Here is a 576,716-nt window from a genome sequence, read left to right on the forward strand (position 1 = left end):
AACAAGGGAGACAAAGTTCAGATTGTATTTTAAATGGATTACTGGGGCTTACAACGTAAAGAGTGGTTTTAAAAAGACAAGATTGGAGGCAAGAAGACCAGCCAGACAACTGTAAGCGTCAAGGCAATGGATGACGTGGGCTTAACCAGGGTCCAGGCAGGAGACCAGAGAGGAGGGGATGGATTCAAAGATATTAAGGGGGTTAGCACTGATAGAAGTTAGTGAGTAAGGGAAGAGTCTCCCCCTCATGACCTAATTATCTCCCAAAGACATCGTCTCCAAATGTCATCACATTGGGTGTTAGGGCTTCAACATAGGAATTGAGGTTGTGGGGGACACAACTCAGTCCATACTACCAGGTATAATGTCCACCAGTGAAACTGAGCCGGAAGGGAAGACTCAGAAGCCATGTGAGTAAATGAGACCTGGAGAGAACAGAGCAAGCACGATGAAATGGTGGGGAGCCCTGGGAGATGCCCCAAAGCACTAGAGAGGGGTAGCTGAGGTGTCTCATATGTAGGGAGCTCATACCTACAAATGAGGGAGGTGTTCCCCACCCTTATTTTCTAGCTAACGTAGGTGGCAACGTCATCTGCTAGAAGTTACACAGATAAGGATTGGGCAGAAGATTGAAGGAATTTGTCAAATGTTTGGGGAAAAACAGTGTGGGAGGAGAGAAAAATGACCCATGTAATGTAGAGGCTCCCAGAGAGATGTCCTGAACCCAATCAGAAAGACAGATTCACAAGCAGACAGGAGTAAGGGGGCCACAGAAAGTGAGAAACCATGAAAAGCAGGTCCCGTCCAGAGGGGTATCACAGTAAGGTCAATGCAAAATGAACAAAGGCTAATATGAATTCCGCCAATGTCATTCAGTCCCTAGAACTAAAGACTGAGCTTTCCCATGAGGTAGAAAATGTCTGCAGAACGAAAGTAAACTTCTTTTTGACCCCTGCTCAGAAGGGCTATGGGCAGCCATACAAGTACAAAGAGCATGTGAGACAAACATTGGCACAGAGGCGGGTCACGGAACTGTTCTAGGTCAACTCTAGTTCTCCCACCAAAAAGATGCAACTGACCACTTCCACCTTCCAACTAACCTCCCTTGTTCCTGTTTTATCCTCAACAAACTGCTTCCTAATTATGATTTGGCTTCCTAAGCTGTGTAATTTCAGAAAGTGAAGGTGTCTGCCCACACCCAACACACATAGGTTAGGAAGCTCTTAGAGAACAAAACCTGTATCTTTTTTATCTGTGTGTCCCCAGCACACAGCATGAGTGTAGCATTGAGACCGGATTCAAAAAGCTATTTGCAAAACAGATCTGAGGAGGGCTGATATGAATTTTTGGTAAATTAATAAGTTCTTATTTAGGAGTTGTACATCAGTGGCTTGCAAAGCTCACTAATGGAATTCAGTACCTACAAATCACGTGAGTTCTGAGATATTGACAAACTCATGTTTCTAAGCTTAAAAAAAAACAGAACCAAACCAGAGCCTTCTCCTGGGTTGTGGTGTTTTCACCAAGATCATGCCCCTCGGGGCCAGCGAATCAGTCTTTTTTGCGATGCTACCCCACCTAGTACTGTCCTTCCCTCCCCATCATGAAGCTTAAAGGATCTTTCCCAATGTGGACATTTCAATTACAATTTCTACAAATGTTTGTGTGGTTATTTTCTTCAGCAGCTCTTCGCTGCTCAGGTAAAGAACACCGAAGGAGGGTGGGAGGATTGATTCAGGTTTGGGCGCTGCAGGAAGACAAGGGCCAAGTGGCCTTTCAGCCCACCACAGCCCCATTTCTCTGCGCTCCTACCCACGCCCTCCCTCGGGACTGGGACTGTCATATATGTATTCTGTGACCAGCATTGGTCACAGTGATTGGGCCAGAGAAGAAGGACATTTGACTCAGGTAGGGCCAGTTCATTTCCCTTTCCTAAAAATGTGCAGTGGACACAAGAAGACCCTCCTCTGTCTCTGTTTGTAGCTGAAACTTAAAAAGTAAATCTGGGAGCTAAGGAGAGTTCCTTGTGTGGAGATGCAGAGTACACTAACTGCCTTCAGGGCACCCTGAGCATACCACGCAGTTTGGGGAAACCTAGTCTCTCCCTCCTCTGCGTGTCCTTCAGTACTCACACAGATGCTTCACTTCAGACAACTCCGGTCACCAAATGTGAGTAGAGGTTCCTCCACCAAATAGTTCTCTGACAGCAGCTAGGTGTCCTACAGTTTAACTCAATTCTGACACTATCTACCTGGAAATAGCATCAGACCCCACAAATTAAAGACCCAGTCCTGCAAGACAGTCCCCTCGTTTCAGATGCCAATCACAAATAGTAGGCCCCCAGGTAACCCACAACTTCTGTCCGACTTGACTACAAGTCGGAGCTTCCATGTTCCCCTCTTCAGGGTTTGATTAATTTGCTCAGGGAACTCAGGGTAACATGATTACAGTTTATTAAATGATGTGATAAAAGCTACAGATGAAAAGATACATTGGGTGAAGTCTGGGAGGGTCCCAAGCACAGGAGCCTCTGTCCCCAGGGAGATGGAGTGTGTCACCCTCTCAGGATGTGGATGTGTTTACCAACCTGGAAGCTCTCCAAACCCCATACTATTGGAATCTTATGGAGGCATGATCAACTATTAACTCCTTTTCTAACCCCTCTCCACTCTCTAGAGAGTGGTGGTTGGGCTGAAAATTCTAAACTCGAGTCCTAGCTTGGTCTTTCTGCTGTTCAGTGCCCGTCCAGCAGCCCTCCGGGAGTCCACCCCGAGTTGCCTCATTAGAACAAAAGATGCTCCCGATACTCTTTCCCTTGTGCAATTACAAGAGGTTTAGGAGCTCTGTGCCAGGAACCGGAGGCAGAGACCAATATATACTTTCTATTATTTCACACACACCATAACACCTACCCAATGTATTTAAATATTCTGTATGTGTTTTTTTCTTCCCTCATTAAAGGACATGCCCTGATATTATAAGTTCTTCCCAAACAGTAACCTTCTCTGTTTCATCTTTGTATCCATGCAATTATTCCCAGAATCCAATACAAAGTATGAACAGCCCTGGCTGGTTTGGCTCAGTGGGCCGAGCACTGGCCTGTGAACCAAAAGGTCGCTAGTTTGATTCCCAGTCAGGGCACATGGGTAGCAGACCAGGTCCCCAGTGGAGGCGTGCGAGAGATACAACCAGTTGATGTATCTCTCATACATCAATGTTTCTCTCCATATTTTTCTTATTTCCTTCCTTTCTCTCTAAAAATAAATAAATGAAAGATTGTTTAAAAATAATAATTAAAAAATATAAAACAACAAATGTTTGTTGAACTTTCCAACAGGGGAACGTAGACGAGTTTCCCTCCTTTAGCAGGTGAAGGCTCCCTAGCCACCAACAGGTGTCAAGATATGTCTTGTGTCTTCTGGCCACCAAGCTCCTTGTCTGAATCCCGGTCCCTAGTGGGTGGTAAACGTATAGGTGAATAGCTGGGGGTGTGCAGAGTGACCACCTGAGTCAGCTCCAAAGCCTCAGGTGTCAGGCCAGTCAATAGGAAGTAATAAGTCTAGGCTGCACAGAGTTACTCATTGTGTTATTCCAAGTTTCCTAGAGTGTGTTCCCCAAATGCTGAGTCCTCTTCAAAATGTGCTAGATGAATTAAAAATGTATGTTGATAAATTATCTTTTCCCCCTGATATTTAACAATATATATTTAAAAGAAATGCGAATTTTAAAAAAGACTTTTAGCCCTGACTGGTGTGGCTCAGTGGATTGAGCACTGGCCTGTGGACCAAAGGGTCATAGTTTCAATTCCCAATCAGGGCACCTGCCTGAGTTGCAGACTATGTCCCCACTTGGGGGCGTGCAAGAGGCCCAATGCAAGTCTGACCTTGGCTGGCACGTAAGGAATCCACAGGAAAAAAAAGAAGTAAACAATCGTGAGAGGCCTACTTACCCTGAGGGCATGTATGGATTCCTAGTGACCTAGTTCCCTTGTTTTCATGAGCCCTGGAGGTGAGGGAGCCTGAGCTTGAAGAGAGTAGAAAGTAAAATCAGAGGACAAGCCTGAGCCTTCCCAAGCCCCAAACTGCTCGTATCCTCAGTGGGCAGTTGATAAACTAAAGAAAAAAAAATGCCAAACCAGGGGGGCAGTGGGGATGTGGGCCCATATAGTCTTAGCCTTGGATCAGAGTAAAGAAAAAAATAAACAAAAAGCTGTCTCTCCTGAGCATCCAACACCCCACTCCTCCAATCATATGTACTTACTTAGACTCATACTCACCTTGCCTGTCTAGCTCCAAATACTACAAGATGAAAATGCAAAGTGTTTCTGGATTGTTAGGACCTATAGGCACCTAAAGAAGCAAACCCACGCTCTCTCTTGAAGAATGCCATTTATCCCAGACCACTAAGATTTCCCACAAGTAACATGACTCGCAAGTGTTTTTTAAAAGTCTCTAACCACACAAGAAACAAATCCCCACAAGCAGAAGCAACCAACTACAGAATCATACCAATAAAGATCAGAGACATTGTTATCAGCTATCAAATATAATTTAATTATGTTTCGTGTTGAAATAAATGAAGGAGAGAATTTAAAAGTACCACCAAGGAAAACGTTATCAGTTAGGTAGATTGCCTTCCCCAATGTGAGTAGGCCTCATCAAATACCTGAGGGCATGAACAGAACAAAAGGTGGAGGAAGAAGGAATTCATCCCTTTAGCTTTCTGCCTGCTTGAGTTGGGACATCTCATCTTGTCTTCTCTGGCCCTTGGACCTTCGTTCTAAAGCCTTTGGACTTGCACTGAATTACATTACCAGGTAGGTTTCCTGAGTCACCAGCTTCTCGACAGCAAATTGTGGGACTTCTCAGCCAATTTGTCATATATATGTATATATACATCTGGAGAAACCAGATTAATACAAGTAGAATGCATGATAGCACCAGTGAATCCCTGTATCGCTTACTGCCATACACTGTTAATGCAGACTGTATTCCTTAAACTACAACTCTTGCTGGCAAAAACCCTATCCAAGAAGGAGGATTTGTCTTCTTCATATATATCCATCAAGATTCTTAACTGCAAAAAAAAAAAAAAAAAAAAAAAATCAAAACCTTGGTGTTTTAAGCAGAAAAAAGAAACCTTTAAAAAGATATTAATTAGCTGATAAAATCAAGGGGAAGACTGAAGAGAAGAATCATATTCTGAATTTGCAGAAATGGTCTGTTGATGAGTCGTGGCTGTGAAGGTCCAGACATGTGGCTTGTGCCAACAGTACTCCCAGCACTGAATATGGACTGATAATGACCCCACAGTCACTGCTTTTCCTGGAATTGATCTTCCTGAAACCAGTTTGTCTAGCTAGCTTTGAGGCATGTGTGCATGACTGGCAGAGCCCAGTCCAGATGCTAATGCTCTGGCAACAAACATGAGAAAGTGTTTAGCACTTCCAGCTTTTGTAGAGGATGATAGGCCCTATATCTCAGATTCATGACCTGAAGGAATTTGCTAAATGCAGGATAGGGGATTCCAATACTGGGGGCCTAGAAGAAATATCCAGTGTCCACTATTCCCTTAACCTTCAAGACACCCCTGCCAGGGGCATCACCTTTGGATTGGTGCCAGTATACCTCACAAAGCCTTCTGGCAACCAAGACACAAGTTGTAGTGATCTATACTTAGAACTAGTTATTGAATAAGAGTTGATTTAAGTCAGGCACAAAGTACCACCAAGAAGTCCTATTCTATACCAGACAACTGGGAAATTAGGAAGCCACTGTCCAAACTACTGGCTCCAAGAACGCACTACCTTAGCCAAGATCTGGGGAACAGGAAGCCACTGCCAGGGCTATTGGCTCCAGAAGCATGACATCCTCAATGCTCACGTGCTGCCTCATTTCTCTCCCACTTAGCTCAGTTCCAGATTCATGCCCCTTAGGGAACTGAAAACACATCTGGAAACAAAGCTGCAAAGAGGTCTAAGAAAAGCAGTTTTGGCTGGAAAGCTAAACTAGGGAGTATAGGGAGGCAAGAGAGGAGTGGGTTGGTGCAAATATTGAGCAAGTGATCTACCCTATCTGCCTCAGGTACTACCCATTTCATCTTATTCAATCTCTGAATGCAATACACACAAACACACACGCACACATAATATTTATTTATTTATTTATTTATTTATTTATTCTTTAGAGTAAAGTTTTATTCATTCTCCAAGAAAGGAAGGGGCGTGGTGTGGAGAGATACACCAGCATGGAGGGATGGGGGTTTTGAGCTTTTATTGAACTATAATTGGATTAAAAAAGGGTGGGGAGCTGTTGTGAGGCCCCTGGGCTGTTGGGGGGTGTTGTGACAGGAGGCTGCAATTTGTTCCAATGTTATCTTCTTCCTGTGGCTATAGGGAGCAGTTAGTCACATTCCATTCTTGTTTTCTAGTACTTTCCAGTCAGATCCCTGGCTGTGAAGGTGGGTGAGGAGGAGACTGTCCGCAGAGTCCAGAGAGACAGAGAAGGATTAGAATCCTCTCTCCAAACCTCATGGAGACTGAGTTAGGGGGTCAGCCTGCGTTGAGCTTCCGCTACCCACTGCTCCCCTAGTTGCAAGTCTCAGGAGCCCAGAGGAAAAGGAGAAATAGAGAATGTCCCCATACGGGCTATCTAAATGTTAGGGTGATTGGTGACGTGGGCTGTGAAAGAATTCACAAAGAGAAAAAAAGCGTAGAGAGTAAAGATTTTATTCACTCTCCAAGAAAGGAGAGGGGTATGGTGTGGAGCCATATACCAGCTTAAAAATATATATTTTTAATGAGAAATGCATTTATATGGTAAAAAATTGCAAACACCATCACCAGTAGACAATGAAAAGTAAATCTCTTACTCACCTCTTTCTCCAGTCCCCTAGTTTTCCTCCCAAGCATCATTGACTTTTATCAGTTTCCTGTTTATTATTCCAAAGGTAATCTATGCATATGTGTATACATGCCTGTCCCTTTTTGTTTTATATATATACATCATAAAATTCACACTCTTTTTTCTCAATCTACTATTTTTTAAAAGATTTTATTTATTTACTTTTAAAGAGAGGGAGAAATAGAAGCATATAAACATCAATGCATGAGAGATACCTCAATTGGTTGCCTCTCACATGCCCCCAGCTGGGGACCTTGCCCACAACCCAGGCATGGACCCTGACTGGGAATCCAACCTCAACCTTTTGGTTTGCAGGCCAGAGCTTAACCCACTGAGCAACACCAGCCAGGGCTCAATCTACTTTTAATAACAGTGAGAGAAGAGTCCTGGAAAATCAAACTCTAGGTAAAAATAGTCTGACCACAGTGAGAACTCCATTTCTTTTTCACACAATCTTTGTTTTATAAAAAAATCTTTATTTTCTTTTATTTCTTATAAAATATTGCAAAATATTTAAATACAAAAATGTAAAGAGTAAAAAATGAAAGTCTTCTTTGAGTTCATTTTCAAAAAGTAATTGCTGTAAACAATTTGCATACCTAGTTATCAGTATCTACCTGTGTGTATACGAGGCCTGTCCAGGAAGCATCCAGCCATGGAATAAGAAAAATAGAGGCATTTACTGAAGAAGATACAAGATACAAGAAACGTTTTACATAAGGCAATGATACCTTCAGAGTAGGTACCTTGGGGACCTCACACAGTTCTCTCAACTGCCGTCAGCTGCCCTGTCTTATTTTCCTGAATCTTGTAGACAGTCTGAAATCTCTTCCCCTTCAAAGGTGATTTTAGTTTTTAGAAAAGCCAGAAGTCACAAGGCATCAAGTCTGGGCTGGAGGGGGGCTGAGTCACCTGGGTGATTTGCTATTTTGCAAAAAAACTGCACAAGACATGATGCATGAATGGGTATGTTGTCGTGACAAAACTGCCAATCACCAGTTGCCCGTTGCTGTGGATTTCTGAATTATCCAAATAGTTTCCACAGAGGAATGTTCAAGCTTAATGCAAAATATGATGCAGATTCATTGCTTTACTCTCTCAGTCATTTTGAATGCAATGGCCACACAGAACACATGCTCACTCAATAGTGTCTACCACCCCGACTGACTAGTACAGTGAAGTCGTCATTGTTCACACATGCATATTTCAGTCCACTCTCTTTGGCTAGCAGGTTACATAGATGTCGCCCAAACCAGTTCTCATTATACTAACAATGGCTGGACTTTTTCCAGACAGATTTCATGTATATATATTTTTTCTTTTTTTTCAGAATTTTTGAAAAATTAAATGTATTGGGATAACATTGGTTAACAGCATTATATAATTATATGTGTATAGTTATTATGGCTTTAATTCCTTCCTTGGCATTGTTCCAAATTATTCATTGGCTGGAGTGTTGGCTCAAAGTTTGCCTCATAACCCTGTAATCTATTAAAACTATGGCTAGTGCCTTAATTAATCTCTCAAATCTTGGGTCTCTACTGAGACTCCTCAAAACAAACAAACAAGTCTGATCTCATTGTGAACTTGCTGTCCCTTGGTGTTTGACCCTTCACATTTAAGCTCCTAGATTCTCTCTTGAATTCGGCCAAAATTCTCTAGGCAACTTGTGCAATTCTGCATGCATTCCCTATGTCGTAGAATCCTGATTTTGCCCTTCCAGGCTCCTCCCTCTCTTCTGATCACAGGTCTGTGATCTTCCTGGGACACAGGAATGGAGCATAATCCGACAGGTTAATCAACTTTTGCCCTGAGATTTTTCAGAACAGAATTGGGAGAAGGATGCTCCTTTCCTTTCTGGTTAAAAATATTGTGATTAGCCCTGGCCTAGTTGCTCAGTTGGTTAGAGTGTTGTCTTAATGTGCCAAGGTTGTGGGTTCAATCTCTGGTCAGGGCACATATTAAGAATTAACCAATGAGCCCTAGGTGGTGTGGCTCAGTGGATTGAGCACCGGCCTGCAAACCAAAACATCACAGGTTTGATTCCCTGTCAGGGCATATGTCTCCATTGCCAGCCAGTTGGGGTCATATGACAGGCAACCAATCAATGTATCTCTCACACATCGATGTTTCTCTCCCTCCCCCACTTCTCATCTCTCTAAAATAAATAAGTAAATAGAAAATAAAATCTTAAAAAAAAAGAATTAACCATTGAATGTATAAATAAATGGAACAAATCATTATTTCTCCTCTCTCTCTTCCCCAGCCTCTCCCTCCCTCCTCTCTCTCTCTTTAAAATAAATTTTTTAAATTAAAAAAATTATATTGTAGTTATGTGAGTCTGGAACTGCTGACCACCACAGACCCACCCTCATGGTGATGTCAGATTTTGCTTCTATGGCAATTTTATCATGTATTAAAATTTTCTAACAGTTTGTTGCAATTTAATCCACATAACAGAGATAAAGACCAGTGAAATCCTTTATCATATAACAGGCAATACTCTAATTTCTCTTCAGATCAAATGAATCTTTCACCTTTTTACAACAGGCAATAATCACCCTTTTTACATATTCACAGGTTCTGAGGATTAGGAAATAAATATTTTCGGGGGTCATTATTTAGTCTACCACACAGTATAATAATGGAACACACCTCATATGGCTGTTGTTAGCATTAATAGACTTAACATATTTAAAAGTTGTACATATATAGCTCTCAATAAATGTTGACTATTGTTTTTATTATTATTCATTTCTATAATGTACTTTGTTGTTTTTTTGGCCATCTCATGCCTGAATACCCTTCTTATTCTGAGGGAAGGTCCTATTTATGGGTCTCAGGTGAGGGAAAAGCCCAGCTTGTGTTACAGAAGTTGGAAGGGAGACAGCTATTTACCCTATCCTCTAGGCCAGCGATTTTCAACCTTTTCATTTTTTGGTATGCGTAAACCAATTACTAAAATTCTGTGGCATGCCAAACAATATATTTTTTTACAAATCTGGCCAAAAATAGCTATACTTTTGATTGATTTACAAAAAGAAAAGTAATTACCTACACTTTTTGCTCCTAAGTGACTTTTTAAAAGAAGATTTTATTTATTTATTTTCAGAGAGGGTACTGGAGGGAGAAAGAGAGGGAGACAGACATCAATGTGTGGCTGCCTCTTGAGCACCCCCGACTGAGAACCTGGCCTACAACCCAGGCCTGTGCCCTGACTGGGAATAGAACCAGCGACCCTTTGGTTCACAGGCTGGCACTCAATCCCCTGAGCCACATCAGCCAGGGCTCCTAATAGAGTTTTTTAAAAATCAGGTGCCTATACTTGTATGTAAGGATTTCTGGAACCAAGAATTAATCAATCAGACACAACTTTATTATGTGACGTGACCAATAAATACAGCTCTATTATATTACGTATATATTTATGGTTCCAATTGTCCCATATTCACATTGGACTGCTATTGTTGTATTGGCTGTTGTTATTTTTTTATTTGACAATTTAAGGGAAAATATGTCAGTGTCCCTGACTAAATAGTCAGGTATTGCATGTTTTAAAAATTCTGATGGCACTCCAGTTAAGATTCACTGATCTAGGCTATGGGCCAATACCTAAGTCTTAGCTAATAAGATGCTCATGCCTGGGACACTAGAGTCTTACAAAGAATTAATTTGAGATTATTAAGGGCTACAGCAATGATGTCAAGAGTCCAGCAGCAACAAATGTTCAGTGGTGATGTCATGGTTATACTATTCTTGTTGTGACAGATGATTAAAGTTATGCAAGCTTCTTTTGGCCAGACAAATAGCTTTCTGTTCATTTTCCAAGCTTGCTTCTCCTATTTTCCTTTCTACGAGGTCCTTAATATCCTTCTGATAAATTCCTTTCCTGCCTACGTTAGCCACTTTTGGCTTCTATTGTTTCAACCAACAGCCCTAACTGGCATTTTATTGGAATTTTAGTGGTCTGCTGTTTGGTTAACTGTGATTGTTTGACTTCCAGACAATGTGACCCCTGAAAGTGAGAGAGACATTGTATACTTGATTAGAACAATTTCACAAGCTGAAATATGTAAGAGAGTTAATTAATTATTTTATGTCCCTACAGTAAGAAAAGGAAAATTCTAGGTTAGTTTTCCCAATTCCAAGCAAAATTTAAAATCCAGAACCATCAGGAAATGTGGCAAGACTTTCTGTCTCTATCCAGCACTCTGGTACTGCTGAACACCTGCTTCAACGTGTACTGAGTTCCAACAAATGGTAAAGGAACACATGGATATCCATATACAAATGAAGTAGGATTCTTACCACAACTGATGAAAGAAAAAAATAGATAAGCTGTGCTACCTCAAAGTTTAAAATGTTGGTCCATAAACAGTCCACCAAAAAAATAGAAAAGCAACCCACAAAATGGGGGAAAATATTTGCAAAATCATATACCCGATAAAGGACATGTCCAGCACATATAAAGAACTCTTACAACTCAGTAACAAAGACATGTAGTTCAATCAAAAATTGGGTAAAGGATTTGAATAACCTTTCTCCAAAGAAGATATATAAATCTTCTCTGGACAATAAGCATATGAAAAGATGTTCAACATCATTCTTCATTAGTCATTAGAGAAATGCAAACCAAAACAATAATGAGATAGCACTTCATCAACATGTGCTATTTGCCTTACCTCTGGCGGAGCCAGGGGAGAAAGGACATTGAGTTCAACCAATGATTAAAGGCCAAAACCAATGGCCAATAATTTAATCAATTATGCTTACTTAATGAAACCCCAGTAAAAACTCTGGACACTGAAGCTTGGTGGAGCTTCCTAGTTGACACACACACTTATTTGCAAGGCGAGCCATGTGCCCTGACTACACAGGGAGAAGACATGGAAGCTCTGCATTCAGGACTCTATAAGACCCTGCCTTCTCTGTCTCTTCATATGGCTGGTCTTGATTTGTATTCTTCATAATAAACTGTAATTTGTAAAAATAGCAGTTTCCTGATTTATGTGAGTTATTCTGCTGAATTATTGAGCCTAAGGGGGTTGTGAGAACCCCCAAATTTATGGCCAGTCTGTCAGGAGTGCAAGTAACCTGGGAATGACTGAAATGAAGTTGGATCTGAAGTGAGGCAGCTTAGTTGGGAACAATGCTCTTTAATTTATGGGTTCTGCACTAACTCTTTGTGGTTAGTGCCAGAATTTTATTGGGCTACACTAGCTGGTGTCAGAATATTACCTTATGTGCCAAAATACGTAATGAATTTAAGGATCTTGAGATGGGGAGTTTACCCTGGATTATTAGGTGAGCCCTAAATCCAATCACATATCTTTTCACTAGAGAGTCAGAGAGAAATTCGACACAGATAGAAGAGGAAAAGCAATGTGACCATAGAGGCAGAGACTGGAGTAATTCATCTACAAGCTAAGGAATGCTGGTAGCCATTAAAGCTGGAAGAGGTGGTGAACAGAGTGTAACCCTAGAGTCAGAGGGACCATAGCCAATATCTTGATTGTGGTCCATTGAAACTGATTGCAGACTTCAGACTTCTAGAACTGTGAGGGAATAAACTCCTGTGGTTTCTAGCCACCAAGTTTGTGGTTATTTGTTACTGCAACTTTAGGAAACTAATACATCCACTTATGGGTTAAACTGAGACCCAGAGAGGTAAAGAAACTTTACCAAAGTTCTCCAACAAAGCCAAATTAATATCCAGAGTACCTGGTTCCAGGGCCTATGCTCCTAATGTCTGCATTATTAACAGAAAGAAGATTCTTATTATGCATCATTTTGCTATGGCTGCCACATTCACTTTTTCACAACTTCTGAAGGTCTGTTTCTTACACCCCCACCCCGGGTGCTGATTTCTACTTTATAAGCCCTTTGAGAGTAAAGGAAACAAAGGCATCCCTAGCTTGCCTCAGGAAATAGAGGTTCATTGTTGTGAAGATACATAGATAAATATTATAACTATCTCAGGCTGTATAACTAGACTTTGTAAAACTGAACCATTGTCTTTGCCATTTAAGATATAATAACAGATTTCGTGAATGACAAAAAACCCAGTCATCACACACCGCTTCCCCACCCACAGGTGGTTATCCATTGTTTCCTGTCCAAATCACTCCTCCAATCCTCCTGGCACAGTTCACTTCTGTCCTTGACCCTACTTCTCCCTACTGTATCCACTGATGACTTCTCTCTTCATTCTAGCTCCCTCTTGATTTCTTCTTTTTCCCAGATGCTATTACCTTATGGCTTTTGCTTAGTGCCTTTTATTTCTGTCTACTAGTTCCACTCATAGAAAGTACCTAAAAAAGGGATATGTCTAGGTTGATGAAGCACTAGTTAATATGGTGCCCTTATTGGTCTGTGCTATCATTCTAGACCACTGTACAGTGTTCAGATTCCACTCAATATGTTCAAAACATTTATATAACTTTTAAATTTTTAAGTGCTGATATTGCAATATGTTGTAAATCCAATCTTTTGCAATATTTAATATTAGAATGAAAAAACTTTAATGTCAACTTAACCAAATGAAAAACTTAAACACAGTTTTTCAAAATTGTTTTAGAGGCTATGCAAGCAAAACAGTTGGCTTGTTGCCCAAATTTTCTTTATTGGAAACTTATAGCAAATAATGGGAAGAAAGGTTATAAGTTGAAAAGTAAAGAAAGACTAGCTGAATACAAATGCCTTCATTGAGGAAAACTTTCTGACTTTATTAATAATAAGACCTGTACTAAGCACCCTGACTGGTGTGGCTCAGTGAGTTGGGCATCAGCCTGAAAACGGAAATGTTGCTGGTTTGATTCCTGGTCACGGGCACATGCCTGCGTGGTGGGCCAGGTCCCCAGTTGGGGGCGGGCGAGAGGCAACTGATTGACGTATCTCTTACACATCCATGTCTCTCTTCCTCTCTTTCTCCTTTCCTTTCTCCCTCCCTTTCCCTCTCTCTAAAAATAAATAAATAAAATCTTTAAAAAATAATAAAAGGATCTGGGCTAAGCATTTGAGATACAGTCTCTCTGTTAATTTGAATAAATAACCTGGGTTGTAGGTTCATTTTACAGGTGGGCAAACTAAGGCACAGAGAGGTTGTGACTGGCCTAGGTTTACACAAAGTAAAGTCTATAACAGAGCTGGGATTTGAACCCACCTCTGTTTGATCTTCAGCTCTGTGTTTTAACTACATCATTGCCACATGGCAGAGAGAAGAGAGGTCTCCATTATCTGCTGCCTCTGGGAATGGTAGGGGCTGCACCAACAACATCCAGGGCCAGTAGCAGCCAGAGCCGCACCAGCGGAGAGGAGACACAGGGGCAGATCAGGGAAGGATGGCGAGAAGATCCAAAGCCCTGTGGTACCTGTTGCCAAGGCTCACAAGTTCTGTAACTGAACAAAGGAAGCCGGGGTGACCTCTGGTGGCCTAAAACGTCACCATTCTCATGCCATACTGAAAGCTAGGAAGGCTTCTGCTGTAGTCTTTGAGGGTGGAGGACAAACAGTTGCTATCAGGTTTTTATTCCCCGTTTTGTTCTGTGCTCCCTTTTATTTGTCATCTTCAACCAACTTTCTAGTCAACCCCATTTCAAAAGTAGCAGTATAGTGACTAAGCTGGTGGACTCTGGACCTAGACTTACTGATTTGTGAGAGAGTCATGGATTTGTTGTTCCACTTATTTATGCATTTGTTGATTCTTGCATATGCCCTGACCAGGGATTGAACCCTCAACCTTGGTGTATCCAGAAGATGCTCTAACCAATTGAGCTACCCAGACAGGGCCTTGGACCTAGACTTTTTGAGTCCTGGCCTTTACACCTTACTAGTTGTGCAATCTTAGTCAATTCCATACCTTAGTTTCTTTTTAAAAACCCAACTGTGTAAATTTGCATGCTTCCCATCCATTATTTTTAATAGCTGCATTAATTGTACCATATTTTATTCAATGACTGCTTGAATGATGAAAATTCTCTCTCTCTCTTTTAATCCCAGGATTATGTTTATTGATTTTATGAGAGAGGAAGGGAGAGAGAAGAGGGGAGAGAGAGAGAGAGAAGAGGGGAGAGAGAGAGAGAGAGAAACATCCCATACACACCCCGACTGGGAATCAACCTGCAACCTAGTTATGTTCCCTGACCTGGAATCAAAACCCCAACCTTTTGGTACATGGGCCAATTCTCCAACCAAATGAGCCACATTGGCCAGAGCCATACTTTTCCATTTTATATATGATTTCTCTCCCTTTCCCCATGCTTATTATTGCATGCACATTTCGCTACTATTATTACATAAAAAAATTACAACAGCTATTTGCCCTGTAGAGATGCTTAGTTCCTTAACTTCTTCCTTCCATTCTCCCAACAAGATAAAAATCTTTAGTATATCTTTTCCCCCATTCTCTACTCACATTAAACTTCTGGATGAGTTTTTACCACTTCTCTCCTAATTCCCACTCCAGTTCCTAGATTTTGCTTAGATAATTTGCTACTCTTTGTTTTAGACTATAATTGGAATTTCCTTTGCAGTATGTTTCCTCCATCTCAATAATCTTTTTTTTACCCTTTATATTACACAGTTTCAGGTAATTTATTAACATCCTCATATCCAATGGACATATAGAATATATGTCCACGTAATCAGTATCAAATGAATAACCAATTGATATTGGTAGAGTATATGTATATATATAGTATGTGTATGTTTATGTATATGATGAATTTTCTTTGTAATCTTATGTATTTTATTTTATTATTATTTTTAAATTTATTTATTTTTTAGAGAGAGAAGAAGGGTAGGAGAAAGAGAGAAAGAGAAAGATCAATGTGAGAGAGAAACATTGATCAGCTGCCTCTTCTATGCAGCCTACAAGGGACCAAACTCACAACCTAGGCATGTGCCCTAACAGGGAGTTGAACTGGTGACCTTTCCCTTTGCAGGACAATGCCCAGTCAACTGAGTCACACCCGTCCAGGCTGTATTTTATTTTATACACTTCAAAACATTCAGAGAAGGGGTTTATAACCTGCACACAAAGACCAAGAACTCCTACCCTAGGTAATCCCAGCCTCCCCTACAATTTCAATTACCATTTCTACACCAATGACTTTCCTAATTTTTTCCTCCAATCCAGACTTCTCCTGAATTCCAGGTCCACATATTTACACACACACGTACACCATTTGAGAATCCCAAGTGATACTTCAAATAAAGGAACCCCCAACTCAGTATGTCCAAAACCATGCTCAAGTATTCCTCCCTGGTCTGGTCCTTGTCTGATGAAAACTTCTCAGAAAGTGGCTCTGAGAAAGCCAGAAGCCAAAGAGCCATCCTTGTCTCTTTCATCTCTCTCACTTCCCTGCTTAACCCTCACCAACATCTGTTACTTCATCTTCTAAACTTTGCTCTTGTCAGTCCACTTCCCCCATAGCACGGAGATCATTGGTGACTTTACCTGTTTTAGTGGAATGGGAGGGGTAGAAATCAGATGGGTGTGGGTTGATAGGTGGTGGGTGGGAAGTAGGCAAAAGGAGATAGCAAATGTAGACAACTCCTTTGGAAACTTTAGGCAAAAATTCTCGAAGATGTTGTAAGATAGTACTTTTCTCTCCTTTCATTCCCAGCCACATGCTTAGCCCGTCGATGATCCTGGGTCAGACAACAGCTGAACCCAGTAAATAGACAAAACCTCAGACCTATTTCTGAGCTCTCACAGGGTGAACTATCATAAAAACACCCACAGATGGTGATATGAAAGAATATTATAAAACTAATACTACAAGACATTATTGAACAGTTACAATAATCTCTCTTAATTTCCATCCATCCCTGCTCTCCTTCAACCTGTTCTCTACGCAGCAGCCAGGAATCTTTTCAAATGTAAATCTGATCATATTTAATTAAGTTCTTTGGTTTCTACCTTAACTCCTGAAGTGGCTTCCTACTGCTCTTAAGATAAAGGTAAAAAAACAAAACCAAACCTTGGCAGCCTACGAGGTATTAAATGATTAGGCTCCTGCCTTCCTCATCAGTTTTTTCTCCCCTGACTCTGCAGTCATGCTCTGTACCACAGTGACTTTAAACTTCTTTTGATTTTTTAAACACATTAAGCTCTCTTCTGTCCCTGGCTTTGGGTATGCTCTTCCCTCTGCTTGGGATGTTCTCATCCTCTCTTTTCTTATTTAGCTCCTAGCTCCAATGGGACTTCTTCAGGGAACTCTTCATTGCTAAGTCAAGGCTTCTATTGTAATACCCTTTTTTTCCTTTCAGAGTTCTCATCACAGTGTGTAACTATATATTAGTTGTTGTGATTATTTGATAAATGTCTGTTATCTCTAACAGACTGGAAGCCCTAGGAGGGCAGGAATGATGTATCTTTTCATACTATAGTATCCTCAACCTTGATAGTATAGTGCCTGGCACATGAAAGGTACTTAGTAAGTGTGTATGTGTACGCATGTATATGACTGGTCAAGTGTCTGGATATACAGAGGAAAGCAGACCGGGACTGCAGTGACTTCATAAGGAGACACCACAGTGAGTAGCAGTCAGAGCAGCCCATCTGCTTCCCTCAAGGGCATCTCTCTGGTTGGGCTTCTGTCAACTGCAACTTATAATAGGATATACCACCTATTTGTTTGGTTTCTGAATCATCTGAATCCACCCTCGTTCAGCAATGTGGACTATCAGCTCTCAGAGACAGAGAGAACAACCTTGAAATCATCACCATTTATTCATTCTACCAATATTTATTCTGTGCCTACCTCTACTCCATTCAAACACTATACAGAGGATGGGGAAACACAAATGAATGAGGCCTGATCATTACTTTCAAGGAATTTCTAATTTTGAAGCACAGTCTGATTTGTAAACAAATTATAACTTCCTGTTTTAAAACACTAATATTACAAGGCATGTTCAAACTTTTAAATGATCATAGAGAAGAGAATGACTATGAAAGCACTTAGCAACACCCTAGCTAGAAGTGCTATTTAGAATGATGGCCCAGGGGACATACTTTTAAAATCTTCTAAGCTCTAAGTCTGAAACAGTTTAGACCACAAGAAAGCAATTTCCTTAGACCATATTAGACAAGCCCCTTAAAAAAAACAACAACAAAAACCAACGATCATCAACCCTGGCTCTGTATATCAGTTGGTTAGAACCTTGTCCTGACATGCCAAGGTTGTGTGTGGGCTTGATCCTTGATCAGGGCACCACATACTAGAAACAACCAATAAATGCATAATTAAGTGGAACAACAAACTAATGTTTTTCTCTCTCTTTTCCTCCCTCCCCTCAAAGTCAATAAAGTAAAAATTTTTTGAATAATTTATAAAAATAACCATAACTAAGTTGCTATTTATGTCCCTGGCTTTTGTTAATCATAAAAGAAATATCCATATGAATTTTGCTTTTGCATTTGCTGTTCAAATCTGCTTGATTGCTTTATTACCTCATTCACTGGTTCCTAATAAAGGTATATGAGAAACTACCTGTAGAAGTTAGCACTCTGGGAAAAAAAAAAACCTATGGTCTGTCTCCTCTGATGAACTGATTCTTTTCAGATGTCAAGATTTATTCAATATGTACTGTGTTTTCATTTTTACCCTGGCAACCAGGAAGCTCAGAACTAAACTTCAAATTCAGTCATGTTTTATTATTAGGATATTTATGATCTTTTTCTTTGGCCCTAATGATCCATTTCTCATTTTCTAGTCTATCATAACCCTTTTTTAATATGTAAAGGAGATAGGACAAAATAAATTTAACATCTGGTACGCACAGTCATTTTAGAACTATTTCCGTTGTCAAACATAAATGCCAAAAAAAAAAAAAAGACCTATTTTTGGATCTTTATAAAATTTGGAGAAACTGGGGAGGGCTCAGAGTAAGGCAACAGAAACGGACAAAGAATGAAATGAGGTACAATAGTATGTCCATATTCTTCAACTCAATATTGGGGCATATTGATTGTTATAGGAAAAGTATCTGAAATTTAGATTGTTCTGGAAAATCCCAGAGATATGTCGAAGCAGACAGATCCCAGGAGTCATTGTCAGTATTTAATGTATATGAGCAGTTATAGAAAGGTTTTAACCTTTTTTGTATCACGGATTCCTTGGACCTGTTTCCCAGTAATATACAGGCACATATAGTTTCTAAAAGTAGAACCCTCCTGTACTGACTTATTTTTTTTCAGAATATCAAAAGCACTTTACAGCTGGCCCTGCTGCAAAGAATTCAGATAGACCAGGGGACGCACCTGAACGGTCACGTCAGTTGGGGAGACTGGCAAATCAGCTATCAGCTGAAGTTCTTAACACTCTGACATCATTCTTAAGTGGATTAAACCAGTTGTTTGTTCTCTGTTTTTAACTTTTATGGGGAACAGACTCCTTTGATGAGCTGATGAAGGTATGGGTCTTCTAACCTAAAATATATCCATCCCGCCCCCCCCATACAATTTTGCACAGTTCCATAGGATTGATTTATTTCCTTAAGTCCATCCTCAGATCTCATGTTGTGTTTAAATTGAGACTTCCTGGAGTCAGAGAAATGCCCTTGAGGACCTTTCAGAATCACTCTCTTATCACTGGGACTAGGACTAGATAGAAGGAGGTTACGGAACACGGAGACGGCGACGCCCCTGCGGCCTCTAAACAAGCCCGTCTGAGCACACCCCTCCAAGCTCTCCCCTCCCCCACGCCTGGGCCGCGCAGGTGCGAAAACCTAAGGGGCCACCCGCGAGCGCTGGGAAGGGGTGGGGGGAATGGAACGGGAGGAGGCGGGGGCCCTCCCTAGGTTGCTTGGTGACCAAATTCTCCGCCCAGGCCGTTCCATTTCCTTAGTAGGGGGCGTCGCGGGCCGGACCGTTGCTGATGGACTGCCCAGAGGGGCCTTCTTCCGTCTTCCCCCCCTCTCCGGACGGTGGCCAGGTTCGTGACGTCACAGGAGGCGGGGCCAGAGCTGCTGCCGGGTGCTGTAGGCGCCATTGGACCCGGCTTGGCTAGAGAGCTCCACTGAGGGGCTGGAGGTTGGACCGCAGCTACAACCGCGTCTGCTCCCGGTCCCTAGCCCGTCAGCGGCATGGCGTGTGGGGCGACGTTGAAGCGGCCCATGGAGTTCGAGGCGGCGCTGCTGAGCCCGGGTTCCCCGAAGCGGCGGCGCTGCGCCCCTCTGCCCGGCCCCACTCCGGGCCTGAGGCCCCCGGACGTCGAGCCGCCGCCGCTTCAGATGCAGACCCCACCGCCGCCTCTGCAGCAGCCCGTACCGCCCGGCAGCGAGCGGCGCCTTCCAACTCCGGGTAACCGACGCTGCGGGCTTGGCAGGAAGCCAGGCCCTGGCATTTGGGGGTGGGGGTGGGGGGAAGGGTTACGGACGCTGGGCGAATGTGCCCGCGGACCCCTTCTTTGCCCTGAGAAAAGGGAACTGGAGCGCCGCTGGGCCTGGTCTCTTCCGGGGGTAGGAAACATCCGGGAGAGATAGTGGGGTCACAGCGTCGGTTTTCGGTTTTCCTGGAGCCGGAGAGCCTAGTGGGGTGGGCAGCGAGCGGGAAAGGGGGCCATCCTCGGCCGCCCCGGCCCTCCGCGTCCCCCAGCCCCTCCTCCTGCCTCCGCCGCCTGGGCCTGCACCGAGCCGCCCTGTGGATCAGCGGGCCCTGGGAAATCGGATTCTCCTCACGAACCCGGCCTTGAGGGTGGGGGTTGGGGGCTGGGTACTGGGAAGGGGCCTGAGTGTGAGTGTGTGGCGTTCCGCACGGTACTGTCGCTGGCGGGGAGACCTGGTTTACAGAAGTCTGGAGGCACCGGGGGACGCCGCAGAAATCATGGAATCCGATTTCAACCTGACTAATTCTAGGGGACTGGCCATGTTCTTTTATTGTATGGCTATTGTCTTGTACCATATATGGCTTGAAATCGGTAGGTCGTTCGCTAGAATTTGAAAATCCGTAAACGTACGGAGGTTCCGAAAGCAGGAATTCAGCTGTCCGTAGCAGACAGACTCGCCTTCAATAAGGACATTGGTCAAGGAAAGGGGAGAGTTGGTGTGACAATAAAGTAAAAAAAAAAAAAAAAAAGTCTAACCCTTGTGTGGGAGTTGAGGGGAAAGTGCATCAGAATTAATATTTAGCAGTTTTAAAGGGCTCCCGGAAATGGGGGGAGACTCAAAACTGGACTTTGGCAAGTCATTTCTTTGTGTGTTTTTTCTTACTTTTCAAGCATAAGCAAAACTTTGGAATTGCTTTAAAGTCATTCTTTCGTTACTCCTTTTCGATTACCAGTGTCTTTAGGCTTTATTTCTTCCTTTGCAAATCCGCAATACAGATTTCAGGCCCACATCCTCTGGCACCGGTGTTCTTGAAGTTGCCAGCCAAGGCCTCCTAGACTCACGTTCACCTCCCTCTTCTTTATGCTGGCATTCAAAGGACTTAGCGGCTATAATCGGATCTTACCTAGTCAGTCTTTTATACATTTTTTACCAAACTATGCCTTTGCTCTTTTCTCCCAGACACACCTGGCTGTGTCTGTATTCTTGCCTTCCATCATGACGCTTTCTCCTCCTATTTGCTAATCCAAATGTAGTCATTCCCTTAAGTCTCTCATCTATTACCTGACTAACCCTACCCCTTGAGGAACTCTGTTCGACTTTAAATTCCCTGACCACTGAATGTTGCATTGAATGGGAATGTTTGCAAGAAGTTCTTTATGAGGAGTCCTTCAAAGGCAGAGGGTGTAGGTGCCCACTTAAAGCGATTTTTTTTTTTTCTTCCACTGCTCCTGCACCTACCCAGGGATAGTCACATAATCTTTCTGGATCTCTTTTCTTCAGCAAAATAAAATACAATTAATACTTGCCCTATCTATCTTAACAGGTATTAAGTAAATGTTTTGTTTCTTCTAATATTCGTTAGACTAATTCTATTGTAGTTCATATTACAGCAAATGCATAGTAAGTGATTGCTAAAGGTATTTGGAAGCCTAAATATGGTACAGTGCTATAATGGGGGCCTCTGTTTTGTTTTGCTTTTTAATCTTAAAATTTTATCTTTGCATAAATCATGCAAACTAGTTTCTTGGTCATTTTATGTTAAAGTATTTTGTTTAAAATGTTCATTTGTAAAGATTGATCTGTTACATTTCTTAATGCTTATTGGAATATGGTTGTGTTATGAAAGAAGCAAAGTATGACTGATTCATTGTATAATGCTTTGGCTTATGTGAAAGATGCCTTCTGGATTAAAAAGGAAGAATGGGAGAGGAAATACTAGTTGTTACACAAGTAGAAAGAATAAAGCTAACTAATAGAAAAGTGAATTTAAAAATCAGTAACTTTATTCTGTACCATCCTAGTTATCTCAAGGGTTGTAAAGTTCTCAGAAAAGGTCAGAAAATATGTTTTTACTTCATTTTAAAAAAAAGATTAGTCATAACACTTTGTAGAAAAAGCCTATAAAATTAAATCTTTTGTTGCTTAAACGAGTGAGGTGGATGGGTGCCAAGGATGCAAGGGGGTTAACTGACCTCAGGGAGATGTTTGTAAGCATGGAGTGAGTCTAGATGCAAAGCAATTAATTGATTGTGACTTGATCAGAATAAGGTAGCATTTTAGCTGGGTCTTAAATGTTGGAAGGAGAGACACAGCCCCATTTTAGCAAAGCAAAATTGCTTGAGTAAAGGACAGAAAACCCACATATTAAGGACAGGGCTGTTTAATGCAACTGGGTTGTGGTGGGAGATGGAACTGGAAAAATACTGGATTTATAGTCCACTTAGTCTGATATAGCTTAGAAGCACAACCTCAAATAATGGGAGGCAAAGATTAAAATTATCCACTGTTAAAAAGAAACTTGCATTTTCTTTTTAAAAATGCCTTTGTATGTTATATGTGGCCTTTGTGGGAAGAAAATCACATCTGCTTTCTTATTTTTCTCCTGTGTATACCATGTTTAGATTCTTGGACTTACTAGTCCTTGTACCAGCCTCAAAGTTACACCTTCCCACTTCGTTTTTCCATACAGTAGGCACTTAAAGGTTTATCAAAGACCTCCTCTTCTCATGAGCATTGTCCTCATACTTGTTCTTTCTTGTTTCAAGTCTTTGCAGTTGCTTACAACCTTGTATGGAGTCTGGCTATGTATGTACTTGGAAAATATATTTTAAAGATGAAATTAAGACTTCCTGATTTCAGGGATCTAAAATAAGAACTTTGTCGCATTCTTAAAAGAAAGCTTTTCTAAATACTACACTGTTCCAGTGTTTAGGCTGAGTATTACAGAACTTAGCTATGTGTAGAGCTACTTTGAGGGTATGTCAGTTCCTGGGCTGTATCATCACTTGTTATGGCCCTTTTTTTTTTTTTCTTTTTCTTTTTAAAATTTTATTTATTTTTTTAGGGAGGGAGAAAGACAGGGAGAGAAACATCAGTCAGTTGCCTCTCACATGCCCTGAACTGGGCACCTGGCCTGCAACCCAGGCTTGTGCCCTGACTGGGAATCAAACTGGTGACCTTTTGGTTTGCAGGGAGGCACTCAGTCCACTGAGCCACACCAGCCAGGGCTGTTATGGTATTATTAATAGCTTTGGTTCTGATTCTCACAACTTCATTGGGCAGGAATTTAACATTTGAAGAATGAGGCTAAAAATCATGCCTTACTTCCCAAGGTCATAGTCACACAGCCAGGAAGAAGCAAAATGTCATTGTTCACACCAGCACCACTCCCCCCACCCCAACTAAAAAAAAATACCACTATAGCAAAGTATACTTTAGAATGTGAGTTAGGAGGGGTTGATACAATATTCTGGTTTTTGTTTTTGATAAGGAGGCTTTATTTATCTGGAAAATGAATATATATTCTACCACAAAAACAAAAAACATGAAAACCACATCCTTCCAGATTCCCTGTTTTCTCTAGGATTGTGCTTCAAGGTGGTTAGTGATTTGTATGTCCTGGACTCCTTTTAATGTTAAATTTGGTTAATTATTACCTCTACTCAGAATAGTAATCTGAATCCTACCAAATATTGCTCTTACAGAATCAGAAAATTCTTTTCTATGTCCTTTTCATGAATTCCAATCAATAAATTTCAGGTCTTCCCCTGGCTGTAGAAATATGGTTTTTGCCTTCCTCTTCCCTAAAGATCTAAAGATACTGAGCCCCAAAGAGGTGGTAAGAGACCCCTAGTCCCCTAGTTTGTGAAATTGCAATTTAAAGGAAATTTTAATAAAGCTCCCTATTAGGTGAAGGATTCCACCTACCCCCTCATACACTGTACTTATTAATCCTATGGCAAACAGCAGATCTGGTCTTTATTGTCACAGGAAACAAGCAAAGGGAATTGTCAGAGTGACCTATGCCAAAATAGGAGCTATTCTACATATTATTGAAATAGTGACAATAAGAGGGCACCCTTTGGGGCTTCTAGGAAGAGTGTTTTATTCAATATAAATATTTTTCTTGTTAATATTTATAACATGGGAAGAACAAGAAGTTTGAGGAAATCATAGTGAATGTTCAAGTGTATTTCTTTTTTATTTAGAGCAAATTTTTCAGAACATAAAACAAGAATATAGTCGTTATCAGAGGTGGAGACATTTAGAAGTTGTTCTTAATCAAAATGAAGCTTGTACGTCAGAAAGTCAGCCTCACTCCTCAGCACTCACAGCACCTAGTTCTCCAGGTAAGTATGCTTTAATTTGCACAATACATGCAAGGGTTTGTAAATGGTACTTAAAATAATAGTTTCCTAATTTAGAATTTATTTCACCTAAAGTAATAAAAATGGTACAGTGTTTGTGTCGTAAATACTATTAAAACCATAGAATCATGAAATTGGAAAAGACCTTAGATTGATTTGATTGGCTTCCATCCACCCAATGCAACGGTGCCCTCTGTAACTACAAAGTCTAATACCGTAGCCACTAGTCACATGTGGCTGTTTAATTAAAATTTAATACAACTTTAACATTTAGCTTCCCAGATGCATGCAGTAGCCACATTTAAAATGCTTGGTAGCCACAAAGAGTTGTTCTATTAGCACAACTATAAGACATTTTTATCATTGCGGAAAGTTGTGTGGCAGCACTGCTCTGTAACATTGACAGGTGGTTAGAGAGGATGTGCTCAAACAGAATCTCAGGGTTGAAGTAAATCTTCCTGGTCACATAGTTCAGCCACCTGTCTTGCCTGCCCATATCCCTGCAGACAGTCAATAGACCAGTGCTTTAACATCTCCAGTGCCGGTGAACTCTGTCTTTCAACAGTAGTTTCTTTCCTCAAAGTATTCTACTTAATAGTTGAAAGAGTCAAAAATTATATTGATGAGAAATTGTCTCCTTGTAGAACAGAAATTGGTGTTGGCCAGAAGAGGGCGCAGGGAATGGGGGGAGACTGCCTAATGGGTAAGAGGTGTTACTTTGGAGTAATATGAATGTTTTGAAACTAGATAGAGGTGATAGTTGTACAACATTGTGACTATATAGTAAATGGCACTGGATTGTTCAGTTTATATCAGTTTTACCTGAAATGTTTTTGGTTTTTGTTTGTTTGTTTGTTTGGTTTTTTGTTTTTTGTTTTTTTTAGAGATTATTTATTTATTTATTTTTAGAGAAGGGGAAAGAGGGGAGAAGGAGAGGGAAGGAAACATGATGTGCAAGAGAAACAGTGATCGGTTGCCTCTCTCATGCCCCCAACTCCAGCATGTGCTCTGACTGTGAATCAAACCAGTAACCTTTCGGTCCGCAGGCTGGCACTCAGTCCACTGAGCCACACCAGCCAGCGCTCAAATAATTTTTTAGAAACTGTTTTATTATAACCCAAAAGTTTTGACTCTAAAATAACACCCTTTCTACTTGCTCTTGCACATACGTAAGTGATAAACTATCAATAGTTATAGTTAACAGTTCTCAATTTTCTCTCTAGATTTTAGTAATTAATTTTGAAGTAATGAATATGTTATGGGTAGAGAAACAATTACAAATAATTGGCTAGATATTTGGGTCAGGTCTCATTTGTAGAGGGGAAAAAATGGGTTTAAGCAAAAAAAAAAATTTCAGGCTGTTGAATAGTTTATAGACATAGAGGGCCAAAGAAACATAATTCAGTCTGTGCTTTGAAAAACAACTAAGAACTGGACTGCCAATGGAGTGGCTGCTTTCATCATGATCAGGAAGGCGATTTCCATATTATCTGGCATTCCAGTGGATATTTTGGTTCCTACCTACTATCTTATGAACATTTCACTCTTCTTGACCTAGATTCAAAAGGAGTCAAGGATGAGATGTGTAGTGGCTAAATGTCTCCTTCATTCATATTTTAGTGGCTTCACTAAAAAATTTTATATTGGGCAAGTCATTTGGTCTCCTGTCAGACTTATCAGAATCACCTATGGAACTTAAGAGGCCAAACCCCTTCTCCAGAATTAAATCAAAATGTGTATATTTATATTTTGTTAGTTCTACAGGTAACTGTGATGCACAGCCTTGGTTAAACATAGGTCTAGATGATCTTCAGAGAACTGAGTAGCTTTCATGCCATGAATCTACTTATCCTGATCCAGACTAGAGGCTTTATATCAGCATTAAACTTTTTATTCTTGTCTTTTACTAGATGAGCATTGAGTATAGGCTCTGATTGTTAGTGCACCAGAACTGATTTTTTTTTGTATGCAGACCAGCCAGCATACCTGCATAGATGTTGTTCCTACTTCCCAGTTTACCTTTGTCTTTGCTTTGTAAAATAAATGTCAGAAACTTGGAGAATTTTGTGAAAATATTCCATGTAAATTAGTGAAAAATACCATTTTTATAAACAATTTTTATATCCTAGGACTGTTTGCAATGAAGTTATTAATCTGAACCTTAGAACTAGAATTTATTATGTAAACTAGATCTGTCTTTTGGCCAGGTTCCTCCTGGATGAAGAAGGACCAGCCCACCTTTACTCTCCGACAAGTTGGAATAATATGTGAGCGTCTCTTAAAAGACTATGAAGATAAAATTCGGGAGGAGTATGAGCAAATTCTCAATACCAAACTAGCAGGTAGGCTGAAGTAGTGCCTAAGGATAAACCCCAATTAAGTAAATGGTAATTTAGGAGTAGGACCTCATGCAAGAAGGTTTAATGAGTTATGAATGTTAAGTTATTCCCTTTGGTGATTTTAAACATTTATAAGTTATATGGAAGGACTTTTCATTTACATTTCTGAAACAAGATAAACCAAGCTTTTCTTCTGAGAATTTCCCATTTGAACGAAGGCATTTTGAGTAGATTGTTTGGGATAGGTGGCCTCTAAACAGGTGGTTGGGATAGTAACAGCTGGTTAGGGGGTTGTATAATATAGTCAACTTAATCAGACTTCCTAGTGGGAGTCACTTGGTGAATGTGGGAAGTCAGTCATCCTGTGATTTGGAGATTAAAGTTTGGAAAGCACAGCTCAGGCAAGAACAAAGGGGAGTAACTAATGGTGGCAAGTTAGAGCCTTCTGTGAAAGGAAGGGATCTGAATCAGGAAAAAGTACCTATTCAGTGAAAGAGGATGATATTGTCATCAGAGAGGTTTTAAGCAACAACTTCTTTCAGTAACTACTGTTTCCTAATTTGGTGACCCATACCACATGGTGCCTCAGAATGTTAATAGTTCTGCTTTAAATTGAAAATTGTTGGGTTAGGAACAAAATTAAATGGATTACTTTACAGAACTTCTTTAACATACTAATAATGTAGATTATAAGAAGAAACTCCCTATCCTACTGCCACCCCAAAATTGTTCAGACCAGTAGATTCTAAGTCACTTCTGTGTTCACGGATGTCAGATTATCTTCTATCTTTCAACTGAATTTCCCTTTAGAAGGTACTTCTGTGGAACAGTCTACAATTAGGTAGTTTAGAATTTTCTCTTAGCTTTCTAGCCATCTTACTTTTTCACTCAATATATATGTTGAAATTTATAGCAACGATAGAATGCAGGGAAGAGCCTCAAGCTGCATGTCCTATAGGAGATATCCTAAAATTTGTTAGCTTAAAGTAGTGACCATATCTGTTTTGGGAAGCCATTAGGACGGAGTTACAGCAAGGGCAAGATTGTTAGGAAAATGTTACGTTACAGATGATCAGTGATCAAATCTAGGTGACAGGGATTTGGCTCTGGGACCTAAGAGGAAGTAACTAATCTCAGAGTAACGGTTAACAGGGTCTGACGATGGGTAATTTAAACTGGGAAGTTAGGTGTGATCCTGACACTTTATTCTTGAAAAACTGGGGGAGATTTTCTGAGGATCGTATATACTCTGTTTCCCCTCACAGAACAATATGAATCTTTTGTGAAATTCACACATGATCAGATTATGCGACGATATGGGACAAGGCCCACAAGCTGTAAGTATTGCCAAGTTTTCTTTGAATTTCCCAATTTCTAAGAGCAAAACTTTGAAACTGAGGACCTTGTCTCCTGAGAGCAAAAAGCCCTTGTGAAGTAAATTAATAGCTAGCATTTAAAGAATACTTACATGCCCAGCACTGTGCTAAGCCCTTTTATTCCTTTTGAAGTTGATTTCATCCACAAGAACCCTATGAGGGAAGGACTATTGTTAGCCCCATTACACAGGTAAGTTAATTTGTCCAAGCTCATGTAGCTAGTGGTTCAGCCAGTATTGAAATATAGGTAGTCTAACTCCAGTGCCAATTTGTTTATCACCTGGCTTTTCTCCTGGAAAGATAGTTTCAGTTGTTAGCCTAGGAAAGTTGATTTCCTAGGCTAACTTGTTGAGTGTGGTTGGGATTTCTTAATACTAATAAAACATCTTAAAACTACCAGTTACTGAAAACATAAATTATAATTACCTAAACTGAACCGAGTCGGGTTTCTTAAATTGTTGAGAATTTAGGACCTTTTAAGTGGTGACCCCTATCCTCCATGCAGTATATTGCATTTACCATTAGTTGTTACTTTAAAAGCACAACACTATATTTTTTTTAGTATTCTTACACTCTTCTTTTTTTTTAATCTCTAATTTATAGATGTGTCCTGAAGCTTTCTTGCATATCTGGGTACCAGGTTTGACCTCAAGAGATGGCTGCTGTGCACTTTTTGCAACTGGTTTGATATCACATTTCAGCTCCAACTTTGCATCCTGAGAACACTTAAAAGGTTTCTGCAGGTCCATTTTATACAACTTGAAAGACCTTAAAACTTTCTGGTTGCCACAAGCATATATTTCTTTTCTGCTCATCCAATAAACAGCTGTGCCCTACTGTGATAGATTTTCCAAACAAAATACCTGAAGCAGCAGTTTAGCAAAATATGCCCTCAGTGGCACTCAACAAATGGAGTTTCCCCAAGCACAGTTCTGTAAGAAGTGTGTGTGAGAATGTGTGTATTGTGTGTGTATGTGTATTTTAAGTTATTATTTGTATTGTGCAAATTTTTTTGATCTTGGGGATTCTGGCTGTGAATTTGATGCACGACAATTATGGTTAAAAACATTTGCTTGATCTACAGAAGATCATTAATGTTTTGTGACCATATAAGTTGTAACAGTGGGTTGTTTCATGTGTAGGTATTACTGTTAAATACAGGGACTGTTTCCAGGCAGAGAATATGAATCATACATTAGGCTGGACATTAGATGTGATTATGATGACATAGCAAAGGCCTGTGGCCCTAGGTCAATAAATACACAGTGAGGAATTAGAATGAACTGGAGACAGGCCATTTGACACATGGACTCTGCCTACCCATGTTAGATACTTTGACTCCAAGCCTTAAAATACCCACTGGAGTCTGTGCTCACCTCTTTCACACAAAGAGCTCCCTGGACACTGAACCTCTGAAAAAAAGTCTCCTGTAGCAGCAGGAGCATCATCAGGGTTTGCTTGGGAGCAAAGAACAGGTGAGCTCGGGGCTGGGCCAGGCCCCATCAGCACTGCTACTTGGGAGGAGCCACTTCACCTTTGTATCAGTTATTACCAATAGATTTGGATCCTTTGGTCAGGTTCTCCCAAATTCTTTTAAGAGGTGTCCATGGTCAACTGCTTGAGCTTTGTTTTGGCAACCCCTTGCCCTAAGTTGCTTACAGACTGTTCTTCACCTTGATTCCAAGGCTGAGGAACAGAAAGTAGCCTCTGTTTTGAGGAGGTGGAAGTTAAGTATACATTTATTTTTTACTGTGACTTGTTCAGGACCACATTTTACAAAATGCCTTGTTTCATTTATTATTGTTTTTGGAAAGAAAAATTCTATTAAAATTGTTTTAGTTTGAATATAGAATAGTTTTTTTAATTACAGCTTATTTTGAAAAATTCTGAGTGTAATTCAAATGTATGCCAGTACCTTCCAAAGTAAGGTAATATTCAGAGAGAGTTCTGATCAGATGGCTTAGAGAAATTTCTGGAGTATTCACATTGGAAGTTTCCTTATTAATGAATGTCTTTGACTTAATTCTAACCAAAAACTGCAACGTTATTCTTTGTACATTTTCATTATATAGTGTTAACAAGCTTAGTTGCAAACAAATAAAATACTTAAGCTATTTGTTTACCTTGCCTTCTTAATATTGTGATAATGTTTATTAATTAAAAGTAATTTATGTGGGGCTGCTATAACCATTTCCCCAGTTCAACATTACATTTCAGAGTTACAGATTTATTTATTTACAAAAATTTATTTATTTTTAGAGAGAGTGGTAAGGGAGGGAGAAGAAGAGGGAGAGAAACACTGATCAGTTGCCTCTCGCATGCTGCCCCAGTAGGGTACCCCGCCTGCAACCCGGGTGTGTGCCCTACTGGGAATCAAACCAGCAACCTTTGGGTTTGCGGGACAATGCCCAACACAGTGTGCCACACCAGTCAGGGCTATAGATTTTTGTTTAAAGCCCAACAGTGATCTTTTAATAATTTTACTTCATATTTGAAGGGCAGTTTGTTTCACCTCTCTTTCCAGAGTAGTCACTTGTTCCTGGAAGAGGAACATAGCAGTGGCGGTAATGGGAGGGACCTTACAGTGGGATAGTCACACCAAAACATGGGAAGGGCAGCTGTGGGGACCAACAGAAATCCTGAAGGATGCACCCAGGAATAGGGAATGCTGCCTCACTGAAGTCTTGTTACAGAATCAGTGTGATGTACTCATTCAGTATTGCAAGTGCCAACCCCATCCCTACTAAATAGCTTCCGACCGGGAAGTGGAGTAAGTTTCTATCAGAAAAATGACAGGCTGTTGTGTTATGATACGGAATCACAGGGTAAGACCACACTACCATAGCTGGGTTTGGGGATCTCCTCCAAAGCGACTAGACATGTTTGTTTTAAGTGTTTTATACAAAGAAAAGACAAATCCTAGGACAGGAAATGGGGACCTGAAAGGTAGGCCTTAGGCTGGCAAAAGGAGTTTTTTCCTATGCCTTGACTTCTAGAGCCTGAACTTAGGGCATTCCCAGGTAGGGAACTGTCTTTGTCCCATGAAGATAGGGGAAAGCCCACGGAAGAAGAAAACCTACAGAGACCTATAAGAATGAGCCAGGACCTGTGGTCTCAGAACACGTATCTCATGAGTTAAATTTTTTTTGTCTGCTTTTATTTGCTATCCTCTTTAAGTAAAGTCTTAAGTTTAAGGGCAATGAAAAGAATAAGTGTCCCTGCTTAGGTTAGAGGATCACCGCAAAGATCAAAGGGCTAAGGCTGTGATAATTGAAGCACTTCTCAAGGGGAAGAACATAGGGGATAAAAGAATTTGGGCCAGCTTCCACACGTGGTATACCTGCCCACCTGAGAGGATTGGTAGGCTAGTATTGTTGTTGAAGGAATGGCCTTTGGGTGTTTAGCCCTAGAGTTCAAGTCTGCTCTGCCACTAATTTGCTATGTGAGCCTTACCAAGTTGCTGGACTTTCTGAGCCATAGTTTCCTTATCTGTAAAACAGTGGTTGATTGTACGTACATCATTGGGTTATGTTTTCAAATGCAAGATTAAATTTAGTCGTGTCAAGAAAATATTTAGCACAGCTTGGGACATAGAATATGCACTTGAAAATGTTATACTAGGTTTCTTTACAGTGTTTTTCATCAGCTCTGAAGACTAAAATCTTCCTTTCTGCAGCAGTGACTCTCTCAACTTTCCAGTATGAAGAGCCCCTTGTTAACATCAAAATTTCACATTCTCTTACTAGAATTTGTACTTTTAAAGTGTTTGACTAAAAACAATAAAAGATGAATAACAGATGAATTCAGTGATGCCTTTCAGTAAATCTGTATTTCATTATTCACTAAATTAGGGCTCAGCAAACTGTGACCTGATTTTGTAAATAAAGTTTTATTTGAACACTGCCACATGTATTTACATCTGGCTGCTTTGACACTGCCCCTCCAGAGACATTATGGGCCACAGAGTTGAAAATGTAGTCAAACCTCGTTTCTTGAATGCTTGGTTCTCGAACAGTTTGGTTCTTAATCAAGTTGTTCATGGAAAAAATGTCTTGGTCGTCTAAGAAAACTTTGGGTATCAGTTCTCTACCCAAAAACCCTTTTCATGCTGATAACTGTATGAACAGTCATGTGCCTCTCTAGCAACAAAAGAGATTTGGTTTTTGAGGAAATTGCTTCTCGAACAATTTTCCAGAACAAATTAAGTTCAAGAACTGAGGTTCCACTGTACTTACTCTCTGGCCCTTTATAGAGAGCTCCTGCTCTGTAGCATTGACAAGTGTTTGAAAAGCTCACAAGGCTTTTCCATGTGTCATGGATTAGTGGACATACACCCTAATTGATCATTCCTAGGGGAGTCACACCTTAGGTTGAAGTATGGTGAGAAGTTTCTGCTTACAAATGAAAACATTGCCAATGTGAGTTACAGAAAAAGCTAATGAACTTTTTTAGAGCAGTGATTCTCAAGGATGGGGATAGGGAAGTATACTATGGGGAGGGAGGGTTAGGATGACTCATCGGCATATTTAATTTTGAAATTCTAGATACAAAAGTAGGTTATGAGAATTGTATATTTATCAGAACATAACATGGGTTTAAAGATAGTTCATTAAATATTGTTCTAGGAACTGATTGCTGCTCTGGTGATTTTCCTGAAAACAGTTTCAGAGAGGGCTGCAGTTTCCTATAGCTACACTTAAATTGGACCTTGGGATAAGTTGACACCTTCAAGAACAAAGGAACAAGTTAACTGAGGGAAAGAGTTCGAGCCATCTACCCCCAAATCACACTTACAAATAAATAATTAGCACTTCATTGGAGGGGAGGGTCTGGTAACTTTGTCTAAAATTTCAATATCTGAAGTTTTTATGGGTTCCTTGCTTTTCCTGATTTTTGTTTATAGTGTCTTGTCTTTATGCCATGTTATCTGTGAGCTGGACAGTATATTTGAAAAATTATTTGTAGACATAAACAGGATAAGGATGAGGCATCTACCTCTAGGAAGCATTTCTTGTTGCTTGTGCTTGGGAATATTCCCAAACCATCTTAATTTGGATAGAAGGCTGCAGGTTACCTGCATCATCCAAATGGCACACAACCAGGTATTCAGTCCATGTGAAGATGGTTTGCTTTCGTTTCATCACATCTTGAAAGTATACTACTTCGGAATCCTAGCTTAAGGTGTGGGATTTCCCACCTTTAGTGGGCCTTAGGTTTTGATTTTTGTCCCCTTCAGTCCATGGAGCTTCTGGAAGTGCAGCTCAGATTTCTTCCAGATTGGTAAATGCCTTAAAGGAAAGAGCAGCTTTGACTTCTAGGTTCTCATCTAGATTTTGGCTCGGTAATTCCTCAATACCTACTTAGCTTTTTTATGCTTTTAAGGAAATTATATTTCATCTGCTTTTTAGCAGTAGGTTGGTTGAAATTTTCTGATGCTCAATTTCTAGACATGAAATTTCCTATGTCCTTTCTGCTTATCAGAGCTTTGGTTGGTGAAGGCTATTAACCTAGCTTGGTACCCAACATGCCTTTGTGTTGCGTTAATGGGAGGTTAAGTTGAGAAAGACGTGTGTATGTAGACTTCAAGTGATACTAAATCACTCAATAAGCATCACTGGTGTCTTCTGAATTCTTTATTTGTGGAGGACAGGTATTTGAGTTTTAAAAGCCTGACAAGTTCTGTAAATAACCCTAGTTTCTGTTTCATATCCTCCATACGTGACTTGGAATTAACATAAATATTTAGTCAGTTGGATTTTGACATCTGAGAGGCAAGCTCAGTTTAGTAAGGTATTGGGTTGGCAAAAAAAGTCCATAAGGTTTTTTCCATAAAAGACATTTTTCATTTTCACTAATAACTTTATTGATTTGAATATTTTGATTATGTTGGCTCTCCTATATGATACAATGTAGTTCTCAATGTCTCAATTTGATTGCTATGAACTTCAACTGGCCTACCTAACCATGGAGTGTTGTCCAGCGAGAAATCTCCAGCACAATATTTTCATAGACCATGTTTGACCCATTGGATCAGTCACAGTACCTTCTCCATGCACTGCACAAATCTTTTTTTTTTTTTGCATTCTGGTTGCATTTTTACCTAAATACTTATTATTTGAAATAATAAAGCATAATATGCTGAAAATATTCCTTATTTTCTTCCATCTTCAGTATTAGAATGGCTACACAAAATTTTCCCAATTTTGATTTCTTTTTAAATGCATGCTGATATGACAACTGTAACAATATAGTCTGCCAAAATTGTTTCAAATGAAGTTAAAGACAACTAAGTGCTACTAGAGCCATCTTACAGATAAAAACATTAACTTTTTGGCCAACCCAATATATAAGCAGGCATGATAAAAGTTGCTAAATATTGCATGAATGGTATAGGTGGTAGACTAAGGGAAAGAGAGGGTTCTAAGTAGGCTTCATTTGGGGAGGCAGAGTTCAAGCAAGGTTTCAAAGAATGAACAGGGCCCAGGCACAAGCAGGAATTGAGATGTGAAATGAGCAAAGGCTAGGTGATGGGAAATCACGGTGTGCAGGGACAACATTCTTCTTTAGCCAGAGCAGAAAACTCATGCAGATCCTAGGAAGAGAGCTTGAAGCTAGGTAGTAGGGGCTGGATAATGAAGGGCATTGACTGAGTTTGGTCCTTATTCTGTGGGAATCTGAAGCGTTTGGGGGAAACTAATTCAGGTATAAGTACAGAACAGAATGGCAAATAAACTGGAGACAGGTTGACTAGTTAGCCTCTTTGTCCAGTCAGAAATAACCCAAGCCTGTACATTGCATTGGAAGGATAATTAAACATGGCTCTGGCTTTACCTGTCTGGAAGGCTATGGCCCTTGAAGAATCTATTCTTATCTTCCCTCTTCCCATAGGCACACTTTCAAAGATTCTTTTTCTTCCGGCTTGGCTTGTCTTTGCCCCTCAATTAATCCAGCTTAATTCTACAGCTGCTGCTGCTGCTGCTATAGATTCTCTTAAATTCACTTTTTTAAAAAGATTTTATTTATTCAATTCTAGAAAGAGGGAGAGAAATATCAGTTGATTGCTTCTCGCATGCACCCAGCAACCCAGGCATGTGCCCCCACCAGGAATCAAATTGGTGACCCCCTGCCCTGCAGGACAACAGCCAACCAAGCCACACCAGCCAGGGCAAATCCACTTACTCTTTTCGCAGGCCATGCTGAATTCACTGAGCCACACCACCCAGGGCTTCACTTATTCTTAAAGGCACTGGTTAGCTCCTACATGAATTATTTAAAATTCATTCTCTCCCAACTGTGCTCAGGACCAACTCAGCCTAATTTTGGTGCTCTTACTGTCCTGCCTGGAATTAAATCTCTTTTCACTTGACAAATGCCTACTTAAGTGGCAGTTGTCTTTCTGCTCCCTTCCTCATGGCAGACTTATATTTGATAAGTGTTTATTGTGCATCTATTTTTCAGGTACTGTTCTAGGCTCTAGGACTATGTCACTGAGCTGTCAGATAAGGTCCCTGCTCTTGTGGTACTTACATTCTTGTTAAGCAAAACAGGCAAACTGGTAAAAACATTAATGCATGATTTAAGTGTTTGAAGAAAACTGAATGGTAATGATAGTATAGTGGTACCTCGGTACTTGTCGGTTTCAGAACTTGTCACACCTGGTACATGTCACGTTTTGATGAGAAAAAAAATGTGTCAGCACTCGTAGCTGAAACATTTCAGTTCCTAGCACTTGTCGCATGTGCTAGAATTTGTAGGAGTCACAACATGACCCCACAAGAGAGAAAATGCTTCATCAATTGTCACTTGCTCGCCACTCAATTGGAACGAATTAACAATGAGTACCAAGGTATCATTGTAACTAGATGCCTAATTGGATTGTAAGGAAGACCTTTCTGAGGAGGTGTACTACTTATACACTACTTCATTTTAGCATTTCATTTTACAACTTTCTAAAGATATCCAATGCATTTATGTGTCTATTTGATAAAGTCTCCCACTATATTGAGCTCTTAACACCTTGCTAATAATCTCTCTCTCCATTCTTGGTTCCTAAATGAATTATGTGGCTGTTCCTCCTCTTTTCTGGTCATCAGTGCACTACCTGAAACTCTTTTCCTTAACTGACAGGTCAAGTAATTTTAAGCCTTTTGCAGATTGTCCCTCTGCAGCCAGGGTAAGAAAGATGCAATTCTCACCCTAGAGAAGCTTCACAGTCCATGTCAGAAGTGTGATTGAAATTTGCTTTGGTAAGTACTCGGTACATCTGGAGAGAGAGTAAGGTATTTCCTAAGGAAAGCTATTCAGCTGCCCCAGCTGGTTCCTGCCAGGTAATTTCCCTAATCTGTACTTAGGAAGGTTGACTCACTAATAACACTGTATTTGTCTATAAAACTAGACTCCAGTGTATTAATTTATCATGTGAAATATGTCAGGAGCAGTAGACTGCCCCATCAGTCTTAACAGTGTTTTCTTCATGTTATCATACTACTTGGGAAGCCTAATTAAAGTCAAGAGACAGCACCACATATCGGAATGAGGGGAGTTAATTCTAGGGATGGAATGCTTACCGTCTAGTTAACCTCTACAACCATGAGTCTGGCACATCCTTCCTCTTTAGCTTGCTTCAATGGTTCCTGGTCCTGCTGCATCTTCAACTTGATATTTTCTCCACCCCCAAGTGGCACCACCCTTTTTTTTTTCTTTTTTTTTTTTAAGTTTAAAAGGCCACTTTGGTTTCCATTATAGCCCAGGCCTTGGGACGCACTACTTTCTCTTTCAGTTTACTTTGCTTACTGGCTTTGTTGCCTCTATCTTACAGCTCCCGGCTTGGGAGTGAGGGTGGGGGAAGTTTTCAAACTCACTATCTTCCCCAAATGTGCTGGGATCCACAGGCTAGCTACCCAGTTTATTCAAATCTGTATGGCAGTGATATCAGACTCAGACCTAATGTACCCAGTGTGCTAAAATATAGATGGCTATCTGTAGAAGAGTAGTGATAAAATTTCTCTCGGGTTATGACTAAGAGGTGTGTAAACAGGAGGAAACCCTGCAGGTTAAGGACAGAAGTCCTGTGAGTGGAGGCTTACAGAAGCGACTTCAGATATGGCCGGTGCTGACGCAGCATCTGAGGCTAGTTTTCAGAGGTCTGGGAATGGGGGCCTTCAATTAGGTCACTGGGGCATCTTTTTTGCCTTGAAGATGGGAACGAGGCTATGCTCTGGAAGAACAGATCGCCGCAGCGAACGCCTGGTCGTTTTCCACCTAGTCTCTGAGCCTCGGTTTCCCAAACAAAATGGAAGAAGCGACAGCTCAGGCTTGCCTCTCTGCGCACAAAGTCCTTTAATTTGGTTGAAAAGTCACACTTCCATGAAGCAAAGGATCCATACAGCAAAGCAATGAAAAGGTCCGTGGGGCGTAGTTAGGAGTAAAATAGGGCGACGTGGAACCCTAATATTGAGAGTTACGTCACTTGTGACGTAAGCACAACACTTGCAATGGCAGCGGCCCCGTGGTCACTGTAGCAACGGCGCAGGCCCAGGTCTGATGTGGGATTTCTGGGCATTGTAGTTTTCCATTATTTGAGGTGGGGGTAAGGGGGAAGACCTGTCACCGCCATCTTTCACACTATGCTGACACGCTGTGTGCACGGCCCCAGGGAGAGGGGCGGTGTTACCAACAGTTAACAATGTAATAGAAGCTTACAGGGCTGCCAAGATCTCAAGAAAGGCCTAGTAAATGCGTGAGGAATTCAGGAACCCTTCAGAAAATGGCGTAATATACAGTCTGGACAGATTAGGTATTCACCTGGGAGACAGCGGGAGGCGGCTGTGAGCGGGCGGGATCATTCCAGGCAGAAGAACCTGCTCTTGCAGTTTGGAAGCATGAGCGCAATTCTGAATGGCTGGGAACACAAGGCGGTTGAGTAGGGGCTGGTAAGCAAAGGGATCTGAGAACTCAAATGGGAACAGATCAGATCATGAAGGGTCTTGAGTGTCAAACTCAAGATTTGGACTTTTTCTTGAATACACTGACGCCTCAGACATAGCCCAGGCAGTATGAATGACCACCTTCTTTGTGTTCTCCCTTGTTTTGTTCACCTCTGTTTTATCACTTGCCACTACATTCTGACTGTGCATTCATCCCCAGCGCTCAACAGGGACCATGGCATGTGGTAAAAGCTCAGACAGTGTTTATTGAATGATCAGATTTGAGTTTTGGAAAAACAACCCAAGCAATAAACATAAGGGAGCAAGGCTATATGTAAAAGACTTCATAGTTCAAAGTAAATTGTTTTTCCACCTTCATTTCCCCTTCCATCCAAAGGTTAAAATCGAGCAGCGCAAGAGTCATTTCCACTTTGGGTTTTGTTTGGCCAGCACTTTTAAAAAAGTAAGTTGTTTTGCATTTTAAAAGTGGAGGGTTTCACATTTAAACAATAACAAGATTTCTAGCTTCTCTTGAAAAATAGGGAAATTTGATCATTTCAGGCCCTTATTCTTTCAACAGTAACAGGATGGAGCTGAGTAGCTGCTGCTGCCTTTAGACAGGACAGACATATGGCCCCTCCAATTTGTCATATTTCCCACCACTCCTCCTATCAGCCAAATTGAGGCCAAGCACTAGTTACCATTTATCATGGTCCTTTCATTTTCATTTCCTTACAGTGAACTCTGTTGGGCCTTGGAGGCATCTGAGTTGCCCATCTGAATGATACAATGAAATTAGTATTTGAGGAAGATTAGACAATGAAAAAGAGACTGGAGTGAAGGGAGGCAGAAAGAAAGAAATTAAAAACCTGTGGAAGGAATATTTGAGAGAACTTGGGCAGTAATTAAATACTGGATGGAAGATAAGGAAAAGGCAAAATAACTTCAGAGTTTCCTGTCTGAATGGCTGGGAAGGGGATACTTCCAACATAAACAAGAAAGTGGGAGAAGTGCAAAAGGTGGTGACTCAAGACCTTGCTATCTCTAATATTTGTGGGCAAGGGCCATGAGTTAACAATTCCATGAGCCCCCAATATTCTGCTGGGCATGCATTTAGGTGCTCAGGAAGCTGTATGTTGACTTAAAACTCTTATCTGATGGGGGAAAGGGAGACTTGGAACGCTTCAACAAAACCAGTAAATTGTGAGACCTCAGGAATTCTCTGCAGAGTGGGTGACCTTGGGGCTTAGGGGTATTTAACTCCTTTTGGGGGAAAACTAATACCAAAGTCCTGAAGTAAACCAAGAATCTGGCATGCAAAAATGGAGATGGGTTGGAAATGGTGTCATTCCCAGGGAAAGGACTAAAATTAATCAAGAGACTGGATGACAGGACTTTTCCTGGAATACACTGAAACAAGCTCTTGGTTGGAGTATTAGGCAGGGGATTTTGGACACTGAGGCTGGGAAAATTGGAAGGCTGGACTTATCTAAACGTTTTTGAGAAGTCACTTAAAAGGAAAAGAAATTTTGAGCCCATTCCCCAAATACTTATTTACTAGTTATTTTTATTTACCACTGCAGTGATGTTACACACTTTATAAACATTTGTGCACACACACAAAAAACCAAATTTTTAAAAGATTAGATAAACAGAAGTATTCTCGTATTTTCCTCCCACACCCCCAATGTATCCTATCACACACACCCTGTGGTACCCACACATATACACCACTTTGGAGGCCCTGCTGTAGTCAAAGGGAGCCACTGGAGGTTCTCCAAAACAGAGGAAAACATAGTCTTTGTCAACTTCCTCGAATCCGCAAACTTTAGAAGCAGAGACATCAAAGAACTGGAATTGATTTAGGAAGATTTCCATATTCCAGGAACATAAAGTCTCAGTGCTTTATGCATAACTTATTTAATCCCCAAAACAAACCTACACTGTAGGTACTGTTTTGTTTTGTTTTTTAAAGATTTTATTTATTTTTAGAGAGGGGAACGGAGACAGAGGGAAACAGAGGGAGAGAAACATCAATGTATGGTTACCTCTGGGGCGCCCCCTACAGGGGACCTGGCCCACAACTGAGGCACGTGCTCTGTCCGGGAATCAAACCGGCAACCCTTTGGTTTGCAGGTGGGTGCTCAATACACTGAGCCACACCAGCCAGAGCGATTTTTAAGATAATATTTTAATCTTAATTTGAGGAAGCGGGGAGGGGTTAAGTGAGGTTAGGAGACTTTCCCAGGGATCACAGCGAATTGACTGAGCCAGAATTTGAACCCACGTAGAGTGGTCCACAGTCCATGAGCTTAACCACTCTACTGGAGTGGCTAAGGAGACACTCTTTTTCCCTCTTGTAGCCTTGGTCAACTCCCTCATGAATCAGAGCTGTTGTGAGAGTGTTTGACAGAATGCTAGGAGGCAGCAGGAACTCACTACCTGCTGGGCCGTCTCTAACTCGACTCTGGTAAAGCAAGGTTAGCTTATCCACCGTCAATATCTCCAGCAGTCAACGCATACAGCCGCGCAGGCGCAGATCGACAGGCTCGGTTCCTATGGTTTCCGGGGCGGAACTGCGGAAGAAAGGTCTACTCCCGGCGTCGCGCTGCAAGCGTCGCGCTGCTGGCGTCCTTTGCGGCAGGTCTCCGTGTCTCCTGCAGATCATCCACTATCCGCGACCAACGAACGGACAAGGGCACCGAGGCAGGACGGTAGGGCCTGCGTATGTCCGCGGGGGGACAAGTTAAGCCGAAGGAACTTTATTCCGAGACTTTTTAAAAACAAATTTCACCTTGGCTTGTTGGGTGTCCGTTCTCTCTGGGCCGACCTCTGCGCGTGTTTTTAGGCTTTCTCAAACCCTTTCGCCAACACAGCCAATGTCACCGAAGCCTGTCGGCCGCGCCTCTCCGTTCTCCTTGCAAGCTGAGACGGTTGCTTTGGCCTTCTGGTCCTTAACCTGAAACCCAAACTTCTTTTCTCGGCTTTCACGGCCCTGTGTGATGGCAGCCCTGCCCACCCTTTCAGCTCGTTTCGTTCTTACAGTCATGCACTCTACGCGCCTGCCATGTCTGGGTCCTCAGTGTCCCCCAGATATACCCGGCATCTCCGGCTGTAACTTGTGCCGTGCCCCCACTGAAATACTCTGCCCATTGACCTTCCCTTGGCAAACTCAACCCACCCTAAAAGGCATTTATTTTCAAGTCTCCTGGGCAGAATTGGTGCTTCGTCCCCTGAACTCTTTAAACCCTCTTATGTTTCTTCTTTTGGGTTCCAAAATCGCTGTGTGCCTGTATTCTGGTGTATACATTGGAACTGCTCCCCCCTCCCCATTCCAGTGCCTGGAACGTTATTATTCAGTAAATGACTTAAAGAATAGGCAGGACATTTATAAATTAAATTCACCTGTATATCTTAACGTAACTATTCATACATAACTACTGCCTTTTGTGTGTGCGTTTTCTCTTCCAGTCTTCTTTTGCAGACCGGTGTTGCTTTATTTATTTATTTATTTGACATTAAAATGTGTGTCCCATGTATATTATCCTCCCCCCTCCCCTCACCCAGAATACCTATCATATTCTTCTAAGTAAGTATTGGATTTAATGATCTGTTTAAGTTGTTTGAAATTAATCTTTTTTTAACAAACTATTACTGGTCCCTACCTGGTCCTTGCCTTCACCACATTCATTGTTCAATAGGGGAGAGAGTCAGGTAAATAGTCCATTATAGAGGCTTGAGAAGTACTTCTATGGGATGTTGAGAATGATGTGTTATCAGAAAGGAGGGACGCCAGTGTCAGGGTGGCTTCTCAGGGGAGGTTGTCTAGGTTGATACAGATAGAAATATGTAAAGAAATGTTCCTGTGCTTATGCTTTTTTGTCCTTTTCAGTTATTCAGGTCTGCCGCAAAATAATTGGGATTAAGTCAAAACATAAACACTTTTTGACTTTTGATAAAAATGACTTTATCAATATAAAGAGTATTTTATATACATTGCTTTTTAGTTCTAGTTCTCTTTTCCTTGGGGTTTGTGAAAGCACAGAAATTGTTCATCTGCTGTAAACTGGGAGACTCTGTCTACTGAAAATATTTGGTGAGAAGAAATTGGGAAAATAGTGCAAAATGTCTTTCTAGAGGGCAATTTATCATCACAATCTCATTTTTCTTAGAAATTTATTATTTGACTGTACTTCTATGACATTATAATTTTTTTTATCTTCCATTTCAGCCATGCCTTTCTTTGATATACAGAAAAGGCTGGGCATTGACTTAGACCGCTGGCTGACAATCCAAAGTGCTGAGCAGCCTCACAGGATTCCGTCTCGGTGCCATGCTTTTGAAAAAGAATGGATAGAATGTGCACATGGAATTGGTGGTATCCGCGCAGAGAAAGAGTGCAAGATAGAATATAATGATTTCGTAGAATGCCTGCTTCGGCAGAAAACGGTGAGGAAGTGATGGAGATGGGAGCCGAGTTACTCCCTTATTTCTTTGGGGCTATTTTTTCAGTGTTTTTAATCAGTCATTGAGCAAAGACTTACCCAGTGTGAATTGGCAAGGCTTTTGTGGTGAAACACTTCTACTTAGGTACCGTGTCAAGGAAGTTAAATGCCTTCAGATCAGAGGAGGACCTGTTGTTCCTCCATGTTCTTCCTCCATGTTCTTCCTCATCTTTCTCCCAGATTTCTCTTAGTATCCTACCTTGCTGGAGCTGTCAGGTTAGAAATTACATGTCTGTGTCTATCCCTTTTTGTAGTAGATCATAGAGCAAAGAATATCAACGTATCTTGGATGTTTGTCTGTGAAAATCTTTGGGTAAAAATCATTGGGGAAGATGCTAAAACACTGCGAATTTATTATGTAACAACCTCTTGATTCATTGCTATTCTGGAGCAGATGGAGGTGTTAATGAGATGGCCTTAGGTAAGCCTATCCAGAAATTCAGGGCGGGGAGAAGGGCTGTTAATATAGGGTGCCTCATTCTTGGAGACTTGAGTGAGTTACCTAACATACAGGGTGCTCTTCTCCCTCAGAGAAGAAATCTTTGGGTATGTGCTGTTATTTTGCCTATTTCTGTGCTCCAGATATAATAGTTTCTTGGAGTTCAGGGAAACAGTTTAGATTTTCAGTTAAATTTATCACAACATTATCTGTATCAAAATTGAATTTTTTTTCAAGATTTTAGTTATTTTTAGAGGGGAGGGGAGGGAGAAAGGGAGAGAAACATCAATGTGAGAAAGAAACATTGATCAATTGCCTCTCCTAAACGCCCCAACCTGGGATCAAACCCAAAACCCAGGCATGTGCCTTGACCAGGAATTGAACCGGTGACTTTTTGGTTTGCAGGATGACGCTCAGCCAACTGAGCCACACCAGTCAGGGCCTGTATCAAAATATAAAATTTCTTGTAATAGTTGCTGTTAGCATTTGGTTAAAGTGAAGCCAAACTTGAAAGAAATGAGAGTGTATTAAGTTGTAATTTTGTATCGATCTCTGCAGGAATACTGATCATTAAGTGAGTAATAGTATAGTGTAGTGTATATTGTAGGACAGTGAGTGGGCTATGTTTGGCCACCTACCAGCTACTTAGTTCACAACATGCCTTAACTTCTCTTTTTGTGGGCCTGTTACTCCTTGTTTAGATGAAAACCTGACTCATCATAAAAAATTTACACCAAGAAGAAGCAGTGTGGTGAGGTGGAAAGAGCATTGGATTGAGAGTTAGAAGAGGGTTTGATGTGGTTCTGGCCACCACTGATTTTGTGACTTGAGACAAGTCACTTCTTTGTCTTGATTTCCTTATCTGGAAATATTAAAGAATTGCCCCAAGGTCACTTCCTCATCCTATGAATTTTATGAATAGATATGTTGCTGTTTTAGAGGTCACACTAAGTCACTAGATACTTTCCCCTAGGCAAAGAAGCTAGTGATTCAGGAGCTGGAATCAAGCACTAAGTGCCTACCATGTCATAATGCATTTATTTCTCCCAACAATCCTGTAAGATGCTTTACTATTATTTCCTCCACTATACAGTTAAAAAATAAGGCAAGGAAAAATTAAGGCCATTCCCTAAGATCATTAGCTAGTAAGTGGTGTAAATGGGATTTGAACCTGGCAATGCTGGCTCCAGAGCCTGTGCTTATATCCACAACATTAAGTGGTGATTGGCTCTAGTTGAGAGGAAGATTTTATCTGTGGTGGTGTGATACCTCAGCGATGACTAGTCCTCCTTTGGGAAATTCTCATAGAGTAATGTTAAGGATGCTGTCTTTTAAAAATGGTTACAGTTTGTCAGTATTTAGGATACCTAGAGTTGTTCTATTGAAGTTGTATCCTGATTCATTCTTTAAAGTTGATGGGATGTTTAACTGAATATACTAATTGTTTATATTTTCTAAAAATTTAGTCATTCACTAAGAAAGTGTTTATTGGGTCATCTATTTTATCAAGAACTATTTAGGCACAAAATACAGTAGTAAGCAAAGCAGCAAAAAAGTCCCTGTCCTAATGGAGCTTATTTGGGAGCAGGGGAGCAGAGGTTTAACAAATAAGTTAAAAGATAGTGTGTCAGATGTTGATAAATGCAGTGGGAAAAATAAACAGGAAAAAGATAGAAAGCACTGGGCATGGGAGCCAAGTAGATTTTTCCTTTTTTTTTCCTTTTTTAAAAGATTTTATTTATTTTCAGAGAGAGGGAGAGAAACATCAATGTGTGATTGCTTCTCGTGCGCCCCCTACTGGGGACCTGGCCTGCAACCCAAGCATGTGCCCTGACTGGGAATCAAACTGGCAACCCTTTGGTTTGCAGACTGGCACTTAATCCACCGAGTGACACCAGTCAGGGAAAAACCTTTTTTATTTTTTTGTTTTTTATGTTTTACATTATCTTTTAGTCCCCTTATACTCCCCTCGCCCCCTTTTTAAAAATAGGGTGGTCAGAGAGGAGTTCAGCAACAGAAGACATTTGAGGAGAGACTTGAAGAAGGTTAGCCAAGTACACACAAGGGAAGAATGCTGGGCAGAGAAAACAGCAAGTGCAAAGGTCCCTGAGCTGGGTCAGAGTGAGCTAGGGGAAGGGTGTTAAGACATGCAGTCGCACGGGTAGGCCTCATAAGTCATTATAAGGAAAGGTTCAGTTTTTTCTCTTAGTAAGATGGGAAGCCATTGAGTTTTGAGCAGACGAATAATGCAGTCATGATTAGTGAGTGTATTTTCTGTGTCACAGAATCCATGTGAATTATGGCACTCACACAGTCTTGTATAGCATGACTTTCATTTGCTGGGAATGCCCTATCTGAGAAGAGGCAGGACTTGGGGCTCAACAGGTAACTGAGTATATATCAAGTCTTAATTTCAGTGTGGTAAAAAGAGACCTTATATTGGCTACTTCTGCTTCATTCATATCCAGCAAACAGTCACCACCGGCAGTACCACCTTCACATAGAGAGGTCAGGAATATATAAGCCATGAGATGATTTCAGCTTTTAATATTTGAAAAGATTTTAGTATGCATGAGTATGTCCCTTAAAGGTTTTGACCTGTATGTTTTTGTCACTTTTTTTGTAAATATCTGAATTCCCATATATAATAGGAACATTTTAGTTGTTAATTTTCAAGGAGATGTTTTTATATATACCAGAAGTTTATTTGTTAAAAGCTTGGGAAGTGCTTTCAAGGCAGTTTTTAAAAGACAGGTTTCATCTCAGTGGCCCTCTAGGATGAAAAGCTTCTGTAGTTTAAAAATGAAACCAATTTTCCTTCCATTTTCTTCAGCCCTCACTTTTTGATGCGTTTCTCCCCCTATTATAAATACTTTTTGTCTTTGACAGATGAAACGGCTGAGCACCATTGTGAAGCAGCGGGACAAGCTAATAAAGGAGGGGAAGTACACGTCTCCAGCCCACCACTCGGGCGAGGGGGACGCTAGGCCCTGAGCAGAGCAGCTGCCGATGCCTGAAGGCCGAGTTTCATGTTTGTTCTTCTCTCCTGGACAGTTTGTGTACTGACAACCTCTTTGTGAAAGTGGCTAAAAATAAAAGATTGCTCCATCCTATTTGTTCTATTTTCTACTGGATCATACTTTTCCGTAATGAGATTGTAACCTACTTTTTAAGTTTGGAAAAAATGCTTCTACCTATGCCTTAAAAACTAGCATCTAGGGAATAATAAGGAGCATTTAATGAATACTTAATGTGGATGAGGTACCTCAAAGGTGGTAACTCATTTAAGAAGTTGCAGTGTTCTTTAGTGCTCTGATTCTGATTTACTTTCCACAGAGCACAGACTTGGGCTGGGAAGGAGAGGCAGCAAAACTGGTTGTGTGTTTACTGTAATGTCTGTGAAGTCTAACTTTAAGGCTAAACAGGTAACAGTTTTGTAGAAGCAATGCCATTGCTTCAATTTGCTGTCTTACATCAATGGTATATATAGTACTTCTTTTTCAAAAAATATGTTTTTAAATTTATTTTTAGAGGGGAAAGGAGGGAGAAAGAGAGGGAGAGAAATACCGATATGTGAGAGAAACATCAATCATCGATTGGTTGCCTCTCACATGCCCACAACTGGGGAGCTGGCTTATAACCCAGGCAAGTGCCCTCACAGGGAATCGAAGAGGCAACCTTTTGGTTCTCAGGCCGAAGCTCAACCCACTGAGTCACATCAGTCAGGGCTAGAAACATACTTTTAAAAGAAAAATGCAGATACATTGATAGGAAGGTATGAACCTTATAAAAATAATATTGAGTGAGAATATATTATAATTGAAACCTCAGATATCCTGTAACATTTTTTCCCAACTTCATTTTATAATGGTAAAATTTACATAAAATTTACCATCTTAATCATATTTAAGTGCCTGGTTCAGTGGCATTAAATACATTGATGTTGTGCAACCATAACCACCACCTATCTCTAGAACTTCCATCTCGGAAAACCGAAGCTATACCCATTACACAGTAACTCCCCTGGCAACCTCTATTCCACTTTCTATCTCCATGATTTGGATAACTCTAAGTACCATACCTCGTATCAGCGGATTGTACAGTGTTTCTCTTTTTGTGACTGGTTTATTTCATGTAGCATAATGTCCTCAAGATTCTGGAACATCAAGGCTGAACAGTATCTATATATATGTACCCCATCTTGCTTGTCCATTCATCTGTCGATGGACACTTGGGCTACTTACATGTTTTAGCTGTTGTGAATGCTGCTGTTATGAATAGGGGTGTACAGTCTTCTTGAGACTCTGCTTTTAATTCTTTTGAGTATATACCCAGAGGTGGATTTGTGTGATAATAAGGTAATTGTGATTCTAATTTTTTTGAGGAACTGCTGTACTATTTCCACAGTGGCTGTACCATTTTACATTCCCACCAATAGTGCACAAGTGTCCCAGTTTCTTCACATCCTCACCAACTTTGCAGATTTTTTTTTTAAATAGTAGGCATCTAATGGAAGTGAGATGGTGTCTCATTTATAGTTTTGATTTGCATATCCTAATGATCACTGACATTGCATCTTTTCGTCTGCTTATTGGCCATTTGCATAGTTTGGGTAAATGTCTATTCAAGTTCTTTGACCATTTTTAAAAAGATGTTATTTATTTTTTAGAGATAGGGGAAGGGAGGGAGAAAAAGAGGGAGAGAAACATCGATCAGCTGCGGCTTGCATGCCCCCAGCCGGGGTACTGGCCTGCAACCCGGGCATGTGCCCTGATGGGTATCAAACCAGTGACCTTTCAGTTTGCAGGAGCCACACCAGTCAGGGCTCTGTCCATTTTTGAGTCAAGTTTAGCTGTTGAGTTTTACAAGTTCTCTTTGTATTTGGAATACTGATTCCTTATCAGACAGAGTCGTGTGCTACACGTTTTGGTCAATGGGGTGAGTATAGGACAATGGTCCTGTAAGATTATAATGGAGCCGAAAAGTCACTGTTGCCTAGTGACCTTGTAGCCACTATAACTCACATGTTATGTATTTGTGGTTATGCTGGTGTAAACAAACTCTGTCATATAAAACTATAGGGCATATAATTACAGTACACAACACTTGGTAATAAAGGACTATGCTATTTATGTACTTCCTATACACATTTTATCATTATTGTAGAGTGTATCCTTTCTACTTCTAAAAATAGTTTGTGCCCTGGTTGGTGTGGCTCAGCTGGTTGGAGCATCATTCCATAACTTGGGAAAGGTTGCAGGTTTGATTCCCAGTCCAGGCACAAAGGAACCCTGGTCTGGGCAGGTATGGGAAATAACCAATCAATGTTTCTCTTCCCTCCTCTCCCCCTCTCTAAAAGCAATGAAGAAAATGTCCTTGGATGAGGATAAAAATAAACAAACATAAAAATAGTTTGCTGCAAAACAGTGTGCCATATTATGCTGGCAGCATCCTCATCTCGTATTTGCTCTCTTGATTACATAATTTTCTCTTACACTTGATTTAATCTCATGTTTTATAGATTTAGTGTAGCCTAAGTGTACAGTATTTATAAAGTCTACAGTAGTGCACAGTAATGTGAATGAAATTCACTCACCACTCACTCACTGACGCTCAGCAACTTCAGTCCTGCAATCTCCATTCATGGTAAGTGGCCTGTATAGGTCTGTCGTTATTTATCTTTTACAACATTTTTAGTGTACCTTTTATATGGTAAGGTATGTCTAGATATACAAACACCATTGTGTTACAGTTGCCTACAGTATTCAGTACAGTAACGGTGTACAGACGTGCAGCCTAGGAGCAACAGTCTACACCATACAGCCTAGGTGTGTCGTAGGCTGTACCATCTAGGTTTGTATAAGTACCCTCTGATGTTTAAACAACGATGAAATCACCTAATGACCCATTTCTCAAAACTTATCCCCTTTGTTAAGTGGTGAATGTAAGATTTGCAAGTATTTCCTCTGGTCTGTGTGTTTCCTTTTTACTCTGCTGATAGTGTCCTTTGATGCATAAAATTTTAAAATTTTTTATGAAATCCAATTTGTCTATTTTTTGTTATTGCCTTTGATGTCATTCAAGAAATCATTGCCAAATCCAATGATGTGAAGCTTTTGCCCTGTTTTCAAAGTTTTATAGTTTTAGGTCGTGGATCCATTTTGAGATTTTTTTTTATACATAGTATTAGGTAAGGATACAACTTCATTCTTTTGCATACAGATATCCAGATTTTGAAGCACCATTTGTTGAAAAGACTATTTTCCACATTAAATAGTCTTAGCATCTTTGTCAAAAGTCATTTGGCCATATGCGAAGGTTTATTTCTGTACTTGATTGTGTTGGCCCATATTCTTCTATCTTTGTGCCAGTTCCATACTGTTTTGATTGCTGTAGCTTTGTAGTAAGTTTCAAAATCAGGGAGTGTGAGTCCTCCAGCTTTGTTCTTTTTGGGATTATTTTGTCTATTCAGGGTCCCTTGAGTTTCTATATGAATGGTTTTTTCTGTTTCTGCAAAAAAAAATTGGGATTTGGATAGGGACTGAATCGAATCCATAGATTGCTTTGGGTCATATTGGCATCTTTATAATAAGTCTATTATATAGATTTATTATGAACATGGGATATCTCATTTATGTTTTCAATTTCTTTCAGCAGTGTTTTATAATTTTCATTATACAAGTCTTTCACCTACTTGGTTAAATAATCCCTACTTTTTTTTTGGCAGGGGGATGTCAGGGGAGATACTGTTTTAAATGGAATTGTTTTTGTAATTTCCTTTTCATACTTTATTGTTAGTCTTACTGCATTTTGAGTCATAAATGTCAACGGAAGGGCTTGAATATAAGGTTCTCCTCAAAATGAAAAGTACATAATTGGAAATAAGGGATTTGGCATTTGAGCAGGGCCCTGCTTATTTTTTGTTATAGAACAAATCTTCAGCCAAGTAGCATTTTCTTAAATGAATCTCTAATCAATCATAATGGAGAAGCCAGCTGGAGTCCTAACAGCAAGACCCTGTGCTGTGACCTTGTGTTAGGTTGTTTTTATTGTGCTCTATATTTACAAACTTTTCTGAATATTTTAGTCCCAGTGGCTTTAAGTGGATGCATATTTATGGAAAAACCAGAGGCCAATCATAAAAGCCTGAGAGGAAAGCAGAATATTAGTCAAGGCTTAAAATAGGTGCACGCCCTTTTATTCAAAGATATCTTTTATTCTTGAGCTCTGGGTTATAAATTGAAGGGAAAGCAAATCGCATTAGATTGTATTTACCTAAAGGTAAAAAAATGAGTGACAGAGAGCACTTAATTGTGTTTGTTGGAAAGCATTGCCTTGATGTCTTCACAGGACATCAAAAACCTTCATTTCCATCAGATACCCATAAACAGCTGTGGGAAAAGGCAATCCTCCCTCTTGTCTTTGTATATGTGGCCAACTTTGTGCCTTAATTGTGTGTGTGTGTGTGTGTGTGTGTGTGTGTGTGTGTGTGTGTGTGTGAAGAAAGTAGGACCGCAATGTTACAAGCTAGTGAAAGCAAGGAACCAGCTCCAAGACTCCTGTTCTTGAAGTAGTTAGAATAAGGACAAGCAGAGGTAGGACTTATCTTTTTGACTAAGTAGTACAGAATAGAACTGATGTTGGGGGCAGGAGGGTCAGAAAGCTGTTATGTTCTTTACAGTTGATGACTAAACACCCAGAGGGCAAATTACCTCTTCAGAACAGCACTGCCTATGGCGCTTGCCCCCTTCCACCCCAGCTCTCTGGTAAATGGGACTCACAACCCCTTGGTTTGTTCTCTTTAACCCTGAATGCTGCAACTCAATACACGAGGGAGAGCACTGAATGCTTTGGCAAGTACGTTTAAATTGTTCATTTAATTCTTTTGCATAGGTAATTTACGTGGTTCAAAGGTACAAAGGGTGTGTAATGAAAAATCTACGCCAGCCATCCAGCTCCCCCCCCAGAGGCAAGCAGCGTTTGACCCTCCTGGAGATAATCTGTGCTTATACACACACATTTTTCGCCCTTTTTAAAACAAACGATAGCAAATTGTGTAGATAATTCCTGCATTTTACTTTCTTCTCTTACTGTATTTTCAAGAATGTCTCAAATCAGGCATATGATCCAGTTGGAGCCAATGAATGAGACTTGGTTTAGATCCTGGAAGAGAGGAGGGATGATTCCTCTGGATTTAATGCTGAGGAGGTTCACATTCCGGGAAGCTAAAGACATTTTTTATTCATTCAACCAAGTATTTGCTAAGCACACACTTTACTACAAGAAGAGAAATATGAAGACATACTTAATGGGTGCAGAGGAGCAGGCAAGTTGACAGGGACAATAACTGCTTTGCAGTGATGTGCGCTTCTCCAATCAAGATCTTCATGAGACTAGCCCTAGCCCTGGACTTTGAAGTTGTATGAGCCAAAAATCACCTTTCTTTGTCTAAGTCAGTGTTGGTTGGATTTTCATCACTTGCAATGAAAAGAGGCCCGACTGAATAGCTAATACATCAAAATCACCTCATTTTACACTTTAGGAAACTGAGGCTTAGAAGTGTGAAGTAACCAACCCCATATCAAACATTTGTAAGTACTAGAATCAGGATTTCAGTCTAGGTCAAGACTTTCTCTTCCAACTATATAGAAGGCCTTTAAAGACCTTTGCTAATGTGATAACCTGAGAACCCTGGACCAAAAATGTCATGATTTTCCATGGAGCTAACCAAAAGTGGTATATGCAGGGAAGCTCTGAACTCTAGAAAGAATGTACAGGTAACAGAACTGGTGAGCTTCAAGTCTGGGGAGGGCTGGCTCCCGGTATGGGTATGGGCAGAGGCCTGCCATCTCTGCAGGGCTAAGCGGAAATCAGCTGAGTCTAAGACAACAGTATGGAGCGGGAGCACAGTTTGGAATCTGAAAGAACAGCAAACAAAAATAAACTACCTGGTTCAACAATTCTGCCCTCATCCCCACTGCCTCCCCCCAAATTTTACTGAGAAGACAGCAGTGGAGAAGAGGCTGATAAGCACAAATAATGTAGTTGTGCACATTCTTAGCAGTGATTACATTCTTGGACCTTGGTCAGAGTTGACTCCAAAGGTGAACCCAAAATGTCTAGAAGGGCAACCAACCCTTTCCCAGCTCAAATTCTGACAAGATAAAAAAAGATAGCATCAAGACGTTTGGAGGTTGGGTTAATTATGGGTGAAATCAATCAGCCCCAACCCTACTTTAAGAGGAAGCTGAATGATCAGTCTCTAATAGTTACAGAAAAGGGTTTCTATTGTACTTTTGGGGAAATAAACAAGATAGGTTATACTTTACTTGCTCCTGTTCTTTTACATACAGCACCTGGAGTATAATATCAAAGTATAAGACATGAAAAGAAGCAAGAAAATATGACCCCTAATCGAAGAGAAAAAATCAAGAGAACTGTTATAAATGTAACAAAACTTATTATTACTGGATAAACAAATGAGAATCCTAGAACTGAAAAATACAATGTCTGAAATAAATTCACTGAATGAGCTTAACAGTAGATTGCGCACTGTAAAAGAAAGTATCAGTGGCTATGAAGACAGATCAATAAAAAAGATTAAAATTAAAGCAGAGAAAGAGAAATGATGGGAGGAAAAAACCCTGAAGTATCAGTTACTCATGAGATGATATAAAGCAATCTACCTGTAATTGGAGTCTCAAAAAGGAGAGAGAATAAAGCATGTGACATATTTGAAAACAATCTGAAAATGCAATTAAGAAAATAATTTACAGTAGCCTAAACTATAAAACACAGGAATAAATTTAACTAAGTGTAAAACTAATATTCTTTAAACTACAAAACACTGATGAAAGAAATTGAAGAAAATTTAAAAACAGGAAAGACATACATGTTTGTATATCAGAAGACAATATTGTTAGGATGTCAGTACTTCCCAAATTGATCTAAAACTTCAACATAATCCCTATTAGGATCCCAGTCAACTTCTTTGTGGAAATCAACAAACTAATCCTGAAATTCATAGAATTATAAGGGACCCAGACTAACCAAAACAATCTTGAAAATGAAAGACAAATTTGGAGCCCCTTGCTTCCCATTTTCAAGACTTACTCCAGGCCCTGGCCAGGAAGCTCATTTGGTTAGCGCATCATCCTGATATGCCAAGGTTGCAGGTTTGATCCCCAGTCAGGGCACACACAAGAAACAACCAATGAATACATAAATAAGTGGAACAACAAATTGATGTTTTGCTTCTAAAATGAATTAATAAAAAAATTTAAAAACTTACTACAAATCAATAGTAATCAAGACAGCGTGGTATTGGCATGAGGGTAGGCACATAGATCAATAAAATAGAATTGACAGTCCAGAAATAAATAATCTATGGTTAACTGATTTTTGACAAGAGTGCCAAGACTTTTTGATGGGGAAAGAATCATCTTTTTAAAAATAGTGCTGGGACCACTGGATAATCCACATGTAGAAGAATGAAGTAGAACCCCTACTTAACACCATGTACAAATTAGAGGGCCTTTTCTCAGACCCATCCTAACATTAGATAAAATCAACTTTCCACAAGTTTAAGATCAGCCAGCAATATAACTGCCTGACAGAACAAAAATCTACAGTTCAGAAAATAATTACAGAAGCCAGAGTCTCTAAAATTTTTATTCACAATGCTCAATATATAGTAGACATGTATACTATAAACAGGAAGCATGACCCATAGTGAAGGAGAAGAGCAGTCAACAGGAACAGACCCCAACGTGACTCAGAAGTCCAATTAAAAACGTAAAAACATCTGTCAAAAAATATATGTTCAGCTCTGGCCCAGTGGTCCAGTTGGTTGGTGCATCATCTTGTAAATCAAAAGGTTGAGGGTTGGATCCTTGCTAAGGCATGTATGAGAGAGCAAGGGCATGTATGAGAGGCAACTGATAAATGTTTCTCTCTCGCATTGGTGTTTCTCCCTCTTGCTCTTTCTCTTTGTCTCTCTTCCTTCCTCTCTCTCTAAAATCACTTTAAAAAAAACATATACACAGGTGAAGATTTTAAAAATAATAAAATATTTTCAAGGACTAAAAGAAAATGATGGTCATAATTCATAAACAGGTAGGAAATATTAGAAGAGAAATGAAAACACAGAAAAAGAACCAAATGCAATTTTAGAGCTGGCAACTACAATATCTAAACTTAAAAATTCACTGGATGGGTCCTGACTGGTGTGGCTTAGTGGATTGAGCACCAGCCTGTGAATCAAAAGGTCACTGGTTTGATTCCTGGTCAGGGCACATGCCTGGGTTGCTGGCAAGGACCCTGGTTGAGAGTGTGCCAGGGGCAACTGATCAATATTTCTCTCCCTTTTTCCCTCCCTTCCCCTCTTTCTAAAAATAAAATCTTTTTAAAAATGCACTAGATGGTTTAACAACAAATTGAAGACAGCAAGAGAAAGGTTCAATAACATCGAAGATAGATCAAAGTGGAATAACAAAAAAAAAAAAAAGGAATAGAATCTCAAAATTGGGTCATGAAAGAAGTCAGGCACATTTATATTACATTATGATTATACTTTTGAGTTTATTACATCCACAGGAATTTCAGAAACAGATAAACTAATCTCTGGTAATAGAAAACAAAACAGTAATTGCCTCAGAGACAATTGGATGGGGATTAAATAGGAAAAGATAAGAGAATTTTCTAGAATGATGGAAATATATCTTGATTGTAGTGGTGATTACACAATAATCAACACTCATGAAATTGTACACTTAAAAGCTGTGTATTTTACTGTATGTTTTGGATTAACCTAAAAGAAAAAGAAAAGAGGAACTGGACAAAAACAGATGAAAAGGAAACAAATAGCGAAGTGGTACACTTAAACCCAATCATATTAATAATTAAGAACTGGTAAATATACAAGCAGCCCCAGTTGGTGTGGCTCAGTGGATTGAGTGCCAGCTTGCAAACCGAAAGGTCGCTGGCTTGATTCCCATTCAGGGCACATGCCTGGGTTGCGGGCCAGGTCCCCAGCTGAGGGCATGGGAAAGGCAACCAATTCATGTATCTCTCCATGTACCACATTGATGTTTTTCTCACTCTCTTCCTCCCTTCTTTTCCCTCTCTCTAAAAGTAAATAAATAAAATATTATATATATATGCAGGTGTAAAAGGTAGCTTTTTTCTTCTCTTAATGTATCTGAAAACTATAGAACGTTGATGAGAGAAATTAGATCCCCATCCCCTGATAGCCATGCCCTATGTAATTCCCTTTTATTATGTGTAGGCCAAATTAGTGACTTGCTTCTAACAAATAGAATATAGCAAAAGTGATGGGATGTCACTTCTGAGATTAGGTTAGAAAAGATGGTGACTTTCATCCTGCTGATTCTCTCATTCCCTCACTCTCACTCACTCTTCTTACTTGCTCACTCTGAAGAAACAAGGTGCTATGTTGTAAGCTGCCTTGGACTTTGACACCTCCCCCCACCAGCAGTAACAAGGTGAACCTCATCCATCCAGGGGAGAGTTGTGGAAAAGAGGAAACTGATGAAAGGGGTTCTTTAAATCTGTATATGATGTCTTAGGCAGACTCTGTTTTATTTAAGGATTTTATTTATTTTTAGACAGGAGAAAGGAGGGAGAAAGAGAGAGAGAGAAACTGGGGACCTGGCCCCCAACCCAGGCATGTGCCCTGACTGGGAATTGAACCAGCAATACTTTGGTTCACAGGTTGGCGCTCCACTGAGCCACACCAGCCAGGGCCTTAGGCAGACTCTCCAATGACCCAATGTCAAACTGAATAGTATTAAATGGCAAATATTTGAGAACTGAAATATAGTGTGGGATACCATGCAGGTTTTCAGATTGGTCCCTGGTAGCACACAAACAAAGCAGACCAGAATGGCACTGCAAAGCATTCTGAAAACTAAGTTGTTTTTGGAATTGTCATTCCCACAAACTTAAGCAAGAACCTGCACACTAAACTAAATAGGGTGACTGCCAGCTAAAATAGAAGATTTAAATAGGATTCAGAATCTCATAGCATAAAACCAAAATGTCCAGGTTTCAACAGAAAAAAATATCACTCATCATGCCAAGAGCTAGGAACTTGAATGAGAAAACATAGTCAATGAGCAATTACAAACTTTGTTGAAACAAAATTAAAATCTCAGCAAGTAGAAAAATATATAAAAGAATGAATCTGAAATTACTGAACTGAAAAATAGAGTAACTAAAATAAAAATCTTACTGGATGGGCTCAGTAGCGGAATGACAATAACAGAAGAATCAGTGAACTTGATAGACTAACACTGCAGTTCTAGGAGAAAAGGTAAGAGGACATATTTGTGTTCTTAGTTTGGCAAAGATACCTTACAAAGAACACAGAAATCTCTAACCATTAGGAAAAACTGATACATTGGATATCATCAAAATTAAAATGGCTCACCAAAAGAGATTACTTTAAAAATGAATAGGCAAACCAAGACTGGGAGAAATCTTCAAAATACATGTCTGACAAAAGTCTTATATCCAGTGTGTGTGTCTACACACACATGCATTACTTCTATTTCTGCAAATCTACAATAGAAGGCTTGCAACTCAGTTTTTAAAAAATGATGAAAGACTTGAATAAATACAGAGCTGGGTAAAAGTAGGTTTACAGTTTTGAGTACACAAAGCACAGCATTTATTCTTGTATTATTATTTTCCACATAAACAACTGTAAACCTATTTTTGTCCCACCCTGTATTTCCACAAAGGAAGATATACAAATTGTCAATGAGCACATTAAAATGTGTTTGATATCATTAACAATCAGGAAAATGCAAATTAAAGCCATGAGACACCACACCCACTAGAATGGCCAAGATTTTTTTTAAACTGACAATACCAAATGTTGGTGAGGATGTAAACATCTGCAACTCTTTTATTACTGGTGGGAGGATATAATGGTATGGCCACTTCAGAAAACATTTCCATTTCTTAGAAAGTTAAACATGTATTTGTTACAGCATCAAGAAATTTCACTCATGAATGCTCATAGCAGCTTTATTCATAATAGCAAAAAGCCCAAATGATCATCAATATGATATGATAATCTGTTGTATATCCACATGATGAATTACAACCTAGCAGTAAAAATGAATAAACTATAGAAACATGCAAAATATGGATGAATCTTAAAATCTTTATGCTGAGTAAAGAAGCCAGACACAGTACATGTTGTATGATTGCATTTATATGAAATGTTAATAAAGGAGAATGCAGTTGAGTGGTACTGGGAGGGTCAGTGGCTGACTAGGAGTCAGCACACAAGAAGCTTCTGCCTACTTGAGTAATGGGAATATTCTGTATTTGGGTTGTGATGACGGTTACATGAGTGTTTACATTTGTCAAAACTCATAGACTATCTTCTTTAAAATGTGTACATTTTATTTGTAAAATTTACCTCAGTTTTTAAAAATCCTGGTTTATTTGTCTCCAAAGCTCACATTCTTGAAAGGTATTGAATTCACATCTTAATCCATCTGTATTACGATTTATCAGTGGAAATAAAAAGTAAATTCTGTCCTTTGAGGGACTTAAAATTGAACTGTAATTCAAAATATAATAGGATAATACAACTGGAGAGAAATTTCCAAACACTCTGAAGAGCAGCTCTTTCCTGAATTACCTTCTACAGAGCTTTCTCACCTAGACCACTGAAGCCTATCTGAATCACCATTTCCTAAAACAAAGGGTTTGGACTAGATCACTTCTTTTTCGACCTTTTTTTTTTTTAGATGTTATTTATTTATTTATTTTCAGAGAGAGGAGAAGGGAGGGAGAAAGAAAGGGAAAGAAACATTAATTGGCTGCGTCTTGTTTGCCCCCAAATGGGGACCAGGCCCGCAACCAGGCGTGTGCCCTGACGGATGGAACTGGCGACCATTCAGCTTGCAGGCTGGTGCTGAATCCACTGAGCCACACCAGCCAGGACATAGATCATTTCTAAGTTTTCTTCCAGCGCTAAAGGTCTTTGATCTATGAACTTCCAGCTAGTCTAATGCAGGTTGCATCGCAGTCTTGAAAGGTGGGGCAGGACTTCTGCTGGAAAACTTGTGAGAATAGCCGTTCAGGCACAGTGTCAACAGGTCGGCAAAGGAGTGGTCCTTGGAAAGCACAAGCGCTGCTCAGAGAAGAGCAGGAGACCCATCTGCAGAGTGAAGGTTAGATGTATGTGGAGGGAACAGTCGGGAGAAAACCTGAAAAGGTGGGTGGGGCCAAACTGAGGCTGTGACTGCCAGGCTGAGGAATTCTATCCAAGAATACAGGGTTCCAGAAGTGTCTGAGGAAGGGGGCAGCAGAAGGAAGGCAAGCAGGTAATAAATTTAGTTCTTCTCTAGGAGTATATCCCTTTTCTTGATGCTTACCTGCAGAAAAAAGTTGCCAGATCTGAAAGATGTTACTCAACATCAGTGCTGTGTTTGACTTAAAGCAGGTCACCCTAAATGTTATCCTTGGTCATGTGAAAGAGAACACGAGGACCAGGCTTTCAAAAGGAATTTAGAACAGCATTTTCTAGGTGTGTGCTGTAGAGCAGTACTTCTACGATATGTCAGTAAATATTTGTTGGGGAAGATAGAAAAGGTCAAATACAGTTCAGTAATGCTGAGGAAACCAAGTTATTATTTTAACTGCACAATTTCTTAGAGCCTTTACTGTGCTAATACATTTTCTGATCTCCAAAGAAAGGATATACTATAGACCTATTTAGAATATAGAATGTGGCCAATTGTATTTGGTGATGGAGCCCATTTTTTTTTTAATGTATTTATTGATTTTTTTTTTTTTATAAGAGAGAGAGGAAAGGGGAGAGGGAGAAAAACATTGATTGGTTGCCTCCCTCTTGTATGTGCCCTGACCTGGGATTAAACCTGCAACAATGCCTCAGCTAATGGAATCACACTGGCTAGGGCATGAATCCCTTTTTTAAAAGATTGTTTATTTATTTATTTTTAGAGAGAAGGGAAGAAGGAGAGAAACATCAATGTGGAAGATCAACAAGTTGGTTGCCTCTCCTACGCACCCCAACCGGGAAGCTGGCCTGCAACCTTTTGGTCTGCAGAGCGACACCCAGACCACTGAACCACACCAGTCAGGGCCACGGAGCCCATTTTTGATGAGGCGCCTCATGGGCCTGGTGTTCTATAGCACCCAATCTGAAAAATAAAGGGATAGAGAATTTCTTTCATAAGTTGAAGACTGAGATTGGCCAACCTACTCTCATTTACCTAACATCTTTTATTCAAGGCACGGAATTAGGCATGAATCCAAGTCCAAATATTATGTCAAGCTTTGTGGAAGAATTAAAGATGATAGATAGAACATGGTCCCTATCCTCATGGTGCTTACAGTGCAGTGAGAGATGAACTATGGACACAAATCATTGGTTCATGACAGAAAGTACTCAGTTCCATGAAGGACACATAAGTCCTGTGTGAGCCCAGAGAAGGCAGAAAGTCTTGTTAGGTGAGAGTGGGTGTGGGGCTGGGGAGTAGGGACGGGCTGGAGGCTTTGTGGCACTCATGTTGAGCCCTAAAAGACAGACAAGATTTGGACACGGAGAGATTCCAGGCATTGTAGACAGAAGACACTGCATGAGCAAAAGCATAGAGGTATATGAGAGCAACTACGATCAGAATCATTTGGTTTGAGTATTATTTTTCACCTGATCAATTTTCCAAAGCTCTGATTATGTCACCCCTTTGCTCCTAACCTACAGGGGCTCCCCAGTGCCATCAGTAAACGCTTGTCTTAACACTCATAGCTCATCTCTTCTCTTCAGTCAAGTCTCTCCCTTGGCTCCCCCTTGGCTGCTCCATGTTTGGGCCCCGTAGTTCTTGAAGTCTTTTTCTTAGTTAGCACTAGAACACTGACCGCTGACTGAATAGGAACTAAGTGACAATAGGAACTAATAATCCTGTCTCCCCTTCTGCCTGAAAACAAATTTTTTATTTGGAAGATTGGTCAGGTGGCCTCTGAGAGGGATGGATGGGAACAATATGAAAGGCTGGACCCGTGTGTTTTAGGAGGCATATCTTGGGCCTGCAATCGCGGACTTGGAGGAAGAAGGGAGAGTAGTGTAGACTAATGCAAGGGCACAAACTTGGCCTAGAATATGGTAGTAAAAATGCAGAGGGGATGGAAGGAAGGCACCCTTGCAGGTAAAGTCCCTGCACTAAGGAAGTCCCCACCTGGAGTTGGTCAAAGTGGTGTCCTATCCCCCACTCCACTACTCAGCCTAGGCATCTGGAGTTCTCACTCAATTCCAGTGACCATTCTAATTCCTGGGGTTGTCATTGTCACTTACAGACCACAGAGATTTGAACAGAAACCATCAAGCCAGGATTACTTATCTTTAATCTGCATATCATTTGGAGGCATTTATCTTCCAGCCCTGGCTGAAGGCCAGAGCAACCCTAGAGTTGCTCCCGCTGCCTGGGCAATTCCTCCAGCCGAGAAAGAGATGGGAAGAACTCAGTGTTACAAAATTCCTCTTGGAGCTACAAGTTCAGTAGACATGTCACTTGCATCATAACATCGAGCATTTCAAATCCCATCTTGTTAAAGTCACTTTCGGCAAGTTACGTACACTTCCTGAGCTACAGTGTCTTAAATTGCACATTAGAAATTATTTTTTTTACTTCATGGAATTTCCCTGGCAATTAAGTGAACATATACATACATACACACCCAGACATTTAACCCAAAACTACTCTGCACACAGTAGGTACTAGATAAATGATAGCTGCTGCTGCTTCTCCTTCTCCTCATTATTATTATTGTTATATTATTATTATTATCACTATTGTCTATGGCCAGCCCCCTTCAGCAGTTTATTCTAGACTCAATCCCCACTGGTTTTTACAGCCAGAAGTTTTGGGGACTTGTCTTTCTGGCACTGGAATTCTGAGCTGGGTGGCCTGGTGTGGGACTGGGACTCCTCACTCCTGAGATATCCTTCCCAAATTTTTACCCACCACACATGGATGTAGGACCAGCCTTTTCCACATCTCTGCCCCTCCTACTAGTCTGGATGGATGTGGTTTCCTTAATTCCATAATTGGAGGACTTCTATTCAACTCGATTTCTGATGGTTCTGAGTGATGGCAGTTGGGTAATTTAGCTGTAATTTTGATGTGTGTAAAGTGTCTTTTTGAGCTGAGTTTCCTTCCAGCGTGACACCAGTCCCCTTTTGTCCTTATTGTGTGGAGGACCAGACATATGGCCCTGTGAACCAAGGAGGACAATGATACCTCAGGCCAACATACCTGCAAGATGTATTGAGCTGGGGCTGTTGTTGACAAACCAAATTGGTTTTTCTTTTATCTCCAGAAACTGCACACCAAAGGGAAGCAAGGCTCCTGCAGGAAGCCCAAGCCCACCGTCAGTTGTTGGGCTTTGCCTTATCCAAACAGAGCAAGAGATTGCTCATCGTTTCTCAGCTCCAGCCAGGAGCAGTGGTGGCTGTTCCTGCATGTAGAAGGCTGGAGGCAATGACCTGGGGACTTGGAGGGGTGAGGATTCAGGTGACAGAAGATCAGTGGCTTCCTCTTGATAGTTTCCTCTCAGGAAGAAGCCAGAATGCACTGGAGCAAAGAGGCCAGGCAGTTTATGAAGACTCATGTCCCTGAAAGGAATCAATAAACTCAAAAGTTTGAAAACATCTGCCTTGAGAGTGATTTTTGCCTCCCCACTGGAGCTGACAGGTTTGAACACTGAAATGGCAGAGGTGACCAGGTTAACAGAACTTGTTTGAATGCTTCATGAGAAATAGATCATTTTCAGGCCTCTCCTTGGACCTATTGAAACTTCCACATTTCCGGGATTACCAATCTGGCTGGAACCAACTCCCCTCGGGCTTCACTCTGCAGTTACTGAGAACCCAAGGCTTCTGCTGACTTTCTTGTGTCTATGGACCAACTGGCTTACTCTGTCCTGCTTCCCCCAAGAATGGGCTGGGAGCATAGCTCCAGGTCATTTCACGATTAGGGGTTTCACAAGAGGAGAAATGAGCTAGCTGTTTCCTGAGATGAGAGAGGGGAATTTTTTTTTTACTGAAACTACTCAGAACAGTTCATAATAACATAGAGTTCTGTGCTGGGAGAGTGAGAACATTACTGCAATGATGTTGCAGAATCTTTTAAGGATCCTGCCAAAGGCTCCTTTTCTGGTGTCACATCTAATCTTTGTTGTGGCCAACACTTCCTGGAAATCAAACACAAGTTTTGATACAGAGGTAGCAAGTTCAGACCCCCTTGGTAATGTAATAACCAAGGGTACAAGACTTTTGTAAGAATAAATATATTCATTGCACAAGGGGCGGGACCTACAGTAAACACATTATCACCCATCTACGGTGGCAGTGGATGCCCAGCTCCAGCCACTTGTTATGAAACAGAAGTGCAGGACGGGATGACTTATTTTTCAATGTTTCATGAGAAATCAGAAGTCTACATTTTTATGGCAAAATGTGATTTTTAAATGTCTTTAACTTTTTAAAGTATGTGGAGCGCCTTTTGATTCTAGAAAGATGTAACATACATACTTTATTCTATTTTACATGTTAAATACAGTTAAAAACATTTGGATAATTTGTATTAGACCACGAGCTGGAGGGCAGGACTTTGGTATGTTATTCTAACGCTCTCCGTCCTTGCACTGAACTCAGCCACCACTCAAGAATCCTTTGTCAGCAATTTATGATATGAAGGGAAGCTCATATTTAGGACAAATTGGTAAGTGGATGTATTTTATGTGCTGAAGACAGTAGATAAAATGCTTAAATGGAAGTCTTTCCCCTCCGGACCAACCTACTTAGCTTCAAACAAGTTTATAATTTAAAGCAGCCAAAGACCACTTCTAGGAATAAGCCCAAGGAAATAATAGCACATGTACACAAAAATGCATGCAGAAGAATACTTGCTGTAGCGTTGTTTCGATTTAACAAATTGTATTTAATCAAAATGTCAAAGAGGAAATAGTAAAATAGATGATGACATACCATAAATGTCATACTAAGTAGCCATAAAAAAGGAGAGGCAGGCCTTGAAAAAGGTCTACATTAAAAAAAAAAAAAAAAAGCAGCCCTAGGTGGTATTGCTCAATGGTTAGAGTGCCAGCCTGTGAACCAAAGGGTCACTGGTTTGATTCCCAGTCAGGGCCCATTCCTGGGTTTCAGGCCAAGTCCCCTAGGGGACGCGTGAGAGGCAATCACACATTGATATTTCTCGTTCTCTCTTTCTCCCTCCATTCCCCGCTCTCTAAAAATAAATAAATAAAATCTTTAAAAAAAATGCAAGGCATCTAAAATAACCAAAAACATGACTGGCAAAGATTTAAAAAAAGAGAGAGAAAATGCAAGTTTCAGAGTTCAGATATATTATATAGATAAATAGATATAGATTTAGATACATGCATATATTTCTTTTAAAATAACATTTTAAATTATATTATTTAAAAAAAATTTTATATATTGATATTAGAGATAGAGGAAGGGAGAGAGAGAGTAACATTGATATAAGAGAGAAACATTGATCAGTCGCCTCCCATACACGCCCTGAGCAGGGACTGAACCTGCAACCTAGGTATGTGCCCTGACAGGGATAGAACCTGCAGTCCTTTGGTGTATAGGATGACACTCAAACCAACTGAGCCACCCAGCCAGGGCTAATGCATACACTTTTTTTTTTTTTAATCCTCACCTGCAGACATTTTTTCATTGCTTTTAGAAAGCAAGGAAGGGAGAGAGAAACATTGTTGTGAGAGATAAACATTGATTGGTTGCCTCTCATAGGTGTCTAGGCCAGGGATCATACAGGCCTGGACCAGGGATCAAACCCACAATCCAGGTATGTGCCCTGACTGGCAATTGAACCTGCAACCCTTCGGTTATGGGACAACGCTCCAACCAGCTGAGCCACACCAGCCAGGGCTTGCATATATTTTGGTTCAAGAATTTTACTTCTAGAAATTCATATTTTGGATATGGCATATCTGTGAGAATTGACATTTATATAAGGTTATTCAAAATAGCTTTATTTGTAATAGCAAAAAAAATTGAAATTACCTAAAAGTCCATTAATAGGGTACTGGTAAAATTAATTTTGATACATCCATATAATGGAATCACATGCAATTGTTTATAAAAAATAAAGCAGCTATGTGTTTTTCCCTGAGTTGATTATTGTGGTCAAGAAATGCAATGTCTTGATTGGCTTAGGCTTAACTTACAAGATCCTTCCCCCTGGGTTGGGGAAGTATCCTAGACCTTAGTCTTTTTCCTATAAACAAGCTTTAAGTTGGGCCAGTTCCAGGCCCTTTGTTCCTGCCTTGTACTCTTAATCTGATTTAATTTTGATGCTTTGATCAGCCCTGTTAGAGGCCAGAGTTCATTCACTCATTCAATAAATATTTACTGTGCACTGTTACGTGCTGGATACTATTCTGGGAACCGGGGCTAAAGCAGTGGCTAAACAGGCACAATCCTTGCCCTTCATAGAGCTTAAATTCTATAGTTCTCCCTTGGAACTGATCCCCATGGCTGAGCCGCATTTTCTGCCGCTTATACCCACAGCCTACTTACCCACATGAGAAAAGATCCGCAAAGCATTTAGCTCCATTCCTCACACCTCATTCTGTGGCATCACAGAATGTGGTCAGTTTTTGAGGCTTACTGACTTGGGCAAATCTTCCCTTTGGTATTTGAAACCTTGTACAAGGCACATCCTCTCTGAGCCACAACTTCCTTGTCTATAAAATGGGATGATGACAGCACATTCCTTGTAGAGTTGTTAGGACTGAATAGACCAATATTTACGAAGTACGTAGCGCCCTGCCTGAACAGTGAGGGTTCAACTCATGGCAGATGTTTCAGTTTTGTATGTCAGAACCAGGAGGCTTGGAAGGGAGTGTGACTCAGCATCTAGGAATTGGGACAAGAGAACAGAAGAGTGTAAAAAAGAAACAAGATTTCAGCAGCAATCCCTGGAGCACAGGAACTCAGAGCGGATGGAGAAGTGGCAGATGGTGAGCAGCAGCCCCCGGCAGGATCGTCTCTGGCCTGGGGGTCCTGAGAGTAAGCGATGAGCAAAGAGAAGAGAGTGCAGCAGGGTTGAGGCAGCACACAGGTCTCAGGAATCCAGGTGGTAGAAGGGCATGGGCTGTGGAAGGCTGAACAGAGGTAGCGGCCACCAGGACCCCAGAGCTGCCTACATCACTGCTTTGCCTTCCTCTGCTCTGCAGCGGTCCCTGCTGCCTCTTCAGAAATCTCACACCATCCGTGATCCATCCTTTCCAACCTCTCTACTACTATTTTCAGATCAGCATGAACATGCTCAGATCTTTCCCTGCTTAAAAACAAGCAAGCAACCCAACTCCCAACTCCAGATCCCACAATGCTACCCTATCATTTCTTCTTCCCTTCACTGCCAAACCTCGCCATCTCCCTCCTACTCCTCAACTCACTTCCACCTGGCTTCTACCCACCAACATCCGCTATCCTGCTCATGCCCAATCACCAGTAACAATAAAAGACTTACTGGGGGTCCTGTGTGGCCCTCCTTAGTCTCTGCGCCTCTAGTCTGCAATTGGAAAGATAGCTGGTTTCCTTGTGCTGCGCAAAAGGGATATAGGGCCCCACACTGCCTCCCCTATAATTAGAAACAGTAGGATGATAAAAAACATCTGTACTGCATTTCATGTCAAAAAAGGGACAGGACGTGTTCCCTGCTCAGAGCCCGTTAATGTTTCCTAATCATACTTAGATTCCCAAACTGCTTTGTACGAGGCCTTCCAGGGTCTAGCTCCTGCTCTTGACTCTAACCAGTCTCATCTGCCGCTTCATGCACTCACCCCTAACCCCTTCCTGTCCTGCTGGCTCTCCTCAAACACACAGAACTTATTCTTGCTGTTCCTGCCCCAGCACTTTTCACGTATCATTTCCTTTGCCTGAAACGTTCTTTCTCTACACTGTCCCTCATGGAAGCTACTAGCTACATGTGACTACTGAAATGTGGCTCCTCTGAACTGGGACCTGCCGACCTGCTACAAGGGTGACCTGTACACAGGTCTTGAGGCACTGGTTGACACACACACACAAAAGAGAGAGAGGGAGAATTTAAAAATATCTAATTAATTGATTTGTTAAGTACTGACTACATTATGAAATGATAATATTTTAGATATGTTAGAAGTGTAGGTTTGTGATTACTCAATATGCATATATTTGAACTATATTATTGAAATATATAATTAAAATTAATTTTACTCATTGCTTTTTACTTTAAAAAAATAGGCTTTATTTTTTTTAGAGCAGTTTTACATTCACAGCAAAATTGAATGGAAAATACAGAGTTCCCATATGCCTCTCCTCGCCTCCCCTAAACACACACCTTCCCTGCTATCAACATCCCACACCTCTGTGGTACATTTGTTACCATCGATGAACTTACATTAATACATCACTATCGTCCAAAGTCTATAGTTCACATTAAGGTTCACTTTTAGTGTTGTACATTCCATGGGTTTTGACAAGGGTGTAATGGGGGGACATGTATTTACCACACAGAATAGTTTCACTGCCTTAAAAATTCTGCGTTCTGCTTATTCATCCCTCCCTCCCCCATAACCCCTGGCAACTACTGACCTTTGCTTTTTTCCTTTTTTTTTTAAATGTGGCTACTAGAAAATTTGAAATCCCACATGTAGCTTGCATTATATTTCTATTGCACAGCATTGCTCTGGACATTCACAGAGCTCTTTTCTTCCTCTGTTTGTGTCTCTGCTCAAGGATCACCTCCTCAGCAAAGCTTTCCTTGACCACCCTCCCCTATTTAGAATAGCAGCTCCCACTGTCATGTTTTCCTTTCTACTTTATTCTTCTTCCTATTCCTTCTTCATATTAATAACTGCTGCAAATTTAGTTAAATAACTGTCATTAGTTTAATGTCTGCCTCCACCATTAAACTAAGTTTTATGAGAGGAGATGCTACTACCTTGTTTATTGCTATATCCCCAACTCCTCTAAGAGTACCTGGTGCATGGAAGGCTCCCAATAAGTATTTGTTTAATTAATTAATAAATTTGAATGTCACTAAATCCAGAGGTCTCTGGAGCCAAGTAAATGGAGTGATAATAATGACAACAATGATAATGACAACAACAGCAACAAAAGCATCAACAAAAGTGTCCCCTGGTAACTCTGGGAAGGAAGGAATCTTCTTTACCAATGTTCTTTGTTTCTCCCTGGTCCCATGTCCATGCCCAAACCAGTCCCCATGGACAGAGGAAAAGCTCATCACTGACAGGCTCAGACAATGTCACTTCCATTCCTTTCTATGTTCAACTTTTCAACCACTTCCTTCTTGTTGCAAGTTGGCCTCCGCTGTCCTGTGACACTCTCCTAGTTTTCCTCCTACCTCTCTTAGTTCTTCTCTCCCACCTACCGCTTAACTGTCAGTACAGCTCAGGGCTCTGTCCTCTTCTCTCCTCACTCTCTGCACTTTCCCTGGGTGCGCTCAACCTGGATCCACTTTCTATCCTTAGGCAGACAACTCCAAAATCTATTTCCAGCCCTGGACTTTTTCCTGAGCCCCAGACCTGGATATCTCCACTGGATAGCCCAAGGGCACTTTCAAGGGAGCATGTCTAAAAATGAACAGAACATCTTTCTCCCAAACCTGTCCCTCCTTCTATACAACCTTAAAGAATGACACCATTAATCTGTCTGAGGCAGAAATCTGGAAATCATTCTTGGCAACTCTTCTTCCTTACCCTTCACAGCTAGTTCATTCTTAAGTCCTGTAGATGATCTAAATACCTTTGATTCTATGCACTTCTCCCCATCACCATCGCTATCACTCTTGCCCAAGATCTTGCTCAGTCTTGGGAGGACAAGTTTAAATGTTTTCTAACTGACACCTATTAGTGACTTTCTCACACTCAATTTAGCCTTCTTGTAATTTATTCTCACAGAACCCAGGGTGAGTTTTTCTAGAAAACATATTGGATTAAGTTCCTTCCCTGTTTAAAATGTTAGAATTTGTGCCCTGGCCGGTGTGGCTCAGTGGGTTGTGTGCCAGCCTGTGAACCAAAGGGTCACTGGTTCAGTTCCTGGTCGGGGTACATGCCTGGGTTGTGGTCCAGGTTCCCGGTACAGGCAACTGATCAATGTTTCTCTTGCACATTGATATTTCTGCCACTTAAAATAACATGGAATTGACTGACAGATCTCAGAAGAGAGGGATGTAGGGAGGACTGGAATAAATTAGCTAAAGAACATAGAACATCTATACATATGTGCATAGCCCCTGGACACAGAAAACAAAGGGGTGAAGTCCAGGGGAGGAGGGGCAAGGGCTGGGTGGAGAGGGACAAAGGGGGCACAAAGGAGGACATCTGTAATAGTGTCAACAATTTGTAAACAATAACATGGATGGAACTAGAGGACATTATGCTAAGTGAAATAAACCAGACAGAAAAACACACATACTGCATGGTATCACTTATATGTGGAATTAAAAAAAAAAAAGAAAAGAAAAAAGAAAGAAAGAAAGAAAGAAAGAAAAAGTCAAACAGAGAATAGAAAAGTGATTGCCAGGAGCTGGGGCATTAGAAAAATAGGAAGAGGCTAATAAAAGAGTACAAACTTGCAGCTGTAAGATGAATTAGGTCTCAGAATCTAAGGTAGAACATGGTGACTACAGTTGATAACACTGTGTTGTATAATTGAAATTTGATAAGAGAGGAGAACTTAAATGTTCTCACCAAAATAAAAGGGGGGAGGGATAAATACGTGAATTGATAGATGTGTTAATTAACTAGATGGGGAGGAATCCTTTTACAGGATACATATATATGGAATCACCATGATATACACTATAAATATCTTACACTTTTATCTGTCAGTTATACCTCAATAAAGCTGTGTGTATTGGGGGGACCCGTCAATAGCTTCATGTGGAACTTGGGAGTCTGAAACTTGACATTCTCCATTATCTCTCCTATTTCTCCAGGCTCATTGTGGTCAGCCTTTCCCCTAGCACTCTTCATGCCAATTATTCTGAACTTCTTTCAATCTCCTGAGACTCCTATACTCTCAACTTCAGGTTTTTGTTCATACTGATCTCTCTGCTGGTCTCTTCCTCTGCTGTCCTCAATTCAATGATCGATTAATTGATTTATTCATTTATTTAAGCTTTCATTCATCCATTCACCTACTATGCACTGGAAACCTACCATGTGCCAAGCACTGTAGGGATATAGCAGTGAACAGCACGGATAGAGCCCTCATTTTCATGAAGCATCCTGGTGAGGGAGACAGGAAATAAACAAGTAAGCACATAAGCAAGATGATGACAAAGTGATAAATGTGATAAAGAAAATAAAACAAGACTTAAAGGAGGTGGCTATTTTAGATGGGTGGTCAAAACAGTCCTCTTTGAGAAAATGACTTTTAAGCTGAGTCTTGAATGATAAAAAGGAAACCAGCTATGCAAAGATTTTAGGAAGGGGCATTTCAGGCAGTCAGAACAGTTTTGCAAAGCCCTAAAATGGGAATGAGATTAGTTTATTAGAACAAAAGAAAAAGTCTGATTTGTTGGACTCCAGTAACCAAGGGGTGTTGAGATTAGGTCTAAGCAAGGGCCAGGCCATGTGAAATATTATGGACCATTATAAGGGGTTTATATTTTGTTCTAAGGATAAATTAGAATTATGTGTGAGGTGACATTTAAAAAGATTCACTCTTGCCCTGACAGCATGGCTCATTGGTTGAGTTTTGTCCCACAAAATAAAAGTTTGCTGGTTTGATTCTCAGTTATGGCACTTGCCTGGGCTGTGGGCCCAGTCCCCGGTTGGGGCACATGCGAGGGGAAACCAATCAACATTTCTCTCACACAGCGATGTTTCTCTCCTTCTCTTTCTCTCTCCCCCTCTTTCTAAAAATAAATAAACAAAATCTTTTTTAAAATTAAATAAATAAAAAGATTCACTCTTGGTTGCTTCATGGATTGAAATGGAATGGAAGCAAGAGTGGAAACAGGGAGACCATTCAGAAGGCTATTGCAGTTGTTCAGGTGAGCAGTGAATTAAGGTAGAAATAGGAAAATGGAAGAAATAGGTGAATTCAGGATACATTATAGAGGTAGTTTGCCTGACCTTGCTGACAGGGATGAGGGAACTGAAAGGAAAAAAATCAAGAGTAACTACTAGATCTCTGATTTGAGAAAATGGGTAGGTGGTGGAGCCATTTTCTGAGGTTGCAAAGATGGGGAGCAGGACAGTTTTATGGGTGGTAGGGAGCAGATATCAAGAGCAGCATAAAAAAGGTGCTCATTGTCACTAATCACCAGAGAAATGCAAATTAAAATCACAATGAGATATCACCTGATACCTATCAAAATGGCTATCATCAATAAATCAACAAACAACGAGTATTGGCAAAGATGTGGAGAAAAGGGAACATTTGTGCATGGTTGGTGAGAATGCAGACTGGTGCAGCCACTATGGAAAACAGTATGGCGGTTCCTCAGAAAATTAGAAATGGAACTACCTAATGACCCAGAAATTCCACTTCTGGATATAAATCTGACCAAAACACCAATTTGAAAGATATATGCACCCCTATGTTCATTGCATCATTATTTACAATAGCCAAGAAAAACATGGAAGCAACTCAGGTACCCATCAATAGATGAGTGGATAAAGAAGATGTGGTATGTACAGGGTGAGGGGAAAAGTAGGTTTACAGTTGTGAGTACACAAGACACAGTTCATCCTTGTATTATTACTGATTAATTATTGTATTATTTTCCATATGAACAACTGCAAACCTACTCTTGCCCCAACCTGTATATACAATGGAATATTATTCGGCCATAAAAAAGAATGAAGTCTTACCATTTGTGACAACATGGATGAACAGAGAGGGCATTATGCTAAGTGAAATAAGTCAGACAGAGAAAGATAAATACCATGATTTCACTTATATGTGGATCCAAAAGAATAAAATAAATGAAAAAACAAAACAGAAACAGATTTATAAATATAGATAACAAACTGATGGTTGCTAGATGGGAGGGGGGTTGGGGGACTGGGGGATTAAGAAGTACAAATTGGTGACAAAATAATCATAGTAATGTAAAGTACAGCAAAGGGAATATAGACAATAATATTTTAATAACTAAGTATGATGTCAGGTAGGTACTAGAATTATTGGGGGGATCACTTTGTAAATTATGTAATTATTTAGCTACTAGCTATACACTTGAGACTAATATAAAATAATATTGAATGTCAACTGTAATTGAAAAAATAAAATAAGTAAAACAAGAGTTCTATGTAGGACATTTTGAGATGCCTATTGGACATCCAGGTGGGAATGGGGATGTCAAGGGGGCAGTTGGATATGAGTCTGGAGCTGGAAGGAGAGAGATACAGATGTGATACAAATCTGGACGTCATCGGTGTCCAGATGGGAGAAATCAATCAGAGAAAGGTGGGAGGCAAAATGTTCTAGACAGAGCTTAGGAATCTTTAAAGTCCCTCCCAGTTTGGGGATTCTGTGCTATTCCCTCTGTTTGAACAGCTTTACCTTCACAGGACTCCAGCCTCTACCTATGCTCATGTTCACCTTCACCTTCAACTGGACACCTTCTGATTCTGGAGGGTACAGAGGAACAGGTTGGGACAGAGGACAATAGTGGAAGGAAAAGCCAGTATGAAAGAGTAAAGTTTTTCCATGAAGATAGAGGACAGAAAGAGTTGCTATTTAAGCAAAAACCTAGAAAGACAGGATGAAAGGCCTGGTAAAATTACCTGGCCTTAGGCTTCTTAGGAAGTGCCCCTTGTCTGTGCTCCCTCCCAGGGTACCCTGTACTTTTCCCATCTCAGAACAAATCAGCTAAAGTATAATTGCCCGTTTGCTTGCCTATCTCCCTCCTAGACTGTGAGTAGCCTGAAGACAGGGGCCATATCTGTCTGATTTCTTTTTTGAACCAGCAGCACAAATCTCTGTGCTTGGCACTGAGATGATGCTTAATTAGTGCTTGCTGAATGGTTAGAGAGAGCCATTCCAATGTGGCAGAAAGCTGAGGGCCCAAGCAGCAGTCTGGGGCCTAGTTCAGGCCTCCAAATAGGCACATGGGTAGAAAGTTGTTTTGGCAGCCTTCCAAGGAGAGAATCGTGCTTAGGTATTTGGGTTGTGAGGTGTGAGGTGCCCTAGTTCTAAGGTCAGTGACTTTTGGAGGGAACTAGTAGAGGTTTTCAGCTGGTGAAAGGGGGGCGGGGCAGTAGAGGGAAAATGTTACAAGACCCAGAGGACATGGTAGAAGGGAATACTTTTTAAGTGCCTACCCTCTTTACTGTCCTGCAAATCCTGAAGGACAAAGACCCAATCAGAACCCAGAACTGTTCCAGCACATAGTTCTCAATAAAAAGATTGCTGAAATGAATCGAAGCCCAGTACCCCAAGGTTACTGGCTGGCTGCCAGTTGCAAAAAGCTTGGCACATCTCACCAGCTGCACCATCCCAGGGTAGCACTGCAGGACCTAGAGCCCCAGGGAGACACAGTTGAATGTCCTAGGTCTGGAAGCTTCCGGAAGCGCCACCCTCTCACAGCCCACAGCATGAATAATTCAGGACAGGACTGGTGGTCAGATTTGGGAAGGACAGTGAGGTTGGGGGAGAGAGACAACTTTAGATGCTTTCTAGTCAGAGAGGCTGGGACTTTAGGCTTCCTAGGTGAGTGGCAGCCCTTCCCCATGAGTTCTCCCCAGTTGGTCAATCTACCAAGGCCCGACCAACAGATCCCAGCATCTATGGGACTCAGTTTTATACGTAGGCTCCCCACGCTGTTGCTGTGTTTTTAGCTTGTCCTCCCCCTCGGCACCCATGTGCTCCTCTCACTGGGGAAGGGCTTTTGCACTCATTTCTTAGCTTAGTGTGATTCCTTCATTGCCTCTTCGGCTGTCTTTCCTCACAGGAACTTTAGGGCCAGGCTGCAGAATTCTCCTGGGTTGAAGTCTCCACAGGCTTCTGTGGAGCGATGTCCCACAGAAGGACTGCCACTACTGGCCTATGTACAGATTAGGTTACAATTATGGACCCCTGACCTTTCTCTGGGAGTTTCAGAGATACCTGTGGTCCAAGGAAAAGAGCCCTTGGCTGAGTCAAAGGACTTGGGTTCTTTGCTTGGGCTTCAGACAGTGAGAGTGACAATTACAGAATGAGGTTTAGACACAGGCCTGGGTTCTAATACAAGGCCCAACACTAGTTTGCTTTGTGGGCTTCAATAAATCATTTAAACTCTCAGTCTCTGTTTCCTTATATGTAAAATGAGAATAATAACATTCACTATACAGTTATGGGCAAGATTTAAGCAGATAATATATACAAAATGCCCAGGGCATTGCCTAGTGCTCATTTAGAATTTAGTAAATGGTGGTTCCTTCCACTTAGTTAGTGTGGGAGAATGCATGCAAACACAGAAGGTTTCAGTGGGTGGAAATCATACCTTCCCATCTCCCCTGTCCATTCCTGGGATCAGAGCTTCATTACCTTTTGCTTGGGACTATTATAATAGTCTCCTGGCAAAACCATCCACACCCATCTTGTACCTGTCCTTGGGTTACCCTTCCTTTTCTGTTCTCCTGGCTGTTTATAACCATATAATTCATTTATTTTTAGATTTTTATTTATTGATTTTTATTTAATATTTAAATCATGTTTATTCTATTACAGTTGTCTCAATTTTTCCACCTTTACCCCCTCTACTTTTCTCCCCTCCCACTCCCACAGTCAATTCCCACTCTGTTGTCCACATCCATGGGTCATTCATACATGTTCTTTCTCTAGTCCCTTCCTCTTCTTCCCACCATTGTCCTCTTTCCCCATCCCCTCTGGTCACTTTCAGTCTGCTCCATGTTTCCATGACCATGGTTTATTTTGTTTGTTAGTTTATTTTGTTGAATATTTATTGATTTTTAGAGAGAGAGAAGGGAAGGGAAGGGGGTGAGAGAGAAAGAGAGAAGAGAAACATTGATTTGTTCAATTTGTTTGTGCATCCATTGGTTGCTTTCGGTATGTACCCTGACTGGGGATTGAACCTGCAGAACCTTGGTGTATCATAATGACGCTCTAACCAACTGAGCTACCGGCCAGGGCATAACCATATAATCTAGATTAAATTTCTTACTCTGAAATTCAAGGACCTGTGTAAGTTGGTTCAACCCACATTTTTCCAACAGTCACAGTGGAAAAAAAGAACCCAGGATATTAAATCTGAAGACATGGATTCCAGTCCTGGATTGGCTACTTTCTTCCTAGATGACTGAGTAAATCATCTAACCTCAGTTGCTAAAGCCAAAAACTGAAACTCTAAATACTGCCTCACGGGATGCATTATGATTTATATCTAATCTTTATCTTCACTGCAAAGCCCAGTAGAGTCAATGGGTAGGGACCAAAATGCATCTTGCTCATCATTGTCTCCTTAGCATGGAGCACAAGGTCTGCCACATGGTAGGTATTCAGTATTTGTGGAATGAATGAATGAAGTGTTGTGAGGGTGAGATATGGCATGACCCAGGTAAAGCACTGTCAGGTCCTCAGGAGGCAGGCCCAAATAGTAGCTGTTACGATGCAGGTTACTAGTGGGGTGATTTCAGGCAAATGTCCTCCCTTCTCTGGACATACTCACTTATCTGCACTACGAGAGAACTGAAGGTGCTCCTCGCTCTTATTTCTTGTATTACTAGGCAGAGCATGCATAAGGAGGTCAATTAATGTTTTCTCAGTGGATGAAGGCTTTTCCAAGACTGGTGCTGTCTAAACAGGGATCTGAGTTCCTTCCTGGGGCCCGGTTCCCCTCTGCCCTTTACCCCGAGGGGAAGATGGGGCCTCTTTCTGGTCTTTCCAACATTCAGTTCTGGAGCCAGGCGGGTATGTGGACAGGCAGGGCGCTCTCTGGGACAGGAAGGGGTATGGAATGTGGGTTTAGGGCAAAAGAGGCGCAGACAGGGGAACGGGCTGTTCCAAAACCGGGTCCTGGGCTGAGAGACAGCCCTGCAGCCTGGGAGAGAGACTCCGGGACGGGCGGCCAGGAGCTTCAAGGGGGCGGGCCGGTGAGCCAGGCCAGGGTCAGCTAGCGGCCGCGGGGCCCGAGCGGCGAGGGCGCCGGAGCAGAGGGCGGAGAATGTGGGGGTGTGAGATGGCTTGGGAACACCGGCGACCGCAGGGAAGGAGTTGTGGGGAAAGGGACCGAGATATAGGGCTCGAGGACGGCAAGAGGACGTGGGGTCAATGCTGAGGGGGTGCGGGGCGACCGTCTGGCAGAGGCGCGCGGGGAGCTTAGAAGCGGCAGCGGGTGGAGTGCAGGGCGGGGGGAGCGCGCATCGGGGAGCGGGGGGCGGTGTCGGCGCCGGGGGTGGGGGAGCGGCTTGGGCGGCTGCGCCGGCTCCGCTTCAGCCGCTACCGCTAGGGCGCGGGGGGCGGGGGGCTCGGCGCCTGAGCTCGGCCATTGTGGGAGCAGCTCCCCTCGGCTCCGCTGCGCTCCCCTCTGCTGCGCTACAGCCCCGGGCGCGCCCCACGGCCGCTGTCTCCGCCACCGCCTTTGCTGCTGTCGCCGGCCGGTCTTCCCCTCTTCGGGCTCCCAGGGTAAGCCGCGGGCGTGGGGCTGGGTGCCGGCTCCTGCCTGACTGCGCGGGGTGCGCGGCGGCGGCGGGGCGCGTGCTTGATTGCGCGGGGCGGCCGCGCCCGAGCCCGGGTAGCCGGCGGCCGCGGAAACGCGGGTTGACAGGAGCGGGCGTCGCAGCAGTCTCGGCCTCGCACCTGCAGCGCCGGTGGCCGGCGCCGGGTAGCGCATCGAGCTGGGGTTTCCCTTTGGCGGGCACTGCCTGGGGCCAAAGGGAGGCGTGTTCTCCGGGAAAATGGGACATCGAGCCCTCCTTGGCCGGGGGAGAGACTTGTGGGATCGGGCCGGGATGGGCGGGGAAGGTCGCTTCCTGGCCCCAGGTCTCGGCCGCTGTCCCCGGCGTCCGCTAGGTCCCCAGTTGCGCGTCCGCGTGGCGCGTCCTCGCTCTTTGTCATCCGCGCGCGGCGGGCACGCGGACCCACCCGCGTCGTCCCTGGCTCGCGGCGCGCCCCTTTTCGCGTCGTGGGAAAGGAGGAGCGGGTGAGGTGGGGGGCGGGCCGCAGCGGGAGAGCTGCAGGTGAGGTGCAGGTCGCGGACACGGCCTCCGGCGTTCGGGGTGGGCTGGGGGCGTGGGCGCGCGCTCCTGGGAGTCCGGGATTGATGAAGTGACTCGGGCGACCGAGGGGGTGGGGTGAGAACCCCGAGGTCAAACAGGTGTTTGTGGGGTCAGGAGACTCATAGGGTAAGAGCCGGGGAGAGGCGGTTTCTCAGGGAGGAGGCCTTGGATGAGCGGGCCTTTGTAGTAAAATGGGCGTCTTGGGGAGGAATGGGCGGATATGGGATGAAGCAGGTGGTCTGAAAGGAGGGGCGTTTCCTGTCCAGGGCTGAGGCTAGGAATGGAAGCCCGCCCTGAGTTTCCCCGCGGTGGGGGCAGTCACTTCATCACCTGATCTGCTATGAAAGGTGGGAAGTGGCACCAGAAGGTATTTGTGAGGAAGGGTAAGTGCTAGGATAAAGGGCAAAGAAAGATGTGCCAGCACCTTTCTTTTCTGCCTTCTGTGGCTGGATTCCTTTTTGATGTTCCATGAGAAGAGGGCCCAAATGCTACTGGCACAGGAGGTGCCCTGGCAGGGCCGTTCTGCCTGCCTGAGGCTGCCTAGAGGCCTCCTGCACTGTTTGATGTTTCTTTTGTTATCTGTTTGCATTCTGTGCCAATGGTGGGGTTCTGCCAATGACCCAGGAGTCTGTCTCTGCCCCTTGCTGCCTCCAGGCTGAGATTCCCAGAATGCAGGAGGATCCATGGTGTCCAGTCATTCAGGCCACCTCACTGACTCCATACAGCTCTGTGTGCAGGTGTTCTGCATAAGGGAAAGTCCTTGGTCACTTGCCCTCCATGGACCCTAGAGCTACAGTGAGAGCTGGCGACTCAGGCTGAATATGGGGCCTGCAGGGAGTCTAATAGCTAAAGGCATGCACCATCCAGGCTCTGATGGGGCTGTTGGGGTGGTGGGCCATGTGTAGCAGATGGTTCTGGGAAGTGAGTTTGGCCTGGTTGAGGGAAGGCTGCCCAGTCTGGCTGGTGGAGCCCAGCTGGCCCCAGAATGATTGTTTCCTCGCAGATAGCTCCACTAGCTAAACTGACCAGGAACACTGACTTTCTGTACCACCTCCCCCACTTCCCATGCTGTGCCTCTCATTCCTACAGCACTTGTAATAAACAAATGGACATTTTATCTAATGCCTGTTGTGTTCCATGCATGGTGCCAGCCAGTTTTACATTTGCTAATTTCACTGTGTTTTTAAAATATCCTTTAAGGTGAAATATTACCCCATTTTGCAGATGAGGAAACTGAGTCTCAGAGAGGTGAGGTGACTTGCCCCAGATCACACCAATTGTAAGTGGCCAAATCAGAATTTGCACCTAAGTCTGTCTTGCTTCAATTTTAGAACTTTTTCTAATATATCTGCCAGAGACAGAATGGGAGGAATAAAGAATTTCTGCCTATTATAGCTCATGCCTGCCATTGAGATCTTGCTTTAGCTTTTTGAAAATACTTCCCATCTGTTGCCCTGTTTTATACTTATAACATTCCTGGACATGTAAGTAGAATAGGAATGTAGTAATAGATGCTGTTTATTGCGTGCACATTGGACACCGGGCACTGTTAAGTGCTCTACCTGCAGGATATCATTTATTCCTTGCAAACAGCACTGTCAAGTGAGGAGCTAGCATCATCCCCATTTTATAGATGAGGATGCTGAGGCTCAAAGAGGTTAAATGTCTTCCCAGGGTCACACAGCTAGTAAATGCTAGTAAATGGTGAGGTAGAATTTAGTCCACATCTTCCTGTCTTGGGACCCATAGGCTTAAGCCTTCAGATGTACGAAGTAACAATCAGAGTGGTTACTTGTAATAGGAGCTACCATTTATACAGGGTTTTAAAATTTATAGGCATCTTCACACATTTGATTTCCTCATTTGATTTCCCCAAAACTCCATGAATTAGTATTGCCGTGTATTATCATCATTCCCATTTTTCCAGATGAAGAAACTGAGGTTTAGAGAGATGAAATCAGTGGCAGAACCAAAACTAGAACCTCTCTGCCTCCCAAGTCCCTGCGTTCCTTATGTGACCACTTCGGTGTGTTAACAAGGCCCTCCTCTCCCCTCCAGATCACTTCTCCCTGGGCCCCCAGGCCCTCCTACTGCAGCCTCTACCCCAGCGATGTCTTCCTCGGATGAAGAAACGCTCAGTGAGCGCTCATGCCGAAGCGAACGGTCATGTCGAAGCGAGCGGTCTTACAGGAGCGAGCGGTCAGGGAGCCTGTCTCCCTGTCCCCCAGGGGACACCTTACCCTGGAACCTGCCACTGCATGAGCAGAAAAAGCGGAAAAGCCAGGATTCCGTGTTGGACCCCGCGGAGCGTGCTGTGGTCAGAGTCGCTGGTAAGACAGGCCCTGAGTGAGCTGGGGGCTGTGGGTGCCGAGGGAGAGTGGGCCAGTGTGCACCGGCTGGGCGGGCAGTGGAGGGGTCCAACCCTGGGTTCTCTGGCAAGCCAGCTGGCATCAAATTTGTTACTATTATTATTGAAAAGATGACGAAGTAACATTAAAGAAAAATTTGAAAGAGGAGAATCTGCCACCCCAATCTTTCTCTGCTTACTTGAGACCTGTTTTCATTTTTTGCAACTTCTTCCCAGGCTTTGTCCTCATGTAGTTAACATGTTCCATGCAGTGGCCTTCATGGCTTATGGACTATTCTAGATCTGACCTTTCCCCTTACTTTTCTATCAGTAAGATTTTCCATATTACAGATTAAGCTTTATAGTTACCATTTTTAAAGGCTGTGTAATATTTCATGATTTAAAAATTCCTACTCATTTTCACTTTTTTGCCACCATAGACAATACTGCAGTGAACACCTTTATGAATAATAACACTTGACTTCTGTTGAGTCAAGTTATTTCCTTCAACTAAAGTCTTTGAAGAGAGCAGTTTCACTCCCATTGCTTCCTAAAAGTGGGTCCACACTTACCCTTTCCGCAGTGCAGGGGCTGGGGCCGCCTCCTCCTATGCTGGGCTTCCCCTTTGCCACGCAGCAGAGCAGTGCAGTGCAGTGGTTAGGAGTGCAGGCTTTGGAGTCAGAGAGGCGAGTGCTAGATGGTGGCCCTGCCCCTGACCAGCTGAGTGACTCTGGGCAAGTCTCTTATCCTGGCTGAGCCTCACTTTCCCCATCTTAAAGGCTTTCTGAGCAGGGCTGCCTTGAAGATTAGAGGAGATAATGTATGTAAAGCTCTTAGCTTGTTGGCTCGGTGAAGAACTTTGTGAAGTGCTGTCTCTGGGGCTTCTGTGGGTTGGGCTCAGCATCTCAGCAGGCGTTGGTGCCAGAGTGCAGACAGAAAGACAGACAAAGCAGTGCCTGCAGCTAATTCAGTGGCATGATTCACTTTGATTCCATCACCAAGATCTGTCCTGCTTTTCTGTCTCTCAAATAATGCCCCTGTCTCCCTCTGCTTTGTCCTGCCTTGCCTGGACATGCCACCCACCATCTCATAGTTCTTCCAGGCTTGCCCTCCTTCCTCCACATGACTAACATAGTATTTTCTATTAAAATGCAAACCTGATCCTGTTACTCAGCTGCTTATAACCCTTCTTTGGTTTTTGATTGCCAGTGAAACAAAGGCTAGAGCATAAAGACTCATTAACATCAGGCCTTCGTTTGCCTCTTCAGTTTCACCTTGTACTCGCAAGCACCCTGCTACATTGAACTGTACCTCTACCCTAGACATGTGTATCTTGCAGGATCAGACTTCTCTGCTCCAACTTCTCTGCAAGGTGCTGGGAACCCCCCCTCCTCCTTTAAGTGCCACCCCCTCTGTTCCTAATGCCCCAGTGGTATCCAAAGCTCCCTCCTCCGCTCTCATATTCATACTTCTCCCTTCTCTGTGTTTCTTCACACAGTATAGCAGTTATCCCACGGGGTGCCTGTCATTCCCTCCGGACTGTGTCTTCTTTATGTTTTTACCCCAGCTCCTTGCACAGGGCCTTGTGCATGTTGTATGTCAACCAGTATTGAATGACTGAATGAATGCAAGGAATGTTTAGGGGAGAATATGTGACAGATTGTGATCCAGGAACAGGCAGTGGGCTGTAATGGCAAGTTAGACATTCTGTGGGCTCCAGTAATCAGGGAAGGATCTTAGAGGGGGTGAGCTGCAAGGCAGGAGACCCAGAAGGCAGGCTGGAGAGTTTGAACTCCTTCTGGTAGGTAGTAGGGAGCCCTCGGAGGGAGGACTCTTCATTCCTTTTCAAGGCCTTTGGGTCTGTGGCATCAGCCAGTGAATAGAATATTTAGAGCTGTTGGTAGGGTGCAAGAGGGCTTTATTAGTCCCCAGCCTTGAAGGGCCACAACCATGACCGAGGGGTGTCTGGACTCACAAACCCCTCATTTTCTAGAATGTGTCAGAGTAGAAGCCTCCTCCTCACTTTCTTGTACCTTCTTGCCCCCTCTGCCATCAGCATGCTCACTTATAGATTCCTTTGTGATGATTTCCTCGTCCAGTCTTCTGTGAGGAGCCGTACAGGATGATTTGCCTGCTGTTTAACATTCTGAGTCTAGAACAGAAGTGGAGTGGACTCAAGGGGGTTTAATGCCCAGGCAGAGCCCCTGAGGATGCTGCCAGGTCAACTGAGCAAAGGGGTGGGAGGCACTGTGCAGTGTCCCGACATGCGTGCTGATCTTCGTTACATCCTGACACTGCCAGTGACTGTCTTGAGGAGGGGGCTGGGCCAGAGAAGCCAAAAATGGGGAGGCTGCCATGTTTAAAAATAACTTGTGCGATGCTTCTGGGCGTGTTTCCTTAGCAGGAGAGAAGAGAGGCAGCAGAGGAGGCGGGACTGCTACTTCAGGGCCTGGCTGCAATCTCCCTATGATTTTAGAACATCGTGGGGGTTCTAGTAATTAAACAAGCAGCCTTACTCTTCAGGGAATCTTTCCTGCGAGGAGCAGGAGGGGTGAGGCCAGGAGACCCTAGGTGCTCTGAGGCTCTCAGAAGGTAGAACTTTCATTCTGGGAGGAAATGAAGTTAGTCTTACACTGGAAGTTAGCTCTGGCTTATGCAGTTTTCTCCTCTCTGTGGGTCTGGGTTAGGAAGCCAAGCGGGGGCGTCTGAATCAGTCTCACCAAACAGAGACCTCCCCTTTCTGGTCTCAGGGCTTCGCGTGTGCTTGAGACGCCTGATGGGGAACCCCTGCTGATCACACATGTCAGAATGGAAAGGCATGTCAGGGCTGAGAAAGCTGCTGATCTCAGTGTACAAAGGCAAAACAGGTTTGAGGGACTCCATGCATGCTGTAAGCTGATTCCTCCCACCTTCATCCTTTCCCTCCATTTTCTCTCTCTCTTCTTTTCCAGCCCTATTTTCAACTCCCTAAGCCCAGCCACACTGAAACAGAACAATAGTCATTAATGTGAATACCTTGTATCTGTTGATGAGTGTTATGGTTTACATAGAGATTTCATAATAGCTCTGTGTTAGGACACGTGTTAGGATCTGAGGCCGACAGGGTTTAAGGGACTGCTTGTAGTCACATAGATTGGTAGACCCAGATCTCCTAACTCCAGGTGTATTGCTGTTTTCATTTCCTTAGGCAATACCTGGCAGCCAGGCCAGCTTGAATTATCTGCAGGTGACAATATAAATAGTTGACCTTGGCCCTGGCCAGATAGCTCCGTTGATTAGAGCACTGTCCCAATACACCAAGGTTGCAGGTTCAACCCTCAGTCAGGGCACACACAAAAATCAAACAATCAATGCATAAATAAGTGGAACAACAAATTGAGCTCTACCTTTCCATTTCTCTCTCCAAAAATCAATCAATCAATCAATGACTTGGTCTCCAGACTTACCTGAGAGACCCTCTGTTCACTTCTGGGAAAGTCTCAAGATCCTGGCCTAAGATCTTGGCCTATAGAAAAAGACAGAGGCAAGGACCTAGGAAATTTGCCTCTTCCCCATCTGGCTCTCTCTCAGTAGCAAACAACTCATTGGTGGGGAGTAACAAAGAATTGGGGAGCTGGGGAAGTTACTCTAGTAAGGAGCTCAATCTCACAGGGTAGAAGAGGGGAGAGGAAAGAAGTCTATATCCTTCTGGACTTGTGAGGAGTGGGGGGAAAACAAGGTGCAGGATAGTGTCACATGGTTGTCTAACAGGTAACTCGAGGGGGAGCCGTTCATACTTGTCATTATAGATTTGTATACATATTATTACAGGTTGCCTGCAGATGGTAGTAAAGTATCTGGAAGAGGGGATCAGGTTTGGGCTAGGGGCTGGGCTGGGTGCAGGAGGAATTCACCACCCACCTATCAATCAGGTATAGTCATCCAAATAGCATCACATATTCATGGGCCTCCCTGTTTTTGGTATTGATTTTCAAAGATGGCTGAAAGATGCCATCCCTTCTTCATGGAACTCAGTCTAGTTGAGAGGACAGAGGGAAAAAACAATTGCATTCCTGTGTGTACTGTGAAAGAGGGGGACACAGTGACTTAGGGCTAAGGGCTGGCCTCCTATTAACCAGTAGAAAGCGTCTGTAGGATTCGTTCTTGGGAGCCCCCCGCCAACAGGTGCTGGAGAAATCATCATCCCCCAGTACCTACTCCAATGTGGTCTCCCCAGGAAGCCTTCCCTGAGCTGTCCAGTCAGATGACAATGGTATCTCTACCCAGCCTTTGTTTCATTTGTTCTTATATTAACATTCATTGTTTCCAGGTACAGTTCCTCCATCAGGTCTGGACTTCACTGTATTCATGAGTTCCTATCTTACCTTTCCTGGAATTTCCCCAGGATCTCTGAGAGTGCAGGCCCTAGGATTTGGAGACTCAGTGAGGGCTGTGAAATGCAGGCAGGATGCTGGTATTGGCTCCTGCTTTCAGAGCTTAAGGTCAGCGGCTGCAATCACTCAAGGGCCTGCCTGGGGGCAGATAACCTTGAGCATGTGTGCCTGGTCAGAGGACAGAGCCTGCTCCTCTGTGCCCAGGCTTCTCTCCTCTAGGAAGGAAGCTCTGAGAAGAAGCCTCTCTGCTCATTCATTCATTCAATTAAAAAAAATGGATTTAGCTTTTGAGGGGATTTTGAGTCAGAAAACTTGGGCAAATGACTTCACTTCTTAAAGCCTCAGTTTCTTTATTTGTAAAAGGGAAATGATGACCTCTGCCTCGAATGATCATTGAATGAGAATCAGAATGTACTCAACAAGCACAGGTTAACATGCCCATTACTGCTCTTAGCAGGGTCATTCCTCGTAATTTCCCTGGGCAACTAGAAGAGGCAGCGAAGACTCCAGGAAGGCAGCAGTTTCCCAGGCGGGCAAGCAAGGGGGTCCAGGCTTCTCAGTTCCTTCCCTTTCTTTTTTTCACTCTAAGGCTTTGTCAGAGAGAAGAAGGAAGTGGGGGTTTTTTCTGGCCAAGCCATGGTGGGAAGAAGGGAATACAGCAGTGGGAAATAGGACTCTAAAAACAATTCTTTTGGGAACTCTTACTGCTGAGCATACAACCTTCCTTGCCCTGAAGCCATTTGCACTTGAGGTGGCTCTCTCCTTCCTAGCTTCTCTGCTTCCTGGCAGTATCCTCAGAGTCCCTGGCCCCATCCTGGAGCTTGATTTCAATAGCAGAGAGATGAGCAGGAGAAAGTTTCCTGAAAGTGGGGCAGAATGAATTGTAGCTACACACCACCAGCTGAGCTCCAGCTCAGCTCCTGCTCTTTGAAAGTAAATCTGGGTCACAGTAGCTGGAGGGATGGAAAATGACCACGTGGCCAGACTTCTGTGCAGGCAGCAAAAAAGACAGCCAAGCTGTCTTTTCTCTGAGGCTTAGGGTCCCCGTAGGACCCCAGCTGGTGAGAGAAGGTGGTTGCACATTGCGAAGTGCCATCTTTATGCTGTCTGTAGGTGTCCCATTGTGTTTTTCTAGTGACTTCCCTGGTGATTTGGAGAAAGGTTTGGAATGGCAGTCTGACTCATACCTTTCTGTTTTGGAGCAGCCAAGGACTGAGGTTAGGAATGCGTTGGAAGGACTGGTTAATTTGGGAATTGTGGAAAGCTGTCATTTTTGTCCCATGGGATTTGAGATTAGATGCTACCAGAGGAGCTGACAGTGCAACAGGATCTAGGGCTGCAGTTCTCTTTTATTTCAGCAGTCTTTTCACTGGGGAAAGGTCTGTGAACATACCTGAGTGTGAGTATTAATGATCCATCGTCATACAAAGTACTGGCTAGTTGCTGCGGCTAGGATCTGCTGTGATTTGGCCCTTGGTCTGCCTGTGGCCACCTGTCAGGTGGAACCAGCCAGCTTCCTGGCTCTGTCTTGGCTCTCATAAAAGGGGCAGAACTGGTGCTCTTAGCTGGAATCTACCTCCCATCCCCCACCACCCCAGACTTAGGATGCAGTTACAGGGAAGGTCTGGGAGCCCCTGTAATTTGAAGAGTGATTATGAGATTATGGATCAAAATTTCCGTCCTCAGCTGGGCCTCAAACCTACCCCAGAAGGTACCAGGCTTTTGACTTGTGGTCAGGGGGAGGATTGTGCCTGGAACCTTAGGGGGTGTGTCTCTCTGGCCATGCCCTTCCCTCTTCATTCTCTCCTTTATTCATTTCCATGTTTGCTTACTCTTCCATTCATTCACTAAAGGGAATGGATTTGGGAGTCACTGGAAGTCCCAGTTCCATCATTTGCCCGTTGAGTGACCCTGGGAAGTTACTACCCTCACTGAGCTGTGCTTTCTCATGGTTAAAGTAGGGGACCAAGGGTGGATTAAATTAGATGGTGGTAATGAGGTGCTTGGCCCAGTGCCTACTATGCAGTCGGCCTTTGGTTCATGTTAGCTATTATCATTAATGCCATTTATTCACTCATACACTTGTTTACTAATTGATGAATGTGTTGAGTCATCCCTTTGCTCATTTATTGATCTTGTACTTGTTCATTTAACTAATATTCCTAGGACTGCTTTGTGCTGGGCCCAGCCTGGGCTTTAAAACCCCAGCTCCCACCTGTGAAGGCAGCTAGAATGCTGTTTGAGCTGTGTACACTGCCAGTCCAAAAAGAGTTATGAGGAAGTTCTACGGGGAAGAGCTTCCCCCGACTCCTACCCCTACTCCTAGCTTAGAGCAATGATAGCACTTGATTGGGACTTGGAAAACAAATAGGAATTTACCAGGACAACCTGAAGAGAGAAAGGACATGTCCCTGTTGGCTTATTTCTATTCTTGCTCTCCTTTCTTTGGCCTCAGTAGAAAGGAAGGAAGGGAAATGAAGAGAGAACAGCTGGTGGGAGTTAGGAATTAAAGAATCCAGACGGCGGTTTTGGGAGTTGAACCCTGGACTCAGTCCAGGGCTCCTGAGAGCTGATGCCAGCTGAGATTACCTCATAAATAAAAGCTGGAAAAGCTACTGTGTATTCAGCCTTAGATGTGTGGCAGGCATTTTAGATATATCATTTAATCCTCCCAGTCCCTGAGATGTAGTTGCTATTCTCCCTGTTTTACAGGAAAGTTAAGGAACTTGTCTGAGGTCATACAGTAAGCAAAGAGTGGAGCTGGAGCCAGCATTGCTGACGGCAGGGTGCCCCCTGGAACACAACTTGTGCAAATGCCCTTTGTGGTTGTTCATTGCTGTGACTCATTTTGACCTAATTCCAAATCTTCTACATTCTTCAGAACATTTCAAGCAGATACTAAAGGGTGAGAATAGTATCATGAACCCTTTTTATCCAGATTCAAGAATGTTTGACCAATCATATTTGATTCACACACACCACTTCCGCCTCCCCAGTTACATAAACAGAAGTTCCAGTAGTCATATACTTTCACCTCCTAAATTTTTACACTAATATAACGCCTTTCCCCAGTAATGAAAAATCTATTGATTTATCTGCTTGGTAGTCCTATCTGAAGACTGGAATCAGTCACACTTGATCCATTTCCCAGAGGCATCATGAGGAATTCCACTCCCAAACACCAGGATCCCAGGAGTAGTGAGCCCTTTCGGTATTCTGGTCCTTCTAGGTTGACATTTGTGCCCTACTCCCAAAACACAGGGTCAGAGCTAGTCTAGATCCTGGATTTGAATGGGCACCTGGGCAGAGTGATTGAGGAAAGTACCCTGGAAATGGATTTCGAGGATTCAGTCTCAAAGGATTGAAGTGGAGATGCAATAGGATTAAGGTCTTTAAAATCATAGAGGGAAGAATTCTGTTCTTATGAGAGGGACCTGTGCCCCAGTCCTGCACTGAACTGTCCATACAACTCTGATTTCAGTTGAGAGCTGCAGCTGCCACTCTCTAAAGCCTCTCTGGGATTTATGCTCAGTTTACAGGCTGCCTGTCACCACCTCTGTAGAGGTGTCTATCCTGAGGTAGTATTGGATGGGGAGATGTTATTTCAAGAGGAGGGGAGCTCCCTCGGTAAGGAACCACACCTCCTAATTTGGGGAACCTCCCAGTTCCCCAAGGAGTACAGACTGCCTGCAGCCCTGTTTGGTAGGAACCTCAGAGGCTGTGCACAGGATGAGACCCTTTCCTGCTCCAGAGCAGGAAGGGAGATTGGGCGGGGTTGAGTGAGCGGGATTCACTTTAGCCTGATTCTTTCCAAAGGGAAATTAGAATGGTACATTCACAGAGAGGCTGGGAGAAGGCAGAGGGGTCAATACCTTTTCTATTATCAATATGTTCCAAATGCCAGGCTTTGTGCTGAGTATCTTACAGTTGAGTATCAAATAGTTTATTTGACCTTATCCTCAAAATAACTTTAGGACGTAGATATGCTACAGTCGAGGAAACAAAAACCCAGAGAGTTCTTGCTCAAGGTCTTCCAGCTTGTAAGGGGCCAAGCTGGGAATGGTACTAGCTCTGCCTAGGACAACCCACTGCCTCCCCCATTACAAGGAACAGTAGTTTAATAATAGCTAACATCTGCGCAGCACTTCAAGGTTCACAGAGTGCCTTAACACCCATTATTTCCACTGTGCCTTGGAAGCCCCCGGCTGGTGAGGCATTCCACGCCCCTTTGAGACAGCTGCCTATCAGAAGTCCAGCCTCTGCTCATTTCACCCAGTAAGGATCGGAGATTCTTTGGCATTGGCTCTGACCAGCCAGGGGAGAAGGCCTTGGGAGTGGCTAAGGTGGAAAGACTTGGCCAGTTGCTATGGTAACCCAGATGGCTGAGTAACCATGTTGAGGGTTGCTATGGTGACAGGGTGCTGGGCTGCTGGGTGGCAGGAATCGTGTCTTCCTGGGTGGCTGGCACCATCCAGGCCTCTTAAATTAGCGATGTTGCACTTTCTGAACAGAAGAGGGCAGCATGATAGCAGGCAAAGGCTTCCTGCCCTAGAGCAGATTTGGGAACTTGAGGCAAAACTCAAATGTTTCCAGGAGCTGGGCTGAAAGGGAGCTTTGCTTGGGATGGCCAAAGCTGGTGTCTGCAAGGCTGGTGAGGCTGGGCCTGGAGACAGGTCTCCAGAGACTAAAACTAGAGGATTTTCTTCCAAGAGCTGGCAAAGGATAGGGCTTGGGGCAGCCCCTTCAGTGTCTGGCTCCAGCTACTATTGGGAAATGTAAAAGGCACAGGAGATAGCCTATCCACACAAGGAGGAATGAGGAGAAAACACACACACACACACACACACACACACACCCGCCCCCCCCACTAGCATAAAAATTATTTATAAAGCATCAGTTAACACATGTAAAATAATGCAACATGAGCCAAGCTGAAGTACTGGGAGTAAACTTCTAGAGGTTGGGGGAGGAGCACTGGCAGGAGGAGAAAAAATTTTGCGCTTCTCTCTCATCTTTGCACATGAAGTGCTCTCAGCTCTGGTGGCCACTGAATTGTATTCTCAATTGTCTTTAAAAAGAAACAATAATTATTTGAGAGAGAGAGAGAGAAAAACATCAACTTGTTCCATTTACTTACACGTTCATTTGTTGATTCTTGCATGCGCCCTGACTGGGGATCAAACCTACAACCTTGGTGCATCACCAGGACAGTGCTCTATCCAACTGAACTACCTGGCTAGGGCTAGTCTCAGTTGTCTTGAATCATAGATCTAGCACACATCTCCTGGCTCCAAATGTCTTCAGTGAGGCATTCATGCCTTCAGCAAATATTTATTGAACATCTACTATGTGCAAAGCATTGTGTTAAACCCTCTGATAATGAAAGATAAAATGGATATTTCTATTTCAAAGAACTAGTGAACCTGGAGTTTAAGGAGGTGGTGATGCAGATATAATACGTGTTGCTCTAGGAATAGGGGAAGAAAAATGTGGTTGGGATTTTGAGAAGAACTTCTACTTGGGTTCGTTAAAAATAACTTCAAAGCTAGGGTAAGCTTTGAAGATGGGTAGGATTTCAGTAGGTGGAGTTGAGGAGTAGAGAACATCCCAGGCAAAGGCACAGAGTTTGATTGTAGGAGAGGTTGCACATAAGGGTATCATGAGAGATAAGCTTATAAAGGAAGGTAGATGTCAAAAGTATGAAGGACTTGGAATGTCAGGCATGGATAAATGATGCTATCAGAGATAAGCATACTTTCTTCTTAAATACCCTAGCCTTCTAGCTAGTTAGAAGCCACAGGCAGCTGAGTATTTTAGGATCATCTGGTTCACTTATTCATGCATTTAATCAAAATTCAAAACACATTTAATGAATGTCCTATATGTGCCAGGCCACTTACTAAACGCTAAGAATCCTGTGGTGAACGAAAGACATCCCTAGACCTCAGGGAGGTAATGACTTAGTAAGGATGAAAGACACTGAATGATAACTTCAAGGGTGATAGATATTACCAAAGGGATGTAGAGGGGGCAGGAGGACCTACTAATCTGGGGTGGGAGAGGAGGTGATCAATGCAAGCTTCCTTGTGGGAATTTCAGCAGAGGGATGAGTTGGAGTGAGGCAGGCCAAGAGAGGAGAGCGATGAATGGTTACAGCCTAGAAGGAAAGGAGGTGGGAAGGTGAGGTGGGAGAGCTCGTTTAGGTTGAGGAGCTGAGAGAAATTGACAGTGGTTGGGCCTTAGGGAGAGGGGCACTTGAAGAGGCTTGCTTAAGTGAGGGAGGACACCGTGGAAAAATAGGGCTTTATTTACTTGTATTACCTTTTCCCTCCACTAGATGCCCTTCTGAGTACATCTTGCCTTCTATACCCCTTCCCCCTTGCAGCCTCCTTAGAAATGCAACAGCAGTCTCACCATCAGGAGCAGAGGAAAATCATAGACCAAAAGAAGAAAGCCACAGAGCTGTTCCAATTGGGTGGTCAGGCTATAAATTTAGACTGTTGCTTGGAAAAAATAAAAAACCTCCCCTTCACAGGCTTCCTTCTTCCCATTCTACCAGAAGCTGCTTTGTTCCTTTATCCTTGTAAAATTTTCTCTGTATAAAACAGGAACATCAGCCAAACATGTGGACTTCCCCCTTTCCATTCATTAGAAGAATTCATTACTTCAAAAATCTCATGGGAGTATTTAAATGCAAATCTTGTCAAGAAAGCTGTTTGAGTCTGAGGAAGTCCCCTAGCCACAATCCAAACCAGAACTTTTTTCCTTGATTACCTTGTTTCTCAATAGGAATCTGAGCCCCTTGCTTTCTCCCCACCAAACCTCTCAGATCTTCAACAAAACCTGATTCTCAGAACAGACTCATTTTCCCTTCTTTGCTGTTGTCTTGCCTCACCTTTGGGGAGTATCAGTCGCAATTCTTGAAGGATCCGCTCACAAAATGGCACATGTAGCAGTCCCAGGAGGGGATTGGGGGACTTTTCTACTTACTGTGTTGAAAATGAGAAGCAGATGTCTGTTTGGGGGTTAGGGTAGTGGTACATGTATGTGTACTTGTGTCTGGGCCTTCTTAGCCTACTGTATAAAATAATATGGGAAATGCCGATGACTCAGCACTGATACAGTCAAGATTCCCTAGAGTTAGCATTTCTGTATTCTCTGCTGTTTACGAAAAATGTGCTTATGCCATCAATCACCAACTCCTTCATCCTGCATTTTCTACTAAAAGCCTTTTATTTATTTAAAAAAAAAAATAAACCTCAAGCTCATTCACCTCCTTTTCTTAAACAGAGCTCATTAGCAGCCGACACCAAACTGTGAACTAGCTTTTTTTAAGCACAAAGGATTAAACTGGAAGGAAATGAGCATTTGTCCAAGACCCTCCCGGTCTGCCCTCTTGTAGGCCCTTTCCTGTATAATCTCTATGCCTAGAACTTGAGCAGGCCAGCAAAACTTTATGGAAAAAGTTGTAATTAATGACTTGCTCACCCGATTTCTGATCATAGTGTGACGTGGAAACAACCAATGTGCACCTATTAGTGAAAACGGTCATTTCTTCTTCCTGTCACTAATGTGCTGAGCATTGACCAACTCCTTGGCACTAGTCATAGCATACAAAGATGCCGGCCTTGCCCCCAGTGGTAAGAAGCTGCTCTTTAAAAATCTTCAGAGTGGGAACTATAATGGAAGCCCGAGTCCCAATTTTGGCTGCTCAATGTTGCATGAATTCTTTTTTTTTACTTGCTAATGTGCTGTTATTGTAAGATCAGCCTGCCTAACTTTTTACCCACAATCACCTCTCCACCCTCCGAAAAATCAAGTTAACAGACTTGATGAAGCTGGGGAGGATGATGGCCGGCTTGCAGTGGCTGGGGGCAAAAAGATCAGCTGCATTTACCCGAGGTCCTCATTCATAGCTCTTGGACCAGCGCTGCCGAACAGAACGCCTGTGAAGGTTGGGCTTGAAGGATACACAGCTGAATGGAGGATCAGCTGATGTTGGGAACTACCTCCTCAAAATGGTCCCAGATAAATCCCTACCCTTGTTTACCGGTCTCCTTTCTTCACTTTCCTTTCCCCTGACCGGAAATCATTGGCCTCCCTTTTTCTTCCCTGACCAGTTAAGGCCCCAGAATCCTTTTCTTTGTTCCTTAGCAGCCCTGGTTCAGTCCCAGGTTCCCACATTTCTCCCTTTTGATCTAAGTCTGTTCGAATGGCTGTCACAGTGTAATAATCCTGTTGGTTGCTCCTCTTTGTCACTCCCTGGTGCAGTCGGAATCCTGTTTTCATTCCTCTCTCAGTGGTCATTTCTCAGCCTTTGGCCGCTCATCTTTGGCCCGGCTTACTTCATGGTGCTCGGCCTGCCTTCTCATTGCGAGTTCGGTTTCTTCCGTTTCTGGAAACCCCTTTGTTCCTGGGATTCTTTGTGGTCTCAGCGTCGCCTTCGGCCTTACACGGCAGCCCGTCCGACTCTGGCCCTTGCCCTCACTCTGCCCGTGGCCAGCCCTGGGATCTGAGGCCCCTAGGTCCGCTGCGCTCTCCCTTCCCTTCAGTTTCTGCAGGTCCTTCTCCAGCAGCGACACAGGCCCAGCTCGGCTGCTCTCCAGCCAGGGGGCTCCCTCCTTTGTCCCAGCTCCGGGTGGAGGTCAGCGCTCATCGGGGCCGCCCGACCTCCCTGTGGAGTCGGCCCCGGGGTCTCCTCGCCGCGGCGGCCATCCCAGCCTTTCATCCTGACGCGCGTGGGGCCTCCTACCCGCCCGGACGCCGCCGGACACCCTCGCCCCCTCAGTTCAGCCCGCGTGCTTGCTGCGGGCAGGTCCGCGGCCACAGGGGGGAACCTGTGTGGGCAACCCGGGCCGCAGCCCGGGGGCCGAGGACGCGCCGGCGGCGGAGGCGGCAGGGCGAGGGGCGGGGAACGGGCCGGGCCTGGCGCTCCTGACAGGAGGAGCCGCCGCCGCCGCCCGCCGCCGCCACGCCGGGGCGGGCTGAGGGAGGAGCGGAGCTGAGGGGTGGGGAGGCGGAAACGCGAGCTGGGACCGGCGGGGTGCGAGCGGGCTGAGGAGCGGAGCGCAACGGACTGCCAGGCCGGGCGAGGCGGACGGATTGCGGAGAGCGAGGGCGCCACTGCCGCCCCCCTGCCGCACAAAGGGCCGAGGCTGGGGCCGCCGCCTCCTCAGCGCGCGGGCCTGGAACCGGCGTCGGCCGGGGCCCCGGGAGAGCGCGGCGCCGGGCGGCCATGGCTGGCTACGTGCCGGGTCAGCAGCCGGCCAACCGCAGCCAGGAGAAGGAGTTCGTGCAGGCGTACGAGGATGTGCTGGAGCGCTACAAAGGTGCGGCGGGGGCCGGGGCCGGGCCGGGTCGGGATGGGGCCCGGGGACTGGCCGGGAGCCCGAGCCCGCGGGCCGGCGCGATTTGGCCTTTCGATCCCGCTGCAGGTGGGGCGGCCGGGCGGGGTCGCGCCCACCCGGACGCTCGGGCCGGCTCCCGAGCTGCGGTTTCTCGGGGCCAGTTTATTTACCGAAATGGGGTAAGCCTCCGGAACCCTCTCCTCCAAACGACGGCGCTTTCCACAGCACTGGCTACATTATTTGCCGGTTTTCTGGCTCGGCTGGAAGGCGGCGAGACCCGGAGCCGGCTCTGGAGCCCTCCTGCTGTGGGGAGTTGCCGGGTTGGAGGCGAGCGGGGCGGGGTGCGGGGGCCCCCCGTTCTGCGCCCCGTGCGGGTCTTCCTCGGACATTTGCATGCCCGCCGAGGGTCCCTCGCCCCTTTGTCTCCCTCAGACTCCCATCAATCGCGTGGCAGCCGAGGTTGTGAACCCGCCTGGCTTCTCTCGGGCCGGTGTCCGCGAGTGTGCAGTTCTGATGGCAGGCCTCCCACCCTCAACCCCCCGGGGGCTTTGAGCCTGACCGGTGCCGGGTCTATTGCTTCCTTTTCTCAAAAATAAAGATTTATTTTGGAGCTCGGATTTCAGCCCCTGGAGGCTCTCGTGCTCAGCAGCGCTGCAAGTTAATGGCTCATCTCAGCCTGGGGTGTAGACAGAGAAAGTTTTGACAGGCCAGAGGGTCTGGGGACGGCACTGCTCTAACTGCTGGAACTGCTCCTTAAGTGGAAACCGGGGATGCGTGGCCGTGGGAGGCCCTAGCTTTAATCTGTAACATCCAGTTCTGGGATTTTGCTTTGTGTGGCAGTTGTGCTTTCCACAGATATGGAGGTTTTCCCAGAAACTCCATGGGCAGCACTTTCTCCTTTTTGATTCAGCTGGGGCCCTTGTGACTGGGCCCTTCGTTTCTTTTCATCTGAAGGGGAGGACACTTCAGCCCTTTTCACTGAGTCCGGCATACGTGTTTGCGGCACCTACCCAGTGAAGAGAAACGAATGAAGAAGTTGTAAAATGCACCTTTTCCCCGCCTTGTGGCATTTGAGCTCTGCTTGGGAATGGGGGGGGGGGGCGAAGAGGGAGAGGTGTGAAATGAAGTGAAATGCTAAAATGAACAAGTTCTGCGTGTTCCCTTCTGCATCAGCTCCTGTAAGCTGTCCAGGTTGTCCTGCCTGCAGCAAATTTTTCTGTCAACCCCCTGTGGTCTTTCTCTTAAGAAATGTGGTTCATTTCAGAGCACAAAGAGGTTAGATTGTGCTGCCGCACTTCGGGGAGGGGGGGTAGGCTGCTAAGTGAATGGTTCTATTAAGTTTCCTTTGCAGGCTTTTGAGCAACACTGCGCTCTTGCTCTTCGGAGGGAGGATTCTCTGGGTCTGTCTCGAGCTGTGACAACTCAAAAAATCAGCAAAATTAAAACAAAAACAGGTGAAGAAATCTCAGTACCTCACTGGATCATATTGTCAGTTGTCTCCAGCTGAAAGGAAGTTGGATTCCTAGCAAATGAAACTAGGAAAGAAGCGGGGAAGTAGGGCTTGTTCCAGGAGAGGCCTCTTGTGTTCCGTCCTTTTAGCTGTCTCACTCAGTTTGGCTTTCCTCTGAAGGACTTTGATCAGGTGTATAGGAATTTGATCCTTCCCAGACACAGATCTCTTTCTTGAGGGGAGGAATGAGTCAAAAGTGGTTGGCCAAAGTAAATTAACTTGAGCTAGATGAGGTTATTGTGCAGTCTGCTCTATGACAGGTGCAGAAGAATTTCTCTCCAGTCCCTACTGCACCATTCTCACTGGGAAGTCAGGGTGGATTAGCATCCTGGCCTTTGTTACTTTGCTGTTGGAATTCCTGCATTTTCCAGACTTAGAAATCCCTTACCGCCTTAATAGGAGAGCTGTTTGCCTAAGCTGGAATCAATAGAGTGACCAGGGGAGGTAGTTTGTGAGGATAAAGCCAGGGATTTATTTTGGAGAGACTTAGGAAAATATTGATGATGCTTGGGTTCTAGACTCTCGTTGGTTGGCTACCAGGTTACTTGGATCTCTCTCTATGCTGCTATTAATTTGTAGTACCTCATTCTACAAATGAAACAGGATTTTTGTGTTTAGAAGGGGAGCTGAAGTTTTCAGCTGCATAAACTGTCCCCAGTAGGGGTAAAGGTGAGAAGGGAAGTGATGCCTTTGCAGTTTAAGGGCATAGAGTAGCATATTATAGCTGTATTAGGAATTGTTGTCAAGCATGGATTTTCCAGAGCTGTGCCTGGCAACCATTTCCCTGTGTGTTGGTAGTGAGCATGGTTTTGGCAGGACTACATGATTCAGCATGGACATAAACACTCTCTCATTTCCTAAATATCTTTTTGAGCCTGACTGGCCAGCAAATAGGAGGGGGTATTAGGAAATAACTCTAGATTCTAACTGTTTAGAGTGGGCAGCAACCACCCAAGCCACAGTATGTTCTTTATTCTTCCAATCTTCCAATAATTATTAAATATCTATTAGAGATAGGAGAGTGTTAGACCCTGGAGATGACAGAATTATGAATGAGGTCTGTTTCCTGCCCTTGGTTATTCAAACCTTGCAAAGGAAAGATAAATGCAAACAAGTAATTATGATACTGTGTCAAAGGCTTGAACAGAGGTATGTGTAAAGTACTTTGGAAGTAAGAGGAGGGAAAGTTATCTCCCCTTGAGGTTCACTGAGAGACTTGACATAGGAGGTGACTAGGAGTGTGCCTTTAGGGATGAATGAGATTTGGTCAGATGGAGGAGGGTGGAAAGAAGAAGAGGCAGAGGGAATAAATAGCGTGTGCAAAGGCTTGAAGGTGTGAGAGTGAATGGAGGTGTTTGAGAAATATGAGTAGTTGGGTGTGACTTAAGGGCTAGAGTTTTGATGGAAGCAGATGATACTGTAAAGGACCCGGAGTCCAGCTTGTAAAGATTCCTTTATGGCCTTATTCCATGGGCAGTGGGGGAGTGAATTGTCGAAAGTTTTCAAAAAGCAACAGTTAGTCGGGGAGCATATGAGGGGCAACCAGTTGCTGTTTCATATCTCATGTCGATATATCTCTCACTCTCTTCTTCCCTTCCCTTCTCTTTGAAAATAAATATATAAATAAATCTTTAAAAAATAAGAAGCAACAATTAGTATGCCAATTTTATTAATTTGTATTAGAGGACATACCTGTCCAGTGATTGGAATACTTACATCACTGTCTGGGTCATGCTTTCCCTTGTACCAAAGTGCTTATGAAGCTAGGAATCAGATGGTTGGTTGGTAAACGTGGAAACAAACAAACAAAAAAAAAACACAGGTGCATTGTCTTGAAGACTGTTTCATCCAGATGATGATATGGGCCAGTCACAAAGTTTCCCTCTCTGTAGACTGAGATCCTTTTTAACACCAGTGGAAACTAAGAAGGAACAGTCAGAGAGGTAGGAGAAACAGGACCTGACTCCTTTCCTAGGATAGAGACAACCTCTACTGAAGAAGCAGGCCACATATGGGCATAGTTTTAGGTTTTAGAGAGGAGGTTTAAAAAACAAACCTAGTCTGGGTTTATGGTGGTTGGTTAAGCAGAAGGTGTAATACGTATGTTGGTTCTAGTGGAATTAGACTATTTTCACAAAGCCCGAAAGACTAAAAGAGTCTTTCCATGCAAGGGTGGATTAGGGATAAAAGAGAACATTCACATTTCAACACTGGTATCATGGACTATCTGGTACTTAAAAACTTAACAGTTCTCACCAGGTGTCATGGGTGCTATGAAGGTAATTAGGTCTGCTTTTTGTTCATCATGTCCCAGAAAATAAATTACAAAACTTACTGCACGGTGAATTAGGAGCGAAGGACCTGCATATTATTAACGTACAAAACCAGCAAGGCAGCAGAAAGAGACTAGGCTTTGAATTTCTTTGGTTTTGTGTTCCAGTGTTAGGTCTGCCACTTAACTTGTGCCGTGTGACCTTGGAAAAGTTGCTTAACTTCTAATCTTTGGGTTTCTCGTCTGTTAAAATGGGGTTGATAATACTAACTCCTTGGCATTCATGACAATATGAGTGAGCTGTTGGCATGTATTAGGCCATTATGTTTAGAAAAACCTTCATGTATTTAATACTTTGTGTTTTACAAAAGTTTTCTGTTCATTATCTGGTTTGATCTTTGTAGTACCCTGTAAGGAAGGAATATACACATGGGTAAATTTAGGCAGACACTTAAATTATTTGTTGCAAGAGCCAGGATCCAGACTTCTGGATGAAGGTTTTACATTGTATCACAAAAGCAAGTTTTAAAATCAGAACAGTGACTTAAGTGAGATAATTGTGAAAATACTGTAACTGTTAGTGTCATTATTAGTTTTTAGTCTCTGAACTATAAATCACATACTTTACGTGGCCTGCATTTCCAAATCTGTGAACTGTGGAGAATTTGTTTTCCCCTATGGGAGAGGTTTCACGGTATATAAATCACTTTGAAATTCTTATACAAAAGCAATGTAGTGCAAAGTGATAAAGTTTTGTTAACACACTGGTTGGAAAATATAGGCTGAGCATTTGGTATTGTTTACTTAAGTGATACTCTGATGCAATGTCTTGATTAAATGTAGACTTAGTTTTTAAGTTCCTTTTTAGAACACAACTCTTGAATTGGAGTGGATGGCTTCTAGACAGAACAATTTCTAGACAGAACAATAGCGTAATTGCTACTTCTGGACGTGGAGACTGTTAATTCGGAAAGTGAATCAAGTCTGTCTGCTGGGAAATCACAAGCTTTGGCCATGTTCATGCTGCTGAAATCATAAAACGTGTGCATGTGCTAACAGTGCTTATGGGAGCTACTGCTTTCTCTTGGGCTTGCTTGGCAGTTGACATAATACAAGTCAAGGAAATGAATCAGCTGAAGCCTTATTGTCCTGGTATTTTTTTAGTGCCAATTTCAGTTTTTAGAGCTCAGGGAAAGAATACTTAAGAGTGTGTATTTGGGAACAGAAACATCCCAAGATCAAAAGTTACAAGTAAACAATTATGGGTTGCAAAATGAGTTTGTTGTGTTTTCTCAATGGCCTTGAAAACACCCAGGCTTTTCTCCTTTTACTAAATAAGGTTGGCTCTTTAAGCTTCTGGTAATTATATTGAGCCAAGTGTGAGTAGCTTGTGTGGTGTGCTAAAGCTCCTGCTTTTGCTCTTCATGGTTTTGATTGGAATTTCGGTCTTGTTGTCCTCCTTCTACCAGCAGCATTTACTAATTTCCTGGCCTGGACGAGCCCTTTCAGGCCTATTGACTTGGCTTAAAATATCTAAGAATGTTTATTCCAACTCTTTTTGTTACTTCTAATAAAATATTTTTCCTTTCAGAATTTCCCAGTTCCTGGAATAAATTGCAATGAATCTCTGATTCTTTGTCTCCAGCTTTTAGGTCATTCCATGATTTGACTTGGTTTGCATACCTATGTCATCTTGTTAATGCCAAACCACAGCTCTCTGCTGCCTTTGGGCAGATCTCAGTGTAATCCTCCCCCCCCCCCCCCCCCACAGGTCCTCATACCTGCCTCTTTGCTTTTATGTTCTCTCTTCCTGGAATGCCCGCATGCTTGCTTGCTTTTCTTTTTTAATTCTTTCTTTTCTTTCTTTCTTTCTTTCTTTCTTTCTTTCTTTCTTTCTTTCTTTCTTTCTTTCTTTCAATCTTCTCTCTCTGTCTCTTTTGTATTAAAGCTAAGCATAACACTTGTAGCTTTCTTCCATTACTCTATCAGACATTGATCTCTCCCTTCTCTGATCTCTTATGTCTATCTCTCAATTAGTCTCTTAACTGTATACTGTTCTGTATTATTCTTGCCTCTTTTAGAATTGTTTCCCTAATGAGATTTTATGTGCTTATCATGGGGGGACTTCTTTTTTTATTGAATTTATTGGGATGACACTGGTTAGCAAAATTATACAGGTTTCAGGTGCACAGTTCTACAACACATCATCTGTACACTATATTGTATGTTCACCACCCCAAGTCAAGTCTCAGTCCATCACCATTTATCTCTGTTACGTGGGGACTATCTGTACTTCTTTTGTATGTGGTTGATTGACAGGGAATTTCTCAGGAGGAGAGGCAATCATATCAACACTTTAAAGTTACATTTTAAAATAACTTCCTTTTCATATTATAAAAGTATGTATTTAAATGTAGAAAATTGTAAAAAAAAATACAGGAAAGTATATACAGCTTTAGATAATATGCCTTAGTAGAGGGATATGTGTGTGTGTGTGGGTGTGTGGGGGTGTGTGTGTGTGTATGTGTGTACGGAGGAGGATGGAGGATGGAGAGGTAGGCAGACCAACATAGATGTGCAGTCTCTGGAGATAATGGAGTTCTCAGGGATACACCCTTTTTGGCCAGCCTGGGATCTGATACCCTGTGCTTTTTTTTTCCTGCATGACAGTATGTCAGTATCAGGGATGTGCCAGTTATCAGGGTGATTTGGGTCATCGCTTAGGATAAGTTAATTAATTGGTCATTCAGCATTTTTCTTTTGTGCAAGGGTTTTGCCAGATGTACTGCTGGATTCCCTCCTACCATAACAAATTTCTGTCATGATTTTTATTCAAAAAAATGGATATTGATGAAAAGAATGAGCTTGCTTGAAGTGTCTTTTGGAGTTTTCAACCTGTAGGAGCATGTTGGATTGAGACTCATGGGAAGGGATTTTTAGTTTTGGCTCTGCTTTTTATTTTTATTCAGTCAACAACAATGAAATAAGCTAATTTTGTATACTGTGTTCTACCAGTTACCTATAAGCAGATACTGTGTTAGGGAAAGTAGTAGTGGGGAGTTGGGGGGTCACTTGGAAGTATTGAGAGAATGATATTAAGATTAGGGGTAGAAGGAAAGAAAGTCCTGAATATCAGTATGAGGAACCTCAGTTTTATACAGTGGGCAGGATTAATGTCCTGACTGTGTAAATGATGGATCAGAGTGGAGATCTACTCTCTAGGTGGCCACTGTTGTAATTGAGTCATGAGGTTAAGAGATAGCTGGTAAAGAGGTGAGGGGTATATTTGAGAGGCATTTTGGGCTGGTACAGGGACTTTAATTTTAACATTGCTAACTCTTTTCTAGAAGATTTTGATTTAAAAAATAACTATGCCTCATGGCTTTTCCAAAACAAAGTCCTCTTCTTACATTAAAATCTTCTTTTAAAGATTTTACTTCATTTTGAACTTGATAGATAGGGCTATGTATTTGAACCTATGACTTCTCATTTAAATAAGCAATGCCTAGTGCCCTAGAACACCTAGTCTACCTATTCTGCACACTCTGGACAACCTTCATTGTATGCTTCCAGGAATACTTGCCAAGAATTGCATAAGAAATTCCCTTTCCCTCTCCTCTCCTCCCCTCCCTTGTCCTCCCCTCTCCTTTCTCTTACATACACACAAAGAAGAAAGAAATCCTCTTAAATTTGCTTTAAAATCTTCAGTTGTATCTTGTACTGTTAATCTTCTAGGGTGTCAGGGGGCTTGTTTGGAGGATCCATTAATTCATGTAATTAATAAACATTTATTAAATGTCTCTTCTGAAGCAGGCAGCAGGCGAAGGGCTGAGGAAACAAAGATGTTGTTCTTCCATCTCCATGATCCTACAGTTTAATGAGGGAAACATATTAGTAAACAGACAATTACCATCCGTGGTAGGGAGTTCTATTGTATAGGTAAATGATGGTGCTTTGGTAGTGAGGAGAAATACCCACTACAGCCCGGATGGGAACAGGTCAGGGGAGGCATCCAAGAAGAAATGACTGAGCCGTCACCTAAAGGATTTGGGACTCTGGGCAAAAAATTCAGATAAAGGGCATTTTGGGCAGCATGAAGAGAAGTAAGGGGATGAGAGAGCTTGAGGAGAGGGAATATGGGCTATTCCTAAGGTTGGAGTGTCAGATGTAAGGGAAGGAGAAAAATGTATTAGGAAAAGCAGACAGGACTAAAATGTTGACTGACTTACTGTGTGGTACTGTGTAGAGTTTGCACTTTATCCAAGAGGCTTTTAGGAACAATTGAAGGATCTTAGGCAAGAAAGGCTATGTTAGGTTTACATTTTAGAAATAGTTCCCCTCTGGCAGCAGTGTGAAAGAGGATTTAAGGAGGGTCAAGACTAGTGACAGGAGGGTGTTAGAGTAATTTAGGCAGGGAGTGATTAGAAATTAAACTGAAGTTGTAGAAGTATTACAGTAGTAAATTGGGCAAATTAAGAAATTTTAATTGGTAAATCATGTGTTTTGATGACTAATTGAATGTGGTCTATTGAGGGGAGAGGGAAGAACCTTGATGACTTGCACGTCTCTGTCTTGGGTTTCTGTGTGGATGGGTGGTATTGTTAACTAAAATAGGGAGTATAAGAGAAGGAAGGTTATTTGCGTTGAAATGGTGACAGTGCCTATTCTGGGAAAGACACTAAGTTCAGTTTTCATTTTGTTGTGGTCCAGGTTTCTATGGGATGCTTGCTACAGGTGTCCAGCAGGTAGGTGGTTGTATTGCACGTGAAGCTTAGAGAGCTATAGACAAGGCAGTCACTCATTGAATCAGAACCACAGGAGTGGACAAGAAGATTGCTTAGGAGTGTGTGTACAGTGAGAAGAGGTGAATCAAAAACTCTGGGGAACTCCAAGAGGAAAGTGGTTTTGGGAGCAGAGAAAGAGTAGCTCCTGAAAGAAATTATCCGTCAAAATAACCCATCAAAAAATTGGCCAGAGATTTAGGAGAAACAGTTGGAGGAGTGAGTTCAAGAAGGAGAGTATGCCACACAAAGTCCTCCTCTTGCTGGACCTCTTATTCAGAGGTCCAGCAAGAGGAGGACTTCAGTCTCTAATATAAAGGTCACCTTTACTGGAGCATTTTCAGTGGAGCTGTGGGAAGTGCATCCAGAGAGCAGTGCGTTGGGAGTGAATGAGAAGTGCACAAGTGGAGTCAGTGAGTTTCGAAACCTGGACTTCAAAGGAACAGAGAGGAGGAAGGCATTATACAGAGGGAATGTAGGGTGGGGGCAGTTTTGTTTGTTTATTGTAATGAAGGAGAGACTTACACGTATTTAAGTGCTGTTTAGAAAGTTTCAGTAGAGAAGGGGAGATGTAATAAAATTTAAAGAAGGGAGAGAATCATTGATGGGAGCATATGATCCAGAGTTTAAAAAAAAATGCATCTGATGAGAAAGCTTAATTGGTTGATTAGAGGTGTAGGAACTTGAGAGAATTTCCCCCCGATGGCTGTTATTCTTTCTATGAAATAGGAGGGGAAGCTATCTTCTGAGAGTAGGGGCTGTGTCTGTGTGTACACACGTGACACATGTGCACATTCTTTCCCTTTATCACCAGAAGAACTCTACAGCCTGGTTGTAGATAAAACTGAGAAGGCAGGCAGATGGGTTGATCCAGGGTCAGAGTTTTCCAGCATACATTTGATGGAAGAATGAAGGGTCCTTATAAAAAGTAACATCTGCTTGGTCATTCTCTCACTTCTCTCGTTTCTCCTACATCTCTGGCCTGTCTCAGCAAAACTGTGACCTCCTATACGGCAGGAACCATTTATATATATCTTTCACATCCCTTTATAGCATTTACTAAAGTGTAGGGCAGAAATTTTTACCTATTTGTTGACTTAACCTAACTTGTGGTCAGGAGTGTCTTGACTTGACATAGAAGAGGCTTTTCTCACCTGAGATTTTTAATTCTCATCTCAGTATCTGATACAGAGAATGCAGGATTCATTGGCTTGAGTGTGAACTCCAGCTTTACTTACTCTCCTTAGGATAGTTGAGGTTAAAAACATTTGTGCTTTTCACGAAGACTATGGGATTAGTATTCCCTATTACATTTGGACCAGGCTTTCGAAGGTCCATGTTCTTTGCAAGACTAGACAGAGTGGCTATTGTAGAAGATGCAGCCTCCTCCGCGTGTATTTTGGCAGACGAGCAGCGAACGTGGTGTGTTTGTTCTCATGACTTGGAACCCTCCTCGCCTTAACTTAATAAGTTCAATATAATCACTGCCTTTCAGACCATGATAGTGTCCTTCAGAGTTTATCTGACCTTTATATCTAAAAAAGAGTTTTAGTTACCTTTTCCTTTGTCCTCTACTTGCTTTTTTTTTCACCCTTAGTCTATCTAGTGTAGAGGATATTTCCTAATGTATTAGGTTGAATTCAGAACTGACTTAGGTCTTACCCCTTTTGGCACCCTCTGCAGCCTGTGGTTGTTAACTGGCATGTTCCCTGCAGTGTAACTTGTTTTCTGCTCCTTGTTTTGTAAAGTTGGACTCTGTATCAGATAAATTTGGCATGAGTCACTCCAGGGAGTGGAAGGTGTGTCTCCACTAATTTGGAGAATCTTTGATCTTGTTTCAGTCATTTGCTTGGCTTATCTGGTATAGTTTCTCTCTATGTCCTGTAAGAGGACCGTGTGTATGTACCCACACTTGTATGTCCCTTGCCTCTGGTTTCACATGTTGCAGTAGACAGTCTACTCCTGGGGATGCTACTTTGCATATATAGACTCCCTCTACTATCCTTGTCATCACCATCAGCAAAAATGCCTCCATTGTGAGCCTCTTAGAATGTAGTCTAGTATCTAACACTGAATAAATAGAGTTCATAAAGCCTCTGTCTGCCATCGAGGAATTTGCAGTATACAGTAGACATTACAAATGACAAAAACAACAAAGAATGTGTAAGCAGTTGAATGGATGGTCACTGCTCGTTTAGCTATCATTTTCACAGCAGAAGAGATCGTGAAAAAGAGACTTAGTCAAGAGAAAGGGGATTGACAGAGACAAGGTGATCTTTGTTCCAATGAGGATGGCAGGGGAGCTGCTGTCTATGGCTCTTTGGTGCCAAACATTTTCTCTGTGAGTCCTTTCTAGTTATACAGGATCTTATTGCCATGTTCGTTTACCTCATAGCCAGGACAGGATCCTAATGGGGGCTTCACTCTCTGGAGACCTGCGGCTGAAATGGTAGGCAGAGAGACACTTGAAGACTTAGGTCCTCTGGTATAATGTCTTTGTAATGTGAGGAGAAACATCCCAGACCTACTGCAACATGCTTATATTTACAAACATCACACATGAGCCATGAGGTAGTGTTGGATTGGAAAGTTGGTCTTGCCTGGTCTGGGGAACCTCTAGCCAGTAAGAATGTAGGACCAGGCTCTGTTGGTTAGTTTCCCAAATGGAAAACATGGACCAGACTAGTTTAGTTGGGATGCTTTGAGGGTTTCACATCTCTCAGAGGACAGGTTCGTTGTTTTTGTTTTGAAGATATCATTTATTTATTTTCAGAGAGGGAAAGGGAGGGAGAAAGAGGGGGGAAAAACACTGATAGACTGCCTCTCACACGCCCCCAATGGGAAACTTGACTCATAACCCAGGGATGTGCCCAACAGAGAATCGAACCGGCAACCTCTTGGTTTGCAGGCCGGCGCTCCACCCATTGAGCCACACCAGCCAGGGTAGGTTCATTGTTTTTATTGTTGTTATTGTTAATTAGTATAATAACAGTATTAATGTAATACTGCCTTTATTAAGACGAATGGGAATCTGCCAGGGCCTGGAAATCCCCTTCACCCTCCCTGTGGGAAAGAAAGATAGAGGGAGCATTAGATTCCTAGTTTTCAGGCCTCCTCTCCAATCATCCTGTGGGTGGCTCCTAGGAAGGGGTGAGGCAGTGGAGGCCCTGGCATGAATATACTTTTGAGAAGGGAAAAGATGCAGTAACTAGCACAGGTGGTGTGTTAATAATTGACCATAAGTATGGGGTTAATATTAAGGAGCTAATAAAGGCAGAAAATATTTGTCTCTGTCATTAGCTGCTTCCCTTTGCCTTTGCCTGTGTATGTTATGTACAAGCAGAGCTGAAACCCCTGCATTCTTTTTCTTCCCCGCCTCCTCCTTTTCTTGATTACATTTCATTTTCTTGTAAAGCTGTGTAATACCTTCAACAGATAGGCTTGTAATGATATGGAAAATTAAATAAAAGTTTCAGGGATTGGAAAGCTATATGGTGATTTGATTATGGTCTTTAAGTATAACAAGTGTTTTTCTTGTAGTTCATCATAAACCAAAACTGCCTCGTAGCGTTTCTTACGGTTTTTTGTTACTTAAATTTTTGTGCGTATTTGTCTGAACAACGCAAACTAATTGTGATCTTGTTGAGGGTGTAAGTGGTATCAAATGAGATGCACATGATATAATTCATGAATTGAAAACACTTTGCAGATGGTCAGTTGTGGTTAGATTTCTTTGTATTTCCTATAACTTCCAGTACCCTTCACAATTGGTTTTTTCCATGTGATTGACCCACAGACATCTCAAACTTGGCATGTCCAAAATGGGAGTCATTATCCCCCCTCCCTGCTCCCAGAGCTGCTCCATGAATGCCTTTCTCATCCATCCAGAAACCTTTTTCTCCTCTTCCTCTTGCTCCTCTTCCTCTTGCTCCTCTTGGTTACATCTCACTTTCTAAGTTGTGAAGATGTGTGCTGCTTGAAAACCCTCAGTGGTTCCCACTGCCTAAACAGTAAGACCAAGTGTGCACACACATTGTGATGGTCTAATCCCTGCCCTCTTCTGTAACCTCATTTTTCTTGCATTTTTTACTTTGTCATAATGAAGCTATGTTCAGCTTTCTTAGCATGCGAGGCTGGAGACGATCTCTGTGTGCCTATGTTGTTCCCTCTCTCTGCCTGGAATTCTTTCACTTGTTAACTTTACCTGCCAGCAAGTTCCAGTTTACTCTTCAGATATTGTTACTGTTGGGAAGCCTTTCCTTACCCTCCCTTCTCATGGTTAATCTCTTTCCTCTCTGCTCCCTCTGTAGGTTATATATTCTTCTGATGTGCACATCTAGAGGATTGTGGTTTGATTGTTTACATGGTTATCTCTTCTCCACACTTTGTTTTCTAGCCTTAGCACAGTGCTTATCACATACAGGTAGCTGGAGAGATGTTAGATGAATGAAGACTATGCACATGGATTTGTTATAAATGTTGTTCACTGCATAAAATCAATCAAAATAATAAAAAAATAAAAGAAATAATGTGTGAGGACATAGCATAAAATTATAGTAAGAAGTCAGTGAGCCTAAGGGTAATAACATTAGATTGTTAGATGGTATGTCATTTTTGCTCTTGAAGAATTTCAAAAAGAAAATAGAGCACTCTCATGGATAGTTTAATTCTTCATTTGCTAAAGAGAGGAAACTGAACCAGATGTTCTTCTGAGGATCCTTTTAGGTCTCTGACTCTGATCTGAATATGTGGCTAGGATTCAGTATGAGATGCTTCTGTGCTAAGTGCTTTGTGTATACTAAATATATAGTCTATCCTTTTCAGGAGCTGAAGGCCAAAGTGTTACAGATAGAGAATTGTAATGTGCAGAATATAATAAAATCCCCTTATATGGTCTTTTAATTCATATCTTATGGAATTTTAAAACTATATAAGACCCTAACCTCTATTTCTCCAACTCACCCTCCTTTTTGGAATGTTACAATTTTACTTCACCTTATTCCTGGAACTCCCTGTTATCATTTCATGAGTACTTTGTTTATTGTCTGAGTCTTTCTCCTAGCTAAATGGAAAACCTCTTGAAAGTGATATTTTTATTTATTAACTCTTGTATCCCTTGCAGCCAGAAGAGTGTCTGGTGTATAGTAGGTGCTCAGTAAATATTTGTTGAATGAATGTACTAGAAATGATCAGTTCATCTCACTCTTACCCTTATAATGATGAATGGAATAGTGTAATAACTTGTTCAAGGTCATATAACTAGGTAGTATTAAAGCCAGATCCCCTCATCAGATGAGTAGTGTTTTTTTTGTTTGTTTGTTTTTAGATTTTGTTTATTTCTCTTTAGAGAGAGGAGAAGGGAGAGGGAGGGGAAGGGAGAGGGGACAAAGAGAAGAGAAACATCAATGTGTGAGAGAAGATCTATCCATCGGTTGCCCCTCACACACACCCAGACACCTTTTTGCTTTGCAGGATGATGCCCAACCAACTGAGCCACGCAGGCGGTGGGGGCGGGGGGGAGTGTTTTAATGAAACCATGGTTAATCACAGTTCCTTTATGTAATTTAATACTGATGTGCATTATGGGCTTGACTGTATATCCCTATGAGTGAGGGTGAGGGCGAGGAAAAGGGTAGAAACTATTATGTATTGAGCCCTAACTAAATGCCAGTTGCTTTATCTCATTTAATTACCACAAATGACACCCTGTGACAGTCCAGTGACATTGGTAAGTTACAGATGAGGAAACTGAGGCCTAAGGAACCTAAATAATTTCCCTGAGGGTCACACAGCTAGTAGGCGACTGAACTGGGTTTTGAACTCAGGCCTGATTAACTCCACTTAGTAGTAGGCCCTCTTATTCAAGTACAATATAATTTTTGAATTTGTGGTCTGATTTGCTTTAAGATTTCCAAGTCATACTGCTCTTGAAAGTGGTCTGGTTGGAACTGCTCAAGTAGAATTGCAGAAATTGTTTACGGACCACCCCGTGGAGCAGTGGGGGCTGTGGTAGTAGAGAGAAGTCTGTAGGGCTTTGGAGTCAAAGGACAATCCTGTGCTGTGGGTATTACTATACACCCCCACTTAGTTATATCACATATAATTCAATTTTAAACTTCCTTTTTAACCCAGGCATCCAGGACACCTATAAAAAGGTGATTATGTCACAGTCTTGTGCAGTGCAACCACTTCTGAGTGTGTCAGGTACTGCTCTTAAGCATGAACAGAGACAATGCCTAAAATGTAGGACAGGTAGGCAGGAGAGGACTGAACCCAATTGAAACTAGCTGTTTCTGTAGTAAGTAGGCAGACCGTAATTACCTGTGTTGCTCAGAGACCTGAGCTGAGAGTGGGGGTAGGGGAGGTCAACACCCATTATCTTCAGTGAAATGATGGGAGTAAATAACCCTTAGTTTCCAGTGTACTGCAGAAACATTTGCTTACCATTCCAAGTCACAGTGGTGATATGGATGTCCAGTTTGCTCCGTGTCACCCCAAATCATCCAAGCATAAAGATAACACTTTCATCAAGAGTTTCCCTTAGATGCCACAGCCATTCATTTTGGATTCCTTGTTTAGCTTCCTCAGGCAGCTATGTGTAGCCTACCTTAGAAAGGAGAATGGAGATTGAGCTGAGGTGGCCCCTGAGAGAAGAGGGAGGATTAGTTATAGTGCCATAGAAACAAAAGGCTTAATTAGGAGGCTTTTCTGTCTTGGGAGTTGAGGTTGTTTCCATTAGCTGATTGTTGAGATGGGGGTAGAGACCCAGGAGGAGGAGGAGGAGTTGTAATGAGAGGCAGAGAAGTTAGGCAGTCAGCGGTGATGTGGCGGTCTGAGGACCGGCAGTAGCACCTGGGAACTTTTTAGAAATGAAGAATGTTTGGCTCCACCCCAGACCTGCTCAATCAGTTTTTATTTTAGCAGGATTCCCAGGTGATTCTGTGCACTGAGTTGGTGATTGAGTGGTTCAGTGGCAAGGAGCTTTGGAGCTTGATGGACCTGGGATTGCAACCTGGTTTGGCCATTTACTAGCTGTGTGACCTTGGATAAATTATTTAACCTCTCTGTGCCTCAGTTTCTTATCTGCAGAATAGGGGAACTCATAGGGCTGTTGGGAAGAGTAAATGAAATATTGGTGCGTTTTGCAATTGGTGGTATCTTAGATTTAATAAGATTTAGTAATATCTGTAACATACCAGATACTTAGTCTGGCACTGAGTAAATAAATACTCAGTAAATGCTATTACTAATAAATAAATTAGGCAAATTTATATGAATGAAGAGCCTTTCTATATTTCTCTTTTGTCTCTTTCTCTCTCAGTGAGTACATTTGTTTGCAGTTTGATAGAACTGTGTCAGCATGTGTATACTCTTTGGTGTTTTCTTAGCATTATTTAATAATAGTAGTTGCAGCAGCAGTTAACAAATATTGCACTTATTGCTGTGCCAGGCACTATTTTTTAAGTATTTTATGTATATATTAATTCATCCAGTTCTTAGAGCAGCCATGTGAAAATTATCTGCATTCTCAGAGGAGGAGGCATAACAGAGAGGTTAAGTGACTTGCCAAAGACCGCAAAGCCAGTAAATGGCACAGCCAAGATTTGAATTGACCAGCCTGAGTCTAGCGTCTGAACTTTTCTATTTTCATGTTTTGCTATGGTTCTCAGATTTATGTGTTGTAAGGAAATCAGGAGACTTGCATTGGATACTTGATTCTGCCACTAACTTATTTGTGACTTTGGTTAAGTCACTCGACTCCTTTGAGACAGTTTTCTTACTATAAAAATGGGCAGGGGGTGGATTAGACAAGATTTATGAAGTCTCTTCATTGATTCATTCAATACATGTTGACTGAAATAAAAACAAAATGGTAGAAAATCATGTCTAGGGAATTGGTTCAGAAGTACTTGTTCAAGCAGGTTGGAGTGGATGAGAAAAAGGGGTTTGAATCTTGGCTCAACTACTTCCTGGCTATATTATGTTGGGCAACTTAACCTTTCTAAACATTGATTTCCTCATTAGTAGTGGGGGGAATAGTTCATACCTTGCAGGGATGTTGTGAAGTTTGATTAAGATAATGTGTATTAGCACCTAGCATATGTGAGGTATACAGCGGATGCTCAGTATGCATGAGCTCTCTTTCCTTCCTTCTGTTCATCTAGGAATAGCTAGGGAAGCACACCAGATTCAAAAGGAGTAAGAGTCTATCTTGGTTCTAATATCTTTTTTCCATAATGGTATTCTCTTTGTTGGAAGATAGAATTTGTAGAGAAAGAAGTGTGTGTATAGCCAGATCCTGTCATTTTTAAGTAACCCACTCATTGATTTTAAATTAAAATTTCTTTGAAAATACATAGTTTATAGTAGGATAAATATGGTATATTAGTTTCCTGGGGCTGCCATAACAAATTACCACAAATTGGATGGCTCAAACAACAGAAATTTACTGTCTTACAGTTCTGGAGGCTAGACGTCTGAAATCAAGGAACAGCAGGATTGGTTCCTTCAGAGAGTTCTGAGGGAGAATCTGTTCCAGACCTCTTTACTAACTTCTCATGGCCTCAGGCTTATAAATGGTGCTCTTTCTCTGTGCCTGTACATCAGTTGTATGTGTCTGTCTCTGTATTCAAATTTCTTCTTTTTATAAGAACACCAATTTCATATTGGATGAGGGTATACCCTAATGACCTCATCTTCACTCGATATTTGTAAAAACCCTATTTCCAAATAAAGGCACATTCACAGATACTGGAGATTGGAACTTCAACATTTTTAGGGGACACGATTTGACCTATAACAGATGGTGTAGTTACTTTCTAATCTGGAGAAAAGAGCAACTATGAAATTGACTTTTGCTGGTCTGTTTTTACTGAGATTTTCTTCTTAGGGACACAGGAAGAATCCAGGTTCACCCCTTTGTACTGCTAATTCTGCACTTAGGTTTTGGCAGCATAGGAAAGAAAGCTGAGGTGAACCTGGTTTGTAACTTGATGGGAGATGTCTGCCTTTTATGGACTGAATGGATAAATAAAAATAATAGCAATAAGAATAGCTCTTATTAGTTGAATTTTTACTTGTGCCAGGGACTATGTTAAGCACTTCATATACAATAGCCCACTTAATTCTTATCAAAACCCTATAGAGTATTATCATCATTTTACGGAGGAGAAAAGTGAGGCTCAGCAGGTGAAATAAATTGTCCAAGGTCATACCTAGTAAACGTTATAGCAGGCATTGAAATCTAGCTCTGTGGGACTATAGCGCTTCAGCTCTTAACCATGGTATTATACTTTCCTTTCACTTCCTTGAATAGAACTGTCTGATCCAAGTCTCCTTCTTTTCTCTAAAAACTCCTAGTTCTGGAATCATGCCGAATGAAGGGGTCAGAGAAGTGACCTTTACTTGCATTCTTGTAAGTTCTTATTGTTTGTGAGTGGGAAGGGAGTGTGACTTCAGTTGGCACTTTTTACCTCATGTTTTAAGCCTTGCCAAGAGGCACTAGTCAGGTGTGGGACATTGTGAGTTTCTTTAAAAAATACTGTTTTAGAACTGAAGATGAAAAAGCACAGGCCTATTATGATTACCTAACTGTATTATTATTACTATTCTTATTATTATAGAATTAAACATGCTCATTGTAATAAATTTAAGCAGTACAAAGAAAAAAGTTATTTTCTGTAGTTTTTCTCCATGTAGTCCCCACCGGTCAAGGTAACCAGTCAATATTCAAGGTTCAGCTTGTATTCTTCCAGTTTTTTTCTTGCCCAATTTACTGTACTTTGGACCTTCCCCTTCCTCTCCCTCCTTTACTCTTTCATGTTGCTCATGTCTCCTCCTCTTGTCTCAAAACCTGATCTCTTATTTATTTATTTTTCCTGAAAGTGACATTCACCTACATGCCTGTGAAAAGCAGTCTTGTAATGTGAAGGGCCATATGGGAGAAATAGGCTGTAGATTATGTGCCAGTATAACATAAAGCCAAAATTTTTTAGTAGAAGACAATGGCCCTCCACGTCCTGACTCCTCACTACATTTCTTGCCTTAGATCCCTGTAATCCTTTGCTGTACGCATGCCCCTCTGCACACAGTTTAGTCACACTCCAGACTTGTTAGTTGTCCATGTGTCTTGCTCACATTACTACCTCTGTCTTAAAAGTCCTCCTAGACCTCCTAAACCTACTCTAGTGAAGAATTTATTCTTCCAGATGCACTCCACGTGTTTTTAATGATGACTTTTTGAGCTCTTTTAAGTGAATGAATTAACCACTCTCTTCTTTCCTTTAATATCCATGCATATGTAATTTGTTTTTATCATACTATTTATTTTTAATGCAAATGTTTTAGTATGTTTTTGTTATGTTTATTAAGTAAATAACATCATGATTATTGTTTTATGTAGATAGTTATTCATTTACATTTACCAAATATTTACCTTTTCTAAAATTTTACTTACTTATTTTTAGAGACAAAGGGAGGGAGGGAGGAAGAGAGGGAGAGAAACATACATCGGTTGTGTCTCACGCATCTCCCACTTGGGACTTGGCTTGCAATTCAGGCATGTGCCCTGATGGGATCAAACCAGCGACCTTTCAGTTTGCAGGCTGGTGCTCAGTCTACTGAGTCACACCAGCCAGGGCTTTACCTTTTTTTTTTTTTAAAGTTTGTTTTCCTTTCTCCTAGCATGTCCAGTCTTCCATTTGGGATAATTTTCTTTCTGCCTGAAAAACTCTTTACTGATATTCTATAGTATAGTCCACTGGTGATAAATCCTTTTAGTTCTTTTTTATTTTTTACATATTTTTACTTTATTTTTGTCCACTGAGACATTTTATTTGCATGCATGTATTAAATGCCTAGAAGAAGAACTATAGGATTTTCCCTCCTGTGTGTTTTCATCTTGCTTTTTCATAGTTCACGATGTTTGTTGAGATTGTGAGTACAATGAAATCAAACTAATGGGACGGAAGCAGATTGTCCTGCCATTTTTCTGTACCTTTGAATTGCACATCACATCTAGGACTGATTAGTCTATACTCGTTCAATCTGCCTGTGAGGTTCACAACAATTTTCCCAGCCCTGTGGTCATCAGTAATTTCAAATTGGCCAGTATAACCATGCTTCATCACCACAGTTAGAAACCAGACAATGACTTTGGAGCACAGCCTAGTAAGAATCTGGTGTTTGCCTCTCTTTTCAGTATTGTTGATACTCTTGAGCAACATCAGCCAGGATGTTCATGCATACCATTATGGTGGCACAGAAAGATGGTGGAAAGGACAGTTATTTTTTCATTTTTGTTGCCATGCATTTGGCTTACTTTTGGGCCTTTGTTTGGTACTTAGGATTTGTACCTTTGCTAGAGTCATCCCCTTTCCTGTAAGATCTTTCCCCACCTCTTCTAGTGAAATCCTCCTGGTCTTTGGAGCTCAGCGCAAGTTCTCCCTTTTCCATTAGTACTTTGCAAACCATACTAACCCTGTGATAACTCATTTTGCTTCTGAACTTGTAGCATTAACTTCTACCACTCATAGTCAGTTGCCATGTAATGCTGTATTTTATTATTTGCTGTTTAACTTCCTGCATATTTGCCCAATTAGATTATATCCTGCTGCTCACAAATGATGCTTTAGTCTTCTTTCTACTCCTCATTTTGCCTAGCACAGTGCCCTACATTTAGCAGGTATTCACCAAAAGTTGATGTGATTGATTTTCTCAGTACTTGACACACCTTTAAAGATCAGGCACTCAAGAGTCGGGAGCCTGGGGGAACATTACATTGATGACATCATTTTGGCTGCCTGTCTGGATGGGGTGTGCACCACTGAGAGGAGTGTTGGCAAATGAAATACTTGTGTAACAGGTTATGCTTCCTCCTCTAATGAATGGGATTCAGACTCCCTGTTGGGGAGAAGAGATAGTACGAGTAGGAGGAGGGCTGACAAGGGGATGGAAGGGAGGATGCGACATCATTAGACATGGGGATATGGCTTTATTAAAAACATAAATAAAATGATGGTGTAATACACAGAGAAGCTTCTTGGGACCAGTAGGCTGATTAGACAAACCAGCTTCTCTGGTGCAAACCAGTTATTAATTGCCATTTATTTTCTTTGCAATAAATCTGTTCCACCCAGCCACTTGCTTTCTCATTAGGGTGAGTCTGGAGAAAGGGCTTGGGTTAGAATTAGGAAACCCAAGAGAGATGCAGAATAATCAGAGTGGGGAAAGGGGTGGAGATATTTCTTTTTCTCATTTGTCTTATCAACTCGACCTGAGGGCTTACCAGGACCTCCTTGCATTTGCTAATAGGGGTTGCTACCGGAATGGTATAAAACCTCATTTCTACCCCTACTACTTCCTTTTGCCCCATCTTGCTCTCCTCCTTCACTGGTGCTCTCCTACCACACACACTAGATTGGCCACCATGCCCATCTCTGAAGTCCAGGTGTGCATTGGACCACGTTGTTGTTACTTGTCCCGACCTTGAGTATACTTTCTCTATCCTCCACTCTGTCTTCTCCAAATGGTAGGGAGGGAGAGAAAAGATAATGGAGTGTGATAATTTTAAGTCTTCTGTGGCTTAGAGGGCAGAATGTTTTGATTGCTTGATTGCTTCAAATGTTTTGAACAGTTACAAATATAGCAAAACTAATACATTTATAATGATTGAACTTTTGGTTTTGAAAACATCCTTTAGAAAAACACATTGTTTTTGGCTAAATGCCCCCCTACTTTTTGTGGGATGATTTTGCTGCATACTAATCTGGAGGGAATAACAATACTAAGTGACTTTTTGTAGATTACCAAACATTATGATGTTACTGATGCTGTCTTGGTGGAGAGAATTTTGGTCTATGGAAATAATGTGGGTTTTGGGGTCTACCTCTTTCTCTCCCTTCAAACAAGTCTTCCTGTATGTCCCATTATCTGGCTTTGGGAGGGGCGAACAGTGGGAAACGTGAGTACACTCATATCATTGTTCAGGTCATTTCCTGGGTGCGGTTGTGAAGAGCTTCCTCCAAGGGCTGACTTAAGAGTTCTCTTCCATTATGGTGGTGTTCTTGTTTTTACATGTTGTACTAATTAACAGTCTTGGCATTTTGAGCATCACCATTTAGGGGTGTTAAGTTGGGACTGGAGAAAGAAAAAATATTTTCAGAGATTCCTTGAGAGAAAGGTTTATTTCATTGGGCAAGTCAAGTCTCCCTAGATGCCACTACTTGAGAACTAGAAAATTCTAAGCATGTATTCTTCCTCTTTGATGTCACTGACTTCTCTGAATAAGTTACTTGTTTGTCTTTCTGTCCTCCATAAGACTGTGAGCATCTCATTCATCTTCGTATGCCTGGTGTGCAACACAGTGCTCAACTCAAAGTGTGTATAAATGTATGTTGAGTTGAATAGTGGAGGGAAACTTGAAATGCATTGACTGTAGGCAAATGCATGTTTAGCATACTTTAGTTGGGAGCTAATAGTATAAAGACATGGATAAAGGAAGGACTTTATGTAGATAGGACATAGAAGTTTTTATTGATTAAGAATTTCTTGAGAAGCAGTTGTTTGCATTCTCTTTTCACATGGAAAAACATTTGGAAATTGTGTTAGTTCCATCTGATTAGCTAATGGCCTTGGACAAGGCTTCTAGTCACTGTGACCTTTCTGTAGCAGGGAATACCTGGCTATCCCTGTCAAATGGAGGGATTTAGCGAAGGAAAGGGAGTGGGGAAAGAAAGCTTTGACTCCCTGTTAGGCAAGCACTGTAGAGATATAAAGCTGTTATTATGATTGCCATTGGCAAATAAGGAAGTCTCAGCTTCTTCTCTGGTTTGTATTCCAGATCCAGCCACAACTTCAGATTGGGTGGATGCAGGCTTTAAATATTGGGGTCACCCCTAGTTGTTGGCAATGACCCTTGAAATTTCCCTGAGTATTATGCAAACATTGCTTTTTGTCTCTTTTCCATTTGCCTATGTGCTTTTGGTTGGTGTTAGAGTATGAGGTGCCTTTATCTTCCCCCTTTAACTAGTAAATATCTACAACAAGATGGTCCAGGCTTGGAAATTGTTACTTAGGGAGTGACTGAAGCCTGAGAAGAACTAAGCTTTGCACAACCCCCTGCCTTGAGAAGGGAACGGTTATTTCCCTGAGCATGGCTTGGATCCTGATCAGCTGATTTCCTGTCTCTATATGGATGTGTTTCCTCCTCTTCCTTCTGAAAGAAATGGATATTTTTTTCATTTCCTGTTTGATAGTGTATTTTCTGAGTACCAGGAGACACTTGCTGACTATAAATCATTTTGAATGTGGGGGTAGGAAGGAAGCTGCTTTTATTTTCAGCAGAATGGCATTCATTTGAGGAATTCAGAGCACATATATGAACTCAAGCTTTTTTGTACCCTTAGGAGAGACATAGGACCTAAGGGGATTGCTTTGAATTTCTTTCCTACCTCATCTGTGGTAGTGTAGAGCCCCTTCTCCCACTTCAGTCAAAACAGCTTGGTCATTGATGGGGACCCACGTGTTGTGGATTCTACTCTCACTACATCCTCTAGTCAGCCCTTTTGGTGCCTGAATCTACTGGGGAACAACTCTTGGTTCCTGGTGGAAGTGACACCACCCTTGGCATGGAGCCTTGGTCGGATGTTCCCCAGCCATGGCTGAATGATACAAGCTGAGACTGGAATCTGGCTGTCTGTCCAGATTTCCTGCCCTCTGTCCTCACAGGCAGACCCTTCAGCTTCCTCTCTGGGGGTGGAAAGGGGAAAGGGATGGGAGTCAGCTGTTTGATAAGTAGCTCCATCTTTGGTCCCAAACAGCAGCTTCTGTTTTTCTAACCAGGAGCTGCCTTCCCATTCAGACTGGCCTGCTCAAGAGTGAGAGCAAAAAGGACTAGAAAAGAGAAGAATGGGGAAGACCAGAAAAGATCGTTGATCATTGTGATGCCCTTCGCTTCTAGTGGAGCTCTGCTTAGTGTTTTGGGAGCTGGGGTTTAATTTTGCAACACCAATCCTTAGATTTTCTTTCTTGACCTTGGAGAAGTCCTTAAAATTCTTACAAAATAGGGCATTGCTTGGTAGGTTATGAGAACATCATTTTTGGGCTTTGTGGGTAAAACAAACAACTTTTACTAGTTTGCTGGGGTTTTACATGGCTAGGTAGGTAATTGGTGTGCTTAAAGTTCTTAGAGACTATCACAGCCTTATAAGTGGAATTAATGAGTATGCATCTCACTTGTAACAGTACCATCATGCCTGACTTAACGATGGGAGTGTGCTCTGAGAAATACATCATTAGGAGATTTTCTCACTGTGTGAACATCATAGAGTACACTTATACAAACCTAAATGGTAGCATTACTACACACCTAGGCTAGATGGTATAGCCTATTGCTCTGAAGTTTCAAACCTGTACACCATGTTACTGTGTAATACAATGTGAAATTAAATTACCACAAGAGAAAATGATGCAGTAAGAGAGGTTTTAAACATGCAATGCATGAGGCTGCTGCCAGCTTAACACAGCACAGTTTTACAGGAAACTCTTTTTTATAAGTAGAAGGAGTACACCCTAAAATAATGATAAAACATATAGTATATTAAATACATAAACCTGTAACATAGTCATTTATTATCAAGTGTTATGTACTATACACAATTTTATGTGCTATATTTTTATACATGTGAGTAAGATGTTGTGCTACAATTTTATGAAGGCTATGATGTCGTTAGTCAATAGTAATTTTTCTATTATGTTCTTATAGGACCACCATTGTATATGCTGTCCATTTGTTGAGGGAAATGTCCTTATGCAGAGCATGATTGTAAATTCTTCCTTTTATCTCTGTTGTTTTCCATGTACACTTTCTCATTGCTCCAGGGGTTTTGTGGTTTGTGGGTTTTCATATTATCAGATAATTTTCTCCTTTACGATGAGAAGCAGCATTTTACAGTGGAAAGGGGGTAGGTGTTAGAATCCTGGTTCTGGTATTTACTGGCTCTGTGACTTTGGACAGTCACTTAACCTCTCTGAGCTATCTGTGCTTTTTTAAATTCCTTATTTGCAAAATGTTGGTGTTAATAACTATCTTGGAGGGTGTTTGTAAAGGTCAAATGAATTAATATATGTGGAACATGTTGCTTGTCACATAGTAGTTATGTAATTGTAATTTTTTAAAGTATTTTTTAAAAAGATTTTATTTATTTATTTTCAGAGAGAGAGGAAGGGAGGGAGAAAGAGAGAAACATCAATGTGTGTTGCCTCTTGCGTGCCCCCCCCCCGCCCAGGCATGTGCCCTGACTGGGAATCAAACCTGTGACCCTTTGGTTTGCAGGCTGACACTCAATCCACTGAGCCACACCAGCCAGGGTGATTGTAGTTTTTTTAATTAGTGAGCGTCATAATAACAAGATTTTTTCATTGTGGTAAAATACCGTAAAACATAACGTACCACAGAACCACATAATATAATTATGTTATGTGGTATAAAATACCACATAACATGAAGTTTACCATTTCACCCATTTTTAAGTGTACAGTTCAGTGGCATTAAGTACATTCACACTGTGGTGCCACCATGACCGCTGTCCATCTTCAGAACTTTATCTTCCCAAACTTAGATAGCAAACCCATTAAACAATAAGTCCCCATTCCCCTCCCCCAGCCCCTAACAAACATAATTAAACTTTTTGTCTTTATGAATTTGAATACTTCATATAAGTGGAATCATACAATATTCTGTTGTGACTGGCTTATTTCACTTAGCATAATGTCTTCAAGATTTATTGATGTTTCAGAATTTTATTCATTCAGTCATTTAATCCTCATCCGAGGACACTTTTTTCATTGCTTTTAGTGAGAGAGGAAAGAGTGGGGGATGGGGAGAAGAGAGAGCGAGAAGATTGAGAGAGAGAAACATAGAAACATTGATCGGTTGCCCTGACATACACGCCCAACTGGGGATTGAACCTGCAACCTGAGCATGTGCCCTGACTGGGAATTGAACCTGCAACCTTTTGGTCTGTAGGAGGATGTTCCAACCAACGGAGCCACACTGGCCAGGGTAGAATTTTATCCCTTTTTAAGGCCGAATACTATTCCTTTGTAGGTTTATACCACATTTTGTTTATTCATTCATCCTTTGATAGACACTTGGGTTGCTAACAATATGATTATTTTTAATAGTAATGTTGGATTGAGTCTCTATAGTTAGAGTTCCCAAAGCTGTGAGGAAGAAGATCAAGTGAAAGGAAGAAATCATTTCTCGTGGGTTGTCTTCATCTCTCTTGGTTTTGATGGTGGCACCTATTTTGAAAGGAGGCTGACATGTGATGGACCTATTGGAACCCACAGAGGGTCCAGGCCTGGCAAAAATCAATGGAAAAAATATTGTTTCCTAGTCTAATTTTTTCCATGGATAGACTGCTTTGTAGTGCCTGTAGCTTACCAACCTTGCTTTCCTCCTCTCCTGTTACTATGATTGGGACCCTTGCTGTTGTCACATATCTAGACTCACAGTTTGTTTTACACAAGTCAAGGACTAAGGGGGAATCGCATTATAGCCATGAGGTGATGAGCACAATGAATTGCCAGCTGCGTATATACACGTACACGTACATGTACATACATACATATATGTACATGTATATGCACACACATACCCTATAATTGACAATTGATACAATATAGAAGAGTCATGCTTTCCTTTGTTTTCCCTCAACCCAGCCCACCACCAGAATAAATCTCCAAGGGGATTGAAGCATAAAAAACCTTAGCAGGAGGGTTTCTACAGCTTAGACAAGCTCTTGCAGTTTCTGCCAAAATTCTGAAGCAAGTACTCTCCAGTTATGACTTCTCTGACCATTACCAGGCCTGAGTTAGACCTGGAAAAGTCCAAGAGCCCGGGCTTCTGCATCCTGAACTTACACTGGACATAGGGGATAGAGGTTGAGAAGGAGAGTCAGACCCTCCAAACTCCTGGATCCCTATATGTGGACTCCTCTGTTTGTTTTTAGGGGGTAAAGGGTGGTTTTATACTGATTTGTTCCCAGTCCTCTCTTTGTGCTTAAGGGGACTGCAGTGTTATTGGGGTTTCCTCCCCTTTGTGTCATGGATACAGGGGCACATCCCCTCAGTGCACTTCCCCACCCATATTGGCTAATCTTTGTATTTCCTACTTCAAACCTCCAATGCTGAGATACCAGTTTTCCTTCTTTTCTTAAATTTTTAAAATATGTTTATTGATTTGAGAGGGAGAGGAAGAGGGAGAGGAAGAGGGAGAGGCGGAGAGGCAGACAGACAGACAGACATTAATGTGAGAGTGAAACATCAATTGGTTGCCTCCCATAAGTGTCCTGACAGGATCAAATCTGCACCTAGGTGTGTGCCCTGACTGGGAATTGAACCGCTTGGTGTACGAGATGATGGTCCAACCGACTGAGTCATACCAGCGAGGGCCCAGTTTTCTTTCAAAGCTATTCCAGATGATTTTACGTTGTCGACATAATAGTGAATTAATAATTCTATATTAAGTTAATAAGGATCACAATATGAGCCAATTATGATTGTATAAATACATATGACTAAAGAATTATGTTTGTGGTTTGTGAATGCCACTACAGGAGAAGATCTAAAAATGAATCTTAAAAAAAAAGACTCTATTTTGGAGAAACATAGATTAAATATGAACGACAGTAGGGGGCACTTGTTTGACAGTGGAGCAAAGAAAAGTGTAGTGTTCAGTTTGATTTTTGAACTTTAACTACTTCCTTGGAAAGTTAAATATTTTCCTCTTAGGCAATTTTGTTTATGGAAAACTGCCAGTTGGGTTTTAAATATAAAATATTTGGCATAATCAAAAAGTTATATTTACTCTTTGTTGACTAAAAATGAATTTTCTTCAAGGTTTGTTAAATTTATTTTCTTTCAAGTACTCTTTGGCAAGCAAGAATTACTAGATTATTTTATTCAAGTATGTCAACATATATAAAGCTTTAAAAATTTGTCTGAAACAATTTGTTAGAAGCTTCATTTTCTGTATCAACCAATTAGTACCACTCTAGACTATATATTACCTGCCATTCAAGAATCTTGTTGATACTTTCTTATATAAAAATTACGGGTGAAACCAAAACAAACAGAAAGCAAAACAAAATTAATGTACTTCATATTTATTTGAATAGATGTACGGACAAACACTTGAAAAATAGCTAAGAAGGTTGAACCTTTTTCCACTTTATTTTGTAGCTGATGTTAGATAAATATAGCTTTCTCTTATTTGAATAATGATGCCAAAAGGTCCTAAAGGCCAAAGCAATCTTTTTGAGCTGTCTTTCTCTCTTGAATTTCTGATGAGAAATAACAGTATAATTTTCAAATCGGCCCCTGCACAAACCTCCGTAATTATAGTTATTCCATTTTCCATACATACCTTGTACCTGGCTCTTAATCAGCCTATGAAAATAGAGCAGAGCATGTGCTGATACTTCAGATTCACAGATAAATCCTTAAACTAATTTTAACCATGTGTTTTATCATCTACTCCTGATTGAATTAACAAAGATGCTTATAGTGGGGGAAAAAATAGATTTTTTTCCTCTTGTTTGCCCTTTACCTACATTTGAAATGTTATCTCCCATTCTTTGCATTCCAGCTACAATGAACTAATACCCTTCCTATAAATGCCCTGTGTTTTCCTGCTTCCACACCTTGCTCATGCTATTTCCTCCACCTAGTTTTTCCTTTTGTTTCTACATCTTATTTGTCCTTCCACATTCATCTTAAATGTCACATTGTTCATGTGTGCAGCCTTTTCTGATCCTTCAGGCACAAGTCTTTTCTGAATTTACATAATATTATTGAAAGAAATTGACTTAAAAGTAATAGTAATGATAACTTGACAGCTAACATTCACACAGTCTTTTGCAAAAATGCTTCCACATATTTAACTCTGTTGAGTCTCACAGATGGTTTATTTCTTCTGTTTTGTGCTGAGGAAATGATGGTTCACACAGTGACTGGTCTGAGGGTAACACAGCTAGAACTGAACGTAAATCCTATGACCTCATATTCCATGTTCTTCCCACCAAACAGTGCTATTGTATGATTCTTATCCCTAGTTACTGTGTGTTACGGTTACTTGTGTAAATGTCATATCTGGTCCACAACTTCGTGCTGTCTTTAAAGGAAAGGAAAGGAAAGGTTAATGCCTTACTCTTTGTGACCCTGATATCCCAGAGCAGAGTATTACATATAATAAAACATCATTAAACATGTATTGAAAGGCTGATGATGAGTAGGAGAGATGTTGATTAATGCATGTGTATAATACAGTGCCTGGCACATTGATGTCTACTAAATATTTGTTGAGTTTAATTGTAAAATGGACCAATGGCCATGGTTAATAAGACATGATATTAACTCATTCAGTCCTTCCAACAACTAAAGAGGTAGATACTCTCTTTATCTCTATTTTCCACTTGATGGAACAGGAACAGGAAGGCTAAGTGACTTGCCCAAGGCCACACAGGTGCTAAGTAGCTGAGCTAGGTTTTACTCTTGACAGCAGTCAGCTCTAGAATCTGCATGCCCTCTTAACCATTATGCCCTAATCACTTATTCAGGATATTTTTATACTATTAAGTTCCTCCTAGACTTCTTTCTGTCTTGGGTGTGGCTCAAATAAAGAAAAGCAGAAGCAGCATAGCTCGTGAAGGGGCTGCAGAGCAGTGGTTCTCAGACTTTAGCCTGCATCAGAGTCACCTAGAGGCCTTATTAAAACACATTGCTGGGTCACATCCCCAAGCTCTGATTCAGTGAGTCTGGGGTGGGGTTTGAGAATTTGTATTTTTAACAAGTTCCCAGTAGATGCTTCTGCTGCTGCTGCTGCTGGTCTTGGACTACTTGTATAGAGCGTAGTAAGAGCATGGACTCTGGAGTTAAGTTGTCTGGGTTTGAATCTCAGCTCTGCCATGTACTGTGATCTTGGGCAAGTTCTTAAACCCTTCTGTGCTTCAGCTCTCATCTGTAAAGTGGCTATGTTGACAGCACCTACATTATAGGATTTTTTTTAACTTTATTTTTATTGTTGACACTGTTACAGATGTCCCCATTCCCCCACTCCTTTGCTCACCTCCGTCCTACCTTCCCCCACCATCCCTCAGGTCACCACCACATTGTTGTCTGTGGGCCATGCATATATGATGTCTGCCTGGGAAAAAGTCCAGCCATTGTTAACATAATGAGAAGGGCTTGAGCGACATTGATGTAACCTGGCAGCGAAGGAGAGTGGACTGGAATGTGCATGTGTCAACAGTGACAACTTCACTGTACTGGTCAGTGGGAGCAGGAGACACTGTTGAGTGAGCATGTGTACTGTGTGGCTGTTGCATAGAAAATGATTGAGCTAGTAGAACAATACATCTCTATCAGATTTTGCGCTAAGCTTGAACATTCCTCTGCGGAAACTATTTGGATGATTCAGAAGTCCACAGCTGTGGGCAACTGGTGATTGGTGACTTCAACACAACAACATGCCTGCTCATGCATCGTGTCTCATGCAGTTTTTTGGTAAAACATCAAATCACCCATGTGACTCAGCCCCACTTCAGCCCAGATTTGGCATCCTGTGACTTCTAGCTAACTAAAATCACCTTTGAAAAGGAAGAGATTTCAGACCATCCATGAGATTCAGGAAAATATGATGGAGCAGCTGATGGTGATTGGGAGAACTGTGTGAGGTCCCAAGATGTCTACTTTGAAGGGGACTCAGGAACTGTGTGAAGTCCCAAGATGTTTACTTTGAAGGGGACTCAGGCATCATTGTCTTGTGTATGATGTTTCTTGTACCTTGTATCTTCTTCAGTAAATGTCTCTTTTTCATATTACATGGCTGGATACCTTCTGGAAAGATTGATTATGTTCTTTGGCTAATCCCTTAACCTTCTTTCATCCAGTTCTCCCCTTTTTTCTCCCCTCCAACAGCTGTCAGTCAGTTCTGTGTATCCATACCTCTGTTTTGTTCAGTTTAGAGATCGAATGAAATGCTACATGTAAAATGGTTAGAATGGTGCTTAGTAAACATGCAGTGCTGATAGGACATGGTTCCTTCCTTTGTAGATTTTACAGTGTAGTTACAAAGACTAGATTTAAATCTAATAAATATAAAGTGGTGTGAAATCGGGTATTACTTCATGTGATTCTGACTCTAAAGCGCTTTAGAGGTGCAATGTGTTTATGTTGTGGGGCAGGAGAGGTAGTGGGGCATCAGGAAGAGGAGAGGAACATGGGAGAAGATAGTGCAAAGTTACAATCAGAATTGAGAAAGATTGGGGTTGTCAATGGTTTGGGTTTTACAAGCAGAGAATTGGAGGGAGGACGGGAGAGGGAGATAGGTATATTGATAGACATTAAGAAAGAGAGATATTGAGAAAGAAATGCCTGTACTCTTTGCCAAAGAGATAACTAACTCCTTTTCCCATTCCTTTCTTAGAGTTGGTAGCTGGTCTAGAGGTGAAGTGCCTGGCAGTTTGCTTTTTCTGGGGAACAATGGCTAAGGAAGTAGTTTGCTGCTAGCTTCTGAAGCTGGGCTCTGCAGCCTTTGTCCTCCACAGCTGATTCACATACTTTTGATTCTTGCTGAGAAAGGCAGTTGTTAGGTTTGGAAGTTTTCAGATTCCAGAGCCAGCTGGACAGCTGGCCCTCTGGTAGCTATTTCCCAAACCACCAGCCCTGTGTCGCCTCATCTCCTGGGGCCCCTTCTTTTTGACTTTGAAGCAATATCCTATATTTAGTGAACCAGTTAGAGATTGGAGATGGTTTAAGGGGAGAGTCTCTCTCACCTTAGAGTTTTGGATGGATGGAGTATTTGGGCCCAGGAACAACATGTGTCCTCTTTAAAAATTTTAACCCTTCATCAGGCAAGCTCAAATGATAGCTTAGAGTACTAAGAATGTACCTCTAGCCCATGGTTAAGGAGCAGTGTTTATTTTTGGGTGTCCTGCAGAAAATATTTGGGAGAAGGAATGGGGAGAAGTTTAGACAGCTCCATTTATGGTTGAGCAATGCTTGGTATTCTACAGAAGGGACCATATGGACAGTGGGCAAGAGTTTTAGCATTCTGAGTGTTCACCTCTTGCTCCTTCCATTCAGGGATTATTAGGGACACCTCATCAGCCATCAGAGTGGGACAAGTATTTCTTGGGACTCACGTGAGCCCTAGACCCACATCCTAGGCGTCTTCTCTCCCAGCATGCTGAATTACCATCTAGAAATGGCATTAGCCAGGTTACTGCCTGGAGCACCTTGAGTGCTTTTGGCATGGTGCATTATTGACTGATCTTGGTCTCCTAGACACGGCTTGGGCCTCTCCTCTTGGAGTGATAGGCTGGGTCTTAGCTCCCCCCTCCAGCTTGTTCCACAAGGCGCTGACCTACTTTTGAGAGACAATTAAGTGTTTGTGAGCAAAAGAAGGTGGTGACCCAAGTGAAGGTGAACCAGAGCTGCATTAAACAAGCATTTGGAGTTACTTTTTTTGGTTTTAATAGGACCAGTCTCAGTCCAAATGGAATGGCTGACCAGGCTGATGTGGGGGCCAAATTCCAGATACTTATCCAGATAAGCAACCAATTCTTGATTTATCATTCCTTCCATCCATGTACTTTAATATAAGAAATTACCTTTTATAATCATCGTACCCTTTGTCATTTGGATGATAGAAGATGTGAAAGGAAGTTGGGGCTCTTAGAGTGAATCAGTGCTATAAGCCAGCAGTACCTTTTGGTGGCAATGTTCTAGTTCATTTGTAGTGCCTCTGAGGGGAGACTGATTTTTTTTTTTCTTTTTGTGCAGGCTGGGATAATAGCCTGGATGGGGGCCCAGATATTTAGGGAATGAGTGAGTAGCAAATAGAGGTTTTCCTGTCCTTGTGATACAAGGGTTAGATTCAGTTTTTGCAGTGAAAGGGAGTTAATGCACTGTCCCACCTCCTGGATGTCGCTTACCTTATTAGCCCACCCCAACTTCTGCTTCACTGTTGAATGTGATTATTACATTGAATTGTTGTCCTTACTGTCATATTGCAGCACTGAGGGAAGGTCCAAGTCCTTGAGAAGGACAGTGACTCTCGTCCTGCATCAGCTGGCTTCAGGACCCATAGGGAATTGCTAAACTAGCCATTAAGCAGTTTCTTAAAAGTTTATTTTCAGCAGCTACACACACAACTCCAGTAATCTCCCAGTCAATAAAAGGAATAGTTACTGATATTGTGCTCAGAAGATCAGATCAGATCTTAAAGTTGTGGAAGGAAAAAGCTTAGGAGAACTCAGTCCTGCCCGTTTCTCACTGGAATTCCTTCTAACAACCTTTGAGGCATCAGCCCCATTTGAAGAACTGGTTTACATATCAGAGCGTGACTTAGAAGTCAGCATGGCATCAATTTTGGTCTTATAGATAGCTAAGTTTCTTGGGGAAGAGTACGTGAAGTGACCTAAAATTCCTCCCCTCCTAGAAATAACCAAAATCTGGTCACAACCTCCTTCTACTTCTGATCCTTCATGCCCACGAGACCTGGTCTCTGCTCATTTCCCAATCATCCGCTTTATGGTGTTCTTGCCTTTCTTCCCTATGCTCTACGACAGTGCTTATACTGGCATTCTCATCTCACCGCCGCCCCTTTCTTTCTTTTCCCCAAAGTTGGACCCATGTTCATTTTCTCCACGGAGCTACTGAGTTCTGCTGCATAACATTGTGCTGACTGACTCCTTTACATATTTATGAGCTCCAGCTCAACTTTCAACCCTGCCCTGAAATCTCTCGTCTCTTCTCGTTGACTCCTATTCCCTTTCCTCACAGTAGCTATTCCAGACTTTCACCACTTTTCTCAAACTTGCTACTCCACTTTACCTTGTAAATTCTCAGTTTGTTATTTAGCCTTTTACTTTCCACAGCTCTATCTCTCAATTTATCTGTAATCTTCTCTAGTCCTCACCTCATTCTTTATATTTCAGGAGCAGGCCTCTGGGCATGTACATGGTTTGCATTCTTAGTCTCTCCCCACCTAGTGACTCTTTATAAATATGTTCAGGTTTTCTCTATCCTAAGGAAAAAATTTTTTGTTTGTTCTTCGAATTAACTTTCTCCTCTTTTTTTTTTTTTTCCACTAAAACTCTTTAAAAAATCCTCACTCAACAATAATTGTTTATTAATTTGAGAGGGAGCAAGAGAGTCGGGGGGTGGGGAGAGACAGACAGACAGACAGACAGACATTGTGAGAGAGAAACAGTGGTCGGTTGCCTCTTGTATGTGCCCTGACTGGGCATCAAACCTGCAACCGTTTTGGTGTACAGGATCATGTTCCAACCACCTGGCCATGGCACCACCAAACCTCTTTAATAGCCTTTGCTATATTCCTTTAGTCACCTTGGCCCACTGTAGTTTGTTTTTGTGCCCAGCATCCCAACTAGGTTCCCTCTCACTTGTGACAGCCTACTTGCAGAATCTTTCAGTTCTTGTGCTGTTTGACCTTGTCACACAGCATTTGACACTATTTGGACCTTTTCTCCCCCGCCTCCCACCTTCCACCCCTACCCCCCCATTCTGTCTGCTCTCCCTGGATGAGTTTATCTACTGTGGTGATCTTATTTATCTATTTTGTTTATGTGTACAGTGGTGATCTCAAATCAAAATCTCTAAATATGAACTTTTCTTTGAGATTCAAACTTGTATTTTCAGATGACTACTGTCCTTTTCCACTTTGAAGTCTACAGAAATTTTAAGGTAACGTGTCCAAAACCAAGCTTATCATTATTCCCCATCTTCCCCCTGCCCAAATCTGCTTCTCTTCTATGCACCCTGTCTCAGATACCAACATCACTCTCTACCTATTTGCCCAAACTAGGAAGTTTATTTTTATTTGTTTTTTGTCTTCCTTCATTCTACACATCTGATTGAACACTAAGTTCTGTTTGTTCCAGCTCAGAAACATCTCAAAAGCCATACTGTCCCATGCATCCTGGCTGGACCCCCTGTCCTATTTGAGATCGCCATCATCTTTGGCTTACTGCCAGTGATCATGCCATATCTCTCAAAAATTCCAATGCCCACTGCCTTTTGTTTCTTCACAGGGTAAAGTTCAGACTTCTTAGCATGGGTATGATTCTCAGTTTCATCCCTTGTTTATGCTGTTTATATCACTATTTTATGTCCTCTGCCTTGGTGTTCTTTCTACTTTTATCTGCCTCACAAATTCTTGTTTGTACTGTAATTTTTTATTCCAGCCCAAAACTAATTAGCTTTTTATCTTGTTCCAGCTTCTTTCCTCCTAGCCCAAACACGAAAGCTTTAATTTATCTCCTCATCTGAGTTCTCATGGTACTTTATACATCCCTTTGTAGCAATACTTGTCATATTATTTTACCATTATCTGTTTAATTCTCTGGCTCTAGATCATAAGTTCAGTGAGGGCACACTGTGTCTCCTTCATCTTTATTTCTTTGGTGCCATTACAATTGGTTGAATTGTTGGATTGTATATAAAGTTATTGCTGTCTCCAGAAAAACGATGTTTAGAAAGTCTAAAAGAGCTATGCTGCTGTTGGATATTAGTTGTGGTAGAATCTCTCCTTTATTTCACAAAACATCCATGTTTATTGTATGAAAATTATAAAATACACAAAACTCTAAAGTTAAACTTAGCTAAAATCCCATTATTTTTGTATAACTACTGTAAAAATTTTGCTATATTTTCTTTCAGACATTTTTTTCTGCAAATGTATAAGTTGCAAAAAATAAGTACATATTTTGCAGAAATAAAGTGTAACTTGTTTTCTTCACTTATTGTATGGTGAAAGGCTTTCAGTGTCAAAAAAAATGAATTTACATAAGAGTTTATATTGCCATCGATGGCCCCTCATATGGGTACCCTGCACCTGAGCCAGTCCACTGTTGTTGGACTTTTAAATAATTTTGCATTGGTGTTATAAACAATGAAATGAATATACTTTGTGTGTGTATTTGCACACTCATCACATTTCTTTTATATAAATTTCTAAAAGTGAAGTTTCTGCATTGAAAGTCGTTGCAAACTTTTAAAAATTTTAGATACATTTTGCTAAACTACTCTCTACAAAAGTCGTACCATGTGGTTGAATTATTACACTTTATTGAGATTTTTTTTCCCCTATGGTAGGTTTTATGTTGTTGTTGGAGGTTTTATGTATTGGAATGATTTAATTAAAGCTGTATTTTATGAATATTGATCTGACAGCACCTGCAACACGAATTGGATGAGGAGAAAATCATTTTTTTGGGCTATTTTAGCGACCTAGGTGAGAGGTAATGAGGCTTAGACAAGGAGACCTCACTGTTGAATAAAGAAGTTGGTTGTGAAAGGTATTTGGAAGAACTGATAGCACTTGATAGTAGATTATTTGAAGGATGGTGCCATTACTCAAAGTGGGAAATTAAAAGGAGGCATTGGTCGAGGGAGGGAAGATGTGGATTCACTTTTAATAAATTGAGTCCTGGTAGCTGTGGCATGCTCAGGTGGAAATGACCTGCAGGCAGTTGGCACTGCAGAGCAGCAGTTAAAAGAGAGGCAGGGCTCAATCTTCTCAGCCTGGTATTTAAAGCTCTCCAAAATAATCTTTCCAGCATCCTTGCCAACTACATCCAAGCCAGATAAGACTGTCTTCCTGGAGTACCTTCACTCACTGTGTCTAACAAATAGAATCATACCCATTGTTCACAACCCACCTCAAAGCCCTCTAGGAAACCTTCTCTGATCATCCCTCTGGAAGTTGTTCCTAGTTTCCTAAATGCTAATGGTCATTGTTTTTCTGTATCATTATATTGTACTTTAATATTTTATTTGTATGTATGCATTATTTTCTTTTATGACATTGGAAGCTCCTAGAGATTGAGGACTGTATGATAAATTTCATTTCATTTCTCACAGTGCCATCTTGGTATCTTGCACATAAGTGTCCAAAATATTTGGTGATGTATGGAGTTAATGGAACCAACTTTAATGTAGTAGTAATAATATACTGGATTATTATCATTCAACACCTAATACCTGATAAAGTGCTAACACTATGTGTACTTTCCTACTTATTTTTCTTAAAATATACTCAGGTGTATTATGGGAGGGGAATTGGAAAACAAGGGATGTTAAGTGAGAATCCCCTTTTGTGTCAAGATTTGTTTCACCTAGGATTTTTTTTTCCATTTTAAATCATTTTTATTTCTCAATTACAGTTGACATACATTATTATAATAGTTTCAGGTGTACACCCCACTGATTACGTAACTTACTAAATGATCATCTCGATAAATCTTGCACCCATCTGACATTATATGTAGTTTTTAGAATATTATTGACTATATTCCTTAAGCTGTGTTTAAATCCTAATGACTATCCTTTTTTATTTTTAAGATTTTATTTATTTATTTTTAGAGAGAGAGGAAGGGAGAGAAAAAGGGAGAGAAACATCGATGCATGAGAGAAACACCAATTGGTTGCACGCCCCCAACCAGGGGACCTGGCCTCCAGCCAAGGCATGTGCCCTGTCTTGAAATTGAACTGGCAACCTTTCTGTTTGCAGGACAAGGCCCAACCCACTGAGCGACACCAGTCAGGGCTTCCCATGACTATTCTGTAACAACCTATTTGTACTTCTTAATTCCTTCACCTTGTTCACCCTTCCCCCTAACACCCTGCCCATTTGGCAACCACCAAAATGATCTCTATCTTACGAATCTGTTTCTGTTCTGCTTGTTCATTTATTTTGTTTTTTTTTTTAATTCAGTGGTTGATAAATATGTATTTATTGCCATTATCTTGTTCATATTTTTAATCTTCCTTCTTCATAAAAAAGACCTTTATCATTTCATGTAATACTGATTTGGTGGTAATGAACTCCTTAGCTTTATATTGTCGGGGAAGCTCTTAATTTGTCTTTCAATTCTAAATGATAGCTTTGCTGGGTAGAGTAATCTTGGTTGTAGGTCTTGCTTTTCATCATTTTGAATATTTCTTGCCAATCCCTTCTGGCCTTCAAAGTTTCTGTTGAGAAATCAGCTGACAGTTTAAGGGAACTCCCTTTTAGGTAACTAACTGCTTTTCTCTTGCTGCTTTTAAGATTCTCTCTTTGTCTTTAAACTTTGGCATTTTAATTATGAAGTGTCTTGATGTGGGTCCCTTTGGGTTCATCTTGTTTGGGATTCTCTGTGTTTCCTGAACTTGTATGTCTATTCACTTTACCAAGTTAGGGAAATTTTCTGTCATTTTTTTTTCAGATAGGTTTTCAATTTCTTGCTCTCTTTGTTCTCCTTTCAGCAACCCCATTGTGCAAATGTTAGTATGCTTGAAATTGTCCCAGAGGCTCCTTACACTATCGTCATTTTTTTGGATTATTTTTTCTTTTCACTGTTTCTGATTGGGTGTCTTTTGCTTCTTTATATTCCGTATCACTGATTTGACTCTTGGCTTCATCTCCTCTACTGTTGATTCCTGGTAAATTATTCATTTCAGTTAGTGTACCTTTCATTTCTGACTGGTCCTTTTTTATGCTGTTGAAGTCTCACTAAGTTCACTGAGCATCCTTATAACCAGTGTTCTGAACTGTGCATCTAATAGATTGCTTGTCTCCATTTTGTTTAGTTCTTTTTCTGGAGTTTTGTTCTTTCATTTGGGACACGTTTCTTTGTCTCTTCATTTTGGCAGTCTCTTTATGTTTGTTTCTGTATATCTAGTAGAGCTGCTACATCTCCTAGGCTTGGTAGAATGGCCTAGTGTAGTTGGTGTTCTGTAGGGTCCAGTAGCACAGCTGCCCTGATCACCCAAGCTGGGCACTTGAGGTATACCTCCTTTGTGGGCTGTTGAGCCTTGATTACTGTTGGCACATCAAGGGAGTGATTTATCCCTAGGCCAATCAGCTGCAAGGACTTACTGTGATCACTGACCACCGACTTACTTCATGGGGCCCTCGTGCCTGCTGAGTCTGCCCCTTGAGTGTGTCGCTTGTGCAGGTGGTCGGGTGGTGATGCCTGGATGTCATCTGAAGCTGTCCACTGGGTGTGCTGGCTCAGGGGCCACCCTGGAGGTGCAGGCCAAGATTAGCCACCACCTGTGTTCTCCCAGGGGCTACCCAGCATGAGCTATGAAATTACCTGCAGAAGGCTGCTACTTGTGCTGGGCTTGGAGGTGCCTAGAAGAGGCCAAGCTGTGAACCAAGGCCAGTAGCTGCTAGTGCTGAGGTTGTAGCCACTTAGTGAGAGGTATAGGGCACACTGAGGCCAGATTCTGCTTGTTTGGGAGTTTTTAGGAAAATCTGAAGCATGAGCCAAGAGAGGCCATTGTATGGAAAAGCCAGTAGAAATAGCTTGGGTGGGCCTGAAAGTTGGGTGGGGTTGGGCCTCAGGGAATTACTAGGGAGGGGCAAACTTTAGTTTGATACTGGTTGATGGAGTCTCAGATACATAGGTGCCTGCCTGCTGGCTCTCTGGGGGAAGGGCTCATCAAAGGAACAATGACCTTGGTCAGCACTTCTGTCTGGGCAAAAGCTACCACCCAGTTTTCTGGTACCAAACAATTCATTCTTCACCATATGTCTCTGGTGCTTTTCAAGCTATTGTCCCAGCGCTGGAGCTCAGCAGGAGTGAGTTCAAGTAAGTCCATGTACAGTGACCTTTAAGAGGAACTGCCTGGGACTCTAGCAGTCTTGTTTCTGTCAGCCTCAATCCCTGCACGTTTTGGTAGCCAGAAATTAGGGGGATGTTTCTTCCTGGTGTTGGAACCCCCAGATGGAGAACCTGGTGTGGAGCTTGGATCCCTTGCTATTCAGAGGGTACCTCTGCAGCCAAGATATGCCTCTCAATTTTTATCTGCCACATGTGGGTGTCAGACCATCCTGTTCTGTGTCTCTGCCCCTCCTAACAGTCTCAGTATGGCTTCTGCCTTAATTCCCTTATTGTTGGACTTCATTCAGCCAGATTTTAGACAGTTCTGAATGATTCTGTTGTTTAGTTATAATTTTGATGTGGTTGTGGGAGGAGGCAAGTACCACATTTATGTACACTGCCATCTTGCTCAGAAGCCTCCTCCAAGATTCTTAAGAGTGGTATATACGTGCCCTTTAGCTTCCAGCTCCCTTCACTCTCCTGAAATTGCTCTTGTCAAGGTCACCAGTCAACTTGTAATTGCCAAATCCAGTGGTAATTTTTCAGCCCTAATCTTACTTACCACTAAGATGAAACTCTATCCTCCTCAAAAATTTCTCCTTCCCTAACTTTTTGTGACCTTGCCCTTCTCTGATTTTCTTTCTTCCTTTGCAGGTTTATCTTCCTTAAATAAAGGATTTAAGGATTTTGTTTTTGGCCCTCTACATAATTTTCTCGAGTGACCTAATTTATACTTAACAGCTTCAACTGCTGGGCCAAATCTTTCTCTTGAGCTCCAGACACTTATCTCTGAATACTGGAGGGCTTCTTTTGGATATTATATAGGTATCTTTCAACATGTTCTAAATTGAACCCTTCATCTTCACCCCAGGAAACCTGCTTTTCACTCTCGTATTCCTAATGTTGTCACCAGCTTCTACCCAGTCACACAAGTGACTTGAGGCTCTCCCTTCTCTTGGCCCTACCATCCCCATTCAAATAACACAGGGATTAAATATTGTATAATTCTACTTCAACTCTCACATCCCTTCCTTTTTTCCCATCCCAAGTACAACTCTCTTAGCTCAGATTTTATTGTTTCTCAGCATATAACCATAACAGTGTACTAATGGTCCCCCTTTGCCTTTGTCTTGCTTCCCTCCTTTTCACTACTGCTAGCATACTCTTTCTAAAATTGAAATATGATCATAGAAGAATAGTCACTCCCCAGCTTAAACCTTTCAGTGGCTTTCCAATATCTTTAGGTTGAAATATGTTTTCTTTAGCATGACATGCAGAGCTTTCATGCCCTGACATCATTCTTCCAGATTTGAGAGTACCCTATACTCTATCCATATCAAACTATTCTAAGGAACTTAAAATAGTTTCTGTGTTGCTTCCTCTGTCTACAACACTGTTATCCTTATCAATCTAATGCTCTCTGTCCTGAAGTTCCAGTTCCAGCCTCATCCCCTTCTGGAAGCCTCTCCTGGGCTTCCATGCTTCCTTGTTGTTTCTGTGTACCTTTGTCAGCATCAGCTGCACTATATTGTGCACTGGGTAAGTTGCTTGTCTCCCACACTAGATTGTACACTGCTTAAGGAAAGAGACTCTGAGCTCAAATCAGTGCTCTACAAACTCGGCACAGGGCAGGCATATAGGGTAGGCTTGTTGAATGTATGAATGACTGAATGAGAAGGGTATGTGGTCAGTGGCAATGCTGGGGTCAGGATTCAGAACCTCAAGTTTTTGGCTTTTAAACTTTCATTTATTATTTTTTTTTAAACTAGGTAACACACTCACATAATTGAATATTCAAAAGGTACAAAAAGATATACAGTGAAAAATCTGTTTTCACCCCAGCCATCCTTTTCCCTCCCCTGAAGACAATTGGTATTATAAGTTTCTTGTGCTTCTTTCCATATGATATGTATATTTAGTCATTCACCTGTCCTATGAATTAAAAAATTAAATCAGCAACTATTTATTGAGTACCTAGTATGTGCGAAATATTGTGTGAGACTCTGGGGACAGTGAACAAAACAGATAAAAAGATTCCTGTCTTTATGGAATCTGAATTCTGTATTTTCTTCCTCCTCTTTTTAAAAATATAAATGAGAGCTAACAACCACTCTGTTCTGACCTTGTTCTTTTTTAATCTTGGAGATTCATCCATATCAGTTCACAAATACCTCTTTTTTTCCTTCATGCTTATTGTTCTCTTATATGAATATACTGTCATTTATTTAGTCTATTGATGGACAGTTAGAGTGTTGCCAGTCTTTGCCATTACAAAATGCTATAATAAAAAACGTTGCTTTACACTCGCCACTTTGCATATGTATATCTTTAGGGAAAATTCTTAGGTGTGGAATTGCTGGGTCAAAGGGTATAAATACTTCTAGATTTGATGGATAGTTTCATCCATTGCTTTACTTTTTTATTATGGATATTTTGAGCATATAGATCAGTATAGATAATACTATAGCAGATACATATGTACCCTACTACTCATTAAACGGATGTCGACACCCTCATTGAGGTATTACCTTAACAATGTGATGTCCTTTCACAGAATGTAATCTTTGACTTAAGAGTAATAAGTTTCTTAGAGTCCATACCCTGCCATCCTGGAGTCACCACTATACAGTCTATCTTGAACTTTTTTTAAAAAAAGTAACCTCATTGTTGGGAAAAGACAGCTTCAGAAGAAAATTCCATTATGCTATTTTTAGAGTCTAGAATCTGACTTCTCTAAAATATTTATTTTGCCTCCTTCCTCTTCTCAAAGCAACAAGTAATGCCCCGGGAAGTTGGTGGCCTGACTTTTTGGAGACTTATTTTATTTGTTGGTGGAGTATATTGAGCCAGCAAGCACCACCCCCATCCCAGTTTGTCAGAATAACTAAATGTGGCTCTTCTTAGCAGGAACCTTCTTTTAACTGACCTGGAGGTGCAGCTGTGTCTTTTGTCTGGGTCCTGATGGAGTTGGTGAAAGACAATGTTTTGGAGGAGTGGGGGAAATTGTTGATTTCTATTACAGCTGGATACCTATACCTGTTTCAGTATGCTTTTGTTGAAATAAATTCCCCTCCCTCCTACCTCTCTTCTAAAGATCTGTAACCTTGGTCCAGTGGTAGATGACTCTTGCCTCTGATCTTTTATTTAAGTGCTCAGAATGCCTAGCAGTGAGGCATTTACATTATCCTGTGATTTTATAAACTTAGAGGAGAGCCTTAGTTTCAGGTAGGGCTAGAGCAGATTCACCCTAAGAACAGGCATTTTTGCCTTCCCTCCCAATAGCTTAGTCTTTTTTTTACCTTGTTTGGTCTTGTAGTATAACATAACCATTGTAGGAAGGAGAGGATCCATAGAATTCACTCATTTCTTCATGAACTACACAGCCAAAAAAAAGGATCAAGGAGAGAGAGAGAGCTGATGAGGTCAGTGGTCTAAAGCATGAACTCTTTTTTAAGCTCATTGTCGGGGCCTTTGGTATGGGTCTGATCCACACAAAGTACCTCCCCAGGCCTAGGGTAAGCACAGAGTGGGCAAAACTCCTCAGGCACTTGTCAAACCCCTACTTAGTTTCTGTTAAAGCCTCTTTTGGTCTTACCATTTCAGTGCTCTCCTTCTAAGCATTATGGGGTCTGACTTCTTTTGTCTTCTGTTCCTCAGCCCTGCAGAGAGAGTTTTGGCCCTGGGGACAACCCTTTCTTCAGATGGCAAACTCATTTTCTCTGTAGCAGACCACAGGGACAAGGTGTAATTCAACTCCTCTCTCCATCAGACACTGCTGCCAGGGGAAACAATGAAGAAAGTGATCTTTGTTGTTCCCTGAATAGGTCCATGAACCTGGCACCTGCTTTTGTTTCTGCCTTCTTAAGTCACTGGAGACATTTTTGCTGTCTTCCTGGGTCATCAGCTGCTTTGGGGCAACTGGCTCTAGGGTGTCAGTTCTGCCTCAAAGAAAATGGATGTATTTATATGAGGAGAGTTACCCTTCATGTCTCTAAGCCTCTTGTCTTCAGGGCTGGTCTAGAGAATGAGCAGTTGGATGTCAGCTGTGCCCTCAATCTGACCACTCATGACCCTCCTCTGAATCTGAGAGGACAGATTAATTCCTTTTTCATCCTCCTTTCTCATTAGACCGAGTCCTGTGTTCCCAGCACCTAGGTCAGTGCCTGGTGCATGGTTAGAATGCAACGAATGTATGTGGAATGAATGATTGGGAGAATTCCTTAAATTGGCCGTCCAGATTTAGTTTCACTGACCCCTGATATGATGGGCTTGTGGAGGACTGCCTTGTGGGAGGAGGACCTTTGTTTTTAGGAGAAAGATTGCTTCAAAGGAATTATAGAAGATATTGATTTCTAGATGGTTTGGGAAACTGTGGGAGCTCTAGGATGGGACTTATTTTTTATTATGAGTTTAGAACTTTCTCCTCAGTTACTTTCTGCTGGCAGACTTGCCCTCCTGCTTTAGCAGTAATATCCTGAACCTGACTCAGGCCTTTTCTTCACCTGGGCTCTGGTATTTCTGAGCCCACGCCAGGCCAGGGCAGGGCAGGGCAGGGCAGGGATTGCTTTTTAACTGTCTTTGTCATTATAGAGTCAGAGCCCTAAGGACTGCATCTCATACACTATAGTCTGGATTCCTGATCTGCCTGCATTCAGTCAAGTGCCACTCAGCTCTTAGGTGTCAGTGCTTTGGTAAAGGCTGTTGGAGACAGCAGAGCTTTTCTCCCCCCTTTGTCAGCAGCTGGCCAGAGAGTGCCTGTTAGACTGCCAGATCCTAAGCCTTTCACATTTGTCTGTCTCTGCCTGGAATTTAGGGCAGAATTTCTCTTACCACCCAAGGTTACATTTACTGTTCACCATTCACTGGGACCTATTGGAGGATAAAAGATGAACAGCCCACCAAAAGCTTATACACATATTATACTATGGTGCTTTGGAATGCTCTGGTTCTGATTCTAGGGAAAGGGTCTGTTGTCTGTGAAAATACAACTGGAGTCCAGGCCACTGCACCCCCTCCCCCTTTCCCAAGAGCCTCAAGTTGGAACCATCACTCCATAATTCCAGACATCCTTGTTTTTGTTTAATTTTTATCTGATATGGTGAAACACATAGAGGAAATGACAAACTAACATGTGTTGTCTTTTAAATGCACTCAGTTCAAGTGGCTATTTTAAATGTCAGTTGTTCCAGCCATTAGATTCCTTCTATCTGGGCTGATTTTCCTCCCTGGGGTGGTAGAAGTCCCTCATAGAATTTTATAGTGGCATTAAAGCAAGAGAACCCAGGTCTTCTCTGGCTGATTGATCATTCCTTTATACCTTGTTCTTTTCAGTACTTAATTTGGATTTCACTATGTTAATTGTTTTCAGATCAGGAGACAAAAGAAGTGTTAGAGATTAATTCAGAGGTTCTTTATCTGTGGTTCAATGACACCTCTTTACTTGTAAACAAAGGTTTGTAGGTAGGTGAATATATGCCTTTTTTTTTTCTGGGAAAATAACTTCGGAGGGAGTGGGCAGGTATCTAGTCTCAGAACTTCTGGTATTGCTTCTTGGTTCCAGCAGCCGTGGTAACCTTGAGCACATTGAAGTGCATGGTCTTGCCTGGGGGCCAGCACTCACCCACTGTGACAATATCGCCAGTCTGGAATCTCTGAAGCAGGGGACATGTGCATTGACGTGTTCCTGTGGTGCTTCTCGAAGCCATTGTACTTTGAGATATAGTGGAGGTAATCTTGGCAGATGACAGTGATCCTCTGCATCTTCATCTTGGTCATCATGTAGACAAGATGCGCCCTCGGATGGAGACATTAAGGGTAAAGGGGCATTTCTTGTCAATGTAAGTGCCCTCAGTGGCCTCCTTGGGCATCTTGAGACCCAGACCGATGTTCTTGTGTTGCAGTAGCTTCTCTTTGCCAGTTTCTCCAAGCAGGACCTTCTTATTTTGAAAGGTGGTGGGCTGCTTTTAGTAGGCATGTTCCGTCTGAATGTCCACCTTTCTTGTCGCTGCCTGAAGAAAAGAAAGTTCCTGGTGATGTCCAGATTTCCTTATCAATGTACTGGTATGTGCCTTTTTTATAAGGATAGTATATTTAATTTTCATCAGCTTCTCACTGGAGTTAGTGACCTAAAAAATAAAAAAGTTAAAAACTAGCATTTTATAGGGATTTTGGGCTCCTGCTCACATAGCTAGTTAGTGGCAAAGTTTCATCTTGAGATAGATTCTGGAATCCAGGTATCTTGACTCTACAACCAAAGTTCTTTCCACTGTACCCTGTTATTCATACTCTTATGGAGAAATAGTAGAAAAATGCCAGGAAATACAGACACGATCTGAACTGTTATTTAATGTTTGTCTTTCTCACCCACAGCCTTATTTCATGCCAAGTACCTGGTCTCTCGGACTAGGTAACCTCAGAAATACTGTGATTCTCACAGTAATATATTATAGAATTTATATATTTAAAATTTTATTTATTTTAGAGGAAAGGAGGCAAGGAGAGAGGGAGGGGAAGAGAGAGGAAAAGGAAGGGAGGGACCAAGGGGGAGAGGGAGAGAGAAAGAGAGAGAGAAAGAGAGAGAGAGATTAACAGTCTGTTGCTTCACTCATGTATGCATTCATTGGTTGGTCCTTCTGTGTGCCCTGACCCGGGATTGAACCTGCAACCTTGGCATGTTGGGATGACTAACTAACTGAGCCACCCCACCAGGGGGAATGTATTCCACTGTCTATGCATTCCACTGTCTACCTTGTGCTCTGTAAGTATTAAACTCCTTTTGACCTTTTAATCTTGCCCATTAAATTATTTTTTGAGAAAATGCAGTCATGTATTGTGTATCCCTTGTAACTCCTAATACTCAGATCTTCACACAGTGGCTGGCTCCATTGGTACTATCGATTGACTAATAGCATTTTAATTTCCCCCCTTTCTATTATCATGGCAGTTGCTAATGTTATTTAGCCTGATCTTTTTAAGTGAGCACACTCCGTTTTCTCTTTGTTTTCACAATGCTAGTTATATAGTTTCTCCACCTACATCTAACCTGATGATTGGGAGTTTTGTGGAATGTTATGTTTTGAACTCTTGAGTTCTACCTCAAGTCACTGAAACAGCTTGCCTGGCAGGTTGCTCTGAAAAACTTCAGAACCGGGGGAGGGGTAACTCTCTTATGAGGGGTTAATCAGTGGAGTCTGACTCAGTTGGTTGCTCATGGTTTTCTAGGATGCAAAGATAAAATGAGCCAGAGTGCCAAGCGCAGGTTTGGGAAACATAAGTTCTTTCCATGTTTTCTCTTTGGCTTGATGTGTGACTTTTGGACAGGTTGTTTAACCTCTATTTTCTCACCTGTAAATGAAAATTTACAGTTATTTTCATAAAGACATTCTTACAGATGAATATAATAATGCAGGTGAACAACTTACAACAAAAATGGTATAGAAATTTCAGAGCTTTTTCCTCTGGTTATAGTCTGTGTAGCTTATCCCAAGAGTCTGTAATTCTTGGGAGGTGTCATTTAAAAAAAAATTCTACCTGAGGATATGTTTATTGATTTTAGAGAGAGAGGAAGGGACTGTCGGAGGAAGGAGGGAGATAGAGGAAGGTAGGTAGGTAGGTAGGTAGATAGGTAGATAGATAGATAGATGTGATAGAGAAACATTGATTGGTTGTCTCCCATATGGGTCCTGACCTGGGATTGAACACACAGTTTAGGTATGTGCCCTGACCGAGCATTGAACCAACAACCTTTTGCTTTTGGTGTACAGTACAGTGCTTCAATGAACTGAGCTACTGGCCAGGGCAAGCATGGCCTCATTTTGAGACTGATGGAGTAGGATGAAATTTTTTTCACTTCCCAAAGTACATTAAAAAAAAATTATTTATTTTTAGAGAAAGGGATGGAGAAAGAGACGGAAACATCAATGGTTGCCTCTTGAGTGTCCCCAGCTGGGGACCTGGCCCACAACCCAGGCATTTTGGGAATCGAACTGGCAACCCTTTGGTTCACAAGGCGGTGCTCAGTCCACTGAGCCACACCAGCCAGGGCCCAAAGTACATTTTTAATATTAAACTATAACTTTTATGACAAATGTTATATTACATGATACATATATGCATATATTTACATTCTGGTGCAAGAGACCTAAGAGAACTTGGGTTTAACTATAGCAAACTAAGCTAAAAATACAAAATAATTGCTTATGAATTAAATAAAATTTTGTAATTTTCCTTAAGATTTATGTCATCTCCTGTAACTTGTACTTGCACACTGGCAGTTTCAATAACAAAATTATGTACATAAACTATAGTAAATTTTATTTTCAAAATAAAATGCATTCTTTGAGTTAAACATTTGTGTTTAGATTATCCTTGAACTAAATAGTATGTTCTTAGAACTGTTCTAAAAAATTATAGACTCAAATATATTTTGTCAGTTCTAAAGGAAATGTGTGCCACCGTGGAGTAGAATGAAACTTGAAGCAGCTACTGGAATCATTAAAGCACAGCAGAAACAAATCAGCTGAGTGAAATAGTACCCTGGAGTGGGGAGCAGGTGGGTGGTGTGTGGGCTGTATTTTCTCCTTAGTTATCTATGGAGAAGATCCTGCCTCCCTGCACACAGGGAGTGGACTCAACAGTTTCTGCTTCTCTCCTCTCCCTGCCTTGGACTGTATGGATGTACAGCGTCTCATCTGTGGGTGGTTGTATTCCAGTTTGTAAACATAACCTCTGTAAGGAGAGTGCAGAGTTGGTTATTTATTTTGTAAAACCTATCCCATTGCCATGTGATATTTACTCAAGAGCTCCTGTTGTGGTAACATTCTTGTGTTGAGTGCGGCCAGCCGTTTAAAGGTTTCATTCTCAGATGTTAGATGGGCCCCTAACTGCTCTCCTGAAAAGCGTTTAAGTCTTTCTCCCTAGAGTTTAAACCAGAGGAGCAGCAATCCCAGTGGAACTTGGGCTGGGGTCTCGAGAGAAGGTGGCAGATGAGGTGGCAGATGATCTGCTGGAGCTGTTGTGGTCTCTTGTCTCATTTGCACAGAGGAGGGGCTGGCCTCTCCTGGGGAGGTATTTCCGCTCACTGTAGCAAATGAGGGCGTGCAAAGGGCTGTAATGTAATGAGGCTTCTCTGGTGACGTCACTTGTAAATGTGGTCAAAGTCCAGTTCTTGGGGGCTAGGAGACGCGGTAGGAGAGATCAGTTGGTTTGCACACTCTCTCTCAGCTGTCACTGCGCCATGGTGCCTACTTCCAGCCCCTGAACCAACACAGCTGGGCCGGGCCATGAATGCTTACAAGTACCAGAAGTTCCTGGAGGGACTCAACAGCCTTAGAGGTATTACAAGCTGTCTGGCTCCCTGTCTTTTGTTCTTGCTGATTCTGTGAATACTTACTGTGGTGTGTGTTGTATGGGGTCTTTACTTTCCATCAATACTTTAGGGGCTTAGAAAGCCCTCTTATTCTGAGCTGGCCATGTTTTTTGCGTGTGTTTAGGCAATTACCTAGGAAGGGTGGAGTTTGTAAATGTGATCATGGGTGTGTAGGTAGGAGGGAATCCTCTCATAATACTTGAACAGCAGTCTGTTCTCTTTCTTGAAGGGGCAATGAACATATGTCTCCTGCTGTTTTGAGCTAAGTAGAGCCCAGCGCACTTCCTGGACAATGAGGGTGTAGGGCTCTTGTCACTTGGCCGTGCAGCCTCACCTAGGTGTAGCTGGGCTTCTTGGGTCAGGTTTTCTACTTGCCTGTGTCTACAGTGAGTCAGAGTCCCATCTGGAGAGAGCAGGGAGTCAAGAGTGGTTGCGGGGCGGGGCGGTGGGGGTGGGAGCGGGCAGTAATGCAGGTTGATGGGCCAGAGATGCCATTGTAAAGGGTAAATCAGTGAAGTTGAAGAAGGAAACTTTATTAAAATGGTATTTAAAGGGAATAGTGTTTGCTTTGCATGGTTGCAAAACTCTTCACTAACCTTAGGTGAGAAAGATGCTCAGATGTGACAATGCAGGACTCTTCGGCTATTAAGGAGGAAAATAAATAAATTTTTTTTACTGCCCCTTCTCTAATTAATAGGTAGTTTTATTTCCATGTACTTAGGAAGATGATCAAACCATCCCTTTTTCATTAGCAGTCAGGATTCTAGATGCAGAGTAACCATGGGTTGTGGAGAGAGTATGGGGAGGTAGAGAGAAGAAAAGGATGAAGTAGGCTTCTCCTGGATTGAGAGAATGGCAGGAGGTCTGGATTCCCTTCCTACCAGGGTCTGTACATATTTTACTTTCATTGCATGTTGGAGAACTATTTCTAAGAGGGCATATGTATGAAGAGCTTTGTATACTGCAAAGGGATATGCAACTGTGAAGTATTATTCTGGTGATCTTTATATTTCCTTTTCTTGCCCCATGATGTAGAAACATTTTTTTCCAGAACTTCTGATAGCTGGAGCCAAGCCCCTTTAGGTTCAGGGCTCTGTAAGCTCATCATGCATCAGACAGGTCTTAGCAAGAATGAGAGACATTAACTGTTGCTTTCCTGTCAAAGGAAGTTTTGAGAGGGTGGAGAGTCTGGATTTCTTTATCTAGACTCATGGGGGAAGACTTGCGAGATGGGGGACAGAAACCAGTGGTGCTCCTCAGTAATTCTTCCAGTTTTTGGGTCTTGTTGGGGGGTAAAGATTAGTGCAAGAATGTATCCCTGTCCCATACAAGAAACCCCCTTTCCCTGGCCTGTTTCCTGTCTTATAGGGATTCTTCTGTATTCCTGGGCATGGTGCCCAACCAGCAACAGGAGCCCTTTCCCTCCTTTGTTTAAAAAACACGTGGAAGGCCCTGACTGGTGTGGTTCAGTGGGTTAAGTGTCGTCCTGCAAACCGAAAGGTGCTGGTTCAATTCCTGGTCAGGGCATGTACCTAGCTTGCAGCCCAAGTCCCCGTTTGGGGGTATGCAAGAGGCAACTGATTGATGTTTCTCTCTCATGTTAATGTTTCTCTCCCTCTCTCCCTCCCTTCCCCTCTTGCAAATAAATAAATAAATAAATAAATAAATAAAATCTTTAAAAAAAAACCCACATGGAAGGATTATCAAACTTAATTAACTTGCATATTCCTTCAGTAGAATAAAAATCTCAGATTAGAAATCCCAGGCCTCTCCTTGGATACTGAGCTCCTTAGTGTAGTTTTACTCCCTATTACCCTTAGCATCATTCTTCTGATAAAAGGCCAGAGTTTTTTGAAGACCGACAGGTAGTGAACAGAAACTGTAGGAGATTTACTTCTCCATAGGATTGGGGAAGATCCTTTTGGCTCTCCTTTATGTCAGGGTTTAGATGAGGAGTTAACCATAGTAGGATGGCCACAGCCTATGTAGATCAGGTTTAGCAGCGACATAGGTAGATTTCTGAGGTTCTCAGGAAACCTCACCACTCATAATTATGTTCTCCTCTGCTGTATGTGCTTCAGGAACAAAGAGCGGGTAGGACTGGTGGCAGGGCCCTCTTTATATTCCTCTCATAGAAATCCACGGAGGAAGGAATCCTTTTTTATTCCCTAAACAGGAGTTGTTTTGGTCCCCAGTTTCCTTTAATTTTCCTGATGTTCTTAGTGGGGCTAATGGAACCAAATAGCTCTTGATTCGATCCTCTCATGGGTGTAGAGGTTAAAAATTGCACCCTACAAAGGGTTATTTCTGTTTTTGGAAGAGGTTGTGTTGAGACTAGCTTGGCAATCATTTGTTTTCCCAGCCCACCTGTGAAGTTTTTTCCTCCCTTCTTCCTTTGCCCTGTCTGTACTAGGAATGAATAACAGCCTAGATGGACTGTAATGGGGAGTGTTCCATATGGGATTGAAATCAGAGAAGAGAAAAGGCCACAGCAGGAGTAGCTTCCACTCCACATTTCCCACCCCAGACACTGAGGCTCTCTGCCATGTTATTTTGGTTTTATACTTCTAAGATGAACTCAGAAGTAACTTAACTGCTATAGGCATTAAACAAAATGATATATATACTTCGTGTAGTGTCTGATATGTGGTCAGAATTCACCAAATGTTAGTTCTACCTCTTCTTTCTTTGTTCCTGTCAGAGACTTGTTTGAATCACAGTGAGTCCTATGCCTGCTTTCGTCCCAGATAAACTGGATCACGTCACCTTTCTGACTGGGGAGTAGTAGCCCTAGTCACTCATCACCTGTTTGGATCTTACTTGATCTCACCATAGGACAGTTATGATGGTCAAGAATGGAAGACAACGTCATCAGTGATATTAGTAATACTGACACACACTCGGTAGATGTTAATTATGGACTAGGCATTGTTCTAAGCCCGTTACTTGAATTAATCTGTGTAGCTCTTATAATACTTCTATACCATAAATAGTTTACAGTGGTGTACCCAAGGCTTGGCTGACCTAAGAACATGGTTCATCTGTCCTGCTAGGGATATGATAGTCCCTAGGAGTATAGCAGCCAAAATGCTGTATTGTGCTGCCGTCTGATGCTGGGGACCATGTGAATTAGGAGAAAGTACCTATGTTTGACCGAGTGCATGTGTACAACACACTTCAGCACCTTCTTCTCTGAAGGAGAGTAGTAGCAGTATGGTGCTTTGGACTGAAGGCAATAGATGTTTTCTTTCCACATTAGTTTCCTTGAACTGTGTCCTGTTTTCTTTTTTAAATATTTTATTTATTTATTTTTAGAGAGAGGGAAAAGGATAGAGAAAGAGAGGAAGAGAAACATCATTGTATGGTAGCTTCTCGCTCACACCTGATTGAGGACCTGGCCCGCAACCCAGGCATGTACCCTGACTGGGAATCAAACCAGTGGCCCTTTGGTTGGCTGGCTGGCACTTAGTCCACTGAGCCCTACCAGCCAGGGCTGTGTCCTGTTTTCTAATCCTTCATTCACTTATATATACTGTATAATAGTTTTTATGACATAAAACATATAATATGCAGCAAGTTTGTCATGTTCACCCAAAGAAAGCATCTGATTAACTTTCTTCTCTCTCAGAATCTGAATCTTTTCCAGGTGGGAGAGTTCCTGGAAAGAGGACATGTAGTTGTTTGGTTTAGTCCTCATAATCATTTCTGGCATGTTGCTGTAGGTCTTACTTAGATAAGTATTCTGCCCTGGGCTGCCAGGCAATACAAACTATTGTCTTTGTCAAACTCTCCTGTTAATTTCACCTCCTTTGTCCCCTGGCTGTGATGAAAGCTTCCCTTCATTTCACCTGTATCATTGTCTATTCCACAGAGGCTGACAGGAAGAGGTAATTAGCTCCCCTCTCCATATACTGACTCTGCTTTTCTGACATGGTTCAGCTTACAGTCGTTCCCCCATGTAGTGGGTAATTGTTGAAGGGAGCACAGTGGGAGAATAGAGACATTGTAGAAGTCTTTTGAAGTTCTAGTCCCCCATTTCCTGTGACTCCTTGGTGCTTTGATGTCAGGATTGCAGTGCAATATATCCTACTGCTGCTGCTTCTTCGGGAAGACTTTAACTTTTATTTTTCAAGCCTACCAAAAACCATAGCCATTGAATGATTTCTGCCTAATGGACCTGTCCTGTGAGTATGACAGGTTGAACTGTTGGCCCAAGTCCTGCTCTTTTTGCAGAGTCCAGGCCTGTGCTGTGACTGACAGTTGTGGAGTAATTAAGGAGGCAGAGAGGTAGGAGAGGGAGAGTGATGAGAAAGTGATTCTCTAGTCTTTGATAAGAAAAACTTGTGATAGATCTATGAGATAATGACTTATTTTAAAAAAAAAATACATTCCAACATACCCATATACTTTCACCCTTCTCTTCCTTTGCATATACTCTCCTGTTCCCTCTACCTAGAATAATCAAGCTTCTTTCTGTTCGTCCATGCAGGGGTGTTCAACCTTTTGGCATCTCTGGGCCACACTGGAAGAAGAATTGTCTTGGCCCACACATTAAATACACAAACACTAATGAAAACTAGTGAGCAAAGAAAAGATTTTAAGTACGTTTACGATTTTGTTTTAGGCCGCCTTCATAGCCATCCTGGACCACATGCAGCCTGAGAACTACAGGTTGGACACCCTGCTAGTGCCTGGCTCAATCTCCGCACCGCACCGCCGTGCCCCCCCACCCCCTGGTTTTTTGTTTTGTTTTTACGTTCCTAGGTAGAATTATTCTTTTTTTACTCATCTTCATTGTCACAGCACTTTAAACATTATTTAAACAAAATTTAAAAATTGTACTAATTTTAGAGCAATCACATTATATTTATTTTATTAAACATTTTATTTTCCTGCTAGTCTTTATTTCTTGGACTAACTTTTCTGTTTTCTCATTTGTAAAATAGGGATGATAGCATTTATCTCACCAGATGTTGTGAGTATTAAATGAGGTAGTCAGTGTAACATCTGGCAGAGAGTTAAGAGTCCAGGAGTTGTTACCCATACAGTTGCTAAAGGTGGGAACTGTGTCTCATTTATGCTTGTATCTTTCGACCTAGTGGCAGATACTAAGCATAAAAGAAACATTTGAAGAATTGAACTACACTCATGTATTCAAATCTCCTTCAGTTGCACCTCGGGAGGTTAAAAAATACTCTGAGAATGGTTCCTGGGCTATATAAATTTATAAAACCTTTTTATTGTAGTTTTTCTCTTCAGTGCCAGATTATGACTCCCGTAAGAAACTCCACAGTCATTTTATCATCATACCTAATTTTTGGTCAGAAAATGGTATTATCCATAACTGACTGTTTTGAAACATTAAATCCAATCTCAAAAAATGGAAATGTACTGCTCTTGAAAACATTGGAATGATGGTATTACTAGTCTGTAAGCAATTTCAAATGAGGGGTTCCAGATATATTTTGGGCAGTGCCAACATTGTTGAATAAATGAAGAAGGTGGCAAATGAGAAGGCACACATACAATTTTGGTTCCAGTAATTCATTGTGTTTGTCAAGTCACCTTTCCCATTATCTTACAGCTTTGCTTTGGACACCCACTTTGTCAGCTAGCCTAGAAGCTTGTTCTCTATTGTTGGTATCTGGCCAAGCGGGACAAGCCCTCACACCTCAAATGGACCCTTCAGAGAGTAGCCTTTTTGGGGGGAGCTTCTTTCTCCTTTTGAATGTGCCTAATAAAGGACCCTGGGGGCACATTTTCCCCCTTCCATTAAATAGATGCATTAAGGTGGGGCAGAGGGGAGAGAGAGAGAGAGAGAGATCGATCGATCAACAGTGATTTTTTTTGTTCCACTCATTCATACATTCACTGATTGACTCCTATATGTGCCCTGGCCAAGGATTTGAACGTACAACCTTGGGGTGTGGTGACAATGCTCTAACCAACTGAGTCACCTGGCCAGAGCGCCATCTAATTTTTCTTTCCATATGCATAAAATGTGTTTTTATGTAGTTATTATAATGTAATTCTCTATCATGTTCTTTATTTTGTGAGCATTTTTTTAATGCCTTTAACAGTTTGTCTCCAACGTACTTTCTTAACAGCTGTATGACATTTCCTCAAATGGAAGTATCATTTATTAACATTCCCCAACTAGGAGGGGCATGCACATTTCTAATTTTTCACTGCTATAATATGATAATGAACAGTCTTGTAAATAAAATTCGTGTGCATGTCTGATTCTCTTTTAAGGATAAATTTCTAGAAATGGAATTACTGGTCTTAATACATACATTCCAATCTCTGGATGTTGGTTTTTAACTTTGTTTCACTTTTAAAATGTACTGAGAGTACCTGTAACACTCTGAATACCTTCCTGATAGCTCTTGGGCCCTAACCCTCTAGGGACAGCCCTGTCTTCAGGCTTAGTGGACAGCTGGATCAGATGTTTTATTATCCAGTCAGTTTCATCATGGGATAGGTGTCAAGTGTCTCTTCATTTAGTCAGCAGCTCACACAGGTCATCGTCACAGCACTGTACTGCTTTACTCTGAAACTTTTCTCCAAGCAGCTCCAGGTATTTAAATGGCTTCATTGATCCTTCCAGCCTTAGTACCCTTTCCTTTTGTATCAGGAAATATCCATCAGTGTTGATGAGGAAACTGCTCTATGAAGAATGACTTAATCAGTGCTCTTTAGAAATCCTGCACTGGAACTCCAGATTGGTCTGAAGTTGAGATTCTCTTTCTCTTTTCCTGCTTTTACTGAATTAGTCCCTAGCTAGTAAATTGAGCCAGTTCAACCTGATATAATAGGTTGACAAACTCTACTGTATCAACAGTCTTCCTTGTGGATAGGTGTCTGCTTATGGGTAGGTGTCTGCCTCTAGGGGAGGTGGAGATGGTGCTGTGTGTTTGAATTAACATATTGCAGTCAAGTGCAAGTCAGCTTCTGTTAGTTGAGGCTGACAGCCTTAGGGTCAAAGTATAGACTTGACAAGAGTACAGTCTTGTTTCTTTCTGACTGGGAATTGACATCCTGTTGCAGACAGTGTTGGATTTTCTAGCTGACGATAGACTGTGGGTGTTTGGAGATTAGCCTGAGGCCTGCGAGAAGAAGGCACATGTATGGCACTTTGTGTTCTAGAGGTGGGGGGATCAATAGGAATGTTTCTACAGCAGCCAGGATAGTGGAAAGTGGCTTGAGTCACTGACAGAATTGCATTTTTCACAGTGAGAACTGTCTACTCCTCCTATTCCCAGAGCCCTTAAGCAAACCTGTCACAATGGAGCGATTCTCTCCACTGCAGGCAATCTGGGAGTCTACATGTTTCTGGGGTGAGATCTGCCAACACCTTTAAAAGCACTAGGCACCTACAGACCCTCAGTAAATCCTGTATTTGTTTGGATGCTTGACTGTTTTGTACTGTTAAAGTTTATCTTCTTCTTAATTGTATATTTTTTAGGTTTACTTCATGTCAAGAGAGGGACATCAGCACAAGTTCACATTGGGGTTGGCTTCTGTTGCTGCTGGTTTGAAATGTGTGGAGAATATGGGATTCCATGGTGTAATGGTTAGCACTCTAGACTCTCAAATGTGTGGTAGTAGTTTTGTGTTTGTTTTTCGTTAACTGGAGGTGTAATACTGTCCTTCCATAAAGAATGAGCCTGTAGGCATTACTATTGAGAGGTTAAGGTTCTTGTTTGCATAATCTGCCAGTTTCTTTTGGCTACTCTTCCGAAGAAATCCCAGGCTAGTAATCCTAATTGTGTATGTTCCTCATTACATCAATTGTGGAGATGGTCCCTCTGAATGAATACCACTTGCTAAACAGTATATTTTGCTCATTGTGGAGTGGCAGGAACCTCTTAGACTTTTTTGGTTTAATGTATCTTGAAATCCTTTGATTTGGAAGATCACTTCTTACAATTTGTTATCAACACTAAACTACTTGATGTTCCATAATTCTAATACCTTTCACTGGAAGTTACCATATCCTTCTCCTTTCCTTCTTTCATTAGAATCTTTTGTATGCCATACCCTGTACAAGACATAGGAAATGCAAAGATTAATGACAGTCCCTATCCTTGGGGGGGGAAAAAAATTTATATTGGGTTGACCAGAAAGTCCATTTAGTTTTTTCCGTACAATAAAAGACATTTTTCATTTTCACCCATAACTTTATTGATTTGGATATTTTTACTGTTGTCTATCTCCTGTGTGGTATCAAGTTGATCTCAATTAATGTCTTTATTTGATTGCAATGAACTGCAACTGCTCTATCTGACTGTGGAGCATCTTCCAGTGAGAAATCTCCAGTACAGAACTTTGAAAACCACTTTTGACACGCTCTATCTGTCACAGCACTTTCTCCATACACTGCACAAGTCTTTTTTTTTGCATTTCAGTTGTGTTTTTACCTTTCTTGAAATAATAAAGTATGATATGCCAAAAATGTTGCTTATTTTCTTCCATCTTCAATATTAAAATGGCTACACAAAAATTCACCAATTTTAATTTTTTTTTTAAATGCATGCTGATATGACAGCTGTCACAGTACAGTCTAAAAGAGCCAAACAAACTTTTTGGCCAACCCGATATTTATGGCAGGTGCCATTATAGAAATGTGAACAAAATGCTGTGAGAACAGAGGTGGAGTGATTTGTAGGGGCAACATGGTAGGTGATTGGGAAGACTTCACAGTGGAATTGGTATGTGAGCTGAATCTTGAAGTCAGTAGGAGTTTACCAGTTAAGAAGGGAGAAGAGGTATTCTGGGAAGACAACAGGTGTGCAGAGGAATAAACTTATGAAAGTCTCTGTATCCTCTGGAGAATAATGAGAAACATTATGAAGTAGGAAGCTGGGTAGTGAGAGATAAGGTTGAAATGGAAAGTTGAGTCTTTATTATAAACAGCTAAGAAGTAATGTAGGCATGTGAGGGCACTAGATATTTTTAAGACAGAGGAATGACATGAACAATCTTTTTTTTGTTTGTTTAAAAAATTACTTATTTTTAGAGAGAGGAGAAGAGAAAGAGAAAGAGAGGGAGAGGGAGAGAAACATCAATGGGTGGTTGCCTCTTGCGCACCCCTCACTGGGGACCTGGCTCACAACCCAAGCATGTGCCCTGATTGGGAGTCGAACCAGCTGACCCTTTGGTTCAGAGGCTCGTGCTCAGTCCACTGAGCCACACCAGCCAGGGCAGGATTCAAGATTCCCCCCTTCCTCCCTTTCCTTTCCCCTTCCCCTTCCCCTTCCCCTTCCCTTGCAGCATGAAAGGTCACTTACAGGGAAGTAGGGTTGCAGCTAAATCAGTAAACGTGTTCCTGATATTAGTTTGTCCAGGATGTGAGAAGTAAAGAGAGCAGACATGAAATCTTTCTAAAAGAAGCTTGGTTTTAGAAACAAGAGTTTATGTTGAACTCTGGAGTGGAGATCCAGTTTCCCTGACAGCTCAGGTTGTACCTGACCTTATGTTGTGCAGTGCTTTGTGTTTGGGTTGGTATTTCCTGGGACTGGTCAGGTGATTTACTTCAGCGAGAGGGCTAGAGGCCTGTGGAGTAGCCAGTGACAGGCAGTCCCAGGTGTCATTGATAAGAAGGAGAGAAGCCCATTTAGCTCTGATTAGGACTTCTGTTACTTTGAAATTCCCTGGGCTGTAGTACATGGCCCAAGGCTCTATCTTCATATTACTCTCTTACAGGTAGATTTGGAGTGTTCATTTTGTGTTGGAATGTTGACATTTTGACACTGTGGTAACATCCCTGCCTATTTAAAAAATTCTCTTCCTTGCCATGGCCAGGTAGTTCAGTTGGCTGGAGCATCGCCCATACACCAAAAGTTTTCAGGTTTGATTCCCAGTCAGGGCACATACCTAGGGTGCGGGTTGGATCAGGAGGCAACGGGTAGATCTCTCTCTCTCTCTCTCTCTCTCTCTCTCTCTCTCTCTCTCTCTCCTCCCCCCTCCTTCCCTCTCCCCCCCTGCTTCCTCTCTCTCTCAAATCAATAAAAACATTCTTGGGTGAGGATTAAAAACAATTTCTCTTCCTTTAGCTTTAATGAGGGACTTTCTTGGTTTTTCTTGATCTATCTGATTGCTGTTTGTCTGCCTCTGCTGGGTTTTTTCCTTCTTCTGACTAACTCTGATAGTTTGCTGAGGGGTAAGGCAATATGGTAAGGTGGAAATAACACAGGCTTTGAATCCAGGTTGGCTTGAGTTAAAATCCAAGTGTCTACATTACTTGAGGCAAGTTACTCACTTTCTCTGAACTTCAGTTTTCTCATCTATAAAATGGGGATAATAATATTTCTCACATAAATTTATGAGGAGTAAATAAAATGGCATAGGCAAAGCTCCTGACACAGTGCTGGCACATAAACTCATGGTGCAAACATAGCCGGCATTATTATTATGCTACTCCTGACCTTTTCTTTCTCTAGCCGCCTCTGGTTGCAGCTTTCCTTTTAAATTGCAAACTCCCACATCTGTCTTATACTACTTAAAATCTCTCAATTTTTAAGGTGTTTTTAAAATTGTGTTAAAAAAACATATAACATGAAATCTACCCTCTCAGTGAATTTTTACATGTATAGTACAGTATTGTTAACTATGTGCATGTTTATTATTGTCAGCAGATCTCTAGAACATTTTCATCTTTCATGACTGAAACTCTTTACTGGCTGAACAGCAACTTCCCATTTCCCCCTCTCTCCAGCCCCTGGCAACCACTGTTCGATTCTACTTTCTGCTTAAATGAGTTTAACAGTTTTAAATGCCTCATATAAGTGGAATCATGCAGTATTTGTCCTTCTATGACTGGCTTATTCCACTTAGCATAATGTCCTCAAAGTTCATCATATTGTACATTGTGACAGTATTTCCTTTTTTTTTAAGGCTGAATAGTATTCCATTGTAGGTATAAAAATCTCTCAATTTCTAGTTCCTTTTTTCAACTGCCTACAGGACAGCTGTACTTGGATATTACCACAAATTCAGTATTTTCAAAACCCAGCTTAAGACTTGGCTTTCCTTCCTTAGTCCCCATTTTTAACAGTTGTGCTCACATTCTTCCAATCTCTGAGATCAGAAACCCTGGAGACATCTTTGACTCTTCTCTTTTCATCAACCCCATTTTCTGTCATAGAGTTCTTTTATTTCTTCAGAACTTCTCTTAAGTTTGTCCTTTCCTTCTCACCCTCTTTGCCATGACTCTAGGCTAGTCACTCATCACCTTATGCATGAATTACTGCAACTATCTCATATTTTGTTTGCTGTGTCCTGTCTCTCCCTTCTAGTGAACACTGCCAGCTACTTCTTGGTGTTTTCTATTACCAAAAGTAAGAAAGAGCTTTTATGTTGTGACCGCTCCTCCCCCATTATCCAGGCTTATCCCACATAATTTCCTAGAATACAGCTTTAGCTCTAGACAGATTCATCTCCTCATGGTGCTTTGAAGTGCTTCATTCAGTCTATCCTCTGGCCTTTTCTTGTGCAGTTTACCTGAAATGCCCTTGTTCTTTATACTTAACTGGAATCTGTCCATTTCTTCAGCCTATCTTCAGGCCTTTCTTCTGCGTGAAGACTTCTTTGATTATCCTTGTCCACCTTGATGTATCACTTTTCCACATTCTAGTTTTGTCTCCATATTAAACTTGTATGCTTTTCGAGGGAACTGTTTTGTGGATGTTATATTTCTGTAACTCTCATGGTACCTAGCTCATACCTAGCCAAGCTTAATTGCTCATTACTGAGCACTTAAAAGGTGTGACCAAAGTGAACCATTCTTTCATTTGGAAAATATGTATGAGCACTTACCATGCGTGTTGTGCTAGGCACTGGGATCCAGCAAAAAACCCACAATGAGGAGACTAGTTACTCTGTACTTAAGCAGAAAAATAGTGATTGGTTGACTGAATTTGAGAAAACTAGGTCAGACTTTAAGTAAGGACAAATGACAAGAAGAGGGAGACTGTAGAAAATAAGGCATAAGTTAAACAATTATTGTAGGGAAAAGGTATTTAATAGATTCATTCAGCAAATCATTTATTGACTGTCCACTGGTATCAGTTTATGCCAAGTATTAGGGATATACCAGAGAACGGGACAAGTATCTTCCATTGCAGAGCCTATATTCTAACATTTAGAGGCATTTTAAAAATGAAAAGGACTTAATATTTGGTGGAGCCCATCTGTAGGAGGTCAGTAGTGAAATAGTTAATATGCTTGTAGGGGCTCTAGGCTTTGTTGAAACAGATGGTTTCTCCACTCTGGGGAGTGTTTTAAGGGAGATTAGAGAAGACTGGGCTGAGAAGGGCCTAAGACCTTTCTCCCTCACTCCAGAGTGCACACACCTGCTGTTCTGGCCCCCAAGCGAGCTGTGTAACTTGTCCCCGACTTGGTAAGCCCTTACTTGCAGGCTTGTGATTGTGGCTGTATGCTTCTGGCATTTTTATTTTCCTTTTCTGATTTTTATTTATTGTTCAACATCAATGAAGTCTCATTTTAATTTAATAGATGTTGGGACTGGTCTGTGGTCCTTCTGGTTCATGTTTACTTTTATATAATCGTGACCTGACCTATATATGTTATTTTTTCAATCCACTTTTTTTATTGTGGTAAAATACACGAAACGAAAAATTTACCATTATAACATTTAAAAATATACAACTCATTGACAATGAGTTGTACATTTACAATGTTGTACAACCATCATGATGATCCAGTTTCAGAATTTTTTCAAAACCTCAGATGTAAATCCCACACTCATTAAGCAGTCACTCTCCCTCTCCTCTCCTAGCCCCTGGCAACCACTAATCTGCTTTTTAACTTGGCCTATTGTGGAATTTCATGTAATTGAAATAATAGAACATGTGGTCTTTTGTGTATGGTTTCTTCCACTTAGCATATAAAAATGTTTTCATGCCTTTTTCATGTGACATCGTAAGTTTTTTTTAGTGTTTCCTTACAGTCATTACAACTTAAGTCGTGAGGTCAATAATGGCTTCACTTAGCCATTCTCTTATTGTTGAATATTTGGGTTGTTTTCAAGTTGTTGCTGTTACAAAAAACTACTGCACTGGACATTTCCCTAATGTGCTCTGCCGTCTTTCACAGGATTCTGTATGTTGCACACCAGCTGCAGAAGTACCATTGTTCTTGATTAGGATACTGTGTGGCCTGTTATCCAACTCTGTGGGAGAACAGTAGAGTAATGAATTTTATAGAGAAGGGAGCATTATATTTTGCAACAGAAGGGCTTGATCACCAGGGAATAACAGGGAAAAATAAAAAATTTTTCTTTCTGTCCTCTAGAAATCTTCTCTGATACTCCCTGTACTCATTGGGTGTAGGATGGAACTGATTATAGCAGTTGAAGATTAAATGTTTTATTCATTTATTCATTCAGCAAATATGTGAGAACCTACTCTATGCCAGACATTTGAAACTTGCCAGCGCTTGAACCTGGCTGAACAGTGCCTTTTACTCCATTGGCGGCTTTTGATACCACTTGTGAGCAAATAGGACGTACTTCCAGGGTAATCAGAGATGATTCAGAATCCTGAGCCACCTGAAGCTTTATTACCTCATGGTTTAATACCTAAAAGTTTGGTAACATTATAGCTAATAATTATACATTAGTTTGGGCTGCTCACTCCAAGGGATTTGAAAGTCTGGCTGAGACTCCTCATACCTGGCTACTCTTGTTCCCCACTGGGACAGAGACCTGGCTGCTAGGAGACATATCATTGGGCCTGTGTTCTCATACTGGTTTTGTTTGTAATATCCTGAGCAGGGCAGCAAGGGGAGGCTGCTGTTGACTGGATAGTAATATTAATGCTTCTGTGCTCATGCAAAGGATGGGGTCTCAGATATATCTGGGATTAGTGCTACTGCCCCTGCTTGTCTTCTGAGAGACTGTCCCCCCTCCTTTTTTCCCTTACCGTGCTATTATATAAAATAGTCTGATTTCCCTCTACCCTGTTGGGAAAATGTCTACCACTTATGGCCATTCAGGGCCACACTATGCCTCTGAAACCAATTGTTGAGTGGAAAAAGCCACTGAAACAATTGCCAGATCTTACAAGTTTACTCAGCATAGTGCTGAAACTCTGTATTGTTGATTTGGGGTGAGAAGCACAGAGTCTAGTGAGAAACACTCCCCTTCCCTTCCCCCCTGCCCCACAGTTAGGCCTGACCTCTGCCCTCTTCCACCTACCACTTGCTGCTTTTCTTTCACTGTCAGGGTTTGATCTGTTATGTGTCTATATCTTCAGATGTATTTTTCCTAGTGTACTTTAAAAATTCTCTAACACTCAGGGAGGAGGTGGGGAGAAAGGAGTTAGACCATCAGGAATAGGGACTCTGCTTTCTCTCTCTCTCTTCCTAGACCCTGGAATTAACGGAATTGGCCTAGAGTTCCTGAGGGGCTGCTGTGTTTGTGTTTCAGTGGGCTGGTATTACTGAGAGGGACACAAAAGCCTAAAGCAGAGGCCATTCCCATAAGCCTAACATTTTCATATTTCTCTGCCAAAAAATCTTTGGTTAGGGTTAAGAATAACTAGTCTGTCTGAGGAAATACCAAGGGCTTTTGTTTGCCAGAAGAAAAGGGCTTTTGATTAAAGGCCTTCTTCTCATTTTTTTTTTTCCTTTTCCTTAAGCTGCTGTGGGAAGACTTCAGAGCTTCTGAAGGTGCTGTGTTCAAGGGGTTTGGGGGAAGGAAAGATACCAAAAGAGATCGAGGAGAGACTAAGTCATGCTTTGCCGGCCATTTATGCAGAGATGAGAAAAACCAACAAAAATGTTCAATTTTTGTTGACTGCTTTTGCTAGCCTCCCTTTCTTACCATGTTTTATGACCTCCATCCAAAACAGTAATTCCCGAAGGACCTGTAGGGCTGATATGACCTTGAACCCTATTCTACCACTTAGTATGATTTTGGGCAAGTTACTTAACCTTTCTCTTTAGGCCAGTTTCTCAGCTAGACAATGAGGATTATAAAAGTACCATTTTCATAGAGTTGTAATGAGAACTGAATGAGTTAATAATATGAGAAGTACTTAAACAGTGCCTGGAACAGAGTAAGTACTCAGTAAATACCAACTACTATTTCAGTAAATATTACTACTACTATCTATGGCACATGTTGAGGGTAGTTTTATTTTCCTGATTACAAATTTAAAATGTGGCTTTCTAGGGCTGAAAGAGTCAGGCCTTTGTCTTTCTAGAATAAAAAGGAGGCAAACGTTCCTATTAGTCGTGACTGTTTCATCAGAGGCAAAGGTTTATTATTATCTGTGTAGACACATCTTAGAGGCTCAGTGTCTCCTTAGTTGAATGTCAGCAAGGGAATCTATTTCATTAGAACTTACTATTTTTTGACAAAGCATTTCCTATTTGTGGGGTGAGAGTGTGTCATGACTATAGGAAGTCAACTACTTTTTCAGTCTTTGTCTGAAGGCCAGTGAGGTTTCTTGGGCCTCAGTAATGCCTGAACCAAGGTATAGAGGAGAGGCCCCTAAGTTATAGTAATGAGACAGACACAGGAGACATCTGAGTAGGAAGGGGGGCATCCTTAAGGGCTGGGCTGGTCCTAATGATTTTTAGTACCAGGCCTGGGAGGCCCTACGCAGGGGCCTGGCCACTGCATTTCCCTGGGCATAAGAGACCTGCAAAATGACCTGCCCCAAACCCCTGAGCCCTTTTATAAGTTTCCACCTCCTTTCCCAAATTGATGGTGGTGGCTAAGGAAGTGACATAGAAATTGGCCCTTTTCTATATTATATTTAGTTTTTAGGAAGGATTTCGATGTCTGAACTACCACTCCCTGCCCTGCCCTGCAAGGTGGAGTCTCATCATCTTGCAGGAAGTTAGATTCTAAAGTAAGCACATAAAGTGAAAATCCCAAATAATCAAAATTATCCTTAAAAAATATCTTCAGTAATCCATCAATCAAAGTATATAAATATGGTTTTGTGTATAGTTGGCCTATAATTAGAGGACGTTCTCAAACACTAGAATCATATTCGGAATTCAAGGTGCTCACAGTGTGAGAGGCACATGGGAACTGAGACTTGCTGACATCTCGGATTCAGGTCTTCTTATCTCTCGTTTACCCTGGTACATAACCTCACCTTGGTGTAACACTTCATCCAGTGGAGTTGTGAGTAAACCTCTCCACGTGTTTGAATTGTTTCTCTTTCTCTGGTTAAGTTTGTATGGTTAAGTTCAATTGTGTTGTGATTCTCCTGATTTTTCTTTTTTGTTTCTGTTTTTCTTATTTCTTTTTCCATTTTGAAAAATCTCATTTTTTTCCTTCTAAACCTGTTTTATAGCCCGCAGCAATTCTCTTGTTCAGAATACTTATTTGTGTGATTGCCTGTTGCGTATCTTAATTATTTTCAGTGTTCTGGATTTTTGAAAGGGTGGTTGGGAGAGAGAGTAGGAGAGAAAGACTTCTAATAGTCTTCATTTAAATTCTGTAGTAATAGTTTTCATTTTCTCCTCTCAGGTCCTCTACTAACTTTTGATTCTTATCTGTTGTATAGAAGGCCCTTTCTTTCATTTTCTTCCCTCTTTAGGTCATCTTTCTGTAGAAAATTTCTTCATACGCTAGGCCACTTACAAATGAATTTTTGTTATATCTACTAAGTATCACTGGTTTAACTGTAGATGTTTAGTTGGTTCTTGGATGAACCTCAAATTCATAGTATCACAAAGAGATAGATGAGGAACAGAGCCCACCCAGAGAGGTCAAAGGACAGGCACTTTCCCAGGTCACACAGTTGGTTATTGACAAGTGAAACCAGGACCCAGGTTCCTGACTTGTAAGTTGAATGTCTTTCCTCTGAATCACACTGCTTGCCTTTGAAGCCCTGAATAGGGGCAGTCCTTTGTAAGACCTTTTAACTATCTCCTCCCCCCCCACCCCCCACACTCCGCCCCGCCTTAAGGGAATTGTGACTTGTTTGCTTTTGTTTAATTTGATTTCACTTCCTTTCCTTAACAAAAATGCTAGACAATATGAACTTCAAGAGGGTTAAAATTAGTTCTAAAGATATATTTAAGAATTATGTGGCATCTCTTGGGATAGTCTAGAAACTTAGGGCTGTGTTATGACTTGCAGGACTGGGATTCACTGTCACTGGCTTGGAGGTTTGAGACAAGGGAGATGGGGAGACCATAGTTCTGGGGGTGGAGGGTGATAGTTTGTGTAGGTAATTAACTGGAACACAGAAGGGTACTTAAAGTCAACAAACATTTGATGAATTCCACTCTTTGCAAGGCACAGGTCAAGGTGTTGTGAGTACAAACCTGATTCCTGCTTTCAAGGATTTTACAGTCTCCCTTGTTTAACTTGAGAAAAGAAGGTAGTATGTGTGGTTGGAGAGATACTACCTCAGTGAGGCTGTAATTTTTCTTGTCCTGATTTGGCCACAGACCTGGAGGAGATAGAGTTGCTGTTCTTTGGAATCTAGGAAAAAATCCAAAATACAAGGCATTGAATATAGTTTAGTTGTAAAATAGGGCAAGGTGGGGTTTTCCCCAGGGTTTCAAGGGCTCAGTTTTACTCACTGCAAAGGGCAGCTGGGAAAAGCGTGGGGTTCTTTATACCCCTTTCTCTCTTCCTAGTGTTCTTCCTTTAAGCAGCTACTGGTTAAGCATTAAACTAGGTAATTTCCTTCTCTTCCCTACCCTCAACTATTTCTTTTGAGCAGTGGGGATTATCAGAAAAAAATAAATAATAAGAAAAATGATTTGCAAAAAAAAAAGCCCTTGCTGCATTTAAATCACACAATTCATCAGGCTAGGGAGAAGTTGATGTAGCATTTTCATACATTGAGGCAGTAGGAGCTTCTGGCTGGGAGGAGCATACATACAGTTGTTCTGGTACTAGCCACCCTGCCCCCTACCTGTCCCTTAAGTATTGTCTGGCTCTTTTAGCTCTTGGTTTAAAACATCGCATTGTAACAAAGGTCAAAGCTATAGTCCTTGCTTTCTCAATCCTGAGGAAGAAAAATGGGTTATTTTTAGCCATACATGTTTCTTCTTTGCCCTAGGAAATCCATAAAGCAAAACCAGGAAAATGAACAACTAAAATCCGCCAATAAAACAAAAACTTCAGTAACCACCATGATTGACTTGTCGAGCCTCAGGTGTTGGACTTCCAGAGTTTCTTACATAAGAGTTTTCCAGACTGATGGCCGGTGTACAGATAACTACATCATGCCCTGGCCGTCATCATTTTGCTGTACAAGAAGGGAACCTCACAGGTGGGGTTTAGGAGTCATTCCACGTGTCATTCATAATATTTTTATTGCTAATGGAGAGGGGGCTATGGTGGTGGTAGGGGTGTTTGTGTGGGTAGAGGAAGACCATGCCCAGTTTCTAATTGGCATTGGTAATAAAACCTTTTAGAGAATCAGCTTCACGAGGTGACTTTGTGGAAACATCTCAGTTCTACTCTATGCACTGTTTACTTTGCTGTTTCTACCAGCAGCTGTAGTGAATGGGGGAGCCACGGCCTTCTGAAGTGCCCTCAGGCTGTTCCCAGTGACCTTCAAGTCTTAAGGATCATTTGGGTGAAAAGAATGCTGAAACCCTGTAGCTATTTAGTTCAAAAGAAAAGCTTCACTGCCATGGTGATAAAAGTCCCAATTGAATAGGGAAAATGGCACTTTCAAGAATTTGGGTGGTAGTTATTTTAATCAGGTTGAGAAATGGGATCACTGAGAAGGGGATTTCTGCAATATCGAGGCTGTCTGAGAAACTGTTATTCCCTGCTGCCTTCTATTTACAATTCCGGTAGGGAGCTTGAGGCCTTATGGTTGTGTCCTTGCCCCTAGTAAGACAGGCATACTCAGAGGCCTGCCAGCTACTGCTTTACAATTACACTGTAGTATTTCCTTCTAAAAATACTTTATGTACTGAACATAATCTACGTACCTCACAGATGTTGCACATGTGTTAACATCCTTCCTGAAATCTGAAAATACAAATAACACACATACACAGTAATTTATAAGCCTTTGCTCTTAAGGAAGCTGACCTGGGATTGCCCTCATCTTTTTTTCCTATCAGACTCCTTGATATGGGTGGTAAGAGCATTTCTCTTTTTTCCCTCTTTCTGGTTCACCCCACTGGTGCAAATAGTTGTTGGATTCAACAACATTCTTTCTGAAATGATTCCTAAGGCATGAGGGTCACTGAGATTTATTTTTAAATTTATAACCTCTGGTTGAGGGAAAGCAGTTGTCCTTACTGAATTCCCTTGTGGAGGCTTTCAGCTGCCCAAACACCCCCCACGTCTTTACCAGGCACATTCCAGCAGACCTAAAACCCTGACCCTCAGGAATGAAATTCTGGTCTGGCGTCTCACTCATGGAATCCCTTCTTGAGCCATGGCCATGGTATGAGTTAGGTGTCAGATTGGAAAGCTGAAGGAACAGGTGGCCTGTGAGCTTAATATAAAACTTCCGGCTTGATAAAGTGGTTTTGGAGTTTTATGCTTATTGGAAGTTTCCTTCTGCTTTCTTGTCTGCTTCAGCCATCTCTTGATGGTCTCTTTAGTTCACTTCCAGGATTTTCTAGCAGCATGCTGGAGGCTGTCAGAATATAAGGAGTTAAACCACAGTGAACTTGTGGAGAATGATTAAACAGTGATTAAGTGATATTTTAACTTCTGTTTGCAGGGGAGAAATGGAAATCATCAAGAAAAAAAGTTTGTTTGTAGTTTTGACCAAAGTCATCTTATCTTAAGGTTGGCCAAGGCTGGCTGCTTTTATTCAGGTTCATTTTTAGCTGCAAGGTGAACTCCCCCACGCACTTCTTTATTGATGTCCATCTTTGTCTTCACTCATATTTCTCTCGCTCGCTCTCCCTTTCTTCCTCTCCCCCATCTTTCCTTTTCTCTCTCTCCCCCACCTCTCCTTCCCTCTCCTTACTACCCTCCCTCCCTCAACCTCTGACTCTTTCCTCCCTCAAGTTGTTTTAATTGGTCTAGAAAACCAGTTCCACTCAAAACAGAGTTGGAGTAGGACTTGGCTGCCCTTCTCTGTGTTTTGTTCCTTGAAGGTCTTGGTATGAAGCATGGATAAGAGATTGGGGGTATTTGGAAAGCCATTGGACTAGCAGTAAAAGCACCAGATAAGGAATTGAAGATACTTGGATTTGAATCACAGCTCTGCTGCATGTGAGCTGTGTGATCTTGGGCAAGTTACTTAACCTCTGTATCTCTCAGTTTTCTCTTTTGTAAAATGCAGGTGATAGTTTCTATCTGAAAGAGTAGAAATTAGAGATGATTAGAGTTATGTATACAAAGATCATTGTAGGCATTTAATTACATTTGAAAGTGGGAGCTGTATTGTGTGATAAAGGTCAGAGTTGATTGTAGGCTCTAGAGAGTGCCTTTGGTTAGCTTATTGCCTATTTAATTACATATTGTTAATTGTTTAGTCTATACATTATAGTATAAAGTTACCCTATTTTTTGCAACATGACCCAGCAATTCCACTAAGTATATATCCAATAGAAATGAAAATGTGTATCTGTACAAAACTAGTACACAAATGCTCATAGTACATTATTCTTAATAGCTCAAAAGTGGAAACAACCCGAATATCCATCATATGATGAATGGATAAACCAAATGTGGCATATCCATACAGTGGAATATTTTTCAGCAATTAAAAGGAATGTAGTTGATGCTAATATGGATCAAACTTGAAACTATTAAGTAAAAGAAGCCAGACACAAAACACCACATATTGTATAATTTCATTATAAAGAATAGGGAAATCCATAGAGACAATAAGTAGACTGGCGGTTGTCTGGGAGAAGGGGAGGATGGAAAGGTAAGTGATACAGAGTTTCTTTTGGGGATAATGGTATTGAAATATTCTCAAATTACATAGTGGTGATGGTTGTACAACCCTGTGAATATACTAAGATCTATTGAATTGCATATTTTAAAAGGATGAATTAATTGTATGGTATGTGAATTAAATTCAGTAAAGCTGTTATTTAAAAAAAATTAGGGTGATTTGTATATATGAATACCATTTTGTCTGTTTGCACTTGGCCCGTTATCCCTGCCACCATGAATGTTGAAGTCAGAGCATCACTACCTTGAGTACCAGGCAGGTTACTGTTGCTTCAAAGACTTAAAGTGAGAAATTTAGATACATAGTCAGTTCTTGCAGAATAATTGATGGAGCTTTGTATCAGGAACCACGTCTATCAAGATAAATGCTCTGAGGTTGGAGTCTTCCAGGTTTTCAGTGTTGACCCCCTGTGTCCCAGTAGAATAGATATGTTTTAGGTTCCAGGCCTCATTCTGTCAAGAACCTCACATCCTTCATTTCTTACATTTTTCCTCCAGGCTATTGATGTTTCTCTGAAGCAGTCTTTCCTGGAAGATGTGGAGATAGTACCTGGAGTAGCCCTGTCTCCAGACGATTAACTAAAAAAGCAATTTGCAATGTTTTTCATCTCATGGCACACATAAACTAATTACTAAAACTCTGTGGTACACCAAAAAAATTTTTTTTCTGCCGATCTGACCCCCCCCAAAAGGTGTAATTTTGATTCATGCACACTGGACGGCTCTTGTTTTATTGGCTGTTGTCATTTTTATTTTTAATTTGACAATCTAAGGGAAAAGAGATCAGTGCCCCTGACTATAGTCAGGTATCTCATGTTTTAAAAATTCTTGCAGCACACCAGTTGAAAATTGCTGCACCAAAAGAATGAATTGCCAGGAAGGGGCTTAGGCCTGTGTTGGCAGGAAGAGATGACTCATTTTTCATCAAAGGAATTTCAAAGGAAAAATAATGACAGGATGATGTCAGAGGAGCAGGTGGAGACAGGAACTTTGATTGAAGCACAAGAGGGAGGTGTTGAATGGTATGGTTGCCTGGGCAGTCACGATGATTGACTAGCCTAGATCACGAGAAATGTCACCTGTTTTTTAGTTCCTTTCCCATAAGCCCTGGTGTAGGCAGTGCTGTTCGTGTGCCTTCAGAGCATGTGGTCAAGTCTGTGCCTGTCTTGGGTGTACCGTGTTTGTATCTGGGTGAGACATCCTTTGCCAGTCATGGACTTCTTTCACACGCAGTGTGGTGTGTACTGGTTCCTACACTCTGTGCATCAGCTCCATGACTAGCAGGGTCTGTGTCTTGGAATTGAGGTCTCTCATGGTGGCTTGAGGTGTGGCATGTTCCCTGATATATTAAGATACAGGAACTTAACTAGGTATTAGAAGGTCAAATCTCAGGTACAAGTACTTTATTGCCTAAAGTACTCTGGTTCCCTCTAGTGTTTAATAAAAGCTGAATCTTTGCTTTAACCTCAACTACATTTCTTTCTTTTCTTTTTTTTTTTTTTCCTTTGTGAATTGTGGCCTGTAGTGTATATGGATGAAGCTGATAAGCGAGGGAAATTTACAGTCAGGAGAAGACTAGTTATGTTTTGATATCTTTGCATATTGCAAAGCACTAAAGTTGATTAGATGTACAAGCTCCCAGTTATACTGAGAGTGCTCCTTGTCACATCTGACAATGCCTTAGCATTATCAGAGTCTGTGTGGTTGTGAGGCTAAATCAGAGGTTTCCATAAAGGTAAAAGAGTGGATATTTTTTGCTATCACTCTGCCTCAGGATTCAGGTCATCTCATCTGGGGAGAGATGGCATAGCATTATCAGTTGCTGTGTTTGTGCTTTATGAATTGTTCATCTGAAAGTGTCATGGAGATAGGCAGCATCGAACGCCATGAAGAAGCACAAGATACTGCCTCTATTTAAGATATATTATAAGCAAGAAGAAAAAGGAAAAAATAAACAAAAATCCTGAAATTGGAATGGGGGGGGAACTCTACTTATTACTTGGCATTGTCTTCAATTGTTACACCATTCTGGCTGATCATAAGTTCTGTTTTTGTACAATACTACTAGGTACTCTGTGGGACTAAAATTGATATTTGGAAGTAGGGTAAGAATGACATGAATCTGGAGGCACTGATCAGATAATTTGTTTCTTAGAGAATGGTGCTGGACTTCCTTGGGCCTTAATTGGCAATATTCCTCCTCCCTGCTAGTTGTGCTTCTCCTTGTATGTCTCCATGAAATAATAAATCATTAGAAGAGATGTTTGACCTCAAGTGCCAAAGGACTCAAGGAAAAAATGTTCCCTAGGGTGGGTTTGATTTGGGAGACCCCTGAGGGTAATCTGTGATGATGAGTTTCAGAAGTCATGACCTGATTCTCTGAGCTAGTGAGTCTGAGCCTGAACATATTCTTTGTATTGTACCTGACCTATAATATATACAAATCCTTTCTCCTTTTGGTTATGAACTAAAAGCCTTTAATCAGGAGGTTGAGCAGTGGTAAGGGAGAAATATTCTGACGTGCCAATCAACCAGAATGTTAAGGGAATTCATGTGGGGGCTGGGCTTCCAAAAAACTTTAATATAAGTTTTTCGGAATACAAGTTTTTTTGGCAAAAATTTATATATATTTTTTGTATATTTGTATAAATATTTATACATATTTTTATATATAAAATATATTTTAATATATGTTTTAATATATATTTTTTGTATATTTGTATAAATATACATATTTTTTGGAAAAAAATATATTTTTTTTTGGTAGGCAAAGGACAAGAACTTTTTAGGGGCCCATTATCACCTACAGAAGATCCAAATTCATCTTGTCATTTAAAAGACCTTTTATAATCCAGTCCAACTTTCTGTAAAATTATTTTTTATCAAAATTATATCTATTCTTATTTTTAAAGATCAAACATCACTGTGAGGTTTGTAACAAAAATAATCTTCTGTCCTATCTCTTCCTACCTCTGAGAACTGCTTCCAAATCATTTAGCTGATTCTTTTAGCATTTTCTACTATATTTCTTAAATATAGTAGAAATGTAGTAGAAATTGTAGTAGAAATGTAGCAGAAATGTGTAAGTATCCCTTATATTAGTAATTACTGATTCTTCAGTTTTAGACATTATCTGTTGATGTTTTACTATAGAAGATTAGGGTTTAGTTCTTTCATCCCTGCTCCCTTAACAGGCACCCTTCCCCCTCGTTCCATCTTCATGCATTATTACCATTGCATATTATTTAGTGTTTAGATTATTATGATTACATGATATTGCTTAAACCTGAGCCACATAGGAGTCTATAATTACATTTTCTTTCTTGACCAACTTTTAATTTTTTTTTTTTTTGAATAATTGCCCCTTTGTTTACTGTTCTATGTACCTGAGAGTCCCATGGGACTCTCAGACAATTCTAAGTATGTTGCAATATATCAAATAATCTTTTGGTTCAATTTTTTCTTTGGAGATATCCCTCAGGAGATTTCTGTTCTGCAACTGTAGCCTTTAATAAGTCAGTTTGGGGCTTCCCATCACCATCATACTGGGGAATTCTTTTGCCTCTCTTCTGTGTTGGATCCATTGTTTTCTGGATTTCATGCTGTTAATTTTTCTTGGTTTACTCCATCTCTTCATTGGAATGTATTTAAAAAGAAATTTTTTGATTCTCAGCCAAGGATATGATTATTGATCTTAGAGGAAGGTGGGGGAGAGAGAGAGAGAGAGAGAAAACAAGGATGTGAGAGAGAAGAAAAACATTGATTCATTCCCTCATGTATGCGCCTCTAGTGGGGATTGAACCTGCAACCTATAGGTAGTACCCTGACCAGGGATTGAACTCACAATATTTTGATGTATGGCACGTTGCTCCAACCAACTGAGCTGCTGGGCCAGGGGTGGAATATACTTTAGAGTAGCATTCTGAGAGAAGATACATGAGCAATAATTATTTTTGAGACTTTGCTTATCTGAAAATGTTTCGGTGTAGACTCTAGGTTGCAAATGACTTTCCATCAGAATTTTGAAGGCAGGCCACTTCCTGGCTGCCAGTGTTACTGTTAGAGAAGCTCAATGCCATTCTGATGTCTGACTTTTGTTTGTGACCTGTTTTGGGGGGAGTAGGTTTTAGGATTTTATTTTTATTGCCAGTATTCTGAAATATTATGATGATGTGCATTGTGAGGATTTTTAATTTGCGGAGTTGAGTTCTCTGTGGGTCTTTTTTATTTGAAAACACATCTCTCATTTATTAGTCTTTGGTTAATTTTTTCTTTTCAATTTTCTTCATTTTCTCTTCCTAGTATCTCTATTAGTTGGATATTGGACTTCTTTGATTGATTCTCTGGGTGTTCTTCCCCTCTACATTTTCTCTCTTTTTGCTCTAATTTATGGTAAAAATCCTGAGTTCTATCTTCTGGCTCTTCTTTAGAATTATTTATTTTTGCTATCATATTTTTCAATTTCTAAACAACTTTTTCTTATTCTCTGAATATCCCTTTTTTTATGCTACTTGTTTTTGTTTTGTGGCAATATTGCCTGTTAGGACTCTCTGAGAACATTAATTACAGTCCCTTCAATGATTTCCTCTGCATCTTTTGGTAGTATTGTCTCTGCTTGTTTCAAGCTTCTTCTGTTCCTTCATTTTAGTCTCTTTTGTGTTTGATACTCTCTTAAAATATCTGATGTTTCTTGGTTTTCTTCATGCTTAACATTTAGCCCATAAAAAGCTGATCGGTAAGGACTTGTTGACTAGTATGTTCTAATGAATGACCAGGTAGGGGAGGTCCATTTCCACAGAGAGGAAATGGCCAGTCTTCTGTCTGGGGCCTCCTAAAACTGTCAGCGAGAGCGCTGGGGTTGCCAAGCAGGGCTGTTGGGCAGGAGGGACGGGCTTGTTCATTTTGTCAAATTTCACTTAATACCCGTTTTCAGTGAGGCATCTCACTTCTGATCTTACGAGGGCCTGAAGACTTTCAACTAGTCTTGCTTTCGGCCTCACCCTGCAGCTTTCCTTCCCCTCCCTGAAAGCATTCAGAGGTTTCTGATGCTTCCAATTCCTGAGCCTTTCTGGAGTCTGCTGCACAGTGTACCTTGTTTCTTACTGTTCCCCATTCCCCATGGCTCTTAGCAGAAAGAGAAAGCTGAAGTTTAAATTAGTAACCATTTATCTATTTACACCCCACTTTATCAAACTTTTGTTGATATTTTTAATTCTTCTTTTCTGTGCCATTTTTATTCCCTTACTGTCATTTACTAAAGATTTCAGAAAGGAATGGAGAGAAACGTGCAAGTTAAGCCTGCCATGTGTAACCTAGAGTTGGCAGAAGTGACTCTTCTCAATTTCTTTCTCTCCTAAATATATAAACCCTGTGCTCTAGTTTCACTTGTATCTTCCCCCCGCCCCCCATTTCCTTGCTCATGCCATCTTTCTTCCTGGACTATCTACTCCCATTTCAGACTACTGACATCCTACACATTCTTCCAGATCCAGCTTGTATGCATCATTCATGAAAGTTTTTTGTTTTTTAATTTTTAAATTTCTGTAGCTGGAAATGTCCACTCCATTGACTGAGTTTCTAAAGTTTTTTACACTGAATCCTTGTGGTCTCGCCACCTTCATGACACAGCATGTATTTATTGCCTTATGCTGTAATTGTTTATATATACACCACTTCCCTAATCAGGTTTTAGGCTGGTAAAGGATGGGTCATTATAAGCTAGCTTTGTGATTTTATTTTTGTTGTTGTTAACAATTAACTCAGAACACAGGCAACTAAATATTTCACAGAACCACAGAATTTTAGAGCTGGAAAGGAGCTCAGAGATCTAGAATGTCAACTCATTTTATGAATGAATGTACAGACTCAATGTGACTAAATGATCTTGCAGTCATAAGCTAGGGGCAGAGCTGGAACTATAGCCTTCTTCTCAAGCTTTCACACTGCTAAATGTAGTGATAAAAAGTGATAAATGCTTAACTAAATATTATGGTTAATCCAGGGTTAGCCAAATAGCACTTTGTTTTATTCTTGTTGAAAATTTTTGTACTTTTTTTTTTTTTGGTTTTAGGAATTAGGTAATTTGGACATCGGTAATAATCCATCCTCCCTCCCTCCCTCCCTCCCTCCCTCCCTGCATCCTTCCTCTTTCCCTCCCTTCCTTCCTAATCGGGATCTTGATTACTCTGAGTTTTGTCAAAAGTGAGCTGGATAACAGCTCTTTCCAAGACATGTTTTCTTTCCAAGGCATGAGGTACCCATGAATGAGAAAAAAATGTACGCAACTACTGAAAGTGCCCTGATTTTGAGGACATTTTTAAAAATTAGTGAAATTATGTATTGGGGGTACAGGCCCAATTTAAGTGGGTCCTAGTTAAATAAAGTTTTGCTATTTGATAATTCATCAAAGATTATTGGTCAAAGTATCTTTAAAGTTAATTATCTGTGTCAAAGATTCTTCTCTATTTCCCTGGGTTGTCTTGCTCTTGGCAGTTATTTCCAGAATGTTTGAGATAGCTCCAGATATTCATGCCTGAAGGGTTAGATGCAGCAGGAATGGTTGGTTATTGGGAGAAAGTTGAGTGACATCTATTTTGTTTAGGAGTTTTTGGACATCAGGTGTGCCAGACACTATTTAAAAAAGCTAGATGCTAGTCTTTTCCTTATCCCCTACTTAGGGCACTTGAAGATACATGGGCAGGTATTTAAGGGGATGTCCCTTTCCTCTGAGATTTGATTTTCATTAGGATTTTGCCTCACACTATGAGGCTGAGTGAGGGCAGATGGTCTGATACTGGGATTGGCTTGCAGTCTCCCTCCACTGGGCAGTGCTATTGCTGGACAAGCAGTCTGTGGTAGAATGAACCATAACCAATCTGTATGCTGGGTCAGGCTCGGCCTCATGGCCGTCACTTTTGGTTTTAACAAAAATAGAAATTGTTGTCCTCAGAATTTAGTCAGGGTTTATTGTACTCATTCTGTCTTTGCCTGTTTTTGCATTGCCACCTGGCTGCCATTAGAGGGAATTCACTATATAGCTCTGAGTTCCTATAGGGGGCTGAGAGGAACCATTCCTCTTACCAAGATAGTGTGTGTGTTCTCTTCCCTTAAAACTGTTACCCAGATTTCCTTTTATGACTCGTTAAGTCAGAGGCAGCTGGTGGGATGCATGAGGGAAGCGTTACTCACCAGGCACACGTAGTGGCCCTGACTGCTGGCCTGGAGTCTGGGCTGAGCTGAGAATGAGTCAGCTCCTGGAATGGAAAGATTGCAAGGTAGTGGGGGGTAGGGGTTGTGTGCCAGTGACTGCTTCTCCTATGACTGCTCTTTTCTCTATAAGGAGTTATCACAAAGCTGGGAATCCTGGGGATCCAGTAAGCCAACCAACTTTGTGGTGATGATGTTTCCTGCGAAAGGAATAAGCAGATCAGACTTGGCATTGTTGCCTTCTGTGTTATGGGTGTATATGGGTTTTGAGGCAAGCTTGAGCTTGTGTAACGAGAGTTCTATGTGTAAGAGTTTCACTACAATTAAAGAAACCACAGAATCTCTGTGTTGGTTATAAAACTCAGTCTTCTGTATCTATCTTTGTCCAGTAGGGGTCACTGGGCATTTAAGTTCTAAGAGAAACTCACTAATCTTATGTTAGGCCAATCAGATTCCTTGCCTTGGTGGCATATTTGTACATCTTTGTACACCTTTTTAATATTAGATCAGAAAAAACATATGTGAACCTGTATTAAGAACTGACCAGTCTGTCTGTCTTCAGGTGGTAAATGTTCTTCTTCTTTTTTATTTACAGCTACTGCCAGGATCTGGAAAACTATCTCTCAGCAGAGATCTAAAATTAACTCTTTGTATGTGAAGCTTGGTTTCCATGGCTAAATAGTTTAAGTTGATTTCTCTTACCTACCTTTATCTTGGCCTGGACTCTTCCTCTGAGCCTCAAATGTACCTACCTATTGGCATTCTCAAGGCTGCCAGGTTATCTCATTGTTGAGCTCCTGATCCCTTTGCGTGTGGCATGCCCAGTCCTGCCCTATTGTATTGAAGGTGCCTCAGGAAAACTAAAGTTGATCGTGTGCTTCTTAGCCAGACCACCCTAAAAGATGTGTTTCCATTGAGACCATTTTTTGTTTTTTATTTGGAAAAGCATTTTAAAAAGCACATAGGCTGGATAGGAGTAAGATGTTAACTTTCATTGTGCATTCACTTAGAATGAGGGAGATTTCTGGACAAAAATAACTACCTCAGCAAAATTTAGAAGCAATCCCCATAGACAGGGCTTCTTTTCCTTGAATCTTCTCCATTTATTTCAGATAACTGACTACTAGACTTTCCTGGAAAAAGTTTAATAGATCTTATTATTTTGTTAGGGGGAAATGGTCAAAATCCCAAAGAAAGGGATTGTTTTAAATAGTACTATGGATGTTAAGGTTAACTATTCTTGTCTTTTCCCTTTTTGAAGCAATACCATTGAAGCCTGATTTGATTTACTCATTGAGTTGGTGGTTTAGAGCTGTTAAGTAACACACCCTTTTTCTTGACTTATCTCCTTTCACTGGCCACTGAGGAGGACTTGATGTTCAGCTAGGGCATAAATGCTTTAGTGTAGTAACAATAAAAACAATAATTAACATTAATGAGTTAACTCTGTGCCAAATAGTCCATGCGTTTTCTCACTTAATCCTTGCTGTGACATGTAGTGATAATTTTATTGTCCCACTTTTACAGATCAGGGACTGAGGATTAATGAGATTAGATAATTGGTTCAAAGACACACAGCTAGAAACCTTGAAGCCAGAGTTTGAATCTAGGTTTGACTAACAGATTATGCTAAATTTAGAGTCCTGGGCAGAGAAAGAGGCACTTGGGTTTTAAGAGTCAGTTTTTTAAGTACTAAACCAGAGCTTTTCCCACTTTACTTTCTACCTTTATTCTTTTCCTTACCTTTTCTTTCCTTTTTCTTTCTCATTTTCTAGGGTAAGAGCCTCAGTTGCTGAGCTGGATGAAAAGGCCACCCAGAGTTTAGATATTGGGCAGAATCTGTATCTGGAGAGATTTCTAGAAGTGGAATTTCTGTTCAATAAATTGATTTTTTTCCCCCCAGCTTCAAGGAAAAGCAAAACATATGCTTGTGTTCTTGGAGTTACTTTTTCTCTTTTACTCCCAGGTAGATTTGGAAGTTCAGTGTTAAAAATGGCTTGCTTGGCTCCTTTCTTAGTATATGTTATCTGTTGAGCCTATCTAGAGGAGCATATTGAGTTATTCCAGCCATAAGATGAATAGTTTTACAGACTCTTACTCTCTGGTGTATGTTTCTGTAGTCAAAATTTATATATATATCCCCAAGAACTGCTTATGTTTTGGGAATCTTCATGGTTTATCGACCCCATTGTGCTCTTTTTATTATGTCCCCCTTTTATATTCCTGACTAACAGTGCTCTTTAGACCCTCTTGTTCATTCACTAATTCATTTATCTATCTAGCTATATATCTACTCACTCATTCCATAAATACTATCTATCTACTCACTCAGTTCTATAGTTATTTAGTGACTACATTATATATAAGAGAGCAGAATTCATCTAGCTTTAAAAACTTTAGTGAGAGGGTATAAATAAGTATACAACTACATTATAAAGTAGAAAATGCTAAATGTCATGAGAGAGGAACTTAAAAAGTATAATACGAGGTCGAGAGAGGGGGGTTTACTTCTAACTGCGATGGAGGAAGTCTATTCTAGGGAAAAGTCTGGAAGTATTGACTTTCAGCTGGTCCATAGGAATGAGATTTTGATATGGAGATGGGAAGGAAATACATTCCAGGGTAAATGAGGGAAATATTGTAAATCTTAACGAAGTTCAGAGTCTTGCTTCTACCAAGTTTCTTTCATGGTTTGGGGCCCTGCCCATTTGGGCTGTTAGCTGGGATCTCCTGGAGGGTGCTAAATATGTCTTTAAATGGCCCATTCTTTGTATAATAAATGATCTCTAAAAAAGAAACTAGTCACTCCCTTCTGCCAGCCTCTAACCACTTCCTGTAAATGACAGCACACAGATCCATCTTAGTTTTGCTAAGTGAAAAATTTATTTTCATAAAAGCAGTTCCCCTCCTTTTCTTTCTTTTTTCAAACAAACACACATACATATACACAAAGGCTGGAAGCAAACATTTTATCTGTCATATGTAGAAAAATGGTATAGCCAAGGTATAGCATGTCATCTTATGAAGATCTTGTGAAGAGTAAATTACTTTGGTTACCCTTCATTGTGTTCTCTAATAACAGATTCGGAATGTATCTCGATATTTGAGTGCTTTGGCTTTCTTTTTCTTAAAATTTCATAGGTATTTTGAATCACAGGAGCATGCTAAATGATTTTCTGATTAAGACAGTTTTACAATGGCTTCTGATAACAGAATAAAGGAGAGAAATGACTTTCATTTTGGGAAATGAAAATATTGTATAAATATTTATAACATTGCAAGAGACAGTTGTACAATGGTGATATAGACAGTACTAGCACTGTAATGTTTTGTGTTCAACTTGAAATTCTTTTCTTAGAACTGGGTGGAGCTATGTACACACTAAGTCTTGCAAGGATGAAGTTTTCCAAACATAAATATCTAAAAGTGTTTAACTTCAAATTAGTGCACTTATTCTGCCAGAACATTTTAGCAAAGGGAGGCAGTGTGTGTGTGGTACAATACAGTGATTGACTTGAAATAAGACTGGTAAAATTTCAGATGTCTGTTCATTGTTTTACCTTTTTAGTGACTTTGGACAAAATAACTTGACTTTTCTGAGCCTCAAATTCTTGATTTCTAAAATAGGGATATTTTAAGGGCTATTATCAGGATTAAATGAAGTAACAAATGTGAAAGTGCTTTCTAATAGCTGCTCAATAAATGGTAGTGTACTATAGTATTAGTATAGTATATTTTAATAAATGTTCTTCCAAACATGTCCATCGTCTTTGACCATCACAGCTCCAGAGCTTCTCCACAGTAAGAGGTGAGAGTTATTGTCTTGGTGTCCACCGTGTCTAGCATGATACTCCATGTTTTTAAATTGAATGAGTGAAAGAAATGTTCTGTTTCACAGGACAGCCTGCTCCAGAGGGAGCTCCAGTTTAGTATCCACTGAATTGCACTATCAATTTTCCCTCTCTAGTGCCTATTTCCTTCAGCAAACACTGTGTTATTTTTCACATGTCAGGAAAAATTCTCTTTTGACCCTACATCCTTCTCTCTGCTCCCTGTTACAGTAAAGTTCCTTGAAAAAGTTGTTTTTAATCTGTTGTCACGAATTCCTCTCCTCCCATTCTTTCTTTTTACGTTTAACTTAAAAAATTATTTTTAATTGCAGTACAATTGACATAAATTTATATTAGTTTAAGGAGTGTAATATAGTAATTCAATATTTAAAGATTTTATTCATTTTTTTAGAGACCGGGAAAAGGGAGGGAGAAAGAGGGAGGAAAACATCAATATGTGAAACATCGATTAGTTGCCTCCCACATGCCCCCAACTGGGGACCTGGCCCGAAACCCAGGCATGTGCCCTGACTGGGTATCAAACCAATGACCTTTCAGTTCCCAAGCTGTTGCTAAACCCACTGAGCAATACCATCCGGGGCAATGACTTGATATTTATATACATTGCAAAATGATCACCACAGTAAGTCTAGTTAACATATGTCACTTTACATAATTACCCTGAATTTTTTTCTTGTGATAAGCACTTTTAAGATCTACTCTTAGCAACTTTCATACATGCAATTCAGCATTAACTATAGTCACCAAGCTGTATTTTATTTTTTATTTTTATTAAATTTTTTTTTTCTTAGCTGAATAGTTTTGCTAAGTGAAAAATTTATTTGTTTTTTTGCTTTTTGGGGGGAGGGTAGCGGTGGGGAGAGAGTGAGAAAAATCCATGTGAGAGAGAAACATCAATTGGTTGCTTCCTGCATGCACCCTGACCAGGGTTCAAACCTGCATCCCAGGCATATGCCCTAGCCCGGAATCAAACCTGCAACCCTTTGCTGTATAGGACAGTGCTCCAACCAACCAAGCCATACAAGCCAGAGCCAGCCTGCACTTTATATCCCCCCAAATCCTATTCTCTCTTGAATCACTCAGAAATTCCAAATCTCTTGAATTTCTCTGCCATGCCATCAAACCTGCCCTTCTTAAATTCACTGGTGACCTCCACATTGCTAAATTTAGCAGTCAATTCTCAGTCTCATCATGACACATTAATAGGTTTGACATGGTTAATTACTACTGCTTAAAACACTTCCTTCACCTGGCTTCTGGGGTAGCACGTTCTTTTGGTTCTCCTAATCCACTGGCTTCTCTTTTTTTAAGTCTCTTTTGGTGGTTCTTCCTCTTACCTATCTAACATTGGAGGGTTTCCAGGACCTATGCCTTGAACTTGATCTCTTCTCTCTCTTTTTACTCCCTAAGTGATCTCACTCAGTTTCCTGGCTTAAAACTTCATCCTGGATCTCTTCCTGAACTCTAGATTCATATATTCAATTGCATGTTCATCGTTCCCTAGAATATCTACTAGGTATTTCAAACCTAATGCATCTAAAAGGGAAATTCCTCCCTCCCAACTCCACCCCCCCAAAAAAAACCCAGCCACACTCGCTATGAATCCCATACCCCTTACTATTCTAGTAGTCTTTTTTATCTTAGGAAATAGGTTCTGTCCTTTTCATTTCTCAGTCCAAAAACCTTGGAGACATCTTGACTCTATCCTTTCCCACTTTACCCCACATCCAGTCTATCAGCAACTCCTGATAACTCTTTTTTATCCAGATTATGACCACATCTCATCATCTCTACCAGCACACCCTGGTCCCAACTATCATCATTTCTCAGCCACCAATTTTCACTTGTAATGGCAACCACTTATCTGATTCTGTCCCTATAGTTTTGCTTTTCTAGGATGTCATGTAAATGGAATCATACAGTATGAAGCCTTTTGTGTTTGGCTTCTTTTGTGTAGCATAGTGCTTTAGAGATTCATCCATACTTTTCAATATTATCAGTAGTTTGTTCCTTTTTATTGCTGGGTTGTATTCCATTGTGTGGATGCATCACAATTTTGTAAGTTCACCAGCTGATGGGACATTTGGATTGTTTCCAGTTTTTAGTTATTTTGAGTAAAGCTGCTATAAACATTTACCTACAAGTCTTCATGTGGACACATGTTTTCATTTTGGGAGGGGGCAGTAAATACCTAGAAGTGATATTACTTGGTCCTCTGGTATGTGTGTGCTTAACTTTATAAGAAACTGCCAAACTGGAGTGGTTGTGCCAAGTCACACCCCAGCCGGCAATGTGAGAGTTCCAGCTGCTTCACACCTCAGCAGAATTTGATATTGTCAATCTTTGTTAATTTTAGTCATTTTAGTAGATATGTAGTGATGAAGTGTTTTCAGTTGCCTGCTATAATGTCCATATCAAGTTTTTATTTGTAAGCAGGCCTTAGTTATGTGGAAGGCATTGTTTTTTTGCTATTACTGAGTATCCTGATATCCCCTTAGACAGCCAGTAGAAATGAGGTGATGTTTGTTCTCCTTGCTCATCTTTATCACACCTTGATGTCAGGTCTGTCTCATGGAGCTTGTTCTGTATGCGATCTTCTCTGTCAGGTCCCTTGCCTCCTCCTCCTGGGCTGTGAAGTGTGGAAAGGTTGCCCTCTGACTGAGCAAGGGCACTTGTGGATGCTTATATATCCTTGTATACTTCGCCTTCTCCCTGAAAGTGGTCCCCTAGGGCTTCTGTGACTTTTTTCTTTTAGCTTCCTCTTGAAGTCTGGCATTCCATCCAGGCTGGGAATGGAAAGTGGAGTGTGACGTCCTCTGACACCCTCCCCTCTTGTAGAAGGGTCTGAGGTTTGTTTGTTTAAGCGGAGTAGAGGATGCCAGAGATAGAGTTTGAGTCAGCTCAACACTAGCTTAGGCTCTCCTTTTCACTCTCCTAGTTCCTCCTTCCCTTTCCCCTCCCCCTCTGGCCAGTTGTTTCCTGGGCTTTGTCTGAGATACACTGTACAGCTTTAGTCCCCGTCTACTACTGCCTGCTGAAAAAGTCATAGGCGAGATGGGGGAGAAACCCCCAGGAAGTTTCTGACAACCCTGAGCTGCCAGCCTCTGCCTCTGTGCTGATAGTACAGGACAGCAGTAACCTCAGTAGAAAGGCATTCAGAGGCCTGCATCGAACTGTGGACTTGTGGCTAACTCAGCGAAGGAGAAAGGACAGGCCTGGAAATGCCTCTCTTAGATTCATCGTATTTGCCACCAACCATCTTTATTTTGACTCATGTTCTTGGAATTGCTGGTGTTCTCTACTGGAAGAGATGTGCCAGATGTAGAGCAGGTAACTGGTACTGAGTTATTCTTTAAATCTACTGTAGGGTTTTTGAGGGTGGGGTAAATGACGAAGGTCAACCCAGTTGCTTTCCTTAAAGGGCCAGTACATCCTCTCAACTGGGGTGCTGTCAGACCTGAGTGTGTCTGTATACCTACTGAGAAAACTAGTCCCAGTGTTGCTCTGGCACCAGTTTGGGACCCAGACTCTTTCCTGTTCTTCTTTGAGGCTGCCTGGCTGGGAGGGTGCTGGTTTGATGAGGTGATGTCTGGGCTTGAAGCTGAGGGAAGTGGCAACTATGCCGACTTGTGTCTTTCCTCAGAGAATCAGGCGCTTCCCTTCCTTACCTTCTCAATCTCAAAATGTTTTTGGGTCTTTGTTTTTAACCAGAACCATCTAGTAACTGTCCCTCTCCTTTAGGTTTAGATGTGGGAAAACTTGTGGGATTAGAGAAGTGTCTGGATGGTATATTTTCGGGTGAGAGAAGATAGTGGAGGAAAGGTCAGTGAGAAAATTGGGTGAGTGGCGTCCTTGTCAAGGGACACCTTGGAACACGGGGTGGGGGGTGGCTCTGTTCTTTCTCATGTGACCGAAACTGTTTCTTTTCCCTCAGGCAGCTATACAGTTTACTCTGCGTGTATCCAAGACATCCTGTTCAATGCCACAGTTAGCCATTCTTTTCCCCAGGGAATTGGGCCCTGATATTTAAAATTATTTTTTAAAAATGGTAACAGACCCCTCTTTCATCCCATAGTTATTCTTTACATTATATTCCTTTAACTTCTAAACACCCAGTGTCGGGATCAGTCCCATGTTTAGCTGGTTCTGAATTTCCACAGTTGAAGAAGTCTAACTTTTCTTGGAGTGTATCCTTGGATCTCAGTGCCTCAGTACTGTCATTGTGATCTTACTACCCTCAAGCCAAGTACTGAGATACTTGTTGCTTTGTCTCTTACAAGTTAAGATGGAGATTTGATGGCATTACTTAGCTTTCTATTAAAAGTTCATGAATGCTTGACAGAATTAGAATTAGATTCAGTCATTCCCCAGTGTCCTTTCCAGTAAGTCCCAGAAAAGCTTTTGACTGAATATTCAGGTCCTAGCTTGTGTCTCTATCAGCAAAAACAGGAGGACATTTAAAAATATGTTTGCTTGTATGATGGTGTGTTTAAAAAGATACCCCAAAGTGGCTTTCCTTAAATGTGAGCCTGTATTTGAGCTTAGAAAGAAATAAGTAGGCAGGGCAGGCACGCATTATTCAGCCCTATATACTATTTCATATGTAATGAGAAAAGACAAATTCAGGTGGAAGCTGCTGCTGCTTTTCCCCGTGCATTATGGTACTGACATTTCTGAACCACTAATTGCTAATATTGATTAATATTTTAAAAGTTTATCATCAATACAGAATTGTCTATGGAACTTAAGAGTCATAGTCCTATCTTTAAGTGCTTCATTTTTTATGTTTTAAAAATATTAATTTCATAAATAGTCATATATACATTGAAATAAAAAGAAAAATACTTCATAAAAGCTTTTTTATTTCTATGAAACAGCTTTAATTCTAGTAACTAACAGTTATATTGGTAATGTACTACATTCAGTTTATCTGTAAAATTAGAACAGTGGTATTTCAGTTGGAGACTATAGATGCCAAAGCTTCCACAAAAGTACATAGAGATTCCGCACCCATTTTATTATAATTTCAATTTTAAGGCATAGTTTATTTTATAGTATATTTAAAAATAACACGTATAACCTAATGTACTAATTTCATATTGGACATCACCAGAATAAAGTTTCTCCATTGTTTTTGTGTAATATATTCATACTGCTTATTAAATGTACACTTGATTAAAAAGGTGAAGATTGTCTCTTCTTATCTTTTTTTTTTTTAATTGGAAGTGTGTGTACTATTGCAGAACATACTGCTGAACATAGGTCCTGTGCCTAAATCCTAGGTGAGGCTCAGTTGTATGGGCTCAAGTGCTCCTTCTACAGTAGTGAGTGGGCAACACACATGTAAGTGGTAACATTGTAACATTGACATAGTGTGTTCTAAAATTTTTGGTGCTTATTGTCCCACTTTTCTATTCACATTTACATATTATAAAGATGTACATAGCTTTTAGATGTTGAAGGTCTTTAACTTTGAAACATATTTCTGCTCTTCTTTCAGGCTTATCTATCAATTTATTTGAATAATATTCTAAGATTATCAGGCAAAATGTAAAACTATTAACTGTTTGTTTCTGTTTGTATAAATCAGTTTAATAGAATAATTCTCTGCAATAAAACACAACATAGAAATAAACAGGATGCTGAGGTTGATATAACTGTAATTAATTAGTCTCTAATTTCAATAAAAATTACCTGATATTATTTGGTTTTAACATAAATAACAAATTTGAACCTCTAAAATTGATTTATGCTATTAAATACTCTGTTCGTGTGTTCTTTATATGTTGAGTGCCATGTAAGATTTGTTTGACAAAGTGTTCTCGTGTCAGAGTTGAAAACCACTACGCGGATAGTTTCTGAGGTTCGTTTCAGCACTGCTATTCTGAGATACTGTGTTCTAGTAAATCCTCACTGTTTGTATAGATTTCTTGTTTTCTTCCACCATTAAAGTTGGTAACATCTTCTGTTTTGCTGCTAAGTTAGAAAGGACTTGACTTATTAACTAGTCCAACCTTTTAGTTAGTTTTACCCTGTCAGAAGTCATTCATTCTTTGCTCAAAGGTCTCTGATAGTTGAACATAAATCCTATGGACCATTCCTTGTGTCCCTAACTGGGGAGTTCCATTTTTAAGCTGAAACTTGTCTCTTTGTAACTTATGTCCATTAGTGCAAATTTGGCCTAGTAAATGTCAGTCTGCTCTCTCTTCCAGGCATCAGGCTTGCTTGTATTTGAAGGCTATCTTCTCCAGCCTAGAGACTTCCCTTTTCATTACTATGTATGATTTCCTAATTCCTTATCTTCCTAGTATTCCCTTTGGACAGTTAAATTGTTTTTGCTTTGAAAATGTTGGAGCTCTGTGTGTGTGCAGACAGGTAAAGGAAGTGCAGCAAAACAATGGGGAAGGAATCACTGATTTTTCCTTAGCTTTTTTTTTTTCCTCCCTAGGTGTTACCTGGTCTACTGGTGAGATCTGGTTATATGAGTACATGGCTTTTACAACTATGTCCCCAAGTCACTATCTCTTAGCAGATACAGTCAAGACATAGGAAGACATAGTTTGTACTAAAGCCTTATATTACTTAAAAGAAAGAGCTTAGCACTCTAGTATTTAGAATTTTAAATAGTTTTCAATACACCCTGCGCACACTTGCATTCACATACATTATCTCATACTCCAAACTTCCTCCTGTTTTAATTTGTGTCTTCATTTTTTTCTCTCTCAGACTGTTGAAATAATCTCTTTCCCTCCATTCTTTCTCATTCCATCCAACAACCACCCTTAAGGAGTGGGCTTTCTAAGATGCAGAGCTGTCTGTGTCACTTTCCTGCTTAAAAACTCATCTGTGCATCTCTTCTGCTTTTAGAAGAAACGTTCAAACTCTACAGCATGACATAAAACGGTTTTCATGATCTGCCCCCTGCTTATTTCACTAGTTTCATTTCCTGTTTTGGCCTTACAAACACCTAGTACTCCAGCATCATTTAAACACTTGTAGCTCTCTACCTGAAATGCCTGTACCCTCTTTTCAGCTGCACTACCTTGATATTTGTCCTTCAAGGTAAGTAGTTATCACCTCTAGAAAGCCTTCCTTGACTGAAATAAGATTTCCTCTTCTGTGCTCCAGTAACATTCTGTTTGTGTTTATTCTTCAAATCTGTATTGCCATCTCCCTTAGTTGTCTGTCTTGCCCCATTGATCAGATTCTGTTAGACTGTAAGATCTTTGAGAATAGGGATTCCTCCTCATCTCAGTTTCTCAAGTATCTGAGACAAAAATAGGTGTCAATAAATGATACCTGAACTAATAAATGAAGGAATTAAGGTGACATTATATATAAACTGTAGCAATTTAACTATGTCCTATTCATTTGTATATTTATAGGGCATGGCTTAGCTTGTTGTATGGCCTAATGTGGGTGCTCATTATAGGTTAACTGAAGGATACAAAGTTGCCCTGTGTTTTACTTTATTAATATCTCACATTGTGATAGAGTACACAGGAGAGAGTTGTGTAGTTACTTGAGAAGAACATTTATATTTTTGTCTTTGCAAAAGGACAAACATTTTCCTCTCTGGGGTCTTGTTTTCTTTATCTATAAAACAAAAAGGTTGGACAATCTAATCTCTAAAGGTTTTTTTTTTTTTCTTTTAAAGCATCTCCATTACACTATAGAGTCATATTAAACTTAAGATCAGTTGTAAAATGGCCAAACCCTGTATGTGAATTGTTGTTGTCTCTCCTCCAGAGACTGTTGTGCCTTTGGTTTTCTTGAACTTCAGCATAAGACTTATAGGTATTATAGTTAAATTTTGTCCTGTGAGAGTTGGTGCAGCTTTCTGAGATTTCTTTAAACTTTGATTCCTCCACTTATAACATCCTCTGTGAATCTTTTATTTGTATCATCTAAAAATTTGTTAAGCATGTAATAAGCACGCAATAAATATTTAAGTATGTGGTCATATATGAAATGTATCTTTGTTTAAATAAGTAAGGCATTAGGTGTTTTAATTAAGATGGAATCTTTCCTTTTTTCTTTCCCTAGCCATTTTTTCCCCTAGATTTGTACAGTGTGGTAGAAAGACCACTGAACTTGGAGTCAGAAGATCAGGGTTCTAAGTCCTAGCTCTTCGGCTTAGTACTTTGTAATGTTAGGTCACTTAGTTCCTTTGGATTTCAAATTTCCAATCTGCATGAGAATAAAAAAGGTTTCTTAATTTTCTGTGATTCTGACGATGTTACCATCTAGATCATGCTTGGAGGTGGTATGTATAGATTGTGGCTGAGAGCAGGTTCAGAGTTCTGGGGTCAGAGTGCCTGTGTGTTCATTCTAGCTCTTGCTTTTACTTGAAGAGTAACACTAATGTTTGATCCTTTATTTTCTTATTTGTAAAATGAAGTTAAAAATAATGCATGGTTGTTTTGAGTTATTTCTTAGAACACATTCTGCACATGGTAAGGACTATATACTTGTTTGCTATCATTATAATTTTTTTAAACTAAAGATATCACTGAAGACAGTATTTTTCTTGTGGGCCGCTGGGAGAAAATATAAACGCTTGTCTTTGCAATTGGGAACTAAGAAATGTACTAGAAGCCAATATGGAAATATACAAAAAAATTAGTGATGTATTATGAATAATTGTGTTACATATTAGAAGAAGAGATTTCTGCATCAGCTTTAATATCCTTAAATAGTGGGTGATTTTGGCATTTTAGGAAATAAATATATAACTTCAATTTTCTGTGCTACTGTAAGAAAGCCAGTAGCTATAAATTCTCAGATAACTTAAAAATATTTCATTTTCAATCTTTACCCAAGTAATAATTTTTTTTATTGATTTTAGAGAGAGAGGAAAAGAAAGAGATGAAAAGAAAGAGAGAGCAAAGGAGGAAGGGAGAGAGAGACAACGGTGGAGGAGAGAGAGAGAGAGAAACATGAATCGGTTGCCTCTTATACATGTCCCCTGAATGGGAATCAAACCCACAACCTAGGTGTATGCTCTGACCAGGAATAAAACCCACAGCCTTTTGGTGTGTGGGGCAAGTTATTTCTCAGGGTATTTCTCAGGTAACTTGTGGTTACTTGTGGAAATACTGGTTTCCATCTCTTCCCTCCATTCAGCATTTTAAGGATCTACATGCAGCAACCAGATTCACTTTTGCCTACTTCCAGCATCCCTGGACATCTAGTCAACTATGAAATGACTAAAAGTTGGGCAAAAAACAAAGGAGAATGGCTTGGATAATCACTATACAGGTTGGTCTTCTCTGGGTAATTAAGAGCTAGCTGAGTGTATTAGTCAAAGTCTTCTCTCTGTTGTCAGCAGCAATTTCCCCTTTGAGTCTCAGGACCTCCTAGGAACCTGAAGGGAAGGCCTGTTCCCTGGCAACTAGATTGACCTTGTTCCCAACACTGTCCCCTACTTTCTTTCTTCTGCAGTGCCTTCAGGCGAAATAGTTCTGCCTGGATGCCAGGGAAGTGAGGAGAAAGCAGGCTTCAGTTCACCTTCCTCAGACCTTACCCAGTAATGACTATTTTGATTTTTGGAGAGTGAAATTATTTACTATTTCTAGAATTTGTCCCACATGATCCTTTGGGACATGCCCTAAATCTCCAGTTGGCCATAGTCAAGTATTTTTATTTCTTAACCTTCCTAGGAATATTTCACCTTCTTACATATATAGCCCATTTAGTTATTCTGGTTTAGGTCCCTCTCAGAAAAAGCAGGGTATAACAGAAGGCATAGCTTTGGAGCTGGATAGAGTATATGCAATCTTGGTCAAGTTATTCAATTTTTAAGTCTTAGTATTTTTATCTCTAAAATAGAAATGGTAATGCCTTTTGTAGAGAATTGCTGTTGGGATTAAATGAAATGATGTGTAAGTTTTTAGCACTTTATCTGTGAACTTACAGTAGATGCTCAAGTAATTTTAGCTTAAGTTATTGAGTGCCTTATAAGTGTATTAGAGGCTGGGATATAAAGACAAAAGACAGTTCCTGCGTGTGAGAAATTTAAATCTGATGAAGAAAAGGGTTACTAAAATTGAATAAGGAAATGTTTATTCCTTCCTATTCTTTCTTCTGTATTTCTTATGCATTTGTTTTCCTAGGACAGTGCAAATTCTAGGAGGACCCTTCCTCTCCAGGGCTGACTAAGAAAAGTCTATTAAAGGGAACAAACTGAGTAGAGCTGTCACAGGTTATCAGGGTGACTGGGAGCTTAGTCAAGGGGGGATAAAGTCAGCTGTGAATCCCGTTATTAGTAAGTAGTAACAGGATTATTAGCAGTTTGTAGGGAGTGAGGGACGCTGTCGGGACGGAAGCTGGTCACAAGCTTGTTTAAATAGAATGGCCGGCTAGGCAAGCTCCTGTTTACTTTTTTTCACTTGCAGTCTTTCAGGCTTGTCTGTGGCAGCTTGCTTTCCTGGGGGCTGCCCCTCCCTCCCTGCCTTCAGGAATAGGATTGGAAGTAGCATTAGCCTGAAGAAGTCATTCTATTTAGGGAGCTGGAGCAGAGGGCGAGTGATTAGGCCCTTATCTGTAGTGGGGCCTTTCTGAGTGGTGCGGGGCCAGGATTGGGGTGTCTGTCCTGACATGGACAGAGGCTTGGCTTTTCTGTCCCCTGGTTGGGTCAGAATTGTAAAAAAGTGATAGATGGGCTGGGCCGTCTGAATGAAAAAAGCCTCATTGTGTTTCTTCAGCATTCCAGTGTCTGGTACAATTAGCCAAGACTGAGAAAACAAGTTGGACAAACAAGCAAGCAGCCTTCCACTGATGGATAAAGGGATTTCTGGCACAGCTGAGTTAAGTGCACTGATTGCTAAGGCAAAGTGGGAAGGTCTGGGAAGAGGAAGGGGACTTGGAGATGACATTCCTGGTTGAATGAGGGGAAGGAATGGAACAACAAGCAAATAGTATTTTTGAAGTTGAAGAAATCGGCTGTGCTAATCTACCTGAGAGGCTTGCTGGGGCCAGGCAACTCTCTAGAGAAGGTAGAATCATTGGGGAGAGATGGTGACTCTTCCCTTCGGGCAGCTGTAAATGGGGGAACTGAAGCTCCCTTGGAATACAGGAAGCTGTTGGCAACAGACAGTGTATGGGCTGGCTCCACTATAGTCTCTCCCACTGTGGGACCTTGTCAGTTGGTTAACACTTTATATGTACTTCTGCCTGAGAAGAGGCAGACCCGAGGAACGGTTGTTGGGCAACGGGTGCACTGTTCCTGACTTGGCAGTAAGCCATTCTACCTCACCAGCTCTCCTGCAATTGTCTAAATTTCACCAGGTCACAAGCTTCTGCTCTGCAAACGGAGGGTAATGCAAAGACCAGCTTCTGCCTCCTGAGGTTTACTCCTTCGATAACTTGGCTGTACTTTTACAAATGAAGCTCCCACCTCTGCTGTTGGTCTGAAAACACTGAGCTAGTGCTGCTTTTGAATAGTATGCTATTTGCCTGAAGACTTGGACCTAGTTTTTGGTAATGCCCTAAGGAGGAGCTTCCTCTCTGACCTCAAGGCGGGGAGGTCTGTAGGAAGTGGTGGGTGGAGCCATGTCTCTACTTCTGCTGTCTTTCTCTGTTCACCGAACAGCCCTTTGACTGTCTCTATTCACTTTGAAGCCTGTTTTGAGAAGCTGCAGAGGGGGCATAGGCAACTAGCTGGAAGTTGTTTGGGACACCCTCCTTTTAGGCGGGGTCAGCAGACACAGGGGTACCATGTGGCCCAGTTACCAAGATGAACACGAGTTCAACGCCCACCTGGTTTGTCGCATGTGCTGTATGGGTTAGTATGTGAAGTTTTTTTCTTTGCCTGGGCCTGTGAATCCCAAATAGCCCTTGTTCTCATTGACTCATAGGATTTCATGGACTTTGAAGCCTTGTAGGCATTACAACCTTTGGGCTTGTTAAAGTGTGCAGTGGAATAGACTGAGGTGCCCCACTTCCTGGGGAACTTCTTAAGCTTGTAGTGACTAGCAGTGAAGAGCCTAAGCTTTGGGTGTGGGACTTTTTTTATAGAGACCGAATTTGTGCTAATGCTTCTGTTGGTATCAGGAAACCACTTTTAAGTTTAAGTTGCATAGTTCTGAAAGTCTAGGGTGTATTTTTAGCAGAAGTTGGTTGGTTACGGAGTCCACATCTGAGCACACTTGAGTGGAGGGAGGGGGCAGGAAGGGAGGAGTCACGGGCTCTTTAGAGCCCATTGCTAATTCTCTTACACTTGCTCTCTACTGCCAGCAAAGAGGAGGGAAAAAGGCTTGAAGGTGGTCTGGGGATGAGACCAAAAGAAGAGTTGGAGGCTAGGAAAAGTCTTGTTTGCTGTGGCTTAGATTTCTCTTGATAAAGGAGAAGAGTTTGTTTAGGTATGTTCTGTGACCTTGAGCAAGTGGCTAACCTTTTTGGCCATAGGGTTTCCTTGGCTTCCAACTGTAAGATGTACAGATTGGTGATGGAACGATGGGTAAAATAAAAAGATAAGGAAAATGTAGCATGCCTTTTATACAGCTTAACTTATTTAAATAACTGTCCTTTATTTTGAAGTTGTCCTTTTTTAATGTTAAAATGCCCTGTATTTTACAAAACAATTGTTAAATGGTAGTTTGTTTTTTTCAGATGTCCTTATTCAGCAAAAGAAAAAGTTGAGAATTTTGTTAGGTTTTCTCATTTATTTTGAATATTTATTGGTTTGTGAAATATAAGTTTGAGAGCTACTGGATTGATAATTGAATATCTCTTGATTTTTTACTCTGCATCTCTAAAGCAGAAACAAACAGTGTCCCATATAGGCAGATTTTCACTAAAATTGAAATCGCTGGAACCTGGGAAGAAATCTCAGAAGGGGAGTAGCAGAGCTAGGGTTCTGATCCTGTCTCTTGACTATTAGACCAATACTGTCAGATATTTAAGTGCTTCATGAGGAAAAAAACCAGGTGCTGTAATAATGCTTGAGGCACAAGAGGGAAATCTTTATTCAGTTATTGACAAGTAATCTAGCTTTTTATCTTCCCAGCAGCATTGAGATTTCCTCCCTGAGATCTAGAGAAAAGAATCTCTGCATCTGAAATTGCTTGGAGGTAAAAGGGCCCCTTTTCTGTTATCAACAGAGAAGTATGAAAAAGTCAAAAATCTTTATTGAAAGTTTCAGGGTGAAAATATACCTGCAGCTCATCCTACTTCATTTAATCTCCTGGTAGACCCTGATGGTTAAGAAAATCAGCTTTGGCTTCCATCATCTGAGTGGTGCTCCTACTCTACCATTTAACATAGGAACTGGAAAAATTGCTTGACCTTTCTATGCCTTGGTTTCTTCACTTGTTGACAGGAGAATAAAATAGACCCTAACTCATGGAGTCATTATGAGGGATATATGATATTATAGCACTTAGCCCAGTGCAAAGCTCCTCTTGTAATTTTGATATGACTGGTTCCCGAACTGGTATTTGGGAACCATTGACCTAGTCTGAACTGTTAATTTTATAGTAGAATCTTAAACTCAAGGCAGAGAGTCTTTTAAGATTCTACTATAGGTAAGAACCAGAGACCAGGAAACCCAAATTGTAGACTTGATTCTGCCCCTGTGACATTGTCTAAGTTCTTACATCTCACTTGACTTCAATTTCTTCATCTTTCACATGGTTTTTTTGAGGATTATTAAATTTCTGGATGTCTTTGTATCTGTGAAGTAGTTAGTTTTCTGAGTGTGGCACTCTAATAAATATTCTAGAAACTATTGAGCTTTTCTCTGTTCCCTTCTCTTATATGCCTTTACCTCCATCTCTGTGGTGCTTTCCTGTTGCCACTATGCTTACTCCTGCTATATTTCTTTATCTCACTTATGTCCTGTACTCTGATTTCTAATAGTGCAAGTAATTACCATTAATAAACTTCAGGTTTTCCTAAGAAATAACATCAAATTTTAATTCTGCATTGAAGTTTCTTGGGTTATCACTTCTGCAGATTCCCAAGTCTCAATTCTCATGGAGACATTCTAAATCTGCAGCAACCCTTCATGATAGATGCCTTTAATGAACCCGTATTATAGTTATAGCTTGTACCTCTCCTTTTGCCACACCAGCCAGGGCTCTAGGTCAGTCTTATCTTCTAAAGTTGACTTATATACTTCTAAGGAAGGAATCATTTATAATGATGGTGCCATTATACATTATTGTTGAGACTATTTAATTGTTTGATCTCTGCTTAATCCTATTTTCTCTGGGCTTATTAGTAGTGGTGGGAAGCTCCTGAGTCCATATGTGGCAAAAACTTAGGAAAGCTGTAACTGTAAAAGGGATTTGAGAATGGAAGTCCTGCTCCCTGCTGGAAAGCAGTCTTTTAATTATTACTTGAGAATACTTCCCAGTCTGACTTTGTAAATAGCCTGCCTCTTAAAGTATCCTCTAAAGTAGATATAACCTTGGCAGATAAAGGGCTCTTAGTATATAAGTTAAATTAATGAGTATTCTTTGAGTGCCTACTGTTGTCCTCAATGTGAGATATTTAATGAAATTTAAAACATGGTTCTTTCTTGGCTCCAAAAAGCTAAAAGTTCAGGTAAATAAGTGGGGTTTACATATAAAGATATCTAACAATTTTTATGTGCTGTGTGCTAAGTAACTTGAATAAATAGAGGTATCTGTAGACATCCAGCAGTGTTGCCATGGCTGGAAAGATGTTAAGGAAGAAGTGGGGCTTCAGTGGACCTGGTAAGGAAACTCTAAATTAGATAAGCCACGGAGGATGGATATATATTCCAGAAGGAGGAAGAGGGTGAACAAAGGCAAGAATATGAGAGTTAAGTTTGGAAATAACGAGATCAGAATGATCCTAGTTGACTCATGCAAGGGAGAATCTAAAGATAAAGTTGTAATAGTAGATAGGTTGTAAATTTCTTCAGGTCAGAGGCCATGTCTTGTCTTTATCCCCTCCAACCACCTAACACATAGTGAATAAACCCTGGAGTTGAATTTCATAGGGTTGTAACAAGCTATGGAAACTAAGGTCCTCTGGTCTGGTTGCTCCTCTGGTCTTCTTGAAGACACTAAAGGATTTTGAATAGAGAGATGATATGCGCAGAGTGGTAGTTTAGGAAGATTCATTGAAATAGGCAATCTGATCTCCTTGCCACAACCTTATCTGTTAGCTTCAAATCTGTACCCTCAATACTGACTGCTCTTCTGAATTCTACCTAAAATTTCAACTATCTGCAAGAAGGTTCTTAACACCTCATTGTTTTTCTTCTGCTTTATCTAACCCACCCCTTACCCAATCTGTGCCTCCTATTCTCCTTATCTCAAGGTACAACTTCTCCCTCGTAGTTGCTCTGACTAGAAATTATCCTTTTCTTGAACACATCTAGTTGATAGTTAAGGGCTGTTGTTTCTGTTCCTACATTGTCATGCAGATATACCTGCCCTCGTTATATTCCTACTGCTTATGCCCTATTTTAAGGTCTTAGATTTATTTCTTGGTTGTTACGGGAGACCCATAACTAGTTCTACTTCTTAGTGTCTTTGTGCTGCAGTCTGGCCTTTAGTCCAGTGCCAGATTAATCTTTGCAAAACACCCTTTGGTTCAGAAAATTTCAGTGGCATCTGTCCTTTTACCTGTTTAATCAAGTGCACACTCCTCTAGCTTTCTGGAGTGATGTGACCTCAAGTATCCCTGCTAGCTTCCTTTCTCGTTACAGTGCTAAGTGTACCTTGTGCTTAGCTATATACCATTTCCTAAAACACCTTCTGTGTACCTCTATGTCTTCAAATTGCCACTCGTGCTTTTTCTTCAGTTTGGAATTCCCTAACCTCTTCTCGGGCTGCCGAAATTCTATTTGTCATCCGAGGGTTAGTTAAAACACCATGCCTTTCATGAGTTCTACTCTGTCAGAATTAATCAACTGTGTTTATCAGCATGATTTTATGCAGCTTATATATGGTATGTTATTTGCTTGGTGTTATTGTTAATTATTTACATGTTAGTCTCTGCCACTAGATTGCAAACTTCATGAGGTCAAGGAATAGGCCTATTCTGACTCTTTCTCTTTTCTGTCAGCTGAGGTATATCATTTTTTGATTTCCAGGTGGTTGGTGCTTCTTGAGGTTCTTAAACCACTTGTGATTTCTCTGTGTCCTTCAGGGAAACAAGCAAAGGCTGTTTCCTCATTTGCCTTTTAAATAATACTTAATGCACTGGGACAATGTTGTAGGCTATATTGGATCAGAACACAGAACTTTGTGCCTCAAATGAGGGCTTTCATTCCAACCCTGGATCTATTCTTTAATTGCTCCTAGTAGAATAGGACAGGTAGACAAGCTCACCTAAACTAGTGTATGTAAAGGACAGGAAAAGCTCATAGAGGAGGGGATAGTTAAATTGAATGCTGAAGAATGAGTAGTCAGTGAAAGGGGGAGCAGTAAATACAAAGGCAAGATTGTTCAGCAGGGCTGGAAGTTAGAGTTTTCATGAAAGGGTTAAGAGAGATGAGTGGCAGGCAGGCATCATATTATGTAATAGGTTTTAGATCCTAAGGTAAAAAATTTGAATATTATCCTGAATGGAAGCATCAGGCTTTGAAATCAAATAGAGCTGAGTTCAAATTTGACTTTATTACTTACCTTGTAATCTTGGGTAAGTTACTTAAACTCTTTGGGTGTTATCTTTCCAGTATAATAATATCTATCTTTCAGAGTTGTTGAGTATTAGAAACAATATATGTAAGGTGCTATCAACTATTGATATTATTAGGAGGGTAAAGAGTCACTGAAGGATTTTAAGGTGGATAGTAACAAGATGAGTCTTATCAGAGAGATTGCTGGCATCATTAAGGGTGACGTCTTAGTTTGAGCTGCTATAATGGCTTAAACAACATTCATTTATTTCTCACAGTTCCAGAGACTGGAAGTTCAAGATCAAGGCAGTTGCAGATTTGGTGTCTAATGGAGACTCTGTTCTTGCTTCATAGACAGCTGCTATCTTCTCACTGTATCTTCACAGGGTAGAAAGAAGGTGAGAGAGCCCTCTGGGATCCCTTTTATAAGGGCACTAATCCCATTCCTGAGGGCTCTGGCCTTGCGGTCTAATCGCCTCCTAGAGGCCTCCTCTCCTAATACTATCACATTGGGGGTTAGGATTTCAACATATGAATTTGGGGGGGGGGGATAATAAAGATTATATATTTGAAACAAACAAACCAAAAAACCCATTCAGTTCATAACAAATTGATTAGCAGGGAAACCTGTTAGAAGCAGGAGGAAGAGCAGTTTTTGGCAAGTAGAGTTTGAGATAAGTGTGAAATTTTTAGGAGGCAATAAGACATGAGGATGGTGTTTAGGATAAAGCCCTTAGTTGAAGATACAGATTTAGAAAGTAACAGTGTATAGGCTATACTTGAAACCATGGGAGTAGGTGAAATTATTCTGGGAGACAAATACAGCTAGTCTTAATGTTTTTTTAAAAACGTGTTTTATTTTTTTCATCCCACAATGTATATAACATCTAAAGTTTTGTGGTCATCTTTCAGTGCTTTGCAACATTCCCCTCTCTAAACCAAAGAGGAAGCAGGAAAACTAAGGTATTGGGTTGACCAAAAAAGTTCATTTAGTTTTTCCTATATAATGGTTCTAGTACTGCTTAACTGTCTTTACCTTCATTTGAAACAATTTTGTTAGATTGCATTGTGACAGCTGTCATATCAGTGTGCATTTTTAAAAATTTTATAAAAAATGGGGACTTTTGTGCAGCCATTTAAGTATTGAAGATGGAAGAAAATACACAACATTTTTGGTGTAATATGCTTTATTTTAGGAAGGAAAAATGCAACTGAAATGCAAAAAAAAAAAAAAAGGATTTGTGCAGTGTATGGAGAAGGTGCTGTGACTGATTGAACATGTCAAAAGTGGTTTGCAGTTTCTTGGTACTATTGACATTTTGGCCAAATAATTCTTTGCTGTGGGGCTGTCTTATGTATTGGAAGATATTGAGCAGCACCCCGTCCTCTAGAAGCCAGTAGTGGGAGATCACTGACATACTCAAAATACCCAAACCAATAAAGTTATTGGTGAAAAAAGGAAAATCTGTCTTTTACTTTATGGAAAAAAACTAAGTGGACTTTTTGACCAAACCAGTAGAATGGAATATCAGAGTCAAGAAGGAGAAAGAGTTTAGAAGGTGAAGGGAGTGATCAGTGGTGTCTTCTGGGTTGGCATTTAGGAGGTTTTTGTGGAAAGCAGTTTCCGTGAATTTATGGGGCTGGAAACCAGGTCACATGGGGGAGGTGAGTAAGTAGAGACAGTGAGCATTGTCGTAATACTTGTTTAGGAAGCCAAGGGGAAAGAAGAGGGAGAAGCTAAAAGATACACAAGTTAGGGTTAATTGTTGGATTAAGGTTCCAGAGGGGAAGGGAAGAGATGGGATCCAAATTTTAGGTGAAAGGACTTGCCTAGGTTATTGGGTGGGACACCTCTGGCAGTAAAACAAAAATAAAGAATATTAGGGATTGGTGGTTTGGTGTGTCCCATAGTGATGTTAATAAAGTTGGAAACAAGAATTAAATCCTTCTAATTAAGTAACCCCCAAGTGATTATTGGTCTCTCAGTATGCTCAATCTTAAAAATTTCCTAGTGGGCAGTTGGGCTCTCCTTTGTCAGTTTTATAGCCTTTGGTGGGCCTGAGTTTACAAGAAACACCTACAAGAATGTTGCCTTTTTTATGATTGACTGTTTTCCTCTCATATAAAGGTACCTTCTGCAAATTCTACCTCCAGTGTTAGGTAGAAAGATCTTTGCTTGGCCTAAAATAGAATGAGGGATTTAGATAGGATGTCAAAGCTTAACATCATTAGAAGCTTTGAAACTGAGTTGTTTGGAGCATTTTGAAGGTGTGATAAAGTTGCTCTTTGACTTCTCTAATGAATTTCCTTGCTAAAATATTAAGGTCTTAAATTTCAGGCACTGTAATATCCTCTTGTCATGATGGTTAAATCAGGGAAGAACTTACATGTAATTGATGGATCTGCAACATAGGATCCTAAAAAAGAGGATCCTAAAAAAAAGATCCTTGAGCTTTTTGGGGCAAAGTTGTTCTATAAAACCTTTTCTGAGGAACTTATGGCTCAGCTCTAAGCAGGTTAACTGGTCTTGGGAAGGGCTTATAATCATGTTACCCTTAGTAATTATATTCAGAATAAGTACTTGGACCTCTTCCCCTTGAACTGAAAGTCAGTTTTTTAGATATTGGAAGCATGACTCACATGAGACCATCAGGTTTCCTTAGTCCATTTTCCCCATGGGAGGGCTTGGTATGTGAACAGAATAACTATGCATAGTAAAGTTATAAAGACTCGATCATGTTAGACACATCTTCAGGTCTAAAAGAAATAAGGTAGTGGACAAAAAAGAAATCACATGGATTTCATCTCTTCTTTAAAATATTGATTAGTTTAAAAGCAAATCTGTTAATGGTTTTCCCTATCTATACATTGTTTAACCTGTTACAGCAAGCATATATAACTTTTATAATAAAAGAAATTCTAAAAAGAAAAGAAAGAAAACTTGTGACTTCAAAATGAGAATTTTGTAAAACTATTATTCTTGGTTATGAAGGCAATAAATATAGTGAAGCAGAATGGATCTGGTATTGGTGAAAATGTAGTGGGCAGAATTTTTAGCTTTAATTTTGTTTTCCCATCATGTCTGCATGTCCCAGCACACAGGTGATATTTCTGAGGCTGTTGGGGTTTTTACATATTGGACAGGAGTCTTATATATAACTTGTTTCTGATTTCATTATGTGTTTCTTTAGCCAGTCTTCTAATATACTGGCTGATGAAAAAATTATTTGTTTTTGTCGTAGGTCTTTTTAGGTAGAGCTTTAACTGTTAGAAGCTATGGGAAATACAAAAAGAGTAAAGTATATTCTCTTTCCTTAAGGAGTTTATGATCTTATTGGTGATGTAAGAATAAACATATTAAAAGTTCAGAGCTCTATATAATTATATAAGTGCTGATGGAGTGATTAGCATAATAAGCACCATAAAAATTTGGAGAACAAAGAGGCTTTTGAGAACTGGAGTTGTCAGGAAAGGTTGCCAGAGTAATTTTTCTCAAACACAAATCTGATCATGTCATTCTCATATTTAAAATCTTTCAACGTGTCCCTTACCTTCCCCTTACCAGTTTCTTGGAGATAAAGTTTAGACTCCTTGGCTTGTCATGATAAGGCATAATTTAGTCCATGGCATCGTTTCTAGTTTTAAGTCTCACCACTACGTAATACACATCCTATCTTTCAATCATCCATAATACTATGTTGTTCTTTGAACAATTTGCATTAGGTGAAACTTCATGTAATAGCTTTGTCCTTTCTCTCCTCTTTCTGGCTAACTTCTCATCCTTTAAGGTTTAGTTTGAGTCACTCATCTGAAAACTCTCACTAACCTCCCATGCATCCCTCCACTTCCCAGGCAGGCTGTTATGTTCTTGAGCACTCTGTGCTTATTCTGTTATAGCACTTATCAAATTGTATTGAAGTTATTTCTGTCCTCTGTTAGCCTGTCATCTGTTTCAAAGGTAGGGACTGTGACTTTGTGTAACACGGTATGCTCCAAGCAGCCTAGGTTCTTAACAAAGATTTATTCAAAGAATAAATGAATGAATTACTGAGTTGGATTTTAAAGAATAAATAGCATTTGGAAAGGTGGAGAAGAAGAAAGTAGCATACCACGAGGATAAAATAAATAGTATGAGTAGTGTGTCAGTAATTTAGATAGGACTATAGTTGCAAGCTGATTCTGATTCAGTCTGTGGATGATACAGGCTTGGAAAGGATGAAGATGATCTTGGATAACTGAATCAGCATCTAAAAAGATCAAGTGATTGAAATATGTTGGAATGACAGTTATTAAATCTAATAAATAATCCTGGTTTCAAATAGTTGCAGGACTCTTATGAAGTGAAAGATAGATTACACTTAAAAAAAAATTCTAACAGTTTCAAGTTAGAACCAATGGGTAGGATTTATAAAGAAGCAGCTTATGATACTATGGAACTATTAAATTAATATGTATTCCTTTATGATATAGTGACTTTTCTGTTACCTTGTTACTTTTATTTTTCAATTACAGCTTACATTCAACATTATTCAGTCTCAATGTGGCTTCTTTTGTAGGTCCTTGGTTATAATACTTCTGTTTAGCTAGCCTTCACTATTTCAGTTATTCGGTTGACTGATCTATAATTTAGTTGTAAATCTGGTTTGGCACCTGGAGGAGGTGAGTGTAGCTTCCACCTACTCCACATCCAGTTTGGATCCTCCTCTATTGTCTTAAGCTTTAAGCATCAGTACAACTATAGATCTATGCAAAGTTTGGACAGACTGTTTAACCCTGAATATATGGTTCTTTATTGTTGAAGGGATTCATGTTTCAGCGGGGAATTAGACTGTATAACTTCTAAGTTCTATTCTGATTCCCAAGTTCTGTCGTCTATAGTAGGAAGAGAGAATTGTTTCTTGAAAAGCAGGAAAGGATTCAAGGCTGAAGAGAAGGATATGAAGGTGAGACCATTGAATGGCTATAAACTCAGACAAGTAAGTAGATGTGCAGGTCACCTGGAAGTAGAGAGATCCTTGCCACTATGTAGAATGATACCTGTGTAGCTTTTCCTGGGGAATCAGAAAGAAGGGAATTACCTGGGCAGAAGAAGAGAGCACCTAATTGAAGTTTGTATGAACTACTAGTGAGCCAGATTTGTATAATTTTACCACTTTCTTCTGAGATGTTCTCTGACTTGGAGAAGAAATGGAAGAGTTAAACAATTGTGATATTCAGGTTTGGAGATTGTCTTGGTGAACAGAGTAGTAGAAGGTTAGGCAGGTGAAAATTCCTGGGGTATTAGTGATAGCAGCAATGAATTGCTTAACCATTTTGTCTAGTATAGACTGGGATAATCTTAGATGCTCTTAATAAAATAAGAATGGAGTGATTGAAGGTTGAGAATGATTAGGAAGTATGAAAGATTGATAAAGAAGACTGCTGAACAGCTGTTTGGAGAAGGAGGGAGGCCCAGGATGTGGCAGTGTGGTGGCTGGATATGAATTAGAGATGAAGGTCAGTGGAGTCAAGCAGGCTCACATGCATTGTCGGAATATACGTTGAAGTAATTTGGGGATCCTGCCAGAGGATACATGTGGAGATAATAATGTGAACCAAATTGTCAGGAAAGGTTAAGGTAGATTTGCCATGTGGAGGGGGGCAGGCAGCAGGGAATGGTTGATGACAGTGAGGATGATTTGAACAAGATGGTATAGGGAATGGCATGGGCTTCAAATAAATAGAAAGGAGCAGGGCCCATGAATCGGTGTCCTGGAAGTGGCTCTGGGGAACTGGCAGTTGTGAAGAGTCATTCATTGCCAAGTATTGATAGTTATGTTTCTGTTAAAGGAGTGCACAAAATTGAGAATGAAGTAGAGTTTGCCTACGAGTAAACGTGGGCTCTGTAAAAGACTTAGGAGAAGGGAGAGGGGAGGAGATGTGCAGGGGGGTAAACTGGGCAGCTTTGAGTTTGACTGCCCGGTAATGGCTGGTGAGGAAATTGGAATGAAGGAAATAGTGGGGGAGGAGAAGGAGGGAGTGGAGCACTGATTAGGCAGAACCACGTATGAAGAGTGAGATTTAACTACTGTGACACGTGTCCCTAATGCCAAGGTCACTTTACTTTTTCTGTTGGTTGTATTCACAGCTTTGGTTTTTGGAGCTTGCTGTGGGGGAAGCAGGGAATCACTTTGCTCACCAGAGAATTATGATGCCAAGGAGACTTTGCCATGGCATGCTTTTTGAGGCACTTGGTTCTGTTTAGTCAATGAGGGAGGATCTCCCCCCAAAAACATAACTTATTAATACAAATTGTGCATTTATTCTTACATTAAAACTTCAGTCATCCTCAAAGTACTCTCCATTTGATGCAACACACCTATTGAGACATTTTTCCCACTGTTCAAAACAGTTTTCCAGCTAATTGATTTTGATGCCTTTTAGTGCTTCTGCCATTTTTTGTTTCGCCTTTTCCACATTGGCAAAACGTTTTTCTTTGAGGACTTTTTTCATCCAGGGAAGCAAAAATAAGTCACTCCACAGAGATCGAATGAATAGGGAGGATGGGGCATGGGGGTCATGCCATTTGTGGTCAAAAACTGCTGAACACTCAGTGCCGAGTGGGTGGGTGTGCTTATAAATCATCCATCATGAAATGGGCAAGTTCATTGAGAGAGTCTGCAGAAAAAATTCAGTGAAGCTGAATGCAACCTCTCACAGCAGTGCCAGCTTGTATACTGATACAGATGGGTTCTTAGAACACTCACCTGGAGGGGAAGCCTGTACTACAAGGGATTCACCCTCCAGAAGATAATCCTGGGTTTTTTGGGTGCCCCCCTCATATAAAGTAACATGGCCAGGACAGAAGGTAAAGTTCAGACAGGCCAACTCTCCCAACAACAGGACACCATCTTGTAATTCTCTGGAAGTGTCCTGGAGAGACTGGGGTGCGGGAATTTGTTGCCTATATAGTGCTAAATCAGTGCCTTCTTTGTTTTACAGATGAACGGGACCGCGTTCAGAAGAAAACATTCACCAAGTGGGTCAACAAGCACCTGATGAAGGTAGGGCTCCTTCACAGATGCTGCCCTAGCACCACTGGCTGCTTTTCATCTGGATCTGTCAGCCCCTTCTCTCAAATAATTCAGATTGCTTGCCCTGTGCTCAAGTGTTGGAGATACACGTGACCTTTATTTTTTTAAATAATGAACATAGTCATAGCAGTATGAAAACTTTTACTGATCAGCTTTTTTTTGTTGAGGACAGTAATACTTGCCATTACCTCAGAAGGCTGAGGTTGAGGCTGTGGGGTGGTTCCTGGGATTCAAAGAACACTTTTCAAATTATTTTATAAGCCCCTTTTAAAATTTTTATTTTTAAGTCTGATTACTATGAATGGGGCAGAGGGGATATTTTGTTCTCTCTCTCTTTCTGCACAAATCTTAAATGTTCAGTTTAAGAATTTTTCATATATATGTGGAATGCTATGCAGTTTAAAATACAGACACTTCTAGAGTGTCTAGGGTTGGGGGGTAGAGTTTATTAATTATTTTTAAGCAGATGAGAAACCAAGGCAGGGACATGTTAAGAACCCACCTAAGGTTAAACAGTATGACTAATGTGGTAATCAAGATTTGAAAAATAAGTTTTTGAGTTATCATTACTGCTCTGAGAAAGGTCACCAGTGACTTCTTAATTGCTATATCAAGTAGCTTTGTTTTATCTTTCTCTTATTTGATTTCTCTGTAGCATTTGATACTGTTGACTAACTTGCTACTCCTTCAACCCTTCTCTTACATTGGCTTTTAGGACACGGCCCTTCCCTGAATTTCCTCTTCCCTTTATGAATGCCCCCTTCCTCCCTCTTTCACTGGCTTTTCTTCCTGACTCCTCCATGTCTACGTCCCCCAGGGTCCTAACCTTGGCCATTTCCTTATTTTGTCCTCTGTATTCTGCTTTCGTCTGGTTGCGTGGAATGCAAGGAAGTACAAGTAGAAAAGGACACAGGGCAATCTTACAGCATCTGATGTCTAGATGCATCTGGGCTTTATGAACATTTTTTGGGCAGCTACTCTTTCTCTTTCCATGAGACCTTGTAATCCCTCATTTAAATTTTTTGTTTCTATATGTCTCCTACATTCATTTCTTTGCAGTTCTCCCATTACTTGTGTGTGAGCTGTCCCTCAAATGGTGATGCAAACCCCTGCAACTACATGATTTTAAAGACACATGCAGAAACATGCTGATTGGCTGGGGTTTTCCGTTATTCCATGGGTCAGGTGTCTATCTGTAGTTCAGTAAACTATGGGAGATGGTTTCATAAATTGGACATGGCTCCTTAGGTCCACTTGTTTAATGGACACTGCAGGTGAGAGTGATTTTGAAACTACAAGATGTGGATAAGGAGGTATGATAGAGCCTTTCCTTGCATTCTTTCCTAAGCCAAGGAACTGTGTATCTCATGGTGTACTTGACACATTCACCTGGCTGTTACCCAGACATACCCTATAATCAACATATTTCAGATTGCTAAATATTTTTACTCATGTATCTAGCTGACCAAGTTTGGAAGCTAGAATCATACTGTATTCAGTTTTGCCCCTCATCTCTCCCTTGTCACCAACTCCAGTCCATCACTTTCAACTCAGAAAACCTTGCATCTGACTTCTCTCCTTCATCCCTCTTAACCTCTGCTCTAGTCCAGGGCCTCTTTATCACTTGCCCTGATCACTGTAGTAGTTTCCTATAATAAGTAATGCTGATGGTAATAGTAGTAGTGGTTTATCGAGTGTTTACTGTAAATCAGACATTCCGTACTAAGTCCTTCACAGTAATCCTTCAGTGACCTTTAAAAATTTTTTTTCACTTGCAGTTGACATTCAATATTATTTTAGATTAGTTTCAATCCTTTAGTGACCCTGTGTTGTAGATTCTTTTAATATTCCCCTTTTATCAGTGAAGCCAGTGAGGTTTAGAGAGGTTAAGTAACCTGCTTAAGGTCACACCATTAGAAAGAGACAGAACTGAAATTTTAGAACTTGGCCTTAGCAGTACTGGCAGTGGCTTCTGCCTACCTTTCCAGGTTCATAGCATCATATATCTCTCACACCTTAAGGTCTTGCCAAACTACATGCCATGCTGTTTTATGACTCTATATCTTTTTAATGCTGCTCCCTCTGTGTGGAATACCTTCCCCAGCTCTGTTCTGTCTGGATAAAACCAACTTGACAACTCCATAATAAATATTTTCTTGATTCTACCATGTGAAATTGACTACCCTTTGTGCCCTTCCCTTATATACTTCTTATACACCTGCAGCATTAATTTTTCTGCTAGATTATAACTTGAAGGTACTGTATCTTATTTTTTCAGTGTGAGGACAAAGAAGGAAGAGGAGGGGAAAAAACCCAGTGTTCTCTAATTTTTTCAGTGTGTGTACCAGTTGCCTCTTGTTTGATAATATGTAACTCTGTCATGATGCAGATCCCATCACAACCTGGTTCCAGTCTGTCCTGCGTCATTTCTAGGTACTCTCCCTTGAGTAGGCTGTGCTGTAGCCACACAAGACAACCCACCCACTGGCCCCTAACCACTGTACATTCACATCTCTTTGCTTATTCATTAATTTCCCCTAAAATGCACTTCCCAGCCTCTGCCTGGCCTTCACCCACTTACCCTTTAAAGCTCAGGTTCATTATTACTTACCTGAGACTCTGACCTCTATCCCTTGGACTAAATTAATTGCAACTTCATCTCTATTCCATACCACTTTGAAGAGATGTCTTGTATGTTCAAACACTGGTCTCCTCATTGAATGCTAGACTCTATTGTGCTACTTTCTCTACCAAGCACTGCAGCAGGGACACAAGAAGCATCCAATAAGTATTTGTTGCCTTGAGTAAATAGTACTTTGATAATGCTTTGTAGCTTACAAAGCACGTTCTTATCTTACTAGATCTAGATCCTTATAATAACCTTGAAGGAAGTAAAAGCATTTTCTTCTTTTAATTTTCACAACTAAGGAAAGAGAGAATTATTAAATAGAAGAATGAGTTACCTCCCAAAATCAAACAGCTAGTGACAATGGAGCTAAAGATCAATCATGAGTCTCCTGATCACAATTACTTACTCTCTCTACTGAATATGCTCTCATTTTGCCCTGCATTTATTCCTCATTTTTAACAACTGTAAGAACTGCATTTATCCTGCCTCAAGCTTGTCCTCCTAAACTTTGTAGTTGAATACAAATGCCCTGGTTGCCTGCCATTCATTTGTAGCTGATATTGCCTGTTGGAACGTTCCTCTAGCTCAGTGCTGTGTGATGACAGGAGGCCCGGGGAGAGAAACTAGACGAACACATCATAGCATTGTTAGAAATTGGAGACCAGCCAGAGCTTTACTTAAATCCTTGGCTATCTGTCATCTCTTCTCAGACTTCCACTCTTACAGTTCCAGTGGTATTTTCTCATGTTAGGATATTTCAGAGAGCAATTCACTGCTAATCAGAATCATTGCTTTCATGCTGGAATTCCTTGAACTTTGGACTGAGTACTGGGATTGAGATTTGATTTTTATAACTCAAGCCTTCTTTGCTTTGCTCCCCAAGTACACCCAGGTTAATGTTGCCATTGGCAAGTAGACTGCTCTAAGATCAAAATAACCAAGTCTCTCAAGTTCTAGATTTAGTTGCCCTAAGATCTTTTGAATTCCCAAATATCTTTTTGTTCTAGAGTAAGCACATTAATTTCCTCTTTATATTTGAGAACACTGTCGGTTCAGTCTTAAAAGAGATTTGTTAAGGATGTAAGTATCTGAAATATGGAAATAACCTATCTTAGAATACAAGCCTATAAACCTAAGTGTTCTGCTCATATGCCATCAAAAAGAAAAATCTAGAGTTTTAAATTAGGTTTTATTTAAATTATCCTTGCCATATATCTAATCTAGGTCCTGGTAGCTGATAAAGTATACCCACTCAAAGAGAACTTCAGCAAAGGATGAGAGGATGAGAAAGAAATGAGCATGAGTTCCTAAGGAGGAGGAAAAATGCTTTCTGTGGTCGGTTCCTATTGACTTCAGAGAAAGGCCAGTATTTAATCTAGCAGATGGAATAGTTTGTTCATTTTTATTCATGTATGCAATCTGGAAGCCACTGGCCTTCCTGGAGTTTTAGTCAAGAATTCCAGATAAGCCAGAAAAAATTTTGAACTCCAGATTTTTACTGTTCTCAATTTGTCTCTGTTTGAGGCTAAGTGAACACAGGACAGTAGACAGCTCTAGGATTCCAGGCACTCTCTCCTATGCTGTAGCCACGTGAGAAAACTCACTGCTGCCTGAACACTGCATGTGCTTTCACTCCTCTTAGCTTCTTTGTGTCTGTGGGAAAGGTGAGAAGGAGACTAGCAGTGAAGTTTAATTTAAGAGGTGGACCAAGTAGTGTTGGTTAGATTCTGAGGAGAGAAATGTCTTTGTTACTCAAGTGTGACATATGGTGGTTTGTGGCTGTTTCTGCCTGGACCTGAGTTTCAGATCATGATTTCACTATAAGTGCATCTCAACCCTCACTAAAAGATTTAGGCCTGCATCTGGGCTTGGATTCTCTATTCCCTGTGCCTACTAAGGAAAGCTACTTGTGGATTTTTAAAGTTATCCTCAGGGGATCTTTGTTAATTAGGCTTGGCTGGTACCACTGTTAGATTTCTCAAAATTTGAGGGATTCTCAACACAGACAGGGGGAAAGAATTCTTATCTGCAAAGAGCTTTATAACAGAGAGCTTTGTTTTTCTTTCTTACTCTACTTACTCCAACAGGGATTCCATCCTTCTCTCTTATTCCCTGCATTTGAGCACAGTTCTTTCTTAAGTGAAAAGTATAGGCCGACTATAATTGTTGTTGGGTTTTTTGTGGGGTTTTTTTTTGCATTATGGTTTTCCTTGAGGATAAATTTGGCCACTGGATCAATATGGAGTTTCCCTCTTTTAGTTTAGAAATCTATAAATTCAGAAATCCATTCAAAGTTACCAGGCTCACTTTCACTTTTCCTGTATATTTTAATAAGTGTAGATGAGAGTAAATAACATACAGTTTAAAACTTTCACCTTGATCTATTTTTTAAAATTTAATTTAATTACTTTGCTCTTCATCATAATTTGGATCAAGAAAACTAAGCTGCTTGTGTTTTCTTTTAACAGTGTTGAGGAAAGCTTTTCTAGATCAGGTATTCAGCAGGTATCAAAGAATTCTACTTGATAATATTTGATTCTTTAGGGGGGATCCTTTTATAATTTAATAATGTTGCTAATATGTCATTTCTACCCTTCAAACATCATGGAATCCTTGTGAAGGGAAAGAGCACTCAACTCAGAGACAGTGATCTGACACTTCCCAACTAATTGTATTACACAAGTTATTTAAATTCTTTCTTTTTAAAGATTTATTTTATTTTATTTTAAAAATATTTTATTTTTATTTATTATTTTTAGAGAGGGGAAGGGAGGTAGAGAGAGAGGGAGAGAAGCATCAATGTGTGGTTGCATTTCATGCACCCCCTGCTGGGGACCTGGCCCACAATCTAGGCATGTGCCCAACCCTGGGAATCAAACCAGCAACCCTTTGGTTTGCAGCCTGGCGCTCAGTCCACTGAGCCATACCAGCTAGGGCTTATTTAACTTATATAGGCAACACTTTTCCCATCTGTAAACTGAGAGTGTTAAAGTTAAGTAACCTTTAAAGTCCCTTTGGCCTCAGATTCTCATTCCAAGCACTTAAGTACAATTTATTTCCTTTGCTTAAAAGGCCACTCAGAAATTAGGGGAGGCTGTTATCTTTATATAACTTCAAGCCAGTCTTCTAAAAATTGGAGAGCAGAGCTTCCTTTAGCTTATTAACGCATGAGGGATTGGGGAGGATTGACCTAGGTTAGAATGGGTTTGGTTTCTCAAAATTTCATCATTCATTAATTTTTCAAAATAGCTTTTTTGAGATTTAATTCATATATCATACAGTTTACCCACTTAAAGTATATAATTCTGTAGCTTTTAGTATAAGAATTGTACAACCATCATAACAATCAATTTTAGAACACCTTCATCACCCCAAAAAGAAATCCTGTACCTTTCAGTCATCACCACTAACCCCCCCATATCCTCCTCTAGTCCCAGGCAACCACTAATCTACTTTCTGTCTTTATAGATTTTCCCATTCTAGATATCTCACATAAATGGAATTAAACAATATGTGGTCTATTCCTTTGCTTTACTGCCTCTTTTACTTAGTATAATGTTTTCATGGTTCATTCATGTTATAGCATGTATCAGTATTTATTGCAGAAGAATATTCCATTATATGGATGGACCACATTTTGTTTACCCATCAGTCGATATTTTGGTTATTTTTACTTTTTGGCCATGTACATGAACATTCATTCATGTACAGAATTTTTTTCTGGGCATCTTTTCGAATCACATGGTAGCTTGTGTTTAGCCTTTGAGGAACTGTCAGACTGTTTTCCAAAACAGCTATGCCATTTTACACTCCTACCAGCAGTGTATGAGGGTTCCAGTTTCTCTACATCTCCAATAAGCACTTAACCTTTTTTAAAAAATTGTAGCCATACTAGTGGCTGTGAAGTGGTATTTCACTAGTTTTGATTTACATTTTCCTTGTGGCTAGTGATATTGAGCATCTTTTCATGAGTTAGTTTAATGATAAGGAGCATTTTTTCAAGAGTTTGTTAGACATTAGCTTATGTTCTTTAGAGGCATTCACTAATTGTGACAGTAATTTTCACAGGGAGTACAGTCAAGGACCTGGATAGTTGAAGTTGCCCACTCATCTTATTTGTTGACAGATTAGCATGATTATTTGTTGGAAACATACATGTTAATGATTTCTGAGCACTCTAGGCTTAACATGGCTGCCTCTAAAACTTCTGATGCTTACTTAGTTCAGTGGACTATTTCTAAAGACATTTGTGGAGCCCTTACTGGTGTGGAGCCCTTACTCAGTGGGTTGGGTGTTGTCCTGCAGAGAGGTCACCAGTTTGATTCCCAGTCGGGGCACATGCCTGGGTTACAGACCAGGTTCCCAGTTGGGAGCATTTTGGGAGACAACTGATCCGATGTTTCTCTCCCTCTCTTTTCCCCCTCCCTTTCTCTCTCTCTAAAAATAAATAAATAAAATCTTGAAAAGATACAGACATTTGTGGAAAACTTAGGGTCAACCGAGTATTTGTAGGAGTAGTAAGGACTTTAGAATGGGGCAGGCTTAGATTTGATCAGCCTGGCCATTTACTACTAGCTGTGTGATCTTGGGATGTTAATTGAGTCCTCCAAATCCTATCTCTGCATTTGAAAAATTTCTGACATAGAAGCACTAGTAGATGTCAGCTAGTTCTTAATCCTTTTCTAGGCAGAGCTGTGACCAATATGCTTAGAAACGGACTGTTGTTCTCTGTTTTTAAATGTTCTCCAGGGTGGGGGATATATTCTTTCCTATTACTTCTGTCTATATCTCTCTCTGTTGGTTTTCATAATTATTTTCTTATTATAATCAACAAAAGACTGAGAGATATAACAAGCTAGTTTTCTTTTATGTTTCTTAGAAAGTGGGTTGGATTTTGCTATTCACAGATGTAAAACATAACTGAAATTTTGGGGCCTTGATATGAAACTAACTTTATATTTGAAAGTGCCTCCTTTTTCTTTTCAGTAATCTGTGGTATATATAATTGATTTGAAAAGAAAGAGATGTCAATTTGCTCTACTTATTTATGTACTCTTTGGCTGATTCTTGTATGTGTCCTGACTGGGGATTAAACTTGCAGCCTTGGTGTATGGGGATGACGCTCTAACCAGCTGAGCTACCTGGCCAGGGTAAATATTCTCTGGTATTTAGTATCCTATTGGTAGCATGATCTCACGTGGTCCTCAATCCTACTGTGATTAATTTAAATAATTATTCAGTTCTCATTTCTGATTTTTATACCCTATATTCAGGTGTTATCTATCAAAAATAAATCCCTCATTGTTGTCTCTACTTAATCCTTAATACCAAGTATTTAATATTTTCTGAATTATTTTTTAACCTATTCACTTATAATCTGACTTCCATTCCACCACTCTTTAGAAAATTTTTATCACCAAACATGTATTTGTAGGAAAATTGTAAAACAAACAAACAAACAAACCCTTTTAGTCCTCATCCCTCTGGTCCTGTAGCATTAGATACTGGCAATCACCCCATCCTTGATTATTCTTTCTTGGTTTTTCGGTGTATCTCTGTCACTGCTTCTCTCCTCCTTCCCCCGTCCCCTGCTTATTGATTGCTTTTCCATCTCTGCCTTCTAATTTTGGCAATTCCCTCAGGCTCAGTCCTTAGCACTCTGCTCTTCTTTCTTGCCCCCTAACCCAGAAAACCCAACATTTCCCATGTCTCTAGCTAGCACCTCTATGCGTACGGCTTCTAAACTTAAGTTCTCAGCTGACCAAAATTGAATTCTGATATTTCCAGCTGCTGCAAGAACGTTCCATTAGTAGCTCCTTTGTTGCTGTTTTAAATTCAACATATTTAAACTTGAATTAGTCAAATCCATTCCCTTTGCAACCTTTATGACTGTTTATTTCTGTTAGTGGTGCACTGTGGTTGTTCCAGCTGCAAAGTTTGAAACCTTGGACCCATTTGAGGAAGGGTCTTGAAATCTTGGAGCCACTGGTGTGCTGGAGCCAGCTTACAGGGGCTCACAAGAGCCAAATATTAAATTTTTGGTAATTTTGTGAGCTCATTGCTAAGTATAGCCATTATTAAAAATTAAATATATAAACTTGCAGTTAAATACATTCTATTTAAAATAAAGGTACATACTCAAAACTCATCACTTCATAATTATTTTACTAAGTGTTATTATTGTCTGTGTTCTTAACCTCAATTATGTCTATTATATCTCTATGATGAAAATACTATATAATGGTGTGCTACTTATACTTTTCTTCCCAACATTGCATTTGGCAGTGTTATATTAGAAGCATGAAATTAGTCATGGTGGGAGAATTTACACCCTGAAAATCAACAAATGCTTCAAGTCTGAGCTGGGTGTATTATTTCTTTTCATTGTTTAGACTTCAAGTGGTAGAGAAAAATGTAAATGTTGCAGATTAAAAAAGTGTGTCATGTTTATAGTGAGTACATTGTAAATAGCACAAAAATTGAAGAAATTCCTTTCTAATGTCCTTTTTGAAAACTATTATACAAGTCATCATGAGCCATTCTCTTCAACTGGCTAATCTACCTGTTGTATACCTTATTCTGTGACATACACATACAAACATGCATACCTTGTGTATTTCTACCTCTATACCTTGTCTTACATGGTTTTCCCATCTTCTTTCTTTCTTTCTGTTAAAACATTTTGTAGTTTTTCAACTCCTCTGTCTTTCAGGAAGTCTTCCCTGATATTTCAGTCTTTATCTTTTCTGATTCCCATTCTATTTTGAATGCTAGATATTTTACAATTGGAAAGCACTTTATAGTTCAGTTTTCCACACAAATGTAGAAATATCAATATCCCAGTCTCGGCTTGGAAAATTCCAGTGGCTAGAAATTTACTGCTTCTTAAACTAGCCCTTTTTATTATCTAAAAAATAATAGTAATAATTATTATTAATTATTATTTATTATTTTAGTGGCTTTAAACAACACAAAGTTATCGTAAAGTTCTGGAGGGCAGAAGTTCAAAATAGGTCTTATATGTGGAATCTAATGAACAAACTGAACTAACAAGCAAAACAGAAACAGACTCATAGATGGGGTGCAGATGACAGCTAGTGGGAGGGGTTGGGGGTGGAGGGATTAAGCAAAAAGGAAAAAGGACTCATGGACATGGACAACAATGTGATGATTGCTGGTGGGAGGGGGGTAAAAGGGGACTAAATGTTAATAGAAAAAAATGCAATATAGATTAAATTAAAAAAAACAAAATAGGTCTTAATGGGGTTAAAATCAAGGTGGGAGAAGAGCTGCATTCTTCCTGGATGCTCTAGGAGAGAATGTTTCTTGCCTTTTCCAGCTCCTAGAGGCTGCCTGCATTCCTTGGCTCATGGCCTCCTTTATGCTTCACAGCAGCAACATCATCGGTCTGACCTGTGTCTCCATCGTCTTATCTCCTTATATTGTGTAGAAAATTACTTATGTTGCAAATGAATCTTCTTCCTTTTAATCTCTACTAATCTTCTGATTCTGTGTTGTGAGCATCACTAAGTGAGGTTATCTCTAGACTTGGAATGAGTCAGAAGACCAGCTGCCACTTACAAAGCAATGTGACCTTAAGATTTCAGAGCCTCGGTTTCTCCTACAGAGTGTGGGTCATTAAAAAAACCTCACAGGGCAGTTATTTGGCTTTAGTAAATAAAAGGAGATTATGGTTGATTATAAAGTATAATGGTTAACGGCAAAGACTAAAATTCAAAAAGACCAAACTGAGGCCAGCTTTTTCACTTGCAACATTGGGCAAGTTGTTAACCCCTGTGCCTCATTATCTCATGTACAAAATAGGAATAATAAAACCTGCTTTATAGATGTGAAGGATAGATGAGATAACATGTAAGACATTTTGCATAGTATTTGACTTTAACCATATATTTTTCCAAAGTGAGATTTGTTTTTCTACTGTTTCTGTTATAAAATTGGAATTATTTTTCCCAAAAGGAAAATAATTTTCAAATTCACTATTAGAAATATTTGGTGAGAGAGGGGGTAAATTAGATGCACACCCTATGAAACACTGGATACCTAGCATTCTATTTTCCTTTGTAGCACTCTCTGGAAGGCCTTTCTATGTCTGGCTGGACTCATCTGTCCATCATTGGCCATCCTATCACATTTTGGTCCATAATAATTCCTGAGGTGTTTCAGGATGATTAAGGACCATCCTCTCCCTCCCCCACATCTTGTTGTCCAAACTTTCTAGAATATTTTTGGCTAGAGTGTGTAATAAATCTGGCTTCAATTAAAAAGCGTGCGTGCATTCTCTCTCTCTCTCTCTCTCTCTCTCACTCTCACTCTTCTGTTAAGTGTTTGTGTTGTACTCCAACCTGAAAATTCTTGAATTTTATTATTGTTTCCAGTTTCAAATTCTTAAATTTGTGTTTACAGAGATTCTTGTGTAGATAATAAAATAATTCAAGATTAAATAAAAAGCCATCTCATTTACTTCCACGCACAGGTTCGCAAGCACATCAATGATCTTTATGAAGATCTGCGGGATGGCCATAACCTGATCTCTCTGCTGGAGGTCCTCTCGGGCATCAAACTGGTGAGCTGCTTTTCTCCTAATGAGTGACCCCACAGGTGTGGCCCATGAATGACGTATTGGTCCATCTTGCTGAGTGGTAGGGCAGTGTCCATCACTGTGTGCTCTGTTACGCGGGAGGAAGAAGTAGAAGAGATTATTATAGGTGGACTTTATTTCTAACTCACACTTACAGTTTACATATGATGTGATTTTATCTTAATTCAAATTGATGTGTCATATATTCTCATTTCTTGATAGATTCGAGCGAGTATCAGTTTTATTCCTTTCATAACTACATGTTTTCTCCTTACTTGTTTTTTATCCATTTATAGATACGAGAAGTATTTTAGGAATAGTAGATTCACATTTAAAGTTTTGAATAAGGTGTATTTTTCTTTCTAGAATATATAGACTTTTTCCTATTTTCTCACTTATTGTGAATTATTTAACTTTCTGTATTGTATTCAGCTCAGGTCCTGAAGTTTACATTTAAAAGCCCAGGTGTTTAGAGTTTTGTTTTGTTTTGTTTTTTTCAATTCCCCTCACTTCCTCCTTTCTATCTATGATTTACAGAGAGTTACAGGTTTGGAGAAATGCCAATGTTAATGTCTGAGCACTGCCCTCGATGCAGTACATTTGGGCTCCTTGGACAATTAACTATGACTGCCTCCTCCCAAAATGTATTAAACAGTGCTTGTGGGAAACACCTACATATCTGAGAGAAAATATTGTGTGAGCCTCTTGGCTTGTCAGATAATAGCTTTTATACTTGCTTTGTTTGCAGGATCAAAACAACCTTACTTGGCGGGCCCATTGTTTCATATATTTGAGCCTAATGGAAGCAGATGATCCTGTGAAGTTTCTGTTCTATCTCTAGCATCATAGACAACATAATTTTCATTTAGAAAAGTCTAGTGGTGAACTCTGGAAACATCTACAAGGAAAGAGACCTGAGCGGGGTGCACAGCTTGAGTAGTCTGGGAAGCTCAGCCCACTCACTGCCATTGGTGAATTCTTAGTCATTGTTTATTGTGTTTCAGGAACAGAATTTGGCACATTTGATTTTACTCCCTAAGTTACAATATTCAGCTTCTTTTAGGATTGGGTTTGGCTTCTCTTGGTCCCTTTGTTTTGGTTTCACATCTTTTTTGCCTTGCAATAGAATTAATTATATGATTTATAATGACCTAAAATTGATAGATGCTGTTATCAGCACAAATAGCACAGGGTGAATTCTATTTTTTTCTCTGGCCCTCATTTATAAATTGCATATGTATTCAGAATTTCACCTTCACTGTGCTGGATTTGACTCTTCAGTGCTGACCAAGTTATATTTTGTTCAACTTTCCTGGAATATTTGGTAAACTTACAGTGATTTTATATTGGAAAGTGACATTTTTGGTGACATTGCTTACAAAACAGGTTAAAACCACTCCAATCTAATTTCTTTTCCGAGCCTTTGAAAACCTTACTTACAGGTGTTTTGGAGATATTCATAAGATATCATTTTCATTGAAAACAATTCAAATATCTCTTTCACGGTTATTCACAATATCTCTTTCTCCTTTCGTTGATTCAGAAAAGCAGAGAGGGTGGGTGGCCATGGAGAATTGAAGATGTGTTTCAACAATAAGATGTGTTCAATATAACCATCTCTTTTGGTCTTTTGCATCTTTTTGGATGTGGGAGGGTATTTTCATCTTTTTGTTGTGGTTGTTTGTTTAATGTTGCATTCATTTCCTTTTCATTTTTGTGTTGTGCATTTCATGTTACTCTGTCATGTCTTTGCCTTGGTTGGTGGCCAAAGGAGCCAGCAGGGCTGAAGACCCTCCGTCTGGTGAGCATGCCCTCCTGGCGCCATACAAACAGCGAGGAGCAGGAGGAGGAAGATGATGATGATGTAGTAGGTCCTCCTGGCAATGCCAGCATCTCACCTGGCAGGCACTGTGGGACCACCAGGGAGTCTGAGGTTTTCCAGGTCTCCAGTAGCTCAGTTACCAATTGCTTTCTTCCCTGTCCACCTGGGACTTTGGGTCCCAAAGACAGTGGTTGAAACTAATTGCACCCCTGGCCACTGTTAGATGATCCTGAAGTAGGAATTATTTTGCTTATCTGAGAATGGTTGGGCCAGAAAGAATAACGGTGTTTGGAGGTATCAAGTCCTTTTGAGACCTGGAGACCCATAGCTTTCTGGTGGCCTTGTTGTGTTCCCTGCCATAGATTGCAGAATTGTGGAAAATTTAATTGATAGCATGACAGTTAATTGCTTACCCAGACTAACTGGTAGGTACTCTCTCTCCACCTCTCTAGCCTGTAGGTTCTCACCATACACCCTGCCGTTTGTTTTCAAAATAGCCTGTTGTTTGCAAACCACTCACTGCATGGAGATCCTCTGCCTTGGTCAGTGGTATCTCTAGTTGTTGTAGAGGACAGAGATTTAGCTTGCATGCTCTTAAGACTACTTATTTTTGGTGGGGAGTACATACTTGTAAATTTTAGGGTGTGTGGAAGGGGCATTTCTTGCTTGCGGGCCCTAAGTTACAGCTCATGATCTTTCTGCAGAAATAAGGATTAGGCAATATTCCCATTCCCTGTCCTCTTAAAGGCACCTTTTCACTTCATAGATATCCCTTCCCATTGCCTTAGAATATTCAGTTTCACAGACTCTGTCACACTTTAAGCCACATTTACAATAATTTATCTGGAATGACTGAGAAGAAGTTCTTGCAAAAAAGATTTTTTCCTAAACCTTTGACTTAAGAAGTTGCCCGGAGAGACCTCAACATCCTTGTAGATTATCCTAGTTTGGGAGTGTTGCTTGGAAGTGTTGGGGGTCACCCAGAGAAATGCCTCTACCCTTATCTTTCCACCACCTGGGTCACTTTTTGCTCATTTCAACCTGAGGGAAGGTTTCCTTTGCAGGTGCCCACAACAGAGCCACTTTATATTCTATCAGCCTTTAATTAGTACCAAATTGGCATTTACAAATGAACTGGGGATATCTAGTGAGAGTGATGTTTTAGTCCTAATCTTCGGAAAATAATAGCAACATTGGAAAGTGAGTAGGAGAAACTGTTCCAGAAGTAGATAGCCAACCCTGCATGTACTTGTTGGGCAAACAGACTTCATATACTTCTGGATGGATAGTCGTTGAACTATGGTTAGGGCACCAGAGACACCAGATGGAGATGGGCTCCTCTTCTGTGGCTTGTGTGACATCCAGGATTAAAAGACTGGCAGAAAATACCTTTTGGGGGGTTATCATGTTGAACATCCCTACATCATCAAGGTTGTGTTAGCTCTGGGTGTTTCATATGGGAGTAAAGGGTAGCTTTCCTTCTTGGAAGATCAGTTTCTTCCTGATATTTGAGTCTTATTTTGGATTTTTCAAGACTTGTTTATTGAGCATATGTAACTCCCCATTCTGTAGTTTAAAATGAGCTACCACTGGCTTCTTTTGTCAGGTTTGCAATAAGGTTGGCTCTGTCCATTATTGTGCAATACGCAATTAGGACTTTCCACCCTTCCTTTATAATAGCATTTAACTTTGATTTTAGGAGCCATTGAGCCGGAGTCCTCATCCCCACTAATCTTACATCAATAATCAGGTTCTGCCACGTGGGACTACAGAAGAACCTGTAGAGAAGCGGTGGCACTGGTCAGCATTAGCAGTCAAAATGCACTATGTGTTCACGGGAATTTTAGCGGTAATCTAGGCACTTTGGAACCTAGGAGAGCATGGTGACACAGGCTGGTCCTGCCACTGAAGGGTGCTTTACAGTAATGCTCCCGCGCCTGGCTTCAGCCATGAGGAATTTGCTGCGGTCTTCTAGTCTCTGAAATGAAAGTGGAAAGTACTCTGCATGGGTCAAGAGTGTAGCTAAAATTAACACCCCCTTTATTTGTTTGCAGCCCCGGGAAAAGGGCAGGATGCGATTTCATAGGCTGCAGAATGTGCAGATTGCCCTGGACTTCCTAAAGCGGAGAAAGGTAAGAATATCCCATGGGTTCCCCATTCAGCCAGGAAATGTTGGCATTGGTTCCTATTTAGGGAAGTTCTCAGTGCCCCAAGCCCTCAGTAATTGCTAAATCTGACTGACCCAGTTCTAAGTCTTACTTGCTAGTGAGCAATTGTATTATGGCTGGACAAATCATTTGGTAGTTCTCACATAGAGCTTGTGGCCTTCCTGAGAGGGAGACTGTTGACAGAGAAGAGTTAGGTGCTAAAGATTAAATTGTATGGACCCACCTTAGATGGAAGTCAAAACGAAGGTGAAAGGTAAACCAACAAAGAAGATGGAAGAGGTACAGCACCCAGGGCAAGGGGAAACCAGGGTACCATGTTATCATGAAAATCAGATGAGGGGATGATGCCACTTCAGGTATGAGGAAAGGATCTTAGCTGTTAAGTATTGGTGGCTTAAGAGAACAGTTTTAATAGAGCAGAAAAGTGTTCAGAGTATATTGGACCTGGATATAGGAAGGGAAAAATTAAGTTTATTACTCTCTACATAAGGAAGGAAGACAGCAACGCATTTTTGGATATAAGAGGAGAAGCCAGTGAAAAGAAGAAGACTGAGAATGAGAGGAAAGATAATTAAGAGCCATAGTATGTTAGACCTAGAAATACCTTAGAGATATAGTAGCCCAGTTTTTTCATTTATAGCTAAGGAAACTGAGATCTAGATAGGTGAAATGACCTGCTTCAAATCATAAAACAAGTTAGAGCAAAGCTGGGACTCTAACCCAGGTGTCCTGACATGTAGTTTAATGCTTCTTCTTTTATTCATGCTGTTTTCTAGGCACCATCCTTCTGCCTATTGCTTCCTAATTGATGGAACCAAGTCCAGGGATTAAGGGATTAGATCCAGAACACAGCCTGTGTAGTTCTTTGAGAAAGAAAAGAGAAATACTTCTCTTCTGAGATACAGGGGAAGGAAGGATGGATAAAGATACAGAGGTGGTTTGTGGTGGAGAGGAAGATGGATGAGGGTGTCAGAGAGTTCATCTGCTTAGAGAGAGCTGTATGGAAAAGATTTGGAATAGTTGCAGTTGCTAGGCAACAGGAGGGGTCAAGAGAACATTAAATGGTATGCTTATTTTTGGAGTTAGTTCATTTTTTGTCACTCATATCAGCGATTCGCATTAACTTGGGACATTTTCTTTCTGTGTGCTCCCATAGCAGTTCACTTCTAATACAAAACTTATGTTACTGCTTCTCCATTTATTCTAATGTACTATAGGCCCTGTGAGGATGGGGAACATGATCTCACTTAACAGTTTTATCTTCATCACTTGTTATTACAAATGGTCCACAATCAGCACTTCATAAACACTTGTTGAAATAAATTGATAAATGAAAAGTAGTAGGAGAATTGGAGGCTGAAGTGTGTAGGGTAAGCAGCACTAAAATGTCTGTGTGTAGAGTTAGAGGAAACCAGAGTGGGTTTTAATGAGCAAGGTTAATTGAGAGGAATTGATTGGCTAGAAATCCAAATAAGGGCCAAGAATAGATTTGGTTACTTATAGTAGAATGAAAATGTGAGCAGACAAGAACAATGGACTCAGAGAAGGGCAGAGAGAACTCTAGAACAGTTCTTCATAATGGTAGAGTCCAAGTCATAGCTGTGCAGCTGTCCAAAGCAGAGTAAAAATGAAAGTCATCATAGTTGAGCAGGCAGATGAATTGTGCAGATAGGGTGATGTTTGAGTTGTTGAGATGAGTGCTAAAATGGCCAAGGAAGATGGTAGATAGAAAGGCAGTTTCTCCTACCCGTAGAAGGTAACTGAGATACAGAAAAGGGAAAGAACTTGCGCAGGCATCTTAGTCAGTAAGGCTGCTGTAACAAAAATACCATAGACTGGGTGACTTATAAACAACAGAAATTTATTTCTCACATTTCTGGAGGCTGGAAAGCCTAAGATCAAGGCAGATTCAGTGTCTGGTGAGGTCCTGGTTCAGAGACAGCTATCTTTTAGCTATGTCCTAACATGACAGAAGGGGCAAGGGAGCTCTCCTGAGGTCTCGTATAAGGGCACTAATCCCATTCCTGAGAGCTCCACCCTTATAACTTAATCATACCCAAATGCCCCACCTCCAGTACCATCAGATTGGGTATTAGGATTTAACATGTGCGTTTTGGAGGGACACAAGCATTCAGTCTATAGTTCTGGTCACCGTTAGTATAAGGAAAAGTGAGGCTTCTGTTTGAGGTCACTGGAGTTTGCTGGAGACACACAAATTTCTGTTCAGTTGAATACATAAGGAGGGCAGGTCAGGGACATTTGCCACAGTTGAACAGGAGCTCTAGGAGGGTTTGTCAGAAGAGACTCACAAGGGTTGAGGTGGAAGTAGGCTGCTTTTCCTGGGCCACTGTTGGTTTCAGCACTAGAAGTCCCATGTCCCAGGAAACCCTTCAGTTTCCAGCTCACTGGGACAGTTGGTCACCCTAGCAGGGGACAGCCTGTGTGTCTGTACACATTGTATTGTTGGAGTGAGATTTTAGGAGTAGAGCAGATGCTGAGGGAGTCATGAGCAGGTGGGGATAGGGTATGTGTGATAAAGAAGATGGAAGTGGAGGGGAAACGGAGGCTGGAGGAGGCCAAAGACTTATGAGAGAGGAGAGGCAACCCTCCCAACCTTAAAAAGAGAAAAATGTCAGGGCTGTGATGACTTCATAACAAAGCAACTCACAGTACCATGTGCCTGCAAGGTTGCTTTGTTGCTGGGAATGTAAAATGGTACAGTCACTCTGGAGGATAGTTTGGCAGTTTCTTATAAAGCTAAGCATATAACATATGACCCAGCAATCTCACTCCTAGGAATTTACCCTAGAGAAATGAAAACATATGCTCACAAAAAAGCCCGTACACAAATGTAGGAGTGTTATGCATAATTGCTTCAAGAAATAACCCCAATGTTCTTCAATGGGTGAATGGTTAAACACAGTATTTTGTATCGATATAGTGAAAGATTGCTCAGCAATAAAAGTAGCAAACTATTGATACATGCAATGACTTGGATGGGAATATCAATGGCATTGTGTTGAATGGGGAAAAAAAACAGTAAACTGAGCCAAGATTACATACTGTATGATTCCATTTATATGACATTCTGGAAAAAGCAAAACTGAGACCAGATCAGTGGTTGCTGGGAGTTACGGGTGGGGGCAAGGTTTGACTACAAAGGGGCAATATGAGTTCACCTTTCTTGCCATGAAGAGACTGTTCTGTCCTCATTATGGTGGTAATTACACAAATCTATACATGTGTTAAAATATTGAATTTAACTGTGTATAAATCAATTTAACTATATATAAATGAATAAAATATATAAAAATGAAATCAAAACAAAAGTCACAGAACTCTGAGATCAGCTTTTGTTTCTTTTTCAGGTGAAACTAGTGAATATTCGTAATGATGACATTACAGATGGCAACCCCAAGCTGACCCTGGGCCTGATCTGGACCATTATTTTGCACTTCCAGGTAGGGTCTGTGAAGTTTAGGGTCCGTGTTGCTTGGTTTGGACATGACCTAGGAAGAACTAGAGGTTGCACTGCTTTACCCAGGCAAGCATACTGAGCCTTCCCTTTCTGTATTTGGCAGTAAATAAGGGTAAGAGTGGGAGTTGGAAATCAAGATAAGGATTGGCCTGGAGATAAAGCTGTTGCAGCCTAAACCTGGAACTTCCTAATCACTTTCATAATGACATGGGTGGGATTTTTTTACTTCTTTTGCTTGGCTCTGTCATTAGCAGTTTGGTTATTAGAAGCCTGCTCACCCGAGTCTAAACTGGCTCTTTAAGTACTCAGAGTATGAGGGGTGGGGAAAGATGTAGGTTGTGATGCCTTAAAAGGGTGGAATGAAGGTTTATAATCCCTGCTTTGATGTAAACTTGCCTCTAATGAACTTCAAACAAGCCTGGTTAATTGTAGCACTGTCTTAGTCATATAGGCTGCTGTAATGAAATGCCATCATAGATTGGGTGGTGTAAACAACAGACATTTATTTTTCATAGTCTGAAAGTTGGAAATCTGAGATCAGGGTGCCGTATGGTTGGGTTCTTGGTGAGAGCCCTCTTCTTGGTTATGTTCTCACATGACCTTTCCTTGGTGCATGCATGCAGAAAAGAAGATCCTGTGTTTCTTTATCTTTTTATAATGGCATTAATTCCATTATGGGGTTTCTGCTCTCATGACCTCATCTAACTATAATTATCTCCCAAATGCCCCATCTCTAAATATAATCACATTAGGGGTTAGGGCTTCATAGGAATTTTGAGGGGACACAAACATTCATTCCATAGCAAGCACCTTAGTAGCTGGATTGTATGTGTTTGTAAGCACAACCTTGTAGCATTAGTCACACCCAAGAGAAGTGGCATCCTGGTAGTGTTCACATAGTCACATGGCCTTCATAAGAAGGCTAACCCTTTTCAACTTAATATGGCCCTATCTTTATAAAAAGACTGCCTTGAGTCACTTTAGCACAACTAAGCAAAGCTATTTCTCAGACTGCTCTCCTATATTCAGACACTGTACAGGAAGGAGGCTAATAGATTAGAGGGAGCACTTGTTGGTATGGTGGGAAAAGGTTAATAATAATACGTCAAGGCACTGACTGATCCCAGGGGCTGAGACCACTATTATGTCTTATTTGGGGAGGTAGTGCCACCTGCTGGTTGGAGGCAGAAGAGCAGGTGTACTGGAATTCCTAAAAACCTGAGGCAATTCTGAGAGTTTAGGGATTATTTCTTGGGGCTCTAGTCTGGAGGTGGCACTGACAATTGACAGCGTGGGTAGGCTTAGGAAAGTGTGGAGGTAATATGTATTTTTATGGAACCACAACGTGGCCTCAGGTATGCATTGGATATAGGGATAACCAGGAACATGAACCTGACAGAGTGTTCCTTTGCAGGGTGGGAACTGGAACTTTGTTGAGCTTTCCTCAAGTACTAGAGTTATCCCTTTAGAACCCTTATGAACAGAGGAATTTTTTTTTTAAGAGAAACTGTATTTTTATCCCAAACCTGTCCTCACTGTTACTGCTCAATGTTAGTCTCATAGGTGTGAGGTAAAAAGAATCTGTCCACTGTGTCTCTACTTTCCCTGACTACAATTAAATCTCTTTTAAAAAGGAAACTCAGGGGCCAAGGAATCAAAACTGAATTGGTTAATTAAAACATTGGTGGGACAGAGGAGATGGGGTAATGGAGCTGTTCTTATTCTGAAGAGCTCCATCAGCAATAGTTTTCTCTGAAAATGTGTTATGGAAAATTTCAAACATTAACAAAAGTAGAGAAAATGGTATCAAGAACTGCCCTAGTTCAACAATTGTTAACTCACGGCCAATATTATTTCTTCTCTATCCTGATTCACTCCTCAAACCACAATAGGTTAATTCAAAAGAAATCCCATACTTCATATAATTTCACCTGGAAGTATTTCAGTGTGTATCTCTGGAAGATACTTTTTTAAAAGCAAACCACAATATTATAATGCCATAACAATTAATAATTTCTTAAAATCATGAAATATCTGGTCAGTGTTCAGATTTTCCCAATTATTTCATTTTAAAAAGTGGTTTATTTGGACCAGAATCCAAATAAGGTCCACATATTGCATTAAATTTCTCTTTCCACCTCCTTGCAATTTGTTGAAGATAACAGATCTTTTGTCCTCTAAGGTTTATAGTGATGTTGATGGCCTCTCTGGTGTGTCTTCTAACAGTGCCCTCTATCCCACTATTGTATTGCCTACAAACTGGTGGTTTAGAGCTAGACCTGATGCTCAGTCATATTCAGGTTCATTTTGGAGGTAAGGCAAAGATGGTAGGTAGTGTTGTGCTGTATACTTTATTGCTGCACATCAGGAGGCACATAATGTCTCTTGTCTCTCTTATCATGATGGTAAGATTGATTAGTGGAGTCAGGTATTATCAGCCTGGCTGATCCATTCTGCATTCCTTGTTAGCCCTTCGCGTAATAGTTTTAGCAGTTACTGATCATCATTGCTAGTTCTGTTATTTCATTAGAAGTTGCAAAATGGTGATACTCAAATAATATATTTCTTTATTATTTGACTGGAATACTACTATATAAAGAAGAACTTCACCTTATCAGTCACCTTGAAAAATAGCTCCTGTGAGAGATGTTAAGATAAAAAGGTGAATATTCCCAACTTTCCCTCTGTTTACAAGTTTTCAGAATAATTAGTTGGTTCCCTCAGAATCTCCATAGGTGACCAGTGGAAGTTTCTTTGTTGATTCCCACTCCCCCCACCCCCGGCCCAGAGTATAACATAGTTATACTGCCCCCCCCCACCCACCCTGCAGTATAACTATGGCTCATGAATTTTTTTAAACAGGCTTAAATGCATTTCAATCACATACAGCTATTATTCTTTTTAACACTCAAATAGCTTCACCATCGGCCTGTAAGAGCCTTTTAAAAGTTGAAACTCTTGAGTCCTTTGGCATGATCCCCAAAGTCTTTGGTAATTTCCTTTTTTTCTTATGAGATGAGATGAGATGAGATGAGATGAGATGAGATATTCCAGACTCTTTGGGGCATATAATTCCTATCCCAGACCTGAAATTAGCAATTTCTCCAAGGAGCTCTAATTCTTTATTGACAGTCTGAGTGCCACTAGTAGGTTATCGTTTCTGGGCTTTATCTCTAGACGGAGATGCCAATATTGTATTTTTCTCTTTAAAAAAAAATCATGAACTTATACTGATATTTCTAATACAAATTTAGAATTACAGACTTTTATATAACTTCTTTGGCTTTGTATAAGGGTGGCAAAGGTAGGTTTACAGTTGTGAGTACACAAAACAGTTAATCTATTGTAATAATTGTAACATGCATGTCTTTTTTCCATATGAACAAGTGTAAGTCTATTTTTGCTCACCCCTGTATTTGTATCCTTCTTTTTCTTAGGCTGAAAATCTTGACCCTGACCACAGTAACACATCACGTATTTTCTTTTCTTACACATAGGTACACATATGTCTGTAAAGTCACATATATTTTATGTAATATCAAAATAACAATACCAGTATTATTAACAATATGATTACTAAGAATTTTATGATTTCTTTGCAGGTCTTTTTGTCCTTAGTGTATATTTCCTAAGAATGTCCAAATAATTGTATTTTAAAATACAATTAAAGTTGTTAAGCCATTAATTCAATACATAATTAGGTTCTCATTTGTTTTTATTTGCTTTCAGTTCTTATGGATTTTTTTTTCTCGTTTCAATTTTATTTTTTATTATAGAGATTATATCTTTACAGTATTTCAAAGGGAAATTTTAAAAAGTGAATACAGGGTGTATTCAGAGAATTCTAGTGTCCATCTTTGCTTCCTCCATCCTGTTTCTTCCCTTTCCCTACAGTTAGTTAACTTTATAAAAACATCTTTTTGATTATCATTCTATTGTTTTATTTTAGGAAAATACATACTTTTAAAAAACTTTATTGAGGTATATTTTACACACTATAAAATTGACCCATTTTCATTGTATATTTCAGTGATTTTTATAAGTTGTACAACAGTCACCATAATCGAGTTGTAGAACATTTTCATCATCCCAGTATAATCCCTTTTTTCATTTACAGTTCTATGTTCCCATCCCCAGCCTCAAGCAACCAGTAATCTGTTTTCTGTCTCTTTAAATTTGCCTATTCTGGACATTTCACCTAAATGGAATCATATAATATGTGATATTTTGCATCTGGCTTCTTTCACTTAGTATAATATCTTTGAGGTTCATCCATGATATAGCATATATCAGAATTTCATACCTTTTTATTGCCAAGTAGTATTCTGTTCTATGGATATATCATATTTTATCTATTCAGCAGTTGATGGACATTTGTTTGGGGTTTTTTTAGGTATTATAAATAATGTTGATATGAATATTTGAGTTCTAGTCTTGTGTGGATGTATGTTTTCATTTCTCTTGGATATACGCCTAGGAGTGGAATTGCTGGTTTGTATGGTAGTTTTATGTATAACTTTTTAAGAAACTGCCTAACTGTCTTCCAAAGTGGCTTTACTGTTTTACATTCCCACCATTTTTAAAAATATTTTATTTATTTTTAGAGAGAGGGGAAGGGAGGGAAAAAGAGGGAGAGAAACATCGATGTGACAGAGAAACATCGATTGGTTGCTTCTCGTATACGCCCCAACCAGGGACCAGGGCCTGCAACCCAGGCCTGTGCCCCTACTGGAAATGGAACGGGCAACATTTTGGTTTGCTGGAGGACAGTCAGCCAACTGAGCCAAGCTCGTCAGAGCGCCCACCAAGTAATTTAGGCTGGTTCTTGTTTTTTTTTACATCTTCACCAACATTTGTTGTCTGTCCTTCACATTATAGCCATCCCAATGAGTGTGAAATGATAGCTGCTTGTGGTTTTAGTTTGCAGGAAAGTGTCTTCTTTAACTGAATTCCACAAACATTTATTGAGGACCACCTATGAGCAAATCTTAGGTAGAGTCAGTGGGAGATACAAAATTGAACTAGACACAGAGTCAATCCAGTTCAACTATGTATATCAAAGGAATGACAAGAGACATACTATAAAATAACGTGATAGAGATTTAAAGAATCAGGGAGGTATGGGAGAGGGAGTTGGAACATAACACGCTCACTAATTAATGGATTCTGTAACTTCCAGGGCTTTCAACCTAGCCCACTGTTCTTTGCCCTGTTACCGATTTCACTGGAAGATATAAACAGCTCTGGCTTTGTCTTTTGCATGCATATTAGCTACCTGCTTTTCTCTCTTGTTGTTTCAGCAGAGCAGAATGCTTATTTTGTCTCCTCATAGAAGGAAGCTTTGCTGCCAGAGTACTTTCCCAGATGCAACTAATTACTAATTCCTTTTTTGGCTATTTTTGAAGTCTTGGTGTTTGCCTACAGTATTAACTAAGTGTTTGGGAGTGTGGGAAAAGTTTCCCTGTCTGCAAAGCTTTTGGTTGGCTAATAAAGGATTATATAGAGCCTCCAACCTCTTTTGTCTTACTTCAGATAGGGTGTGATATGTATCTTGCTAGTTATATATCATGTGGTTTTCTAGTCTTTTGTTATCGAGCATCTATTAGCTGTTTTCACCAAGAACATGTGTTACATAAAGCAAAATGGAAATGCAGAGAAGAACTATCAATGTTAGGGGATTAGTAAAATAGCTATTATAGTCGAATTCTGTTATTGGTGCTAATGAAGTAGAACAGTGGTATAGGTCATGGTTGTCATATCAAGGGGTATTCAATTGTAGGAGAGGCTGTAGCAGATTAAAAATTTGCTACTACTGATCAGACTGGTAGTATTGATAACTTCATAAAGCAATTTATGGTTTCTAAAATGTTTTTATAACACCTATTAAAAAGATATGTGCTAAATGGTAGGGATTCTTTTTAAGTTTTTAGTTATGAAAATTTCAGGTACTCAGAAAAGTGTAGAACACATCTTCATGTGTGTAGTCACCTTCAAAATTAGGCAGGTATTAATATTTTTGTTTGCTTCAGATTTTTTTCTCTTTTTCTTTAAAGAAATGAAGCATTTCAGACACAGTTTTCTTGCTCTCTCTTACCCTAGGTCAATACTGTCTTGAAGTTGATGTATATCATTCCCATATATGCTTTGGTACTTTTATGACAGAAGAGGTATTCATAAACAATATGTGCTGTTGTTTTGATGTTTTTATGTTTGACACGAAGAGTATCTTCTACGTGTCCTGCTTTTCTTAATCTAAATTTCATTTTTGAGGTTTATTCATGTTGATAAAGGAGGACCTAACTTGTTCATCTTCAGTAATTTACATGGGCTGTAATGTGAGTGGAGCCCCTGCATATGTGCAACAGCTGTTATTTGCAGTCTGTTATTTAATTGCTTGAAGAAGACATTCATTTTTGCAGTTAACATCTGTGTACATGTGTCCTGATGCATATAGGCAAGAGGGCCTTTTGGATAGATACCTGGGCTGTAATTGCTGGGTTGTGCACATTTTTTTATTTTGCCAAATTACTCTCAGAAACACTGTATGACTTAGTATGTGTTGATAACACCTACTTCTGTTTAACATGTTTATCTGTGTGTGGATTCCGGCACTATGATGCAAGCTTAGAAGCAGAAAGGATTTTGTCTCTTTTGTTGTTTTCTTTGACTGATGTGGAATAGGCACTCAGTAAATATTTTTTAAGTGAATGGACGTTTTATAAATTTGATCTCAAAGCAGTGTGGTAGGGTGGACCAGAGAAATAGACAGTGATGTCTGTTTTCTTGTGCCTATTTGTTGATGAGCAAACACGGAGACCAACTGACTTTTTTGGGTTACACATCCAGATACTAATAATAGAATTTCTTGTCTCTTGGTTTTGTCCAAGCCAGTTTGAAAATACATGTTAGGATTTATGGTTTTTCTAAAAGATGAATTCTTGAAAGTCAGAACTTGATGAAATTAGTTTTCCATCTCTCAGTTGTTTATTAAATACTGGTATATATCTAGCGCTCTGAAATTTAAAAACTTCAGGGAGTTCAGGTCAAGCATGAGCTTTCTTTTGAAAAAATGTTTTATTGTATTTTTTTCCATTACCATTTAGTCCCCTCAGTTCCCACCCCTCAGCATGATCTTAGCTGGGTAGACTTGAGGTTTACATTTTTGTGTACTTTGCGGTGCTTAGTGCTTGGCATATAGATGAGGACCATTCATGTTTGTGGAATGGAAGAGTAAGCTCTTTCACTCTGGAGTCTCACTCTGGCTGTCTTTGTGGGAGACCTACAGAAAGTGAACAGTTAATGAGGGAAAACTCAAAGGAGAAGACAGGAAGAATGGGTAGGCCCTAAAAGTGCTTTCCTAGAAGGCAACAGTCCACTTGTTAAGAGCTCAGGCTAAATGAGAAAAAGACCCAGGGAAAAGTCCCGGTGGTCAGAGTTAAACTTAGTTAAATAGTGGGAGTAGAGCTCCTGTAAAGAAAAAGAAGCACCCGAACTTTGGACCTTGGAACATACCTTCCTCCATAGAGCCTAGTCAAGAAAAAAGTATATTAGGACCCTGGTGGTAGTGGAGTGTCTCATACTTTTTAGCTCCAGTAATAAATGGGAAGAAAGGGATTTACCGTAGACCAGGCACTGTGCCAAGCACTTTATAGACATTATCTCTTTCACCCTTTCTACAGCCCCATTAAGTAGGTGGAGGTATTCATATTTTACAGGTAAGGAAACCGAATCACCTAGCAAGTTAACTGAACTGGGAATTTGAACCTCGGTCTACCTTACTAAAATCTCTCTCTGCTCCTTTCCTAGACCAGTTTTTCTTTAGAGCAAAAGGAAATAAAGGCCTGATCTGTCTGACATATGTAAAAGTTTAAAAAAGAAAATGCTCCCAGAAGTAAATATGCTTGGTTCTGTCAAGGTTTTCAGAAAAACCCTACAGGGCAGCAGTCGTATTAAACAGCTGTCTTTCTTGGCCCTGAATTGATCAGTTTCAGGAATTTGATTTGCTTGTATTTCATGAATAAAATTCAAGCTTAGGCCTTAGGGAGGATATGCATCTTAAAAGTTCCAATTCTCTTCATTGAAGGAATGAAGGCCTCTTGCCTGCCTAGAGAATTGTATTGGAATGTCATATTTTTTGCTGATTATATGATTTATGGAAGTCTGATAAAGTTTCAGTCCCATGCTAATCTCCTTGTCTTGTTTCTTGCCGTGGCTTATGATCGTCATAAGATGGTGCTGCAGTTTTGTAGTCAGCCTCAGGAAAAGGCCTAGGGGAGAGACACCCACTGCAGTTATGAAGCAGTCGGGGCATCAGTAGGGTCTCAGAAGTGGTTGTGTAGGACCTGTTGATTCATGGCTTCTTATTGCTCTACTTTTGTGCAGGGCAATTTTCAACTTTCCAAGAAAGGTGGGTAGGGCTGTACTGATAAAGTCTTTAGGGCTGACATAGCTAGAGCCAGGCAGGCTATTTCTCTCTGCTGTGTGGGCTGGGATCCTTTTGGTATAGACTAAAGAGCTGTAACCAAGAAGAAACTCACATCTTTCCTTCCGCTCCATTCCGAGCCCTTCGGGTTGTGTGGTATCTCATCTGTCCAACACCATACTAAAAATTGTGGTGGACAAATCCCATTGATATAACAGGGTAACTTTTGAATCAATTTCTTAGAACTGTTCTTCAGACTTCCTGCCATATTGCAATTTAAGTGAAAATCATCAAGGCCTCATTTTAGCAATTTTCTTCCTTACTTCCAAAATGCAAGTGTTATATCTCTGTCTGAGTTCTTGGTCCAAGTGAGACTAGTTGCCAATTTAGAACAGAGGGGAATCTTCCTGTTTTTCTTAACTGAGTATAGACTTCCATCCTTGCCACACTTAGAAGCTAGTGTGACCTGGGGTTGAAATTAAAAGTCTTATATAGCAGTTCATGTTCTGGCTTTGCCACTTACTAGCTGTGTATCCTTGAGCAAACTAATCAACTTTCTTAATCCTCCATTTCTTTACCTGTCAAATGTAAAATAATAACAGTTTTGACCTTTTATGGTTATTGTGAGAATTAAATGAAATAATCCATAGCTTAGCATAGGGCTTAGCACGTTACAAATGCTAAAACAATGTTAGCTATTAGCAGCAGCAGCAATTACTGTTGTCTCATGTCTCAGCAGAGATGCTGCTTCTCTGTTGTATCTGGGAGTGGTATCCAGATCCTATTCTCAGAACTGGTTTCTGTGTTTTCCTTGTGTATCATTGGTCGGTAGATTTAACAGGTTCTCTCTCTCTCTCTCTCTCTCTCTCTCTCTCTCTCTCTCTCTCTCTCTCTCTCTCAGGAGAGAAGTAAATGCTGCAAGAGGATAGCCTGTGTTTTTTTTTCTTAACTCTGAGAATTAGGCTCCAGTCTCTCTTAGGTTATAATTTGATTACAATAATTCTATTTCTGACCTGAAAAAATAGAGAATGTTTACCTTGCTTGATATTTTCTTATCGATGTGTTGGTACAAAAATTGAAATATCTATGTCCTTTCAGAGTCTAGGGGCCATAATTGCAGCATCCCCAGTCCTGGTTCTTCTTGGCCCTTCCCTTTCTGGTTGGTTCCAGCAGCGCTGGTTTGCTTTTCCCTCTTTCTCTTCCTCCTCCTCCCTTCTCCACGTTACCTTCTCCCTTGGCCTCTCCTCTTCCCCCCTCCCTTTCCCTTTTACTCTTACAATCTCCCCCCTCCTCCTCACCCTCCCTAATTTCTCCCCTCTCCTGGTTTCTAGCTCCTTTCTGCTTTCTGTTTGTGTTTCTGAGGGCAGTGCTCCAATTACCTCATATTTGGAGAGAGGAAGCTGCAGCCAATCCGGTTTCTGTCTGCTTTTAGGTCAAGTGATTTCTGAACTGCAGTGAGATGCTTTGAATTTGTCTTGTTGCAGCTCTGAGCCTGTAAGATGGCTGTCTGAATCGGCAGCGGCTAGAAGAGACAGAGAGAGGCGGGGAGGGAGGGAGAGAACTGGAGGGATTGCCGGCATAGAGCATGTTTTAAAATGTGCATCTAATCCGATGAAGCCAGGGTTGGGATTTCTCTGGGATCCCAAGACTGGCTTAGCTGCGTTTTTGCTAAGATTAGGAGGGGAAAGCAATGGGAAATTCATTGGGCTGTGTTAAGGAGACGAAAGATTCAGTAGCTATTCCTGAGAAGGCTCCTATATCTCCTAAGAAAAGGGTTCGGTTCAAAAGGAAGTGGAGGGGAAAGAAAACCTCTACTCCAGAGGTATCTCCTAAGGAAGAACCCTTGGAAGGCATTGGAGTCATTGAAGAGACAGAAACCCTAATGAAGTTAATAGTGAGTGTCCAAAAGGAGGAAGGAGTGGGAGGGATAGAACATCCCCCGACAGACATTTTACTGCCTGGAGACTCAGCCCCCAACTCAGGAGTGGGAGATCAAGGGATGATCGTGCAGGTGAAAGAGAGATTCCAGGGGGAGATCCAAACTGCCCACCTTTTGCTAGAGAATGAGTCATCAGTTGCCGGAGGGGTCTGGGATTCCCTGGAAGAGGGGATGACTGTCATCGCTCACCTGCTTGATAACCCAGCAGAGAGGGATTGTGAAAAGTCAGTGAGCCAACTGGTGGAATTTCCGAGGACAGCATCCTGCAGCAGCAGGGCTGTGCTGCTGCCTTTGCAAGGAGAGACTGCAGTGGAGAAAACTGATTCTCAGCCTGGCTATCAGAGCAGCACTTTCCCCAGGACGGATTATCCCATGAACACAGGAGATGAAGACCAACTTTCAGAGGGCTGGAGTGTGGAGGGAGGAACCAAGGATATTTTAAGTGTCCCTGAGACAGGTTCCTGGATTGCAGAGCGTTCTGTCCCTTCATCACTGTTGGAGCAGTTGAGAGGCCATGGATGCACAGAGCCTGCCCACGTGGGTCGAGTGTCCCCCCAGGCTCCCAGACTGCCTGCTTCTCAGAGTGATTTGTCCATCAGTGGCATGACCGTGAGCATTTTGCCCTCCTCCTCTGGCTATGGCAGCAATGGGCCACACTCACATGGGATCCAGCCTACTGAAAAGAGCTCCGTGTCATTCTCAGAAGAGGATGGCACCCTTTCTCTGGAGGCAAGCCACACTCCATCATGGGGTCTGGAGGAGGTAGGTGTGCATGTCCAAGGGATATGCAAACAGCTATTTGGATTCCTGGCCATCAAACTTACTAAAGTGGAGTGTGGTGAGCAGTGAGGAGGATCTTGGGGCTTCTTTTCAAACTCACCACTATGTCGGGACTGGGAGTTAGTGACTGCTGGGCTTGGCAAACAGAATCTATTTCAGGTGTGCCCCTGGATGCTTGGAACCAAGTCTTGACGTCTCTGAGGAATCCCTGATTCTGGGTAACCATGCAGCATAATTGCTCGAGCTGACTGGTGGGGTTCTCTCTCAAGGTGCAGTACTAGTTAGCACTTACTCTCAGACAGGAATGTTTATCGGCTTCCCCAGCAATGGAAGTTCGTGGGGTAGCAAAAAAGATGAGAGAAATCTAGGCAAGCCTCTGAAATGAGTGGAGAAAGGGTGAGGAATGTTGAAGGGTTGAGGCAGCTGTCTTAGATATAATTGCTCTTTTCCCCAGGAGAATGATGCTCTTACTAGAGCTGATGCAATCCTACTCCTGCAGGGACACAGCTAGTGACAGCACTCAGTCAATATTTGTAGAGGTGGACAGGGCTAATCCTCCTTTGGTTACTAATTCTGCCATTGGAGGAGAGGGGCATAGGGTTGGAGATTAATACAGAGAGGGGTTAGGGCAGTTTGAAGGTTCGAGGCTAGGAAAAGTTTTTTTTTCTTATTAGACTTGTTTAAGGCTCTCACAAGTTTTTGTTTCTAAGTAATATATCAAGGCATGGGTGGTGGTAATAGTGATGGTGGTGGGTCCTGGGAATGTTTTTAGGGTCAAGGAGCAAGTGAGAATTCATGAGATCTGGACACTGAGAGGGCAGGAGGACTCAGCAAGACCCTGAGTGGCACAGTGACTGAAGTTACAATTCACCAATGACTGAAGAACTTTTGATGGCATGTCATCCTCTGCAGCAGAAGAAATAAACAATTTAGGATCCGAGCAGCAAGAGGTGGAAGGTGAAGTAGGTCATTTTCCTTGCTGAGACATAGGGTGGATCCCTTGGTGTCTGCAGAACAGGGACATGGCCTACCTGTCAGTGTCCTGCTTATCACCAACAGCATGAGGCTGAGGAGAGACCCAAATTTTAAGCTGATGTGTTTACAGTGTCTTCTTTGGTGATGAATTTCCCCTGTACATAGACCCACCTCAGTGTCCTTTGTTATTACAGAGTTTGGAGACTCCCAAGAGTTGCAGGGCAAAGTGGTCATTGAAAAATATTCATTATATGGTTAGGCAAGAGCCTTCCTTGAGCTTTCCCATGGCAGGGCGGGGAGAGGGGTGTGTGTGTGTGTGTGTGTGTGTGTGTGTGTGTGTGTGTGTGTGTGTGTGTGTGTGAGAGAGAGAGAGAGAGAGAGAGAGAGAGAGAGGAAAGGGAGGCAACGAGGTTGCTGGGATGGGGTGTACAAGTACTTGAGTTAATGTCAAAGTCAGCTTTTATCTTTGTAGAGAATGGGTGTAGAGTAGTTGGGGGTAAAACCATCTGCTGAACTGATTGCTCTTTTGATACCACTAGCATTAAGTTGAAATTGTAAAGGCATCATAATATTTGAAGACTCATGCTCATAAGTGAGTGTGAGATTTTTTAGAAAGTTTAGAGTGTAAAATTGTAAGGGACTCCTAGTGGAAATCTAGATAATGGACTATAGGTGACCGTGGCACTTTTAATACAGGATTTCCTCACTGGGGAGGGAAGGTTCCGAACCACTCCGTGAGGAGTATTAAAGAAAGAATTGGTGGCAGAAACCTTCGGATCATGATCTGTAGTTTGACAGTAACAGTAGTGGTATGATTCTTTTGCTGTTCAGTATGTGAATCATATTGGTATGTGGCATTTTCTGGGCAGCCAAGCTCTGCATCCCATCCCATCTACCCTTTTAGATCAGACACAGCCAGACTACTTAGCTATAAAACTCAGCCCAGGCTGAAAAACTAAGTGACTGTCAGCTGAGATGGCTGAACCGCTTCTGAGGCTCTGCGTCTTGTGATGTGGAGACCACAGACTGACGGTCCCAAATGACAGATAAGAAGCTACTTCTCAAGATAAGTGTGAAATGCCTACAGAATGCAAGCCCTTAAGGCAAAAGGGCCTGAGAGCCTCATTGGTCTCTGAAGGAACTATCTTTAGGGAGTGGCTCCCTCACCAACAGGCTATTCACACAGCCTGAGGACAGCCACCTTATGGGAGAGAGAGGTGTGTTCTGACTCTGCAGGCCTGTAAAGTGTGGGCTGAGCCTGCAGACAAGAGCATCTTAAATGGAGCCTGAATTTCTTCTGCTGAGGGCGAGAGCACTGGGAGGACCCAGGAGTCAGGGGAGCAGCTGCAGCTAGTCACACACCAACTCCTTCCTGAAGAAAGGACAGCTGACAGGTCCAGAGTGGATTTGGGGAGGAGGGGTGGTTATGTGTGTTCTTGTTTTGCTTTTAATATGTTAGAGTAGTAACCATCCTCAGAAAATAATTCATGTTCCAGAGTGGTATCTGTCTTTGGTATAATTCAATCCATATAGTCTCTGTTATTGATCAGTCCAGAGCATATCAGTGGGAATGGAACCAGGCTTTGGCTAGACACAGACTTTGCAGTGGGTTTTGTTTTCTTCCACAATAGAGAGAAATAGAAACTTGTAATTCTTATGAGTGTGAGGTTCAGATAATAGGAGTTAAATGGTCTGCTTCCTGTTTACCTGGTAGAGTTGATTCTCCCACTGTCAAGAAATAGTTAAAGCAGAAGCAGGATGGCAGGGACCAGATGACAAAAGTGGTTTTCAGAGTGACAAGTAGATGAGAATTTGAAGCTGAATGGGAGTGGGTTAACAGCATTGTACTTTGATGTCAGACCAAGGCCTTCTGGCCCATTTTCTGTCTCTCAGGAGGACTCCCTACTCCCAGCTACCATCAGTATCCACAATACCTGGCTTTTTGGAAGAAGAAAAATTGTTAAAAATCCCTTTCTTCTCCCTATCTTGGCTCCCACTCCCAATTTCCTGCCTATACTGTTAGTGGATTCTATTGAATGAAGAATTTGGCTCTATTCCAGTGTCCTTGCCACAAACCCTTGCAGTCCCTACAATCCTGGGTGATAAATCTAACATTAGGGAGCTAGTGATGCTGAGAAAGATCAGTTGGTATATGATTTCTGGGCTCAGCCTTTTCAATTTACAAGTATCCCTTTCCCATTTCTCCTCTTTAATTATAGGGAAAGTTGTTTTACTAATATTGGCTTTGTATTGCAAGAAAAAAAGCAAAATTAACTAGATGATACTATTGTAGGAATGTAGTAGTTAAAATCAGAATTAGAGTTTTGTTTAAGAAAAGACTTTCTTTTTCAAAAATAATTAAAAATATTACTAAGGAATCATCATTTTTTTTAGGTATAACAATAATGTGATTATGTTAAAGAGTCCTTTTAGAGATACACACTGAAGTGTTTCTGGAAGAAATGATGTTATGTGGAATCTGCTTCATAATAATAGGGAATGAGTGAAGTGGGTGGAGTGTAGATGAAACAAGATAAGTTATGAGTTGATAATGGTTGAAACTGGGTGATGAGTACATAGGAGTTCATTATACCATTCTGTCTCTTTTTGTATCTATTTAAAAATTTCCATTTCAAATGGAAAGTTAAGAAAAATAATGGTAAAATTATTATATGATGCATATACTGAAAAGGACTAATATCCAAAATATAGGAAGTATGTTAATAGGAGTAGTGGTGAAGTGTGTAGAGCCAGATTGGCTGAGTGTGACTTTTTCCTCTGCTACTCCCTAGCACTGTACCTCCCAGCAAGTTACTTAACTTCTCTGTGACATAATTTTCTCATTTGTATATTGAAGATAAGAATAGTATATACTTTGTACAGTTGCCATCAGAATTACAGAAATTAATACAAGAAAAACACAATAAATGTATTAATATTAAAGGTAAATGCTGCAGTAGAAAAATAGGGAAAGCCCAGGAATAAGCAGTGTGCAAAAAAGGAAACTCAAATGCCTCATACACGTGTTTTTCTCACTAGTAATCAAAGATACAGAAATCGAAACAAGAGATACATTTTATACTCATCATATTGGACAAAAATAATCTGAAAATACACCAAGTGTAGGCGAGGATGTAGAGTAATGGAAAACCTCTTCATATCTTTTGGGTGGGAGTATAAAATGGTACTGTTATTTGGAAAGTAGTTTGACACTATTTAGTTGAATTGAAAAATATCTATATTCCATGATTTAGGATTATCATTCTAATTGTATTTCTTAGAGAGACCTCCAAGATTCTAAGTGGAATACTGACCCTCCCCCCACCTTTATAGCTGTCAGTAGATCCCTTTATCCAGGCATTTGTAATGAATAACTACACTGTATCCCCATCTGTTTCTTGAGTGAAAGTTTTTAAAGTCTGATGCCTTCTCTGTTGTGGGATGAGGTCAGCTAGAAACTTGAGGACATGAGAATCAAGTATCTATTTGTTCATTTCATCTAGTCTCATTCCCTGAGACTTATATAGACTTATACAACATCCAAACTCCTCAGCCTGGTATTACACCCTCCCCACCCTCCACCATCCACCCATCATTTATCTACTCTTTCCTATGTCAGTTCCCAGTTTGAACCTTCCTGTTTTAACAGATCTATCCCATAATCGTCTACTTCTGTTCCAGCTTATTTCAGCTTCTAATCTTGGCATACACTTTCTACCTGGAATTCTTTCTCTTTGTCTAGTCTATGATATCCTTCACATATGAGTTTAAATTATACTTTTCTAAGAAATATTTTTTATCACTGAAACCCATACTAGTTTTCATTCTGCTGAGATCCTCTTTTGGATATCATTATATACTATATTACTATTGATCTTTTGGGGCCTTAAATTATGTGTAACTCTTTCATGTGATCTACCACATAGGACAAATACAAGGTAAGATGCCCCGTCCCACCCCCCAGAAATTAGCCTTCAGAAAAAAAGGATTATCTCTGTATTTGACTTTATAAAGTTTTTCTTGTTACTGGACTGTTAGTTAAATTATAATCATTTCATGAAAAAGGATGACTGAATTTGAGTCACCATCTTCTATTTCCATTTTTATCAGTTTTTATAGAGACCAACTGACATAATTGGTTAAACAAAAAAGACCAAAAACTTAAGAAAGTTTTAGTTATTGTTTTTAAGAATTTAACCTCCTAATTTAATGTGTTAAATATAATTGTATATAAGTGGTAATCACACTAAATTTTTTTTTTTAAATCATTCACATCATTTATAAGACACACAGACAGCAAGTGGTCACATTATGGAAATCATAAATAAATACCAATAGAATGAATGAAAAAAAAAATCCAGTGCTATGCAACTGGATTCTTGTAGCTGGGGGTGAAACTTCCAGTGACTGCATGTATTCAGAAAAGTGCTGTTGTATCTCAGAAATCTTATAAAGAAATGGAGAGGATGTTTTCTAGAATATTACTTAAACAGTAGCTTTATTTTTTAAAATTAGCTTTATTGATGAAAAAGACATTAATGTCAAAGATGCAAAGAGTTTGAATAACATGGCTTTATGAAATGGAAAAGAAAAAACGTTAGGTTAGTGAATTAGACATACTGCTTAATTTTAAAAGTGTATGTATAAATAAATTTCTAAAAGTTTATATGTTCAAGAGGACCACAAAGCTTCTCTTCCTTCGTTCCTCTCTTCCATCCATCTGGTATCATTTGGGAAAATTTGGGGACTGACTTATGTTAGCTGGATACGACATGTCTTAACCAAGTTCTTACAGGACAAGCATGTCTATTTTTTGTTTCTTCCTTTTCACTTGGATAACTTCTGTTCTTCCTAAAACTCAGCATAGATGTTATTGTCTCAGAGAAGTTCCTTGGCATTGCTAGTCTGGATTACTTGCTTATCTCTGTCACAGCGTTGATATATAATACATTGTCTCCCCTGCTGAATTGCTTGAACTTGAAGCTCAAGGTTGTGCTTTTATCTTGAGATACCAAGAACTTAAGCACAGCTCCTGGAATGAAATGGTTGCTCAAGAAGTAACAACAGAATGAATATATGGTGTTAGACTTTTTTTTTTTTCCCTCTCCGTGGTGTCTGGAATGTATTAAGCACAGATGAGATGTTGTTTAGTAAATATTTATTAAATTATTAACAAATTAAGTTTCAAGATATGTTTCAAAGAAGGAATTAATCAAGCCTTTATAAGTGAGGGTGGAAAGAGAATTCAGGTAGATGTGCCCTAGTCTCTGGAATGACATTGAGGCTGTCCTCCCTTTCTGAAAGCCTTCCTTTAAAAATCCAGATGAGGGAGAAAGCTCCTTGACACTGAAGCTGGTTTTTTGCATTGGGGAGATTAAAGTAAAAGCTTTTGCGTATTCCAAAGGACAGCACTGTGCACATCACATGTGAGTATTAAAGGATGAGATGGAAAAAAGCCAAATTTAATTACTGAGATGGTTACAATAATCCCATTTTTCTCATTCAATTCACAGTCTAGGAAGGGCCTTAATCCAAATAGATTCCCCCACCCCCACTCCTACCCTGTCCCAAGGGACCAAAACCTTTCCCTGTCTCATTACAGCTTTGTGAAAAATCTGAAGTAAAGCTGTTCATTGAACTATTTTCAGTGCAATGTACAAAGATATTATGATTGGCAGGTAGGTGATGCCATCAGAGAGATTGACTGTGGTCTCACAGCACATGCAATGTCAATTAATAATTGCAATTTCTTTTTTGAGTAAAAAACACAAATACTCAGATTTCATTTTGTTTATTCAGTTCTATCCTTTTTAACTTAAACACATCTATTTTCTGGTTCCAACAATATGTTTGTTTCCTTAATATGTATGTGAAGTGGCTTCAGTGAAAGTACTGAGATAGGTTAGGTCATTGTTGAGTGGTCTCTAGTCATTGAAATAAGCAGCCAGAAATGTTAAGGAGAACAGGAATAAATTTGCTACCAGGGAGGGGCTATTTTCATCGGACTTGAAGGATGATGGCTTGGGTGCCCCTGTCTACTCTTGTTGGGTCCTTATCTTTGCAATTGGAGCTCTTTTTTATTCCCAGTATACTTGGAGTTGAGTTTTAGGGGATTGGCTTACGGTGTGATAATACTTGTTAGTGATTGATTAATGTAAATTAATTAATTTATAATAAAACTTATAACTGCCCAGTAACATACTATTTGAATCTGGCCACTCTGCATTTTGTTGCTTTAGGATATTCTATGGGAAGCATTCAATAACCTGAAGGTTGTCAGGTGAATATGGAGTCTGAGCAGAGATAGGTAGTGGGTGGAGGATGGATTTGCAGGCTGATCTTACTAACTAGTATCATCAAAGTTTGGCAACCTGATTTCTCCTATAGAAATGTACCTATCAAGGGGATGAGAATCCTGGAATGTGCTAGTTAGGCCACTGTTTTATCGTCACAGTCTCAGAGGCAACACTGACTCGTTACCCTTTTCTGTACTCCATGCAAGCTATGGATACTCTTTTGTTCTCATGGTCTTTCTTCAGACACCTTAGAAAGATTTATTAGCCTGCAGCTTTCTTTCATATTCAGTAAAGTATTAGTAAAAGTTCCTGGTCTTATTTTTGTTTTTGTTTTTCTGATTTTAAAGTATCTTTTGCTGGTGTTTAATCTAACCTATTATGAGTTGAGTTTGTAAAGTTAGGATTCAGAGACTTGGAAGTGTGTGTTGTTGATTGTCCCTCAAACTGACTACCAGGGACACGGTGTTCTGTTGACATGCCATGCCTTCCCTGGCCAAATCGTCTTCTGAGAGCCATGATATATGAAGAAGAGAAGATTACTCTGTGTCCTATCTTTTGGCAGATCTCTGACATCTACATTAGTGGAGAGTCAGGGGATATGTCCGCCAAGGAGAAGCTGCTCCTCTGGACCCAGAAGGTGACAGCTGGTTATACAGGAATCAAATGCACCAACTTTTCCTCCTGTTGGAGTGATGGGAAGATGTTCAATGCACTTATTCACCGATACAGGTAAATGCAGTGAAATTTCAGTGTGCCTGGAGGGGACTCTTCTCATCTCCTTTGTAATTAGTTATAATGTCACCTTCTCCCTCAACCAGGAGTCAAGAATCTGATTCATTTTATTCATTTAAAAAAGGAATGTGTACTGAACTCCTGGTGTTCTAGGCACTGGGCACCAATAGCAGTGAACAAACCAGCAAAAGTTCTTGCTCTCACCAAGATTATTTGTTTATTAAGCAATACACAAATAAATGTATGCTGTCATACAGTGATAAGTGCAGTAGAGGGATAGAACGTGACAGGGGTTGTGGTATTTTGGACAGAGGGTCGGAGATGGCCTCTCTGATGAGGATGTTGGAGCAGAGCTGTGAGGGCGTGAGCCATGCAGGCATCTGGGGTCAGAGTGTTTCACTCAGAGGAAATAGAGAGTACGAGGGCCTGACGTGGGGCTTGCTTGGAATGCTGAGGAATAGCAGGTGGCTAGAGTTAGATGAGTGAGGAAGGTAGGAATTTTGACTGATAAAAATCAAAATTATTGTACTCTTAGTGGTCATAAACATGCCCCAATGTTCACTCTGTACTAGCTTATGATACCTTTCCCATGAAATCGAACAAGGCTACTGTTGTGTAAGTTTTGAATTAGGGAGCACTGGGCTCTTGGCATGTATTCATATTTAAAAATGGAATTAGAGCCTTTCTAAACCTCTTGTTTTCTCTTTGAGTCAATCTGTTTTTTAGCTCTGGGTATTTTTTAAGAGGTTTTCTTTGTGTGAGCTCAGTAGTGGCATGTAGATGGTGAACCTTTCATGTGCATTGGTGGACTTTTACAGACCTGATCTGATAGACATGGAGAGGGTGCAAATCCAAAGTAACCGAGAAAATCTGGAACAGGCTTTTGAAGTGGCAGAAAGACTGGGGGTCACCAGGCTTTTGGATGCAGAAGGTGAGACCCAACTGAAGTATGTTTAGCAATATTCAGTATTCCTTCTCCAGGCAGGTTCCTTTGTCCTACTAAGAAATTTCTTATCCTTTCTCTCAGATGTGGATGTGCCATCTCCAGATGAAAAGTCTGTAATCACTTACGTGTCTTCGATTTATGATGCGTTCCCTAAAGTCCCTGAGGGTGGAGAAGGGATCAGTGCTACGGTAAAAGAACACTTTTCTTAAAATACCTTCTACGTTGCTTTGTTTGGGTGGAATGTATTGATTAGACCATATTTCTTAAGTGCTCATTGTATACAGAGCACTTTTATGCAGAGCAAACTGAATCTACATCATATTTATACACAGTCATTGTCCTTGGTCCCTGGGAATGAGTCTGTCGCTAATTTTGTCGCATCCAGCCTAGACTGTTCTAGGTGTCAGGAAATTAAATCCCATCTTGAGAGCCCTTGAGGAGCTTTGAAACTGGGACTCTGAGCATTAAACTGAACCACTGGGTAGACAGTTAGAAGAAAAGGATTTTATGTAGTTTGGGGTGGCCTGAGTTACTTTCTGCCATGCTTGTTTTGTGTACTGCTAATCAGAAGGTGTGTGATATTTACCTTTTGACATTAGGAAGTAGACTCCAGGTGGCAAGAATACCAAAGCCGAGTGGACTCCCTCATTCCCTGGATCAAACAACATACAATACTGATGTCAGATAAATCTTTTCCCCAGAATCCTGTTGAACTAAAGGTAAAATCATTGCTTTTTTATAAATTCATTCTAGAGAGTAAGTCTCAGAGTTTGTTGTTCCTGGTTTCTGGGTGAGGTGGTATGAAAAATTTGGGCCAGGTTGCTTGCATTTACTCATTCATTTACCAAATATTAATTTTGTAGGCACTTTATAACCAATATATACACTTCAAAGAAACAGAAATTCTAGCCAAGGAGAGAGAAAAAGGAAGAATTGAAGAGTTGTATAAATTATTGGAGGTAAGGAAGCTTATCCTTTGCCGAGACTTAGGGTGTGCTGGTTTGCCCTGTTGTCGCTTCTATATTAGATCCCCTGCACCCTCTTCCCAACCTGCATTAACAGCAATATGCTAGGGGTACAGATCTAGCGTCACTCTCGGGCTGGCCTTGAAAATTTGTGGAAAGGGGCGGTAGCAACCATCTGTATTTTTTAAAGGGCCTATTGAAAAGTGACATACATTTATTCAGAAACCTTGAGTTTTGTGGATGAGTTTTCCACTTTCTAGAGGGAAGCTAAGTGTTTCCCTGGGATGGAAAGAAAAGAGACTTTCATTCACACTTTGTTCTTAGAGAATTTGAAGCTGTGGAGATGAGCATTTGACCTTTCCAGAATGGGAGTTACTGAGAGGATAGAAGTTACATAAAATGCAGAAAGAATGGAAGGAGTTAGAGCAGATAGTCCCTGTATTTTAGATATTATTATTTTGCTCTCACCTCAGGGTGAGGTACTGCTAAATATTCCATTTTTTTCTCATATTAGACAACTGGAAAATTTGTTGAATGGCTGGGTAAAGAAGCAAGAAGTGATGTGCAAAAAATAAATTAAAACCGGGGCCTGAGGTCATGGCTGTGTTTTGGACTAAAAGAGTATCTCTGGGTTTTTTAGGTGTGGATTGAATTTGGCCGAATTAAACTGCCTCAGGGTTATCACCCTAATGATGTAGAGGAAGAGTGGGGAAAGCTCATCATTGAGATGCTGGAGCGAGAAAAATCACTTCGACCAGCTGTAGAGAGGTGGGTCCAGAACCTGCAGGGGGTATAAAATTACATAGTGGGCCACTTTGGGCCCTGCACTTGACTATGGTTTTTATCTTATTTTAGGCTGGAATTGCTGCTACAGATTGCAAACAAAATCCAGAATGGTGCTTTGAACTGTGAAGAAAAACTGACACTAGCTAAGAATACACTGCAGGCTGTAAGTGTCTGACTCTTTGTCTCACTTCTTACGTCACATGTTTTCCATTTCTCACCCTGTGCTCTAATGGGTGAAGTTAACATTTGAGGAATCCAGCTGCGCTCCTTGCTTACTCTTGGGATTGCAGTGGGCTCCTTGGCTCCCTCATCCTAAGTGGGTGAGAGCAATGGGGGTTCTCCCACTCTTATTCTCCCTTTCTCTCTCAGGATGCTGCTCACCTGGAATCAGGACAACCAGTACAGTGCGAATCAGATGTCATCATGTACATTCAGGAATGTGAAGGTCTTATCAGGCAGCTGCAGGTGGATCTCCAGATCCTACGTGATGAGAATTATTACCAGCTAGAAGAGCTAGCTTTTAGGTGAGGAACATGGGACTGATATAGAGGGTTTGCTTACTGCTGAGGCTTATGGCTCAAGAATCAGGTACTGAATCCTGTAACTTGGACCTTGGAAGTCAGTGTGTCAATAGGAACACTGCAGGTATTTTGGCAGGAAAATTCTTCTGGTGGAGGACAATTTCCCCTTATTGCAGCCCCTGACCACTAAGTACCTGTAGGATTTCCTAATCATCATGCCATCTTATAACACCCCACATATTTCAGACTGACCTGCAGGGGTTTGCTACCAGATAAGGTTTAGATGTCGTGGTCCAGTGTGTCATTTTATAGAGGAGGAAACCAAGACCCATACAGGGGATGAGGATCATCCAAGTCACATAGTTTTTACAGAGCCAAGACGAAGACTTAGATCTTTGCGTCCCCTAATCTATTATTTATTCTATTATACCATCTAGGACCTACAAAAATGGGTATTGGTTGGCTTCCCTCCAGTTAACACTATAATTTGATATTTGCCTCAAAGACAAGTCTGTATAATGAAGATGTTAATAACACCACTTTGCACTCATTTAACACTTGCTTTCTCAAAAACACTTTCTTGATAGGATCTCATTTTTATTTTTACCTCATTTTTGTCAAATGGATAGGGAAGATTTTATTTTAAAAAGACATTACAAACTTAAGTCTCTTCCTTCTTTTTCTTCTTCCATTTCAGGGTTATGCGTCTGCAGGATGAGCTGGTCACCTTGCGTCTGGAGTGTACAAACTTGTATCGGAAGGGCCATTTTACTTCACTTGAACTGGTTCCACCCTCTACTTTAACCACTTCTCATCTGAAGTCAGAACCCTTGACCAAGGGAACCCATTCTTCTTCTACCTCCTGGTTCCGAAAGCCTATGACTCGGGCTGAACTTGTGTCTATATCCTCCTCAGAAGATGAAGGCAATCTTCGATTTGTATACGAACTACTGTCTTGGGTAGAAGAAATGCAGGTGAGTGTGTGTTCCAAATGCTTATACAGTGCACTAAGATTTATTGGATCCAGCAGCTTATCTAAGAGGAGTCCCTCTATGCCTCTTATATAAATTCCCTTAATTATTGATATTGCCTAGGACCCAGACCCTCTTTTCCTTAAATTTTAAATGGATAGAATCAGCTCACATTCTCAAAATTCCACACTGAATAGCACAGGTTTTCCTAATTTGAAGCTCTTAGGAAATTTATTCCCTTCAGCTATTTGTGCTGTAAGTGGGAGCTTGTGGGAGAAGTTGCAGAGCCTATCCATAAATTGTGGTTATCTTTTCTGAAATTTCCTCGTTGGTGGAGAAACCTATTCTTCGCTTTTTGTGTCTGGCCTGAACTCTTACATTTAAACAAGGTTTCTTTGTTCACAATTCTAGAGGGAAATTTTTTTTAAATTAATTTTTCAATTACAGTTGACATAACAATATCATATTAGTTTCAGGTATATAACTTAATTGATTAGATATTTATATATAACTTTGGAAGTGATCACCCTGAAAAGTCTAGTAGCCATCTGATACCATACATAGTTATTATAATATTGTAAACTATATTCCCTGTGCTATACTTTACGTTCCTAGGAGGCACTATTCACATGTATTCCAGGATAATGGTTCAAGTTCAATATTCTCCTTTTTATCCTTCCAACCCTTTTGTTTGTATGAGATTCTTCCCATCTCCTGGTGATGGATTCCCTGTGTACCAATAATTAAAAACATTCAAAGACAACCTAATATTTTAAAAATTGTTGGCCAATAGTTGAGGCCATGAATGAAGCTTATTATTTTCAGATATTCTTATACCCATTCTGATTGTGAAAGGAAGAGGCTCTATAAAGGGAAATGCCTAAAATACAAAGTTTAGCATCTTCAGTCTATGGGAATACCTTTCTGGTTGGTAAATTTAGGAATGTATTCCTACAGTGCAGCAGCAGAAAGCTGCCTTTGCCTCTGTGGCTGGTGGGGTTTAGTCTCCAGCTCCTTGGGGATGATTATGGCATATTTTCCTATAAGAGGCCACGATGGAGATGGTTTAGATGTCCTTTTATCCAGTCCTCTACCCCCAACCGCCTTGTCTAAACATTGTGACAATTTTCTTTTCTGCCTTTTTAGATGTAAATTATTATATATGTATTTCTTCTTTTTCAGATGAAATTGGAACGAGCAGAGTGGGGCAATGACCTGCCTAGTGTGGAGTTGCAGCTAGAAACACAGAAGCACATCCATACCAGTGTGGAAGAGCTGGGCTCAAGTGTCAAAGAGGCCAGGTTATATGAGGTATGTGGCAGTCAGAATCCATTACAGAGGGTGGGGCAGGGACAGTATGCACAATGCAGCTGTCTCTAAGGAAAAGAATAACCGTGAGCAGCGCTTTATACAAACTCACTTTTCATATGAGGTGTCCTTCTGCTCTTTGAAATAGCCTTGTGACAAAGGTATTATTTTTATTAACTCTTTTTTTATTGTACTAGAAAGAAAAGTGACACTGAAAGCCAAGGTCCAAATTAGCAAGTAGTGGCTGCTGTTTCCAAACTCAGGCCCTCTGTTCCAAAAGTCCGTGCTTGTTCCATTTCACATCTGTCTGCAGGAGAGAGCTGGTACACAAAAATTAGTCTCTCTTCTCCCTCACTCATTCTATCTTCCCAGTTTTGTTTTAGTTTTTGTTTTTTACTTTCAATTCCCTCCTTCAAAAAAAAAGCAGTTGAGTGATTTGGAATCATCAGGCATGGGTTTTTCTTTGAAACCTCACAGAATTACTGGAAGCACAAGACAGTGAGGTCTGTCAGTTGTATTCACCCTGCTGAAATGTCCCTCACTTAGTGCTGCTCCAGGCTATAAAATCTGACCCAGAGATTTGTGGTCCAAGTTTCTGTCTTCTCTGAGTAAGAAATCCTATGTGCAGACATAATATTTATGTAATTGAAACCATGCCATAAATATAATTTACTTATTCTTTCTCTAATGTATTTTTATTTCATTCCTTTCTTATCAGGGGAAAATGTCCCAAAATTTTCAAACTAGTTATGTTGAAACTCTTGGAAAGCTCGAGACACAGTATTGTAAATTGAAGGTAAGTTTTGACTAACTCTCCTGTGTTCTGTGGAGAATCTGGTTCCCTCCAAACAACTCTTTTTCCTAATTCATAAAGCTCTTAGTTTTGAATTTCTGTTTATTAGATTATATTATTTATGATGCAGTTGTTCATATGTATTATAATATTTTTCTTAATAGATCAGAACCAGTGCCCCAGAAAGTTTTAAGTAGGGCCTATCCAAGCTATCATGCTTTACCAAAGCACTCGCTGTATTTGCTTTGAGGCACCAAAACTAAAAATTTGAGGTTGATAGGTTGGGCATTTCTCTTCTGTATGTGTTCTTCATTCCTGTCATTCAAGATTGCACAGAATAAGACAAGCCCAGGATCATTCTTTATCCAGGGGGTCCCACAAAGGCCTGGTAAGTTCCAACTTTTAGCTAATATTGGCAAGGGCTCTGGGAGTCCTGTACCAAACTTACACTAAATTTAAGTCAGTGGAGGAGCACCCAGAGATTAAAAAGCAAGACAAAATTTATTTCCTGAGTTGTTCTTTGCTTTGGTGTAAAACATACTATCTTCTGTAGATGAAAGTCTGGTGGTTTAACCTTGTAGTCCTTGCTTTGTCTAGGAAACTTCTAGCTTCCGGATGAGGCACCTTCAGAGCCTACACAAATTTGTTTCCAGAGCTACAACTGAATTGATTTGGTTGAATGAGAAGGAGGAGGAGGAACTAGCATATGACTGGAGTGACAACAATCCCAATATTTCAGCCAAGAAAAATTACTTCTCTGTGAGTCTAGCACAACATGCCTGTCATGTTTATGTAATAGCAGCAGAAGGAGACAGAGGGTCTAGTCTGCTGAGAAATTGGGTTTCGGGATTTGCATTCTGCTAAATAGAAATAGAGACCCTGCTTACTGTGTCCATGCATGGGAAGTGTATATGGAAAGAGGGAAATCAAGCCCTAGCATGAATTTATTTAGAATGCATTTAGAAAGGCAGTATCTTAAGTTGATAGAGCAGCAAGCAGACTGCAGGATGAGTCATTTCAGAAGCAATATAACTTTGTGGTGAAGATTATGGGCTTCAGAGTGAATTAGACCAAACTTAACTTTTTATTCCTTTACTTACTGGCTCTGTGACCTTGGGAAGTCATTTAATCTCTCTGAACCTCTGTAAAATGGGATAACAATACCACTTAACAGGGTTGTGTAAAATATTCAGTAAGATTTAATAATAATATTAGCATTGTTTAACTGAGGTATACTCTTGGCTTCTCAGAAATGCCAAATTCTCTAATTCATTTAATAATCTTTTGGTCTCAATCTCTTCTTTTGTAATATGGGAAGGAAAATTCAGCATTGGACTAGGGGATGGTGCTTTGTATTCCTTTTTAGTGAAAGATGTAGACAAGTAAGGAGGGATGTTTTTGCTACTTTTAGTATTTCTACATCTCAGGATTTCTAAACATTTTGTACATCCTGTGAAAATAGGAAACTTTTTTACTAACGCTTACTTTAGATACTTTAATTACATTATTTTAGAGTATTTTTTAAAATATAAGCTTTTCCTGAATAGAGAATGGTATAAGATTCTTCTTCAATAAGATTCAATAAGAATGGTATAAGTAGCCCTGTCTGGTGTGGCTCAGTGAAGTGAGTACCAGCTTGCAAACCAAAGGGTCGCCGGTTCAGTTCCCAGTCTGGGCACATGCCTGGGTTGTGGCCCAGGTCCCCAGTAGGTGGCGTGTGAGAGGCAACCACACATTGATGCTTCTCTCCCTCTCTTTCTCCCTCCCTTCCCTTCTGTCTGAAAATAAATAAATAAAACCCTTAAAAAAAATCCTTCTGAAGTAAATAAGAAAGAATAGATATGCTAATACAATAAACAGTCTGTATAAGAATGGAAATTAGTCTATGAAAGAGACGTAAAGAAGGTGCTTGAAAAGCATTGAAGAGGAGAGGTCAAATCTGATAGTAAGGCTCAGTACTCAGCCTCCCAAAAGAGCTGCCATCTAAAGTGGGTTCTGTAATGTTAGTAAACTTACTGAGTTTAGAGAGAGAAAGGAAGGGGAAGAGGAATAGAGAGAAATATCGATATGAGAGAGAAACATCAATTGGTTTCCTGTCATATGCACAACCGTGGATTGAACCCACAACCAAGGTACAGCCCTGACTGGGAATTGAACCTGCAGCCTTTTGCTCTATGGCATGACATTCCAACTATCTGAGCCACCCAGCCAGAGCTGTAACATTAACAGACTTTAGAGCCAGAGGAGGGCACTACAGGCTAAGGAAATAGTCTTAGGAAATCTAGCCAGTCAGTAAGGTAGATCCACTGGTGTGTCAGGTACTGTGTTTAGGTGGGTGCTAGCATGAACAAGCCACTCTAGCCAAGTTATTTCCTTTTTCTGCTTCCAATGCTCATTCTGTGTTCCCACTCACTCAGGTCTGGCTTGGGTTCCATATTCTTTGTGAATCATTCACCAGAAATTCCAGCATTTTTGCTCTTCTCTAAAAGCCTTTGGCGTATACTGTTCATACATATCATTTTGGCTCTAACCCAGTGCTGTAGGCTTTTTAAAAGTAGGGCAGAGAACAGAGTCTTTCTTTATTGCTACACTTCCCTTAATAGCACTTATAGCATAAAATTGAATTCAATTTTCAGGAGTTGACAATGGAACTGGAGGAAAAACAGGATGTGTTTCGGTCTCTACAAGATACAGCCGAGCTGCTATCACTTGAGAACCACCCAGCCAAGCAGACTGTGGAGGTAAGTGACTTGAGAATGTGTGAGGGCCAAGTGCGCAGAGGTGATTGTTATAAAATTACTCAGATCAGAGGCTTCATTCTGCCAAAAGACCTAGAGGAGGTGTCAGGGATCATTTGTGTTGGGTTTTCTCCTTTTTCATCCCAGCCCCCAAGAGACTGAAAATTATTTGATGTTCTAAGGAGAAAACTACAAGAAACAAAAAGAGAGACTGATCCCTAACTTTATGGGGAAAATGACTTGGGCCATATTTTTTCAAATAACTATTCAGACAGATCCTGTCTCTTGTTGATGTGCTGACTTTGCCCAGAGAAGAGGGGTATTGGAGGAATCCAGGAGGAGTTTATTTATGCCTGGGTTTTCCTGGCCAAATCATTTAGTTGGCACCTGAGTGTAGAAGGGTCCTTTGCTGTGTAACCCCTTCTAACAAAACCACATTGGATGAAAGACAAGCCTCTTGCTTTTGGGAAGTGTTGAGCAGCTGCCAGTCAAGTATCTCCATGTATCTTCTGTAGTCCTCTCCATCATTAGCAGTTGTACTTGGAAGAAAGCATTGCACATGTATATTGGGTCTATTAATCTCATGCCCTTCTCTCTGTGCTTGGATGTTGCAGGCTTACAATGCCGCTGTCCAGTCCCAGTTGCAGTGGATGAAGCAGCTGTGCTTGTGTGTTGAGCAGCATATAAAAGAGAATACTGCTTACTTTCAGGTATGCAGGCTTTGTGTTTTTCCATGTACATGTCTATGTGTGTGTGCGTCAGAGGATGAGAAGAGTATTTGTTTTCATTCTGGCAAGGGATTTTGTGTGTGCATGCATGTGTGCATGCATATACATGGGAAAGGTGAGGTTAAATACTCATCTATGTTAGTTAGTTTCTATTGTAAAAACCACCACCCTAAAATTTAGTTACTTAAAACAACAATCATTTAGTTAGCTCTTGCTTATGTGGGTTGACAGTTTGGGCTGTGCTCAGCTGAGTGGCCTTTCTCATTTTGCCTGGCTTAATCATGGCTGCAGCCAGCTGGCAAGCAGGCTGGGGGCTGGATGATGCATGTCTAACGTTGTCGGGGGTGATGAGGTGCAAGTCTGTATACAAGCCTCTAGCATCAAATAGGCTCTCCTTGGCTTCTTCAGAGTGCCTGTCTTCCCTGAGCAGCAAGAGAGAGTAAGCCCCAAGGCGCAAGCACCTGTTTCTGCTGTCACATTTATTAACAGACCAGTGGCCAGGGGAAGTCACATGGCCATGCCCAGCTTCAAGGGGAGGAGAAATACACTCCAGCTCTTGATGGGAAGACCTATAAAATATCAGGACCATTTTTTCCCTACAATCTATCACAGCATGAAGAATTTAGTACTTGTTTTCAAATGAGGGTGGGTGGAGGAAATAAACTATTATCTGTTTGGTTTTTCTGTAAATTAAGTAATCTTCCTGATCATTTTATAATTGTATCAATGAATTAAAGCACTTGATAACTCAGCACCTGGGCTTTTATGAAATCTACCTCACAATCAAGTGCTGTCACAAGCCAGAAGTCAAGAGGAATGAGCAGTGATTTCTGAGGACATGAAGCAGACTGACTTTTCCATACGGTTCAGTAGGCCTTGTGCAAGTCATCACTAATATTTCCTGGCCATGGCATTATAAAACTTCCAGTTTATAGTTTCGTGGTCTTTGTAAAGAACTATCACTAACTCGGGAAAGTAAAATCAGCTTTCCTCAGCTGTGCACAGGAGGATTGTCCTTTCTCAGTTAAGGTCTTGGTGTTCCAACGTAGTGAGTGCAAAGAACCCCTCTCTTCTATCCCCACAGTTCTTCAGTGATGCACGAGACCTGGAGTCATTCTTGAGGAACCTCCAAGACTCCATCAAACGGAAATACTCCTGTGACCACAACACCAGCTTATCCCGCCTTGAAGACCTGCTCCAGGACTCCATGGTGGGTATTGTATCAGTGGGATGATTACAGAAACATTCTCTGAGAAATAGAGTAAACCCTGTCAGCTGTGGCTGTTTATATCCTTGAAAGCTCCAGGGCAGTAGGTCGTTACAATCTTTGGCTCACATTTAAATAGAGTTTAATCAATTGTCCTTTTTCCTTTTTTCCTTTCTTTCCCTAAAGAAGTTACTAATAAGATTCCTTTGAGTATGTTATTGACGTAAAGGCGTAGTCATCTCCCTGAGCCATGTAGTACTGCTCATCATACTTTCTTTGCATTGTTTCTATCTATTTCAATTCAGTAGTTGGAGCCAAAGATGAAGTATAGAGCATGAAAAATAAGGTTGAAGGGGATTACCTGACATCAACTTCTTTTTCACTCTCCCATGCGAAAAGAGTTTTTAAAACAAAATAAAACAAAACCCGAGTGAACTAGACCTGAGCCAAATTTTTCCTCCGTGGCATTTTTCTTTTGGTAATGATGAGGTATTAGAAAATTGAATTTAATTAAGGACATTAAAATCTTATTTAGATGTAATGCAGTATTATCCAGTTTATGTAGCAGCATTTAATTTTTAAATAGTATTGCGTCCAGTATTTAATTCAAATCAAGTTTACATTTATTTCCTCCAATGAACTATTCCTTCAGGAGCGCTGGTAATAAAATCAGCAGCAGGACTATTTACATTTATTGAATGTATATTACACAGAATTGGCAAGACAAGACTCAAGGTACACCTCACAGTAAGATATGTACTATATATGATAGAGAAATTACTTTTTCTATATGAGAAGCCAGGGGATTCTCACATTTCAACAGAAAATTGTGACTAGGAGAACCAGAATAACCCAAAACAGTGTCATTTTTTTGAGGGTGACACTTGGGCATTTGTGAATGTTAGTTGATTTTTTTGTATACTTGCAGGTATTATAAATTTAAGAATGGTTTTACATTCAGTGTTTTACCTGGGCAAATAATCTGTTAGTTTAATTAATTTGGAATGAAGGGTAAAAAATTTGACTTTTCAGATGTTGTCTCTAGAAGGTCTCTCTTGGATGTACTTCAAGTATGAAGGAGGAATATAATAATCCTTGGCTATTATCTCCTCCCTCCCACAGACTACCTTCCTGTTGTAGGGTAACTTCTCTGCAATTGTTGTCCTATCTTCTCTTCTCGAGGGTTGCTGCTTTGTTCCCTCCTCTCCAGGTCAGGGGCATCGGGTTGGCGGCATCATCGGGGCATGGAGTCAACTGGGTCTGCTCCTCAACTTGTCCTCAGCTTTCCGTCAGGTTCGGGAGCATCTGTCCTGGCTTCTGGTTCTTTTCAGAACTTTTACCACGCTGAGCACTTGGTTTCTGGAGTTTGAGATGTTTGGCTTGGGTTAGACAGAACTTTGACATCTTTATTGCAAGGAAAATGAAAGTGGCATCCTTATTGAAAGGAAAATGACATGGGTAGACCAGCTCTCAAGTATGGAACAGTGTGGCTGTCACCCTGATATGTTCCATTCCTCTTTCTTAACTAATAAGTTAAAGTTGTATTTCTTCCAATCATGCTCCCCGGGACAGGCACAGGTAGTTTATTTAAGCATTTCTTCTTCTTTTTTTTTTTTTTTTTACTTGCATATTCTTAATTCTTTAATGGCATTTCTTAACATTATTAACTCTTTGCTCTCATTACATCTACTTCCATCCTAAGAAAGCCCTCTTCTGGGTAGTTTTTATACCTCAAAACGGGCTTGAAACATCCTGGTTAATCTTTTACTTTAATGGAATTAGCAGTAGATTGCTACCAATTTTGTTGACAAGAGGTTCATTAGTTTTTAAGATAATTGGGTTTTCAGAGACTTGAGAGTTTTAATTTTGCATGGTACTGCTTTCAACCCAATCAAATTTACATGACTTTCACACAGCAAGACACTAAAAGGTAAACCCTTTGTCATAATGCCTTCACCAACGGTATTGATTGTAGATTGTTGGTTGAAGAGCTAAGATCTTTCTGGAGAAAGTTTGACTCAATTTAAGAAAGTGTAACATTTGTGTTAGATATAATTATTTGAAAAAATTTTAAAGAGCTTAACTCTAGCTTCTTCTAAGCAGGAGGCAAGAACTGGCTTCTACCAGTAAGAAATTGAATAATAACAACAATAACAACATAGTTGTTATTGTTTTTAAATGCCATGTTCTCCGAACCTTATTTGGGGAAGTGCTTTGCTAGCTTTATAGCTAGCTGTATTTGGCAGCTAGAAGTTCTTTTTTGTTTTATGGGTGTTTTGTTTTTGCATGCGGCTTTATGGTTCATTGAAAGGGCACAGGGAAAGAGCTGCAGAATTTGAATACAAAAACACTTGGTAGAAGACAAAAACAGTCTCTCCTTTTATCTTTTTATCTTTGTGTTTCTAAAATGGCTCCACCAAGGATTATTTAACTGAGAAATGACATTCTCTTAGAGAGTGGAGCACTCAATTTTCTGTTAGTCACCCTAAGTAGCAACATTAGTATCTTTTTTAATTTCTTCTCATTTTGTAGGATGAAAAGGAGCAGCTTATACAGTCCAAAAGTTCTGTTGCCAGTCTTGTTGGGAGATCAAAAACAATTGTTCAGCTAAAGCCACGCAGTCCTGACCATGTGCTAAAGAGCACCATTTCTGTGAAGGCCATCTGTGACTATCGGCAGATCGAGGTAAGGAGGCGAAAGGATACTTCTAGCCACAAGAGGAAAGGAAGGGGATGAGACGCCTTCAGTTAGGGTTATGATTATGAGAAAAGATCAAATGATATGCTCAAATCCCTTCTATCATTTAAAAATAAAAGTAAAAAAAGCTTCACCCTGGCCAGGTGGCTCAGTTGATTGGAGTGTTGACCCCTGCACCAGGAGTTTATAGGTTCAATTCCTGGTCAGGGCGCATACCTAGGTTGCAGGTGTGATCCCTGGTCAGGGCTCCTACAGGAGGCAACCAATCAATGTTTCTCTCTTACATTGTTGTTTCCCTCTCCCTCTCCCCACACCCTTCTCCTCCTTCCTCTCTCTAAAAATCAGTGAAAAATATCCTTGGATAAGAATTTAAGCGGGGGAGGGGGGGGGCGCGGCGGGGAGCTTCAGCTCTACAATAATAAAATAATAATCTGATCCCTGCCTTCGTGGTGGGCTTCATCATCTATCCAGTTGCCTAAGTGGTGGCCAAAACGGTACTTTGTAGCAGATGGGAGATATCCTTGACTCCTCCCTTCTCATCCATCTCCCACAGCTAGTAGGACTACCAAGTCAAAACTAACTTCTAAATAAAATCCCTTAGATGTACTTCATTCTGTCCCTGCTGCAAGTACCCTAAGTTAGATCATAAGTTTCTTTCACTTCAATTGTTGCATCAACCTCCTTGATGCATTTTTTAAGAGGTGGTGGGAGGGAGAAAGAGAAGGAGAAAAACATCAATGTGTGAGAGAAACAGTGATTGGCAGCCTCTCGCATGGCCTGGCTCACAACCCAGGCAGGAACCAATGCCTTCTTTAGCCACCAGCATGATCATTTACAAAAAAGTGTCACTTCCCTGCTTAAGTCCTTCAGCAATCCCTTTTTCTATTTAGAAAGTGTAAATTCCTTACTGTGGCTTCAGTCCTGAATAATTTTTCTTTACCTCTCTAGCCAAGACTGGGTCATGCCTCTTCCATGCATTCCTGGTAAATTGCATTTGTCACACAGTAGTGTAACTATATATATACCCCACCAGAATATATGGAATATATTAATAGACCATGTTCATCAGCTTACCATTTTACCATTTCTATCTCTAATGGATTAGCACACTGCCAGGTACACAGTAGGCTAAATAAATATTTGTTACACAAAAGAATGAATTAACTTTTTCTGCACCTTTCTGTCTCAGTATTTCTGTCTACTCAAGGTAGAACCACCACCCCCCCACCCCCGCCAACCCCAGAAGTTATTTATAAAAAATTTTGTATTCTTATATGTTTAAGTTTCAGTCGCCTTCAAAGTACTCTCCATTTGATGCAGTGCATCTATGGAGGTGTTTTTCCCAGTACTTAGAACAATTTTCAAGGTGATCAATTCTGTTGCCTTTTAATACTTCCGCTGTTTTTTGTTTCACCTCTTTCACATCAGCAAAATATTTCCCTTTGAGGAATTTTTTCAACAAGGGAAACAAAAAAAAGTTGCTCCAGGTGAGATCAAGTGAATAAGGAGGGTAGAGTACAGTGGTCAAGCTGTTTTTGATCAAAGACTACTGAACTCTCAGCATGGTGTGGAGAGGAGTGCTTGTAAATCACCCATCATGAAATGGGCAAATGTGTTGAAAGAGTCTTAAAAAAAATTCACTGAAGCAAGATGCAGCCCCTCACAACAACACCAGGTGGTACACTGATAAAGATGGGTTCCTAGAACACTCAACTAGAGGGGAAAGCCCGTACTACAAGGGGCCTGCCCTCCAAAAGATAGTTCCGGGTTTTTTTGGGTCTCCCCCTCATAAAATAGGGATGATATTGGTTGCCTGTCTCCCAAGAGAAGGAACTGATGATTCCAAATCCTTAAGCATTTTCAGGGCTTTGGGTGGGATGACAGGAAGGAAGGAAGGAAGGAAGGAAGGAAGGAAGGAGGAGGCACTATCCCAAAAGCAAAGTTGTGAGTATTTATGTCTCTTTAATTTTTACTCTAATGGCTGTATATGTGAGAGATTGCTCTTAGAGGTCTTACAGTCTCCTTCTGCCCTTCATTTATTGAGTTATTTGACATGTAACAGACATTTCAGAAACACTTGCTTCCTGGATTTATTTGATGTCCGCAACTTTTTCTGTGTTGTGTATTTTTACACATCTTTTTGGTCTGAATCAGGAACTTTAAGTGATGGTAGATCTGCAAAATGATTTTTTTCTTGAGGATTTCATAGCCTTGGGATCAGGCATCAGGTAAAATGAGTTGCTGATTTATCCATTAGTAATGACTTTTAAATTATCTCTTCAGATCACTATTTGCAAGAATGAGGAATGTGTGTTAGAAGATAATTCACAAAGGACCAAGTGGAAAGTGATCAGCCCCACAGGGAATGAGGCAATGGTGCCATCTGTCTGCTTCCTCATCCCTCCACCCAACAAGGATGCCATTGAGATGGCCAGCAGGTACCTTTGCTCAACCGCCACTCTGCTTGGCCTAGGAGAACTGATGGAGGGAGGAATTTGCATTTATGATCTCCTTGAACAGAGCAACCAAATTTTAAAGTTTCTTTTGGGAAAGGTTCTCTGTTAGGATATAAAGTCTTACACTGCCAGCCACATAGTAGATTTTGAGTAAATGTTTATGTTCAATTAAGATACAGTTAATGATGATTCTTTTTTAAAAGAATTCTTGGATATGAACAGTTTGTTCTCAGATTTATTTTTGTAGTGACAGCTAATTTTCTTTTTTAATATATATTTTATTAATGTGTACCTATTTTTAAAAGTTAAATTATACCAAAAATCTTACAATAAAAATTACCAACCACTGTCCCCACTCCAGAGTTCTGCTTCCTGGAGTTAACTATTTTCAACTCTCTGAGAAGACTTTTTGGATTTAATTCCAAATTTCTAAATAATGTGATTTTTTCCTGCTATTATCTGATTTTTTTCAACTTTAGAAATTATTTATTGACTTCCTACTCTAAAAAGCTAACATTTACCTTGCTACACATACACCTGCATACACTTCTTTCCCCACCTTCCAAATGTAGTTTTGTCACAGTTTTGTTTAAATTGATATTTTTGTGTTATTAATGGGTTGGCCAGAAAGTCTGTTTAGTTTTTTCTGTAAAATAAAGGACTCATTTTTCATTTTCACCAATAACTATTGACTTGGATGTTTTGAGTATGTCGGCTCTCTCCTGCTATGGGCATCCAGTGGGCAGAGGCCAGGGGTGCTGCTCAACATCTTCCAATGCATAAGACCAGCCCCACAGCAAAGAATTATTTGGCCAAAATGTCAATAGTACTAAGAAAGTTCACAAACCACTTTTGACACGTTCGATCAGTCATGGTACCTTCTCCATGTACTGCACAAACCTTTTTTTGTATTTCAGTTGTTTTTACCTTTCTTGAAATAAGAGAGCACAATATGCTGAAAGTGTTGCTTATTTTCTTCCATCTTCAATATTAAAATGGCTGCATAAAAATTCACCAATTTTGATTTTTTAAAAAATGCCTGCTGATATGATAGCTGTCAACAATACAGTCTAACAGAATTGTTTCAAATGAAGCTAAAGATAACTAAACACTACTTGAGCCATCGCATGAAAAAAACATAACAGACTTTTTAGCCAACCCAGTCCATGAAATGGTTTATAGCTGAGCCACGCAGTACTGTAGGGGATTATTGTGAGACTTACCCCATTGTGTCTTTCCTCTCTAAACTCACCCTCTGTCACGCTCCTTGCTTATGCTTAGCTCCAGTCACTCTCATCTGTTTCCTGTTTCTCAAACACCACAAGCACATTTTGCCTCAGGCCTTTCATTTCCTCTGCTTGCTTCAAATATTTATGTGATTCACTCCCTCACTTCATTCAGCTTATCTTACCGTCCCATGTACCTCCACCCCCATTCACTGCCTATCACTTTCTGTCTCCTTCACTCATCTTTATTTTTCTTCATAACACTTAATATAGCCTAACAGATTGTGTATTTGTTTATTGCCTCTCCTCGCCTATTAGAAGTTTCAAAAGAACAGAGGGATTTTTCTTCTTTTGTTTACTTCTGTACCCTCAGTACTAGGGTCATTGCTGGCACATAGAAAATGCTTGGCAGATGGTTGTTGAAGGAAAGAATGAATGAGTAGGTGATTGAATGTGTGTTTGAGTAAATTATTTCATTTACTTTCTTGTGTAACTTTTTGTTTCCTTAGAATTCATCTTTGTTTTTTTTTTTTGTTTTTTGAATTTGCTTAGTTGTCTATTAGTGTATTATGAATTTATCTCCAAACTCTTCTATGTTACTGTTAAAAGGTTTCTTAGTATGGCCAAACACTGTAGGTAATTTTCATTTTGATTTATTTTTATTTCTCTTGGAAACATCTCTTCTAGGTCATTCTGTCTTCCTTTTCCAGTCTGAACCTGCTGTGCAGGCCTGCTTCAGTACTGCCTCCCTGGCATTTCACTTTGTCTTCATCCTGAAGGTCTCTTCATCTCTCTTCTGTGCTGGACCCTCTGATTCTTAGAAAACAAGTCTTATTTGTTGGTTTATTCCCTGGTTTGGGAGCGTATACCCTGTAGGAGCCTACTGAGAAAAAAGTCCAAGAGAAGTAAACTTTTTGAGACCTCTCATATCTGAAAATGTCTGTCTTCTCCCTTCATAATGAATTAGTTATGAATTTCCATAACAAAATTCTTTGCAAAATTATTTTCACTCTGAAACTTGAAGGCACTGTTCCACTATTTTTCTGGCTTCCAGCATTTGCTATTGAAATATACAGTACCATTGTCCTTCTTTATTTTTTTTTAAGTTTACACAACTGTCAAATTTTCCCTTTGTAGTGAGCAGTACTATGGTTTTGACAAATGCATAGGATTGAGTGTCCTCTACTATAGTTATGGAAAGAAATCAGTCTGATACTTTAATCTTTTGAATGAAATCTTTATCTCTGAAGTTTTTGAAATCCTTCTGTTTGTCTTTAATCTTTGGAGGGGATGCTCTGTCTTCAGGTGAGTCTCTATGCTAACCCTGAACACAAACTGGAAACTCATATCTTTGAGAACTGGCAAAATATTTTTGGGATTATTTCTTTAATTACATCCTTCTCTATGTTCTGTTCATGCTTTTAAGACCTCTCATTTGTCAGATGTTGGATCTCCTGAACTGATTTTCTCATTTTCTTCTGTTTTATGTTTCTTTGTGTTTTTGCTTTTCTTTGCAATTTCCTGAACTTTTTTAGTGGAATTTTTTTTAAAGGAAGATAAACTAATGAGTTTAATGTCTTTTCTTTAACTTACAATTATGGCTTCTAGTTCTTCATTCTATTTTAATATCTCACATTTCTCAACTTGAAAAAATTCAAGGTAATTTGTTATTTATTGCATGTGTCTGTGTATCTGTAAGTTTAAGTCTTCCCAGAAGTTAAGGTTGCATTAGGCATGGGATGCTAAAGGAAAAATCTTCTCAAGCAATTTCCTTCCATATGCCAGATGAACTTCTTAAATTGCTATTAACTCTTACATTTTAGCAGTTTTGTAAATATATACAGAACGTAGCAAACCACTTTTTAAGTGGTGATAATGCCATTTTTCAACAATCCCAGATGAGGTTATTTTATCTCTAAATTTCTCTGTCATTGTTTTCCCTGGGTAGTTCCTCTGTCTAACTTCTTGTAAGTAGTTACACTCAGGTAACATTTATAAGATTGCTAAAGGTATGCTGAAATATATATACATAATAGTGTAGCAAATCTAAATTGTTTGAGGGTAGCAGTTGATTTCATTTTAAAGATTCCTATGTTTTTAGTATTTGACTTGTTGACTTTCTCTGCTCAGCATATAAACTCAGTTCTGCTAAAGAATCATACTTTTTCCTTAGAGCATCTCTAATGTGAGGCTCAAGTCTTATAAAAGCTATAACCAGGTTCTGTGTTGTTCCTAGAGTGGAGCAGTCTTATCAGAAGGTGATGGCCCTTTGGCATCAACTACATGTTAACACCAAAAGCCTTATCTCCTGGAACTATCTGAGGAAGGATCTTGACCTTATAAAGACCTGGAACCTGGAAAAGGTAATTGTGAAAGTATTACCCCAGGCACACATACTACTAGCAAGCTTTTTTTCCAAAGGAACTTTTTTTCTTTACTGTGAGACTCCTACCCACCCAATCAGAATAAAATGGTATCAGGGAAACTGGTTTAAATTTAAGTACCTTAGGCTCTTAGGAAATAGAAACAGCAGCCCAAAAGGTTAAGGAAATTCCTGATGAAAATAAGTAACATATTTGGTTGTCTTGGCAAAGGGAGAAGGTTGCAGGCTGCTTCTCATTGCAGGATAACTGTCTCTTTTGCATAAGTGTATGTAGTAGGGGAATGTGGTAAATTAATTATTATTAAAAGTTATGTCTAAGGGGGCACAAGGGTACTTCTGGGGTGCTAGTGATACCCTGTTTCTTAGTCTAAATGCTGATTACATAGACAGGTTCAATTTGTGAAAAATCAGCGTGTATGCAATTACAGTTTATATATTATTTCATGTCTATGTTAAATGTCAATAAAAAGGAGAAAGTATTATGTTCACATTCCATTGAAGTTTTCTGGCTTTTCCTGTGTAGCTTCGGTCATCAACACCAGGAGAGTGCCACCAAGTTATGAAGACCCTCCAGGCCCACTATGATGACTTTCTGCAGGATAGCCGTGACTCAGTGCTCTTCTCAGTGGCGGATCATCTGCGTTTGGAAGAGGAAGTGGAGGCTTGTAAAACCCACTTCCAGCACCTGATAAAATCCATGGAGAATGGTATGTGCCTTGGGAAGAGCAGGGTACTGGTAGAATGAGAACCCTGAAGGGTGCTGCAAGACCCTTCCTATAAACTAGAGAGCACTGTCACCACTAAAATGAGAACCCTGAGAGAGAATTGGTTTCTGAGGTGAATTCAGGTCATGGAAGAAGAGGCCGTATTTTAGTCTTTATTGCTAATCAACCTATCACATATTCTTGTGGAAATAGCATGTTTGCGTCCTAAAGATTATTATATCATGCAGGGAAGTTAGGATCAGGCTTAAGGTTTCCTACATAAGGCCTTGCTTTCATTGGTGGAACAAAAATCAGATCTGCTGGAACCACTGGTTCCCTCTACCTGAGGGTAAATCTGTTGTTCCCAGGTTTGCTAATCTCTGGTATGGTGCTTAATGGTCTTCTGTGTTTGTACATTCATAGAAGACAAAGAAGAAACTGTGGCCAAGATGTACATTTCAGAGCTGAAGAATATCCAGCTACGCCTGGAGGAGTGTGAACAGAGGCTAGTCAAACGAATTCAGACTCCGCCCAGCTCTAGAAGTGACAAAGATGCCCGGCAGGAGAGTGCATTAAGGATTGCAGAGCAAGAGGTAAGCCCTAAGAGCAAGATCAGTGTTGGTTACAGAGTAAACTCTTTCAGAATGAATTGGGTGGCAAGAGAGTATGGATCCTAAGAAATAAGGAAATAGACTTATGGCAATCTTACTTGTCTACGGCCTGAAAGTGCCTTTTACCTGTGGAGCAGGTTAACTTCAGCTTTCAGTGTATTGTTGAATGTTGGTTAGTCTACACTGTTGGGAAGAGAAACAGACTGGTAAATTGCTCTAAGGGCCGCATTTAGGCTATATATTTGAAGACTGTTTAGTAGAGATCCCACTGTCTGCCTTATCCATTATAAGTGTTACTATTACATGATTACTGTCAGTTATGTGACTAAAAAATATTAAGGAAAGAATCAGATTAGAGGCTCTTGCCTCTAATGTATTTTCTCTGTAACTGAGCAAATTAACTTTCATCTTTAGTTTCCTTTCTTATAAGATGTAGTATGAGAGTCACAGAGCTGTTTTGAAAATTAAGTGATATAGTACATATAATGAGCTTTCTGGAAAAATAAAATGTTATAAAAATGTAGGGTAGTATTCTTGAATTAAAAGCAGCAAGTACTAGTTGCTTTATTTAGTAGAACATTTCTACTTGGGATGTTATGAGAAAGCTCTGTGAAGAATATTAGAATTGGTGCTCACTTTAGCACAAACCCTCTGCAAGGATGACGCGCAAATTTGTGAAGCATTCCATGTTTTTATTGGCCTGTTTGCTCCAGGATCCTACTGTCACAGAATGTTTACCATGTAATAAAAATCTACCATCAAAAAGGAATAATAGATTTGATCTAGGAGCTTAAAGGGAATGGAAAGGAATGGCTAATGAGAAGTGTTTTTTTCTTCTTACCTTTCTTAATTATTCCTAAGCTTGAGGAGGAGGTTGAGAGGGCAGTTTAATTCTCATTGGCCAAGAGGGATCTAATAAGTCTGTATGAATCATATTGTATTAACCTGTAATTCTCATGTTGAAACATTTTTCTGTAGTCATCAAAAAGGTTAATATTCAGCTCTTCTAAAAGACCTCCTTTTTGTTTTTACTTTTTGTTTTGAAATAGTTTCACATATACACAGTTTTTATTCTTTGCTTAGATTTATCTTTCATCTAGATTCCCCAGGTGATAACTCTTTTTTACATTTACTTTATCACTTTCTTCTACATATATGTAGACATAGTATAGTCTTTTTTTTTTCTTCAGCATAACTTCCAGAAATGATGTTCCTTTACCCCTAAATATTTCAGTGTGCATTTCCAAAAATAAGGATAGTCTCTTACATCACCACAGGACAATAATTAAAATTAGGAAATGAATGTTGATAAGACCTTATTAAAGTTTTATCAGTTGACCATACCTAATTATTTTTGGCGTAGCACCCCAACCCCCAACCTACCCTCTCCCCCTTGCAAAAAAAAAAAATAAAGTAATTTTGGTATAGGATTCAATCCAGTATTATACACTGCATTTAGGTGCTGTATGTCTTTAGATTTCTTCAACCTGAAACAGTTCTTTGATTTTTCATCATCTCTTATGAGCTTAACATTATTGAAGAGTGCAGGACACTTATTTTGTAGAATGGCCCTTTCTTTATATTTATCTGAGGCTTCCTCATGATTAGAAATAGCTAACACATTTTGGGCGGGTATACCGTAGAGGTGATATTGTTTCCTTGGTGAATAATATCAGGAGGCATGTGATGTTGATTTGTCCCATTACTGATGATAATTTTTATCACTTGTTGCTATTTTCCTCTTTGTAATTACTAATTACTTTGTGGAGAGATACTTTAAGACTATGTGAATATCTTGTTTTACCAACTAGTTTTTGCATCTGTTGTTGACCCTTGACTGAATAGTTATTAGTATGACTGTTGCCAAAAGGAGATTTTCTAAGTCTGTTTTTTACATTTTTTTAACTTCTGTTTTTATCAGATGGAAAGAGCTTGCTTGCCTCCCTCCCTCTCTCCTTCCTTCTTTATGTCACTATAAACTGATGAATTCTTATATTAATCAATGGTTTGTAATTTGCTACTCCCTTTATTTTTGATATTCAAAATTTTCCAGATTTACCCATTGGGAGCCCCTTCAAGCTGGCTTCTTTGTCATTTTAATATGTCATCATTATTCTTTGAGTGCTTTATTATTTCTCAACAAAATAAATATTCCAGGTTCATCTTGCCCTAGCCAGCCTCAGCCCTGGAATTGGTCATTTTCTCCAAGGAACCCTACTTCCTTTAGGTGGAGATTGTTATTTAGAAACCATGAAAGATCTGGGTGCTGAGTGTGTTCATTGTCTAGGACTGCTCAGCAAATAGATCTAGAAAAACACATACTTACAAACACATATGCATACACACTTCTATGTTATACACACCTATTTATATACATGTATATATGTACATATGTATAACTATAGTATGCATATACAAATATATCACAAAGGTAGATCAATGCATCAGAAAGACACACACACACACACACACACACACTATGAATTCATATGTATCTTATCACTATCTGGTTCCAAACCAATACCACAGGGCTATTCTAACCTTTCCTCCTTTCTTTCCCCAAGACTGAAAAACCTACTTATGTTATCCACAAGTTTACTTATTGCTCACTTCTTACATGTACAGAGAGTACTTGCAGAATTGCTAACTCACTACTGCTACTGTTACAAAAAAAACCAAACTTGTTAACTGAAATTCAACATTTATTTATAGATATTTTTGTTGTTAGTCTGAAGGTATGTCAATAGTCCAGATACTTTGTTCAGAAATTACTTGTGTGTATTCTTCCCCCTTCACCCCCTTCAGTGCTATTTCAGAGTTTATTCAACTACTCTTTTATAGATGGCTTTAGGTTGCTTCCAATATTTTGCTATTACAAAGACTTTTTTCCAACTTCTTTGTTTAATTCTACCTCCATCTTCATTATATGTCTTGTTCCTGACAGCGTACCCAGGATGATTTACGGCAACTGAGGTCAGACTTGGAAGCTGTTTCAATGAAATGCAAGAACTTTCTCCATCAGTCCCCATCTGGTTCAAGTGTTTCAACTCTGCACTCAGAGCTCAATCTGCTGGTGGAGAAAATGGACCATGTATATGGTCTCTCCACTGTCTATCTGAATAAGTGAGTGAGCTGAGAACTTGGGTCCAAATGGGAGTATTTTCCATTGGGATGAGGAGGAGAAGTGCCTGGAGTATTTCATGAACAGTCCAGAGAGAATGCAGATCTTGAGGAGCCTGTATCCATGACAAGAGACCATGGCTTTAGTTCCAAATATAAAGTGGGTTCATTTGGGCTCCACTGAACAAATGCCAATCAGGGAGTTGATTTGCAGTGTTAGAACTCCTTTGTACCTCATTTCTGTTTGATACCTCTGAAAGAAGGAAAGAGAAAAGGATACTAAAGAATAAAAAGAAAAAAACTAAGTAAACTAAATACAAGTTTTTTAAGCTTTTCCCCCTCACTACCCATCTTCACCCATAACCTTTAGGAGAAAAAGATCTTAGGTGATTCATGGTGGTGAGTGGTTCTCTGGCCTCACACCTTTTCTCCCATGAGTCCACTATGAGTGTGCATGCCCAGTGCCACCTAGAACTTTGTTTTGAATTGGCTTAAGTTGGCACCACATGTACCATTATTTCTTGTTTTTATGACACTCTGTTATCATCTAGTAATGATGAAATTGATTTTGGCAGTTACTGTTTTGTGAACCTCTCCTTTGCTTCAGGTCTGTACCCCAGCTCTTAAAATGCATGCGTTAATGAAAGTGATCTTATCCTCACAGGCTCAAGACAATCGATATTATAGTGCGTAGCATTCAGGATGCTGAACTCTTGGTGAAAGGTTATGAGATCAAGCTGAGTCAAGAAGAAGCAGTACCAGCAGATCTCTCAGCTCTGGAATCCCATCGCTCTACATTACGGGTTGGTTGCTCTGAGCTTCTTAGGAGGTTGACTTACTATAGGGGTGAGCAAAAGTAGGTTTACAGTTGTGAATACATGAAACAGTTTATTCTTGTATTATTATTTATTAATTATTGTATCATTTATTTGTATTACAACTGTAAACCTACTTTTCTACCCTTCAACTCTACCCTCCCGCCTACAGTATATCACATGTTTTGAGTTAGTGGAGAAATACCATTTTGGATGGCATGACATTGATTCTGAGCTTGCATTTGAACTAGGCAGATAATCATATTTAATGTATTTTACTGTAGACTCAAAGAAGAAGAGACTGAGAAGTACGTCTGGCTAGAAAGAGGGGATAAAGGACTATGCTTTTCTATTTATCTTCACCTTTTCTCCCGAGTAAAATCATGGCTTAATTGGATACCATCAGTGGTTTTGCTGTATGTTTGTAAATCACTTAGCTGTTATTTCATTTGATTTTCCCTGTGAGGTGGATAGGGAAGGGATTTTTATCTCCACTTACAGGTGAGAAAACAAAGAGTCAGATTGACTAAATGACTTACCGTGGTTTCATAGCTTATAAGTGATAGAGCCAGGTTTCAAACACAAGTTCTTTACGCACTTCTTTGTACTGTACTGCCAGCCCTTGGTGCCTGACGACTGTGGAGGCATTTCTGGCACAGACATTATAGGGTCTAGCTTCTGAATCACAGATATAATGTGGAGCCAGCTGTTGATCATGTCCTTGTTGTCTGTCTTAATCTGAGTCTTTTTTAATTTTTAGCATGGAATATGTTTTAATCTTGTGTTACTGTGCTTGTGTTTTTATAGCACTGGCTTAGTGATGTGAAGGAAAAGAATTCAGTGTTTTCAGTCCTTGATGAGGAAATTGCCAAGGCCAAGGTAGTAGCAGAGCAGCTGAGTCGCTTGACCCCAGAACGAAACCTGGATCTGGAGCGCTATCAGGAAAAAGGTTCCCAGCTACAGGAACGTTGGAACCGGGTCATTGCCCAGCTTGAGACACGGTAAGTGATAGCCCTTCCTTTTTCTCCTGTTAGGGTTCAGAGAACAGGTTTTAAACAAAAATAGTTATATCTGTGTATTCTTATTTAAAGGCAGGAATTGATAGGGAGAGTGAGAAATTAAATGGCATTACGAATTCTGGACAAGATAAGTGACAGGAAGTTGGGACCACCAACCCCAAAGCAGACTTAAGTCTTGCTTTTGAGTCAACATGATGGTTCTGTTAAGTAGTACCTCCCCTGTGTCCCAGGCCTTATCTGGTTAAGACATGATGACAATGGTGTCTTGAAACATAGACTGGAAAGGTGACCTGGTGATCTTCTGTCAAGGACAGAACCTGAGTTTCAGATCTGGTTTTACTAGCTTTGAATCTGAATATGAACCATTTTCATAGTGGACCTTTGTGGAGTTTCTTGCTTCCTTTCATTTGCTAATTCAGTGATTTTTGTCTCTGTAATTTGAGATCCTACTTCTGATGACTAATTTGAATAGGAAAGATAGAAGGCTACCTATCTGAAGCTAAGTTGGGTAGACAAATATATAGGGAGAGGAGTTAGATAACAACTAATGTAAGTTTGGATTGACCCTCTATAATTGAATTACGTATCCCAAGGCAGGCTAGGCTAGTAAAAGTGATATAAGAAACTGTTAACTGAAATTAAGAGTAAATAACTACTATTTTTCACCCACCCGACCCCCGCTGTCCTCCCCAAGAAATTACAGTGATTCATAAATCATAGCTAGGGTAATCTGACAGGTACTCTGTCATCAGGGGACAGAAGTGTACAGCTAGTACTACCTTATTGGCAACCCTGTCAGTCCTTGGCAATCTAAGTAAACAATTTGACAAGGATTATCATGAGATGCCAGGCTCTAAGTAGTTTCCAGGGCCAGCAGGGCACAACTGCTCTCAAATTACTTTTTACCTTTTAGGGCACTGGGTGCATGCATAGCTTCAATGTTATATTGCTGTTCCTTCCAAATAAAGAGTTATCCTCAGCAATCAAGCTCAACTGGAGGCACAGGCTAAGGAGAGAATGGTCTCATTTACTTTATTGACGCCAAGATATTTGATAGCAGTTTTTCTCTCTTCCTCAGCCAATCTGAACTAGAAAGTATCCAGGAAGTTCTAGGAGATTACCGAGCCTGCCATGGTACTCTCATCAAATGGATTGAGGAAATGACTGCCCAGCAGGAAATGATGAAGCCAGGCCAGGCAGAGGATAGCAGAGTGCTATCCGAGCAGCTCAGCCAGCAGACGGTGGGTGCGGGTGCAAAGTTGTCAAGGGTGGGAGGAATTAGCTCATCATAAAAGATGATGTGTTAGCAATTAAGCTTCCCCAAATGGTAAAACATTCTCAGCCTGTCTTCTGAAAAGGGTTGAAGCAGGATGATCTCAAGATACTGATGTTGCATTTAGACCAGATGACCTATAAGTTCCCTTTTAATCCTGAGTTTCTAAAAATATATATTGAAATCACTTGATGAACACATTAAAATTATTTTGGCTTATTTTGTTTCTTAATATTAAATTGTGTTGTACTAGGATTAGAATGTGGGAGAATGAAAACCCAGGGAAAGCTATGAGTGGAAGAAGGTTATTTCATTCAAAGCAGTTTTTATTTCTTGATATATTGGAGTCGTTTGCTTTGTATAGTATTACAGTTAGGTTGCCTGGATTCCAATCCTGGTTTGCTCACTTACTGTGAAACCTGGAGCAAATTACTTAATCTCTCATTATTCTATTTCCTTATCTGTAAATCGGACATAGTCTATTATTTGTTCAGCTGACCTTATAAAGTTATTGTTGTTATAATTAAATGAAGTGATACATGTAAAATACTTAAAACGGTGCCTTTTGAAGTGTGGACCCCAGGCTTTCAGCATCATCTGGGAGCATGCTAGAAACGGAAGCTCTCTAACCCAATCTCACTGAATTAGAAACTCTGGAGGAGGGGCCCAGTAATCTGTGTTTGATGCTGTCTTCCACATGATTCTGATTCAGCTAAGGTTTAAAACCCACTGCCGTAGAACCTAATAAATGTTCAACTGTTTCAGTGATGGTAATGACAATGATAATGTGTTATTTTGGTTCCCAGGATCTGTTCGCAGAAATTGAGAGAAATCAGACAAAACTGGACCAGTGTCAGAAGTTTTCCCAGCAGTACTCCACTATTGTAAAGGTAACTATACCACATCCCAAAAGGAACATAAATGATCTTCAGCTTCGGAAGACCTGCATTGTCACTCTAGGTTCTTTTTTCTTTTTTCTTGGAAAAGTAAGTAGAGCTCTTCTGCTATAGGCTAGTTCCATCCTTCCATTAAGTGCAGAGGTGTACTTCTCATGGCCCCGCATTTGAGGGGTGCTCAGGAAGATGCCAGACACCAGGAGTCTCTATTTGGGTGACCCATGGGCCTCTGAAATTTAGCATGTCAAAAACAGAATTTGGGGGGTTTGCTTACCATCTTCCTTATCTGAGGATACAGTGTTACTATTTTCCTGTTTATTGAGGGAGAAAACCGCCTCAACATTCTTAAGATTTCTCTTTGCCTTAAACTTTATGTCAGTCTTTGAACAAGTTGGCTCCATCTTTCAATATGTCTTAGATATTACAGCCTCTCATTAGCCACCCCCTCGCCATTTCCCTGGTTTACATCCAAGTGAGGAATCTTCCTTGGACTACTTTACCTCCAAGCTGATTTCTTCCTTCTGTTCCTGTCTCACAGGTAGTTTTCCCACACAGTAGCAGACTCACCTTTTTAGAGCAGAATACGTGTTATAGAATTGCAGACACCAGCTATTAAGAAGAAACTCTGCCAGTTATGCAAATGCCATTGATTATAAGATGTATTCCAATTTTAGAGCTACTAAAATGTGGAGAGAATTTGTACCTTACAATAGATAAAACATAGTAAATTGGATCATGTCATTCTCCTGCTAAAAACTGTCCAAAGGGTTCATGTCATTCTCATTGTAAAATTTTACATTCCTATGTGGTTTATGAGGCCATGCCTGGTTTGCTCCATCCCACCCCCCATTTCTCTGATAACATCTTTAAATAAAAATGACCTGAGGTTATTATATATTTATTTGTTTATTATGTGCTTTCTTACTAGAATGTAAGATCCAGAGGAGGCACAAGATTTTTTCTGACTTGTTCTCCACTATATATGTATCACTCAGAACAATGATAGGCATACAGTAGATGCTCAACAAGTAGTTTTTGAATGAATACATTTCTTTAGTTAATAAGACTTGGTGTCATAAAGATGAGTCAGGCTTTAGACTTTGAGCAAGCACTTAGGCTCTCAGTTTATCTGTTGTGATATCTACAAGATGGGAATAGCAACAGCCTGGGATAATGTATATATAGGACAATGCCGCATACCTAAAATACATTCAGTAAGTGGTAGGATATGCTTTTATTATTATTACTACTACTACTACTACTGTTTTTCTATAGGTTGCTGAAGGAACTCATTACATATTTCCCTCCTGCTACAGTTTTCTATGTAGACAACAGAAAGCAGGGCACTCTAGAGGAAAGGAACTGCATGATCAAAGGCACAGTGGAATGAACATACAATGAGGGGATGGGAAATTATTTTGATTTCACTAGAATGAGTATGGTGCAAAAGAAGCAGTGACTAGAAAATGAGGGAGGCTGGGGCCAACCTCTGAAAGGTCTTGTTCAGTTCTTTTGGCTTTACTTTGTATTCTTGCTACTCAAAATGTGGTCTTTGAACCAGGAACATCACCTGGGAGATGATTAGGAATGCAGAGTCTTCAACCCACTGAATCAGAATTTGCATTTTTAACAATATTCCCAGGTTATTTGTATGATGTTGATGTTTGAGAAATTTTTGCTCTAGGTCATTGAAAGCTTTTAAGCAGATGGATGAAGTGGTCATCTTTGTTTTAGAAAAGTTACTCTGGTGGCAGTATAGCAGATAAATTGGAGGTGAGATCATAAGCAGGAGAGTAACTAGGAAGCTCTTGTACCTGCCTTTTGAGAGATGAAGAGGGCCTGGACTAGGGCAGCACTCTCAGGATTGCAGAGGATGTGACAGAATAGCATGGCAACATGGATAGAACATTGGTTTGGCAACTAGAAAACTGAGATTCTAATCTTGACTTTGTTGCTCATCCACTGAGTTAATTGGGGAAGTTCATTTCCTGTCTCTGGGCTTTAGTTGCCCATGCATGAGATGAAAAGGATGGTCAGCAAACAGACTGCAAACTCAGGAGTCAGCAACGTGACCTACAGGCTAAATGTAGTCTGTATACCTACTTTTATATGGCCCATAAGAAGTGGCTAAAAAACATGAATACAAATGATACTTTGTGACATGTGAAAATTATAGGAACTTCATTCAACTTTCAGTGTCCGTAAATAAAAGTTTTACTATAATACAGCCATGCTGTTTCATTTACTTATTATTGTCTGTGGCTGCTTTCACTTACAATGGCAGAGTTGAGTAGTTGTGATAGAGATGGCATGGCCCAATAGTTTTATTCTGTCTCTTTACAGAAAAAGTTTTTAACCTTCAGTTTGAAAGATCACCAAAATGCCTTCCAGCAGTGAACTGCTGATTTCTGTTACATGATGTGTGTGAGCTATAAAGCCCTATGTAAACATGGTAAAATTCCTTCCTCCTCAGGACTATGAATTGCAGCTGATGACATACAAGGCCTTTGTGGAATCACAGCAGAAATCCCCTGGCAAGCGCCGTCGCATGCTTTCCTCTTCAGATGCCATCACGCAAGAGGTGAAAGAGTGGGGAAATGACATAGGCCACTGTCTTTGGGCCTTGCAGTTTGATTTACAGCTCACCTTTCTGTTGAGCATGTGACTTCAAGAAAATTTCCCTTTATTTTCAACTATTTAAATTTATTTTTCTGATGGGTAATTTATCTAATTTTTTTTTTAAACCATAGTTCATGGACTTAAGGACTCGTTACACAGCATTGGTGACGTTAACAACTCAGCATGTAAAATATATCAGTGATGCACTCCAGCGGCTGGAAGAGGAGGAGGTGAGGACAGTTGGGTCCTAAATCATCTTAAAAATGGAATTGAAAACCTTATGCCTCATCTGTCACAATTTAAAGTGCACACGCAGCTGATTTTCTTTATTCATAGTCTTTCTATGAGGTTGCTAGAAACACAAAGTTAGTGAATACTGAACTCTTGCACCCAGGAGAAATACAGGGTTAGGCTCCTGCAAGCCTCTGGTCACAACATTTTTGTTAGTAGATAATGCATAAACTTGTTTTATGTATATTTTTATTTAAAAACACCTTACTTAATGTAGTTTGTTGATTCACTGACATTAAACTCATAGCCAAGAGCTAACTCAGTCCTGAGCAAAGGTTATTTAACACACATTATCTCCATAAGGCACGTCATGGCCTTCCTGTTCTGAGGAACACAAGAGAGTATCTCAGCCCTGCACTTGGGCCCATTTTAAACAGTAAAATCACCAACAGAAAACGCAAAAATACGAAAACCATGGCACTAAACAGACTGCAAAAAGGATACTTGTTTACAATATAAATGGAACAAGAAGGCAGAGTGTCACCTATTCTACCCCAGCTGGGAACATTGGGTGACTGAAATATTTCGCTACCACTCTGTGTATGTCTGGGAATGCCTGTGAAAAAGCACAAATACTGATTTTGGAGCTACAAATAAATTTGAGTAAACAAAATTCATAAATATGGATTCTATGAATAATTATGAGGATTGATTGTATTATGTCCAATACTCACTTCCAAGTATCTTTATTATGGAAGTACTGTAAATATGAAGGAAGAGTGTGAACAAAGATCCTTAATAAAACATGATTTGTTAAAGGGAAATATTAGAAACATCCAAATTTTATACAATGAAATTTCTATGAAGCTGTTAAAAATATGAAATAGATTTAAGTGAACTGACACAATACATTGTTTGAGGGAAAAAGTTATGTATAATTACAGTTTCAGTAAAAACAATACTATATGTACCACAAAGACACAATATGTGCATATAAACAACTTTAGAAGTTTATATGCCAAGTTTCTGGGGAAATGATATTAAGAGGTATACATTATATATTTTAGGTTATTTTAATTTTTTGTAATAAGTATGCAATATTTTATAATTATAAAAGTCATCTGTGTCTTTGCAAAATAAATTCCCACATATTCAACTACTCTTGTAAAATGCTTTTGGAAGCATTTACTCATACCAGCTTTTGCCTGTGTAAATTAGGAAAAGACTTCTTTAATGTCAATACCTACCTCACTTTACTTCAATCTCTTTGCCTATAAATATAAGAATTATGAAAATAAGTAAGCTGCCGTGTGTGTGTGTGTGTGTGTGTGTGTGTGTATATGAAGAGCTTTTTTAAAATCAGTAAATAGTTATTGAGTACCTATCATATATAAAACTGTGCTTTTTTAGAAAGGTGTTAACCTAGATAAAATGGACTTAGCTATTAGTATCCCATAGGTAGTCACCTGTGAGCAGTTCTGTAGGCTAGCTAAATTATATTTAATTTGGGTTATTTTAGCTGCTTACTGCTTTAGGTTGTTTCATGTCTCTATTTTAGGAGATCTGAAGTCAGGCCAGTCTAATAAGACTGACCAATATACTGATTTTTCTATTTCCTGTTCTAGAAAGTAGTAGAAGAGGAAAAGCAAGAACATGTGGAGAAGGTTAAAGAACTTTTGGGCTGGGTGTCTACCCTGGCAAGGAACACACAAAGCAAAGCTACCTCATCCCAGACCAAAGAACTGACAGACATTGAAAAAGCTATTTTAGAACAGCAGGTAAGGAGAAGGTCCACCTGACTCTTTCTGGATATAATAATATATGCTAATGCATTAGGTGGTATAATACAAGTTACATATAGGCCACCCAGGAATAATTGTTACCTCAGTAAATGTTAATTTTCAAGACTTAAGAAGTCATTTATATTTCTATCTTTTTAATCAATTGTATATAGCTCATTAGGAATAATAATCTGACCTAAGCTAAGTTTTCACTTTGATTTTTAAACAAGTTATTTCAAATAATTTTTGATTCTTCAATTTTTGGGGGGTTCTGAAGCTTTTCTCTTTATTTCTACTAAATAGGTTCTGGCAGAGGAGCTGACAACAAAGAGAGAACAAGTCTCTGACGCCATTAAAACTTCACAGATCTTCTTGGCCAAGCATGGTCATAAGTAAGTATTAAATGAGAGGTTATGCCACATCTGGGAGGCCAGATATACCTGGGAAAAACGTGGGGTCATGACAAGAATTCAGGGCAGCAGGAACTGTGTGGTAAAGAGCCTTGTAGTTCATGCTGAGGAGTTTGCATTTTACTTTGTTGGCTATGAGGAGGGATCATAAACATGAATGGATTTTGATGATAAAGGTTTCTGTTTGATAGAGAATGGATTGACATGGGGCAAGAATAGGGTTCTAAGTGACCAAAGAGGTTGTTCTGATAATATAGACAAGAAATGATGAGGGGTGGAGAGGGGGCAATGATTCTAAAGATATTAAGGATGATGAACTTACGGGGTTTGGTGACAAACAAAAGTTACCAGATATAACTCTCTGATTTATGGCTTATACCACTGGGTATATGGTGATGCCATTAACCAAGAGATGTGTTACAGAAGAAGGTATGGATTGAGGGAAAAGAGGGCAGCTTTAGTTTTAGACATTATGAATGTGAAGGCCCCATAGGACATCAGAATGGAAATACCTAACACCTTAATTTATGCCTTACATAGTTCCACTAAAGTTATCCAGTGGGCAGCTGCATATGTAAATTTAGAAATAATGAGAGAAGTTTAAAGTGATGGAGATTTGAGTCATCAGCATAGTAGAAGCCATAAAAGTAGATTAATTTACAAGGGGTTAGGGGCTTCTGAATGGTTCTTGTAAAAGGAAAATTGTGAATGCTATCTCAGAACCCAATAGAGAAAAGAATTCCAAAAAGAAAGGAGTGGTCAGAAGTCAAGAAAGGTTAAGACTGAGAAGTGTCTGTTAAATTTGGCAAGTTGGAAGTTTTTCGTGACTTGGGTGAAAAGTTAGGGGATAATGTCAGATTTGGTATGATGGGGAGACCATGAAGTGAGGAAGGTAGTGATAATGAAATTAGACACTCCTTCAGGAAGCTTGGCCATGGGAAAGGAAAGAAATAATAAAGTAGAAATAATTAGAATAGACTATATAATCAAGGAAGAGATTTGTTGTCTCTAAACACAGACAAGTTCCTCTAATCTTTTATGAACTGTGTCTCAAGGACCTAAAGGCAGAAAGATTGAAGTAATAGGGGAGGTGTTCCAGAGGATGTCAGAGAGGATAAAATTCATCACTGGGTGGAAAGTACACCTTAAATAGGAGTCAAGACAGGTTCCAGTCTGAAGTCTGAGAAAGAGGAGATTAAGAAAGATGTGCATAGAGGTTAATATGCCAAGAATAAAGCTAGAAAGGGAGAGAATTAGTGCCTAGTAGTCTGTATTTTCTATTTGAAATAGGTAAAGAGGTTGTTTGCTGAACGTTGTAGTGGTATTGAGAGGAAAGAAGGAAGAATTGACTGCAAGCCTCCAAGAGGAGTGTCAGAAAGCATTGAGGTCTAGACGAGGTTAGAACCCAGTAGGATCTCTTCTCCAAGGTTGTGAAATTTCTCCCACACTGGTCATACTTAGCAGCCTGCACGTGGGAGCAGGGAAGTCCAGTGGTTTGATTGATCTGGGGCTGAAGTTTTATCAGATTAGTGGATAAGAGGATTAGTAGGATAATAGTAAGAAACTAAGATGATGGACTGGGGTGGTAGTAATAGAGAGGACTGATAGATGAAGAGAAAATGGAGCAGTCAAGGAAGACTTGGATACGCTCAGTAAGTGGATGGATAGTTCTAACATAAATCACAGGATTCATTCTTAAAAACATAATGTAACATGAGAAAAGGGACTTGTAAAATTTACCTAATTCAAAATAGTGATTGCCTCTGGGGAGAAAGGGAAAGTAGGGGTTGGTGACATCACATTGGACTTTATATCTGTAATGTCTTATTTCTAAGAAAAGGCTCTAAAGCAAATCTGATAAAATATGAAAATTTGGTAAAACTGGATAGTTGGGTAATTGGTAAATGAAAATTTGTTACAGTATTCTTTTTGTTTAAAATGTTTTATTTTAAAAAGAGGTTTAAGAATAAAGAAAGAAAACTAGAAAGGTGGGGTTATAATTAGGAGTTACACTCAGGTAGTAAACTGTTAAAGTTTAAAATTTCAGAAGTGGAATAACTTTAGATGATGCCAGGGTCCAAGTTTGCCATGTGAGGGTGGGTCTAAAGTGGAGTGGAGGCCATTTGGCTTGAGAAGATTGCAGGACTACAGGCCTAGGATGTTAATAGACGGTTGGTCACATGAGCATTGACATCACCAAGAATCATGACTTGAATTGCGATAAACAGGAAAACTCTTAAGTTAGAAACCAAAAGTGTTCAATGAGTATGATGCTCTGACCAGATGATCCATAGTAACCAATGACAAGAATACCATCCAAGATGGAGAAATCATGATTGTGAAGCAACAGAGGAGAATTTGGAGGAAGGTTTTTCTCTAAAAGGCCTTTAATGCTTCGTCTTCCAGGCTCTCAGAAAAAGAGAAGGAACAGATATCTGAACAATTGAATGCCCTGAATAAGGCTTACCATGACCTATGTGATGGTTCAGCAAACCAGCTTCATCAACTTCAGAGCCAATTGGCCCAGCAGACAGAACAAAAGGTACTTTTAGTTTTACTCTCCAAAAGGTTACCTTTTGAATGGTATGAAAACAGCTTTGCTGATTGAAAGTCATGATCATTAGCTTTCCATGACCAATGTGACTTAATTTTTTTAACCTCATTGTAGCAGCCATTTGTCTTGTGTTTCTTTACTGGGGTTCCATGATGTGTTGGTCAGTCAAAATACGAGAAGGCATTTATGGCTGTCCCTTTAGATCTGGTTCACCATTTTTGCTGTCTGTCATTTTGTGGCATAATGTAGTCAAGGAGAACATAAATTTTATATCTAATCACAGAGCAATAAGATTGCTCCTTTGTGACATTGTCACTCACAAGTTGATAGCCAAGAGCTCAGAATATTGGGAAGGAAAGACCATGAACCCCTTCCCCTCATACTTTTTTTCATGTCTATTAAATAAATGAGAAATGTTTATTTGCAAAGCAAATTGGTGGATTAGCTGCACTGACTGAGACGCTGGTTCCCCGTACCCATAGTCATCTCATCATGTGACATCTTTACCAGTTCCCACTCATGTTCATTTCCTGGACCATATAAAAATTGTTAAGTTCCTGCTGGTTGTCCTGAGTTCTTCCTGGATACTTGTGTATATGTAAACTTACCTTATTATATACATGTGTCTCTGGGATATATATGTGTGTTTGCCTGCTTATTTCCTATGTTGTGAAGCAATAACCAACTTATGTGGGGCAGGCCAAAATTAAAGCTTATGTGGTAACCAAATTTGGTCTAGATGATGCTCAAAATGATATTCAGACAAATGTGCTTTGACTCTGGTCCTTGGATATGAAATTTGTGTGGCAGGAGCTAGAGTTGTAAAGACCACAAGACAGAACTAGCTATGATTTGAGAGTAGATTTTCAAAAAGAATGTGCTGTTTTAGCATTCTCTACAGTAGCCCACTTTTAATGGCTTGTTGCTTCACCATATAAGAGTGTACGTGAAAAGTTTTAACAATTGCTTGCTGAGAACATCCAGTTCTCATTTTGAAAGGTTTTAAAAGGGGAGGAAAAAAAAAAAGACAAGCTGCTGAGCACCACTACATTGAGCATGATGTGTCCCTGTTACTGTTTGTGTGTTTCATGTGAAGTATTGTTCTGATTAACTGACATCCTTGCTTACAAGTTTCACTAACCCTTTGGAGTTTAAGCACAAATGCACAAAGGGAAAAGAGGACGACCTGTTTGGGGTTCTTTTTTTGCAAAAAACAAACAAACAAAAAAAAAAACAGTCGCATGCTGGACGCTAACACCAAGCTTACACTGTGTGTGCGATACGGCTGAGCTCCTCCATAAGGCTCTATCTCTTATCTGCCCAAGGCGTGCCCTGCAATTCTGGTAAGTAGAAGCCTTTTATGTTTTCTTTTCTCCTCTCCTTGTGTCTTTTTCTTCTTGTTTAGATCAGACTGCCCATGTTTGGTGGTACTAAATGGGTTTCTCTGGATTATTTCCCAGCTCAGTGCATCCTGCCTGTCCTCTAGTAATGAGGGTGTTGGAAGGAACAGTGTGTAGTCTTTTCCCTTTGGTGAGATTCCAGGCCTTTCTTCAATATTAGTATTCTGAGACTCTGTGAAACTCACAGGAAAAATTAAAAGTTCACAGAAGAATCTTTCCCTTTGTCATATTGTCTGCCTCTGAGTAGTCTTTACATGGATTTTGTCAAAGGAGCTTTTCATTTATCATAAAAGATTCATATGGCTATGCGATTTTTTCTTAAATCTTTATAGAACAGATAACTTAGAGTTGGGTAATATTCATTTACCTTATATACAGGTTAAACTCTACATTCTGAGTCAGAAAAGAAGGAGGGATGGGGAATAACATAATATTTCAAATAGTATGGAGATTTTGTCAGTTGTTCCATTATTTGAACAAATACAGTGGGATGGAGAAGAAAACCAAATCTGTTCCCTCATTTTCTCCCTCCATTCTGCATCTCTTATAGTGTGCCATTAATCAAGCTTGAAATCCTCAGTGATGTTTTTAAAATCTGGGGGAAATAGGTTAATGATTCAAAGAAATTTTTCTTTTACTATTTATCAATTATTTATTCATGAAATGTTTATTGAACTGCTGTTACTGTTCCTAGACACTGAATGGACAAAATATTGTACCTGCTCCTATGGTGCTTGCTTCTCACTTAGGCAGAAATGAAATAAATACATAATTTAGGAGTCAGGGAAGTGCTTGGCAGTTGCTTCAACAAGGTCCTCCATGGATAAGTTAAAGAGTTAAATAAAGATCAGAAATTATTGGGTCTGCCAAAAAGTTCATGTGTTTTCTTCCTGTAAAATAAAAGATATATTTCTCATTTTCACCAATAACTTTATTGATTTGGGTATTTTGAGTATGTCTGCTATCTCCCTTTTGGTATAACATTGATTGTTCTCAATTAATGCCTTGATTTGATCACTATCAACTTCAACTGCTCTACCTGACTGTAGAGCATTTTCCAGCAAGAAATCTCCAGCACAAAACTTCACAAACCATTTTTGACATGTATAATCAGTCACAGCACCTTTTCCATACACTGCACAAATTTTTTTTTTTTTTTTTTTGCATTTCTGTTGTGTTTTACTTTTCTGGGAATAATGAAGCATAATATGCCAGAAAATGTTGCTTATTTTCTTCCATCTTCAGTACTAAAATAGTTACACAAAAATTCACCAATGTTAATAATTTTTTTAAATGCACACTGATAATGACAGCTGTCACAATGCCATCTAACAAAATTGTTTCGAATGAACTAAGTGCTACTAGAGCCATCATATCGGAAAAAGCCAAAAATTTTTTGGCCAACCCAATAATATTGACCAAAGGAGGACAGATAAAACCATCTAAAGAAGATGAAGATAACATGCTCTTCTGGATCTGACTAGGAAGGCAGTGTATCAGCCCAGGATTTAGTCAAGATCTTGGTATGATCCTGGAACTCACCAGTTTTGTGACCTTGAACAAGTACCTTACCCCTCCATGTCTCATTTTCTCACCTGCTAACTAAAGATTAAACTAATTCTTTTCTTACAATTGTTGTGAGGCTTAAATATTAGTGCTCAATAAATATATTAAGTGCCCAACAAGTAGCAGTTAAATGATAGTGGTTACTGTTCATTCTAACCTGGACTAGAAAAAATGTTACTAGTGGTTCTAGAGGCAAAGGTCCCCAGTCTGTTCTTTCCTTGACTTGCTAATTCCAGTTCCTAGAGCTGATTTACCTCAGATCCATTCCCTTGGCAAGTGCTAGCATTAACCACCAAGAGTATGACTGCCCCAGTTGCTAAACAGCTGCTTGAGTAATATAACAGGGCCTTTTACTGAGATACACAGCTGTTGTGTGAGTATAAGGAAGCTTTAATCTCTCTTCTAATCCTGTGGACTGGTCCTGCTGAACCGATTAGCAGGGAAGTACTACCTCAAGAATCTTCTACTTTGGTTTCAACGCTAAGAAGTTGTTATATGGGGTTGAATTCTCATTTTGGGGAACTGGTATGTGTTTTAAGAACCTTTGTAGTGAATTCATCTTAGAAATAGCTGTTCTGTCACTTTCACTGCTTGCAATTTTGTAGAGCTTGTCATTCTAGTATGCTTAATGCTGTCATTCTTCAAGTAATCTGTGAATTTATGGCCTTATTAAATGTTTCGCAGTTTAGGGAAATTCTTTTTTAGCATTAACACTACCAGGCTTCAGAATATTTCTTATATTTTGGGGCTTTTCCTAGGCTGGGATTTTCTCGTGGTCAGAATTTGACATACATGGTGGTATAAAAGTAGATTTACAGTTGTGCATATGGAAAATAATATAATTAATAAAACAAGAATAAACTCTATTTTTCATGTACTCACAACTATAAACTTAACTTTTGCTCTACCCTGAAGTATAGTTCTTTGAATGACTCCTTTCAGTACTTGTGCTTCTCTGATTTAGTTTTCTTTTTCATTTTTTCTTTCAGGGTTGCAGAGCAGTTGCTGGGGTGATTGACCTAGGCACAGTGGAGATATTTCCCATCTTCAGAGCCATGCAAAAGGGCCTCATTGACCATGACACAGGCCTTGTGCTCCTGGAATCACAGGTTATCTTGGCCGGCCTCATTGCCCCTGAGACCAGTGAAAAGCTCTCTTTGGAGGAGGGCCTAGCTAGAAACCTCATTAGTCACCAGCTATACCAGCAGCTCCAGCAGCTACAGGATACTCTGTCCTTAGTAAGCAAGCTTACTGAGAGCAAAGGCCCTCTTTCTGTAGTGGAAGCAATTGAGAAGAACATTATCAGTGAGAGAGTTGGACTGAAAATCTTAGAAGCTCACTTGGCAACTGGAGGTTTCAGTGTCTTCCTTAATGAGAAGTGTATTAACCTAGAGGAGGCTTTCCACCAGGGCCTCATTTCTGAACGGCTTCACTCAGAGTTAGAGTCTCACCTGAGATTATCCAAGAATTTGATAGACCCCAATACAGCTGAGAAAATCGGTTTGCTGGATCTGATGCAGAGATGTATTGTCCACCAAGAATCAGGGTTGAAATTATTGCCTGTCAAGCAATTGGCAGGGGGAATGGTGAGCTTGAAATCAGGCCGGAAGGTTAGCATTTTCCGTGCAGTTCAGGAAGGCCTAATAGATAGGCAGGTCACTGTCCGACTACTGGAAGCTCAGCTTTTTGCTGGTGGCATAGTAGATCCAAGAACAGGACACAGACTTACAGTAGAAGAAGCTGTAAGACATAATTTGATTGACCAAGATATGGCCTGTGCTATACTCATAAGGCAGCTTCAGACAGGCGGCATCATAGACACTGTCACTGGCCGTAGGCTGACAATAGATGAAGCAGTAAGCCATGATCTGGTAGCTCCGAAGATTGCTCTTGTGATTCTAGAGTCCCTTTGGTCATTCATGGGGTTGCTATGGCCTGAATCTGGAGAGATCCTCCCAATTACAGATGCTCTGGAACAAGGTATTGTGTCTACTGAGCTAGCTCATAAAATCCTTAGTGGACGGCAGCACATTAAAGCTCTGTTTCTGCCAGCAACCACAGAGATTTGGTCCTGGAAAAAAGCAATAGAAAATGGTGTGTTGGACAAAGATCTTGCTAATAACTTACAATCAATTTGCATACCTGATGTGATGCCCCACATGCGATTAGCAGATTCTTCAGAACAGAGCAAGGTGAACATTAATCCTGGAGCATCAGATCTGTTGTGCAACAAGGGCCAAACTGAGGGCATGACAAGCCATAGTGAGAAGCTGTTGTTTCAGCTGATGACTCACAGCTATATTAATGTGCGGAATGGACAGAGGGTCCTCCTGCTGGACAGTGAGCTGATAGAAAAACTAACAGCAAAAGGTGAATATCGACCAAGTCCTCTAGAAGTATTTGTAACTGGGCCTCAGAGACGAGAAACTCCTGAGGAATTACAAGAATCAGCGAATGTGAAAATCACAGAAACTTTCTGTGATAGGCTGACTGTGAGGCCATGTGAGTTCCACTCTTCCTCTCAGAACAAAGAATACCCCAATCAGGCAAATGACACCGAAGCAGAAGGCAGAAAGATTATTGTAATAACGGAAGGTTCCTCTATAGAGAACCCTGAAAAAGACCTATTTGTAGCAGAACAAAAAGTGAGAAATCTAAATGTTGATACTTCGAAGGTCATAGGTCAAATTAAATCAGAGTTTAAAAGGCAGTTACCAGGTACCAAAAAGGAAGACTTAACAGAAGTGCCTACCAGGGAAAACATCCACAGAGGATTTCTCTTTGCAGTACCCTCTGAGGAAACAGAAGATATGACCTCGGTGGTAGACAGAAATCCTGTTTCTGTTGAAACACCAAAGGAAGAATGGCAGACTCTCAGAAAGACTCCCATTATATGTCAGAAAGAACAAGCAAACACAGTTGAAATTGAACATATTCCAGGTGAAACTGGAAGACCTATCATAAAACCCAAAAGCAAAAAGTCACAATTTGAGGTAAAGAAAACTTTAGATTTAGAATTAGAACTCAAGTCTGAAAATGACATGAATATTCATTCTCTGGACAAAAAGAAAGTCTTAAGCGAAACATTTTTGGGTGAAGATGTCCATAAACAAAGTCCAGAAGATCAAAACATTGTGGGTGGTAGTATAATGATTTTAGAAAAAACAGGTGAGGTAGATCATGGTAGTAAAGCTTCCCTGTCATGCTGTCATTCTTCAGACTTGCTTGAGGAAGCTACCTTAAATATATTATCTACACAATTACTAGATGGTGGTATATTTCATGAACAAACAGGTCAACAGCTCTTACTGAATGAAGCGATAGCCCGAGGCATTGTGCCTAGTCATACTGCTGTGAAACTTATGGGAAAGCTGAACATGTTTCGAGGCTTCTTTGACTCTCAGACTTGTGAATCTTTGACAACTGAAGAAGTCATCAATGAAGGTCTGATGGATGAGAAATTATTACATAATGTCCTCATGGCAGACAAAGCTATCAGTGGTGTCTTAGACCCCCGTACCCACACACTCTGCTCTGTGAAAGAAGCAGTTGCTGTTGGACTTCTTGACACACAGACAGCCACCAGAATTTTAGAGGGGCAGGTGGTGACTGGTGGAATCGTTGACCTGAAACGAGGCAAAAAGGTTTCAGTGACTTTGGCTTTAAATCTTGGCTTGGTGGACAGTGCTGACCAGACAGAGCTTATAAATCTGGAAAAAGCTTCCAAAGGCAGAGGTGCTGAGAAAACAGTTAGAGAGAGATTAATTAATTTACAAATGGAAACAACTGGAATTATGGATCCTGATAGCAAGGCCCCTCTAACAGTTACGCAGTCCATCGACAGAGGACTTTTAGAGAGAGAGGAGGCCATTCAGTTGTTGACTAAGCAGGTGGTGGATGGAGGTATCATTCACCATATATCTGGGATGAGACTTTCTGTTGATAATGCCTTTAAACATGGCATTATTGATGAAGATTTAGCCAAACAACTCCAAAAAGTTGAGAATTTAAGCCTCCATCAGTTTTTTCATCCTGAAACCAAGGAAACGATTTCCCTCTCTGAAGCTCTAAAATTAGATCTTGTTAACCCAGACTTGAAAAGAGAAATTCAAGAAATTCAGGCCTTGACTGCAAGCTTTATGGATCTCATTTCTGGCCAGAGATTGACCTTGGCAGAAGCTAAAAAAGAAGGGCTGTTAACTAATAAAGCAATGTCGTCTTCAGGAATGATGCATGGGATTGTAGATCCTGAGAATTGCAGAATTGTTCCCTATTCAGAATTAGTAAAGAAATGTAAGATTGATATTGAATCTGGACAGAGATATCTAGAAGTAATTCCCTTCTCAGACATTAAAGATGGAGTGAGTGACAAAGTACTTACATTGTCTCAAGCAACCCAGTTGGGAAAAGTAGACTTTGCATCTACACTGAAGGTTCTGGAAGCTCAGGCAAATACTGGGGGAATCATAGATACTGCCACAGGACAAAGACTGACATTAGCTTCAGCTTTGGAACAGAAATTGGTGGATGAAAACATGGCCAGAATTATCGCGTCTCATCAGGTACTAACTGGAGGAATCATTGACATATTTAATGATCAAAGAGTGACTTTAAAGGAAGCTATTGAGAAAAGATTTATCAGCCCTGAAATGGCAACTTTGATCCAAATAGATACTTTAGAGTCTAGTGCTCACAGGGCTGAGATTGAAAAGCAAGATGGAATTGAAGTATGTGAATTAAAGAAGGAATTTCTAAGAAAGGAAATGTTAATTACTTCTAATCAGACTGCTGAAGTGAGTTGTGGTAAAGAAGAAAGTGAGAAATTATTTCAAATTGGAAGTCATTCTGCACAAGAAAAGGTTAAAATGAGAGTTTCCGATGGGCAGCAGGCAGAAAAGAGCAGGGTAATTTCATTAAAAGGATTGGAGTGCAAGGATCAAAATAAGAGGAGAGCTTCTCCAGATGCTAATCAGTCTGTCATATCATTAGGCCAAGGTTCAGTGACACACCCTCACTCAGAAGTTTGTGATTTTAAACTCAATGAGGTGGCTAGGAACAACATGGAAAAAAATGTGAATGAAGAGCAGGAAAAAATAGTGTCACAAATAGAAATTATTTCTCATATGAAACAGTCTGTGTCGGGTTTAGATCATAAAGAAATAAGGGAAAACAAAAGAGAAATTATTTCAGAAGGACAAGAATCAAATTGTGAAACTTCAGGCAATTTGCTGAATGAGCAGATTATGCAGAAATCAGTTAATACCAGGGAGAAAAGGAAGAGAGAGAAGGAGATAATTATAGAAGATAGTGTCAAAACATGCAAATCATCAGTTCTTTCAGAAGAAAATTTGAACCAAGAAACTGCCGTTAGAGATGACCATGACTCCAATATAAAGAATCAACCAGTGGAAATTACCGTAATTGAAAAAGGGAAAAAGAATGATAGAGAACTGGGATTTTCTATTCTATGTGAAACTGAAGACTCTTCTTCCCCAATGATACCCAAAGGAATTTCCATAAGAAATCAAAATGTATTAAGTTTTTTCGACTCTAAGCTGGTCAATGAAGGAGAAGTCAAAAATTTAAGCCTTTGCTTGACTTTAAAACCAGAAGAAAATTTATCTCAAGAAATTACAAGTGGGGCCCAGAGTGAACCATTCTCTTCTATGCCCCTAAGACCTGAAGGATTGCAGTACCAAGAATCAGCTGGGAAAGCCCAAGTTGCAGACACATCCCGAATTTCCAAAACAGACAAGTCTTCCCAAGGAACCACCAGACAAGAGACCAATTATTATGAAGATTCCTGTGTTACTTCTAAGACTAGGGAAACCAAAGATTTGATTTGCTCATCTAATGACTGTAAAGAAAAATACCAGGAAGTACCTTTTGACTCAACAAAAGCTCTTAAATTGGAAGAAATTACAGTTTCTAGAGTAGACCCAAAAGAAGTCAGAAAGGACTGTCATCATCAGGACAGCAAAAGTGATAGTGAACTTTGTGGAATTCTTGAATCTAAAATGGTAACAACTCAGGAAATAACTGGAGAGAAATTTCTAGAAATGTCAAACCCTATAGTTACAGGTGCAGAGGTAGGGTCCTTTGAAAGCAAAGTGACTGAGGGAGTTCCTGGAGTTTTAGTGTCCCTTCCTCCAGAGAAATTGTTCAAAGATGTACCTGAAAAAGACAGTATAGGGCAGCAGGATGCCACCATTAGTCCCACTATTCCAGATGCCAGTGGGGAAAAGACAGGGCCCCTCATATGTACAGCAATGAAGATGGATGAGAAGACACTACAAGAAAAGCTCAGAGAAAGCCCTGGCAGTGAACAGACTCCCTTCCTGACTGCACCCAGGGGAGAGGGAAATGAAGCTGTATATACAGAACCATCCAGAGCAACTAAAGTAAGCTTCCCAGTGGGGGGGGGGGGGGGGGGGGTGTATGTGTATTTTAATACATAACTGGTTTAATGCTAAAACTATTGACTGGATACTGAGTTTGTATGTGTGTATTTTGTATCCATACATACATTTCAGGGCATTAGTAAACTAAGTATAGTTTACGGTTATCTGTTTTAAACACAGCTGTTGGAAAATTAGGCAGTGATTCTGTCTTTCTGAAATTTGCGAAGATTTTAACATAGAAACAAACAATGAAACTAATTTGAGATACTGGTGTGATTCTACCTAAAGTTAGAATAGGTTTTAGAAATTTTGCTAAAAGGGTGCTCACGGATTGATAATTATGAGCTTCTCCTTGCTGAGGAAGTTAATAAAATCTTTTTTGTCTTTTGATTTGAGAGAAGATAGATAAAATAATGTGTTATTTCATCCCACCGTAAGTGTAGTAAAAATTTTGATTTCTCTATCAGTAAAATCCAGCCTGCTTAAAAAACAGACTTAAAGGAGTATGCTAGGTCTGAGTGAGTTGTCTTTTTGGCTCCACAGAAAATATTTAACCGACGACTCTGTCTAGAACATGATGAAAAGCTAGTATCTTATCTGTCTCTATTACGAGACATTGAAATGAGGACCAAACAGATTCAACCTGTGGAGCGTAGCCTGAAAGAGCTACAGGATCTGCTGTGTCAGGCCAAGGTAGGTTCCCAGAGACTTCCTTCCCCCAGGCCCTCCAGTTTGGAGGAAACAGAGAATGGAAGAAATAGAACGGAAGAAAAACATGTTCAAAATACCACTATTTAAAGGACAAAAAAATAGATTGAAAAGATGTAACTGGAGATCTCTGAAGCACACCAGGAAATACTGGTCTCACCAAAACCACAGCAGAACAGGTTTAAGGGATGAGTAGTCTGCAGTGTTAATTACAATGGGGAGACTGAGTACAGTGAAGACTAAAAGGGGGATTAGCACCTGAAAGCCATTAGTAACTCTGATAAGAACATTTTAAGTGGGGTGGTTTGGTGGACTATAAACTAGGTTGCAGTGAGAATAAATGGGAGGTTGGAAGGTGGGGACAATTAATGTAGATCATTCTTTCCAGAAGCTTGCTAGTGCAGGCAAGGAGGGAGGCAGGACAGTAGCTAAAGGAGATGGACTGAAAGAGGAGTTTTTTTAGTAGATTTTGGGGGCTGAGGAGAAAGAAGAGGTAGAAAAGGAGAACTTGAAGTTAGAGGAGACAGAATTAGTCTTGAGAGGGGGGAAGAGGAGCTTTCACTGAAACTTCAAGTTAAGAGTCGCCACAAGATTGGAGTCACAGTGAAGGCAGGGATTGGAGAGGTTTACCTGTTCTCTCCGTATGGCTGAAAGAGAAGTAAGGGTGATGCTAGAAGAACTACCTTGCTCTCCATGGCTTATTTCTGGCTTCTCTACTAAAGATCAGAATATTATAGACTAGTTGCATGGGAAGCCTGGCTTGGGATATTTTTATGTTCCTTGGTTCTGATTCGATGGATCTTGGAGTGCGAGTTGTTTTGTTGATTGATTTATTTTGCATAACATTATGTAAGGCATAATTACATTCTTAGAAAGGCAGCAAATTGTAGTGGAAGGAACACTGCCCTGAGTCAGAAAACCTGAATCCCAAGTCCTGGCTCTATTCCTTACACTCTGGGTAACCTCAGACCAAAAAAGTTTACATTTAAGTGCTGAGGCATCTCTTCTATAAATCCAGAATTCTAATATCTACCCAGCCTACCTCAAGAATTAGTGATTGTGAGAACCAAATAAACTAATGAATGTATATAAAAACATTTTATAAGCCCCAAAGCCTGTATAGGCATGAGGTAAAAGAAAAATGCATTTACAGATGATTCCTACATAACAGGATTTCTAGAGACTTGATTTTGGAGGTAATTCCACTTTATCCCATCAGATATTGGATGAGGAGCTAAAGGATCTGTCCACCTTGGTGAGTCAGGAATTGGAGTGTGTGAATCAGATTATCATCAGCCAACCTCAAGAAGTCCCTGCTCAGCTGTTGAAGGCTCTAGAGAAAGATGCCAGGAATCTTCAAAAGTCCCTCAACTCTGTGAGTGACACCTGGAGTTCCAGAATGCTCTACCTCCAAGATACTGTAGAAATAAAAAAGGTAGTTTCTTGTTTTTATTCACAAAGGCTCACAAAGTCTGGGCAGGTTAGAGATTTTTATAATCTAATTTGCCACTTATTTTTTAAGACAAGAGTGTTAAATCAGCAAGAAGAGCTAGAAGACAAACTTCAAGATCTGAGAGCCTGGGTTGATAATACCAATCTTATTCTGAATAGCAAGGAATGTACCAATGGAACAGATGCCGACAGCCTGAATCAGTTTCTCCAACAGTATGAGGTAAATTCTGCACCCATTCTCAAGCATGTTTTATTTGTCCTTTGAGTTTCAATTTTATTTTCTTGCTACAGAAACCAGTATCTGTACTTATCTTTCCTAGAAAGCTTGATTTTCCATTTCAGAGATAGTAAAGTCTGCTATGGTTAGCTTTTCTGGTTGTCAGACCCCTGGAGTTTGTTTCAGAGATTATGATTATTTTTCCTTTCGGCTCTTCTCTGAGTCTACAGAATGGTCTATTATTATTATCAAGTGGCCTCTTTATTACGGAGTATCTAATACCTATCCCTTTCTATTTGGCTCAAGATCTAATCCTGTGTGCACACATCGATTTCAGGAGAATTTTTGACCAATGGTCTAGATCACAGCTTGGAAAACTTTTCCCACAAAAGACCAGAGAGTAAATATTTTATGTCTTATAGGTCATACACAAATGGCCCATTTCTGTGGCAACCATTCAGCTCTGCTATTGAAACATGAAAGCAGCCATAGATGGTACATAAAGGAATGGTTGTGCATATGTTACAATAAAATTTGATTTACAAAATCTGACAGGCAGATTTGGCCATGGACTATAGATTGCCAACCCCTGATCTAGAGAAATGCTTCTCTTCTTCTTAAGCCCCAAATTAATTAATACTTTTTAAATCAGTGAGAGAAAGATACAAACTCTGAGATGCGTAGAAGCCAGAGAGTTTTTGTCCTAAATATTGTTCCTTTTCTGGGGGGTTATTCTTGAGATACTTTTAGATATTACACAGGTTTGCCTGCCCTCTGCCACAGGTGCCGATCTCCTTAAACTCTTTTTAAAGTCAGAGCAGAACCAGAGATGTCTTCTCCTTTTGTTCCACCCTCCCCCTTTTCCCCAGCCTTAAGCAGAGATAAGGTTTTGTCCACAATTAGGCTTCATTCCTCTTTACAACTTCATTCCTCTTTATCTTGTAAGAGTTGACCTGCCTTCTTCTTTCATACCCTTTTATCCAAGATACCACTCAGGGAATGAGTAGCAGACTCTGTTCACTGACAGGGTATGATGAAGCAAGGGTGAACAAATTGGTTGTGACAGAATAGTGATGGGGATGTAGAGTAGAGTAGAGCATAGGAATTATAGTCAATAATATTCTAAGAACTATGTATGGTATCAGATGGCTAATAGATTTATCAAGACGATTACTTAGTAAGTTATATAATGTCTAAGCACTAGGGTGCACACCTGAAACTAATATAGTATGTCAGCTGTAATTGAAAAATTAAAAAATTAGTTAAATATAGAAGAAAGAAAGGTGAGAAATTCCTGTGATATGTGGTGTGAGATATAAAAACCCATAGCATCTCTACATTGGTTTCTCCCCCATTGTAAGTTACGTGAATTCTTTTATGGGAAGAGAGCTACAGTCTTAAGCCTTGTTTCCTAGTGATAGTTTCCCAAATTTGTATGTTCACGGATGAAGGAAGCATGGTCTAATGATAACCCACAAAACTGTCCCAGCCTGCTTTGCAGTATTGCTGACTGCTTTCAGTTTCACAATGATAGAGACGTAGATTTATTGATTGTTTTTATTGCATCCAGTATAACAGCTGATGGCCACTAAATTTTTGTGGAAAAATTACATGCTTTTAAGTTATCAGAAAAAGATCATTGTAGTGTTCAGGCACTTTTTCCTGGTTTATAGGAGCAATGTAACTATATAGAAGAAAGTCTGACTGTAATCCTTTACAGTTGTAAAATGTATAAGCACCATTGCTTACTGTAAAAATCAAATTTTAATAAATCACAAATAAATTGAATATAGTTGGACCCACTTCTTACCTACCAGTAACTCGCTGTTGGACAAATACAAATACATTTTGAACCTAAGAAAATACAATTATATCTCAGGCCAGATATATCTCAGGCCAGAAATTCATGTCACCCTTTCCAAATCTTAAAAAATTGTTTTTGCAGGTATCTGAGATTAGCTCTAGTGTAGTCCTGTTAACAGAAATAGATAAAAGTTTGCTGCATTTGGAAATCAATTTGCAGTAAAGGAAACCTAATTGTAATTTATGAGTGTGGAGAGACCAGGCATGAGAAAGACCTCCAGTGGTGCTTTGACTCTAGAAATTGTCAGTGTCAATTATAAAAATACAGGAAATTAACCTCTCATTGATTATGTTGATTCTTTGATTAGAAACAACAGCCCCTGCGTCAAAAGAGAATTAGAAGTTTCATTTCTTTCTTTTTCTCTCTCTTTCTTTTTTTTCCATTCCCTACTTACCTTAGGATTTGACACAGCCAGTGGCTGAAAGGAAACATCAGCTGGATGCTCTTGCTTTTGATATTCAGTTCTTTGTCTCTGAGCATGCTCAGGACTTGTCCTCTCAGCAGAGCCGACAGATGCTGAGGCTTCTGAATGAACTGCAGAGGTCCTTCCAGGATCTTGTGGAGCAGGCAGCCCTCATCAAGGTCAGACTGAACCAGCATCTGGGTTCAATTTGTCTTTTGAGATGTCCTGCATTTGGGTTTTCTGGCTAGAATATATCTACCATGATTCTAGGAGTCTTTGTTTACCGATTTTGAAATTTCATTCAAGCCAGCTTGGTTCTGGTCCAGGAGGCAGCTGTTCTGGCTGTTTTTCTTGCCATGTTTTTGTTTTATGTGTGTGTGAGAGAGAATATATGTTGTTTACATGTGTATGCATGTGCAAGTTTTTTTTTTAATTAAACTGTCCCCTGACTATGTCTCATTGTTTTCTGCCTTTCAAATGAAAATCACATCTCCAGCTCTTTTTTGTCCCTCAGCATTCTTTTTAAGGTTCTTAAGAACGATTAGATACTCTGAGCTCTTGAGAAGAATGGTTTTGAAATCAGTTTTATTCTGGGGCTTTTCAGATGATTAATACTGAAATTCCTTGACAACTTTCCAACAGCTGACAAGGAAATTTTTATCAGAATCACATTAATCTTTTAGCACCTCTTAAATTATTATTATTTTCTAGCACCTTTCTTCACACTGTAGTGCCCAGTTCTTATTCAATCATGGAAACCATGTGTTGAAGCAGCATTAATACATTTTGGGGTGGGGGGGACTAACCACCCTACCACCTTCCATTGCAAGCCTCTTGCCAAACTCAACATAGTTGCATGAATGGTAACATAACCTTAGAATACCAAGATTGATTCTTAGGTCATTTATGCTCTTTTTAATAATAAATTGGAATTCAGCAAGATAATATTAGAATTGTTATTATCACCAGCAAATCCATCTTAGGGTCTGCTTTATTAAATATTGTGCAAAGTAGAATTGAGCTTTTGAGTCAGGTTTGAAGGAAATTAGTCAATTCCATATGTCTTACATTACTGCTTAGTTGTTTCAAGTACATTGAAAATGAAATAAAATACTAATGAAGTACTTTAAGTTACTTTCCAACTATGAAAATTTGCAATGTCCTCTCTTAGGAATTTATATAGCACGTTGTAGCCTATAGTCAATTAATGAAATAGCATTCGTCTGTGCCGCCTTAAGACACAGATCCAGGGTAGGCCCCTGAACTGCAGCAGGTGATACAACTGCATGTGAACATTCTTTCTGAGCACATAATTAATTTCACAATGTTTATTAACAGTGTTATTGTCAAAAATGTTCTGCTTCTCTATATTTGCCCTGAATGCATGTATATGTCTGCGTGTTAACTTGTTTGCTTTGCTTTTTTCAGATTCAGTCTGCACCCATCCTAACCCATGAAGATCCCGTTTTACAGCTGAAGAGCTCTTAGGAGTTCTCTTCCAGAGCCCTTCTATTTGTCCTAAAGAGGGGGAAAGAGGGCCAGTTTGGGCACCTGTTTGTAAGTGCAGGTGACTAAAATGCCATCAGAAGATAGAACCTGATGGAAAATGGTTTCAGAAGGATGGTCAGGAGAACACATCATGCTCAATTGCTCAGTCAGGTGCTTCTGTGTCAGGCAGCTGAGATGAGATCTGGAGCAAGGATCAGGCACAGAAACATATTCTCTCCCTCCCCTTGGGCCTAACTTTTCTCTTTGATATTGATGTAGACACCTGAAGGTCTGAGCCAGTTGCTAATCTTGGACAGTTTCCTTCTTCTCAAAATAGATAAGCCCCCCGAGCCTGGCATATGTAATCATTCCATTTTAATGGGTGTCTGCATTTGTGAGACATTTGATTTATAAAAGTCAGCTAAATTATTAAAAAGCTCAATTAATTTATGAATTGTCAAATTTCTTGATTTTTTACTTCCTAGTCCAGTCCTTCTAATTTTCTATATTTTGACTAATATCTAACACATCTCTTTGGTCCTGGTAGAGGAATTGATCAGAATCAATAATTTATTGTTATCTATGGGTTTCAAGCATCTGAGCTCTCTGTTCCCCATTTCTAAGGATGATAACAGCAGTCTGGCAAAGGAGCTCCCAACCCAAAACCTGGGAGCATTCTCATTTGAAATTACCCCTGATTGTAATCCAGACCACGCACCCAGGTCAACAAATTGTCCAGATTAGGGGAGCCTTCTAAATATGATTTCTGTGCTTTTTCTTGTTCTAGTTTCCCACCAACTTTTCCATCCTTGAGCTATAACCTTGTTTTATATTTTAGGGAGTTAACTTGTTTTTGTAAAATGAGAGATGTTAATAGTCTTTTGGCCCTTTTGCATTTTAATTAGACCCTGCAGAAACAACAAAATACTTGTCACCAGAAACTGGAGGATCTCTGCAGCTGGGTAGGACAGGCAGAAAGAGCATTGGTGAGCCACCAAGGTGGAGCCACCCAGCAGGATCTTTCTGCTTTGCAGAAGAACCAAAGTGACTTGAAGGTCAGTATGAATTCATTCATTTTTTTTGCATTCCTTCAACAAATATTTATAAAGGCTTGCTATGTGCCAGGTGCAGTACTTAGTGTTAGCAACATAATGGTAAATATCCCTGCTCACATGATGCTTACAGTCTAGTGAAAGAGACAGATATTATAGATAATCCCAAAAATATATGCTTAATTATTAACTATTATATCTGTAAAGGATAAATTACATGAGAACATATAACAGAGAGACCCAATCTAGTCTAGGATGTCAGAAAAGATTACCTTGAAGAAGTATCACTTAAACTGAGAAATGAAGGGCATGTAGAGGTTAATGCATGAAGGAGCAGAAAGAGGAAGAGGATTAGGCAGAGGCCTATGTATCTGTATTAGGTGGGAATGGTATCCAGCTCCACATATTCCAGAATTGAAAGAAAGCTAGTTCAACTAGACTGAACAGAACAAAAGGAAGATTAGTGTCAATGAGCCTAGATACTAGGCAGTACCCATATCATGCTGTTTCTTATAGACTACAGTAAGGATAAGAAGAGTATAAAGTCCTTGACTCAGCTAGAATCCTGTTGTCAACTGTCCTTTATAGAACAATGATCTCTTTGAGGATAACTCATTACAAAATAAAAATCTCTGCTATTCAACATAGTTATGGGGTCTCCTTTTTTTTGTCTTTACCAAATGTTTACTCAGAAACTTCAGTTTAAATTTTGCTTAGAAAATTAAATATTAGACAATTTCTTAATTTAAAAATATTTTAAAATCTATTATTTGCATTGGTTTACACCTAAACCTTAAGTAAATTATAGTCAGGAATGTACATCTGTTGCAGATATGTCATCCCAGCCATTCCACCTTCATGCTATTAGAGGTCTTAGGCATGCTAAAGTTAAAGGCTCTGCCATCCCTATTTTCATGTGTTAAGGATTTACAGGACGACATTCAGAATCATGCGGCCTCATTTGCCAGTGTTGTCAAAGACGTTGAAGGGTTCCTGGAAGAGAACCAGACCAAGCTGAGCACCCATGAGTTGGCAGCTCTTCGGGAAAAACTTCATCAGGCTAAGGAGCAATATGAGACTCTCCAGGAACGGACACGGGTGGCCCAGAAGGAGCTGGAGGAAGTAGTGACCTCAGCCTTGCAGCAGGAGACTGAAAAGGTAACCAGACTGCTGTGATACTTGGTATTTTTCAAAAAAGAAAATTTTGTTACCTACCCAAATGAATGGTAATGAGGGGAAACTGCCTTATACAGAGCATAAAATCCTGAGAAAAGGCTATTTCAGGAGCAGGTTGGTGACCCAATATTTTAAATTTACAAGAAACATCCTAAAGAACTTTAAGTCAGGAACAGTTGGTAGGAAGTTCATATTATGAAAGGAAGGAGGGAGGGAGGGAAGGAAGGAAGGAAGGAAGGGAGGAAGGGAGGGAAAGATAGATCAGGCTGTCTGTGTACTTAGTACTCTGACTAACTGAAAATGTCAGAATGCAAATGGCATGTTTCTTACATGAATCTAGGCTGATGATCCAAGAGGGCTGGGGGAAATATCTGGGGAGTCTTATTGGGCTACAAACCCATCCCCAAGCTGTCACTATAGTTTCAGTGGGAATCATGACACTGGAATAAACCTAGGAGAATGTCTTCTGCACCCCATTCTGCACTGGCAGATTCAATTAGAATCCTTTGTCTGGCTGTGGACTCTAATGCTAACAGGGAGATAGAGAAAAGAGAAATAAGTTACCTGAAGATGAATGATGAGCTACATGTATGTATCACTTGGCATATCCTTTTTAGTTGATAAAATACTTGTCAAAGGACTTCTGGCCAAGATGAAGGTGTAGGTAGATATACTTTGCCTCCTCGTACAACTAAAAGGACAACAACAAATTTAAAAACAAAAATAACCAGAACTGCCAGAAAGTCAAACTGTATGGAAGTCCAACAACCAAGGAGCTACAGAAGAAACATTCATCCAGACTGGTAGGAGGGGCAGAGACAGGCAGTCGGGGTGGAGAGGACGTGCAGCAAGGCAGTGGCTGGAGGACCTGGCAGTCCCACATTTGCATGAGGATAAACCAGGAGGAACAGCTGGGAAGGGAGACAGACTGTGCAATCCAGGGTTCCAGCGTGGCGGGGGGAGCCTCAAAACATCTGGCTGAAAAAAAGCTGTGGGGGTTTCAGTGGCAGGAGAAACTCCCAGCCTCACAGGAGAGTTCTTTGGAGACAATTTCAGGGTCCTAGAACGTACACAAACCCACCCACCGGGGAATCAGCACTAGAAGGGCCCACTTGTGGGTAGCAGGGGAAGTGACTGAAAGCTGGCAGAGAGCCAAGCAAGTGGCACTGTTCCCTCTCTTACTCCCCCACATAGTGTCACACCTCATTGACCTGGGTTGCTGCACCCTGGCAAATACCTAAGGCTCTGCCCCTTCCAATGTAAGAGACGCTCTGAGACAAAGAAATATGGCCCAAATGAAAGAACAGATCAAAGCTCCAAAAATAGAACTAAGCAACGAACAGATACCCAGCCTATCAAATACACAGTTCAAAACATGGTAATCAGGATGCTCACAGAAATGGCTGAGTATGGTCGCAAAATGGAGAAAAAAGTGAAGGCTTTGCAAAGTGAAATAAAGAAAAATATACACAGAACCAACAGTTAAGAGGAGGAAACTGGGACTCAACAATTTGGAGCAGAAGGAAGAGATAAACATTCAATCAGAACATAATGAAGAAACAAGAATTCAAAAAAATGAGGAGAGGCGGAGGAACACCCAGGACAACTTTAAACATTCCAAATCCGAATCATAGGGGTGCCAGAAGGAGAAGAGGAAGAGCAAGAAATTGAAAACTTATTTGAAAAAATAATAAAGGAAAACTCCCCCAACCTGGTGAAGGAAATAGACTTCCAGGAGATCCAGGAAGCTCAGCGTCCCAACGAAGTTGGACCCAAGGAAGCACCCAACAAGACGCATCATAATTACATTACCAAGATTAAAGATAAGGAGAGAATCTTAAAAGTAGCAAGAGAAAAGGAGGCAGTTACTTGCAAAGGAGTTCCCATAAGACTATCAGCTGATTGCTCAAAAGAAATCTTGCAGGCAAGAAGGGGCTGGCAAGAAGCATTCAAAGTCATGAAACACAAGGACCTACATCCAAGATGACTCTATGAAGCAAAGCTATCATTTAGAATGGAAGAGCACAGATAAAGTGCTTCCCAGATAAGGTCAAGTTAAAGGAGTTCATCATCACCAAGCCCTTACTATATGAAATGTTAAAGGGACTTAATGTAAAAAAAAGAACAAAAACTATGAACAGTGAAATGACAACAAACTCACAACTATCAACAACTGAACCTAAAAAAAACAAAAAGAAAAACAAACTAAGCCAACAACTAGAACAGGAACAGAATGACAAAAATGGAGATCACTTTGAGGGTTATCAGAGGGGAGGGGAAGAGGGAGAATGGGGGAAAAAGTACAGGGAATAAGAAGCATAAATAGTAGGTACAAAATAGACAGGGGAAGATTAAGAATAATATAGGAAGTAGAGAAGCCAAAGAATTTTTATGTATGACCCATGGACATGAACTAAGGGACTGGGGGAAATGTTGGTGGGAGGCAGGGTGGAGGGGGATAAAAGGGAGGAAGAAAATGGGACAACTATAATAGCATAATCAATAAAATATATATATTAAAAAAAATTTGACAAGTCAGAAAATAGTTTCAGAACTCAATGCTGTGTTTGGCAGAGAAAAGGATAGGAGAAGTCTGTATTTCCCTTAGGAAGGAATAGCCAGGTCATTGAGTGTGACTGTGTTATCTCTTACTGTAGCAAGCCAGTGTGTCACTTCTGTTTGCCCAGAAATGATGCTGTGGGGCCATGCTGGGGTGCCAGGACTAAATCACCTCATAATAAAATAAAGCCCTTTAAATCCTAGGATTTGCTCCCCCTCCCCTCTTTCAAGTGGTAAGATATAAGCAAAATCTTGAGGTTATTTTAAGTAATTATTTTTTCAACATATTTATATGCTCATTCTTTTTTGTAGATTCAAAGACTGATTATACCCAGTCTTAGAGCTTCTCTTTTTCTTTAGCGTAAAAATTTCTTTCTTGGTGTAACCCGTAACTGCTGATCATCTAAGGTCTTCTCACTGAACTACTTCTGGCTTCTGGCTTTCAGAGCAAAGCAGCAAAGGAACTGGCGGAGAACAGGAGTAAGATTGATGCTCTCTTGGATTGGGTGGCTTCAGTGAGATCACCTGGTGGACAGATGGAGCAGCTATCAGGAGCTAGCCTGGAGAAAGGAGCCTCAGATACCACTGATGGTCATATGGGAGTGAACCAAGCCTCAGAGAAATTGGACAAGCAATGTGAGAAGATGAAGGTGAGTGTGTTAGCTTGTCCTCACCATGCTGTGAACTCGCTTCTGCCCTGGGCAAATCCCCCTTACTTCTAAATCCAGTGAGCACTTCTCAGTTCCTCTTCTTTGATGTCTCAGCAGCTTTGACACTGTTGGGCACTACCATTAAAATACTCTGTCCCTTACTCTGTAAAGCACTACTCTGCCCCTGATAATCTGTATTCCTTTCCCCTAGACACCTTCTCAAATAGTGATGTGCTTTTAGGTAGTATCATAGGCTTCCTCTCTCATCTTTCAGAATATACTTTCCTTGGGTAGCCTCATCCATTCATGACACTTCAGTTATCATTTGTACCAAATAATTACATGTATATATTTTCCTCCAGCCCAAATACCTAACCTGAACTTCAAGCCATTATATAAACCTATATCTTTCTTTTGGCAACCTGGAGTCAAGCACCTCAAACTGAAAAATGGAATCCCTGTTTACTGTAATACTCCTTCCCCCACTTAATTAAATACATCCTCCTTCCTATAGTCCCACTTAATTGTGTGAATTAGATATCATCCTAGATTCCTTTCCCTGCCTCACTGTTTCATGTAGAATCAGTCATCAAATCCCATTCACAATCAGTCATACTTCTTCATCTCCTTTGAAATGTGATTGTTGTTCAGACTGCTATTAGGTCTCACTAGTGTCACTATAGTAACCTCTACTGGTCTCCTTGCCATTTGGCTTTTATCTTCTCAACCACCCCCAACACTAAGTGATCTTTCTAGAATGCTATATATCCTTTTATTCGTTCCCTATTGCACTCATAAAACCATTTCTTTCTTACTATTTATCTCTACTCATTTATTCATTCCTTTAGCAAATATTGAGCACCTGCTTGGAGATAAACCAGTGGACCAACAAAATAAACTGTCTCCTGGGACATTAACTGGGATGCACAGGCACATTATATTGCATGATTAGAAAATGATTATATATTCAGTGCACTTAAAAAATATAAGGGTCATATATTTTAGTAGCTTTCTAGCAAAGAAAATTTGGTTTAGTTGGAGTGCTTTTGTTGAACGGCTTGTGTGGGCCATTGCTTATTGTGTATTAATAGGATTTCTGCCTCTGGCATGCCCATTCTGTGCTTGGAAGATTTATTGTAGTGTGTCCCCCAAAGTCCTGGCACTCTGGTAACAGCAGAGAGCAGAGATGGTTCTGCTGTCATAGGAACCTTCCTGACACCTCTTGTTGGCAGCAGTCAACCTGACCAAGTAGTATCTCCTAGGAAGGAAACTGCCTTACTTATGGGTGGTTGGGTTGGAGAATGAGAAGGGGACATCTGGGTGGGATACAGGTCGTGGTAGTAGACATTCCCTACTGTCTATTTGAGCAGTGTGTATTTATCTCTCAAGCTTCTCTGAGAGAACATTTGAATTTGAGGCTATCAGATTACTATTGATACTGGTTGAAACTGGACAATATTCTGAAGAAAGTAGGCTATAACCCTTCTCTAGGTAGTTGCATTGAAATCCCACTTACTTTTGTTAGACTCAGGAAGAACATTGTTAAAACAACCACTACTGCCCTCTTTCTCTTATATTCCATTGGAATAGAAAAAAGGTCCACATGTAAATACATGGAGACAGCACATACAAATTACCTATGCTGTCCAGAAACACAGTTTACTCTCACTAATATATACGTTGTTTACTTAATGAATTAATTTTCTTAGCTATTTCCTGATACAGACAGTCATCACAGATAATTGACTGACATTTTTGACAGCTAAGAATTTGCAGTTTTTATATTGTCCCATGTGTGGCTCACCCATCTTAGTGGGTAATTATTAGTTGGCCATTTGTACCTTCTCTTAGACTTAGAGTGGTTTAGTGAAGAGAGTCATGTCAACAGTTTATCCCTTAACTATCTGCATGACCTTAGTCAATAATACATCTTTTTGGTAATCACTTAACCACATCTTTAATATGGATATTATATTGTCTTCCTATGTTACAGGTTATGCCACAAATCAGATAATACATGTAAAATATCTTTGAAACCTTTAAGACTCTATGTGTCAGTTCAGCTGGAATTAGCATATGGCATAATTCTTAGAGAGTATCAGTGATTTCTGAGCAGCTATAAAAGTGGCCTACAGAAAAGTCTCTCTCTGCCTCTAGCTGTAGACATAACCAAATTATTGTAGTGCCCCTACTAACTTGTTTGGGGGGATTTTTTTTGCCAGGCCCGCCACCAAGAATTGCTATCTCAGCAGCAAAATTTCATCCTAGCCACCCAGTCAGCTCAGGCCTTCCTGGACCAACATGGCCACAATCTCACACCTGAGGAAAAACAGATGCTGCAGGAGAAACTAGGAGACCTAAAGGAACAGTACGCGACTTCCCTGGCCCAGTCAGAGGCAGAGCTGAAGAAGGTGCAGACACTACGTGATGAGCTGCAGAAGTTTCTCCAGGATCATAGAGAGTTTGAAAACTGGCTGGAACGGTCTGAGAGAGAGCTGGAGCACATGCATAAGGGAGGCAGCAACCCCGAAGCCCTTCCCTCCCTGCTTAAGCGACAGGGGAGCTTCTCAGAGGATGTAATTTCCCACAAAGGAGACTTGAGATTTGTGACTATATCAGGACAGAAAGTGTTAGACACTGAAAATAGCTTTGAGGAAGGCAGAGAACTATTAGCAACTGGAACCTTAGTGAAGGACAAGCTGAAGGATGCAACAGAGAGATACACTGCTCTCCATTCAAAGGTATGTATGGAAGAGGCTTCTGGCAACCTTTGGTGAAATGATCTTGCAGCCCTTACACAGTTGAAGGTGGTTTCTGAGGCTTAGGAACCTCAGGACACAGTGAATGAGCTAATTTGGGGGGGAGGGACGGGGGAGAGAAAGAATATACCATAGGCAGAATGTCTTTATGGCCTACGCAAAAATGTAAAACGTGGAAGCCCATGGGTCAATGCCTGACCCTTGCAATATCAGGGGTATATCTCACTCCAGTGGTGAATGTGGAAGAGCTTGCCTTTTGTATCCTGACCAGCAGACATGGGCTCCTGAGAGACATAGCACAGGGGAAACTTAAGTACACAGTCTGTATTCTTGGGCAGAGCATCTAGGGTAAATCCTTATCTTTCTTCCTATCAAAGCACTCCATTTAGCTCCTAAGGTACAGAATCTAGTCAGTTCTTCTCACTTGTCTTGTGGTTTGTATCAGTACTTCTTTGTACCTCTCAATCCCATTTCTGCCTGCAACCTCTTGTATGTTTCTTTGATGGTTTGTCATACAATTCACTAAATCTTTCCTAATATGTAATAAAGTTGAAGTGAATAGTACGGATCAAACAACGAGGAACCTACTCATAAAATGTAGTTGCTACCCATCTATCAGTGGAGGCCCTGGTACTACCCCTAACTGTAGTTACAGTGAGTTCCCTATAACAAAGCCAGGCCTCTCTTTGTACTATGCTGCCTTTGTCCTGGCCTTGCTGAAGTTTGCTTTCATCCCTTTCTTTGGCACAGTGTACACGATTGGGCTCTCACCTGAACATGCTCCTAGGCCATTATCAACAGTTCCAGAGCAGCGCTGACAGCCTTCAGGCCTGGATGCAGGCTTGCGAGGCCAATGTAGAGAAGCTCCTCTCAGATACTGTTGCCTCTGACCCGGGGGTCCTGCAACAGCAGCTTGCAAGAACAAAGGTAAGCCAGGACACAGGCTGTTGTACTGCATGGCTCATAGCACCAAAAAATAAAGCAAATACTGACATTTAGGTTAAAGACAGTGGTTGGGATGCCTTGCACAAGATCTAATTCCTAAACAACTTATTTTCATATCTGTGGCTGTGGATAAACTGAGAATTATTCTGTAAAGCAGCTTAGTAGTTTTAGATTCCTAGAGCCAACTTTGATTACTCACTCAGATGTTTTTCTTTTGTCCTTTTTCATGGACGAGCAGCAGTTGCAGGAGGAATTGGCTGAGCACCAAGTACCTGTAGAAAAGCTCCAAAAAGTAGCTCTTGACCTCATGGAAGTTGAAGGGGAGCCAGCCCCAGACCGCAAGCAAATTCAAGAAACTACAGGTATGAGGCAGCAACAGGAATAGTGCTGTCTTAATTCCTAGTATGTACCCCTGTTCTGCAATAGATCCCATTGTGTTGTACAAGCATGGTACTAGTTGAGGATATAAACATGAATCGGTCACCCTCTAATGAACTTTATTCTTGTATCATTGAAGGACCTTTGCAATCTGGCTTGAACTGCTTTTCCCCAGGCATTCTGCCTTCTAGCCACACCCTTCTTTCCTTTCCCAAGTAAACTAGTCATTCTTCATTGCTTTACCCCTGAAGTTTTCCTGTTGCTTACTGATAGCATTAATTGAGTGTTTACCATACATGGTGAAATTTTGCTCATGCATCAGGATGTAGCCAAGAGGTTACTTCCTTTATAAAGTCCTGACCACCACCATCACCCCCTAAAAGAAATGAAAGATAAGAAACAATCGTTCTTCTTTCAGGCTTCTCTAGCACTCTTTAGTACCAAAATAGCTCTTAGGATTTTATTTTCCCTGTTAGATGTGATGTGCCTTCCTCTACCTATGCTCTCTTTTAGAGTCTTAGGTTTGTAGAAGGCAGGGACTTTATCATGATTATCTTTAGTCCTTAGTATCTAGAATAATTTCTGGCACTTAGTCGGTGCTAAATAAGTAATACTTATGGAATTTGGCTCAAATACTAATGCCTTTAAGCTTATTCCTTCTATTTGTCTTGATGTTTGTCATTACTATAATAAATGTGCAATTTAAATACATTTTTTTAAAGGAAAACACAAAAATAGTCTCCATTCTCTCTCTTCATGGCCTTGATTTTCCAGATTCCATACTTAGTCATTTCCAAAGCCTCTCCTGTAGCCTGGCTGAGCGCTCTGCTCTGCTGCAGAAGGCAATTGCCCAGTCTCAGAGTGTGCAGGAAAGCCTGGACAGCTTGTTGCAGTCCATCAAGGAAGTTGAAAAAAACCTGGAAGAGGAACAAGTGGCATCCCTGTCATCCAGAGTCATCCAAGAAGCCCTGGCCACTAACATGGTGAGATCTCTGCCCCAAGAGTTTGCATAGAGGGTTCATTTGCCATGTTCCATAATTGCATCACTTAGAAAAAGTATCAAGAGAATTCATTTTCATTACTCTTCAGATGATGAGGCTTAGACATGGTGACTGATCCATGTGAAGATATTGCTACTCAATTTCTAAACCATAAACTTGAAGAACAGTGGCAATAGCAAAGTCATTTGGTGGAATGGCTTAGGGAACTAGAGGGATGAGACATAAGGTTTTCTGAAGGTTCAGTTGCAATCCTGAACCTTCTTGAGGGGTGAGCATGTAGTTATGGGAAGTTTATTAGTTTGTATATCAGATACCCTAGAATAAGTGAGCCAGGAGCTGACAGACATGTTCTTGATGACAGAAATTGAAGCAGGACATTGCTCGGCAAAAGAGCAGCTTGGAGGCCACCCGTGAAATGGTGACCCGATTCATGGAGACAGCAGACAGCACCACAGCAGCAGTGCTGCAGGGCAAACTGGCGGAGGTGAGCCAGCGCTTCCAAAAGCTCTGTCTACAGCAGCAAGAGAAGGAGAGCTCCTTAAAGAAGCTCCTGCCCCAGACAGAGATGTTTGAACATCTCTCTGATAAGCTGCAGCAGTTCATGGAAAACAAAAATCGGATGCTGGCCTCTGGAAATCAGCCAGATCAAGATATTGCACATTTCTTCCAGCAGATCCAGGTGAGGACCTACCAAATTGACAGAATAAGGGAAAAGAAGGGCAAGGAGGGGACCAACATTTACTGAGTACAGAAGATGTTAGTCTAGTGGCATTATTATCACAACCATCCTGCAAACTAGATACTGTTTGTCCCTTTTTTAAAAACATAGCCTCGATTTATTTTTCACTCACACTACATGTTCAGCTCAGACCAGCAGGATACCTAGATCATCATGGTCACTCAGGGATTCAAGTTGTTGGAAACTTCATCCTGACATAAGTTTTCATGATTACTGCATCATTGAAAAGAGAGAATATTATATACATTTACATTTTGTTATTCAACACAAGTTATACTTGACCACACCTGACTGTGGTGATACCTAATTCTGTTACGTAACTAGAAGACACAGAGCTAGAAATATTTGGTGAAGAGTATTACCTACCAAAGACATATACATATATCCAGGAGTGGAATTGCTGGGTCATAGTATATGCATATACTTGATTTGACCAAGGAGTAGACACACCATTCTGTTTCACTAATCTGTCTATTCATATACCATAGCAGACTGTTATGCTGCTTAGATGCCTTTTATCTTTTAGTGTGTATTTATTTATAAGGATCAGAGGATTTAATACATTGCCTGTTTGCTCGGCAGGAGCTCAGTTTGGAAATGGAAGACCAACAGGAAAACCTTGATACTCTTGAGCATTTGGTCACTGAACTGAGCTCCTGTGGCTTTGCACTAGACCTGTCTCAGCACCAGGACAGGATACAGAACCTCAAAAAGGACTTCACAGAGCTACAGAAGACAGTTAAGGAGAGGTGAGTTCTCATATGTGTTGGTCACTGTTAAGGAGCTAATTTTTTCATGCCATTGAGTAAAATGATTCTCTCACTATTCATCATTAGAATCTAAAGGTGGCATCAAGATGTCCTGGTGGGTGTGGCTCAGCTGGTTAGAGTGTGATACCGTAACAGAAAGGCTGCGGGTTTGTTCAACCCCTGGTCCAGGCATGTGCTTCTCTCTCACATCATATTTCTCTCTCCTTTTCTTTCTCCCTTCCTTTCTCTCTAAAAGCAATGAAAAAAATTGTCCTCAGTTGAGGATAAATAAATAAAAATAAAGGTGACATCAAGAATTCTGTCTGCTATGGAGTCACAGGAGATCTGGAAAATGCTTCCTTCAACCAAAGTACCCAACCTACTTGATGCTGAGTGGTCTTTCTATTACTAAATAATGAATTTTTTCTCAGTAATGAGGCTCAGTTCTCTGTCTGTACTATCAAAAGCCCAGGTCACCTGGACCAAACAAAACAAATTTGGGTCAACAAGTAAGATTGTGATAGGATTTGAAATAAAGAAAAAAATTGGAGACTTCCCAGACATAATTAAGGATTCTCTTGGCACTCACCCTGCTTGTTTTGACCACATTTAAGTTACTGTTTTGGAGAAGTGTCTGGGTTTTTTATTTATTTGTTTGTTTGTTTGTTTTTTAAGGAAACATGGATTATATGACAAAGGTGGCTGATTTCAGGTCATCAGTTCATTGTTGAAAAGCCATGATTCGTCCATTAGAAAGCCTGAAGTGAACTTAAGAGCTTGTTAAGGTTTCTTCTCTTGGGTTAGCTGTAAATATAATCTTGATTTAGCAGATGACAGCCTTAGTGACTAGAGGAAAGTAGTTGTTCAGACCAATGCAGGTAATTTACAGGAGTAGAGAGGAGGGAGACAAAGACCAAGAAGGCTTTGTTTTTCTTCCCCTACGATGAGGCCTTTTAGCTCAGGCTTGGTCCGAATAGATGTGGCTGGCCATTTCCAAAAGTGAACTGCAAAGAGATTTTACCCTTCTACTTGATTTATTTTGTTCATGAGTGTACTTACCCTAACTCCTAGGAGCTTCTGTTTTAGCACCTTACTCAAGAAAGAGTCAAATCCCTAAAAAGTAGCAGAGCTGGACTTAAGATCCAAAGACTACATTCTTTCCATTGTATCATAGTACCTAAATAGCAGTCTCCCTTTAGTTTTTCTCACTTTCACTTTAGCGCAGAGTAAGATTGAAGGCTCCTTTCCCCAGAAATGTCCAAACAAGGGCAAGAGAATCCTTAGTTTGATGCTCTCCTATATTATATGTGGTTGTTTAGCCAAGGCTGTTGTGGAAAAGATGATGGGAAGGAAAGACCCTGTTAGGAAACTGTCTAGAGTCCCAGAATGAACTTAGTTTTAGTTCAAGTTGACTTCTTTACACTGCTTAGTCTGGCAAGTAACAAAACCTCTTTGCTGACAGAGAGGAAGATGCATCGTCTTGCCAGGAACAATTGGATGAATTCCGGAAGCTGGTTAGGACCTTCCAGAAATGGCTGAAGGAAACTGAAGGGAGTATTCCACCTACAGAGACTTTCATGAGTACTAAAGAGCTGGAAAAGCAGATTGAACACCTTAAGGTAGGTGAACAAAAAGATCTCCAAGAATCGGGCAAGACAGTAGCTTAGAAGTATGTGTGGAGTCATTTCCAACTGTAGTGGGAAAGTGGTGTGAGGAATCCAAGTTATCCATCTACATCAAAATAGGAATTCCCACCTACCCCTACCCCCTACCTAAGCACTGAGCACCAAAAATCTATTTGAAAAGCAAAAAAATAATTTTAGAATAATAGCTATGAAGTTTTAACTGTTTCTTGGATGCCTCTCATTCTATGGTGGGTCATAAAAAAGATATTTGTAAAAGTCCAGTCCTTGAGAAGCTTAAATTCTCATTGTATGTTTGGAAATTAGATAGTTATCTATGAGCAAGTGACAAAATACATGATCCAGAAATGGAGGATATAAGAACTAGTGCTATAACTAATAGAGGAAAAGATATAATCAGATGATTAGAAGGTAGCTTCAAGGGTAGGCTGCCTTTTTCCCATCCCTGCAGAACCCCTCTGTACCATTTTTGGTTTGTAGTCAGTCATCAGGCCTCTGCTTGTACCTCTAACACATCTCTTCTTTTTGTTGAAACCAGCCTCCCACTAACTCTCACTCATTTGTGCTCATTGTCTTAGCAAAGAGGATTTATCTTGAACAGGTAAAAGAAAGGAATTTGATTGGTTTCACAGAGAGAGTTACAGGAGCATTTGCTGTAGGGAATTCCCTGGGGCAGAGGTTCCCCAGTTTCTTAGTTCACAATACCCTTAGTGTTTCAAGAACTTTTTCATGGCAACACAAGGCCAAAAACATTAAAAAAAAAAAAAAAAACCTCACTTTCTAAGTGATCAGATCCAAACAATTTAATAGGATTTATTCACATAGTGTCCAACAGATGTCACTGTATTTCCCTCAAAAATTTAAAATATCCTACCAGTAGTACATAGTTTGGAAACTGTGACCCTTTGGAGTCAAGAACAATTAATACAAGAATTGACAAGCTGTGACTTGGTAAGGTTCCATCTGAAGCTAGACAGCATGAGCTTGCTAGATGTGTATGGCTCTGTGTCTTCCTCTGCTGTTGCTCTGCAGCTTCAAATCAAAAACAAAGTAAGTAGATTGGCAGGAAAATTTATTGTGAAGAAAGGGATTAAAGGCTGGGGTGTTGCCCAAGTTTTGAAGGGAGTGAAATCTTACTGCTGTGGCAGGCAACCACATCTTAGAGACACTGTGACTTGGTACTTTGGTCGTAAAACATGCCATTGTTTCCTGATGGCTTCCTATTGAAGTGAGAACTCTGACTTTAAACCTGTTACAAAGTTCCTTTGAAAATACAAAATGTAGCCTATGACTGCATGTACTTCTCTATATCTCAATATCTAACTCCTCATTTTATTCTCCAATGACCATTTCCTTTTTATTCTTTATGTGCATGCTGTTCCTTTTATCCACCTAACTCTTAACTCAAAGCTTTCCTCCCTCTAGTCAGCGTTAAAAGTGTCTTCTCTTGTTCTCTCATAAGAGTTTACTGACTGTCCATATTTCTTTAATAGCTTTTATCACATTATAATGCAGTTGATAATCTGAGCTCTTGGTTTTAAGAACTGTGTCATTATCTTACTGTGTAACCACAGTGTTTAGCATGATGCCTGGCCTATAGTAAATGCTCAGTAAATATTTGATTGGTGAATGAATGAATGAATGAATGAATGAGTGAATGAATGAATGGAGAAGGTCTTGAATATTCCGTGATGTTCTTCCACACCTTTGCTGGCTCAGCCAAGATCCTGAAATGGCTGATTACATGAGGATGGTCCCTTAATTCTTAAAAACTTTAGGGCAAATATGTAGAATAGGTAGTCCTATTTATGGGGAGAAATCTCCTAGATGTTACGTTTACCTGTTTTGTTCTTTGAACAGGGTCTCCTAGATGACTGGGCAAGTAAAGGAACTTTGGTAGAAGAAATCAATTGCAAAGGCACTTCTTTAGAAAATCTCATCATGGAGATCACAGCACCTGATTCCCAGGCCAAAACAGGTGAGTTCAGGCTCTTAAAAATGTAGTCAATAAACCTCATTTTTAGCTTTGGTCTTTGTTAATGATCCCTTTAATAAAAGTCAGAAACAAGGTTGGATATGAGAACAAGGTGGGGTGTGTGTAAAGTTGTCTTCCCCCATCAATCTGATCTATTTTCCATTTATGGTATAACATTGCTCCATTTTGCAAAATTCCTTTCCATGATGGGGAAAAGTAAAGGAACTAGTTAGCCCACTTAGAGCTGTCAAATAGACATAGAAGGATTAAAATGGTATTTCCTAACTTGAAGATTTTCTGTTTTATACATGGGAGTAGGATGGCTGTACACATCTTCACATTGGGGTCAGCCCTGGACAGTATAAGCTTGGTATCTGGGGAGAGGCTAGATACTTAAGAGTCAGTATTGGTACACCAGGGACTGACCCATTTCTTGGAAGTGGATACAAAGGTTGTGTCCAGACACATGTATAATCTCTGGCTGCCAATTAAGTCTTTTAAACAAATCCATTATGAACTCAGTGACTTGATGGTTGTAAATTGGTAACTCATAGGTTTTGTTACCCGGCTATGTTAATGTATCCCTATAGTCACTTAAATAGTATGGGAAAAGTTTACTTTTATTTCTACTGAGAATGGCTACTTTTCTGTTGCATCCTAAAGTTTAAAGATCTCTTTGGCACTTAACGAGAGGTTCAAATTGAATTGAGTTCAATATTGAATTATTAAAAATACTGACAACCTTTCAGGGAATTGGTGATCTTTTAATATTCTAACACGTAAACCTCTAAGTTTAATGACCCTTGTCAGTGTGTGACTATATGAGGAATTGGCAAACATTTTCTATAAAGAGCCAGATAGTAAATATTTTAGCCTTGTGGTCTATATGGTCTCTGTCATATCTATATGCATCTGCCATTATAGGACAAAAGCAAGCATAGATAATACATAAATGTATGGGTATGCCTGTATCATAAAACTTTATGTACAGAAACAAGCAGAGGGTCAAATTTGGCTGGTAGGCTTTAGTTTTCTAACTCCTGGACTAGATCAATGGTTTTTCAAGCACTTTTTAAAGCACTAAAATTTTTTTTAGTTTAAATCTCATATAGGACTCTACTACATAAACAAAAATGATATTTTGTTGACATAACTTTCCCTTATAAGTTACTTTATAATACTCATTTGTTATAAAATCCATTAATGAAAAATATCGAGACTATCTTTGTAAATATTAAAATTTGAGAAAGGATTATTAGACAACAACTTTATCATCTGATTTATTTCTAAATTTTGTTTGATTGTATTGTATCCAGAAAATATGGTTCACATAGGTAAGCAGTTGTAAATGATGACAAATGTTTTTAAACATTCACTCTATAATCACAGAATACCCTTCAATTAAACTGAACTAGAAGCTTGAAAGGGATGTAGTAAGAAATTCCTTTCCAAAGTTAAATCACCAAGAATATTCAGTGAGGGCTCTATTTTTTTTTCTAAAAAATAGAAAACACCTAAAACTGGTGATGAGGAAAAAACAGTCTATAACCTTAACAGCATTATGACCTGAAATGTTAAAAATTCTATTACTACACAATGTGTGTCTACTCTGAGAAGATGTTCCTCAATCTTTTTGACATTTTATTTAATGTAGATGTTTTTCTTTGGACATGAGTGGCATGTGTAGATTTGAACATTGTAAAGTGCTAACAAAGAGCTATAGCCCTTCAATCAGTAACACTCAAAAAAAACCTTAAATGTGTACATAGAGGTGCAGGACCTTCTTTATTCTCCCAGCAAAAAGCAGCCTTCAGTTGGCCCTTTGTATTCACAGTTTCCTTTTCTGCAATTTCACTAACAACTGCAGATTGAAAATACTTTTTAAAAATACTACATTGTTGCTGACATGTGCTCGGTAGTTAGGCCAAGGATGGTTGCATCTATCCTGAATATGTACAGACCTTTGTCATTGTTTTCTAAACAATACAGTATAGCAACTATTTACATAGCATTTACATTATTATATTAGGTATTATAAGTAACCTAGAGATGATTTCAAGTATACAGGAAGATACAGATTATATGCAAATACTTTGCCAATTTTATGTAAGGAACTTGAGCACCTTTGGGTTGTGGTGTCTGTGGGGGCGTCCTAGAACCAATCCCCTGTAGGTACTGAGGGGTATCTGTAAATTGGTTGTATCTAGTAAGTTGAGATATGGTTGAACATAATTGAACATGCATGTTTTATTGCTATTTCTAAGTAGTTAGAAATATATTCCAAATATTAAATTGAAACCAAACATTTACAGAGTCCATAAAGAGCACCTCCTTAGGCGCTTTGAAAATCAGCTTGAAAATCGTTTGCCTGAGTATTCTCGGAGTTCTCTTCCAACTCTGAAAAATCATGAATATTCTAGTTCCTTACACTTGTGTAGCTCTTCTTGTTTCATAAAGTGCTTTTACATACATTACCTCACCACCTCTCCCCAGTAACGCCATGAGAGTTGACAGGAGAAGTAGTATTAGCTTCATATCCTAGGGAAGATCTGAGGTCTGCTCATAGATTAAAGCTCACATGCCAACTTAGTGACAGTCTTGACTAGAACCTTCTCCTCCTAATTATGAGTCCAGTTTCTTTTTGGCTATCAACACACTGCAATGAAATACGATCTTTGTGTTTGATCCACTTTTAATTGAAAATACACTGGAAGTTGTATAATCACTTTTTAATATAACCTTGCACATAACATTTTCCTCAGTGAAATCAGTGCACAAGAGAGGTTTATTCTGTCCTCGTAGTATAACATTATATCATGAATAGTCTTCACATTTCTGAATAATCTTTATAATTTCATGTTCTGGTTTTTACTTAACTTGGGAAACTCCTCTGAAATATAAAGAATAAACTTGGGGAGAATATACATAGGTGAAGTTGTGGTAATTAGAAACAGAACCAAAGGCCCCCAAGCAGAATTCATGGGAATGCTAATGATCCAAACTTAGTGGCACCCAAAATTTCTGTTTTCTGGTGGAGGAAGGGGAGCAGAAAGCCATGAAAGAAAAAGTAGGGAAATCTTCCTTTTGAACCATTATAAGAAGGGCTCATTTTAGTGCCTTTATTAGAAGGATGCTGCTTTTTATTTCCTTGATTATATTTTAACTGTTCATTTTTATTATGTTGAAGGACATTGATATTAAAGTTGAACCCTTTTGGCTTTATTATAAATCCTCATTTCAAAGTATGTCAAATACCATTCGAAAAAATTTAATCATTTTACTAATATTTGCTTCACAAAATTAGGGCAGGGTCCAAAGAATTCAAGTTGGAGATTGAAGAAGGGAATTTGGATTTCCTCTAGAAAGGATTAGGAATCATTACTGCTAAAGAGCTGAAACACCTTGAGTGACACTTTGTTGCCTGGCAGCTAAAATGATTTGTCTCCTTCCATGAGTATGTTGTCTTGTGCTGTGTTAACTTCCTGATAACCCAAGCTTAAAGTGAGTGCCAAAATACAAATTCAGTGCCTCTATGTATTCCTAACACGTTTGTCTTGCCCTGTTTGTCTCTCTGTCCTTCTGCTCAGGTTCCATACTGCCCTCTCTAGGAAGTTCTGTAGGCAGTGTAAACGGATACCACACCTGCAAAGGTGAGAATGCCATTTCAACAGTGCCTCTCTGTTGGGTGTTTTAGGACAGTGTTCATGTTTGCATCTGTGTATGTTTCCATATGTGTGGAAGAACTGCTGCCAGGATGGGTGTGAGGGTAAAATTCTGGGGAGAAGCAAGTGATGCCTCTTTGTTTGCTAGCTATAGGCTAAACAGTTTGGCAGCCAGTGAAATAAAGGAACGTACTAAGGAAATAAACTGGACCATTAGATAAGACCATGAGGAAAGATTCTGAAGATAATACATGTGAATCTTTGAATTATAAAGAAGCTATACAGGACAGGTAGTCTAGTCTGGCCCTCAACCTCCCAGTTAGGTAACTTTTCTCTAGTTTAGAGAAAAAGGAGCAGAAGAATACCCCAAAACTTAATTTTCATCACTCTTGTTGTTCCCCTGTTTATTTAGCATTTTATTTATACATCTGAGTATATAATACCAAAATCAGAAAGCAGATTAATGAAAGCTCTTTTGCTTTGTGGATGTAAACAGGAACTTTTATGTGATTTAGCAGGAAGGTAATCTCTAGTTCACTAGAAGGAGTAGGAGAGGTGCTTAATCTTGATAAGAATTTAGTAGTTAGGAACCAGTGGGTTTGCTTGGAGACCTGATTTCTGTTTCTCTCATACTAGATCTGACGGAGATTCAATGTGACATGTCAGATGTAAACTTGAAATATGAGAAACTTGGGGGAGTACTTCGAGAACGCCAGGGAAACCTTCAGACTGTCCTCAGCAGAATGCAGGAAGTTCAGAAGGAGGCAAGCTCAGTCCTGCAGTGGCTGGAATCTAAAGAGGAAATCCTGAAAGGCATGGATGCCTCTTCATCTCCAACAAAGACAGAAACAGTGAGAGCCCAAGCTGAATCTAACAAGGTACTGTTAGCTGCATCCCAAACACTGAAGGGAAGGGGCTGTTGTACCAGTGTTCCTGCCTGAGCCCAAAGATGTGAGGTGAGACATGAGTAACCATCCTAGTCATGATGAGCAGTATGCTTAATGTGCCTAAACTCTCCTACAGAATTGTCTTACCTGTGAAATTGTTACAAGTCAGTTCAGAAACCAAACCAGGTGTGTTTCCAAAGAGAATAGCCCTCCTCAGAAGCATGAGCTCATCGAGAATGGGATCTCATTTTTTATGATGCTGCAAACCAAGCCATTCTCATCTAAGCACCTTTCCAACTCTTGGAGAGCTCAAAATAAACTGTGATTACAGTTCGTTCTAAAGCTTGACATATTGGACTAAGAAAAATATCAGAATAAAATCATACAGAAAATCCTGTAAAAATTTTTTACCAAAATTTTTTATGTTCCAATTGAGTATAGCATGTCACCTCCAGCTATATAAACATCATCATCATCATGATTGTATCCTGACACTTTTAGTTTTTTGGGAGTAATAATTCCTTTTTATTGGGTTCTACTACTGTGTTGAACATAAATTCAGATTCTGCCATCTAGATTTTCATTTTAAAGTAAAAATTGAAGCAGAAAGGTTAAGTATCTTAAAATCACTAAACAAGTCATGAATAGAATCGGAAGTAGAGTCTATAATTACTGCCCTGTCTTCCAGTCATTTGCTCCTCACTCATATCTTGGTTTCTTGTCCAGAAATCTTATGGCATACATGATGTTCTTTCTCCTAGGCTTTCCTGGCTGAATTGGAACAGAAGTCTCCAACAATCCAAAATGTAAAGGAAGCCCTGGCTGGATTACTGATAACATATCCCAACTCACAAGAAGCAGAAAACTGGAAGAAAATGCAGGAAGAGCTTAGTAAGTTATCACAGGGGTGTTACAGATTGACCTTGCCTAAATTGCTTATCTTAAAAAAAAAAATACAGAATTTCAGCACATTGTATGGAGCAGGAATTACTTTTAGTTAATTTTTATAAGCAAATAAAAGGCTTACATAGGGTCAGAGAGTGAGCTTGATTAGGGAAAAAATTTAGAGATTCCGCTCAAAGTGTCAGAAGTTTGGCTTTCTTGGACAAGTCAAAGTGACAGTCTGCTATGATCAAGAACTAAAAGTATTGATAATAATAATGAAAAATGGGAAATAATTAAATAGCCAATGAAGGGATTAAATAAATTATGCTATGTTCATAATGTTGAACTACAGATGATATCAATGAATACTTATTGATATGAAAAAACTTATTGGCATCAAAGATGTTTACAATATAGAAAGTTTTAAAAACATGCTATAAAATAATATCTATATAAGATATTTTCTGCGTCTATATGTAGTTCTGTGCAATTTTATTGCATGTCTAGTTTCATATAACCACCACTACAATCAAGAGACAAAACTGTTTGTTATTTTAGTTAAAATTAAATGAAAGTTATTTTTAACTTTAAAAAATATTTAAATAATGCTCCAGGGGTCATTTCCTGTAGTTTATTAGAAACATAATTCAGGGCCTAGGCCTGTGGCTGATGAGAGGAAAGGAATACATTTTCTCATTTCCTCTCTACAGATTCCCGATGGGAAAGGGCCACAGAGGTGACAATGGCTCGGCAAAGGCAGCTAGAGGAATCTGCAAGTCATCTGGCCTGCTTCCAGGCTGCAGAATCCCAGCTCCGGCCCTGGCTGATGGAGAAGGAACTGATGATGGGAGTGTTGGGGCCCTTGTCTATTGACCCCAACATGCTGAATGCACAAAAGCAGCAGGTCCAGGTGAGCAACATACCTCAATGCTTTAGCGCAAAGAAGTTGGCGTCACATGAACCTGGGTTTGAATGCTGCTCTCAGCAAGTAGATTTCATATGACCCTGGTCAAGTCATTTAACTCTCAGTCTCATTTCCTCAGTTTAAGTGTGATATTTCTAACATCTTTATCATGGTGCCTGTTGAATAGTAAATAGTCAGTAGCTGTATTATTAATATCATCAACAGACAGTAAAATGAAAGGAAGCGAGAATGGGAACTTCTGACTAAATTCTAGAATCATATTTCACTTATAATCCCCAGTAGTCATCCACATTACTTAATGCAACATCTTTCTTGTATCATCTTGCTTTACTTAAAGATTTTCTGCTGATCAAACCTCATAAGAATTTATTTAAGTGCCAAATATCATAAAACTTTAGATTGGTCAAATTATGGCATTTCCAATGAAATTCTGCTTAGAACCTTTCTTTGCTCTGCATTACCCCTTAAGCTTGTTTCATTTCTTCTCACCATCCACAACGTCCCCTAAGTTAAGACCTGAGTAGTTTTTGAAGGAACCCTTTCTTTTAGACCCTGTATCCAGTTAATAATCAAGTGCTATTTAGTGTACTTACAAATATTTTTCTAACCTAGTGGTTTTCAGACTTTTAAAAGTCAAAGCCCTTTTATACTCTTAAAACTCATTGAGGACTCCGAAGAGCTTCTGTTCGTCTATGGCTATCTGTTGGTAATCTGTTGGTATTTATTGTATTAAAACACTGCGAATTTTCTAAATGTATTTATTAATTAATTTTAAATTGATAGAACCATAGAATTAACATAAGTAATGTATTTTTATGAAAAATACATTTTTGAAAATAAATATAGTAAGAGTTGCATTGTTTTATATCTTTGCAATTCTCTGTAATATCTGACGTAATAGAATATTTTCATGGATCTTCTTTTCTGCTTCTGCATTCAGTCTCTTTTGATCTCAGATGTCATGGAGATTCTGAAAACTCCATTGAACACTTGTGAGAGAGTAAGAATTTTAAAAGGCAAATAACATCTTAGTAGTATTTTGAAAATAGCTTTGACCTCATGGATTCCTGGTAGGACTCCTCGAGGCCCTTGGATCATAATTTGAGAACCACTGCTCTGATCCTTCTCTTCTCCATTCTGAACACCTCAGGTAGGCTTAATTTCAGGCCTGTATCATTGCAACAGTCTCATAAAGAGCTTCTTTGTCTAGTCTCTCCTTTACCCAATTATCAAATTATCTCTTTAAATCGTGTATCTGAATGTATTAAAATACTTTAGTGGCTCTTGGCTGTGCTTTAAACAAAGCCCAAATACCTGCTCAATGTGGTATATAATATATATGGCTTTTCACAGTCTGGTCCCAGTTTGTCTTGTCAGCCTCATTTTTAGCTCTTTCTCCATATTCCCACGTTGCTACCCACACCAGATAGCGTGTTCTTTCCTGAACACGCCACACTCATAGAGCCCTGTGCCTTTGCTAATCCTAGGGCCTTCCCCTGAACAAGCCTGACACTCTGCTCCCTTGGAGAACTACATATTCTTTATTGTGTCATCTGTGAAGGCTTGCCTGATTTCCCTCTTCTACTTTTTTCATCCCCCACAGAATTAATTACCTTTACTCCTTGATTTCACAGTTCCATGTTCACATCAGTGTTTTCTCATTTTTATTTTTGTCATGTTCTACTATTATTCATTATTTATATATCTGTTCTTCCTTGAAGTTGTGTCTTATTTTTTACAGTGTAAGTGCTAAGTACTCTCTTAATCCTTACAACAGCCAATTTAAGTGCTTTATTATCTTATTTTACAGCTGAGATTTAGAGAACTTTTAAAAAGTTGCCTATCCCTGGCCAACATGTCTCAGTTGGTTGGAACATCATCCTGTAACACTGGAAGGTCATGGGTCAATCCCTGGTCAGGGCACATGCCTAGGTTGCCAGTTCAATCCCTGATCAGGGTGTGTACAGGAGACAGCCAATTAATATTTCTCTCCCACATTGATGTTTCTCTCTCCCTTCCTCTCTTTCTCTTAAAAAGGGGAGGAGGGGGAAGCAATGGAAAAAGGTCCTCAGGTAAGGATTAAAAAGATAAAAAATAATAAGTTGCCTAAGTTTATATAGCCAGTGAGTAATGGAGTCAGAATTTGAACTCAGGCAGTCTAATTCCAGAACCTATAATCCTAAATTCCTTGGTAAGTGAAGCAGTGAATAGAAAAGAATAAAAAGACATAGTACTTTCTTTAAAGGAATTTATTATCTAATTGTACTGTATTATAATGTACAGGTTGTATATGCTATTGGAATTCTGAGAAAGAAACTAAGAAAAACAGAGGTATTGAGATTTGAAATGGCAAGCCCAGCCAGTCATATAGCTGGCTCTGGGATCTAGGGTTGCCAGTTCAGAGGCCTGGGTTTTGCCTGGAAAAGCTGATGAGTGCCAGTCGAGAAAACAAACTGGTTTCCCAGCCAAGGCCAACCTTAGTAACCAATGTTGAAACACAGAGTAGGACAGAGAAATAAAAGAAATTAAATAGACAATCATCCTTTTAAAACAAGTTTTTATTAAGCAGTTGTTACAAATAATACTGTATTATCCTAATAACCTGGTGCTTGGAGTTTTCTAGTTTATTTTCAAAAGAAGTTGGCACCACTTGGCACAATCCAAAATCAGTTTTTGTTTTGACATTGTATGTAGATTTGTCTTTTCTCTCTAAATACCCTGGTGTCATTTCTATTACAGTTTATGCTAAAGGAATTTGAAGCACGCAGGCAACAGCATGAGCAGCTAAATGAGGCAGCTCAGGGCATCCTAACAGGCCCTGGAGATGTCTCTCCATCCACCAGCCAAGTACAGAAAGAACTCCAGAGTGTCAATCAGAAGTGGATTGAGCTGACTGACAAACTCAATTCCCGTTCCAGCCAAATTGACCAAGCTATTGTCAAAAGCACCCAATACCAGGAACTGCTCCAGGACTTATCAGAGAAGGTGAAAGTGGTTAGACAGCGACTGAGTAGCCAGTCAGCCATCAGCACTCAACCTGACGCTGTGAAGCAGCAGCTGGAGGAAACCAGTGAGATTCGATCCGACCTGGAGCAATTAATCCATGAGGTTAAGGAGGCGCAGACACTCTGCGATGAACTCTCAGTGCTCATCGGTGAGCAGTACCTCAAGGATGAGCTGAAGAAGCGTTTGGAGACAGTTGCCCTACCTCTCCAAGGCTTAGAAGACCTTGCAGGTGAGTTGGGTTGAGGAATACACTGCTGCCATTATTAGTGGCAAACTAAAAGAAGGAATAGATTAGTGGTAGTCCTAAGAATCTAGGATGACCTTGAAGTAGCCTTTGGACTCAGAATAGTGTTAACCTGTCCCTTTGTCCAACTACAGTGAGACCTGCCATGGTCATTACACATTGATTGGGCACTAGTGATATGTGAAGTGCTACATAGTACATCAGTGTTCACAGATGTACTTATAGGTGGAGTAACATACCTACTTTCATTGATGATCACTTTGTTATACCATGCACCTATACATACATACATATGTACGTACATACATATAGAAAATTAGAACATGTTGAGGACTTCTTATTGTGGCCTTGTACAAGAAAAATTTTGTCATTAATTCATTGCCTCTTTTTCTAGAAACATTTATGTGTTTTTACCAACTTAGCACCTAATGTGTGTTTTGTTATTCAGAACATCTTACAAGATTGAAGTGATTATTAAATAAGATATGATATGTGAAAGTTAGACCATATATTCTCAGCAAACATTTTAAGTGCCATGTCTAGACTTGATTGATTTACGTTTGATTTTCTCACTTTAGCTGATCGCATGAACAGACTCCAGGCAGCTCTTGCCAGCACCCAGCAGTTCCAGCAAATGTTTGATGAGCTTAGAACCTGGTTGGATGACAAACAAAGCCAGCAAGCAAAAAACTGCCCAATTTCTGCAAAATTGGAGCGGCTCCAGTCTCAGCTACAGGAGAACGAAGAGTTTCAGAAGAGCCTTAACCAACACAGTGGTTCCTATGAGGTGATTGTGGCTGAAGGAGAATCTCTGCTTCTTTCTGTGCCTCCTGGAGAAGAGAAAAAGACTTTACAAAACCAGTTGGTTGAACTCAAAAGCCATTGGGAAGAGCTCAGTAAAAAAACTGCAGATAGACAGTCTAGGCTCAAGGACTGTATGCAGAAAGCTCAGAAATATCAGTGGCATGTAGAAGACCTCGTGCCATGGATAGAAGATTGTAAGGCCAAGATGTCTGATTTGCAGGTCACTCTGGATCCAGTGCAACTGGAGTCCAGTCTCCTGAGATCAAAGGCTATGCTGAGTGAAGTGGAAAAGCGTCGCTCCCTGCTGGAAATATTGAACAATGCTGCTGACATTCTGATCAATTCTTCAGAAACAGATGAGGATGATATCCGAGACGAGAAGGCTGGGATTAACCAGAACATGGATTCTGTTACAGAAGAGCTACAAGCCAAAACAGGATTGCTTGAAGAAATGACTCAGAGACTCAAGGAGTTCCAGGAAAGCTTTAAGAATATTGAAAAGAAGGTTGAAGGGGCCAAACACCAACTTGAGATCTTTGATGCTCTCGGCTCTCAAGCCTGTAGCAACAAGAACCTTGAGAAGCTAAGAGCCCAACAGGAAGTGCTGCAGGCCTTGGAGACCCAAGTAGACTATCTGAGGAACTTGACTCAGGGCCTGGTAGAAGATGCCCCAGATGGATCTGATGCTTCCCAACTTCTACTTCAAGCTGATACCACCCAGCAAGGGTTCTTAGAGGTGAAGAAAAGAGTGAACAGTGTTTGCATGATGATGGAAAACAAGCTAGAAGGGATCAGTCAGTTTCACTGCCGAGTCCGAGAGATGTTTTCTCAGTTGGCAGACCTGGATGATGAGCTAGATGGCATGGGTGCTATCGGAAGAGACACTGACAGCCTCCAGTCCCAAATTGAGGATGTACAGCTATTTCTTAACAAAATCCAAGTGCTCAAGTTAGACATAGAAGCATCTGAAGCAGAATGCCGACAAATGCTGGAGGAAGAGGGGACTCTGGACTTGTTAGGTCTTAAGAGGGAGCTAGAAGCCCTGAACAAACAGTGTGGCAAACTGACAGAAAGGAGTAAAGCTCGTCAGGAGCAGCTAGAGCTGACATTGGGCCGAGTAGAGGACTTCTATAGGACATTGAAAGTACTCAGTGACATGACCACCGCAGCAGAGGAGGGAGAGGCCCTCCAGTGGGTAGTGGGGACTGAAGTGGATATCATCAACCAACAATTAGCAGACTTTAAAGTAAGTCTTGTTTTTTACTCTTTTTCTGTCTAATACGTGTATTTCTATTCCTGTAACTTAGAAACCAGTAGTGTATACATCTTAACTTCTGTCCCAGCTTCATTATTCTCACTTCCATCACCATCAAAATGTACTTTTTTGGACACTAAACAGTTGCTTGGACTTCTGAGTAACTGGTTTGAATATATTTCTAATGTAATTTATTTTGGCATTTACAACCAATTAAGGGTATAGAAAGAAATGTCCATATCTTATCTCTTACTCTAAGACTCTCCTCTTACAAAATTCTGGAGATTTTAAATTAACCAATTCAAAAATAGTAGTGAGCCCTGGCCTGTGTGGCTTAGTTGGTTGGAGAATGATCCTGTAGACTGAAAGATCATGGGTTCAATTCCTGGTCAGGGTGCGTCCAAGAAAACAACCTAATTGATGTTTCTCTCTTCCATCAACATTTCTCTCTCTCTCTCTCTCTCTCCCTCTCTCCCCCTGTCTCTTTCCACTTCCCTCCTCTTCTAAAAGCATGAGATGATGTCCTCGGTGAGGATAAAAAAAAAAAGAGCATTGAATGTTTGTTCCTTCAGGTTTCTGTTCTTCAGATTGAGGTATAAGAAGCCATAAGATAAACATGGGCTCCTCTTCCTAAAGTGTTGATTTTTTCACAGATTTCAAGGGGAAATTATTGGTGTATTATTGATGTATTATAGAATGAAATGCAAAAATCTCATGAATTATTAACATAAAACATGGCACTTCAAAGACGTTTTTCACTCGTAACAAGTAGCTTAACACTATACCCCGGACTCCTCAAGAATACAAGTTCTCTGCCTATAGGAGAGTTTAAGAAGCACTACCTTAATTGAAAAAAAGGTCTTAATTCTTTTCCTGAGGCAGAAGCACTAATCCTGAGATTTTGTGAGTCTAATTTAAAACAACAGGGGAAGATGAAAGGAGTTGACTCAAAATATGAATTTGGTGAGTCTGGGTCTCAGAGGTCTTAGAATTGACTTTGGGTCTTTGCTCTCACTGCATTAGCCTTTTACCCCGAGAGATCACCTTGTTGTAAGTACCAAAAAGTGTCTCATCCTACTGCTGGAGGCTTCTCTGCTGCTGCTTCCTTCTTCATGCATGGAATAGATTTGGAAAGGACATTTCCAGCACTTTATTTCCATCACTAGTGTTAATCATTGCCACTTACACTGTTAACGCTCCTGCCATCACTGTTTTGTTTTCTCAAGTCCCTTCCTGTCAGGATTCTTCCTGTTAAAAACATGGGTGGAGAGGTGATTGTCATCAGGTCAGAGCCATGAGATATCCTGAGAAAGATCACAAATTTGTAGAAAGATCCAAGTTCAGAAAGGTGGCTGTTTCAGAAGGGCCCCTCTTGGAGTTGACAGTATGTTGAACACTAAAGTGAGACACTGGCTAAAGGCCCTTTACCGTGTTTGGAAATAGTGCAGTTTGGAGCAACACAAGTCGTCATATTTGGGTTCTTGAAGCACCCAAGTAAGGAAAGGATAGGAAGAGAAAATTCAAACCCATGAGCCCATTTGTTTTTCTCTTAGAAAGTCCCACACCTCTGTTCTAGTGCAGAGTGGTGTTCCCTGCTTCACCATCCGTGATTCCCTTTCCTCTTCCATTGTGAGCTCCTCGAAAGCAAAGATTCTTCTATAGGCATGCTTCATTGATCCAATTTACTTGAATTTGGGTTGCTCTAACCAAACTAACTGGATTTCTTAGAAAACTAAAGCTTATCCCTTTAGGCTTCAAAATAGTTTTATCAACTAGATTCTGGTTTATATGGGAATTATTTTACATTCTATTTGCCTAATTTTCTAAACACTGTATTGTGCATAATTTTTCTTTCAGTGCAGGTTAACATTACTAAAAAAATGATACTGGTCTCTACTGTGGTGATATCCTCAGGAATATTAGAGATATTTGGGACTGCTTTATATTAAATGTTCCTAAATTACTGTGTAGTTTGAGTTCTGTGTTGAAGTTTTTGTTTAAGGCCTCTACCTCACTGTACTGGTTGGACTGGCGGTTTGTATGTATGGGGCAGTGTGTAGTTTTTGCTTTTTCTCTATTACCATGATATCAGATAGTAATTCTTATTGCTATTCTCACTACTGTCACTGGGCCTGCCTCTAGCAATTTTCCCCTTCCTTCTCATCTTCAGTGAGATAGAAAATGAAGTTAACAAGCATGTTAAAACTGTGTTAAATACGAGATTTTTTAAAAGAATTTTATGAAGAATCCACAGGTAGGCATATATAGCGTTTGTATCTGAGAACAAGTAATCATTTCCTTTTCATTTAATCTTTGGTTTCTAGAGATCTGAATTTTGATGATGCTGGAAGGTTTTAAGAAATTGCTGGACTTCACCATATTTTATTCATATGTTGCCTAGTTGTGGTCAGGTTTCAATAGCAACTTAGTTGCTTGTTGTAGCAATCTTGTTTCACTGACTTCTAAGAATAAGCTTCCTACCACCAATACTGTGGAACTGAAGGCTAGGACCAGACACTGATGAGCTGGTCACCTGCAGAGTGTGTTTATCTGCAGGTGACTGGTGTCGACTGGGCAAAACTGCAAGAACAGTGAGAAGAGAGTGGTAAAGTTCTGTGTCATCTTTCTATCCTCCTCAAGTCGGGGATGGAAATGAGACATCTGGTTCCACCTTATAAGGTCCACCTTATCAAGTCAAAGGTTTGGGGGAAAGTTTCTGTTTCCTCCCAGCAAAGGTCTTTGGTCCTGAGGGGAGGCACATGCTCTTGGCTTAGTTCCCGTTGAGCTCATGGGAAGTGAAAACAATGAGAGGGGAAAAGCTCTAGGTTAGTTTCCTAGTTCCCTGGAGGCTGAGTAAAGGGAAGGCCTTCTTGGACCCATTTGGAGGACTGTGTCATTTTCATGATTTGAGAGTTGAGTTGCTGGGTTAAGAAGGTTCAACAGTAGATAAACTTCCCTCACCAGCAACATACTACATTCATAAAGTGTGATTCTTTCATATTCAACTTTTTTAAAAAGGAAAAAAGAAAAAAGAAGATAAGTATTAAAAAAACAGCATTAGCTTTTTTAGCTCTTTCTTTTTATAATGGGATCATCCTCTGCTGAAGAGAAGAGAATGTAAATCTGTGACATGGGCTTTGCTTTGACCCAGTTGACTCCACTAGGGATGGATGGACTAGACAGATGAGTCAAGTCTGTGGAGAACCTCGGGCTTACTTGGGACTGTGCAGGACTGATAAATGCATGGAGAGGCAGTTAGCCTGAGAGAAAATGTATTTCCTCCTTAAATGAATATGAAAAACTGAAAGTCATTACCCTTAGGAAAGACTTTTTCCCTTGATTGCTTCTAAATAATTGATAGAATGCGGCCAGCCACTGAGGATCTATCAGATGAGAATGAAATAGAGTCCTCTTCCGATCTAAACAGGCAAAGACCTTAAGGCACTTTACTGGGTTCTGCTCTCTGTTGGAAGTAGAAAGGAAGAAACCATTCTAGAACTCACAAATGAGAATTCTGAACATGCTTTCAGAAAACTGGAAGGAAAAGACTTAGACTGATCTCTTCAGGAAATTCTGTTTTCCTGAACAAGAGAGTCTGTGATTATCTAGGAAAAGGAATTGTGTGTACATAACAGGAGGCTAACAAAGAAAAGAGGGACCTTTATTTCACTATAACTTAAGCCAAACAGTTCCTCCAAGGTGAACTTTCTGGGAAGGGTAGAAAAAGACTTGAAATTTGGAGATGAAATGTATTAAGTCTGGAAATAATAAAAGGCTTTCCTCATTTTGAAACTCTCCCTATGTAGATTTTGTAGTCAAGAATTGAGATCATTTCGAATCTTGACTTGTCCCCTGCACCCCTCTTGCCTCCCCATGAACCAGCCTGGCCTTTCAGTCTGGAAATACGAGGTGGTGTTGGCATCCTAATGGTGAGCAGTAGCAAGAACCCTGGATGTACCATCATGTACTCTGTATTTCGTATATATTCATACTTATTATGTATTTAAGCTAGGCTTCAGACTTGAGACTCTACCACTCATTCATAAGAAAAAACAAGTGGGAAAAATGGAAACTTTTTTAGGATCCATAGGTTTCTCAAAAGGTTCACATCACCTGATAATGCATTTGAAGCAGCCAAGCCAGTCAGTTTTTTCCCTTTCCTGTCTTTGAGGTTAGGCTGGTGAGATATAGGTGAGGCAGCAGGTTTCCCTAGGACTGTTCTCAGTCCTAATTCAGGTTGAGCCAAGCCCAGGGTCAGTGACTGCATCTACTTGCAACTTCTGTTTGGAGACCTCAGCATCCTACTGTGAAGCCAGAAGAAGAGAGCCCTGTAAACCTCTTCATTTGATTTTTTTTTTTTTTTTTTTTTTTTGGTCTCATGGAAAGCAAGATTAGGCTTCCCTATGAGCATATGTGAAAACTCTGGAAGACAAGGCCTGACACGGAGCTGAAAGACTGCCAATTTGCACAAAGATACTTATTCCTTCCTTTCAAATAATTACAAAGGCAGTATCTGCCCATCTGTGTTTTTGCCAGTCAGAGTTACTAGAGAATAAAGCAATTGAGGTCGGCATTATCTCCCTGCCCTTGGAGAGAAAGGAAATCACATTTGGTGTGACCTTTCTGTCACCTGGAGGTTTAGGTATCTCAGCTTTACAGCAGCCAAGATAAGTTGAATAGGCGTCCCCACCCCCACCTTGGCTTGTCTTGTCCAGGGTTATTTTTTCCCTTCCAGGGTCCAAAGAAGTAAAGAGAATGCTCTAGAACAGAGTCTCCACCTTGGCACTCAGCTGTTAACTTTTTTGGCTGGATAATCCTTTGCTGTGGGGAGCTGTCCTGTGCCTTGTAAGTTTGGTGGCACCCCTGATCTCCACCCAATAGGTGCCAGTAGCTACCCTTCCCCAGTGTGAAAACCAAGAATGTCTGTAAACATTGTCAGATCTTCCTAAAGGCAAAATCTCCCTCAGTTGAGAACCACTGCCCTAGAAGAAAATTGCCATCTCTGTGTAGAAAACTTAGGATTCATTTGGAAAAAGTGCTAATTGATTAAGTTAAATATTTATGTAGGTGGCAGCCTTTTGATAATCTGATTGTGGCTATGTAGTAGCAACAACTGCCTCTAAGTCTGCCTTTCTTTAGGCCAGGCCCTGGCTGAATTCTTTATTTGTGCTAGTACGAATCTGTGTCTGATTTAAAACCCCCTAGTCACTTTCCCTGGCATCTGCAGTTTATTTTGTGTCAGGTTGTTGATGCAGGTGTTGTTGATGATGTATTTCTAAAGAGAAGAGGAACTTCCTTTGTGGAAATATGACTTCAGAGAGCCTCCTTGTTCTGTGCCTTTAAGGGGAGACTACAGTTTGTCTGTTGTTCTCCTCAGCTTGACTGCTGGTATTTATAACCATATGTGACTACCCTTATTACCCCTCCCCCAAGAATTCCAGAGCTCTGTAATAATCTTCTCCACCCCCACCATAGGAACTGGGTGGGGAGGAGGTGTGGGAACCTTTAAGGCCTTTAAATTTGCTTCATGTTGAACTCCTTCCAGCCCCATTTTAAAGTATCATTAGTATTCCAAATATCAGCATCACAAGCAAAATCCCAAGGTTGCAGACTTTATATCATCCTAAAGGATCCTCCTTCATGCCTCAGCGAAGGTAGGAAAATCTATGGGAAGGTTGTCAAGAAAGTGTTGGTGGATATCCCAAAAATCTGTCTAGAAATTTTGATAGCAAGGTAGGATTTAAAGCAACTAAATGAATATATCCTCAACCAAAAGGAAGGGGCTGAACAGTTTGATTTATGTTTACTGAAATTCTTTACATCTAGTGTCAGTACGGAGCATTTGCAACTAGGGTTCATCTTATGATTTTGTACAAGAAGGAAGAAAACTGTGTTTCCAGAAAAACTAGAATTTTCCCCATGCAAAACTTGCATTTATTATTGACTATTCAGTGAATGAACACAGCTGAGATTAGCACAGACTTGCAGAACAGGACAGTTTCTCACTGTGTCTAGAAATGCTTGGTAAGTGGTCTCAGCCTTAGCCTAGTCCTGGAGCTTCAAAAAAGTATCGTGGGCACTTTCAAGCTAACTAGCTGGCACAGGAGCTGTAAGCAGTGAGCCTCTAGGAAGTGTGATAAGTTGCTCTGAAGGACACTTCATTGTTAGAGTTAGTTGGTTCACCAGGAATAAAATGATTCCTACAGGGAGTCGTGTCAGGGCACTGCACCAGAGGGCTGTCTCCTGCCAAACAGATTCTTCCCAAGTCTCAGCTGTCCCTTTTGGAAAAACCTAGCTATGGGGAGAATGTGCTCCCTCCCCACCTTCCTTAATACTACGCCACTGCCACTACCAAGTGTTTTTCAAATACCAGTCTCTGGTATTGGCTGTGGAAGATTAACGGGGTACACTTATTCCCTAGGCCTTCACAAGCTATTTTCCCACTGCGATTTAAAATGTGGACCTTTCAGAACTTGGCCACCCAGGGATGAGAATAAGTGCTACATGGTGATTGATGGTCCATGGATCTCTTTGTGGGGGTTAGGAGAAAGGGGTTTCATATTCCATCCTATCTGTCCTTACTGAGCCCTTGTGCCAGTATTTGTGATGGGTGCTGGGGTCTCAGAGAGTCTCTAGTTACCAGTGTAGTATGGGAGACAGAATTATAGAATTATCAAAGAATTATAGTGCTGGTAATGTAGTGGTAAGTGCAGTAAGAGAGACCTATGTCTGAATGATCTCTAATCCTAACCCTCCCACACCACTACCTGTAATCAGACATTTGAGATTCTAGTTGCAGGTAAGAAAACAGACTTGAAAATATTAAGTAACTTATTGAAGCACATAGCACCCAAAGTTCATGCTTAACCAGTGGTTTTCAGCTGGGGGACATTTTTGCCCCTTGGGGTACATTTGACAATGTCCAGAGACACTTTTTAATTATCATGTCTGGGGAGACTGCTATTAGCATCCAGTGGATGCCATTAAAACATCCTGTAATACACAGGATAGCCCCTTTCAGCAAATAATTACCCCTCCCACTTCTGGAAAGATAAGGGGTTTGATATTTTGCCCTTTTCAGATTCCATGACAAGTAAGAGTTAACTGATGAAATATTAATAGTTCTACTGTCTAGGCAGGCTTCATGGTTTTTCTTCCTTTTTTTGAAAATTAGTTAAGAAATAATGTTGGTTCTGAGAGTGACTTATACAGATTTGTTAGATAAAATCAGGATCTTCGTGAACTAATTTGAGTCAGTGGCTAAAGAATTCTCTCCATGCTTGACCAGTCCCCACCCCACCCTGCCACAAGGCTCCTGCTGTGGAAATCAGTCAGCTGTGTATCTCGAGCTGCTTCCTGTAGGGTGTGTTATGGAATGGCATCAGCCCCTGCACCAGCTGGGAGTACTGATCTCAGTGTGATTTTATCGGACTCTGTCTCTTTTGAATCTTGCTGTTGGGAACAAAGGATCCTCTGTTCACGATGCAGAGAGCTAGTGTGATTGGACAGCCAGCATGCACGCACATGGTTCCCACGGAATAAACACTCATAAATTATGCTGTAGCTTTCTAAAACTTGGGCCTCCAAGGTGGTTTTCCCTTAACTCCTGTCTGTATTCACCCTTCTTTCTGTGAGTGCTTATCCTTCCCCCATCAATGCAGGAGACATGCGATCAGATGAATTAAATAGTGGCATCCTTCAGAACTGGTCTACATCTAAGCCTTCAGTTTTTTCCTTCTCCAGTCTCTTGGAAACTACATTTTTGATCCCCATTATCTTTACAGTCTTATTTCCTATATAGACCATCCACTCCATACAGTTATCCCAAAAAGTCTTTATGTATTTTACCTGTTTGACTTCTACTCACACCTGAGGGCTTTATTCAAGTCCCATATCTCCACAAAGCTTTCTTGATCTCCCCAGCTCACTACTTCTGATCTCCTAAATTGCCTAATGTGTCTTTATCATATGCTGCCTAATTTTGGCATTTTTTAAAATTATATGCATTTGTCCCATCTCTCATCTCAATAAGTCAATTTTTGTGTCCTTCAAAGTGGTTAGCATATTGTTATACATATAGTTGGAGATTAGTAAATATTTGACTGATTGGATGAATGCTCTTTATTTCTCATAAGCTATGTGAGGATTCAAACTGCTGTCTACTCTGCAAGACTTGAGGTATATCCTTATGTGTCCTGAGAAATTCTGACCCTAGCCTGGATTCCTCACCTCTCCATCTCGCCTCTGTGCTCCCTTCCTACTAGTTAGCATATGTTAAAGGAACATAATTTCATTTCAGTATTAACCTGAACAAAGCAAAACTAAGAAAGAAATTTACTACTGCAGATATACTTGAAGAAAGCCAGGTTCTGAAATACTGCTTTGTAGTATTTGAGTCGCTGTCATTTATTCAACTAGTTGGCAGTTAAGAAGAGTCTTTATACTTCAGTCACATTGGCATATTGAAAAAAAAATGAATATGAGTTTGAATTAAATATGCAGCTTTGAATGCTGGCTCTATCATTTACTACCTGAGTTACCTTGAGAGAAATTATTTAACCTCTGTATAGTTTCTTCAACTATAAAATGTGAACAATGGTAAATCATAACTTTTGAGTTTGTATAAGAATCGAATGAAGTGATATAGAGGAAAGCATTAGCTATATATTAAGTGCTCAGTAAATGATAACGTACATTTATTAAAAAAAAGTTTATCCAGACCTACAAATTAAATGTTATAAAATAAATTTATATTGAAAAATAAGGAAAGTTATGCCCTTTGTGCCTAGGAATAATCATTCTCCAGAAGACTTGATCTAAGGTCCAGCTGAAGATTAGATTCATTCTTTTCTTCTTGGAAAACTGGAAATAGGATAAAGTAAAATTACTGAATAGTTTGATGATAGCAATGGAATAACCTCCCTGAGCAGTTTTTGTGGGGACTAAATGTGTGGGTCTAGGTCATGACTCTGTAACATAGCTTTAAATATACTTTATGTACATATACATACATATACATCTTTACTAATTTATTCATTAATTTGTTCATTTATTCATTCATATCAGAATCCCATAGCTAGTGAGTTTTTCTGAGGCCATTTTGACCTTGCTTAATGTACTCTCCAAATCAATGTTATTTTCATATCATTAACCAGAACTAACCAGAACTAACCAGAAGCCAGTACCAGCTCAGTGACTTCCCTAGTCACAGTTACCCCATCAGATCAGTTTTAATGTTCTCAGGGTCCTTGGCCTAATTGGTTTTTAACACAGACCACGTTCTCTTCCTCTGTTGCCATACAATGTCAACTACCAAGTCAGCATCTTTGGGAAAGATACCCCTTAATGTTAATCAATCATTAATTAAAACATCAAGATGTGAAGGAAAAAATGTCAGCCTGATATCAGAGGAAAGCAGCTTAAAAATAGATATACTTCATTTCTCTTCCAAACACATATACCACATCAAGATGACTTACAGACTATCTTTAATTCTTTACATTTTCAGCAAATATGTGTTTCTGATATTTGGTTATATGTATATATGAGTCAGTGGAAGAAGATGATAAGAACTGAAAGAAATTGAACTTCTCTTAGATCTTCTCCAACTTGAGTTTATTGCATCCATTCAAATGAACCATTTAATATCTCATCTTGCAATTCACTCCCAAAGGAAGAGCTCTGATTTTGGTGTGATTTTTTTTTTTTAATTTAAACCTAAATTATTTGTTTGTGATCAATGATAAGAATTGCTTTAGTATCAAAATGAAAGAGAGAGTTTTCAGAAATCTCTTTTCCTCTGTACTATTTATTCTACCCCATATAGCAAGATTCCTTAGAGATTCAACCCAGGGACCTGTTTCATAGAAATAGCCAAGCAAATTTGTGAAGTTATTAATTTGTGAAAGTTGTGAAGTCATGCAACCCTATTCCTGGAAAGACTGCTCTCAGTCCCAAGTGAAAGCTCTCATAATCACTTTCTGTGGAAAGCCTCCCCTGAACCCTCAGACCACATGGGACGCCTAACCCATGCTCCTTTAGCACTGTTTGCTTTGTTCTTAGAGTACTTATCACAATTGAATTAAAATGAATGTCTGTCTCCCCTACCAAAATGTGGGTGCCTGACCCCATCTTGCGCATCACTCTCCTAAAGTGCCTGGCGTAATTTAGGGCATTCAGTAGACCCCAATAAATATTTGTTGAATGAATGAAAACAATAGAATCAAGGTTACACCTTGTAAAATTATTTGCCTTAAAAGGACAGAAAGAGGAGCCCAAAGAGACAAAGAAAGACTGGCTAAAAGTTGACATTAGGATAGTACAATGTCACGGAAGCCCAAAGAACAGAGCCTTAAGAAGGGTGGGGTGGAGGACCAACACTTTCTTACCACTGCTTATCCTTAACCCCTATAATCTGATCCAGCCCCCTTCACTGTCCTGAAACTGTTCTCTTAGAAGTATTCGCTGACTTCCTTGTTGCCAAGTCTAGTGGCCTTGTCTAACTCATTGAATTCCTCATCTGTTATGCAGTATCCCTTAAAACCCTCCTGTCCATATACTTTCCTGACATTGTACTCTTGCCATTCTCTTCCCTGGCTGTTCTTTTGCTTTCTTTTTTGGTCTGTCTTCCTACCTCCCAAACATGTGCTTCTTGAAATTCCTACCTCCCAAAAATGTGCTTCTTGAAATTCTGTCACCTGTCTTATCGTATCTGTCCCCATGTAACCCCTGGGATGTCCAACCCCTTCACTGTTCTATTGGAAAAGGTTTTCCAATCTGTATCTCTACCCCAAACTTCAGTTTTTTGTATGAGGGGTCTTTCTGGACACCTCCATATGGGTAAACTTTGAGTACTTCATACTCACTTTGCTCTAAATTGAATGTGTTAATTATCTTCAAATATTTTCTTCCTGCACCCTGGGGCTTTATAATATTACTGTGTAATACTCCAAGAGTATTACTACAGCATTATTTTAAATTTATTTTCCCCCAAACCCTTTTTCTGGTCAGTTGTGAAATCCAAATATTCTGCCTCTGTAATTTCTTTCACAGCCCCCGCATCCCATTTTCACAAGTTCGGGCTTTTGTTACCACGTGCATAAACTGCGTAACCCTCCTGATTGCTTCAACTTCAGTCTTCCCATCTATAGTCTAGTCTATACATATTGACACCAGTGCAGCATCTACAGACCTAGGCTCAAACCATAAGAGTCCAGGAATTTAATAGCTGTGTTACCTTGGACAAATAAATTTACCACCCCACATTTATTTTATAAATTTAAGGATTTGGATTTTTTTAATGAGTTAATATATATTAAATGGCAATTGAATGAGCACCCAGTCCCAGATTCTTAGCAAACTTTCCATACACCGCTCAATAATTCTCATGAACCCTGATAAATATAAATAAGTAAATCTTGATACACTAATGGTTTTCTGAATAAATTATAAATTCCTTGGCTTGGCATTTAAGGGCCCTAGTGAATTGGTCTTGAGCTACTTACCATTCTTACTTCTCATTTTTCCTTTCCATACTCCCTATATTTAAGCCATGCTGACTTCAAATTTGCTTCTTTAGGGTCCATGCCTTTTTAGGATTCCTGCCTTTAGCCCTTCACTTAGAAATCCTTGTCTTCACCATCTGTATACACGGTGGGGCAAAAGTAGATTTATAGTTATGAGTACACAAAACACAGAGTTCATTCTTGTATTATTATTTATTAACTATTTTATTATTTTCCATACAAACAACTGAAAACATACTTCTGCCTCACCCTGTGTACAAGTCCTAATGAGTGAACTTGATTTCCCTTTGCCTCCCTTCCTCCCACTCCTTTGTCAGGTCTTTTCTAACTTGCAAAGCCCCATGCTTTTGTCATCACCACTGTCTTGGTGAGTGGCTTAAAGAGGGATTAATACACTGTCTTTTGGAAAGTCTACAAGCAGGAAAGGGCTTGTAGGGGTCATGAGAGTTCCTGCAGTGTGGAAAGTTTTCTCATGGGTTCAGGAATACATGAGAGCTCAAATATCTGTAGTATGCCATTGATTGATTAATTGATTGATTGATTGATTTGCAGGGAGAAACATCAATGTGCAAGAGATACATCAGTTGGTTATCTCCCATTGATTGCCTCTTGCATATCCCCAACCGGGGACCTGGTGTACAACTCAGGCACGTACCCTGACTGAGAATTGAACCTGCAACTTTTCAGTTCACATACTGGCTCTCAGTCCACTGAGCCACACCAGCCAGGGCCTGTAGTATGCCATTTAAAACAAAACAAGCTTCACATCTTGCTGTGTTGCTTAATGAGCCACTCAGTAGCCATCTTTATGTAATAAAACACCAAATACCTGTTGGGCTTTATATAATAAATGCCCAACAGGTACAGACTAATACTGTAGAGTTTCCACTTGCCACTAAATAAGTGCTTGTAAAGTCTAGAGATCCTAAAATGAAAGGCATTTTGTAGATTTAAAATGGACAAGATCCAACCAGTCTTCTGTATCTTCCTCTAGTCAGTGCTAATCCTACTGGGCAGGGCGGGGGAGGCATTATAGAATCTGAGGAAATGTGGTTCAGGGGTCTCCAAATTGTCCTGAGGGTCTAGTCTTTTAAGGCTGAAGCAGACAAAGGCAAAATGCTGTGTCCAAAACTTGGAGCTGTGTTAGGGTGTGAAAAAACTCTACCCGGCTGTCTTTAACTAGGGAGATAGCAGAAAGGGCTCAGATTGTTCTTTCTTCTAAGTTCACTAAAGGAAAGTCGGGCACCAAAATCTGTTCTTAGGAATTTCTAAATGAGTAGAGAATACTTTGAACTCTGTAATCAACTAACTGGAAACTAATTTGAAATTTGGCTTCAGCATCTATATTTGTGGTTGCAGGAGTGGAAGAAGCATCCAAAGTGGTTCTCTGGAGCTCCCTGTACTTCTCAAAGTTTACACACAGCATGTGAAATGAACAGATGCTTGTTGTTGTTGTTGTTGTTGTTGTTGTTGTTGCTATCAGGGTAACAAGAGGCTGAAAGCTGCATCTCAGGTATTTATTTCAGTCACTGTGATGGCTATTGGCAGAGTTACACATACCAAAACTAAGGAGGAACTCATGAACAGATAAAAAATAAGACACAGAGGAAAGAAACATTGTGCTTCCTCCCTTGATTTTTTTTTTTTTTTCCTAAACACGTACTGATGATAAAGTAGGAGCCAGGCAATCTTTGGCTTCTTTTTGGGAGGTGGATAGGGCATTGGGCAGCTTTCTGTAATCCTTTCTATAAGGTTGTGTTTGCACTCTGGGGAGGTTTTTCTGAAATACTGCCCTAACACTTTAGTCAGAGAACATGTGACTTCAGTTGAAAAGTAATTTGAATCCAAGCTTCATATTTGCTAACATGCTCCATTTATTTATTTATATTATGATCTGGAACATAGGTGAGAGTGATGAGAATTGGGTAGATAGGTGTGGGGAGGGAAAGACCAGAAAAGACTGAATTGATTGGCACCTGACATGGTGAGGAAACAGGAAAGGAATTTCTGCCTGAGAAGTTTGTGATTCCACATCAAGATCATTCTTTATAATAGAATAACCACCCACCCTTTAGTCCAGAGCCAGGATTCCTCAGATTCTTCTAACCAGAGGGGCCCTGGCACACTAACAGTGTTATGATATCTGAATTCTTTAGTGAATGTATTTGGCCAGAGAGATTTGCTAGTGAAATTGATCTTGCCTTCTCTGGGTTTTTCCAGTTATACTGAATAATTAAAAGAAATTAAAACCTGGATTTCCTGAAATGTTAACTATCAGATCTGTTGATCAAGCCCTAGGAACCCAGTGTGTCAGAGTTAGAAGGGACTTTAAAATTTATTATAGACAAACTTATAGAGGATTTGTCAATCTGTTTCCTCAAATCTCTGCCAAGTGATGGCTTGAATTTTTTGATGGCTTGAATTTCTGCTCAAACACCGCCAGAGTTAGGAATGTCATCACTTTAAGGGACACCCTGTTTTATTAAATAGCTGTGAGAAAGCTCTTTGTTGTTTGAAATCTGCCTTTGGATCTTCATGTGTCAGTTTAAGGAGACATCCAGAACAAGCTTCCTTTTCTCCCACATCCCAGTCTTTCAGATACTTCTTGTTGACCATACTGCCTGGAACCTTCTCTAGGTCAAGCAGTTTTGGTTCTTTCTGCTGTTTGTTCCTCAGAAGACAGGGTTTTTAATGTCTTGCAGTATAGGACCAGGAGGACTCAAGATTTGGGGGCAGCTTCTTAAAAGCTTTATAACTAAAGAATATTAAAGTTAGAAAGGCAGTCAAAACACAATCTAGTCTGCACCTCCCTATTTCAGTTTACAGATGGGGAGAAAGTCTTTCAGATTTGAGTGGGCTGACTCGACCAGCAGCCTCTTTTGAAGTGAGAAATAAAGTGTAAAGTAGTTTGCTGTTGAAAGGTCTTTTAGTTGTTTTATTCTGAGCACAGGCTTCAGCCCACACACCTCAGTGTTGCCAAGGACCTCTCTGGCTCCCTAAGTAAGCCTAAGGCTCAGCTTCAGCTCAGGGCTTCACTGCCAGATCGCCATATACCAAATATTGGCTTCACTTAGTGTTTGCATAAAGGATAGAGATAACCTTCCCATAAGTTTGACTGACTATATTGACCACATGGTCCAACAAAGATTCAGAAATTTTAATATTTTTTTTCCCTTCAGAAAGTGACCATCACAAATGGAGCTACATTTCCCCTTCAAAAATGTAGCTGTCTCTGGTGGACAGTTTCCTGGGTTTCCCTTTGTACTTTCTTTGTTTAACAGTCACCAGGTGACTTAGCTTTTCTGAAAGCCAAAAAGCTGTGGACGGAATTGTGAGCCACCTTTCTATATAGCATTTTCCATCTTGAAGCTTGAAATACAGACCCATGCTTTTCAGCTGGCCCCAAGGAGGCTCGGGTTTCCTTGGGTGTGTGCAATAAGAGAGCCCAGGTGTCTGGACGTGGGGCAGTGCTGCTGGCATCTCCACTGCCCCACTCCCTCAATCCCCATTCTTGAGTCATTGACACAACTAGGTCTGTGGGCAGAGAAAGCCTGGTTGGAAAAGGGACCAAGACCTGATGTAAATGAGAAGGGGGAGAGAGATGGTGTCCAGAGTTTATCCAATAACTTGTTCTCTGACCGTGACCGAATTCCTTCGAACACCTGGAAAGTGCCGGGTTTAAGGCTGGAGTGTTCTTGGGCCTGGCAGGGGCGCGCCAAAGGTGACATTGGCGGGACTCTAAGCGCCTTTGGCGGCAGAGCTGGAGACGATAGCGAGGCAGGCGGCCCGCAGCAGCCGGCGCGACCCTGCAGGCAGATGGAGCCCCGAGTGGCCCTTGCCAAAGACTCCAGGCTGGGGGAAGCGGAGGCGCCCCTTCTGGATTAGCTCGCCCTTGGGCTGGGCTCGGAGCCCGGCCCGGAGGGACGCGACTGGGGCGGAAGGGGGCCGGGCCGGGGGGAGAGGGCGGGGCTTTTCTTTGTCAGGGGATTTGCGCGGTACGGCGTTCACTAGTGCGGTGCGGCTCCCCTCCCCTCGCCCACTCGGGGGCGGGGCTCTCCCTCCAGCTCAGGGGCACGCGGGGCGTGGGCTTGCTGAGCCGAGCGCCTGGTGCCGGGGCTCCCTCGCTCCGAACCGCGCAGAAGCCCCTCCTTCGGTGCCTCGGCCTCCAATCCTCTCCTTCGCCCCCTCCCTCTCGACTCGGGTCGCTCCTTTTCCCTGCCCCCGCCACAGCTCCGCCTCTGCCCTCCTCCCCTGGGCGCTCCGCGTTGCGCTCCCCGGCTTCCAGGGGGGCTACCCGGGCGGGGCTGCGCGGCGCGGCGCGGCGGCACGGGAAGGGGGAGGAGAGCCGCCCGCCAGCCCAGCACTTCCAGCAGCGGCGGGCGAGCGGCGCGAGGGAGGAGGGCTCGCCCCCGCCCGGCCCGAGCGGAGCCTTTTGTTCCCAGCCAGAAGTTTGCATGCCGGGACCGTGACAGCTGCGGGCGGGGAGGACGGCAGGGCCGCGGGCAGCGGCGGTAGAGAATAGAGGCGGCTGCTTGACATGCAGCCCACCGCGCGGCGGCTCAGGCCAGGGACCGGCGACAGCGGGGGAGGCAGCACCCACAGCACGCGGGACGCAGCTACCCGAGGGACAAACTAACTTCCTGAGCGCGGGACCGGAGGCCGGCGCAGCCCGGAGCCACCTGCCAGCCTGCGGTGAGGCAACCCTGGCCCTCGGGGCGCGCGGCATGGCGCGGGGGAGTGGGCAGCACTGAGCGAGCCCTTCTGACAGACCCTTGGCGGTGGCGGCTGCAGCCTGCCGGCCTCTCAAAGGCCCAGCGCCGGGCTCCACTCGCCTTGTTTTGTGGCCACAGCGGAGGGCTGTTCTGGGAGCCACAACAATGCCATGATGTTTTGGAGACAGGAAGCCCCAAACTGGCCCCGAATGAAGGACTTCCTGTGTTTAAAGTTGCAGGAATATCCGCCGACCAGCCCAGTTCAAATGCAAACACCCGAACTAGGGAGGACGAATGGCTAATTCAGACCAGCTGGACTCTGCAAGGGTGGAACTGAGGATAAAACGAGAGGAATTCTTAGGAGCTTAGGCCTTACATGAAGACTGGAGAGGCTGTGCCATTGTTAAAGGACACAGTTGGTAGAAATCCTCTGCTTCCAACTCTGCTTAGATGAAAAGTGAGTGAAACTAGGTGTTTAGTAAGACTTGTCAATATCAGATTTTTTTAATTGACTAAGTTAAAAAGAGCAGTGCTCTTTTAAAAAAAAGAAGCCATGCAAGGAATTATTTTGTCTGTTGATTAAATTATACCACTTACCTGCAACTATGAGGCTGCTAGCCTGGGAGGAAAAAGCTGTTCATCTTAGAGCTTTTCTTAAAATGGTTTCAAAGTGGGACTTCCAGGCCTTTTTGGAGGGCAAATCCAGTTGGTGGTTTGAGATTATGAACATGTAAAGGGATTTTTAATTTACGCAGAATGCAGTTTTGGAGAACACATGAAAAACTTTTCAAAGGTTGATCGTTCATTTTGATTGAAAAAGTATGGGTAAGCCACTCAGCAGGCCAGACTGTTTAAGGCAGAACCCCACCTGCCTGGGGAAAGGAGAGGAAGAGGATGGCTATATAGAGGATTGTTATGTTCCACAGCGGTCTATATATGATACAATGAGGATAAATGAACAAATTGACCAGGGATCAAAGCTTAATCAGACTTCTAAAAGCACCATGGAAAAGATGGAAGGAAGTACTATATCAAGCAATGGGACACTGGGAGCAGCATCTAATGTTTTTGAGTCTAGAGCACCAGAAGGCAAAAAGCTAGATGAGAGGATAATATTTGATGCACTGAAGCTAAGCAGTGATGTGCAGAAGTCAGCACCTGTGCCGCCCAGAAGGCGACCAAATGCAGAACGCAAAGACAATGTTAACAGGAGATCGTGGAAGTCCTTCATGCCACCCAATTTCCCAGAATTTGCAGAAAGGATGGAAGCTTCTCTCAGTGAGGTTTCAGAAGCTGGTGCTTCAAATCCTTCCTTGCAAGAGAAGAAGGAATCTAGTTCTGCATTAACAGAAAGTTCTGGTCATTTGGACCACAGGGAACCTCAATCAGAGTCAGTAACTCTGGAACATATGTCCAAGTCTGTAGGTATTCCAGAAGTGCAGGACGTGAAAAACTTAAGTGGAAACTGCCAAGACTTCAGATTTCAGCAGCACAGGGAGAGCTCTCCCCATGAATTCAAGCCTCTAGAATCAGAAGCTGCAGCAGCAAGTGGTAACACAGATGTAATGCAGGAACACCGATTCTCAAGTGCAACCTGGCCCAGAGCCATGAAATGTTTGGCTAAGGGAGGCTTCAGTGAGAAGCACCACCCCCTTGGAGACACAGCCTGCACTGTGGAAATGCCACCTCTCTCCCCTTGTCTGAGTGAAGAGCTGTTGGATCCAGAATTACATGTTCTCATAACCCCCAGCCTGAGAGAGAAAACGGAGTCTGAACTAAAGTTTGAGGAGGATGAGCGATGGATTATGATGGAGGCTGAGGAGGAGTGGGAGGAAGAAAAACTGTCAGAGAGAGAAAAGACTTTTCTAATGGCAGATGAGAAAAAGACCAGCCTGGCAGATATTTTTGAAGAAGGAGACCAGGCAAACACTGTAGCAGTGGTAGAGGATGGATCCGATTGCTCAGCTGCTTTCTTGAAGACTTTTGACCACCTTGCTCTTGGTCAGATTTGTTGCTCTGATGACCTACAGCCAGCTGAAAACCATTTGGCTTCAGTTTTCCAGGATACACCTCTTGATTACAGCTGTAGTCTCACAGGTGAGATTGCTGTAGGTGAGCTGAAAAACACAACTTCCCAGAAGCTACAGGGTCTTGTATCTGATTTAGAATACACTGTTGGTCCTGTTAATTCAGAGCAGCTCTCTGACACAGATTCAGTGCAGATGTTTCTAGAACTTGAAAAAGAATGTTTATACGGAGTATCTTCTCTAGTTGAGCTGGAGAACCAAGTTTCCTCTGAAGGGCTGGCCCCATCCCAAAATACAGAAAATTCACTTGTAATTAGTCATTTTCCAGGGGCTGCCTTAGAAAAGGAACATGTAGGCATTTCAAATGTAAAGATGAAAGACGATGGTGCTGGATTGAATTGTAAATATTTTAATGCCCTGGATTCTTCTCAGGTGCCTAATACTATGGAACTTATTCCCCACTCTGATATCATGAGGGATATCACTGTTAGTGAGAAGGAGTGTGAAAAAGTGCCTTTAAGCCCCAAGACTGCAGGGGAATTTAAGTTTAGACACCCCCCTGATCTGAAGTCACCGGGAAAGCTAGACCCAGGAGGATTGCACAACTCTGATTGCAGTGCTTCTCCTGAAGAAAACTTATCAGCATATGAAGTTGAGCTGGCCAAAGAAAATGGCAGTTTGTCCCAGGTAGATTGCAGTCAAATTGAGGGGGATGTTGAGGAGTGTGTTGAGAGGGTTCCCCTCAGTTCTGCTTTTAACTATGAACTAACAGACATTACCTCAGGACCTGAAGTAGAGGTGTTACTGTACGGTTCACATTTACTAACAGATGAGATTCATTTGGAAAGGGAGAAAGGAACTATTAATCAAAAAAATAGTCTGACTTCGTTGGGAAATGTGGACCCTTGTAACTTGTCCATGGAGAAAGTTTATGGTGAGGCACAAGAGCTGGGTTATGATGCCCAGCTTTTGGAGGACCAAGCCCCAGCTCATTTTCATAGAGACTTGCCAGAGTCAGAGTTTCTGAGTCTGCACCTGCTGGATGGAGGACAGAGACATAGCAGTGATGGAGAGGGAACTGTGAATGAGATAAAGCCAAAACTGAATGTGGCATCACTGAGTGGAAGGGAGACAGAAATGAGAGATTCAGAATCATTGCTAGATACCTTCCTGGGGGAACAAGTTACCAAGGCTAGTAATACTGAACCAGTTTTGGAGGAATGGATACCCATCCCAGAGACACCTGTTCCAACTGCTCCAGTGCCCGCTATAGAAGATGCCCTAGATGCTGCAGTGCCCACCCCAGAGGGAACTGCTATAGCTGCTGTCACAGTGGCCTTTCCAGAGGGGAATGTGCCAATTGCTTCTGTGGCCACCATGGAAGCACATGTCCCAGCTGTTACAGTGCCTGCTTCTGAGGGGACTGCTCCAGCTGCTCCAGTGCCCACCACAGGGGAGGAGATCCCAGAGGGCTCTGTCACCCCAGCTGTTGCAATACCCACTCCAGAGAAGCCTGATACTTCAACTGTTAGAGCACCCACCCCAGAAGAGCCTGTAGCCCCAACTGCTGCAATGCCCATCTCAGAGGAACCTACATCCCCAGCTGATAGAGTGCCCACCCCAGAGGAGCCTACCACTCCAGCTGCTGCAGTGCTCACCCTGGAGGAGCCTGCAGCCCCAGCTGATAGAGTGCCCACCCCAGAGGAACCTGCAGCCCCAACTGCTGCAGTGCCCACCTCAGAGCGACCTGCAGCCCCAACTGCTGCAGTGCCCACCTCAGAGCGACCTGCAGCCCCAACTGCTGCAGTGCCCACCTCAGAGCGACCTGCAGCCCCAACTGCTGCAGTGCCCACCTCAGAGCGACCTGCAGCCCCAACTGCTGCAATGCCCACCTCAGAGGAACCTGCAGCCCCAGCTACTGCATTGCCCATCCCAGAGGAACCTGCAGCCCCAGCTACTGCATTGCCCATCCCAGAGGAACCTGCAGTCCCAGCAGCTGCAATGCCCGCCTCAGAGGAAACTGCAGCCCCAGCTGCTGCAATGCACACCTCAGAGGAACCTGCATCCCCAGATGATAAAGTGCCCGCCCCTGAGGAGCCCCTCACTCCAATTGCTGCAGTGCCTGCTGTGGAGGAAGTGTTCCCCGCTGGTGTGCCCTTCCTGGGAGATGCTGTCCACACTGATTCAGTGCCTATCTCAGGAGAAGGAACTCCTGTGCTAGAGGAGTCTTCCTCCACTGTAGTGTGGATCAAGGAGGACCTTGATCCTCCAGCATTTGGAATAAAAGAGGTGACTGGTGCAGTGCTGCATGGGAAAGTGCCTCTGGCTGCAACTGATGGATTAAATTCAAATGAGGTAATTGTTGCTCATTTTGTTGGGGAAGGATCTAGAAAGTAAAGTGATTTGCAGTTCTCTGACTTCCTTGTGATTAGAAAGAGCACAGATAGTCCTTTCTTTGGTTCCCTTTGTGGCTCCTGGGCTTTTCTGGTGTTTTTATGGAGTTTATGGAGGAACATATGTCTTATTTCCATCTGGCAAAACTTCGTATTTCATATTCCATTTTTTTATTCAGAGATAACAAAAGCCTAAGGAAGACAGGGATGTGCACAGTTGTTGGTTTACATTTTGAAAAAGATTATAAGCAGAAATGGGTGATTCTGTTTTTGAAATTAGAATAAGGGTGTTCTTTGCTAAATCTAGGGACTGCTAATTGATCAGTAATGTCAGCAGTGACATACACAGTACAGTCTAGGCTTTTGAATGAGACCTGAGGTACTTACTAACCACTCTGGGAAAATTAGGTAGATGTTCTGAGTCTCCAGTTTTGTCTTTTGTTAAGGCACAATCCTGGGAGGTTTGTGAGGATAAAAATGCAATAACCCATCAAGTGTGTAAGATCTCAATCACTGTCAGTATCCTCCCCCTTTCCCTTTCAGACAGATATGTTGGTTAGTTGAAAGAATTCACCAGAACATATTGGGTTAAAGCAATATACAGATGTGTGAATTATAGCTTTTTAATACAGAAAGCTGTTTATTAAAGCCAGAACAAGGTAATGTTTTTGAAGAAGAGAGGTATTTCATCCATCTTGTCAAACTTTGTGTCCTGAAGCAAGTCACTTTTCTTTCCTACACCTCTTGTTTCTTAATCTTTAAAATAAGGGAGTTGGGCTAAATGTTCTCCTGGGTGTCCTTTATCTCCAAGACTCTGAAGTTCCATTAGACAACAGACTGTGTTGAGCTGTTGGGAACAATGTTGAGCACTCCTAGTCAAAGGTATTTGAGATCAGCAAATTTTACAGTTCACTGTCCCTGTGTCAGTTAGTTAGTGGTAAGCAGTGGAGTGAAGGAATTAGAAAATTAATCTAATTCCGTCAGGTATTACTGATTGAGGAGGTGGTTTTGGTTTTACACCATCCTCAGGACCCAAAACAGTACCTTCCTTGTAGTAAGCATTCACTGTTGACCGACTGACTGGATAAGTAGTAATCTCCTGGATATCCATGGATACTTCAAGAAAATTGGGTCCTGCCCTGGCCGGGTAGCTCAGTTAGAACATCATCCTGATACGCCAAGGTTGCAGATTTGTTCCCTGGTCAGGGTACAAACAAGAATCACCAGTGAATACATAAATAACTGGAACAAGTTAATGTGGTTTTTTTTCCTCTTTCTAAAGTCAATATTTAAAAAAAGAAAGATGGGTTCTCTTATCTACCCCATTACAGAGCTTTTCAGGACAGCCTTAGCTGACTAGAGTACCATTTAAACATGAACCTACCAGCAACAAAAAATCATTTTCATGGTGGGTCATAAGGCACCAATTTTGCCACAGATCCTCATAAGTGGTGGTAGTGCTGACTTGGACTTCAGAAATTTTGTAATGTAGCATCCCATCAAATTAGAATGAATCACCTTCCAGATTGATGGATTTGATATAATTTTCTGATTTTTAGTGAATTTGGGATTAACACCAAGGTTCCAGTAACCTGTCCAAAGTCACTGGCATTATTGGTTATACAGAATATTTTTAGTATAAAGCCTACAGCAACAATTGATGAAATACAGAAATTAAATTTATAAGGACCCAATCAAATCTGCATAAAGGAAAAATATTCAGGGAAATCCTTAGTATCAGTCTTGGGAATCTCTGTTTCCTCATCTACAGAATGAGTAGCTGGAGCTAGGTAATTTCTAAGGACCCTTCGAGTTACAGTAGGTAGTCATTTTATGATACATTGCCTGTTATAAATGACAGGAAAAGGAAATAGTAGCCTCTGCTGCAAGGTAGTTCATCATCTTTGAAGTACGTTTACTTTGTAGAATATCTGGAAACAAGATGCCTACATCTGTGTATAAAAGAAGAACTTAATCTATAGCCATAACCAGGATTGTTAACCAAAAAGAATGTGGAGAGGCTATTTTGAAAATATTTATTGCAACAAAACACACATCATTAATGAGGTAACAAGAGTATAGAAATTCTGCTGAATCGATGAAAAAAAATATTTCTAAGATGAGAAATGTATGGATTTTATATCTTCCAAAAGGGTTTCTAGGAGCAATTGAACCTGTCATTTTTATACATAAACACTTAGAACTCGACAAGTGGTTATATCCAGAATGATTTAGAGGGACTGCTTTAGAGCCTCTGTGTGTATACATATATAAAAATGTACACATGTATACATGGTTTAAATAGAGACAAGCTTTCTAATAACAATGAGAGTTTCATAGAAGAAGCAGAATGTCAGGATTTGTTTGCTATCTCTATAATGGGATCTAGGCCCACTGAGAGCAATCTGTGATTATTTAAATGCTTTTCTCATTTGCAGACTTCTTATTCTAATTTCCAATCACTGAGGAAGAAAAAAACCTTTGTATAAAATAGGGGTTCTATAAAATTAAAATTTGCCCCAAAAGTCTTCAAGTAAAAATCGGAGAGTCCCCATAATCTCAGTTCAGTGTTTGAATGTTTAGCTGATCAACAGAACTTGCACGGATTTGTTTGCTTTTCCTGACCATTTCTATACAGTGATTCATTTATTCAGTTGATAAATATTTATTGCATACCTACTCTGTTCCAGGTACTGGGGATCCTGCAGTGAATAGAACTGACATGGTCCCTGCCTTTGTGGAACTTATACTACAATGGGGGAGGCAGACAGTAAGCAAAAATGATACAAATACATAGTTACAAATTGTGGCACATGCTTTGAATAAAATATAAAGACTATCATAAGAAATAAGAGGAGTATTTAATTTCAACTGTGGTGTCAGGGAAAGTTTTTAAAACTGAAATCTGGAGGATAAACAGTAGTTACTTAGGCAAAGAGTCAGAGGGGAGTGCATTCTAGACAAAGGAAATGGAAGCTGGGAGAAACTTGGCATGTTAGAACTAAAAGGCCAAGTGGCTAGACCACAGTGAACATGGGTTCTGGGAGAGTGCCTTGAAGTGAATCTAGAGAGGTTGGCAGGGGCCACATGATGCAGGGGCTGAGAAAGACATCCACAGAAGCATCTGTACCTTTAAAAAAAAAAAGCTATAAGAGGCTATTGGAACATTTTAAGTAGGTGAGTGAAATTATTGCATTTACTTTTTTTTTTCCACCACCATAATCAAATTTATTACTCCAGTGGCACTAAAACTACTGGAAGTACTCATGATGACATTGGACAAGATTCCCTGCTGTCTAGCTTCTGTCCAAACAAGAATGTCTGCCTGTTGTTTCTTCCCACCTTTTGGGGAGTGGAATCCACTATAGGCCATTTATCCAAATAAACCTCTCAATGCGTGTCTTTTCTTTTTTCTTCTTTTGGCCATTTGAGTTTCCCTCAGAAATAGGAGGGGGAAAAATAAATATTGGGTGTCCCATCCCACCTCCCCCACCAGCCAAGCAAGTCCCTGCAGCCAAGGCATTTCTGTTGACTCCAAAATCTTCAAATGTAGAAAGAAACGGCATCAGGTGTTCATATTGAGTGAAGGTGGCACAGAGTGGCCCCAGAACCTGCCAGGCAGGCAGCCTTCTGTCTGGAGAGTCTTGAGGTGTTGGAGAATGAGGGCTTGTTTTGGTTGATCATGAGCCAGTGTAGGGTGGCACCTGGGTGGCAGGCTGCAAGGAGGGCAACCTACAATTTGTCCAGGAAGTTGTCCAGGGCCGGCATGCCTTCCTTCAGGCCTTTGTACTTCGTGTGTCGGCCACCATCTGTCTGGGGCACTAGTGTTGTGGAAGGGGTCTCCGGGCAGGATCTGCCAGTGGTCAGACTGCACTACAGCAAGGCCTGGCTGCCTTTGTTGGACCTCAGGTCAGAGGTGAAGCCATAGAACTCACTAACACGCAAGAAAGCCTTTACCACAAACCTGGGGGTGCTGGGCACCTGGTACCCCTTGAAGGCATGGTCCTGCTTTCTGTTCAGAACACCATAGATACCACCAACCACTTGCTCTGGACACTGGATTTCCACAAGGTGGATGGGCTACATGAGCTCATTTACATTTTTTAAAGATTATTCTCGGCTTCCCATGACCAGTGTGGCCCAGTAGGTTGAGCCTTTGATTCCTGGTCAGGGCGCCATGACTGGGTTGTGGTTTTGGTCCTCAGTTGGGACATGTACAAGAGGCAACTAATTGATGTTTCTCTCTCACACCAGTGTTTCCCTCCCTCCCTCCCTCCCTCCTCCCATTCTCTAAAAATAAATAAATAAAAATCTTTCCCAAATAAAGATTGCTCTCAGCTTGAAGATAGAGAAAACCGGTCCACACTAATAGTAAACATTCTCAGAATTATTTGGGGTTTATAAATCTCAGATTTCTTTTGTCTTATATTTTATTAGTTTGTATTATAGATTATTGGCATAAATACAGAAAACACTGACTGGTTTGCACTTTTTTAAAAAAATCACACTAGCTGCAGTGTGTAGAATGGATTTAGGAGATCAGGGACAGAGTAGAGAGACGTGCTGGGCAGCTGCCGTTATCCAGGTTGCTTGGGCTATAGAAATGTAACTAGATTTGAAGACAGTTGGATAGATTTAAGATATATTTTGGAGGTAGAAGTAACAAGACCCAAGGAGACATCAGGGATAGCTTCTAGATTCTGGTTTATACAACTGACTGGATGGGGACAGTAGTAAATCATTGATTTAGGGAAGAACAGATTTGGGGGGAGAGGAAAGTAGGAGGTACTCTTCAGTTTTAGAATGGTTAGATTCAAAATGCCTGTGATTCATTGTATGGCAATATTGAGAAGTAGTTGGATCTACAGTTTTAAAGTCATAAGTGTTTATCATGGTTAATATTTAAAGTCATCGGAATGAATAGAATTGCCTAGAAGAGTATAGAATGATAAGAGGCCCAGGATACTAATATTTGGAGGTCTGGAAGAGCATAAAGGAAGTCAAAAAAGATAGGATGAAAACTGAAAGAATGTGGTATTACAAAAGATAAAAGTATTTTAAGACATTCTTTGGGAAATTTTCTGTTTTATGTCCCTGTTGTGTCTTACATCCTTGCAATAATTTTTACTAGCGTTTGCTCTGGGAAATGTCTACCAGCCCTGGTTAGTTAATAATATGGCACAGTCCAATTGAAACACTAAGGAGTAGGAATTTTAATGCCTTAAAGCACTGGGTTGGCAAAACAGCTTTATTTGGGAGTTGAGGGAATGAAGCAATTGTTTTCAAATTTACTTTCTTTAACATTCTGTTCACTTGTGTTCAAAGTAAATATTTAGATAGTGTTTACTTAGAGGTGCTTCTATATCTTTAACCTTACGAAAAAAAATGAGAAAAATACCCATACCATGTCGACACAATCCATAGAGACAAGGTGGGAAACAAAGGAAGAAATCTAATGCTTCTATAGAAAATGTTCATGAAGTAAGTTCAGATTTTAAAAAAAGAATTAGCTCTCAGAGAGATTGAGATATTTAAATACTTTTTGGTGCTGTTTAAATTGCTATCCAACAGAATTTCTTGCCAAGGTGAATATGTACTCTATCTTTGCTTAGTAGGCGCTAGCCACATGTAGCTGTTGACCACATGAAATGTAGCTAGTGTGACTGAGGAACTGAATTTTTAGTTAATTGAAATAGCCACATGGAGTTGCTGGCTACCATATTAGCACAGAAAGAATGTAAATGTCATTCATAGTGTGAGACAAGATTTGATTATGGGTAAAGTGGCGGGGGGGGGCTCTTGCACTTATGTATCTTCCCTCTATACCTTTGTCTTTCTGCTTTCTTTGCTTTTCCAACCACTGCCACCATTGTATTGTACCCAGGTAACTTAAAACATGGGAGTTGTGTTTTCTGGGGATTTTTCCCCCTCTGCTTTGATTTTTCTTCAGTGAAAACATCTTCAATACAAAATGGAATCATAGCACTTGCTTTTTCTGGGAACCATGTTGTTGTGGGGAAATAGTCATTTTTAGCTTAACTGCCTTGTTATGTTGCCTAACAAAATATGGTATAATCAAATTACAGTATAAAATGAAGCCCACTGGTAATTACCTTTGTAACCTTCCCTTTTTTTGTATTCCCCGGGGGTTTTCCTCCCTGGTGACTCATTTATCCAACTTTCTAGAATCAGTTTCCTAATTCTAGTGTGATCTGTGGTCTCCTATAGACCAAAATTAGTCATACCCAAACTTTAAACATTTTTTTACATTTATTTTTGTCCTCTTCTATTTTTCGTCATTTTTCTGTCATAATTGACTCACCTGCCTCACTGAAACTGAAGGAACTTTTTATGGAAGAAAAAAGAATGAAAAAAATGGCCAGATTAGTGTAATACGGCTGATTTTTATCCTCTGATGATTAAGGAATCTGATATTAGGGATAAATATTTATTTTACTCTTTTTCTTAGAAAAATAGAAGTCTCTCCTTGTTTCCTTTAAAATCTCTAAGTCATAATGGAGCTTAACTGCAGTAGAAACAGGCGTATTACTTGTTACACTTGTTCACATTGTTTTAAAGTTCTGTTGTCTTGCGGTGAACATGGATATACAGTTTCAGAGTTATGTGTCTGAAGTAGTTAAGGACATTTCCCAGTGTTATTGGCCCATTTCCCTTTGTAATCAGAGAATACTGCTTCAAGATTATTGTGTGTGGTCTGTGGCCCTGGAAAAGAATGGAGTTAAATGGCCACAGGGGGATTAAGCTATGAGCTTGGCATTTTTCATACTGTTAATATGTTTTGGCTAATTGAGTTATTAGTCCTAGTCAGAGAAGAGCATTGCCTACATCACTGGTCACTTAAAGCTATTCCCCAAGGTATTTTTCATCTTAACTAGTAGTCATTTGGTATCATTCTTCCCTTTTTGGATTGATACAAATATATCACATTTACTTCTGTGATACCTCAAGGCTGATGCTTCTCTCTGTAGATTTTTGCATTAAAAATTAGCAAACAAATCTTTTTAAAAAACAGTGAGTCATTGATCAGGTTTAAGACCTAGGTAGTGCCATAAGTCTCTGTAATTACTTGTCCACTGGAGGCTGTTGAGATATGAAACCACATTTCCTTGATAGTTTCTTGTACAAATGGCTTGTTTTCACTTTTTATTCCTGCCCTCTTTGTTAAGTCATAAATCTCCCAAGAATAACCTGTCACTGTGCAGTATAGAAGATCTGATTGCCTTTAGATTAAATCTTCTTTGGCTTACAATTATCTAGATGTTTCAGAAAGAACAGGTGGATCCTCTTCAGATGAAATTACAGCAGGTGAATGGACTTGGCCAGGGGTTGATTCAGAGTGCTGGAAAAAACTGTGATGTGCAGGGTTTGGAACATGACATGGAAGAGATCAATGCTCGATGGAACACACTGAATAAAAAGGTAAATGGCGGGGGGTTGCGGTGCAGGGGATAACAAGCATACTGGGAATGGAAGACAAAGGGAAGAGACATCTAAATCTAAGGTTTTCCTGAATGTAAATGAAAATTTAGCAGTTGCAATCTGTAGTTACAGAAAGGGGTCAGTAGTAATTGAAAAAGCTCTTTCCTTATAATGAGCCTCCGTGTCTGTGATACAGGTTGCACAAAGAATTGCACAACTACAGGAGGCTTTGTTGCATTGTGGGAAGTTTCAAGATGCCTTAGAGCCGTTGCTTAGCTGGTTGGCAGACACTGAAGAGCTCATAGCCAATCAGAAACCTCCATCTGCTGAGTATAAAGTGGTGAAAGCACAGATCCAAGAACAGAAGGTAAGTGAGAATGTTGGGACAGTGAACTGTAACAGCCTTAGGGAGCGGCAGACAACACATTTGCTTATAGTTTAAGGAGCATGTTCAGGAATTTTACTAGAATCCTCACATACTTTGTATGATCCTGAAAAGACATATAGAAATTTATTTTTATCATCTTACTTTAATGTACTAGCTTACTGTGGCACAAATTAAACTGGACAGTTTTACTTGTTGATGTATTTTATTTCAGTGTTTCAGTCACAGCTTTACTTAAAAGGTTTTTGGTGTTTTCATAGTCAGCAGTATTCTAAATAATGTATACATCAGGTACACAGTTCTATCCAAGTACGGGTTTTTTGGCTTTTCATTTCAGTGCATTTTTCTCCTGGTCCAAAATAAATTATCTGTTAATCATGCAATAGCAATCACTTCTCCATTTAAAAACAAGTGTATGGCCCTGACTGGTGTGGCTCAGTTGGTTGGGCATCATACTGCAAAACGAAAGTTGCCAGTTCCACTCCTGGTCAGGGCACATGCCACACCAGTCCCCAGTTGGGGCACATACAAGAGGCCACAGATAAAGAGGCAACCAGTCAACGTTTCTCCCCCTTTTTTTCTCCCTCCCTTCCCCTCTCTCTAAAAACAAATAAATAAAATCTTTAAAAAAAAAAAAACAACCCAAAAGTATATGAAATATTTTTTGGGTGAAGGAACTATGCTGTATATCTTACGTTTCTGCCTCAAGGTGGGAAAAAAACTTCTGTTACTCAGTTAGACTTAGGATTTGGTAGGATGGAGATTTGGGATTTGGGGGGATTTTTTTTTTAATCCTTATTTCAAATTTTAAAGTGACCCCATGTTACCACTTTTCATTCTCTTTCAACATGTGTGCAATAGTTGCTCCAGCGACTCCTAGATGATCGGAAGGCCACGGTAGACATGCTTCAAGCAGAAGGAGGCAGAATAGCCCAGTCAGCTGAGCTGGCTGATAGAGAGAAAATCACTGGACAGTTGGAGAGTCTGGAAAGTAGATGGACTGGACTACTCAGCAAGGCAGCAGCCAGGTAAGGCCCAAGGGGTTTTGAGAATGGGTCAGAGAAGGTTTGTTGTGTCCTGTTTTTGACCTGCTTTCCCTGAGGTGCTCTAAAAACTCCTGGATGCTTTGTACAGTGCTTTGGAGGGTGTTTAATGGTTTTTATCTTGAAGAGGGATACATTCTTAGAGATGATCCTCATAATCAGAATAGCTCCCCAGAAATGATCCTCAGCTCCTCCATAAATTTCTGAGAACTGGAAAATTCAATGCTCTGTGTTATTCTGCTGCAAAATACTTGTGGTTCCAAACGACAAGACACAGACTCCTACAATCCAGCCAGTTATTTTTCTGAGTGTTTGAAACAGACATTTTTCCCTTCATATTTATAAATAATGTTTTTGATACTTGGGATTGAAAGTTATACTTCATTTCTGTCCTTATTCTAATATTAGGTATTTTTGCATCAAGGAGCTAGTCTCTGGTTCTGTTACATGTTTCTGCATTCCAGAAATACACAAACTTTATTTTCTTCAATAGATGGCCAAGAGACAAGTGGTATACTTCTCTCTTCCAAGGCAGTGCTTTCTTTTTCCATATCTATGTTACCCCAACACCACTTGAGCTTAATAAGTCACACGGATATCTTTACTTTTAGCCTACATTGTCCCCAGTTTTAATAATAAATGCTAGCTCATCAGAAATCAGTATGAGAGTAGTAGAGTTGATCATTTATTAGGTAGCCAGTGGCAGTCTTCAGATAACTTCCTCTTTAGTCTCTTTACTTCCACTTGCTCATGGCTTACGTATTTCTTATCTGAGTTGCAAAGTTCAACCTATTTTTCACTGCTTTTCTTCTCTCTCTGTCCATTTCCAATAATATTGCCATTAACCTTCTAATTACCTAGGCTTAAAACCTCAGTGCCATTGTTACCCTTCCCTCCCACCCCAACTTTGTGTCTCACATCTACTAGGATGCTAAATTCTATACACTTTACTTTTACAGTGTCTTCCCACTCACATACCTCAGTTCACAACTTAAGAGTTCTCACATGGGCTAGTTCACAGGAGAAAGCTCATCTGAGGTAGCTTTCTAACTAATCACTCATCACTCATCACTCTACTGGCACTTACCCTCGGGCCTTCGCTGCTTTGCATGCTCAAAGACCATTTAATGACTCCCTGTTGCCTATAAATAAAATCTAAGCTATTTAACCACATTCAAAGCTTTCTGCTCTTTGGCCTTAACCTACCTTTCTTAGTTTCCACTATTCTTCTCAGTCCTTATGTTATAAAAGAACATCATTTTTTGTTCTTCAGTATCTTGTGTCAGTTTTCCTAATTCTGTCTTTGCTGGTGGTGTTGCATCGTCCATGAAATACTCTTGACCATCTTCCCTTCTTCTATGAAGCTTATCTTTATTCCCCAAGCATAGAATAACCTCACCTCCCTCCTAACTGCCATAACTCGGTAACAATACCTTGTACTATGGTCATTACTTAATGTAGTACTAATCTCCTAGGTCCATAAGCTCCCTAAAGTCATGATTTGTTTCTAATGTATCTTTTTATGACTTACCTTCTTCTACCCTACCCAGTCCATCCTCCTAGCCTAACACAGTTTCTAGGCCATTATGTTAAAGAAAAATGCCAAGAGCAGCTTCATTTGTTACAGATATTCTGAAGACTTTTGTTTAAATTTTTAATACTGGATTTTTGCTGCCTCTAAATTATTTTAGCTACCGTATTTTGCCACGTATAATGTGCACCCATGTTTTTGTCCCTTTCAGGGAAAAAATCTTCCGTTTTAATTTTTAATTCAATCAACCAAGTATTTATTTATTTATATTTAGATACTTGTTTTTTGTATTATAAAGGAATGTTAGCATTTATTTTTGAACATATTATGGTACAAGAAATTTTATGTAGCAAATAATTACAAAACACAAGAAGAGGTACAAGATATTTCAAGTGCTCAACATGTATAATGCTCATCTTTTTTTTTTTCTCAAAAATTTGGGCAAAATAGTGCATATTTTGCATTATACATGGCAAATACAGTATTCGCTTTGCCTACCCCCAAACCTGTATACAACTGAGTTCTTCAGACTTTCAAATTCCAAAATTGGAGATGAGTCAGAAAAACATAGAAATTAGGGGTGATTTTTTTTTTATGAAATTCTAGTTTAGTATTAAACTTTAAAATAATATGTTTAGGTATATTAATTAAAGATATATTTTGACGCCTGGCTTAATGAAACTAAGGAAGGAAATGCTGTACATTGACACTTAAAGATAGCATCTAAAAATATTTTCCTTTATATTCAAAAATAATTGAATTCCCAGATAACTAAAATGACAAATCTTTATATTTAGATCATTTCTTATTAAAATAAGTGTGTCCAGGCCCTGGCCAGGTAGCCTAGTTGGTTAGAACATTGTCCTGATACACCAAGGTGACGGGTTCCATCTCTGGTCAGGGCACGTGCAAAAAGAAACGAATGCATGCATAAATAAGTAGAACAACAAATCTCTCTCTCCTCTACCTCTACTGTCTCTTTCCTTCCCTCTCTCCCTCCCTTTCTTTTTCTCTAAGAACCAATTTTTTAAAAAGTTTGTCCAGAGGGCCTGGCACAAAGCAGAGCTGTTCAATAAAGGTATGCTGAACTAAAGTGCATTCTATACTCCTGGGCCTTTTCAAATGACCTAGTATATAGTCTGTTCTTAATGATTCAAAGTCATTATCATGACCATTATTATTAATCTGTGTACTAATAGTGTTCTGTGGTGGTTTTTCTTATTAGACTGCCTTCAACATTCAGGGTTCCGCTCTTCTTTGTAATTTGCTGTATTTAATCTATAGGGAACTTGAAATCCAAGCTTAGTGTGGATGTTATATTAAGCCATAAAGTCTATAGTTCTCCTATTTGTGTTGGCAGATTGAGCTCTAGTCTGGGGGCGGGGGGGGGGGGGGGGGTGTTGTTTGTTTTATTTTTTCCTTAAATTTGGATTCAAAGTTATGTTCTGGGGCTTGAAATTACTAGAAGCCTGCCCTGGTTGGTGTGGCTTAGTGGATTGAGTGCCAGCCTGCAAACCAAAGGGTCACCAGTTTGATTCCTGCTCAGGGCACATGCCTGGGTTTTGGGCCAGACCCCCAGTGGGGGAAGCTCAGGAGGCAATCACACATTGATATTTATCTCCTCCTCTTCCTCCCTCCCTTCTCCTCTCTAAAAATAAATAGATAAAATCTTTTTAAAAAAGAAAAAAGGAAGAAATTACTAGAAGCCTTATTGGATTTAGAGAATGGGAAGAGAGTTTTATTTCCTAGTTTGTCAGTTCTTTTCAAATGTTCTCTTCATTTACAACTGAAGGTAGTAGTGACAGAGGGAAAAAAAAATGAGGACTGATGATTTTTCAATACCTTTAAACTTTATTTTGGTCTCATGTTCAGAAGATGCATGAGCTACATTCTGTAGGAGAAAAAGTCTTAGAAGGTCTGATCCTTATCCTCATTGTACTATTTCTTTTGGCCTTTAAGTTCAGTTATCTCTTTTGTAATAGTGGGATAATTATTCTGCCTACACTACGAGGTTATAACAAAATCAAAATAATGTAACGCTCATGAAAACCTCTAAAACAGCAAGGCGTTATATATATGTGTTCTGTTTACTATTGATACTTAAAATGTACCTGGTAAATATTGGTCTTTTGCTGAATATAGTACTGTTAACCATCTTAATGTGACTTTTTGCCTTAACAGCTTGTTCTATATATTTGTGTAGGCAAAAACAGCTGGAAGATATCCTGGTTCTGGCTAAACAATTCCATGAGACAGCTGAGCCTATTTCTGACTTCTTATCTGTCACAGAGAAAAAGCTTGCTAACTCAGAACCTGTTGGCACTCAGACTGCCAAAATACAACAGCAGATCATTCGGCACAAGGTAGGAAGTACTTACGGTAAATGAAAACAAAGAAATGGAATCAGAAATCCTGGGAATTAGAAAACTGCCTGCAACATGCTAAAAGATGTGTTTTGTGGGGTTTTGTAAAGTTTAAAACATGGTCAAATTATTAATTGGATAGTCACATCTTTGATAGATATGGACTAATAGGCTACCATCAGAAAAAAAAATACTCGTGTTATTTTTGCCCTTTAGTAGGTAAACTTTTTGTATTATTATTTAATTTATTACATCACTTGTTATTCATTGTTTCATGTTTACTTTTCATTTATTTTGTTTCTGTTATTCATTGTTTCCATCTGGATTTCCAGGCCCTGGAGGAGGAAATAGAAAGCCATGCAGCAGATGTGCACCAGGCAGTCAAAATTGGGCAGTCCCTCTCCTCCCTGACATGCTCTGCAGAACAGGGTGTGCTCTCAGAAAAGCTAGACTCATTGCAGTCCCGATACAGTGAGATTCAAGACCGGTGCTGTCGGAAAGCAGCCCTGCTTGAACAAGCACTGTTTAATGCTAGACTGTTCGGGGAGGATGAGGTGGAGGTGCTCAACTGGCTGGCTGAGGTTGAGGACAAGCTCAGTTCAGTGTTCGTAAAGGATTACAGACAGGATGTCCTGCAGAAACAGCATGCTGACCACCTGGTATTCATGTTTTCCATTTTTACTGGTTATGTTGCTAGTTATTTTGTAATTTCGATTCATATTTCTCTTCATTTCTTTTTTATTCCTAACATTTCAACTTTATACATAAGTGCATACTTACAGACTTGTTACAAAGAACTAACCTATTTTCTGATAAATCTATGGAAATACTGGTACTTAACAAACTGAATCAAAGATGATCCAGAGTGTAGTCAGAGGCCGTCTCAATTCCAACTCAGGTTTTACATTATTAGGTAATATACCACTCAGTATCCATCTGAACAGAAGCTTTCATAAGACCAGATTACTGAAATAATTTCCAGGGTTTGATCATACAGCTGTAACTTTTAAAATATTTCTAGAATTTATCAAATTCCAGAAATTCTGCATCATCTTAGAATAATTTGTGTTTTCATGTAATCAAATGAAATTCATTAAATTTCATTTTATGCAATTTATTTTGGGATGGTAAAAATAGGCAAAGCAGGGCAGTTTTTGGTAATCTAAATTTGTTCTGCTTCAATGATTTCAGATATTTAGAGTTTTTAACCAGGATTTAAATCTGTTTGTTTCTTTTTGACTTTCTTCTTTTGAAATTTCTGTCTTATTCTTTGTTTTGGACATAGACATTTTTGCTGAAATCTACTCTGCCTTTCTTGGGTTCAGGTTTGGTACCAATAAATTGGTAAAATTGATTTAATCCTAAAACTTCTCATCCAGTACAAAGGAAAGCTTGTCTATGAGTATCTGATTTAATTATTTTGAGTAATTAAAGGTGTAACCAAAGAGATAATGAAGGAATCAAATATCTGATGTTTAAACTAAACTGGTATTCATCTCTCTACTTTAAATTTCACCTCTTACGGGTCTCATTTCTTTTCCTTTGTCATGCCATAGTTTTAGGATTAATGGTATTCTTTTCTTACAGGCTTTAAATGAAGAAATTGTTAATAGAAAGAAGAATGTAGATCAAGCTATTAAAAACGGTCAGGCTCTTCTAAAACAAACCACAGGTACTTTGAAAAGTGCATCTCTTAGCACCACTATACATACACAGACAATCACGTATCCAGGGAAGTAAGCACCCTGTGTTAGCCACTTCTCTTTGGATATAAAAACTTAGTATTCACTGATTATATTACCATGCCTCCCTGTCTCCCCCCATCCCCCACAAACAGCCTAGGTCCTATTTCCTGCTAAACCTTTTGAAAATTGAAAGACTATGTTGTCTCACATCTGGCTACAGATGATGACTCCCCCTGCCCTCCAATATGTTGAATGTCAGCATTCACTGAAAGGGGACATCTAGAAACACCTGTAGTTGAACTCATCTTAATAATCTGAGAAGTGGCTTTTTTTATTGATTAAAAGGTTTATTTCCCTCCTTCCTTAGTGTGGGATGCTAGGTGAAATTACTATCTTAGGGTGAGAGCATCTATAAAATGTAAGCTCTGATTTAAAGAAAGGAGGGTTAAGGGACTACCTCATCCCCAAAAGGGGACTCCCTCATGTTCTCATGAATATGAATAATTGTGAGCGGTCTCCCACAGGTGAAGAGGTTTTGCTTATCCAAGAAAAACTGGATGGAATAAAGACTCGCTATGCAGACATCACGGTCACTAGCTCCAAGGCCCTCAGAACTTTAGAGCAAGCCCGGCAGCTGGCTACCAAGTTCCAATCTACTTATGAGGAACTGACTGGGTGGCTGAGGGAGGTCGAGGAGGAGCTGGCAGCCAGTGGAGGACAGTCTCCCACAGGGGAGCAGATACCCCAGTTTCAGCAAAGACAGAAGGTAAGCTGTCATTTCATACTATAAAAGAAAAAAGTTTCCCTCTTAGTCAGAATCCTTAAGTTTATATTCCGAAGTTTTATCACTAACTCTCACTACCTTAAATCTAAATCAAAAACTTCTGTCTGCCTCCTTTCTTGTTTTCTCATGGACAGTAAGATTTGACATAAAGACAGACCAATTTAAAACTACTTGTTACAGTCTGAGAAAGAAGAAAAACTGAGTGTCAAATCCCTAGGGACTTTGCTTTGCATATAACATTTTAGAATTTTCTTTCATGTTTCACTTTCTGAAGAGTATTTCATGTTACGTTTGATTCTCCTGCAGGATCTAGTACAGTTCCGAATGCATAGAAGTAGGTACTTACTGAGTTAAATGCCAAAGGATAAAGCAGTTTATCATTTCTATTGAAGTAAAGAGAAGAAAGAAGCACTATTTGTTTTACACTGAGACAGTCTGGCTTAAGAGGTCTTGCAGCCCTGACTGGTGTGGCTCAGTGGGTTGGGCGTGGTCCTGCAAACCGAAAGGTCAACAGTTCAATTCCTGGTCAGGGCACATGCCAGGGTTGCAGGCCAGGTCCCCAGTTGGGCCATACAAGAGGCAGCTGATCGATGTTTCTCTTGCACATTGATGTTTCTCTCCCTCTCTTTCTCCCTCCCATCCCCTCACTCTAAAAATAAATAAATAAAATCTTTAAAAAAAAAATAGAGGAAGAAGTTTTGCAGACATTTCTGAACAGCAGCTAAGCCTAAAGCCAGGCTTGGAATGATTTAAAAAATCTAAGACAAGAAAAAAATAAGTAAAGGAAGGAGGTCAAAGCCCTGCTGGGATGTGTGGCAAAGATACCATTTTCTACCCATCATAGCTGCTAATGTGCTTAATTTAGCAGGGTCTGGCCTGAAAACTTTTTTTTTTCCTCCTTAGGAATTAAAGAAGGAGGTCATGGAGCACAGGCTGGTGTTGGACACAGTGAATGAGGTGAGCCGTGCTCTCTTAGAGCTGGTGCCTTGGAGAGCCAGAGAAGGGCTGGATAAACTTGTGTCTGATGCCAATGAGCAGTACAAGCTTGTCAGTGACACTGTTGGACAAAGGGTGGATGAAATTGATGCTGCTATTCAGAGATCACAACAGGTAATGTTTTTAAACACCTCTGCATTAATATTTTTGGCAATAGAGATATGTATGTAAGGGGGGAAAAATATGACCCACATAAATACAGGCTCAGGAATAGGAAAAACAAGATCAAGGTAAATTCAATACAACAAATTATTTCAGTGATAGGAAATGATTGAGTAAAGGTATGTGAGGATAGTTTTGGTTTGACCCAAAATACTTAACCCTTTTGAACAGAGAACTTGGGAAAGAGTCGGTGAGCCCTCTCCTTACATGCCCTGCTAAGAGGCAGGTGATGATGAGAGTAGATAATAGACCCAAAAGGTCCAAATGCTTATCTCAGTCTTAGTTTGACATAAACTGTTTTAGCATTAGATGGAAGAGGAGAATGGACCAAGAACTATAATTACTATGAAATATGCCAACCAAAATAGCAGAGCCATCCAAAATAGAACCCTCCCAGTAAACACAGGTGTCATATTTCCCTCCATGTTTTTTCCTTCCTGCTTTCTTGAAAAAAATTTTTTGCTTTTCTTTGTGGCAGACTGTGCACCTATTAATGTGCCGTGGTGTAAAAAAAATAATATAACACGACTCCTTGGGTTCATAGAGATAAATGCTTCATGAACCACGCAGAAGTTTGCTCTGACTCCAACTGCATTCCAGTCTGTTTTTATTGATATGTCTAATCTTGGCCAGATAATTGAGTATAAAAGCTACCTTGCCCGGGAGTTTTCTATGTAAATATTAGTTTAGGTTTACAGAGTTGAAGAGGAAGAGATAAAAGATTGAAGAACCCTGATCAAACAACAGTCACATAGAACATGTTCTTAGTTTTTCTATTACTGCAAAATTGTTTAAAGGTTTGGTATTCTTCTGCCATCTTACGCTTCTTCAGCTAAGTGAGTACTTCCAAGTTGACTTAGCTGTCTACTGCCATGTTTATATTTAAACATGGCTAAGACTTTTTCAGTGTATGGGTAGAAAAGAGGACTGACAGAAAGAGCACAGCCTTATAAAAACAGATTAAAAATGTATTTATTTTTAAGAGTATCAATTTCCATTGTTGTTTCTAGGTGTAGGACCACTAACTAAATTCTGTAACTTCTTTCTAAAAAAGTTGAAATAGGAGCAATTCATATTTGTTGACATTTAAGCAATTCTAAATTATCTGCATTTTGATTTGAATTCTAAGAAGGAAGACCCTGGCTATATATAATATGTTCATTTTTCTTCAATGTCTGTTAGTATGAGCAAGCTGCTGATGCAGAACTAGCTTGGGTTGCTGAAACAAAACGGAAACTGATGGCCTTGGGTCCAATTCGCCTAGAGCAGGACCAAACCACAGCTCAGCTCCAAGTACAGAAGGTACGTGTAACACTGACGTATCCATTGTGTCCTGAGGCAGAATAATCAACTTAGCTTGGAGTGCCTAGGAGAGAGTTTCTGACTACTATTCCAAGTCAAATGGAATGATGTTACGTCATGGAGGTAGATAGAGATTAATTTTATAAATTCTTGGTTAGGATAAGGAAGAGCTTTTTTACTTTGTGAAAAGGGAAGAAACAGACTCATTAACCCAGGAAAGAGTAATACTTTTCTGGATGATTTTCGTGAGGGAAGATACTTTTGTAAACTATTAAAAGATAAACATTGAAGATGTGTGGATAGGCCAAGTGTCAAACTTGGTAAGAACAGTTTTTGATGTGGCTTTATTAAAGCAAAGAATTTTTCATAGGCATGTCTGACTTTTCACTGACACAGGCTTGGAATCATTTTACTTCTTGACTTAACTGTAGTTTATTTTTCGCAAAGGCTTTCTCCATTGATATTATTCGACACAAAGATTCAATGGATGAACTCTTCAGTCATCGAGGTGAAATCTTCGGCACATGTGGAGAGGAGCAAAAAGCTGTATTACAGGTGAATTGCATTTGTTTATTCACCATGTTATTCTTGTCTTGATTATGGTGGATTAGAAGTACAGTTGTGAAATTATAGTTTAAGGAGTTGAAGTTAGTTTTTTTTCCTCCATTACTAGTAACGGGGAATTCAGGCTCCCAAACCTGTGTTCACAAATGTCTAAACAGCCATACTGCATAATGTGAAATATATTGCAAGTCCATCTTCTTTAAAAAGAGAAATTGCTACTTACCCGCAGTCCATAATGGGTGACTTTGAGGTTATTTTTCAGAACTCTGTGATAGATTTTTCAGAACCATATGCAGATACTAATTTTTTTATCAGGTCCTTCTAAAAGATCATACCCATTTCTAAGAACTTGGTTAAGAATATGTACACTAGTTTTGTTTTTTAAATGAAGTATACTGGTAACCATTATTTTCTTAGAAATATACCTAAGTTGACTACACTACTCATCCAAAACATACAGAGCATAAATGCCATGTTAGTGGACACTTTTTTCCAATTACAATTTATATTCAATATTATTTTGTATTAGTTTCAGGTATACAGTATAGTGGTTAATCATACACTTTACAAAAGTGTTTCCCCTTGATATTTTAAGTACCTACCTAGCACCACACAGTTACTACAGTATTATCGACTGTATTTTCTATGCTGTACTTTACATTCCTGTAACTATTTTGTAACTACCAGTCTGCACTTCTCAATCCCTTCACCTTTCTCATCTAGTCCCCCAACTCCCCTCCCCTCTGGCAGCCGTCAGTCTGTTTTCTGAATCTGTGAGTCTGTTCTGTATTGTTTGCATGTTTATATTGTTCTTTAGATTGCACATGTAAGTGAAATCATTTCGTATTTGTCTTTTTAAGACTGACTTACTTTACTTAGCATAATACCCTCTAGGTCCATCCATGCTGTTGCAAATGGTAAGATTTCATTCCTTTTTATGACTGAGTCATATTCCATTATATATATGTACCACAGCTTTTTATCCACTCATCTGTTGGTGGGCACTTGGGTTCCTTCCATATCTTGGCTATTGCATACATAACACTACAGTGAACATAGGGGTGCGTATATTATTTCGAGTTAGTGTTTTAGGTTTCTTCAGATAAATTTACAGAAGTGGAATTGCTGTGTCATAAGACAGTTCCATTTTTTCATTTTTTGAAGAACTGTCCATACTGTTTGTGGAGAGTTTTTTACCAGGAAAAAAAAAAGAGACAAGTGAAATTTGATGGGGAAACATTCCATCATAGCCCCTGAGATGTTCAGTCTTAAACTCATCTATTAAATAATGCTGTATCTGAAGTTGTAAAGGGCTATTCACTTTGCTGTGTTGTGTGTGTGCTGTTTAACTGTATTTGAAACTTTCATATTTTAAAAATTGTACAAATAATACATGTGTGATAGGAAAGTTTTTAAATTCCAGTAAGTATAAAGAAAATAAAAATCATTTGCAATCTTAATAGGCTAGTTCGTATTTTTAACATTTTAGTATTTATTCCTTTAGATTTTTTTAATGTGTCTACACCTACTCTTTCTGTTGTTCATAGGAAAAGACAGAGTCTCTAATAGAGCAATATGAAGCCATTAGTCTGCTCAATTCAGAGCGTTATGCCCGCCTAGAGCGGGCACAGGTCTTGGTGAACCAGTTCTGGGAAACTTATGAAGAGCTCAGCCCCTGGATTGAGGAAACTCGGACACTAATAGCACAGTTACCTCCTCCAGCTATTGATCATGAACAGCTCAGGCAACAGCAAGAGGAAATGAGGGTAAGGAGCATGCCAAGTTTTATTTAATTGCAGAACTAAAATGGGCTCCACAATTTATTCTAATTCTGTATTATGAAATTCTTAATCAGTTACAATTTCTTTGCACAATAAAAATAGATACCTTAATTATTTCCTTTGTCCTTTTATATGAATCAAGTAAAGAATATGTTTATGAAGATATCAGGAACTTGGGTATTGCAGAAGTAAACAAAGAACTAAGTAATAAACATCAAGGGAATTTAACATCTTTCCAATGACAATGGGGTGGTGTTAGACTTGGCGTGTAGTTGGGTGGCTCTTTTCATTTGGTTAGACCCCAACTGGAATGAGAGCCAGGAAGGAAATGTCAGAAAGCATTTGCTGCATTGTAGGTAAGATGAAAGAGAGATTTGTTAGACATGTCAACAAGTGCTATAACCACTTTAAAAAGATACTTTTTTAATGTTTATTTTATTGGTTTATGGCTTGTGCTTATTCCTATCTCTGTATTTCCTGTAAGTGGAAGGATGAAACCAGAAGTAGCCAGCAGTAAAGTCAGGGACTAGTTGAATTACCAGAAATGTTATTTGTAGCTTGTTCTGTTTAGTGTCTCTCAGTCTTGGGAAGGCGGAGGCCGGATACTAAACCATGTAAATTACGATGAGTACATTGAAGTATTTATGAGTATAGGAGATGGTGGGACAAATTTGTATTGGAGAGTAAGAGAGAGTATGTGGCCTGGGAAGGCTTCCTGGGTGACAGGATATCTGAACTGGCTTTTAACAATTAAGTGAGAATTAGGTAGTGTCAGAGCCCAAGACTTAGGTGGGTTTTTTCCCCCCTCAATAAATGATGAAATGCTGAGACTTACTGGTATTTAGTAATTCAGTTTGACTTTCTCAAAGTTGGTATGATCTTTGACCAAAGTATTTAAGCAGATAAACTGGTATAAAAAATGCTTATTTTATCTTTATTTCTTTACCATATTTCTTTATATAGCAACTAAGGGAATCCATTGCTGAACACAAACCTCATATTGATAAACTGCTAAAGATCGGCCCTCAACTAAAGGAGTTAAACCCTGAAGAGGGTGAAATGGTGGAAGAAAAATACCAGAAAGCAGAAAACACATATGCCCAAATTAAAGAGGAGGTGCGCCAGCGGGCTCTGGCTCTGGACGAGGCTGTTTCCCAGTCAGCTCAGGTACATGAATGTCTTAAACTCACATAACTTTCAACTGTCCTTTAGTCTAAGCAAGAAGTTTTTGTATCAGGTACACCTCCATGCTCAGGAGTGTCTAGACCAGCATGCTGATGATTCATTATCAGAGATTAGGAACCTTTGCTGATCTGCATTTTTATTGCAAGGATCATGGGTATGCTGGCACTATTCCGAGGGTAAAATGTGTCTTAGTTGGTACATATTGTTTGTTGATAGTTCCCTTTAAAATTTTATATTGTGACAGTCCTTTAACAGGGTTAGTTCTGGATAAATTGACCTTGAAGAAACAAATACCTAAAGAAAAGTCAGATTCCTCCTGAACATGTCACTTTTGAGACTTAGAAGAGAGCACATTTAGACTTCTTACTCAGAAGGCCACCACCTAGTTCATGGTTCAAAGAAAAATGCTTAAGGAAAGAGAAGTTAAGAGCCAAAGAGAAATAATCCACCAGTAGCAGAGTTTAAAGCATGTAACTACATACTTTTCAACTAATATATACTGTTAGTGGCACTTTTGTCATGTCTGGGTATTTTATTCCTATGTTTAGTCAATATTCTTGGTTAATATTTGTACTTACTCAAGTTTTCCCCCCACCTTCCGTCCCATCTCTCACTCACATTGTGGAATGTGTTACTTTATGTTGTTGCTGCCTGCTCCTGTCTTCCCCACATCGTCACATTTCATTGTTGTGTTGACCGCGCCCACCATTACAGATTACAGAGGTAAGGTACCCACCCCCATTGGGATTAGGGTATTTTTATGAAGCTGAGAATTGAGGGTTACCTATCAGAAAATTTCCCTGTACTTCAGCGGAATGAATTTCATCAGTGCGATTTATTATGCCAGTTTCATTTGGGGTGGAACCTAGAAGTGAGGGAGTAATGGGAAGAGGGAGTTAAGGAAATTCCACCATGTCTTTCCTCTAAGACAGTTAAAATTGATAAGACTTATTCTAATTAATAAATCCAGAGTTGGTTTTAGAGAGCTTTTTTTTAGGGAGGCAAGGTTACCTGTTTTGCTCCTGTTTCTCCTCTCTCTGCTTCAGATTGTAAGTGAAATTTTACAATTGTAGTCATATTATTCAAAGTATCAGAAAAGTGGAAAGGTAATTGTTCTTTTAGAATAAGGTTAGACTTGGCCTCCCTTATTACCTTTCATCGTGCCAACACTTGCCTCTCTCACTGTTACATACAGTGGTTATCAAATTGCATGCTATGATAATTTTAAACTCCAAGTCATTTAGCATACTGAGTTCCCCGTTCATTTGCATAATTGGTGGAGGGCATCTAACTTGTTGGTCTAATCTGTTGCATGCAACTATCATCTGAGATGTTGACACAGTGAGTCTCTCTAGTTTCATAGTGTTGTCCCTTTCTCGTCACATTGCTGGTATATTACTTAATGTTTTCTTGATTCTTAAAATAAATATTTATTTTCTTTTTCTGATGGGCCAGCTCTGGTATATTATGCCCAAAACAGTTCCTTAGCCAAACCCAACAGCCATCAGGTTAGGGCTATTTACAGGTTATCCTAAACAGTAGTGGATTTATACCTTGCCCTTATTCCCTAATATTTCCCCCAGAAGTGTGACAAAGTATTGCTGTGATAGCTAATGGTCTGACATTTATTTAGTTCCATGATAAAATCGAACCTATGTTGGAGACTCTGGAAAATCTTTCCTCTCGTCTGCGTATGCCACCACTGATCCCTGCTGAAGTCGACAAGATCAGAGAGTGTATCAGTGACAATAAGAGTGCCACTGTGGAGCTAGAAAAACTTCAGCCTTCCTTTGAGGCCCTGAAGCGCCGTGGAGAAGAGCTCATTGGGCGCTCTAAGGGAGCTGACAAGGACCTGGCTGCAAAAGGTGCTTGATTAATCTAATTATTTTTGAAGAGAACCAATAGAAAAAATTCTAGGCTATGGTTACTTCCAGCATCCCACCAGATGCACTTCATTGAATGTGAAGGCAGTCCTCCAAGTAATGAATATTCCAGAAAGTCATTTGGAAGTTATTTAGAATTCAGAACACATCTCCCTATTGAAACAAGGTTACAATTGGTAGTTAAGATTCCCAGGCCAGGAAACAAATGCTCCTTTAACCCCTAATGTGAGTGAGCTGCAGTCTCAGTAGTGTGTAGAACATAGCTACCTTTTATAACACTTTCCATGGGAAACAGCAAGTTCAACACAGAACACTGGAAATAGAGTTTTCATCTCAGTCCCTTTATAAGTTAGGGGTTTTGTATCTGAGCAGTACCTTTATATTAGATGGTAACTCATTCCCAGATTACCTCTATGATCTCTTTATGTGGGAAATGTAAATGTAGAAATAATAATAAAGCTAAGATATATATAAAAATTCTTAGAACTTTTTAAAATATAATTTCAGTGAAAATATGAGAATTATATGGTATTTCTGATGAGGCTTATTTCAAGTACTTAGAGAAGTCCTATTTGTATCTCTTTTTTACCCTCTCAGAAATCCAGGACAAATTGGATCAAATGGTATTCTTCTGGGAGGACATCAAAGCTCGGGCTGAAGAGCGAGAAATTAAGTTCCTTGATGTCCTTGAACTAGCAGAGAAGTTTTGGTATGACATGGCAGCTCTCCTTACCACGATCAAAGACACACAGGACATTGTCCATGACTTAGAAAGCCCAGGCATTGACCCGTCCATTATCAAACAACAGGTTGAAGCTGCTGAGGTAAGGGGAAAAAAAAAACCCCTTCTCTTTTGTATTTGCTATCTGAAAAACTACTTTTTCCAAGCATATTGTGTTAACTGCTTAACCAGGCTAAGTGCCTTAAAAGGTGGTTGTGTTTGTTTTAATCTTTAAGAGGATATTTTCCATTTGAAAAAAATACCTGCTCATTATAGGAGGTTTCTTTCTTTGTTATAAATACAAGTTTTACCACTTAATAGATTTATATAACTTCTACCAACTGTGATATAGAACAGTTCTGTCATACAAAACTAATTTTCTCATCAAACTTAGCCATTTAAATTAATAGAGTATGCTTAGAAAATTCAGTTTTACTTTCATTTCTGAATTTAGTCTTCACTATAGTATACACTTTTTTGTTTCTCAAGTAAATTTCTTTAATTCAGAAAAATAGAAGGTAGAAAAGAAAATAAATTCTACATTCATCATCCAAAGATAACAATTGTTACATTGACATACCTTTTTACAGCCTTTCGGGGGAGCCTAGTTTTTAGTTTTATTAAATGCATTTCTCTCCTCATTTTGTGCACTTAGTATAAGCCAAGCTTGTTTTGATACTCTGTCTTTTACTTTTGTTTTAGCCATTCTCTCTCTTTCCACCCCCGTCCTTTTTAGGATCTACCAAAGAACTGACTTTGTTCAAGATTATGTAGTCTAGCATTCCTATAGCTAGGCTCTCAGCTCTTAACTTTGTGACTTGTGCTGTATTATTTTCCCCTTGTTGATAAACTTCTCTGTAATAGACTTCCGGCTACAGATTATAATTTGCTTGGAGGCAGAAGGGATGAACCTTTGGTAAATTACTGAAGCTCATTGGATCTTTCTCAGACTATTTTATACATATTTTTCTATATAGTTTATATGTGTGTATGTATAGTTACATATAAACATATTTGGTACATATATTTTTGTATACATACATATGAAGAATAACCAGAGTCTGAAGCTTCACTATTTAGATAAGTGAAATATTGATAACATTGAAAGGTTTTTTTGTGAAATTGACATGTTCTGTTCACCACCTGCTATTGATGGGGATATAATTGCATTTGCAAAGTTTGGGAAGTTCTGTTCTGCTTCTATTTTGGCTTATAATCTGTTCATTTACACATAGACTATTAAGGAAGAGACAGATGGTCTGCATGAGGAATTGGAGTTTATTCGAATCCTTGGAGCAGATTTGATTTTTGCCTGTGGAGAAACTGAGAAGCCCGAAGTGAAGAAGAGCATTGATGAGGTGTGGAGAAATGGATGAGTTAGACAAAACATTAGTGGGCTTGGATTGGAACAATGGTATTAATTGAAGAATCTGATTGACTGTTTTCCTCTAGATGAATAATGCCTGGGAGAACTTAAACAAAACATGGAAAGAGAGGCTAGAAAAGCTTGAAGAAGCCATGCAAGCTGCTGTGCAGTATCAGGACACCCTGCAGGTAAGCCAGGACGTGACCACCGTGGCCATACAGGGTCTGCACTGTCATTCACGTTCAGAATCCAGCGTAAGAGGGACCACCTTTACAGGAACACAGCATTGTCAAACCTAAGACAATAACCTCTTTCTGTCTTTCTAGCCAAAGGTTCCCACTTTTGGTGTGAAAAGTACTGACACCTGAATTTTTACTCTTGGTGTTTTTCATCATCATGTGTTCACCATATTTATTCTCTTGGTGACTATACAGTGAAGCTGGCCTTACTGTGAAAGTTTTTTGTTTTTTTTTTCACACTACTTGCTAGGGGTTCCACACCAGGTTTTCCTAAACTAAAGCACAACTTGGCCCAGTGTAACTTCAGCACATCTTGAGTTTGCTAGCCAGTGTTGAAGAATAGTAAGTTTTATTCATATTTAGGTTTTCCAGGTTATAGTTTATTTTGTACACTATCCCAATAATTTTTCTTTTGTTCTTAACTCCCTATATTATTGGAATAAAAATCTTTGTTCCTTACCTCTGCCTCCCCTGCCTAAGAACACAAACAGTATTTGGCATTTTGATTTGTCTCTCCGGACTCCTTGTGTTTTTCTTTTTTGACTGCTTATTTGTATTTTTATTTTAGGCTATGTTTGACTGGCTAGATAACACTGTAATTAAACTCTGCACCATGCCCCCTGTCGGCACTGACCTCAACACTGTTAAAGATCAGTTAAATGAAATGAAGGTTTGTATCTGGGAATGGTTTTTAAAGAAGGATGGCTTCTTTTTAGGTTTTAGACACTTGATTTAATGTTAACATTAAGTATGTCTTTGATAGGAGTTCAAAGTGGAAGTTTACCAGCAGCAAATTGAGATGGAGAAGCTTAATCACCAGGGTGAACTGATGTTAAAGAAAGCTACTGATGAAACAGACAGAGACATTATACGAGAACCATTGACAGAACTCAAACACCTCTGGGAGAACCTGGGTGAAAAAATTGCCCACAGGCAGGTAAGGCAAATAGCGGAGTGCATAAATGGACTACTATCTACTGTTTGTTTTTGTCCTAACAGTTGTTTCCTTTATATCTTTTTATGAGTAGCATAAGCTAGAAGGTGCTCTCTTGGCCCTTGGCCAGTTCCAACATGCCTTAGAAGAACTAATGAGTTGGCTGATTCACACTGAAGAGTTGTTAAATGCTCAGAGACCAATAAGTGGAGATCCAAAAGTCATTGAAATTGAGCTCGCAAAGCACCATGTAAGTATTTTTGTATTTCATCTCCACAAGTGTATTGGCTTCAGACTAAACATTACCACCAGAAGCCTTTCAATGTTATATGAACCTTAGAGAACCAGGTTTGATGTTATCTGTGATACAAAGTGTTGTTTAACACTTTTTAGGTTCTAAAAAATGATGTTTTGGCCCATCAAGCCACAGTGGAAACGGTCAACAAAGCTGGCAATGAACTTCTTGAATCTAGTGCTGGAGATGATGCCAGCAGCTTAAGGAGTCGTTTGGAAACTATGAACCAATGCTGGGAGTCAGTGTTACAGAAAACAGAGGAGAGAGAGCAACAGCTTCAGTCAACACTGCAGCAGGTACGTGCACCATCCAAGGTAGGCAGGTGGAGCTGTGCACGTATTCAGAAGGAAGCCCCTCTAAGTCAAGGAAAGGAAAGCAAATTAAGATAGAGCCCCCTGTGTCTTGTGAGGAAGGTTATTTCTGTGCTGGAACTTGCCTGGAAAGAACAGCTTCTGATTCAGTGGTCTTTTTTTTTTTTTGAACTAGTTTGTAACCCAATCTCTTTATTTACTACTCAAAGTAAATAGATCTTTGCAGTAACAAATCTCTTCACAGATATAGTTATTTCTTAGATCAAATCAGCTCCGTCCATATTCATATTCAACAGTACCTCAGTCAATTAATTCATTAATTCCATGAGACATTTGTAATACTGGGGTGGGCAAAAGTAGGTTTTTGGTTGTTCGTATGGAAATACAATAACTAATAAGTAATAATACAAGAATAAACTGTTTCATGTGCTCACAACTGTATGTTACAGCGAGGCCTGAAGGATTCTGCGAAATTCTAAAAATAAATATGTTGGCCCCATTCCGATCCAGCAACAGAAGAGCTCTGCCTGAGAGCAGACCAAAATTCCTCCCTCAAGACAGATTCCTCATATGGTTATTCCAAAAGTTTACTTTTGAAGCTAGAATTGACTCCTGACCTTACTAATGTGTCTTTTCTCAAAAGGCCCAAGGTTTCCACAGTGAAATTGAAGATTTTCTCTTGGAACTGACCAAAATGGAGACCCAACTTTCTGCATCTAAGCCCACAGGAGGACTTCCTGAAACTGCTAGGGAACAGCTTGATACACATATGGTAAGAGATATCCTGAAATTGAGTATAAGTGTCCCACGTTCAGTAGCTCCTTTCTGAATTCACGGAGAGATACGTATCTGGATGTCTACAAAGTAGTGCCTTTTTACTGACAACATAGTGTTACCTTGAAGTTACCTTGAGGTAACACTATGAGGATTGCTGATTTTTTTTTATAAGTATGTATATAAAGGATACACACATACACACACACACACACACACACAGGTAGACTACATGTAAAGGATATTTTTATATATATAAGTGTGTGTGTGTATGTGTGTATATATATAAAAGCCTATATATATAGTCTTTTAATAACCTTCCACAGACAGCAGTAGTAACAGGGACAGGGGAATCAGCTAGAGATAAATTGGTGAGCTGGCTAATTTTGAGTTGGTCAATAAGCATCAAGAATGCAAATATATAACATAGATGTGGTTGTATTTAAGAAAAAGGCCCCTTCGGTGGGATTTAGAGAAACCCAACAGATAGTATTTAATACTTTTTGAAGAAAGTGTCTGAGAACTAAAGGCATACTTTCTGGGCAAATTATTCAAAGAAAGGAAACAAAGTATTGGGGTCTATTTTAGGTTGCTTGCAGGGCTGTTCTTGCCACGTAGTTTGACTGTGTCCTAGACAAACGAGGTGCTTGTGTGTTCCCACAAATCTCTAATCCTTAAAAATAATTGTTTGGTTACAGAATTACTTTAATATTGAGCAAAAATGGTGGGTTTCAGTCCCATAGTTGCTCAGTAGTAAAACTGACTCCAAAAGGGTTTTAATCAAGGTGAGACCTTCCTGGACTTCTCCAAATTGTGCTTGTAAATCTGTGTGTGGGTGTCTTTCACAAAATTGGCAGTATTAATATTTTTCCTGCATTTTCTTGTAGGAACTCTATTCCCAACTCAAAGCCAAGGAAGAGACTTATAATCAGCTACTTGACAAGGGCAGACTGATGCTTCTGAGCCGTGATGATTCTGGGTCCGGCTCAAAGACGGAGCAGAGCGTGGCCCTCCTGGAGCAGAAGTGGCATGTGGTCAGCAGTAAGATGGAGGAAAGAAAGGTACCGCCATACAGTACAGGGTGTGATTATGTACATGGTGTGCTTGTGGGATCTGAGGAATGTGAGTGCTCATGGTGTGTCATTACCACCTGTTCCTGTGAAGAAGTTGCAGGACTGACATCCTCAGAATTGCCTTTACACTGCCATTAAGCTTCTGTTTTATCTTTTCTGCCATTAAGCTTCTGTTTTCCATCTACGTCAAGTTGCATTGATGCTACTGGTTTCTGCCAATATAGGCTTTTATTATTCATTATTCATTCCTTTTCTGCATCTGCCAGTTAAGACATTACTGCCTGATACTGCTCAGTGGTAGACCATATATCCATTATTACTCAAATTTGTGTTCCTACTTAAAAACAAGGTTATGTTGGAGTTGGTGACTTGGGATTGGGAAGGTGAGGGCATTCCGGGAGTGTGACAACTAAGGCCACACAAGGATACTAGTGTAAGTACAATATGCAGAAAAATTGTACTAAAAATCAAGAGAGAAATAAATTATATGACCCCTTCTCACTCTTCCTCAAAAATCAAATTGTCTGCAAAAGAAAAGTAATTAGGGATCAAGTCCCCCAAAACACTAGTTGTTAGGAGTACTGAGTTTCAGAGCGTTTCTCTGCACAGAGGTTCTGTGCTGGGCAGATCAAATAAAATGTGTGTTTAAACCTGTCAGCCACATCCATTCAACAAATAGTTATTAAGCATGTATGTGCCAGGCACTGTGCTAAGTATATAGTGGATATTATAAAAAGCCTGGGTCCTATCAGATTTAGCGGGCAGAGGACTTAAAATAAATATTTACACATAATTGAACAATTTACAGAAGAATTAATTTTCTAGAATTCTTCTAATGTGGGGTCTGGTAATTTTGTTACACAAGGACTGTCCAGAGGACCTGAATTTATGGTTGTGTTCTAATTCTTGGACAGCCTATTGCCTATAATTCCTGCAGAATGCAGAACTAAGTCTACTTAAAGTAACTGATGCAGATTCTGACTCATAATCACGTTTCTAAAGGGTTTTCCCAGCAATGGAGCAGGTTGCCAGAACTATTTAACCTATCATGAATGGAACTGGTCAAGCAAAGGCTAGTTGTCAAGGGTAGTTATTTCTAATTTTGCAAGAACATTACATTTCAGGATCACTCATTTATTAAGTTTGTGTGTGGTGCTATATTAAAGAATATATCAATAAAACAATGTGGGAGATTTCCTGCCATCTAGGAACTTGGCAATATATTAATTTCTTATATATTTTATGTAGGTTTTATTTTTCTACTTGCTTTTTCTAGATTGGGCCTGTACATTTTTGTAACAGTATAGTGGGTTTTTTAGGTTACAAAAGTAATATATATATCTATGAATATTTCAGATGTATTCATTTTTAACAATCTGTCGTCATTCTACTTTGCCTGGTAGATGGACCAGGGGCAGAGGCCTTCAGCTAGGCGCTGGGGACAGAAGTCTCTGTGGATGGGCCTTTTGGACTGTGCAGTTGGGCTGTGTGTTCTCATGGACAGTTGCACATGTCCTGACTGAACCATTGTTTTTGTCACCTGATTTAGATAAAAAGCATCTAAAAATTTACATCTAGGGTTGTTAGAATATTATGGCTTTTATTACCTTTTCTGCTTATAGCATACGTTTCAGACTCAGACATTTTTAGGTGCCATATCTTCCTGAAAACATTTAAACTGAGGCACTGCAGTGAGCATCATCTTTAAAGTGCTTTTCATTGGTCGTTTTTATGCCACAAAAAGTACTGTAAAGGAAAATGAGACTTTACCCAGAGCAGGTTGGAGATCCAAAGCTGTCACCACTAAGCTGTTCACTTAGATTGTGTCTGGTTTTACTCCTGTTCCTTAATGCTCCCAGAAGGGGGGATAGCAAAGAAGGCAGCTCAGCTGCAAACTGTGCTCTTTCCTTTTTAATATACAGTTGTTTCAGACACTAACATTAAAATGTCCCCTTCTTTGCAAACAAGGCATGTTTGGAGGTTAGTTAAATGATGCTTCCTTTTTAGAGATCATTTCTTTTGGTGTACAATTCATGCCTTTGTTCTCAAAGTTATAATTCCTTAATTTGGCGCTTTTTCTTTGTCTGTATGTGTTTTAATTAAAATTCAGTCAAAGCTGGAAGAGGCCCTCAACCTGGCAACAGAATTCCAAAATTCCCTGCAAGAATTTATCAACTGGCTCACGCTAGCAGAGCAGAATTTAAACATCGCCTCTCCTCCCAGCCTGATTCTAAACACTGTCCTTTCCCAGATAGAAGAACACAAGGTAACTATGACACTATAATGTTGCCTTCCTTTTGAAAGGACTAGTTGAAAGAGATGCTATGTTGTCTTCTCTTCAGTTCAAACACAACAATATTTTCCCCCCAGGTTTTTGCTAATGAAGTGAATGCTCATCGAGACCAGATCATTGAGCTGGATCAAACCGGGAATCAGTTGAAGTTCCTTAGCCAAAAACAGGACGTTGTTCTGATCAAGAATTTGTTGGTTAGTGTCCAGTCTCGATGGGAGAAGGTTGTTCAGCGATCTGTTGAAAGAGGGCGATCGCTAGATGATGCCAGGAAGAGGGCAAAACAAGTAAGTTACTAAAGAATGTTACTAATTTACTAAACAACCTTGGGTAGCAAGTGTTGGGTCTCTGGGTCGGTTCACATATAAGTTTTGTATAGTTTGCCTGTTCTTGCCTATTATAACTTATATCTTACATAATTGTAGTTCCATGAAGCTTGGAAAAAACTAATTGACTGGCTAGAAGATGCAGAGAGTCACCTGGACTCAGAGCTGGAGATATCCAATGACCCAGACAAAATTAAACTTCAGCTCTCTAAACATAAGGTAAAGCAGTTTGTTGCTCGTAGGCCCTGAACTTGGTGTTCACTGAAGATTGTCTCTGGGTAAAAAAGTGAAAGTGATGAAGCCAGCATTTCACGTGATTTCTAGACAGGATCTCTAACCGTGACAATTGCTCATTTCAATAACAGTTCAAACAAAACGATTGTGGGAGTAAACCAGTTAAAACTGTAGGCTTTTGAAATTCTAGGCTTTTAGAAATAAGCACCTCTGTATATGACAGACGAAAACTTACAACTTTTTTAAGAATCTTAAGGGAAAGCTCTCACTAGTTTTAGTTCAAAAAATAGTCACAATCAAACTGTATTATATTTTATTACCAACCTAGAAACACAAAAATTTTTCCTTGCTCCAAACTAAGTTGTCATCTTTGTTCCGGACAAACTAAAGTGTCATCTTTGTTCCAAACCAAGGTGTCATCTCACAGCATTGTTTTGTTTTGTTTTGTTTCTTTTTGGGAGCAGGAGTTTCAGAAAACCCTTGGTGGCAAACAGCCTGTGTATGATACCACAATTAGAACTGGAAGAGCCCTGAAAGAAAAGACTTTGCTGTCTGATGACACTCAGAAGCTTGACAACTTACTGGGAGAAGTCAGAGACAAATGGGATACTGTGTGTGGCAAGTCTGTGGAGAGGTGAGCATGAATATCCCCTTAATGGGTCTGTATGTTTTCCCAAAACTACCTAAGAGACTACTACTGGATTCCATAAAATGGTAATAAAGCTTATACATCAGTAACAGGTTTTATAGCATTTCAGTATCTCCAGTTAGTTTGCTGAGTTATGAAAATTTTGAGCAAAATATTAAAATTCTCTCATTTTAAACTTGAACCACACTGTATTAGAAGGAGAGAAGCCCCCGTAATAGATCAGTAACTCTAAATACAGTAGTACTTCAGTACTCATTAATTCATTCTGGAACTCGTGACAAGTGCTGAAACCGGCAAGTACCAAATGATGAAGCATTTTCTCTTGTGGGGCAGCATTGTGACTCATACAAGATCTAGCCAGTGCAATGAGTCCCAAGCAAGCACCAAGTGCTGAAACATTTTTTTGTTCCATCAAAATTCAAGGAGTACAGGGTTTGACGATTTCTGAAGCCGATGAGTACCAAGGTACGACTCTATCTGTAAATTACCAACTTATAAGACCATTAGCTATATCACTGAGGGCTCTCATGGTGTTGGACACTATGCAAAGCTTCTACATATATTACCTCATTTAACCATCATGATATCTGACCTGTAGCAACGACCACTGAGTATGTGCATAACAGTGCCTACTAATCGTGCAATCCTCATAACAACCACTGAGGTGGGTACAGTTATTCCTGTCTTACATATGAGGAAATCATCATTGAGGTTTCTTAACTCCCCCATGGTCACTTAGCTACTAAGCGGCAGAACTGGGATTTAAAACTATTTTATTTGGTTCCTAAAAGTTGTACTTCTATTCACTTGTACCAACTATGCCATACTCAGTATTACAATATCTCTTGTATAATTTATACTCTCAAATTTTTGGTGAGACAACTGAGGTTGAAAGAGGTGAAGAGAGAGCCCCGGGTCTCACAACTGGTATAGAGCTCAGAGTTGAACTCTGGCTCTAGGCCATTACCAAAACCATTACCCTGTACTCCAGTGAGTGGTGTAAAGTGAACACAGACAGATCTTGGTTCTTAGGGTGTGTCCATGCGTATAACCACTTAACTCTAAGATGCTCGAAAAGCCTCTATACCTGTTTCGTATACTATGATTAACTCATTTTAAAGAGTGGTTTGATTTAAAATGTCTAGGCATCTCTCCTAGTCATTTTTTATTGCACTTCTACCATTCTAACTTGGAAGTCCCTCTCTATATAGAATTCAATTAGTATTTTTTTTCAGCAGTCAGAATTGCGGACCATTCTTAAATAATGATACCTAAAAACAGCAAGGTTTGTATACTTTTCTCAGGCAGCACAAGTTGGAGGAGGCCCTGTTATTTTCAGGCCAGTTCATGGACGCTTTGCAGGCCTTGGTCGACTGGTTGTACAAGGTGGAGCCACAGTTGGCTGAGGACCAGCCTGTGCATGGGGACCTCGATCTTGTCATGAACCTCATGGATGCCCATAAGGTAAGGGGTGAGCTCTGGGCTGCATGTAGGGCAGAGCCATTGGGGACTCTACCTCTGTGTGTCTACTGCTCTTGCTACCTTTTCGGGGGAAAAGGAAATGTGAAATAGCCTGGATCTCTGCTTGTTAGAGGGGCAGCTCCTTGCTCTGCAAGTTTAAACAAATTGCAGCTTGGATTCTGCGTCAGTCACAAAGAATTTACCAAAATTGGTTAGATTCAGATTTGGCAGTATGTAAACTTCAATTTGAGATTCCCCATCCCCTTCCTGTTTTTATCTCGTAGTTGGGTCACAAAATGAATTGAAATTCAGTAGCCCCTCAGACATCTATTTCCACTGACTCCTTAAATGAAAGTGAGTGTTGGGTTTTTTTGTTTTGTTTTTTTTTTTTTTACTACTTCTAAACCTAACAAGCCCAGTACCAAATGCACCAATATTTAGTATAACTGGTACCTGTCATGTTGAGCTGCATAATGTCTTTGGGCTTCAACACAGAGCATTCAATTTACCCTGAAATTATGTTGTTATGTGTATGACACGTGTGTTTTTATTTAACTTCCACAATTCTGGAAATGTTAGTATAACATTACTCCCATTTTACAGATCAGAAAACTGAGACTGCAGCTAAGCAACTTACCCACCCAAAAGTCACACTGCTCATATTTTAGAACCACCTTTTCTGGTTGTCTTCTTATGCATCATCCTGCCTCCCCCTGTGCATAAAAGACACGTGACTGGAACCTGTTAAGGAAGACTGAACTAAATGATGATTTTCTCTGTGGTTTTGCTTCTTGTATTCAAAACATTCTCAAACTAATTTTTCTGTTTTCTTTTCTAGGTTTTCCAGAAGGAACTGGGAAAGCGAACAGGAACCGTTCAGGTTCTGAAGCGGTCAGGCCGAGAGCTGATCGAGAATAGTCGTGATGACACCACGTGGGTTAAAGGGCAGCTCCAGGAACTGAGCACACGCTGGGACACTGTGTGTAAACTCTCCGTCTCCAAACAAAGCCGACTTGAGCAGGCCTTAAAACAGGTCAGACACGTTTGCTGGGACAACTCCAGGGGGTAGATCCAAGCAGATTTATTCTATTTTCTTGATCAGGATGAGTTCCAGCCAATCTCAAAATGAATATGTCAAACATTTATATTCTGAATGTTCTACAGGATTTTAATACTGATTTGTATTAGAGGAATAATGAATTCAGTTCACTTTCAAAGACTACAAATGAAAGATAGCCTTTGTGGGACTGTGATAGGGCCATCAAATTCCTGTGATGCACTAAGGAGTTTAAGCCCAGACCCTTTCCTAGGCACTCCCCAGTGTCCAGGACATTGGCTGCAGAGAGACGGTCAATCTTTTGTGCTTGATTATTTCAGGCGGAAGAGTTTCGGGACACAGTCCACATGCTGTTGGAGTGGCTTTCTGAAGCAGAGCAAACACTTCGTTTTCGTGGAGCACTTCCTGATGATGCAGAGTCCCTACAGTCTCTCATTGACACCCATAAGGTAACCCAGCCCCAGGGTACAGTGACCCATGCCACCCACCACAGTGAGGGCTGCCCCGCCACTAAAGGAAAGCAGCTTTGGCTTGTAAACTTCAGACTTTATATGCAAAGGAGCAGAACCAGAAGGAGCACAGCATGTTTCTTAGCAGTAATGGTAGAAGTGACTGGCAATTTCTCTGGCGCCTTAAAGATTGTTCATTCATTTGTTTTTACAATATAATGCATGTTGGTTCTAAAGAAGTCTAACATCATGGTATTACATAAAGAAAAACATGGACTATTCCAGCTTCTTTACTCCTCACTTGCACACGGCTTTGATTCACTTTCATTGTCACTAGCTTCAGACCCTGATCAGCTCCCCCAGAACTCCCCTTTTTTTTTTTTTAACAAGACACACACCTGTCTGCAACTTTATTTTTTCTTTTTTTTTTTTTTAAGATTTTATTTATTTTTAGAGATGGGGGAAGGGAGAGAAACATCAGTATGTGGTTGCCTCTCCCACACCCCATACTAGGGACCTGGCCCACAATCCAGGCCTGTGCCCTGAGTGGGAATCGAAGCGGCGACCTTTTGGTTCGTAGGCCGGCACTCAGTCCACTGAGCCACACAGCCAGGGCTTCCCCCAGAACCTCTTAATCAATCCACAAAATATACAGTATCTGAGGCTGCAGTGTGACTGTCCTAATGAGATGGGAAATATTTCCTATTTTAATTTTTTAGTTACCCACTGGGAGATTTTAATCTTGGTTTTGTTATTGTATTCTGTTTTGGGTGTTTTTTTTTTTAATAGTAGTGTTTTACCGTTGTTATTTGTCCAAGATTGTTTACACACATGGAAGTGAATAAAAACAAGACTTTTTAAAAAGAGAGAAACTAATTCAGAATAGGAAAATGGGCATGCCCAGTTTGGAAAAGGGGCATACCTCTGTGTCCCTAGTCCTTGTCCTCTATAGCAGAGAAAAGACATTCTTTGTGTAAACTCCTCACCTACATCTTTCAAAACTGAAAAGAAAGTGCCAGTAACTCCTAATAGACTAGTTAGAGGCATTTAGAGATGTATGTCAATGAACACATGCAGGAAAAAAAAATACACTAAAATTTTTTCCCCCTGACAGTGGAAACTAACAGTGCTGTTTTGGTAGGTTTTTTTTTGGGGGGGGGGGTGGGGGGGTTGTTTGTTTGTTTTTAAGTTTTTGTTTTTTAATCTTTTTTGTTTAGGAATTCATGAAGAAAGTGGAAGAAAAGCGAGTGGATGTGAACACAGGAGTGACGATGGGAGAAGTCATCTTGGCTGCCTGCCATCCAGATTGCATCACTACCATCAAACACTGGATCACCATCATCCGAGCTCGCTTTGAGGAGGTAGGTCCCTGGCTTTAGAGGAAGACTACCTGTTCTGTATAAAATGAGTTTAAAACGATAAAATACAACAGAGCTCCCCCTATAAGAAATTTTGCACTCACTGGAAATAGTTCCACAAGATTAAGTTAATGTTTTAGTAATGACTGCTTTCTTGGCATTGGCTAAAATCTGGAAGACTAGTGCTAGTGCAGTGATGTCAGCCGATGGCTTCCGGTGGGCACATTGTGTATTCCTCCTCTTTTCTCAGAAGTCCTATGTTTAATAGGACATACTAGTTCTGCTTTCAGAACTGATTTCTCATGCCAGCTCTGTCATTGGAGCTTCTTAACTGTGTGGGTGGTTTTTGCCCTAAAGAGTCATTGTTAGGATCACATTAAAAAGGACTTTGAAAACAAAGGGATTTACTTGACTGAAAGAGGCTATGATTTCTTTTCCCCCAGGTCCTGACTTGGGCTAAGCAGCACCAGCAGCGTCTTGAAACGGCTCTGTCAGAATTGGTGGCTAACGCTGAGCTCTTGGAAGAACTTCTGGCATGGATCCAATGGGCTGAGACCACCCTCATTCAGCGGGATCAGGAGCCAATCCCTCAGAACATTGACCGAGTTAAAGCCCTTATCGCTGAGCATCAGGTATTTTAATTGCATCACGTGGTCACTTGTATTTCTTGAGTTGCTCATGGAGCCCATTTACTTTGACCTATTTAAATCTCTGCTTAACATATTTCTACAGACTTAGCAGCTTAGAACATCACACACACACATATCTCACAGTTTCTGTGGGGCCAGGAGTCTGGGCATGAGTTTGCTGGTCCTCTTCTTAGTGTCTTATTGGGCTGAAATTAAGTTAGTCAGCACAGCAGTTCTCATTCAGGCATATTTGAGTTGTTGGCAAAATTCATTTCCTGTGGTTGTAGGACCGAGGTCTCTGTTTTCATTTCTTTCTTTTTTTATTTTTTAATTGAATTTATGGTGGTGACATTGGTTAATAAAATTCTATAGGTTCATATGTACAGTTCTATATTATGTCATCTGCATATTGTAGTGTCACCCAAAATCAAGTTGCCTTCTGTCACCATTTATTCCCCCCTTTAATCCTCTTCTACCTTGCCCCCACACCCCTTTTCCCTCTGGTATCACCATATTGTTGTCTGTGTCTATGACTTTTTGTTTTTATTTTTGTTTTGTTTGTGCTTAATCGCTTTACCTATTTCACCCAGCTCCCTTCCATTTTCCTTTTTTTTTTTAATCCTCACCTGAGGATATGTTTTGAGAAAAAGAGGAACGGAAAGAGAGAAAGAGCAACACCTACATGAGAAAGAAACGGTAGTTGGTTGCCTCCCGTACACTCCTGACTGGGAATCGAACCCAGAGCTCCCCTTTCATTTCTTTGCTGTCAACTAGGAGTTGCTGTCAGCTCCTAGCAGCTTCCCTCAGGTCTTAGCTACACATGTTACTGAACAGGTAGAATTCATCCACCTGCTGCTAGGTTGTCCTAGGTTTTTCTTTGGCACCAAAGATGGCACTCATTGCTCTAACTTCCTGGTTTTCCTAACTCACCTGTAAGTCCCTTGAAGTGAAAACCCATGTCTTAACCTTCTAGGCCTCCAGCACCTGGTGAAGTGCCTTGCTCAATTATGTCTTTTCAAATGAGTAAGACAATGTACAAAGACATCTACCTATCATTTGGTCCGTCATGGACTTGGCCTTTGTTAGTAAGAAGTCTCCTAGTTTCATCTTAGTTTGAGAAAACTCTCAACTCTTTTTTTTTTTTTTTTATTGTTTGTGTTTAACAGATATTTATGGAAGAGATGACTCGAAAACAGCCTGATATGGACCGGGTCACCAAGACATACAAAAGGAAAAATATAGAGCCTACCCACGGGCCTTTCATCGATAAATCCCGTAGTGGCAGCAGTAAGTTTCCAGCCACTATGTTAGGATGCTTCATTCCTGCTAATTGAAGAGGAACACTTTCCAAATACCTATCAAAAAAATGTCCTTTTTATTTTCAAAAACCATTGGATTTAAACTAAATTCTTTTTGAAACTCTTTTTTTCTTAACACTGACATGTAATAATAACTAGACCCCATTTTTTTTTGGATTGGTATGAAATATCAAAATAGTTAAGCGAATTTTTTTTTTTTTACCGTGGCCTTCCCATTGTTTTGGTCATCAGTGCTAGCCGTTTACATTTGGTTTACATTAATTTAATCATAAACTAAATGAACTGCTCTTGTTCTTTTAGTTAATTTGACATTTCCTCAGTTCACTAAGGTAGGAGAGAATTGATTGTTCTTTTAGTTAATTTGACATTTCCTCAGTTCACTAAGGTAGGAGAGAATTGATTGAAAATATGAGACAAGTACCTGTAGGCTCGGAGGAGAATCAGTAGTTTTGAAATTAATATGTTTTTGTACTTTAAGTATTGCCAGGTTTCATGTTTCCTTTCTGTTACTGATTGGATATTATAAACATCTCCTAAGTTCATACATGCGACAGTGTTTCTATTTGTGAACTGACAAAACCAGCTTTTCTAATCTCCTGGTTATTTTTCCTTTTAGGGAAGTCCTTGAGTCAGCCCACACCTCCTCCCATGCCAATCCTTTCACAGTCTGAAGCAAAAAACCCACGGATCAACCAGCTATCTGCCCGCTGGCAGCAGGTGTGGCTGTTAGCGCTGGAGCGTCAGCGGAAGCTAAATGATGCCTTGGATAGACTGGAGGAGGTAAGGCCTTGCCAAGCAGCCATCCCTGGAGGGAGGTGACTTTTATTGGAAACAGCCATTCTGAGGCTCTCTAAATATGCATAACCTGTGTGCCTTGACCTTTCTTCAGAAGTAGAAACAGCCCAGTTTGAGCCAGTACTCTGTCCCTCAGGCCCACTAAGAGAAAAGACACACATGCACCCTCACTGGCGTGGCTCAGTGGATTGGGTACCAGCCTGTGAAACTGAAACATCACCAGTTTGATTCACGGTCAAAGCACATGCCTAGGTTGTGGGCCAGGTCCCCAGCTGGGGGATGTGAGAGGCAACCAATCAACATCTCTCTCGCACATTGATGTTTCTCTACCTCTCTTTCTCCCTCCCTTCCCCTGTAAAAATAAATAAAAGAAGAAAAAAAGTATGAGAGATTAGGGGAAAAATAAAAGACACACATGTCAGTAAACCACTCACAACGGAGAAGGCCAGAAAGCAAACAACGAGCCAGCCCTGAGAGTCTATGACCTGGCCCTCAGCACCTGGCGCTGTGATCGAAAATCAGGAGTGTGCTGCAAAATTACCTCCAGGGGTATAGCTTATCATAAAAAATGACTACTATTGACCCCTTTTAAGTAAAGATGTAAGCTACTCAATTATAAAATGAGAGTAATTTTTTAAAGATTTTATTTATTTTTAGAGAGAGCAGAAGAGAGAGAGAAAGAGAGGAAGAGGAATATCAATTCATTGCCTCTCGTATGCGCCCAAATCAGGGGACCAAACCCGCAACCCAGGCATATACCCTGACAGGGAATCAAACCAGTGACCTTTCCCTTTGTGGAACAACGTGCAACCAACTAAGCCACGCCAGTCAGGGCAAGAGTAATTTTTTATGATCTTGGTTTGCTATTCTCTTATTCTTCATTAGGTTATGAAGAGCAAGTCTGTTTTGAAGTATCAACAACAGTCTAAAAATATAGTACCACACTTTCTAGTTTGTAAAAATAAATCTCTAATATCTATATTTTTTTATTTGTGCATATCAAAGCAGCTGTGCCCAGAAGTGAGTGTTCTGTGTTTTTTGTTGTTATTTTTATGGAAGGTCAGTTGAGCTTTAAGCATATGTGGTTTTCGGCTTTTTCTTTTTTCCCCATTCCTTCCAACTTTGAAGTTTGAAAGACCAGGGGAAAACTGCTGTACCACTTAAGTCATTCTGCATTGATATCACTAACATAGTCCAAGTAGCTAAACATCACCTTGCCCACTTCATGGGCCTACTGTTGACTGTCAGAGCCAAATGTTTAACATGGAAGTCAGACAGGCAGTTTGCCCCTCCTGATGACATTCCAAAGAAACATATTTCTGTGCAAGATTGGATTTTTAACGCTTCCGGCCAGAATGCAAATTATCTCATCTCAGAAAATGGTGGGAAACGTGAGCCTCCTGACATGGGTCCCTGTGTGATCGTAGTTTCTTTCAAAAATCACTTAAATGAGGAGTGCTAATAAGCACTTCTCTTCCAGGGTAGAATTCATTCCCATACATCTAAGAGGGTGTCCCTTTGAAAAGGGGCAAAGGGAAAACAAGGCTGGCTCTGCCCATTCTTGTTCTCCTTGCACTGCATTTCCTATGGTGATGGTTCAGTCCCTTTCTTTTGCCGCTCCGTTATGCCACAGCTCGTGTAAGTGATCATGGCTTTACATGAAGGAGCCAGATGGTGTCTTCACAAAAGAGGCAACACAGATATTGTTGATGCACCTCCAGAAGGCCTGCATGGCTTTACTGAGTGTCTGAAAGTTATGGTGTGCTCTGGGCAGGCTTAAAAGCCAAGATACAGGTCTGGTTAACACTTCTGATTTCTATCTAGTTGAAGGAATTCGCCAACTTTGACTTTGATGTCTGGAGGAAAAAATACATGCGTTGGATGAATCACAAAAAGTCACGGGTTATGGATTTCTTCCGGCGAATTGACAAGGACCAGGACGGGAAGATAACACGTCAGGAATTTATTGACGGCATTCTAGCATCCAGTGAGTCTAGTCATAATTCCAAACGTGGTCACACTTGGATTCCTTACTGTGTGAAGCAGATGATAATATGGCTAAACAGTACTTCTGAAGTTAAAGCTATCATCTTAGGGAAGAAATGGAACTGCTTACTAAAATTGGTCTTTCATTTTCACGGAGAAAAGAACCTCATCTTGCTGGGAATGAAAAAGCAGGCCTTGTTTGACACATTGTGGCAAGCAAAACATGTTTGAGGTATAGATAAGGAGCTAACTTTTGTGAGTGATATGATTCTAAGCAAAATGCTTGAAAAAATTAAGTTTTTCATTACATCAGTTTCTGAGATCTATATAACAGCTTGCAAAATGTATGATCTCATTTATTTTTAGTAAAATAAATAATTGAGGCATAAATAGTTCAGTGATTGGCTGGAATCACAAAGCACATCCCACAGCTAAGCTACTTTACATGGGTGGCCGGGGAGGGCTTGTCTGTGGAGATGATGTTTGAGCTGAGACCTAGATGATGAGAAGGATCCAGCCAATTCAAGATTTGAGGGGAGAGACAGAGGCAGAGGGGACAGCAGATATAAAGTGCTGAGATGGGAATGAACTTGGCATGTTCTAGTCATGAAAAGGTTAATGTGGCTGGAGTGTAGGAGATAAAGCTAGAAGGATGGGCAGCAGCTAGTTAATGCAGGACCTCGTAGGCCATGGTGAAGAGATTGGATTTTATCCTAGAAACATTGGGACAGTTGGCAGCCACCAGAGACAATATAATCTGATTTATGTTTTAATAAATCACTCTGCTACTGTAAATTGTCACCTTTGGAAAGCAGTTTGTCAGGAATCTAAGGCAGTTATCTAAACAGAAGGAACTTTATCCTGTTAATTTCAAATTGTCAATATTCTGGAATAATCTAAATAATAATAGTGGAGTGGATAAATAAAGTCGATGCTATGTCCATGGGTGGTTATAATATTCTATTTATGCCCTTTTTTTTTAAGATTTTATTTATTTATTTTTAGAGAAAGGGGAAGAGAGGGAGAAAGAGGAAGAGAAACATCAAAGTGTGGTTACCTCACGTGTGCTCCCCATTGGGGATCTGGCCTGCAGCCCAGGCATGTGCCCTGACTGGGAATTGAACCAGTGATCCTTTGGTTTGCAGGCCAGCACTCAGTCCACTGAGCCACACCAGCCGGGGCTGTTTATGCAATTTGGTATATCTGAAACACCACTTTTTTTTTTTTTTAATTGCATGGTGGGGGGCAGGGTAGTTTAAGTAAAAACTTAACAGTAAGCAGCCTATCTTCGAGGTTTTCTAAAGTTGAGTGTCTATTGCTTTTCAGGATAAAAATCAAGATAAGTTTTTTCTTCAAGTAGCATTTACATAACCTCCACCCAAGTAAGCCCTCTTAGTTATTGTTCCAAATGTGTTTACCTTTCTCCAGAGTTCCCTACTACCAAGTTAGAGATGACAGCTGTTGCAGACATTTTTGACCGAGATGGGGATGGCTACATTGATTACTATGAATTCGTGGCCGCTCTTCATCCCAATAAGGATGCTTATCGACCAACAACCGATGCAGATAAAATTGAAGATGAGGTGTGGGAAATAATTGTATCTTGAGTACATGTCTGACCATAGCGTTTTACTGTCCTGATTAATTGGGTACAGTTGCCATATCAGCCCTGGGATTTGTCTGTTGGGAGGTAATTATTGGGATAGAGCTCTGTTTAGGGATCTCCTTTGGATGACGTTACCCCAAAAGATCTCTGGCTTTTGCACTGTAGCTCAGTCTAGATGACTTCTCACTCAAGTAAGTCACATCTGTGTGGTGCTCTAAAGTTTACACCTTAACTTGGTTCAGAGATACTGTGTTGCTTAGAATAGACTCTTAGATCTAAGTGTCCTGCCTCAGTATCCAGGGCAGTGGTCTTCAGATGTAGCATTTAAGGGTGAAATGTAAAGTAACGTTTAAGATGGTGTGTACCCACCAAACTTTCTGCCTAGTTAAGAGCTGTATCACACTGAAATAGCAAATTGATTAGTAGCACATAGACATCCCAGGATGTGTTGATCCTGGGAAGGGAGAGGCAGTAGGGCCTGTCTTGTCAGTGGCCTAGAACTCCCCAGGATGAACTTCTGGGGAATCTTGGGCTCCTAGGTTGAAATTCAGATCGGTTCATAATTTGTTTTGTTAGTTGATTTTGTTGCACGCATATTAGCACATTTTCTCTGAAAGAATTTTGGAACAGGATGGAAGAACGCCTTTTATGGTTACTTGGGAATTTCTCATACTTTTCTCTGTCTCAAGTGTCCCATATGTAAGAACAATGTGTTTTAATTTGGAATAGAAGGTAAATAATGCATGTTTCAAAGCCTGAAATGCCTTAAGAGTACATAATGAATAGCTTCTTTGTTTACATATAAAAATCTTTGTTTCTTTGAAGAAGTGTTGCTTTACCTAACTTCACACTTACCTCTTTTTACTGTTGTTCACAACCAATAGGTCACAAGACAAGTGGCTCAATGCAAATGCGCAAAAAGGTTTCAGGTGGAACAGATTGGAGAGAATAAATACCGGGTAAGGAAGAGAAAAGTAGTCCTTTTTGGTGGTGGTTTGTCCTTCATGGCCCTTACAGGTGAAAGCAACCTGACAAATGGCAGTCTCGATGATCCCACCTTCCCATTGCCAGGGCTTGGAGGACCAGAGTCGGTGGGACCTGAGATGTGTCTCTGTAGATTCCAAATGTGAGGTGTCCTTTTAGGCTATGCTTAGTGCGCTTTATAGTTCCATCTGAAAAACACTGCCCTGTCTGGCTAACAATAGCTTGTACTTCAATATACAAGACATCCCAGAGCCCTGTCTTTACTATTCACCAAGGTCTTTAGGGAGATGAAGACACCTCTACTGTAGGATAAGGAAGCAAATACCAAATAGCTGACCATACACCAAGAGCTGGTCATTGTGAGCCCCAGTGGCTCCTGGGCTCAGACATAGCTGGAGGAACTTGTGTCAAGGCCCCAAGGAGGACACTCTCCCTGTGCTGAGCTGGGCTACAGACAGGGCCTGGGTGCCCTGGGTGATGCCAGGCTCAGTAGTCTTTCCTGGAAAGCCATGCTGAGTGTGGCCATAAGTGACAGAGAACTATGCTGTTTTAGTTTCTTTTAGGATCAGGGCCTGAAACAGGGCCCCTAAAATATACTCAGCAGCTTGTCAGGAATTCTCTAAAGTCCTAAGGGAAATTTAGGATTGGCAAAGAGGATTTAAGATGGCTATGTCAAATTGCAAGTATATGTACTGAGTTAAAAACAGTAAAAAAAAAAAAAAAAAAAATCTAGGTTCCATTAGTAGTATATCAAAAATGTCTTCAAAGTACACCAAAAGCACACTGTGCTGCCCTTAGCTAGGGAGTATTGGGTGACTGCTTTGGACCAACCCAGGGCACTTAGTTTAAAAAAAAAAAAAAACCAAACTGCAAGCATTCTTATGCTTGCTTTTTGGGTTTCATTTTCTTATTTCTTTTAAATTACCTATGAGAGAAATAAGAAGAACAACATAGTGTGAAAAGTTAGTTCCTCTTAATTCGTAAAACCACAAGCTCAGTAAAAATGTTTAACCTGTGTCATTATGCTTAACGATTGGTAACATGATTACATGATTTTTATTCCTTAGTGTTAATTTCATAAAATGTTCTTTTTTTTTTTTTTCTTTTATTTCCTTCATCCTTTACTCTTACTCTCTGTAGTTCTTCCTCGGCAATCAGGTACAGTGTGCCTTGCAACGTTCTCCTTCTCGGTGGACATGGTCTGTGTAGTTTATGATGCCTGTTCTTTGCTATGGGGAGAGGACACAATCTGAAGCATGCCTGGGTCACATCTGGTTGTCTTACCAAGTGGAGAAACTGCGAACAGGCCTAGTACTGTAGACCTGTCTTGGCAGAAAAGGGTTATAAGTCTGTATTTTTTAAAAAGGAGATGAAATTTTGCCTTCAAAATTAGGTTGGCTGAAGATGATGGTATTACGCTGGGTTAAGTTAACAGTAGTATATTTCAGGGAAAATTGAATCTATGGTATCAGTGCACTCTTCTAAAAAGAACCTGGTCTTGTATTTCTGTGTTGGAAGTCAGACAACCAGAAAACACAGTTCTGACTTGTACCAAAGTCTTTTGACAGTAAACACAAATTCTATAATGTACACCAAGTTGAAAGTCTTGGGGTATTTAAATATTCTGTTTAAATACCTTAGAATATTTACAGTTACTTGCACTTACATTTTATCATTATAAGGTACCTGAGAAGTATAGTGTGGAAATCACAATTGGCCATAGCCTAAAGTTTGCTAATTAAGGCCAACTGGCCAAAATCTAATGGGATCAAATGGACTGGCCAAAAAGATTGAATACTTTTGACTCCACTTGGTAACTCTAACCTTTTTGATCTTTTTGAGGGCTCTGGGGTCCTGTGTCTTCAAATGGAAGGAAGTTGCATGGGTAAAATCTGTCTTGTGATATGAAATCAGAAATACTTAAGAGTTAATTTGAGGCCCTCAATCAATGTTAAATGCCAGGCACTGCAATAATCACAAACTACAGTAACCTTTTGGGCCAGTGGGAAGAACAAATGATAGGAAAGGACAACAATGAAATTTGCTTTACATGCATCATTCTGTCAGAGTGCCAGGTAGCACCTAAAAGACGTGACTGTTAACCTGCTGACTGCATGCAGCGGCAGGGCCCCTTTGAAGACTGACATCCGGCTCTACTGCTCCATTGACCAGCAGAGGGTGGGATGAGTTCATTTTCATGTTGTAAACAGAATTATGAAGTTCATTTTATACACGAAGCACCTGAGGCCTAAAGGATCACATGCCAATAATCACACAGCAAAGTCTCAACCACTGCAAGCACCCATGTGACTGTAAGGGATTTTCCATTTAAGAATAGGAAACAGAAGTTACTGTTGCCTCTTAAGTTCTGTTGAGGCTTTGCCTCACTGATACGCAGCTCTGTCAGGTTTGAGCAGGAGCCCCTATCCCCCCCGCTTTTTTGTATCTTCACCCGAGGATATGTTGAATGATTTTAAAGAGAGGGAAGGGAGAAAGAGAGAAAGGGAAAAACACTGATGTGAAAGAGAAACATCGATTGGTTGGTTGCCTTCTTATATGTGCCCCAACCAGGGATTGAAACAGCAGTCTCTTGGTGTACAGGATGTTGCTCCAACCAGCTGAGCCACCCTGCCATCACAGGTCCCCATTTTTAGAGCTGCCATAATCCGATCCACCGCTCGTCACTCACCACCCTCAACTTCCCCAGACACTTTGGCTACTGGCTGGATTCAAACCTCCTTTCCCCATAGCTCAGCAGAAGCAAGTTAGTCTTTCAGAGGGAGTTTTAGTAAGAAATTAAAGGGGAAAGGAATGAAATAAATGGAGTAAAGGCTAACAAATTGCAGGATACAATAACATAAGAATAAAGTACATCTTGGGATTCCTAGGTTACTCTGGAAGATACATAGGCCCTCATTTCCTTCCCCTCCTCACCTATATGGAGAGGACCCCCAACTGTGACTCAGTCCATTGCTGCTCTTGAGTCTGGTGGAATCCTCAGTCCCTTACTAAGGGCCTCCCCATTTTCACTCATTGGGCCATTGTCTGAGGGAGGCTCTGGCAGAGGCCAAAGGGGCAGCTTCCTTCCCAGGACACGACATTTGTTTCCTCACGTTCTCTGGGTGCCCACTTCAGCGCTCCTCACACTCCACCATGCCATTGCTGTCATCACTCTGTATTAAAAAAGCACTTTAAAACTGTATGCAATGAAAGATACAAGACTTTTTATTTTCAAAGTAAAGAGCTGGGGAGTGGGATGATACTTTTTTTTAGTCATCTTGCCTGTATAAATAGTGCGCTTGAGTCAATGCAAAGTAATAGTACAGATAATTACCACAGATATATTAATTTTGAAGGAGGTTGATTATATGTCCTTCACAAACATTCTTTCTGGCATTTTCAGTTTTTGTGCCTAATTTCAAAGGTACAGTTCTCCTTTATAACTTTGAAAACCCTATAGTCCCTTCTCCCACCTCCCCCTATTTTCCTTGATTTGAATAATTTTAGGAATGCTGTTTTTCCAGCCCTTTGATTTTTGTTTTGGGATCTCAGCATGATTCTCTTCTGTTGCCTCTTAGTTTATTTTGGGAAGAGGGTAATTTATGCAGTGGGAAACTTCAGAATGTTAACAGCACTGAGAAGTAGAAATATTAGGTAGGAAAAAAAGAAAAAAAATAAATACTAGAAAGGCATGCCTGTCTTAACATCCCAAAATGATTGTTAAATACAGTTGAATATAATCAAGATGGTAAATTAAAAATTTGATTTCTTTAAATAAATTTTTGTATAAGTATTACCTAATCATTTGTGCAGCTGGAGAAACTTTTCTGCTGGTAACATCACTATTAGAGAGTATTTTGGGTTTATTTCTGAAAATCTGATGTGGAAAATCAAATTTCCTTCTAAGCTTGTAATAATTACGATGCTTTGCAAGGGTTTCCTTGAGGCTTGAAATATTTGCTGTTCTCCATTTAACTTGAGCACACTGTATTCAGAAGTTGACGCCTACCTTAATCCACCTTACCATCTATGAAAACAAGCTAGCATAGTAAAACATTTCATTATTGAGTTTTAATTTGGGCAGAATGTTTAAAAGAATCCAAATGAGTTAATGTTTTATCTATACTCTTGGCTCCACCTTTGGTCAGTGGCGTGACCATCAGAAGTTAATTTTATTCCAATACAAAAGTCTTTAGCTTTATATTTCAGTTTTTCCATATTTTAAATTCTTTTGTGAAAAACGCAAAATAGTGAGAGTTAAAATTCTCCCCAAACTATCAAATTGTCATTGTGTCTGAATACAGTCTGCTTTGGAAAGGCCTGCTCTGAGGCGCACTCACTCATCAGTTTCTCCTCGGTCCTGCAGTTCGGGGACTCCCAGCAGCTGCGGCTGGTCCGCATCCTGCGCAGCACAGTGATGGTTCGCGTTGGTGGAGGATGGATGGCCCTGGATGAATTTTTAGTGAAAAATGACCCTTGCCGAGGTAAGGAACCATCCTGAGCGTGAATTACGTGTTAAGTACGCCCTTACCACCGATCTTGATCTTCGTGTTTACTCAAAGTGTTGGGGGTCTCTTGATTTATTTTGTTGTTCAGTGGCCCAGATGTTGTCTCACTAGCACAGATGAGAGCTTGAAGGTAACAGAATAGACCAAGGAGAGGAAGGAGAAGAGGTTGATACTATCGGGGAGACAATAATGAGAATTGGGAATTTATTGGTGTCATTGAGTATTTCAGTTTGAGGTGTTAAATAAACACTAGCCTAGAATGGAGCCTGATGAAGCCCTTTAGGTTCCCCTTTAGTGCTCCAAATCCTTTTTCCTGAAAGTCGGGGAGTGTATTGGGCCCCTCCCACGCAAGGAAGGACTGGGGTGCTCCCTTGACCAGGAGGCAAGATAAAGAACACCTAGCAGTGAGCCCCATCACTTTTAGGTCAGATGATCACCTAAACAAGATCAGGGATATCTGTCTGCTAAACATGAAAAGGCTGGTGTGCCAGCCCAAAGGCAAAAGGAAAGGGTGACTGTAATAATGAGCGGTGGCACCTGCAGCTAGATGCGCATGAGGGCCGCAGCAAGGGGGAAGCGGTCAAATTCCAGTTGCTAAATCCTCTCCAGCGGCGTCCTTTCCTTTTTCCTCTTAGCCAAGCTGCATGTGGGTATACAGGAGTCTCCCCCACTGTCTGCCAATTTGTCTTTCTTGACCAGTTTCTGCATTTCCTGCTCTGTCTGTCTGTGTTTATGTATTTTTTTATTCTAGTTCACCATCCTGGGAGTAAAATAAAGCGCTCTGATTCCAGCTCTTCGATTTCCAGTCAGTCTCCCATAGGTTGGCTTTTAAGCTTTGTCCCTCCTCCCCGTATCCCAGCCTGTTGAGAATGGCTTTGCTTCTGAAACTGCAGCATCTCTTGTCTCTGTGGTAACTGCTGCCTCTATGAATGCTTTCAAATAGCCAAACCTTAGCTTTTCTATTGTAAGCTGACAGAGCATAAAAACTTCTGTTGAGACAGAACCCATGGAATTTGTTTTTGAGTTTCTAGTTATCTAACTAATACGTAGTTTTACATGCCACACACTATTATAAGCACTTGACAAATAATAACATTACACCTCTGTAAGGTGTAGATACTATTATTATCTCCATTTCATAGAATAGGAAATTGAAGCATAGAAAAGTTAAATACTTGCCTGAGAACAGACAACTCATAAATGGCAAAGATGGGATTCAAATCCAAGATAGTCTGGCTCTAGAGATGTGCTCCTGACCACCATGCAGTGTGTGTACAAGGCTAACATACCCACCACCCCTTTTTGTGTGCATATGACTGGTTCAGCCTGTGTAATTAACATATTAAAACTTATTTATAAACCTAGCAGAAATGTTTACAGTACAGTTACATAACTTTTGGGGGGAAGTAAAGTGTAGTCATATTCTGAAGCTTTTAGAGCTAAAGGGTACAATTCTTACATAGTTCCTCTTATTTCAACTCATTCTGCATTTACTCCAATGAACAAGAATAATCTTCATCAGGAGTTTCCTTCTTTTTTTTTTTTTAGAAAATAGTTAATTTTGAAAATATGCTGGTCAAAACTGGAAAGGGTATAATCAGTTTTAGAATTTAATTATATTGCAAACCAATTTCTTTGGTATAAAAGTCCTCTTTCATTCTTTTAAATGAGGAGCAATATATTTCATTTTAACCGTAACTCAGTAAACAGCATTATTCCTTTCTAAATCTATTAATAAGGTTTTATTTTTTTGTGTCATGTATGATTGGACTAAACAAACAAAAGAAAAACTGCATGTAATATCCTGGGATCTTTGGTTGCCTGTTTGCTGCCTGCTCTACTTGCTCTATTTATGATAACATGCTGCTGGCCAAGAAGAACACTGTCTGCTTTGTCCTTCTGTTATTAGCTGAAAGTTGTAACCCCAAGGAAATTGGGGGGGCCATCTAATAGCTATTGTCTATGGAACATAGTAGCCTTTTTCAGCATCCCTTGGAGCACACAAGGTAAGGCTTTCCTCGGTGTCTCTCCAGGAATCCCCCTAGAGCTCAGTAACCATCACAGCTGCATCGATTGCAGGGTCAAGAGGTCCCAGCAGTCTTAGATATCATGACTCTGCTAGTAGTGGACACGATGAGCCACTTCTAGTCAAATAAAAATTGTGCTAGGAGGTTTACACTGAAGGGCTGGAGTGGCTACAGTAAATGACTTGGAAAGGCATGAACATCACAAAAAGAAAAGTTCTGGAAAGTGTCTAGAATCCTATAAGGATTACTGTGGCTTCTAGAAGCCATTTGGAGGTAGATTTTGTGTTTGTTTCTGTTGTATTTCCTTGACACTCTGAGCCATAGAGAATCTCATACTGAGGACAGTGTAAAAATTATGACATTTGTAATACCAATGTGCATGATCATTTGTTACTTCCTTTTACACATCTGTTTAAAAGGATGAACAATGTCTCCACACTTTGCTTTAGCCAAATGGAAAAAGTAAAAATATTCAACAGGGGAGGTTCCTGGTATTGCCAGAATGGGAGAGTTCAGTTTCTGAATCCAAACACGGCGAAGGATGTGGTTCGGGTAGAAAGTAACAGCAGTGCCCCTGCCTAACGAAATGGTAGACCTTTACTGATTTTTGAGCATTATACAAATTAATTACCACAGATTTTAGTGAAAATCTAGAAGAACTTTGTTTATGGAGATTTAAATGGTACAGTTTGGCTTAGAACTGTTTTGTTTTACTGATGGTAAAATACACACATGAAATTTACTATCTTAACCATTTTGAACTGAACAGTTTAGTGGCATTAAGTACACTCACACTCTCTTGGTACCATCACCCATCCACGAAACTGTTTTCATCTGGTCAAACTGAAACTCTACCAATTAAACCAGTAGCTTAGAACTGAATTTTATAGCTAGCAGGCCTGCTCCAGCCAACATCAGGTGGCCCGCTTAGGTCCCTTAGAAAAATGATGGCCTCTTTGGGGGTTCAAAAACTGAACTTGAAATGGCTGTGTCCGTAGTCTGGTCCCCAAGATGTGATCTTCAAAAAAATTAAAAATCATGGTCAAATGCACATTTCCTCACTGCAGGACTTCCTAGAGCTTATAAAATGATGATTGCATTAGGGCTCTCCAGGGGCCAAGGGTTGGCGGGGAGGTAGCATACAGAGTTTACTAAACTCCATTTTATAGGAAACTTCTCAAAAACCTCAGTTTGGGCCCTGACTGGTATGGCTCAGTGGATTGGGCATAGTCCTGCAATACCAAAACATCACCAGTTCAATTACCAGCCAGGGCATAAGCCTGGGTTGCAGGCCAGGTTCCCAGTTTGGGTTGCGCAAGAGGCAACCACACATGGATGTTTCTCTCCCTCCTTCCCACTCCCTTCCCCTCTAAAAATAAATAAAATCTTTTAAAAAAACAAACAAAAAACAAACCTTCAGTTTGGGAAATTCTGCTATTAGCCGTGAAAGACCATGAAAGAATTTTGAGCTGTACACAGATAGGAAATTTTTATTGAGAAATACAGTCTGGGGAATGAGTGAGGAAGAGGTAAGGAACAAGATGAGAATGAAGGAGGCCAGCTGGAAGCCTGTTACAGCCAACCTGGGTGGAGAAGATGCCACATGAACCACATAGAGTAGGAGGGTGTGGAAAGGCTCAGGAATTTACGAAGCATTAGAAGGTAGAGTGGTAGGCCAAACTGCCATCACAAGGGAGAGGATCTGGCTTTGATCATGTCTAATCAGTCATTGGATATAACTTCAGACCTCCAGGAGTAGAGTCAGTGCTGGGATGTATTTGGGAGTCAGGCATAACCTTTGATACTGAAGTCTCAGGTGGATGAGACACTACCAGGTTGAAAGTCTTAATAAGGAGAACAGAACTTCAGACAGAACCCGGGGATGTCAATGTTAAAAATTAGGCAGGCAGGGGGAGGGAGGCAAAGTAGGGACCCAGGGTAGGGGGAGTATTTCAAGAAGAGAGCAGTTAGTAATCCCCTCACATGCACATTACAACAGCGGAGATCTGTTTTTACCTGTCATGTTGGCAGGTTTTTACTTGCATACATACACACATGGGTTCTCATTCCCTCCATCCCTTCCCCACCTCCCTGATACAGAGAGCACTGGCCGAGGTGAAGTAAATTAAATATACATTACTTGGGAGCGTGTCCATTGGTCTTCTATTTTGGAGATCAGTTGAGTGGGCACAGTTACCCATAATCTTCTAAACTTGCAGTTTCTGGCCAAAGTGGAAAAGTCTAACATAGAAAAGAACCACAAATATTTTGTTTAGAATAGTTCCCTTTCCTCTCGCTTCACCAGCAGTCCCATTTGTTTAGATCTATCTCGTACATTCTATAAAGCAAAGTTTAGGGTAGATGATGAGATAGAAGGTTATTGCAGGATAACACCTTTCGAGGAGAAAAAATTTAAGAACATATTCCAGAGGAATTACTTACTTTGAATTAGTAGTATCTTTCACATTTAACATTTGTGTTGGCCATACTTGGTATCTTCTGACCGAATCCAAAAGCCACAGAACAGCACCTTTTGGCCTTCAGTGCTGTTTCCAGATTCTCCCCACCTTGACATTCCTCTCCCATTCACAGACATCCTTCAGCTTCTTACCACTCTTAAGTTTTTGACTTAACACTACCTCACGGGCAAGTTTTGTGCATGGTTTGATCTTCTCTCCTCCCATGTTTACTTCTTAATGATTCTATCCTCATCTTTTTACTGTACCTAAGTTTCTGGACCCCTTTTTTTAAGGATCGCTATTGACTGAATTCAAATAGAAGAGTCTGGATGATGTCAATTTCAACTCTCTCTTTTTCTCCACTATTTCATTACCATGTATCTTTCAAAAGCTTAGGAAAAAGTACACATCCTATAAGATACGAAAGGGGTTTGATTTTGTCTCAGAAGTCTGAACTGCTACATCTGCTCTCCTTGACCAGCCTCAGTGTGCTTACCCCTGGGGACAGTGGCCAGGCACACTTGTAACCCTGGGGACAGTGGCTTGGCATGCTCATGACAACAGAATGCAGTGGCACTTTGTATACAAAGATTTATTATAGCAGATTAAGGGGTTTATTAGTTAATGTGTCTGTTATGGGTAAGAATCATGACAAGGCTGATAGCTCATGAATTTGTCTATTTTAGAAGAACCCAAACATGGTACTAAGTCTATAATTTATATAACTTCTCATGGGGTAAAGATTTTAAGATTAACTGCCATCATGTGTGTGTGTGTGTTTATTCCCCTTTTAGCACGGGGCAGAACCAACATTGAACTCAGAGAGAAATTCATCCTACCTGAGGGAGCATCGCAGGGAATGACCCCTTTCCGATCACGGGGTCGAAGGTCCAAACCATCTTCCAGGGCAGCTTCCCCTACCCGCTCAAGCTCAAGTGCTAGCCAGAGTAACCATAGCTGCACATCCATGCCATCTTCTCCAGCCACCCCAGCCAGTGGTACCAAGGTATGTACTGACTACCATTATGGCCTCCTTCCCCATGTTTGTAGATACTCCTTGTTCAGTGTAGCCTCTGAAAGGCTCCAATGAGAAGAGGACCGTGAAGATACATGGACTCAGCTCTACCTGGACCAGGCTGACCAGGCCCTAACGGGACTTTAAGATACAGGGACTTTAAGATGACGACAAAGGATACTTATTAAAATAGGTACTCAGGCTCATGTGGCTCAATTGGTTGGAGCGATGTCCTGTAACCGGAAGGTTGCCAGTTGGATCTGTCAGGGCACATACCTAGGTTGTGGGTTTGATCTCCAGTCTGGGCACATATGGGAGGCAACCAGTTGATGTTTCTCTCTTACACTGATGTTTTTTCTCTCTCCCTTCTTCTCTCTCTGAAAAGCATTGGAAAAATGTCCTTGGGTGAGGATAAAAGTAAATAAATAACATACGTACTCAGGTCATTAAGTCAAACACTTTCTTCCACATATCCCCAGTTTGAAGTTGAGCACAGAGAAAATCCAGATACACTCTGTGCGGCTGGAGGTAACATTTTGTGTTAAAACAGGTTATATATGAAGAGTGCTGTTGCCTTTCCAGCCGGTCATTCTCATCTCGTCAGACTGACATGCATTTTATTTTGTTTTCTTTTTCTTTAAAATGTAGTGTGTTTTGTTTATGTTTTATGTTTCCTATTTGCTCCCTTCCTGTTCCATTTTCAATTGTTCCCGTCCTTCCCTTTGCATTTCCATTCCGCAGACGCCACTTCAGTCCTCTCGCTGTTATGACAAACCCTGGTTGGTAAACAGTAAAGCTGGCACCCCAGTCAGGGACAGCCACTATCCTGACCTCCAGCTGCCCAGCCCCGAGGTAGAGTATGGCTTCGCTGACTAAGGACACAGTCAAGACGAGGCCCTCTCCAATGCAAAGAACTTGACCAGTTACTCTGACACAAGTTCATGCTCTCTTCCATCTCTGTGGTGCTTGCTCTCACAGCTGATTCATCTAGTGAAGTGTTTTTCAGGTGTTTCTAACTCAAGAGTCACCAGAATTGGAGATAAGTAAGAGATGCCTAAAATGAGATTGTTTAACAACTTTCTTAGAGTCTTCAGAAGGATACATGTTCAGGGTGATAAACATTGGCCATTCCTGGTGATTTAATATGATTATTTATAATCAGGCCTCTTGTAGTCTCCAATTGTCAGATACACAGATGAGTTATGAACACTTGAAATTCACCTATGGGTGCATGTCCAACAGTTTCTTCTCTTCACTGAGAACAGAAGCGTGGCTGGTGCCCCTGCCCAGAGCCCCCGTCCCAGGGCGGCTGGTGTCGCCATGCTGGTTCGAGGTGTGGGTGCTGCCCACTTCAACCTAGCACAGTATCAGTAAATGATGCTCTGAGTCTCAGGGTTTAGCTTCTGGGTTTCCTGGCTTAGGCACTTGGGTTTCTGTAGCCTTCATTTGAATACACATGAACAGTTAAGCATGTTCATGTGTAGTCAAAATGCCCAAGCACTTTTGGAAGAGCAGTGTTTCAGAAACAAAACACGGACTAGTGGCTTGTCTGATAGCAGGACAGTTTGCATTCTAGCTTCTCCAGGAAATCATTGGGTTCTTGTGCCTCAAAAGATAGTGCTGCCTTCAGTGATGTAATGCTTCCACCAGAGAAACCGGGAGGTACAAGAAGCCAATAACTGTGAATAGGCTGCTGCTTTGGGATTCACTCCTCTCCAAGCTAAAACTCCAGTTCAGAAATAGATCTAGTTTAGAACATGATCGGGGGACCTATTGCTACTAAAACCTCAAGGCTGAACCTGCTGGTCTTGCTTCTCTTCTTCCTTAATGGCTCAGTTTCATGGAACTTTTAAAAGTTCTAAAATTTTAAATGTTTTAATTATGCAGTACAAATTCTTAGAGAATTCTGATAGAACAGCCTTTTTGTTTGTCTTAAGGTTTCACCTCTTGTTGCGTTTCAAGGTTTCATCTTTCCTTATCTGTTGGTGTTCGGCAACCAGGCCGTGCGTACCCTGACGCACTCCCGGCCCAGGGGCTCTGGGGCTGTGTCTCCCCAGCAGCAGCGTTCACCAGCGATAGCTTCTGAAACTGGTGCTCTTCCTCCTGTGTGGGCCAGGAGGGCTTGTGCTCGAGTGTTAATCGCTTTCTGTCGCTTCTGCTTCTTTGTAAATTAAAGAAATACAAGAATCACAATGAAATGGGTTGCTTTACTCTTCTGTTGGTATAAGCACGTTAAAGGTCTTGGAAAACAATTTACCCAGCTGATTTCACAGAAAAATTAAAACAGTATGCTCTGGCATGAAATGATGCAAAAAAAAAAAAAACACAGAAAAAAAACCCCACCCATTCAAATAGCAAATGTAGCTCCTGCAGTAGCAGTAATAATAATGTACATCTATCCAGCTCTTTTCCAGTTTAGGAAGTGCATGATTTATTCATTCAGCAAGTTTTTATTGAACCCTTCTTTTGTACCAGACACTGTTTTAGTTCTGAGCATTTTAATAGTGAACAAAACAAAGCCCCCACTTTTATGGAGTTTACATTTTAATGCAGGAAGGACAGATAACAAACAGGAGACACACACCCCCACTGCCCCCATCCCGGCTGTTGGAGGATCAGCAAAAAGGTTAGTGTGGCCGGGATGGCTTGAACGAGACGGGGTGCAGCAGAAATGAAGTGAGAGAGGCAGGACCAGCCTTGATTTCCTGAGGGAGATGTGCAGTCACAGAGCCCAGACCCCAGGCCAGGTCTTCAGGTTCCTGGCTCATCTCACAGCCCCACCCTGTAGACTTCTAGTCATTTATTTGATCCACAGTCAAGTAATTTTATCTGCATTTTACCAGTGAGGAAAAAACTGAAAGATCTTAACCTGACTGAAGTTGCTGCACCTACCTAGTGACAGAAATTGATGTAGTAGTATTCAGCTCTCCATATTACATATTTGAGGCTAGAACTCAGTATTTCACATTTCTAACCCCAAAACTTTGATACTTGGGATTATTTGGATTTTTTTCCCTTTACTTATTCACCTATGTCTATTCCTTATAAGTATTACACTTTTACAGTTTGTGGACTCCCCCCCCCCAAACCCACATTTATAGTGGAAATTTATCAGCAAGATAACAGATATTGGAAGCATGTTGAATTTTAAGTTGGAACATGAAAACTTTACTTTAGAAATCATCAAAATACATGACTTAGAATACTTCCAAAATAAATCTTTGTTTTCCTGGACTTTTAACTTTTGCTTTTCAATCAGTTAGACATAAGGAAGCTTTTAGGTTTTAAAATTCAGTTTCTATCAAAGATTTCACCAAGTAAATATAACCATTTTATTTTTTTTAAGGTTATTCCATCATCGGGCAGCAAGTTGAAAAGGCCAACACCAACTTTTCATTCTAGTCGAACATCCCTTGCTGGTGATACTAGCAATAGTTCTTCCCCAGCTTCCACAGGTGCCAAAACTAATAGGGCAGGTATGTATCTATGCATTGGGATGGGGGAGGGGTGGCCAGGCAGGGAATTTGAAAACAGCAGCCCATCAGCAACGTTTCACTACTCCCCAAGGAGCAGATCATGAGAGTAGTAGCACTTAGATGTGATGCCCAGAGCAACAGACCTGCCGGCTTCCTGCTGACCTTGACTTTTTTCTCCTGTCACTATAGCTGGCTCGGACTTGCCTTCTGAGAGCCGACACTTCCACAGCCAAAACCGTATTTAAGAGAATGTAAAAGGAAGAAAGGGCCCCCCAAAGCAGTACCTTCTCAAAAGCCCTTACAGTGTTGGGACAGGCACTTTGCAACTGTTTTTTTTCCAGCACCCCATGTTTCTGATCCTCAGGACGCAGGCTTCTTCAGTAGCATCACAGAGCCAGAAATGGTTTCAGTAACTTCCGTGCAGATGAGAACGGGGTCCAGAAAGTCTCTGATTTGCCCAATGTGACACACTGGTATATAGGTTCAGAACCCTAACATCTCTGTTAAGGCTGCTGCTTTATTCTTCAATTCCAGACCCGAAAAAGTCAGCCAGTCGCCCTGGGAGCCGGGCCGGGAGTCGAGCGGGGAGTCGAGCCAGCAGCCGGAGAGGAAGTGATGCTTCTGACTTTGACCTTTTAGAGACACAGTCTGCTTGTTCAGACACTTCAGAAAGCAGTGCGGCAGGGGGCCAGGGCAGCTCCAGGAGAGGGCTAAACAAGCCTTCAAAAATCCCCACCATGTCTAAGAAGACCACCACTGCCTCCCCCAGGACTCCGGGTCCCAAGCGATAACACTATATACGCACCCCTTGGCCTCTATCCACTTTGAATCCTGCTCCATATATTGGGTGTATATTTATTCTGAATGGGAGAAGTTATATTGTTAAAAGTGTAAAAGAATAATTGTGTTATGAAGCTGCCTTACTTTTTTTTCTTTTTGTAAGTTACTATTTTCATGTGAATATTTATGTAGATAAAATTTGCCTCCTGGTAACCCTGTATTGGATGGGGCCCAGAAATGAAATATTTGAAAAAAACAAATGAAAAGGTCAAGATGCGAATATGTATTTAAAAAAAAAAAAAGCCTCTAAATAGGGTTTCTGTGTGGTGCAGGGTTATGAACCTGCTTTATCTTTTAGGATTATTCCTAAATGCAACTTCTTTATAAACTTGACTTGCTGTCTCAGCAAGATAAATTATATTAAAAAATAAGAATCCTGCAGTGTTTAAGGAACTTTTTTGGGGTTTTTTTTGTTTTTGTTTTTGTTTTGTAAATCACAGACACCTCAATTAGCAAGAACTGAGGGGAGGGTACTTCTAATTGCTTTTTCCATTGTTTTTAATGTTGTGTGATTTTAGCTGAAGAGAGGGAACCTCATCTAGGTAACATTTGCACATAATACGGCAAAAGGACTTCATTGCAATACTGTCTTTGAGTACTGTTTCAGTACTGGGTGTTTAAAGAACAAATAGCTGCTAGAATTCAGGGGTGAATGTAACTAACTGTTCAGAAAACGTCAGAACGTGGGGATTTTTTAAGAGTCCTGGTTTGTAACTTCCTATCCAGCCCGGCCACCAATAACTCTTGTGCTCACCAGGAACCAGGCCCTTGGCAAAGGGAGATTCCTAAGTGGCACTGTGAATTAGAGATTTGTTTATCTGTATTTTTTGCTATATTAAATGGTCAGTCAACTTTCCACAAACTGAGGAATGAATTCCGAAATGTGGACATAAAACAAAACACTGCTCGTCCTTTAAAGGAGTTCACCAGCACACTTGTTAACAAGTCCCGTTTGCTTCCGTCTTTTTTTGTGCGTAATAAAGTCAACTGACCAAGTGACCATGAAGAGGGACTGCCTGGGGCTCCTGTTTGTAGCTGCTGTTCCTCTTCAGCTCCGACCATGTTGCTGTGTGATTATCTCAATTGGTTTTAATTGAGGCAGAAACTGAAGCTCTACCAATGAACTGTTTAAAAACAAGACACTTTTGTATTAAAATTGCTTGCAGTAACAAACATTTTGTATTTCCTGCTTTCCTCCTCAACCATTCCCTTATATATAACATGTTACTCTGGGATAAGATTGTGTTTTAGGTACTTGAGTGCATTAATGAAATCAAAATGTCTTGATGGATAAATTATGGAGCTTATTAATAGATTTTTTCCTTGTTTATTTTATGCTCATTAATTTTACTTAACAAGGCAACAAAGAAACAATCAGGCTATTAACATGCATCTGTAGGGAATCTGCCCTACGTAGGTAATTAAACAAATACCAGTGTGTGATGTAAGAAGACATCTATATTTGAAATCACAGAGATCCTGGGATTTGAGAAAATGGGGCCGGTTTCCCACAGTACACTGAAATTTCTGGCTAAATGATAGGAGTTTCAGAGGTGGAAACAAAATTAGTCATCAAATCTAGCTCCTTTGTTTTATGTAGGGAGAAACTGGAATGAGAAACTGACTTGCCTGAGATCACAGAATGAACAAGTGGCAAACATGGCCGTGAATCTAACCTTTGAATCTATTCAAGTTTGGCAGTTTTGTTTCCTCTAGCCCCTTATTGGCTTTATAACTAGAAAAGCCAAATACTAATCCTAACAACAGGAATTAGCCTAGGAAATAAGTAGAGAACTTGAGGGGTTCAAACAGGCGCCTGTATCTACCCAGTAGGTCATACTCCTCTTGTGATAGGAGAATTTGGTAAGATGGACTATGTTCATTTCATCAAAGCTATTTGAGGCCAAATACCCAAATTAAAAGGAACCTGCAGCCTGATGGCTTCTGAGGGAAGTACATACTCTGATCTCCATGGAATTGAGTAACTTAAAGATGCCAGAACCCTGTGTAGGATAGAGTTTTCATCCAAATATGCCTCAACCTCTAGGCCTGGCCGCAGAAACATGCTGAAAACAGCTTGACCTCCATCTTTTTCAAAGTCAGGTCCACGGTCACTTGTTTTTCTTACCAAGTCATTCAGGTTTCCCCTCAGACATGACAACGCTCAACTAGTGGTCAAACCTTCAGAAAGTGTATTTGCATTCAGCAATCCCCTATATGCAAAGTCATGTCAGGAAATGAAAGGATGCCGGAAAAAGAGTTTTTAAAAAAAGGTACAGTTCTAGGACAAGTGCTAAACCAGTCATGTAAGTGTGGTGTTCAGGTAGAGGATAAATGGGAGTTACTGGGACCTTGAATGACAATGAGCTAACATTTATTGAGTGCTTGTTGCATGCCAGTCACTGTTTTTAAGTGCTCTAGATACATTCTCAGTTAATCCCCATCACAATCCTACAATCAGGAGCCCCATTTGTAGATGAGAAAATGATGAGCCTGATAGAGGCTAAGTAACGACCAAGGTCACAAAGTTGCCAGGGAGAAGCTCTTGTTTGATAGCGCTTTCTCCGAAAAGCCTTTTCGACCTAGTTCCCTTCCAATTCAGAATTCCACTCAGCCCACCCCAACTTCCTCCGCCCTTGCAGGTGCTTGCCTGCCCCTGTCAGAGCACAGTCTTCATCCGCCTTCAGAAAGGCTATGCTCGCCTATCACACTTGTTACAGTGGGGGTTGCTGGGGACAGGGAGCTGGTGGGCTTCATCTCTGATTCAGGGCACAGCCCGGAGCAGCCTATTTGTTTACAGGAAGGTGAGGCCGTTGTTTAAAGAACACAGCTGTCTCCACTCAAACTAAATTTAAGAGGAATGATTTCTGCTTTTACAAGAATTAGCCCAGTTCTGATCCCCAGTCAGGGCACATAAATGAATTAACCAATGAATGTATAAAGGAGTGGAACAACAAATCAATCTCTCTCGCTCTCTCTCCCTCTCTCTCACACATGCACACACACACACACACACACACACACACACACACACACATCAACTTAAAAAAAAAAAAAAAAAAAAAACGAATCAGCCCAGCACTGGACTCTGCAGTCTACCCAGGGGCAGAGAGAAGGACAGGGAACAGGGCAGGAGATTCAGAGGCCCCGACCAAGCCTGACACAGGGACACCTGGGCTCTGCACCCTGCCTCTACAGGCATGCAGTCACCAAGCCCTGTAGATTCAGCTTCCTGAACAACTTCCCTGCCTTTAACCCTATCACCAGTAGAGAGGATAATTGCCATCACCCCTCTCCCGTTACTGTACCTGCCTCTAACTGTAGGCCTGACTCCAGTCGCCCTCCTTCCAGTCCTTAGCCCCCTCTGGTCTTGCCCTAGGCACTTTCAATGGCCAATCTGCAGCATTCTTATCTGGGTTTACAAACTGGAAATTTACCCGTTGGTTAAAAGGCAGACTAGTTCATGGGGTTAAGGCATCAGCAAATGATTGTTTTGATTTAAGATTTGATATTTTATTTAAAAGTTTGATCATGAGAAAAGGTGGATTTTATTGGACATCATACATTTATTTTGAGGGTTAATCTTGAATCCACATTGAGGCACCATAACCGTCTTGGTGTCCAGAGCCCTCATCTAGCCTCTCTGCAAGGTCCTTTGTGGCCCAAAGCTTGCCAACCCCTCGAGCCTCACCCTCAGCCTTGCCATTTGTCCCCCCGGCTTCCCAGCCTACACACCTGCCCCAGCCCAGCTCCACTGTTGTGTGATAGGGAGAAATCCCTTAACTTGTGTGCTTTGGTCTCCTCATCTGTAAAAAGAGGGATTTTATTATTTTTTTAATTATAAAAAAAACCAATATACACTCTTTATTGATTATGCTATTACAGTTGTCCCATTTTTTTCCTCTCCTTTATTCCCCTCCACCCAACACCGCCCCACCCCTCAGCATTCCCCCACCCCTGAGTCCATGTCCATTGGTTGCATATACAAGTTCTTTGTCTTCTCCATTTCCTATACTATTTTTAACCTCCCCCTGCCTATTTTGTACCTACTATTTATGCAGCTTATTTCCTGTACTTTTTCCCTCATTCTTCTCCCTCCCCCACCTGTTTTACTGTACATAGTTATTTATTTATTTATTTATTTATTTATTTATTTATTTATTTTAAGAAAAGACCCTTTAACATACATAATAAGGGCTTGGTGATGATGAACTCCTTTAACTTGACTTTATCTGGGAAGCACTTTATCTGCCCTTCCATTCTAAATGATAGCTTTGCTGGATAGGGTTATCTTGGATGTAGGTCCTTGCGTTTCATGACTTTGAATGCTTCTTGCCAGCCCCTTCTTCCCTGCAAGCTTTCTTTTGAGAAATCAGCTGATAGTCTTATGGGAACTCCTTGGTAGGTAACTGTCTCCTTTTCTCTTGCTGCTTTTAAGATTCTCTCCTTATCTTTAATCTTGGGTAATGTAATTATGATGTGCCTTGGTGTGTGCTTTCTTGGGTCCAACTTCGTTGGGACTCTCTGAGCTTCCTGGATCTCCTGGAAGTCTATTTCCTTCTCCAGGTTGAGGAAGTTCTCCATTATTTTTTCAAATAAGTTCAATTTCTTGCTCTTCCTCTTCTCCTTCTGGCACCCCTATGATTCAGATGTTGAATCATTTAAAGTCGTCCCAGAGGTGGTTCCTAAGCCTCTCCTCGTTTTTTGGAATTCTTGTTTCTTCACTTTGTTTGAGTTGAATGTTTATCTCTTCCTTCTGCTCCCAATCATTGATTTGAGTCCCAGTTCCACCCCTTTACTGTTGGTTCCCTGCATATTTTCCTTTATTTCACTTTGCATAGCCTTTGGTTTTTCCCCCATTTTGCGACTATACTCAGCCATTTCTGTGAGCATCCTGATGACCAGTGTTTTGAACTCTGCATCTGATAGGTTGGCTGTTGTTCATCGCTTAGTTCTATTTTTGGAGCTTTGATCTGTTCTTTCATTTGGGCCATATTTCTTTGTCTCAGTGTGCCTGTTACTTTGAGAGGGGCAGAGCCTTAGGTATTTGTCAGGGCAGGGCAAGCCAGGGCGCTGAATTGTGACACTGTCTGTGTGGGAGGGGTTCAAGAAGTGCCGCTTGCTCAGCTCTCAGCCGGCTTTCAGTCACTTCCCCCGCTGCCCACAAGTAAATTAGGCCCTTCTGGTGCCGATTCCTGGGTAGATGGGATTGTGTACATTCTAGAACTCTGTGGGTCTCTTCAACAGACTTTCCTGTGAGGCTGGGAGTTTCTCCTGCTGCCGCAACCCCCACAGGTTTTTACCTCCAGAGGTTTTGAGACTTTCTTTTCCCACAATGAAACCCTGGATTGTGTGGTCTGTCTCACTCTCCCGCTGTTTCTCCGGTTTATCTGCACGCAAATGTGAGACCACCCTGTCCTCCAGCCGCCACCTTGCTGGGAGTCCTCTCCACCCCAGTTGCCCGCCTCCCCACCTCCTACTGGTCTGGATGAATATTTCTTCTTTAGCTCCTTGGTTGTCAGATTTCCATACAGTTCGGTTTACTGGCAGTTCTGGTTATTTTTTGTTTTTAAATTTGTTGTCATCCTTCTTTTGGTTGTGTGAGGAGGCAAAGTGTATCTACCTATGCCTCCATCTTGGCTGGATAAAAAGAGGGGTTTTAAATGCATAAGCGTGAAAGAAATGATACAGACCATGCCTGGCATGTGTAAGTACCAATTGTTATTTGCCATTGTTTTTCTTCTTCCAATCTCATAACCTTAACACAAGCTATTTTCTCTGCCACTGTCTTCCCACGGACCTTTCCTGTTGTCCCAACCAATTCCTTCCAGCCTTGCCAGCTCAGTCTAAGAGTTACCCCTGCCCCCAGAGCAGCGTCCTAACCATACATGAATAAATGTGGTGAGAAAGTGCCTCGAGAAGGGCAGGCTGTGCAGAAGGGGACCAGGGTCAATGTAAGAAATGTCCAAACTTTTACAAGCTTGAGTCAAACTGATGACAATTTCCAGGAAAATCTCAATGAATTAAGAAAAAATGGTCAGGAGAATGGCAGTTTTGTAGCTTATTGCATACATTGGGATCAGAGGAGAGGGCGTAAAGAGGGTTATATGAAATTCATTGATGGCAGGTTAAGGGGGAGGGAGAAAGTCAAGTGGGGAAACTTCTGGAATTAGATAAAAACAGACACACTTGTACACTGGGAGGCACAGGATAGCTAATAATTAACAGCATTTAAAGATGGTGTTTGGGGAGCAAGATAACAATGCGGGTTTGTGTAGTCTGGTGCTCTGGTGTGCTGGGTGTGCCCTCAGGGGTCTGGAAAAGGAAATTACTCTGACATTTCAAAGGTATATTATCTTGCACAAAAAAACAATGCACAGCAGTACTCAGACTCACTTAAGGTAAAGATTGACCAGTGTCAGCCATGGCTGGGTAGCTCAGTTGGTTAGAGCATTGTCCTGGCCAAGATTGCAGTTCCATCCCCACTCAGAGTACATACAAGAAACAACCAATCAATGTGTAAATAAGAATAAATAAGTAGAAATCAATGTGTCTCTCTCTCCTCCCCCCTCTCTCAAAAATCAAGGGGTCTGCAGGACTAGATAGGATGTGACTACATGCCATGACCAGGTTTCAGTTAGGAATTTTTATGTTCAGACCATCCTGTTGGCTACTTCAGTCTCTGAGTTTATAAGGCTTGCCATGCAGGCCTCCCCTGACCTTGTCAGATTTAGTATATGGCCTCTTTTTTGTCCACACTAGTCAATACAGGAGTTTCTGATTTGAGGAGCCTCCTCTTGCTAGCCGCTGAGGGCCTTGACAATTAAAACGTGCAAAAACGGTTCCCAGGCTCTGAGGAACAGTCCCAGAGCTCCTTGGCAGGGCTGGCGTTGGGTGCGCGCCCCCTGCGCAGGGCTGCATTATCACTGGCCTCAATAGCACGGGCTGGCGGTTGGCGTCGAGGGTGTTGGCGCCCGGGAGATTCGGACCCATAGGTAGATGGTGGGCGTGTTGAGCGAGAGGTCAGCCTGAGGCGCTGGCCGAGAGCACGCGGGAGCCAGGAGGGCTGGACGCCTCTGCAGCAGCAACAGAGCAGGTGTCTGGGAAGGAGAAGCCCGAAGCAGTGCACCCAAAAGTACAGCAGGGAAGGCCGGCGAGGAGCTGCGGTGGCGAGGAACTCGCGCTCGGATGCTGGTGGCAGAGGAAGACGCCCACTCTCCGGCCTGGCTGGCACCCGCGGGGCCCTTCCAGACCGGACCGACGCTTTGTTTCGGGTCTTGGGGGGACACAGCACACCAAGGAGGGGCAGCCGGGTCACTCTCTGGCCAGACCAAGACGGGATTCCCGGCCGGCAAGGGCGCTCAAGGACGCGCCCCGGGAGAGCGCAGGTTCTAGCTTTCTCCTGACTCAGACCCTACCCTGAAGTGTCCGTAGCCGCCAGACTGCGTGGTCAGCGGCTGCGAGGACAGCCCAGGACGACCCGGACGACCCTATCTGCTGGTCTGTGGACCCCCTTCGGATCCGCCCACCACCCACCAGCAGGTTGAATCTCCCGGGCGCTACCACCCAAAACATCAATTACAACTCCAAGCTCTGCACTGGCAGATGGGTTCTGCGGCATTGGCCCCGCCGCCGCGCCCCATTGGTCAGGGCCGGAGACTGGGCACCCGACCCCAGGTGGCAGAGCCCTGGGCGTGGGCAGAGACCTTGGATCTCGCTGAGCAGGATCTCGTGGGTCCCCACCTCCCTGAACTTCTGCACTAAGCGGGCCTCCGCAGTAGCCAGATCGGACGGCACAGCGGCGACAGAGAAATTGGCCGACGGCGCGCAGTCCCTGGAGTAGCCTCTGCCCCAGGTGTTGGCGGCCAAAGCCGCCCGACCCAGAGCCGCGACAGGTGCCGCGCGCGCGGGGTTCTCCAGCGACGGCGCTGAAGCCGCGGCCAACTCCCGCCCCGTCCCGCCGGCCCCCGGTCGGGCCCGCCACCCTCCGTCGGGCATCCCCCGGCTCTGGGCCAGTGGCGAAGCGGATGCGCGCCGAGTGAGCGCCCGCCCGGTCCCTCCCGCCATGGCCGCGCGTCCCGGGCCGCTGTGGCTCCTGGGCCTGGCGCTGTGCGCTCTCAGCGGCGGAGGCCCCGGCCCACGTCCCCCAGCCGGCTGCCCTCAGCGCCGCCTGGGTCCGCGCGAGCGCCGCGACCTGCAGCGCGAGATCCTGGCGGTGCTCGGGCTGCCCGGGAGACCCCGGCCCCGCGCGCCGCCCGCCGCCGCCCGGCTGCCCGCGTCCGCGCCGCTCTTCATGTTGGACCTCTACCACGCCATGGCCGGCGACGACGACGAGGACGGCGGCCCCCGAGAGCGGGGCCTGGGCCACGCGGACCTGGTCATGAGCTTCGTCAACATGGGTGAGTGCGGGCTCCGGGGATGGGCGTCGGTGACTCAGTGACAGTGCGACCTTCGCGAGAATGCGCATGTGGGGACGGCGAGCCGAGTGTCCGGGCGCCCCCACGGTGGCTTCTCAAGGACGTGCAGTGAGTGTCCAGGTGTGTGGAGATAAACTTCGATGTGAGAGAAATACATTGATTGGTTGTCTTTTGCACGCAGTCCCGCCTGGGACTGAACACACAACCTAGGCCTGTGCCCTGACAGAGAATAAACCCTGCAAACTTTTGGTCTGGGGGATGATGCCCAACCAACTGAGCCCACCGGCGGGGGCTACAGCATCACTCCTTATTCCCCAAGCAACCTAACTAACTGCCAAGATGTTCACCTGCATCTCCCAGATGAGGACAGTGAGGCTAGGAGAGGCAATGTCACACCCAGGATAGCTCGGCCTTTCTGTGGCCAAGACAGGACAGGCCCAGGTTGTAGGCCCTACATCTGGTTCTCAAGGACATTTCCGCTGGCAGGAGGGCAGGCTTTCAGGGTGGAGGGAGCCTTCAGAAGGGTTCAGGCAGAGGAACCCAGGCGTTGGAGCAGCAGCAGGTAGTGTGCGGTCGCAGCCATTCGCTGCCTACGCGAGGGCGGGAGGAGGGGACAGCCAAAGAGGCCTCTGTCCCTCTCAACCCAGAACTGATGGTGGGCTGAGGTGGGGAGGAGCAGCAGGAGGCAGCGGTTAGCCTCTGCTGCGAGCCCAATGCCAGGCACAGGACTTGGGTCGCTGGGTCCTGGGTGCTGCCTGCCTGGGCAGAGGGCAGGGTGGGGACCAGGGACAGAGAGTATGAGGAATTGAGACTGGAGTTCTGTCCTTGGGACAAGCTGACCCAGGGCTCAGGACCAAGAAGAGCTGTGGATGGAGTCACCCGGAAAATGCCCCCAAGGGAGCCATCTGTTAGAGTGAGTCACCGCCCAGCCCATGTCCTGCTTCCCCCAGCATCCCCTGGGTCAAGGCGTGCACAGCCCTAGCGGGAGCTGCTGCTGCGAATCCAGCAGTGCCCTGAGCTCAGGAAGACCCGGTTCTCCTCCTGACTCTGCTGTGCGATCTTAGGCAAGTCCCTCCCCTCTCTGAGCCTCAGGTCCCTCCTTGTAAAATGGGGCTCCTGGTGATCAGCGCATCCTCAGAGCTGTTGTGTGATTGACTGATACATGGGAGGAGCAGAAAGTCAGCCCCCTCCCCTAGGGCGACCCTGGGTCTCGTCACTGCAGACCCTGGTTCCTCCCAGCTGCTGCCCAGCCCTGGTATGGATGTGACGGGAATGTCCACATGTGTCGTATATACACATAAAACCCAGAAACAGATTTTAAAAGCCAACCAAAGGTGTCTCCACCTATTTTTAGAATAAAAACTAGCACTTGAAGTTCCATAGCTTTGTAAAGTCCTCATTTCATCCAGCCTCATTTCATGGGCTCAGAGAGGTTGAATGGCCAGCCCAGGGCCACGCAGCAAGTACATGACCTCATCCAGGCAGTGGTTTCCAACCCCAGCTTCTTCCCCCACCATCTCTGCATGTTTCATTAAGATCTAAGGCCCGTGGGATCGACACGCTGGTCCTTGTTCAGTGGAAGCCCAGTTGTGGGCGGGCCCAGCCAGCTGTAAGAAGAGCTTTCTTTATTCTGACTTACTAATTGTACTAGTAGAAATCTCAGTGAGAGTGGTTTTAACTGGTAATTACCTAGGCTGATGCGAGGGATCAGACACCTAGCTGGACTCTTTCCTCATTTGGAGGCCCAGGCCCCAGGCCCCTGGACCTCCACAGAGTCTAATAGCAGAATTGCTGTTCTATCAGCACCCACGCCAGCTGCCTCCTACTCCACCTCTCCTGTTGGCCTCATCTGGCTCCTGAAGAAGCCAAGCCTGGTGCTGGCAGATCCCTGGCATTCAGTGACAGCCTATGGGACCCAGAAGCCATGGACCTCTCTCAGGCCACCAGTATGTGGATCGGGCCTTATGTCCAAATGGCGTTAGGGGCCTGTGTTAGGAGGTCAGAGCTGGAGTTCCTACCTGGCCTGTCTGTCAGTCTCTGCCTTGTGGAGTCTTGCCTCCCCATGGCCAGAGCACAGTAATGCAAGTCGACGCTGACATGGAGCAGACATGCTGCCTGTGCTCAGGGAGAAGGCAGGAGACAACACCAGGGTCTTGTCCTGTTGGAGCTGTCATCGATTCCTTCATGTCCTGAGTCCTGTCCTTTCCCTGCCCTGGGCCTCTGGTTTCCTGTCCGGTCTACAGTGAAAATGTTAGAAAAATGAGGAGCTTCCCAGCTCTGACCCTGTGGCTCTCTGTCAGAGGTGCATTCTTACAGTACCATGCCTGCCCCTGGGCCCCGCACAGACGTGACTGGCTGCACCTCAGGCCCCTCAGGCCAGGCCAGCCCCTCCTAGGGGAGCGAACAGGTAGAAAGGACCAACTCCACTTCCTCCTCCAGGATCCTCCGCCTCGTGTCAGCACAACAACAGATGCTCAGAATCTAAACTGAGAAACGGAGGCACGAATAGCACTTCCGGCAGAAATGCAGCCAGAAATGAATGAACCACCTTCACTTCTATCCTGATCCTTCCCTGCACCAGGCTAATTTATTCCAGGGTCTTGGGCGACTGAGGACAGGGATATTGACAAACTAAGGCTGTTGGATTTGGAAGAGGCGGGGTTCAGTGGGAATGAGGGATCTGACCTGGGTCCTGCTCAGCTCTGTGACCTTGAAGGGCTGATTCTTTACCTCCACGAGCCTCGGGGCCACTTTCTTTGGTTCTTCTCTAGGGAATCCTTTCACTTTTTATTTTTTTTTACCAATTCACTCAATAAATACTCACATGGTACCTGCTCTGTGCCAGGCATAGATCTAGTTACTGGGATATGACAGCAAACCAAACAAAATCCCTGTCTTCAGGGAGCTGACGTTGTAGTGGGAGAGGCAAACAATCACAGGAGACATAAAGGTGATTGTCAACTCTAGACAGTGATACCACCTATCTGGACAGCAGGACAGGATGGACAGTGGGACAGCAGACAGGACTGGGGTGGGGGCTCTGACCTGGGACTTAGGATCTGCACCTTGACTCCGCCATTACTCTTAGTGTGATCTGGACTTTCCGGCCCGCCTCTTGGGGCCTCAGTTTCCTCTTCTATAAAAAGGAGACTCTCACAGTACCCACCCTGCGGGGCTGCTCAGGGACCGTGTGAGATGCCACCCAGGGACGACCCCATGCCCAGACCTCCGCATCTGTTTCTTCATTTCCATCTCGTAATCACTATCACATCTTTGTTTTAAAGAGAAGAACAAGGCTCAGAGAAGGTAGGGGATTTTGCCAAGGCCACACAGCAGGTGGGCTCCCTGCCCGCACTTCCTCTGCTCTGCTCCTACGTGGGAGCTGCCTCTCCGCGCCCCGGAGGCTGGCCCGTCATCGGGTCCAGCGAGTGCTGCTGAATCGGGCTGTGCTGAATGTGTGCTGTAAACCGAGAATCCTGTTTTTAAAATATCTATTGTTTTGGAGGTTTACAGAACTAACGCGTATCCATTATACAAAATTCCGACCTCCCAGGAACATATAGCATGAGTGGCCCTGGGAGTCCTAACAGCCAGGCACCGCAGGTGGCAGCCACTTCTGGTTCCTGTCACCGCACTTTCATTTGGCCTGTTCTTTGAACTTCGTGTGGACGGAATCATACAGCACATACCCTTGTGTCTGGTTTTTCACTCAACCTAATATTTTTGAGATTAATCTGAAATGTTGTATCTATAGTCCTTTTTTTTAATAAATGAGTTGTATTGCATTGCATGACTACATCACATTTATCCATTCTTACTAATGGACATTGGGCATGTTTCTAGTTTAGACTTATGACTAAAACTGCCCTGAGCATCTTTGTACTCTTCCCTCTGTGGTTATATTAAACCTGGATGTTCATCCCGACTTTGCCATTTAGGAGCTATGAGACATGGCACAGGTTCCGTCTAAAGTCTCTGACTCTCATTTCCTCACTTTTAAGACACCTTTAAGGTGCATGAGGCCTACCTTCCAGGATTGCGTAGGACTAAGCGAAATGTGCGTTGAGCCCAGCTGGCTGTGCACCACACAGTGGGAACTTCATAAATGGGAGCTGATGGATACATTACATCCCACTTCAGTGCCTTTGCTCATGTTATACCCTCTGCAGAGATGATCCTCACCTCCATTTCTGTTTTTAAAAGAGGTTAGCAGGGCTTTCCGTAACTCTGTCTTGTCCCACCCCCTACTCCTCCCAAAGAGATAAGCTCCTTCCGTCGCTGGAGCCCCCATGCGTCACGGTGTGTGTTAGTCGCATTCTGCCTGTAGATTCAGGGATATGTCACCCTCTTTGTCCTTCTCCCCAGGGATCCATGAGCCAGCTGGGAACAGGGACCACATCTGACTCGTTGTGCTCCTCCCCTGCCGTGTACCCTAGTGTCTGTGACTCAGGCGCTCAGGGCCTGCGGGCAAAGCTGAAGGAGAGAGGAATTCAGTGGGGGGCAGGGCCAGGGCCAGGTGAAGGAGTCTGGCTGGCCGGCTCCGCGGGGCCCACCCTCTCTGTCCTTTTGGAGGGGGGCAGTGAGTGCAGCATGTCCCTGGGTCCTCCCCTGGATCCCGAGTCCCTGCGGGGTCCTGCCTGGGGGAAGGCGGCTTCGGCAGTCATTCTCAGGGCGCCTGCTGACAGAAGGACCTTGAAGACAGGTGACCCCGTCCCAGTGTTTCCCCCCAGGGGAACTCTAGGGCCACTCGTGCTGTATCTGTTCCAAGTCTGAAAGTCCACACGAAGGACCCCTAACCTGCCGTGCGACCCCAGGCCGGTCTCTGCCTCTTCTGGACCCATCTAGGGAGGGTCGCCCTGAAGGCCTTTCCAGCTCTGACCAAAGAATGTGCCCACCGCCTGCCTTCTGATGGGGGCTCCGCCCGGGTGAGGCCCAGAGCGGAGGCACACACGGCCCACCTCCCCACGGGGACACATTCCCCACGAGAGAGAGGGATGTGTCACCGAGACCGTATCCTTCTGGAAAACGCCCACAGTTCAGTTCTCTCCCGGGTTTTTACTGGAGGAATCGCATCCTCCTTGGTCACATCTCCTTGGATCTATTTTTGGCCTTGGCGGCCTTGATGTGGCGGAGTGTGCGGGTGTTCCCTTTTAATTTGGGGTCTGAAGCCGTCTGAGGCCAGGGCCGGTAATTATGAGTGCAGAGCCATTTATGGAAAGAGCTCCGAAAAAAGTCAGTAATGAGAACTGACTAAAAATACCTCAGCAATGAAACCCTGGGCCTGCTCTCGGCAGCGCTGAGATTTCTGGTGGGAGGAAGCCACTCAGGGTGCCGAGCCCAGGGGTGGTCAATTCTGCGGCTCCCGCGTGAGGACCCGGGTCTTGTTTCAGGTCTGAAGCGGTCCCTTGGCCTCCGTTCCCAGCAGGACCAGCCCGACAGGCCCAGCCCGTCCGCCTGCGGGGCCCTGGGGGAGCCTGCCCTCCACCTCAGGGCCGGCGAGTCCCACAGGAAAGCGAGAAACATGAGTGGGCTCCGATGGAGGGTGGAGGCACACGCTGTGACCTGGGAGCCGCTCCCAGACCGGCCGCGAGGGCCGGCGGTGCTGACGCTGAGCCGCCGTCCTGGGGGCCAGCAGCCCCTGGGAAGACGGGAACGGAGCCTCCTGCGCCCGCCTCCCATTGTTTGGTCCCTGCCCTCGAATTGCTCACCATCCATGGGGGCAGATGAACCAGGGACAAGGCCCTTGGAAGGGGGAGAGGGGAGACCAGCAGGCTGATCTGTGTGGGGTCCGAGGCGGACGAGGGGCTTTCGCAGCTGGACTGAGAGGAAAGCAGCCTTCAGACATGGCAGGGGGCCACCCAGGAGAGAGCGGCTTCCAGAGGGACTCAGGGGAGGGTGTTGGCAGCCGGGAGGCCGGGGAGGACGAGTGGATGGGCCGGGCCAGCTCAGGGGGTCCTGGAACGCAGAGCCCAGCTTAGGCCCCTCCCGGGCCCTGCGGGGCTGGGGAAGGGTTGGAGGGCAGGAAGGACAGACGGACCGGTCAGAAGATTCCGTTCTCTTCACCGCCGCTCTGGGCTGGAGGAAGAGGGGTGCTTCTGCAGTCTTACTTTTTGGACAGAAACAAGATAAACTCGGGTCATCTGGGTGACTCTAAATTTTGTCCAGGGCACAAAAATAGCCAAAGGCTTTGCGGGTGTCGGGCTGGTGGACACAGGGAGTGGCCTCTGGAGGTGCCGCCTGTGAGTGGCGGGTGCAGGGCCTCAGAGGCCGCCCCCGGCCCGCAGGGGCCCTTCCCGCAGACATGGGGCGGGAGGCTGTTTAATCGGCCTGGAGGAGAAGGTCCTGTGATTCTTTATTTTCCTGGAGCCAAGGAAAGGGGTTGAGAAAGTTAACTCTTTGAGTGTTTCCCCAAGTAAAGCTTTGTATAAAACAAGGTACCTGTGGAAACAGCAGTGGCATTGCCTGTCCCCAACCCTGTGTCCATGTCCCACCAGCCCTGGCGTCCATGGAGCTGACCGAAAGTCTCCACTGGCCACAGGAAACTCCAGGGGCTTTGCAACCCACCCCACAGTGTCCGCGAATGTCACAGCATCATCAGTACTTGAACTTCATCACATCCTTCCTGAATCAGATAGCTTCCTTGAATCGCTATGCTGAGTTCTTGCCAGTCACTCTAGCCTCACCTCGGACTCCTCATCTCTGGACCACTAGATTCTAGCCCCACTGGCCTCCTGGATGTTTCTGGAACATGCAAGGCCTTTGCATTTGTTGTTCCCTCTGCCTGGTCCCTTTCTCCCTCCAGAGGAATTGATTCCTAGCAGGAACCAAAGACAGTGGTTCTCAGCCTCCTAAGAGACATTTGGCACTATCTGGAGACATTTTTGGAAGTGAAGGTGAGGAGGTAAAGGCAAGGCCACTTAATTTTTTTATTTTATTTATTGATTTTTAGAGAGGGGGAAAGGGAGAACATCAATGCACAAGAAATGTATCAATCGGTTGCCTCTTGCATGCCCCGAGTTGGGTGCCTGACCCGCAACCCAGCCATGCGCCCTGACTGGGAATCGAACCAACAACAATGGAACCGGAGACGTTTGGGTTCAGAGCCTGGTGCTTAATCCACTGAGCCATGCCAGCCAGGGCTGTATTTTCTAAGAGGGGAAAAAAAAATTGTGACTTCAAACTAATTTTTCAAATTCAAATTTAGGATTTTAGGCTTTTACCTCAATTTTCAATGTTATGTTTCCATTTTCTTTTTCACTGAATAACCCAGTCCTAACAACATTAATATACTAATTGTTTTGTCCTACAATTTGATGTGCCTAAAAGGGGTCATCACTTTCGTGGTATTCCTCTTCAAAATCCATAATTTCAATCTTATCTAACATGCTACAAAATCAATGACCAGTGCTCCCCCAAAGTGTCAAGGACATGAAAAAACAAGGAAAAACTTAGCAATTATAACAGATTAGAGCAGACCAAGGACACTCAACAACAAAATACATGTGGGATCCTAGATTGGATCCTGGAACAAAAAGAGAACATCAGTGGAAACATTGGCAAAATTCAAGAAAAGTCAATATTTACTTAATGGTATTGTACCAATATCAATTTCCTGGTTTCGAGAATTATACTATGGTTTGCTTATATGAGTTGTTATCCTCAGGAGAAGCTGGGCAAAGAGTATATAGGAAGTCTACGTAATTATTCTTCCAACAACTTTTCTCTAAATGTAAATAATCTAAAATTATTTCAACATAAAAGGACTCACACAGGCCCCGCTCCCTGCATTATCCCTAGCACCGCCTCTCTCTAGATAACCCTCATAGCTCATCGCACACAAGTATCTTATTTGTTTGCTTCTTGTTTGCTTCCTGACTTCCCCACCCTTTGTAACCTCCCTCGCAGCAGGCTGGTCTGTCTCATGGTCTGCAGTTGCCTCAGTGCCTAAACAGTGGCTTGCATTCAATAGGCACTACTCTCTCCACGTGTCAAATAAGTGAATTAATTAATAGTCTTGGATGTGACCAGGGAAAAGCCTCCAGAGCAGGAGAAGGCATCATAGTCAGAAGTCATCTCTCACGTGCCCAAAGGGGAAATGACGTGACCCCCCCCCCCCATTAGCAATCCCTGCCCCAGGGTTTGTAGACGGGGGAAATAACTTACTACCTAGAAACCTTGCTCCAACACCAGTGGTCCCCACATCCACCAGCGCCACCTTGGAGAGAGGACTCCTGGCAGGACATGTCTCGGGGGGCCAGGATCCAGAGCATATGCCAGGCAGGGACCCCCCCTCACCCCACTCAGCCACTCTGAACCTGCCAGGGGACCCGGGAATGAACTTCCCAACCCCACAACCGGAAACAAAATTTCACTGGGAAAACCTGAGAAATCACATTGTACAGCCCTTGGCTTTTCCCAGAAATTCCGTCTGAGGACCATCCAACAATAGCAGCAGGATGGGGAGCAGCAACAGGCCAAGTCCAACCTGGTTTTCACACTGTTATTTCAACATCAGATGAGGGGGCCACTGCGGTGGAAGGAGCCCACACAGGTGTGTGAACTCCCTGTTCCCTCTCCAGCTGGAAGAAACACGCGAGGAGTGCGTATGTGGTGATCTACGTCCTTAGAGCTTAATACTTTGGAATCTTCAGCACTTTCATGAAGGAAGGGTCAGTTTCTGCTTCGTGCCTGAGCCAGAACTCAGATGGCCCCCGGCGTTGCTGAGGGGCTGCCTCTCTGAGCCTGGGCATCTTTGGGAGATTCCAGAGCCGGGCTGTGGGGAAGGCGGAGGCTGGGCATGAAGAGGTGCTGAAAAGGAAGCGCCTCTAACATGAATGATGTTAGAAGCATTTGCTGGATCATAACCAAGTACCTGCTACAAGAGCAAACATGGCTTTTTACAATTTCATTTGACTGGTCCCAGTGGTCATTCTGCAGACGTGCATCCTGAGGCCCAGAGGATCGGGTGCCTTGACAAAGGAGGCACCCTGAAGCCATCCAAGTGCCTTTCAGCCGAAATGATACGTTCGATATTCTCTAACATTTTATTTTATACTTTTATTTGGAAAAAGAAATCAACTCATTTCCTTTCCCCACACCGCCCCCTGTGGCTCTTCAGTTCCACACATGTAACTCCTAATGGTGCTGGCAGGGGGGTCATCATTTTGATACATCGATTAAGGTCACAAGTCAGAGGTCAGCAGCCACCCTGACTCCCAACAGCCACCGCTCCTATCTCATAATGTCTGCCCTTTCACAGCCCTGTATGGAAAGGCTCCTAGTGCCCCCACTTCACAGAGGAGGAGACTGAGCCCCCACAGGGAAAGCACTGGGCCAGGCCGGGACCAGAACCCCAGCTGCAGGCCAGGCAGCTGCCCTTCTCCGTGAGGATCTAGTGGCCCACAGCCGGGCGGCCCGCCCAGAGCTCCGCAGGGGAAACTCCAGGTCCCTACAGATGCTGTTCCTCACTCTCCTTTTGAAAAAAAAATACCCTCCCCTCTAACCCAAAGGAGCAACCTCTGAAAAGTTGTACATCCACTGAGTTCCAGCAAAGAGAGGGAGGGTTTGGCCAGTTACTGAAAGTTTTATCAGTTTCTGATTAAAAGCATTATTTTCTAAAAAATATCCCACCTTCCGGAGCTTGCCTGGAACAGCCAGGGTGGGCAGTTTCCTGTGCTGGAGATACTGGGTGGTTTATCAAAACACAGAGAACAGAAGTCTGGAACTGGAGTCCGTTCAGGTGGACAAGGCTCTCTTGACCCAGCAGAGGGAGGCCGCGTGGCTGGTGCCTGCGTGGAACTGGCAGGTCTGTGGGCTGTTCCCTCAGTCCCCGGATCCAACATGAAAATCGGCGCAGGCCTGAGAGCTTCCCAGTGGCCCACCCGTCAGTTCCCGCTGCGCCTGGGGATAGATGCGCAGAACGACGCTCTGACAGGGTCTGATGAGGGTGTGAAGGAATGACGTTCCTGCGCTCTGTGCCACACCCTGTGACAGCCAACAGCCTGGACCTATTTCATCCTGTGGATGCGGGATCTTACGCTGCTGTGTAATGGAGGCGGTCTGTGCGGTCCCTGAATGAACAGGAATTGTCACCAAAGTTGTGTGTGCGCGTGAGTGTGTCTGTCCAGAACCCTGCCCTCCATGCTCGCTGCCCGTGCGGGAGGACCCGTACTGCCCTGCGTGTCCGACACAGCCTGGCTCCCAGTCGGCATTTGCTGCGTGTCCAGCACCCTAACATTTTAAAAGTTTTTATTTATTTTTTAGAGAGAGGGGAAGGAAGGGAGACAGAGAGAGAAATATCGATGTGCAAGAGAAACATAGATTGGCTGCCTCTGGCACACCCCCAACCAAGGTACCTGGCCTGCAACCCAGGCATGTGCCCTAGCTGGGAATCGAACCATTGATCTTTCATTTCTTAGGCCTGGTACTCAAATCCACTGAGCCACACCAGCCAGGGCATGATGCACATTTTATTTCCTCTTCTCCCCAGCCTGGGGATGAAACACTCATCTACTCCTGCCTAATAATGTGTGTCCACTGGCCCCACACAGCACAGCTGTTTGCCCCGTCCATCACTAGACCAGGTTCCCACCACGAAGACAGGAAGTGCTCCCCACATCCACCTCCACCACCCGCCTGGTGACTTGTGGTCACTGAGCCCAGGAGCCAGAGAGAATTTTTAAAAAGACTCACAGGCATATAATTAAAATCTCAGCGTTGAGTTTTAGGAAAGGTGCTGGGCGGCTCCCACCTCTGCTTTCTGGAAACACAGATTTTTTGTGTTTGAAAGTGAGGGAAGACTTGCTCTGGCTGCTGTGGCTCAGCAGATTGAGAGCAAGCCTGCAAACCAAAAGGTTGTCAGTTTGATTCCTATTCAGGGCACATGCCTGGATTGTGGGCCGGTCCCCAGTTGGGGGCGTGCGAGAAGCAACTGATCAATGTTTTTTTCACACATTGATGTTTCCCTCTTTTTCTCTCTCCCTTCCCCCCCCTCTCTAAAAATAAATAAATAAAATCTTTTTTAAAAAAGAAAATGACAGAAGGCTAAAGTGAGACACCCCTAAATATACTGTCCTGGGCATTTCTGGCAGCTGGGGATCTATTCTTCACCCACCTCGGGTCCCCCTCCAGCCTGTGTTTCGCCCCCACCTCCACACGCAGCTTTCACTCCACGCCAGTCTCCTGCTCCTCTGCCCCCCGAAACACTGGCCCCCAGTGGCCAGAGGCACAGCCCGTGCTCCTAGGCTAGGACTCCAGCCCTCCGCAGTCAGGCCAGAGCCAGACTCACGCCCCATACCCAACCCTGCTGATGTGTGGGTGGCCCTGGCCCACTCAGTCTGTGCATTCGATGTCTCCTCCGCCTAGAATGCCCTCCCTGCCACCTCTCCACCTGCCAAGATTCCATCTGTCCTTCAAGGCCAGTTCAGATGCCACCGCTTCCAGGAAGCCTGCTCGGATGGCACCATACCATGGAACTTCCCCAGCCCTTGACAGGGCCCCTCCAGCGGCTGTCACTCCCACTTTGCTTCTCCTTGTTCCTTTCCATCTCTCCCCCCAGCTCTCCCTCGTCCTTCACCTTGTTCCCAAAGTACCTGCCATCCTTTTGCCCTTTGCTGTGTTTTATGGCTGCTGTTTTCCTGCCTGTGCCGTTAGTCCCTCAGCTCTAGGCCTTTGCTCACTCTGGTCCCTTCCTCTACAGCATCCTTTTCCCATGACCTCCTGGCCAGTTCACTGTCACCCTCAAGGCCCAGTGTCAGCTGTGAGCACTCACTGTCCCCCTTGTCCCATCCACACACATCAGTAGACTCTGAAATGCAGTCGCTCATACCCGTGCCCACCACGTGGCCTATGCTGCCTTGGGTCTGAAGTCCAGCTCCCCAGAGGCGGGACCTGTCCTCTCTGTCTCATCTCTGGGTCCCAGAGCCAGCAGGGGCTGAGCTGGGACCTGCTGGCTTTGAGGCTTGGGGGCCAGAAATGAAAGCTGCCCTCGTTGGCCCCGACTGTGTGTCCCGTGCTGTGCTGGGCACCTCGCCGCAGGGCCCCGGGGCCTGTCAGCGCGATGGGCTCAGGCCTGTTCCCCGAGCAGGAAACGCCTCTCCCCAGGCAGCCCGGCCCCTGGCTCCCACCAGGCCCTGCCCCCCTGGGGCCCGAGCCCAAGACCAGGAGTGAACACCAGCCTTGCTGTGTCTTGCAGTGGAGCTCGACCGCGCCCTGGGCCAGCAGGAGCCCCACTGGAAGGAGTTCCGCTTTGACCTGACCCAGATCCCGGCGGGGGAGACGGTCACAGCTGCCGAGTTCCGCATTTACAAGCTGCCCAGCACTCACCCGCTCAACAGGACCCTCCACGTCAGCATGTTCGAGGTGGTCAGGGAGCGAGCCAACAGGTGCCTGCCCCACGCCCAGCCTCCCGGTCAAGCCTCTGTCGGTGTGTCTGGCCCAGCCTTGGGGGGGCATTTCCCAGAGGACAGACGGGGAGCTTCCTGGGAGCACAGCCTTCTGATGGAGGATGCTCGGCCCAAGGCCCTGGCACCCTGGCTCCAAGTCGCCTCCCTGCCACCCTGGCTGTGGGACCTTGTGTGGGTCACTGAGCTCCCAAGCCTCAGTTTCCCCATTGTCCACAGGGGCAGTAGCACTTTCCTACGGTAGATGCCGTGACATAAGGCGCCCAGCTCAGAGCCAGGAGGGTCGGTGCCCCACGAGTGCCCCCCAGGTGGGCACTGGAAACACGAAGGCAGCTGTGCCGGCTTCGGTTAATTGTTCTTTCGTATCCACAGGGAGTCTGACTTGTTCTTTTTGGATCTTCAGACGCTCCGAGCTGAGGACGAAGGCTGGCTGGTGTTGGACGTGACAGCAGCCAGTGACCGCTGGTTGTTGAACCGTAACAAGGACCTGGGACTCCGCCTCTATGTGGAAACAGAGGACGGTAAGCCTCAGGCGGTGAACCTCCTCCTGGGGGCTCTGATCCGAGGGGCCTGGGCTGGATCCCAGCTCTGCAGCCTCCCAGCTGGAACCCTGGCCGGTTACTTTCCCTCCAAGCCTTCGTTTTCTCGTCTGTAGGGGGATTCACACAATCTTTCATTCACCAGGTGTTTGGGGGCAGAGCCTCCTGTATCCTGGGCAGTGGGGGGGTAGGAAGCCCAAAGGCGCGCCCCAGATTGGCGAGGGTGACTACAGCCGTGGCGGGGGCGGAGCTGGTCAGGGAGAGGTCGGAAGGAGAGGAGGTTGAGAGAGGCGGGCAGGGCGCGTTCTGAGTTAGAGGAAACCAGGGTAAGGGGTTGGAGTTTTTAGGGAACTTTTAGGATTTAATAGCGGCGGGGAATGGCAGGATCTGATCAGCTCTTCATAGACGATCCCTCCAGGAGGCATGGAATCGCTCCCATCCCTTCAGTGTGGCCTACCCTTAGTAACTGTCTTCCCAGAGGACAGGCTGTAGCGGGAGGGGAGGGAACTTCAGAGTGGAAGAGCTGACCAGCACCACCTCAGCCAGGTGACCAAGGCTCCCATGAATAAGTCCTGTCGCTCCTGGGTACCCGGGATATGAGGGGATGAGAAGGACTCTTCTCCTTGGTCTTCTCCCAAAACCCATAACCCCAGTGTGACCATGAGAAAAACACCGGACAGGCCCAGATTGAAGGACAGCCCACAGAATGCCTGACAAGTGCTCCTCAAAGCTGTCGAGGTCATCAGAAACAAGGGAAGCCCGAGAAATTGTCACAGCCCAGAGGTGCCTGAGGATGGCGTCCTGGGAGAGAAAAGGGGCATTGGGGAAAGCTAATGAGAGCGGAATACATGGTGCTGTTTAGTTAATAAGAAGACATTGATGTTGGTCCGTTAGTTGTGACAAACACACTATAGTAATTGAAGTGTTAACATTTCCCAGGGAACACTGGGTCTGGGTGTAGGGGAATTCTCTATGCTATCTTTGCAATTTTTCCATAGATCTCAACCGCTGTAAAGTAAACACTTCCTTTACCGTTTGCATAAAATAAACAGCCCCTGACTTCAGTGGGCTGTGTAAGCTGTGGGGACAAGAGTCAAGTGATGCCAGAGAGGCCCCGGGAGCCACGGTGCCTCAGCGAGAGCTGGGAGGGGGTTGGTAGCAGCAGGAATGGAGAAAGGCGGGTAGAGAATAAAGTGGACGGATAAAGTCCACGGATAAAGTGGACGGAGCCAGGGGATTTTTTTTTAAATTACAGTTTACATTCAGTGTTATTTTGATTAAGTGTCAGGTGTACGGCATGGTGGTCAGACGCATATACTTTATGAAGTGATCCTTCTACTATTTCCAGCACCACCTGACACCATACACAGTTATTATTGGGTTGGCCAAAAAGTTTGTTTGTCTTTTTCTGCAAGATGGCTCTAGTATCACTTAGCTGTCTTTAACTTCATTTGAAACAAACTTGTTAGATTGTATTGTGACAGCTGTCATATCAGCATGCATTAAAAAAATTTATCAAAATTGGTGAATTTTTGTGAAGCCATCGAAGACTGAAGATTGAAGATATTGAAGATGGAAGAAAATAAGGACCTTATCAGCATATTATGCGTTATTACATCAAGAAAGGTAAAAACATAACTGAAATGCAAAAAAAAAAAAAAAAAGATTTGTGCAATGTGTGGAGAAGGTGCTGTGACTGATCAAACGTGTCAAGAGTGTTTTGCGGAGTTGTGTGCTGGAGCTTTCTCGCTGGACGATGCTTCACGGTCGGGTGGACCAGTTGAAGTTGATGGCGATCAAGTTGAGACATTAATTGAGAAAAATCAACATTATAATCACGTGGGAGATTGCCAACATACTCAAAATATCCAAATCAATAAACTTATTGGTGAAAAGGAAAATGTGTCTTTTATTTTACAAGAAAAAAACCATACAGACTTTTTGGACAACACAATGCAATATTACTGACTATATTCCCTATGCTGTACTTTACATTCTCTTGACTATTTATTAAATTTTATTTATTGATTATTTTTAAAGAGTGAAACATCGACCCATTATTTCACTCACTTATGCATTCACTGACTTTCGCATGTGCCCTAATCTGGCATAGAAGCTGCAACCTTGGCATTTAGGAATCGCACCCTGACCAGTCGAGCCATCCCATCAGGGCCGATGACTATTTTGTAACTACCAATTTATACTCCTTAATCCCTTCACCCTTTTCACTGAGTCCCCCAGCCCTACTCTGTGTGCCATTGGATTTTTAAAAAATATTTTATTTACTTATTTTTAGAGAAAGGGGAAGAAAGGGAGCGAAACATAGATGTGAGAGAGGAACAGGGATCAGCTGCCTCTCCCACGAGCCTGGACCCGACCAAGGCCACAGCCCAGGCATGTGCCCGAATGGGAAATAGAACCACTGCCCAACAGAGCCACACCAGTCAGGAGAGACTTTTTTTTTTTTCCCAATAAATAGTTTTTCTTTGCCTGAGTTGGGGAAAAATAGAGGAGGGGCAGGTTTGAGGTAGGAAATGAAGAGTTTTCTCGGGGCCCTGATATCACTGATAGCCCTGGCAGAGGTCCGTACCAATGTCATTCCAGAGCAGTGCCTGCTGGAGACACTGACAGAAAATGGATCTACAGTCTTGAAACTGCAGCAGGCCTCCTGGAGAAGGAGCTCAGCGACTGAGTCCGAAGGGGACCTTAGACTGAGTCTTCCCCTGAGTGGCGCCCCGTGGGGCCTCTGGGCTTCCCAACCGGGCTGGGAGGTGTGGGTGTAACTGCCCCCCCCCCCGCCCCCGTCAGGGTGGACAGTCCTGGACCAAGTCCCCCACTGTCTGCAGTTCCCAAGCTGGGAGGCTCAATGCCTCGGATGTCCCTCGAGTCGGAGACGAGGCCGAGTGTCCTGGGGGCACTAGGGGGCTGGCGCATCACTGCCCAGGCGCCCTCCTTGCTCAGTTATGCGGGACCCGAGGGGCCTAGAGCATCAGCCGACTTCGGCCTCTCTGCTGCTCCTGGCGGCATCGCTCGGATGCTGCATCCCCGCCTGTATCCACAGGAGCCGAGGGTCAGCGGCTGCGGCTTCCTCACCAGCACTCGAGCCCGCGCCAGATTCTACACAGACCCCGTGGAGGCCGTGAAGGACATCTCTGATGGAGCGGAAATCATGGTCGGGGGCTTCAGGGTCTGCGGGATTCCCGAGAACCGGATAGGAGCACTGCTCAAGACGCGCGTGAGGGACTTGACCATGGTCAGCAGCAACGTGGGCGTGGACTACTTCGGGCTGGGCCTGTTACTGGGGACCAAGCAAGTCACTCGCATTGTCTGCTCCTACGTGGGCGAGAATGCGCCCTGTAAGCACCCGTTCCTGGCCGGAGAGCTGGAGCTCGAGATGACGCCCCAGGACACCCTGGCCGAGTGCATGCGCGCCGGTGGGGCCAGGGTGCCCGCCTCCTACACGCCCACGGCCTATGGGACCCTGGTCCAGGAAGGAGGCGTCCCCATCAGGTACCACGACAACGGCCACATCGCCGTGATGAGTCAGCCCAGAGAGGTGAGGGAGTTTCGCGGGCAACACTACCTCCTGGAGCGCGCCATCAGGGCGGACTTCGCTTTGGTGGAAGGGTGGAAGGCCGGCCGTGTGGGAAACGTCACCTTCAGCAGGAGGGCCAGGAGCTTCAACCTGCTCATGTGCAAAGCTGCGGAAACCTCCGTGGTGGAGGTTGAGGAAGCTGTGGACGTGGGGTCGTTTGCCCCAGAAGACATTCATGTTCCTCACATTTATGTAGATCGCGTGATACAGAGAGGAAAGTATGAGAAAGGAATTGAGCACTTAACAATCGGGGAGATGAAGATGGAAAAGCTGGGACTTCGGATGATGAAAGGACACGAATCATCAAACGGGCGGCTCTCGAATCTGAGGACAGCATGACGCCAACTTGGGCTTAGGGATCCCTCTCCTGGCCGGCAACTGCACCAGCCCCACCTTAACTGTTCAGCTTCACAGTGAAAATGGAATCCTGGGCGCGGGTCCTTTTCCATCGAAAGAGGCGGCAGATGCAGACCTCATCAATGCGGGCAAGCAAACAGTCACCGTTCTTCCCGGGGGCTCTTTTCTCTCCGGCGATGACTCATGTGCCGTGATCCGAGGGGGACACCTCCACCTGACCACGCTAGGAGCCATGCAGGTTTCCAAGTACGGTGACCTGGCGGCCTGGATGGTCCCCGGAAAGAACGTGAAGGGAACGGCGGTGCGATGGATCTGGTGTCCAGTGTCAGGACCAGAGGAGTGGTCACCATGGAGCACTGCCCCAAGGCCGACGACCCCCAAATCTGGGGGGAATGCACGATGCCCCTGACTGGGGAGCGGTGCGTGGGCCGGATCGTCGCGGAAGAGGCCGTGTTTGATGCGCACAAGCAGAAGGACTGACGCTGACTGCGCTCTGGGAGGGCCTGGCCGTGGAGGACATCAGGGAGGGCACGGGGCGCGCCTTGGCCGCCGCGCCCGACCTCAGGCCCTTGCGGCAGGCGGCCCCCTCACTGGGGAGGAGGCCTGGCTCCCCGAGGCTGTGTTTTCCACTTTCACCTCAGGATTTCATCCAGAGGAAGTGGGGGATCACTTTATCCAGTTCACAAGCAGTCCGACCAGTTTTCTCCTGGCATCTCAGGCTACAAAGACTTTGTTCTCGCAAGAGGGAAATGACTTTGAGAGAAACAAAAGAGGAACAGAGACGTGGACCTCGTGTGTTCTGTGGGTACTCAGAAAGCTCTGCTGCGGTCGCTGAGGACATTGGCCGCCCTCTTCCCTGGGATGTTTAGGTGAAATCTGTGCAGCTCGAGATGACCCCGTAGGAAGGATTTCTCCCCTCAGGAATGAGTCAGGAATGTAGGGAGGATGAGGAGGGCGCGAACAGCTCCACCCAGAGTGGAGCTGAGGCACCGTCGCACTAGTACCGTGAAAAATGCACGAACATCAAAGTCCGTTTGTGATCCGAAGACACGCTGTCTGAATGAAAGATGTTTTTCCTTTGGCCTGTCTTTCTTCCTAATTTCTCTCAACTTTATTTTTTTTAAAGGTTTTATTTATTTATCTTTAGAGAGAGGAAAAGGGAGGAAGAGAGAGAGGGAGATGACCCAGAATCAATTGGACCTTCTGGTTCGCGGGCCGGCGCTCAATCCACTGAGCCACACCCGCTAGGGCCTCTTTTGACCCTTCCGCTTTTCCTTTTGTGGCCTTTCATTTTGTGACTAAAGTCTGTTTCCCTGCAGCCTCACCTTCTCCAACCCCACATGTCTCCTCCTTGTTGCTATATCGGTGTCCCCAGAAGGAAAGCAAGTCCTCCTCAGGGGGACAGGGACCCGGTAATGGGAGGTACTGAAGGGGGAGAGACGGTTGGTCTGACATGCCGGCAGGAAGTTTCCTCCATAAATAGTCCACCTGTGTGTTGCCAAGGCTGTGGCTTCCGACAGGAGGAGTTCTGGAAACCTAGCCCATGGACCGAGATGGGTTTTCTCATCTTAACTCATAGTGTTCCGGCGTCACCCCGAACAGACACTTAGATCCTGCCTCTCTGTTGTGGAGCCCAGTCCGGCCTCTTGTTCATACTCTCTTATAACCCAAGAGCGCCTGTGAGGTGTTTTATCCTGACTCCTTAGTGTCAAAGACAAAAGAGAAAAAAGTGAGTTTATGTGTGTGTGTCTGGGGAGTGGTGGGGGTGTTAAAACCTGACACGGAGCGGGCACTTCCTAAGCACAGCTCTAGGGGGCGCACAACCAGCATGAGCCCCTTGGGGAAGAGCAGGAAATTCCAGCTGGACAAGGAAGGCTTTTCAGGGAGGCCCTATTGGAGCCTCACCCCCAAAGAAGGGACAGATCCTGGAATGGAGAGGTGGGAGACAGTGCTCACTGAGGGGGCCGTTTGGGGGTGTTGGGGGGAAGTGGCCGGGGACCATGACCAGATAGGGGTGGGTGGCATGGAATGTCACTGAGTGGACAGGGGCACCTTTGGGGGCTTCTGGGCAGATGTGCCGTGGGTGTCAGGAGAACCTTCCATCAGCAGCATGGAACGGGCAGAGGTTCCAGCGCAGACAAGTTACAGGGCTACTAAGCAGGAGAAAGGAGGAAAAGGATTGAGTTTCCTGTCCTCGTGCAAGGAAGTCACACCTACGGGACAAAAACGGACAAGGTTAACAGACCTACAGGATTCCCTTCAGGTTTCAAGCATGCACCCTGAGTGTCCTTCAGCGTGACCAGGGTCACATCCATGACCGGGCCAGGCGCTGCCGGGAAGGCTCAGGTGCCGCCCAGAGCCTGGGGAAGAGATGGCAGCCCTCCTGGCCGGGCACATTTGGGGAGGGGTATGAATTAGGGCCCCACACCTGCCCTGGGACAGGATAGGGCGAGGGAGTTGCCAAGACATCTGGCCCCTGATGGGGCGGACTCAGAAATGGGGTGAAGCGGGAAGCCTTATGCGGCCCGCCTGGCTCAGAGGGACGGCGTGTTCCATCGGCCCCGGGGGAGTCCTGTGTGGCCCACGTCTCCAGGCACGGCCGCAGGCACCCCGCATGCCAGCACGCTCCCACGGTCAGGTCTAGGGGCAGGGACCCGGGACCCCAGGGTCTCCTAAGCCCCCACCACTGCCTTTCTGGAAAGGGACCTGCCAGAGCTGGGCAACCCAGGGCCCCACCCACATGACAAGCAGGAGAAGGGAGCCCTGCTCAGGAGGCCATGGGCAAAAAGCCGAGCCCTCTGGGAGGGGAGCTCTGGGCTCTGGGAGGCTGTGGGTAAAATCCCATTTTTATAGACCTCGCCATTGCTAGGGCTGAGGCCCCAATCATGTCCCTGCCCGCAGCCCTCTCTCTCTTTCTTTTTTAAACCACTAACCAGGTCTTGTGGATAAGAACTCGGGCTCTGGAATTAGATGACTTGGGTAAAACCCTGGCTCTGGGACTGTGGCTCAGTGTCTCTGCCCCACTGAGCCCGGTGTCTGTCTGTAGCATCAGGAAGGGCGAGTGGCATCAGGAAGGGCGAGCGCCCTGCTCCCGGGCACTGCTCAGCGGAGCGAGCGCTGGCCCAGCCCTGGCAGCTGCTGCGGTCAGCTGGGTGTCATCCGTCCCACGCTGACACCCCGGGAGTATGGGGGCAAGGCAGACCTCGGGCCTAGGAGTCCTGAGACCGAGGTGGGTCCCTGGCCGTGGGACTCTGGGATATCATGGGGCGACTGTGAAGGTTCTCAGTGACACGCGAGGTCCAGGGTTACTGTAAAGATGAGCGGGATCATCGGTGGGAAATGACGCCGAAAGCTGGAAAGGGCTTCTCGAATGGCAGTGTACGCAACCGTCACCCCTGCCGGCCCTGCGGTTCACGAGGCCCCCTCCCACCGTCTCCTTCAGACCCGCCGGCCCGGGGCCCGGGGCTGGACTTGGGGCTCCGGTCTTCAGAGGAGGAAACCGAGGCCCTCAGCTTCACGCTCCTGGGCCCGCCCGGGCCCCGGCAGAGGTCCCAGCGGGGTCCCCGTGCAGAGCCACAGCCCTCCAGTGACCGCTCTCTTTCCTCTCTCTGTCTCAGGGCACAGCGTGGATCCTGGCCTGGCCGGTCTGCTGGGGCGACGGGCACCGCGCTCCAAACAGCCTTTCATGGTCACTTTTTTCAGGGAGAGCCCCAGCCCCATCCGAGTGCCTCGGGCAGTGAGGTCCCTGAGGAGGAGGCTGCCGAAAAAACCAACGAGCTGCCGCAGCCGAACAAGCTCCCGGGGATCTTCGGTGAGGGCCGGGGCGGCCTGGGTCTCGGGCCCGCGGGCTCTTGGCCGAGGACCAGTGGTGGCAACAGAATCTTCTGGCCTCAGAAGGGGTCAGGCTGATGGGCACCCTCCAGCCACCTCTCCTGACACCCTCCTTTGCCCCGTGCCCCCTGTGGACCGGCCACTGCGCTGCGTCTCGGGCCTCCCTGCCACCCGGAAGTCCCTTCTCTGCCCTCCCCCGGCTGCCCAGGCCTTCCCAGACGCCTCCGTCAGGGTCGGGTGCCCCCACCCGGGCAGCACGGCGCCTGTGGCCCTCGGCTCTCTCCCAGGCACCCTGCAGGATGCACAGCCAGTGAGGCAAAGTTGTCCCCACCAGGCAGAGACCCTCAGGATCAGGGTCGGGCCTGCCCTGCCCATGTGCCTCCCTTTCCCTCACGGGATCGGCCCTTTGGCTGGCTCAGCGTGAGCCACTTGACCTGTGGGATGGGCGTGGCAGGACAGCGGGGCGAGGGCAGGACGTGTCTCGGCGGAAAGCAGGAGGCGCCCGAGCCTGAGCCGTCTATCAGAGTATCAGGAGGCCCACAGGCTGAAGTTGGGGAGGGGCCGGGCTGAGCACAGGGCAGCTCTGGAGCCATCTGGAGCCATCGGAGGTTGTTGAGTTGGGTCATGGCACCAGCAGAGCTGCAGGGATGGGCTTCATGCGGCCAAACGGTTTAGTTTCCCATCATTCCTTCATTCCCCGAACGTGCCCATCAGGGCATCCCCTGCCCCGGGAGCCCCTTTGGCAGCTGCTCAGAGCAGGGCCCCAGAAAAGACCCTGTGCCATCTGTCCCCTGCAGATGACGTCCACGGCTCCCACGGTCGGCAGGTGTGCCGTCGGCACGAGCTCTATGTCAGCTTCCGGGACCTCGATTGGATGGTAATTGCTACTCTTCCCTCCCTTTTTAAAAAACATATTTTATTGATTATGCTATTACAGTTGTCCTAATTTCTCCCCTTTGTCCCTCTCCAACCAGGACCCCGCCCATTCCCTCTAGCAATCCCCCCTGCCTTAGTTTATGCCCATGGGTCATGCATATAAGTTCTTTGGCTTCTCCATTTCCTATCCTGTTCTTAACACCCTGCTGCCTGTCTGGTACCTCCCTATTTGTACTTCTTAATCCCTGCCCCATTTCCCCCATTCTTACCTCTCTCCTTCCCAACTGATAAACCTCCAAATGAGCTCCATATCTATGATTCTGTTTCTGTTCTGGTTGTTTTTTAGATTCAATTGTTGATAGTTGTGAATTTGTTGCCATTTTAATGTTCATAGATTTGATCTTCTTTTTCTTAAATAAGTCCCTTTAACATTTCATATAATAATGTCTTTGTGATGATGAACTCCTTTAGCTTTACCTTGTCTGGGAAGTAATTTATCTGCCCTTTCATTCTAAATGATAGCTTTCCTGGGTAGAGTAACCTAAGTTGTAGGTCCTTTCTTTCCATCACTTTGACTATTTCTTACCAATCCCTTCTAGCCTGCAAAGTTTCTTTTGAGAAATCAGCTGACAGTCTTATGGGAACTCCTTTGTAGGTAACTATCTGCTTTTTTCTTGCAGCTCTTAAGATTCCCTCTTTATCTTTAAACTTTGGCATTTTAATTATGATGTATCTTCGTGTGGTGCTCTTTGCATCCATCTTGTGTGGGACTCTCTGTGTTTCCTGGACTTATATGTCTATTGCCTTTACCAAATTAGAGAAATTTTCTTTCATTATTTTTTCAATAAGTTTCCAATTTCTTGCTCTTTCTCTTCTCTTTCCGGCACCCCTATGATTCTAATGTTGGTATGTTTGAAGATGTCCCACGGGCTTCTTAGCCTATCCTCCTTTTTTTTGGATCCTTTTTTTTTCTTGATGTTCTGATTATTATTTTTTTCTTCCTCATGTTCCAAATCAGTGATTGGATTCTCAGCTTCATCCACTCCACTGTTGGTTCCCTGTAAATTTTTCTTTATTTCCATTAATTTAACCTTCATTTCTGCTTGGGTCTTTTTCATGCTGTTGAAGTAACCAATGAGTTCCTTGAGCATCCTAATAACCAATGTTTTGAACTCTGCATCTGATAGATTGCTTATCTCCATTTTGTTTAGTTCTTTCTCTGGAGTTTTGTTCTGTTCTTTTATTTGGGCCATATTTCTTTGTCTCCTTATTTTGGCAGCCTCCCTGTGTTTGTTTTCATGTATTAGGCAGAGCTGCTTTGACTCCATGTCTTAGTTTGAGGCCTATTGTAGAAAAGTGCACCAGTAAATTGGATGGGGTGGAGCCTTAGGTCATCGCCAGGGTGAGGCAACCCTTGTGAACCAGGTTGATGGAGTCTCAGATATGGTGTTGTCCTGCTTTGGCTCTCTGTTGAGGAGAGTTCAGAAAAGGGACCATGGCCACTGCTTGGCCTCCGGAGTTTTGTCCTGGAGGAAGCTGTCCCCGGGCACTCGCCCTGACTCCAGACACTTCCATTTCACCCCGTAAGACACTGGTGCCCTTCCCGTTGCTGCCCTCGTGCTGGAGGCCAGAAGGAGTGAGTCTGTGTAAGTCCTAAGTCCATTGCGGACCCTGTAAGAGGAGATGTCTGAGAATCCCTCAGTTTCTTCAGCCACCCCAACCGCAACTGGTTTTTACAGCCAGAAGTTATGGGGACTTACCTTCCTGGCACTGGACTCCTGGCCTTGGTGGTCTGCTGTGGGGCTGGGATCCCTCATTCCCGAGGCATCCCTCCCGATTTTTAATCTACCACACATGGTTGTGGGACTACCTGTCCTGTGTCTCCATGTCTCTGTGTCTCCACCCCTCCTACCCATCTGGATGAATATGACTTCTTTAATTCCTGGGTTTTGGACTTCCATTAAGGTCAATTTTCTCTATGATTCTGGATGATAGTTGTTTTGTATTTTAGTAGTAGTTTTTGCTGTGGTTGTGCAAGGAGTCAAGCTGGGTTTACCCCTACCTCCATCTTGACCAGAAGTTTCCTCCTCACTTTTTTAAATGACAATCCCCACCTAAAGATTGTAAGTGTCTCCAGAAGGTGGTAGAATCATGGGGAATTTTATTTTCTCATGTGTTATTTCCTTCTTTGTTTCCCAAGTTTTCCATGGGGAGAATATGTTACTTTTGTAGTGATAAAATGATCTTTGTTAAAACCCATGAACATGGAGATAAACTGAATCCTGAGCCTTCCCACATGGCAGCTGCTTGTTTGCACCCAGCACAGGCTGAGTGCCCCATCCTGCTGACCCACCTTTGGGTCCCTGACCAAGGCTCCAGCCTAGGGGCAGGGGCAGGGGGCTACAAGCCGTGGAGGTGGAGGTACAAGTGCAGTCTTCACCCGACACCCTGCACAAGGACTGGGAGATGCATGTGCTTGAAAGATGGGAAGCCAGGGTGGCAGTGCCTCTGTGCCTTTGCTGCGGCGGCAGCGGCAGCACCCGTGGGCCGTGGGGGGCAGGCTGGGAGGACGGTGCCGAGTGCTGATGGCAGGTGGCGGGGACAGAGCTTGTTTCCAGTCCTGTCTGCTGAGGGTCTTGCAGTGGATGTCAGGCTTTTGGGGGGCTGCCCCAGGAGGGGCTCAAGGGTGGGTTGGCAGGTCCCTGAGGCTGAGTGAGGGAGGGTGAGGGGCAGCCCTGAGTCTTCCTGTGACCAGTGGTGGGTGGAGGGGCATAGGAGGGGCCATGTGAGTGGGACCCACCTTCTTCCTTCTGCCCACCCAGGACTGGGTCATCGCCCCCCAAGGCTACTCAGCCTATTACTGTGAGGGGGAGTGCTCCTTCCCGCTGGACTCCAATGCCACCAACCACGCCATCCTGCAGTCCCTGGTCAGTACCCAACCTACGTGCCTGGACCCCAGGGGAAGGGTGCCCTGAGGGGAGGGTGCCCTGCGGGGAGGGGCTTGGACAGCAGAGGGTGAACGGGAGCATCTGCTGGGGTCTCAGGGAGTCTTCTCCGCGTGGAGCCATAGCTCTGTGCACATGTAGTTAAGTCCCCACACCTGTGCAGGTGCTGGTCCCTGTGTGGCCACACTGTATGCAGACTTGCTGCTGGTGCACACATGTGCACACACATGCAGGTATGTGTTATAGAACCCAGACAGATAGAGGCAGCTTGCTTGTGGTCAAACATACATACATTCTGAACAGACATGCATCCCACCTGGGCACCTGTGTGCTCTGAACACACGTGCCCCCGTGTACGCTGGATTGTTCAACCTCCTGTGACATGTGCACATGGGGTGAGACTCAGGCATGTGTGTCCACCCACCCTCTCCACAGCGAGTGCGGTGAGTCACCGGTGAGCCCTTGCGCACAGGGCTCTTCTGAGCGTGAGCTCCCCCTTCGCTTCACTCCCTGTTGGCCCTTTCTCCTGGTCCTCCCCGCTCCTGTTCCCACAGGTGGTGTGGCTTTTGATGCTCCGGTGCCTGGAGTAACTTTAATGTCGAAAAATAATTTCTATGAGGACTATTGCTGCTTGCTTATTGCTCAGTGTTTTGTGTGTGTGTGTGTGTGTGTGTGTGTGTGTGTGTGTGTGTGTGGAGACTTCCTTCTAGAACATTGACCTGGACTCCTAGTTCCTAGCATGCCCGAGCCTTACGTTGACGTAGTCAGAGGTTGGCAAGGTGATGCCTTAGGGCGAGAGGAGATGGATGTACGGCCATTTGCTGTTGCGACCGTGCACGGCCTCCTTTCTCAACGTCAGATGGGATTTGCTGGACCCCGGGGGCTGCCTTCCTCGGTGAAACTCAGGGGTGACAGGCCGTGTGTGACGGCCACCCAGGCCTCCCGTCCTTCATGGATGTGTGTCTCCCGGGCCCTGTGCGGGGTGTGGGTGAGGACTGCACCTCCAGGGCTGCCCCTCCCCCCCCCAACACCTCTGTCCAGGCTTTAGGTCCCACTGTTGGTCAGCAGGAGCGAGTGCTCAGGCTGTCCTGGGTGCAAACAGGGCAGCAGCTGCCTTCTCGGGGGAGCGGGGGCTGTCACTGACACACGAGCCAGGGGGACCGGGCCTCAGCACGAGGAGGGAGACGTTCCAGGCAGAAGCAGCGGGTGCAGAGGCCCCAGGACAGGAGCAGCTGGCGGGCCGGCCTGCGGGGAGGCGGGGCTGGAGAGGAGCGAAGGAGGCCCCTGGGAGGGGACGCCGGGTGGGCAGGGGCCCCTAAAACAGGTCTTGAGATGAGAGCAGCGACCTCATCTGGGACATTTCTGGGTTCCCCTCTGGCACGGCAGCCACAAGGCATATGTGTGAGAAATGAAAGAAATACCAGCATACCCATTTAGCAGAGTAGAAAACTAAGGCCCACGGATGTGCGATTTATACCCACAGTAACAGAGCCTCTGATTTGGTCTCCTAGTGGCTCAAAAGCAAACAGAATGGAATGGCACATTAGGCTTTGCACATCGACCTGTTTGGTGCCATGTGGAATAAAAGGCAGCTTCTCTTTCTGTCATTGATCTGACAATGCTCTGGTCCTGGGTGGAGTCGCAGGAAGGCAGCATCCCCACCCTCCCTGGGACTCTCCAGTGTCCCAAGTCAGGAAAGGCCTCCATGGTTTTTAGCCACTTCGAGCCCCATCATGACTGGCACACAGGGCGGTGTTGCCTGGTTCCTTTCACATGAACCTATGAATGCCAAGGCCAGACATCACGTGTGGAGGCTGGGAAGTTGGGGAGCAGCGGTCCCCACGTCCCAGTCCGGCTGGACGTCCCCTCAGAGGCCTCGGCTCCCCAGCGGGCCGCAGAGAGGCTCTGGGCCCCAAGCCAGCCCAGTGCCCCGCCGACAGTCCTCCTGGCAGGTGGGGCTTTGGGGACAAGGCATTGGGGAACAGGGACCAGGCTGCCGGACGGGTCCCCCCATAGGACAGCTGCATCCAGGTCCTGCTCTGCAGCCTCCGTGAGGGCTGGGTGGTTCTGGGCCATCGGAGCGACCACGCACATGCGCCCGCGCACACACACAAACACACACGTGGAAATAGGTTTCCTTTTCCCTGCTGCCCCCCGTAGCTCAGGGCTGCCTTTTGGGCCATCGGTTTGGGGCCCTGACGAGGAGCCCAGTGTAAACCCAGCTCCTGCTGCCAAGTCCCAGGATAAATATTTGTGAGGAGGCTGAAATAGCTCCTCAGTCAGGCTCAGTCAGGTGGGTGAGGCTGTTCAGGGGGAGGGCGCAGGATCAGCGCCCGTGGTTCCAAGTCCTGCAGCAGCTCGCGTGGCCGTGTGCCCTCGGTTTCTCCACCGGCCAGAACGAGACTTGCCTTAGAAGCTGCTACGAGCGGCGAAAGTGCTCTGGGAAGTAACGGTGTTGAGCACCCAAGGGCGACCCTGGAAGCCTGGGCTTTATCCAGTTATTCCACGAACACTCGCTGGATCCCAGGAGGGGGACCCAGACGGTATTCAGCGAAGGTGGATGAGACATGATCAGGGACGTTATGGAAGCACAGAGAAGAGGGAGGAGTGGAGGGGACCCTGGAAGGGACCCCAGAGGCTCCAGAGCCTCAGGCCGAGGGACGTGCCAGCAAGAGCATTGTGTGCTGGGGACCAGCAGGGTCTGAGGGTTCGAGGGGCGTGGGCGTGGCAGGGAGCAGGCAGGTGCCTAGGCTGTGCCCTAAGGGCCTCAGGGCTGGGAAGGGAAAGGGTCACGGGGGCGGGGGGGGGGGGGGGGCGCAGATTTTCTGTGACACCTGCGCTGGCTGCAGGTCTGTGGAGCAGGGGAGGGGCAGGCAGGAGCTGGGGGCCCGGGCTGGGCGGGCCCTGGGAGAAGTCCGTGGTGCTCACGCCTCTGCCTGCCGCCCTCCTCCCTGGCCAGGTGCACTTGATGAAGCCAGACGGAGTCCCCAAGGCGTGCTGCGCGCCCACCAGGCTGAGCGCCACCACCGTGCTCTACTACGACAGCAGCAACAACGTCATCCTGCGCAAACACCGCAACATGGTGGTCAAGGCCTGCGGCTGCCACTGAGGCCCCGCCCCCGGCCGCGGCAGCGCCTCCCACCGGACCGGCCCCTCTCCAGAGGCTGAGACCGGCAAATGCCACTGTAGGTGGGGAAAGTAGGGTTCTCCTCTCTCTGCGCACACACCGACAGCGTCTGATTGGTCCTGTCCAGGCCCCTCTGCCCGTTCCCCCGCATCTGTGGTTTGTCCCGCCCCACCCTGTAGGGCGTGCTGGCTGTGCTGTCTGCAGTCAGCACAGAAGGCCTAACTTAGGACCTGTCCTTGGCCATCCTGGCCCATCTGTGAGCAGCCCGGGCCGGTCTGAGGAGAACCTGGAGTCTAAGGCTGGGTGGTTGGCTTTGCATCACTCGTCACAGGGTTCAGGTGTGGGACCAGAATCTGCCCCTCCCTGGGGCAACATCTGGCATTTCTGAGGCTTAGTTGGACATGTACATGCCCTCAGGGCAGTGTCTTATTGGGCTCCTAACTTGGCCACCAGCAGTTCGCACATTAGGAAAAGAACAAGCTGGATGGGTTCATGCCCTGGGCCTGCCCACCCCATGCCTGGGGGAGAGGTGGAACCCCAGAGAAGCAAAGAGTCTTGGGGTCTTCCAGTTCCCTCGCTGGGGCTCAGCGCTGAGACAGAGGTGACTCTTAGCAGAAGCAAGGACAGTATGTGCAGCAGGTGGTCCTGCAGACACACAGCACAAGACGTCCCTGCTGCCTAGCCTCTTGCCCATGGCCATCAGTAACCACTGGGTTCTCTGCCCCGTGAACCTAGCCAGGGCCCTAAGACCTCAACACGAAACTCCGGGCAGCCACCAGCCGTTCAGAGTTGAAATGAGCAGACTTCCCCCGCTCCTCCCATGCTAAGGAGCAGCCCGTCCCTCCAAAGCAGAGGGCCAGGGCCACCTCTGGCCAGGCGTGGGGCAAGGGTGGCCCCTGTCAATGTCCGCTAGAGTCTGCAAGGTAAGAACAGGCTGGTCACCCTATGTGCTTGAGTCCTGTCCTGTTTCCTGGAGTCTCTCAGCCAAAGGAAAAGGCCCCTGTCCCAGGGGAGCGACAGGCAGTAATTAGGATGAGCTGGGTGGGAAGGGTCCCAGAAACCACTGTCCTCCAGTTGGAGTGTTTATTTGATTTCTGACTTGCTAAACCTGTAATCTACCTGCTGGAGCAGACAGAGTCCAGCTGCCTGAACCCTGAAGTACTGTGTCATTGATAGCTGACCCGGGGCCATTCCCACCCACAGAGGCAGAACGATTCCTGTGCCCCAGGACGCAGGACCCTGGGATTCACTCTCCACGCTGAGGACAGGCTCTGGGAGAGCAGGCCTGGAGCAGGCGGGGGCGGAGGCTGGGGCCGTGCTGCAGGACAGCAGCCTCCACACCTGGACCTGGGGGGGGCAGCGCTGGGAGCTAGCACAGAGAAGACACCCCCACCCCGCCACCCCATGTACACAGAGGACAGGCCCAGACTGTCTGGAAGATGGAGGGTCCTCCTTAGTCAGGGGCTCCGAGCTCAGGCTGACAGGGATTGGGCCAGGCACCGGCAGGAATATCAGGAGACCTGCGCTCTGGTGCCAGCTCGGCCACTGACCTGCTTGCTGTCTGGACCAGCCCACTTCCTGATTCAGGCTTCAGTTTCCCATCTGTGACATGAGCACATAGGACTCTTTCATCTCCAAAGGCCCTTTGAGCCAGACAATGTGCCTGCCACCCTGACCCTTCTCTCAGAGCCAAGTGCCCAGCTGCCGTAGGTCATGGAACCTGCCATTTCAGAACTTTATTTAACAGCTCTCTCCTCCCAACATTGGTACAGTGGAGGCTGGAAACTTCTGACAGATGTCAGTGTTTCGTCTCTTCCATGCCCAGCACAAAACCGGCATGGGCTGGGCGTGCCAGGAAAGTGTGTGAAGCAAATGTTTTAAAGATGCGCACTGCCTCGCCCATCAGTGCGCGGTACAGCGGTCTCGGCCTTCCTGAGACTTCCAGCTCCTTCAGCCACACAGGCGGCCACCGTACAAAATTCCAACAGAAAAGGCCTTGGCAAAGGAAGATCATTATGGTCCCTAAGCCGACGAAGTGGCAGTGTGGAGTTCCCAAGGCCACCTCATTTATCTGGTTGCCTCTTTCACCCGTTACATTCAAGGCTGCACGTCAGAAGCATGAATAAGGGTGGTCAACTCAAGGCTGCTGACAGCAAAGTAAACGCTGACATTAAGGGAGGATGCAAAGGGGCAGGCGAGCCGGGGCCGTTCAGTGTGGAGCAAATTGCTCTGTCCTCAGCCGCCCATCACACTCCACCAGAGTCAAACGCCGCCTTGGCCCTGATGCCAGCTTATCGGGCAAAGCCCTGTTCTTTTGTCTCTCTAGGCAGGGAAGTGGGTAACAGGCTCCAAGAAATCCCCTACAATTTCACAGGAAAGGAGGCTGTGGCCAAGAGAGAGAGGGCTTTGCACCAGCAGACCTGGCTCTGCCTCTTGTTAATTTGACTAAATGACAAAACCTGAGCTAGAAGGCCCTTCCCTTATAGAAAAGGGGTATTGCTTCTGTCCTTGCAAGGCCAAGATGGGGATCAGGTCTGTCCACAGAGCGCTTACCACCATGTCTGCACGTGTGTGGAATGAGTAGCATCTATTAGTGGTCTTATTTTAAAATAGTTTGCAAATGTGGGCCTCCTTGTGCGCAGTGGCTGGCAGGACCTGCAGCGGCCGCCCCTCCTGGGAAGCTGAAGGGAGAAACTCCGGGATTTCTCTTCTTACTGGGAGCTCTGAGCAACCATTTGACTCCCTTTGTTTTTTCCTCACTTAAGAAAATTACCCATATGCTGCGGAAGTTTTTGAAAATAAAAAAACAATACAAACATGCATAATCCCACCACAGAGGTATAACCATTGTTAATGATCCCTCTCAGTCTTTTTTCTTGGCACATATATATTTATTTTATTTTATAAAATAACACATGGATACTTTACAAAGTTAGGATCATATTGTATGCACTGCTTGTGGACCTGATTTATTCAATTTATTCTGAAAATGTTATTAAATATTCTTTGATAACAACTTGTAGTAGCATTCCATGCCTAGGCGTCTGCCTCAGTTTTCTCACTCACAAACCAGGTTTCACCATCCCTTGCCTGGAAGCCCATCCAAGCTCCACCCAGCATGGGGAAGGGGACACCTGCATGGCCAGCAGACTGGCCATTACCCTGGAATGCCTGGACCTGGCACCTGCCCCGAGTCAGGTCAACCTGTGCAAGTCACGGGTGGACGCAGGGCTGGCTTCTGGGGCAGCCCTTGCACAGCACAGGGCGAGCAGTTGTCACCCCACGGCCCCCACCCACCAGCCTCCTGGCCAGTCTGCTGGTCCTACAGACCCAAGACAACCAGGGAAGCACAGTGAGCGACAAGGTCCCCCTATTGCCTCTCCCCTTGTTTCACAGTGTTGTGAGACCAGCCCTCCCTCCTGGTGCCTCGGGCCAGCCTGCTCCATGTCCCAGCTTGTCATATTCAGACTTGGCCAAGCTGAGTACTTTACACACATCCTCTCTTCTGAATGTCACACCGGCCCCAAAAGGCTGCCATTCCCCTGGACTCACTGCTGCCTGTCCTGACAGCCATGACCAACCACCCGTGACAGGGACATGTAGTTTAAGAAGTGAGGGTCTCTGCTGGGGAGAAGCTCCACCTGAAGCCCAGCCCCCAGGCTGGCTCCGGATGCCAGAGGCCGGGCCGCAGGAGCTGGCCGGGGATGCTGGGGCCGCAGGCCAGCAGCCTCCTCCCCTCCCCGCTCAACCTGACCTCACCGGTGTTCAAGGCCCGGCCCAGCCCAGCCCAGCCCAGATGTCCCTAAATGTCGCGATTTGATGCAGAGCTACTGGCTGGGAGCAGGTGGTCATGCTGGAGTTGGTTTCTGGTGACCGATGGTTTCTCAGCCTCAGCACATGAGAGATGCTGTGAGGTGACTCAGGACCAGCAGGTGTGACGGCAGAAACAGTCTGGCTCACCCACGTCGCATGTCTGGTACCGGGAGCGAGAGGACAGAGGCATTTCTGCACCTGCTCTGACCTCCGTGGCCTGGCAGTGGCCCCGCATGGTGTGTGCCCAGGGACCGCCTGGGAAGGGCGAGCAGCAGGGGAGGAGCTCTGGTCTTTCCTAGCAGATGGCAATATAAGAGCCAGGATTTATTTTATCAGAAGAAATGCCCAGCAGTCACACTGGTGGGCCCAGGAGAGGCCCTGGCAGCAAAGGCCTAGGAAGTCCATGCCCAGCCACCCATGGTGGGGAGGGTGGCACCTGTGCCGGCTCCGGGCCCGCGGCCGCGCTTGGGAAAGAGCCAGGGGAAGCCCAGACGGTCTGCAGAGGGGCTGCTCCAGGCTGACGCCGAGAAGGGCAGTGTCTTGGACCCCTGCTTAACAAGTGCTGTGTCCCTGGGCTGCACCCACAGGCGCAGCGCAGGGAAAGAACCTCTTCACACGTACTCCCCGCAGTCGGAAATGATCACCTTCTCCTTTGGCTTCCCGTCCTTGCTGCCCTTGGCCTTTGAGGGCAGAAGAGAAAAGGAGAAACCAGGGGCGGGGAGAGGGGGGCAAGATTAAAGGGGGACTCAGGGACACCCATCCCATCTCCCAGCCTGAGCACAGGCAGCCTCCTCCAGAGCAGGTGAGCCCTCCCTCCAGGCCACAGGGCGCCTGCTCCCGCTGTCCCTCGGATGGTGGTGTCACTGACTCAAACAGGAAGAGGAGAGGAAGAGTTCAGGAAGAGCTGTTGGGCATGTGAAGCCATGTTGGGGGGTGGGGGGTGGTCTCCAAGGGAAGAGGACAGAGATGGGATGGACACTAAATGTGGGAGGAGTGACAGACGTGACTGAAAGCCCAGGGACTGGAAGTTTGCCTGGGCTGATGGTTCTCAGTGGGGTTGGTCCCATCCCTAGGAGTCCTTTGGAAATTTAAATGTTTTTGATTATCAGACACTTGCAAGGTGCTACTGGCATTAGCGGGTGGGGGTCTGAAATGCTAGGTGTCTGCAATATCCCACTTAATGAAGAATTGTCCCATCTCTAAGACTCTCAAACGTCCTGCCAGACATGGGTTGGGAAGGTCTGTTTACAATCATCCGCACCTACAATCTAATTCCATTATACATTTAAGCCCAAAGTTGGCAAGGCGATTTCCTAGGACAGGGGTCCTACGCAGGGTAACACTGCCCCCTGCAGGCTGCTTGGAGACTTCAAGGTATGTTTTTGGTCCGTACACTGGGGGGCGCTACTGCCATTAGTGGGAAGGGAGCAGGGAATCAATGTCCTGCAATGTCCCATCTAATGAAGGATTATTCTAAATCCACTTAGACTTTATGCCCAGGCAAACATTCATGTATGCAGATGAGAAAAAATATTTTCCCTCACTATATGCAACCCATTTCCCAGGGGTTAACTACTATTGATAGTTGTTGTGTTTCATATTTTCTTAAATATTCATAATGACCCTTTTACCCATAATCTTTTTTGTTTAGCCTTTTTATTTTTTAAGTATATTTTATTATGCTATTACAGTTGTCCCATTTTTTCTCCACTTTAAATGCCCTCACCCTTCAGCCTCCAACATTCCCACCCCCTTAGTTCATGACCATGGGTTGTCCATGTAAGTTCTTCAGCTTCTCCATTTCCTATACTGTTCTTAACCTCTCCCTACCTATTTTGTGCCTACCAATTATGCTTTTTATTCCCTGTACCTCCCCCCCAATTCTACCCTAACCTCTTCCCAGTTGGTAACCCTCCATGTGATCTCCATTTCTGTCATTCTGTTCCTGTTCTAGTTGTTTGCTTAGTTTGCTTTTGTTTTTAGGTTCAGTTGCTGATAGATATGAGTTTGTTGTCATTTTACTGTTCATAGTTCTGATCTTTTTCTTAGAAAAGTCCCTTTAACATTTCATAAAAGGGCTTGGTGATGATGAACTCCTTTAACTTGAACTTATCTGGGAAGCACTTTATCTGCCCTTCCATTCTAAATGACAGCTTTGCGGGATAGAGTAATCTAGGTTGTAGGTCCTTGCTCTTCATAACTTTGAATACTTCTTTCCAGTCCCTTCTTGCCTTTAAGGTTTCTTTTGAGAAATCAGCTGATAGCCTTATGGGAGCTCCTTTGTACGTAACTCTCTCCTTTTCTCTTGCTGCTGTTAAGATTCTCTTATCTTTAATCTTGGGTAATTTAATTATGATGTGTCTTGGTGTGTTTCTCCTTGGATCCAACTTCTTTGGGACTCTGAGCTTCCTGGACTTGTATGCCAAGTTCTTTTACCAGACTGGGGACGTTTTCCTTCATTATTTTTTCTAATTAAGTTTTCAATTTCTTGCTCTTTCTCTCCTCCTTCTGGCAGCCCTATGATTCAGATGTTGGAACATTCAAAGTTGTCCCAGAAGTTCCTAAGGCTCTCCTCACTTTTTTGAATTGTTTCTTCCTTGTTTCAGTTGAATGTTTATTCCTTCCTTCTGCTCCAAATCTTTTGAGTCCTGATTTCCTTCTTCACTGTTGGTTCCCTGTGTTTTTGCTTCATTACACTTGGCACAGCCTTCCTTTCTTCCTCTATTTTGCATCTGTACTCAATCATTTCTCTGAACATCCTGATCACCAGTGTTTTAAATTCTACATCTGATAGGATGTCTATCTCCTCATCGCTTAGTTCTTTTTCTGGAGTTCTGATCTGTTCTTTCACTTGGGCCATATTTCTTTGTTTCACAGCACATGTTATGTCGTAAGGGCTGGAGCCTTAGGTATCCGCCAGGGTGGGGCAGCTCATGTTGCTGCGCTGTGGCTCTGTATGTCGGGGAGGGGCCCAAGAGGGAACAATGCTGCTTGCTCAGCTCTCTCCCACTTTCCATCACTTCCCTTACTTTCCACAAGTGGACTGTGCCCTTTCAGGTGCTGATTCCCGGGTGGGTGAGCTTGTGTACATTCTACTGATTCTCTCGTGAGACCGGGAGTTTCTCCTGCCGCAACCCCCACAGATCTTTACCGCCAGAGGTTTTGGGGCTTTAGTTTCCTGCTCTGGAACCCTGGGTTGTGTGGTCTGTCTCATTCCTTAGTTGTTCCTTCTGGCTAATCCGCACTTGAATGTGGGATATTCTGGCCCACCAGCTGCCATTTGCCTGCCCCCATCTGCCAGCCCCCTTGCCACACGTCCTCCCGTCCTGGCTTCCCATCTCCACCCCTCCTACTGGTCTGGATGAATGTTTAGCTCCTTGGTTGTTGGACTTCCACACAGTTCGATTTTCTGGCAACTCTAGTTGCTTTTTGTTTTTAAATTGGTTGCTACCTTTCTTTTGGTTGTGAGAGGAAGTGAAGTATGTCTACCTATACCTCCATCTTGGCCTGACTCAGTCTGGCCTTTTTAAATGTTTATTACAGTCATAATTATACATAGTTTAAGAAAATCATTCCATGAAATTTGTTACAAAACATGAAATTCTTCTGCTCCCCCAATACCATTCTTCTGCCCTGCCAGAGGTAAAGTTCATTTCTTTCAGGTGATTATTTTGTGATTATATCTCTGAAAATACATTCATGTTCCTGCTACTTGATTTTCCCCGTTTTTGGCTATTTTAGGTCAGTTTTTCTGGAAAACGGACTCATGAAGATTTACATGAAGTTGGGATAAGTGACAAAATCTGAATATAGCCTGAAGATTAGTTTTGATTAGTGTTGTGGTGATGTTAAATTTCCTGACTTTGATAGCTGTACTTTGATAGCTTTTTTGATAGTTTTTTGGAAAAGGGCATATTTCTGTTCTTAGGAAATACATACTGAAAATATCTGGAGTCAATGGACATGTCTTCAACTTCCTCTCAACTGGTACAGAAGAGGGAAAATATATGTATATAAGTAAGTGATAAAGAACAGGGCCAAAAAGTAAATTAATGGATGGAAAAATGACATAGGAGAGGTCCTTGCACTGTTCTTACAGAATTTTTATTCCATATGCAGATAAGTTTGAAAATATGTCAAAACAAAATTATTTAAAAAAATAATAAAACCAGCCTTTGCTGGTGTGGGTCAGTATATTTGGTACCGACCTGTGAACCAAAAGGTCACTGGTTCAATTCCCAGTCAGGGCACATGCCTGGGTTGCAGGCCAGGTGCCCAGTTGGGGGGCGTGCAAGAGGCAAAACTGATCAATGTATCTCTTGCACATCGATGTTTCTCTCTCTTCTCTTCTCCCTCTAAAAATAAATAAAATCTTAAAAATGAAATAAACACAAACCAGATGGTAATTGAAATATTTTATAACTTTCAACTGTTTACTCTTTATAATGGTCCTAACGCTTTATAGAGCTTCAAAAATACCTGTTCTGCCTCATTTGCTACTAGCTTCTGGGATCCAAGATGCCTCAAGTGGACTCAGGCAGGAATAGTGTCAAGGCTGCAGCAGCTCCCTCCCCAGCTTGATTAGCCACCAGCTTCCTGGCAGTCCTGACCAGAGCCCCGCTCACCTGCTGTCACGGGGACGCCATCTGGACGCAGGAGCATCTGGATGCGGCCGGCTGGCTTGTTCCCAATCTTGATGTCCATGTACACCTGAGGATTGGACCGGGCCTTTTTTGCAGCGGGCTCTCCCTGGGTGCAGAAATCACTCGGTTAGAGAGAACTCCCTGACTCCCCAGGCGGGAGAGCGAGAATTCCTCTGAAAACACACCCAGAACCCAGCTGCAGGGAGCAGGCCGGAGCGAGCGCCCACGGGGAAGGCCTTGGGCCTGGCGGGGCTGCAGGAGGCAGAGGCCACGGCACCGAGCTGGACACCCAGTGACAGGAGCCCTCGGACACGCCCGCTGGCTTCGCCCTCCCTGCAGTCACAGAATGACACTGCCTGGCCAACACAGCTCTCAGCACCTTCGCGTCCCAGCTCAAGCACACCCACCTTACCCCAGTTAAAGGGACCATAACTTTCTCCCTCTACGCCTAACCCTTCCTATTCACAGGATGGCTGCAGTGGAACCAAGAAGGGCAGCCATCTTTCTTGGGCTCAAGTGCAGAAGACAATGGAGGAGATTGAACCTTGCTTTATGCTCCAAATGGACAAAGCTGACTAGATAAATAGAGCACTCACTACAAACTCTCCATTTGTGTGATATAGGAAACACTATTGTCTCTGACGTCCTTGTAGTGGGGGTAGGTCAGCACATAGGTATTGAACTAGGAAACCGAGCACTGGGGTTATTGAGTAAGATGTGGCTCCTGCCCTTGAAGAGCTGGCTACTCAGTGGGGAAGGGATGGGTCTGAACTGCGAGAGGCACGCAGATCCTAGAGCAACAGTCTTGCTTCCAGTCCCAGCTCCACAACTTGCAGGCTGTGTCATGTTCAACAAGTTATTTGACCTTACTGTGCCCCAGTTCTGTCACCCAGAATTGGGGATAATAATAGTACTTATCTCAAAGGATTGTCAATAGGAGTAAATATTTGTAAAGCACTTAAAATAGTGCCTGGCACAGAGTAAGCAACATTTAGACATTTGTTAAATACGTGATGCCACAACAATGCAGTAAATGCGTGGGCAGAGGTTTCCATGGAAGTCCAGAGGCCACAGAAGCCCAGAAGGGACACTATCTAACGCAACTGGAAGACTCAGATAGGTTCCTGGAAAAGGTAGCGAGTGAGCTCAGCTATGAAAGGTCAGTGGGAACTAGCCAAATAAGATAAGTTGCAAAGGTCATTTTAGGCAAAGGAACTACTTGTGCAAAAACATGGAGATTTATAGGTAACTACAAACTCTTTTGTTTTCTAGAATAAAAATGGGGACACAATGCGGAGGGAAGAGCAAGATCAGAACACGGGGAGCCCCCGATCCCTCTGATAGAGCCGGGATTCAGTGCTGCTGAGGCGGGACGCCCAGAACACCTAAGGGGGTGTCATCAGGTCTGTGCTGTAGGAAGCTCTCGCTGGCTGCACAAGACAGGAGGGCACAGGCCTGGGGCTCGGAGACCAGGTAGGAAGCTACTCACAGGAGAGAGGAGAGAGGCCAAGCCAAGATGTGGCAGGAATGAAAAAGAGACCCAGGAAGCCTTAACAGATAAAATTAGCAGGCTACGGCAATGCATGAAGCATAAATTACGAGGGGGTCTAAGATGACACTGAGGTTTCTGGTTTGGGTGACTACGTGGAAGACAGCAACATTAACTAAGGTCGGGTACTCGGAAGACCGAGGCAAAAGGAGAGGGAATTCACTTGGGATGTGCTTTGGTAATTTACGGTGACCGTGAGACATTCAGGCAGAAATATGTGAAACTCAAGACAGTGGTCAGGGTTAGGACTGGAGACTAGCACACTGAATGTTTGTGATAACCTCAAATGGGACAAAAGTGGCTGAAACTGCCCCAAGAACAGTGCGGAGAGGAGCTGAGGACTAAGGAAGGAACTCAGAGAAGCCCCACTGTTCAAAGGGTGGAAAGAGGAGAAGCAAAGGTCGGGATGGTGTATCAAGAGGCAGAAGGCGCCGAGGTAGGGAGAGGCCGCACCTGGGAGCAGGCTGACAGGAAGGGCCTCTCTGAAATCAGCCTAGGAGTGGAAGATAGTGTGAGCCTGGCGCCAAAGTCTTCAGGGAGGGAACAGGAAGGATGAGAAAGATGGTGGATGCCAGTAACAAGGGACACTCGCTGCCGTTTCTCACCTTGGACATCCCCCTCGATCCACAGCGACACAAATCCCCAGGCGCACCTCGAGCCCTACGAGGACAGGAAACCCAAAGCTTCTTCATTCAATTGCCCCATCACCACTCACATCAGAGGCAGGCGCCTTTGATCTTGTCGCCTGCAGTTCCACTTTGGGAGGCTCTCGCCCCTCTTCTTCTTTATGGGCTTCCAGAGTCTTCCTAGAGAACTTCTTCGACTAGTCGTCATCTAACCAAATCGAAGGGAAAGAATCAAACAAATGTCAAGAGATTCAAGCTATCAGCCAACTGCTAATTAGCTGCGTGGGTCACCCGAGTGTACATTCTGCGTGTGTGACTTCTGTCACACATAGAAGTTACCACTGAGGGACTCCCAGGGCTAGGGCAGTTGTCACTGGGAAATGTCAAGTCTTCAAGTCCAGGTCTTAGCAGAGGCAGATGAGAGTAAAGAGGGACTAAGTTGAGCAAAAAAGAACTCCCACTCTTGTCAAGGCAGGAAGGGCCCAGTCCACGCCTATGTCCCAGAGCAAGACTTTCATGGGGACGGTGCCTCTAGCTGTGCTGAGAATCTGCTCTCCCCACTACAAACCGCTCTATTCGTGTACGTGCTACCACCCCAGCAGGCAGTGAGACAGGGATAAAAGTGCAAAAGAGGTCAAAGTCGAAGACATGGCGGGGGGTCTGTGGTTGGCCCGACTCACCTGGTCTGGAAGAGCCTTCCTTAGTCCCCACAGTTGGTTTGGTCAGATTGACACACCGTCAACCCAAAAAGTTCAGATTCATTCTGAAAAGATCACAATACAATTTGGCTGCTTAAACCTTGTCAGGTAAATGAATGCCTGCCATTTACCTCTAGGAAGTGTTAGGCTTGCTCACAACTCATTCTAAGCTGTGGGCCTACATCCTCTCCCCTTCCCTTCAATAGCAAGCGAAGCACAAGCTAACCGTAAAAAGACCCTGAGCCACCATGCACTTCCTTTCTCCCAATAGGAAGGGCTTTTCTGGCATAATCTTTAGATCTGAAATTATAAGGGTGAATGCAGTTACCAAGTTCTGAGTCCACCTCAAAAGTCAAGATCAGCACTGAACTGGAAAAAAATGGGACTGCTAACTGCTGAGAGACACATTTCATAGAAGAGTAACGGAGAACATGGAATGAAGTATGGAATATTTCACTGTCCGACAATAAGTGATTCCGGCGCCCTCCCCCAAGATGGCAGCAGCCAGAGAAGGCAAGTACCGCCACCGCGGCTCCCCACGTTGTTTGATATCAGCAAGCAGCTTCTGGGCGAAGTGGAAGTAACAGCTGAGCCCACCAGTTCCTGGGGAAATCCAAGAGACGGTGAAAGGACTGCACCTCCTGAAGAAAGTGCCCAAAACGTTATCATAGCTTGACTTGCTCAGCCAAAATGAAGATCTGAAGAGACCATTCCCGCCCACCTGCAGTACCTGACAGTGCCGGCATTTCATGGAGCGTCGCCATGAAACAAGTCGACCCCGGCACACTCGAGAACTCTTTTTAAACTACTTAACTCAGTGCCAACACCATCATCTGGCAGAGTCTGAGTTGCCCAAAATCAAGAACAACTCAGCTGAAAATAGCACTGCTAGTTCCACTGCGGCCTGTTTTAGTCTTGCTGCTATACAGCATCTCGAAGACAGACTAAAACAGAGACACAAGCAAAGAAGAAGAGGGCGCGCAGGCTGTCTGCACCGAAGTCTGCTGTGGCAAGTGGGGCAGCAAATGATGAGCGTGTTTATGTTACCTCCCTCACCTTCAAAGGTGGATTGGCATCGCTTAGAAGAGACTGAGAGTGCTGGCCAGGAGATGAAGATCCTGAGAGAAAGACTCTTTAAAAGAGGCGTCAACTTTCTGCTCATCTCGCGAAGCCAGGCCAGGCTGCTAACGAAAGCCTTCGTTCTCACTTGGAATGTGGCCCACGCCCAAGTATTTGGAGCGGGCTATCCCAGTGTGGTATCTATGATGGTGAGTGACTGGTATGATCAGCATCAGAAGACTGAACCAAATCAGGGACATCGGGGTTCAAAAAAGTAGCTGAGCCACAAAAAGAACAGGAAGATAAGCAAACACTCTACCAAGCTGGGGAAAGGGGCAACTAGAAGGCCACCCACCCCAGGGGCTATGGCAACCCACAGAAATGCGTTAGTCTTACCACAGAATGGGACAGCAGGGGGCGCACATCCTCCCCAGGAGGGAAAGCTCTGTGGTCTTCCCCTCCCCTGGCTCCTGCTTCAGCTTCAGCTGTGTCCACCAAGGCAAAGATGCTTAATCTTGCTTTGCATTCAATAAAGTGTCAAGCAATTAAGTGTGTGTCTGTACTTTAGATGATGAACCAGTGATTCTTGTTTTGGCATTATTCTTATCATGCTGAATTACAATTTCTTAAGTGGGAAGAAAAGGGTACTGAGAAATGGCTCTGTATAATCAATGGCTGTAAGAATTCTTAAAAAAGTTGGCTGTGTAGCTCAGCTGGATAGAGTGTCATCTTGATATACCAAGGTTATGGGTTCAATCCCCAGTCAGAGCACATACAAGAATCAACCAATGAATGCACAAATAAATGCAACAACAAATTGAGGATTCTCTTTCTTTCACTCTCCCTTCCTCTCTCTCTCGTTTTCTCTCAAATCAATAAGTAAAAACACTTTTAAAAAATAATAAAAGTCCCTTCTATTACATGAGCCTGTGCAGGGGAAAAAAAAAGTGATGCTAGGAAAAAGTAAGTAGATTTTTTTTTTTTAAAGCTTGTTTTGGGTCTTTTCATGAAAATTTAAAAACATATGAAATATTTTCCCTTAATTTAATAAGACTTAGGTTATATTTATAGCTATGCCCTTGTTCTTAGAAACAAAGATGGGTAAGTTACTACTTTTATTTTCAGCAATTAAATGAAATTGAAAGACAGCATGAAATGACAACCTTATTTCATGCTTAGTCATGAAGATTGATCAGAGAGTTTTTTTTTTTTTTTTTAAATGGCCAAACATTTAATGGTTTTGTGGTAGCCAAAATTATACCTCCCAAGCCAAGATGTCTGCATTCTACTCCTTGGAGCCTGTGAATATGCTTATTGTATAGCAAGAAAGAATTAAGCTTACAGGCAGAATTAAGGTTAGTCAGTTGACCTTAAAGTAAGAATACTATCCTGGCTTATTTGGATGAGCCCAAAATAGTCACAAGGATCTTATGAATGTGAAAACAGAACCAGAAGAGATAATTTCTGAGTGACACAATGTGAGAAAGACTCACTTGGTCATCACTGGCTTGAAGATGGACGGGGCCAAGAGCCAAGGAATGTAGCCAATCTCCTGAAGGTGGAAAAGGTAAAGAAAGAGATTCTCCCCTAGAGCCTCCAGAAGGAACACAGCCCTGCCAACGCCTTGACTGTAACTTGGTGAGATCCATTTTGGACTTTTGATGTCTAGAACTGTGATGTAAGATAACACATTTGCGTTGTATAAGCTGCCAAATTTGTGATTTGTGATAGCAGCAATAGGAATTCAAATAATTTTCTTTTAAAGCACTGGAACCTCTTCCTTCTCAGTTGTTAACTGGTTTAACTTTACAACAGTGTAACTTTTCAATGGCTCAAAAGAGCCCCTCTTTTTAAACTACAGCCAAAAGCAGCAGTTTCCCATAATCACTTTCAGATACTTCATGAAATCCTGCCTCTTTTGCAAGATTCACAGCTTTACTTTACAATCAACTTACACTCTACTTGCAGTATATCGCCCTAGACTAAAAGTCAACCAATTTTCTGTAAAGGGTTTAGAGAGCAAATATTTTAAGCTTTGCAGGCTACATACAATCTCTGCTGCATATTCTTTTCTCCCCACAACCCTTTAAAATTATAAACCCCACTTAGTTCATAGGCCATACTAAAACAGGCTGCAGGATGGCTCTGGCCTATGAACTGTAGTTTCCTGACCTCTGATGTAGATACGGAACAGTCAGGGAAAGATAGGCCAACAAAGATGGCTGGTATTTATTCAAATATTGAGCGGGGAGAATATCTAAATAAAAATTAATTTGATAGTCGGTTCATAGTGAACATTTTCAAATAATGACAGCGTTAGTAAAAAGCAGAGATTCCCAGCCATACAACGTTGTCAGTAGCTGCTGCAGTATCCTGCCTTCCCCTCGAAAAAGTTCATACCTGCTGTTTAACTCTTCTTGTAGTTAGCACTTAAACACTCAGTAGCACAGGCTAAGGAAAAAAGACATTTTTCCTTCCTGACCCCCTAGACTGTATGTGCATACTTAACAAAGAACATACACTAACTGCTTGTTAGAGCTGGTGGTATACCACAGCCATGTGCCCAGCTACGGAGACAGAGAACATACACAGGAAACAGGAACTGGCAGTGCCGGGTCGGAAGGCTCCGAGTTCTGCAGGACCTGGTTTCCACGCTCTCACTACATGAGGGGAGCTCTGAACCAGAACTTCCTACCTCTTGGCAACTGTCAACACCAAGCCCCCGTAGAGGGTTGAATGGTATCCCCCAAATTTCTCACCTACCCAAACGAGGTCTTTACAGAATAATTAGTTAAGATGAGGTCATACTGGACTAGGGTGGGCCCTAAATCCCATGAGTAGTGCCCTTATAAGAAGAGAAGACACAGAGAGATACGCACACAGAAGTCCATGTGAAGACGGGGCGGAGATGGGAGTAATGCCGCTACAAGCCAAAGAATGCCAAGGATTGCCAGGGAGCCACCAGAAGCCAAGAAGGACAAGAATCTTCCTACAGTGTTCAGAAGAAGCAAGGCCCTGCCAATACCTTGATTTCGATTTCTAGCCTCCAGAGCTGTGAGAATAAATTTCTATCAAGCCACCAAGTTTGTGGTAATTTGTTATGGTAGCCCCAGGAATCTACTATACCTACCCAAATGAAGAGTGACACCTTCTGTAACCAATGGTAACAGAAACACGAGTCAAACAGTAAGCAGTGAAACGCACCTCTGCAAACTCAAAATCAATGAGAAGCACTTCTCTACAATAGCAGAAATGAGCAGTTAATTATGTGAGCAATAGGAGGAAGCAGGGCATATCCAGGTGCCATTTAAAAAGAGAAACTCTAATTTTTAGACTTTTCTTGGTTTAGTTAACAATGTTTCCAGAAATATTAAAATCATTTTAAGTTAATATAGCTAAATAGTGACTAAATTTTTAAATTTCGTATTATTCAATTCTACCACTATACAATTTAAGCCTTGAGTTACTATTCAAGCACTGTGATAATCTTTGTTTGCAAGACTTATAGAAAGTAGGAAAAAATGTTGATTTATCAATTATTCATCCCAATTGAGCATTAACTACTTACAGAGTGCTGACCTCACGACTGAGTTAGGGAACTACTAGAGACGGCAGCACAGGTATTTTAGTTGGCAGAGCAAGAGGAGTAAGAGTTACTAATTTACAGAATGCAGGGATAGAAGGGCCCCCAAAAGCCAGCCTTACCATTTTATTGAAGAACTGAAGAACTTGTGCCCTGATTGGTGTAACTCAATTGGTTGGGCGTCATACTGCAAAGCAAAAGGTCGTTGGTTCAATTCCTGGTCAGAGCACATGCCTGGGTTGCAGGTTCAGTCCCCAGCTGAAGTATGTACAGGAGGCGGCCAGTGTTTCTCTCTCTTTTCTTCCTCCCTTCCTCTCTCTCTGAAAAATAAATAAATATTTTTTAAAAACTGAAGGACATAAGGCTCAGAGAGTTTGTCACACACAGAGTTAGTAGCAGAGCTGGGTCTAAAACTCCTACCTGAAAAAATAGAACCATTCACTATACCTCTGATACCAACTGAAGGAAAACTCATCCAGCTAAGCAGAGGCCAAGTCTCCATTGTCAAGACTAAGTTTAACTGCTGACCTCTGCTTTTTAAAAGCACAGCTGCCAAGAAGGGAGGTCTGCTCAGCAGATGTGGTGGGGTTCAGGGACCCAGCAGGCATTGTGAAACAGTAACGAGAACTTTCAAGATTTTTCAGACTGTCTTCTTACTGATTCTTACTACAGTTTATAGGTTAAATGATCAGAAATCAAAGCCCCCAAACGGTTCCAATGTGGAGAAAGCCTTTCTTCAAATCAAACAAATAGTCCATCTCTGTCAATTTCAGCCCATAACCATACCGCCATCTTGGCTTTGTTATCCTCAAAACATTCCTTTTCCATCACCAAAAGTAGTGATGTTGACCTATAGAGACATCCTCCTTAACTTCACTACATACCGAACGTATACAGAATATACATGACTTAAATGTTTTTCACCCCAAGTTCCTACCCTGGCATTAGGAATCTAAACATGAGACACTGAAAAGACTCATCTCTTCCATAATCCAGTGGAATCTGAATATCTGTGATGTCTCCAAAAGGAATAAAAGCAGCATAAAGAACTTTGTTGTCCACCTCCTCTGCTAGCCCAGCAAGCACTTCCTGCACTAATGCGCTCCACACTTTTGGTATAGCTCCTGCAACAACGTGTTAGCAAGATAGCGGCAGGGAGGAAAAGAAGGGGTCCCTACAGTCTTTCGGGAATACAAAATGACTTCTCCCCATTCCTCTTCAGGCCTCCATCTAGCCCCTGCGAGAGCTTCCTAAACGGGCTCACCCTCTCCAGCCTCTCTCCTCCATACGGTCACAAGAGTAATTCCAATTAAGTACAAATCTGATTACAACACTGCCAGTCTTAATAATGCCCAAAAGCTCACCAGTGCCCACAGAACGAGTCCAAATTCCTTAGCATGGCATATAAGACCTTCACAACCTGAGCCCTGCCCACCTCTCGAGCCTCTTTTCCCTTGCTTCTCCAGTGCAAACTATTTGCCTCCAGGGGTTAGACGTCTTTACAACTCTGGGCTTTTGCTCTTGCTCTCCATTCAGTCCGGCGCATTGCTGGCCTTTCAAACCTAGCTCTGACCTCAGCGCATCCGGGATGCTTGCCCTCATCTTTCTGGGTGGAGCGGTCATTCCCTGAAACTCCCAGCCCGACCCTATTCAAAAATCAAACATGCAATCGCATCGTAGTGCTCACCAACACGCGCAGTGAGGCTGTTTCCGTAATTCCCCAGCTATTTTGGGAATGCCTTCATCTAAGGAGCCGGGGCCTAGAGTTTGGGATGAGGTCCGAGTCCCAACAACATCACACCACCTGAGTCCAGGGCCAGAGTGAAAAGGGCTTTGGGCAGCGCTAGGACCAGCAGAGCCACCCAATCACAAGCACAGTTCACAGGACGCGAGGACGACATCCCATAAGACACCGGGCCTGGTTGCTGCGTGCCGGCGTGCCGGCGTGCGTGCCGGCGTGCGTGCCGCCTGCGGCCAACCCCAACCGTGATTCAACCAAAGGCTTGCGAGGACCCTGCGTCACGCAATGCCGGCGCCCTCTTGGTGGCAGCCATCTTGCTCCCCGGCTCTTCCGCCGGAAGCGCGCGTCCGCGTCCCGCCCCCTCACCAGCTAGCGCAGATGTTGCACCAACCGGACCCTGCCACTGGTAGGTGTGGAGGCGTAGTCAGATAATAGAAAACACGAACGCACAGCCGCATTTACCACGTTCGTCAGAAAATGGAGGAATCTATTGTAGACCAGGCCAGACCTTAAGGAAAACGGCAGCCGGCCAAAGGGAAGATCGTTCCGAATAAAGGGACTACATGGGTAAGGCCCTGAGGAAGGGCAGCCTGCCACGCTCAAGGAAGTGAGAAAAGGAAGGGTTCCTGGAGGCTAGGGAGGGCAAATAGACTGTTTGACCTTGGCCAGGTTATAGTCATTTTGAGGACTAATGGAACCACAAAACACTTAAGGCTTTGAACAATCGTTTGCTGCTGTAGCTCAGACCTATCTCCCAAACTCTCTTCCCACTGCCAGGGAAGACCCCAGCTGCAGAATCTGGGCAACTGGACCTGCTGAGCTGCATGTATAACTGTCCTAGGAGACAGAAGGGACTGACGACCCACAACCAGCACGTCCCGGAGGGAGGGGCCAGATCTACAGATCTCATCATATGGCCTCCAGAAATGCGCCAACCCTGTATCAGATCCAAGGCCCGCTCTGATCAGACTCCTATCCCCTTAAGTAAATGGGAGTCAATACAAAGTCCTCCCACAACAGAATGCAATGGGACAGTTCTGCACACCCAGGTAATCCAGCCAGGAAGGGATCAAGTATACAGAACTTCATTTGACCCTATTTAACATCCTAAAATTACTTCCAGTGAAAGAGATTTATAGAATAAATAAAACTGTGGTCAGAGTAACATGTAAGACAGAGTCAGTTTTATGGAGATTTTTTCCTTTATTGAGAAACTTAAGACTTGGATACATCAAATAAAACCAATTTCTGGGGGGGAAAAAAAAATCAAAACCCACAATAGAAAAAAAAAAGTCAACACTGTCTGGGCCATAGCAGAACCCAGAGAATATATTCTTTTAATTGAAAAATTCTAGGTGCTTCATAATTGACCTTTTGATACAAAATGACCTATTAAATTTGCAATTTGTGGTTCTTGATGTTGAGGTCCATAGGACAAGCTAGGAAGTCTTCAAACCTTGAGCTGAATTTCATGAGGGGTTATTTGGCTTTTGAATCCTGAAAAGAAAAGCACCGACATAAATAATCAAAAGAACCTGAGATTCACTGAAATCTCAGCCTCAGTGCTGACATTTTGGCCTGGATAAAATTCTGTGAGGGCTGTCCTGCGCAGTGTAGAATGTTTAGAAGCATCCCTGGCCTCTACCCACTAGATGCCAGTGACACATTCCCAGTTGTGAGGACCAAAAATGTCTCCTGGCATTGGCAAATGTCCTCTGAAGGGGTACACCTAGTTGAGAACCACTGACTTTGAGGGTAGCTACTGTCTATAACGACTCACCCCTACCCTTCCAGGTCACCCTGTAGTCTAAAGTTTCTACAGTTTTATGATCCTCTTGCTTAAATTCCAAATGACAAGCCAAGGGGCTATCCGTGGCTATATCAAACCAACCCTAACCTCCACACCAGCTCTAGCCCTTACCACCTGGACTTCTCCCTTGACTGTGCCTCTGCTCATTTGGTCCTCTCCTCTCATCATCAGTCCCTGTCAGGGGTCAGGGTTAAGCTGCAAATCCCCTGAAGACAGAGGCCATGGCCCCCCAAGTCCAGAAGTCAACTGCAACACACACTGTAACTGTAGTTAGGTGCGTGGCTGTCTCTCCCACTTTGACACCAACGCCTGTGTCTACCATGTTCCCTGAGTTAAACAATGGCGATTCTCACAGCTGACCTCACCAAACTCAAATCAGACCAGGGAGATGTTCATAGAAATGAGGCTGTGGAATCTGATTACGACACACCTGTATGTTCATTATTCCAGACCAACTGTGGGATACTTGGGAAAGTCTGGTTATAACCATCAGTAAATAAGCTATATAGAACTGCTAACCAGGTGCTCTTTATTGAGAAAACTGTTGTTTGCGCCTTACACTTTACAACCTGTACTCTTCATATTAATGTCCAGATGACACGCACAAAGTAAAAAACCAAAAACACCCCAGAAGATAGCATGCCCAAGGTATCAGGTTAGATGGCAAAAACATGGCTCTATATGTTGTCCCTAAACTTTTAGGAATGTATTATTCATGAGTCAAAACCATTGCAGAAAACAAAAATAGCCAAACGTACAGTATTTCCTTGTCTAAGAGGTAGCAGCAGCAACAGCGCCCACCTTCTGGGCAGCTTCTTTCTTGGCATGATGAGCCTGCAGTACCGCCACAGCTTCATCCACCTGTGAGAAATCTCTAGGTTGTCAGTGACATGGAAGGAGAGCACCCTGCACTCTTCCCTGATGCCCAGGCCCAGTGATGGCTTCTCCTGGTGATGACTGCTTTCTTAAACACCCACACCACAGCAGCTCCTTCTCTGTGCCACGCCTGGGGGTCCAAGACCAGCCATCCTCCTCGCCAGCTGAGCCCACCCACTTACCTTGGAGCGGAGAGACTCGGGGGATTCCAGCATGTGCAGCAGCTCGGAGTTGTCGATCTCCAGCAGCATTCCTGTGATCTTGCCAGCCAGGTTCGAATGCATGGTTTGGATGAGCGGGAACAAACGTTCTCCTGAAGAAGACACTCAAGTAAAAACCAGGCAAGAATGGACACTGGCATCCAGGTCCGTCTCCCTCTCGCCTGCAGCCACATGAGTCACTCACCCAGCATCTGCTTCTGTTCCTGGGGAGGTGCTGCGGCCAGCATGGAGGCAGTCAGGGGCTCCTGCCCCTGCACGTGGACTGCAGGCTGGGATGCCTGGGAACCAGGAGAGGCAGCTGATTAGCACCAAGGAAAGGACTCTTGACGGTGATCAAAAGCCTGACCGTTCAACATCTGAAAGTCTACTGTGTGAAAGAGGAGGTGGAGTGGTTGCCCCTGCTGTCAAGGAACTAACTGCAGCCTTGAGGGACGGAGAGAGCAAGGTGAGGAACAGTGGTGTGGGCACAGATACACAGCCAGCTAAAATTAGAAGGAAAGGGAAGTAAGAAAACAAACCTGCAATGCTTGGCACATCTATGCAATTACTGTAATTTATTCAAGGTTAAATTACCCAAAGTTACCCAAGAATCTGAAATCTTGTTAATAAATAAGGTACAATGAACATCTGTATATATAGCCTTTTCCCCAAAATTCCAGATTTCCTTTAGGGTGAATTCCTAGGAGAAACTGGGTCCAAGGGTATGAATATCAAACCATTTATAATTACATCCCATATTACCTTTACTGTACCAAGTTTTTACCATATCAAATGCTTGAGGACTGTCAACATGCAAAGTTAGTGCCTGTCACAGCCTAAAAGTAGGGCCTTGAAGGCAAAAAATATTTCACATAGCATCAAGTTCCGGGAAATATTCAACTTAGGGAGCACCAAGCAGAGGACACAGCTCATGGATCACAAAGCTGAGTGTGGCTCCTTCAAGTGCTACTGAGTTTTTCAACAAATAGTTGCCATCGTGGCTTACCTGGGGGGGCACAGTTCTGGAAACAGCAAGTTCCAGATCAGAAAATCTAGGATCTGGGCCCAACTGCCCACTCCAACTTTCCTGTGACATGAAGTTCTCTCTTGCCTTAAAGCACTGATTATCGTGCAGAGCAGCTAAGGATTGACTAGGCCAGGGAAGGCAAAAAAGAAATGCAAGCTCAAAGATCTGAATGAGCACATACATTACTACACTGCATAAAGGAGAGCAGGAATCACCAGCTGTCTCCTCTGGAGCACCTGAGTGAACTGTTATCAGGAAGAACCCTTTTAGGCCCCTTCTCCCTCACTAGAGAGCCCTTCTAGGGCGGTGTCACCACACAAGACACAACATCCTGACACAGAGCAGGCATTTGACACCTGCTGAAGGAATCCAAGCAAGGCATCTTTGAAATCACATGGAAATGGGGGAAATGCTTTTAGCGTCATTTGGTGGCTCTCACCTGCAGAGGCGGTATGGCAGGATGAGGGCTGCGGACACTGGAGGCGTACTTGTAAGGTGCAACAGCCCGCGGAGCAGCAGCAGCCACAGCAGCACGGGGTGCTAAGTTCTGCACAGCTGTGGGAACACCTTAGGAAAAGGACAAGTAAAATTAAAGCCCATCAGTCTGGGCAAAGACCCGTCAAATCCCAGCTTTCCCCATTCTGTGTGCATCCAATACCACCTCCAGACTGGCAGCTGTCAGTCAGCCCTTGCTGGGCGGCACCAGCCCCACCAAAGTCCATAGCCAAGCGGTCCGGGCACTCAGACCCTACAACAGACCAGCAAACGCACATCAGTGTTGGCAGATGTCCAACTGGCCACGCCCCGTGGAAGAAGAAATTCCAAAGCATGTTCACACAACACATCACACATGGGGCCTCTATTGCTACTCTCAAGAACAGCCAACAGATAACATACAACTCTTTCCACCTCTCAGAATACAGGACATATTCTGTAAAAAAAAAGTTTCCTTAACTGTCCCGACTCCACCCAAAAGAATGGGCTGCCTCTAGTCATTCAGCTAACAAACTTGTACAGTTATCCTTTTTCACAAGTCACCAATGAGCAAAGACTCTTTTTAAAAGTAACCAACACTCCTAAAACAAATTGTCTCTCTGCCCCTTATACCTACCTAAGCACACAGCTAAGATTATAGAACCAGAACTTGAAGATGAGGCAACAAACTGACCAACCCTGGGCAGCGCCTAGTCATCCTGACTCCCTCCTCCCCAGGCCACTCTTCTCAAGGCCAGTTTGCTCACCGACTCTCTGAGCAGTAGTAGGGAGGCCACGAGAGGCCGGAGCATTACCAGTTGGAGCCAGATGGCGAAGAGTTGGACGAGGCCCAGCCTGGCGTATAGCACTTGGCATTCCCTGGAAGCCTGGCGAAAAGACAAAAATTGCACATCATAGATGAATGATGTGGACCAAAACTTAGGATGCACCTCACACAGGGCAGGCAGGAGAGGCAGGGAGACCACAGGGATCAAATCCCTGTTCCCCACCACCTACCTTGAGGTCTCCCACCTTGCTGCCAGCGTGGATTAGGTCTCATCTGGGCTAACTGGTTAGGTGTGTAATAAGGAGGTCTTCCCTGAGCCTGTAAGAAAGAGCACCCAAGCCCTTTTATTTTAAGGACCCAAGTCCACACTGGAGAAATACTTCATCTCACTACTAGGCCTTGGCTAATTCAGGCAGGGGCTCTCTCTACTCAAAAGACTGGCATAAGGATGGTCAGTTAATGGGCATTCTTTTACTCTACCCCTGCCACTCTATGTATGCCCATGGATAAGTCCCTTCTCATTTTATTTGAGGGATCCTTACCCTTACATTCTAAACTTTTCCCGGCCCCCCTTTCCCAACTACTACAGGAGCCACTATTAGTGGACAGGCTACACAGCCATGAACATACAGCAGACCCACCTGTGGAACTGCTGGCACAAAGTAGCCACCAGCTGCAGGCTGGAACTGATTTAGGATGGCATTGGCAGGGAGTGCTCTCATTCCAGCCACCCGCTGCATATACTGGTTGGTCAGGTGAGCCTTTCGCTCTTCCTTCCTTTGGGCCAGCGCGACATACAGTGGCTTGGAGCCCACGATGCGTCCGTTCATCTCAGTGACAGCTTTGGTTGCCTCTTCAGGAGATGAGAAGCAGACAAAGCCAAACCCTTTGCTTCTCCCATCCTCCAGCATTACCTACAACAGGAAACCGGCTTAAGAAAAAGGCGTTCTATGTTCTGACAGCTATTACCAGCCAGAAAACCTGGGTTCTGCTGAAAGAGTCACCATGTCTAGGAGAGGGGTTCTCTGCCCTGTCCCCCCGGGATGTATCCCAGACTAACTGAGTCACAAATTCTAAGGGCAGGACCTAGACATTTTCTTTCTTAAATTCTAAAGTTCCCAAACACTATGATATGGCTAATGGTTAAATTAGGAACCAAAAGATGTTCCCTGACACCCAGCAGCATGGTTTCCTCTGGGTACCCACACAAGAGATCTGGACAGCAGTGTCAAGCAATTTAATTGTAGAATTTATCTGCACAAGACTATGGTGAACAAAACCTTAATAAGCTCTTAGCACAGTTCGGATATGCTTTTTAAATACCACATGTGAGAAAGAGTTAAAACCAATGACTCCCACCATTAATTCAAAGAGAGTAACAGCAGAAAAACGACCAGCTGGGGGATGGCTGGATTTTACTCCCAGCTCTGCAATTTCTAAGCTGTACAACATTAACAAAGCACTTAATTGCCCTCTCTGAGCCTTAATGTCCATGAGGAAAATAGCTAGAAAACTACAAGTCTACTGGTTTAGGCAGTCTTTTCTACAATTAGTCATTCACAAATGGCTCTTTCCTCACCTGAAACTGTTACTTATTACTTTCCCTGGCCTCTGTCTTCAGAAGCACTGATAATACGACAATGTGCTTGGCACTGTTTTGTGTCTTAGCTCACTGCCTGGAGAGACTCCTGAAGTGGAGGATGTGGCAGTAAAGGTATGTAGCAACCCAACAACTCCCTACCAATGAGGTGGGCCAATAAGGTAAGAACAAGACACACCTTGATGATGAAAATGATGCCTATGTGGAAGGATTGAGCAAAAAAGGAAAAAGGACTCATGGATATGGACAACAATGTGGTGATTGCCGGGGGAAGGAGGTATGAGGGGACTAAATGGTAATGGAAAAAAAAATACAATAAATTAAAATTTTAAATAATGATACCTAGGAAATTTCAAGATGTGGTCTTTTGTGCTCTTCTTGCAAATGCCAACTGCACTACTGTGCAGATAAGCAAGGAGACTTGCACTCCTTGCACTAGTGGGGGCCAGTGTAGGAAGAGGGAAGGGCAAGGGACTGGAGCAACCCCACAGGTTGGCCTCTGGTCAACAGCTGCTGTAATGACGACAATACTCCCAACTTATGGGTAACTTAAGTTAAGGGACAGGGCAGGGTCACCGGGAGTCTTTACTGGCCCAGTTGGCCTCCTTTCTCATCACCTAAAGGACGCTGTGACATCTGCTGCACTTCTGCTAAGCAGGGCTAGAGTCTGCAATAGGCTATGACCCAAAACTTTCAGATCCTGTCACAACCCCCACATGCCAAGGACACACAGCACACTATCCTCGTGTAGCCAGCATCCTCTTGCTCAAGGACTCAAATTCCTTGACTTAAAAATGGGGTTCGCACTCACTCTTCTAACTCAGTTGATCTATCAAAGAAAATCAAGCAAATGACGCATATGGCAAAACATGGAAAAACAAACTTCCCATTCTTCTTTCCTCCTTTAGGACCAGGATGGAAGTTCCCATGCCAGTTCTAAAGTCCTCAAAATACCTTCGTTTAGGGAGTGTGGCAGAGTTGTAGAGACAGGCCCCAAGACAAATGGAAAACAACCCGTCTGGATTTCCTCTGCTCTTACTGTGGCACCATCTGTCCCCACACCAGCACGAAGCAGCAAAGAATGGGAAAGATTCAGGTGCTCTGGGGGGTTGGCAGTGAGGGACGGGGTCCAATTTATCTCCACACCACAGGCCTTAGGAGACAGAGCAGTGAAAACCTAATGAATTGTCATTCTCCAGAGCATACACTCAGACAGTTAATTGAATGCCAGGAGGAATTTGCAAGATTAATGTGGTAGATATCATGAGAAATGAACACAATTTAGATACTATTCCGTCAGTGAAACAAGTGCCAATAGCCCGCTAAAAGGTCACACCTTCTGCTTTCAATCCCAGAATCTCAGTATAAATTACCTTGGCACTGGTGATAGATCCGAAAGGAGAAAACTCTTTCCTTAACTTCTCATCATCAATGGTGTCATCCAGGTTCTTAATGTAGAGATTCACCCCCTAGAGCAGAAGGATCACTGTTAATTGTTCTTTTATACCCTATATATTCCTTAGGACAGTGGTTCTCAAAGTGTGGGCCCCAGAGAGCAGCATTAGCATCTTTGGGTACTTGTTTGAAATGCAATTTCTCAGGCCAGAATCCAAGAACCAGAAACTCTAGGGCCCAGCAATCCGTGTTTGAACAAGCCCTGCATGGGACTCTGTCGCACCTCCAACTTCATAAACTACTGCCCGAAGACCCTGACGGGAGCATCAGTGCAGTCACATGCTACTCCCCTCTCCCTTCCCAGCTGTCTGGCTCCCCACTCGCCGGCCCCTCCCCCTGCAGGGCTCTTCCTGTCACCACTCCAGACAAATGGACATCATTGAGGTAAAAGGAATCCATGTGACTGAAAATGGACTGAGGCTTCTGGAACAACCTGTAAATGAATAAATTAATCTCTCTGGTCCCTGGTAAGCATATCCTTTTAAACCTGGTGATGGCGAACGGCCCCAAGTCCCCAACGAGAAAGCCTGCTAAACATCTGGGTGCTGTGCCAACACATCATAGTAAATTCCCGGTTGGTAGGCTGTGCCAAGACCACCTCTCACCTGATAGCGACTAATTCTCTCTTGTTTCAGCTGTTCAAATTTCCGTTTTAACTCAGCCTGCCGTTCCACTTTCTTCTGTGCACGGCCTACAAAAATGACTTTCCCACTGATTTCTTTTCCATTCATCTCTTCCACGGCCTAAAGAAGAAATAAATATGCATCTTTAAAACAAAATGCAGAGGCAGGAGCCTTGCTCCAGGGGTCTCTAAATCTCACCAAATATTCTGAGAAAGAAATCTTCCCTCTAGGGCTAAAAACTAACTTCACTCTGTCTCTGACATCAGCTAAGCAAATCCAAACTTCCTTGTCAATGAAATGGGGCCAATATTTAGATGAACTATTGATCTAGATAACATAGGAAAAAAATACTACAGTTGTATAAATATAAGCATAGTAGACATGAGCCTGCATTGATCTAGCTGTCACTAGACTTCTCAGGTTCTTTGGCGAGTATTAAGTGATATTTTCAAGGGCCTAGCACAAGGCGCCGCCCACAAGTAGCTGTTGTCTTGTCATCTAATCAACAACCCTCTGGCCCTTAGTTCCCTTACCTATGAATGGGAACAAACGCCTGTCCTATTTTCAACCTACAAGACTGAACAGCTAAGGTGAGAGGTTTGTGCCACATGCTTTAAAAACAGTTAATTGATACATTAACACATAAAACCCCGTAAGACGGCAATTCCAGAGTACAATAACTATGCATCACTACTAGACACTCAGGTAATTACAGCTCCATTCTCTGTTAGCAAGGCCCTGCCCGCACTCTGGGGTCACTTCCTACAAAAATTTTCCCAGCCCACGTGGTACTCTCACCTTATTGGCATCTTCGTGTTTTTCGTAACTCACAAAGCCAAAGCCTTTGGATTTCCCACTGGGATCTCTCATCACCTTGACACTTAGGGTCTTACCTATTACCAAAGGACAGAACTATTAGTAACACCATCTCTACCACAGCTCAAGGAGAGAGGCTTCTCTAGGAGCCCACGTGAAGCAACCTCCTGAAGAACCCAGATGGACTGTTAAGAGAGAGGCACCATGCCTGGCCTTCCAATCCTGCCCAGGCTGCCCAGATGGCCTTGGAGCTTGGATGAGGCAGGGTAAAGCCAAGAGCCAAGGCCTGGAGTCTACTCTTATCTATCCTATGACCTTTGTCATGCAAGGTATTTTACCTCTGGGTCTAGGTGCCCTCTTCTCTTAAATACAAACAGAGGAATTCCAGGTCTGGTGGACTGTGAAAGAGTACACGTGCGACAAAGGACCCAACTTACCAAACTGGCTGAACAGCTCTTTCAGGCTCTCATCATCCATCTCTTCCCCAAAGTTTTTGATATACACATTGGTGAACTCCTTGGCTTTGGCTCCAAGCTCGGCTTCTCGCTCTTTTCGAGACTTGAATCTACCCACAAACCTAAGAAGAAATCATGAAAACCAGTGATCACCCTTAGGAACAAAACATGATTTCCAGGGGCTCAAAGGACTGCAGGTTAAAGGCTGACAGGAGAGGTTAAAATACAAGTCCCAATCCCACCACCAAGAGAGCAAGCTCAGACGCCCAACTCCCCACAGAAAAGAGAAAGAGAAGCAGGACTGTCCTGCAGGGACCAGCCCCAGGGCTCCTGGCTCAGACCAGGCTACTCCTACCACATCACACTGCCTTCGTGAAGAAACCTGATGACCATGTTTTTTAAACGTTCATTTCTGTGCATCTATGTAAATGCATAGAAAAGGTCTGGAAGGATACAAACCAAACTGTTAACAGTGGTTAATCTGAGGAGTGAAATTACTGGAGTGAACTACCTTTAACTGTTCACTTTATTCACACTTCAGTGCTGTTTACACTTAATAGGGATGTATCCATACATTGAATATCTTTAGATTTCTTTCTAGTGATACCTTTGGGAGACTTGACAACTGGGCACATACACATTATTAATGCAAGCCATCTCCTGATCTGTTCAACAACACACAAAGGACAGAAATGATTTTGCTTGTAACAGCCAGGACTCAGCCCCTTCTCCTCTCCCTGTGTGGCTCAGCTACGATCCCCATCTCTCCATTGTGCGATAACCACTGCAAAGCAACAAGGTCTATTGTGAACAGTGTCTTCTGAAATGGGAGGAGATTTTTCACTGTAACCAAATTAAGTATTACTGTGGAGCCAGCCTTGTGTTAGAAGGCCAAGAAGCCTTAAGTTAGGTAAGTGGAGGTCTGGGGACAATTTGGCATCAACCCCTAGTGATCCCATGGGCAGACCAAGGTCATGTGGCTCATATACAGCTCCTGGTCAGTTCAGGGCCCTCTCCACTCTGCTGCTGGCCAAGACCCCTGCTCAGAGTGGCTTAGAGCCATCCTCCAGCCAGCCCCAGTTGCCGATGTTCACAAAACCCACAGCTGTATGTTTTTAAGGGAGAGGCGGCAGGCAGGCCATGGCTTGGGCAGGAAGCCCACCTTGGCGAGTCAAAAGGGCTGCCATGGCTCGGCAGGGAGACTCACCAGCCCTGGAGTGGAGAGGTAGGAGCAGGCCACACTTGGGCCGTGAGAACCAGTAGCCGCCTTGTGTGTGCCAGTTAATACCGAGGTGGGGCCAGGCTGGCTCATGCGATGGCTGTTGCTCCGGACTGGGACACTCACACTTTGCGGTCATTGAGGAGCATGCCGTTCATCTTCTCGATGGCCTTGTCTGCCGCCTCTTGGGTCTCGAAGTGAACAAAGGCATAACCCTTAGAGCCGTTCTCATCACACACCACCTGTCAAAGACAAGGCAGGCCACTTTAGCGCCACTGGTCAGCACCAGGGATTCAAGAACCACATGGTCTCTTACTCGGGGCCTCCTGTGTCTGAGGCCTCTACCCAATCCATGGTCAAACAGCAGGGACTACGGCAGGTAAGTTTTCCTAACACTCAGTGCAGCACCAGGCACCCATTTACAAATGGTAGCCACCATTAGGCTGCTTCTATTCCAAATGTTTTCTTCATTAAAAACTCTGAGAAATACGGGTGTAAAACCACAGTGCTAGAGAAAGACAAACCATTTTTTAAGCTCGCAACAGAATTTCAGTCTAGTGTGGTGGCAGCCATGTAAACCACCACCCCACAGGTTGTATACAATTCTCCACATAAACAGGTGCACAGAAAAGGAAGAGGGGGAATTTATGCTTCTAAAATGGCTATATACAGCCTCCTGGAAACCACAGGCACTGCTCTGGGTCCCCGCCCCCCAAAAGAAACCTTTTCATGCTTTCCAAAGTTAGAAGATAGGAAGGATATTTCCCACAGAGGGAAGAACAAACAAAGACACAAAAGCACCTGCTAGTTATGCTAGGTTATGGTATGAGATTATCTCCAGGGACTTATTAGGCTTAAGAGCCACTTCCAGAATTCTGAAAATTACTGTACCCTGTCAACTCAATTCCAAGGCAGTTTCCCGTTTAGTATTTATTTTGTTTTCAAGATGTGGTAATTATTCTGCTAAAATCATTTAAACAATGTTTACCTTGCAGGAGAGAATGTTTCCAAAAGCAGAAAAAGTATCATAAAGTGCCTTGTTATCTATAGATTTGTCCAGGTTCTTGATGAAGACGTTTCCCACACCAGATTTCCTCAAAGAGGGATCCCTCTGAGACCACATGATGCGGATTGGTTTCCCCTTAATCACATCAAAGTTCATGGTATCCAAGGCCCGCTCAGCTGCAAGAGAAACACATTTCAGTCAGGGATATAAAACACCTGCCCTGACTGGTGTGGCTCAGTGGACTGAGTGCTGGCCTATAAACCAAAAAGGTCGCTGGTTCGATCCCCGGTGAGGGCACATGCCTGCATTGCAGGCCAGGTCCCCGCTTGGGGGCGTGTGAGAGGCAACTGACAAATGTTTCTTTCCCTCTTTTCTCCCTCCCTTCTCCTCTCTCTAAAAGAAAATAAAATCTTTTTAAAAAAAGGATACAAAATATCTCACATAGGTGACTGCCACCATCCTAGGAATCACTCTGATAAAAAGCAACTCTTAAAATTAAAGGGCATCAGACTCCTCTACCCTGCATTGCTACTGAGAGCAGAAAAAGTTCTATCCAATTAATCTACTTCATAGATGAAGCCTCAACCCCTCTGGGTCTGTATCCTTGTTGGGTAAAGGGATTAGGCAAGATCATCTAAATGGACTTATGGCACCAGGATCAAATGATAATATGGTGGTAGGGTGTATGTTCCAAGACCCCCAGTGACTGCCTGAAACTGCAGATTGTACCAACCTTACATATGCTGTTTATTCCTAAACATACCTATAATAAAATTTAATGTATAAATTAGGCACAGTAAGAGATTAACAGTAATAAAATGGAACAATTATCACAAGGTACTACAATAAAAGTTTTAAGAATGTGGTCTGTCTGAAAAGTGTACTGTGCCGTATTCAACTTTTCACTTAAAGGAAATACTTCCAGGTTCTCTTCCGCATACCTGAATTGCCCGCATCTCTGCTTGTGCTTTGGGGCCACTATTAAGTAAAATAAGGAGTTAAACACAAGCCTTGAGATAGCACAGTTGATCTGATAACTGCGACGCCTAATAAATGACTTGACTGACTGGCGGGCAGTCTATAGAGCATGAATATGCTGGAGAAAGGATGACTCGTCCCAGGCAGGATGGTGGGAGATTTCATCATGCTAACCAGAATGGCAGGCAATATAAAATGTATAAATTGTTTATTTCTGGAATTTTCTATTTATTTTTTGGGCCATGGCTGACCATAGGTTAACTAAAACCACAGAAAGAAAAGCAGCAAATAAAGTGGGACTTCTGTATCTCCTATTTGACTAAGCTTTTAAAATCATTTATATAAGAAACTGCAGCCCTATCACCCACCATAACACAGCTGGGGCAGGTGACATTATCCATTTTATAAAAGGAACAAACTTATGTTCAGAGTAGCTAAGCTTAAGAAACTGATACCATTTAACCACTGTGCTATCTACCTGAAATTAATACAGAATAGCCCTAAATTTAAAAAAAAAAAAAAAAAAAAAAAACAAACTAATACCAGATTTTCTGGCTCTTTTTCAATAAGGTATCACATCAAAGTTATCAACTAGCTGTTATTTAGTCTACATGACAACTATGAGGCAAATGACAAAACAAAACCGTGAGCAAATGGTTGGGATTGCAAATGTGCTATCCCTGAATTCAGCCCAGTTTCTTACGTTTTCTGAGAGCAGAAACTGAATCAGACAAAAATCCTCAATCATCAAAATGATAAATACTAATGGTCACACATGGAAATGCTGTTTTATGAGACAAGAAGGATAAAACCGCTACACCTTTCTGCCTAAGTAGACAATGCAGGCAGGCCCTGCACCTGATGGTCTCCAGGCCTTCCTATGCCTTGTTGTCCAACCGAGTTCTCCCAACCAAATCCCTGTATGCACCATTAGACCATTTAAAGGACCAGAAGCTAAAACATATCACCACCTGTAGTCAGGAGCAATTCTCTTCAGTGGTAGTAACAAAGACCCATAGCTGGTTGGCCACGTATCCTGACTTATGCAATGATATATCACCCACAATGTCCTCCATGAAGGGATGGGAGGTGGGGGCGGGGTTTCCTGCCTTCAGGCACCACCCCACTTAAAAAGGAGACGAAATTCCCTTACTACCCCTCTGCAAGCTTAGCTGCCCAGCCAGCCAAGGGAGTATCTATCTCCAACCATCTTTCCCACCTTCCTCAGTGGGCCGCTCGGTGAGGAGAGGTTGTCAGGAAACGGGAGACAGGGCAGATCTATGTCAGGAAAATCCAGGCACCAAAGGGTTTGCTTGTGGGTCACCAACTGAGATTGAAAGCCTGGGACCCCAACCTGGGTTTCATCAATTAGCAGCAAAGGAACCCATTTCAACACAGCTCCTCTTCTATTTCCAGACAGCGCTGCAGAAGGCAAGTCAGCTTAGTCTGACAAATCGGGCTGCACTTATTTATAGCAGGGAGAGGTCCTGCAGAGGTATGTGTTGGCAGACACACTGACCAATGGTTTCTGCTACTATCTCTAAGTGACAGGACTTTTGTGCAGAAGAGTCAAGAAGGCAGGCAACAGCCAATATACCCACTATTCCCACCTAAAAAGGTCACACTCAGCAACCTTCTTTGTGCCTTTGGCCAAACCCAAGTCAGTGCAGAGTACAATGAACTGATGGGTGTAGCGCCTTGTGTATGTATCTCAGTAAATCCAATTCTATGGTCTCAGCTGCATCCTGAGCAAGTGACATTCCCTGGGCTTCACGGACAGAGAATAAAGTGGAGACAAAAATAGGGACTTGGCGATCCTTTGCCACAGAATGGCTTGTTTCTCCCAGTAATGATCTCTACAGTTGTTCCTTTTTAATCTGGAGTCACGTGCAGCTCCTGATTAGGTTTCCTCTGGCCTGGCTCCTGCCACCACGCCTGCAGCACACGCTCCACTCCAAGGCTCCAAGCTAGGGCCCAACGTGGGCTCACCAAGCACTGCGCTGGCAGTCCCAGCTCAGGTTCCCACCTTCTGCAGTCACTTTTGCTTCGCAGGAGTCCTACTTTCTTCAGGTAGGATGTAGTAAAAGGGTTCTGACAAGCGTAAAGCACTGTTCACAGGTGAGACAATAATCCCCACCAGCCCCGCGGAGTCGGCGCTTCCCCAGAGTACCTTGAGACCCACTCTCCACACACAGCCCACGGCTTCTTCCAGGGCGAAGAACTCCTTCACCCCAGTGGCAAACACCCCAGCCAGGGGGCTGGCCTGGCACACTTGGTGCTAACGCAAGTGCCTGCTCAAATTTAATGCACAGATTCATTCCCCTGCTTCCTACCTGCCCTGAAAGACCCTTATCAGCATAAAATCAGACAGATGCCTAGGCCAGGGTAAAGGTAGGGGAAGGGATGCCAGCTTGGCAATCTAAAATTTTTGCAGGAATTGTGTTTCAGTCGTCCTTTCTGGCAGGCCTGTGGGAGACACCAGCCAGTGCCCACTCACCAGCAAGGGTCTCTTTAACAGACCAGCCCCACGGCAGCAGGACCACACACACCACAGAATGACCGTGACTTCCCTCGGAAACCGCTGTTTTAGCGTCTGGGTTCCAACCGCACTGCCACCACCGATTAGCCCAAGGTCACCCAGTTAGCAAGTGGTGGAAACAAGACTTGAAACTCTGGTCATCTGATGCCAGGATCCCATGTTCCCAGCCCCTGCATCCTGTTCCCCCGCTACGGTTTCTGTGGCAACGTGCTGTCGTGATGCCCCCTCCATGTGGGTAGGGACCTGCCCGATGGATGGCTCCTAGGGCCCCCTGGGATACCGAGAATTCGTGGACAGCTTCTACTCACCGTCAGCCGGCTGCTGGAAGTTGACGTAGGCATAACCCAGGGAGCGGCGGGTGATCATATCGCGGCAGACCCGGATGGACAGTACAGGCCCCGCAGGACTGAACTTTTCATAGAGCATGGCCTCGGTGACGTCCGAGTGCAGGTCACCCACGTACAGGGAGGCCATGGGGTAGCTGCTGGCGGCAGCGTTCATCTCCCCAGCCCCCACCACCCCAAGCCCCGCCAGGAGGACTTCTTAGAGGGACCACACAGGACAAAAAGGGGCTCTCCTCTCAGCCCGGGCCGCGGCGCGGCTCACAGGTGGCAGAGTGAGGCTGAGGAGCTGGAGCAGGCTCAGAAACAGGAGGGGACCGAGCAGTTCGGGGGCGGCTCGCTGGAGACTGCAAGACCGCAGACAAAAGGCTCTCAAAAACAATATGGCCCTCCCTGGGAGTTTGTAATTTTCAGCTGTTCTGGTCTGAAGCTCCAAATTTCAAAAACAAATTTATTAAAATGGGGATTTCCCTCCAAATTATAAAAATCCTTGAAGAGGCAACCAAACGGTGCCCACGCGGCCTCCGGGACACGCGTTTCTCTATAAATATAGGCCCCGGGCTCCTGGCGGTTTAAGATTACAGCAGCCAGGGAAGAGGGATACAAAATATCTGTCTGTGCCGGCGCGGCGAGCCCCGGGGACCGAGCGCGCAGCCGCCTCCACGCCGGGCCGCGAAGGGCAGCACGGACACGTGGTGCGCGGGGAGGTTGGCGCGCGGGGGGCGGGGGCGCGGGGCTGCCACGCGGCGCGGACGGAGGGCAGGAGCGGAGGCGCGTGGACGCGGGCAGCTCACCACCAGACTGACAGACAGGGACCGACAGACGACCAGGTGTGGGGTGGCGGCGGCAGCGGCGGCAGCGGGCGCGGGCAGGCCGGAAGCGTGCAAAAGTGACTTCCCCGCGGTTTCTCCGAGGAGGATTCGCCTTTTCTTTCTCTCTTTCTTTTTCTTTTTTTTCAGATTTTAAAGCGTTTTCGGGTTTGTTTTTTTTTTATCTTTTTCTCTTTTTTTCTTCAGGCTGCTGGGCCCAAAAGCAGCAGAAGCTGCGGCGACCCGGGGCGGAGAGAGGCGGCTGGAGGAGCCACCGCTCCATTTATACCCGCCCCGGGCGCTGCTGGTCGAAGGGCGCCTCGCGACCTGGGCGCAGTCTTGCCCGCCCACTCGGCCCGGGGGCCCGAGGCGGGGCGGCCACGCGAGAGCGACCTGGCGCGGCCGAGCGGTGCCCACAGCGACCCCTGGTGCACGGAGGACCGCTCCCGCGGCCGACCTCCCCGCGATGGAGGGGGCTGCTGTGCAGACTGAAGAGCTTCTGGCCACGCCAATGCTCTTGCAAACAGCTCGCCTCCCAGGAATAAAACGCGTAGATAATTTAACACATGCATAATGTTTACAAACAACATATTGCTTAATTGTAAAAAAAAGATGACATAAAATAAATTATAATGATATAATAGGTGTTGCAATATGTAAATGTGTGGGCCCAAATACAGAAGAAAACATTCTGAAGTTTTCAGAATACTGGGATCTCGCATAGAATGATCGGGCATGGACAGCTACAACTGCAGTAGTGTCTATGGGTGATGGGATTTTCCAGAAAAATGAACAAATTTTGGTAAAGTTTTGTAAGACAAAATACAATCACCCCCCTATTTACATGGTAGTGGTATTTCTGGAAATTTAGAGTCCAGGGGAGAAAGAAACTTTATTTCAGCTGGTCTTATAATTAAATTGACATGAGACAGATTAACAAGAGTAAATAATAAATGTAATGAAATATTATGTATAGAAACTCCACATACATGAAAGGTTCAGGGACAGAAAGTAAAAATGAGGTATATATGGCATTCTGAGCTAAGGATGAAGTAAGGTGCCTAGGGGCTTCAAAGGAGAAGAGGGTCATTTGCACAACAATAAGAAGAGCAGATGTTCAGTAATTAGATGTTAGCCTACCCTATAGATAGGTTGTAAAAGGTTACTTCTGGTAATAACTCTTAATACGGTCAAAGCCTCCGATTTAAATTCTTTAAGGGAGGGTAAAAGTTTCTCCTGAGCCTGCAGGGCCTCGATTGCTTTCAGCTCAAAATAATTCCCATGCCACAATGGCATATCTTGGAGAAGCCTGTTCTGACCGACTTTAGTCCTGCATTGTAAACTTCCTGAGAAGTTGCATATCCCAGAACTTGGGTTTCATAGGTTGTCCATATCTCACTAAACCAGTCTCAGTCTTGAGACTAGGTCAGTTTAGTTAAATAGTCCTGTCTCATTTCAGGAGACAGTGACGCAGGTGAGCTCCCAAAGCAAGGCCTAGCATGCAAGCAATCGAGTATTTTATAAGAGGCATCTCCTTGTAAACAAAAGAAAAACAATGGTTAATGATTAGAGCAGACTATAATCCTGTTTCTGAGCTCTCAAAGCGGCCAGTTGAGAACATTTCTAGATGTCTGTCTGGAACCATCTTCAGATTGAGTGAAGGCAGGCAGTTATGGTCTCATAAATTTTCCTGGTCTACAGTATATGTGTGTTAGGTGATCTGTCTGCAACAGGCAAAAAGATTGTCCGTATATGAGTTGCTGTGGTGTTTCTCTGAAGTGTATATCAAGTTGTTACACTTCAGCTTGCATGGATTTGGGAAAAAGGCAGTTTTAATTCTCAATGATTGCAATTTAGAAAGGTGGCAGAAAAATTGGAAACAGTAGTTTGCAGAGTCATAGCCAGATATTGGAGGAAACTTGAAGAATTCAGCATGCAGGCAAGTTTATGGATAGAAAACAAAAACATCAAAAGATAACGAACAGCACTAGAATCTAATATCCACAGAGGTGTATTACTGAAACATAATTTTTCTCTCTAAAATCATTTCCATTTTTTACCAAAGATAGCCAGATTAAGACTAATTTGTTTGCAAATTAAGTCTAGTTTAATAAACTCGGCCTGTTATTTGTATAATTACAACAAGAGTAGCAATTGACCATATATGCCCTTTTAAACCTGTCTTTCTGGAATTCTTCATAAGCAATCTACAGATTGAACTGTAAATGGCCTCTCAAGGCCAGAAAAGCCAAGCCAAGGACTTGCCATCAGATTTCACCTGCAATACCTTTAGATTGGGTTAATTCTTCTTAAGGTCCCCAAAATATCTTGAGGTTCCTGTGTCTGTAATATACCCAGTTTCCAATTATGTTCTGTTGCAAGGAGAACAGATTCTTATTGAACTTAGGCAAATAACAATACTGCTGTGAAAATAACAATACTCACTGTACTCATTGAGACTTTCCAAATTCTGAAGGGATCAAGTAGGAGGAGAAAGATGTTTCAATTCTGCTTACAAAGGTAGAATTTACCAAATTGTTCTAAGTCATAGTTTAAAAGGAAAGTTTTCCTTGTGTCTGGAAAAACTAAAAAATTAAAGAGCTAGCAATGTTTCAAACAAAAAGTCATAAAAATTATAATCACCCTCATCAGTTCATTCAGCCTCATGTAATTAAGACTTGTTCTGCTTGAATCCAATTTTTCCATTAGTTTTCTAGACCTGGCCTGATGATTTAGAGGGATAAGGTCAGTGACAATTTCAAGAAGTTTGTAAGACTTCCTCTCAAGGCTTGTATGATTTGCTCAGTGAGGTGGGTGCCTCGACCACTGTAGATTATGGAAGGTACACCCCACACAGGAAACACATTTTCTAACAGTTTCTTTGCCCCTGTGAAGGTATGAGCCTTGTGGCAGGGGAAGTCTTCAATCCATCTGGTAAATAAATATACCTACAACAATAAGAACATATTGATAACCCATACTAAGCGGCAGTGGAGTGAAGACCAGCTTAAGTGTACTTTGAAAGATGAAAAGACACAAAAACCAAAAAACTGGGTTTTCCTGGGAGCCTAGGAGAATCCCATAGCCCCAACTATTTGTTTAATTTATAGGCATTGTTTACCCATCTTAGCTTCCCTGATTTAGGATCAAAGTGTTGTCATGTTACATGAGCATCAAGATGGCAAAAGTCTGGCATTGAAGGATCATTATTTACTGATTTCCTTATAGAAAGAGAGAGAGGAAGGGAGAGAAAGACATGAATTTTTTGTTCTTCTTATTTACGCATTTATGCATTCAGTGGTTGCTTCTTGTATGTGCCCTGACCAGGATCAAACCTACAACCTTGGGGTATCAGGACGATGCTATAAACAACTGAGCTACCTGGCCATGGCTGAGGGGTCATTTTTGCAGAAGCAGGATGTACTTCATCCACATGTGCCTTAATCTTTATAGATTTGGTTGCTGCTGCCTTTGCAAGAAAGTCTGCTAGGGAATTTCAAATACAGAACGTCCAATTTTCTTAAGTAATCAAAGACCTGATTAGGACAACATAAAACAAAATTATTTTGGTAAAGCACAAAATCTGTTTCTTCAGCGGAAAACTTTTCGTATTATCTTATCAGGAGCAGACCAATAATCCAAGAAAACTTTGTCCTTTCAGCAGATGAGAAACTATTAAGTTTTAGTACCCTATTGTTATTAAAGCTTTTTTTGTTTTATTTAAAAAGACATTTCTAATAAATTTATTCAGTCTTATCCATCTTGATCACACATAAAATTTCTTTCTCAAGATACCTTTTTACAAACCTTCTACAACTTTCCTTGTTTCTTTTAATTTGTCTCTTGTTCTCTTACCCATTCAGAAAAAACCAACTTATTTCAGGACAAACTACTTTCTTTTAATTCCCTCAAAAATGTATATTTATACTTATATTTTCTATTACTGAAAATATGTTATTTCTTTCTATATTAATTAGAATTTTACCCTCAGAAACTTTAATTTCTAGTGAAAACTAAGAAGTAATTCTAAACTGTTACCCCAGTATTCTTTAGATCAATAAACTTACAAATACATTCATAACTTCTAGAAAAATATGCTTTTTTATAGTACAATCTTTCAGTGAAGTATGAGACATTTACTAACAGACCCAAATTTCTTTAGTTTTTCTGTAAAAGGAAACCAAAACTAGGTAAATCTATGCTTAGTAATTAATATTTCATTATTTTATCTTATTTGGAAATTATCTGGGTAGTCAATGAATTTCCACCATTTAATTATTTTAGAAAAACTTTAAAGTTTCAAGTTAGCAAAGAGATGTAGGAAACCATTTTCAAGTACATATAAAGATTGCTCAAGAGTTCACCTAATAACCTTTTATTCTATTCACATCTATTTATTTTTTCTTAATTATGTTTAGATTACTTATGAAAATTTTATCACATCAAGCTATTTCTCTTGCTGACAAATTTTACAAAAGTTATAACATGAATCCCCAGTCTATTTGACTGGCTGTCAAACGCACACGAATATGTGCACATTCTGATGGCAGAGACCAAAGACAGGTCAAAACCAAGCTCTCAAAGCATAGAACAAGGCAAGTGGTGCAACAGACACAACGATGCCCATCTCTGGAAGGAAAAGACACGTGAAAACTGAGAGCACCCATACCTAATAACCAAAAGTCACTAAACCCAAGGAACTAGCTCTGCCAATATTTTCTCCTGCTAATCTAAATTTAGAAAAGGAAAAATAAAAGGACTCTCACTACTCTACTTCCACGGGACTCTCCAGGTAGAGATCAGCATCTCACTTAGCAAAAAATCCTACCTTTCTTTGCCAGCAACGTGTTTGAGGTTCCAGGTTCTTCCTACTGTAGCAGTTCGGGAGGGTGAGCGCTGGCCAGCTGGTGAGGTATCTTGCTCACAGCACTAACTCTGAGGGAGGAAGGAAATGTCTTCTACCCTTCTAGGTTTTTTTGGCTGGTCTAATAATCAAATCAACATGCTACAGATTAACAAATGAAAATAAACAAATGTAATTATATACATACAGACAGAAACCCCACACACGAGTCAGAGACAGAAAGGGAAAAGGAGGTATATATGGTATTTTGAGCTAGGGATGATGTAAGGCACATAGGGGCTTTTCAGGGCAGCAAGGTCTTCAGCAAGACAGGAGCAGATATTCAGTGACTAGAAGTTTGCCCTGCCCTATAGATAGGTCATAAGAAGTTATTTCTGGTGATAACTCTTATTACAGGTAGGCACCCAAATTAAATTCTTTATGGGAGGGGGTAAACATTTCTCATGAGCCCACAGGATATCAATTGCTCTCAGCTCAAAATAATTCATGTGCCAAACTGGCATATTTTGGGGAGCCTGTTCTGATGCCTGCAATAGCATCCTGTCTTCTTGTCTTCAGAGTTCTTATCACTGCCTGAAATTATGTTCTTCATACATGTGTCTACCTGTGTGGTATCTATCTTTTCCCCACTGTATATATACATACGCTTCATGAGAGCAGGAACCTAGAATAGTGTCTAATATGGAACATACTAAATGTTTGATAAATACTCGTTAAATAGACAAACGAACACTAGGCACCCGTGAGCAGAACCCACACGGTCCCTGTCCTCAACAGGTAGCAGGCTGCCCTGCTAGACTTTGAGCAAGATAGTTCACATCTCTGACTGTCAGATTTCCCATGTGGAATTGAACTACTGAAGGTACTCATTCAGTAGGGTCATTGTGAGAAAAAGCTAAGGCACGAACCTGTGAAATGTTTGTATGAATGTCGATTGTGATTGTTACCGAGCTACATTTGTAGCAAGAAAGCAGAGTTACCTAAGTGAAAATGAACGAGACAGGGAGAAGGAAAGCAGGTGTAAAGGCCCTGAGCAGGGTGGACCAGAGCTGAGAACTCCCACCGTCTGCAGGAGGTGGAAAAGACAGCCTGTTTTTGGAGACTTGAAACAGTTTGGACTTTATCCTGAGATCAAAGGGCAGAGCTGAAGGATTTTAAGAGGGAAGTGCCTTGGCTCAAATTACATTAAAAAAAAAAAAAAAAAGGCAGGAAAAAACCCTCTCTGGCTGTGGAATGCAAAAGTATTCGATGGTGGGTACAAAGAAAGCTGGGAGGTAAGGCTCCCAAGGCAGTGGCCATGAAGATGGAGGAAGGGACTGGATCTGTAAAAGTTTAGTATCATTTGTGATTAACTGGATGTGGGAAGCGAGAGAACAGGAGTCACAGATGGCTTCCAAGTTTCTCAGAAATAAAGGAAAAAAGTTAGATTGCCCACACCCAAACACAAGGTTATCACTTAGTCTTAGAAGGGAAAGAGATGCAAAGCCACCAAAATAGCCACCTGGACTCCAGGACTGCCAAACCCTCACAGGATCTGATGGGGACTAAAGGCAAGGTAGGCACAGGCTGAACAAGTCACCGGGCCAGGGACCTATCTGGGAGGAGGCCTGAACTCACCATTACAAATCCACCTTTACTGGGGACGGGAGGGGTGCAGTTTTTTGTTTCACAGGCAGAACCTACTCTCTTTAGGTCTGTACTTGATAGACAATATGATGTGTCGAGATAAAGAAAGAGCGTCCAAGGTTGGGAAGAGGAAGGAGAAAAAACTTCAAAGTAAGCAGATGGGCGTAGGCGTTGTCCTCTCCAGCTAAGGATTTTGCAATGTAGCGGAAAGGTAAAATCTTCGCCTTCCAGATTCATTCGTCATCCAGCACACTTTATGTGGCATTCCTAAGAGCCAGGCTCTCTCTGCTGCGGGGAGTGTTGGGGACAGAACTGTGAGCTAAACATTCACAGAACAGCCTGCCCTTATTGGGGAGAGAGATAAGAAGCAAGTAAATGTGTGTGTGTCTGTGTGTGTAAGTAAACTTTGTGAAAAGTGCTTTGAATCTAGAGACTTTTGAAGGTAAGAGCAAGGGAAACCCAGCCCCATCCTCCCAGCAGGAGGCCAATTCTTCTAATTCTTTCTACAAGAGCTCAGTTTCCTATTAGTAACAATGGTTCTACCCCATCAGGACGGAAGACCCTTCCTTGTCCACAGACGGGGTCTTTGAGATCTTAGAGGTTTGGTACAGACACCAAGACAGGCCGCACACTTTGGACAGTGGCCGTCACACCTCTGGGCCTCCGCCATCTGTGCGATGGCCTCAGTCAGCCCTCTGAGGAAAAGGGACCCAGCACTTGCCCGCTGGAGAGAAGACATTGTCCCCTTCCTGCTGGTCCTGCCTACATTGAAAGCTGCGAATCTGCCTGACATCTTGTTGGCCTTTCCAGAAAATTCTAAGAAGAAACCACCATTTGATGAGCGCCTACTGTGTGCCAGGCATTATTTTGAGACCTCAAACCAATACTAAACATGTGCATGACATGACCAAAGACCAGGGTGTTAAAAGCTGGAACTGACCTAAAAAAATCATCTGCAGGGGTCAAGGGAATCACTGAGGAGATTCATCACAGCTGCCTTCGAGTTGAAGGTCCCGGGAAGGATACTGGCTACAAAGGTGGACCTTTCCCTGGAACAGGTCACAATCTAGTGGGAACGTCGGACTTCCAGATCAACTAGTTCTCCCAATGCCAGTGGAGTCATGGGCCCCAGACAGGACCCCCGTGCATTAAGGGAGTAAGTATCTGCATCAAGAGTGAGGACCAAGGAAGGCGTCCTGAAGGAAGGCTGGAGCTGGACTTTAAAAGAAGAGAGTGTTTCAGAAGGTAGAAATGGAAGGGAAGTAATAGTATTGATCCAATACTATTATTTGGAAATAACAACATTCATAGCAAACACTGCACAGCACTCCCTACATGCCAGACACTGTTCTCAGCTCTGTGGAGTAACTGGCCGAGATCACAAAGCTGGCAAGAGTGGACTGAGATTTTAGGGTTTTCTTGTGCTCTCAATCTCATGCTGTCTGAAATAACACTAATAGTAACGGTAACTAACCTTCACGAGGCTTGCACACATCATTTCATTCAATCCTTGCAGCAGTCATAGAAAGTCAGTGCTGTCATCACTTTGCAAATGAGGAAACTGAGACTTGGGAGGTTGAGAGACTCTGTGGCCTGACCACTGGTAGTCGGTGGAAAACGGGAAGCCCTGGAAGCACGCTGCTCCTGCTCCTCTAAGATGACCTGCTGCGGGGGGTGTACTTGAGGGACAGCTGTGGCCCCCTGGGCTCTCCACCCTCTTGTTCACCCAAGGGCCATGCGTCCCCAGGCGGCTCCAGCCAGTGACGAGCCTGGTGGAGGCTGGAGTGCCGGCCTACCCTGCCGTCATGGGACTCTTCTGCTGGATATCCCTCTAGGACCCCCTGCTACCAGGGCAATAGTTTCTCAGAACTGCACTGCCATCTGAAGCTCTTGCTACCCAATGCTTCCTTCCTGTTTTCCTAGCACAGATGTCAGACCTACATCATGGTCTTGACAGGGACGTCCAGCCTTTTGGCGTCTCTGGGCCACACTGGAAGAAGAGCTGTCTTGGGCCGCACATTAACTGCATTACGACATGGAATCACACACACGCACACACACACACACACACAAATCTCATAATGTTTTAAGTAAATTTACGATTTTCTGTTGGGCCGCATTCACAGCTGTTCTGGGATGTACGTGGCCCACAGGTCTCAGGCTGGACACCCCTGGAAAGCACTACCTGCCTACTTCTAGTCTCATCTCCTTCATTCTTCACAGGGGATTTCCCAATAATTCTCTTACACGCCTAATCCCTTCTTGGTGTCTGCTTCTTGGAGGACCCCAACTAACACACAGACCGGGTACCAGACTCAACAAGCCTGCCTCTCACATTTGGCCCTTGAAATTGACAAAGCAGCTCACGCCCACTAATTCATGTCATGCCAGCTGGAAGCATGGACAGCCACCCAGTGTCTGAGCACCTGGGAACAGAAGCCTGCCGTGAAAGTCTGATGGCCATAAGCAGAGAGAGGGGAACCAAGAGGCATGGGGATGGATGTGCATGCTGCCCAAGGTAGCTCTGCACACTGGCAATTTATCTTCCTGACCCATGGTCTGGCTCTGACACAGAAACGGGCTCAGAGAACAGAAGGAGGGTTCAGCAGGCTCCATTCATAGTTGGGCCAAATCATTCCTCAAAAGTAGCCAGCTACTCTTGTTCTAATCCATAGTCACCATGCTGACTCCTCACGTGAAATTGGATGTCTGGAAAAAACTCACCCCCCCCACAGCCCCCCACAAGGGAGATAACATAGGCAATGTCACCTGCTTCAGTGTGGGTAAGTTCCAAATTCCCTGCCCTTCTGGTGAAAATCCTCTGCATTCCCCAATATAACCTGGGAGATTCTTAACCACACAGCGCCTTAGGCCCACCCCTTGCCACTGAACTAGAATCTGCATTTTATCAAGACCCCCAGTAAAGTTCAGCATCCCCACGCTGCCTTGCCCAGGCCCCAGGTAATTTTGATGTCCCTACAATGCAATATTATTCAGCAGCAACAACAACAATTAAAGTACCAGTACATGTTGCAATGAATCTTGAAAACTTCATGCTGAGTCAACGATTTTCAGCTTTTTCATCTCATGACACACATAAGCTAACTACTAAAATTCTTCGATGCACCAAAAAATATGTTATAGTTTTTGCCGATCTGACAAAAAATAGGTATAATTTTGATTCATTCACACCAGATGGCCATTGTTGTATTGGCTGTTGTTATTCTTTTTTTATTTGACAATCTAAGGAAAAAGAAATCTCACATGTTTTAAACATTCTTGGGTCACACCAGTTGAAAATCGCCGTGCTAAGTGAAAGAAGCCAGTCACAAAAGACAGTATATTATAAAATTCCATTGACATGAAATGTCCTGAAGAGGCAAACCCATAAAGATAGAAAGTATAGTGGCATTTCCTAGGGCTAGGGGTGGGAGGAGACTGGGAGGAAATCTGGAGTGACTGCTAATGGATTGAGGTTTCATTTTGGGGTGATAGCAATATTCTAAAGTTGATTGTGATGCTGGTTGTACAGCTCTGTGAAAATGCTAAAAACCATTGATTTGTACCCTTTAAATGGCTGATGGTGAATTGTATGGTTCAGGAATTACATCTCAGTGAAGCTGGTATATATACTAAAGAGTATTGGCCTCAAAGAATTATGAGCACTCAATAAAACCACATGTGCACTGGCTGGTGTGGCTCAGTGGATGAGAGCCAGCCTGTGAGCCAAAAGGTCACCAGTTTGATTCCCGGTCAGGGCACATGCCTGGGTTTCGGGCCAGGTCCCCAGTTGGGGGGCATGTGAGAGGCAACCAATTGATATTTCTCTTGCACATCCATGTTTCCCTCCCCCTCTTTCTCCATCTCTTCTGCTCTCTCTAAACATAAATAAATAAAATCTTAAAAAAATAAAAACAACACATGCGTAAAGCCTTGGCTCTGTAGGAGTAGCGACCATAGAGCAGATACAAAACTTGCTCTTGAGTAGCTCATAGTCTTGTGAAAAAAATAACACAGGCATAAGAAACAACACGGCCAAAATGAATGAGCAATGATCTCTAAATGAGGTACAGACGATATGCTGAGCAAATCACAAGAGAGAGAAGTAACTCATCTGTTCATCTCCCACCCACCCACCCACCCAATCATTACCTGGCACCTATTGTATGCCTGACATGGGGGGGCAGAGATGAATACAATGGGAGGAAAGCATGCAAACAACCAAGTATGGATGAAAAAGGGGCCACATACTAAACCTGATAAACTCAAGGGAGTCCTGAATGGTGGATTTACAAACTCAGAGACCAAAAGTAACCACATGGGATGGTCTGAGATTAAAGCTTTCTAAAGAAAAGCAGGTCCTGGCGGGTAGTCACGTCCTAAGCTGGTATTTCTCTCAAAGGTCAGCCTTACCTTAACTGAGCCTGTCCTCTTTTCACATCTACGATAACATACCTGGTAACAGTAACTTTGGAATGTCAAAGTAATCTCCTTTCTTGCGCTCTCCTTAAAGAACAACCACAAATCCTCTCCTTGTTCTTCTTATCATTAATTGTTAACTGTTAACTATCCTATACCTGCCTATGTAAAGGAAGTTTGTGTCTATTCCTTTTATTTTTTATCCCATCGCAGAGATTGTTGGCAACCCTTCCCTCTTTGCTTTCTCCCATCCCCCTAACCTAACCCCAGTGAATTGCATGTAATCCCCTTATACCTCCTCCTTTGATTGTAATATATAAAATAAGCTGTAAAACTGCTATTCTCTGGAGCATTTTCTCAAGCTGCTGAGATTTTGCTTCCTGGCAATTGTTGTCAGTTTGGCTCAAATAAACTCATAAAACTTCTTGCGGGTTTGGACGTTTCTTACATTGACAATTCCATTAGATGCCTCGAAGAGGATGCACTGTAAGTACAAGAAAGGAGTAGTTACTAACTGAAAAGGCCAGGGAAGGGCTCTCCAAAAGGGGACTTCTTTTTTCCTTGGTATAACTTACTTTTCCTTTCAAACTAAAAAGAAATCCTTACTCGTTGAAATAAGCCAGACTTTAAGGAAGAAAATAAAGATAAAGTCAAATCTCTTCCCCCTCCACTGCCACCATCGAATCACTGTTTTGTGGAATCCTTCTAGCTTTTTCTCTGTGATCATACAAACATCTATCTACTTGGTACTGCCTGATGTGTGACCTGACATGCACTCAGGTCAACCCAACTTGTTCCGGCTAATATCCTAGTCAATAAGGGTGAACCATTAGTCAATCAACCACTCTCTGCTCATGGACACTCACACTGTTTTCCGGGTGGGGCTGTGGTAAAACATTGCCATACATTTCTTGACCTTCATTACTGGGGCTTTTATTTTGGTTAGGTAGAGTTTCAAAAGCGGGTCAATGAGTACATGTAAAATATTTTAAATTTTAAGAAACATTGCAGAAATTTTTCAAAAGTTTGTTGGTATTCAGTCTCCTAGGAAAAGTGTGTGAAAAGACTAGTTTTCCTTCATTTTTGCCGGCCCTGAAAGTTACCAGTTTTAAACAATTTCCCCAATCTGAAGGTAGAGAACAGGATCTCTTTGTAGTGTTGGTATACTGTTAGGGTGATTGCCTTTTCATATGTTTTTTGATCATTTCCATTTCATTATCTTTGAGTTGACCGAGCTTGGCATTGAAAGAAAAGGCATTTGCCAAGCAAATAGGACCCTTAGGAGAAGACATTGTACACTAAGATGCTGCAAATAACCCAGAGTAGGAAATCTGTTAAAACAATTAAAAGTGGTTTAATGTTGGTAACTTTGCAGAGTGACAGGAAACACAACTGAAGGTGTAGCTAGAGGACAAGATCTTGGAGTCTTCCATGCCGTATTCCTAGGGACTTTAGACTTTATTTCCCAGGTGGCAGAGCCATTGAAGGTTCTCTCAGGTGGGTGGTGTGGAATTTGAAATGGTGAGTATGTTAGTTTCCTGGGGCTGCCATAACAAACTACCACAAATTCCAAATTGGGCAGCTTAAAAAAACAGAAAATTATTGTGTCATAGTTTTGGAGGCCATAAGTCTGAAATCAAGTTGTCAGCATGCCATACTCTCTCTGAACCTGTAGGAGAAGCCGTGTCATCTTGCCCCTTCCCGGTTTCTGGTCTTTTGCATTCCTTGACTTGTAAATGCATTACTCCAATCCTCCATCTTTACATAGTCTTCCCTCTTCTTGTAAGGACACGAATTATATTGAATTAGGGGCCCACCCTAGTCTAGTATGACCTCATCTTAACTAATTCCATCTGCAATAACTCTATTTTCAAACAAGGTCACATTCTGAAGTACTAGGGGTTATGACTTACAACTTCAACATTGCTTTTGGTGGGGTGCACGGCCAGGCACAATTCAACCCATAAAACGAGAAAGAGAGTATATAGTGTAAGCCCTGACCAGTTAATTTTTTTCCTTCTTTGTGAGGTAGGTGCCTGACTTAAGCTTTGATTGCCCAGGCATTCACTTCAAAGAGACATCCACTTCTAAGACGGTTCTCTCAAGTAAGCACATTGCCAGCCATGTGACTAAAGAGCAAGGCTCCCTCCCTCAACTGACATTCCTTTGTTTTAGTGATCTTAGTGGATTTCAGTGGCTGGTCATTTGACATAGTCTTTTGATTTTTAGAGAGAGAGACAGAAAGAGCAAGAGAAAAAAAAATCAATGTGTTATTCCACTTATTTATGCATTCATTGCTTGACTCGTGTGTTTCCTTACTGGGGATTGAACTCATACTCTTGGTGTATCAGAACAACTCTTAAACCAATGGAGCTACCCACCCAGCCAGGGCAATAACTGACCATTTGGACCATTTTTTTTCTCTTTCAATTCCACTCTTATGTTTTAAATTCACTCATAAAGAGTGAGCCTGTGAACCCCAGGCCCATACACATGCTCACGGCCCCTGCCCTGCCATCCCTGCTGTATGGCCCCAGGTGTGCTGTGTAATTTCCAGATCCTGTAAGTAATAAACACCTATGTTTTCAAAGCTTCCCGATGGTTATTGCTGAAAGGCATCTTGCAATCATAATAAGAACCTCAAGGACCTATCCAACCACAACATTGTTCATGGATAGGCAGAGACTCACACAAAACAGGGTACTCAAGAAAAGGCAATTTAATGGAGTCCAAATGAGGACAATGGCAGCAGGGACAGACAAAAAAAGATGCATCTTAGAGAAATTTAAGAAGTACAGTCAGCAGGAGTTGGTGATTGAATGTGAAAGGTAAAAGAATATGCCACTTTGGCATATTGGTTATTTTGAACTGCAGGCACTTGAAAAACAGCAAACGCAGGCAGAGGCTTTATCTGAACTCCCTTGATCTGCCTGAAGACCGATCTCCAAAAGGAATTAAATTGTCATAAATCTCCTCCCAGGAGTTTTATCACTCAAGGGAGATTGACTCTTTTCACAGGAGAGGAAAGGAGAAGTCAAGACCATGTCCAGATAAACTTTGTCTCAAATTATTACATCTCGTATTCGTTCTTCTAAGGGCCATTCATCTCTCCTAACAATCATTTACTCTCCCCTGACAGGCCTAGGTCCCTTCTCCGTTTTACCTATTAAGATGGCATTCAAGCCTGAGCTCTAAGCCACTTCAGGGAGTTATTATTTTTTCCTGGCTATCTTCCATGTGTACCTGAGGTACAGATGCTATAAACTTCTGTTTGTTTTTTCCTTGTTAATCTGTCTTTTATTACAGGGGTCTCAGCCAAGAACTCAGAAGGGTGGAGAAAAAAATTGCTTTTCCTCCTCTACAAAGGCACTGGAGGGTGAGGGAGAAAAAGATACTCCCAGGTTTCTAGAGTAGGGCAGTGGATAAGATGATGATGACTCTGTGAAAGATGGAGACTTGGGAGGGAGGATGTCCAATAAAGAGCTGGGTACATAAGCCTAAGTGGTCCGCAGAAGAGAGGTTGCAGGTCAATATTTCTCACCTGGACCAAAGCAATAGCTTTTAAGTTAGCCACCTGCTTCAGCGTTTATTGCTTTCCAACCCACTTTTCATACAGCAGCAGGAGCAGACTTTAAAAAAAATATATTTTATTGCTCATTCTATTACACATGTCCTGATCTGATTTCCCCCCCCTTCTCCCCTCCACCCAACATCCCCTACTCCCTCAGGCAATCCCCCCCACCCTTGTTCACGCCCACAGGTCACGGATGTAAGTTCTTTGGCTACTCCCTTTCCTATACGGTACTGTACATCCCCATGGCTATTCTGTAACTACCTATTTGTATTTCTTAATCCTCTCACCTCTCACCTATTCTCCCACACCCCCCGTCCTATCTCTTCACCTTTTACCTTTGGCACTTTAATTATGATGTGTCTTGGAGTGGGCCCCTTTGCGTCCATCTTGTTTGGGACTCTGTATTTCCTGGACTTGCATGTCTGTTTCCTTCACCAAATTAGGGAAGTTTTCATTCATTATTTTTTCAAATAGAGTTCCAATGTCTTGTTCATTCTCTTCTCCTTCTGGCACCCCGATGAAGGAAATACTGGATTGCTTAAAGTTGTCCTACAGGCTGCTTACACTAGCCTCATTTTTTTAGATTCTCTTTTCTTCTTGTTCTGATTGGTTGTTTTTTGCTTCTTTACGTTCCAAATCATTGATTTGGTTCTTGGCTTCATCCATTCTGCTGTTGTTTCCTTGTAAATTGTTCTTTATTTCAATTAGTGTATCTTTTGTTTCTGATTGGATCTTTTTTATGCCACTGAGGTCCTCACTAAGTTCCTTGATCATCCTTATAACCAGTGCTTTGAGTTCTGCATCTGATAGACTGCTTATCTCCATTTCATTTATCTCTTTTTCTGGAGTTTTGATCTGTTCTTTCATTTGGGCCATGTTTATTTGTCTCCTCATTTTGGCAGGCTCCCTGTGTTTGTTTCTATGTATTAGGCAGAGCTGCTTTGACTCTGTGTTTTGGTAGTGTAACCTAATGTAGTAGGTGTCCTGTAGGGTCCAATGGCACAGCCTCCCCTATCATCCAAACTGAGTACTTGAGGTACACCCTCCTCTTGTAGTTGAGCCTTGGTTGCTGTTGGCAGGTCAATGGGAAGGATCTACCCAGGCCAGTCAGCTGCAAGAATTGGCTATGACAACTTACCTCCAACCTCTGTGGAGGATCAGCTGTGCAGGTGCTCCAGCATGGTCTGTAGCTGTCCATTGGGTACGCTGGCCCTGGGGTTTCCTGGGTGATGCAGGCCAAGATCAGCCCCTACCTGTGTTTTGCCCAGGGCCAGCCTGCCTGAGTTATAAAGCAATCTGAGATGGCTGCTATTTGTGCTGGGCTTGGAGATTTCCAGGTGAAGCCAAGCTGTGAATCTAGGCTGCTAGTTACAGACCTGGGGCTCACTGAGGCCAGCTGCTGCTGGTTTGAGAGGATTTAGGAAGTTGTGCAGCATAAACCAAGACCAGCCATTCATGTGGAAAAGCAGCTTGGGTGGGCTAGAAAGTTGGGTAGGGCAGAGTCTCTGGGGATGTCCAAGGTGGGTCAAACGGTGTTAGCCAGGTTGATGCAATCTTAGCTACAGCACCAGTCTGTGGGCTCTGTGAGGAGAGGCCCCAGAAAAGGGACAATGGCCTCTGCTCACCTTAATGCCAGACACTTCAGCCTCTGCGTGCTCACCACTGGGGCCCCTCACGCCACCACCCCAGCACCGGAGCCCAGAGGGAGTAAGTCTGAGTAGGTGAGTCTGCATGTGGGTTCTTTAAGAGGGACTGCTTGGGGCTCCAGAAGTTTCTTCCAGTGGCTCAATCTCTGCTAGTTTTTGCAGCCAGGTGTGGGGATTAATCTCCCTGGCACTGAAACCCTGGGCTGAGGGCACTGGTGTGGGGCTGGGACTCCTTGCTCCCATGATATCCCTCCCGAATTTTTATCCACTGCACATGGGTGAGGGACCAGCCCGTTCTGTGTCTGTGCCCCTCCTACCAGTCAGGACGGATGTCGTTTCTTTTATCCCGTAGTTGTCAGACTTCCATTCGACTTGATTTCTGTTGGTTCTGAGTGATGGTTGTTCTGTATTTTTAGTTGTAATTTTGTTTGGTGTGTGAAGAGGTGAGCCATGTCTGCCTGTGCTGCCATCTTGACCAGAATTCAGAGTAGACTTTTAAAAGTCTTTTCCCAGCCCTGGCTGGGTAGCTCAGTTGGTTAGAGCATATTCTCAGTATGCCAAGGTTGCGGACTTGATCTCTGGTCAGAGTACATACAGGAAGCAACCAATGAATGCACAAATAAATGGAACAACAAATCAATGTCTCTTCCCCCACCCCTTTCTCTAAAGTCAAAATTTTTTAAAAAAATTTTTAAATTAAAAAAATAAGGTGAGGTAGGGAGGGGGGGGAGGGGGCAAGGAAATGTGGTGGGGGGAAGGCAGAGACAAATGTATTTGGGGGGGGAATTAATTAATTAATTAAAAAAAATAAAAGTCCTTCTCCCTGTGTAAAACCCTTCAAGGTACCTCATTGGTCTTAAAATAATGTCCAGGCTATTTACTATGACTTGCAAGGCCCCGCAGTAACTGGTGCCTTTCTCTGCAATCTCAGTCCACTTGATGCCTTGCGTATGCTGCTCCAGCCGCGCTGCCTTTCTCCCTTCCTTAAACGTTTCCCATTTCAGGGCCTCTGCCCTTGCCCTCCTCTCTTCTTGGAAGGCTCATCCTCAGTTGCTCCCTGCCTGACTCATTCACGTTCTTTAGGTGCCTCCATAAATACCACCTTCTCCCAAAGGCCTTTCACGACCATCCTGTCTAAGGCAGCGTCACCACCACTTTACTCTGCCGATTTCCTTCACAGCTCAGATCATTGTCCATTTGAGTTTGTCCATCTTACAAGACTATTAACTGCACTAAGTCAAGGGACAACGTCTGTCTTGTTTGTCATCATATCCCCACTGCCCGGCACAATGTGCGGCATAGAGTAGGTGTTCCATAACATTTGGCTGAATGAACAAATGACCATATAGGTTTGTGAGTCATGAACATCGGTCCGATGGAAAAGATCAGTGCAGGGAAGAAGGGAGAACAGTGGAACCCCAGGGGATGCCCACACTGAAGGAGACTGAGGAGCCTTTGGACCCAGAGCTGGGGGCAGTGGCAGGGATGGTAGCTGGAGGGGCTTTCAAACCAAAGATGCATCCAGGGAGGCCTTTAAAGATGGCGGTGACTACGGGTGTTCCCTGCCGGCGGAGATGAGCCAACAGAAGAGACGGAGTGAAGATGCCGGAGGGAGTGAAGAATCTGAGACAGAGTCCCCGAGGAAGGAGGAGGTGAGATTTAGAGCTCTACAGGAGAGATTAGGCTCTGACAGAGGAAGGGGGTCTCCTCCATTCCCCCGCCGTCAGAGGAGAGAGGAGAGTCCCTAGTCAGCATCTCCACACTCTTCTGAAAGCCCTGTCCCCCAACGCCCTCTCCCCTCCTGGTTTACTACACAAATTCCAGCTGCACTGGCTGAAAGGGTAAAGCCAGCACCATTTGCTATTGTGGCACCATTTGCTGAGCAGGCCTGTGACTTTGTTAAACATGACTGCCATTTTACTCTTCTGAGCTTCTCCTCAGGAATGGAAATTACTGGAGAGCAAGAACAGGACTAACCACTCCCTATAGCCACAGGCAAAAGGTAGCACTGGGACTAGCTGCAGCCTCGGGTTACAGGCCCAAACTCCCAGGGGCCACGCAGCAGCAACCCCAACCCTTTTTTAATTTAATTATAATCCTATGAAAGATCAAAGCCCCAACCTCCTCAATGCCAGTGTGTCTCTCCACACCATGCCCTCCTTTCTTGGAGAGTGAATAAAAACTTTACTCTCTACACTTTCTTCTCTCTGTGAATCCTTTCGCAGCCTGTGTCACCGACTCCCCTCACACTGGCCCTTTCACCCTTCAGGGCCTTGGCATTAGCGGGAGCCTCCCCTGGGACTCGCCTTCCCTGGCTAGTGCCTTTCTCATTCTCCAGGTCTCAGCTCAAGTATCGCCTCCACCCCGGAGAGGCTGCTCCCCTAGGATGTGCCTCTATGACTCTCCATCACAGCACTTGCTTATCACCCTTGCAGAATGCATGAAAATCTAGAATGCGCTCATATACCAGGAATGGGAGCTCTGTGAGGGTAGGGGAACGGTAGGTCTTTCTTTTAAAAAACAAACAAACAGAAAACCACTGGATTTTTAAAACATTTACTTATCTTTAGACAGAGGGGAAGAGAGAGGGAAAGAGAAGGATAGGAACAGCGATGTGTGGTTGCCTGTCACGCACTCCTCCCGGGGACCTGGCCTGCAACCCAAGCATGTGTTCTGACTGGGAATGGAACCGGCAACCCTTTGGTTCACAGGCCGGCACACAGTCCACGGAGCCACACCAGCCAGGGCCGTAGGTCTTCCTTATGCTTCAGCTCCTAGCACAGAGCAGACGCTCAGCAACCTTCCCCACTCACCCAGTTGCCCAAACCAGAAGAAGTGAGCATCATCTAGTTCCTCCTCTCACTCAGCTCCCCCAACCACATCCAACCAATCACCAAATCAAAAACCCTGACCCCACCTCTCCAGACCTACCCCCACTCTCCTACTCCAGCTGGTCTCTCAGCCTAGGTTTCCTCTCCATTCCCATTCTCTGCACAGCAGTGGAGTTACCTTTCCAAAGTACAAGTTGGGTCCTGCCACACCCCTGTTTAAACCCTTCAGCAACTCTCCTGTGCCTTCAGACTAAACTTGAAATGTCTTAATGAAGGCTTCCCAAATGCCTTGCCTAGGTTCTCTCCCTCCTTGTCCATAGCCTGTGCCCCCCACCTTCCCCAGCCTTTTTCAAATCTTCAGCTCTGAAGCCTGCGCTAGAGAGACCAGGGACATGTGGATGTACTGGAAACGGCGCCTTCCTTACCACAGGTTACGTCAGTCTTGTTCTCTCACCATGGTATTTCTGGTATTTAGCACAGGGTGACATTTGGAAATCCTCCCTCCCCAACTCTTTCATCAAATAGCTAGTTAATTGGAGGTGTAGAGGGCATTTTTGCAGGGATCTTAAGCAGAGAGGTTTTGTTTTACTGGGAAAAAGGAGAGATAATGGTTTAGCAGCAGCAACAGGGAAGTAACGTCAGAGGGAGCCAAGCCTTTCTGAAGATCAAAGGTTTAAGAGTGAGCAGGCTGTGGAGGATGGGTCATGAGAATTAAAGAAGCGATGGTATGCGCTATGCTTCTAGTGGTAAGGGGTTTGGAGTTTGGGTCGTATAGGTTTACAATTCAACACGCAGGTGATAGAAACCATATAACCCCCTTTGTTCCTGAACATGCACAGTGGTCAGCCTTGGGAGCCCTCGTTGGAGTGGAGACCACAACTCCTGACTGGACATGGCCCAAAAGTCCTGGTGGTGGTTAGGCTGAAGGGAGCTGGGAGATTCTTCTCAGTGCACAAGCCCCACGGCCTGGAATTCAGGAAGTCCCGGGGCTGACGCTGAGATGGGAGGATAACAGAAGAATCCACTTATCTGGAAAGGCTTTGAATCCACAAAGGGTAGGGCTCGGATGAGCCCGGTGTGGAGGCCAAGCTGCCCCTCCCTACAGATCCACATACCTGAACCCCTGCAGGAGCCTCCTTGTCTCCCTCTAGCACCCCTGCCATCCGCCCTGCACGGGGCAGCCAGAATCATTTTTCAAAATTGTAAATAAGACCATGTTACCGGTCTCACCCAGATGAAATCCTGTTACAGGCTTCTCCATGGCTGTTAAGATCAGAGCTGGCAATAGCCTTTGCCTAACTGAGGTGGTAAAGGGGATGATTTTAGGTGGGAACGGAAAGAACATTGTTACATTTCAGCTGTGTGTTAGGAAAAGTATGAGTGCTATGTCAGTCCTTTGATTTCATGAATATTCCTGCTTCGAGAGTCAATTTAAAGGAAAATTTTAAGGAACTATGAGTACAAGTGGAATCCTGTGAAAGGGGTACTCAAATAATTAAGGTCCCTTTTCAGCCTTACCTGAACCTTTCTGTCCCTCCCTCTCTGGCTCTAGCTATACTGGCCTGCAAATCCTTGAAGATGCCTCCTGCTCATCTGCCAGGAATGTTCTAGAATGTCCTCTCCAGCCTCACTCCTCCATGACTTTTCCCCAACTTTTGCTCAGATAATGTCCACTCATCCTTCAGAGCTCCACTCCAGCCACACTCTTTCTTGGGGGGTAGGGATGGGGTATCTTGTATTGCCCTTCCTCAATTTTGGAATGAGCCATTTTGTGCCTGGGATTAAATCCACGGCCCTCACTAGAGTGTAAGCTTCTTGGAGCTGTTCCGTGTCTTGCTCACCATGGTAGGCTTGGCAGCTCGCGCAGTGCCAGGCATGTAATAAGTGGTAGGGGGGTCAGTGATGTGGGCTGTGAAAGAATTCACAAAGAGAAGAAAGTGCAGGAGAGTAAAGGTTTTATTTTTACTTTCCCAAGGGAGGGAAAGGGCTGGATGTGGACACATGCATCAGCACCAGCGCTGAGGGTTTAGGGCTCTGAGTTTTTATCGGGTAATGGGGTGGTTGTAGAGTAGAGTATTTCAGTTACGCTGTAGCTTGTTTTCACGCTATCTTTCGGGGCAGGGTCCAGTGGTCATTGCAGTCTGGTATGTCCTGTTCCATAAGTTCCCAGAGCCTCTGAGCCTTCAGGGCGGTGGTCATTGTGGTCTGGTATGTCCTGTTCCATAAGTTCCTGGAGCCTCTGAGCCTTCAGGGCGGTGGTCATTGTGGTCTGGTATGTCCTGTTCCATAAGTTCCTGGAGCCTCTGAGCCTTCAGGGCGCTTCCAGTAATTTTCTAGTCCTGAAGATAAAGGCTCATAAGACAATTAGGGTCAGTCTTGCTTGGGGGTCTAGCCAGCTCTGGGAAAGAGGGCCTGAGAAAGGGACTTTTGTCCCATTAGTAAGCATTCTTTTGAATGAATCAAAGAATGAAGGATGCATGAGCAAATGAATGAACTCAGTGACGTGACCCAGAGGCTCCTGTATGTTGGTACCACCCAGCCTGTGGATGCCCCTGTGGAATGAGGAATTGCCTTTGCACCAGCCTTTGGAAAAAGGGTCCATATTTTCAGGTTGCATCAGGCCTCACAAATTATATAGCTGCTCCTGAGCAGAGGGCTGAGGGAATTGTCAAGTGAGGACAATGGGGGTGGAGTGGGAGAGTGGATGACCCCCCTCCAGAGGCTTGGCTGAGGAGGGAGAGGCGGGCTTCCAGCGTTCCCTTCTCACCTGACCCTGGCTCTGCCCCCAGGGATCATGGAGATCAGGTCTGGGCCCTCTTCTTGGGGGGGCTCAGGAGAGACACGCCAGCTGGGTCAGGGGCTTCCGTCCTAGGTTTCTAAGGGCCTCCAGCCTCTTCCTTCTGCCTCACCCCGCACCTCACTGTTCACTTTTCCCAGACACCCTGGCCCCTTGGTGCCCAACCTTTGCTACAGGGAAGTTTAGGTCCAGAATATATGTTTTGATTTAAAATTTAAAAAATATATATATATATTTTTAAAGATTTTATTTATTTATTTTTAGAGAGGGGAAGGGAAGGAGAAAGTGAGGGAAAGAAACATTGATCAGTTGCCCCTCGCACACCCTCAGCTGGGGCGCAACCCAGGCATGTGCCCTGACTGGATATCGAACCGGCAACACTTCAGTTCACAGGCTGGTGCTCAATCCACTGAGCCACACCAGCCAGGGCTAAAAAAATATTTTAGAAAGCCCACAGAGTAATGTAACAAACACCCATGTGTTCATTGCCCAGTATAATAAAGCATTAACATTTTTGCTCCAGATATATATTTTATATAAAATAAATACAACATCACAGATAAGACTGAAGGTCACTTTGTCCCTCTCCCCAGGCCAGTTCCTCTCCTCCCTGTCTTTCTCGGGCACAGTTGTCATATTAATCTGATGTGTATCCTTATAATCTATTTCTATGCATGAAACAGAAGGTGTGTTCATAGCAGCATTATTTGTAATGGCCAAAAAGTGGAAACAGCCCAAATGTTCCATCAACTGATACGAAGAAACAAGTGTGGTATATCCATATAATGGAATATTATTAAGCAATAAAAAGAAATGCAGTGCTACTCCATGCTAACATGAGCCAGCCTTGAAAATACTACAAGTGAAAGAAGCCAGGTACAAATGGCCACATATTATATGATTCCATACATGCAGACTTGGCAGATCCCAAAACCAGAAAAGAGATTGGGGTTGCCGGAGGCTGGGTGGGGATGAAGGAGGAATGGCCAGCAACTTCTTAGCAAATAAGAGCTTCTTTTAGGCTGACAAAATTGTTCTAAATTAGATGTGGTGATGAGTGTATAGCTCTGTAAATAGAATAAAAACCACTGAGTGTATACTTGTAAATGGTTAAAATGGTGGATTTTGTTATAAGAATTTTATCTCAATAATAAAAAAAACAGAATATGATTTTAAAATATTTTCCTACCTTCCTACATCCTGGCGATATATTTCTGTGCCTTATTTACTCACTCTGCATTTATTGATACGTGTAGCTCTTGTTCACTTATCTTAACCGCTCAGTTGTCTTTCATCGGAGGAACATGCCGTGGTCAATTTTCCTGGTGCAGGCATGACAGGTGACGCAGTTTTTCTCTCCTAGCAGAGCCGCCTCGAAGAGCCTTGACAGTATCTCCTGGGGCACGTCTGGGGAGGATTTCTCTCCGGTGATTGCTGCGTTGTAGGGAAGACAACTTTTCAAAATATTGTCACATTTCTCTCTAAGTGGTGGTATCAGCTACACTCCCTTCAGCAGCTTATGAGTTCCACAAGTCCTTCCCACCAACCCTTGTTATTAACAGACTTTGATTTTTACATATCTGATGGTTGTGCAGTTTTAATTTGCATTGGTATTTCCTTTATTCCTAGTTATTTTCCCTTTGTTTCTCCTCCCTCCCTTCTTCTCTTTTTCTCTGTTTTCTTGGTTATTCTTGGACCTTCACACTCCCATACGGATTTGGAATCAGTTAGTCTAGTTCCTTTTAAGATTTTTCAATGGAATAGTTTCGAAATCATAGATTTATTTGCAGGTTACCTGGCACCATTACCTATTGAGCATTCCCATCCATGAACAAATGGTATATTTACATTTATTTAGGTCTTCCATTACTTTTTAAAATAGACTTTAATTTTCAGAGACGTTTTAGGTTCCCTGAAAAATTAAGTGGAAAGTACAGAGTTCCCGTATACCCTTTGCCCCTACATGCACAGCTTCCTCCACTAGCAACAGCCTGCATGCCTCCCGCTGGCATGGATCATTTCTTATAATTGATGGACATTCACTGACACATCATTATCACCCAAATTTGTAGTTTTCATTAGGGTTCACTTTTGGTGTGGTACATGGTATAGGTCCGCCATTACAGTATCATATAGAATAGTTTCATTGCTGTAAAAATCCTTCAGGGGTATTCAACCTTTTGGTGTCTCTGGGCCACACTGGAAGAAAAGAGTTGCCTTGGGCCACATACTAAATACACTGTGATACGTAATCACAAAAACCAAACCAAACCAAACCAAAAACAAACAAAAAACCCCGCATAATATTTTAAGTAAATTGATGATTTTGTGTTGGGATGCATGCATAGCCATCCTGAGCTGCAGGTGGCTGCGGGCCACAGGCTGGACACCCTGGATGCTCCGCCTATCTCTATCCCGCCTCCCTCAAACTCTGACAACCACTGACCTTTTCATTGTCTTTATAGTTTTACTCTTTCCAGAATGTCATATAGCTGGAATCATACAGTATGTAGCCTTTTCAGATTGATTTCTTTCACTTAGTAATATGCATTTAAGTTTCCTTCATGTCTTTTCATGGTGTGATAGCTCATTTCTTTTTAGAGTTGAATAATATTCCATTGTCTGGAGATGCCACAGTTTTCCATTCACTGGCTGAAGGATATCTTGGTTGTTTCCAACTTATGGCAATAATGAATAAAGCTGCTATAAACATCTGTGTGCAGATTTTTGAAGGGACATAAATTCTCATCCCATTTGGATAAATACCAAGTAACATGATTGCTGAATCAGATGGTAGGGTATGTTTAGTTTTATATGCCTTTACATTAAAAAGTTATATAGTTTTCTGAGAAAACATGCAGTAGTTTTTTGTTAATATATTTCTAGGTGCCTTATAATTTCTGCTGCTATTGGAAATATTATCATTTTATCGTATTTTCCTGTTTCTTGTTAATTGTTAATTGAATCCTCATTGCTAATCCAATGAGGATTCAATAAGAATTGTCTTGATTTGCATAGGATTATCTAGTATTCAGCAATCATGCCAAATATTCTTATTAGTCTTAATACTCTGCAGGTAGATTTCTTTATATTTCAGATTGAAAATAAATCATATACATTAAGGATGGTGTTAACTTTTCCTTTCTATTTCTTAAATCTTTTTTCTTTTTATTATTTTATTACATTAGCTGGAAATGCCAATAAAATTGTGAATAAAGAGCATTCTTATGGGGCTTTTTTTTATAGGAACACAATAGTTTCACCCTTAAGGATGATGTTTAGGTAGTTGGTAAATAGCCTTATGTTGGTAAATAGCCTTATGAGGTTGATGTATTACCATACTAATCTTAATTTGCCAAAATTAAGAAAAAGATGAGTCTTTAATTTCATCAAATAATTTATATGCATTTATTAAAGTAATCATGTGCTTTTAACCTTTTAATGTATTAAGGCTCAGAATAAAGGAATTATTTCCCTTGTGTTAAACTATCCTTGCATTTTTGGCTAAACTCTACTATACATTTCTATATCTTTATATAATATGCATTTTGTTTTCTGTTTTATTACTATTTAAGAGTTTTGCATATATAATAATAACTAAGCTTGTTTTATCATGTTCTCAGCTGTAATTGCACTTGCCTGGGCTTGATGTCAAGGTTACACTATAGCTATTAGAAAATGAGTTAAGTAGCTTTCTCTCTCTCTTTTTTAAATTTCCTAAATCAGTTTGTATAAAACAGGTTGTGTTTAGTCAGGGCTCTCCCAAGAAACAGAACCAGTAGGATGTGGGGTGTGTGTATAGAGAGAGAGAAGGAGAGAGAGGAGAAGGAGGGCGAAGGGGAGAGGAAGAAAAGAGAAGAGAGGAGAGGAGACGAGACGAGACAAGATGAGACTTTTTATAAGAAATTGGCTCACAAATTTTTGGAGGGTGAAAAGTCCCAAGATTTGCAGTTGGCAAGCTGAAGACCCAGGAGAGCTGATGTATAGTTCTATTCTGAGTCTGAGGGCCTCAGAACCAAAAGGATTGATGGTATAAATTTCCGTCCAAAAACCAGTGGACTTGAGACCCAGAAAGATCAGATGTTTCAGTTGGAGTGAGAAAACCAGAAAAGGCCAATGTCTCAGCCCAAACAGCCAGGCAGGCCCAGTGCTCTCTTACTCAGCCTTTTGGTTCTAGTCAGGACTTCAGCTGATTGGATGAGGTCCATCCACATTATAGAGAGTAATCTGCTTACTTAATCAACCAACTCAAATGTTCATGTTGTCCAAAAAATACTCTCACAGGCATACCCGGAATAACATCTGAGCAATTAACTGGGCACCCCATGGCCCAGTCTAGTTGACACATAAATTATCCATCACATAGTGAGAATATGTTCTTTGAAGGTCTGGGAAACTCACCTATGTAATCTATTGAGACTGTTAACCTTTCTGTGTGTAATTGTTTGGGTGGGGAATTTGGCTAACTTCTTTTTCATGAGGATCACTTCTGTGGAGCCATTCTGCCCTGCAGGGACCCGTATGGGCTAGTCCTTCCTGTTTTCCTTTGAGGAAGACTGGTCTTCACTTAGTCGATGAAGACTAATAAAATCCAGGAGATTGAAGTAACCAAGAACCATGGACTATTTTATTTGTCGAAACTGCTAGCTTTCTGGCTACCCCATTTAAGGATTTGGATTTAGCATAGAAGTTACGAAGTTGTTGTTTCAACTGACCACAAGAGGGCAGTAATGGATCAAGAATGGCTACAATATACTAGGGTTAGTGCAGCTGGCATTTAGTAGATAAAAGGTAGGTTTTTCCCGTTCTTTCCAAAAGGACCCTGAGATTTATAGAAGTTAATAAACGTGTCCAAATCATGTATTTCAATACATAGAATATCCGGAATTTAAACTTTGATCTGACTACAAAATTCATTGTTTCTGGTATGAGTACAATACATAATTATTCTTTCATTCATTTTTTTTTCATTCATTTATTCACTTACTCTAGAGCAACATAACAGAGTGGCTAAAAATTCAGTCTCTGGAGCCAGACCATGTGAATTAACATTCTGGCTCCATTCCATACAAGCTAGCACTATAAGAGCTCCATGCTTCAGTTTTCTCATCAGTGTAGGGAAATATTAGGATTTACCACATAAAACTATTGAAAAAATGAAATGAGATGATACATAAAATGTGTTTGTAACAGCATCTATAGGATCATAACTATGCTTGTTCTACAATGTTCTCACCTATAATTGCACTTATTAAGTACTTAATAAATTCAAGCTATCGTTATCAACTCAACCAATATTTATAAGAGACTGCTGTGGTCCAATACCACTGTTGGAGGAACTGGGGATGGATGGACCACACACATGCATTATACAGATGTCCCTGCTTCCTGGAGCTTACATTCAAGAGAGGGAGATCAACAATAAACAAAATTAGAAAATTTTTGTATTTTTCTCAGTCGGAATAATGAAGATGGCCAAAAATAAAGCAAGAAGCGGGGATGGGGGTTGCTGGGCTGGAGGGCAGAGACGCCTGGGGTGGAAATTAATTCCTGCTTCACTTCTCAGAAAGTCCTCACCCTTTTCATCCCCACAAGTTGGAGTGCAGTTCTCCCGCTGAATGGAAATTGATCTTGATCAGGAAAGAAATTGTGACTCTTATTCATACCCCCGCATGGAGCCGCAGCGCACACGGGCGGCCTCGTCACCTCTGAGGCCTGCTCACAGTATTTCTAAAAAGCATTTAGATATTTCCAGTGGATGGGTGGAGTGGAGTCTGAACACTCCTTCTCCTGGTCAGCCATCCACACCAGTCCAAGCAGGGGTTTCTTACACAAGGTCTGATCTTGGCATTTACCTGACAGAACCCCCTGTGGCTTCCATTGCCTGCCGGTTGGAGCCCAAACCCTGCATTGGCACTGAGGCCTTTCACAATTCCGGTCCAGCCTCTTCCCATTAATGACACGAACGATGACGAGTGTTTCGTATGACCCAAGCGTTCACTTTTCACGTAACCTTAGGAGACGGTGCCTTGGCTCAGTTTTCTTAGCTGTAAAATGGGGACTTTCTAAGAAAAGCATTTAGCATGATGTCAGGTGCATAGTTACCTCTCAGTTAACAGTAGCAGTTTCTGGATCTCTCTGTTTTATAGATGAAAAGGCTGAGGTTCAGGGGGCGTTAAGGAACTTGTCCAAGGCCATAACCCTGATAAGCAATGGAGCTGGAGCCTGAACCCAGGGAATCTGGTTTCAATGCCCAGACTTAGCCTAACCTTCCCCTCTGTTGCTGAAGGCCTGTGTTCAACGTAGCGCCAGCTTCCAGAGCTCACCTTAGGACGTCTCCAGGTCTTTGCACACAGGTTCCCTGGTTCCCCCTGCTGTTCGGATGCCTTGCTTCATCCTCCTCCAGGAAGCCTTCCTCCCTGCACTCCCCCCATGACCACATGAGGCAGAAGCAGATACCACCCTCTGTGACCCCTCAGCCTTTCAACAGACCTCTCTCTCCACTCTCACCTCACCAAACTGTCACGTAGATAGAGGGCACGTGCCCCCAGGGTGACAGTGTCTCTGTCACCTCTGGCTCAGCCATGCCTGACTTGGAACACACTTCTGTGAATGTTTATTGCATTTGTTGCAAATCCATCGGAGAGAGCCAGGCCAAGGGTGGTGACAGCAATACCTGCTGGCGGGGACGCCTGCTTGTTCTCAGCTGTCATGTGCACTCCAGGGCCAGGACACTCACACTTTTCTTTGGCCAGAGCCCCCTCGCTGTTGGCCAGAACTTCCAGTCCCTTGGCCCTGGCTCTCACTTTGCCGTCCAGCCTCCTTCTGAAGTTGTCCAGTGGGTGGTTCCCCTCTGCTGAGGCCTGTACCATCCAGCAGTTTGAGTGTGGAAGGCTCCTCACCTCCCCAGTTCACGTATTCAGCAAATGTTTACTGAACACTGACGTTGAGCTGGGAAAAACGTCCGGCTGGTGGAGAGTGAAGGAGGCACGGCCTCGCCTCTCAGAGCTTACATGCCCTCAGGGAGACAGTCAACCAAGAAGTACACACATCAGAGGATGTGCAGTGGCAAGTTCCTTATAAAGGCAGAGATTAAAGAATCGGGGACTTTGAGACAGGTTAACTAGTCCAGCACAGTAGTCAGGGGAGGCATCTCTGAGGAGGTGACTTTTAAGCCAAGGCCTGCAGATAGGCAGAGCTCAGCCAAGCAAAGGATAGGGGAAGAGCATTCTGGGAGAGGGAACAGCATATGCAAAGTCCGTGAGGTAGGGGCGTGGTTGGAATGTGGAAGACATGGAGGTGGGCCAGGGTAGAGAAGCACGGGCAACAAGACGGGTTAGCAAGAAATGAGGCTGGAAGTGCGGTTGAGACCAGATGAAGAAAAGCTTAGATTTTATTTTTGGAATAACAGGGTAATAGAGTGAGGCTTTTAAACCAGAAGTGATATGATATAACTTGCACATTTCAAGCTCTCTCTTGTTGCTGCTGACAACCGATTGACAAAGCAAGAGGGGAGTGAGGCGACCTGTGCAGGGCGGTGTTGTCGGGGTAGGCGATGTGATCAGTCGGGGGGATGGCTGTGGGTTCAGAGAGAAGTGAACGGACTCCAGAGATACTCAAGAAGTAAAATCACTCAGAAGTTTCCAGAATTCCAGAATTAAAAAAACAACAGAACAACTTTATTGGATGTCTGCAACATCCCCAGCAATGGGGTGGGAGTCGGGGGCACCAGAAAGGCTTGGGAATACAAACAAAAGATACAAATCTTCAACCACAGAAACAATGACATCCACATCTTTCCCCCGACAATCTCTCAGGGAGAATGAACCCAATATCATGAAGATGCTCAAAGTTCTGGACCATTTCCACCTCATTCAATGGTGTCAACAGATTCTTTCGGAGTTGGGCGCTGGAAACATGGACAGGGGATTCCTACAGTCCCACTATGAGTAAATGCCCAGGCTAGGAAGTCTCCAAACCACAGGACCAACCTGGTACCCTGGAGCAGTGAGTCACCGCCTGGGATAGCCAGGGAGAGGGAGGCGTGGAGGCGGGGTAGGGGGAGCAGGGGAGTGGGGGGAGCAGGAAGGGGAGGAACCAGAGTGGGAGGAAGAGGAAGGCGTTCTTCCTGCCTTTTGGGAGACAGGTGGAGTTGGTCTTACCCTTATGCCACCTTCCCCTTTCCACGTCCCAGTTCCTGGGAGCCTGCTGAGCCCTGCTCTCTGTCTTCCTCAGGAGCACCCCAGGCCAGGAACCCTCTCCTTGAAATGATACCCTCTCTCCTTTAGGTTCTGAGGGGCACAGGACAGCAGTCTGATGGAACTAACAGAAAGGAGCAAAAGCATTACTTGAATTCTTTATGCCTCCTTGCGGAATTTGCCTTTGCAAAAGAGCTTTCTGGGTCATTTAAATGACCTCTGTCCTCTGACCCATTTCTCTGAATGGGTCCTTTTTCCCTAGGGTTTTTGCAAACTACTTGTGAGCCTGGGGAGTCCCCTCATTTTAGACTCTGGGGAGGGCAGTTTTTTCACAGGGTGGGGGTGGGAGAATCTTCCCAGCGGTGACATTCGAAGTATTTAATAACCGGTGTGAAATAAGCACCAACAAACAATTTGCCAGCTGGCAGATCCCATGACCTTGGGTTTGCCAGGTATTAACCAGCACAGGGGTCCCCGGGGGCAAAGCCATGTGGCGGGGGACACTCAGAGCCACGCGGGGGAAGCAGGTATTTGCCATCTAGCACAGATGTGTTACCACATTTTAATAACAGGTCTGGCAACACTGGTCCTACCAATGTCAGTCCTGGGTCTGCCCCAATCTTGTCTAGACTCTGCTCTTCTGCTGGGAATGGTCGCTGGGTCATTTGTTCCCTTTAGAGGAAAAGTGGCCTGGGTCGGAGCTGGGTAATGAAATGGCTTCTGAGCAGCACCAGCTGCTTGGAATCCTGGGTGAATAGGATCTCAGGCCCTCGAGCCACTGGGTGACCTTGCAGGGCCTGGCTGCCTCTGACTGTCCTTCCTCTCGCCCCTCCTCGTGGTTATTTTCGTCCAGCCTGACAGCTCTTGGCTGTCCTAGCAGTCTGGGCTCCGTGAGCCGGATGCAAACCAGGCAGCACAAACGTCTGGTTCTGAATCCCAGGAGGATTCCGCGCTGGGCGCCATCACGTGGGAACATGGCTGTCCACACAGCGCGCCCAACAGGGACCACACGCCTGGAGGAAGGTGACAGTGCGAGAGGCCGAGAGCTGGGTTCTCTTCGCTCAATTCTGGCTCTTGTCTGAGAGCGCTGCCCCAGGCCTGGTGGTAAGGACACCCTGTCGTGGAGCCTTACTGATGCCAGGAAACCTCCCGGCTGTGTGCAGGGAACCTGTTGGTCAGCTGGAGGGTGGGAGCCTACAGCTGGGAAGAGGTGCCTTGGCCGTGGTGGGCAGTGGCAGACAGGGTTCCCAGGAAACCTCTCTGTGGCCCCTGTTCCTTTACTGTCTCAGGAAGCAAGGCGGACACCGTGTTCCAGCCCCTTCGTCCTGGGAAGGCTGCAGCCAGTCAGTCATTGCTCCTGATTGGGGGCTGATCTCTCTTGGGAAGCAGCCAGCCTCAGGCCGTTGTGCTTTTTAGGTCAAAGCTGTGTTCCCAGAACTGAGATTCATGCCTGCTGCCATGTATACAGGGTGGGAGAGGGGTCTGGGCACAGCTCTTGGGGCTCTCCCGGGACTCGTCTGTCCAGGTAAGAAGTGAGACCAAGCCTCTGAGGTCAGAGCAGCATCATGAGAGCCAGGAGGACATGCTGGGACAAGCAGTGAGGAGGGGAGATGGGCCAAAGGAGGAGGGAGCCTCCGATGGGGAAGGCGCCTTCACACGAGAGCCAGTCCAGGAGGCAGGGCAGAAGAGGCAGAGCCACTTTCAGAGCTCCTGGAAAAAGAATCTTCCTTACTCCTGGCGGGGCAGGGGGGTCCGGGGGGCCAGGGAAGACAGCTCAGAAAGCCCCGACCTGCGTGATTTCAGAGACCCAGGAGCGGCAGAGCACGGCCCCTGAGGGCCTCCCTTCCAGCCCCAGGGAAGAGGGCCTGGGGGCAGGAACAGCGGCAGGAGCAGGGGACCTCCCAACACCAGGGGATGTGGGGGGAGAAGACCGCAGGAGGGGTGGCACATGGCTGCTCCTGGCAGCCCTGCCACTGGGGACCAAGGGCAGGGGGACAGCTGGCCTCTCCAGAGGGCGGACCCTCCGGGTAGAAGATGCCCCTCGACTGGGCAGCAGACTCCTCCGGGCTGGCAGGATGGTGCCGGCGGCTCTGCGCACGGGAGCTGTTCGGAGGGCCGGGATGGGGTATGCAAGGGAGGCAGCGCTGGGGAGGACGGGGCCCGGCACTCTTCCTAGGATGGCAAGCTGGCTGCTGGGGGCTGACAGCCCTGGGCAGCTATGGAAGAAGGACCAGGGCCAGGCAGGGAAGGCCGGAGGGCTGGCAGGCGTGGGTGAAGGTTCCATCTCGGCTGCGTAGCTGTTGAGATGGGAGAGAAGGCGAATCCGGACAGGGTCTGCGCGGCTGCTGGGTCCTTCCAGGACCCCCAGGTACCTGATGACCTCGGTGAGGCACTCCCGGAAACCGATGCTCCGGAAGTCCACTGCCAGGGTTCGGGCATCAAAGAATCCTGCAAAGTGAGCTGTGATGAGGGCCTGCCCAGCAAGGGGCACGCACAATGAACCGGGGGCAGGCCGCCTGAATTCTGGACCTGCCTCCCCTCCTCACTCCCCGTGTGACTTTGGGCATGTCACCTCGCCTCTTTGAGCCCCAGTCCCTTCATCTGTAAGGTGGGAACCATCATCCCTACTGGGTTGTGAGGATCAAATGAGTTGAACTGAACTATGAAGCATTATAAAATGTAAAGTATTATTTTCAGCGCAATTTATGACTAATGCAAAGAAGAAACTGTGACCACAGTAACTTAAGTAGACATTTGCCAGGTGTGACAGGACTGTGCACGTGGCAGTATAGGACAATCCTGCCTGCTGGTGTGGGCAGATGCTGGGACACTCCTTGGAGAAGGCAGTATAGTGTAGCCATGAAGCCTGAGGTCTTTGGAGGCTACTTCACAAGCTGCCTGACCGTGGACCAGTCTCTTGACCTGTTTGTGCAACTAGTTCCTTAGCATATAACAGTGCCTGCTGCATAGAACTGTGAGGTGAAATGAAGTGAAATGGTGCTGCCCTGGCTGGTGTGGCTCAGAGGATTGAGCACTAGCCTGAGAACCAAAGGGTCCCCAGTTCGATTCCCAGTCAGGGCACATGCCTGGGTTGCAGGCCAGGTCCCCAGTAGGGGAAACATGAGAGGCAACCACACATTGATGCTTTTCTCTCTCTCTTTCTCCCTCCCTTCCTCTCTGCCTTAAAAAAAAAAAAAAAAAAAAAGGAAAGAAAGAAATGAAATGGCCAACAAAAATGCTCCTTAAGTTAAAAGTTAGCTACCATTTACAGCTTGGCCGCCGTAGGAATTCCAGTTTGTCATCCAGCAGAATGGGTCGACTGGAAAGCAGGACCCCAGCAGGACCCCGCTGTCAGCTGCTGCCATCAGGCTGGGGACCCTCTCTTTGGCAGACTTCAGAGAGGAACAACCAGGTGGACGGTCCACTGCCTCTCCACACCCGCCCTTCTCTCCATACCACCTTCCGGGCAGACACGGAAGAGCACTGGCTTCGGGACTACGGCAGCAAACACCTGGTCGCGGGCCCGCAGCTGAGGCCCTGCAGAAGGCCGGCGGGGCAGGGGACTCTGTCTGGAAGCAGGCCTCGCGGACTCTGCCGTAGGCTTGGCTGGGCTGGCTTTGACAAATCCCTTCACCTTCAGTGTTCACTGTTCTTTCTAACTAGCATTCTGAGTTCTTACTTAGCACTTAATTTGCATTATCTCAGTTAATTTTCATGAACAAAGCCCAGCATCTAAATCCAAAGCTAGCGCTCTCCACCACAGTCCTGCCTTCCCACGGGCCCTTGGCCCGAGGATGGGGGTGACCACCCGCCACCCAAGAGGGTTTTGTGAGAACCAAAAGGGATAACCCTAGTGAAAGCATTCTGAAACGATGAAATGCTGCCCCTATGTTGTCACTATTTTTCTTTTATTTGGGAAACCACAGATGCAGTTTGAAGTGCCTCTCCACCGGTTGATGAGTCACGGAAGTTTCTACTGTTGGCTAGGCATTGCTTAGACAAAAGTTCTCCGAGTGACCACCGGCATCCGGGTCATCGGGCGTGCTTCCTCGCCTTCACATTCGGCCCAGACCTACTGCCCCGGAATCGCTGGGGTGGGGCCCAGCACTCTGCCTGCCCCCGGATGGTACTGCTGCACACTGGAAGGCACCAGGTTGGGCCACTTAAAATGCAACTGTCCCCTCCAAAGGGAGTAAGTGAAGGTTTTAGGGCTTAGGACCTCGTGGCCAAGGTCTGTGGAGCTTTCCAGGTTTTCCAGTTGTGAAATCATCAAAATACACAGAGAGGCTCCATGTAGCCAAAATTTCTATTTGTCCAAAAGTCTTTTTAAAGCCATAGTTCAATGTCTTTATTGTAATAGATGAACTCAAAATTACGGAAGGAGTAACATATTTATTCTATGATAATCCCGCGCAACTGATCTTCAGCTGTGAGCATGACATATGACCCTAGCAATGCCAAGGACACAACAGCCCAGAAGGCTAGACCAGTGGTGGGTGCACTAGAGAACCATCTGTGGCTAAAAAATCCCAGGCACGCTGCTCCCACTGGGATCCCAGTGAGAATGAGCTCATGCAGGCTAATGCTTAATGAGGCCCTGGGGGCAGGGTCAGCAGAACAGTCTTTTGGAGAAGGAGTTGAGTTGAGGAAAGAGTTATGATAAATGCAGACACCGAGAGTGGAGAGGGAGGTGCCCCAAAAAGAAGAGAGACAAGCTTGTGAATGTGTTGCCTGGATCTGCTTCAGCTTCTCTACAGACTGAGCTCCATGACAGCAGGGACAACGTCTTCACTCACTCGTGTATCCCCAGGGCCCAGCCCCCAAATACTGGCTGCATAAATGACTCCCAGAAGAGTAGCACATCAGTACCTGTCCCGCCAGTGGCGTGGAGCATTTTCAAGTGATCTACCGTCATCTGCAGGACCTCAGCTTTCTCCAGCTTGGAGGAACCCTGTGTGTACAGGAGACAGAAGAGTGAAGGCTTCCAGCTGACCTGTCGCTCACCTCCCCAGCACAGCGTTACCAGCACCCACTGTCTCTGCTTCCTCATCTTCCTCCCCCTCCATCACTGCCTGCAAAGGGGCCTCTGCTTTGGCTGAGGTCTCCAAACTGAACAGATCATGCTCAGTTCTCACGTTAGTCCATTGTCCAGTGCACTGCTGACCATCTTCCCAGACACCTCTGCTCCCCTGACTTCCATGACTTCTCGGTTCTCCTTTCACCAAGCCTCTTGCTCTGCCTGCCCCTGAAAACGGTGCTGTCCTAGCCGGTGTTGGCTCACTTTCCTCTCCGCGCACACTCTCCCCAGAGGTTCTCATCTATCTCCGTGGCTTCATACACCAGCACCAGGACGCCAGTCCTGCGCTCCCACCCACCCCCTAGACCAGCTCTCTGGGGAGCCCAAGATCTAGCTCATCATCTTACCCTCCAAAGCACTTGCTTTTCCTCTATTCTCTTTCTTGGAAAGTGTTTTTGAAGCCACCAGCATCACCTGGTCTCCCAGGTGAAACCTGAGGGTCAGATTCGCCGTGTGAGCCCTTTGAGGGCAGGTGGCAGGTCTGGTTCATGGCTGGTCTTGCGAAGGTTTCAGTGGAAGTCTGTGGAATGACTGGCTCGTTCTCACCAGCAGAAGGGAGAACACGTGACCTAGAACCATGCTTTGGAACACGAGGGGAGAGGCTCTGGGGCCATCTAACTAGGGCAACCATCTGACCCCCACTGCCGCCTCTCCACTCTAACATGCTCACTGTCAGAGTGCGCACTCCCTGAGCAGCCTGTTCCATGTTCCAGTAGCTTTGGAAATGTCAGTAGTGTAGAAGGTTAGGGCACTTTGGAATCACAGAGCTCTGTATTCCAGTTCTGCTCTGCTGTTTACTGGTTGTGTGACCTGGTGTAAGTTACTTCACCTCTCTGTGCTTCAGTTTCCTTACCTGTGCAATGGGCATAATAATGCCTACTCTCCAGGATCATTTTGAGGATTCAATTAAGTGAAGTAGTAGACATAAAGCCACGACACCTGAGATACCTCAATAAATAGAAATTTCCATTCCCCTCATCCCTGGCCAGTGACAGATATCGGTAAATGATATCACAGGACTGCAGACAGTTGCTACCAATCAATAAGAGATGCCATGAGCCACGAACCCCATCTGCCACTCACACAGGTTTCCTCCAGCACAATCAGCAACGCCACATACCTGCTTCTCAAAGGCGGTGGGGACCAAGCGCCGCAATTCAGAAAGGCTGCTGTTGATGCGGTCTCGGCGCCGTTTCTCTATGATCTAAAAGACAATGACAAGAATTTACACATAAGCTCTTCAATGTCAGTTCAACATGCCTTTTTTTAAAAAAAAAAGACTTCATTTAATTTTTAGAGAGAGGGGAAGGGAAGGAGAAAGAGAGGGAGAGAAACATTGTATATGAGAAAAACATCATGATCGTTTGTATCCCACACACCACCAAATCAGGGACCCTCCCAACAGCCGCCCCCACCCCCAGCCACAACCCACGCGTGTGCCCTAACCAGGAACCAAACCAGTGACCTTTCAGTTCACAGGCCTGTGCTCAATCCACTGAGCCATACCAGCCAGGGCTCAATACGCCTTGATGGACACTGACTCATATTTTCCTTTACAATATTTTTGTGAGGGAGATAAATCTATTCTTACTTTATGGACGAGGAAACTGAGGCTCAGAGAGAGGCAGTGACTTGTTTAAGGTCACACAGCAAGGAATTGTAAAGTTGGGAGAACTCACATCTCTTGTCTTGGTCTGTAGTGGAGGCCATTCAAAACATTTAACCCCTGGTACAGCACCAACCAATCAAAACAGGGACCAGCCACAGCCCTGGAGCAGACCCCGGAGAACCCCTGCTGGGCCAGGAGTACCCCTTCGCATGCTGGGTCATGAGGTCAGAGGAGGCTTAGGCATCACCCTCTCCAGCTGTGAAGGCCTTTCATTCACACGCTCTCATTTTCATCTCACAATACTGGTAGCAGAACACTGACAGCAGGGCATAAATTATGAGTCCCATTTTACCAGTAGAGACATGAGGGCTGCCCTGGCTGATGTGGCTCAGTGGATTGAGTGCCAGCCTGCGAACCAGAGAGTCGTGGGTTCGATTCCCAGTCAGGGCACAGGCCTGGGTTGCAGGCCAGGCGCCCAGTAGGGGGCGCATGAGAAACAACCACACGTTGTTGTTTCTCTCCCTCTCTTCCTCCCTCCTTTCTCCTTTTTCTAAAAATTAAATAAATAAAATCTTTAAAAAAAAAAAAAGAAAATAAGGGCTGGACAGACAGTTTCCTGATTAGTGAATCACAAGGCTGGTCTCTGCCAGGTCCCAGGTCTCTAGACTCCACACAGCTGCATCTTGGGGGGAAGTGGGGCTGGGACAAGATGGCCAACCGCAAGCAGGGGGCCTCCTTCTTCTGTCCCCCCACCCCCACCCCTCGGGGCACGGAGAAAAAATGAAAGTTCTGGGCTCAGAGGGAAGAGGAGGAAGGCTAGAATAAATAAGAGTGGCTAATTGTGTCATGTACTGTTCTGAGTGTGTTACATTAATTCCCTTAATCTTCAAAACAACACTTTGAGATGGGTACTGTCATTATTTCAGTGACACAGTTGAGGAAATGAGGCACAGAGAGGGTAAGTGTCTTGCCCAAAGTCATCCCGCTAGCTCTTTGCAGAGCCAGGATTTGAACCCAGACAGCCTCTCTTGGGGTGATGTTTCTGACCAGGTTTCTTGAGGTTGGGGCCCTAGGGACACAGGGTAAACCTCTGGTTTGGGCAACTCTGCTGGGACACTCACCCCTCTGCGTTTCTTCCTGGCTTGCATCTGAGAAGGGCTGGGGGTGGACAGCGGCCTGGCCATCTGGCTGGAGAGGAAGAGAAAGGCCAACTCTCAGAGCTGGGGACCATCGCCCGGGCCTGGGTTGACCTCTGGGCGAGCACAGCCCCCTACCGGGCGGCTGTGGTCTCCCAGGCTGGAAGGAAGCACAGAGCAGGCGTGGGAGGGGACGCAGCCTCTCCCTTCTCCCTGGGGCGGGGGGAGTTGGCGGGGCGGGGGCGGGGGGTACGCGTTTCTCCCTGGGCCAAGTGCTTCCCAGCACTCGGTTAACTGTCCCGGGGCAGCTGGGGGCAGAGGGGGGCTTGGGTCTCACCTCTGCCCTTGCCCCACGCCCCCTCCCCCGCTGCGGGCTGCTAGGGGGCGGGCATCGGAAAGGCCTCTGGCCACTCTGGCTCCTGCAACGCGATCCCGGGCGGGGCGGGCGAGGGCACGGGCCAGCGGCGGCGGGCGGCCGGCGGGTTGGGTTTCAGAAGGAGCCGCTGGGAATCAGCGTGGAAAGAGCAGATGCCGCTGCTTCCCACGGGCCGGGCGCGCCGGCTGTCCGCCCTCCGCTGCGGCTGCAGCTGCCGCCACCTCCCACGCAGCGCGGCTGGGGACGAGGGGGAGCGGCATCTGGGTCACAGGCCCCTCTCAGGACCCTGGGGACACTCCCCTGCTGCCCACCCCTCCCCCGAAAAGGCCCCAGATCAGCATCTCGTCGGCCCCGCTCCAAAGGCCTGGCTAAAGGAAGGATATTTGTTCACACCCCAGGAGTTCTTATCACAGGGAAGACGCTCAGCCCTGGGGGCTTTCCCTGCCTGGACGGACCCAAATCTTCCCCAACTGCTCGCCCTCTTAACGGTTTCCTGCTTCAGAGGCCCTTTTGGAATGGAGGGCATTTGCTGGGTTGCACTGAGGATCCTTAACTTGCCAAAACCCGAGAGGTCCCACTCAGGCCCAGGGCTGGACTGGATGGGTCAGCCAGGCCCCACCCTCCAGACACTCACCTTTATGGAGAAACACCAGGGCCAGGTCAACAAACAACCTGAGACAAGGTGACTCCCCTCTCATTTCAAATGTGAAATGCCACCCTCCTGAACAGGACCCCCTGAGCTTGCCTCCACCTCACACTCCTCTTCCTCCTGGGTTCCTGTCTCAGCCGAGCCAGCCAGCCTCCCAGTCCTGCAAGGGGGACACCTGGCCACTGTCCTGGATTCCTCCGTGGTCCTCACCCCACCTTTTCAATCCTAAAATACATCTCACATTTGTCCTCCGCATCTCTACTGCCAGTCTCAGGACCAAGACTCTATCATCTTTCTTTCTTTGTCTTTTATTTTAAAAAAATATGTTTATTGATTTTAGAGAAAGAGAAACATTGATTTGTTGCCTCCCATATGTGCCCTGACTGTGGATTGGATCTACAACCTAGGTATGTGCCCTGACTGGGAATCGAATCCCCAAGATTTTGGTGTACTGGACGATGCTCAACCAACTGAGCCACACCAGCAAGGGCAAGCCTCTAGCAGCCTGTATCTGGACAACGGCAGGAGTCTAGTGTTGGGCCCCTTGGTACCCATTTCTCCCTATCAGGGGGCAGAATGATCATTTCAATGCAAATCTGATCTCGTCTTTCTTAAAACTCCTCAGGGGTTTTCCCAGTGTTTTTAGGATCAAGGCCACGGTCTTTCACGTGGCCCAGCCAGCCCCCCCCCCCGCCCCCCCCCCCCCCCAGTCACCTCCTTGACACAACTCCTTTGCTCTGTGTGCCTCTTCCTGTGGTTGCACATACTGTTCCCCCAGGCTAGAATTCTCTGGCCCACCCTGTCTCTCCACCCCCAAGCTCCAGCCCTGTTGCCTAATAATTTATACCACTCTCAGGTCTCAGCTCAAATGTCACCTTCCTGGGGAAGACTTTTCTGACATCCCCCCTCCTACTAAGTACATATCCCTTACTGTACACTCTCCCAACATCCTGCATTCACAGCATTTATGCCCAGCATCCTGCATTCACAGCATTTATGCCCTTTTGTTGTTTTATATTTACACAATTATTTGGTTAATAATGTCTGTCTCTCCAACAAGCTTGTAAGCTCCATGAGGTCATGACCCCTGTCTGTCTCATTCACTCCTGTGGCCCCCACCCCACACTCCTCCCCCCAGCAAGTGCTTGGAAGAGCTCACGGCTGAGCTCTTTCTGCCCTCATCTTTGGCATTACTGGGAAACAGAGAGGTGACACCATAAAATCTACGTCCTAGACCTCTGTGGAATGGAGGCACATGTGGCTCACCAGGAAGGTCCCAGTCCAGTCCCCCCAGTTACTCTTCTTGGCATCAGAGGTTGAATTATTTTCATCAACTGCTCAAAGAGAGAAGGTTGCAGGAGGGACCAGATCAACATTTGTCAAATCCTGCTGCTACACCCTGGCTTTGGGCAGCCACATCTGGAAAAGGATATGTCCATCCAAACATCTGGACAAGAAGGGCTGGTAAAAGACCAGCAAAAGCTCCTGGGAGGGATGGCCCAGCAAGCTAGGTTCAGGGATCACATGGCCAGATCCTGAGATCTGTAGGGCAGCTTGTTTACAGAGCTTCACTGAGGACAAGCCCCAAGAGCCCGGGTTTGCTAAGAAACCCAGCCTTTGTCCCCCCAGGCTGGATAAGGCATCTCTAGGGGTATTGGGTTAGCTTTGCCCACGTCACTGCCTCTGAGCCTGATCCCTCCTCAGGGACCATCCGTTGGAGGCTGATGCACCCCTTTCAAGGCAGGTGGCTCTGTCATCTTTCTCCGTCTCCTGGTCCCTTGTTCTCTGCAGTGTTATCCCACTCCCATATCTAACAGGCAAACCTCACTTCACAGTTTTCCTGGCATCGCTGTGTGCATTTCCCTCCTGTGACCCTAACAAAAGCCCCATTTTACAGAGGAGGATGCTGAGGCTCAGGAGCTAAGGCAGCTTGCCCAGCCTACGCAGCTGCTAACAAGTAAAGCCAGCATGGGAATCCATGTCTTCTGGCTCCAGATTCAGCATTGTTTTCCTTCTTAATTCCCATTTCCTGTATGTCTGAATAGCCCTCCAGTCCCCTTATCCTTAAAGCTCCCCAGAGCTCAGCCTGCACTCACTTCCAAGCTCTGATCTGGCCCTGACACTGACAGGGAGGAGATGTGAGAGCTTCTTGGCTGAGAGTCTGAAACTAAGGCAGATTTTCACAGACCCAGAGAAGATATGTTGACCACCAAGATCTGCTTCATGGACCTCGAGTGGTCCCTAGCCAGAATACTGGGGTGGTCTCTTGGGTTGGGGGCAGTTTTCTAGGTGGTCTGGCTGCCGGTCCTGACCACCCTTAGTGCTTACTCTCCGTTTCCCCTTGGGAATTCCACTGTGGTCCCTTGTAGATAATCCCACTCATTTTGCATCAACCAAAGGCAGAGAATCACAATGTCCCCAATGAAGGGATTTTAGACAGCACTGAGCCCCCTGGTAAGATGAAGAAACACAGAGAGGGGAAGGGATCTGCTCCAGGCCACACAGCAAATTAGAGGAAATTCCAAGTCTACTGGCTTTTAATCTATTGTTCTTCCCAACGCACCCCATATATTCATCGTCACATCTTGTAAATCTCATAGCCAGTACTTTTTGTCCTAGACAGCATTTCTCATTTATTGCATAATAGCTCTGTGAATTAAGTATTATTGGGGCCATTTCAGATTTAGGAAAAATAATTATTTGATAGATGGAGTGCCAAAGACAGAGAGTTAAGAATCATGCCTAGCCCTCAGTTGGCTGGAGTATCGTTCCATCCCGTGCACCAGAAGGTTGCAGGTTTCATCCACGGTCAGGGCACATACCGGGCTGCAGGTTTGATCCCTCAGTGGGGGTGCATACAAGAGGCACACAATCGATGTTTCTCTCTTACATCAATGTTTCTCTTGCTCTCCCTGCCCCCACCCCCTGCCCAGTTCCTCTCTCTCTAAAATTCATTAAAAAAGACAAACAAGCATATCCTTGGGTAAGGATTAAAAAAAAAGAATGATGCCCAATAAATCCAGTCTTCAGCCTTCCAGTCTTTTCATTAGACTGTGTGACCTCATGAACATGTACCCTCCAACTGAAAGGCAACCCATTAGAGAACAGCATTAACTGGAAGTTACTTTGTGCCAAGACAGGGAGACATGATTTGGGTTCATTACTTCATCAAAGCCTCACCCTGTGAGGTAGGTATTAGCATCCCCATTTCGTAAGGGAGAAAACTGAGGTTCAGAAATGTCCATGTTAATGGCGGCGAGCGTCAAACTCAGGTCCATCTAACTTCAAAGGTTACCATGTGCCTTAAATCACGTAGGAACAATCCAGAGGCATTGACCCAGTGCCTGGCATGTGGCAGGTGCCCATTAAATGTTTGCAGAGGGGAAGGGGAAGCTATATTTTCAGTTCAGCCCCAGCATGTGTAAGGAGGCTGGGTTCAGATAGGAGCTCTGTGGGCGATTCACACAGATGGGGCAGGGTACCACCGCCGGGCAGATGCCCACATGACACGGAACACACTCAGCTCTTTACTCTCACATCTCTAAGTGAGGGGGGTTTGCGCCCTGCCTTTGACCTCCAGGGAGGCTGGCTACCCCAGTCCCGTGGCCCTTGCCACTGTTTATCTGGCTGTCTTTGTACATGAAGCTCCTCTTCTCTGAGAGTTCCCTGAGGGCAGAGGCTGAGCAGGATACATCTGGGCCCCCCACGCCCAGCCCAGGGTCTGGGCCACAGCAGGCAGCGTTCAGTGATCCCTGAATTGAAGCATTGATGTCTGCTGGGGGGAGGGCCCTTTGGTGAGTGCTACAAAGAGGGGTCTATAAGTCAGCTCTGCCAGATGTCCAACTGCTTTCTCTCTTCGGATGGGGTCTGCTCCTCTAAGAATTGACATAGTCTCTCAAAATGGGCTCTGGCCGAAAGGACAAACTCCTGCAAAGGAAGAAACTGCCCATTGATCCTTTAGGCCACAGCCCAAATGCCACCACCTTCAAGAAGCCCTCCCTGCTGCCTTCGGTTATAAGTGACCTCTCCCGGCTTGGGTGCCCTCACAGCCTATAGGCTGTCTCTCCTTCCATCATCTGTGCTGTCCATGGGCTTTGTGTAACCTGACACGTCACTGGCCAGAATGCAAATTATTGAAATACAGAATCCAGCTCTGATCAGCCTAGCTTTCCGGTGTCAGTCTTGTACCTCTGATTCATGAAAACCTAGTGACATTGAATTTGAGACCCTCCTCCACCACCACCACGTGGTGCTCCTAGCAGGCGCAGACTCAGAGAATTGCTTCTCTAAAGAGCAGTTTCTGCTAAACAACTTAAAAAGGATACCATGTTGGCTCGGTGGCTTGGTTGGTTGGAGCGTCATCCTGCACACCAAAGGGTTGTAGGTTCGATCCCCAGTCAGGGCACAACCTAGGTTGCAGATTCAATCTCCTGTCAGGGTGCCTACGGGAGGCAACTAATCAATATTTCTCTCTCACATTGATGCTTCTTTCACTCTCTCTTTTTCTCCCTTCCTCTTTCTCTAAAATTAATAAGCATACCCTTGGGTGAGGAATTTTTTTTTAAATGCTACTAAGTTGCATGGAAATTATATTATATACCCCAAAACCTAACATACAGGATGCAAGGAGAATATCTATTGCCTTACTGCCAATTATAAGCTATGAATAATTGAAAGCTGGTGGAATTTTACTAGGATTTGTGATTGAGGCAGGATCCCCTGGTCTCCGAAACTGGAGATCATTGAAATTATGAAATACCCTCAAAAGCATCCCTAAGAATAAACTGAACCCCCTCCCCTCCGCCTCCAATTCTATTCTAGAGATTTAGATTTGGATGAGCCAGGAGAGATCAGAGAGTCCTTTCTGTCCTCCCAATTTTACTGCTGAGGAAACAGACTCGCAAAGGGAAAGCAATGGCCCAAGGTCACATGATCAGCTGGTGGAAGATTCGGGGCTGGGATCCAGGCCTGCAGACTCCCAGTCAGACCCTGCTGTTCTTTCAGAGCTTTGGTGTCATGTGCTGGGTGCCTGACACTAATTAAGCATTTGTTGCGCTGGGCCCTATTCTGAGCCCTTGACATATACGATCTCATTTGATTTTCCCAGTATTCCCATGAGGTTGGGTCTATTATTTATACTCATTTTGCAGACAAGGAAACTGAAGTTTAGGTTGTTCAGAGAAGGGAAGTAGTAGAACTATCTGCGTGTAGTTTGTTCTACAGGTCTGAAGTGGCTCAGAATATTTATCAAGAGCGGAAAGACATTGGCAGCAGGGCCCGGGAATTGGAGCCTAGGCCTGTGCACTGGCCCTGCGCAGGTCAGCTATTATTTTCTTCAATATTGAAACCTTATATCAAAGTCCACTGTGCTCAAGGGACAGAAGTCTTTCTTCTCCTAGAAGCTTTCTGTGTACTATATGAAAAGTGCACCCGAGTTAAGGTAAAATTGGGAAAGGGTGGTTGTTCTGTATGGTCAGCGGATTCCGGATAGGGGGTATGGTGCCAATAGCCTATGGAGGGTTTTCCTAAGAGTTTCGGGGAGAAAAACTCCTGCCAATAGCCTCACTTGGGCACTTCGACAGAAAGAGATCACCAGCTGGACATCAGACCCGAGCTGAACGCTACCTCCGTCCCAGCATCCCAGTATCCCAGCATCCCGAGCCCTAAATGGCCGAGGGCGCACAGGACCCGAGGCCCTCATGCGTGTAACCGCACACACTGCACCCCCCCAACCCCACCCCCGCCCCCTTACACACACCTGCGGGCCACCTCCCACACCTGCGTCTCCGGAGAGGGCAACGAACTAGTCTCGGCCCGTGCAGAGTCCGGCGGCGCGTCCAGTCCCTAATCCCGGCTCTTACCTAAACTCTCCCTCGCGGCCCACGTCGATGGGTCCGTCGGACTCGCTGTCGGAGCCGCTCGGCTCCCTTGGCCGCTTCATGGTGAGAGCAGGCTGCCAGGTCTCTGCCTGGTGGTGCCGGCTCCCAGCCTGGAAGTCGGCCCGCCTCGGCCACGCCCCGGCCCCGCCCCGGGGGCGCCGCCACCGCCCTTTCCCAGGGCCCTTTTCCGCGCCGTAGCCCCTGGCGTTCAGGCGCCCCCTCGCCCCCGCGGTGACGCGCAGGTCAAGCCGTGGGAAGGCCCCCGGCGGTCACCGCCCCCACCGACGGCTGGGAGGTCTGGCTCCGCTCCGCCGCCTCGGCCGCAGCGCGCTGGGTGGCCTTGGGCAGGTGCCCTTGGAGGCCTCCAGGGGAGTCCAGGAGTCCCTGTCTGTCCCCAGTTTGCTCGGACGCTGCCCATTTGTGGAGGTGTCGCTCCCCGATGCACCAGCTTGTGCAAAGGTCGACCCCGCTGGCTCCAGCCTTGGGGTTCTGCGGGGAACCAACACGTCTGTTTTGGTATGGGTTGGTGGGGGTGGCTGTGGTCTGATCATGGACAAGAATCCCTCAGTAGCTTCTTCCACACGGGTCCAAAGCAAATGGAATGTGTGTGCGTGCACGCGGGGGTGGGGTGGGGTAGGTGTGTGGGAGTGTGGTCAGACCTGTGAGAGGTGGCTGTCATCCCTAAAAGGAATGGCTGTGGTTGTGGCTGCGCCACCAGAGCAGGGCCGGCTCTGGCCAAGGTTCCCGAAGACCTGGCTGGATGGTGGTGGCAGCGGTTGTCCCTGGGAATCAGTTCCCAGTTCACCAGATTCAGAGCTGTCCTAGAAAGCCAAGAGCACCAGGAGAGGGCTCATTCTGAAGCTGTGGCAGGCCTCAAAAGGGCGGCCTACCCCCAACACCAAACTGCTCACTCAGTGAGGGCTCCAGCCCCTAGAGAGGAGGACTCAGAGAAGACTCAGAGATTTAGCCCTGGCTGATGTGGCTCAGTGGATTGAGTGCTGGCCTGCAAACCAGAAGATTGCCAGCTCCATTCCCAGTCAGGGCACATGCCTGGGTTGCGGGCCAGGTTCCCAGTAGGGGGCACAAGAGGGGCAACCACACATTGATATTTCTCTTCCTCCTTTTCCCCCTCCCTCGTCATCTCTAAAAATAAGTAAATAAAATATTTAAAAAAAAAAGACTCTCAGAGATTCACCTGCCATTTCATGGGCCAGTACCAAGAAGAGGAGGCAAAGAGGAGGCAGGGAGGAGGAGTCGAGAAGATGGGCTTGATGGGGTGACTCTGAGTCAGAGAAGCCCTTCCCTTTGACCCACCCACCAGGACCCAGAGAAAGCCACCCCTTCATTTGGACAATGGGGTTAGTCATCTGAGTATGACTGCACTTTCACCGTCACAGCAAGACCTGCTTGGAGACAGACACTTGATAATGGTGGTAGGAAAGAGTATTCCAATGCCCTCTTCCACACACGTCCACAGACATGACAACCACTTGACCAAGTACACAAACACATGTATGCAGACACGCGCTGATACACAGCCGGCATGAGCAGTCAGGACCTACGGCCTGTGCTTCCTTGGGTGGCTCTGGTGGTCACACCAGACACACCTCTGAACTCTTCGGACGAATGTCTTCAGCACTCACATAACCTCTGTAGGCACACACCAGTGGAGTGGAAACCTCAAGCAATATACAAGTTGCTCAATCCATGCACTGTGCATTCCCTGGAAAGGCCGAAATCATGACTCCCAGTTATCTGTCCTGTGTGAGCAGATTTTCAGGGGGAAGGTCAAGGGTTGTGCTATGGGTACCTTCATGTGAGATGGCCTGGGTCATCAAAATGGGGTGCACAATTACACAGGGATTCTGGACCTCAGAAAAGAGGTCTAAGCTGGATATGTAAATTTGGAAGTCATTAGATAAGAGGGAGCACTTAAACTCTGGGAGGAGACATTACCTAGAGGGAGAGTGTGGATGGAGACAGAGGAGGGGCCTACCTGAACAGCTAACATTTGGTAAGCACTACAAAAACACCTGAAACTCTTTTGTAAGTGTTAACTCATTTAATCCTTAACAACTCTATAAAGTAGTAATATTATCCCCACTTAACAGATGAGAAACAGAGGTACAGAAAAGTGAAGTATTTCTACTTAAGATGGGCAGGTAGTAAAATGGAAGGGCTGGAATTCAACAAGGCGGTGTGGTCCCAGAGCCAATGTATTAGGCTTTATGACCTCATACAGCTCTTAAACATGAGGATATATTATCTACTACTGAGCCTAGAGCTATGCCATCAATACAATAGTCATGAGACACATGTGACTTCTAGACACTTGAAATGTAGCTGGACTAAATTGTTATATGTCGTAAATGTGAAATATACACCAGATTTTTTTTAAAGGAAAGAATTAAAATATCTCATTGATTTTTATAATAAAGATTATATGTTGAAATGATAATATTTTATACCTATTGGATTTAATAAAATATATTATTAAAATTAACTTCAGCCCTGGCTAGTGTGGCTGCGTGGATTGAGTGCCACCCTGTGAAACAAAAGGTCACTAGTTTGATTCCTGGTGGGGGCACATGCCTGGGTTGCAGGCCAGGTTCCCAATAAGGAGCGTATGAGAGTTAAAACATTTGTGTTTCCCTCTCTGCTTCCCTTCATCTCTCTCCAAAAATAAGTAAATAAAATCTTTTAAAAAATTGTTTAAAAATTAACTTCACTTGTTTTCTCTTTAGTATGTTTAATGTGGCTATGGGAAATATTTAATTGTATATGCAGCTCCCATTCTATTTCTATTGGACTGTGCTAATCTAGTGCAGGGTCTCTTAACTTCAACATCACTGACATTTTGGCCTGGGAAACTGTTTACTGTATGGAGCTGTTTTGTGCATTGTAGAAGTCTGGCAACATCTCTGGCCTCTACCCACTAAATGCCAGAAGTACCTGCTTCAGTCGTGCAATTTAAAATGTCTCTAATAACAAATGTTCCCTAGAGAAATCACCCTTGGTTGAGAATTACTGACCTAGAGAAACTCCAGATTTAGACATTGAGCAGAAGAGAAAGCTGTCAGAGGATATTGGGAGGTGGAGGGGAGCAAGACAGGGTGTTGCAGGAGCCAAAAGAGTGTTTTGAGTACTTGATCATAATCCTTTAAAATGTTAGTCAGATCATGTCACTTCTTAAAAAAAAAAAAAGATTTTATTTATTTATTTTTAGAGAGAGGGGAAGGGAGGGAGAAGGAGAGGGAGAGAAACATCAGTCAGTTGCCTCTTGTGCACCCCCCATTGGGGACCTGGCCTGCAACCCAGACATGTGCACTTACTGGGAATCGAACCAGCAACCCTTTGGTTCACAAGCTGGCGCTCAATCCACTGAGCCACACCACCCAGGGCAGATCATGTCACTTCTTCTTAAAACCATCTATAGGCTTCCTATCACATTAACAATAAAATGCCAACTGCTTCCCATGGCCTATATGTAGGGTGACTATATAATTTATCATTTAATCCTGGGGCACCTTTGCAGGTGAAAGGAGGCAATACTAATAACTATGCTGGGACAGTCCAGGGCACACTGGGTGTGTGGTCACTCTAAGCTCTGGCCCCTGCTCCTGCCTTGCGCACTCAGCTACTAGAGTCTTCTTGCCATTCCACTAGTAGTTCATGCTTGTTTGCATTTGGTGTTTCTTCTACCTGGAATCCTCTTCTGGTGTTTGCTTCGGCAGAACATGTGCTAAAACTTCAATCCCCTTCACCTAGATCTCAGATGATCTCATTCCATGCAAGTCTTTGCTCAAATGTTATATCTTCAGCAAGGACTCTCTTGACCCCCTACCTAACGTAGCCACCAATCCCCCAATCACTCTGCACCCCCCACCTAACTTTATTTCACAATACAGCATTATCACTATCATTGATATTATACGTGTTGATATGTGTGTTTATTTTCCCTGCCCCCCACCAGAAGATAAACTCATTGAGGGTAGAGATTTGTCTCTTCTCTTCAGGGCTGACTCTCCAGCACCCAGCACAACACCTGGCATGTAGTAGGTGTGCAATAAATACTTGCTGGCAGAATAAACTAATTTAAGAAGCTTGACAGATGGGAAAGTACACTAGAAGAATAGCTGGAGGGAAATGTGGAATCCAGGCTGTGTTTGCTTTTGCTTTGTTTTGTTTTAGATGGGAAAGGGTGGGGCATTGATCAAGCTCCGGAAAACCAGAACTCCATGGGATTTTTATTAAAAGGCTTCCACATTGTGAAGTTCTTGGGGGCAAAATCTTTTATTTTTTTACTTTTTTTTTCTTTTTTCATTTTTGGAGAGAGGGGGAGAGAAGGAGAAAGAAAAGGAGAAAAACATTAATGGAAGAGAGAAACATCAATCCGATGCCTCTCACATGAGCCCAGACCAGAGACCAAACCAGAAACACCAGAAACTTGGCATGTTCCCTGACCAGGAATCAAACAGGTGACCTTTTGCCTTGAAGGATGACCCAGGGCAAGGCGGGGGATGGGAGGGGGCAGGAATCATTTTCGTTGTTCATTATTATGTTCCTTAATGCCTAGTGAAATGTCTACATATAGTAAGCATTTAAAATTTTTGTGAAATAAATAAATAAACAACACAAAAATAAAAATAAAATTTTATTGCACTTACCATGTATCAGGCATTGTACTGTGGGGCATACATTAACTCATTTAAATCTCATAACAACCTATACTAGAGGTTGCTGTTATTATCTATTATAATCTCATTGAATGAGACATAGGGAAGTTAAGTAACTTACCAGGATGACACAGATAGTAGGTGGTAGAGCTGGGACTCTAACCAGGCAGATTGGCACTCAAATTCATGCTGGTAACCCCTGCATCATGCCTTAGAGTGGGGTAGACCAATCAGGGGACTCGTACAATAGGCCAGGCAATTGGGACTGATTTAAAGGAGCTGAAGAGGGAAGAGATTCAAGCGATGCTGAGGTCTTGTCTGGGTGACTGCGTATGTGAAGGTGACAGGCACCAATGGGAGACTCGGGAGAAGGTGAAACGTTCAGTGTGGCCATGCTGTTTGTGAGACCCAGGGCATACGCAGGAGGAGAAGCTGGGGAGGCCTGGGCTGGAGCAGAGATACAGTGACTGGTAGCATGGGGTACGTGAGCTCTCACAAGGAGCTAGTGTTGAGCAAAAAGGAAGAAAAGCCAGCGCTGAAGCCTGGGGAACAACAGCCAGAGAAGCTCGGGAAAGGAGGGGAATACTCAGGCAAGAATGGGGCACCAGGGGCCCAGGCCAGAGAAGGCCAAGAACAAGAAGGGCTTGGTCGCCGTCAAGGGGCTCCAAGAGGAAGGTGCGCAATCACAAGGCCACAGAGGCCTTGGCATGAATGGAGGAGGACGAAGCAGGGGCCAGGTCCATGGGTTGGGAAGTGTCTACGGGTGGATGCAGAAGCAGGCTTGAAGAAGGAGCAGGTCAATGAGAGAGGGCACAAAGGCAGCTGCAGAGGCCAGCAGGGTCTGGTGGGGGGTGCTTGCTGACGGAGTGGGGGTTAGGAGTAGGCAGAGGTGAGCTCCAGGGCACTCAGGAGAGGCAGTCAGCCTCAGGTTCAAAGGGAGGAAGACAGAGAGAAGACCTCTACCCTCCCCTCCTCCCCATCCCCCAGGCCGGGGATCTGAGCAAGCAGGAAGAGATTTTCAAGCACATGTTTCAGCTCCAGGGAACTTTCTCAATCCCTGACTCCCACACTAGGTCAATCTCTGTCTTCTCTCAGGGCTAGTATTTAGATTACTAAACTTACATTACCTGGGCTCCGAATGATTGGATTGCATGTGGGCCATATGCTGAAACGGTGGCCTCTGCTAGGCCAGGCACTGAGCCTCTAACTGCTGGGGGCTGGAGCCACCAAGGCTTCCAGAGGAGAGGATGGTTGGCACGGAGACGCTCGGGCAGTGGTCAGTGGTTGGTAGTTATTAACTGTGCGATCGTTTATCTCTGTCTCCAGCACATAAAGGCAGGAACCAGGTTCAGTTTGCTCACTGTAGTCTCCTCTGAGCCTAGCAGTGTCTGGCACATAGTAGGTATTTTTGGTAAATACTGGCCAAGTAATTAGTGACAGGGAGGGTAGCTGGGGGCTCCTGAAGGCCTCTACCTTCCCCATGGAGGAGGTGGTATGTGGCCCCCAGGAAAACAGTCACTGAGTCATAGCAGGTACTACTCTCGTCCAGGGCCTGGGGAGAGCGGGTGGGGAGGCGAGGTGGGGGGCTGGAGCACCTGGATGCCGCTCAGTCTTCCCTTTTTTAAGAATCCTCACCCAAGGATATATTTTTTTATTTTAATGAGAGAGAAAGGGCAAAAAAGAAACATCAATCGGTTTCCTCCCATACACACCCCAACCATGGGTTGTCTCTGCAACCTAGGTATGTGCCCTGACTGAGGATCAAACCTGCAACCTTCTGGAGTATGGGATGATGCTCCAACCAAATGAGCCACCCAGCAAGGGCAGTCCTTCCTTTGCAGAGCCTTGGCCCTCCCTTTGTGTCTAGGGACAAAGACCCGAGAGTAGCAGAAACATCCCTAGAGCCTCACAGTAAGGCAGGAGGGGACCAGAGTAAGAGAGGCCTTTCTCTGCCATGGTTTCCTCATTGGTGAAATGTGATGATAACAATACGCACTCTGTAGGCTTGTCGTGAGGACTAAATGAGGTAAGATGCATAGAACAGTGCCTGGTGTTTAGAGTGAGAGCTTGGTGATGTTAGCGTTTGACTCAGCCCATGCATTCTCTCCTTAGGAGAGTCCTTTACTCCCATGGCTTTACCTCCTAGAAGCCAAAGATTTCCAAATTTACATATTTAATACAGACCTTTTTTTTTTTTTCCTGAGCTTTGGTCCCACATATCCTACTGCCCGGTATTTTCCCTTACGCTCATGTTGGTCCAACTATGTGCCAAGACTTATCCAGGGTGTGCTGGGCTTGTCCCAGAGCACCCCACCCCCGGCACACTGTGCCGCGGTGCATGTCTACAGGGCCTCCCACCCAGATGGCAGGCATCCCCACCGCCGCGGTCCCGCTTCGTGTTTTATCCTGAGAACAATCCGAGCCTCCTTTCTTCACCCCCTTCCTGACCCCTGCTCTCCCAGGCCTTTTCTGTCCTCCCTTTGCCCTCCGCCCCTGCTCCCCTGGGACCCATCAGGGCTCACTCCCCACCTCCCCAGCTGCCACCACAGCTGGTCACTGACGGAATGTGCAGCTGCTGTGAGCCACATGTGATGAACAGGCAGTGCACAGCCACCCCTGGGGCCCATGGGGGTGGGGGTGGGGATGGGACCATCTGTTTGTGTCTGTTTGTCTGTCTAACACACACACACACACACACACTCCTGAGCTCCTTCTCCAGGGAAGGTGGTGGACAATAGACAATATTGGTTTGGTCCCTTCTCCATCCCTGGGCTGCAGAGTTCATGAGGGTCATGCTCCATCTTTGGGTGTCCAGTGGCCCCATTGCAGGGCCCCTGAGAGCAGGCCGGCTGGTCTGGCCCCGCTGTTAGGACGCACAAACACTCCTGGGTATGGGCCGCACAACACCCTGCATAGGCTGCTCAAGGCTCACACGGTGGCTGGGTGATCAGAGCCTCCAAGCTTTCCCAGGCTTGAGGGGCTGCAATGGAGGAAGCCAGAGGCCTCGGGCACATTCCAGAGCCCCCTTGGCAGCACCCAGAGGCTCCAGAGGCTTCCCGGCCCTGGGGCAGCGCCAGCGGCATCTGTCCTGGTTCCCACGCTCTGGCCTCTCTGGAATCTCTGCAGATCTCTCTTCCATGTGTACATGATGTCAGCATGGACAAGGACACCGGGGGTGGAGGAAGGAGAAGGACTGAAGACACCATGCTCCCTGATGTCAGATGGCCATGGGGAGGGGCAGGGGGAGATTGGGGAGGCGGTCCTTGGCATTGCCCACACAAGAAGAAGAAGGTGACTTTTCCTCTGGCCCCACAAGAATAATTGGGTCCTGACACCGCCCATTGCGTTCCTGTCAGAGTCCCTTCCCTCTCTCAGGGCCTCAGTTTGTTCATCTGTAAATTAAAAATACGGCTAATTAAAAATAATTAACATCCCTCTCCTATGTGTAACAGTGAAGGCTGTAGAACCTTGACCTTATTAGAGATCCTTCGTGGTCTAGACACAGCTCACTCTCTCACCATTTCTCTAGTCCTGTCATTTCTCATGTTTTAGAACACATAACATGGGTTCTTGCTTCCAAGTCTATGATCTGTGTACACTGAAAGCCCTTCTCTTTATCTGAAAAACTCCTACTCAGCCTTCAAAGCCCAACACAAAAGTCCCTCTCTAGGAAGTCTGTCCTGCCTCCCTCGGGTACTAGTACTGCCTCCTTGTACTCCCATAATTCCCTCTAGGATAGCCTGACCTCAACACACAGCTACTGTTTGCTTACCTCCCCTGACCGTGGTTCCCCAGGGAGCTGTCCTTTCTGGGGCTGATGGCCACTCTCAGGAGCCCAGGCACAGCACCCCATAACATGTGGGTGTCCAAGCATGATCAGGACATGGCTTTAGGCATGGCCCCACCCCCATACTGCCAGGGGAGCTAGCTTCCCACCAGGTCTGGTCTTAACAGGCAAAGGAAGTAGCTTACCAGCTGCCAAGGGATTTCTTAAACCCCCAAAAGAGCCATGGTCCCCCTTCCTCCTGAAGCCCAGAGAAGGTAAGTCAGCAGTAGAAACTGGATTAAAACTCAGGGCTCCTGCCCCAGTCCGAGGCTCTGAGGCCCTTTTCCCCTCTTGGGGAAAAGGAGGCTGGGAAGTGATAGCAGGGTTGAGAGAGCGTGGGGGCTGGGCGGGAGCCCCAGACTTCAGAAACAGCCATTTCTTTCCTCTGGCTGTGCTGCGGTTGATTTCCACCATGGCTCCTGGAGCTCCCAGGGAAGCCACACTTCCATTCTGCCACTTAGTAATGATGAAGGACTGTAAGAGCATCAGGCACAAACTATCGCAAGGGGCAGATAGGTGTGAGGCTTATGGTCCAGAGAAGGTCTGTCCGTTCAGGTTTTGTAGAAGACAGGTGCTAAGGCCAATCAGAGGTATAAGAGGTTTACTGAGGGAAACATTTGTAAAAATAAAGGGAGGAAGCTAGAGTAAGCAAAAAGAGCCTTTTGATGATGAAGGATGACTAGGAAGAGCCTCAGGCTGCAATGCAGGTCTGGGAACGTCTGGGTCAGGCCCGGAGTCAAGACAGTCCATGAGAGGAGCCCTAGGCAGGGCTGAAATAGCCTGGCTGTCTCTCCGCGCTGTGCCCAGACACCAATGGGAAAACAGGCCGTCTTTGGATCCGGAGGTGCAGCAGCTGGAGGTCGTTGGTTAATGATATTCCTGACAACTGGTTATCTTGAAGGCAAATATGAGTTATGTGCCCTCCTGGTAGCTGCAGAGGATGCGTGCTTTGCAAGGTCATCCAGCCCAGCAAGCAGGTGATAAGTTGGCACCCTTGGGCTGTGGCTGTGCTATGCTAACATTGGGCTGAGCTTTAAACCACAAGGAATTTTACGAGGCTTCTCAAGGGGCTTTGCCAGATGAATCAAAGAATAATGATGCGCATGAAGTCAGGCAAAAATGTGGGGTTTCAGAGGGAATAGCACTGAATTTGGATCAACACCCTGACATTAGATTTCCTTTCTGCACCTACTAGCATGTGTCCTCAGACACGTCATTTCCCCTAAGACTTGGCTTTCACCATTGCAAGATGTGAATGAGAAGCTCTCACTCATGCCTTCCCTGACCAGATCCAAAAGCAGTGGGACGAGGGGTACCAGTACTTTTGTCTCTGGAAAGATGGTTCTGCTTCATACAGAGTCGTCCATTAAAAACCCAGCTTTCCCCTGGGAGTAACCCAAATGGCAGAAAACTATCTGTACTATTCCTGAAGCTCAGGATAGCACAAACTATCTTACTGAATTCTTAAATTTTCTCACATGTGTTTTATCTTAAAAATATAAATGAAAGCCCTGGCCAGCGTGGCTCAGTTGGCTGGGCATAATTCCACAAACCGAAAGGTCGCCAGTTCAATTCCTGGTCAGGGCACATGCCCGGGTTGTGGGCTCCGTGCCCCGTCTCCAGTTGGGGTGCTTGCAGGAAGTGTTCAGTCAATGTTTCTCTCTTGCATTGAGGTTACTCTCTCTCTCTTTCTCCTTCCCTTCCCCTCTCTACCAAAAAACAAACAAAAAAACCAGAAAAACCAAACGTGAAAGAGTCAGTATAGCATGGCACTTAAGACACACACCTTGGAACCAACAACTTGAGTTTAAATCAAGCTATGCCACTTACTAGCTACTTCTCTGGCCCTCAGTTTCCTCATCTGTAAAATGTGGATAATAGTAGTATTTACTTCACAGGATTATTATAAGAATTAAATGATTTGTGTAAATATTTAGAACAGACTCTATTCTATTAACTGTTATGTGAATTTGTCATTTTATCCTTGAGCTACACAATGGTTTTTTTAATGACCTACTGGCAAATAAAACAGACCACTAATAAACAAAAGAAAAAAATGAAGGCTGTATAGCTCACAGGTCTTGGAAGAGCTCTGCAAGTTGAAAAGGGAGGGCACAAGAGAGGAGAAAGCATTGTGTCTACAGTTTCTCCATCCCAATGCTCCAAGCCACAGTCACATCTCTGCTATGCTTTGGTGCTTTTGCTCCCAAATATAGTCCAAGATCATGTCAGAAAGTAGAGGATTTGGTTATGGCACCAGAGGCCCGGGCAGGAGAGGATGTCGGGTTCCCAGCCTTCCCTTCCCCCTCCCACCACCCTGCCCTCTCCCTCACCTTAGTCATGGTCCACTGGCTACAAACCAGTATAAGCAGCTTTGGTGCCGCTGGCCTTCGGACATTATAAAAACTTTACAGCGAGACCAAGACATCTCAGAACACAAAGTTTCCATGACGTTCCCAAGTAGGTGACCCCAGGGTCCCTGAAGGAATCTGCTGGAGGGGAGGTATGAGAAAGGAAAGGGATGAGGAGTCACATTGCTCCTTATTCCTGGTGATAGGGTGGGAAGGTGGGGGACTTGGGGTCAGAGAATCAAGGAGGCATATTTGGGTCTCAGATTGACTGGAAGTAGGGGAATGATTAAGATAAACTTGGATAAGTTATACCACGCTGGTGGGGGTATAATAATATGTGGGTGCCAACCTGAAGTGACATTGGCTGCAAACAGCTGGCCCAGTCCTATCAGGCCTGGATTCAGCCGTCTAATTATAGGCACAGTTATTGACATGATTCACACTTAGGACTGGGGACACCAAAATGAACCTGGAGAAAGTCATTTGGGCTATGGGAGAAAGAGCCATAGACCTAAAGATTGTTCAAGGGAGGGGGTGACCTATCCCTCATGATCTATGGAGTTTTTGAGGGAGCCTAGTTGAGAAAGTGCTGTTTCAGATGCTCCCTGACAGGCCCCCGCTGATGGAGGTGAAGGGAGTGGCAGGAGAAACATGGGTCAACAGACTGGCGGAGCTGTGTTGGCCCTAGGTTAGGTGGGCTCTGGGGGTCCTGGGGGGCCGGAGCAAGGATTTTGTGAGGCTGAGGCTGCAGTCAGTGTCACCCCCTTCCTCCTTCATCTCACATCATTGTTTAGCTCCTCTTCTTCCTTCCACTTTACCCGCCCCCCAGCCTTGTTGGTTCCAGGTAGGGACACTGAGTCCATGCCAAGAGCCCTGCTAGGGGAAGCTTGTCTTCTGCGGGGCTCAGGCTGCCGCCCGTCACAGAATCTCCCCTCTGAGTGTTCTTCCTGTGTGGCAAGAGGGTCTGCAGAGAGACACGGACACCCATGGGTGGAACTGACCTCGGGCCTGCCCACTCTGTGTGCCCACGGTGGCATCTCTTGATGCGACCTTAAGCCAGTCTGTGACTACAGTTGTGAGAGGGGAAAACAAGACAATAGACGTTTAATTTAAATGTCTCCTATTTATTTGAATGGCTTTTAAGAAGCAGAAGCCCATGTTGTAAAATTATGGTACAGGCGAGCATGAGCGAGAGGGGTCCACACTGACAAGCACGCAGCACCCTTTATCATGTGATTGGGTAAACGCTTCGGAGCCAGACAGAGCTGGGGGCTGGGGAAGGCTGATAGTGGCCTGAGGAGGGGAAAAGCTGAGAAAAGTATGAGCAGTCTTATCTATCCCCGGGCAATGAAAGTCCCATAGATAAAGAGGAATGTGGTCCAACTGTTCAAGGAGGCACTTAAGAGCTTTGCCATAAAAAGCAATCCAAGGAGGTTAGGTTAGAGCAGGGTGTCCAACCCGCGGCCCACAGGCTGCATGTGGCCCAGGATGGCTATGAATGAGGCCCAACACAAAGTCGTAAATTCTCTTAAAACATCATGAGATTTTTTTGTCTGTTTGTTTCGTTAGTGTTTGTGTATTTAGTGTGTGGCCCAAGACAACTCTTCTTCTTCCAGTGTGACCCAGAGATGCCAAAAGGTTGGACACCCCTGGGTTAGGAGGAAGACCAGGACAGCTCACGTTTGCAAAAGACAGAGGTAGAGCTATCATTAAGCAAATGGCATAAAATAGGGCTGCTGACAGGTAGATACAGACATACTATACGTAGAGGCTTCATTTTAAATCTTGTTCTAAATTGGGGGTACTGAGATGCTTTTAAGGAGAAAACTAGAAGTTAAGGATATGTGAGTTATTAAGTTAGTAAAGAAGCTTGTATGTATACAGTTTAAAACACACAGGGATGAACTAGATTATTTCTAAGGTCTCTTAAAGATGTAAAACTCTGTTCCTCTGAATGTAATATCCTTACACTCAGTTACTCGGTTCTGAAAAACTCAATCCACTGGACCTGAGCCAGAGGGTGCAAACTGGAGACGGAAGGGCCAGATTTAGCTTAGAAGGTGTGTTTTATTTGGCCTGCACAGTGTTTTCTAAATTCAGAATAGTTGCCAACATTTAAAAGCCCAGATTCGTAGTTCCCCTTGAAAACTGGGGTGAAATATCTGGCAACACCAGCCCACGTTCCCACAGGGTAGGAGCCACGTCAAACAGAGTGTGTGCTCTCCATTCCACTAAAGACACTGCCTGGCCCTCTTCGCTTTTTTATTTATTTCCTGCCTGGCCCTTGGAGGCATCAGGGTTTGGGATCTGGCCCAGGCATTTGTCTGTGATGTTCTCATGGTTTTCTATTTGGTGGCAGTTATAAGTCTAGCCCTGAGGCCTTTACTCTAATTCCATGGCAGACTCATCTTAACAGTCGGCCTGTGAAGGCACATTTACCCAGAGGCCAGGAGCGTGAGAGGCAGTGACCCCAGTCTACCAAGTTTTGGTTTGTGTTACAGATGAGTGACTGAAAGGTTGCCAGCCATATCTTACTTTCGTAAATTGAATCCCAAAGGCCTCTGTGGATGGCCCATCAGGGAGATGCTTCCTGACTAAGGCCAAGGGTAAATCACTTCTGGGCCAGACTAGAACACACAAACAGAGGAAGGAATCCCAGCCTAGGCTGGGCGGGGCCAGGGGGCACAGTGAAGAAGGCGGCTTTCCCATCATGGCCATGAGATGACCAGGGCAGCTGTGCACAGTTGGTAGGTTTTGCAGCTGCCTAGGAAGTACCGCTCACATCATGATGTGAATGGCTCCGTCTGGACTTGTGCAGTGCACAGTCTTCCCAACTGTGCACATTAGCTTTGGACTGTCAGGGGGAGGGGAGAAACAAGTGAAGATTTTAAGACAGGTGTAGCCAAAAGGGGCGCCCTAGCACAGATTCTACCATTTCCTTCCTAAGGCTGCAGGGAGTAGGGGTGGGAGGCAGAGTGTTAGGAGCCAAGACCTTGTTGGCCAGAAGCGAGAAGATGAAGAGAAAGATAAAGGGCCTGGCCTCAGCAACCCCCATGTGGCACATGTGCAAATGCCCACGAGATGATAGGAATAGCCAGAACTAGTCCCAGGAAGCAGGGCTGGCCGTCAGTGTGTGGGGCCCAGGACACTTGGTCAACAGATAACCATCCTGTACACACCCACACACACTGACACAGAGTGGTCAGCAGATAGCTGACCGATTACACACAGCTACACAAACATGCATACAACGCATGGTTTTTTATCCTGAGGCACACACTGAGTGTGTCCATACACACCATCACAATTATTGTAAGAGCAATTAGCTCCTCAGACAGGTACACTTAACAAACACTTTCAGAGCCTAAAGTACAATACTTTTTGGCTAAGGTACCTGCGGGAGTCCAAGACAGCACCAAATACTAAGGGAGGAGAGATAAAGGAACCGGTAAATAAAACCACTAACAACTACCGCCACAAGCAGCTGAGTGCGGGCCTGCAGCGCCACCTACTGGCAGGATGGGTGTTTGCACTTTGCTTGAAGAGTGAGTGAAAACCAGGGACACTGTTTCTCAGGCACTCCCAAGGAAGCTGCCAACTGCTATTCTCCTTCTTTGTGTTCTGTCCCAGTGGGGTGAGACCCTGGAAATCTCAGAGTAGCACTACAGCATCAGAAAATAAGTATTCAGGGCCTTGCATACCACATCCAAAGCAGTATCCAATGCAGATGGCAAAATAGGCTTTCATCTTTCTTGCCCCCTCCAACGCACTGGTAGTGACTGCCTGGAATGCCTGGGCTTAGCGGAGAAGAGTATCGTGGTGGAGCAGCGACAGCAACCATGGCTGTAGGTAGGGCGGCTTCCACATTTCTTCTTGCCATGGATCCTGGAACCTTGGTAAATCCCTAAATCTGCAGATTTCTCCTGCTCCACAATTCTGTCATGAGGTATGTGTGTCTCTTGGCCACACCTCACCGCACAAGAAAATTGCCACTCCAGTTTTCACTGGATTTTTCTCTCTCACTTGATCCATAACTCCTGAGCCAACTAAAGCCACACTGGGACCGTCCTTGTGAAGAGCTTGTTTTTGCTTCCACAGAGAGCATGTGGATGATCTGTTAGATCTGAGCACTGAAATCAACGTTGGGTACTTCACCCAAAATTCATATTTAGCTAAGGCCTGTCCATCCGCCTGCATTTATCATTCGCAAGTGGGCCCATGAGGGCGATGACAAGAACAACAAAACCGTCCTGAGTAGATGCTGGACAACCAGCCGGGCTTAGCCCTAAACAGGAGTCTTGCTCCCTGCCCTTTGCTCATTGGCTTGGGGGGGGGGGGCACACATAAGACAAATCTGTGCATCAACCACATTTCAAATTACAACAGGACACAGGTCACTTGAAAGTAGTCAAAACTTGAAATCTTAACTCATCACATGACAAGCGTCTGCTGTGTTTAACACCGGGGTGTTGAGCTGGTACCTATGCGACTCCACAGCTCCATCAGTGCCTGCGGATGGGCACGTACATCTCCCCCAGGCCCCAGGCTGCGCCCTCAGCAGTGGAGCCAGCCTCTGCCTCCTAGCGCTTGGGTGCCTGTGAGCTGGCCGTTCCCACTGGAGAGCAAGCTGGGGATGTTTGCCTTAGCCTGGGGGGTCAGCAAACTTTTTCTGTAAAGGACCAGATAAATATTTTCAGCTCCACGATCTCTGTTAAAAGAATTCACCTCTGCTATTGCTGTGTGAAAGCAGCCATAAATACGTAAACAAAGAGGCATGGCTATGTTCCAATAAAAGGTTTTTGTTTGTTTGTTTGTTTGTTTTTTACAAAAACAGGTAGTGAGCTTTATTTGGCCCAAAGAACCATAGTTTACCAACCCTGCATTAGATCGGTTCCGGGTCTTTAAACTGGGTTCCTCAGAACTTGGGGGTGTTGAGGTGCTCCAAAGGCTCTGCAAACGTTTGACTCTAAAGTTGTCCTTGCTAGTTAGGAAGCTGTAAAAAATGTACCCACTCAAGAGTACTAAGCATTTTAACATGCAGGAGGCCAGTATGTTAACAGACTCTTGGTGAACTACTTTGTTATGAAGATTTTATTGTCACCGCTATGCACATGTATGGGCCATATAGCAAAATGGTTAAAAGCCTGGTGGGCCCGCTTTGAGTTCCTTTCAAACTTTGTTGAGTTCCTGTGCTGCCGTGTACTAGCTTTGTGACCGGGAAATTGCTTTACCTTTCTAAACCAACACAGGCACCACCAAACAGAGGGGACACTGTCCATCGTGCAGCAGCAGCCTCCTAGAAGCCACCTGAGAAGCCTCTTTAACTGGATGGTGGGAAGGGGGGCAGTCACAGTGGAGGGGGCAAGGCGACTGAGGCCATTCAGACCCACTCAGGGACTCAGTCCAGAGCAACCTACCAACTGTTCTGAAGACATTTCAATATTTTGGCTGTACTGGTGCAGACCAGTTGAATATCGTTACGATGCCAGATCCATCTTGTATTTGAAATTCTTACTAGTTTTGATTTCTTCTGGCATTTTCTGCTATATCCCCACCATTCTGATTGGACTCTCGGGAGAGGGAGGGGATGTCTTGCAATGATCTAAGTGGTCTCAGGGCTCTATCAGGGCTTCTGTTCTTCTGCTAAGTGGCAGTTTCTAGTGGGCCTGGGACTTTGTTGGCAAGCATTTCCTGGGACAAGTTCTGTAAGACCTGTTGGGCTGCAATCTTTTGGCTGCAGGGGTCCAGCATGTCGGGAGCTGCGGTGTCGGGCCCCAGCGCTGCAGGACTTGTCGGGTCTGAGGCTTTAGTGCTCACCTGACTTTTTAATGCCTGGTGAGTGCTTCTCCTTGGCTCTTGCAACAATCAGGTGTGTCTGGCTGCTGCCTAAACCTGCCCTCAGAACTATCAGCCTTTTGTTCCAGCCTCTGAAAGCTTTTTTTTTTTTGCAGGCCTGAGATGCTCAATCTTTATGGCTTCAGTAATAGAATTTGGACCCCACTGTCTCTCATTGCCCAGGGCTGTCTATGCCTATTAATGGAGGCTCCAGTGCAATCCAGGCTTTTACTGCACCTTATCTTTTGGCTCCCTGAGAGACCTAGAAGAATCAGCAGCTTTTATCACAAGGGCCTGGAGGCAGGACTTCTTGATTCCCAGAATCCCTGGGGTTTATCTTAATTAGGGGACATCTGGTCTGCTTTCACAGTGCATGTCCACCCTGATCACACAGCCATTCTGTCTGGCTCTGGGAGCCTTGGAGGCCCATCCACGAGGGAGATTCTGACCGAGGGGATGGTGAGCAGAAGATGTTGCTATGGTTCAGCCAAGATCAAAAGTGACCTAGGTTGAGCTCTCTGACTTCCTTCTCATTCCCCTTTAGGTCTCATACTAACTCCAGCTGGGCTTGGAGCATGGGTAGAGGAAGGAGCTCAAAACCAGGCCCTCTGCCCTGAAAGCTTGCTCTGTTGCCCAAAAAGATTCTGGCTGTGGATGAAAAGGGCCTTATGCAGAGACATCTTCATCACATGCCCTCCCCCTGATAAGTCAGTGCTGGGCACCTGCCCTGCGCACTCAGCACAGCCTTGCCCTTCTGCCCCAGGACCAGCCTCTGGGTGCTGGTGGTAAAAGCCCAGCCAAGCACTTCAATTTTGGCTGAACTATTGGTCATTTAGAGAACTGCCTCTGGGTCCTCACTTTTTTCTCCTTCCTGGATGATCTTTCTGTAATGACTGCCCTACCTGCGCTGCCCAGAACCTGTGCCCATTCAGACCCTGGGCTGAGTCCTCAGAAGGACAAAGGTCAGGCCCTGGATGGTCCTTCACCCCTTTGCCCCGCCTCCACAAGCACTCCGGCTCTCCGGCACACACCTCCAGGCTCCGGCCCACTTTGACAGTACCTTTGGCTTTCTTCACAAAGTGCTTGCTCACAGCTAGGAGTCCCCCGCCCCACCCAGGAACTGGGCAATCAACGCCCCCATACAGATGTCCACTCACACCTCTGGGTCTTCCCGAGGGACGAGCCATTGGTGCCCACCATCCCTCCAGAGAGAACTGGGCTGGTTAGCAAAGGAGGGGGCCGACTCATCAAGCAGTGAAAATTCTACCCTGGAAGTGGTGACGAAGGGGCTGCAGGCGCTCCTGCAAGGGCGGAGGATTCATAGGTGTTCCTCGGAGCATGTCCCCTGCACAGCATCCCAGTGACAGAGAGCTCATTACCGCCACTCACGATCCCATAGCTGGAGAAGCTTCCAGAGCACATTTCAGCGCCTTCTTCCCTAACTAGTCATTGCCGCAGACCAGACCTCCTCACACATCGCACATCATCCCAGGCAGACCCTCCTTCCTGGAAGCTCAGCCTGGACCACCTTCCGCTTCAGCCACTGAGCTCTCGCCCCCTGGGCCCACAAGAGTAAACCCCAATCCTCTGCCTTTTCCCCCGCTGGCAGGGCTGCTTGGTGACACAGCAGGATGCAATAATTGAAGGAGTGAGTGTTGAGGTGAGGGAGTTGGCAGGCAGGAACTGAACTTTGGCTAAAAGCAAAAGCAATGGAAGCACTGAGCAGGCTGCCACTAAGGCGGCTCCCCAGGAAGTGCCTGCAGTGCCCCCTGCTGGCTTGACTGGAGTTTGCATGCAGGTTTAATCCACTCGCTCATTCCTTTCACAGACATCCCCACTTGGCAGCTGACCCCTGATGAGTCAGATTAGAGGATCACAGGAAGCAAATGGGTCATCTTGTCCAGTGGTTTTCAAGTGTGTAAAATTATAGGTAGGGCTGCTGTGGACGACCCTTTTGTGCATTTCGCCCAGTTGACAAAGGCCTCTGGGCTGAGGAGCTGGTGGGGGCTGACATCCCACTGATATCCTGCTCAGCAAGCTGTGTGCCCAGCACGGGTACAGCAGCGCAGAGGAAGGGCCTTCTTTTCAAAATTCATTCTAGAAACAGCGTCCTTCTGTTATCTGCACAAAGGTGCCGTGCAGGCCAGCAACAGCCCTGGCAGAGAATCCTTCCCTCAAAGAGGGCAATCTTAGAAAAAACAAGCTTCTTTAGCTAAAGGAGAGTTTGAAAACCACCTAAAAGATGGGGCGCTGAGGTCCACAAAGGGGAGGGACTCACTCAAAGTCAGGCGGTTAATGGCAGGACAGAGCTCAGAGGCCCGGTCCTTCTCTCTCTGCGCAGTGTCCTTTCCACGACACTGCGCTGGTTTTCATCCCAGAGCCCTTCTGAGGCATCCTGGCTCCTTGGACCCTCCCATGTCCAGCCCCATCACCTTCCCTTCCCCGCAAGTCCAGCCACAGTCTTACTTTCCTAACCAGCGTTGTGGCACAGCATTGGCCCAGGATGCGGGCTGGAGAGAATGCCAGCCCCGTCTGCATCATTGCCTACTAGTACCTCGCTCAGAGGGCTGAGGGCAGACATGCAGCAAGGCAGTGTGGCAAGGGATCAGGAGGGTCGGTCCACTGGACGACACGCCGACGTGGGACAGGGAGCTGTGCCTGGAGCACTGTGGGTCAGTGAAGCTGGGGGCTCAGCTACTGTGTAGCTGGGGCCTGCCTCACAGGCACAGTCCGCCGCGGTGTCTGTGCCACGCCGTAAGGCACGTGGGCGGCCACTGTGCCCATCTCCTGAGCCCCAGCCACATGGAACATCTGGTCATCAAAGAAGATGTGCGGGCGGATCTTCTCGAGCAGGGGGCCCTTGGGTGCTCCTGCGAGGAACAGGGCTTCATCTGTCTCCAGGCCCCAGCTGCGCAGGGTCTTGAGAGCCCGGGCCCCAGAACTGGCAGCACTGCGCGCCGTCACCAAGTAGGTGCGGATTGGGCACTCCAGCCGCAGGCCCTTGGAGTAGAATTTCTTCTGCAGCCTACCCAGGGCCTCCAGGAAGCCCTTTAAAGGTCCCTGGGAGAAGGCAAGGGAAGACTGTGAACTCATCCCTCTCCCGAACACTTACCCCCACCCCTCTCCCGCTGGGCTCCTCCCTAAAGCACTCATGTCTTGATGTTTGGCGTGGGAAAGCTTCTCAAGAGCCCCACGTCTCTCAGTTCTGCTCTGCCTGCTCAGGCCACTCTGTGCATCAATGGAACTGTCTGTGTCAAGATAGCTGTACCAGGACAGCTATTACTGTGTATGTCGGTCTCTGTGTCCCCAGGGAATATGGGTGTCTGTCCTGCTGCTTAGTAATATGACCTTCTATGTTCCCCAGCAGGGAGGATATTAAAAATATCCTCCAGGCAGAGTGGATTCCAGCTGCAGACAACACGGATGGACAGACCAGTGTGTGACTGGCTCAGGGTGTCATGCTCTGGCTCTCTTGGGTCAGGGAAAGGGTTTACTCTCCGCGGTGCTGGGTACAATGAAGGTTAATGAGGACATATGAATAAAGGACCAGGTGCTGGTAAAGAAAGAGAAGAGAAAGAAAGAAAGAAAGAAAGAAAGAAAGAAAGAAAGAAAGAAAGAAAGAAAGAAAGAAAGAAAGAAAGAAAGAAAGAAAGAGAAGGAAGGAGGGAGGGGGAAGGAGGGAGGGAGGGAGGGAAGGAAGGAAGGATGGAAAGAAGGAAGGGAGGAAGGAAGGAAGGGGGAAAGAAAGAAAGAAGAAAAGGAAACTACAACAGCAGCTAGAAATAAGGAAAGGTGGGCTTCCAATTTTGGAGACCCCTCACCTGCTGGGTGACTGGAGCAAGCAGTGATCTCCTAGGCTCTGCCTACCACTTAGTGGGAAATCTGTCCTGCCCTGATTCCCAAGGATTTTAGAGGGAACTAATGAGACTGGAAGTGAAATGAATGTTCGGGGCCGTGACAGGAGCCTGCTGAGGCCCTGGAGAGAGAGGCTCCGGGATGGTCGAGATTTTTGTTAAACTCACAAATAGGAGCTCCCAGGAGGGCTGGAGAAGTCCAGCAGCTCCAACCCCAAGGAATTGCAACCAGGCTCTAGGGCATATTCTGCTCTCAGGGAGACCCCTGAGCAGTATGACAGTGAGTGAGGGTCCCTGAGCCTCTTGCCAAGGGATGGATGGCAGGAGGTAGTTAGGGATGTTTGGCCCAAAGCAGAGGGGCTGCTCCAGACCCCATGCCCAGCTGGATCTCCCTGCCCCGGTGAGGAGCACCAGTCCAGCTTTCTCTTTCCTCCAGCAAGGGAAGTGGGGGCTTCCTGAGAGGAGGGGAGCCTCCTCAGAGGGGTAGGCGGGTCTCCAGAGAGAAGATGGGGGCTTCAAAGAGAGAGGGTGAGGCTTGCAGAGTGCAGTGGGGACTTTAGAGAAGTGATGGAGGCCCTGGCCAGCGTGGCTCAGTTGGTTGGGCATTGTCCCGCAAAGCAAAACGTTGCCGGTTCGATTCCTGGTCAGGGCACGTGTCTGGCTTGCATGTTTGGTCCTTGGACAGGGTGTGTGCAAGAGGCGACAGATCAACGTTTTTCTCTCTTTCTCCCTCCCTTCTCCTCTCTCTAAAAGTAAATAAATAAAATCTTTAAAAAGAGAGAGAAGGGATGGAGACCTCAGCAAGGAGCTGTAAAGGAGAGGTAGAGGCTTCAGAGAGGGGCTTAGAGAGAAGATGAGGGCTTCGGAGGGAGGGTGGGACTGCAGCGAGGGGGACAGGGGCTCCAGGAAGGGGAAGAAGCTCACTGAGGGGAGCCAGGGGGTCAAGTGAGAGGGATGAAGCCTGGAGGCTTGGTGAGGGGACCCAGCTGGATTCTAGGCCAAGCTCAGAGTTTGGTTCTGGGCTGGAGGTTCCAGCCAAGGGTAGGTTCTGGGGAGCTGCCTTGCTTCCCTCCAGGGTTCTGGGGAGTGTTTGGAGCACCTGGGCCAAGGGTTTGTTCTCATGGGCCTTCTCATGTTCGAAGAACCTGTCCAGCCCGTGGGCCTTGACAATGCGCTCCGACTCGTCCGAGAAGAGCACAGCGTCCCCATCGAAGGCCACGCGCAGCTGGCTCTGGGACACAGCCACGTCCCTGCTGGGGCTGAAGATGGTGGCAGCTGCGATCCCTGGGCAGAGAGAGGCGAATATTGTCTGTCTCTATCCTGGCAATAGGGGCTTCCTGACACCTGGGGCCAGGAGAGGGCTATCTCAGGCTCTCCTTGTCCCATCTGCCTCACCCAGGGCTCAGAGGGAACAAGGCTAACGGGGGCCAATATTCAGAATATTTAAAACCTGGCCATAAGAATGGATGGTGGTTTTTGCTCTGAGCAGGTGTCAGAGGGCCCTGGCCTAAGCCTGAGTTTTCCTTCCGTTGCTGCTTTGTGGAAAGGTCTGAGGGAGTCCCAGGGAAGAGCAGGGCACTTAGAGGACTCGGGGCAGGAGCCATTTATCAACCAGTGTGGAGGAATGTTGATACTTTAATATTTAGTAAGGTCATGCTGGTACGGACCATTGGAACATCAGTCCTGGCTGGAAGGAAGGGTCCCCCAGGCCGCTGACGTCCTTCCTCACAGACTGCTGATGAAGACCTGTGGGGGGCTAGGAAGGAGCACTGACCCTACCTTGGCCTCACTCTCTTGCTGTAGATTCCAGCAAGCCTGTCCCCTGCTCTAAGCCCAGGTAAAAGTAAGGATGTTTTGGCTCCATCTGGAGCTGAGATCCCAGGCTGCAGCCTGAGTGGAGTGGGTGTGGGGACCCTCAGTCTACTGTTGCAAAGGCACCCAGGTATGTCCTAATCAGGGCGGCCTGGCTATTCAGGGCTCCTTGAAGCAACGTGGGTGGCCATGAGGGGCAGCACTAATTACATTTGACTGTGGCCCAGACTCTCTGCAACCCTGGGCTTCTCCAGAGGGTCAGGCATGCCTGCTGGAAACCCAGGCTCCAGGCTACAGCTACCACGGCCACGACAGCCAGTGCTAGGAGGCTGGAGACCTGGTCAGCTGGCTCAATCCATTCCCTGTCCTTCACCTCTCCAAAGGCTGCTTCAACCCTGCTCTTTGGGAATCTGGGACCACAGGAGCTGGGCTTAGGCAGAGCTTCGGGAGAAGTGAGCAGTGCCAACCCCAGAGCAACTTTGCTGGCCTGAGGATGTTATAAGTAGGACCAGGCCCTGAGCATCAGGCCAGGCAACCTCTCAGCTCTGCCAATAACTGAAGCCAAGATGAACCAAAACCAGTCCTACCTCAGCAGGGCCTCCCCCGCGACCACCACCCGCTCTCCAGCCTGAGCTCAAATGGCAAATGTATAGAGGCCCGCGTGCAGGCCAGCGCCAAGGCCCCAGCCAGAGGGTGTGCCATCTGTGTAGGGAAATGGCTTCTGGTTCCTGATTAAAGATAGCCTCCTAGAGGCCCAAACACCTCAGAGGAGTGAGGCGTCAGGAGGAGAGAAGCCAGGCTTCTAGGCAGGAGACAGCATGAAGGAGGAAGAGAAGAGTAAATATATTGCTGGTTGATAAACCTGCCAGTAGTGCTTAGCCTGACGAGCCCTCTCTAGCAGCGGGGCCTAGAGGCCTGTCAGCCTGTGTCGGACCACAGCTATGGCTGCCCCCGAAACTGCCCCCTGAAAGGGACACATGGAGGGAAATTTTCTTTGTCAGAATGTGTGGCTGGATCTCCTAACCTCACCTCAGCTTCTGGAATGCTGGCCATTTCCCAGACCCCACTCACTGCTCAGGCTGGACTAGAAACTTCTCTCTCTCCTCACTGGCCCAGGGAGGGGCGGAGGCTGCCCATGGTCACACAGCAACCAGAACTCCTACTGCCGTGCAGGATTCCTAGAAGGGAGGAGCTCCCTGGGCTGTAAGGAGGGTTTCCATGGAAACAGAAGCCTGGGTGATAGTGCTGAATTAAAGCATCCTTAACATGGTAGGGCAGGGGTGGGAGAGCGGAATAGGTGGGCAGTAAGTGGAATAGGTGGGGCCTTGTTCTCACAGTTTATGGGACAGGCCATAGGAATTAAGAAAGGTAGTCGCCTCCCAGTGACCATAGCAACCCCTAGCACCTGCTCAGAGTTTTAGAGCCAGGCCTCCCACCTCTGGGACCCCTTTGCCAGATTCCCCATATCCTTGCTCTCTAGTTTCACTCACCTTCATCAATGGCTTCCCGAACTTTTTCTGCATCAGCTGACAAGTAGAGGTTGGTGTGATAGGCCTTGAGGTAGCAAATGGGGCTATTCCCACCTGTCATGCAGAACCTCTCGATGAACAGGTCTGGGGAAGAGGTACAGAACACCCAGGTGATGCCTGAGTCAGCCCTTAGGGCCTCACAGTGGTCTCTCCACGTCCAATAGATACCATCTTGGTTCTAAGTGATGATGGGGGCAGGGCACTGGAGCGAATCTTCGAGTGACTTTAGGCCAGCGTTCTCCCTCTCTAAGCACCCCCATCCTTTATCCATGATGTGAGGATGATCACACCTCTGGAGCGATTGCCTGGCTGACAGTAACATCCTCTTCTCAGGGAATCCTAGTTCTACACAAGGTTGGTCTCTAACCATGAGTGAACCTCTTGGCCACAGCTGATTGGATAAGGACAGACACCTGACCCCAGCTGGGCCAATCAGATTCTCTCACAGCCTGGGCAGATAGCCAGCTAGTACCTACGGCTGCACAGGTTCTAAAATATTTGCTGGTTGGTAAATGGCTACTGCTCTGAGTCCACTGAGTTAGCCCGACACTACCCCACCCCTCACGCAGGGTAATCCACAACAGAAGGGGCAATGCCGGGCACAGCAGGAGGTGGTCTGGACAGGCTCCAGAACTATAGGCGCTGTCCGTCCTGATTAACCACACATCACAGGTGGTTAAATATTTTGAATGTCACTCCTATTCCCAGCAACTTGAAATTAGGATTAAAAAATGCCAACTGGACTCTCTTGGTTGCTTAAAACAAGGACTGGTACACTTAAAAATTTTGGCCACATTCAGGAAAAGCAAAGAAGCCTGCCTAGTTTAGGGACAGAAAGAGACAAAAAACAAAAACAAAAAACAAAATAAAGAAACAGACTTGCTGAGAGAAGCAGAAATAAGAGCTTATGTGGCCTGGAGAGAGAAGAGTCCAGGAGAGATTTCCAGTTCTTCGATTCAGGCCTTTTAGGCCTGATTTTATTTCTTGTCCTGTGGTTCTAAGAGACACTCCTATAACCTAATAAAAGATTTTTGTCAACTAGCTCTGGAAGGTCTTATATTTTCAACCAAGAATTTGAATTAAGCCACAAAGCCCCATTCACTCTGATCACTGCACCTGTTCTCCCATCAGCTGTGTGGGGCCTGTTAGCCCCATTGCAGATGCAGAAACTGAGGCACAGAGGCAGTAAGTACCCTGCCCTATCACAGAAGGAGCGGGGCCTGAGCAGTGGTGTGCTGGAGCTGGTTTATACCGGCTTGCAAGAACCGAATGTTAAACATCCTGGGATTTTTTGAGCCAGGTAGATTATTCAACTGTTGGCAGCTTCAAATCAGCCATGGTGGGAACGTTTCCACCCTGAAACTGGCCATGCTGCAATTGGGAGGTTTTCTTGTTGTTGTCGTTTTTGTTTTTGCTTTTAAAAATGAGCCAGTTTACCAGCACATAATTGGTTTTGGGGTTCTAGTTGGTATACCCTTACCCTGCAGGGGTGTGGCCCCACCCCCAGGTGTCTGGTAGGGGTGCCCCATGGTCACATCCCTCATGCTCACCATAGTGGTTGATGCTATTGATGAGACGGACACCCACTTGAGCGTGGTTGTTGGTTACGAGGACAATGTCGAAGACGTCCTCACTGTCGGGGTAGAGCTCCCGAAGCCGCTTGTTCACAGCCTCCAGAGCCTGGATGGGAGAGGGGACCCTGCAGCTCAGATGCCCGGGGACTAATATCTGGAGTTGGTAGCCAGGGTTGGGGAGGACAGGGACAGGAGGTCAAGGGCCAGGGTTCGGGTGAGATCAAACTTTCTCCTCCTAATCTCTGCCGCTGTGTGGGTTGATCTATTGAAAGCATGAGTGGGGGCTGAACTCCAGCCCATGTTCTACTTGCCAAACTGGATGGTTTCCTGGTGTGGGGCTGCATTAGTCCAGAGTACGGGGTGGCCCCTGCTTCCCACCATGGCTCTGCCCCTAGCCAGGCTGTGCTCCTGTGGGGCAGCATCTTCCCCGAGGGTCCCTCTTTCTTATTAAAACACCCATGGGAGTGCTTTTTCTGAGCCCCCACAAAGGCACTGCATGGCTAGTGGTGGACGATCTCTCACCTTCACGAAGGGGAAGGCCGGCCCAGGGCTGAATGGCTCATTCTCGTGCTCTAGCTGGTAGCGCACATACTCCTCCACACCCTGCTCTGTGTAGATCCGCTGCTCCTCATCCATGCGGAACAAGGCTCGGGAGGACACAGCAATGGTGACTGCATTCTGAGGCTTGGGCTGCAGAAGTACAGGAGAAGGGCCATCACTCACACTCCCCTGAGGTGGGTCTCATGTGCCAGCCCCTCTGGGTAGTGGGGCTGGGAGAAGGCCCAGGCCCAACCTCTGCCCTGGGCCTTAGGGGGCTTAGTCTTGGACGGGGGCAGCCCTAGGACAGGACCCCTCTGTGAAGGACCCAGCTGGGGATGGAGGGAGATGATGGCTCCCTACGAAGAAGCATGATTGAATGGCAGTGATATGCCCTCGGTGAGTTGGCAATGTGGCCAGCCATCTGGACACAACCGAAAAATGAATGCAGTGTATGGAGCCACAGAGTGTGACTGATGCTCAGGATGATCTCTAGATGGTTTCCATTATAAAATGAGGGCTACAGGCCCTTAGGAGGAAACAGTGCCTAGAAGTATGACAATTATATAAGAAAATTTATGTCGGCCCAGACCTGTCTCCTGAGCTCCTAACTCATGTGTCTGACTGTCCCAGTTGACTAACAGACACTCAAACTCAACATGCTCAAGGCTGAAATGCTGCCACTTTCTCCACCCCTAAACCTAGGCTCCTCCCTCCTTCCTTATCTCATTGCTCAGCACCACCATGCACTTATCACTTAAACCAGGAGCCCCAAAGTCAGTGCAAGTCTTCTCTCTTCCTCAGCTCCTTTTCCCCATCAATCAGTCACCAACACGTGTCAACTCCACTAGACTCCGTCCACTTATTTCTGTCTTCCCTACCATGGTCCAGTCCATCACCATCTCTCATCTCCTGTCATCCATATTGTTGCCAGGGGATTTTTCTCACATTCAGATCTGATCATGTGCCCCTCCCCTTCAGCAATGCCCACTTCTCTCAGGCTCCAGCCAGCAGCCTTTAGTGCGGAGTAGGAAGCTCTTTATGACAGACCCCTTACTTCTCTCTCCACTCTTACATTCCTATGAGCCCACTTTGCTCAAGCTGACCTTTCTCATGTGGAAGCACACCTTCCTGTCTTTCTCTGAGCCTTTGCACATGCTGTTCCCCTTCCTGATCTACTCTTTCCTTGACTCTCGGTCCAGCTAACTTCTACCCAACCTTTGGGTCTCAAAATACATGCCACCTCTAGGAAGCTTTCCCTCACGCCTGGTCATGGGTTTGCTACCTCTCCTATTTCCTTTTCCTCTCTTATTTTTCTATTTCCTCTTTAGTAAAATTTAACAGTAAATTATAATTGCTTATTTAATTATTTCTATATCTAGACAGAACTCTGGAGAGGAAGCAGGAACCATGCCTAAGTTCTGAGGGAGCAGGAACTATGACTATCGTGTTGATTTAGTGTATCTCTAGTGCTTAGAAATGTACATAATAGGAGCTCAGTAAATTTTTAATGCCTCTGAACCTTTAAGTAACATATTTCAATAAGAAACAATATTTGAGCCCTGGCTGGTGTAGTTCAGTGGATTGAGTGCAGGTCTGTGAGCCAAAAGTTGTTGGTTCGACTCCTAGTCAGGCACATGCCTAGGTTGCAGGCCAGGTCCCCAGTAGGCAGTACATGAGAGGCAACAACACGCTTATGTTTCTCTCCCCCTCTTCCTCCCTCCCTTCCCCTCCTTCTAAAAATAAATAAATAAAATCTTTAAAAAAAAAGAATATTTGCCACGACAAATTTAACATGAACTAGAAGCTTCAGTGCAGCTCTGTAATCTGTTCAGATTACTTGATATATAGCAGGTGCTCAGATAATATTTTTGGGGGGTTGTTGAAAATTTGACAAACATTCACTGGTTCTTCGTGCCAAGCACATGGGCTCTGCCTGGGGTGGTCCTGTCCTTAGAGCTCACAGACTGGTGGGGGAGAAAGTCAGGTAAACAGAGATGCAAAAGGGACTGACAAAAAAAAGGTGAAAGCCAGGTCTTGATGACAGGGGTTCAGAGGAAGTTGTCCCGGGAGAGGAGGCATTTGAGCAGAGACTTGAAGGAGGAGTAAGGTGAAGGAAGGCATGAAGACGTGTGCATACAAACGGTGCATCCACGGAGGTGCGCAGAGCCCAAGCATGGGGGTGTGAATACAGGTGAGCCCAGAGGAGTAGGAAGGCACCAGGTTGCAGAGGGCCTTCTTTCAGAACCCCCGGTGCCCTCAGAATGACTCCACCACCTCCAGTGGAATGGAGATGGGGCTGCCATAACAGACACCAGCTGGGCCCTTTGTAATCCCTGAGGAGGGTCAGGATGTGGGTCCCAGGGGACTCACAGATACCCAGAGTCCCACTACATCTCTGTGACCTGAGCTGTACTGGGACCATGATTCCTACTTTATAAGTGAGAGGCTCCAGTTGGGGCCTGCTCCTGACGGTCCTGCCGGCCACGCATTAGCCCCGCTGCTTCTTTCTGGAGTCAAGCCTAGGTTCCAATCAGTTGACAACATTGAGTGATTATCATGTGACAGGCACTGTTCTGGGGACATGGCAGGAAATAAGACAGGTGTGATCCCTGCCCCCATAGAGCTTATGACCTGTCCCCAATGCAGAGATTCGTGCCATCCTTTAAAAGAGCACTGTCCAAAAGAACTTTCTGTGATGACAGAAATGTCCGGATCTGTGCAGGTGGCTACGGAGTAACTTGAAATGTGGCTAGTGAGACTGAGAAACTGAATTTTTAATTGTTTTTAATTTTAATCAATTTACAGAAGTAGCTATGACTGGCAAGTAGCTAGTAAGGATTTGAAACCTCAGAGCAGGAATGGAAGACCAATGAGTTTCCCAAGCTCGTGAGGCAGGCCTCGGTTTGCATTTGACTTTTATTCCAACCAAGGTGCTGCATGTGCCCAGCAGGGCCAGTCTAAGGCCAGTGGCAGGACAGGTGCCTCTCCTCTGGGGCTCAGCTCAAGTACTGTCCCAGTTACTGGCCACCTCAGTGTATCTGTGTGTCCTTGGGCTGGGTACTTTCCAACCCCCTCAGCAGCTGTGAGCCTTCAAGGAATGGAGGTAATAAAGTTAAAAGACCTGGAGAAAAAGAACAATAGAGGGATGGCCAGGGATGGAAAGGGTGGGGTTGGGGGAGTAGGGAGACCTACTCTCATAAACCCAGGAAGTTGGATGGCATTCAGGACAGGGGCTGAGCTTGTCCCACCCCCTGGGCTTACTGCCTTAGGGACAGAGTCCACCATCTCTTCAAGGACAGAGCATCGGCTGTCCTCCCAGCCCCTTCAGGCAGGCTCCCAAGCTGGCCCCTCCAGCCCAGGCAGCAAGCCAGCCAAGGCCTCACTCCTCACTCTCTGTCCCACAGTCCCTGCTGCCAGACTGCCATGTTCTGGGTCCCCTCTGGCTGACCTGCCCAGACCCCATCCAATCCCACCTTGGGCCATTGCAATAAAACTGTCTCAGCTGCCTTGCCTCCAGGAGTCTCCATTTCTTTTAAAGATGGGGAAATCAGCCCAGAGAGGGACAGAAAATTACTCTAGGTCACACAGCAAAGTCAAGGCAGAACCAGGATAAGATCCCAAATCTCTGGCCTCTATCTACACAGCAGCACCCCATCCCCCATAGGCCCCTTCTCAGTAACTCTCAGGAGACCCCCAACCCCTGCTATTTCAGCCACTTCCCTGGGACAGCCCTCCCATGCAGCCCTCCCTTTCCAGATTTGGGAGAAATGGTGAGGGGCAGTGCCCTCACACTGAGGATTCTAAGGACAGGCCTCTCTTTACCTCGGAATGTAGGTCCCAAGGGCAGGACCTTGACCCCCCCGCCCCCGCTCGGCCTGCTCTGACACTGTACAAGTGAGGTGGAGTCCCAGGGCCTGGAGGGCAGGAGCTGGAAGAGATGAGCGGCGCGGGCTGCAGGCGGAGCCGAAGGAACGGGTGAAAGGGGTGGGCCAGGGCTGGGTAGGAGCAAGCGTTCAGAGACCCTCCTGGGCCTAGCTGCAGAGGGAGGCCACCCTGTCCTGTGTTATCAGGGGAACCTGAGGACAGATCCCCCAGAAATCAGAAAGAAGTCCAGATTTCAGACAGGGAACTAGGTCAGAAAGACCCTTACCCGAGATCAGGAACTCGGCCTGGGAGCCCTGGCCCGCCAGCGCTCTCTGCCTTCCACTGGGGTGGGGGCCAGGCTGGTGTTCCCCTTCTGGCTTAGAGGGGTTGGACTGGGGTGACAACGGAGAGTGGCACAGCCCCTTCCAGCCTGTCTGAGGGACTCTTGTTTAGACTGATATGATCCTGTCTGTTGGGACCAAGATAGGAACACGGCCCAAAGCTGTTATTTCTAGAAGGACTTAGAGGGAGAATGGCAGCTGGAAGAGAGAGAAGCAGATAGGTTTGTACTGAGGAAGTCCTCCGGTCCCATGAGGTGAGGGCCTCCTATGGGTCTGGGGCTTAAATATTTCACTCAGGCTCCTGGGAATGTGAATAAGCCCAGGCCAGGCCCTGATGTGGCCCATGAGGCCTAAAGCCCCCAAAATAGCCTTTGGGAGGAGGGGCTACAGCAGGAAGGAGCAGGGGCCAGGAAGCCACCAGGCGCCTTGCCTCTCAGAATTGTGAGGGTCAGGGGCTGACAGAGAGGTCATAACTGACAGCTGGGCCTGAGCTCCTGGATTCCTTGGTGCCTGGGGAGGAAATGGATTGATCTCCACTCACCGCCCTAGTTCCCAAAGTCCATCCCCTTCTCTTTGTCTCCCGGGCCATGACATTAGTCTAGCTTGCTCTTCAGACAGGGACCAGCCTTCTAACTAGCCTGCCTGCTGCCAGACACACCCTCTCCGATCCATCCACCCCACTGCCCAGCGTGACCTTTCTAAAGTGAAAATGGAAACAAGTTAATCCCTCACTATAAAATCCTGTGTTGCTCTATAATGGTTTGCATGCTTTTTTAAAATGTAGGTTAACCTTTTATTCAAATGAACTCTTGGGGGAAACCCCAATATGTAAATTAGATATTATCATATCTTATTGGAATAAATTTATTTTACAAGTTTTACAAATTCAAATGCATTACATGTACATAAAGTACTTACTATAACATCAACTAATGAAAAGAACACAGTTGTTTGTGCAGTAATGGCAAATTGGAAACTGGGAGTTAGGATGCCAGTGCAGACTTAAGCTTCATCATCTAGTCAATTTTTTCCTGCATGTGATGGGTTTTGCACAGTATTGAGAAAGGTCCGATTCATACCAACAGGTGGCTGCAAATGATCAAAGGTATTTTGTCTTGTTTTAAACTACAAGCCTCAAGAGACTCAGCAATAATTGACAACAATTTTAAGATTCTCTTCTATTAAACAGATAATAGGAAAAGTTTTATTCTGAGGTTTGCTAAAAAAAAATAATAATATTAATAGGGACTTCCAGTCAAGATGGAGGCTTCGGTAGACACACTTCATCTCCACGCGCAACCACAAAAAGAATTACCAGTAAATCTCAAAATAAATAACACCCAGAGCTGTCAGAAAATCGAACTGTATGGAAGTCCGACAACCAGGAATTTAAAGAAGCCACATTCATCCAGATGGGTAGGAGGGGTGGAGGTATGGAGATGGGGTGAGGGGAGAGAAGACAAGGTGTGGTGTGGAGAAGCAATGGAGAAACAGGAATGGTCCCACATTCACATGTGGTGGATAAAAATCGGGGAGGATATCTTGGGAGCAAGTGATCTCAGCCCCAGGCCAGACCACACAACCCAGGGTTCCAGCACCTGGAACATAAATCCCCCTAATATCTGGCTGTAAAACCCAGTGTGGGTTGGGATGATGGAAGAAACTGCTGGATGTTTAGGAATTCCATTTAAAGGGACTGCATGGTTTTAAAACATTCGCATACCCACCCACTCTGGGATTCAATACCAGGGCAACAGCTGGAAGGGCGCCAGTCGCATAGGGGGAGTGGGGGAAGTGACTAGAAACGGGGCGAGTGCCCAGCAAACCCTCAGAGGCCAGGCAGCAGCACGGTCCCCTCTCCGAGCTTTCCCTCTACACAGAGCCACAGCAGTGACGCGAGTTGCCCCACCCTGGTGATTACCTAAGACCCTGTCCCACACAATTTACAGGTGCCTTTTATAGGGAGTCAAAACAACTCTACCCAATACACAGAAATAAACACAAGGAGGCTGCCAAATTGAGGAGACAAAGAAATACGGCCCAAATGAAAGAACAGAACAAAACTTCAGAAAAAGAACTAAATGAAATGGGGATAACAAACCTATCATATGCAGAGTTCAAAATACTGGTGATCGGGATGCTCAAAGAATACCCTGTGAGTGGCAACAACATAAAGGAAGAAATGAAGATTGCGCTGAGTGAAATAAAGAAAAATCTACAGGGAACCAACAGTGAAGGGAAGGAAGCTGGGATTCAAATCAAGGATTTAGAACATGAGGAAGAAATAAACATTTGACCAGAACAGAATGAAGACAAAAGAATTCAAAAACATTATTGTATAAAGAGAGTATAAGAAGACTCTGACACATGTCCAAACATGCCAGCATCCAAACCATAGGATGCCAGGAGAAGAGGAAGAGCAAGAAACCGAAAATTTATTTCAAAAAATAATGAAAGAAAGCTTCCCTAATTTGGTGAAGGAAATACTCATACAAGTCCAAGAAGCACAGAGAGTCCCAAACAAGCTGGACCCAAAGGGAACCACACCTAAACACATCATAATTAAAATGCCAAAAGTCAAAGAGAAAGAGAGCATCTTAAAAGCAGAAGAGGAAAGTAGAGAGTTACCCAAAAAGTAGTTCCCATAAGATTGTCAGCTGATTGCTCAAAAGAAACTTTGCAGGCAAGAAGGGACTGGCAAAAAGTATTCAAAGTGATGAAAAGCAAGGACCTACAACCTAGATTACTCTACCTGGAGTAATCATCACCGAGTGATTACTACATGAAATGTTAAAGGGACTTATTTAAGAAAAAGAAGAAGACCAAAACGATGAACATTAAAAAAGCAACAAATTCACAGTTATCAACAACTGAATCAAAAAACAAAACAAAACAAAAAACTAAGCAAACAACCAGAACAGGAACAGAATCATAGATATGAAGACCATTGGGACGGTTATCAACTGGGAGGGGAAAGGGAGAGAATGGAGGAAGAGGTGCAGGGACTCAAAAGCATAATTGGTAGGTACAAAATAGACAGGGGGATGTTAAGAATAGTATAGGAAATGGTGAAGCCGATGAACTTATATGCACAACCCATGGACATGAACTAAGGCGGGGGGGATGCTGGAGGGGAGGGGGGTACTGGGCAGGGGGAGGCAAAGGGGGGAAAACTGGGACAACTGTAATAACATAATAAAATATACTTAAAAATAAAACGAAAGAATACAGTAAACATTAAATAAATAAATAAATAAAAACGTTAAAATAATACTAATAATCAGCCTGCAGCATAAATTAATTTTAGTGGTCTCCAATGTGCTAAAACATCCACATAACACATTCAAGTGAGTTGTTTTATTATACATTTTTCATTGCTTAAAACATACTTTGAAGAAGGAAAATAAATTGGAGTCACGCATGTGCAGACCCCCTGGAACATGGGGCTCCATGGAACCTAGTTTTAAAACCCCCAGCCTCCCTGAATACAGTCCAGGCTCCTTAACACGGGGCTCAAGGCCCTCCTGGGTCTCTGGCACTCCTCCAACTCCTCTCCCAAAGCTCCTGCACTCTCCCCCTCAGTTGCCATCTCCTTGCCTTTTACCCATCCAGTTTCTATCTCTGCCTGGGAAAAACCACCTGTTCGGGCTCCAAGATCAGCTCCAATGCTGCCTCTACAAAGCCTAACTTAGTGGGCGGTCACTGCTTCCCTCTGCCCCACTGCACTTGTAGGGCCTTTAGCCTGAGCACTCATCACTTGCAGGGTCTCCCTCAGTGCAGCGTGAGCGCCTGAGGCAGGGACCCAGCCTAACCCCGCTCTCAGTCCCGTTGCTGAGGGGGCCTGGCCGAGCTGCACGTCATGAATGTTGACAGGTGGGCCTCCTGAGCTTGGGTCTTTGGATGGAAGCGGCAGGACACTGGAAGGTCAAGGGGGTGCTCTGAGCCAGCCTCTATTCTGCGTCCCTTCGGCAAGCTCTGAGATCTGGGAAGTGCGAGTGAATAAGGCCCAGGGGCCAACCAGGGCATCAAGGACTTGTCAGATGGGAAGAGAACCTCTCTCCTCTGTGAGTCCTGCAGGGCTGAGACCATCACGGTAGGTAGGGGGGATGTTAATGCCCACTGCGTGGGGAGCAGAGCCTGGAGCTGGGGCGCAGAGTTCTGCATTGGGAGCCCAGAACCAGGGGTACAGAGCCCTGAGTGCACCCTTAGGACGCGGGGAGCACAGCACCCCAGCCCAGGGTCCAGGGCCCTGAGCCAGACCCCAAACCGAGAGGCTCTTGTCAGAAGGCCGGTACCCAGATGGCAGAAACCGGAGCGCACAGCAAGGAGCCGGGTTTCCCGAGTCCTGTTACTAGGGCCCGGGTGGCTACCGCAGGCGCCACTGATCGGCTCTGCCAACAAGTACTGCCCGTGAGCCTCAGGCAGACCGCTCCGGGAGGGGCTGAGCCGCGGGGCCCTGAGCTGGGCCCAGATGACAGCATGGGGGAGGGGGACCCTGGCGTGGAACCCGAGCCCCAGAAAAAAACACGAAGCAGAGCTCCCGAAATAAACCCGAGCCCGCGCCAACGGCCGGGCGCATTCTAGAGCTGAAGACCTGTGTCCTTTCCCGGAGGGGCACCACAGGTCCCTCTCCAGGGGGCTTACGGCACCTCCCCCGGTGACCTTCCCCTTTCCTCCCTCCACGCCCATGCCCTGTGTTTACCGATTTAGGTTTCTTCTTGGGCACGAGTTTGTCGGAGAAAGTCTTGGCTTCCTCCCAGCGCGGGGCCGCAGCGGTCTCCGCCCCCGGCCCGGGCTCGCGGGGCTCCCGGGGTTCCCGGGGCTCCCCGGCTTCCATGCTCTGGCTGTAAACCGACCAGAGAGACGGCGGCGGAGACTCGGAGCGCGCGGGGCTGGGCTGCGGGAGGGAGGCGCGTCCCAGGCGTGAAAAGGGGACAGGCAGCGGCAGGGAGTGTGGGCGAACGAGCCCGCGGGAGGGCGGGGTGGGGGCGGCGGTGCCAAACTCGCCCTCTCGGTTGCCGGTGTGTTGCTGTAGTACGTGTATCAGAGGACAGCTGAGCTCTCCTTCCTGGACCGCCCCACGCCCAGAGTGAATGGGGTGGGGGTGGGGGTTGGCCTCTCCGGCTCTCAGGTGGAAGGCGCCTGAAGCAGGATTTGCGGGCTGCGGCGGATTCAGAACTGGGGAGAGAGGGGAAGACTGACAACTTGTTTCCCCAGGATGGTGAATCTCAAAGAGAAAATGAAAAGCTATCTGTCCCCGCGCCTCAAAGCGCCCTTTTCCCTCTGTTGCAAGGACCCTGGGACCCTGAGCGGCGTTCCCTTAAACCCTACTCCATTGCGCGGAAGAGGAGGAGGTAGTGGATGGACAGCTCCGTCTGCCAGCAGAGGCCCGCTTCCAGCTCCGCGCTCAGAGGAGGGCCCAGCTCGGCGGCTTTTCCCCATCAAAGCAGAAGGGCCCTTGAAGTCCGTGTCGATGCAAGGCTCTCCTCAGCCTGTTCGAGGCCCCGGACCTGAGAGACTCCCAGAGATTCTGAACCCAAGTTCTTGCTGGGCCCTCGATAGCCAGCAGGGGGCGCGCTCTCCTAGGTCCCGCCAGCCAAGCTTAGGATGACCCAGTTACAGAGCGTGGAGTGGCTGGATGGAGAGAGGGCAGAAGAGAATCAGACCCTTGCACCACCATCCTAGAGTTTCAGGGCACTGGTGGAGAGCCCTGGATGCAGACACTAATGCCTTCCATCCCAAGGCACAGGCCAGGAAACAGACAAGGGGCATCTCTGTGTGAGTCTAGAAGTGTGCACAGGTGGGTGGAAGCAGAAGGAGAAAACACTGGCTTAGCTTGGAGGGCATCTGCCTGGAAGGGGGTACAAAATGGAGAGACCCAGACAGACTCCACCGTCCAAGGAGGAACTAACCAAACCTTATATGGGAGGAAGGGGGAAATAATAACAAAAAAGTTTTAGGATTGGGGAAGTGTTTCCACTTGCCCTTCTCAAGCCTTGGCAGATTCTTTCCATTGATGACCCCAAACTCTCTCCCATCCCAGTTACCCTTTAGCAATATGACTTTGACACATCTCCCATCCAGAGACTCCCATCCGGAGTTGAATCTGAATTGACCTGGTGTCTTGTTTTGACTTGTAGAATGCACTAGAAGTGATGTTATACAGCTTCCTAGCTTAAGCCCTAAGAGGCCTAAGAGGACTAAGAGGCCTTGCAATTCCATTTTTGCCCTCTCGAGGTTCAGCTACTAGGTAAAGATGTCTAGACTTTCCTGCCAGAAAGTCCACATGGTGAGGCAGAGCAGCCCTGGAGGATAAGTAGCCAGTGGAGGACAGTGACTTCCCTAGTGACTGTCAGCATCATTTGCCAGACATATGAGTGAGACCATCAGCCCCAGCTCAGCTCCAGTGAGAGGCTGTGACTCCAGCCACAAAGCAGGAAAACCTCCTAGCTGAGCCCAGCCAACCCACAGAATCATGAAAAAAAAATTGTTGCTGTTTTAAGCACTAAGTTTTGGAGTCACTTGTTACACAGCAATAAATAATGAAACTCTAAGAAGGGGTCAATTATTCTCAGGTGCCTCATGGAGGAGGAGGTTACTTAGGAAGAACGTATAGGGTAGTTCCTTGGGTGGGAGTGAGCACCCAACACAAAGGTGAGACATCCCCATGCTGTCCTGTGACCTGGGTTGAAATGTTGACCTGGGCCAGAGTCCTCTCTTTTGGGAATTTGGAATTGGGAAACAGGGCGTGGAAAGTCAACCACAGAGTGGAAGCGGAGGATGCTATGAAATACAGTTGGCTTCCAAGACACCTGGATGAGCCTTAGTGAGCTGCAGTTATTGTGCAACATAAAACTAAGTGGGGGTAGAAACTCTGTGAGCAGAATGAGCTAATGTGCAGAAGGTAGTAGAGACCCCATGAAAAAAGAACCATGCTGCCCTGAGAGGGAGCTGTCTCTGGTCCCAACAGTTTCCCAAGTCCCAGTTGAGGCCCTGGCTACAGTGCCCAACTCTAAATTTCCATGAGATTCTCCACATCACTTCAACAAACAACACCAACCCCCCAAAAGTTGGTGATTCTCCTTCTTCTTCTCCTTCTCCCTCTCCTCCTCCTCCTTCTCCTCCTCCTTCTTCTTTTTCTTCTTCTTTTTCTTCTTCTTCTTCTTCACCAGCAGCCTTTCCTACCCTTTTTTTCTGGTAACTGGCCCTGCTTCCCTGCCTCCCTGGTCATAGGAGTAAGCATGTGACTTAGACATGACCAACTGTAGAATCCTATTTCCTGGACACAGAGATCAAGCCAAGGATGAACATGTGGCTCCAACTGGGCCACTCTCCCATACTCTTATATAGGGGCACTGGGAGATTTGACTTTCTTCTTTGGGGTTATTAATTTGAGACAATGGGATCTGAGAACCCATCTTCCCCTGAGGCAGGTGAAAGATCATGGGAGATGCCCATCTGGAGAGGACAGTGAGGTCACACAGAGAGGGAAGCAGAAGCAGGGAGAGAGAGAGGGGTCAATGCTGAGTCTCTGCATCCAGCAGAGCCTGAACTTCCCGAGTACATGAGCCACTAAGCCTCCCTTTTTATTAGAGTTTGTTTGAATTGGCCTCAACTAATCCAGCTTGCTTTGCTTGAAGACTAACACATGTGCCCAGCTCATCTGACAGGGAATCACATGGGAAGCTGTATGATAACTATGATGGACTGTGTGTACTTGGGTGGCCAACTGTCTGAGGTTTGGGACGGTTTCACAGAGGAGATCATCGAGGCGGGTGAACGAATGGGTGGCCCAGAGAGGGGCAGAAGCCTGTGTCCAGGTGCAGAAGCCTAAGAGATACCTTAGGGAAATTCAGGGTGTCTCAAACACAGGGTGCAGGAGGGAGAGGTGGGGGAAGAACAGGCTCTTGAAGTCAGCAGGTGAAAGATCACACAGGACCTCGAGGGATTTTTAAGGAATGAATGACACGCAGGGCAGGGGGAGACTTTTGAAGAGTGGACATGGTCAGATCTGTGCCTTAGGGAGATCGCTCTGGTTTCTTTGGGGCAGACAGATGGCGCAGAGAGCAAGTCTGAAAGCAGGAGGTGGACTAACCCAGGCTAGAGATGATGAGGGCCTGAGCGGTAAGCTTTTAGGAGATGGTAAAGGAGCACCCATGCACTCGAAAACAGGCAGGAGACAGGACTCCCCATCCCCCCGGTGCGGCTTCAGCTGGGAAGCTGAACGTCTCAGACTTCTGAGTCACCTCCTTAGGTTCACGGTTGCCCTGAGGCCAGGTCAGCCTCCTTCCTCCATCCTAATTGCTTCCTGCCAACGAAGCTGGCCCCCTCCAAGCGTCCTTGAGAAAGTCCTTGTAAAAAGCACCTGAGCGTTTCAGGAGGAAGCAGGGCGGGCAGCTGCCGCCGCTCCCGACGCCCAGCAGAGAACAGTGCCTTTCTGCCTGTTGAGGGGTCTTCTGAGAACACTTCGCCACCAACTCTCATCACCAATCCCTATCTTATTTGGGTCAGTGGGCGTCTCAGGACTCTGGGCTGGGCTCCTAAGAGTGGCGTAACATAGCGGGCCCCAACCTTTTTGGCGCCAGGGACCGGTTTTGTGGAAGATCAGAGGCGCGGTTGGTGGCGGGGCGCGCGGGGGGGCGGGGCCCGGGGGGGGGGGGGGTGCGGGTTGTGGAAGGAAACAGGAGGCGGAGCTCAGGTGAGTTCGCTCCGTTCACCCGCAAAGGATGGCGGGGCGGGGCGGAGCGGGGGGTAGGGGGAGGGTGGAGGGCGGGAGGCGACAGGAGGCGAGGCGGAGCCGAGCCAAACATCGCTCTCTGCTGGGGGTTGGGGACCCCTGGTGTAACAAACAGATTATGCAGTACACAACCTCTGACCAGCAGGGCAGGTGGGGGCCGAGATCCTGGTCTCGCTCCACTTACCAAGCTGTGCATCCTGGTATAACAGGCCGTGTTTGTTCAGAAGAAGGGATATGTTTTCCTAATCAGCCCAAAGGTGCCATCCACTGGTCTGGCTGTATACTCACGGCCAGTGATGCTTCCACTCAGAGGGCGGCCCTTTTCCTAATTAGTACAGAGGGCGCCACACGGACCATTGTGATCCTGGCTCTCGGCCTTCCTTCCCACTGCCCGCTATGGACTCACTTGGGCTTCCGTGAAGCCTTCCACCGGACAAAGGGAGAAACCAAGCCCCACTGTCCGCCGCCACCGGCTCCCTTCCGGGGGAACTGCTCCACCTGCAGCCCGCACGTGGCAGCATCTGGTCTGGCTGTAGATGACTGGACCAAGGGGTCCCACCAGAAACTAAGCTGAACCAATCAGATTCTTTTGCTTGAGACACCGAGGAGCGTTGTCATCGCTGGTGAGTCTTGATACAGAGCTGGGATGCAGCCCCTTTGTGCAGGGAAACTAAGAAAATCTGAAGAGAAACCAAGGAGAAGTGCACAGATGCAAATATTGCCAAGGGGACGAGAGCCTGTGAGGCCCAGAGAAAAGAGAGAGGCACATTCTTAGTTCTAGTTCAGGTAAGGCCCACTCGTTCTTGATTCTTCCATCTTTAGGGTCTCTTGTAATCTGCTCAGCCCTTTCTCTGAACTATTGGGCGAGTCTCTGTTTCATGTAGCCAGAGTCCTTGCAAGAACAAGGACCTCAGTCCTAAGGAACGGCTGAGGTGCTCCCATGGGGGAGCTCCCCCATCTCCCCTCGCCACAGCCCCGTCCCAGCTTAAAGAGCAGGACTCCTCAGCACAGTCACACCTTTTATTCACTGTCAGTGAAAAAGAAACACCACACAGCACAGGGTTGAACAGTGAGGACAGTCACTGTGGGCACAGCCAGGAGCAGCACATCAGAAAGGGACAGGCACCACAGCGGGGAGTTGGGAGGACCCCCTGCGCCACGCACGACCCCCTCCTGCCCCAGGCCTCCTCACCCCCAGAGCATCCCTTGAGCAGGAAGGGCCAGGCCCCCTGGAAGGCCTGGTCTTACCCTCACACTCTAGCAAAGGTAAAAGAAAACCCTGAAAATTGCAGAAAGACAATCCCATATTTTTGAGACTTTTCAATGCAAAATTTGAATGTTTTTTCAAAACTGATGAATAAAATATATAGGAAATGTATTCTTGCCTTTACCATGATCTCTAAAAGTCAGCACAAAGCCTCACCCAGGGTGGGTCTTCAGGAAATATTTGTTGCTTTAGTAAATTTTGGTGTAAAAATATTTACAGTGTCAGCTTACTCCCTTGCCGAGAAACCCCAGCTTATTGTTTCTCTCTCCTCCCCTCCTTCTCCCTCCCCCCCCGCCCCGCCCCCAGCAGAATGAATTTCTACCTCTAGGGACTCTGCCATTGTCAGGAAAAGATACAGAGCCTTTGATATAAGCTTCTTTTTGCTTAATTTTTGATTTAAGGTAAGTTATGTAATCCTGACTATAGCTCAAAGGGCTGGAGTGGCCATCTGAAGTAGCCCTTGCTGATGAGTTTTAGAGATAAGGAGGAGCTCATGAATTAGCTCAAAGGTTGAATGAAAGCATACAGTTAGAAGGCAGATTTTAGAATTTTGCAATTCAGAGTTGCTGCAAGAAGACACAGAACTTCAAAGGAGAGTTTGTATTTATCAATGTTTTAACTGTCTGTATATTTTTGAGTCTATGCAAGTCATACATCAGTCTCTGCTAACCTTGTGCTTTGTGACAGGTCGCTCTCAGCTGGGGTGGAGATGGGAGGACTGCCTCTCTTCTCACAGCAGGGCCGGTGCTCTACCATAGGAGCTCTGGAGCACAGTCCTTGGGACATCCAGGAGCACATGGGAGCTAGGCCTGGCCTGCCTGTGGCTCCTCCCATTGGCAAGATGGTGGTCCTGCTTCCTGGCCTGGCATTATGTGTCTAACACTGATAGGCTACATGAGAATCTTTGTTCTTGCCAACAAACATCACCCAGGGTACATGTCCCAAAGTTTGCAGCGATCAGACACACCCTCACGTGTAGGACTTGCCTACCAGCAGGGAAAAAACAAAAGCAGTTCCTTTAGAGAGGAAGATGATGATAAAGACAGTGCAAGATGCTTCCAGGACAGCACTGACTTGGCCACAGAGCTGCCCAGAAACAGAAAACAAGATACTTGAAAATGTGGAGTCTTCAACCAAAATTCTCTTTCTTTTTAGAAGACCACAGCCTTAGCAGGAAGCTTGTAAAAGACTAAAACCAACTTAGCTTGCCCCACCATCGACCTCTGTACCACTCATAGTCAAACAAATGAGCAGGGGAGAGACTCTGAAGGGAAGAAAACTTCTTAGAGCCTTGGGCTCAAGTCTATGTGCTGTGCCAATTCCTGACTGTGTGCTTTTGCACAATGGACTCTCTGTGTCTCAGCTTCCAAGTCTGGAGAAAAGGAATGAAAATCCTCACTTCCCTAGGCTGTGTGTAGAATGAGATGGAGTCAGTGACAAACCTTTGAAAGCTCTAAGTTCTGTGTGGTTGGGAGTTGGGTTAGATTCAATGTTTGGGGGAAAAGGACCCCACTTTGTAAAAAGTCTTCCATTGGAAGTGTCAGCTGAGTCAGGCTATTGAGTATCTATATCTGTGGTGCACTGATAGCATAAGACACACCTAATGGCCAGCTCCTGGGGGCAGTGGAACATCCTTTGAGGTGTTACTAGATAAAAGCATGCTGGTCACTGCCCAAGGATGTGAATTGCCCAGGTTTACCATGTGGCTGGCCCTAGGCAGGAGAGAAAAAGTGTGGTGACCGAGTGGCCTTGCTACCTCCAAGAGTAGCAAGAAGAAAGGTCTGATAGGGTTTGGGACCAACGGTCAGCATCCCCTAGAGTTTCCACGTGCAGAGAGGGAGGACAGGTGAACACTCAGAAGTAAAGTGCATGCTGCATTGCTTTCCTGCTGATACAATCCGCACCCCCATCTCAGCAACTAGTCCCTGCTCCCACCCTGGGCTGCCAGCACCTGTGTCCTAGACTGTTTTCATCAGCAGTTCAAGAGGAAATCAACTGTCACTGCACATCAAAGCTAATTTCTGATCACAAGTACAGGAGAGTGTAAAGTGAAAGGCTTGAAGAAGCAAGATGAGTTCTCTAGCTATCAAAGCATGCAGCTGTATAGCTCATGAATCCAAAATCAGAAAGCAGACATTGGAAAGCAAAGCCACTGCACTGAGAAGATGATGAATAACCTGGCAGATGCAGGATTTGGGGTTAGAAAAAGCTTTTCAAATGGAGCACACCCTGAACATTTTTAGGCATTTGGTCCATAAATGCAGCCTGGCAGTCTAAAAGGTGGCCAGGTGGTCCTCTCTCTAGCTCCTTCTGCTTCTGTAGCAGTAAAAGAACAAGCCCATCCTAGAAACTAGACCAAATCCACAAAGGAACTACCAAGATGTGGGAAATGCACAGTTTCACTCTTGGCAAATCTTGGTGTGTATGTGTGTGTGTGTGTTTCTGAAGACAGCACCTAACCAGGGTAGTGTGCAACAGAGTTGTTCACTGAATTGAAAAAGGTCATCAAAAAAGGAAGCTGCTGATGGTGACAGCTCAGGATTTAGCCTGATAAGAAAGTGTTTTCTGGTGAGTTTAGTGGTATTTTCCCTTTTTTTCAGCTCTTTTTTCCCCATGAAAAGTGGCACTTCTACATTCATTTTATCATTTTACAAGAAATTGAGTAATATAAAGAATATTTTAATACCCTAAACTAATAAAATGACTTCAGCTCCTTTTAAAGGTACTAAAAAAATAAGTATTAAATAAATTTAAATTCTTCTTAAAACTTCCACTCACATAGTTCCCAGACCTCCAAACACTGCTCATTTCAGCCTTCTGCAGCTCTGTGTAGAACTGAGTGGAAAGATTTAATACTTCCTGTCAGATTAACCAGCCTGACCGCACCCTCTGCTCAGCTGTGTTCGACATCCCCATCTGTGACTCTGACCACTGGAAGTCTGCCTTCCTGCTCTGTGAGCTTCCAGAGGGCACGAAATGTGTCTTGTAGGCTACCACTTCCTTAGCACCTACAGGTGCCTGACATTGAACGGTGCTCGATAAACATTAGCTGAAGAAAGGACTGAATGAATGCTTCAAAGACAAGGGCCAGAAGGGTGGAGTTGAGGGGGCAGGGCAGAGACCACCTTTAAGGGATCTAGGTCTTCAGCACAGGACAGATCCAATTTGGCCCTTTATCTGGGGTGTGTGGGCCATTCTACAAAGCATAACCCCAGGAAGAATGGACTTTCAAAGCAGAGCACCATCCCCCCCTCCTTAACCCTGCCTGTAGGGGCAAAAGCCAACTCCCCTATGCCCAGTGGATGTTAGTTCTGGGCCGAGACTGGGGGCGGTGCTAGACCACAGAGTACCTGAGGATCTGTCCCTTTTCCAGGGTGAGGTGGTCCCTCAAGGATCTTGACTGAGAGAGCAAGGGCTTGGACAGAGGGGTGGGTAGGCCAGAGAGTGAGGTTGGAGTACCCCTCCCCCTGGGGAAAGGCCAGCCAGAGAGATCATGGGGTTGGGCGGTGACCACGCTCCTCCTGGCCAGGGTCCCTGCCCCTCACCAGCCTCTACTCTCTACTTCTGCATGTCACACTGCAGCAGCAGCACAATGGATGGGTCGCTCTTGGCCGCCTCCTTGAACTCTTCCAGAGTAATCTGGTCATCTTTATCCTGGTCCATCTTCTTGAAGATCTTGTCCACACGCTGCTGGGGCGTGAGCCCATCCTGGTTCATGCGCATCATGATCACGGTGCCCACCATCTTGTAGATAGCCTGGTAAGTCACAGGGGGCAGGGAGGATTAGGAGTAAATGAAGGAGGTCTGGGAGTGGGCAGGGAGAACACTGGGAAATGGTGAGGATGCTGGAAGGTGATGTATGGTCATTAAGATTGCTTATTTAATGAGCATTTCAAACGAACATGTCTAAAACCCAACTCTTCACTTCCGACCTGCTCTTCCCCAGGCATTTCCTTTCTCAGGAAATAGCAAATTCATTCTTTTAGTTGTTCAGACCAAAGACCTTGACACCCTTCTTGACTTTCCGTCTCTCACACCCACATCCAATCCTGCAGCCAATCTTGTCAGCCTTAATTTTGCAATAAATCCTGTATCTAACCACTTCCACTGACTGCCTCTCCACAGCTGTCACCTCCATCAGCTCCTGACTGGGCTGCAGTGGAAGCCTCCTAACTAGTCTCCTTGCTTCTGATTCTCCAGCACCACCCCCCACCCCCCGCCTTTAGTCTATTCTCCATATGGACCAGAGAGAGTACTTATTGGCTTCCCATCTCACTCAGAATAAAGTCAAGTCTCTCCCCCAGGTTATGAGATGGTAAATGACTGGGCTCCTGGCTACCCATCTGACCTCCTCCCTACCACTCTCCCCTTGCTCACTTCTCCCTACCGCCCTGGCCTCCTGACCACTCCTTGAGCACTGCAAACACAATCTAACCTCAGGGTCTTTGCATTTATTATTCCCTGGGCATAGACCCCTCTTCCCCCGACATCTGCGTGCTTAGCTTCCTCACCTTACTTATTCAGGTTGCTGCTCACCCTTCACCTCATAAAGTTGCTTTCTTCTATTGCTCTCTCCCGTGTGCTTTGCTTATCTTCTTTAGAACACTTACTGCCTGGCATAGCATAGTTTTGTTGTTGTTGTTTTAAATTTTTCTCACTGGTGAAAATGTCCCATGAAAGCAGGACCTTTGATCAGAGCCTAGCACGTGGCAGACACTCAATACATATTTGTTGAAAGAATAACGAGCTAAGGGAACTTCGGCTCTGGCGTCAGACTCTGGATGTGAATCATGAACCACCACTTGCTACGTTTCCTCGTCTGTAAAATGGGGTTTCTGATAGCACCTACCCTATAGGGTTCTTGGGTAAAGCACTTACTTAGCACAAGGCCTGTTCAACACCAAGTGCCAAACCCATACTAGTTAACCACTGAATCCTGGGAGGAGGGATGGGGGGTGGGGGAGAAGGTGGGCGCAGCGAAGAGGCCCCCGGGGTCCCCGAAGCCCCCGAGGAGCGTGGCCAGAGAGGGCGGTGCCCGAGAAGGGCCCGGCTGCGAAGGCAGGGGGCGCGCCACCCCAGCACATCCCGGCCGCTCGGCTCCAACCCCAGCCAGCGCACCTCGATGATCTCCAGCATCTCCAAGCGCGTGATGCGCCCGTCGCCGTCCAGGTCGTACATCTCAAAGGCCCAGTTGAGTTTCTGCTCAAAGCTGCCGCGGGAAGTGACCGAAAGGGCGCAGATAAACTCCCGGAAGTCGATAGTGCCGTCGCCATTCTTGTCGAAGGTGCGGAAGGCGTGCTGGGCAAATTTGGAGGCATCGCCGTAGGGGAAGAACTGAAGCGGGTATGCAGAGGTTGGGGCTTAGTTACAGCCTTGCCTCTCCTCCGGCCCATTCCCTGGGGTTGCTTGGCCCCGTCCCGTCCCTTCGGCCCGCCCCCTGGGGTCCTGGCCCCGCCCCGCCCCTCCGGGTCCGCCCACCTTGATGTAGAGCTGCTGGAACTCCTCCAGGTTGAGGATGCCGCTGGGGCAGTCCTTCAGAAAGCCTTTGTACCACTGCTTCAGCTCCTGCTCGCTGAACTCAGTATTCTGAACCAGGTCCTCCAGCACCTCTGGGGCCAGTTTGCTGTTGGTCTTCCCCATGGCGGGGCCTGGGGGACAGGCGCAAGGTCCTCACCTCAGCAGCAGTCCTCTAAGTCCCGTAAACCAGGGTTCCCTTTCTCTACAACAGCCTCCACCCATAACAAACCCACGTTCCCATAGCCAAGGTCCCGCCTTCCACAGCAGGGTGAGTATCTCTCCTCTCACCACGATGCTAGACAAGCCCCATCCTCCTACAGCTGGGCCCTCTCCTTCACCCATCCCTTCCCATAGCTTTCCTACCTCCCCTCTCAGCCCCTCCCCCGCGACATGGGGGCGGGGTCCCTTCCCCTCGTTACTCTCCCGCATAAAAGGGCCTCCACAGCAGGCCACTCCTCTCTCCTTGTACAGGTTTCTTCCCCTGGCACCCAGGATCCCTAGCCTTTTAGGTCTCAGCTCTCCTCCTTTTCACTGACAGATGCTACATGCCACAACCTTCATCCTCTCCTGTTTAACCTTCCATAGCTCCCCACACCTATAGAATAGAGTCTTAGTTCCCTCCCTGCTTTTCAGATCTTTCACACTCAGCCCCACCTGCTTCTGCAGGCTCCTCTCCTACCAGGGACCAGAGGCAGGTTCCTCATGGGTCCCCCACTGGCACCGTCTCTCAAGTTCTCCCTCAAGGCCTGCCAGGCCATCTCCACCGGAAGCTTCTCTCCCCCTTTCTTCTGTACTAATAGAAGTCCTAGCTGGTAGCATTGATGGCCCCGATTACATTCCTCTTTTCATTAGTTCACTCATTCCCTGAGCATTATTGAGGCTGACTGTGGTAGGGCCTGTGCTAGTCACGGGGATAGAGCAGACATCAGCCAACTTTCAGTAACTCATGCTTAGGTCAAAGAGGTAGGTGGCTGATTATACAAGACCTTCATTCCATGCCAAGGAGTTCGGCTTTTACCCAGAGGGGATGGAAGCTCTTGGGGTTTTAAAGCAAAGGTTAAGAAGATAGCCTTCATTCCACAACCCTTACAGAATGCTTACAATATGGCAGGTCCTGAACTAGGTACTGGAGATCCAGGGAGAAGGAATGTGTTTTAGAATTTTTTCCTCTGGCTACAATGTACAAGACGACCTGGGTGGTGGGGAGGAGTGGAGGTAGGGGAAGCAGAGAGGGGCATGCTGCACAGCTCAGGTGAGAGATGATGGCACTAACGCAAGGGCTGTGAAGAGATGGGGATGCACCGAGAGCTGTTAAGAGGGGGCGTTGGCGGGCCTTGGTGACCAAATGGATGTGGGGTGAGAGGGATGGAGGAGTTTAGGCAGATGCTCAGATCTGGGGATAAACAGACGAAGCAATTTTGGGGTGGATGAAGAGTTAGTCCTCAGCCAGAACAAGAGCCCCTCAAGTAGCCTGTGCCAGGAGGTGTTTGCAGAGCGGGGTACAGCCCTCCCCAGGACACCTGGCCAGGGTGATGCTGCACCAGGCCCTGAAGGCTGGATGGACAGCCTGTCTGAATTCCATTGGAGGAATGTCTATCCAGAGCTTGAGTTTCCCAAGAAATGGCCTGGGAGGAGACTTTGACCTGCCTGGAGTCTTTGGAATGGCACCAGACTCCAACCTGAGGGCAGCCTGTCATGGAGACACTCTGGAAAAAGAAGCCCTCAGGTCAGCAGAAGGAATGCCGTTTTGACAGCGCAGCCCAGGCTAGTGTGGCTTCTAATCTTTACTGCTGGGAGCTCCATAAACTACCGAGGACTCGTCTGCTCCATGCCCCCTCCCTTGCTGCGTGACCTAAAGTCAGTTACAGGATATCTATGGACCTCCGATTGCTCTTATGGGCCATGAGGAAGATCAAGGAGCAGTGGGGGTAGCTACATCCTCCTCCACCTACTATCCTCAGAGGATGAGGAATCCTACATGCCCCCAGCGGAAGCCAGGGAGAGAGATGCATGCCATCCTCAGGAACTTGGAAATGTGGGGTTCAAAACAGCTGCACCAGAACCAGAGTCAAGGATGCCTCTGGAACACCATGGGCAGAAGGAGGTAGGCTCCAAACCCAGCTGCCCCCTCCTCAAGTCCAAAGCACACTGAAGACTCAGGGTATAGTCAGGGGAGCTAGAGCACCCAGAGGCGGAGGTGTCTGATGGGCGAGGCAGAGCCCCTTCCGCTGTCTCCGGTGAAATGTGCCTGAGTGTCTGCATGAGGTGCGGGGTGTGGGTGGGAGCATGTCAATGCATGAGACTGTAGATCTGTCAGAGCGCACAGTTGCTGTGTGTGTCATAGTGTCTGTGTGCCTCTCACCTTCTGCCCCTTTTCTCCTCCCTCCCACGATTCTCTGTCTGGGGCTATACCTGTTCCTGCGCCCCATCTGGTCCCAGGCGCACCAAGGACTATGTCTCCTCCTTCATCTCTACTTACTTCCTCTAGCTCTTAGATCAGCAGGTCGAACCTGGCAGTGCCCTTTAAGATCATCCCATTGTGGTAGTGAAAACCCTGAGAGTTGCAAGGCAGGTCAGTGGGAGGCCCAGGTAAGCACCTAAGCCCAATCCATGCTACTACCTGAACCACCTCCTCCAAAGCGTGGCAGCTCTTGTCCAGTACAAGCCTTCCCCGCTCCTACTTGCTTTTTGGGGAAACCATAGTTCTGACCTCCCTCAGCCTCAGTGGGACTATCTTGCCAGGCTCCAGGCCACAGTGTCTGACACCCAGGAAATATCCACCCCTTGGGGTAGCCCCCCAACACCTCTAACCCAGCAAGCACATCTTCAACCTATAGCTGTCCTCTCTCCATTGCCCTTTCCTTCCCCTCATCCCAAGGGGGAAATGCCATATTGGTTACCTTCAGTTTTCCCCTTTCCCTTTTCCCCAGGCCCAACTTGCCACCAAGTCCTATTGTTCCTTCTTTTGAAGTGCTTGGGAAACTTCACTATGTTCGTTCTGTCATCATAGTCAGGGCCAGAGGCACAGCCAAGCAGGCTGAAGTCCCGCGGGGACCCCGCTAGGTAAGCCATGCCTGTAGGCTCAGTTGCCTCAGAGGAAATGCCTTTCCTCTGATTCCTTTCTTCCAAGGGAATATTTTTCCTGGTTCTGCCCAGAAGTATAACATCGGCAAGAGGCGGCCATGCCCGCAAGCCCCCTCAAACTCCAGAATCCTCTAGAACCTGGTGTCAAGGTGCCCGCCTGTCTAGTCTCCCCTCCCACTGCTCCCCTCACAACTATATACTCCTTTCAAGCCAAGCCTCTCACAGCCGGGACCTACCTCTCCTATTGCTTACCTGGTTTCCTCTCCCCCAGTACCCTTCCTTCTTTCCTGGACCCATGCAGCATAATCAGCCTGCAGAGCTGGCTGAAGCCCACTTCTTATGGTCAGCCTCTCCCCAGCGGGATGGTGGGCAGTCAGCAGCGTGGGGACGGCACTTTGGGCATGAGTAGACCCTGTGAGGCTATGGAGTTGAGCCTCACAAGTATGTAGACCTCGGAGCTCTCTGACCCTCAGCTGGAGTTCTAAGAATTCTAGAATGGAGCCCGATTTGGGAGAGGCCTTTGCATTAAACCCTTGCCTGAGCCAGAAAAAGTCCTCCAGACCTTTTTGCTCAATGGCAAAGAGCTTATCCCCTCCCAATAAAACCCAGTCCACTTTGGAGAAGGTCAAAGAGTGAGAAAAGTGCTCTCCTTATTGTTCCTAAGTTTGTCCTCCTGTAGCTACCCCACAGGCATCCCCACTCTGTCCCTCTGTGGCTGCTCAGAACTGCCCTGGAGAGACATAGGGGTGATGACTAGGACCCAGCGATGTTCCGTGAATGTCCTTTGGTGAATTACATGAGGGACAAAACCCCCTTCTTTCTCCATTGAATGGCATCAGGCTGTTTTATCTGTGTTCTCCCACCATTGCACCAACTTCAGAGACAATGTGAGCCAGACCTGGCAAAAGGAAGGGTTCACCCAAGGTAAAGCAGAGCCCATCGGCAGCAACGCAAAGGCCAGAACACACTGGGGGCATGTTCTGTTGGCACCATGGCCCTGCTGATTGTGCACAGGCTCCTCTGCTTACCTCTTGCGGGCTACCCTCCAGCCGTGAAGGAGCTGGCATAAGGCCATACACAAAGCCACTGCCCTCTGTGCCCAGAGGCTTCTCCCAGAGGGCAGAGTTCAGGGTTGTGGGCTTCAGGTGGGGAGGTGGCAGTTAGGGTGGGAGGGACTGAGGGATGCGATAATCCCACACCGTCACCCAGCTTCAGAGAAGCTAGTGTGGAGATGGTTGCCATGGTGACAACAGCTCCCTGGTCAGGAGATTTTTCTCTTTCCTCTCCTTCCTTTGCTCTTCTCCAAGCAGCAGCCATAGTAGCAGCAGCCAGGTCTTCTCCCTCTCCTTGTTAATGAGAGGCAGGGGATAATAAACAGAGTGTGGGCCCTGCTGGCCACCTCTGCCTTGGAGCTGTCCATGCCATGTGGCTGGCTGGTCTAGGAGGGACAGTTGAGACGGGACCCTGGCTCAGGGAATGGGGAGGGCGGGGTGGCTGGGATGTAGGCCTGTGTAAGAAGTGATGTCTTTTCAGTGAGAACTAAAGCCCCCCAGGACTCCCCTTTGAAACATCCTCATAATTCAGAGATAGAGGGAAAGGGTCCTGTTTTCTCATAATCAGCCATAAAACCAGAGTGTGTCACTGTTTGAAGGCTGTTCAAGATCATCTATCTCATCCATCCCACCTTTGGTCCCGACCCCTTCCTCGTTTCATGAAGGATCAGAGAGGGATGTGACTTGGCCCAAGCCGGACAGCACTGAGGCAAAGGCAAGATTTGAACCCAGCTCTTCTGCCCTCCATGAGCAATACAGTCCACATGTAGTTTTGGCACAGTCCCTGCAGAGCAGCAGGAAGATAGGAACCCAGAAGGAGTGACTGGGCGCAAGAAGGCCAGAGAAGGTACAAATCAGAAAGATATTTGAGAGGAAGAATAAGAGGACCAGGTGCTTTGGCTGTGAGGGGTGAGGGGAATGGAGGAGGGTGGGACCTTGGCAGCAGTGACTGACAGGTATGGGTGGTCTGCTGAGGGTTGGAGCCCCTAGTTCATCCTTCAGCCAGGATGAAAGAGGCCAAACATGGGATCTCTGCCTAGCACTGAGACCAGGGAGAGGGGACGCTGTTGAGAGAGTGTTGTGAGGAAGGGAGGGTTGGGGTTTTTAAAGAGGGGGAGGAGCTGAGCTGCTGGTGGGGCTGGGTGATGTGGGTGGGGGCTATCTTGGGGGTGGGAGGTTGCTATGGGACTAAGTAGATTACCTATCTCCAAAGGAGGGAGGTTGACTGGTGTCTTCTCTAGTACCAGCAACACTGCACCCCCAGGTGTGTGTGTGTGTTGGGGGCTAGAGCCGTTGTTGTTCTTACCTGAGCTGGGGATAAGGAAGCAGCTCTGCCTCCTTTCCTGGGACCCACGGGACCTGGACTTGGGTGGAGGTCCACCCTCCAGATGCTGCCCCCTGTGGCAGAACCTGGGGTCAGGGAGATGCATCAGAGGGGGCAGGACACGAGGATGAAAATAGAGAGGGGAGGGGGAGGGGACAAGGGACTCCGCCCAGCCCCACCCGCGTTACCTGAGGCCGCTCGCCAGGTCGCTGGATGGCTCCGAGTCTCAGTCGGCCTCGGGGACCGAGACTGGCTCGCGGGTTGGCGGCCAGGTTCTCCAAGGTCCGCGCCGGAGACGCCTCCCAGCTCTGGTACCGCTAAGTGTCTCTCGGAGGCGACAGGATTTGTATAAGCCCCGCCTCACCCCGGACAAGCTGGGTGTTGATTGGCTCCTCTGGGGCAGAGTGGCAGGCGGAGTTTCAGGTGGGGACCCGGTGGCCAGTGAGGCCCTCGCTGCTGGAGTGCGCCCCACCCGCCCACGCTGACCTTCCCGGGGTCGTGAGGAAGGGGGAGGGCTGTACCCTCACTGTAACTCTCACCTCAAGGCTTGGACCCCGGGCTACAGTCTGGGGTGAAAAGTGTCGACGATTGAAGTGGATTCTCAAAAACAACCGCACCGTTGCTATGGAAACGGGAGAACCACAGCCTAGTCTCTAAGCCTTCCCTCCCTGGGCCCCAGCGGGGGTGGGGATGGAAGAGGGGATGAGTCACAGTATGTGACCCCCTCCATATCCCACCCGAATTTGGAGGAAGGCTAAGAGGAGTGCCGAGGAGCTGAGCGGCGGAGGGAAGAGATGGGATGGTCAGCAGCACACGCCTTCGCGTCGCCCCTTCAGCACACTCACTCCCCTCACGCTGTGAGGTGGAAAGGAGGGTGGGTGGGCGCGAGGAGCTCAGTATGAATGGCGAAGGACCCAACCTCCCTGGCTCACTAGCCGTGGGCTCCCTAAAGCCCCTAATTCCAAGCCCTGCCCAGGCAGCCTTCCTTATTTCTCACGGAACCCCCAAAGACCTCTCGGGATCTCCCCTAGAAAGATCCCTCTGACTACCCCATAGACCCCTTCATTCCTCCACCCTCCCATCTTCCCGTCCTGTAGTCGGAGCCGGTCCCCAGCTGCCGCCAGTCTCCGGCCTCGGATGTTGACACAAACCCGAGGCGGTTTACACTGAGCGGGTCTGGAAGGTTTCAGGGCCCCGGGAACAACTCCTCCCCGCACTTGAGGGTCTCCCCTAAGTCCGGCCGGGCCGCCTCAGCTGCACTGGCAGCTGAGAACGCGCGACCCAAGGCTGTGGGAAAGAACTCTTTTATTCCAAATTGGGGGCGAAAGGGGGAGCAGATACCCTCCTGCTGGGCCACGTGCAGAGAAGGGATTTCTAGGCGTCCGTCAAAAGTGGGGCGGGGCGTCGGTAGGGTTGGTCCAATGGGAGCGGGGATGCTGAAGAGCCGTGGAGAAAGAGGCGGGGCTTCTGCCAAAAGAGCACAAGGTGAGGTGGCCTGGGCGATAGTCGGGTAGAGGAGCTGAGCTGCAGGCCAAGGGTGAAGGCGAAGCTTCGCTGGCTGGTCCCAGAAACTCCCCGTCCGGGCTCGCTGAAGAGCAACCAGTGGATCTCTCACGCTCTCTCCCCCCTCCTCCCTCCCTCTCCTCTCATTCTCTGTCTCAGAACAGTCCCATTTCTCCTTGAATCCATTTTGCTGTCCCATCCTCCCTGCTACAGGCTCTGTCTTCTCTCTGGGACCTGGGGCCTAGCAGCAGCTCCATTAGCAGGTGTATCCCTGGACCCTTTGGTTGGTGACGCACGAGGGACAGGTGTTTCAAAGCCCTGACCCTGTCACGTCCTGATCACTTTCTCTGCTCTGGGCCGGAACTCATCCCTGCTCATGAAAACACCCCCAAGACCCGAGGAAGTGGGGAGAGACAGCCGGGGATGCTGGAGGTGGTATCTGAAACTCCATGGGTCCCATCTTTGCCAATGACGCCAGACATGACCATGGGCAAGATCTTTCTCTCTCTGGGCCTCCCAGTCTGTAAAATGTGGAAGCTGGTACAGGAGTCCCAGGGGAGCAGGGGAAGAATTTCAACTAGCAGAGTGGAGAAAGGCTGTCACCCTGAACAGAAGTATGTAGGCATGAATCTGATAGTTTTACATTTGTGAGCTTCTTAACAATAACTACCATAATTGAGAATGTCTGTGTCAGGCATTATCCTAACACTTTATACATATTACTTAATTTATTTTCCTCTTAAGAACTTTTTTAAAGATTTTAAAAGAAGGGAGAAAGAGCCTCCTGCACGCCCCCTACTGGGGACCTGGCCCAAAACCCAGGCACGTGCCCTGACTGGGAACCAAACCAGCAACTCTTTGCTTTGCAGTCCAGCACTCAATCTACTGAGCTACACCAGCCAGGACTCCCCTTAAGAACTTTATGAAGCAGGTACTGCTATTACTCCCATTTAACAGATGAGGAAATTGAGGCTCAGAGCAGTTGACTAGCCCAAGATCACATAGCTAGCACAGTTGCAGAGCTGGGATTTGAATCCAAGCAGTCTGACCCCAGCCATTATATTCTACTGCCTCTCTTTTAAGATCCCTCAAGTCCTTATGGGGAATGACCTTGGATTGGAATATTCTTTCTGATCCCCCAAAGCTTTAGAAAGACAAAGCCCAACCTTCTGGGAGCAGCTTCTGTGTCTCAAGCCAACAAGACATTGGATTCCAACAGCAGCAGTAGAGCTGGAGTAGGGAATGCAGAACTTCAAGAGTGCCAGTGTGTGCTTCTCCTGACATCCTCACCCTGGCCCTGGAATCCAGCATGTGATCCAGGAATCCCAGGTAAGCAGGGGAAGGAAGAAGGCAAGGGGCAGTTGGTGAGGCAAGATATATTGGTCCTGTTCTTGCTCTTTAAATCCGCCAGGATCACCCATGAATCATTTCAGGGCCTGGGACTGTTTCCGAGCTGCCCGTTATAAACCATCTTCACCTGCTCATAATACTTGAGACCCTGATCTTGATACTGACTCTGCTCTTTAGGTTTGATGTTTACAACAATAACAGCTGACACTGACTGAGTTGCTTCACTATGTACCAGACTCCCTGCCAAGTCCTTTATCTGCATCATCTCAATTCCAGCGATGACCCCTGCCAAGGGTGATATTAAAAATATCTAACAACTCTTTCCCTGGCCAGGTGGCTCATTTCGTGGGAGTGTCATTCTGTGCACTAAAAGGTTTTGGGTTCCATTCCTGGTCAGGGTGGCTACCTCGGTTGTGGGTTCAGTCCCTGCTAGGGATGCATAAGGGAGGCAGCCAATCGATGTTTCTCTGTCTCTCTCTCTCTTACTCTCTCTCAAATCAAAAAACATATCCTTGGGTGAGGATTAAAAAATAGGTATATCTAACAATTCTCTTCAGGCATGAGCATTACCAATCAGGACAGATGCCTGATGCCCTGCTTTAGTGCTAGATCAAGGACTTAGTAGGTTTCTGTTCGGCCAAGAGTTAACACTTTGGTTACTGGATCAAGGGGAGCTACGCTAGGGTGGTAAGGGCCCATGGGCTGCTGCCAACTATTTACTAGTCAATTTGGAAGGTTTTGATGTTTTAACAACCAGTTCAGCAGTACAGGTGCATAGAGACTGAATTTCAGCCCCGGTATCATCATTTCATGGCAGTGGATGGAGGCTCAGATGGGTTAGACAACTTGCCCATTGTCACATAGCCAGTTAGTGATGAAGTTGGGATGGCAACGTGAGTCTGACTCCAGAGCCACACTCCTAACTGCTGACTGACTTGTGTTCCTGGGAAGGGGCAGTGTCCAGAACAGAGCTGGGGTTGCCACTTTTCTGCAGCTAAAGGCTGAGCCGGAGTAATGAGTTTAAGTTCTGAGCTTTGGTGTGCCTTGTTGTTCCCAGGCTTGGAGCTTTGGCAGCACTTGCTCCACATTGTTGAAGGAGCGGGCACTGCAGAGTGAGGTCAGGGCAAGCTGCATGGAAGAAGAAAGAGTGTGGTTGTGTGGCTGGCCCTATAAAAGGGGCAAGAAGGGAATTGAGCCCAACAGGGTTTTCACTGAGGACAGAGGTCTGCAGTCAGTGGTCACTTCAATTGGCTTCACCAAGGGGCTAGCATTCCTCCTCCTTTTGGTCACTAACAGTGACTTTATGATGGATAATGCCTTCCTGACTCTCTCCCTGGGTTTCCTCAGCCTTGGCTAGTGCAGCCTGGTGACAGCTGGAATTCCCCTGGGTCCTAGATATTTCACAGTCTTCTTTGTGTCTGGGAGAGAGTGAAATCACCAGCTTTGGTCTCCTTCCCTTTTTTCTATTGGCTAAGGAGGATTTTTTTTTTAACTTTACAAAATAGAAGTTTCTTTATTATCTTTTTTTTGGGGGTGGGGGGTGAGAGATCTGGTTGATACATGGTGGCTAAAAAGAATGATACAGAGAGTGGAAGTTCCTCATAATTCCTCCCTTGAGTATTATTTGCAGGGGACCTTGTGTCTTTGCCTGCCCTGCCTTCATTCCCCTTCTGCTGCTAAGCCCTATAGTATAGTGGAAAAAGTGCAGACTCTGGAGCCAAGCTGCTTGAGTTTACATCCCAGCCCAACACTTACCATCTGTGTGACCACAGGCAGGTTACTTTACCTCTCTGTGTCTTAATTTCATCATCTGCAAAATAGGGATAATAATAACAGTACCTATTTCAAAGGGCTACTCTGAAAATTAAAGTGAGTTAATATATGCAAAGTGCTTAGAACAGATTTCACTTTAGGGAATTACGCAGCCTCAATTATGTACAGACTTACAGACTGGGGGGACTATCAATCCAGATGTCCTGCCTTCGTGTAGACAAGGGTTGGGCATGACACTTATATAAGGCTAAATGGACTCCCTCTTTCTCTCTTTCTTTCCCAAGCTAATCTGAATTGAGTAAAGTGACTCAGGGGTAGTAGATGGTTAGTGCTGGTTTATTATAGGGCAGTACTCTGATGATGCCACTGCCTGTTCATTCCCACTATCTGAATTCCTAGGCACCACTTGGGTACATGTCCTTTCCAAGACCTGCTTCTTCTGATTTTCCTTTGGTTCTGTGAGCCACTGCATATCCCTCCACCCTAGTTTCCCTCTCTTTCTCTCTCTCTCTCTCTCTCTCTCTCTCTCTCTTCCCCTAAGTTATCTAGAGGAGACTTCCATTTGCTCACAGAAAACACATATGAATTTGACATATTTCTATATCTCTTATGACTCTTGGTTGCAAGTGATGGAAAAATCTAGCCCACATGAGTTAATCAAAAAGAGAATGTAGTGGCTCAAATAAGAGAAAACCCCAGGAATAGATTGGGCTTTAGGAATGGCTTGATTCATGAGCTTAAACAATGAGATTGATATGTGACCTCTTTCCAGGTCTTTGTTCCACATAAAGGCAAGATATCTGCCAGTATCTCCAGGCCATATACTCTCAGGTTAGAGTCCCACAGAAAAGAAGAGAGCTTCTCTTCCCCAGAGCTCTCAGCGAACACCTTTTGCTGGTTCTTTTTGGCCTGATTTGGGATCCATGATAAGTTCAGAATCAATTGTTAATGACAGGGTGATGCAGTGCACTGATTGGCCAGGGCTGAGTCACTTACCTACACCTAGAACTGACAGATAAGGTCAACCCCTCCCAAAGAATGTATACCTAGAGTAGGAAAGGTGGGTCTTCCTACCAAGGACAGCAGACATTCCTAAATTATAAAAATACATATAGGCTATAGTTATCAGGGTGTTAACAGGAAACAGATGGCACTCAGATAACTGAAGACAGGTCAATGAGAGAACTATTTACACAGGTATGGGTTGAGAAAATCCACAAGGTATGGTCAGGCACAATGGGGTCAGCACCAGAGGAGACTAGGCCTCAAGGGGCAAGGGGGGCGAGCAGAGCTGTTGTAGGAAGGAGCCTTCCAGTGGGAGCCCTGGACGTTGGTAAGGGGACACAGCCATTGCCAATGCATGGCCTGGTAGAGAGAGACTGAGGGTGGGTGGAACAAATATCTTGACCTCCTTATATATCCACATGCCTTTCTCCTTGGGTTTTCCATTGGATAGACCCAAAGGGAGCCAGAGGATAAAGAAACCCAGCTGACGCAGTTCACGAGTCAGCCTCATGGGGGCAGCACAGAGAGGTTAGAGAGTAGAGACAAAAACCTAACGGGAATAGATAATTGTCTACATCTACATATCTATAGATATATCTATTTCAAAGGGTTACTCTGAACTCTATCTATCTATCTATCTATCTATCTATCTATCTATCTATGTACACCCATATTACATATATGTATATCAGAGATTTATCTATTATCTAGGTACATAGACTTTCACGTTAGACAGCCCTTAGACAAGTTACTTAACCTCTCTGCAATTCAGTTTCCTAGTCTGTCAATGGGAATAATAAAAAGAGCTACTTGTTACATGAGGATTAGATGAGGATAAGGTGCTTAGCAGAGTGTCTGGCACAAGTAGCACTATATTCACATAAATTATAAATCATGGTTAAGGTGCTGTATTGGTTGGGGCAAAGGCTAAGCTGCTGTAACAAATAGATACAAACATACAATAACTCAAGTGCAATAGAAACCTATTTCTTGTTTATGTACTGTCCAGGGTTGGTGTCAGGTTGATGGATGGCTCTGCTTCTTACAGAGATTTGAGACCAAGCTGCCTTCTATCTTGTGGTTCTACCACCCCTGAGGGTCTCCAGCCAGTGAAAAAGAAAGAGAGTGGAGGAAGCTGGAAGCGTCATGCTCCACTTCCTTTCACATTCCAGAGAAAACAAAAATCATTCTAGTATTTCAAAGAGGGAATTTAATACAAAAGATTGGACACATAAATGTTAGAAGGGCTAGAGAAACAAAACACAGAGAGGTTACCCAAATACTTCTAATTGGAAAAAGACACTACCACCCCTGGGCTGAAGGGGCAAGAGGGGAAACGATGCGCTCCAGAGCCCATGCTCATTGTGCTGCTAACTAAGTCCATTGGAGCACCTGCTGTCCCCACTGGAACCACCACCACTGCCGCCCTGCAGGAAGCCAGGAGCCCCGCTCTTGCTGCAGTCTGGAAGTCTGATGTCACGTGGGACTGTTGCCGGCACTGCCAGAGCTAGAGTTCATGAGTGCCATGCTGCCGAGGCTGCTGTAGTGCCTGCTGTGGCTGCCACCTCTGGGAGAGCACTGCTCGAGCAGGAACCCAGGAGCCTGCACTCACCCGTCCCTTCTGCTCCTACCACTCCCGGAAAAAGGAAAAACGGGTTCTCCCTCTGCCTTTCAAAGTCCCACCAGCGGCTCTCAAGGACAAAACCTAATGGAAAGCCAGTTGATAAAGAAATCTGAGAAAGACTTCCAGCCTCTAGCTATACAAAGAAGAGTGTAGTAGGATGAGAATAGAGTTGGCAGCAAGCAGACAAGTGACTGGTGCTGTAAATTCAGAGTTGTCGTTTCAGCCACCTTCCAGCAGTGCTTGCTGAGAGAGGCTCAGCTTCAGAACTAGTCCAAGGGTCTCTCTGCTTTCCCACCAGATTTCTATAAAGAGGACAGAGACTAGAGGAGTACCATGACTGTAAAGAGAGACATACTGTCCTCGCCCCTCATTCTTTGAGGATGAATTCAAGTGGTTCCCTTCCCTGATGCTCTCCCCCAAACCTCAAAGAATTAGCTCATGGAGTGTTGGGGATACTCAAGAAGGAGAGTCTGACTCCTATCTCCCAGTTCTATCTCAGCGGACGCATAGGTGTGCCAATCTGCCTCAGTGCTGCAATAGCAGGGGTAGGACAAGGTAGGAAAAAACACTGGCAAGAGAAGATGTGGTGGCAATGCCAACTGGAGAGAGGGCACGGAGTGTGCCCTTGAGCAGTCAATTCCTGAAAATTGCAGAAGATAGATCCTACAGTCCAGCGCTGACGCATAGAACTTAGTGCAATGATTGAAATGTTCTATATCCAGCCTACCTCACAGGGTAGCTACTAGTCATTTATGGCAAGATGTGGCTAGTCGGCACAAAGAACTGAATTTTAAATATTTAATTTTTATTAATTTTAATTTAGATAATCACCTGTAAGTTGTGCTTATTAGACTGGACAGCACATGTATAGACCCTGAAGTTGGGAGTAAAGAGGCTCGGTGAGATCGGGAGCTGTAGGCTTGCTGGGACCACTGCAAAGGAACATGGCATGCTGCCACCTGGGGATGAACCAAAATGTGTGTGTGTGTGTGTGTGTTGTGTGTGTGTGTGTGTTGCTGTGTTTCAAGAGACCATCACTGTCCAAGAGTATGGCTTGAGATCTGGCATCTCACCAGCAGGGCCTGTAGGGATGTCACTACTGGCTCTGAGTCAACAGACAATCAATTGATTCATAGTGGCAAGGCTGAAATTCAACCATTACATAACAGAACAACCAGTTGTTAAACTATTAAAACATTTCATATCAATTAGTAAATAGCCACTTCCCTGAGTGCTTCCTGCCCCAGGCACCCTGCCCCATCCCCAGGATTTCTGAACCATCAAATGGACCAGCCACCGCCCCTACCTCTGGCCTGGCATAGCAGGGATGCTCAGCCACTGAGCGCTGCGGCATGCCTATCGGCTTTGAAGACTTCCAAGGGCCTTTGGGAATACAGGAGCAGATCAAAGCATACAGTGGCCAGACTGGCCGTTAGTTGAAGTGAGCCACCATGAGGCCTCAGGGCCTCAGTCTGTGCTTGTGGAAAACCCCGGGCTCGAGTTGGGCCAATCAGATGTCGTCTCCTGGGAACTGGGAATTTGAAATGGAAAGGCACAGAAATCTCAGTGTCGTTAGAGCAGAAGCACGTTGATGGCAGTGCTCTAGGAAGAAAGTCCTATGATCTCCTGCTGCGGGGGGCCTAGGCCTGCCCTTCTGTGACAATTTCTTGGCCGTTCAACCCTGTCTTGGAATCCATGAGCTACCCCATGACCCTTGTGACGTTCATCCCCAGCTCTCCCCACCTACCCCACACCCCCTCCTCCCATGGGTTAGCTAGAGCTGCCTTCTATGGCTTGCAGCCAAACCACTTGACTAAAAAACGTTAAGTGCAGACAGGAGGTGCAGTGAGAGGCAGGTGCCAGCAGAGGGCGGGGCGGTCACACTTCGAAGGGCCCTTGTGAGGCCCCAAAGGTTCTGGGTGCCCCTGAAGGAAGATGGGTAGGAGAGCCAGGCAATGGGGAGAAGGCTCTTCCTTGCAGTATTTGATCCTAGCAAGGGCAGGAAAGGCACACAAAGAGCTGATGAGGTGGAAAGAAAGAGCTTTTGTTCCAGTCATAGCTACAATCATTCACTTCACTCACTTGGGTGAGTCACCTAACCTCTCTTGTTTCCTCATTTGTAAAACTGGGATAAAATTAGAACCTACTTTACAATATTGCTGTGAAGATTAAATGCAGCAATGCCTCTTAAGTGCTTAGAACACTGGTGCATACACTGTTCATATATTTTAGCTGTTATTATTGCTTATTTCACTGAGCACATAATCAAAGAGACAGAGATGATAGAGTCAGAAAATGAGAAGTGGTAAGAAAAGAGGACCACTGGACAGTGGCCAGACTTTAGATGCTTCCAGAAAACAGGGTTTCTGCCAGAAAGCCCTTGGTGAGGAGAAGAAGGGTAAGGGATGGACAAAAGATTCTGAAGGCAAAGGTTGGTGGAACAATCTGAAAGAGGAAAATGGGGACACCTTCTCTTTTGAAGTGGTAGGGAAAGAAATCAGGAAACACACTGGAAAAACTGGAGGCAGATATGGAAATCAAGAGGCTCCCTCTTAAATGTGAGAGTCGGGGGGGATAGGGGACCCCAGTACTCTCTGCATTCACACCCCTCAGCCTCCTTTTCGTGAAACTTCTGCATCTGTCTTCTTTCAATTTTCATTATTTATTCATTCATTTAATACATATCTATTGGATGCCTATTTAGTTCTAACCTCTGGAAATACAAATGCTAACAAGACTACATTAGTCTGGGTTCTCAAGAGAAACAGAACCAAATGGAGATATATACCCATATAAAAATATTTATTGTAAGGAATGTTTCTTGCAATTATGGAGGTTGAGAAATCCCAAGATCTGCAATCAGCAAGCTGGGAACCCAGGAAAGCTGATGGTGTAAGTTCGAGTTCCAATCCAAGTCCAGCCCAAGACCAATGTCCCAGCTCAGAGATAGGCAGAGGGAGTGAATTCTCCCTCAGTTTTTGTTCCACTCAGGCTTTAATGGATCAAATGAGACCTACCCACACTGGGAAGGACAATCTGCTTTACCGAATCCCCTGATGCAGATGCTACTCTCATCCAGGAATACCTTCACAGACATAGCCATAACAGAGTCCTGGGCACCCCGGCCCAGTCAAGTTGACATGAAATTAACCATCAAAAAGACCAACATGGCGGCTTCTCTCTTGGAGTTTATAGTCAAAAAGGAGCAACAGACACAAACAGTAAACCAATACCTATTTACTTATACCTTGTTTTTGTAATGTGCTGTGAGAGAAATTCTGTAATCAAATAAGGGGTGTGAATTCAATGACATATTGGAAATGTAGGGGAATACCTCCAAGAAGATGATGTCTAAAGGACTGGAAGTGGCCAGGGGGTAAAAGAAGAGAAAGAATGTTCTAGGCTGAGGGAGAGCATGGACAGAGACCCTGAGGTGAGGAAGAGTGGCTCACACGTGAGCTCAGAGAAGGCCTCTGTGACTAGAGAGAAGTGAATGAACCACATTTTAAGGATTACTCAGGGTTCCTGGTTGAGACGGCGGCGTTGGAGGGGGCTGAGCGCGGAGGCTGGAGGGAGACTGGAGTGGCTGCGGGGAGGGCTAGGGTGCTGGTGGGGAGCGGTGAGCAGGCAAGGGTCGTTGGGAGAGCCTGCAGTTCTGCTCTCACAGCCCCCGACACCTATAACATGAAGGTGACTGTCTGATGCCCACTCTGGACATCAGGGGCATGTGGGTGCTGGGTGGGAAGGTGCCTGTGCATTCAGGTGCTGGGGAGGGGCCACCCTGACTGTAGCCAGCCCATGAAAAAGGAAGCACTAAGCTTGTTCCTGGAAGACAACAGGTAGCTAGACAGAGCTCTGGGGTCAAATGCAGACTGGAGTTCTAGCGCCGGCTCTGGGGCAAGCATGTGGGAAGGGAAAGAGCAGGGCTCAGGACAGGCCTGACTAGAATCCCAGCGGGACTTGGCTGATCCTCGGTGTCCTCCTCTTTGAAGCAGGATGAATGATGAATGATGGGCCTGGCTGGACCCTTCCAGTCCTTTTTCTTTTATTTCTTTTTCTTTCTTTCTTTCTTTTTTTTTTTTAAGATTTTATTTACTTATTTAGAGAGAGGAGAAGGGAGGGAGAGAAACATCGATGTGTGAGATGTTGCCTCTCTCACTCCCCCAGCTTGCAACCTGGCCCCCAACCCAGGCCTGTGCCCTGTCCAGGAATCAAACTGGTGACCTTTGGCTCTGCAGAACGACCGTCAACCCACTGAGCCATGCCGGTCCGGGCCACTTCCAGTCCTTTAGACATTGTCTTTTTTTGAAGGTGCTCCTCCACATCCCCAACCTGTCATTGAATTTAAAATGCACTTCCTGTTTGCGCACAGTACCCTGTTCATCCCTCTCACAGCATAATACATCATAAACATTGATGAACGGGCCTCCTAAAATAGTCACTTGTTGTCAAGATTAGATGAGGTAATGTGTGAAAAAATACATAGCACAGCACAGAGCAGGGGCTCAACACATGGAAGCTGCTTCCCAGTTGCTAGAGAAAATTCTAGATTCTGGCAGAGACTAAAGGGCAATAGGAAGGCCGTGAGATCTGGGCAGGGTCTGCAGCCTCGCTCACCCACTTATTTGCTGGTTACTTTGGGCCACCGGGTCCTAACAAATGGAGCAGGGAAATATGGCTCCAGATCTGGACGACAGAGAGGTGGCCTGGGACAAAAGAAGAGCGTGGCTCAAAGTGCCCTGGCGAATAGCATACTGTCTCAAAACTGGAAACTGGGATGTCTACTAGAAGACTGCATTTTGTGTACACTAAAGTTTGAGGATACTGACTTGTCCATAATTTTTTAAAAATTAATGAGAAATTAATTCATTAATTTTTTAAAAAGATTTTGTTTACTTGTTTTTAGAGAGAGGGGAAGGGAGCGAGGAAGAGAGGCAGAGAAACATCAGTGTGAGAGAGAAACATCGATCAGTTGCCTCTTGCACGCACCCCAACCAGGGACCAAACACGCAATCCAGGCATGTGCCCTGACTGGGAATCGAACTCACAACCTTTCGCTTTGCAGGACAATGCCCAACCAACTGAGCCACACTGGTCAGGATGTCCGCCTTATTTACTTTAAGATCAGGGAAACCGCAGGCCAAAAGAGGAGAAATAAAAGCAGGTGAGGAGCCCTAGTTGGGAAAGAAAAGATCCCCAAAAAAGTACCAACTCCCAGTTATAAAATAAATGTCATAGGGATATCATGTTCAGCATTGTGACTAGAGTTAATAATACTGTGTTGCATATTTAAAAGTTGCTAAGAGTAAATTTTGAAAGTTCTCATCACAAGAAAAAAAATTCTGTAGCTATGTGAGGTCATTTCACAGTATATATAAGTATTGATTCATGCTGTACACCTGAAACTACTATAATGTTGTATGTCATTTATACTTAAATTAGTATACTTATATACAGATTTAAAAAAAGAAAGAATGAACCCTACAATAAGGACACAGGGTTTGACTGCATAAGGAAAATGTTTTTTTCTGTTTAAAAAGAACAAACAAAAATGCTTCTACAATTTGAATTCTGAAAGGAAAATTTGCAGGTAGGAAGAGACCTCTAACAAAATCACTCAATTTGGTCCCACCTTCCACCCCCATGGTGGCAGGCACTGTGATAAACAGGACTGTTAAGCAGGTAAGCCCCATTAAGATTGGGACAGTTGCCATGGTTGGTGTGGCTCAGTGGACTGAGTGCTGGCCTGTCAACCGAAAGGTTGCTGGTTCAATTCCCAGTCAGGGCACCTGCCAGAGGCAACCAATTCTCACACCTTCCTTCTCTTCTCTCTAGAAATAAATAAATGAAATCGGCAGTTGATGAAATATTGAAATACTGGCCTGCTAGTAGGCAAACAGTAAGTAGCAACTGCAATAAATAGTGCAATTAATTATTTATAAATGTAAGTTATAATGCAAACTCATTAGTTCATGCCATCATGAACTCTGATAAACGGCCTCCTAAGAGAGCCACTTCTGAGGAAGGCTGAGGGCCCTGTCTGCTGCTTCGCCCACGTCTCTGCAGACAGCACGCACTGCATTGCTCATTCTTTATGAAGCACTTTCTGCCTGGGAATCATCGGTTTATCTTTATCCTTGAATTACTCATGTGTTAGTGCCTCTAAATAGTGTACCCTTTAGTTTGGTTTTACTGTTGATGCATTATAATATTTGTATAATTAGTAGGTGGGCAGGGTTTTGTTTTCATTAAGGATCCAGAGCTGATACAAACATTTTAAACATGAACATTCAGGATAAAGAGACAATGGTGTTTGGATAGCGTTTCTTTGAAATATCAGAAATGAAAACCCCCTGAACCTGGGGAGACATTTAAAAAATACATTAATAATTGAAGGTGCTTAACTTGTGCGGCACTTGTACCATTCAGAATGGCAATCATGTTCTGTTAAAGTTCAAGGTTTGTATCAGTCAGGGTTGGATCAAACAAACAGAAACACTATGAATAATATAGAAAAAGGAATTATTAAGGGGGTGGAATTCATGCAATTGTAGGGATTCATTCAGGGCACAGTGGGGGGCAGCTTATCTCTGTTCCCCAGTGTCTGAAGCTTCACCTGGGACAGTGTGACAGCTGAGAGCTAAAGTCATCTGGAGGCTTCTTTACACACATGTCAGGAGTTTGATGCCAGTGTTGATGGGGACCTCGGCTGGGGCTGTTGACATGTGGGCATGTGACTAAGACCTGGCCAACAGAATGCCAGTGGAAGTGATATGTATCTCCACCAGGCCTGGTCCATGCAAAGCTCCTGTGCATGATCCTTTCTCTTCTCCATCTGTCCCCTCAATGGAGAAGACTTCATGGACCTAGAAGGAGGCAAAGTCCTAAGGTGGAAGAAGTCTGGGTCTCCGAATGACTGCACAGAGGGAAGCCCTCACTAGCATGTATCAGTTGTGTTGTGAATGAGAAATAACTTTCTATTACATTTTGGAGTTGTTTGTTACAGCAGCTAATGTTAATTGCCCTAACTAGTAACCACCTCTGGTTATTATTAAAGTTATAAACAACTAGAGATTGTCACCTGATAAGATCTGGAGTTGCAAACATTCACGGTGATTTTTCTGACTGTCACAAATGTTACATAACCCCTTTTTACAGTTATGTCAAGGGTTGGTCTTGTAGCCCATATTACCTACAGTGTGTTTGATGGAATTTTGTTGATCTCATATGACCTTCTTGACTAGTGGCCATAATTCCTGAGGTCATTTTACTGGCTTTTTGTTGGGAAAAAAGAGCTCCATTGTCTTTCTATTACCAAGCTTACAAACCACTCCTGTCTGAATCCATCTCTCCTGTCTCCATGAAAATGGAGAAGTGTTCTTCTCCTACCTAAAGGCACCCCAATAGCAATTTTGTATTATTTTTCCCTCTTAATCCCTTTAACAGCTTCGTTCAGCTTATCTACCAGCCTAGTCACGTGGTAGCCATCTTAGTTAATCAGATCAACTGTCAAAGTATCACAGGTGTTTAAGTAACCCTTATTTTACTTAATAATGGCCCCAAGGCACAAGAGTATTAATGCTGGTAATACAGATATGCCAAAGAGAAGCCTGAAAGTGCTTCCTTTAAGTGGAAAAAAAAATGTAAGTATAAGGAAAAGCAGTATATAGGGGGTGGGCAACAGTAGATTTACAGTTGTTTGTAAGGGAAAAGACACGCAGATTATGATTATAATAATGCAAGAATAAACTATTGGAAGAATAGTTGGTAAAAAAAAAAAGAATAAGAAAAAACTCTGTGTTTCATGTGTTCATAACTATAAATCTACTTTTGCGCACCCCGGTACTATCCTTGGGGTACTATCCTTGATTTCAGGCATCCATTGGGCATCTTGAAACATATCCCTTGCAGGTGGGGTGGGGAGGTGTTACTGTTGTTGCTTTCTTTAATTGTTGCCTCCAAGATACCTTACTGTTCTTCTCTTGCCTTGCCAGTTAACCAGTCAATTATACCTAGGTAACAATTCTTTAGATTAAATTCTCTTTGCTCAAATAACTAATGTGGTTTCTATCTCCTGGTCAGAACCTTCCTGACACACATACTTTAGTGTCCTTTGACCAGACAATAGTGCCTGACATCTGGTTACTCAATATTAATAGCAGTAATATTTATTGAGGCTTTGTTCTAATTGCTCTATATGTGTCATCTCATTTTACCATTAAAATAATCTTATGAGATAGACACTATTATCCCAAATAAAAAAAGAAATAAATAATGATATGTAGTGAATGTTAACCTGAATGTGCTGCCAATTTTGCAAGGACACTTGATTCAACACAGAAGTTAGGACATGTGGAGTGGGTCTTCAGACTAAATGTTAGCAAACAATACTGACAATTAGCTAAAGCATGTAGGTAATAATATACAAGGGAGAACAGACCCCATGAATTCTGACTCCCAGGCCGAAGACAAGGGTAGGCTTATAAAGTCAAAGGCATAGTTTCATAAGGAGAAGTGATTGGCTGCTTTAAACAAGTCTTCAGCTGGTCAGCACAGGATTCTTTGATTTGTAATAGAGCTTAGTCCCAATTCTATTTGTAGTTTTTTGAAATTTTATTGACTCAATGAGTCTATCAGTTTGCATCCAAATAATATAGTTCACAAATATAACAAGTTCATCATCAGGCTGAGTTGTGTTTTTGTTTTTGTTTTGTTTTGTTTTGTTTTTGCTGATTCTGACTAGTTCTCCAAGAAGCAGTTACCTTAGTGCTTTCTTTTGGGGCCCTGGCCGATTTCTTTCATGCACTTTATTAGCAACACAGGCTCAGAGTGATGCAGTAGGTAAGTCTCTCTGCGTATGCTCAAAACCCAAGAAAAATTTCCTTTATCATCTCATTTTTACCAATGAAGAACCTTGGCCACAAAACAATTCAGTAGTTTTCCTTTGATCACACAGCTGGTGGGTGATAGAGCCAGACTTCAGTAGGTATGGTAGGTCACTCACTGTTTACAAAAATCAATTTCCTGGTGCCATTCTGCCCTATAGGTACTCACGTGGGCCAAACATTAGTGGTCAAGTAGGTTGACTTTAGAGTTGGTACATTTAACCACTTTGCTGTATTTCTTTTATGGGAAAAAAATTGAAGGGAAGGGGAGAGACAGAGACAAAGACAGACAGACAGGCAGACAGGGACTGAGAATACAGTGTTATTAAGATCTAGGTTAAAATCCCAGATCTGCCTTATGCTACTTACCACTATCATGAACTAAGCAAATTACTTAGCTTTTCTAAGGCTCAATTTCATCATCTGTAAAGTGTGAAAATAATACACATCTAAATGGGCACTTGTTTAATTTATTTTAGGTTATGGCTTTAAAAAGAGCATGCCAATTTATAACCCAAGACAGCCCCCTAGAGGTAAAATTAAAATACAGACTCCATAACTAAGCTAAATACAATCCCCTAGAGCCTTTTTCTTCTGAGGCTGTCCAGGCAAAAACCCAGTAGTTCCTGCAAATCATATGGCCCCATAACTGGCCTTTAGTGTCTTCAATGTCTTTGAATTTCAAGATCAGGCTCCCTCAAAGAGAACCAGGAAGGCCTGGCCCAGTTGTTTACTAAAGGGCCAAATGGCGCCAATGAATTGATTCCCAGGAAAGGCAAGTTACCTACCCACCACCACCACCAACACACACACACACACACACGCGCGCGCGCGCACACACACACACACACACACACCCCCATGAATCTCACATAACTGTACAAATAAGCTTCACACATTTCAAAGAAACAGCTTATCCCCTATATTACGCAAACTAGTTCAAATAACCAGGAAAAAAAAAGAGAGAGAGAGAAACCTGATCGATTCATTTTATTTGGGTAACATAGGTTCACAATTCTTTATCTTAAACATTGTGGAGGTTTGGGAGATTAGAAAGATTATGCAGTGTGTAACTTGTATATAATGCCTCCAGCACAATCTGGACCAGCTTCCACAATCAAATATGTTAATATTTCTGCAGCAAAACATACTAAGCCAGATAAATAAAAACTAGAAATAGCTTCACATCAATTTAGATGAGGTTTTGCTGCCAAATGAGTTTGCTTAAAACATACCTCCCCCTGCCAAGAAAAAAACCTATTGCTACTTTTCAGGACTTTTTGAATATTAGAATTATAGATAATGAATGTGGACCTATTGACTAATGCCAGATCAATCTGGGATGCTAGTATGAGAGAAAAAAATTTACCTCAAACACATGAGAATATTTGCAAAAATCCTAAAATAAAAAACTGACAAATAGAATCCAGCAGTGTATAAAAATTATGTCATGACCATTGACTGGGAGGTGCAGTACTACAGCTGTGATTACATATTAAAGTTGGCAGTCTGACCCATGAGACACAAAGGATTTAATCAGAAGATAAGGCAGATGCTATATATTCACCTCCCTCGGAGGCCCAGCAGCTACCCAGGTATACAGGTTCTTTTGCCACTCACCCATAGGACATGTGTAGCTACCACTGGGAGAGCCTGGGTGTGTAGGGGTCACCTTGACTCACAGAAGCTGAGACCTCTATTTTCCACCAATATTTTATATGATTCTGGTTGGGTAGGCCCCCAGCCTATGTGCCCCTTGACAACTGCTATAGACCTATGCACACAACAAAGGA

The 576,716-nt window shown here is 43.4% G+C and overlaps 9 protein-coding genes, 1 long non-coding RNA gene, 1 other non-coding gene and 3 pseudogenes across 25 annotated transcripts; 6 read left to right on the forward strand and 8 right to left on the reverse strand.

Moving 5' to 3' along the window:
- Positions 1-19,882: 19,882 nt before the first annotated feature.
- Positions 19,883-30,053, forward strand: AKIRIN1 (akirin 1). The gene is made up of 5 exons (XM_054572010.1): positions 19,883-20,211; positions 24,446-24,586; positions 26,812-26,946; positions 28,209-28,280; positions 28,923-30,053. Exons 1-5 carry the CDS (start codon positions 19,995-19,997, stop codon positions 28,931-28,933), a joined length of 576 nt encoding a protein of 191 aa, XP_054427985.1. The 5' UTR covers positions 19,883-19,994; the 3' UTR covers positions 28,934-30,053.
- A 10,792-nt stretch (positions 30,054-40,845) lies between these two features.
- Positions 40,846-46,302, forward strand: NDUFS5 (NADH:ubiquinone oxidoreductase subunit S5). Its single transcript, XM_054571574.1, has 3 exons — positions 40,846-40,959; positions 42,477-42,694; positions 46,079-46,302. The coding sequence occupies exons 2-3, from the start codon at positions 42,479-42,481 to the stop codon at positions 46,181-46,183; spliced, it is 321 nt and encodes a 106-aa protein (XP_054427549.1). The 5' UTR covers positions 40,846-40,959; positions 42,477-42,478; the 3' UTR covers positions 46,184-46,302.
- Positions 46,303-78,593: 32,291 nt separating this feature from the next.
- On the forward strand, positions 78,594-393,408 carry MACF1 (microtubule actin crosslinking factor 1). Of its 8 annotated transcripts, XM_054572011.1 has the most exons (101): positions 92,222-92,532; positions 196,680-196,741; positions 207,895-207,984; positions 209,771-209,866; positions 211,876-211,953; positions 215,358-215,450; positions 234,442-234,608; positions 235,430-235,542; positions 235,639-235,745; positions 236,157-236,276; positions 236,421-236,516; positions 237,163-237,290; positions 237,378-237,471; positions 237,678-237,832; positions 238,527-238,803; positions 239,983-240,111; positions 240,827-240,904; positions 241,499-241,660; positions 243,538-243,642; positions 244,254-244,349; positions 245,452-245,577; positions 248,107-248,259; positions 250,555-250,709; positions 254,190-254,316; positions 254,860-255,043; positions 255,464-255,633; positions 258,596-258,774; positions 259,436-259,574; positions 260,394-260,587; positions 261,684-261,846; positions 262,685-262,768; positions 265,248-265,355; positions 265,525-265,623; positions 267,250-267,402; positions 267,709-267,797; positions 270,222-270,357; positions 274,325-279,736; positions 280,280-280,429; positions 281,664-281,879; positions 281,967-282,116; positions 284,377-284,559; positions 286,774-286,923; positions 287,845-288,078; positions 291,102-291,305; positions 293,528-294,046; positions 294,815-294,991; positions 295,248-295,371; positions 296,162-296,370; positions 296,750-297,067; positions 297,710-297,876; positions 299,339-299,495; positions 301,380-301,497; positions 305,082-305,144; positions 305,793-306,034; positions 306,805-306,934; positions 307,639-307,838; positions 310,593-311,088; positions 311,682-313,153; positions 341,098-341,259; positions 341,456-341,626; positions 342,506-342,672; positions 346,422-346,581; positions 346,914-347,240; positions 348,169-348,253; positions 348,791-349,032; positions 349,954-350,160; positions 351,391-351,510; positions 351,958-352,065; positions 353,622-353,840; positions 354,819-355,022; positions 356,674-356,905; positions 357,521-357,747; positions 358,880-359,002; positions 359,097-359,198; positions 359,818-359,919; positions 360,013-360,186; positions 360,278-360,433; positions 360,577-360,774; positions 361,433-361,561; positions 362,451-362,624; positions 364,747-364,902; positions 365,007-365,213; positions 365,352-365,471; positions 365,951-366,120; positions 367,440-367,599; positions 368,435-368,629; positions 368,974-369,102; positions 370,320-370,463; positions 370,904-371,092; positions 372,256-372,376; positions 373,025-373,188; positions 375,028-375,190; positions 376,618-376,772; positions 377,680-377,754; positions 378,920-378,937; positions 382,146-382,263; positions 383,039-383,092; positions 387,568-387,779; positions 388,530-388,640; positions 391,135-391,264; positions 391,799-393,408. In XM_054572011.1, the coding sequence occupies exons 1-101, from the start codon at positions 92,439-92,441 to the stop codon at positions 392,053-392,055; spliced, it is 22,527 nt and encodes a 7,508-aa protein (XP_054427986.1). In that variant the 5' UTR covers positions 92,222-92,438; the 3' UTR covers positions 392,056-393,408. The 8 variants fall into 8 exon arrangements, with proteins under 8 accessions (XP_054427987.1, XP_054427989.1, XP_054427988.1 ...); XM_054572012.1 differs by lacking the exons at positions 92,222-92,532; positions 209,771-209,866; positions 274,325-279,736; ... (2 more) ...; positions 281,967-282,116; positions 284,377-284,559 and adding an exon at positions 78,594-78,813 and having other exon boundaries at positions 391,799-393,403; XM_054572014.1 differs by lacking the exons at positions 92,222-92,532; positions 209,771-209,866; positions 274,325-279,736; ... (3 more) ...; positions 284,377-284,559; positions 346,914-347,240 and adding an exon at positions 78,594-78,813 and having other exon boundaries at positions 391,799-393,403.
- Positions 111,970-112,363, reverse strand: LOC129069331 (40S ribosomal protein S15a-like; annotated as a pseudogene).
- On the reverse strand, positions 137,319-138,073 carry LOC129069427 (40S ribosomal protein S11-like; annotated as a pseudogene).
- Positions 393,409-400,169: 6,761 nt separating the features above from the next.
- LOC129069069 (bone morphogenetic protein 8B-like) lies at positions 400,170-428,174 on the forward strand. The gene is given in 8 exon segments (XM_054571575.1): positions 400,170-400,503; positions 412,715-412,904; positions 413,295-413,443; positions 421,031-421,180; positions 421,183-421,224; positions 422,042-422,121; positions 424,943-425,047; positions 428,025-428,174. Coding segments are annotated over 8 exon segments (1,200 nt in total).
- Positions 416,328-418,829, forward strand: LOC129069428 (succinyl-CoA:3-ketoacid coenzyme A transferase 2, mitochondrial-like). Its single transcript, XM_054572184.1, is given in 6 exon segments — positions 416,328-417,303; positions 417,306-417,392; positions 417,395-417,699; positions 417,768-417,879; positions 417,882-417,987; positions 418,733-418,829. Coding segments are annotated over 6 exon segments (1,683 nt in total).
- A 3,194-nt stretch (positions 428,175-431,368) lies between the features above and the next one.
- Positions 431,369-439,375, reverse strand: LOC129069332 (uncharacterized). The gene is made up of 3 exons (XR_008528992.1): positions 438,913-439,375; positions 436,631-436,754; positions 431,369-432,685 (listed from the first exon to the last, which is right to left on the reverse strand). It is a non-coding gene; the product is annotated as an uncharacterized LOC129069332 (long non-coding RNA).
- Positions 439,376-439,471: 96 nt separating this feature from the next.
- LOC129069469 (immunoglobulin-binding protein 1-like) lies at positions 439,472-445,397 on the forward strand (annotated as a pseudogene).
- Positions 445,398-447,087: 1,690 nt separating this feature from the next.
- On the reverse strand, positions 447,088-463,292 carry PABPC4 (poly(A) binding protein cytoplasmic 4). 6 transcript variants are annotated; one of them, XM_054572022.1, is made up of 16 exons: positions 462,078-463,292; positions 458,235-458,428; positions 457,373-457,488; positions 456,010-456,149; positions 455,555-455,649; positions 454,739-454,876; positions 454,052-454,147; positions 451,720-451,992; positions 451,324-451,396; positions 451,059-451,178; positions 450,479-450,565; positions 450,257-450,384; positions 448,996-449,089; positions 448,773-448,903; positions 448,473-448,575; positions 447,088-447,401 (listed from the first exon to the last, which is right to left on the reverse strand). In XM_054572022.1, exons 1-15 carry the CDS (start codon positions 462,268-462,270, stop codon positions 448,486-448,488), a joined length of 1,968 nt encoding a protein of 655 aa, XP_054427997.1. In that variant the 5' UTR covers positions 462,271-463,292; the 3' UTR covers positions 447,088-447,401; positions 448,473-448,485. The 6 variants fall into 6 exon arrangements, with proteins under 6 accessions (XP_054427997.1, XP_054427996.1, XP_054427999.1 ...); XM_054572021.1 differs by having other exon boundaries at positions 451,309-451,396; XM_054572024.1 differs by having other exon boundaries at positions 451,107-451,178; positions 462,078-463,291.
- On the reverse strand, positions 453,644-453,778 carry LOC129069494 (small nucleolar RNA SNORA55). Its single transcript, XR_008528999.1, has one exon. It is a non-coding gene; the product is annotated as a small nucleolar RNA SNORA55 (small nucleolar RNA).
- A 29,033-nt stretch (positions 463,293-492,325) lies between the features above and the next one.
- Positions 492,326-507,701, reverse strand: HEYL (hes related family bHLH transcription factor with YRPW motif like). The gene is made up of 5 exons (XM_054572027.1): positions 507,583-507,701; positions 500,682-500,748; positions 499,072-499,155; positions 497,744-497,825; positions 492,326-495,322 (listed from the first exon to the last, which is right to left on the reverse strand). Exons 1-5 carry the CDS (start codon positions 507,660-507,662, stop codon positions 494,649-494,651), a joined length of 987 nt encoding a protein of 328 aa, XP_054428002.1. The 5' UTR covers positions 507,663-507,701; the 3' UTR covers positions 492,326-494,648.
- An 11,855-nt stretch (positions 507,702-519,556) lies between these two features.
- NT5C1A (5'-nucleotidase, cytosolic IA) lies at positions 519,557-542,792 on the reverse strand. Of its 2 annotated transcripts, XM_054572028.1 has the most exons (6): positions 542,505-542,792; positions 533,580-533,747; positions 533,034-533,163; positions 531,445-531,567; positions 529,242-529,426; positions 519,557-527,348 (listed from the first exon to the last, which is right to left on the reverse strand). In XM_054572028.1, exons 1-6 carry the CDS (start codon positions 542,637-542,639, stop codon positions 526,983-526,985), a joined length of 1,107 nt encoding a protein of 368 aa, XP_054428003.1. In that variant the 5' UTR covers positions 542,640-542,792; the 3' UTR covers positions 519,557-526,982. The 2 variants fall into 2 exon arrangements, with proteins under 2 accessions (XP_054428003.1, XP_054428004.1); XM_054572029.1 differs by lacking the exon at positions 531,445-531,567.
- A 7,880-nt stretch (positions 542,793-550,672) lies between these two features.
- HPCAL4 (hippocalcin like 4) lies at positions 550,673-559,098 on the reverse strand. 2 transcript variants are annotated; one of them, XM_054571577.1, is made up of 4 exons: positions 558,972-559,098; positions 553,285-553,454; positions 552,925-553,140; positions 550,673-551,562 (listed from the first exon to the last, which is right to left on the reverse strand). In XM_054571577.1, exons 2-4 carry the CDS (start codon positions 553,444-553,446, stop codon positions 551,365-551,367), a joined length of 576 nt encoding a protein of 191 aa, XP_054427552.1. In that variant the 5' UTR covers positions 553,447-553,454; positions 558,972-559,098; the 3' UTR covers positions 550,673-551,364. The 2 variants fall into 2 exon arrangements, with proteins under 2 accessions (XP_054427552.1, XP_054427553.1); XM_054571578.1 differs by lacking the exon at positions 558,972-559,098 and adding an exon at positions 558,766-558,812.
- Between the last annotated feature and the right edge of the window lie 17,618 nt (positions 559,099-576,716).

This window comes from Pteronotus mesoamericanus, unplaced genomic scaffold (genome assembly GCF_021234165.1).
Source record: "Pteronotus mesoamericanus isolate MK-2021 breed Mesoamerican mustached bat unplaced genomic scaffold, CSHL_Meso_final contig_221, whole genome shotgun sequence".
Lineage (NCBI taxonomy): Eukaryota > Metazoa > Chordata > Mammalia > Chiroptera > Mormoopidae > Pteronotus > Pteronotus mesoamericanus.

Coding starts and splice junctions, on each gene's coding strand:
- AKIRIN1 (XM_054572010.1), top strand. CDS start 19,995: ATGGCGTGTGGGGCGACGTTGAAGCGGCCCATGGAGTTCGAGGCGGCG. Junction 24,587..26,811: donor CACAGCACCTAGTTCTCCAG/GTAAGTATGCTT, acceptor TCTTTTGGCCAG/GTTCCTCCTGGATGAAGAAG. Junction 26,947..28,208: donor TCTCAATACCAAACTAGCAG/GTAGGCTGAAGT, acceptor TTCCCCTCACAG/AACAATATGAATCTTTTGTG.
- NDUFS5 (XM_054571574.1), top strand. CDS start 42,479: ATGCCTTTCTTTGATATACAGAAAAGGCTGGGCATTGACTTAGACCGC. Junction 42,695..46,078: donor GCCTGCTTCGGCAGAAAACG/GTGAGGAAGTGA, acceptor TGTCTTTGACAG/ATGAAACGGCTGAGCACCAT.
- MACF1 (XM_054572011.1), top strand. CDS start 92,439: ATGGCTGGCTACGTGCCGGGTCAGCAGCCGGCCAACCGCAGCCAGGAG. Junction 367,600..368,434: donor ACCTCATGGATGCCCATAAG/GTAAGGGGTGAG, acceptor TTTCTTTTCTAG/GTTTTCCAGAAGGAACTGGG. Junction 373,189..375,027: donor CCTTGGATAGACTGGAGGAG/GTAAGGCCTTGC, acceptor ATTTCTATCTAG/TTGAAGGAATTCGCCAACTT.
- PABPC4 (XM_054572021.1), bottom strand. CDS start 462,270: ATGAACGCTGCCGCCAGCAGCTACCCCATGGCCTCCCTGTACGTGGGT. Junction 456,150..457,372: donor CTCCTCAATGACCGCAAAGT/GTGAGTGTCCCA, acceptor ATTTCTTCTTAG/GTTTGTGGGTAGATTCAAGT. Junction 449,090..450,256: donor CTGCCATACCGCCTCTGCAG/GTGAGAGCCACC, acceptor CCTGGTTCCCAG/GCATCCCAGCCTGCAGTCCA.
- HEYL (XM_054572027.1), bottom strand. CDS start 507,662: ATGAAGCGGCCAAGGGAGCCGAGCGGCTCCGACAGCGAGTCCGACGGA. Junction 500,749..507,582: donor GGCCGCGAGGGAGAGTTTAG/GTAAGAGCCGGG, acceptor CTTCCTCTCCAG/CCAGATGGCCAGGCCGCTGT. Junction 495,323..497,743: donor CCACGCCACTGGCGGGACAG/GTACTGATGTGC, acceptor CTCACTTTGCAG/GATTCTTTGATGCCCGAACC.
- NT5C1A (XM_054572028.1), bottom strand. CDS start 542,639: ATGGAAGCCGGGGAGCCCCGGGAACCCCGGGAGCCCCGCGAGCCCGGG. Junction 531,568..533,033: donor CAATAGCATCAACCACTATG/GTGAGCATGAGG, acceptor CCTCTTCCCCAG/ACCTGTTCATCGAGAGGTTC. Junction 527,349..529,241: donor AGAACAAACCCTTGGCCCAG/GTGCTCCAAACA, acceptor GCCTTCTCCCAG/GGACCTTTAAAGGGCTTCCT.
- HPCAL4 (XM_054571577.1), bottom strand. CDS start 553,446: ATGGGGAAGACCAACAGCAAACTGGCCCCAGAGGTGCTGGAGGACCTG. Junction 553,141..553,284: donor TCCAGCAGCTCTACATCAAG/GTGGGCGGACCC, acceptor TACCCGCTTCAG/TTCTTCCCCTACGGCGATGC. Junction 551,563..552,924: donor AGATGCTGGAGATCATCGAG/GTGCGCTGGCTG, acceptor GTGACTTACCAG/GCTATCTACAAGATGGTGGG.